General features: G+C 38.6%; 9 protein-coding genes and 1 long non-coding RNA gene across 21 annotated transcripts; 4 read left to right on the top strand and 6 right to left on the bottom strand.

Annotated features, from left to right (window-relative positions):
- Nucleotides 1-9,608: 9,608 nt before the first annotated feature.
- On the top strand, nucleotides 9,609-45,505 carry TMEM181 (transmembrane protein 181). 2 transcript variants are annotated; one of them, XM_087938882.1, is made up of 17 exons: nucleotides 9,609-9,842; nucleotides 16,838-16,941; nucleotides 22,809-22,864; nucleotides 26,485-26,575; nucleotides 28,866-28,996; nucleotides 29,296-29,412; nucleotides 31,503-31,583; nucleotides 31,817-31,916; nucleotides 33,577-33,707; nucleotides 35,259-35,350; nucleotides 35,645-35,702; nucleotides 37,885-37,987; nucleotides 38,088-38,139; nucleotides 39,622-39,704; nucleotides 40,187-40,276; nucleotides 40,855-40,921; nucleotides 41,802-45,505. In XM_087938882.1, the coding sequence occupies exons 1-17, from the start codon at nucleotides 9,712-9,714 to the stop codon at nucleotides 41,878-41,880; spliced, it is 1,566 nt and encodes a 521-aa protein (XP_087795008.1). In that variant the 5' UTR covers nucleotides 9,609-9,711; the 3' UTR covers nucleotides 41,881-45,505. The 2 variants fall into 2 exon arrangements, with proteins under 2 accessions (XP_087795008.1, XP_026560847.1); XM_026705062.2 differs by lacking the exon at nucleotides 9,609-9,842 and adding an exon at nucleotides 14,823-14,987.
- Nucleotides 45,506-47,149: 1,644 nt separating this feature from the next.
- Nucleotides 47,150-53,814, bottom strand: DYNLT1 (dynein light chain Tctex-type 1). Of its 2 annotated transcripts, none has more exons than XM_087938900.1 (5): nucleotides 53,757-53,814; nucleotides 52,245-52,286; nucleotides 48,182-48,305; nucleotides 47,809-47,965; nucleotides 47,150-47,517 (listed from the first exon to the last, which is right to left on the bottom strand). In XM_087938900.1, the coding sequence occupies exons 1-4, from the start codon at nucleotides 53,781-53,783 to the stop codon at nucleotides 47,856-47,858; spliced, it is 303 nt and encodes a 100-aa protein (XP_087795026.1). In that variant the 5' UTR covers nucleotides 53,784-53,814; the 3' UTR covers nucleotides 47,150-47,517; nucleotides 47,809-47,855. The 2 variants fall into 2 exon arrangements, with proteins under 2 accessions (XP_087795026.1, XP_026560856.1); XM_026705071.2 differs by having other exon boundaries at nucleotides 47,888-47,965.
- Nucleotides 53,815-58,073: 4,259 nt separating this feature from the next.
- On the top strand, nucleotides 58,074-91,221 carry SYTL3 (synaptotagmin like 3). Of its 2 annotated transcripts, none has more exons than XM_026705063.2 (12): nucleotides 58,074-58,355; nucleotides 61,136-61,503; nucleotides 63,234-63,449; nucleotides 64,043-64,107; nucleotides 71,655-71,706; nucleotides 76,892-76,958; nucleotides 78,678-78,744; nucleotides 79,523-79,650; nucleotides 80,630-80,752; nucleotides 82,130-82,308; nucleotides 87,880-87,982; nucleotides 89,346-91,221. In XM_026705063.2, the coding sequence occupies exons 2-12, from the start codon at nucleotides 61,394-61,396 to the stop codon at nucleotides 89,523-89,525; spliced, it is 1,290 nt and encodes a 429-aa protein (XP_026560848.1). In that variant the 5' UTR covers nucleotides 58,074-58,355; nucleotides 61,136-61,393; the 3' UTR covers nucleotides 89,526-91,221. The 2 variants fall into 2 exon arrangements, with proteins under 2 accessions (XP_026560848.1, XP_026560849.1); XM_026705064.2 differs by having other exon boundaries at nucleotides 58,087-58,355; nucleotides 61,139-61,503; nucleotides 89,346-90,130.
- Nucleotides 91,222-98,101: 6,880 nt separating this feature from the next.
- Nucleotides 98,102-137,137, bottom strand: EZR (ezrin). 3 transcript variants are annotated; one of them, XM_026705073.2, is made up of 14 exons: nucleotides 136,635-137,137; nucleotides 135,064-135,160; nucleotides 122,374-122,457; nucleotides 117,613-117,708; nucleotides 114,145-114,419; nucleotides 113,151-113,234; nucleotides 112,528-112,674; nucleotides 108,627-108,723; nucleotides 105,422-105,585; nucleotides 104,889-105,019; nucleotides 103,210-103,370; nucleotides 102,140-102,232; nucleotides 98,827-99,078; nucleotides 98,102-98,381 (listed from the first exon to the last, which is right to left on the bottom strand). In XM_026705073.2, the coding sequence occupies exons 2-14, from the start codon at nucleotides 135,073-135,075 to the stop codon at nucleotides 98,217-98,219; spliced, it is 1,761 nt and encodes a 586-aa protein (XP_026560858.1). In that variant the 5' UTR covers nucleotides 135,076-135,160; nucleotides 136,635-137,137; the 3' UTR covers nucleotides 98,102-98,216. The 3 variants fall into 3 exon arrangements, with proteins under 3 accessions (XP_026560858.1, XP_087794990.1, XP_087794992.1); XM_087938864.1 differs by having other exon boundaries at nucleotides 135,925-136,637; XM_087938866.1 differs by having other exon boundaries at nucleotides 136,224-136,637.
- A 4,152-nt stretch (nucleotides 137,138-141,289) lies between these two features.
- On the top strand, nucleotides 141,290-429,962 carry LOC148127690 (uncharacterized). Its single transcript, XR_015744651.1, has 3 exons — nucleotides 141,290-141,396; nucleotides 147,798-148,462; nucleotides 429,929-429,962. It is a non-coding gene; the product is annotated as an uncharacterized LOC148127690 (long non-coding RNA).
- RSPH3 (radial spoke head 3) lies at nucleotides 173,412-187,024 on the bottom strand. The gene is made up of 8 exons (XM_026704992.1): nucleotides 186,900-187,024; nucleotides 184,250-184,334; nucleotides 182,736-182,883; nucleotides 181,139-181,284; nucleotides 179,265-179,468; nucleotides 177,533-177,695; nucleotides 174,942-175,028; nucleotides 173,412-173,575 (listed from the first exon to the last, which is right to left on the bottom strand). The coding sequence occupies exons 1-8, from the start codon at nucleotides 187,022-187,024 to the stop codon at nucleotides 173,412-173,414; spliced, it is 1,122 nt and encodes a 373-aa protein (XP_026560777.1).
- Nucleotides 191,306-203,200, bottom strand: TAGAP (T cell activation RhoGTPase activating protein). Its single transcript, XM_026705253.2, has 10 exons — nucleotides 202,941-203,200; nucleotides 202,257-202,341; nucleotides 202,097-202,150; nucleotides 200,966-201,032; nucleotides 199,289-199,458; nucleotides 198,220-198,381; nucleotides 197,817-197,926; nucleotides 196,082-196,277; nucleotides 194,104-194,209; nucleotides 191,306-193,442 (listed from the first exon to the last, which is right to left on the bottom strand). The coding sequence occupies exons 1-10, from the start codon at nucleotides 203,078-203,080 to the stop codon at nucleotides 192,205-192,207; spliced, it is 2,328 nt and encodes a 775-aa protein (XP_026561038.2). The 5' UTR covers nucleotides 203,081-203,200; the 3' UTR covers nucleotides 191,306-192,204.
- FNDC1 (fibronectin type III domain containing 1) lies at nucleotides 283,784-361,373 on the top strand. 5 transcript variants are annotated; one of them, XM_026705076.2, is made up of 20 exons: nucleotides 283,793-284,673; nucleotides 314,120-314,323; nucleotides 315,157-315,255; nucleotides 317,782-317,899; nucleotides 319,389-319,576; nucleotides 320,787-320,894; nucleotides 321,264-321,452; nucleotides 322,745-325,417; nucleotides 326,148-326,266; nucleotides 326,356-326,467; nucleotides 329,139-329,504; nucleotides 334,930-334,995; nucleotides 338,157-338,309; nucleotides 342,732-342,962; nucleotides 344,338-344,446; nucleotides 349,939-350,018; nucleotides 352,005-352,034; nucleotides 354,680-354,841; nucleotides 356,257-356,379; nucleotides 358,906-361,373. In XM_026705076.2, exons 1-20 carry the CDS (start codon nucleotides 284,586-284,588, stop codon nucleotides 359,019-359,021), a joined length of 5,334 nt encoding a protein of 1,777 aa, XP_026560861.2. In that variant the 5' UTR covers nucleotides 283,793-284,585; the 3' UTR covers nucleotides 359,022-361,373. The 5 variants fall into 5 exon arrangements, 4 of the variants coding, with proteins under 4 accessions (XP_026560861.2, XP_087794960.1, XP_087794958.1 ...); XM_087938834.1 differs by having other exon boundaries at nucleotides 283,794-284,673; nucleotides 314,125-314,323; nucleotides 322,754-325,417; XM_087938832.1 differs by having other exon boundaries at nucleotides 283,794-284,673; nucleotides 314,125-314,323.
- Nucleotides 429,963-501,983: 72,021 nt separating the features above from the next.
- SOD2 (superoxide dismutase 2) lies at nucleotides 501,984-512,859 on the bottom strand. Its single transcript, XM_026705077.2, has 5 exons — nucleotides 512,703-512,859; nucleotides 510,011-510,213; nucleotides 508,535-508,651; nucleotides 504,644-504,823; nucleotides 501,984-502,828 (listed from the first exon to the last, which is right to left on the bottom strand). Exons 1-5 carry the CDS (start codon nucleotides 512,735-512,737, stop codon nucleotides 502,683-502,685), a joined length of 681 nt encoding a protein of 226 aa, XP_026560862.1. The 5' UTR covers nucleotides 512,738-512,859; the 3' UTR covers nucleotides 501,984-502,682.
- A 6,057-nt stretch (nucleotides 512,860-518,916) lies between these two features.
- Nucleotides 518,917-537,829, bottom strand: WTAP (WT1 associated protein). Of its 3 annotated transcripts, XM_087938819.1 has the most exons (9): nucleotides 537,565-537,819; nucleotides 537,202-537,372; nucleotides 534,434-534,471; nucleotides 534,296-534,351; nucleotides 531,616-531,674; nucleotides 528,836-528,963; nucleotides 527,060-527,238; nucleotides 521,946-522,100; nucleotides 518,917-520,124 (listed from the first exon to the last, which is right to left on the bottom strand). In XM_087938819.1, the coding sequence occupies exons 3-9, from the start codon at nucleotides 534,461-534,463 to the stop codon at nucleotides 519,532-519,534; spliced, it is 1,200 nt and encodes a 399-aa protein (XP_087794945.1). In that variant the 5' UTR covers nucleotides 534,464-534,471; nucleotides 537,202-537,372; nucleotides 537,565-537,819; the 3' UTR covers nucleotides 518,917-519,531. The 3 variants fall into 3 exon arrangements, with proteins under 3 accessions (XP_087794945.1, XP_026560864.2, XP_026560863.1); XM_026705079.2 differs by lacking the exon at nucleotides 537,202-537,372 and having other exon boundaries at nucleotides 537,565-537,829; XM_026705078.2 differs by lacking the exon at nucleotides 537,565-537,819 and having other exon boundaries at nucleotides 537,202-537,388.
- Nucleotides 537,830-547,003: the final 9,174 nt, after the last annotated feature.

Genomic DNA, 547,003 nt, shown 5'->3' with positions numbered 1-547,003 from the left:
TTACTGAACACTGGATTCTCCCCCCACCCCCCAATTTGGGACGAGAATAAGTCAGACTTCAAAAACAATACAGAGGATAGACAGACTATAAGCCAGAAACCTGTGGTGTGTCCCAACACTATTGGAATCCAAATCTTATCAATCAGTAAGCAGGACTAACAGTTAAGAATGAAAGACATGGTCCAATAGGAGTTGGAAAGCGGCAGAATTCATCTCCTTGCTGTCCTGCTCCACTCTCATTTGGTGGATCCTTACTCAGTTCTAATTCCAGAGGAGAGATGAGTAACTTTTGATGACTAGAACAGATTAAAAATAAGCTAGAAAGAAGCTTTGACAGATCAGAGATGCAGTGACATTGAAAAAGATTCCCAGAGATTTTTGATCCACGTACATGTGATGCATTATGCCTCAAACAAGAGCTACGTACTGTTTTGTTTTAATTGTCCCAAGCAATCAGACTCATCTTCCTTGGCTGTTTGCACATTTTGGGAGTGCCACCCAAAAAATAAAAATGGATTTCTTTTGCTCAACCATCTCCCCTTAGCAAACTGCTGCAATTTTCCATCCTCCAATAGCATAAATTGCTTTTTTCCGAGATCTTTCCATGTCTAAATATTCTCAATCTGAGGCAGTGTCTCCCAACCTAAGCAATTTTATGATATGTGGAATTCAAGAACTCTCCAATAAACATGCTGGCTGGGGATTTCTGGGTATTGAAATTCACACACCTTAAAGTTGCCAAGGTAGGGAATTTTGCCCCTGAAGAAATTGCTGAGAAAAATTGAAGAACTGACATTTGCACTAAAGTTCATTATATTTATTGTGAAACTATTTTGAACATCCTCTTGTTTGGATTTGCTGGCAATAGCCATACCCCTTTAAGAAATCTTCAGCATTGCTGCATTTGGATATTGTCTGCAACACTCCTTGGTTTGAAGAAATGCCTAATGAACAAATATAATTACAGTATATTTGATTTACAGTGTGAAATTGAGGATTATGTTTAGGCCTATAAGAAACCTTTAATTGGAAATGATTATTTTTATTTATGTAAAACTTGCTAATGTATACATTGTTTTATATGCTGCTGCATTTCTGAAGGCTCTTGAGTATCTTGACTTGTGGGACTTGATATCATATACTTTTCATCATGGAAACATCTAGCTTCATACAAAATGCTACAAATACACTGCCAGGACCTTTCTCTGAGGGAGATGGATGGTTTAGAAATAGGATGGATGGATGGATGGATGGATGGATAGATAGATAGATAGATAGATAGATAGATAGATAGATAGATAGATAGATAGATAGATAGATAGATAGATACACAAAACCCAGAAACAAGAACTGGCATGTTCACAGTTTGTGTCAGCATTTGAGATTTTGAGTCATCATCATCATCATCATCATCATCAACATGTCCTGTGCAGAGCACATTGAGCAGTAAATGATCTCCAGCAATTCTGATCATTTGCAACATCTTTAGCTTCATCCCAAGAGACATTAATCTTAAGATCTTCCTTAAATGTTTGGTGCTAGGTTTTCCAAGGCTGGTTTTGTTTCCTCTAGGAGGTATCCAATGTGCAATTTTTGGATGCCAGTCTTTAAGCATGTCTAAGATACGACCAACAAATTGCATTTTGACATTCATTCACAGTACTTGATAGGTGTTCTAAATCTGATCTTTGATGCTACATAACTTAAAGTAGCCACTCCTTATGTCACACAGTAATTTTGAACTAGCATCACCCTTAGAGCTTGCAAAGAAAGACAAAATCTAGTTAGACTTACAGTGCTACTTGAAGTGATGGCATAGATAAATAAGACCATTAGGACTTAATGGTCCTAAAAAGGAAAGGGCTCACCAGACTACTTTGTTTTAACTATATAATGAGTTCTGAGCATGTTAACTATGATCCAATCTAATCTCTGGAAACCCCCAATAAAGAAAAGCAAAGGCGGGAATACTAAGTGTTGTTCTATCAGTTGATGTTTAAGAAAGAAAACAACTGCTAAGTAAATTATTAAACCAGCAGTGGTTTAATATTACATATAAATTAGCTGAAAGGGAATACATGTTTATATAAAGCACTCAGTTTTTTTATTGGACCTGATACAAGCCTAATTTCTTTCTTACTCTACCTACATTACCTAATAAAATTGCACCTAACATTACAATGAAATCTGTGATAATTTCCTCCACTTTATTTTGTCTGGTGCAGGGGTGTCAAACTCATGGCCTATGGGCCGGATGTGTCACGACGCCATCGTGAAAATGTGAATTTGACACCCCTGTTCTAGTGGATAAGGCACCAGATTAAAAATCAGGAGTTCTAGTCTTGTATTAGGCATGAAAGCCAGCTGGATGACTTTGGGCCAATCACTCTCAGCCCAACTCTCCTCACAGAGTTGTTATGGGGAAAACAGAAGGAGGAAGGCATATTAGATGTTTGCCATCTTGGGTTATTTATACAAATAATAAAGGTGGGGTTAAAAAGCTGAAAAAAAATCTTTTTTCATATATTTTATATAGTATTTATACATTTCCATGGAAATATAGAATGAGTTTTATCATAAACATTTTATTGGAAGAGAAGTCTTTGAAAATGTACAAAAATTAGAAGTATTTTGGTGAGATTGTTTTTGTTGTGTTTGTGAAACTGGAAAAACCAAATAACTTAAAAATGGAGCACTGGTAAGGAGATACTATGGTAAAGGAAATCCTTCAGCTTAACACTTTGGCTTCTTTGAGCAACTTTCGTAGTTCTATGCATCACTGGATTCAAGACTTTACTCAAAATCTAGTGATTTTGAGTCATTATATGTACAGTAATGAGTTGTGGTTGTATTACAATAGAACCTTCTCATCAGATTGACTAGCAAGCTGGCTCCGTGGTTATTTTGAATAAGGATGGATACACACATAAATGAAGTATGAAATATATAAATCCTGCCCCCTTCAGATAAAGTATTTGTAATATCCTGCACTGCCAAAATATACATTAAGACCTGTGTTGCTCTTGCTTGTTCCTTCTTTGATAATCAAGACCTGCATATACAAGGTATTCTTTGGAAGTTTGGGGGAAATGCCTTTAAACTTGATTGAATCATTCCAGCAGTGAGATAATTATTAAGCATGCAATTAGTGGTCACCTTTGCCAATTACCTAGGGAGATTTAGGTATGTAACATGCCTGCATGGTTGGCCATTGCTCATTTTCTCTATCAAGATTTTTTTCACTATGTAAATACAGACCTTTGTTGGCCAATAATTTTTTAATGGCATGGCAGGTAATCATAGACAAGTGAAGCAGCGGAGTATTTTATCTGTCCTGTTCACTGTGTTTGGTTGCGCACACACACACACAAAAACCACTCAGCTCTCATATGCATCTTTAAATGAAAGAAAAAAAAATAACATCAGAATCAGTTTTTGTATTAGGTGACTCCTATGACCGAAATGAATATGATAGACAAGAGAAATGGTTGTTACCTCTTCTGTTCCTTCCAGCTCTTTAGGAGCAATGTACTACTATAATTGTCTTTCCTGCTTGTAGCAAAACTTCTGCATAGCAGGCACTCAAACTAAGAAACAGCCAGTGATGGTTCAGCTGATGGTTCCTGCTTGTTATAGAACTAGTTAGAAATTCAACGGTATAACAAGATTTTTTTTCAAGTCAAATGTTTCAAAATACAATTGGAAAAAGTGAACCATTAAAACAGATAATTTTAATGATAGCTTTCCATGTTGCAGGTGTGGGCCTTTATTGCATACTATTTCCAAATAATACGGAAATATAGAGGGAATAGAATCTGATTCATGTCTAAATACAGGTACAGTTTGGGTTTTCTAAATGAATACATTATATGCAACCGATCCCTGACTGAAATATATTGGAGACTTGACAGGATCTTTAAATTATCCCCTCTCTCTACTTTGTGTCCACCCTCTCCCCAGATTTGTTCTTCCTCTCTTCTTTGTGGTGAAGAATTTTAAAAACTTGCTGTTCACTGTAGATACAACCTTTGTATTACAGAATTGCATGGGGGTATAGTTTGGTTGAGGCACTGTGGTCTTTATTGAAAAATACATTTGTTAATAAAAATGCAAATTTCGGGTACTTTAATTTTGATAAATGTTTTTGAATTTATCTGCTTTATTTCCTTTTATGTTGTTATTTGAGGACAGGGGTTTTGTGGGGGGTTTTTGGTTTGGTTTTGCTTCATCTTGGGGTTCAGTTTTCTCCATGTTTTTACAAAACTATGTGCTTACATGATGTAAGTTTCCTAGACATGCGTAACTTGCATGACACTCTCAGTTCTGCAGAGAAATTGATACATTTCTCTGATTGCTGCACCTCTGATATTTTTAAATGGCCCTTTGAAATAATTGGTTCATTTTTTGAAAACAATCTTCCATTCAGATCTGATTTTCATTGTAATTATGAACCGTGCCCTGATTTGCCTCTCCTGTTATGTGCTCTGTGTAATAGATTGTGGAGAAGGTACCTAGAAAGCATTGAGTGGTTTCCCTTCAATAATGTGATTTGTTCCAACTTTTGACTGTCTACATGATTGAGATTGGGTTGGTGGCCCTAATATCCTTGATGATTTGAAACTGTAAGAATTGTCCAGGTGTTGCTTATTAAATTTTTTGCAAGCTAGAGAATTTCTGACGTGGTTTTGCCTCTTATTGAGCAGCTTATCTTCATCTTTCAAAGCTTTAAGTTGGATTGAAAAGTTTGAATATTTACACTTGTTAGTTACTCGTAATGATTTAAATGAACTTCCTTGGCTCATTCTAACCTCCCCACTGGTCAGATATGATGACATTCTTGAAAAATTTCAACCTAGAAATTTTATAATGATAATTTGTCATAATCAAATTTTGGAAAAGAGCCAGTTTCCTTCTCCTAAGTCAATATTAGTTCTAGATTTCTTCTTTTAAAATCAGGTTTAATGTCAAGGAATTGAAACTTGACACTTACTCCTAAAAAACTTAACAGCAGGCTAAGTGAATCACCTTGCTATATGTTGCTATTGTGATATAAAAAGCCTTAACATAAATGCAAACTTTATTTGATTTTCTCACCAAAAATAAGACGTAGAAGATAATCCAATCCTGAATTAAATCTAAGAATATTGCAAAAACCCAAATAATAAATATGAAGGTGAAAGTGTTTGGGATGCAATTGGATGCAATTGGAGAAAGAGATTTCTTGTTTCCAAGTTTCAACGTATTCAAATAATATCAAAATTTCTTCAAAACATATCTACTTGTAATGGGCATTGTTCAAAAGAGGCAAACTTTTGTATAATTCAAGCATATCTAAGAATACTACAATTCCAAAGAACCTGGTAAATAATAATAAGCATTTTCTTTCAGGACTTGTCAGAAGTAAAAGTTCTAGAAACAATTCTAAGGAAAAAATAATTTTTGAAACAGATTTTCTTTCTAACTAAGTTTTCTTATAACTAAACTCCAACATTTCTATGCCAATGCAATCAAAGAAAGACTCTTGGCAGCTTGCATTGAAAAGATGGTAGTTAAGAACATCTAGGGCAAAAAAATAAAACTAAAGCAATAAAAAATAAATACTCTGCAATATTATAATAAAGGTAAAGTAGATACAGGTAGTCCTCAACTTATAACAATTCATTTAGTAACCGAAGTTACAAAAGCACTGAAAAAAGTGACTAATGACCATTTTCACACTTATGTCCATTGCAGCATGCCGATAGTCACGTGATTTACATTTGGATACTTGCAACTGATTCACTTTTATGACAGTTGCAGTGTCCTGGGGTTATGTGATCACCTTCTGCAACCTTTTGACAAGCAGAGTCAATGGGAGGAAACCCAGATTCACTTAACCATGTTACTAATTTAAGAACTTCAGTGATTCACTTCAAAATTTGGCAAGAAAAGTCGCAAAATGGGACAAAGCTCGCTTAACAAACTTCTCAGCAAATATACATTTTGGGCTCAATTGTGGTCATAAGTTGAGAACTTACTTGTAAAGTACAGGTGGCAACTTCGCCTTTAGTTAATGTATGATCAAAAGATTTCTAAAAGCAAGCTACAGTGCAAAATTTGATAGGAATAGAATAGAATAGAATAGAATAGAATAGAATAGAATAGAATAGAATAGAATAGAATAGAATAGAATAGAATAGTTTATTGGCCAGGTGTGATTGGACACACAAGGAATTTGTCTTGGTACAAATACTCTCAGTATACATAAAAGATACATTTGTCAAGAGTCGAGAATCATAAGGTACGACACTTAATGATAGTCATAGGGTACAATAAGCAATCCAATCATACTAGGAAACAGTCCATATAAATCATAAGGATACAAGTGACAAAGTTACAGTCCTACAGTCACAAGTGGGAGGGGATGGGTGATAAGGAGTGATGAGAAGATTAACAGTAATACGAGTGCAGACTTTGTAAATAGTTGGACAGTGTTGAGGGAATTATTTGTTTAGCAGAGTGATGGCTTTCGGGAAAAAACTGTTCTTATGTCTAGTTGTTCTGGTGTGCAGTGCTCTATAGCCAATACATATAACCAATGCAGTTAGGAACACATTTAATAAAAATGATTGGACGTTTTGCATTAGAAATTAGGGAGCCTGGTGATAAGCCTGAAAATCTGCTGCTATTTGTGCAGCATTCAGTGACCTTCAAACAAGTCAGCTGCACCTCTGTACATCACCAGATTCACAACAGAGGGATAAAATCAACCGTGTACAGGTAAGTCCTCGACTTAAACTAACCGTTCGTTTAGTGACCATTTGAAATTACAACAACACAGAAAAAAATGGTATGATCTTTCCCCCACACTTATGACTTGCAGCATCCCCATGGTCACATGATCATCATTTGGACACTTGGCAACTGGCCCTGGTTGCCCTTTTGCAACCTTCGAATAAGCAAAGTCAATAGGGAAACCAAATTCACTTATCAACCGTGTTACTGACTTCACAATTGCAATGACTCACTTAACAAATGTAACAAGAAAGGTCATAAAATGGGACAAAACACACTTAGCATCTGTCTTGCTTAGCAGTAGAAATGTTGGGTTCCCTGGCAGTTTTTAAGTCAAGGACTTCCTGTGATAAGGAAATGAAAGATGGAAAAGTGCAGTCCGTTCATGCATAAGACTGCAAGATGCAGATTGTGGAAGAAGCTGTGAATTACAGCTGTCAAAGATGTGGGTGAAATTCAGATCCATAAAAGATAGATGCGCCAGCAAGACCTGACCTGTAATGCATTAACACCCCCAAAATAAGATCCACATAGCACATTCAGTAAGCATGCAAAAGGAAATCAGGGAGTTATGGAAAAGATCCCACAAGATACAATTACAGAACATTCACTTCCCATGGCAAGCAAGAAATGGCAAGAAAAGATATTTTAAAATGTCAATGAATATGACCTCAAAATATGAGAACCAAAAATGATTTTAAGACAATAAATTATTTAAATGATAAATTAGAGGAAAATATATAGCCAAGGTAGTGATACTAAAGAATATAATCAGAAGTGATCTATTAAAAACAAATGTTAGCAGAGAATACTGAAAAACTATATTGGATCCCTTTACAAATGGGTTTCTAGAGCAACAGGACCATATTCAGGAACTCTTTCTAATAGACAGTAAAAGGATCAGCAGACAACTGGCCATTTGTCAAAATATGGCATTTATAGCTAAAACACCCTTCAAACGGCAGGGGAAGACGAGCTGAACTGCAAATAACTTCTTGTAAAATGCATATGTACTCTATGGTCTACAGATTGTAAAATATTAGTGTAAGGAATACAAGTGAATGTGAAAACAATTGAGCCATGACACTAATTCCTTATGCAATAAAAGTTTAGCTTAAGATCCTATAAAGAAGACTAGAGCCATAAAGCTATAGAGACATGTCATATGATCTGGAAGTCTTTTTTAAGCAAGAAAGTGGGGGAGACACATAAGATGAGCTATAAATATAATATAATATAATATAACATAAGATGAGCTATCAATCCTTAGTAAGACCACACCAAGAGTACTGCATCCAGTTTTGGTCACCACACTATAAAAAAGATGTTGAGGCTCTAAAAAAGTACAGAGAAGAGCAATCAGGATGATTAGGGGACTGGAGACTAAAACATATGAAGAACGGTTACAGAAACTGGGCTTGGCTAGTCTAGTGAAGAGAAGGACCAGTCTGATAGCAGTCTTCCAATATTTGAGAGGCTGCCACAGGGAGGAAGGGGTCAAGCTATCTTCTAAAGCTCCTATAGGCCAGACAAGGAATAATGGACAGAAGCTGAACAAGGAGAGATTTAACCTGGAAACAAGGAGAAACTTTCTGACAGTGAGAACAATCAACCAATGAAACAGCTTGCCCTGAGAAGTTGTGGGAACTTCATCACTTGAGACTTTCAAGAAGAGATTGGACTGCCAGTTGTCAGAAATGTAGGTCTCCTGCTTAGGTGGGGGGCTGGACTAGATAACCTACAAGGTCCCTTCCAACTCTGATTATCTGTATCTACCTAAAGTAGACAATGGAAAAACAAGATAATTTAAAGTGAAAGCAAACCAGTTCAGAAATCTTGCTAAGAAAATTGCAGAGATTTGTCCAGGCAGTTAACAGATTGACTTAAAAGTGCACCCACACACTACCTTGAAGCAATGATCAGCCAAAAAAGCATCTATATTTTGGATATAAGATATGAGAAGATCTTTTTTAAAAAAACCAACAACCAATCAATTATGTTTGGCAAGTTAAAGGAAATAGAAGGATGGAAGACAATGAGTAGGAGGTGGGTGATTACTAACAAGATTACCGCACTCCCCTCGGAAGGGTTATAAATTATTGTTGAAGACCGGAGGAGTGGGAGATTCTTAGCTCAGGTAATTACCAAGAGCCCAGTTTAAAGTTACATAGCTACCTGTCAATCCTAGTCAGCAACCGAGTTGCAGTCTTTTTCAGCTAAATTCTGGAAAACTGCAGGAAGGCACTAACCCAGGAACAGCACAAACTACACGTCTTTGGGTAAAGCAAACAAGGACCGAAGAACAAACACGAAAGCATCAGCAACCAAGTGAAAAGGCTGGGATGGGAGGTTAATTCTCGCGTGGCTGTGTTTCAAGGGATTTTTTTGGGGGGGGGGCAAACAAGGGCGTCCTCCCCTTGACTCTTAACGCCCAGGAAGGTCCGTTGCGCCCGCGTTGAGACAGGGTTTTTTTTTCGGCGCTATCCTTGGTGCTGATTTCCCTCCCCCACAATTCTGTCAAGTTTGGGGATCCTAAGGTTTTCAAGGCTTGAAAGAAAGAGCAAAAGATTCGCATCATTTTCTCGGTTCGGTTATCGCGGCCTTTGTCAGCCTGGTTTCCCCTCGTCTGCCTTTCAAAAGTCCCTCTTCCCCCCCAGTGCAGAGCGAGCGCCGGCTCTCCACGAAACTCCTTTCTGCGCCAGGGGCGGCGCTCTGCTCGGCAAGAAGGAGCGACCGAGGCAGAGAGAGAAGCACAGAGCGAGGCGGATTTCTTCCAGCGCTAGTTTCCCGGATCGTCTCTTGTGGCCTTCAATGGCCCTACCGGCAGCCCGGAGAGTTTTGGGGGGCACAGGAATAAGGGGGCTTCATGGCTGAGCGAAGGAAGGGACCGACGTCAAGAGGCTGGAAAAGGAGAGCTTTCTAATATCAGGGGGCGGAATGGAGGCCGATGACCCCGCTTTTGAAAACCCGCTCTGCGGCGAGCTCAAGCACATTTACCAAAGGATCAAAGAGACCTATAAGGAGATCAAAGAGGATCTCACCCCTTACAAGGATGATCGTTACTACAGGTAAGAGGAGAGGCCGAGGGAAGGGTCCTGGGCAAACTGCATCCCTGAATCATCCTGGAAGGGGCACCAGGTGAGTGGGCCACTCACTCCCCCCTGCATCCCACCCATCCCAACACATCTGGGGTGCACCAGTTTAGTAAAGGCCAGGCTGAGAGCAGGAGCTTTTTAATGTTCCCTAAGAGGATTGTGTGCATCAGTAGCTGGGCCTGTGGGAAAAGGCTCTTCCATTCAAGGTCCAGGGGGACTAACTAGCGTGACATCAGCGAGCTTCTCAAGCATCAATGGGTGATTTAGTCGAGATCATATGCTCAGGGAGCTTTTCTCATTCTGGGCAGTCTTCCCTCCTTGGTCAGGGTGGGGGGAGTGGGCGATGGTGCCTGCAACAGAGTCCTCGTGTCAATCTTAGAAAAGCCGCTTTGGCTTATAGTATCATGAAAACAATTCCTTTTCATTACAAAATGGCTGTCAGGAAAGAGCTCGGATTTCTGCCAGCTGAGTTCATCTATTTTCTTGGGAATGTGGTCTTCACTGAAGATTTAAAATATTCCCTAAAAAGAGAAGGCTTCCTTAGATTTCTTGGATCCTGATGGTGATTGAAAAATGTGTTCCTTATCTAAATATTTGGAGGATAACCCCAGATTAGAGTCCTGCCTGTGCTTGCTTATTCTGAAAGAATGTGTATTCTCGAAGCGGAGGTTTAACTTCCCAATAGGTGCATAGAAATTATATGACAGAAAATGATACAGGAAAACTAGAACTGCCTATGCCACCTTCCTACCATAAAGTGTATCCCAGTAAGCAGTGTATATGTAGTGTGTGTGTGTGTGTGTATATATATATATATATATATATATATATATATATATATATATATATATATATACACACACACACATATACACACACACACACACACACACACACACATACATACACAATCTTAGTTAAGAATGTATCTCTTTAAGAAGCCAGCCTTATGCAAAAGTTTCCAAGAGATAAAGTTCCACTTCCATTGGCCAAAATCTCTAATAACCAAATGCATTAACAATGATCTTGGTGGGAACTACAAATGAATCAACAGTTATTTTTATGCCTAATCATAAGATCTTAAAATAAAATTTAGCTTATGTTACCTTAAAATAAAATTGAAATTTACATTTATTTATAAATACCTTTATTTATATAGATTTAATGATGCCATGGATTAATTTCTTAGTCCTGATTTCTCCAATCAGTGAAACCCCGATCCTTGCTTTTCTAAAAAGGATCACACTATAATATTTTTAAGAAAGAATCCCCACCCCCCACCCCCACCCAATGCTCAGTCTTGAGAATGTTAATACAGTGAATGTCTGTATTGGCTGAGTATTAATGTTGGCCAAAGTATAGTAATGTTTTATAAGGATGTAGATGCACCCAAAGTACTTGGTTGCTTGTGATGCTTGAGATGAAAAAAGGAAATGGCACTTTAGCTTCCCCTCAACTAAGTATGCAACTCTATGCACTGCTGGCCACCTTGCCTTTTGGAAATAGAAGTCTGATAAGACATCTAGTCCCTAAAGAATCTATTTTCTTTCAGCTTATTCAAAATAAATTATTTTAGGCAGCTATTGCAGAGAGTAAGGATGATGACTGAGGGAAATATGCAAGAACCATGTCCTAGGCAAAAGAGTCTGAATCATATTTTACGACTTGAGAATATTCAGATGCAGTTCAAACTTCCTTTAGAGTTGATTTATATTACCATTAAATCACCAGGAGTTAAAACAGGGAAGGTTTTCACATACTAGACACATGGGACAAGTTTACAATTGCACTAAACCTTGGCTTAATTATGGTTTATTAAATAACTTCCATTGACATGTTTCACATACTGTGATAAACAAATAATAGTTTACAAAACCCAACAGGTAGTACATTCAACAGTCTAAACCATATCCATATAAACCAACAATGACAAGAGATTAAAATAGGACAGTCTATAGATCACAAAGAAATGAGATTTCACGGAGTACAAATTACAACAATTTTAATTTTATATGCCAGCAAAATAATGCTTAGAATTATCTAATACAGATTAGAGTCCTACACAGAGAGGGCAATGCCAGAGGTTCAAGCTAGTTTTTTGAAAACATCATGGAAACAGATATTATAGCTCATGCATGTTAGACAATATCAGATCCCACCTTCTCACACTCTGCCTCCACCCTTCCCATCTGTCCTTAGGTTTGATTTTAATTATTTATGTTTTGATTGTCCATGTATAGATATATTTTTTATGACTGTAAGCCATCAGAATTACCCTATTGTACGATGGGCAACCAATAAACTTTATAATAAAATAAAACAAATCAGGAAAGAAAGAATACCAAAAAGAAGCTAATGTTAAATGTTAAAAGTTAATGTTAAAGAGCCCCAGTGGCACAATGGTTAAAGTGCAGTACTGCAGGCAAATGCTGCCCACAGTCTGAAGTTTGATCCTGAGCAGGGCTCAAGGTCGACTCAGCCTTCCATCCTTCTGAGAGTAGTAAAATGAGGACCCAGATTGTTGGGGACAATATGCAAATAATTCTTACATGGTAAACCACCCAGAGTGCTGTAAAGCACTATCGACCAGTGTATAAGCCTAAACACTATTGGTATTGTATTAATGTTGGTTTTCTTGATTATAGAAAGGCCTTTGATTGTGTTGACCATATGAAGTTGTGGAAAGTCTTTAGGAAAATAAGAATCCCAAAATATTTAATTTCAAAATCTCAGACAGGACAGAAACCACACCATATAGAGAAAATGGTAATAGAGATGGGCTTCAGATGGCAAAAAGATTAAGTCAAGGATATATGCACCCCCTAATTTATTCAACATTATATGCTTAATAAAGGCATCAGGAAGGGCATTTGGCCAGAGAATGTTCAACTTCAGCTCCAGCCAGCCACTCTTACTCTACCCCAAATTAAGGGACTACTGGATTATAAAAAGAAAAAAAAATGGTTGAATAAATATTGAGGTCTACTTCTCTGGAGGTGGCTATAATGTTGGAAAGGTGGAAGGAAAGAGAAGAAGAGGACAATCAATGGCAAGGTGATGAATGCATGGTGGAAGATATGAAAAAAGGTTGTTTTAAGGAGTCGACAATGATTTAATGGCATATAATCAAAACTGGAAGAAGCACAGCTTTAAACTTAGAAGAGGAAACTTAAATAACAAGCACTATGGTGGTGATACTGCTTTGATAGTTGAAAAAAATGCAAATGAATATCTTGTGATAAAAATCAAGGTGCACAATTAAAAAACTGAATAAATTAAATAAGGTCAGGCTAATGATAAAAATTAAAAGAAACCAGCCCTAGAATTGACAGTGAAGATGCTGATTATGGTTCTTAATGTCTGATTTTTAGGATTAGTTATTAAGAGTTAAAGAACATGCAATCAGGAAATATGCTGCAGATTAGCACTTAGAATAGCCAAGAAGGCCTTGGAAAAGCTCTTCAGATGAGTGATCTTTATTGCAGTCACAGACTAATATAAAGAAACAAAAACAAAACAAACACAGAAGGAATCAAATACCTTAGAGACAACATCAGTGGGTGCTGGTATGTATCTATACCTACAAAGATCAGGAAGCCTGCAGGGAATTGTTTCCTCTGTGAAGCACAAATTGGGATTTGAAGAAGCCTCAATGCTTTGGAGCTCTGGTGTTAGAAGACTCAGAGAACACCACAAATAGTCAAGACAGCAGGCAAGAGGGTCCTAGGACAAATCAATTCAGAGAGGCACAAATGGCCATGCCCAGTTTATGGGGATTTCATGCAAAAGACTCAATTATTTTGACAAGTAGACTGTAATAATGAGCAAGATGGAAGGGGCAAAAATGGACGCCCTTCGCCCAAGTTGGATGCTCTCTGCAGCAATGGATGCGCCATGCAAACTGCTGAAGGATGAGTTGGGCACAGAGTGTCATGGACGAAGTTTATGTGGCTGTTAAGAGCCATCATCTTCTTAATAGCATATAATTAACGAAATTAGTCAATTATGTTTGAGCCCGGCAATAATGTGAAGAGAAGCAACCTAGAACTACAGAGAAATTTCCTGACATTGAAAACAATTAACCAGTGGAATGAATGGCTTGCCTCCAGAAGTTGTGAGTGCTTCATCACTGGAGATCTTTTAAGAAGTGACTGGACAACCATTTGTCCAGAATGGTGCTTGAGCAGATGGAGTTGGACTAGAACAGGGGTCAGCAACCTTAAACACTCAAAGAGCCACAAAGGTCCTAACCCGAAGCCCCCATTCAATTCTGGAGCTGACCAGACTCTATGGCGGTTGTCCCACCAGAGTGTCTCCTCCTAGTGTGGCGTCCTTTTTCCTCTACCTGTCCTAATCAAAAGCTTTATCAACCCTGGAACCGACCAGCAACAGAGAGCTGCAGCAGAGGGATGAAAGACACACAGGTTGCGGCCCCCCTGGACTAGAAGACCTCCAAGAGCCCTCCCAAGTTTCTTATGCTGTTGTTCCGGATTATTTGTTTTGGATTTAGTGCAAGGGTCTTCAAACTTGACAGCTGTAAGACTTGTGGACTTGAACTCCCAGAATTCCTGAGCTAACATGACTGGAGGAGGAATTCTGGGAGTTCAAGTCCACAAGTCTTACAGCTGTCAAGTTTGAAGACACACCCCACCCCCGACTTAGACTAATTTCCTTCAGAATAACTGAAGGAACATCAGCCGCTAGAATTTCGCACCAACTTGAGGGAGATTTTTTTTTTTTTTTAATGAAACAGGAGGAGCCTCGGAAACGAGGGTTCCTGAGCTTCTTTGGAAGTTCAGCCATTCTTTCCGCCCTCGTCCCTCCTCAGAGGTTTTCATATTGCCGGCTGGGGCAGCGATGGAAATCTTTCCTGGCAGCGCGAAGCTGCTCCCCTCTCCCTCCCTTCCAAAGAGCGGCTGGGCGGGGCTCTTCTCGCCCGGTTCCCTTCGCCGGGAGGCAGGGCTGGAGCGTCGGGTGACGCACGCGGAAATGGTATGAGCAGCTCTCGGGCGGTGCTGCCACCGGGGCAGGTGGCAAGTGGAGTGGCTCCTCAGCTGAAGCGAGATGCTGGCCAAGTGAAGGAGCCTTGGTGCTCATTTGCAGCCTCGACATGGAGCTGTGAGTTGGGGAGGGGCTGCGCTTGGGAAGGCAACTGGGGGCTTCCCCGGGAAGCGCCGAGGGTGTGTGTGTGGGAGGGTGTTTGTAGTCTACAACGCGGCACGGCTCTCCTTTACCAACTTTGATCCCAGCCTACTGTGCGTCATTCAAGGCCGGACTTTGCAAAATCTTTCCCAGCCTGAATGTGCTCCGGTTACGTTGCAGTTCCGTGGCCGGTTCCGAGGTTGAGGAAGAAAATTAGGCTCAGACCAAGGGTCGTTCAGGGCAGTTTGGTAGCTCCGGTCCATACTTTCCCTCCTGGTGATACTTGTCCAGATTGTTGGGCTCCCCTAATCGGTGCTGGAGCAGTGTTTCTCAACCTCAGCCACTTTAAGATGTGTTGGACTTCAACTCCCAGAATCCCTCATGCTTGTTTGGGGGAGTTCTGGGAGTTGAAGTTCACTTACCTTAAAGCAGCTGAGGTTGGGGGAAAAAAAACAAACTTATCTATATGGCAGGGGTTTCCAACCTTGACCACTTTAAGCCTGGTGGACAGAAAGCTGGCTCAGGAATTCTGGGAGTTGAAGTCCACCAAGCTTAAAGTGGTCAAGGTTGGAGACCCCTGATATATAGTATGCCTTTGGAGAGCACCAGGATGAAAAAAAGTTGATTTAGCCCAAGAGTCTTCAAACTTGACAAGTTTAAGACTTGTGGACCAACTCCCAGAATTCCTGAGCTAACATGACTGGAGGAGGAATTCTGGGAGTTGAAGTTCACAAGTCTTAAAGATGTCAAGTTTGAAGACCCCTGATTTACCTGATGGAAAGCAGGCTTGTTTCCGACTTCCATATAGCATTTGAACTGGGCCATAACTTAATCCGCCACTGATAAGGCAGAACTTAAATAAGATAATCGGAAAGCAATAGCTTGTCTTATGCAAAACTGTCCCGTAATTTGTTAGTTTATAATTGGGATAAGAACTGCCAAGTCAAGAGAGATAATTTTCCTGGGAGTTATGAGGTGTGTTAACTTTAATTTTAGAAACAAGGCCCCAGGAAAGATATCTTCAGCTCTATTGCTGACATAGGAGGAAGGGACTTAATCTGTGAGCAGCTGTGTTTATTGTGGATGCTTTTAAAAAGTGTTTGTGGATTGAGACATACTGAATGTTGATTCCCCTGCTTTTTTGTATTGTATTGTATTGTATTTGTATATGGTATGAAACATTGTTACTTCTTGGTCCTAAAGCCATGTTAATGCTGGGGATAGGCAAGGTTAGATGTAAATGTGTTCTAAATGTTGGCTACATTACATTATCATGCAAGAACTAGCCATTATAATGAAGGCCAAGTCTTTTGTGCCTTTTCCTGTGGCATCTGAAGGCATAATAGATCTAGAAACATTCAACATTTCTTCTAAATTTCTCCTCATGTAAACAAACACCAGCACTTTATGAAGGAAATACAGAAATAGAAGTGTGTTTCTACAGTTTTGTGTTTCTTTCCAATTCCTTCAAGAACACCTGGGTATCATTTTCTGATTATGCACAGAGAAAACAAAAAGGTCACAAATTGGATCAAATGTAGCACTTGCCATCAAAACATAACCTTTTCTGTAAATTGGGAATAAAGTGTGCCTGCATTTCCGAAGGTTGACTTATACATTTGATAAGAATATGCTACTGTTTAATAAAAACCCTTCCAAAGTGATTTCCAAAAAACCCTTCAAAAACATGAATTAATGGCCACATACATTAGATGGAAATTCTGTTTTTTTTGGAATTGGTTGTCTGGAAGAAAAAAGCACCTCTACTTCCGATAACATAAAGTTGCTGTTTACCTGTAACTTAATTTTTCTCTCCTTGTTTGCAGACTGGCTCCAATGCGATTGTATACTCTGTCCAAGCGCCATTTTGTTTTGGTCTTTGTAGTATTCTTCATTTGTTTTGGCTTGACTGTCTTAATAGGCATTGCAGGTAAGATTTCTACCTTTTCTTCCAATTTTTTAAAACTTGCGTCTTATTCTGTTCCTTGGCTGCATTTGTCATTATGTTACTATAACAGTGAAACCTCTGAAGATATTCCTTGTTTGTATTCCTGATACAAAAAGGAGAAATGAATTTGAGGCATTACAGATCGTCCTTGACTTATGACCAACATTTCCATTGGCTAAGCAAGACCCCTGTGAAGTGAGTTTTTCCCCATATTACAACTTTTCTTGCCACAGATGTTAAGTGAATCACAGCAGTTGTTAGGTTAGTGACATGGTTGTTAAGTGAATCTGGCTTTCCCATTAACTTTGCTTGACAAAGGGTCACAAAAGAGATTGCATGACCCCGGAACACTGTAACCATCATACATATGAGGCAATTGTCAAGCAGCCAAATTCTGATCATGTGACCATGGGGATGCTACAATGGTCGTAAGTGAAAAACAGTCATAAGTCACTTTTTTCAGTGCCGTTGTAACATTGTACTGGTTGCTAAATGAATGGTTGTAAGTCAAGAATTACCTGTACTGAAAGATACCAATTGTGATGACCTGGGAAGCAGCACACACATAACAAATTCCCAAATGTAAATACATTTCCTTTAATGCACCCAGCTTGGTCCCACTGTTCAATTGTTCACAGTTGGAGATTAAACTCTTTCCAAAATAGTCTCTAAAAGAAAGAATTATAGTCCAAACTCAAAAAACAGATAACAGAAATAAAAAAAAAAAACGCACTGAAGGAATTTTCACAACAGACCAGGATAATTAATTAGAAACTTCAAGAAGATAACAAGGCACAGTCCATTGGAAGCATATAACCACAATTGAGACTAGAGTTTCTGTTGTTAAGCAAGGCAGTTGTTAAGCGAGTTGCACTTGAATGTACAATCTATTCGGCACAGTTAATTGAATCATTGCAGTTATTAAGCAACTCCAGTTCCCCCCACTGGCTTTGCTTTCAGAAGACAGCTTCAGAGGGCCTCGCATAGCATGACCCTAGAGCAGGGATCCCCAAACTTGGCAACGTTAAGACTTGTGAACTTCAACTCCCAGAATTCTCTAGCCACGTTGGAGAATTCTGAGAGTTGAATTGAATTGAATTGAATTCTTTATTGTCATTGTACGTATATACACAGTATACATACAACAAAATTCACATAACACCCAGAGACCAGACTCAACATGCACACACACATGACAATCCCCAAACACCTCCCCACCTACCAAAATTCCCCGCCTCCTAAAAACACACAAGCATCCACACAACAGACCAAGTAATACTGTCCAACAGCTCACTGATGGTGGTCCTTAAGTTAATTGTTAAATGCAATTATAGCTCTGGGATAAAAACTATTCAGAAAATGTGTGGTCTGGGTTTTAATTGTTCTGTATCTTCTGCCAGAAGGCAACAGTTTATAAAGATTGTAAGCAGGATGGGAAGAGTCTCTGAGAATGTTGTGCAACTTCCTTAAACAGTGAGATGCAAAGATGTCATCCAGCGCTAGTAGCTGGAGCCCAATGATATTCTGGGCAGTTTTAATGATTCTCTGTAGAGTTTTTTTTGTCCACTACAGAGCTGCTCCCATATCATACAAGAATGCCATATGTCAGACACTCTCAATGGTGCTGCGGTAGTAGGATAGAAGTAAATACTGAGATAGATTTATCTTCCTGAGCATTCTCAGGAATTACTGCCTCGTCTGTGCCTTCTTTACAAGCATGTTAGCATTTATAGTCCATGAGAGGTCCTCCATGATATAAGTGCCCAGAAATTTAAAACTACCAACCCTCTCCACCTCCTCACCATTTATGTACAATGGTAAATGTACATCTCTCTTCCTCCTGAAGTCAACTATAAGTTCTTTAGTTTTTTGAAGTCCACAAGTCCAAAAGTTGCCAAGTTTGGGGACCCCTGCCCTAGAGGCTGCAACAGTTGTAAATACATGCTAGTCGCCAAGTGCCCGATTTGGATCACGTGACCTGAGGATACCGCAACTGTTGTAAGAATGAGGACTGGTCACAAGTCACTTTTTTCAGTGTGTCCTAACTTTAAACGATCACTAAATGAATGATTGTATGGGATGCAATTTCACAATGGGGGAGCACATTTGAGGGTCACGGGTGACTTTTTTGTTTCTTGAAGATCGCCAATTATCACTACTCTTAAAACATTAGTGTCATGCCTCTGTTGGAGACTGACTCCAAGGGAGAGGAGGAACAGCCAATGGGGAGTGGAAGTGTGGCTCCGGAGGCTGGGGAAGGGCAGAGGCTGCCTGGGCAATCAGAGGAAGACCCAGGCCCATCCCTCTTCATCTGAGGGCACGCAGGGAGGAGGGAACAACATGGCTTACAGGAGAGGAAGCGGCCATGATCCCCCTCATTGGCTGAAGCTGGGGGGAATAGTATATAGGAGAGGCATTTAAAACACAGAGTTGCTAGAAGCAAAGCATGTTTTATTTCTGGCAGAGGTTTATCTTGGTTGGTGTTCTTCCAACAGACTGTGCCTTGTTATCTTCTTGAAGTTTGTAATTAATTATCCTGGTCTGTTGTGAGAATTCCTTCAGTGTGGTTTGTTTTGGGTTTTTTTATTTCTTCATTATCTGTTTTTTTGAGTTTGGACTGTAATTCTTTCTTTTGGAGACTATATTTGAAACTGTTTAATTTCCAACTGCGAACAATTGAACAGTGAGGCCAAGTTGGAGGCATTAAAGGAAATGTATTTATGTTTGGGAATTTGTTATGTGTGTGCTGCTTCCCAGGTCACCACAGCAGTTCACTTGCTGACCATGGCTAAAAAAAGTTGTAAAATGGGGCAGGGCTCCCTTAATAACTGCTTTGCTTAATAATGGAAATTCTGCTCCCAATTCTGGTCGTATATTGAGGACTACCTGTTAAGTGATTTGTGATATTTAATGAGAAAAAGGTGCCTGAATAAAATGCAAGTAGAGGTAGTCCTCAACTTACAACCATTCATTTAGTGATCGTTCAAAGTTACAACAGCACTGAAAAATGTGACTTATGACCGTTTTTCACACTTATGACCTTTGCAGCATCTCATTGATCATATAATCAAAATTCAGAGGCCTGGCAACTGGTGCATATTTATGAACGTTGATGTGCCCCACGGTCACATGATCCCCTTTTACGACCTTCTGACAAGCCAGAAGTCAGTGGGGAAGCCAGATTCACTTAACAACCAGGTTCCTAGCTTAGCAACTGTGGTGATTAACAACTGTGGCAAGAAAGGTTGTAAAATGGGTGAAAGCTCAATGCCTATAGAGATTCTCAGTCATCCGGGTCAAGGTTGCCCCAAAGGTACTTTTTTTTCAAAAGGCAACTGGACTTTCTGGTTTTTCTTTGAAGACAGCAGCTCTAAAGAATCTTCTTGTGATGACCAGGGGTGTGACACAAAAATAACCAAGTCACAAAAATAGAAGAAAGTCCCTTTAATGCCTCCAACTTGGCCCCAGTGTCCAATTATCCTCTGCTAGATATCAAACTCTTAAAGAAAATGCAGTCTGCACCCAAAGTAAAGTTAATTCAAAATAAAAAACCGAACACACCACACTGAAGGAATTACTACAGCAGGCAAGGATGATTAATTGCAGACTTCTACCAGAAAATGCAGCAACCACAGTTGAGAAGAAGCCAAAACACCGATAATCTCTGACAAGAATGCATGCTTTGCTTCCAGCAACTTTGCCATGCGCAGTTCGTCCTTTTAAACAGTCCTCCAAGCTGCAGCCCATGAAGGGGATCAGGGCCTTTTCCTCCCCCATAGACCACCCATTCACGTTTCTCTCTTATCTGCTCCTCCTTGCGTGCCCTAGGATGAAGAGAGGATGGGCCTGTGTCTTCCTCTGAATGCCCATACGGCCTGTGCCCTTCCCCAGCATCTTCCACAACCACTGGAGCCACACTCCCACACACTCCCACTCCCTGTCAGCTGTTCCATCTCTCCCTCAGAGTCAGTCTCCAACAGGGGCATGACACTTCTTGGATGAGAAACGAAACATTTTCAAAGAAAAATCAGAAAGTCCAGTTCCCTCTTGAAAAAAAAAAAGGACCTTTGGGCTAAAGCTCCCTTAACAAATGTCTTGCTTAAATTAAATTAAATTAAATGAATTAAAAAGGTGATTCTGCAGGGTGACAAGGGGTAATAAGAATATTTCTGCAATTAAAAATATTTAGAAAATAGGGTAATATAGATACTGATAACTTTTATTAAAAATTAAGGGGGGGAAATATGCTGCGGAATCCAAATGAAAAGAATGTAACTTCTTAAAAATAATGGGTTATTGGGAATCAAGATGAGGGAATAAAGGTATATTTTAATCATTGAGGTGTCACACTCAGAGCAGTAAAAAGAAGGAAACCTATATTTGTTTTCTTTCTTTAGTGTTAAAATTTGTATTAATCTAGAATTTATAAAAAGAATGTGTAATGGAAAGGGAATATGACAGACTAAAGAACCAACTAAATTAATAAGTTAATATAGACTATTAAAAGCAAGGAGAGACATTGGTAACCTTTATTATTATTATTATTATTAGGCAAACACATATCTTTATTTTTAAAATAAATATTAAAGGATTATATTTGAAATAATTGAAATGAAACAAAAAGATGTTTTGATTGAGATTAATGAAAGAGGCTAGAATTAATGTGTTTGTTTCTCTTCTTACTGAACATTTGGAATGGAAAAGGTAATAGTAGAATTAAATATGCATATATGAATGTATAATTGCTGTCATATTTGTATGTAAAATTGATGACCCGGAAATATGTTGTCCACTAAAAAGAGATTTTTGTTTTTAATGTGAAAAACTGAATAAAATTTGTTAAAAAACAACAACCCCAAATGTCTCGCTTAACAGAACTTTTGGGCTCAATTGTGGTCATAGGTCGAGGATTACCTGTATTTAAATATAGGCTGCTCACACCCGATTTCTAAATACACGTAGAGCATGCAGGGTTTATCTGCAGTTTGCTGACGAAACCCCTTCAGTACAGTTGACCTCCAGGGCTGCATATGTGATATTTGGTGTCATGTTGGAAGGGTGAACCTGACCTTTGTCATTCTGGGGAAGTAGGTGCTGATGCATATTCTTTCCTCTTACACAATTAGCCAGGGCAGAAGGATTCGCTGGCTTGAGCCTAAGTGACTGATACATACTGTTTGCTGTTAAAGGGTAGTGCAAAATTCTCTTTTTTGGTGAGGCTGGCAGGTTTTTCAGGAACTAGAAAAATTTTCTTGCTTTCTTGGGAAGTAGATCCAATTGTCCTGCAATTTAACACAATATACTCCATTGTCTTATCTGAATGATGTGTTTGCCCTAAAAGCCCTAATTTTTTTTAAAAAAAGTTTTACAGCAGGGGAGTCAAACTCAAGGCCTTCAGGCCAGGTGTGTCCCATGGGATACTTAGATCTGGCCCTTGGGGCCACCCTGGAAACCGGCGAAGAACTGGCCTGTAGTGCCTCTGCCAGTGAAAACGGAGATCAGGAGGGCTGTGTGCGGTCCTCCAAGCTCTGTTTTTGCTGGCAGAAGGTTGCAGGAGGCCGTCGCAGATGAAAATGGAGCTCGGGAGCCCATTTTTTCTGGCAAAGTGCTTAGGCCACTATAGGAGCCCCCGACACGATGTTGAGCTGGCCACACCCACCCTGGCCATGCTCCCCCCAGCCCGCCCAAGGTCAAACACAACCCTGATGCAGCCCTCAGTGAAATTGAGTTTGACACCCCTGTTTTACAACATTTCTCAATGTCAATCAGCTTTAAGAGGTATGGAGTTCAACTTCCAGAGTTCCACAGCCATTCATCGGTTACGTTCTGTGCCTTTATGTCTCATTCAGGTCCCAGAGTCATTGAATGCATATCAGAAATACCGCCGATAAACAATGGTTCAAAGGTAAGCCTTGTTGTCCTTGGTTTTGGATTTGATGTATTTTGACTTTATAGGCAATTTTTTTTTTGAAAAAAAATTTTTTTTTTGAAACAAATTTTATTAATTTTAAAGACAAACAAACATCATTAAACATTAAAAACATAAAACCTCTTTCCATTGTAAATCTTTACAAGGCAGGTAAAACATTATTTTATATCGCATAATTCTAATTTACCCCATTTCCATATAAACACATTTTTTTTTGAAAATTTTATTTGGGTTTTCACAAAGACAAAATACAAATAAAACATCTTTTTTGAAAATAGCATGGTCCCAGGTTATCACTTCTTCATATAGACACAAAACTCAATTTCATGCTCATTTTTATATTCTATTCCATATCTTATTACCATTTTATATTTTCTACATAGTTTTTCCCCTCTTCTAATTTTCTCAACTTTGTTTTGATTATCTCAACTCAAATCATTATATTTATACTTTTGTCTGTCCTGTTACAATTTTACATTATCTTTTCTTATTAAACAATTTTTTCCCTGTAGTTACCAATTAGAGTATGACACCTTTATATCCTTTAATTTTATCCATTCAAGCTCTTATTTAAGCTTCAATGTATAGCTTTAAGATTATAGCATTCAATATAATACATAACTTCCAATCAAATTCTGCTTGGTACATTCTTAAAATAGACACTATATTCTTAAAAAGAAAAAATTATATATATATATATATATGTAAATAAAACACATTCCATCCCAATTCAATTCTATCATTAGTATGCATTAAAATCTTAACATCTTTAACATTTCTTTTCAATTGAATATCATACTTCCTTGGGAACACTTATAACTTTCCATAGTTAATTCTTCCCCCCGCCATATTTCTTACTTATATTTTTATAAATCATTACTAATAATTAAAAATGTTCCCTTTTAATTCTCTCAATAATTTTAATTCATTTATTTATTAACAAACATCCCACTGCATTACAATAAATATTTTATCCATCATCATATTTTCTAAAGTTATTTCTATTTGTAATATAACAAAGCTATCTTATGTACCTTTGCAGAATCCCTTTTACAATTAAATTTTCACCCATTATCTCTAAACAAACTTATGGTTACAATCCTTATATCTTTTCCTGTTTCTCCATTTCTTGTTTCTGTCTTTTACAACTTCTTTTCCTTGCCTTCTTCCCCCTCTTCTTCTCCCTCCCTTTTTACCCCCTCGTCTCTCTACTTCTAACTCTCTCATCTGTAATCCCCTCTTCTGTTGCTTTCTAATATTATACTTATCTTTCAAATTGTTCTTTTGGGGTTGTTTTTTTCTAATCTTAAACCTTTCACTCTCTTTCCCCCTTTTCTTCCCCCCACTTAAAATTATTTGATCATTAAAGATGGCTTCTTCTTTGTCCCAATCTTCTTGTTCTGCAAGCGTTTCTTGTTGCTTCTCATAATTCCAGATCTCCATTTCTAAGAATTGAAACACAAAGCCAAAAGAACTTCTCCCTTCTTATGCGTCTTCTTTCCATTTTTTAAGTTCCGTTTTCAGTTCTTCTAAGAGTGATACCATTTTAAAAACTTTTAAACAGCCACCAGCTAATTTTAGTCATCTAGATGCAAACACCAAAAATCACCAAGTAACCCAAATAATCCAAGGCTGTTTCTACTTGCTCCTTTTTTCCACTTTCTCTTCCTGGGGTTCTATTATTTTGTTACCAAGTTTCCATTAAAATGTATCTTTGAGGAATCTTGCTAAAATTTCACTGTAAGTTCCTTTTAATTACAGTTCCATTCCTTAATTCCAGGCAGGCTCCTCCATTTTTCCAGATCCTGCCCTTCTATTCTTTTTTTTTCTCCTTTCCAGCTTTTAAAAACTTTTAAATGTCCAGAAATCTTTATTTATCCCTTTGACTTTTATTTTCAGCTTAGATGCCTATTAATGTCAAAGTGGTTTTTTTTTTTTTTTCAGTTTCTTGCTTAAGTCTCTTAGCTGTCAGTATAAGGAAGGGAAGTAAAAAAACCTAATCCTTTCCCTTCTCTCTCTCCTTCGCAGCTTCAAAATCTTCTTTGGGAACAATGTTGTTAAGTTTAAATTCCAGGGTACCTTATTTGTTGCTTTTGCTGTTTGACCTGGTCAACCAAAACTTTCTCTTCTTATCTTCCTCCTGCACATTCTTTTCCGGTCGAGTTCTTCTTTGTGGTGGCCATTTCTGACCACCACTACAACCGCCTTCAGGAAAGGGAGTAATGGCCAGCTGGGGAGGAGGGATGCGGCTCTCCTCAACCCTGCAGGCAGTCTCCCCCCTCTTCACCACCTCTACGGGATGGCTTAGCCCCAAAACCAGCTGGCTCAGGGTGCTCCAGTGGCGAGCACGGATCGAAGCCTCGCGGAGACGAGGTTTCGGTCTGTCACCAAAGAAGCTCAAACCGGAAGTCCACTTTATAGGCAACTTTTAACCGGTATACAAATAACATTAGATAAAAAGCTATCCAACAACTTCTTACATTCGGAATAATATTAACCATGGCATTGGGCTTATCTTGAGACTATGGCTTGCACAACTGTTCGGTAGCAAAGGTCAAGTCTCTTCCTACTGCACCCAGGTTGTGACTCAAGGTAACACCAGTTACCTTGTTCTGTTTGCTTCCATACCAAATACAGATTGCCCTCCACTTACAACCATTCATTTAGTGAACACTCAAACTTACAACAGCATTGAAAAAAGTGACAACCATTCCTTGAGCTTACGATGAGCACAGCATCCTGATGATCATGTGATCAAAATTCAGTTGATTGGCAACTGGCCAATATTTATGACAGTTGTAGTGTTCCAGGGTCATGAGATTGCTATCGGAGACCTTCCCAGCTGGCTTCTGACAAGCAAAGTCAATGAGGGAAGCGGATTCACTTAATGACTGCATGGCTCACTCAACTGCAATGATTCACTTAACAACCATGGCAAAAAAGGTTGTAAAATTAGGGGTGACTCAACTGCCTTGCTTAGCAGTGGAAATTCTGGTCTCATAGTCGTAAGTCAAGGACTACCTGTAAACCATGAACCCCTTTGTCTTCATGAAATGCAGATTTTTAAGATTTCTTAGGGACCAGAATATGTTTTATGACTAAGGACAAAACAATGAAACTCTTAGCACTCCTGTGATAAGCACTGAGGGGTTTCCGGGTTGAAAGGATTAGCTGGTGACATCATTGCCTGGGGAAAATCCAGTAGGGGGTTCCTTTCATGTCTCTGGCAGGAGCTGGAGCGAAGGATGGGAACTCAACCCTGCCCCACAGCACTATTTGGATCTTGAACCCAGGATTGCTAATCTCCAACCCAACGTCCTAACCTCCAACTCAGCTGTGCTCCATGAATCACAAGAATGACATATTTTCCTTTAACGAATTACATTTGGATAATGCTTTTAATTGCTGGAGGTGCATTTTTAATCCATGCCCCTGTATTTCTGAAAACATTTTCACAAACATGGATCAGGTAACATTTGTACTATTAACACTTAATAGATACTGCTAAAAAAGTGGACTAGCTTATGCTTCCACTAGAATGATTTTTAGTGAGAAGATTTAACACGATTGCACCTTTGTTTTCCATTTTGTTGTAGACAAAGTCGTTTCCTCTGAGTTCACCACCAGTATCTACTTATAATCAGCAACTATGGCTTACCTGCACGGTGCACTTGGAGCAACCTTCTGGTAAGGATATTTTTTAGTTTAGTTGTAGATTGCTGTTCTGCTGTATTATTTTAATTGCATGTATACCTGCTAATGTTATATAGCACTGGTGTCCAACCTTTTGGCTTGCCGGGGCTGCATTGAATGAAGAGGAATTGTCTTGGGCCACACATAAAATATATATAATACAGTTGATATACATAAATCACATAATTTAAAAGTTTATGATTTTGTAAGGCTACATTACTCGCCCTCCAGGGCTGCATGTTGCCCATGAGCCGCAGATTGCACATGCCTGATGTACAGTGTTTGGGTCCCATTTTGGTTTAGCATGAAAAAAACAGACTCATATCTGATAAGCTGGTTTTGTATCACAGTGTTTTAGGTGGTTGATAACTCTGTCTCTCCCTCTTTACATATCAAGAAGCCAATAGAAATGGGGAGTTAGTAAGCAAGGAGTGGATTGCAACATATTACCCGCTACTAATGTCAAGATATAACTAGGCAATTTATGTACCAAGACTTATTGTAGCTGGGGAATATATGTCGGAAAAATCTTGTTCCTGAAATCAGGTTGCCAGGAGGAGATGGATTACATTGTTTCTGTAGTTTGGGTTAACTAGGAAAATACATTTTTCCATGGAGGAAAATTCTCCTGAAGACAGACCATATTGCAAAATGTTGTTTCCTTTAACTATATCGGTTGCATATAACTACCAGCATTTGCTGTGTGTACCATGTACCTGCTAGAGTGCATGTCATTATATATTTTTAGTTGTTAAGTTTATATACCTGCCCATCTCACAAAGATGATTGAGGACAGCATACAATCAAACAACCTTAAAAAAAAATCTAAAATAATAAATTCTCAAGTCATTGTATACTTTTAAAAAGGATAGCATGAAGGCAAATAAATGAATAATAGTAGTTACCTGAAGATTAACTTAGTGTTAAGCAGCTGATATATTAAACAGAAGTAAAGAAAACTGGGTATGTTGCTAAAGGAAGATATTTGTTCTTAGACTGACTCATGGAAAGAAGCAACATTTAAACATATTTTCAAACCCCCTCTATACAAAAAGATTGGGAGAATAGGTGTATAGATTACAAAAGGAGTAATATCCTCAGGAGATGAAAAGATGAAAAGATACTGATATATTGTGGCCTTGTCACCATAAGTTCTTTTCTCATGCATCACTTTTGTTTTGCCACAACAGATTAGGTTTCTAATCTGCTTTAGCTAGTAAGATTTTTTTTAAAAAAAATAAGCAAGGTAAATTTCCCCAGATAACCAGTTATGTGACACATTTCACACATGTAAGACAAATTTGCAGATGCATGAAATGTACAAGAGCCAGTAATAAAAGAGCTAGAATTCATGAGCACTTTTGTTGGTCCAAAATATGTGAACAAGCTGAATCTTGACTCCAGAAATATCACGCAAATATCAGCCTAACTCAGCCATTTGCTGGTTGAATATTACAAGTGTCATCCAACATGTCTGGAGGATATCTATTTGAAGAAAGCTATCATAACTTATAGAAGAGGATTGGTAATCGCCTAAAAAAGCGCCAATTTGGAAGCCTATTTCAAAATGAACAAGTTTCAATAATCTCTTGCTGACTTGACTGATTCTGTACTTGATATTTCTTGGTGTATTTCCATCTTTCCTGATTTAGTTTTTCCCCCTATGTTACACTATTCCTCTTATAGGAGGGGAACACAATCTGAATCCCTGGTGACAGGTGGCTTCAAAACCCTAGGACAGGGATCCCCAATCCCCAATCTGTGGACCGGCACTGGTCTGTAGCATACCAGAAACTGCTCCACACAAACAAGCAAAGCTCCATCTGCAGGATGCAGGCAGAACATGAAACCGTGACCCCCCTGGTCCACGGAAAAATCTTTCTTCATGGAATTGGTCTCTGGTGACCCAAAAGATTGGGGGCCGCTGTCCTAGAGGTTGTTAATAAATTGAATCTTTTAATGTAGATGGGAGAAAGTAAGCAGTCTTATTACCTATATTTGATTAAAACAAAACAAAAAAAATAGTTTTTGTCATGGCCTCTCCTAGGTTCTTTTAGAGCACGGGTTTCAAATTTACAGCGTCATTTTACCGTCATGTGATGTTTCGCAATGTTTTCCCCATTCACAGAACTGGGGTGGGCGTGGCCTGCATGTGGTGCATGCGGCCCGCGGGCCACCTGTTTGACACCCCTGTTTTAAAGCATCTCCCCATGCAACGGAACTGGGGGGGCAATCCATGGTTCAAAATAAGGTTCAATCACAAGTATTTGATTTAATGTTTCAGATATCAAATTGGATAGTTTGAAAATTAGCTTTATTATGTCAGTTACAATACGTGGAGTACTAAAGAATGCAAGTGTACGGAATTATAACAGAGAAACTCACAACCGAACAAGGGTATTCAACTGTGCTAAGGTAAGCTCACTAACATTTCTTTTTTTTTCTTCTTAAAAATGCTAAAAAGGTAGATATGAAATCCTATACTTCAACAGGAATAGTGATGGCAATATGTTTGCTAGAAATTCTAAAAAAATATTTTTAGTAAAGAAAGACAATACTATTTTATACAGATTAGTTCTTTGTCAGTAACATTTTTTTTAAAAAAAGAGGCTGTACCTAAACAGTATGTGTTTTAAAACTATTCACACATTCCCAAATCAAAATGAACTTAAGGTTATTATTAATCTAACCAATTTTCATGTCCCAATTTACAGGATTGTGATGAAATTATTGTGGTTCATCTTGGCTATTTGAATTTCACTCGTTACAATATCGTTGTTACCTTTGACAAGTTTCCTGAGATCTACCACTTGAAGAGTTATAACTTCACAGTAAGTATAAATACTGTATATATATGGATCTTTGGTTGTTCGGGTTTTCTCCCGTGTAAGATTCGAAGTATCTAGGCAACGTTTCGATGAAGTCTCATTCATCATCTTCAGGCTTCTGTCTCCGGCTCTGTGCTTCTCAGAGTGAATCTTACGCGGGAGAAAACCCGAACAACCAAAGATCCACATACAAATACCCGCGAGAACCTCAGAAAACTGTATATATATATATATATGTGTGTGTGTGTGTGTGTATATATATGTATATATGTATGTATGGTTGTATATATATTTGTGTGTGTGTGTGTGTGTGTGTGTGTGTATATGGTATAAATAAGTATAAATAGTAAAAGTAATTAGAAAATATAGGTTCAGCTTTATGTGGAAATCTTTTCGTGTTGATTTTCAACAGAAAACCCTGAAGCAGTTCACAGTAATTATAAAATCTTTCTGAATAAACTAGTAAGCAGAGAATTGCAAATATCTATTTGACCTTATTTTTAAGGCATGGAAGAAATCCCCTTTTTAAAACACTGAATAGAAGTAAATGACATACTAAACATGATTACAATTGACTTGATTCTGAATCTGACATGACTTATAGACATATGACTTGATATAAAAAAGACAAATTGTAAAGTGCTGGTCTGAAAAAAAGTCTTGTCCTAAGTGTAATTACTAAAAAGTAAATTGGAGATGCTATTGAAGAGCAAGGGGAGTAGAGTTGCCGACTGCAAGGAGGGATTGAGAAAATTATTTCCTCATCCTTTTCTCTTCTGGAATATGATAAATTCTGTTTCTTGCAATAAAATAAATAATTAAAACACCTTGAGCAGTAAAGAGAATTGGATAATTAGACAGATCAGGCTTTTCTAAATACTGATGTATTTGCCTGGCAATAAATGGACTCCAAAGAAGCAGGAAACAGATCACAGAAAGGAAAGAAGTCCAATGGTAGTACCTGGACAGGTGGGGGGAAATCTTTTTATTTTCCCCAGGCACACTTCAGAATTTGGCAGAAATGGGGAAAGAGCCTCTAAGAATCTAGTTCCTGTTGGAGCAATAGCAATAGCATTCAATATTATTATATATATTCATGTTTTAATTTTGTGAAATGTATTTCTGAAGCTGAGTTTGAAATAGGATTAGAAGAATTAATAAATGGTGGTGAGTTCCCAAATGTTGATGGACTTCAAATTTTGGCTATTGTTCAGAAGCAAGCAATTAATTTGCCAGGGATTTGTAATCCACTGTATCTAAAGAACGGTAGACAAGTGAAGGGAAATTGATCCTGTCCACCTGATTCAGATGTCCTCCAAATAATGTTTACATTGTAATGTGTGGATTGACATCTTCTGTCTATGTGAAGAAAGCTCCACTTTATTGGTTCAGTCTAGTAGATTATCTCTGACTGAAGGGAGAATTAACCAACAATATTATGGCCTTTCTAGAGAAGCATTTTTAATGATGGCTCAGAAATGTGCCTGAGATCTAGAAGCCCAACTGGATCAGTCTGCCCTACCCAAGAACATTTTTCTGAGCTGTCAGGCTTGTTTTTCAGTTCAGTAAGACAACTACACCATGTAACTGTGCCTAAATTCCAGAGAGCACTAACTGTAGCATGCTTTCAAGTACTCCTTATGGTACTTCTTGAGATACAAATTCCACATGAGCTCGGTGGAGAGGGGCACGATTCTGGGAGTTGAAACCCACAAGTCTTAGAGTTGTCAAGTTTGGAGAACCATGTACTTTTTTGTACTTTTTATAAGGATGCAAGAACTTGTTTTTATCACTTCCCAGTTAATAAAATAACCAGGCAACTCCAATTTATTCTGTGCACAGCTGGTACCAGACCAGAGTCCTATTTCTATGAATGTGGCCAAACATTGTTATTAGATATATACTTTGCTCACATCAATAAACTATTCACAATCTACTACTAATTGTTGTATTTTGATCAATAACCATAATAAACATACACATCTATGTGCATTTGAAGGTCCGTCAGTAGGAAAACAATATTGAATATGAAAGTATCATTGATGTTTATTCACAAAACTTTTGGTTAACAACCTGACATCTTTTATTTTCAGTGGAAAATGTATAACCCAGCCTTCTCCCAAGTGGAAATCTGGTTCCGATTTGTCTTTGTGGTTTTTACTTTCATAGTCACAGTAAGTATCAGCTTTCTGTTTAGTTTTAATAATACATTTTGGTATGTTTGCCTGTTTAAGACAAATCAGTGTCTGTTTAGTTACACCTGCTGTTGGTTTAATTCGTCTCAACATATTTTTACATCATGGTGACCAAAACTGGATGCAGTATTCCAAGTTTGGAAGCTTTCATGTTTCTACCGCTTCTCTTATGCTGAACAGATACCATATAATTGTTCTTCCTTTCTTTGCAGTGTCTCTTTGCTCACTCCCTGCGCAAGTTCTCCATGCGAGATTGGGGGATAGAGCAGAAGTGGATGTCAATCCTCCTCCCCCTGCTATTACTTTATAATGGTATTTATTTAAATTATATCCTGATATGATGGGATTTGGGGGTTATCCTACTTTCACATGTGAGAGATTAATGAAAATTAAAATTCCAACTAAAATCACTAGGAAAAATTAGGCTTGGCAGATCAGCATAATCTGATGGCATTTTCAGATTTGATAAAAAAAACATTTTGTTTGGTTGTTCCCATTATTTAATACCAAAATCATTAAGAGTGTTTGAAGTAGCTGAAAAGCTTTAATATGTGGAATTAAGTTAACCTCTGCTATCACTCAGTAGAAAAAAAAACTCATTAGTGAAATAGGCCAGCAGTTTATTCTAATTAAAAAGAAATGTTGAAAGATGGAAGGCTTGGCAAAACCTATTTCTTCTAAAATATAATGTTCAGAGAGCCTGTGCTCAAGATGGCTACCCACATCTCTGAACTGCTTTCCTATGATAGTTTTGAAAATGTTTTGAAAATATGGCTTCTTAGAAAAAGAATTGTGGAAAATGGGCTCATCAGAGTTGTAGTTGTCATCATTGTGGCTGTTTTGTTATTTTTCATTTTCAGTATGGTACACTGCAGTGTTTTTCTGCAAATGAGCAGAAGTAACAAGTAATATACCAATTTGAATGGAGATTGAAGTCTTGCTTAAGAAGGAGTTCTAGAATTCAAGGGAGCCATTGGGAAGTTTCCAGTCCTTCTATACTCACAAGCATGGTCTCTGGTGCATGGGTATTTCTGAAAAAGGAACCAATAGCAATGGTGCATCAGGCAATATCCTGACACATAACTGTGGAAATAGAGATGACAATCTAACTACCTTCCATTCCTTTGTTAGTTTTTTATTTGTATCTGTGCCTATGAGTCAGTGTTGACTCCTGGTGACTGTGTGGACCAGGCCCTGAAGTTTTCTTGGCAAGGTTTTTTGAAAATGGTTTGACATTGCCTCCTTTCTAGGCCTGAGAGAAAGTTACTGGCCCAAGGTCACTCAGCTGGCTTTGTACCTAAGGCAGGGCTAGAACTCACATACTACCGATTTCTAGACTGATGTATCAACCTGTCTTAACCACTACATAAAATTGCTCCTCCTTGAAAGACTTTTCCATTATTTCTTTCCCTGCTTGGTGCAATTAGTGTGACTTGCAAGGGTTTTCTTTATGTATATGTGTGTGGGGGGGTGGGGGATGGGGTTGGTTCAGTTGTTACGCAGTACCTTTGTCCAGTTTTTGAAAATTCCTGCTCAACTCCAATTCCTGGCCATTTTCACTTGAATTCTGCCGTAATAAGCTGGGATGGGAAAAAAAGTCAATTTCTATACAAATCCAGCCCAAAGTTTAGCAAATGTTTTCTCAGTAAATTGCCTCTTAGAATACAAGTTTTATATCTGTAATAAAGTATGTTAGAAATACCATATGGAAAACACCTGGCACATGTTTCATATTGTTTTTTTTAAACTATTGTGATTGCATAGGGTTCAGATGTGTTGATCTATACTTTCCAGCATACCTGAATTATATGGCGTATTACCTGAATAGCCAATATATCGATATGGGCTAGGCTAGCTTGAGTTTATGTAACTTAACAACATCTTGGTCTTGGTGCTGTAGAAAAGACAGACTATTCTTATGGTTGGTAGCGGTGATGTCTTCTGACTATCCCCCTCTCCCATTCTGTTACAGACCCATTTTTCCCCCTCTCATTCCTAATCAACAGCTGGTTTCCTGGAATGCTAGATGACCTTTTTCAGTCGTTGTTCTTGTGTGCATTGCTGCTGTTCTGGCTTTGTGTCTACCATGGGATCAGAGTACAGGTGAGGACTGACTTTGGACTGTAAGTAAAGTTCTAGACACTGCATTTCAAAGTGATGCAGCGTCTAGAGAAATGAAAGTAATTGGAGCTTTTTACAATTAATACAGTAACGAAGGATGGGATTAGGGAGGTGGAATGGATAAAGTGTATAGGATAGTTCTTCTTCCTGTAAAATGGTGGGAAACCCAGGAAAGAGATAAAGGAATTATTGAATTACATGGCATAAAATTGAGCAATAAAATTTGCTGCTCTAGATTGTAGTAATAAGCAATCAACTTGGTTGCCTTTAAAAGGGGATTGTACATATTCTTGAACAACATAAAAGAAGAGTGCTAGAAAAGTTTAATCTAGCACAGTTGTTATGATAGGAGTAAAATAATATTTCAGTGTGGTTTATGCTCTGTGATAATGCCTGTTTTGTTAAATACTTAGTATGATTTTTATCTAAAAACTCTACAAAGTAACTAGGCTTAAAGATGTTGGTCTAGAAATATCTACTGAGCTTCATGGCTGAACAAGGGTCCTCCTAATCCCAAATTCCAGCCAGTCATTAAATCTTTTCAGTGAAACTTGCTTGCTTCACTTAGCAACATGTGGTACTTAACAGGTGTTGAATGCTGGTATTTTGCCAATGGAATGAACATTATTGCTGAACAGAATTCTATCCTTAACTCCAGTGTATTGCCTCTGGAGTACTGGGGCAGCCTTCAGAATAAGTGTAATGAACAATTATGGGACAGGAAATGGGAGAAGAAGAGGAGGAAGATAAAAGCTTCTTTTGTTCAAAAGGAAATCCGCTTACATAATTTTGGATTTAGCTCTATGTAGCCAGTAGCCCAAAGAATTTCCATTATTCATAGGGTAATAAATAATATGACTTGAAAAGGGCTTGAAAACCTTAGCTGAGTAAATCTGTTGTTTTGGTTCTGCCCTTCTGGTCAAGTTAATTACACAGTTGTTTATTTGGTGGCTCCTTCTTCAGAACTCACACTAAAAACAGCGTGTCATAAATGATAACATTTTGATTGAACAAAGTTTCTATAAGACTATGAAGTGCCGTAGCCAAGGGGCCGACTTGTTACACTGATCATCACTTTGGAGGTTCTTTTGAAGGAAATAACATGTTTTACAATCCTGAATTAAAACAAACACATTAAAACAACAGAAACAACAGTTCATCGCTTTACTTCCCTCCAAAAAGTATGCAACAAACCGTTCACCGAATTTATCTCCTCTACAAAGGAACATCTGCAACCATAAGTGAGATCTGCCAGATTTTGCAAACATTGGCAGTTGTGTTTCTGCAAAGAAACTGACACAGATTTGACAGCTCTTTCTTAAAAAGTAATTAAACTTCAGTCTGACGTCTTCTCTATTAATAAAGAAAAAATATTTGGGAGATATATATTCTTCTTGCATTTAACATCAAAATAGAAACAAAAGGATTCTTGCTCTATTTTAATTAAAAAATATTCTTACAGAGTTGTAACTGATTTTTGTAATGCAAATCCAATATGGTTGTCACCTTTTCTTTCCTTTTTCCATTTTTTAGGGAGAAAGAAAATGCATGACCTTTTATTTTCCAAAATTCCTTATTGTTGGTCTCCTGTGGTTGGCTTCTGTTACACTAGGCATATGGCAGACGTAAGTAATTTACTTCTTTTTGTTTGTTAAACACTAATTATCTTTTTCCTAATTCAAAACAATTTACAAAATTCAGAATAGAAACAGTAATAATATTAGAATGGATACTAATATATTAATAAAATGAAAAAAGGGGCTAAAATTTTAATTTTAAAAAGGCCAGAAAGAGATCTTAGAAAATATTTTAAACGTTCTGGAAAAATGAAAAACCAACTATATCAAGTTCAATCCTTACCTAGATTGTTACAGATAAATGTTTAGATTCATGATCATAGCATGCTTTTTTTTTTTTAGGGTCAATGAACTACATGATCCAACATACCAATATGAGATTGACACAAATAATTTTCAGGTATGTTAGGATAAAGCAGTTTTGGATTTGCATAGGAAATGATGAATGAACTCAGGTTTTGAAAATAGACCTGTTTTTAACCTATTTAACTGTGTAAAAAATTTGCTTAATCCACATCTAAAATTATTTGTATATATTAGGGAAAATTGTACCATAGCTTAAACTCTGTTTTCAAAACTACGACTGCAAAAAAGATTGAAAAAAAATTGGTTTACTTCTCTGGGAGTGCAATTTACTTTGAAGATAGCAAAATTGAGCCATGTCAGCATTACGTTTATTTCTATCCTAAATTTAAGATTTATTCTTAAGATTTTTCCTTTTTATTTATCCCGGTAAATTTCTGATATTTCTAATATATCTTTTGCTTTTCTCTTCTCTTTTTCTCTTTATTTACTGCCAGTTAGCATATATATATATTCTGAGGTTTTTGTGGGTATTTGTATGTGGATCTTTGGTTATTCGGGTTTTTTCCCACGTAAAATTGGAAGTATCTAGGCGACGTTTTGATGAAGTCTCATTCATCATCTTCAGGCTTGTGTCTTCGGCTTTGTGCTTCTCAGAGTATAGAATCCACTATAGAAAAAGCTGGAACACACTTCCTCACTAGTCTAACACATAAAAGCCACAGGTTATAGCATCAACTTCAATGGCACCAAAACCCTAGCCACTATAGAAAACCCTACCTACAGAATTATCAGAGAAGCCATAGAGATTGAAAAAAGACCTGAAAGCATGAATAGAAGAGATGACTTCACCAGACTGTCAATTATCTGCAAGCCTGCACTCTCAAACAAAAAAATCTCCACACCACAAGCCAAGCAAACCCCTGGGCACAAACAGACTCTCCCTGATACCTCCAGCTCAAACACACCCCAACCAGGCACCCAGATGAAACCTAGCTTCCTCATAAATGATAGCCCCCCCTTAACTCAGAGCCAAGCCACACGAAAAGCCTCCAATACAGGAAACACAATGTTGCCAGCCAATCAAGACAAAAAAAGCTACAAAACAGACAGAAGATATTAGAAACACCAATCAAGCAGAACACAGCAAACTCCAAGACCAATAAACACAGACCAAGACTCCCAACCAATCAGGATGAAGAAAAAACCATTCTGGCACAGCAGCAGGCTAGCACTAAATTTAAAACAGAAACGGCTGTAAAAGTCTGCCTCACAGATGAACACAATACAGAAGCCTGATGATGGCAGATGAGATTCTGCCGAAACGTTGCTACAACTTTAAAAGCACAACTATAATGATGTGGGAAAATACCTGAACAAAGCTGAATACCATACATATAGATACCCGCGAAAACTTAAGAAATATATATATATATATGTATGTAACACCCATGAAAAGAAGTTCTGCTATCTATGAATTTTTAGGAATTGTGCACATACTCCAGAGAACTGCTAAATTTTATTTAAAAAATGCTATTTTTTACTTCTTTTCTCCATTTTGAGGTTTTTCCCATATCAAAGCCAACATACAGTGCTTCCCATCCAAAGATCCTAATTTTATAGCTTCCTAATAGATTGGACTACCATTTCCCATAACTGCTAGCTGACAGGGCCTTGGTATTGGGTTTAAATAAAACAATATTACATTCTCTTCTTCTAAGACTCCGTTCTAAGATTCTGTCATCACCTGCTCAAACCCCTTTACCCTCCTTACCATCAACTAACCTCTATTGACCTCACCCCATTCCTAAGAGGTCTGCAAGGGGCATGCATAAGCGCACCATCGTGCCTACCATCCCTGTCCCCTATTGTCCCCAATTATTAGTTCCTATTTCTTGTATTTAAACTTATGTTTATTCTTGTTTCTGTTGTATTGTAAGCTTTTGACAAATAAAATAAATAAAATAAAAATAAATAAGACTGTTGGACCAGCTTGTAAAGATGATGGTCTCTGTGTACAATTTGGAGGTTCTCAACGTAATGTCATTCCCAATAACTGAAAATAAAATGTAAAATGGTCAAGACTTCACTGAAGTCCTTGGGGTGGGATTATTGTAAACTTTGGTGATTACCTGAACTTTCAATCAAGTAAAACTAAGGATAGTGTTCAATGCCTGATACAATTGTCAACTCCTGGCATAATGCACAGATGTGGGAGAAAGAAAGTGTAGTGCTATCAAAATAATATTCAAATGTTTTTAATTGTGTTTTTGTAACAGGGGATGAAAATCTTCTTCCTTGTGGTGGCAACAGTATATATTTTGTACCTTTTATTTCTAATAATCCGGGCGTGCTCAGAGCTTCGGAATATGCCCTACGTTGGTAAGCTCTGTTCTTCACCTGTGATTTCTGATGATGTGTTGTTCTTCTGGAAAGATACTTGTGTTATTTTTCAACTGACTCTTTCCTATTCTTTTCTCAGATCTCAGGTTGAAATTCTTGACTGCGCTGACGTTGGTAGTTCTTATCATTAGGTGAGATATTCACTTGAGGATATTATTCAATTGTATCTAAAAGTGTGCAAAATGCTCCTTTTGGGGGATGGACCATATTTGAAACACAAATTACTTCCTGTTTTGGAAGATATATGTCTGTAAAATAACCCAACCCTTCCTTACCCCTCCCTCCTCCTGCTCTGGAATGGCTGGGTCAACTCAGTCTGGAAGAAAAACACAATTTCTGACATCACCAGACTAATACTTTTTGCAGGTTCCTAATATTCTGTGTGAAATATGAAATATGTGCAAGGTATTAAATGCAGTGGATCATTGGATCAACCTCCCTTGGAAGCAGATACAGTGGTACCTTGGTATTCAACTGCTTTGAAACTTGCTGAATTTGGTACTCAATCATTTTGAAGCAAACATTTTGTCCTAGTATTTATTATTTGCTTGGTACTCAACACAGAACCTATCGGCTACCTCATGACTCACTACATTATTCCTTATGGAAAAAAAATGGTACTCATCGTGTTGCCTGGAATCAATTAACAATGAGTACCAAAGTACTATTGTACCAGATAGTGCACTTTGGTAATATTTTAAAATTAAAACAAAAATTGAAAATCTACCCATAGAGGAAAATGTAATAAAGAAAATATTAGAATGTGCTGAAATTGAAAATTAAGGATAAGGGACAGAATACTTTTTAATTTGGGAATTATTTTATCAGTGGCTAGAAAATAGAAGCAGAAGTGAGAAACTTAGAATGGAGAGGGATATGTAATCAAAGATGAAATAAATGTGTAACTGAATAATGAAATATTGAATAATTAGGATAAGTAAACATGATTAATAGAATTAGAGGATAATGTTTATAAATGTGATGTTCATATGTTTATAATGTTTGATATTATTAACCAATTTTGGATAAAGCTGAATAGAGTGATAATTAAATAATGGGAAATGTTTAATAAGTGAAGATCATGGTGAATAGATTTTGAGAATAATAGTTATAGCTATTGTATTGTATAATGTACTACTTGTATTTAAAAGAGATTGTACCCAAACAGTACACTGCCATTGTAGATGTGGAAATTTTATATATAACAAAGAAAATTGCATAATAAAAAGTTATAATTAAAAAAAAGAACGGAATTAAAACAATCTCTCTAGACATTCTTGCTGTGTAAATTTTACACCACTGCAGTCAACCATTAATATTTTAGGGAGTGTTTTGTAAGAAATCCTACAAGATTAAACACAACTTTTTTCATCTCCATAGTTCCCCTGAAGTATGTGTATGTCTTATATAACTTATTCCTACTTTATTTGGGCAGTTGTATTAATCTTGGAGACCTATGTTTATAATTGGCCCATTTGCAGCTTTCTGTGATTTACTTGGGAAATAGTTTCCTAATGTTAATTTCAAATACTGATTTTTATTTAATTGCTCTTGGAATTAAAAAAGGATTTTAAAATGTAGAATGAACTTTGATTTCTTTTCCTTTCTTGCAGCATCGCTATATTTTATTTGCGTTTTGGAGCACAGGTTCTTCAGGACAATTTTGTGGCTGAGCTTTCAACCAATTATCATAATTATATCCTTTCACTGTGACATCCTGCTCAAAGTTTCAATCAAATGGTAGGGCAATCATAATTGAAAAGACTAATATACGAATAAATAAGATAGGCTTTATATAGCCCATTATGTAGACTCTCAACAGTGACAAAACCCTGTCATTACTCCGAAGCCTACAGTTATATTCTCAGTTTCCATTTATGTATCCCAAAGATGCTGTTCAAAAGGCAACTGGACTCTCTTGGTTTTCTTTTTTCCTTGAATACATTTCACTTCTGATCCAAGAAGTTTCTTCAGTTCTGGCTGAATGGTGGGGAATGGTTTCATTATCAGATTATCAGTCAACCATGACCTGGATGACTAATAATCTCCATAGTCATTCCATGTATATTACTGTTAGGAATAAAAAGTAGAGCTCATTCAGCTTTTTGAATGGTTCTTTAGATCTTGATTACATGTTGAATTGTTTTTATATATAATGATATCCTTGACAGTTATCACCTGCAGAATTCTTATCCTTCTATGGATTATTAAATTTCTACCTATACACATTAGCCTTTGTGTATTCACCGTCAAAAAATGCCCTATACGGTAAGTTAATTTATGTTGTTTCTTTTGGCAAAATTCTGTTTTACTTTTGTTTGAAGTAGTTTGACTGATCTATGGATAAGCTATGAAGTTTAGTACCAAATGGTGCACTGCATAGTAAAATATTATTATTTGTGGGCATTCAGATGTTATATCATTTTTTTTATTATTATAATGTCCAGAACTAAATGTGTTAGGTAATCTGAGCTTGGCATAGTTTCCAGGCATTTTGAGATGGAGAATGTGAGGGGAAAATGAGCCTTTAAAATGTTCCATCATTCTTGTGTAACAGAGCAAAATCTGAAACTACCCCTAAAATCTCAGTCCCAACCACATATGTAATGTGACTCTCCCCTTTCTACCACAATCAACAAAGGTGCCCTTGACAACTAATGATTGTCCGGTTCTGATCTATAACAATAAATAAACACTGAAGCAAAGAGAGGAGGGTTTAATATTCATTAAAGTGGCACCAAAGAATGACAAGGAAGAAGATACCTGAATTAAAAGACTTTTAATATAACTGATCTTTGGGGAAGAGGGATGCGTTTATGGACTATATTCTTCAAAACATTTTTCAGAATCTCAGCTGAAAGACAACCCTGCCTTTTCCATGTTGAATGATTCAGATGACGATGTTATCTATGGGTAAGTAAGACTTGCAATAATGTCACCAATCCCACTTTGTTTCTGTAGTGTTCTATAAAGCGTATTTTCATTTTTTTTTGCCAGGCCTCTCCATTTCCTACATTAAAAAAAAAACTTGTCCCATAAGTTGTTTTTGTAATAAAAACAAATGATAAGAAAAGTTCTTCTGGAATTAATATGCAGCAAAAATAATCATTAAGGCATAAATTGTGAAACTGCTATTATGTGTTTGCACCCCCAGAAAGACTAACACTTTTATAAAAAGATGGCAAATCTAAGAGGTCCATCAAGCAGTTACTAAGTCAAGTTGAATTATTAGAAAGATCTGTTTAAGAAAGAATAGTAATTTTCGTGTTTAGATCTGTATATGTAGCTTGCAGATATTGTAAAATAAAAAATACTGTACATAGTCTGTTAGATTGGCTTGACAGAAAGTTATTAATATTTCCCAAAGTGTAGACCTTTGGAAATGTTATGACTGATCCTAGTCAGTCTTTTCCCAATCTTCACCTTAATTCAGCTGTTTGAATTGTGTGGGGCTCATTTTTTTTTTTAGGATTTGTATTACTCCCCTTGGATCTGTTTTTGATGAATTTTGACTGCTGAAAATTTTGAAGTAAACGTTGCTTTAAACAAACACAATTAAAATTGAATTAAACTGATTATACCCTGCTTCTAATAGTCAAATTGAAAAGCAACAAAAAGGGGGTTTCCAAACAGGCTAAAAGAAAATAAAGGAATATAGTTTGCATACTTACCTGGAAAGACCTCAGATTGAAAATAATAGAGCCAGTAAATTCCAGAGTTTAAATTGTATGGAATTGTAATATTTTTTTGTTGCTTATGTGTAAAGTATCATTTCTTAAATATGTTTGGACAGGAGTGACTATGAAGAAATGCCACTTCAGAACGGTCAGGCTATCAGAGCCAAATTCAAAGAGGAATCGGACAGTGATTAAATTTTCACAGGAGCAGCCAAGAATATGGAACAAGAGTAATGTTATCTTTCCTATAGTCAAGTGAACCATGCTTTTGGTGGAAGTATGTCCTTTATTCCAGTCATTTTCTGTTTACAAAACTAAAATGGATGGGAGTGAGAAATGAATGTTTAGTACCATTTAAAGAAACTTGTGGTTTACCCACCCCGTCTCGTAAAACTCAGTTGCAACAAGATGCCTCCACACAGAATGCTGTGGAATCAGATTATTAAAATCAATAAGTTTTGGGGCACTTAGCTTATTATGGATTAATAACTGAATAGTGGATTTCCTAATTACTTCATTACTAATATAAGAGAATATTTGCAGCTCAGGGTTGAACTGTGGAATCTCTGGTGCTCTCTGAGCTTGGTGGTTTCCTTGCAAACATTTCATTATCCAATTAGATAACATGTTCAGTGCTAAAAGGGAGTGGGATTTGTTCTGTTTATTTACGGTGGCTTTCCCTGTCAGTGTTGGTGGGAGTGTTGTTTTCTTCTTGATTGTTCCTTGATTAGGCTGTGGTTTACTGTTTTGATTACTATGCTTCATTACTATTTATGACTGCGCTTCATTACTATTTAAATGGCAGTAATACTCTGCATTTTTTAAATGCCAAAGTAATTTATCTTGACTTTATTATATATTGTAGCATCAAGACAATGCACTATCTCTCAACATCTCTAGATTCCAAAGTTAGGTGGAAATTGGGCTGGTCTTCTTGGCTCTCAAGAATATTACCACAGGCATGCAGTAATGAACTCCCAATAATTCAGTACATAACTGGTGTCTTGAATTCATAAAACTGAAACTTCTTCCTGTTGTTTTCTTTTGTGGACAATTGATTTCCACAACAGCTCATTCGTTCTGAGATACCAGTGTAGTTGTGTTGGACAGGAATGATTTGAAAACCGATTTATCTTAAAATAATGCTAACATTTAAATGCATGGCAATTTTGAATTAAAAACAAAGCCTTCTGCCGATGCTAGTTTTTTTTTTAAGGGAACATGTACTTCAATCACATACTGTTTCTTCAGGAAAATGTTCTGAATATTTTAATAAATTAAATATTAATTACTGTAGTTTAGAAACACACAATAAATGTTAAGTATGATGGCTACTGAAATTAGCACTTATTTTATAACCTGGCAGGATCCAAATGGTGATTGATTCATTTTTATTGGATGAACCCTTTATTGGCAGAGTTAGGTAGAACTTTCAGATTTCCACAGCATTATTCAGATAACAAAACTCTGGAAGAATTATATGAGTAAAATATGGTCATGTGACATTCTCTTAGAATGGTCTTTGCTTCATGGCTGCTTTATGTGGAATTAATTGTTCTTGTTCCTATTGTATATATAGAATAGGAATGAAGAGCTCTGCAGCAAATAGCAAGTGTCTGGGTACCTTGATATGATTTCTTGATTTTAATTGCAGCTATCTTGAATGGTATTTCTCAGACTTTAAAAAAAAATCTTATCTTCAAACATAAATAAAATAATCTCTTCTACAACTTTTATCCTTTCTAGAAAAATAAACTACTGCACTTCAATGTGTTAACCTGAATGAGGATACCAGTTAACAGTGCACTAGAGTAAAAAGAATAAAAGTAAAAAGAGTAAAAATACCGTTTACTCTTAAATCTAGATGGATTCTGTGAATTGATTTCATTGGATTGACATTATGGATCTCTATTTTCTGTGCTTTCATAGTACATCTTTCTCCTTCTCAATCACTCCAGTAACTTTCTTAAAGTCATGAAGCTCTTATAACCTGTGAAATAAAGCTGAAATGATACATAAGAATTAAAGCCCTGTTAAAATTACAGATATAATTAAATGCATTCCCAGTGTTCACTTTTGAGCTTAATAGTAATTTCTTGCTTTAGGTCTTGTTCTAAATTTAAGCTTCAGGAGCAGCCTGATTATTTAATTCCAAGGCCTCAATTAGAAAGCACTTCCCTTTGCGCAGAAGAGAATTAGTATTCTCCATCACATGCATTTCCGATGCTTCAATGCATGCAAGAAATTTTAGTAAAGAGATGCTTAGTAGGCATGCAGGGACTGGATCCCAGACATACCCAAATTTTTAATAAAAACTGAAATAATCCAAAGCTATTAACATAACAATAAACTCATTTTTGTAAGTTACTCAAACATAAGATACCTAAAAAAAGATGGAAGTGAGGGTTGCAGGTCAAATATTCCACATGTATGTGATCAGCTCAGTTCTATAATGTGTATTACTGTATATCACGTCTTTGCTATATGTGAAAGGTCTAGTTTTTCTTTGTTAATATTTTAAGTGTGACAAGCTTATAGTGTATAACATGATAAGACTGAATACCTTCCTCTAATTTTTTGTATTGCTGACTCATGAAGGTTTTTTAAAGTATATATTGTTCTATGTTATTTCAAGTTGCTTTTTTACGGTTTGCATTCAATTTGTGCAAAAGGATAAAAGAAAAATCTGTGGGTTTGCCTAATCTCTCTGAACACGTTTGAAGTTGTTGACAGGGAAAACTAGACTCTTCCAGCGATGTCTTGCTGACAAATGGCTTGAGATTCAACACTGAAGTGTCCAACTTTTATTTAATATGGTTCACAAATTATTTATCCTGAATTCACTTGTTTCTGTGGAATTGTGTATTCAATGCCCCTAAAGTTCATTTGACCTTGGGAATTTCAGGTGGCTTTGGTTTTTGACCTGGTAATGTTAGCTGTAAGCTGAATATCATTGAATTTGCCTGCACCAGTTCAGCCAACTGAAAATGTCTAGCAAACATGCTACTTCCTAAACCTATTGATCCTTTTTCCTATTTCAAAATGTTTGTCTGACCTTTTGATATTTTTAGCATAAAACTAGAATTTATCCTGGATTTATTACTTTAAAGAGGCATTATCAACAAGAAAATCAAGCACTTTCTTAAATCTGTCCCACTCAAAAAATGAGAGATTAGAATTGTGTTACAGGTAGTTTTTGACTTAATACCATTCATTTAATGACTATGGGAAAGTACGATGGCATTACAAAGTTATGACTGGTCCTTGCACTTGCAACTGTTGCAGCGGTCACAATTTGCAATCTTCCTAGCCAGTTTGCAACAAGCAAAGCCAATGGAGAAAGCTAGATTCACTTAACAATTGCAGGGTTCACTTAACACCTAGTGATTCCCTTAATGATTGCAGCAAAAACAATGGTGGAAAAAATGGGCACAACTCACTTAATGACCACCTCTTTAGTGATAGAATGTCTGATTCTAATTGGGGTCATAAGTCAAGGACTACCTGTACACCATTTATTTTATATAATTTTGTAAATTGCAAACTTAAGAGTTAAGTTTTCTGATGAATTTGCCTGGATTAGTTTCTTTAAATATTTTGCATTGGATGAATTAGGCATTTCTTCCCCTTTCCTTTTGTTCATATCTTTAAAAAGAGGCAAGACCAATGGTGACTACTTTTGCAAGGAACAAGTGTATTATTGCCTATTTTATATGTAATGTGATATTTTTCAGTTTTGGAAAACTCAGAAGGAAACTTCCAAATACATACAAAATGACATCTAACTGGGAAAAATCCAATAAAGATGAGTGCTGCTGGTCTTTTTGTATCTTGCTCCTTATTGGAAACTGAGACTATTTTTAGACACATTATTAATCACATAACACTTTTGCATTACAGTATACAATGTTGTAATGAGACAGGATCCATTTCATACTTTTCGTTAAGGGAATACTGAGAGAGAACTTTTTTAGTTAAGATTCACTTGGATACTAATATATTCTTCCAGTATGAAACTAGGGAGCTATTAGTAAATTTAAATACTATTAAATAATATTCTCATAGTTCTCATGTTCTTTGGTGTGAGGAGTAGGGTGGTTCTCATTATAAAATGGCTGATCAGTATTATGGCTATATGAGACTATCCCTTAATGTACTCAATTTTTACGTGGCCTCCAGTATTTCTGATGTTAGCAGTAGGAATTTTACCCCCCCGCCTCCCCCAAGCCTGAATATTTTGTTTTAAAATTTCCTCTGACAATACCATGTTTCCTTTAGTGAGAGCTATTCTTTTATTAAATCAATGATTGGACAGAATAACCTTATTAAACCAGGAAAGCAGCAGATTGTGTAATACAAGGAGACAATGTCATATTACATTGTCACAAAGCCAATCAGGTTTAGATTTTGTTAGTGAGGTTAACCGAGAAAACAGGTTTTCATAAAGATATTTGAAAAGGATCAATTGAGGCTTTTTCAGTATCACCAAGAGCAACATAATAGTTACCATTAAGCGTAACATGCCTGGGAATGGGAAACGTTAGGTGGTGTGTTGAAAAAAAATCAATTCTTTTAATTGTGATTTTTATTCCGGTTTTCTGCATGTTTATTCAGAAGTACATGCTATTAAGCTTTAGGTTCACATTTGATACAAAACTTGAGGAAAAAAATACCCAAGATTGTGCAACCATTGCACATTAGCTCTACAGTTCTTTTGTTGTGCTTGTTGTCTTATGTTCCACTTGTGCCAATATAAATATATGGAAAAATCCTTTCAGCACTATTCAAGATTTCAATATTTTTAAACAGCTGTGTAACGAAGCAAATGTAGAAAATTTTATATCAGAATGTGGCTAGTGCTTTTTCAAAATAGCTATGTTAATGAGTGCATTTGTATATTTGATTTTGTTTGAAGAAGGGATATGCATGGTTTATTGTAATGTGTAATCTCCAGGCTTCAGGAAATCTGCTGTTTGTAATTATGGTGAGGTTTGGAATATGAAACAGAATTTCCCCACAGCAAATACTAGAAATAGTGCAAAATAAAAATCATGAAATTCAATTTATTCATAATAAAATTTTATACTGAACTTCTGTTATTAATGTCAATTAGTCTTTCTTTGATTTTACCCATGCTTTACAGGAGAATGCCAGAATACCCAGAAAACTAATGAAATTAAGGAATAATGATACTCTTTCAGAACTTCAGCATGTTAAATACTGAGCGGGTAAAAATTAGGGCAAAGAGACCTTTAAATCAAACTCGGTTCCTGATGATCACATGAACATACTGGTAGCATTATTATTTTTTAAAAAAAAGATGGAACTTCCATTGAGGATCTCAAATACTAACCTGGCCTCAATCTGCTTACTTCCCAAACCAGCAAAGATCAGCCACTGTTGCAATCATGACATTATTCTCATTTCTAAATTTTTTAAGTTTTAGGAATGAACATACACATAGTCAGAGCTTCAATAATTTAATAAACAAACAAATATAGAGTGAAAATCAGTCTTACCCACACAGGTGGAGTAAAGCTATAGAAGTGCAGCAAGTTTCAGGCTTTAGCACCTTGAGAAAACGTCCTTAAAGTGTTAAGACAAGAGTTTGAAAGTGAACAAGGGATCATGCTTATTTAACAGTACTGAAATTTCTCTTCTGTTTTTCCTCAGAAAGAATGGGTAACTCTTAGTTATTCACCGAATTCAGAGTTTTAGTGGACTTAAAGCAATAACAAGATTTGAAGAATTTCAAGGCAAATTATATTGCAAGTCCAAAGGCACTGACAATACAGTACATAGTCTTGTTCTCCCATCTTACAGTGCAGGCTCCTACAAAAAACAAACAAACAAAAACAGCAACCAGTTATTCACATAAACACAAGATATCGATTAGTGCATCCATATTGTAATCCAGATATTTAAGTCTATGGCAAAGCTCTTCATAAGCTTGAGTAGTACTTATAGACAAAGTCTACTGTTATTTAAACTGTTTGGAAGCACACCCATTTAGTTTCCTGTACTGCCTATTTTGAACAGTAAGAGAGAGTTAAGTCATTGCAGTCATGATCAGGTGAATGCACTGGAATCCAAAGTTTGTAAATGCAATACAAATTATTTTACCCAAAAGAAAGAGATTCCAGAATTATACAAATTTTCTGTAAAAAAGTTCAGCAACACCAGTTTTGAAAGAATTTTATACCATCAGCGGCATTGTCCCAGAAGCAAGAGTTTGCAGTGTGAAGTCCGGCACCATTTTTTTGCATAATCACACAGGTCACTAGAAATTATAAAGACAAAATATTATTAGAAAAAAAGCATTTGTCCATGTAACACAATTATATCTGATTTTGCAAAGGATATAGAGTACGAGGTATGACCACAAATGTTCAGACTAATTACTATCAGAATCTCCCTGTCCTTAAATTTCAGGCTTTAATTTTACTTGAAAGCATTTCTGAAAAGTACACAATACTATAAGATTGCATTAACTTACCAACATATTTGAATGGTTTCCCCAGCTTTGTCAAGTGACTTAAAATCTGCTCCACAACAGTTGTAGTCCATTGGTTTACTTTGCTATGCAGATATGCATTGCCACCTATTGTTCCTTCTATGGCCTACAGGTAAAAAACAAGATTAAATGTAGATTACTAAATTTCCATAGTTCTATTAAATTCACACAACAGCCTCAGAAATTAGAATTGGCATGCAAACATTTTCTTCCCATTAATTTTTGACAAAAAGTTATGTGTACAACCTTGAATTTTTACCCTCCATATCCATGGCACTGGGGGTGGGGAAAAACCCATAGACTGCTATCTTAGCAGTACTGCTATTAAAACTTCAAGAACAAAGAAGGTAATTGTAATGTAATTAAAAGAAGCAGACAAAAATAGTGGATTAACTGGATTCATATAATCATTACATAGCCATCGTGCTTATTTGGGCATAACTATACAAAACCAAGGTAGTGGCTCTTGTTTTTAAAAGCTGACCTGAGAGGGGAAACTCACCTCTCAATTGTTCCCTCAGAATTTGGTCCCCAGAATTCCCTGGGATTCAGTTGTTCTTTGCCTGCTATTTGGAGGGACAAGTCAAACAAACTTTCTTTTAACCCTTCCATTGATTGAAACTCCTGATGTTGAATTTCCCCACATTCACTAAACCAGTTACAAGCATTGCTCCTACCTATGTCACTTGCTAACTGTAAAAAGAGCATTGGTTCATTTGAGTGCATTTATCAAATATGGCTAAACGTTACACAGATACAGATAATCAGAGTTGGAAGGGACCTTGTAGGTCATCTAGTCCAACCTACTGCCCAAGCGGGAGACCCTACACCATTTCTGACAAATGGCAGTCCAATCTCTTCTTGAAAATCTCAACTGATGGTGTTCCCACAACTTCCGAAGGCAAACTGTTCCATTGGTTGATTGTTCTCACTGTCAGAAAGTTTCTCCTTATTTCCAGGTTAAATCTCTCCTTCTTCAGTTTCTATCCATTATTCCTTGTCTGGCCTAATGGTGCTTTGGGAAATAGCTTGACCCCCTTCTATCTGTGGCAGCCCCTCAAATACTGGAAGACCATATCATGTCTCCCCTGGTCCTTCTTTTTACTAGACTAGCCAAGCCCAGTTCCTGCAACCGTTCATTCTATGTTGTAGCCCCCAGTCTCCTAACCATCCTGGTGGCTCTTCTCTGTACTTTTTCTAGAGCCTCAACATCTTTTTTATAATGTGGTGACCAAAACTGGATGCAGTACTCTAGGTGTGGTCTTACTAAGGCTTTATATACAATACAGCCCATTTTGTCAGAAAATACACATGCAACTATGCAAGCAAGGAATCCTCATTTTGAAACGATCTTGCAACTCAACAAACTGATGCTTATATCCCATCAATTAGGAAGTTTATGCAAGAGAGTTTTAGTAAGCAATGAGTTATATCCCATTCCACCACCTGGCATTGCCTCCCTTAAACTGGCTTCCACTAATAACAATTCCACTTGTCTAGTTATTACAGTGCCTATATGGCATAGGGCCTAATTATTTGAGTGATTGCACTGTCTCCCAAATATTTGCCTGGTCAATTTGAACAAAGCCATCTATAAGGACCCTGGATACCTGCCCTGCCTATAGCAGTGCCTGCCCCCTGTAATGAGATTCTCTCAAGATCCCGATGGCCTCCAATCTGTTGTTGAACAGGGACAGGCCTTCCTTCCAATCGGTCATTCTTGCCATCGCTTTCATTTTAACTAGCTTTATGGTAATTTCTTTGTTTTGCAGCCAATAAGATTCTTAGCAGTGGAAGAGGAAAAACAGCATAACTTACTGCATCAGCCTAAATGGGATTATTCTTATTCTCTTTGAATGAAACTAAACCTTTCTATTCTAGTCTTAATGCAGACCAGCCACAATTAATCCTCTCTTAAAATAAAATGGGTCTTATCAGGGCATGCTTACATTGAGATTATGTCTATATATTTAGCGTGTAGAGTCTTCCACAGACATTCACTGCATATTATCAAGCCTTAGTTATTAGGGGTATTTTCCCCCTAAAGGATTTTTAAAATTAACAAACTATTACTAAGGAACATTTACATTTGATAAGCCTTGGAATTCACAGAAAGGAGTTTGTCTCGGAGATTATTTTTATAGATTTAGTAAATTATTAACTATAATTAACTATAGTTAACTATAACTTCATTTTAAAAAGGTTGTCTTGTGCTTTCTGTGTTGTAATGCTTAGCATACCAGAGCATGTTTTAAGCTTCCTCTGAATTGTTAGGGCAGTTGCTATAACAAAGGATTAGCAAATAAGACACTGGTACCTTGACAACTATTAACCAGACTGTAATCTGCACTAAAATAATGAATTACAGATTCCTTATTAACAAAAGCTTTGAAGCAGATAATGGTTCCATTGCAATGGCATAAACTGGAAGGTAATATTTACATCCCATCAATAAGGATTTAGACTAAACTGTCCAAAAGGCTAAGGATTTTATTACAAAATATTGAACTGAAAAAAGACCTAATGGATATGGAGGAAAAGGGTGTACATGGACAACAGTAGAAGAGACTGAAGACAGCTGTGGAATTAAGAGTTTTATCTAAGGAGTTTGTCAAACTTTTTGCCTAAGTATGGATTACAATTTATGACATGGAATCAAAGCTCTGCAAACAAGAAAAAGATTTGTCATTATCTGAGAGATCTGAATCATGATGTCTCATTCAGGAGACACACATGAAAAAAAAAATTCTATACTTACAAGTTGCTAACAATTTGTTGCTGAAGTTGGGATTTAATGGGGCAAGATAGTCTATTCTGCTTGAGTGAGCCACAAGCATGGAAATCAGTTTAGTCCCACCGCTATTTATCTAGATTTAATAGGTTGCAAATTAAGTTAGAGGCCAGCTCTAATTACATAAGAAAAGTCCTGAGCTGTATATGCTTAACCATTTCAAGCCAATAGTAGTATTTTTATGAATGCAATTCTCTTAGGACATCAAAAGATATAAATTGGCTGGGATTCAGAAACACCCATGCATGTGTCCATGAAGTTATTTTTTTGTGTTAACCAGCATTGATGCAAACATCAAAAACAAGTAAGAAAAGCTGGTGTTCAGAAATGGAACATATCTCTGAAGTTCAGAGTTACCCTTTTCCACTTATTCTGGGCTACTGCTGTTCGGCCCTCTTCTCCAAAGAAAGGAGAAGGAAATAGGAGAGCTTTAAAGTTCACCTCACATGTCATCAGAAGGAATACTCAAAGGATTTCCAGAGTTTCTATCTCATTGTATGCAGCTCCTTTTAAACCCTGAAAACCCACTCCTGAAGATAAAGGTATTTTGTAAAAGGGGAGCTTGATGCAATTAAAACAGCAGTCCATCTCCATTTGCACAAATATTTTCCACATACACTAAATATTGTTATGAAAGCAGCTTACTTATTTTGGTTTAGCTCTTAATGTTTTTATTTAGGAATTCTACGGCATTACTTGAAAGTGGCTTCATAGTTAGGACTACTATGGAGCTAAGCTACAGATTTCTTTGAAATGTCTCAAATGAAATAGCAAAAATTGTACTGAAATTTATGGGATTCTATAGAATATGGCAAAATATAAGCTGGACTTTGCTACCATTAGATGGATTCAGAGCTGGCTGAACAACTGTATTCACTGATGTTTCTTCTAAAGGAGGTTGTCTGTGACTAGTGGAGGTGGGTTCCTCCAGGCTGATATAATTCCTGCTTTAAAAGCAATGGAAACCGTAATCAGGGTCTGTCCAATTCCAAGTTGTGTTGAATTTCAGCCCTACCCAGAGTAAGATGACCTGGCAATAACAACCCATATCCTGATTATGATTTGGCTAGAATGCTGCAATATGCTGACCAGCCTTTAAAGATTATCTGGAAGTTGCAGCTTCTTCAAAATCTATGAGCTAAACTCCCAGTAAAGCAAACCCACTATTTTTGTCATGTTTACTAAGAAATACTCCTATGATTATGCAAGATTTTACTCCCATTAATAAGATCATATTAATGTATAAGGACTTACCTCTTTTATAATGTTGCTTACTTCATCCACAACAAATGCAGTCTTTTTTTTATAAAAAAAGCAGAAATATTTAAATTACATTATGCAAAACTGAAAATAGTGTCACTGCAATAAATTCAATTGACATAACATCATAGATCTGACCACTTACAGCTTATTTTGGCTTAACAGGCTGTATCACTTTCCTAGCCTCTCACAAAAGAGCAAGATGCTCCATGTTTCCTTAAGCATATAAATGACAGATACTGCAATATAATAGCCTACAGGACAACGGTCCTCCAAAGGACCCAGTTCTTCCCTTAGATTGTTGAGCTAGGATGAGGATTGAGTTGAGAGGATGTTTGATCTGCCATGGAGGTGGGTGGGAAAATACTCTTGTTTTTAGTCATATTTTTATGGATTGTTCTGTGCTGCCTAGGCTCATTTTATGAGATAGGCGGCCATATAAGTCCTGAAAATAATTAAAAAAACAAATAATGCATAATAAATAATAAGTGCAGGCATTATTCACAGGAAAAGGGCACTTTTCTCATCCAGGTAATAATCATTTTCTGCGGACACCATGGCTGCAACCCAATGGGTTTCCAGCATGCCCAACAGAGATATGGCCTAAGTCATTGTTCGGGTATTTTCCCACATCATTATAGTTGTGCTTTTAAAGTTGTAGCAATGTTTGACAGAATCTCATCTGCCATCATCATTTAGACTAGCCCCAAATTTAAAACTGAAACAACTGTAAAAGTCTGACTCACAGACGAACACAATACAGAAGCCCGATGATGGCAGATGAGATTCTGCCGGAACGTTGCTACAACTTTAAAAGCACTATAATGATGTGGGAAAATACCGGAACAAAGCTGAATACCATACATGTAAGTACCTGCAAAAACTTAAAACACACACACACACACATATATGTTTTCTTAATATATGTATATATATTATATATATGTATATATATTATATATATATATATATGTATGTATGTATGTATGTATGTATGTATGTATGTACACACACAGAGAGATGTAATCTCATTCTATATCTCTCATTATAAACTATCCTAAAAATAAATGTATGTCTGTCTATCTAAAAATTAAAAAAAAATCTGCACGGCTACCACCAAATTAGAGCGCTGCTTTTGGCTCACGCTACAGCAGAATAACGCTACAGTTGGAAGGGACCCTGAAGGTCTTCAAGTCCAACCCCTTGCTTAGGCAGGAAACCCTATACACCATTTCAATACATCTAACCCCATCGCCCCCGCGCTAATCCGGGAAAGAGCAGCGCGGCCATGGAAAGCCGCTGGGGCGCGAATGAACGACATTCTCCGCCGCCTTTTGGAAGGCGAGAAAAGCCCGGTAGTGGGTGCGTGGGGAAGAGGAGCAACAATGGGGAAGGGGCGTGTCTCGACCGGAGAGGCTACCCGGAACCTCTCTTTCTCCAAAGGTCCGTTCCAGCCAGGTCTGCCAAAGAAGCTACGGCGGTCCTTTCGCTCCGGAGTCGTGTTACCTCTTCGGCAGACTGGAGCTCATCCATTGTCCTCCTGACTCAGCTCGGCTCCAACCCCGCGCGTTCGTTGCCGCTACGCAACAAGCTCCCTCCTCTTGGTCCTTCTGCGGTTGCGCACTGCGGACAACGCGTTCAGCCAATCACCCGACGCGGAGAGGCATGCCCGTCGAGGGGGGGCGGGGCGGGGGAGTGTTGTTGGACTACGCCGCTTGCCGCTCGCGGGGCTTTCAACCGCTTCCCCTTTCTGATTGTGACATGTCCTGTCACGTGGGCCGTTGCGGGCTTTGTTCGCCATCTTCCTTAGTTGCTCTTCAGTCCTCGCGTTTCCAAGCTGGGAGGGAGTTGGGAGCGCAGCAGTCTTTTTTTTTTTTCAAACTTGCCATCTTAAAAGATGGGCGGGTTTCAACTCTTTGGGAGCTGAAATCCACCCGACTTCAATTTGACAAGTTTGGAAAACACCCATGTGCCCACAATCGCGAGAAAAGGGGCGAAGCAAATCCAACGCAATCGTGGACAAAAAGAGTGACCGGGTTTAAGAGACGTGGAGCATAATTTTCACTACTGCATTTTTATTTATTTTTTATTTATTTATTTGTCAAGCAAGTATTAGATGGTTATGAATACATGAAATGGATATGAATAAAAAAGAAACAATAGGACAGTAGGCACGTTGGTGCACTTATGCACGCATTTGGGCGCACTCCTTATGACTTATTACACTTACGACTACAGGATTGTAACTTTGTTACTTGTATCCTTATGATTATTTTATTGACTGTTTATTAGTATAATTTGATTTGATCGCTTATTATGTTTCCTAATATGATTCGATTGTTTATTTGTACCCTTTACTATTAAGTGTTATACCTCTGATTCTTGACAAATGTATTTTTTTTCTTCATTTTTTATGTACACTGAGAGCATATGCACCAAAACAAACTCCTTGTTTGTCACACTTGGCCAATAAAGAATTCTATTCTATTCTTTTAAGGCTAATGCTCACAGCAGATGGCAGCATCTGCTGTCTGAAATGATCTTGAGAAAGGTAAATAGAAACAGACCAGGTTGGTACTTAAGTGAAAAATAACCAACAGAAGATCCCAGGGCTGTGGAAGAGAGGAGGAGGTAAAGTCTCTCTCATGTGCATACACGTCTAGGCATACACATCTATGTCAAAGTCCATATTTTGGACAGATAGGATCACTGATTTGAAAGGGGTTAAAGAGGTCCATTATCTCAAAACTGAGGGGAAGGGATATGACATCTATCTCCAATCTACAACACAGTCCTTTCAGCAGTTCCAAGAAGGCTCCACACCAATTTGCATCACTCAGGTGACCCTGATGACACAGATAAACCTCTAAGTGACCTTAACAACCTGCTTAAAAGAATGCAAATGTCCAGCTGTCTTCAAGGAGTATAAATTTCCCTCCATCCAATCAGAGCTGAAGAAGCTGCTTGGATGAGAAGCAAAAGGTCTACAAAGAAAAAAACAAAACAAAACCAGAAAATCCAGTTGCCTCTTGAAAAAAGCACCTTTGGGACAACCATGACCTGGGTGACTGAGAATCTCCATAGACATCTAGGAAGAAAGCAAGAAAATAATACTGTATGCTTCTGTCAACATGGTCACTAGGAGTTGATTTTAGGTCAAGAATATTTTATATTAATTTTTAGATGATGTCCAAATAGGAAGTTGCCATGTATTGGGTATCCGTAATAATACTGTTCCTTTAGTGATGTCAAAAACAATCAGTGCCATTTACGGAATTATCTGTATAGCTGCTTGAAAGTTGTATCTTTTCCAGATCTAGCCAGTTATGCCAGCTTTGTGCCCGCCAGCTATATATTGACTTATAACTCCCATAGTCAATGATAATGAGGTGTATTGTTACAGATGTTAAAAACATTGTAGTCCACAACTCAGAAGGGCAAGATTGATGTAGTTGCCAAAGCATCAGGCTAGAAATTGGAAGACCATGAGTTCTAGTAAGACCTTTGGCATGAAGCGATTGGGTGACCTTGACCAGTCACTCTCTTTCAGCCCTAAGGAGGACACAAGGGCAAGCCACTTCTTGACAAGAAAACTTTAGGGACTTGTCCAGGTAGTTGTCAGGAGTCAACAATGACTCACAGGCGTGTGCGCACACGCACACACACACACACACAAACTGGAACACTAGGTTGGGAAGACGTGCTGTACTAAGGAGAAATTTCCTGAAAGAATAATTGATCAGTGGAATGACTTGCCTTCAGAAGTTGGTGCTCCATCACTGGAGGTTTCTAAGGAGAGATTAGACAATAACTTAATCTGAAAGACATAGGGTCTCCTACTTGAGTCAGAAGTTGGACAAGAAGACTTCCAAGGTCCTTTTCAAATCTGTTATTCTGTTCTGTACTTTTAGTTTTGTGATTGTTGAATTTAATGTAGTTTTTAGAAGAAGAAGCAGATTAGGCGCTCCCCCCCTCTTCATTCCTGCCATCTTTTCTTACCAGTTTGCTTACTATTTAGAGGCACTCATGGTTGATGTTCTTTGCTCCTTGCTCCATTTCTACACAGCTTTGTATCTGCCACTTAAGGTTGTAAATTACTCAGAGCTCAGTAGACTGAAGAGCACAACAGACCTTAAAAAGTCCCTACTGTGAAGGTGATTTATTTGCTAGAAGTATCAAGACCATTAAACAGGTTAAACTGTGCCCTCAGTTGATCAAGTAACAGAGGCAAAGGTTTTTAAAAACAATTCTTTCAGCAACATTAAGGCAGAGCAGTGAAATGTCAGGGCTCAGCTGAAGGAAGGCAAACAGACAGACCAAAATAAATCTTAAAGAAAAGACAAGCTCAGAAAGAGGAGTCAGCAACAGAACTGAACATTGTGTGTGTGTGTTACATGTGTGAAGGGTTTTCCTCAGCCTGACAAAATCTCTGAGCAGTGCTAAACGAGGGAGGAGGATAAAAGAGTCTTGCTGAGAACTGAAAATCAAATTGAGAGAAAAGCAACCGGTACATATATATAGATGAGAGGTTAAGGAAACTGAGGATTGGACAATAGTTCCCCCAATTAATCCATAACAAGAGTCTTCACAATGGTAATACCTATTCTGACCAAGGCTTCCTGAGAAACCAACAAAAAATCCCAAACCCTTTTATAGTTCAACAGCTGTGAATTATTGTTATGCACAGCCTGTAATGAGTCTCAACCAGTTATAAATAGTCCCATGGAAGTCTGCCAAGGTCCTTTGAAAGAAGTCTGATAAGAATGTACCTTTTTCTTTCTTGAAGTGCTGCCAATGACTAAAGTACCAATTAGTCTTTCCAAACCAAATGGAGCACAAATTCACCACAGAGCTTTCAGGTTCCAAATGGACCAGAGCAAACAATGTTGCTTCCTGCAAAGGTTCCTGTCCCTTTGCACTTCCTTTATATCTTATGGGAGAGGCAATCATCTCCAAGCCTTACTCCTGAGTCACCCCTTTTGTCGTGACTTCTAGCAGCTCTGCGCACACACGCACTGGGAACAGGCTCCCCTTGTTTCTCTGCCTCTCTGCTGTCATATTCTGGAGGCTCCGGGGTCAGCACATAACTCCCAGATGGCCCTGGCCCCATCGGACATAGGCCCTTAATCCAAGTCCTCCCCAGACTCCTGGACTGGCCCATGTTCTTCCCCACTGTCCGATTCTGTTGCCGTCTTCACAGGCTGCACAACAATACCTGCAAAGGCTGGAAATACAGGAAGTGATGAAACAGGCCCGTTTTTGGCCTCCAAAGGCTGCAGAGGCTTCCTTGAGCCCCCCCTGGGGGGGGGGCAAAAACAGCCTCAAATGGGCCGAAAATCAGGTGGGAGGTGTGCGTATGCACAGTGCAGGTAACGGGGGGTTGTATGTGAATGTGCAGGGGGTGCACATTGCATTGTGGATGCTGACACACAGATGCTTTCGGTACATTACAACAAAAAGATTCACCATCACTGATCTAGAGACTCCAGCTAAGATGCTGCTCGTTCTTGATGAGTGATGATATTTTTTTTGGCCCTATGACAAAGATAAGATCCTTCTGTCCATTAAAAGTATGCTAACATGCACATTCACAGTAAAATAAAGCAATTTCATCTCCACATTAATAATACTGCAATATTGCCTAATTGCCTAAATTGTCAGCCATCTCCCCAATCATTTCTTGCAAATGGCATATTGACTATAATTCTATGTTTCTTATTCTGAAGCTTTTGCGGAAACTGAGGTTTGCAGTATTGCACACATCTAATATTAGAGAGGAAGGAGGAGGAAACGCTTTCAGTATCACATTTAACTGCTATTACTCTTCCTGTTCAATGACTTAGACATTTCAGATCCATTTTAATGAGAACAGCTGTTTTTTTTTCCCTCAGAGTGAATGGCCTCTTTCAAAACCTGTTGAGCCTCTGTTGGAGAGCAAATTGTGTTACTAATGGTGATTTCCAGTGCAGATGGCTGAACAACAATCAGGTAAAGCACACAGAGAAAACTCCATGTTAATTCTGGTTCAGCAAGACGGAATCATATGAGAAGATAGTAACAAGCTCTTATTCAATAAAGTAAACCAGAAAGGTTTAGAAGGAACAGGTAAGTCCCTATTTATTTATGGGAAAAAGTAGTTTCATGGCATTTTTGTCTGATTTTTATTTTCTGAGAGTAAGGGTTTTTGTTTGTTTGTTTGTTTAGTGCTTTCGTGTCAGTGTTGGCTCCTGGTGACTGCCTGCAATTTTCTTGGCAATCTTTTTCAGAAGTGGTTTGCTCTTCCCTTTTTCCTAGGGCTGAGTGAAACTACATAGAACAATAGGGCTGGAAGACCAAGCAGGAGACCTTATACGATTCTGGACAAGTGACTGATCTGAAGTCACCCAGTTGGATCTGGGGGTAAAGGCAGACGAGAACTCACAGTCTCGTGGTTGTTAGCCTGGTGCTACAACCTGGTGTTGTTAACCACCGTGCCACCAATCTCAGGTCTAATGATTTAACATTCAAAACCTAACATAAATATTGTTAATAATATTAGGAGAGCTATTAATAAATTCAGAAGGAAAAATACCCTGAAAAGAAATATACTTTTTGTTCACCATTACATTATTCTCATGTTTTCTTTTTAAATTTAGAGTGATGGAACAATGCATTTACTATATATTGAGATCAAGTCTTTGGAAATTGCAGTTCATCTAAGGAACTGTTAAGTTATGGTATGGCATTGGATACTTAGATATGAATCAGGAAGTCTTCAGCTCATCAGGGCATCTCTGATGGAAGCCATAGCTCTCAACCTTAGATTCCTATGCAGAAGATGGGGATAATGCAGGCCATTTTCTTGCCAAGACCAGGGGCCACATAACAATACAAGTTGAGCCTGTAGGGTAGAAGTCTAGAGTTCTCGAAGCCTACTTTCCCAAAATCTAAGTGGGTTTTCATCTCCTGATCAGGCCTCCTCCTTTGGGCTAGCAGCTTGGCAGTGCTACCCACCATCATCTATTTTTTAGGAAGCACTCAGTGAAAGAGAAAGTAGAAGTAAAAGCTGAAGCCAAATATGCTAGTTCAAGCATCTCCAAACCTGGCCACATTAAGCCTCATGGACTTCAACTCCCAGAATTCCTCAGCCAAACTGAGTTCTGTCACCAAAGAAAAGCTGAGGTGTCTGACTCTTTCTGTATGTGACACAGAATTAGTTTCCTCTGTGTTTCATCAGTGCAGGTATGACTGGCAGCCTATAGTATTATGATTGTGTAGCAAGCAAGTACATTCACATTAGGACCCAGGTAAAGATGCTGGAGGATCTGTTTAAAGGATGGGAGAGCTGGTAATAAAGTAGGTGAGGTCAGCACAAAAATGAAATCTGATTTGATTTAATTTCAGTTTCAGTTTAGTTAAGATAATGTGACAAAATATGATTACCGGCCATGTATTTAATAAGAGACTTGGCTAAGCTCATTGGCAAAACAAGCAAAAATAAACAACAAAAGGGATTTTAGAGATTTGGTCAGCTTCTTGCCATTCCTGAACAAAAGCTACAGGTAGTATAAGAGCTGACAATTATCCAATAACTGAATCATGTTCTGCCAATAGAATATAAACTTGAACAAGTTCTGCCTTTTTATATGCACAAGAATAAGAAATGTGTTAATATTTAGAGAGATATGTGTACATACTTGATTTGGCAAAAAAAGTATGTGTGGGGGGAGGAAACCATTTCCACTACTAACGAGAATGTGCTTGATTTTCTATAATAAAATTATAGAATGTACTTGGATATTCAGATAAAATGTTTGTAAGTGAAAAGTTGAGTTCCTGACTTCCAAAGAGAGAGATTCATAATATGAAATTATGTATGATTGCACAACTTTTGTTCTTTCCTCATTTCCTCTTCACGGTACACTTAACTTTCTAACATCAATCATGCCTTAATTCTGAATAATCTCATTCATGCCAATGCGGTTATTCTACAGTAAATGGTTTGTAATTCCAGTCCCGCTTCAGTCCCTGAAGATTCAGAGGCAGGCCCTTCTGTCATTGTTAACAATGAGATTATGCACCTGATTATGTCTGATGGTGTGAATGCTAAGATATCTGCTTAAATTTGATAACGATATTATTGATAGGAAATAATTTAGAACAGCTTTTCATGCATAAAGAGGTACCAATTTGGCTTCTTTAGGCAGTGAAGTTATAAAGCTGCCTTTTCATAACAAGTAGCATGATGATACAGCTAACTTCTTCATTTGATCTGAAGTACATTGTGCATTTTGCATAAAGAGAGATAGTACCCAACTGGCATATTCTTATGCCTCTTGGAAAACATCATTGCTTGGAGGTACATTTCTCATATTTGCAGAACTGCGGATAAATGGTGATTTTTCAGACCGTTCTCTCTCTTTTGATCTCTGTTATTATTTCTTTCTTCGAGTCACATCATTGAAATTCCCCCTCGTTTTTGCTTGACGATGATGGTTGTGGTTTTCCTATTTATTGTACATCAATTCATGAGTCAACATGCATCAGTGCAATGAGTGCACATTGCTGGAAATAACAAATTTGTATGAGAGGGTGTGGTCAGTCAGAATTGCATTGTTTTATGCAAAGTCATTTTATGTGCCTCGAGGGACATTGGCAAAGCATAATTCTTATTCTCTCTCTTTCTTATTGTAATTGGATATTAAATACTTTTGGAAAGCTACGTATAACAAATTGCACAAAGGTATATAAGCAGAGTGAAACTGAGCAATGATTTCATGCCACATGTATGGACCAACGAAGTTATAATCAAAAGAATCAGGAGACATTTAACAAAAATATTCCCATATCAATTTTCTACCAGAATTACTAATTTATTTCTTTTATCCATTTAATATTACTTCCAGTAGATTGAGAACTTGAAGTTCATTTTTTCATGGGAGGAAGCAGACAACTGTTAATAAGAAGAGTAGATGCATTAAAGAGATTATGAGTTTATGAATACAAAGGCTTGTCTGAAATATACACCTATATTTTTACCATTTTTAAAAAGAACAATGTGCTGCAAATGCTTCACTAATGAATGAAGGATGTAAGTCTTTATAAAACTCTTTTGCCTGCTGGATGACACTGGATTCTCTGTCTTATGGACATCAGAAGAGAAGATGTCCGAAGAATTTAATCTGAACTTACTTAAGGAACTGGAGCAAGAAATTGTCCTAAATGTCCTTTGCCGTGATGAGATGTTGAGAAAACTGGAGGAACAAAGAGTAAGGTATGTGTGTTCTTATTTGGGAATGCAGGCCGCTGTTGTTTTCTGAGCTGTGTAAGCTAATCTACTATTCAAAATATAAAACACAATATCTTTTGAGGACCAAACAAAATTGCATGCAAAAATGTACACGTTTACTGTCCAAGCCTTTGAGTTATCCTGAATGCTTCTGTGGTACGATAGCACAAAAACACCGTCTAGTGTTGAAATTTTAAATGACATCATTTGTAGGAAGAAACCTAAGTGGTTTCATGGATTAATTTAATGAACATGGTGATTTGCATAACAACTGCTACCAAAAAATTTGTAAAAACAGGTCAGTCAAGTGCCTAACCTATTTTATATCTGTCATAACTTATGATCATCATTGGCATGCTCCATTACTATCCTGCAGATTGTAATACCACTTGTTTCCAACTCTAATATTTCAATTACTGTAATGAAAATGCTAGTTGATGACTTAATAAATTCTAAGTAACTCAGATAAAACCATCAGAGTAAAACTGCTTTCTGTTTTATCAATTTCCTCCTCTCTAACGTTAGAAGCAGTTGATCTGTCAATCTCCAAATAACTGGTTCTTTTTCTTCCCTTTTTGTGTGGACTGTAAGGATTTACAGGCTCTGCAGCAGTTTGAAGTGGGGCAGAATCATGTTGCAAAAATGGGAGGGGTAGTCAGGGCCAAGTTTAGAAGGAGGATTTAGTAGTTTTAATGGGTGATATTGTTAGGTAGCATCATTGATGCAACTTATGTGAATTTGAGCAAACGTTGTGGAAGACAGAAAACCTAGGATGCTACGCAGTGGCGGGATTCAATTTTTTGTTACTACTGGTTCTGTGGGCGTGGCTTGGGGTATGTGGCAGGGGAAGAATACTGTAAAATCTCCAATCAGAAGTAGTATTTGCCAGTTCTCCGAACTACTCAAAATTTCCACTACCGGTTCTCCAGAACTGGTCAAAATCTGCTGAATACCAACTCTGGTGCTAAGGTCTTGAAGAGTTGGACATGACTTAGCAACAACAACAAATAGAGGTCTTGAGTATTTTGAGGAGTTAGATGCTCTAGAATTTTGTTCTTCAAACTCCCCTCTTTAAATTGGCCAGACTGTAGAGCGGGTCTCCAAATTTGGCCCTAACCATTCTGGGAGGTTTAAGGTTCTACATAGGAAATGGAGTCGAGTTGTACTTTCTGAGATCCTTTGGAACCCAAATCTCTGGATCCCTTCCCCTATCCACTTTATTTAGGGATGTAAGAAAGGTTGTAATACAGGATAGAATTTTGCAATAGCCCATATGTGAAAGCCATGGAAAAATATATAAATAATGTAGGAACAGGGTCAGATTGCCAGATTACTAGTAATCATGCAGCTCAAGATTCTATTTTTCATGAGTATCTTTAGGTTGAAACCCTTTCTGGTTCTTTTTGGTGTCCTGAGCACATATGAACCAAATTAAAATACACCCAACTCCTCAGAATCATCCAAAAATGCTTGGAATTAGGATGCTATCATCTTCTAGGAAAACTTTGTTCGAGAATGGGCCATTAAATATGGCGTAATTTCCCAGGCTATTTGACATTTTACATTTGAGGTTTAGTAGAAGGATTCCTTTCCATGGAACTCAAGAATATCACAATTCACAGCTAAAGCTTAAGAATATTTAGAATTTGTAGTGCTGCTACATGTCCCACCTGGCAAATGTGTGAATATTCTTATTTCTTTCTGGCCAATTACAGAAAACTGAAAATCCAACTGCAGCAACTTTGGCATAAAGGAACAAAAAGTTCCAACTATGGCTCTCAGAAACGGTCATGTGCCCGTTGTCAGAAGTCGTTTGGAATCCTGATTGATAGAGGAGCAGTGTGCAAAGGATGCAGCCATCATATATGCTCTCAATGTCGCATTACTGTAAATGCCTTTCTGTGGAAATGCACTGTCTGCTATGCTTCTGAGTAAGAACCTATCTTGTTTTAACAGTTGAATTCCTGTTACTATCTTTAGTAGCTTTCTGATATGAAAACACATCAAACTAAGTATTGGTAGTCCTTGACTTACGCCAGTTTGTTTAGTGACCATTCGAAGTTACAATGGCACTGAAAAAAGTGACATTATGACCATTTTTCATACTTAGGACCATTGCAGCATCTCCGTGGTCACATGATTTACATTTGGATGCTTGACAACTGACTCACATTTATGATGGTTGTAGTGTCCCAGGGTTATGTGATCCCATTTTTCGACCTTCTGACAAGCAAAGTCAACGGGGAAATCAGATTCCCTTAACAACCATGTTATTAATTTAAGAACTGCAGTGATTCACTTAACAGATGTGGCAAGAAAATTTGTAAAATGAGGCAAAACTCACTTAACAAATTTCTCACTTAGCAACATAAATTTTGGGCTCAGTTGTGGTCATAAGTTGCGTGCCACCTGTATATATTTGATAATAAAAAATTAAAAAATAACCAGTCCCTTTATTGTTCCAATAGTCATTGAAAAAGGCATATATAAAATTTAAATAAGCACTTATATTGTTTTTTTGCAGGGCTATTAAAGTGAAGACAGGTGAATGGTTCTTTGAGGAGCGAGCAAAGAAATTCCCCACTGAAGGTACCAAATAAAAACAGAAGCATTAAGTCATATGCAAGATAAATTGATAACTTTGATAAGTTTCTCCTTTTAATTCATGTTTTATCTTAGTCTCAAGAATGCAAATCTATAAGAGTTGATATTTCAAAATGCAATTTTATTGATAGTAGTGTTCTATAATAGTAGTAATTGTATTGAATTACTTAAATTCACCCTCCCCTAGCTATAAACATATGCGTTTGTCATAGATAATAACACCAAATTGCTTAGGTAAGTTCATTTTTTTTGTGCTGAATTAAATGATTTTAATACAACTACAGTTAGGCAAATCTATTTATGTTTTGGTTGTCCTCCTTTGCATTTATGGGTGTCCATGAATACCATCACTATTATTTCCAGCAAATTTCTGCATATAGATAGAAATATTAGGACTAAAATAACAACACGGTATTATGACAGATTTGGGGAAATCATTGGGAGGTTGGAGTTCATTTTTATAAGATCAGTAAGCAGCTTGTTAGAGAGAGCTTTGGATATAAGAGGGAAAATGACTTGAGTAAGGTAGGAATGATATTCATGACTTATTTTTAAACGAGAAGCTATTATTCAGTAAGAGGAGTATTAGAATGAACTCAAAAGAAACATTTAATAAAAATCAAAACCATTCCTTATGGAAATATGGAAGTATTCCCTGTTTTTGTAACAGAGAAGCAACAGAAGTAGAAGTAGAAGTAAACTGAAGAAAGCCAGCATGGTCTACTGGTGAAGGTGCTGTCACTGGATCGGGGAGACCCAGAATAGATTCCTATTCACCCACAGATCTCTTGGCCAGTTACCCTCTTGCAGGCAAATCTAGCCCATGAATTGCTGCTGTGAGGTTAGAATATGTGCCATCTGTACCTCTCAGAAAAATGGTGTGGCAGAAACAATGCAAATATGCTAAAATGAAGGAACTTGTTTATTTGTTGCTGTATTATACCAGGAGGTCAATTTCCCATTGACTTTCTGTAGTAGTAGAAGAAGTGTTCTTCCAAGGAAGTAATGATTGCCTCCCAGTAGCCACACGGCCTCCTTCGTAGAAAGTATATTCTTGTAGAATTATTCCCACACTCTTTCATCTAGTGCAAGACATTTTGCTGAGAGATTTCCTTATCAGGGTGGATCTTTCTCTAGTGGCAAATTCTACCCTGGGCATTAGGGCAAGTCTTTTCCAAGGCGCAAAACAACAGTGATAATCTCACGGGATCCAATCAACAGGACGAGAGGTTTAGTCTTCCAAGCTTTCGGACATTTGTGCTGGAGTCCATCCTCAGGGAATTTCCCTCTCTCCAGAATGTGCGCTTTGGGCTATTATACGCATAGTATTTAAGTTGTAATTAATAGCCAGCCATCAACACTAATTAGGGACTGGAGGGATTTGAACTCTCAGCATGTTAAAAAAAAAAAAGACCCCGTGGTATGAAGGTTCTATTTTTCTATCCATGAACCAACAAGGTTATCATTACAAATGAAAGCAAATATAACCTATTCCAGGATAATGTTGCAAGATCCAATCTGGGTTTAGTCTTCTGAGAACTTTTTTCTTCCAGATTATGTGCTTTGAATATGTGCTTTGTGCAGTTGTGTGTAGCTTTTTGGTGGTTGATTAGGGCTGGCTATTAAGTCGTAATTAACTTGCAACATTATCCTGGGACACGTACATTTGCTTTCATTTGTAATGATAACCTTGTTGGTTCATGAATAGAAAAATAGAATCTTCATACCATGGGATCTTTTTTTTTTTTAACATGCTGAGAGTTCAAATCTCTCCAGTGCCTAAATAGTCAGATGCAAGAAATCAGGAACCAAAATAGAGTTCAAAATTACTACAAGTTTATTTTATGCTACTTATACACAAGAATCTAATCTACCAATGGTTAAGGAAAATTGATGCCAGGTAAGAGTTAATTAACTTCAAGGAGGGGGGCGCTGGACTTAGATCTCTTATGGAGGCATAGAGACTCCAAACTGATGATGCGTTTGACCCTGACCTCAGGTTCAGCCTAGTCATCTACAGTAATATTACAATGAATTGATTTTTTTTAAATTTAGCACACCACATAACTTTACTTTCTGCCTTTCCTCTGTATTGTTTTTTAATTTTTCCCTTTGTCAGACTAGATGCTTATGTGCTTTGTCCATGATAGGAGATAGATGTGGGATATACATCCTTTGTGTTTTCAGAAGTGGGAACATGACTTTAAACAGCAGACTTTACTGTATGACTCAAATTGCTGTTTTATTCTACACTTTTAAATGTTTTTACTTTTGTCTTGCAAAGTGTTGTGGAGAACATGAAGGCTTGCACAATATTTGTGCCTGTGTGGTTGGCCCATGTTCTGCTTAAATATGGATGTGGGTTTCTTTTCCTCATGGGCCATCATACACCTTCCTTTTTTAAAATAAAAAACTATTGTGACAATTTTCTTAAGTGGAAATTTCTATACACACTCTTGCCAAAGCAGCCTATACCAAGTGTCAGTACTTAGTTGGCTTTCTAATCTTTTCCCCATCTACCTGATTAATTCCCAAGCATTTCTCTTGCAAAAACACTGGAAGATAGAGGCCATATTGAGTTTTGTTCTAGTTGCAAAAAAGTGGAATTTATTCAAAGGAACTGTTGCTGTTGAGACCCAGAAGGCGATGGAGGGTTGTTGCATATGTTTTTAGTGTATGTTTTTTTAAAATGATAGAAAAGGGAAGAAAGGGAATGCTATTTAAATGTAAAATGGGGCAAGAAAAAGGGGGAAACATAATTAAAAATAATAATAATAATAGAAAATAATCTATAAGTGAATTTTAATTACATTTCAAATGCATGTGTTAAACAGTGTTTATAGAAACAACACACACACACACACACACACACACACACACACACATATATATATAAAGTCTAAATCTAGGTATATAATTAAAGTAAAAAAAAAATTTGGTAATCAAGAACAATGATTTGTTCTTTGATAAGAACAAAGATGTTGACTTTAATAACTGTCTAAATATATAAGGTGACATATAATTCAACATTTTCCTGGAAAAAATATTGGACTTCTAGCAGTTTTCAGTGCAAATTATTGATGATTGAATTTACGAATGAGGTGTTATTTTATGAATTCAAACAGTGCCCTCTTTTGGCACTTTATCATAATGCCAAAGAAATTATTCAGTTTTAAATGCAATTTAATGTAATATAATCATTATTACAGTAAAATTTAGGAAATAACATGTTAAATTACTAAGAGTTCATACTAATCCAGTTCCAAAATGCAGTGTAATATTAACCTGTCCTGTTAGGGAAAAGACTTCCCTTAGCATAGAACTATAATATCTACAGTATCTATAATATAATAATATCTATAATATTTATCTAATACAATATCTATAGATGCTATCTATCTAAAGTATCTATAATATCTATCTATGAAATACAAGCAACCAAAGAAATAACTCTTTCTTTCTGTGATCATTTATTTGCATCTTTACAATCCAGATGTAGCAATGTCATATTAGCAGAATGGACAAAGAAGTTTATTCCTCACATTTGTGCTTTCAAAATCTGCTTCACAGGTATGGGGATGTCCTGCAGTAAATTGGGATGGAAACACAATGGGGTGTGATGGAAAGGAAAGGAAAATTCGGTTATAAATGTTGGATTCTACTCATCTAGTCTTGGATATCACCCAGAATTAGAATTCAAATAAACTCAAATAATCTTGTAGATACAATGTTTTCACAAATTGATTTCTCAGTCTTGGAAAAATGAAGAAAAATGAATGAGAAATAATATATCTTGATTAAAAAAAATCAAAATTTTGGAACAACAATTAGAAACTGAAGAAATGTAAAAGATGGTCCAGAAATAACCTACTACCCTTGATTGTGCTTATGCCCCATTGAAACCAGCTGACTTCAATATGAGTGGCTGAAGGTGTATAAAGAAATAAACCTTCTTATAACTCTCTTGAAGCTATAATAATTTTACAGACTAGTAAATATTAGCTATAATAGGAATAATTATTAACTGTTAATTTCCCTTGGGTTCAGTTTGCAGTATTTATTACTATACAAGGCCAATAAACTTCTGATATACTTTCACAGTGTTAACAATAAGGAACTGCAGATAATAGGATAATAGATCAGTTCCATGTTATCATGGAAAACGAATCACCTACACTTTCATTTACTGCTTAATAATAAATTAATTTTAAAACAAGTACAAATGCATTTTTGTCTATTATAATGCTTTTATGGCATTAGTAGGGTATTTTTCACATAGTGCAAAAACATTATTTGAAAAACAAGTTACTTATCTGACAGGCATAAATAAATAAGTAAAAACATCTTTTTATTTTTTTATATAACAAGAATGTATTGACTTTATAGCTTTAAAAGGAAGAGTTTTTCCAGCATCATCAGCTACAAAGTATTTAATCAGATTGTAAATTTAACTGAATATGTTGTCATAATATTGAAAATAAAATTCTTACGTTTTTCGCTTTCCCTTTTAATAATACTCTGTTTGATGAGCTGAGAAAATTAACTTGCAATGGGTATTTCTGGGAAAACAAACAAGGAAGATAGTTAACGATATTTTATCCTATGCCAACATGATTTTTTACATGCTACTATTATTCTATTCATTTTCTTTCTCCTTTATACCCATGTATAATAACATTCACTTTGTGACTAATCAAAAGAGTTCTATAATCCAATTTTGCAGTTGATTTGTATAGTTTCATATTAGGTAAAAAGGAAAAAAGGAAATACATGTAAAACCATCTTTTTAGAAGAGACTTCTAGGCTGCATTTCAACTGACAAATGCAACATGACTAACCATGGCAGGGGGTTGTGCGTGCATTGCATTATGGGTGCAGGCAGGCACGCACATGCGTGCGCGTGCACACACTTACTGCACATGACGTAGAAAAGGTTAGCCATCACTGCTTTTAAGTATTCATGGCCCAGTCAGAAACATTCCAAAATCCAAAATCAAATGATTGAAAATGGCCTATCACTCTTTGCTATTCCCCAAACTTCTCATGAGAACCTCTTGACTTCCAAAACCCAAAATGAAATTACAAAATTATTTTATGAATGCCAAACTATTGCTTCCTTAAATCCATTATTGACTATTGCAAATTTTCAAATAATTGGTTATCTGGCATTTAATCTAACATCTTCATAAGTTGGCAATTTTCTCTATCACAGCTGGAACCTCTTCTTAATTTAATAAACTATATAAATAAATAGTATAAATAAAATACTCCTTATTGCTTCTTAAGTACAGTAACTCATCAGAGCTTGATGATAATGATAATGATAGGAGAGTAGATTTGCATATAATGATGAAAAGATACTTCACAATGTTTTATCACAGTGTTTATAGCTTAAACGTTTTATCAGATTTCCAAATTCAGATGAACAGAAGTCTAGAGCATAATATCAAGGGTGGGATTCAAATTTTCTAACAACTAGTTCGGTGGGTATGGCTAGATGGGTGTGGTGTGGCTAGGTGGGAATGACTGTATGACTGAGCTTTTTTTTGCAGCCACCCCCTGTTTTTTGGGCCTTCTGGACCTCAGGGAAGCCTCCTGGGGGGGGTGTTTTTCGCTCCCAAGGCTTCCCTGGGGCCGAGGAAGGAAAAAAACTGAGCATAGGGGCGGGGGGGTACACAACACCTCCCTGCATTCCATTTTGGGGCCTTCTGGGACTCAGGGGAGCCTCCTGGGTGTGTTTTTGCTGTGCCCCCCCCTACATTTTTTGCCTTTCTGGGCCTCAGGGAAGCCTCCTGGGGAAAACAGTAAGTAAGCAAGGGGAATCCTGGCATAGCTGATCATAAGAACAGCTGATTGTTGGGAGAGAAAAAAGGAGAAATACTTTAAGGAGTGACTGGGTGGAGAAGAACACAGTCAGCAATGTCGGGCATGTGCGCAATGTTGCGTATGCGCGATAAGGACTGATTGGGCAGGCAGGGAAGGGGCAGGCAGAGAGGGGCGGGGCCAGCCAGGGGCACAATTTGCTGGTTCTCCAAACTGCACAGAATCATAACAACTGGTTCTATAGATCTGGTCCGAACTGGTAGAATCCTACCCCTGCACAATATGCTGGCCACCTCAATACTTGAAGAAAAGCTCTATAATGTTTACTTATAAACATGACAGTATTAAATGACACTAGAGTAGCTTTAAAGGAACTGGAAAGGATTGTAAAATATTTGGACTGAACAATTGAATTACAGAGACTGTGGACTAAACCAGCAACATTTTTCCTCATAATTATTGGAACATTAGGAACTACAACAATGCAGTTGTAAAAGCAGCTGACAAAGTTGAACTTATTTGATCTCATTTACAAAAAAAAACAAGAACCACACACATATATTACGGTGATATTTGGACAATTCTTTGGCTTTGGGATAAAGCTTGAATTGACCCTAAATTATCAGGACAATGTATTTCAGAAGAGAAATCATCATCAACACCACCATCCTTTATTTGCAATCTGGCTTGGTTAACAGTTTAAGTAGTTTTAAAAAACTCCTGCATTTAGCCTTTGAAATGTTAATTCTACTTCCTTTCACAAAAATCTTTTCCTCAACTTTGTAGGTGTGTCAGTAGGATTGTTTCACTATCTGAAGCTAAGACTCTGAATTTGAGGGCTGTTTAGTTTGTGAAGTAAATTTGAAGAATCAATTTCTGTTGATTTAACTCCTGATCAAACTGATTAAAGCTTGCTGTTCTTTTCCTTCAGTAACTATTCTTCTTAGGAACACCAAAACTTGAGTTTTTCTCCCTTCATTCCTAGCTGTGGTATTACAGGTTAGGTTGATTTATATAGAAGCTCTCTCTGTATAGATCAATGAATCTGGAGTAACAGAGCTACTGTCAGAAGACTTCTAAAATAGCGCACACACACTTCCCTGTTTTATTGGCACACACCATATGAAAGATCAAGTGATTAGCCAGTGTGAGAAAACTATTTTTATTGTCCGCTTAGTTGATTATGCCAAAGAATTATTTTCTATATTGTTAATGATTTACCTGATACAGAATTATTTTCTTTGTGGACAGATATAAGAACACATTCCAAATGTAATTGTTAACAATCAATGCTTTTATTGCTGCACACAATTCATTATTTGCAACATGTGATGGATTGAATCACATTGTGTTTTAGTTGATTGCCTATCTTTAGTTTTATAATCAGTAAGATTTTTCTAGGACTATTTGTACTGTAAAGTTGTACAACATTTAAATGGTGTTACATACAAAAGTTGCTTCTTTTCATTTTGTGGTCTTGCCTTATTGGTGTTTACTTCTTTTTCATTTTTATTTTGCTGTAGTTGAGATCTCCACAGTCCATTATAATATGGGGCTTGAACAAAAACAGGAACCACAAATTTTTATATTGGCAATGTCAAGTAGTAAAAATGGTTGATAAAATGGCTACATCTGATTAAAAAAAGAATTGGCATACGAGTACAAGTTGGTTGCTATCAGTGACCTTGGGTTCTTTTTTTTCTTGATAGGTAGATATGAAACTGCTGGTGAGAAACTCTTGAAGTCTTATCAGAAATTAAGGTAAGGACAAGAACGTTGACGTGTCCTACAGACGTTTGATGCAGCACTATGTGCGTATTATCCTGTGCAAGAAGCCTGTTGAAGCTTTTACTGGTAGGGAGTGTGGCTTGAGTATGCATTTCGTTGCCAGGGACTCTTTTTAGATACAGAACTTGTGCAACTTCAGGCATAGCAGCATATATATATATATATATATATATATATATATATATATATATATATATATATATATATATGTGTGTGTGTGTGTGTGTGTGTGTGTGTGTGTGTGTGTGTGTGTGTGTGTTATTCAGCTTTGTTCGGGTATTTTCCCACGTCATTGTAGTTGTGCTTTTAAAGTTGTAACAACGTTTTGGCAGAATCTCATCTGCCATCAGATTCTGCCGAAACATTGCTACAACTTTAAAAGCACAACTACAATGACATGGGAAAATACCCGAACAAAGCTGAATACCATACATGTAAGTACCTCGAAAACTTAAGAATATATATATATATATATATATATATATATATATATTCACTATGAAAGGATTTTTCAAAATGACCATCAGATCATTAGTATTTCTTAATACAGTAATTAACATGCTCTGATGCCAGGGACTTTTACTCCCTCTCCTGAAAACAACTCTCTTCCAACTGCCAATTGCCTCACATCCTGTTACCTCACATTCCATTAGCTTAGTAGCTCCACAGTCATTTGTGGCACTCAGGTGACCTGGGGACACAGACAAACCTCCATGTTGCCTCAGCGACTCTCTAAAAGGATGCAAACTACACTTCCAAACAGGAAGCTTCTTTGGCATCAAAGGTTGTAGTATTTTATTACCCACCATCCAGCTAGAGCTGAAGAAGCTCCTTGGATGAGAAGTAAAACATCTTCAGTGAAAAACCAGAAAGTTCAGTTGCCTCCTGAAAAAAAAAAAGACCTTTGGGACAAAAGTTGGAGGATTGTATTTTAAAACACTTTTGCTTATAGATTATATAGAAGAATAAGTACCCGCCTAGATGAACACAAAAATGCAGTAAAAAAGCTGGAACACACTTCCTTACTAGTCCAACACATGAAAGCAACAGGTCATAGCATCGACTTCAATGGCACCAAAACCCTAGCCACTATAGAAAACCCTACCTACAGAATTATCAGAGAAGCCATAGAGATTGAAAAAAGACCTGAAAGCATGAATAGAAGAGATGACTCCACCAGACTGTCAGTTATCTGGAAGCCTGCACTCTCAAAAAAAAATAAAAAAAATCTCCACACCACAAGCCAGGCAAACCCCTGGGCACAAACAGACTCCCCCTGATACCTCCAGCTCAAACACACCCCAACCAGGCACCCAGATGAAACCTAGTTCCTCATAAATGATAGCCGTCCCTTAACTCAGAGCCAAGCTGCACTAAAAGCCTCCAATACAGGAAACACAATGTTGCCAGCCAATCAAGACAAAGCTACAAAACAGACAGAAGATATTAGAAACACCAATCAAGCAGAACACAGCAATCTCCAAGACCAATAAACACAGACCAAGACTCCCAACCAATCAGGATGACGAAAAAATCATTCTGGCACAGCATAGGCTAGCACCAAATTTAAAACAGAAATGGCTGTGAAAGTCTGACTCAGAGATGAACCCAATACACAAGCCTGATGATGGCAGATAAGATTCTGCTGAAACGTTGCTACAACTTTAAAAGCACAACTATAATGATGTGAGAAAATACCCACACAAAGCTGAATACCATACATACATATATACATATATACATGTGTGTGTGTGTGTGTGTGTGTGTGTGTATGTATATGTATGATGGGTAGATGGAAAGGAATGGAAAGGAGGAAGGAAAGGAAAGGAGGAAGGGAAGGGAAAAGAGGAAAGAAGGAAAGGAGAAGAAGGGAAAGGGGGACGGGAGGAAAGGAAAGGAGAAAAGAAGGAAAGGAAAGGAGGAAGGGAAGGAAAAAGAAGGAAAGGAAAGGAGGAAAAGAAAGGAGGAAGGGAAGGGAAAGAAGCAAAAGAAAGGAGGAGAAAGGAGGAAAGGAAGAAAAGTCTGGGCTCCTGCATAACCCAATCACATAGTTTTGTCACAAAACATGGGTATCCAGCTAGTTCAGATATATAAGACGATTCTTGGAATTTCTATGTCCAACTTTAGAAAGGCTTAAAATATAAGACATTTTTAGCAAAGTGATTCATGAAATCTCCACATCCAAATATTTACCTGGGGAAATTGTTTCAGTTTTCCTTCTGTTACCTTTCATGCCATCAAAAACACTGCTTTTTATCTCAGCGTTGTAGTCTAGCCAAGTACCTCAGTGTGGCTCTGTAATGATGGCTTTTTCTATAGCCACAACTCCAAGAACATTGGAGGCAGGGGAGGAGTAAAGGACATCTCTTTAACATTGTGGCCCTTGACCCTGATACTGTTCTTGCAAAGTTGGTAAAAGGGATTAAGTTGTAAAGTTTTGTTTCACTTCCATTGAAAAAGTTAAAGGTTAAAAAGATTAAAGCTTAACAATAAATACCAAGGCTAACAGGAATGCGACTGACAGATCACAAATAGCATTACATTTTGAATGTTGAAGGGAAATTGGGGAGTTGACTTTCAGCAAATTATTCAAAAATATTTAGTTTCAATTCTGATACCCTTTCCTACTGTTATTTAAGAATCATTTTAATATGAATTGAAATGCAAATGTTACAATTTAAATGTAACATCTTATTTTACACACATAAAACAAGCACGTTTTAAACGAGATTTCTGTGGCATTTCATATACTTGTCCTAAATGTTTCAATCACAGACCTGATCTAAGTGACAAATGTCCTAATTCCACGTCCCAAAGGTGCTTTTTCAAGGGGCTCTGAGTTGAAGAAGCTTCATGAATGAAAAATGAAACGTCTTCAAAGAAAACCCAGAAAGCCCAGTTGCCTCTTGAAAAAGCACCTTTGGTACAACCATGACCTGAATGAGTGAGAATTTCCATAAACATCCCAATTCTTACGATTTATATGGACTGTTTCCTAGTATGATTTGATTGCTTATTGTACCCTATGACTATTAAGTGTTGTACCTTATGATTCTTGACTCTTGACAAATGTATCTTTTATGTATACAGAGAGCATCTGCACCAAGACAAATTCCTTGTGTGTCCAATCACAATTGGCCAATAAAAGAATTCTATTCTATTCTATTCTTTCACAGATATGATCTAAGTGACAAAAAAAAACACACAGAATCTTTAAATATTCTTTGTAGGCTCCATATATTATTTATGATGAGTCTAGGTTTACCTAGGGCAAACCTAGATTCATGGTAAATAATATATGTAGCTTACAAAGAATTTTAAGCATTTCTGATGGGTCTTACCTCTGAATGATCAAGCTATGTTGTACTCATATTCACATTATGTGTAGGTAACATGTTTAGGCCAGAAGCAGGTGGATCTATGGTCAAAATGAGTGAGAAGCAGTAGTAACTTTCAGGCAGCAGAAGGAAGACATTGGAAGCTGGGGAATATATTTTTCTTACCATTTGGACATCTTATTAGACACTTGAATGAATGGTTTACATTCAGTGGCAAATGTGAGAGTAAAATTAACAAAGTCTAATAGGTTAGAGGTGCCCTCAGATGTTACTAACATGTTATGTCCACAAGGAAGTGTTATGACTGCTATTCTTCATGTTGACTTTAAGAGGATAAAGTTTGGGGAAACTTCAGCATTATTGAAAAAATGATAATATTAGTTTCAAACGGGTGGGATTCTACAGGTTTGCAACTATTCGCTAGAACTGGTTGTTAACATTCTAAGTAGTTCAGAGAACTGGTTATCAGAAGAAATTACTGGCCTAATCCTGTAAAGAAGGCAGGAAGTAAACATTCTGGTGTTGCTTACAGAAATTGCTTCTCCGTTAAGCCTTATTACATTCTTGGCAGGAGTAGACTTCCTGTCTCAGGAACTTCTCTGGAGGTTTTTTCCCCTCCTTTACTGGTACTTGGCTTGTGTGGAGTGACAAGCTCCACACAGTTACAATGGCACTGAAAAAAGTGACTTATGACCATTTTTCATTGTTGCAGCATCCCCACAGTCATGAGAGGCCAGGCAAGGAGATGCGTGCCTCGATGTGAGTGATATTGAGCTGGCCACGCCCACCAACTAAGCCACGCCCACAGAACTGGTTGTTAAAAAACTTGAATCCCACCTCTGGTATTCAAACCATCATGATAATAGCTTCCTTTGCTAATGCCATTGGGGAAGCTGTGAGAAGAAATGTTTATCCAGTCATGAGTAGATAAACAATAGGACTAATGGATCGATAAACCTATTCCAAACTAAGGTTCCATGTTCCTATAAATCTTAGGTCAATCTTAGCTTTCTCATATCAAGAAGTAATTCTTGTTCTTTGAACTAGGAAGTTACTGTAGGCTGAGATTTATCTCCTACGTTTTACCTTTATTTCATTTTCTTAGTTCTTCGATCCTTTGCAGTCCTTTAAGTTTCAGGTGGAAATTTTAATGTATTTAATAGCTTGGTACTTGGTTTCTAAAGTTGGTTGTTAATATTAATAATATAAAATGCCAAACATGCACAATGAAGAGAAAGCAGTGTATTTTGTATAGGTAGTCCACAATTTGTAACCCCAATGGAGTCTCAAATTTCCATTATTAAGCAAGACAGCAGTTAAGTGAATTTTATCCCAATTTATAAGCTTTCTTGCCACAATTGTTAAGTGAATCACTGCAGTTGCTAATGTTAGTAACACAGTTGTTAGGTGAATCTGGCTTCCCCATTAGTTTTGTCAGAAGGTCGTAAAAGGGAATCAGATGACTGAGGAACATTGCAACTATCATAAATATGAACCAATTGCCAAGTGATCCTGTGACCATGGGGATGCTGTAATGGTTGTAAGTGTGGAAACTGATCACAAGTCACTTTTTTTAACATCATAACTTTCACTAAATGGACTGTTGTAAGTTGAGGACTTGCTGTATTGTATTTTATGTGAGTAAATTTTTATTATTATTGTTTATTCTAAATATTGGATGCAATATCAGTGTACGCTAGAAATTCCTGACTTCTAAAATTGGGGATAAATAATGAAATGTAAAAGAGACAATTCTGGAATTGTAGCAGATATATTTGCCAATTGCTTTTTTTATGCTCTTTTCCCCTTAAAACTCTTAGCAAAGTATCGGTGATTCCTCCAACTCCTCCACCTTTTGCTGAATTGACCAATAGAACGAGTATATTGGTAATGTATCACTCTGCATTTCTGTTTGACCAATCACCTACTTACTCATAAAGCTTTCAGCTAACATTGATTTTATGCTTAATGTGTTTTCTTTAATCGTACCGTTTTTTTGTCTGATAGTTTCCAGAAACTGATCTCTATGCATGTTTAATTTTTTTTTTAGCCTAAAGTGGTAGGCATAGCTATTAATTTATATAATCATCCATGTATTAACTATTAAGTATGAAATAGGGAAGAGACTAGATTTAAAGAACAAAAACAGATAGGAGTACTCTCTCTCTTTCTGCTGATCATTTTTCTGCCAAGCATCTTCCAATGTTAATCATGATCAGCCAAAGGAAGTGAATGTATCTGAGAAGGAGGCTGCAGTAGCAGATAGAAGTCCACTATTACTTGGGATACACCTGAAATGCTTCAACCGAGACTACACTGGATACAACTGTATTTTCTGTAACTATTTTTTTGTCCACTAGTGCGTTCCTAGTCGGTGTTCGGCTCACCCTTCATTTCATTTCAGTACTGTAGACATTTGTTTACTCTTCTTGTCTGGAACAATAACCATGCTATAGTCATTTTCTGTAGCAATTTCTTCCTTAATTTGGAAAGGAATTAATTTTGGTTGCCTTTTGTTTAGTCTGAACTTCTTCTGCCACACTCTGAGATATTACAATATAGTCTTTCCTATTGCAAAATAGAAGTATTCATAGTTTATTCATCTGTCTCATCTTTATGATAAATTTAATTTAATTAAATGAAATTATTTGATCTGCATTACTTCTCTTCAGTTTCCCAAGATTAGTTAACAGTACATACTCTGCAGCCAGTTTGTTTGTTTTTTTCTGAATATAAGGCAGGGAGCAATATTTGAAATTCCCATGAGCTAACCCTGAGTCATGCCACTTATCGTGATTGATTACTTGTTATTTGTTGTAATTGGGGAGCTTTGATTCCCATTTTAAGCCTTGCATGCCAAATAAAAATGAATGCCTCATTTTGGGTAAATATTTCATTTGAGTTAAAATGGATTTACATTTTTTAATGACGAGAATAGTGATTAATTATTTAAGTAAAGTAAGAATGTGAAGTAAAGAAAACCAGAAAGCTGATTCTATCATAGTGAGAGAATTTACTGTATTGGAACTCTTAGATTGAATCATATTTCCTGTTTAAATATTTTCAAAAATGAAATATAAAATAATTATAATAATCATTTCCCATATCTGAGTTGCAATAATTCAGGTGGTTATTAGATGGCAGCAAAGTGACAAAATGTAGTGGTTATTTGTTTTTTTGCAACCCAGACTGGAATGTTGGTTGATTTATAAAATTACTATGGTAAACACCGTAATCTTTTAAATACCAAAGGACTGGACAGTATTTGATTTTTGGCATGAAAGCTGGCTGGGTGATTTTGGGCCAGTTGCTGTCTCTCAAACCAACCCACCTTATAGGGTTATTGTGTGAAAACTAGGAGGAGGAAGGAGTATTAGGTAAATTTGCCACCTTGAGTTGGCCAAAATATTTAAAAGGTGGGATAAAAACGTAACAGTAAAATGCAAGCACGGGTCATCTCCTAAATGCTTGGACACAAAAATTATAGTTCTATTTGCAAGTTTGCAACTGCGCATCCTTGACAGTTTCAAAGAGATTATATAATCCGGGAAACCTTGAGAAGATAGCTCCATTCTATTTATGTCTTTTTGTCTCTTTGTCTTTCAGGAACTTAATCCAGGTTTCCACAAGTCTATGGAAAACCTTTTTCTGTCTCTTACTACACATATCAAAAGTAAGGGTCTTTACTATTCTGAAATAAGATGTTGTATTAAAAGGATAGGCGTAGTCATCTGGTAGCTAGAAGAATAGTACTGTATTTTACTATATATCTTTTGGATTTGGGGGAGTTAAAGAAAGAGATTCCCAACCAGTATCAAGGGTGCAGCTGACTGAATCTTAGAATCTGGACTGGAACTGCAAGTTTTGTAGTTTACAAGGAACTGTAGCTTTCCTGCCTTTCATTCCCCAATGTCATTTCTCAAGAAAATAAGAACTTCTCATCTGACAATTCCCTTCTAGGCAGAATCTAAGGTGTCCATGACACTGGATTAAAGTGTTTCATTATTCATTAACAACGTGTATTAATAAATTCTAGTGAACTGAGTGAGATTCCATGAGAGACTTTTCCATGGATAAAAAAAAAAGTTTGTTCAAATATATCAATTTTTCAGGTGATGAGAGCTTTGTCTCTTGATCCAAGATGACTGATCCAGGTCACCCAGCTAACTTTGTGGCTAAGGGGGGAGTAGACTTCCCAGTTTCCAACTTCTACTCTGATACCTTAACCGCTACACCAAACTGGCTCTCTAATCTGAGCTACAGTAATATATAATTGATATATTTTAATAGGGCTGTTTTAGTTTCATAAAATCCAAACAAGAATATTATACTTCAAATGGTGCCAGGTCAGCCTTGCAAGTATTATAACAATTTAAATTTTAGACTATGAACTATGAACTATGAACATGCTGAATTGACTTTTTTAATTCTCTGACTTTTACCCCCACTAGAAATCTCAAAGTCACAGAATGATGTGGACAATGAGAAATACCTTCTCACAGCAAATTATGGGCCAGACAAGGATCCAGTGAAGGATAGGAGAAGCCTATCTGATACTGCTATTGATATGTCAACTAGGGTACAGTACTGTTGAACTATATTAACTATGCAATATATTAATGGAATGTTGGGTATTCTGTACTTGAATCATGATCAGATTTGATGAGAACACACACAAGATGTTGAGACTCTAGAAAGAGTTTAGAGAAGAGCAACCAAGATTATTAGGAGACTGGAGACTAAAGCATACAATGAATGGTTGCAGGAACTGTACATGGCTAGTCTAGTGAAGAGAAAGACCAGGGGAGACATGATAGCAGTGTTCCAATATTTGAGGGGCTGCCACAGAGAGGAGGGGATCAAGCTGTTTTCCAAAGCACCTGAAGGCCAGACAAGGAATAATGGATGGAAACTGAACAAGGAGAGATTCAACCTGGAAATAAGGAGAAATTTTCTGACAGAGCAATCAACCCATGGAACAGAAGTTGCCTCCGGAAGTAGTGGGAGTTTCAACATTGGAAGCTTGCAAGAAGAGACTGGACTGCCATCTGTCAGAAACGGTGTAGGGTCTCCTGCTTGGGCAGGGGGTTGGACTAGATGACCTACAAGGTCCTTTCCAACTCTAATTATCTGTTAAAAGTTCTATGAACTGAATAAACTATGCAAAGTATGGTGGTTTACAGTATACAATAACTGTAATCCCATTAGTGTATACTAGGGAAATCATCGTTTATTTATTCTCCTCCCCAATTACAGGTGGGAAGGGGAAACATTCACATGGAGCTTCCAGATCTACAGTGTCTCCATTAACCTCAGACTGTCTATGGATTCACTTGCAATCCATTGACAAGTAGGGCAGTGAATGGAAGTAGCTGGCCTTCTTTTTAAACTGTTCATTTTGCTGTGCTTTGTTTAATTAGCAACGGGCTTACGTTATTTAATCATTCAAATTTAATCACTGACTGCATCATTCAGCATTTCAGAAGCCCCTTGGGTTGATTTTATAAAGACAAGTAGCATTTATATATTATTGCCCTTTCTTTCTTTTTTAAACAAAGAAATCTTCATGTACCAATGGAGAACAAGATGACAGTAGAATTGCTTGCATAAAAGCATCAAGTGACAAAGTCATATCCTCCATAGTTACAAATGATGCCTTAATCTGTGCAGATAAAAAATGTGTAAGTAGTGATCCTGTTTGTCCTTTTTCTATTACTGTGCTCGGAAAACGTATAGATTTTTAATGCTTGACAGTTTATTAACTATCTTCGCAAAGAAATACCATATAAGTTTGAAAAATATATACAACTTCAGAAACCGTCTGTTTCAGAGACAGAAATAATGATGTAAAATATTTGTTTACCTCTTTACAACAGGCCTTTTTTAAAATTTTGGATGGTAGAGCAGAGAACCACTTCAAATTAGTTGTGTGGGAAATCTTATTTTCTTTGGATATTAAGCTTTATTACTGTTCTGATTTGGATTGGACAAGTAATAAATGACAGTTAAAAGATGCAAAATTTTCTCTTTCAACCCTGGTGTCAGGCCCAAGCCCAGAGATGAGACAGTGAGATCCAACCGAATCAATGCTTTATTTACTTACCCATAATTGACAGAATCTTGCCAAATGAAAACTCTGTCTTTCTGACCTATTAGATACAGTATATCTTGAACAATTTTAGGGTGAAATTACCCCTAATCTATTCAACCCTCCATTTTGGGACTGCATAGTCTCTTAATCTGGGCCTCTTTTTGGGAAATCTCTATGTTGCTAAAAGCCTCCCCCACTGCTCTTGCAGGTATGCACTCCATCACAACTTGGTTACTTTAAGATGGGTGGTTTTCAACCCCCAGCATTCCCAGCCATCATAAGATGTATGAACATTAATTCTCAGAATTCACCAGCATATCGACATCCACATATCTTGAAGTTGCCAAGATTGTTCTAATCCTTCATGCCACCTAGTCCAGCGGCCTGCAACCTTAAACACTCAAAGAGCCAATGGGACCCATTTCCTACAGAAAACACTGGGAGCCATAAAACCTGGGTGGGCTCAACATCACTCCCACCCAGTCACATGACCTTCCCTCCCCACCATGCCTATCCAGGTTTTGTGACTACCGCTGTTTTCTGTGGGAAATGGGCCTCTCCCTCCCTCCCTCCCTGTCATTTCTGTTTTTTATGTTTTACCTTCTCAGGCCAGGTGGGTAGTGACTGGGAGGTGAGGGCGAGGGGCAGGCCCAGCCAGTGGTAGGATTGCCACAGCAGAGGGCCCCAAGAGGGGGGCCCCACGGGTTGCTGACACCCAATCTAGTCAGTCTAGATCAGGGGTGTCAAACTCGCAGCCCATGGCCCAGATGCATCATGTCCTGACCTCACCCCTGCCCGGTTTAGCAAATGGGGAAAAAGTCCCGATATGTCATGTGACGCTACCGTGATGACACGAGTTTGACGCCCCTGGTCTAGATTTTAGGATCCTAAATTGAACCTAGAAAGCAAACAGATTATTATGTAGTTGAGAAGCTTTTGTATTGACTTAATTCACTGTCTTTTACAGGATAGTTTATACAGCATTAGCAGTGTTTGCAGTGGGGCTGTTGACTTTGCAAAAGCTGATGTATGTGGTGAAATAGAATTTGCCATTAGATATAATTTCAAATTTGGCATTTTGGAAGTATGCATCAGCGCCTGCAAGAATTTGGCCTATGGAAAGGAAGAAAAAAAGAAATGCAATCCGTAAGTTTCTTTTGATTTACTTTTTTTAAAAAAATCTAAGATGTATTTTAATTATAGAATGATATTATTTGTTTTCTTTCTTTCTTTTTTTAATTTTTATTGGTTTTTAAGACGAACATAGACAAACAAAACATAAAAACATCAAGCCATCCTCCATATATATACATACAGTGTGCCGGTTGGTTTACAAATTGTTTTGTGCCTCCACTTCGCAGTCCTCAATTACAATTACATTGTATATATTCTCATATTTTCAATCAAGTATTAAATACATTAATATCATTATTAATCAATCATTTGACTATACTTTTATTCATTCATGTTTTACGAAATAATCATATTTTACTTAATTTGTTTTATGACAATTCCTATTATCATCTCAAATCTATCCTACAACCATTTTGTAGATATAATAAGAAATACATCTTTAGAATAAGAAATATATCTTTATATATTTATTATTTTCTAAGAATCTACATATTTCATTACCATGTTTTATTGTTTAACCATTGATAGAATAGATCCCAAATTTTATAAAATTGTTTATCATCTTGTTCTCTGATTTCAAATGTCAATATAGTCATTTCAGCACATTCCAATATTTTCTTAATGATTTCCTCCTGTGATGGTATTTTCTCATTTTTCCAGTTTTTAGCAAATACAATCCTAGCTGCTGTTAATACATTTACAATCAGGTATTTCAATTCTTTACTATATATTTCAGGTAAAATTCCCAATAAAAATATCTCTGGTTTCAAATCTATATGCTTTTTTGTCATTTTTTCCAACCATGTGTGGATTTTAGTCCAATATTTTTTAGCATCCGCACAAGTCCACCACATATGGTAATATGAGCCAGGTGTCTGATGACATTTCCAACATTTTTCAGATTTGTTCTTGAACATTCTTGCTATTCTTGTCGGGGAAAATGCCACCTGTAAAACATCTTATACAAATTTTCTTTATATGCTATTGACATTGTCATTTTATAATTTTGAGACCACAATTTTTGCCATTTCTCTAGATCAATCCCATATCCAAAATTCTTCCCCCAAGCAATCATTGTTTCTTTAACTTGTTCTTCTTCTAGTTTAATTTCTAATAAATATCCATACAATTTTTTAATCACCTTTTCATCAGTACCAGTCAAATTCTTATCTAAATGAGTCAGTTTATCATAGGAACCTTCTGTTTTAGAGTCTTTCTCATACCTTGAGTGTATTTGCGCATATGAAAACCAATTCATCTTTATACCTTGTTTCTCTAATTTTTGTATAGATTTAAGTTCACCCTTTTCATTCAAAATTTCACCATATCTAACTGTTTGTTCCTTTTTATATATTATAGGATAAGAAAATGCTTCAGGAGTCGATAGCCAGACTGGAATTTTCAAATAACATTGTCTTTTAGTCTTCTCCCAGTTTAACCACAGAGACTCCCGTATATAATGTCTTCTAAAATACCCCTGTGTTTTTAGTTCCTTTATACCATAGAAAAGCATGCCACCCCAACAACAGATCATGTCCTTCTAATATCAACAATCTAGTGTTTCTTAGTGTTATCCATTCCTTAACCCACATCAAATTTGTAGCTTGGTAATACAATTCCCAGTTAGGCAAACCAAATCCTCCTCTTATTCTGGCATCTTGCAAAAGTTTTAACTTTATTCTTGCTTTTTAACCTTGCCATATATATTTCAACACAATTTTATTTAGATCTTCAAAGTAATCTTTTCCAAGCCTAATTGGAATTGTTTGAAACAAATATAAAATTCTGGGCAATATTTTCATCTTGATTGTTGATATTTTCTCTATTAATGACAGTTATAAATTTTCCCATTTCGCCAAATCTAGCGCTATCTGATGCTTAAGTTTGATATAATTATTCTCTTTTAGTGTACTGTATCTTGCTGTCAAACGTATCCCCAAGTACTTGATCTTATTCGTGACCTGAATTTTCAGTAGGTCTGTCAGTTCTTCCTTTTGTCTGTAAAATGATATTATTTGTGAAGATGCATCCCCAAGGAGGAGAGAGGGGAAGCATGTGAAGAAATATGTATATCATGTTGCAAACGTTATCTCTTATGAACTTTTATGCGATGCCACAACGGTCATTTCATTATTTTACTATCATCGCCATTAGGAATGAACATTGACACATACATCTCTGGATACATGGGTGGTATAGCATTTTTCAATTTAAAAAACAAAATCATTAATAAGATTAATAATAGGCTTCCTTTAATTTCTTCCACTTGGCTTTTATTCTCTTCTAAATCAAATTTTTAAACTAATATAGGACTTGGGATTCTTGTTAAAAGCATTTCCAGACTCTCTGATCTGCAGATAGCAGAGGTGATGATTTTTCGCAGAACAACAAACCCCATTCTTTTTTCCCCTCTTTGCCCTGAGTCTTTCCAGAAGACCAGCTGACCCACACCTAGAAATACTCCACGTCTCTCTGTACTGAAGACCTGTCACTCAGCCAACCAACTGGAAAAGTGGCTAATGCCTTTTTTCCAAGCATCAACCACACTCCTCCAAGCTGGCCTTGCCACACTTTTAGGAGTGTGATGATTTTGAATGGGTATGACACACACACACCCCAGGAAAATCTCTCCCATTAAATTGCTCTGTGATAAAGCTTTAAGGACTGGACTACTCAGGGCAATTATTGCTAAGTCAAATGAAAGCTTGGTTTAATTCTAGGAATAATACCAGTTATGTTGGCAAATATTTCTGCAAACTCAAGGATAGCTGAAATATACTTTAACATGACCATGAACATGTCTATAAGGAAGCAGATGTAGGAGATGACCAGGCTGAGCCTGTGATGACCCAGGATGGGATACAAAACAAACACAGTCACAGAAAATAGGTGAAGCCCCTTTTATTCCTTCACTTTGCTTCCAAACTCCAAATATTCTTGACGGAGGCAAAAAAACTCCCACACAAACAGTTCCAAGAAGAAGGGAAAAAGCAACCCAAACCAGGCAAGATAGGGTCTGGAAGATGTCCACAGATCACACACACTGGGAAGGATGCCAAACTCAGAGAGGAACCATAAACTAGAGATATTTCCACATTTTGTTTCCAGCGTTTGCCTGTATGCAGGTCCGTACTCTTATTCAGTTGTCACAGCTGCAGCCCATGAAGAGGATCAAGGCCCTCTCCTCCCAAGTAGACCACATCTCTCCCTTATTCTCTCCTCCCTGCGTGCCCTACGATGGATAGGAGATGGGCCTGGGTCCTCCTCTGACTGCTCAGTTGGCCTCTGCCCTTCCCCCGGAGGTTGTGGTTCCCTCCGGAGCCACCACTTCCACTCCCTGTCAGCTCTTCCTCCTCTCCCTCAGAGTCTTTCTCCACCAGGGGCATAACAGAGCCTGAGGGAGGAGTCAAATGCATCCTAAGTCACGAATTCCTGCATACCTGCAAAATTTCTAAGTTCAGCCCAACTTGAAGGCCTCTGTTATCTCCCAGGTATTTCCCTTAACTCTTATTTGGCCAAATTCTTGTAGAGAATAATCTTTCTATTCATTTTAACTGCTTGAATCTCCTAATAATCTAAGCACTTGGTAGCAGCATTAGTGATGTTGAAAAAAAATGGCTAAATGTGTCACTTTTTTGATGCTCTTTGCAACTGATAGATGCTTTGTTTTCATTGCTTTAGAAAGAACACACTGACAAGCTTGTTTCCCTCCCACCTTTGTTTTACCATTGAGTAGGCTAATTCTCCACCATGGTTCCGTATTTTCAGCCCATGAATTGTGAGCTTTAGCAAATGTGAGTGTTGCGTAAGATCAGAGGGCCAATTTATCATTCACAGGGGTGAGTCAGGAGTCATAAAGGCACTCACAGCAGCAAGAGCCAGATTGGAGTAGTGGTTAAACCATAAAGCTAGAAACCAGGACACCATTACCATGACCACAGACTTGCCTTTAGGCACAAAGCCAGTTGGGTGACTTTGGGCCAATCAATCTCTCTCAGCCAGGAAGCAGGCAAAGGCAAACTGCTGAAATTTTGCCAAGAAAATTGCCGGGACTTGCCCAGGCAGTCACCAAAGTTATCAACACTATTTGGAAGCAGATATACACAGACTTAGTAGCAAAGGTATAATAAAATATAACATACTACATATATATTTAAAAGAGATATATAGGTCCCCATATTATAAATCACAACTCTGGGCAGCTCACAAAATACTAAAACATTACAAGAAACCAACCAACCACAATACAAATTCCTGGCATTTCCAGGGCACCACTTTTTCACCCTTAGCATTCTGCCTTGCTGGCCTCCAATCTCATTTCTCCACAATGTTTGCAGGAAGACCCAGTTCTTCAAGGCCTTCCAAGAAGGCTAAAAGAATGGAGGCCTGCCAGATTTCTGGGGAATGAATGTTCCACAGGCCAGAGGCAACTATGGAGAAAGTGTGCTTCCTGCGTCAAATGTTGCTAGATGACAGTATTATGGGAAGGAGCCTGAACGCATCCAGACTATCACATCATATAAAACCTAGCTACAAGTTCAAACCCAGATAGCTCTAGGGCGGTTTCGTGATGTCTCAACTTTCTTTGTGCTGTCTAAACCCTAAAGATAACAATGGTATCTGTTTTCTTGATTTAATACTCCTCAAATTCATGATGTAATTACTAAATTTGTTTCTCAGAATTAATGGATTGATTAGATTGAATAACTGCAGATGCTAGACTGACTGATCAATTATGAGTCATCAGGACTAAATTAAAACAGAATTTAAAAGTGAATAAGAAACAGCCTTGTTACAAAATAAAAGGAAGGAAAAAGAAAAAGAAAAGAAACAAAAAGCAAATGCTTCTTACAACACAAAATAAAATTAGAAAGCAGGAGCCAAATACATGGACATAAGAATCACTGTATTTTTCCTATCTGAATCCCAAGGCCTACATATGTATAACACTGATTTCATACATATGCTTATCTCATTAATTCCGCTCACCCAAATTTTGACTCAGAGTTGAGTTGACTTTCATTGTAATGATGTTTTAATAAAAACTGTACCAAGATTAGCCTTCCAATTTGTTTTCATTGTTGAACTTTATTCACTCTTAAAAATGGATATAATAACAAAAACTCCATTACAGTGATCAACGTATACTAGACATTACTTGGCAATTTCAGTTCACCGGTATACTGAATTAAATGTATTCATGTATTCATTTAAGAAAAAGGATCTCATATGACATAAAAACTTGAATTCTAAAATATCAAAGTGTGTATGTGTAAATATGTATGGGGATGGGTTGGATAATAACATGTTCTTAAAATATACCCAATATAGTAGTGGTTGGGGCTTGAGCTATTCTTTTTAAAAACTTGACCAACATCCATACTTTACAAAGCAGCCTATGAAATCCTTCCTTACACTTTAAGTACAAAAAAATCTGCACTGAATTTATGAAACAAAGAGAGAAACTTCATGCAATTGATGGTCAGAGGCATTAATTAACCACCCTCTCTTTATTTATACCTTTATTTCCTTCCTCACTTCTTTTCACAAGTGTTAATTGTTGTCTTTATCTTTGACTGAAAGATACGTCAAGACTAACTTGCTGCCTGATAAATCTCCTCAGAATAAACGGAAGACTTCTGTCAAAAAGAACACACTGAATCCAACGTTCCAAGAAATATTAAAGGTATTCTAAACAATTCTTGGTCATACTGTGAAGAGTCAAGGAAGAGCACAACATACAGTCATAGTTCTTCATATGAGTTTATAAAAACAGATCCAATCAAAATTAAAGGGATAATTCAAAACAGTTATAAAAATTACTGTGTAGATTAAAAAATAGATATTGTATTAGGATTATTAGATCTGCAGTGAAATCCTAACAAATGATAAGAGTAAAGGGAAATTTCTGTGTTCCCATCTAGAGAAGTGCTTGGATTTTTGCAGCCTATGTATGCTTTTTGAGAGATCTAGGATTGTCTAGGATTTTCACAGCATTTCACATAATATGATGGTAGTTGATGTCCAAAGATTAGTACTCTGAATGCGAAGAGTGGAAATAATTGTCACCAATGTGCCGATCTTGCTAATTTTTGTGACTTGATAGTAGAGAAAACTGCTTGGTCTGGAAAAATTCTTAAGGAATACACATCTAAGCATATACACCAATGGCCCATTACTTAGGAACATAACGTTGCATTTCATAGGATTTCTGAATATAGGCTTGCAAGAATCTTGGATATTGATTCTTAAATTACAGATGGGAATTTACCCTTTTTAGGGAGAAAGTTTTGTTGGTTTAAAAGATGCTACCCTGCTTTCTTTATACGCACTGAGTAACACTTGTAGGAAAGATTTTACTGAATCACACTTACAAATAAAAATGCCTAAGCATTTTGGAGCTGAAGAAGAAATCTTGTGACACTCCAGTGTCTACACCAGGACTGTCATTCCTGGCCCGTAGACCAAATGCATCATATGCTGCCACGCCCCCGCCCAGTTTAGCGAAGGGAAAAAAAGTCCCAATACATCACATGATGCTGCCATGATGACATGAATATGACACCCCTGATCTACACTATCTAAAAGAGAAGCTGGTTTACTAAATGATGTCATATACAACATTTGGAATGGTTTCGGAATTATTTTACAATTTGAGTAAATAGTTGCTCTTCTCTTATTGATGTGTAATTTATCAAACTGTATAATTTAAACTACCTGAATCTAACATAGATTGAAAAGTGGATCCAATTGCAGACAAGGAAAGCCGCCATGAGGTTCGATAGAAAGCATTACATTTCTGGATCAACTTTGATTGGGATTGGGCAGCCTCAGTCTTCAAGAAAGAAGGATATTAGATGTAACTTGGTTGAGGGTTAAAGGATTATTAGACCACCTCCCAATCAATTGTGACATAACATCCTTAACCCTAGTTTAGATAGCGGTCATTTATTGCAGGAGTCTGTGAAAATACTATATAATGACACTGCACCTCTATACATTGTATTTGTTAATCTCATACCAATCAGTAACACCATTTATCTTTATAGTACAATATTGAATATTCCCAACTGCAAACCCGACAGCTTCAGATATCCGTCTGGCATGCTGGAATTTTCAGACATCCTGTATTCCTCGGAGAAGTTGTGATAGACTTTGAATGCTGGGATTTTGAAAACTACTCTACTCAGTCATTCAACTGGTATCAATTGAAAGCCAAAGTGATATGACTGAATTTGGTTTATTTATGTTTACTGTATTTGTACATGTTTCTTGTTTCTTTTAACATTTTAAGAATAAATGTGCCATAAGCAGTTCATTTCCCCCCCCAATAAAGTAGGTGTTAAGTGTTTTAATTACTGGAATCATCCCTTCCCTGTGCCAGCTAGGTAAAATTGCTGAGCTTGACTCCTGGCAATTTCATAAAAACATCGAAGTAGATTATGTTTGCCAACAGTATAAATGTGCCTTGTGGTAACCTTCCAGTATTTTTTTTTTTTTTGACTTCTTGATCTAGCATCTGACCATGGAATTTTCTGGCTCTTCTACAATGTCCAATCCAAAGCATTAACCAAGTTTATTCCTGCTATTTTTTTTAAAAAAAGATTTACCTAGGTCAGCAGATTCCTGTTATTCCCCTTGGCATTCGGGTCAGATAGTTAGGTGAGCACGGTTGATGATAGGTCTTTATGTTTTGGAGTTGTCATTTTAACCAGAATATCATGGCTTATATTTTATTGTTGTGTTTTAATACTTTGTATGCTGACCAGAGTCATTATTGTGAAATGTGTGGCATTATAAACTATTTAAATAAATAACTCTTCCATTTATTATATGTAATGAAGAAAAACCAGAAGTTTTCAGTGCATTCTGCTTCACCATTCTTTAAATGTTTAATCGAAGTTCCCTTTCATATACCTTTGAACCCACTGGTTTCTGTTCTGCCCCTGGAGCAAAGAAAAAAAAAAGTCCTATCATATATGCAGTAGTATTTTAAATATTTGTAGACGGCCATTGCATCTGCTTTAAAATCTGGTCCGAATACATTCAAGGTATGATGATAGCCATCAGCTTCCTTTAGAGAACATAATTAAAAACTAGTCCAGAGTTTAATGGAATCCTCATATAGAACAGACCTGTGTTCCTGAGGGCATAACGTTGGAGGATAAACAATTGGAGGTAACTACGACTTCCACTCAATACTTCTGGATTTCTATTTTGAAAATATCTTATCTAAAAAAGAAAGGATCTAATGAAATATAATCATCAGCATTTGAATGGATGTAGTAAATTTCTGGCCTTAAATTTGATTCAAGAAGTTAGTACTTTTTTTTTTTCTTAGAGAAGATCATTATTCTAGCTAGACCACACCTCTTAGTATAGTGGGATATCAGATCACCCACTATGCCAGTGAATATCCGATGTTCAAATGGGTAGTGGAATAATATCAATGATCTCAGTGAATTTTCATGTAGTACTTTTAGTTTCTACATCTTGGTCTGTTAAGAATTACAACCCAGACTGACTGACAATAGAAGTCACAAACTGAGAATTAAGCATGAAAACGAGTCAAATAACAATGGTGGTAGATGGAGAAAGCTGCATTTCTTGATTGCATGGAAAAAGCACAACATAATTATTTTGATATCAGTAGCAAGATATTCCTCAAGCCAGTTTCATTCTCAAAATATAACAAATGAAGATTTCTAACTTCTGTATGAAAGTGAAACCACTTGTCTAATTTTGTATATAGATAAATAAAAGATGGTGCTGGCTCCTGTATTATTATTTTGTGTGTTTACTAGAAGTAAGCTTATATGTATGTCAGCCAATTATATGAATGGCTCATCAGAAGGGGCTGATGGCATTTATTATTATTTATTTTTACAATTTTACATCTCATTAAAAGCAAAACTCTCAACTGCACTTCTTGAATATTATTCTCTTGCCATCTACCTCACCTCTAAAAATCTACAAACCATGTGATTTAAAAAGAGTGAAGAATTACTAACATCACCTTTCCTGTGTAACAGTTTTGAGCATAAAAAAATGTATAAAACACAATATATACTAATTTTGCTACTTGTCTTTTAGCCCATTTATGCTATGCCCCCAAAACTTACATGGAAGATTTCAGGTGGTGACTAAGCTTTCACACCGGAAACATGCTCATTGTTCCTTGTTTCTGAGGTTAAGCGTTCATACAAAAGAATGGCTCCAATAGAAGAGAATATATGTCGCTCAGGATTGAACTGTGAAGTTCTTTGTGTTCACTGAGTTTGGTTGTTTGCTTGCAGATGTTTCATTACCATTCTAAGTAACATCATCAGTGCTAGGGAGCGTGGATAATGAAATGTCTGCAACAGTGGTGGGATTCAAATTTTTTTACTACTGGTTCTGTGGGCCTGGCTTGGTAGGCGTGGCAGGGGAAGAATGCTGTAAAATCTCAAGTCAGAGGTGGTATTTGTCAATTCTCCAAACTGCTCAAAATTTCCGCTACCGTTTCTCCAAACTGGTCAGAACCTGCTGAATACCACCTCTGGTCTGCAATCAAACAACCGGATTCAGGGAGCACCAAAAAGTCCAAAGGGAAGGACTGTCTAACAATTGAATGCTGTTCCAACATTCCCTGCACATAAGAAACAGGAAAGTTATAATGAAGGATTCTAGCTAAGCTTTCCCAATGATACATTTGTTGTCCATGTATTACAGGGATGTCAAACTTGTGGCCCAGGGGCTGGATACATCACACACTGGCCACCCCACCCCCAGCAAAGGGGAAAAAAGTTGCAATAGGTCATGTGATGACATGACATTGTAAGTTTGACACCCTGAAGTATTACATTAAGAACAAGACCCACACATACACACATTCAGTGATGTAAGCTTCCATCTTCAATCTGAAATGGTATAGTCTAGATACAGTCATCCCACAATGTTTCAAAGAATTAGACATGCCTGTAACGGTGCTATTAGGTAATATAATCCTTTAATAGAATGATTTCTTCAGTGGGAACTTTTCAACTGACACATCTATCACAGGTATGAAGAATAAATATTTCTTTCTCATGCTTCATTCTGTTTTATTACTGCCTTTTCCATTTTGATTTTTTATTAGAACTTTTTCTATTTTTTTTAAATCAGAAAAGATAACCAACCATAATGCACATACATACTCATATTTTAAACTTACAACCTTTGAAACCCATCCATGTCAATTACTTATCTACTTGTTGCATGCTGGATTCCTTTATTGCTCTCTATTCTGGATTTCCTTGTAATAGCCTTCTCTTTAATAAACAACCCAAAGACCAAAGTAGGTAGATATAAGACTAACAAGGGTAAATGGAATAATTTTCAGCTTGATTTGTATCCTGTTAGTCTCTTTCTGTGGCAATCAATTCTTTCCCTACTGCCAAATGACCCATATACAGTTAAAAGCCAACCCAATACATAAGGTTGTACAGTGGAACCAAATACCGTAATTACTCCAATTCCAGTTCAACTGTAAAATAGTTGTGTATGTTTTATTTGATGTTAAACAAAGAGGAAATAATGAATAATGCATCTAAGAATGAAAACTGGGATAAAAGTGAGTGGCTCAAGAACTGGTCAGTATTTTTCCTTTCCTTCTTTTTTTGGTTTCCAATCAATTGTGTCAGTATTGAATTCTCATAAACTCTGAAACCTGTGTGTGATTTTAATATTTTTCTCAAAAGTTCTATCCAGTTGTGTGGGGATCACTCCATTCCAATCTCCCACCAAACACCAATTTCCTAAGTGAATGTTGATTCACCAGATGGAATTGTCTTATTCTGCCACATAGCAAAATCTCTTTTTAGTGATAAATTCCATATGAAAATCTTTTAATAACTCAAGGCAAATCGCTTCAAGGAGATACTGTATTAATGGAAAGCATGGCTATACAAAAAGTATTTTATCAATATTATTCCAACTTGTTTAAGGGGGCGCACATAAGCGTACCAGTGTGCCTGCCACCCCCGTCCTACTGTTCCCATTTATTCATCCTCATTTATTATGTATATACTTATGTTTATATGTTATGTTCATACTTATATTTGTTTTCTCATATATGTTTGACAAACTAAACTAACTAAATAAATAAAAATGGGGCAAAAAAAGTGACATATTTCTAGAGAAAATAGATGAGTATCTAAAAAAACAAAATTTACCAAGGGTTACAGAGGAACAGAAGCAGATAATGGACCTATAAAAATAGAGGAAGTTTCTGAAACTATAAAAAAAGTTTAAACCAGGCAAAGTGCCTGGGCCAGATGAGTTGTCGGGTTCTTATTATACATGTTTTGAAGATGAATGTTTACAATCTTTACAAAACAAATTAACTCTTACAGGGAGGAAAGATGTCAGAGAGATGGAAAGAGGCCAATATAACACTAAGAACAAGATCTGACTTTAATAACAACCTATAGACCAATATCATTATTAAATAATTGGGTAAATAGGTAAGATCAACTTATACTTCATAGAAAACACAAAAAATGTTAATGGGGATTTAACAAAGCCTTGTGAGATACAAAAAGAAATAAGACAGGGCTGCCTACTATTTCCTCTCTTGTTTGATTTGTGAAATACTGACTAGAAATAATAAGACAAGAGTATTGTGGAAGTAAAGATAAAAAAAAGAAAAATATAAGTTAATGCCTTTTTGCAGATGACTTTGTTGGTTTTGGAAGTTCTTTTATTTTTATTTTTTTGTCAAGGGGACTAAAATAAAACCAAGTGAAGAACTAATAATAGGCTGATAGAATTTATTGTTTTGAATATTGTAAGACTGGATTTGAAGCAGAATTGTGTACAAATGATGCAAATGTAAATTGCTAAAATGTATAAAGGTTCATTGAAATTTGTAACAGAAAAACAAGTAAAAGTGGGCTAAAACTTTGGCTATAATATGTATATGGAACAATGGGAAAATATATCCTTGAAAGAATTGAAATTTACATTGTTAAAAGAGAATGTTTATAAAATATTATATGCTGGTGTGTGTCACCAAAAAAATTGTCTAGATTAGAATGTATCAAGGCACTTCAAATACATGTTGGAAATGTATCAAGGCACTTCAAATACATGAGGGACATGTCTTAATGTTTTGCAGACATGTAAAAAAGCTAGAAAATTTTGAATTCAAATACATATACTGTTTCAAAGGATTTTAAAAATTATTAAATATCAAAGTATATTTTCTGGTCAGAGAAAAGACAATGTTTCTTACTGATTTACTGACCCCTTTATGGACTTTCTGCATAAAAGAGAAAAATGATTTTTGATTTATGGTTTTATAATTATACAGGATTGATTGTAGAAAGAAAAGTCATTTGTAACCTAAGAGTAAAAGGTAAATTTATAATTGTATTTATAACTTGCTGTAAAGACCAGAATCCACTTCTATTTTTTCCTTTATTGCACTTCTTAGCTTTCTTTCCGATTCCTTTTATTAGTTTTATTAGTTCCTTTTTAAAACTTTAAATACAATTATGTAAAAATGAACTTTGAAACTTTTATTAAACTTCTATTGGCCCTAACAAAGATATGTTCTGTATTGATTTTTATGTTTTTCTCATGGCCAACATGACCACCGCTGTTTTATGGGAAAGTTATATACTATATTGTTTATAAAAATGCAGCTCAGGAGGAATTATTGAACAACATATTCACTCAACGACAGTTGTTTGTCTATCCCTTGCACTCTCCATATGCCTATATTCTTTACATAGAAAAGCAGCATTCTTCAGTCTTTTTATGAAGTGCTAAGATTATTTAGACAAGTATTACATATATGCTAATTTCAGGATAAGAAAAAAGAAAGGGAAAATTTACTAATACCAAACATACCCAGGGTATCCTACAGTACTGCATGAAGATCTTTTACAAGAAGTATTACATATTTTAAACACTACTGTCTGCAGAAATATCTGGGAATCTGTAGCCATCTGTCATTTTTTTTTTTACTAAGAACATCTTTTGCAACTATGTTGATGCAAAATCTATATTTCCCAATGTCATCTGGGAAATGAAGATGTTTAGTAAGGATGCTAGTTTTTTGGGATGCTACTTTCCCATTTAAATTACAATTAACATTTTAATAAATGGAATGAGTTAATAATATGGGTAATTTGGCAATTACAAAATACCATGTTGGGTTGTACACATCTTCATGAACTCAAGATCCTGATAAAGCAGGAGTGCAGAATGCTGCACTGGTTTTTGAATAAATGTGAATGCAGCTGTCCTGGTGAACAAATGCTCAAAAAGGGTAAGGGAATACCTCCTCCTCTTCTCATTATCAAGTAATTATTCCTGGTATTCACAAGGCTACAGACAATGCAAACTTACCAAGAACTGAAGTGAAACAGAGGCATAAATTTACAGGGCACAAATCACATTAAGTTCAACAGGAGAATCTAAACAATAGTTAAAAAGACATGCTTTACTCGTAAGATATAATTATGGCCTGTTATACGTTTAGCTCAGCCTCAGTCTAATGATTTCCAAACCCAGGCTAGCCTAAAGTTAAACCATCACTACTGTGTTTCTCATGTAATAAGGCCGGGTGTTTTTTTTTTTTTGAGCCCTGAAAAAATGGCTAGGCTGTCTTTTCAGGGGTGACTTAATTCCCCGCACTTGCATCTTTGGGTGGGCGGGCGGCAACGGCTTGGATGTTGACCTCGCCAATGGTGGGGCACTTTGTATCGGGGTCAACGCAGGCAGCACCATATCCAGGTGTGCAACAAAAGTACTTCCTAATGGCAAGCCCCCCCATCATTCCCACCATTTTGCATGTTTTAATATAGGCCTTAATTTGGGGGGAGGGGCTTAATTTCATTTCATGCCTATAACACATGCTGGGACTTCCTATTGGGGGAGGCCATATTGTTGGAGAAACAGGGTAGACTTTCAAGACAATAACATGGAATGCAGAAGCCACCAGTTCTTTCATTCCATTTTGATTTTTTTTGTCACCCACAAATAGGGGCATCTTTCCTGGGAAACAAACAATAAGCCTTTCAGACTTCTGGGTGTGGTGGCTGTGATCAGGCTATTGCAGACTTTGTTCTTTGCAGAAAAGAGGAAAGCAATTTTTTTAAAAAAAACCCACCCTTCCTCGGACGTGCTGGCTATCTTACCTTGACAATAGAGGGGTAATGGCAGCTGCCATTCCTATTGTTTACATCAGTTCTGTTCAGTAATCAGCTGGTTCAGTTGCTAGAGTCAGCTAGACTATGATTAAGGCTAAACATGGGTCACACTATTTAGAAACTTTAGCGCTGGTTAAAGCTCATAGTTATTAACTTAATTTCTACCTGGCATCTGGTTTTGCTGTTCTGTGTTACTAATTTACATATTGAACTTAATTAAAAGTTTATCTTCAGTGTCATAATTTCTTCCATAATTATTTTACTTTGTTTTATTATTAATATGCCGTCGCTTGAACAAATGGGTTGCTTCATAGTTTTTCAGAAACAAGAAATGGAGAAATTTAAGAGAAAAAAATGTTGCCTTGCAGATTTTTATTTATGGGTCAAGTGCATTCAACAAATCATCCCACCACATTATATCAGGATTCCAGAGGTATAAACTTCAAAATACAAAGCAGCATAGGAAATTGTATGTAAAGTAGGATTAGCCACATACTGTACTCTTGACAATGGGGGTTTCCAAAGCCAAAAATGGGATTGGCGGGGGGGGGGGAGGCTGGGAAGTGATGGTGGTCAAATAGGGGATAACAAGGGGATACCGAGGCAAATCCATAGCAATTCTCTTCAACAGAGACATTTTAAAACGCTGATAAAAGCCCCTTCATGGCTGGAGTCTGAAACGGTACCATTTTTTTTAAAATTAGAAAATTTGCTAGAAAAAAATAGGAATAGCGAAATTATTTGTATTGAATAACAGGCATGCTTTACAATTTTCTTTCAAGTAAAAAAAAAAATCATCTTTACAAATGTTTTCTAGATTGTGCCTCACCCAAGAGATTAGATTTTGCCCCCCCCCAAATATCATTCGTTTAACAAGAAATAACAAAATATACAAAGCAAAAATACCCTTTTCAAACTAGAATTATATGCTACTTATATCTTTAACTCGTGTGTGTGTGTGTGTGTGTATGTGTGTATATATGTATGTATGTATGGTATTCAGTTGTGCTTTTAAAGTTGTAGCAACGTTTCGGCAGAATCTCATCTGCCATCATCAGGCTTCTGTATTGTGTTTGTCTGTATATATATATATATATATATAATATAAATATGATACTACAGCTGACTGGTTAAGCTGCAGTTCAACACTTGTATAATATTGAACACCGACAATTTCCCTCTATCTGTAATATAAGAGAGGCATCCAAGAGTGCCTATCATGCATTCCCTCTGAGAGATCACAGGGAGCCTCTCCAATTCAAGATGAAAGGATTTTTTTAGAGTCCTTTTTGTGACATTTTTACAGCAATAACAAGAGGAAGTGAGATGGAGGAATGACTTGCGACTTAAGAACATCACAATATTCAAATACAATGGGTGTTTAAGAACAAGAAACATGGCACATCTTCCCACACTCCAAACAAATCTGGATATACTTGTAGTAGTAAAAAGCCCTCTATTAAAGCTGAAAAAAATATTTTAACATGTAGAAAAAAAGTGACTCTGAGACACCCTTTGACATTAGTACTTTGACACAATATTAGTAAGATTTTTACTACATCTCTGTGACTGTTCTCCTTAGTATACTTAAATCCTGGTGGCTGTTTTTATTAAATTCAGCAGACATCTGACAGTGTGGGAGTTTATTTCTTTATTTACTAGTATGACTTTGCAAGTGACCTTTCATGAAGAAACGTCAACATTCAAAATCTGCATTTCCCAGAGTCTTCATTGAAAGTACATTTACATAGCTTCAAATTCATCAATTCTCTGCTTGGTGTTCCCTTGTCGTATCTGTCTCAGTGTCTTGTACTTGTCTCGGCCTTGTCGCATGTTCTCTGTGTGGATGAGGTCGTTCTGAGTCTTCATGTCTTCATCTCTGGCCTGAGCTAGTTCATCAGTCAGCGTCTACAATATTTAAACACAGTATTACACCCTTGCACAAAGAATAAATTTGTGAAACTGACATTATGAGGAAAACAAAAAACTAACATGGAAATTCTGCAAATGCTATCTGAGGGTGAGTTTTGTACATATCGTTCTATGGTCATAAGCATAGTCATGTCTAAGAGCCTATAATGGTTAGCATTAGAAGAAGATGCAAGATCTGGATCATTTAAATTTGCCAAGTCATTGCTACCTTCCACTATAAGATACATGGTAGCAAAGATTTTTAGATTATATCCTACATTATTATCTTCTTTCTCCATAAAATATGATAGCTTTCTTAAGACTTTGAAAAAAAGATACATTTCAATTACCATCTTTCTCCCTTCTTGAGAAAATTATAAAATGGTACTTAGAATGATAATAAATGTTTTATATTGTTAACAGATTATGTGGTAAATCCTACCTTCAGCTGTCTTTGGACACGCTCATTCTTTTCGGCTTCAGTAATTCGCTTTTCTTCATTACGATCGTTCAGTATGCCTTCACTCGAGAATTCTGCACTGTAGCCAGAGGACTCAGTTCCTTCATCTTGAAGATTATCATGGACATGATAGTTCACTGGTTCATATACAGGTGGAGGCGGAGGAGGTGGAGCAGTCATTACCAGGTGTAATTCTTCTTTTGTTTTCACCAGATCATCTTGGGCTTCTTTAGCCTAGAAAAGGGAAACCAAGAATATGTTTCCAGTGGTAATGTTATTTAGAAAATAGATGAGATCTGATGACATTTGTGTGTTCCCGAAATAATCTTAAAATATACAGATTTATGATAATTCAATCAATGAATAACTAAATTTTCAACCATGCTTCCATTCACTTTTCCCAATGACTATGTTCCTGACTCTCTTTCTGGCTCAGATGCACTTTTCTATCCATTCATATCGACAAATGGGATTTGTGCTCCCCTAAATTATGTTACATGGCTCAATTGTATAGCCAGCTGACCAGCTGTTTGATGAGAAGCTGTTCCCGAAGCTTCGACATATTTAACTATGGAATCTCTATCTCAAAATAGAGTAAATTACTTCCATAAAACTGAATGTTTTAAAAGGCAATAGTCAAACCTGTGAGGAATAAAGCTATCAAGTGTTACTAATCCAGTCACAATGGCTATGCAATACTTATACTACTAGACGCAATATGCTTTTGAATATATTATTTGGAAAACACAAGTTGGTATAGTTATATGTTGTAATGCATTACTTGCAAGAAGAATATTAGTGGAACAAAAGAACCATCTCTGCATGAATGGCTCTCTATCACTGACGTGACCTGCAAGTTATCAATAAAGCTTAGCTGTGTACTAAATTTGTCTTTCTTATTATTTATGTCTGTTATGTAAACATAATATAGACTTAGAAATCAACTGAAAAGCTTTGAGTGTGGTGCAGGTGTAATCAACAGCCTCTAGGTTTAGGTTTTGTTGCAATTTTGGAGAAGATGGAAACGTAGGGTTGAACTTTATTGTGGCAAGTGGGGCTAATAAAAATAATAAGAAATTACAAGCAGTCTTGTTTCAGCTTGTTGATGGGGAGGAGACAACAGACATATTTAATATATTCTAATTTGAAGAGAAGTTTAATAAACAGAAGTTGCAGGTGTTGAGAAATCTGAAACTTGCTATGTATTAAGCAAGGACATTACATAAGGTAGGAACGCATTTTTTTACAATAAAACAGAGAGGCCTATGTAGCATAATTAAATCTTTTAATGCAGTCTTGATTGGGACAGTTACGTGATTATATGGAATAAGACATGAAAGAGTAAGAGTCAGATTGTTTAGGGACAGATGATTTAGCACTGGAACATGCTGTTGATGTTTGTAGAGCTGAGGAGCAGGCTGTAACTCACTTAAAAGACCTTGGGCATACTGATAAGGAACTGGTTATTTTGAGAAGTAATGAGAAAGCCTTAAACCTCAGTCATCAGTTGTAATGCCAAAGACCAAAGATTGGAAGCACCCATGTCTGAGATACAGAGTTTTCTCAAAGGTGCATGGGCAATGGTTGGAAAAGAATGCAGACAATGTGGGTGGCTGAATCTTTTATAAAAAGTGAAGGACTAAGAACAAAAAAAGGTAAAACTAAAACATTATGTACTGTATATCATATGAGGAAGAACCTTCTTCAGAACTTTGTAATGGACTGATTAAAATGGAAGGTTTAGAAGTTGAATGCACTGTTTGTTTAGTTACTAATGTTGTAAAACTGTACTGTTTAAAATTCATAAGTACTAGGTTTATAGCCTGTATAAAATTGTTCAGAATTAGAAGCAGTAACTGGTTTAAATCTTGTGTTAATTTGAACTGAGGTAAAGTACTTAGGACACTGCTAACCTCTAATTACAAGAAACCTGTCAAAAACAAAGATTGAAGCCGTTGTTAAAACATCAAGAAGAAAATTAATGAACAGCATTTTTCCAATATGGCCAATTTTTCCCCCCAGGAATGACTATTGGGACAATTCCATTAAGGCAATTGTTGTTATAGGAAATGGGATTTCGGTGGATATTAGTACAAGAAGCAGTTAATAAGTGTTAATTGCTTTCTTTTATGGAGAAGAAGTTTCAGTACAGCCTGATCACAAACTTTTCAAAGCTATTTTAAGCAAACAATTATACAGAGTGCGTCAATGATGGTTACTAATGTTGCAAAATTATCAATTGCAATTCCATTTGTAATGAACCTGGAAAGGAAATAATAATTTTTGAGATATTGTCTAGACATTTTTGTTTTAACTTAACAGTGATAAATTTGTTTTGAATTTTACTGATGTTGCTGCAGATAGAATGAGGTCTTATTATTATCTATCTGAGAAAAAAAACAATTTAAATGTTACATTAAGGTAAAGGTAACGGTTCCCCTCACACGTTTGTGTTAATTGTTTCCGGCTCTAGGGGGTGGTGCTCATCTCCGTTACAAAGCCGAAGAGCCAGTGCTGGTCATGTGGCCGGCATGACTAAACACTGAAGGTGCACGGAACACTGTTACCTTCCCACCAAAGCAGTCCCTACTTTTCTACTTGCATTATTACATACTTTTGAGCTGCTAGGTGGCAGAAGCTGGGACAAGTAAGAGGAGCTCACTCCATTATGCGGTGCTAGGGATTCGAACCACTGAACTGCTGACCTTTCTGATCAACAAGCTCAGAGTCAATCAAAACCTGACAACTGCTTATGAAAATTTTGCCAATTTTCATGGCCAAAATAGTTACATATTTGAATTTCAGAAAAACAGATTATCTTGCAATGATAGAATGGAATTCAGACAATTTGCAAAATATTGGGTTTTTATGTATACTACTACTTCCATTCCGTTATGCCCTATCAAAAAGAATGATAGAAGGATCATGCAGCTTGCAAAGGGAATGTTAGAAAAGTCAAAGCAGGTTTTGAATTTTATTTGGATCTTTCTTATAATAGAAATACTCCTAGTTTGAATAAAAAATACTTGTTTTTTCTTAAATAGCAGGCCAGTGCTATAACACTCAATTCACACACTCTTTATGAGCTTTCTGGAAGCATCCTGTTGGTCGTTGTGGAAAGCAAATATGAATTGTCAGTTCTGATGCAGTGTGGCTCATCTTATATTCTTTATAGGACAATAGACTGTATGATATACAGTATATTTCCAATGAATCATATTGTAATCAAGATCCAAGGAAGACCTAAAGTTGCTAAAACCCTAAAGGTAAAGCAGCGTGGAACACATTAGCTTACCCTGTGCTGCCATTCTTCAACCTCAGACTCTTTACGCTTCCTTGCCTCTTCCAGAAGAGCAATTCTGGCTGTGTATTCTGCAAGTTCTGTAGCCTTTTTTGAGAGGGGAAAAAAGAAATTACATGAAATAGAAGTACTATGGATCAGTAAGAGAACTGCTCCCTATTCCTAGAGCCTCCGATTTTGGATGGGGTCGGACATTCAGAGTCTGTTCTTGGGTCAGAAAATGACATAGGAGCAGCTACAAAAAAGTAAAATATAGGTGGGCAAACTTTAGTTATGCTAAGGATAGATAACTATCATCCAACTTTATTAAGTTGGCCTTAAGAGAACTTTCACAAATTTTATTAAATATCGCCTGAAGAAAATTTGCTAGTGCCAACTATAAGAAACCCATTAGTCTATTCCTGCAGTATCAACAATAGCTACTTTATTTCTGGCTGCAAGTTAGAACATTAAAAGACAATTTCTTTCTATAAGGAATCTTTGACCCCTGCAATTCATTTCTAGCTCAAATGCAGCTCAACCACTTTCTCTATAGCAGCACCAGATTGTAGAAATCCCTGTTCTGTAAAAACAGGTGTGTCCTTAAATTTTATTTTTGTCATTGATTCAGGAAAAACTTGGCTTGTGTGGTCCATTTTCTGTACTGTATCCATTTTAGCAATAGCAAATCACCTAAGACTTATATAAACAGCTTCATAGTGCTTTCCAGCCCTCAGCAGTTTATAGAGTCAGCATATTGCCCTCAACAATTTTGGCTCTTCATTTTACCCACCTCAGAAGGATGGAAGGCTGAGTCAACCTTGACCTGGTGGGATCTGAACTGCCAAATTGCAGGCAGCCAACAGTCAGCAGAAGTAGCCTGCAGTACTGCACTCTGACCACATGTTTTAAAATTACTTTGAAAACACACCGTAGGTTGCCGTGAAGGCTTTGAGAACCAAAGGCAAGATTTAAAAAGCTATATAACCACTGATGATGCTTGAGGAGAGGAGCTTAGCCCAACTATTTTGCTAAGATTCATATCAATTTTTCAAGTTTCCTTCTGGAATGCCTCCGATCCATACCAGCTGCTCCTGACTCTTCATCTGGTCAACAGCCTGCTTTTCCAGTTCTTCCTTAGCTTGCAGAGCCATCAAACGCTCGTTCTCCAGACGCTCTGCTTCCTCCTGGGCTCTGGTTCTTTCCTCCTCCAGCTGCCTGGCTTTTTCGATCTGGTCTGAGAGCTCTGGGGGGATAAGGGCGGGGGGGGAACAGTCACATATATTTTAAATGCTGATCTTTTTTTAAAAAAAAAAACCCCACTCTTTGGAAATTGCACCAGTCTGGCTTCTTGTGGGAGAAGGTAGTACAGGTAGTCCTTGATTTACAACAGTTTGCTTAATGACTGAAGTTACAACAGCACTGAAAAAAGACTTATGACCAATTTTTACACTTATGACCATCGCAGCAGATTGATATTCGGATGCTTGACAACTGACTCACATTTATAACCGCTGCGGTGTTATGGGGCCATGTGATCAGCTTTTGCAACCTTCTGACAAGCAAAGTCAATGGAGAAACCAGATTCACTTAACGACCGTGTTACTAATTTAACAACTGTAGTTATTCAGTGAACAAGTGTGGCAGGAAAAGTTGTAAAATGGGGCAAAACTCATGCATCAACTTTTATTTCTTAGTGACATGAATTTTGGGATCAATTGTGGTTGTAAGTCAAGGATTACCTGTAGTATTTGCAGAGATTTAGAGAAGTTCCTTTCACCATATCATTTTATGGCTAAGTATGACATGCAACTGAGACTTCTGACTTCCATACATTTATGCTTTTGGAATGCTGGTGCTTGTTTATGTGCAAGATACTCTTTGAAGTTAAATAGTTACAGCTTTAGTCACCAGAGATGACAGCACTGGCGGACTTGCAGGAAGTCCTCAGGCTGTTGACTGAGGTGGAAGACTGGAAAACATCTTAGAAGGAATGTCTACTCTCAATTATTCAGGTCATGGTTGTCCTAAAGGTGTTTTTTTTTCATGAACTGAAAAAGCTTCTTCGAGAGAAGCAAAACATTTTCAAAGAAAAAAATCCTAGATTCTAGCACGCAGAAAGTCCAGTTGGTTTTGGAAAAAAGCACCTTTTGGACACCTTAGAAGCAAGCAGAGGAAAATCACCTTTGCTTTGTGGCCAAGAAACCAACAAGGATGTGTCCATGTTGTGAGCAAGTTATAGATTAAAGGCAGATGTCATCCATTTGGGTTTTATAATCATATGTGATTATTTCTATCTATATCTATTAGACCAACTCTGTCCAAATCACGTACCTGCTAAGATAATCAGTGATGATTACTTCTGGTTTCGTTGCACTTGACACTACACAAACATTACTTCAATGGTTAATTTTTTGGTCAACCAAACTATTAACGTAGGAGGCTGATACTTTGGAACTATGCAGCAGCGCTACCTAACATCAGAGCCTGATGGTAACAGCACACCATGATTCCATGTTATTGCAGGCTCCTCCTGCTCACAGCTCTCTTTGACGGAGTCTTTCTCAGAAAAAAGTTCTGGAAGCTCATTAGGGTGAGATTCTTCTCCTCCCAGAAGGACATTTCTATTAATTAGGAAACTCAATCCATGGTACACCATGACATTTTACATCACTATTACTCATTAAAGACACTGCTTATTGGATCAGAAGTGGGGAACATAGAAAGATGGAAGTGGGTTTCGGCAACAAAATGCAAGTAGTACCTCTTTCTGCTCTCTGTGTCTTGACTTCATACTCCTGCAGCCTCATCATCAGCTCTTCTTTCTCTTTCATCATCTGCTCTTTTTCCTTCTCAATTGTCTCTCTTTTCTTCTTCTCATTTTCCAACATCTCTCTTCAGATATAAAATTAAATTAGTTCTAACACTGGAGCAGACTAGGAAACATTTTACCACACTTTTTATTTTTTTCATAATAACCAGGACAAAACAATGTGCAAGTATCTGAACATTTGTTTAAACCAAGAGTAGTACTTATTATGGAATGATTGCATTTCTAGTCACTCATGATTGGTGGCCTAAACTTTTCTATTAAGGAATCATGAAGGACGTAAAGAGGATCTAAAGATCTTAAGCAAGTCAACCCCTTACCAATCTATACTCACTCTAGGTTAATTTCTGGTATCCCTATAATTGCCATGTAGGCTACAGTATGGTAAGGCTATCAACATATCTACTGCAGAATGATCACACTTAACGTAGGAGGCCATGTTGTAGTTCCTATACTCCTGCACACACCTTTCTAGCTCTTTCTGGTGCTTCTCTTCACGGGCCTGGGCTTTCATTTGCTGGACTTCAATGGTATCAGGTTTCCTACGGCGCATATACAGCTCATGATTTCCCATGCACAGCTGCAGGATTCTCTTGTTGATTCTTAGGCGAGGAGCATAAAATATAAAGTCCTGGCAAGAAGAGATGAAAAGGTTAAAAAGATACACATGCACACCCAGACTTGCAGTGCCCTACTTTATAGTTTTTGTGTTAAACCTTTCACTTGCTCCTTAGTTCTTTGTAATGGAAAAACCAAGTAGTAACAGATTAACCTGCTTAATCATATAGGGATTAGATCTTCTCCCGTGACTGGCCTATGATTGCTAATTTCAGCACTAAAAATACATTAATAATTTCTGAGTATGACCAATTTAATAACTGCTATAACAATACTTCTCTAAAAGCCTCTTCTATGACAAATAACAGGTAATCAGAGTTGGAAGGGACCTTATAGTTCATCTAGTCCAACCCGCCGCCGAAGCGGGAGACCCTACACCATTTCTGACAAATGGCAGTCCAATCTCTTCTTGAAGGTCTCAAGTGATGGCGCTCCCACAACTTCCGAGGGCAAGCTGTTCCATTGGTTGATTGTTCTGTCAGAAAGTTTCTCCTTATTTCCAGATTAAATCTCTCCTTGTTCAGCTTCCATCCATTATTCCTTGTCTGGCCTACAAGCGCTTTAGAAAATAGCTTGACCCCTTCCTCCCTGTGGCAGCCACTCAAATATTGGAAGACCGTATCATGTTTACCCGGTCCTTCTCTTTACTAGACTAGCCAAGCCCAGTTCCTGCAACCGTTCATTGTATGTTTTAGCCTCCAGTCTCCTAATCATCCTGGTTGCTCTTCTCTGTATTTTCTAGAACCTCAACATCTTTTTTATAATGTGGTGACCAAAACTGGATGCAGTACTCTAGGTATGGTCTTACTAAGGCTTTATAGAGTGGTATTAGTATTTCCCTTGTTCTTGACTGTATCCCTGTTAATACAATTTAGGATTGCATTAGCTTTTTTGGCTGCTGCTGCACACTGCTGGCTCATATTTAGCTGGTTGTCCACTAAGACTCCAAGATCCCTCTCACAGTTACTGCTATTGAGACTGGTTTCACCCAGTCTATATGTGTACTTTTGGTTTTTCTTGCCTAAGTGTAGGACTTTACTTTTCTCTATATTGAATTTCATTTTATTAGATATGGCCCAGTGTTCTAGTCTGTCAAGATCCATCTGAATCTTGAGCCTATTTTCTTGGGTCTTAGCTATTCCTGCCAGCTTAGTATCATTTGCAAATTTGGTAAGTTCCCCTTCTATTCCCTCATCTAAGTCGTTAATGAAGATATTGAAGAGTACTGGGCCTAAGACGGAACCTTGTGGCACCCACTGCTTGCTTCCCTCCATGTAGACTGAGATCCATTAAGGACTACTCATTGAGTATGGTATGTCAGCCAGTTGTGAGTCCATCTAGTGGTGATGCTATCTATTCCATTTTTTTCTAGCTTACTAAGAAGTAGGTTGTGGTCTTCTTTGTCAAATGCCTTGCTGAAATCTTATGTCCACAGTATTTTGTTGGTCTACTAATTTAGTCACTGTGTTGAAGAATGAAATAAGATTGGTTTGGCATGATCTGTTCTTAACAAACCCATGCTAACTGCTAGTTATTATTTTACTTGTCTCTAGATGTTGGCAGGTCTGTTTTTTTTTAATTATCTTTTCTTCTGAGGCATTGATGTTAGGCTGATTGGTCTATAGTTTCCTGGGTCTTTTCCCCCCCCTTTTTTGAAGATGAGAACCACATCAGCTCTTTTCCAGTCCTCTGGTAGTTCCCTGGTACACCAGGATTTTTGAAACATATGGTGCAGTGGTTCTGAGATGACCTCTGCCAGCTCCTTTAAAACTCTGGGATGTAATCCATCAGGCCCTGGTGATTTGTGTTCATCAAGATCAGACATGTGTTCTCTTACTATTTTTTTTGCTTATTTCAACTTTTATTTCTGATCTGTCTTTTACAGTTATGTTTTTGGTGGGTTGAGCTAGTTTCTTTTTGCATGAAGACCGATGCAAAGAATGAGTTAAGCAGTTCTGCTTTCTCTCTGTTGCCTGTTACTTCCTAGCCATCTTCTCTCTTTAGTGGACCAACTGTTTCCTTGATTTTTTCCTTGTTATTTATATGTTGGAAGAAACTTTTTTTTATTATCTTTGACTTTTGTTGCAAGTCTGTTCGTTCTGAGCTTTTGCTTTCCTGACTTCATCTTTGCAGATTCTGGCTATCTGCTGATATTCTGCCTTAGTTGTATGTCCTTCTTTCCATTTTTTGTACTTGTTCTTGATATTCATTGTGCTTTGTGCATGGGTTAGTAACAGTATGGAAATCATCCAAATTCAAAATTTCTGTCCCTAAGTTCTTAATAGCCAAGTATAAGAGCAAGTACATTTGCAGGATGGAACAAAGACAGAAAGAAAATTATGAAATAGTGAAAAGAGAAAATGAGGCTAACATTAAGAAAAAGAACACAATAAAAGTTACTCAGGGTTATCCAGTGAATATTTGGAATACAAAATTTCAATATGGTTAATGGCTACATGACTGAATTTTCTCTTTACATGAAAAGAATAATTTCAAGTATTCAAATATTTAAAAGAGGAAGTTGTTCTGAAACTGAAGCAGTTTCTGCTAAGACCTATTTATATTATAAAAGAAAGCAAAACAAAAACATATTTTTCAATATGCCAACTTCTTAAAAAAGATTTATAGAAAGATTATTTCAAAATTTATCTGGAAAATTAAAATTCTACAATGCAATGATAGAAGATGTTACTGAATAAGGAAATATTCCTATTTTTTTTACAAGTTATCCTTTTAAGACTCCAATTTTACTCAAGAGAAGAGAAAGAGAGTGATGTCTATAACATTAATATTCAATAAATACAATAAAGTGATTCAACAAACATTCTAACATATTGATGTGGACGTGATGAAGAGAAGGGAGCATTCCTCATTATGTTGATGCAATTTTAACCATTAACCATATTTATTTTATAGAAACCAGTTTCCTATATAATTCAACTACTGAATGGGCATGCAATTTCATTCTAAGATTTATGTAAATTAACAGGTGGGGCCTTAAATAACCACTATTGTCTTTCATCAGGAGCAACTCTAATAATCAGTTATACTCACTGGTGATTTCTTGTCAATTGGTTTTATAACAAACTTCTTATCGTTGAAAGAAATATTTCTGATTTCACTCCAGGGGAAGCCAATTTTAGGGGTTAACCTGGAAACAACAAAGCAGATACAGATAAGGAAACAATCTACAATTCAAACCAAGAAATCTGGCTTAATCTAATTTACAACCACAACTACTGGAATTTTGGTCACTAAGCAAATCACCAAGTGATGGGACTTAATTTTATAATATTTTACTATGATTGTTAAGCAAATCACATAGTCATTAAGTGAATCATGCAGTTATTAAAGAAACCTGGTTTCTCCAATTGACTTCGTTTGTCAGAAGCAAAGTTTGAAATTGTGATCATGTGACCCCAAGACACTGAATCATGGTAAATGCAAGCTGGTTGCCAAGTGCTTGAATTGCAACCATGTGGCTGTGGGAGTTTTTGTAACGGTAATCAATTTGAGGATGGGTATATCACATTTTCCAAGGCCATTGTAACTTCCAACTGTCATTTAACAAATGGACATAAGTCAAGGATTACCTGTACTGTGAGCTGAAGCTACCCCCCTATTTCATGAGGCCTCTATAGCAGAGCTGGGAGTAAAATAGATCTGGTTCTAGCTTTTGCAATAAGTTGAACAGTTGGCATCTAACAAAAGTTATTTCAACCTTCACAAACATCAGAACATAGCTTTTACGGGAAGGATACCAAGCCAAAAAAAAAAGACAGATTACTGGGTTTAATGTGGTCAAAAAGACATCATGACAATACTAGTTTCACAAAATGCCATTTTGTACCTGACTTAGTTAGTGTATATGCTAATAAATAGCATTTTTGAGTAGAGAAGCTACATGACTGCCCATCCCTTTCTCTTTAGCATCAAATTGCAGGGATTGAGAAAAATATTATTTCAAAGTATCTCTCTTTCTCCTCTCTCTCTCTTTGTACCATTATAGTTCTAATTCCTCTATTCCTATTTACATCACAGTTTTAAAGTGGAACACTGCCATCTCACAGAGACAAAATAAAAGTTTCATCCATTTAAATCTCCTTTACAACATGTAGGTAAATTTTATTTGGTAGAGATCCATGTTATAGTTAGAGCAGGGCTCACGTAAGAATTTAAAATCTGAGCAAAGATAATCCTCCTCATACAAAGAAACACACAAGTATATAACTCAAACAGAATATTATAACTGGAGGGTTAGGAATGATAGTCACCTAACAGTTGGGTTGGCAATATATAAACCAGGATAGTTATTTAATACTGTTGTATCTTTAAGAGAATGCTGTAATTGTGATTGGCTGAGGTTTCTCCAACGGCCATAAGATGGAGCCAGAAACCTGGTTTGTTCTCTTCTTGCATTTCCCTATTGCCTTTTGCCTGATCGTCGTTCTGCTGGAATTGCTGTGAGTCTTGCAAACTGTTAGCAAATTCCGTTTACTGAATTTTGTTTATGATATTGGACTTCGTTTTTGGATTATCCCTAGACTGATTGCATTGAATACTACCTGTTTTAACTGTGTATGATTTGGACTGTTTGTTGGACTTTGTTTACCTGTTTAATGGAAGTAAAACCTACATTTTACTATTCAGTGTATCTGTATGCTGGTAGTGTGTTATTCAACACCACTCTCACTACGTTTCCCTGAGTGTACTCATTCTCCTAACGGGTAATACCTCAACATGGAGCATTGTGTCTTAATGCTTCTCAACTAATACAGGCTACTGTTTTAAAGATACTGATGCAGTAATTAAGTGCTGGAATCCAAAGGTAGTTTTCATAATGAAGAATAGAAGTGCTGTTATTTATATGCTAAACTCAGTGTTAGCCATAGGTGTGCCTTACCATATTCCATCCCCCAGCAATTTCTATGCATTCAAGTATGTATTTAAAAAAATAAGGAGGATGTAACAAGTTAACTTCCATATCATGGAGATTCTATTACGAATCATTAGATGTGCAATGCTTAATTTTCTGTGCACATCCCCCCTCCCCAGATTTTTCTTTAGAAGCAAATGTTTCCTCTTGCAGGCTTTATATAGCTTGTAAAACCAGTTTGAATGACTGTGGCTACACAAAGAGACCTGTCATTCAAGAATTTAGAAGTAGTTTCACTCATGCAATCCTTAAGAGTGACACTCCTTATTTTCTAGATGTGATAAGGTTGCTAGGAAAAAAACCCTTTCTTCAGTGATCTTGGTATAATTTTGATTAAAAACGTCAAGAAAGACTTAGCATGTAGCCTTTTTTCAATGTTTGCAGACAATTTCTCCTGTTTGAATGTTTACATGGCTTAAAATGTGCCTTGGAAACAAAGACAAGTTACTATTTATAAATAATCTACTATGCTTCAAAAGTAAGCTCAAGTTAATTTTGCACATCCTTGTTGTATTGAACAAGTATTACGTGAAAAGGAACCATTCCTTTTTACATTCAATTGTTATATTTCAATTTCTTCTCTCTCATTTCTAGATCATCACTATGCTGCTTCTTCAAATCTCTTCCTTAATAAAGAACCCTAGAGCTACTGACTTAAAATAACGAAAATTGTCAATCGTGTATTCCAAGAATTTAACTTAAGTTTACCTGAGCAATTTCCAGATAAAAGCCAACCTGTTGGCTAAGAATCATTTCACACTAATGGCTCCTAGCAAGGAATAAGTGATTATAAAAAGCTCTCAACTGAGCATAATGGAAGTTCTCCATTGGGGAGAAAGCTGAGGGAGAATCCTGGATGATTAAGCAAGGCTCCCTACATGGTAGTGATACTGTCAATATATTCTGCTCAGACTTGGTTACTTTAATGAACCACAGCTCTCGAAACAGAGATTCCCTTCGCCTTAACTAAAGATGACAGGGATTGAATCTGAGGCTTTCCACAGGCAAAATGTGCACTCCTCTTTCCTAATTGTGTAATACATACACATACAATACAGAACAGGCTATTAAGACTATAACATACGTATCTGGTTGATACTTTGTAATCTTCAATCTGATGACACAACACATCATAGGGCAACAATTTTGAATCAACATATCTCAAATCGGCTAATTTACAGAATACATCCAAAAACTGGGACCCATGACACCCAAGGAATTAAAATTTGGCAGAGTTGTGGCCGAATTCAGCAGCATGCCTTTTGACTACACTTCCCAGAAACCTTTAAGTTATTTGGCATAAGGAAAAATGGGAGGACTTTATCTTCACTCCCCCATCTCCCTTTGACCCCCTGTTTCCAATTGGTTGAGAATAAGGACTGACAGATTGCTTTGGAACTGAGGCTGAAATCTGAAAACTCTTCAACAGTGGTGGCCGGTAAGGGAGGAATGAGTGACTCAGAAGTTCTATTGGTCAGCTGAGGTGGTGGAGGAAATAGTTTCACTACAGCTCTTCTGAAATTCATGAGGGAAACTTATCACCACAAGCTTATATTATATATGGAAAGCAAAATGTGCCAATGGGTCATGGATTGTCTACATTATCCTTTGGTTCATAACTCAACCCTAGATACTGCAGATGGTTGGTGTCCAAAACTTGACAACTGAAAATGGACTTGGCTTCTGATTTTTTTTCTAGAATTATCATTAAAGTATGATACATAATAATAATAATAAGCCATGCAATGATTATTCCATTTAGCCCCCTGTCTCTCCTTCTGAAACCACATGCCTGTATATGAATTTAAGGAGAAAACAGTGCAGTTAAGAGATAAAACAAGGCAGGTGACATTGAAGTCATATGCACCCCAGGCACAATATTATTTAGCATATATTCTGAAAGGCAAGGTGCCCTTAGCAGATATGATTGCTATAAAGGTACACATCATGGATGAGATAATTCTTTGGCACAAGAGCAGCTCTTTAGTCTTACAAAGGATTACAAATATCTCCACTTACTTGTCCTCCTTTTCATAAATGTTGAGCCCAAGTGCATCTACTCCCAACCAAAGGTCTGTTCCTTTCTTATTTTTTATTTCAAAATAGTTGATTCCATACATTTCGAGATCCTGAGCGATCTTCAAATATTCCAGCATGGCATTTTCTCTAGTTAATACAAAATGGGAAATGTTAAGACTTGTTGTAAAGACTAATGCAGAGCTTTGAGATGTGGGAAAATAAAATACTCAGACTACTAGATATAACAGAAAAGATCTAAAAGAACTATCTCACTTCCCTATAGAATATCAGCACTTTACTAACCCTTTCCTCCATTTATCAATTTTTATGTTTTTCCCCCATTGTGTGTTCAATATTATTTCACTAACTCTACTCAATCATCTTGGCTTTGCCTACACAGTATATACATGCTGGATATATTTATTCATATCAATAGTAATTTAATATAATGAGTGCAGAACAAAATGTACTTCAAAGAAAGTGTTGCTTTAAAAATCTTCTTCTCTAGCACTTAGATTTCATATAAGGTGTGGATTGGAATACGAGTATTAAACACTGGACACTTTGAAAATAATTAAGATAAATTTTTAAAAGTCAATAAAAAATTCAATGAAATAACTCACTTAAGCATTCCACCATGTTCAGCATGCCATACTTGAATTCTTTCTTCCCATTGTTCTCTAGATAGCTTATGTTGATCCATTACTCTAAAAATATAAAGATATATCTTGAAATTTAAAGTCCAACTTGTCTTATTTACAAAAATGTCATGTGCTAGCAAAGTCGGATATATGGAAAAGATGGCACAAAACATTTAAAGTTAAAAAAAGTCACTTTTCTGAGATTTTTTTAAAAAAAGATGAACCTTGATCAAGTTCCAACACTAGTCTTTTAATGATTAAACTCCAGCTTTACCACAACGTTATTCTTTAAGGATGTGCAAATGTCTGCAAAGGTCCCTGGCCCATTCATTTTGTAGTCAAGAGTTCCATGGACACAAACTGATGTCTTAAAGCAGTGTTAAGTAGCAGCAATTTATTAGTTTGTTAACTGAAAACGGAAGTGAATTGAGAAATAATAGACCTATTCAACTGACACTCTGTCGATAATATTTCCCCATTTATTTGTTCCAACTTTCATTAGGTTTAGATCACATTTTACTTCAGGACCTCAAAGTGGTACACATAATTCCTTTAACTTTCCCTATAACAACCATCCTTTGAAGTAGTTTGGGAAGAGAGATAGCGATTGATTCAAAACCTCACTACCATTTTTAGTTGCTAACTATTATGTGTAGTACTAGAACCCCATAAGCAATGAGCATCCCTAATATTCTAAAACATTTTTTAAAATCTTAAATTGTGCTAAGTCTCATGAAAATTACAACATACTATAGTTCTTTTCTATTACTGGTATTTTAGCTTTATCAACGTTTTTGAAAAACAAATCTCAGCCTTTTATTTTATTGTGTCGCTCTCTTCTTCATACATTGGCTATCAACTGTAAGGGTTGCAAAATCTGTTCTAGTGTCTTTTACATATCCCACATTCTCATCTGGAAGTTCGTTCAATAGAATTGGGGAGAGCTGGGCCTCAGGGTTTCAACAGAAGTGCTTACCGCTGGGGGACCAGGCGTTCAGAACTGAGATATCCAGCCTTGTGCAGGTCTTTATTATAATCTCCAAATTTGGATTGCACAGCATAAGATCCAAGAAGGACAGCAGTTTCAGGTGGGCAATAGATCTCGTCACTAAGAATTCCTTCTTTCACTTGCAAGAAGAACAGTTTCTGCGTGATATCCTGGATCAACTCTACAGAAACATCCTCAGGAAAAAATTTGGCCCGAAATTTGAATTGGAGAGGGTTCTCTTTCCTGATTTCTTGAGCAGACACCTAAATAGAGATAAATCAAGAGGAGCAACAATAAGTATCGGTAAATTATGAAATACTAACTTGTTGAACACAAAGATATTTATTTATTCAATTTTGGTGCTGCCCAACTCCAATCAATAATAACATTTTATTATCAAGTTATTACATATTTTGAACTTGTCTGATTTTCTCCAGCTCCAAAGAATCAACTTATTTTAAATCTGTAAAAACAACAGCCACTACTTAAGTATAAAAAGCTATTCTGCCCCCAAAATACCAGTGTTAAAACAACAATTTCAATTGCTTTTCTGTTTCCCATGACTTGATCAATAATGTTGCTCAGTAACTATTAGGAAGGTCATGAGGGATCCTTGGTGCTCTCTGAACTCGGTTGTTTTCTTGAAGACTTCATTATCAAAACCAGGTAACATCATCAGTGCTCCTGATGATGTTACCTAGTTTGGGTAATGAAACATCTGCAGGGGAACAACCATGCACAGAGAGCACCAAGAACCCCTCACTTCAACCCTGAGTTACAAATATTCTTTATTGGTAATAGGGGCCATATTATAACATGGCTACATGCATGCGTGGGGGGAAGGGTTGTTTGAGCAAGGAAATCTCTACATTTCTGGGTTGTTTTTTTCCTATAGCTCAGCAAACATCAGGATTTAATAAGTGTAGAAACAGGAACAACAATCTTTCAGGATGTTTGCACTATCAGGAGATGTTTAACTTTCAGTGAGCATGAACATACATTCTCTCTCTCTCTTTCTCTCTCTTACACAAAAAAACTTTTTGCACTAAAGAAAAGGGAATCACTTTAGTACTTAACAGAAGTAAAATGACTTTTTGAAAAACCAAAAATGCTGCTGTTCATATATTTGGCTTTGGGGTAAGGAAAGCTGAAGACATTTCCTAATGTTTGTTCACTCCATGTGTCAACCAGAGCATGCTTGTTCTTTGTTTATTTGCTTAACAAGGACCCATTGGGGAAAAGTTATCCATCATTATAACACATCCGGATTACAATATGAAAAATAAAATGGTGTTAACTATTTTAAACATTATTTCTACTATTTAAACATTATTATTTAAACATTATTTAGATTATGAGTTCTTGGCTGCTGCAACTACTTACTTTATCTTGGTATCACAACATAACCCAAGTTTACAGATTTATATAGTCCCTTTAAAAATTTTTTTGTGTGCATCAGCATTCCTACTATGCACAAAAAAAATGTGTTAAGCATATAGGATTAGCCATTTTAAACGGCATCTACTAAATTAACACTGATAATTGACACAGTTGTTTCAATCGTCAGTTCAATTGAATTGCCTGCAAAAGCTATATAGTTTTATAAAATTAAGGGGAGGGAGACGGAAACTTCTACTTTGCATGAACTGAGCACAAACTGGAAATACTTGTGAAAGACTAATATAAACTTTGTATATATTTTTTCAATACCATCATACTGTTTTAATCTCCTATCATCGGGCAGGAGATTTAGTAGCATAGCCAGCCGTACCAACAGGCTGAAGAACAATTTCTACCTGTGGGCTGTCAGATTTCTGAATGGAAAATAACTTCATATCAATATAGTATTATGGACTTGCGGAGATGGCACGTTATGCAACAAGGTCACATAATATTATGAGATTGGGACTGGGTTAGGGACTTCTGTCCTCACTGTGGGTTGTGTTGGGGAGGTGATGCACAAAGGGAGCCTCAGCCAATCTCATTGTACAAATGTTGCACTCTGACAATAAAGGTAATAATAATTAATCTATTAAGTAGTGTGGGACCAGATTATATTTTCACCTTTTTTCCTAACAGATATTAATACTGTTTATACCTCCTATGAATGATTACAAATAGGTCAGTGGAAAAATAATTTTCTGAGAGAATTCTTTAAATCAGTGTGGATTATGTCTTATATTACCCATGTCTTGACTAGTCTCCACACTGTATCTATAAGAACAGACCACTCTGGGCAGATTGACTTGTCTTGAAAAGTATTTAGAAAATTATGTACCAAGAGTCCGAGCTAACTGAAATAAATACAATGTCCATATTATGAGAAGATTAAAGGAATTTTGAGACTAAACTGTGTTCAGATTCTCAGTATGCATGCATATACAGTGAGTGTACACTCAGTTGGCCAACGCACTGGTCCCCACCAGACAGCCAACAATCTTTATTTATACAATTAAAAAAATGAAATGGCTATACAAGAGGGTATCAAAAACCTGACAGTTACAACACCAAATGTTAGTTGTACTCAAAATCTCCTTTAGATGGTTCTGCTGTGCCTGTTAAGAATACTTCAAGGCATAAATAGCTTCTTGCCCTACAGTCTATTGCAGACTACTATTGTCCTAGCACACTGAATTAACTATGTACCTCTTTCTGTACCTCTTTCTAAATTATAAGGGCACGTACCCTTATTCAAATGAGATGCATAGCTGTGATTAGCTCTTCTTATCAATAACCAAGGCTAAACTTCTCAACAAATTGCTTTAATTTAGCAGCACTGGATCTTAAAGAAAGTGGCTAAGAGTAAGGGAATTGACAAATATCCCTTTCTTGTTGGTTTTTGCTGGTCATTATTTCAACAATATTTCAGAGCCGAGGTGGTAGAGTGGTTAAAATGCAATATTGCAGGATAATTCTGCTGACTGCCAGCAGTTTGATTCTGACCGGCTCAAGGCTGACTCAGCCCTCCATCCTTCCGAGTCAGTAAAACGAGGACCCATATTGTTGGGGGCAATATGTTGACTCTGTAAACTGCTTAGAGAGGGCTGTAAAGCACTATGAAGAGGTATGTAAGTATAAGTGCTACTGCTAGCTACTTTAGGGGGAAAAAATCCTCGAAGAAAGTGGGTGAGTGATAACCATTACCAGAATCCTGCTTAACTGGACTTTTTGTCCAGTTAAGCAGGATTTCACTGTCATTATCATCTACCTGCTTGCTTGTATATAAATAAATTGTAATTTTTGCACTGCTTTTGCTTTGCTTTGCAGGATTATTTTAAAGATTTAAACGCAAATAAAACAGTAATAGAGAACAATGATGACAGCAAATAATAGATATGTTATTTTTCACTGAGATGACTGTGATTTGATTTAAAGATTTAGATAGAACTGATTATAATTAAATAGTGCAAACCTATGTTTGGACCTTTAACAATCAAAAATAGCTTATTTCATTACCTTTTTCTCAAGCTTCAGCCAGGTTGGGAAACCTTTATTATCCATATATTGAAGACCAAAGTACCATACTTCGCGCAAACCTATAGTCTTCACCACCTAAAAGGAATTAGGAAAGGTTGAAGCAGTGGATTTAAAGCTGTAACACTTCCTAAGACAATTCATACAGGTAATTTTAAACCATTGAAGTTTTGCCATGTCAAGCAAATGACAAAAATATTGCATTCACACTTAATTTTCTAAACTCAGCTGACAAAAAAAGAGAACTGGTTTCAAAGACCGAAGAAAAGACATACTATTCATGCTGATAGATTAAAGTATAAAACAATTATTTAGAATTCTATTTGAAATGTTAAAGTAACTAAAATGTAATTTCTGCTTGAATGAAATAAGATCATTTCTAATAGTATTGTTATATTATTTATAATAGTAACCCCATTAGGCTCAGAGTCTTGCCCAAGGAAAATTCAGTTTGAATCCATACTATATTTTTGAATAATGAAAACACCTTAATAAAATATGACAATATTGTTTGAATACGGCATCTTTCATAAATCAATGAAGACTAATGCACCATAATTAAATATGCATGGTGGAAGATTATTTTTGATGTCAAAGTTATATTTCTATATTATGGTTGCCTCCATTTTGTAGCTATTTGTTATTTTCTATATAAACAATGCCCTTTTCCTGGACTTGAATCTAGCAACATAGGTTCAGGAAAATATATGTTTGAATTAAGGAAGCATTAAGGGAGCAGCAATGGAGGGCAACCATATGTTGCTGCCCATTCATCACCTCTTAAAACTCAAAACATTTATTTTCCTGACCCCGTGCAGCTGTGTGGCCTAAAAATATACATCTTCTGATGTTCCATAGTTTCAAATTTTTGGAGGAATTAACTGGGGCTCCTGATCAACAACCTAATTCTAGAAAACTGGAGGAACTTGGTGAAATTGCTATTAACTATTTATAAGGGTAGTCCTTGACTTACAACCATTCACAGTTACAATGGCACTAAAAAAAAGTGTCTTATGGCCGGCCTTTTCAACAGTAGGAAAATGCAGTTCTGTAAGTGGAGAATTTGTGATTGGGTATATGTGGGTGACACTGTCTGCTCCCATCTTCCAGAAATGGTGTTCACCCATACTGTTAATAAACCTGGCAAGCAATAGGGGCCAGCCCCTGCAAAAAGATGAAAAACACAGAGCTCTCAACCAGAGTGCCTTAGTGTGGCTCATAAACATGATTCAGAGAAACGGGAAGAAGAGTAGAGCAGCTACAAGCCAGAGGAATGCCGTTTTCCTGTAAGCAGCCAAAATAGAAAGGAGATTTTTGTGCAACAGAAGAATGATTCACATTTGTAGAATCTGAAGAACAATGATAGTAGGGATATAAGCAAGAGAGATTTTGTATACTGATATGGAAGCCTTCAGGGGATCTTCCTACCTTGAGAAATCAATGGCTAAAGCAGAAAATTAGGTTCAAAATAATGCATTTTTTAAAAAAAAATTAATTACATTTTTATGCGGTCTCTCTTACTGTTGAATTTTTTACTTTAGCATTATCAATTTATTTTTGTATCAAGTGAATATTTAATTGCATCGACAATGTTCCAATTGCTTACAGTTCATGACAATTGCTTTTGGCTTAATTATTTTTTCTGATCTGTTCACCAATTTGAACAAATTGTAGATAGCTTGACTAACTTGCCTCCAGCCAAACAATAATCTAGTAGCTGTAGTTTCCCTCTGGTACTGTATTTAATTTAAGATAAAGTCTCTTCCAACTTCTAATTAGCAATAATCATCATAAAACAACTATGCAACCATGAGGTCAATTGTCAACTCATAAAACATTCCTATGCCTGTTTTAGTAGTTGCCAAAAAAAGGGGGGGGGAGGAGGAAGGAGCAGTTAAAAGCAAAAGTACATTCCAAATCTTATCTTTAAAAGATCGTAACTAAAATACCAGAGTTTTTGCCCATGAATATATTTAATTGGAGAACTGAATGATGACACCCAGCCTGTGAACGTGTTCAATTGGAGAATCTGATTTATGAGACACTTGGTGGAGGGGGAAAACAGGGTCAGAGGTGACTGTACATTAGGTATGCCAGAGTTGGCTTCATACAGGGTAGTACCAGTATGTCACCTCTAATGAATCCTTTGAAGTTTTTTGAAGGTTGGCCCGAGAATCATGATTTAATTAGAGTAATTGCTGGAATCCTGACATCTATATGATAACACGATGAAGTGCATCATTTGGTTTCATTTCAGGTAGGAAACAGAAATTGATATAAGGAAGGTAAAAATGAAAAAAAAAGTTATTGGGCATAAGCTTGAATTCCAAAATAAAGATTGTAAAAATTAAAAAAAAGAAAAAAAATGTTGGGAACTGCTTCCTTCAAGGCACATTTCAGGGACAGCTATGCTGATATGTATGATTTTCTGATTGTTATTTACTTGGGCTGGAAAATAAATGCACCAGAAAACATTGAGAAAAAGTAGGTAGCTCAGTATAATAAAAATAATAATTAAATACCCCCACAAATCCTGCTGAATTTCAAATAGGGGAAGTAAGGCAAGTTTTATAGTTATTAAATTAGCAAGGAAAACCTGTTGTAAAAGAATCTGTAGCAGGTGTTATTCAGGAAAATCAGGAAAAAAGCAAAAAAAAGTCATGCCTGCAATATGTGTGTGTGTGTGTGTGTACACACACACACACCCCTTCATTCTTAAGTTTTCACGGGTATTTATATATATGGTATTCAGCTTTGTTCGGGTATTTTCCCACGTCATTATAGTTGTGCTGTTAAAGTTGTAGCAACGTTTCGGCAGAATCTCATCTGCCATTATCAGGCTTCTGTCAAAACGTTGCTACAACTTTAAAAGCACAACTATAATGACGTAAGAAAATACCCGAACAAAGCTGAATACCATACATGTAAGTACCCACGAAAACTTTATATATATAAAACTAATTTAACTTTGCCAATATTTGTGGCTGTACACATGTGTACATGAAAGTATATACAGTATATATATCCAGAAAGGCAAGTAATTGGCCAAATTGGCTTTTCTGAAACCAAAAAGTGGGAGGGCACAGCAGCAGAATTGTCCAATCAGAACATGATAGTAGTCTAGACTGAACATCTTGCAAATTGCTGTTAAAGAATCTTAGTCTGGGAAGGATTTTCTGAATCCATTTCAGAGCCAAGCTGCCATGAATACAAAAACAGGGCAGATTAAGGAGGTAGTGTGGATATACTCTATGATAACTAAAAACAAGATGTATCAATGTGCAGAGTTGCCAATTATATCAGAAATAAAAAACAGGACAGAAGAACTATGTAACTTTTCAATCTTTTTATTCACAAATTGAATGTAGTCCACAGGATTCATATCCACCTTTATTCTCTAGCAAAGCACTTCTCAAGATATTTGTATGAAATTATCAATTTAACAGAACTATCCTGATATGCGTTTCCAGCTCAACTCTAGTATGCCTGCTTGACTGTCTACTTTATATGTTGTTTAGCTATCTAGAAACATGTCCTATAAGCTCCTTTTTAAACAAGCTTGTAAAGTTACTTGTCTACTCCTTTCTCTTTATCATTCTGGAACATTTCAGATTGCACCCACTGGAACTGATTTTATTTCCTAGCATCTAATAAAATAAACATATATTGCTCCTGTTATAAAAGAAGAATTATGTGACAGAGACTAATAATCAAGTATTTAATGTCATTGTTATGTCATTCTAATTGGAACCCCAAGCAAATGCATTAGGATTTCTTTCTCAGAATTTTAATTCAGTATTTTCACTTAGTAAACATCCAATAAACATGCCATTCTACCCCAATGGTGTAAAAGGAAAAGCTAATAGATTATTTTAAATCAAGATAATATAGACAACAAAGTGGACTGCATATGGTTCCTAACTCCTTCTATTTCAGTCAAAAATATCAATAGATAATGAATAAAAGAAAAATTAACAACACAACTTGAGGTTTGGAAAAATCACAGGAAAATATACAGCTAAGGTAAAGATACTTATGAAGGAGAGATGAAAAAGAAGCAAAAAAAAATCCATGGTACTTTTTTAAAAAAATAAAACAACATTTTGCTTAAGCTCCTATGAAGAATAATGAAGTTTTATGTGGAATAAACAGACAAGTTTCCAAAAAGGCAGATGGATACATGATAGGATAGCTAATGTAAGATAAGTAATAAGTACAAATGATATTAAGAGGTTTAAATTTGTTCTGTTCAGTACAAGGCCTTTGATTTGTAGATGGTGACAGTACATTAGTAATATTCAAGCTAATGATGTGTCATAACTTATCTGTGTTATGTGTTCTGAGCAACCTTTACAATGAGTAAGAAATTGCTACAAGAAATGAATCTGGGAAAATGAAATGCCTCAGAATAGGAAGGGGAATAAGACACGGATGCATATTGTCTTTTTATCTATAAGAAATATATTACAGGACACAGCAGAACTTTTGTTAGCTGATATCGTAGTAATCTCATTATGAAAATACAACAATGAAAAGTCAAAAAACTACTTTAATGTTAAATAGAATGTCAAGGGAAATGTCAACTACCACATTTATTGAACCTATATCTGTTAACAACATAGGAGGTAGTTTGGTTTTCTTTGTATTCATGATTTCAAGGTTTTCTGTTTGGTCAGAAATCAAATTCTCACCTGCAATTTCTTTCTTTAAAAAAAAATTTTTTTTATGCATGCTTACACTAACCTGGTCAAACAGCTGCTTCCCTGTAGTGTTAGGCTGGATAGCAAACTCCAGTTCTGCATCCATTGTGATAACTCGAACATTGACCTAGAAGAAAAAATTAAAACAATGCATAAGGAAATAAATAGTCCCAATAATTTCCCAGTTTATAGATAGTTACAGGAAAGTATGTTAATTTGAAAATCTGATACATAAAGTTTGTTTCATGTTGTCATTTATCTCTAGTACATGACTCTGGCTAAAATCAATGCATTAGCAAAATATTAAAACTGATCATTCTAGGTTCAAAATCTATGTCTGACTTCTTTTTTGAATGTTGAATACTATTTAATACTGAATACCACATATGGTAAGACAACTAGTCCAAACATTGAAAGACTGATGCCAGGTTTCTTACCTATTCGGAAGCCAAAAGTAACTTAACTTATGCAATCAAGGAAGAATGTTTGCCATGAAGACAATTAACAATACCATTCTGCAAAACAAATGACTGGCAATTTGTAGTGGTCATTTCTTGTTCTATTATTAGTTATCAGTATTGTTAGCGGTTTATAACAAAGCACATTAAATTCCATGGATTCCACTGCATGTTAAGATTAACCTATTAGTTTACATTTTTCAATGTTTCTTTCAAACATTACCAACCATATCGTTTAGGTACTTAAATGTACTTAGGTACTTAAATGTATGGTTCTAGTAAAAGATTAATAGATTTATATCGGGACAACCACATCTTTATCTTTTGATCTGATATATGGATAATGTAAAGATATTATTGGGCACATCCATTTTTTTCCTATTCTCAATGAAAAACATATTTTAAAATGATTCATTCAATCTTCTTTAATTTCAGAAGATTGAGGTCTGCTCTTCTATAAACTCAAACATGCTAGGGTGTGCATAATTAATATATGAGTGGTCTTCTCAAATGCCCCACAATACTATTGGACTTTAACTCCCCGTTGGCTGGATGATTAATGCTCACCACCACAACTTAAGGGCATTAGGTTGATGAAGACTGTATTAAAGGTCACAGAAAGAATATTTGCATGGCTACCAACATGGTAGAGAAAACAGCAATTAGTGCTTTTGGCAGTGTAAAATTAATTTGTACTTATCAATGAAATACTTTTACACTTGTACAGAGTTCCACAACTTTTCTGGCTTTGAGGAGGGGGGGGGAGGGAGGGAGAAGGGATAGTTCCACGCAATTGGCTGGCAAGTGTGGGCACAGCTCCATTTGATTGTGGCAAAGGGGGATGTGCATTCGCTTGCCCACCATTTCTAAAGCCTGGATGCAGTCGATCCTGGCTCAGAGGTTGGAGACCGCTGCACTAGTACACAGAACGAGTATGAGAATACTGTACACGGGCCTTGATTTATGACCTTATTGATGCTGGATTTTGGCTGTACGTTGCTGTAGTCATAAGTTTAGTGACCGGACTCAATTTTACAATTGTTTTTGCAATGTCTGTTAAGCAAGCCACCAGATTGTTAAGTGAACCACATGGTCATAAGTCTGAATTCAGCTTACTAATGGAAAATGGCAAAAAACATTCCAAAATATGATCACATGATCATGGGACATTGCAACCAGTCATAAATGGGAGCTGGTTGCTAAACATCTGAAATGAGATCATGTGACTGCTGGGGTGGTACGGCAGTCATAACTTCAAGAACTGATTGTTAACTTTTTTCAAATCCATTGTAACTTTTAACATTTGTTAAGTGACTGGTAAATCATAGACTACCTGTAATATTTTATTATTATTGCCTTCTTCCTGGATGCTCTATATGCAACTCATAGATCCATGTATGCACGCAGCTATTAACAAAAACCTGGGAGGCACAAAATAATACCTTCCAGTTCTGATTACCTGGAAGCTGATCGAAGTCAGATAAAAATCGGGGAAAGCAAGTATTATTATATAAATGTAAATTCATATTCATATAATGAATATTATCTAATACTGGATATGAAAATTGGATGACCACTTGTAGGGGCATTGAAGTAGACTAGAAAACTCAAACTGTTTATTCTGTTCTGAAAATTCATGCATGTTATGGTCATTAACACAAAACAGCTTCTTTCTTTCATTAACTTCTATTAATAACACAAACTAAGTAACTGCTCCATTGGTAATCCACTATTTCTGCCATATGCTTTTTTCTTTGCTGAAATTATTTTCTTGAAAAAGAAACAAAATATTTGCCACTTAAAACACAAAAGAATTTCATTTTCTTTTCTATGCTTTTTGCTTTATTTCTTTTTCCCTATTCTTTTTCACGATTCAAAATTTTTATTGTTTTTATTCTATTGAAAACTTATTTAATAAGGATTATACAAGAAAAAGAAAATAAACTATTTGCCATTCGAAACACAAAAGATTAAGAAATCAAAAATTTTAGTACTAGCTCTATGCAAAGCAGAAAACAGAAGGCCATTTCCAATGGCCACTTCTAAGTTATTATGCAATGCTCAGTCTAGCCTATAGTTGGCTAATTATTCCCTCCTGGGTCTATACAACCCTATCAATGTTGGGGGAATAAGCCAAGTAGCTTAGAAGCTGTTACCTACAAAAATATTTTCTGCTATATGCAACTAAAAAGAATTACTTCCCACTCCTGTATTTATAACACATATCCACTTCTGTTAGATTAAACATTACACAATTTTAGAGCTCTAGTAGTTGCACACAAGACTTTCAGGGATTGCACAGGATTCTGGGGTAACAGATTGTTCTCTACTATAAAATCTTACTACAGATAATAATGGCTGTAAAGCCATTTCATCTCAACAGTGCTTTAAATTCCAAGAATATGAAAAACTGTAGAAAACAGGTCATCTGAACATTGGAGTTAAGTAGCCACAGACACATTCTGTGCAAAGTTTATACTTGACAAGAATGTTCTCTTTATTTTCACTGAGAATTCTACCTTTATATATTTTATGCACCATTACTGAACTTCTTGTGATTTACTCACAATCTCATGGTTTTATATGTTTAATCATATTAAGTAATACAATATTTTAAAAGGAATTATAAAAAAATAACTTTGCTGCTTGAGTGTATTTTAATAATCTAAACCTTTTAGCTACAGAAATATTACTTGTTTGCAGTGTTCCGTGGTCAGCAGAAAACAAGTGATATGAGTGTAAAATCACAAACTACAGTTTGAACTTTGATCTTTATCGCTTAAAAACCCTGATGTTATTTAGCCCTGGGCAACCAAAGTTGTTTAAACCTTTTATAATTCTTATACATTGTAACTTAAACTATCATAACTAAAATCTAGAAAAGAAAATGCTACATACTGTCTAGTTTCAAGGTTATTTTAATCTTTTGAAAAAGCAAACAGCCTGAAATGTTAGCACAATAAACAAAAACAAAAAACTGTTAACCATAAGAATCGGATCAAAATATCTGTAGGTTGTGGAAGATTGGCTTAAAGATCTATTTAAAATATTACATAATAATGTCCATAATGCAATTAAAAATGCATTTTTATTTCTTTATCTTTAAATTTCCTTTTGGGTTTGCATGCATAAGAAGAGGCTCGCTTTTTTCTAAAAGCTGCTATAAGCTTTCTACTTCTTCTAAGCAATTGAAGCAATATGCTTTAATTCATTCCTGTGTTTATTATTCTACTTATATTAGGTGGCAGCTATAGCATTTGTGCCATTTTGAAAAGGATAGGACAGAGGAGTTCTTAAGAGTCTCCCACTTTTTTAAATTGTTGACATTTGCACTATTTTAGATAATGAGCTACATCCAACATCATCTCCTTATGCAAGAATAATTTTTCTTCATTAGTTAATCCTCTAATTCTTTGGGGCAAAGTTTGGGTGTATGCTGTACAGTTTTGGAAAGAGGATTAGTCTATTTTGGTGGGCCTTGGTTCACAAAGTAGGGCTAAACTTGGGTGAAACAGGTTGCAGAACTCACCACAGAATATAAGCAATTAAAGCAATCAAGGCTGAATTATGTTGCATATATTTATGCTCATTGGGTTATCATTGTCCAATTAGGGTGACAGATGATTCATGTTTCTATGTTGCAGAAACTGAAAAGGACAAAGAGAAAAGTAGCAGTTGTACCAACTGTCTTTCCCAAGCAGATTGCTTTGTTTTAACAGCTGTATGCAAATTGGCACTTAAGATTTTTTTAAATGATGACAGAACTATTAGGGCTGAGTAACTGTTTTATACCAAGTTCCAAAAGTTTATATATGTGTCTTTGCAAGAAGAAAGGTGAGCAATCTCTGTATCTATTAAATACTGGAAATAGACCAAAGAAGTTCATATTTTGGGGTGACACTTAAAGAAAAACAACAAACTGTCTTTTTATGAGTACTCTTGTTCCCAGGAACATAATCTGTGTTATTATACAAGTTAAAGATCATGTTTAAAATATCACATTTTATCCCAAAGGTCACCCTCCCTTCTCTGATCTGAATTCACAGAATAGAACCTTCTTCGTGAAATCAGCAAAAAGGTCACAGTGAAGTCAAGTTTACTTGTGAACTGACATTCTGCTAATAGTATTAATTAATCTTGACATATTGCACTAAACAAGCCATAGCAATTTGGTTTACACACGTACATATTGTGTATGTGTGTATACACACAGTGACACAATATGTATATATGTGTGTACATTTACACACACACACACACACACACACACACACAAAGTGGTATACAATTCACAATATCCACATGCTAAATCCAAAGTAAACCAACTGATTTATTAGCCCAGCAAGAAGTCTAAATACAGGTAAAAGATTAAATAAGGACCAAAAAAGGTAACTACAACAAGAAAGATGAAGACTTGGAGGGACAGGGTTGTATGTTGAGAAAACAGAGTTCAAGAATAGTAATGAAAATTTTATTTTAAATCAGGTTTACTAGAAATGGAATATTTGAGACAATAATGTAGCATCGTTTTCGAATACTATTTACATGTTCCAGAACACCTATATTTCTTTTTGGTACCACAATCAACTGTTCAGTTTTTCCCAAGCTTTCCACTGGGTATATTCTCCTAAGATTTTGCTAATGCTCTGACATAACCTAAAATATAAAATGTAATGGAAAACAAATAATGATATAAAGATGGTAACATCAAGTTATGCCTACCAGCCCAATAACCAGTCCAAATAACTATTGAAGTGTTTCTTTAGAAGGTGATTAGAATTATATTCACCCGCACGAACTTCAATTGTGAGAAATTTCCTCTCCCCCTCTCTTTCTTTCCAGCTTAGTCAGGTGATTTGTTTCTACCTATCCCAACAATGCAATTTTAATATTCAGGGGAAGGTATATCAGGATAGGTTTGAGGCTGATGTTATAATTTATGGGCAAGAAAAATAATGTTTTAAGAAATATGTTGATATTTTTAAATACGTCTCATTCACAGTATCATTCAAGAACCAATTAGTAATGCGTCAAATGCTAGAGGGCCTGATCCAGAAAGAAATCTGCATTTTGCTACTGGTATGAGAATTTTTTTAAAATTGACCTTAATATAATGTTAATTTAAACTGGAATTAATTACATTACCATTCAATCTAATGAAATAATTGTTACTATTCATAATTCTATAAAGTTTTATATTTTCTGTAGTTTAGCCTTTAGCTCTTAGATTTGCTGAATTAATATCATTATAAGTTAAATTGGCCAGCTTCTGTTGCAACAGAATTGATTAATAAGCTTTCCTATCCCATTCCAACTTGCTGTTTATTTCAAAGCAATAGTAACTTACATGCACATAAAAAGATACACATGGCTAATCTATAACAAAGTAATCACTCTCCCTCATGTCCAAAAACAAAGCAAGAGAAAAAAATGCCTTTTCTACATTCTTAGGGGAAAAAAATTATCCCTTTTCCTGTTTCTCTTTTATCTGCAATTCAATTATCACCCAACATCTAAGGATATAAACAGGATTGAATACAAGTTACAATTCCATGGAAATGTAGAAAATACTTGTATTAGTTTGAATATCATTATTTTGTTTCTCAACTCAAAAGCTCGGCTTTCATGTTCTTTAAGTAAAGCTGCTTTCTCTTACGTGATTCCTGATATCAATTGAAACTCAAAAATTTTAAGTAGCTGTGTATAGACAAATGGTCTGTGAAGCGTAAGAGTCCTTGCTATATCCTCAACTAGCAAAATAATTTCCGCAAAACAAGAGATCACACACATTTCCTAATTTGCATAATTCATAAAGAATGCAAATTCGATGTTACAGAAGCTTGGTGGAAACTTCAGTCATTCCCCTTCTCTGTATTATATTCTACTTCTAGAAGTAAGACAAGATAATAAAAGAATAGCTTGCAATTCTTGAAAAAAAAAATAGGAAACCATGGTCTGCATTTCGCTACTGGTATGAGAATTTTAGGTTTCATTTTTTTTGTCACCGATTACTTACTTTTAAATCTGGCTTTTTTCTAGCTTTATGCATTAGAATAGGCTTAAGACCAAATTTAAAACAATTCAATAAGTATTGAATATATTCAATCATTAAGGACTAGCACAAGGATGCATTAAGAATCTTACCCTTCAGCCTATGGTTTGATATAGCTACATAATAGTATCGTAGGATGGCTTAAAGAGCATTTCGGGGGTGAGGGGAGAAGCTCAAGAAATCAACGTTTATTTTGCAGCCTGCTGCCATATGTAAGTCACTCTACAACTTACAAAAATAGATCAATGGGGTATGTAGGTGTCTGTTTCAGACACCTTGCTATGTTGATCTAGGATACACATATTCTTCAGGGCAATCTAAAAGAACTGTAAGGTGCTAATGGTCAGGTCCACGTGCAATAGCAGGTCTAATCCTAGGTCACTTAGCTAAGTACTAGATAGGAACCACAGAACTGAAGGAAACAGATAAATGATCCCCATCTTTTCTCCACTGAAACTAGTAGGTGACTAATATGTTTAAAACAGGGTAATCCCCTATGATGGTTCTTTTCCTTTTCTAATTAACCTGTCAAAGAACTGCCTAATTACTAGTTAGGTAGAAAGCTGAGCCTGGACAGCATGAAGTATTCAGCCATGCTTACAAATCTTAGTACTAGCCTCACATTCATCATAATATAAAAATCAGTGCCTCTTGTCTCCTTTTACAATACATTTCAGAACACGTCAGCATTCTGGCTTCCTAGCATTAATTAGCAGCAGAATGGAGGGGAAGACTAGGAAAAAACTTTTTCTAAATGTCAGGTGATAAATCTAACTCGGGCACGGTTAAGAACATACTGTAAGCAGCTTTTGTTGATTAGATGAAGGAACTTTTCCTCAGCCCACAGAACATTCTTGTGTAACTTAGACATAAAGTCCAGGAGGTCACATTGAAACAGAACCCTATCACAGAGCCTGATTAGCAAATTCACTGTATTGCTTTATGCTGCTTGATTGAGAAGTGTAGAAAGCCTTTTGATTGTAGAGGGGGGCAGTTTCTTTTTATCAGCGCAGACCATTCAGCATCAAGAGGTGAAGGAGCAGTGGAAATATATGATGGTGGCAGAAAACCGCAAGAGCATATTTAAAGATATAGCAACTGAACTTGAGAAAGTACTAATAAAGATACTGAATTCAACATTAACTTGAATTGTGGCTATAAAAGAAATCAAAATAAATCACTCCAAGTTCATATCTACTTACTATACTTAAATATTAAGAAAAACACACCAATTATAAACTTTCCTATAAATTTATTGGAGGGCCATGGGTGTTCACCTAACCTACACATAAGAAAACAAAAACTGCACTCTGGATCAGAGCAAAGATTTATCTAATCCAGTAACTTATTTCTCACAATGACCAGCTGAAGATTTATAAAGAATATGTTCATAGAGAAAGTTAACTATAGTATGTATTGTCTTAAGTACTTCTGTTTCTCAATCATTCAGCCTTATGAAAAACCTTAAGTAGATTCCACATCTAGTATTTTGAGAAAAGAAACCTCTCTAACCGCTTTATCTACATGAATAATTTCAAAGAGCTTTTCTTATGACCCTTATCACTCCCCACACCAGATAAAATCCACATGTATTAAAATTTTCCCATTGTGAAGAATATATGTAGCTCAGTATTGAGTTCTTGGTATTCTCAAGTTAGTTTCTCTTCCTGAAGAATTTCATTCCTAGGCTAGGTGATATCAACATTATGAGTTCCAATTTTACCTGGAGAGGATTTACTTCAATTGCTTCATACATTTGATTTTTCTTTGTAACTTTTATCCAGATGCACAATACTCAAAGGTTTAACAATAAGAACTCTATATAATATTCCTAATCATTGCAGCAAGTAGACTGCAGCATTACAGAACTGGCAGTGTTAGTTTTGATTTCAATAGTAATGATGTTAAGTATATCTAATGTCAGAACTTGGGAATGTTGGTTGGCTTCCTATGTTGTGTGGTCTTTTAAAACCATGGTTTCCTCAGTATCACACAACTTTCTAACCTCTAATCCATAATTTCTAAACTAGAATTGCAGAAAAGATCCCTTTGCTAACTGATTACCTTGTCTAATATGGAAATAAAGATACTTAGAAAATTGTTTAAGAAATAAAGTATATTAAATACTTTAGACTTGGGAATAAAATTAGAATTTGAAGAAAATTAATAAATACAAAATTTAAAAAAGGAAGGAAAGATAAATGGAACCCCCAGGCCTTCTAAAAAATAAAATACAAAAAAAATCTGAGTACCTTAACATTGTCACTCAAAGTTAAGGTGCTAACTTGCTAATTATCTATCAAAAAACTTCTATGGGTAGAAACACAAAAAGCAGCAGTTGTGAAACCATATTTATCTTCCTTTTTCTAAAGTCATAGTTTTAATTATTACAGTCTCCATGGGCCCATCTTACTGAACCTGTCAGCATACAAAAAATCTTATAAGAGGTATGTTATGAACACACAAAACCATTATATCTTCACCTTATTAAATGATTATTTTATCTTTGGATCAAAGCTGTATCTTTGCATCCATTTAATGCCTGCAATTTTTTTTAAAAAAGTAGAAATTGCAGTAGCAAAATGCTCCTGAACATCAGACTCTTTTAGCTCAATTTTTCCAGTCTTCCAAAGTTTTGGAGTGGGCCTGATTTTTTTTAACATTACCAAGTCTATTTAGTATGCTGTATTAGAGGCCTGCACATACTATGGCCTTCCTAGCAGCCTTCTGTAGCTTGCTGTTGTTTTTTAAAAGTCCCTGCCACTAAAAATTGCTGCCTGAAGAATCTGCTAGCATCTCTGCCCCAAAAGACAAGCTGCTGACACCTGCAATGCTTCAGACTTCATTGACTGAGCCAGCTCCATTGCTACCCAATGAACGGCTGATCAATGCACCAGGTGTTCCTTTGTGGCCCATGATTATTTAAGGAATCAGCCAGGTCCTTTCTCCTCCATGAATTGTGCTGCCCTTTTTGTTTGCTAATACAAATATAGCTAATAGATTTTCAGAATTACATAAGTAGTGTGCTTGTCAGAAGTAAACATTTCACGGTGATTCTTAAAAAGCAACTAATATTCAGGAAAAAACTTTGTAACATTGGAACTCTAGTTCTCTTATGGTCTAATATTTTTTTTCTTTTTAAAATTTCCATGACATTTAATGTGGCCATAGAAAACTGAAGCCTAGGAAGAAGAGAGCATTATGTACATTTGTCACAGAGAGTAAAGGTTATAATAATCCCAGGATAGGATAATGAGAACTGCAGTACAATATCCCAGCATCTCTCTAAGCCAGCTGATTAGAATAACAGTAACTATGATCTCCTGGCTCTCAGGCCCTGACCCTGTCATTGCAAAAAATGAGTAAGCATTCTGTGGAAAGTTAATAGAACTTTCCGGCAATCCAATGCACAGCAAGATATTGTGTTTGCGTAATAACAGCTCCTTTAGCCTTAAGCACACAGACAAATACTGCAGTATCTTCTTGGAAGAAACCTACTTTTGTGAAGCTAATGAACCCTGCCATCCTTCTGAATTCCAAGTTCATTATTAAACAGCTTTTTAGATACCGATTTTGCTAGAGAAGCACATTCTTGGCTTCCATGTGACTTGTGGAAAAGTAATTCAGAACAGCAGCCATTCAGTGTAAATGCACAGTCCAAGGTCATATGGGGGAAACTACAGCAACCACTCCTGTTAATCTGCATGCATATAAAAAAGTTTACAACTTGAACTACAGGATGACAAATGTGAAGAACCTGCCCTCCAGAGTTTTTTTTTACAGGTTGTCCTTGACTTGCGACCATTTGAAATTACGCAGGATCTAACTTGGGGCTACTTATGACCTGGATTTAAAGGTGAATGGCCATCTCCCCAGTAGTACTTTTGAGTCTTGGCATCACAGTCACATTTATGGTCATTTGCAGCGCCCTGCAGTCACATGGTCACATTTTACAATTGTTTCTCTGAAAATCAGCATTTCCTTTTTTGTTTTTTTGAAAACTATGTCCATAGCAAAGCATTTAACTACTGTGGCATTCACTTAATGACCAGAGTAGCCACTTTACAATTGCTGTATTAATGTAATGGCCATTATAAAAAGGTCATAAAATTGGGTTGGTCATGTGACCAACTCATTTTAAGACTCATGATTTATGACTGTGATGAGCAGGCTCCATTATAGTCATAAATTGAGGACTACTTGTAGTAGGACTGTTCAAAACATTCTATTCTGGAGATCAAACTTCTGCAGAATTTACAGAATGTTCCATACTTATTCTGGACTATGACAATCCAGCCATTCCTGGGTTAGCCTGGCAACCTTCTGGAAGTTAATCTTTCAGGGCAAGAAATGGCTTATAGTGTACTAGACACGGAACAGACTATTTTACTACTTTCTGGTTTTTGACCATAAAAGCAGTGGATACAATTTTCAAATGAAAAAAAAATCACAGCTGTTAATTGCTGTAAGTTTTCTGACTAAGCTAAAATTCTAAATGCAGTTATTCAGCAAATCCTATTAAATGAGATGATTTCTAAAATAATAATCAAATGACATTTCATGCAATAAGAGGTGTTCCAGTACATATTACTGGGCTGAAAAGAAACATTTGACCAGTTGAAGCCTTCATAAGGGTATGCTGAATTATTTAATATCATCTAGGGAGCTCAACATAAGTCTTTAATTTTGAGGAAAAAGTGGGATTCCCCCACCAACACTCCCCATTGCTCAAATAAACAGAGAAAAACATGGTCAAAGGAACATAGGCTCTTCTTTCCTGTCAGTCAATAAAGAACAATAGCTAATGCCACTGATACTTAGGAAGAAGCATGCCAGATACAATTAGTGTAAATCAGTGCAACGGGTGCTGGAGAGAGAAAGCAAGGTCCAGATTTTTTAGTGGAATCCATTCTTGCATTATCAATATCTGTACTATCTTACAGGTCCAAAGAATAAACAATATAACATTATCAACCACATCAAAGATAAAGGAAAAAGCATTCTTTGAATGAAGAATCACAGAAGGAACTGATAAAACACATGAAACATCTTACTGAATTTCTCAATTTGTTATCTGAAAACAGTGGATTTCCTTCACATCAACTTTTTTTCTTAAAAGGATCCAACTTTAATTTTCTTAAGAAATTTACATTCATATAACAAATTAAAGGAATACAATCTACCTGCAAGACTTGAGCATGCATAAAAGCTATGCAGAATTCAGGATAATTATATGGTATGGTGTCCTTATTTATCTTTACATTTCAACAGACAACAGGAAGCCAATGTAAGTCTAGGACAACAATATACTTTATTATAGTTGCAACAAGCAGTTCATACATGGACAACCATAGGTGGGAATATTCATGTTCTAATAAACTAAAAAAAAAAGCACATCTGCCAAGTAAGAGCATGAAGAAAATTGACCGGAGAAATAAGGAACATATTCTTCAAGTGTAGTCTGCAAAATGGTGCTAACAGTGACACTCAAGGAATTGGAAGTTGAGGGGAAAGATCAATAAGAAAGCTGAAAATGTACCACTCCCTTTTACTGTATCAAAGCACTGCAGCCAGCCTGTGTAGGAACTGCTAGTTATTGTCAAAAATCCTTAAGAATCCAAAACTGTACCTTTTACCTCCATGTCACTTGTCAAAGCCTCAATCAGTTCTTTCCACATTAGTAACAACACAAGAGAAATTTAATCTCATACTATTAGCTACTATATTAGTGGTTCATTTTATTTTGGACCATCAAAATCTAGCTAGACAAAATACAAGCACAAAGTGTGTCAGATTTATATAAAATGTGTTTGTGTTTGTATAGTTTAATCTATTTTGTCTCATATCTATAATATGCTATGCAAATCTTTCTCTCTCCCCCTAGATTTCTTGCCAGGAAAAAAAAATGTAGCTGTTTTCTTTGATGACAATTTTATACCTGTCAATTCAGGGTTGTTTTATAACATTAAGGAGGTTTACTCCAATTAAAATGGAATAGATTCCAAATCAGAAGACAACCCCCCCCAATTAATAGTATAATTTCATTAAGTTTTAATCAAAGACTATACATTTCTTTGCATTTTTAGACTCAAAAGGCCCCTAAAGAACATCTTACATGCAAGTGCCAATTTATTAATGATAACTTCCACAACTCATACTAAAGGAAACTTTAATGAAACATTAAACATCATAAAACAAAGTAAAGCTCTTTGTTTCTACTCACCGGCTTCGGCATTTTTGGTTCCTGAGGTTTTCCTGTTGATCCAAGGCCAAATATTCATACAGCAGCTGATGGGTATCCTCTTTGCTTTCCAGGAGATCTGGTAGAATGGGTTACAAAGGAGGACCAACTCAGACACATGATAGAGTTAAGGAGCTTTAGGCAGGTTAAGTAAGCAAAAATGATTCACTCATGACCAATAATTACTTAGTAACACCACCACTTTACAAAGAAACAGAACCAGCAGCCTCACCCAGTAGGGAAGAGAAAAAAAAAAGAGTCCAATTGTAAGTAGAGAAGGTCATTTTGCCAGCCACACCCATAAGAGCAGCTATAATTTCAAGATTCTCGAGAAAGAGAGAGAGAGAGAGAGAGAGAGACTGACTCTCAGGGGCGGTATCTAAAGCCAGTATCCGAGCAACAAGAGAATCAACGAAACCCCTCGGAAGGAAAACTTGTGCTAAGCCTCTCGGGCCACCAGTTGATAGCTCGTATTTCTCAAAGTCGGCTCCCTTTAGAAGACAATGGCTGCAATCTGATTAGGACCATTCCTCAATAAGCAAGCTGCAGACGTCCATTCTACATAGGACTAGAACACACGGAGGGGTCGGATCTTAACTGGGTGGCGGGGAGAGATCGGTAATTGTTCTCTGGTGCCCTTCAAGACTACAAGGAAGGAGACCTTTTCTGATCAATTAAAATGTAGGTCCGATGTACCCCGCAGTATTTTTCAGCGACTCAATGTTTGGGGAGAGGGGAGAGAAGAGAGAGCCCCTTTCGTTCAACAACACCACCACCCCGCCCCCCGCAGAAAACAAATGGCCTCCTTTTGTACTGGTAGCGCCAGCTTTACTTTCACCGTACAGGGAAGTTCAGAAGTTCTATTTGTTCGCACTCTGGCCGGTGAAAAGGGGAGATCAATCAAATCAAACCAGCAGGCTCAGTTCTTCCGTTTCAGTAGCCAGATGAAAGGCTCGCCTAATTCACGTAGGCGCGCTTCTGAAAAGCGGACCCGAAGAGCAGCGCGACGCCACCCAAGCCTAGGCGATGTGTGTGTGTGTAGGGGGGGTGTCTTCCTAAATCAAGAGGGGCTTTTCGCGCGAGGACAAAAAAACAAACAAAAACAAACCGCCGCGGGAAATCCAGATTCCAGGAAGAGGCACCTTTTCGCCCGCTTCCTGGGGTAGAAGTTTCCTTGAACTCCCGTGGGACGCGGAGGGAGGGAGGGTGAGATCTTCTCCCTTCCGCAAACCTTCGGGAAGCCAAGCGCGAAGTTTGTCCCAAAGGAGACTGAGGGAGAAAAGAAAAAAAAAGAAGGCGCAAATCCCACCCCGAAAAAAAGTCCAAATTCTCTGTGTGAGAGAAGCACAGCGTGGGAATCCCCCGCCACGGCACCTGTGGGCAAAACCTTGTCCGTCCCCAGCACCACCACCAGCACCCGCGGCGCTTTTTCCTCCTTTCCCGTCTCGGAGGCGAGAGCTTCCCGAAACTGTTTCGGATCCTTCGGCCCCCCGTTTTCCTTTCCCGCCAACGCAAGGCAACCTGCGGAGAGAAGGTTCGCTCGGCGGCCTTACCTCGTAGGCGCGTCCTCTCTCCTCAAGCGGGTGGAGCGGCTTTTGCTGCGGCGCGGTTGCTCCAGCGGCTTTGGCTCTTTCCCTGGGCGTGCCTTTCCCGGACCCACCCCGGCTGGCCGCGTCAATATGGCTGACGGCGTCGAGAGGGCGAGCGCGCTTTGGTCGCTCGCTTCGCTGCCCGTAGCCCCTCAAAGCCTAACGTGTTGGTGATACACCCAGCCGGCAACGTGGGAAGGCTTGCAGCGACCTCCCAGATGGTTGTCGACCAGAGGGAAGGAGAATGGGAGGACAGAGATTTAACACGCCCGCAGCAGCGGGTGTCTTAAGCCTGGCCGAGTCCTGTGATTTGCAAAGCGCCGGGACAATTATTTTCAGAGTCTTGTTAAGGAAAGAAAAAGAAAAAAAAAAGGGCCTCCGTTTGGCCCCTTTCGCCGTCCGCCCTCCTGCACAATCGCCGGGCGCTTCTGTTCCGACGCCGCCTGAAAAGTTACTTCGCTGCTTGTACCTGAAGGTGCAGCAGCGATGGTGAAGTTGTGGAACGGTTCTTGGGGAAACCCAGTGTTGGATTAAGGCTCACTGGTGCCCTAAGCACTGACAAATCTTGGTGCCCCCTCCCTCCTTTACACATACTGTACTAACGAAGCCATATTCTCAACCTTGTGGTGTCCCCTTTGGGGCTGTTGCCCCTAAGCACGTGCTTAGTTTGCTTAATGGTTAATACACCACTGTGGAAACCAGGGCACAACGCAGCTTGAAGTAATAATAGTCTTGGGTACTTGGGTAGAAACTTAAAACCTCCGGACTTCCAACTAAACCTAAACCATGTTTTTCCAACCTTGGTCACTTTCGGACTTGTGGATTTCAACTTCCAGAATTCCCCAGCCAGCATTTCTGGGAGTTGAAGTCCACAAGTCTTAAAAGTAGCCAAGGTTGGACACCCCTGACTCAAACCATTATTATCACTGCCACCCGGGTGAGGGTGTCCATGTTAGTCCATTGACCCTCTCCATTGAGGAAAGAATTTAATGAAACAAGACCAAACAAGTGTAGGCTATAGAAGTCTCCAAACTTCCTGAAGCAGAAAAAGGATCACCTGAGAAAAAGCAGGTGGCAGTTAAAAAAGGAAGCCCAAGCCACAACCACAGGGAAGCAAAAGATGGAAGAAAAAGTAGCATTTCTCTTTCTTCTTAGGCCTTATGAATGTGAAAATATGCCTCCTACATAATGATTTTGGTTTGGTTTGAAAAATACACATGATTTTACAAAAACAGCAATAATGTGCTACAAAGCACTAGGCAATATTTTAAAACATTGAGAAAATGGTTATCACGTGACTTTCATAAATTACCAATTTCCAGATCAGTAACGTAGCCATGGGCATTTGCACAGCATCACAATATACAATATAATAATATACGCAGACAGCAGTTGATTAAAATAAGTTCCTGATAGTATTGAACCCTATCTAGGATTCATTGAAGATATTCATATTACTTGGACTCGTGGATCAAGATAAAGTCTTGACCTGAGTTCTTTGATGGTCACATCCAATTTGTGTGTTTGTGTGTTTGTGTGTTTGTGTGTTTCTTTCTTTCTTTCTTTCTTTCTTTCTTTCTTTCTTTCTTTCTTTCTTTCAACACTATGAAAGTAATTTGCTGGTACCTTTATTCCCCAACTAATTATGGCTGTAAGATTTCTTCCTGGTCTAGAAATATTCACCATGTCTGGTGTTGCTTAGCTTTTTAACATCAGCAGTTTAATCTTGCTAATGCTGTCAGCTATGGCAAAGCTCACTCAGGCTCTATTCATCCCAAGATAGTTGTATTCCATGGTTCTATTTCTAACCAAAACAGTAACTGAATACAATAGCTAAAACTTTAATGTTTGGGACATTGTAGCTTCTGCACTCTGGGTGAAATCAGAAAGGAGAGCCAGGGGGTTTACCAGAATTTTGGAAGAACCTTTTAAAAGCAGGTGCTACCTTATATTGGTGTGTTGATATGGACATCTTATTTATTTTTGACATGTAAATAATTAGTGGAGAAGAAACAATGACAGAATAAGCAACCCATGGCCTAACATAATGTTACTGATCTTCTGAAAATGCTTTACTACTTGTGCTAGTTGGATACTTTGACATAGGTTATTCATTAATATAATGTCTCTTTTTCTTTGCTTTATCTAGTGTCCTAGCAGAAAAATGGGTGGCTCATAGAAGAAATGGACAAATAATTGAAACGTTCTTTGATCATACATACATACATACATTCATACATACATGTATATCTCCCCCAATTGTTGTTTTGCTACAATTTACAGGTTTATAATTCCAGCTCTAACTTAAAGCATCTTATGTTATAGGCTACACAGATGTCTACATATATCATAGTTGAGCTGCATATATTTATATTGCAGGACAGAAGTAGACAACTCATTAGACAACTCATGAGTACATTGTTACATCGGTGTCTTCACCAAATGGCTCTCATGGGCATGGTTATACATTCAGACAATGGTTGTGATATGCCAATCATGAAATACCCATTTTATGCAAAATGCTGTAGTCCTCCTCTATGTTTTCTAATGTTATAGAATATTTACTACTGCCTCATTTCGCCTTTTTATTTGGGGACTGGGCAGGCATGTGTTCATCCTGGTAAACAAAGCACTGAGCTTCAATGACTCACCATTTTTATTTTAAAATGCTTGTATGGTGGGCCAGATACAATCAGTGCTAAATGCTTGGGCCTTATCGAATAGCAAGCTGACTTCTCATTTAATTATTTTAAAAATAACTATTATTAGGTAAGTAATTATTAGGCAAATAATTATTATTAGGTAAGGAGAAGATTTATTAACCCACTCGAGACATGTTGACTGTCCCTATAGCTCATGCTTTTGTAGCTTTTAATTGTATCCATGGTCTCAGGCTGTAAGAAAGGATATTTTGAGGACAGGGCATAAGATACAGTACATGGAAGAAGCCAAAGAGTGTTGAAAAATTTGGAAAAACAAATGGTAAGTCCTCTTTCTGTCATGGCAAAAAGAAATCCTGAAAACAGCAGATGGAGGAGAGATTAGATTTAAGGGATCAGAGAGAGAGAGAGACTGGGGCTGTTACCCCCCTCCCATATGGTTTTTTTATATTGGTTGTTAAGAAAACAGTTTTGTACGACAACATACAGATGCTAAAAATAATTACAAATCAAATTTTCTCTCCTTATTTGGGGATGGAATTCTGGCATACAAAGAGCTTGGCTTTATAGTGCTTTTAATGTGAGCTTGTACAATTTGCATTGACCTAGGCCAGTGTATTTCAACCTTGACAATTTTAAGATGAGTGGACTTCAGATACCACAATTCCCCAGCCAACCGGGAGTGGGATTCAAATTTTTTAACAACCGGTTCTGTGGGCATGGCTTAGTTGGTGGGTGTGGCTTGGTGGCCATGTGACTGGATGAACGTGGCTTGGTGGTCATGTTATTGGCTGGGCGTGGCCAACTCAATATCATCGAGGCATGCCTCTCCTCTCCTGGCCTCTCATGACTGTGGGGATGCTGTAACAGTCATAAGTGTGAAAAATAGTCGTAAGTCTCTTTTTTCAGTGCCATTGTAACTTTGAATGGTCGCTCCACACAAGCAAAGTACCAACAAAGGAAGGGAAAAAAATCCCAGAGAAGTTCCAGAGACAGGAAGTCTAGTCCTGCCAAGAATAAGGGTTAACTGAGGGGCAGTTTCTATAAGCAACACCAGAATGTTTCCTTCCTGCCTTCCTTACACGATTAGGCCAGTAATTTCTTCTAACAACCGGTTCTCCAAACTGCTTAGAATGTTAACAACCAGTTCTAATGAACAGGTGCGAACTGGTAGAATCCCACCCCTGCAGCCAACAATATGGAAGTTGTAAAGATTGAGAAACCTTAATCTAGGCATTATGAGAATTCTTCGGCCTATCCAATCATGAATACAGTTTCATGTACTAGTGTCTTTGGTGTATGCTAGGGATATCAAACTCACATTATTGTGGTTGCATCAAGTGATGTATCGGGACTTTTTTCCCTTTCGCTATACTGGGCACGGCCAGCACGTGACACATCTGGCCCATGAGCCGAGAGTTTGACAGCTCTGATGTATACGTTACTAAAGATTAGTGTTTACATCCATGAACCTTTTTTTTAGCATTTCACATATGAAGAAATCTAGGATTAGTTATACTGGGAAGTGAACAAGATACACAGATAATAACTTCATAATGATTTAACCATGTTTTTCCATATATAGACATATGTAAGATGAAGTTTCCTGAGGCGGGGGCGGAAACCCCTTTCAGCTTCCACGTTCCAGTTCATTGATAGTTGGCTGAAAGGGGCAGGGAAACCTTTGTTTCATAAACGGAATGAGAGGAAGTGCAATTCAGAATCGGCTTGTAATGTTTAATTAGAACTAGAGATTAAAAGAAGATGGAATGCCTAGATTTTCTGATAATCCATGTCCAAGTAGCTATAAGTATTTATAGTATTTAGCTACAAGTATTTCCATGAATCAATATTTATGGTTCAGGGATAATACATGACTCATGTAAATCTAATAATATTTATTATGGCATAAGGTTTCATAGATTCTTCTTCAGCAGGGACTAGCCTGGTGAATCTACTTTATTATTTTTTTTGGATAGAACTCTGATATTCGGCGAATGTACCCGATCTATTTCATTGTGCAAAGTGACAAAGAATGGTGGAAGGCTCTTTATAGTTTTACTGCTGTAAGTACTCTACATTAGTAGAAAGTATGGTCCATTATGAAGGAGGTTATCACTCATTATATTGATAATGATGCTACTCAGCTGCTCCCTGTATGGATGCCATCATTTTGATTGTGATATTGTGTTCTGGAAGAGGGCCAGGATTGTGACTAAGTCCACCCTGTTGAGTTTGTGAACATTGCAAGCCCACATTAATAACTGGAATATGGAGACAGCAGAATAGAAAAATCACAAAATATAAAGACCTGCAAATAGAAGTAGAACAGCTGTGGCAAAAAAGGTAAATATAGTACAAATAATAATAGGCCACTTGGATCCAATCCCTTGAGCACCACTGGCATTGACAAAAATCACAATTGGTCAATTGCAAAAGGCAGCTGTATACTTGGAACACCTTACACCCTGTGATGATACCTTTAACACCATCAGACAACATCTGCCTATCCCGAATTCATGGGAAAGATTTGATAGATGGATAAAAATGCCAAATCCAGTCTAAACCATAAACTATGTGACTAACCATAACAATAATCCCAGGTCCTGGAGAAAGACTTCATAGAGGGACAAAAATGGCAAATCCAATCTGGATGACTGTGAGCCCAACCATAATAATTTAAGCTTTCTATACCACATGACTCTCAATGACTCAGGGAGGCTATTTTATATACATAGCTCATATTTCCATGATCAGTTTCAAATCCAAACTTATCAGATCTTTTGCATTATTAATTTCCTCCAAATATTTTTAGCTACTTAATTTATAAACTTCTTTTAGTTGCTTAATTTATAAAATTCTTTAGATTCCCATTGGGAATCACAAATTGCTGCTGATATATTATAAATTACTTAAAGATCTGTACTGGATCCTTATCTATCTTCTGTCCACTTTGCCCATTCCTGCCCACAAAAGCACAATCCAATCATTTCCAAGCAGCCACAAAACTCCTGTTACTTGCCTTGCTAGACATTCACTCTAGTGTTCCTTTCATTGTACATTCCACGCCTTTCAACTTTTTTACACAAGGTTTCCAGTGCCCCATGAAACCTTTAATACTCATTCTTCCATGCATAGCGCTTTGGCAGGCATAGTAACTCCATTGTGCTGGTGTTATTACCGAATAATGAATGAATATGTCAAGCCACAAGATGCTTAAAATTAAATTTGCTCAATTCAGTTTTAACCCTCATAACTGAAAGTTTAAGCTCAAACTGAGGTTGCTTTCAAATAAGTGGCTCTTGATGTTACCAATAGAAAGTCAGTGTGCAGGATACTGGAGTAAGAAAAATGCAGAAAAGAGTAATGTAAGTACGTGGGAGATTACAAACTTAATGGGTCACAATTAAGTAGTAATTGACCCACTTTTGAGTCAGCAAAACACCACTGGAATGAACTTTTCTGTCCCTCTTGCCAATGCCTACTCCTCCGTTATTTCACTTTTTCCGAGCCAGTGTCAAATGCACTGTCCTGATTTACGAATATTCCTTGATTTATGAACACAATTCAGCTCAAAATTTCTGTTGCTAAGCAAGACAGTTAAGTGAGTTTTGCCCCATTTTATGACTTTGCCAAGCATTTGAATTTTGAGCATGTGACCATGGGGATGCTGCAATTGTTGTAAGTGTGTAACTTCAAATAGTCACTAAGCGAGTAGTTGTAACTAGAGGACTACCTGTACTGCATGCAGATCACAATAAGGAAAGCAACTGCTTGGTTTTTCCAGCTTTCCTGCAATCTACCTTCAGATATGTGGGAAAAAATAGTTGATAATCCCCAAAATGGATAACTGTAGGACTTCTGTCATTTCTAAGTTTCATCCTATCTGGCCTCCTCCTATTCTGTTATTACCTGAATTAAAGTGCTTTACTTTTTTTTTTAACAAGTGGAGTCATGAAGGCATATAGGGCGCAAGAATCACTTACGTTTTCTCTCCTATTGTTTTTCCTTATAGCAACAAGTGTCACATTGCATTCTAGATTCCTCTATGAGCTGTGCAAAAATCAATGAAAGAAATACATTCTCTCATCATGCCACAGTTTTGCTCTTTATGTCTTACAGTAAATTGATAAGCTCCATAAAGTGAAACATACAGTACAACCAGCATAGTGATGCTGGACAGTTCTGATAGGTTCCCTGCACAATGTGTTGTCTTTCAGGTGATTACAGCAGAATGCAGCAGGTGAGATGACCAGGGAACAGAGAGGCAGGGTAGGTTGCGTACATCAGGCTTAGATGGCCAATAAGTGCTGACCTTCTAACTTAGTTTTGATATAGACTACAGCCATGATGGTGAACCTATGGCACGTGTGCAGGAAGTGGCATGCAGAGCCATTTCTGCCGGCACATGAGAGGTCGCCCGGAAGAGCCCCACTGCGCATGCGTGCGTGCCCCCTGTCAGCCAGCTGATTGTCAGGTATCTGCCATGCTTGTGTGGAAGAAGACGTGCATGTGGGAGACGTGTGCACATGCGCAGGGGGTGGGGCGCATGTGTGGGGGTCACGCATGCATGTGCAGAGGTGCGTGTGTGGGTGGTCACTTGCGCATGCTCAGAGGCAGCGGTGTGTGCGTAGGGGGTCGCCCATGCACGTGCAGGGGGCGGGGCGGGTTGCGCGCACATTGCATCATGGGTGCAGGCATGTGACGTGGAAATGGTTAGTCATCACTGGATTAGAGTGTGGTAATGCATGACAGACTTTGCACAAGTTATGGCTGCCATTAGAAACCACTAGCTTATTGGGGTAGGACACTTTAGCACTGGGATGGCTTTGGGTAGCTTAAAACTCTCTCACTCATGTTGGAGGTGGAATGAGGTGAAATCCAACTCATGGAGACATGGCAGAAAAAACATTCAGCACGTATTTCTACTTTGGTTAGGTGCAAATGGAGAAAAATTTAAAGTAGACAAGATCTTTGGTAAAATTCTGTAATTGAGGCTAGGACATGACATAATAATAGCTTTATCTGGAAGGACCCTTGGACCCTGTGGCCCTTGAAATGCATTTTTCAAAGTGTATAATATCTATATAAAGCTTATTAGGCTACTCTTAGGCCAACCTACCTCACCAGGTTGATAGTTGTGGGGAAAAATAGGAAGTGCTATGCACACTGTTTTAGCTTCTGTACAAAAGGTAGGGTATAAATAGAAAAATAAACACATTAAAAAATGACTGTATTTCCTTGTCCAAGCACAATCCTTTAAGCAAATTTCAAAATGTAATGTTACAAGAACCTTGAAATTTCAGTAATTGTTTTTTCATGCAAGATTTAAAAAAATTACAGTGAAATCTTGATTTGCCATATCTCAGTATAATGGTCTTCAAATGCCATGGACCATTTTTTTTGGCATTTATGTCATTTATGTTTGACATCACTATGCAAATTATTAAAAGGGTGAACCATGATCTTTGATTGAATGAATTATCAGGAATAATGATAATCCCTCTTCACAGCTAAGCCATTAAATCAACATTTCACTTGTGTACCTTCATTGTATACTGAAAATCTAATTATTATTATGTTTAGGTATGTCTGATTTCGTGTAACAGCCACATTCAGAGTAGCTTGATGGTAGCTCTTGATACAAGCAGAAGAGAAAACACTGATACATAATTTGCCTATTCCAAATTCCATTTCCTGTATGACATCTCAGACATTTCCTTTCAATTTCAGATTTGACTAGGATGCTGAACACCCTGCAGTGCTGCATCCTTGGGAGCAGAAAGTAACATTTATAAAGAAAACCCATACATAGTTTCAAGGTTTTGTTCAGAGGTGGATCCCAAGTTGTATAAGACTCATACAGTCTAAACATGAGAATGTAAGATTTCAAGATAACATCTGAATAAAAATCATGAACATAGAAAGCTGCCTGAGTCATAGCATTGCTCCATCATCTGCACTGCATGTGCTAATCACAGTTCAAGGGCTTTTCATCAGGATATCCAATCAGTAGATTTCTATTTGAGTAGATCCTGTTTTGTATTGAACCTGGGCAACTACAGTTTTGTTTGGCGTAAACAAGACATGTGCAATCTTATTAAACAATGCACAATCTTCTTTGGAAAATGATTCACTGAATTTTGTTCCAAAAAAACTAGACCAAACTGAAACCCACTGGTAGAGAAGAAAATCCATTCATCTAAAACTTCATATTTGTCAACTAACAAGATATTTTTACCGGTAGTAAGTACAGCTTGAATTTCCAATTAAGAATTTTTTTCTACAATCATCCACCCTGATTGGCATATTGTCTCTTTCACATTGTCTTTCAGTTGTCACTGGGTTATGAAGGATTTTTAAAAAGTTGCTTCTTCTATTTTCCTCTTTGTACAACAAAATGCCCAAGGACCAAAAAAGGCTCTTGTTTAGTAGAATTTGGACTTTTTTCTTTGAAAGACATTCTGTCAGGAAATTTCTCCTTAGTACTAGGTTGTTTCTCTCCTTGATTAACTTCCATTAATTGATTTGGAAAATAGGTTGACTCCACCTCTTCTTTGTGGAAGTCTCTTAGATATTGGAACACTGCTATCATGTCACTTCCAATCCTTTTCATTAAACTAGAATGTTTCATTAAACATTCTTCGTATGTTTTAGTCTCCAGGCTCCTAATCATGTTTGATTAATCTTCTCTGCATTTTTTCTAGTCTCAGCACCTTGTTTATTTTGTGGCAACCAAAACTGAATGCAATATTCCAAGTCTTACCAAGGCATTATAAAATAGTACTAACCCTTTATGTGATCTTGATTTTATCCTGTTAATGCAAACTGTGTTGGCTTTTTTGGTTGCTGCAAACACTGTTGGCTCATATTTAAGTGAGTGTCCACTAACTACTATTGAGCCAAGCATCACCTATTCTATACCTGTACATTTGGTTTTTCTTGCTTAAATGTAGAACCTTGCTTTTCTTACCATTAAATTTCATTTTGTTAGATAAGTCCCAGTGTTCAAGTCTGTCGAGATCCATCTGGATCTTGAACCTCTCTTCTGGAATGTTGGCTATTCCTGTCAGCTTGATTTCGGTCAGCCAGTTATGAATCCATCTGGTGGTGATGCTATCTAATCTACATTCTTCTACCTTATCAAACAGGAGGTGGTGATCTACTTTATCAAATGCCTTACTGAAGTCCAAGTAACTGTTTTTTTTTGAAGATGGAAACCACATTAGCCCTTTTCCAGTCATCTGCTAGATTCCTGGTGCTCCAGCATCTTTCAAAGACATGGTTCTGTGGCTCTCTCTATCTCCTTACCCACCCACATCTGCACCCCCCCACACACACATTTATGTGGAGGGAGATATGTTTAAAGAAATATGCCATCACCTTTGCCATTATGGAGAAAATAGCTCTAAGCCTGGACAGCATGATGCAGTAGCTGAGATGTGAGTAGCAGAACATCTTGACAGCTGTAAAGGATGCATCTGAATATTGGTCATAGATAACTATGAACACTATGTGATTTTAAAGACTATAGGTGAAAGCAAAGAAGAAAAATACTATTGCACACGGGAATGATAGTATCATTGGCTTCCTTGGTATGTGCTATAATTACTAACACATTAGCAATGAAAAATCGGAGCATGTGTAAAAGAATATGTTTGTCACTCAGTCCATTTAATGGCCTTTTTATTGTGAATACTTCCCATTTTATGATTTTTTTTAGAACAGTGTTTAGATTTTTATATCTTTATTTTTTTCAATCTATGAGTCAATTCTTTTAACTTTTGATATATGTTTTAAGCATTTGCCTCATTAATTTGTAGCTGGGATATAAATTCCTTCAATTTGGTTTAGATAAAGTTGTATTTTCACAGTTCAGGTAGCAGAAAGCATGCATTTAACCAAATGACATGAAATATTGCAATGGTGAGCTGAGGGCTAAGTAGTTTGGGCAGAGAGAGTCCCAGTCTCTGTTTCTGTCTTTGCTGGCTAGAGATACTTGGATCCTAATGGATTAATTTTTCAAAGCAGTGTTTGGGCCAGTGATACTATATATTCCCTAATTTGGTTTGTATTTGCACTTAAGTACAGTATTATTGAAGAGAAAATGGTGCCAAAGATAACTTGGAGCAATTCATAGTTCAGTGTGGTGAAGAAATATTGTCTACTTATAATTGTAGGTTTGAATAAGAAAGAGCTCTTGAAAATGCACCCTTATTCGCAAATAATTTTTCCTTTCCTCCCTCTCTTCTTCCAGAGACTCCACATGTGGATTCTATTTTGCCACTGTAGGAATTCAGAAACCCATTCTGAGCTCTGTGAGTGTGGGTATGTATGTGTGAGACTCAAGATAGCAAGAAGGTGATGTTTGTGTCCATGCATATATGTGAGTAAATATCCACATTATGAATGTCAAACTGGAACGTTATTTGCTTCTTTCATCACCATCCTAACATTTTTCTTGCAGGTGCAGGGGCTGCTTTTCAGATCAATAAGCACCATCTAGCATGTCCAAATGCAACATCCTGATCCAACTGGACATTTTCACATTCACACTTATTGTATCTTGCCATCTTTGTTTCGGCCTTCCACGTGTGCACTTGCCATCTGTATTAAAGTAGAAGGCGATGGGATGCTGCTTTGTAGAACATGGCAGTAACATTATATTTCTCCTTCATTTTCTCTGATGTCCATTTTCTTCTGAACTATGTCATTGCTGACAAGGTCAGGAAGAGAAATGCCTAATGACCAATGAAGCATGTGCATCTCCATGGCTTGTAAAATGCGCTCAACGTATCTGGTGACTTTATTTGCTTCTGTAATTTGCTAAAAGAAATTGTATATATTGTTAGAATAATAGCCGAAATCATTATTGCACTTCATCATTTCATCCATAGAGACTTTATCTCTAGCTGGGAAGCAAAGATAGAAGTACCTCCCAAGGTCACGTGAAATAAGCCTTAACATTTATGGCATATAATTTCCATCAAATCTTAGAATTAATTGTAATGTGATTTGTGTAATAGGCAAAGACTGACAAATTATTTTAGCCTATTGTTGAAATTAATAAGATTAAGTGTAATTCAATCCTAGATTAATTAATCTAGTTGTTACAGCCTCAACCCCTCACAGGTGCCTACCATCCCTTTCTTACTGTGCCCATTTATCTGTATTTACTCCCTTTGTTCTTGTTTATGTTCATAGTTGTTATCTTGTACTTGTTTGACAAACAAACAAACAAACAAATAAATAAATAAATTTAGATTTTGAGAACGCCATTCTTGGCTTGAAAGGCCAATTTGGTCATCAAGTAGGAAAAATCTGTAAAACTCTTTTCAGAAAAAGCAGAAGGGAAGATTTCAACTGAACTGCATTTGACTGAGCACATAATCTAACACATGTGTGTCAAACATCATGTTGCCGTTACATGATGTTTTGGGGTGATCATGGCCTGTGTGTCTGGCCCCATGGGCCTCCAGTTTGACACCCCTGGTTTAGCACCTTGCATCCAGATACATATTGCTCCTTGTACTTAATATTGGAATATATCCTGCAGGTGTGTAAACATGGTGTGATGTTTGGGTAAACCAGTATTTTCCTACAGCCTTTTCAATCAATGTCATGCAGTGTTAGCACTAGAATTTACATATGTTCTCTGTGGGGAAAGATGCTTGTTTATTTATATTTAGAACATCTACAATTTATTAAGTCTTGTACAATGATAACATCACTATCCCATCTTGTCAGCCTGAGACCAGTCTAAATAACTTCATAAGCAAGATGACATGGGCTAGGAAGACACATTCTTGAGTAACATGGCACAGGCTATTACAGCAGGGAGCTATTACTGCTCCCTATAGAAGCCTATTTTTTAAAAAAGTTGGAGTTTAGTGGGGAAGTTCTCTTGGGATATTTAACTATGAACAGTGGCACTGAGAACTAAAGTTTCTGAGCACAAAGGTTGGTGATTACCTTGAAAACCATAAATGGCCTTGGTCCAAAGTGCTTAAGCCAGAATAGGGAACTGTATATGATTTGAGGGCTGGATTCTGTCCTTCATTTCCTCTATCAGACTGGATAGTCAGGGGCTTGGAATTTAGGAAGAGGAAGTCCAACCCCCGACACTTGCATTTTTCTTGTTGAAGGCAGAAGTAAATGACAGTTCCCTGCCTTCCCCTGCATGAAGGGAAGGAACCTTACTCATAACCAGACTGTTGCCCTCAAGCTGGAGCAAAGTTGGCTTTTTTCTTTTCTGAATGGGGCAGCCATGCTTTGGGTGAAAGAGCTATGGTTCCTTTCATTCTCCTGGGATACCTGCACCTTCTGCTCTCAGTGGTCTTCTGCTGTACCGTATCTTCTGCTGATGGTGTAGCACAGCTGAGAGAAATGTTCTTCCGTTTGGAGCATAACTTCTTGCAATCTCAACTTCTCCTTTTGTTTGTTTGTTTGTTTATTAAATTTATATATCACTCATCTCATTATCCAGAACAGCTCTTAGAGAATATATCATGTCCCAAAGACTGAGTTATACTTGTAGATATATCTTATGGGTTTGAGGAATAGATTTGGCTAGGTAGATCAGCGAGCCAGATGAGTCTCCAGACTAAATGTTCTCCACATGTAACTTAAGGAAACACCACAAGTATCAGCTAATTACTTCCTAGTAGAGATGTATATCCAAAATGTAGTAAAGGCATGAATGAGATTACAAGATTTAGTGGGCATGTTGACACGGTAGACTCCTTTGATCCAAGAAATTGACCATTTACTTGTTAGTTTCTATCATTGCTCAACTGTTTGAGGTAGATTTTGTCTTCAGGCAGATGGTGATTTTTACAGTGGCACCATGTAATTTTATTTGCTAATTCTGTTTTGAGTTTTGAATTGTTTCTTTGGATTTTTGTAAACTGCTCCAAACTGCGTAAACATTTTAGAATGATTGGATATAAGTATTTTGAATAATCAAGAAATGTATTAATGTTCATTAATGAATTCAAGATAGGCATGCTAAATTTTATTATTCATGCTTAATATGCAAGGGACATGCAATATTGATGATTTGAACTCATATCTCTCCACAGCCACAGACTTTATTGGATAATCTTTGGACATTTGCCATTCCCACGAGCTACTATGGAAATCATATGAGAAACAAATTACATGCTTTGCTTTGAATTTATTGGAAGAAAAGGGGATTCCTTTATATGAAACATATAAATATTATATTGCAGGCAAACAGCAAATGCTTGATGTCTAAGTAAAACTGGAGGTTTATTTTCAATTAGTTAATTATACAAAGGCAGAGGAGTTCCCTTGTGACATAATTATTATTTTTGTAAACCTAAAGCCCTTTGGGGAGAGGAGGTGTTATTTATATGTTTATAAAATAGGTAGCAATTTTGGATGGCTAACCCTTCCAACTTGATTGAATATTTAAGCAGAAGTAACACTAATCAGATGCCTAAATTCTTATGCAAATCAATGGGAAAAAGGTGACAATGACATAGGTATTCCTCAGTGTTTTAAAAGATTTATCTACTGCATATTAGGATGACTGCCCAGTTTATCTTAATACTGGAAACATTTATTATTTTTTATTCATTCATTCATTCATTTTCTATGCTGTCCATCTTACTGCTACTGCAATTCTGTCTTGCTAGAAATGGAGGAAAGATTATGGAAAGTAGCATTATGAATTTCAGTATTAGAAAATGCTTGCATTTTATTGAAATGGCAAAGACAAACCTGTATGTAAAAAAAAAGAGAAGTTTCCCAACCTTTGGAATTCCGTATGTATTGGACTTCAACATACCACAAGTAATGCTCCCACCACTGTTGCAAAATTCCAGGTAAAGAATAGGATTTTCAGTGTCATTTTGTTGCCATCTAGGCTTTGTCTGAATTTTTTACAACTCAGACCCTGTAATTTTATCCTGTGGGTGTAGGTACTTCGAAGATTACAAAGAATGGCTCTTAGAAATATAGATTTTATATGTGTGTGTGTGTGTGTGTGTATGTGTGTGTATGTATGTGTATGTATATGTATATGTATATGTATATTTATTTATTTATTTCACGGGTACTTACATGTATGGTATTCGGCTTTGTTCGGGTATTTTCCCACGTCATTATAGTTGTGCTTTTAAAGTTGTAGCAACGTTTCGGCAGAATCTCATCTGCCATCATCAGGCTTCTGTATTGTGTTCGTCTGTGAGTCAGATTTTTACAGTTGTTTCAGTTTTAAATTTGGGGCTAGCCTACCATTCTGGCACAGCAGTAGGCTAGCCCCAAATTTAAAACTGAAACAACTGTAAAAGTACAATACAGAAGCCTGATGATGGCAGATGAAATTCTGCCGAAACGTTGCTACAACTTTAAAAGCACAACTATAATGACGTGGAAAATACCGGAACAAAGCTGAATACCATACATGTAAGTACCCGCGAAAACTTAAGAAAACATACAGGGGTGGGTGGGTTTTTAGTTAGAATTTCCAGTAGAGCACTCATTAGATATATTCCTCAAGCATCGTTTAGAATATGGTGGTGTAGTAGTGATGTATAGCCTCCTTATTGTAACATTCTTCTGGAATGCATTGCTAATTTTTAAAAAATACTATATCATAAAAGGACAAATGTAATCAGTTTCTTCTGTTCAATGAGGTGATATTTATTTTTACCTGCTACCAGAAGCTTATCCAAACCAGGGTAGTATAATGGCTAGTATGCTAAACAGGATCCCCATAGTTAACATTACTTTCAACCAACGGAAACCATTGCCAGTTATTATTTTTCAGATCAGCCCACTTGAAAAGGAACTTATGAGGAAGGCATATTGTATACACCTCCATGACTTCCTGAATGAAAACTGGGATATAAATTGAATAAAAAAATAAAAAAATCAAGAAGCATGGCCAAATCAACATTTTTTTTTCATTTTAGATTCTTTATAATGAATCACGGTTAGAGGTAATATGGGAAAAACAAAAGGGCAGGAAAAGGTTATTAGTATCTCTTGTACCAAAATCATAATTCCTACCTGACCACAAAAGATTGCAACTGCAGGGAGGGGTTAGCAGGACACAAGAATCACTTCTATAAAGACCCATAAAGATCTGCTATAGGTTGGAGCCAGGCCATACCTGCAATCTCATTTAAATCTCACTACTTACTTTCCGTACTGATGATGACTTAGTTATTTTTCTGATTTATAGCAGTCTTGAAGAGATGTTTCTCTTGAAGCAGTGTTCTAATATCTAAGGAGCTGCCACAAAGAAGAGAGGGTCAACCCATTCTCCAAAGCACCTGAAGGTGGAATAAGAAGCAATGGATGGAAACTAATCAAGAAGAGAATCAACCAAGGACTAAAGAGAAATTTCCTGACAGTTAGAACAATTAATCAGTGGAATGACTTGCCTCCAGAAGTTGAGGATGCTCCAACATGGAAGGTTTTTAAGAAGGACAGCCATTTGTCAGAAATGGTATAAGTTTTCCTTCTTGAGCAGGGCCTCCAAGGTCTCTTCCGACTGTTATTCTATTATTTTGACAGCCAGATAATTTCCGATTTAGAATAATCAAAGCTTGCTGGAAGTGACAAGTATGGATATAGAGATTAATTTGGATTGAAAAAGAGCTATATACAGTGGGAAAACCTGTAAGTTGCATAAATGAGGACACTATCAACAATATCCCATTTGCTTTCATATCTATGGGAAGTGTAATTATTTGCTCAGACACACAAACTTTTTAAAATATTGTGAAAGACCATTACGAAGCTCAGGAAAAAGGGGTTTCAAACAAAATAAGCTCCTAATGTTTTCTATATCTGTCTGCCTGTGTTTGTTTGTCTCTGCTAACCATTTTACATTGAAACTTAGCATTTACCTCTTCCCATTATGCAAGCAAACTGCAAACTTCCTGAGTCCAGATTTAAGAGTCAATGCATTCTACAAGTATGAGCAATTAGAGAAATATTTCACCTCATTTTAAAAATACAGAGAGTGCTTTGTACTGAGTAATTGCTTTGGAGAAGAACTGAATTAAGTTATGCAATTAAAAGCACTGTAACAATGCTTAAACAAAATCTTAGGTCAAATCTTGAATTCTTAGGTGGGTCAAACATACTGTTATTCACACAGTAGGTATTCTTGCATGAGTTGGTTAGATCACATGGTAAATGCACATGCTATGCTTAAGCCTCCACACAATTTGTTCTACAATTCATGAAATTGAGAAGAGAATTGAATTAGAAGTAGAGTAACATAACTTCATATTTGTGCAGAAATAATTTTTGGTGACAAGCACAAGAGTGTAATAATAAGCTGACAGAAGCTGTCTTTAAATAGTCTAGGTACATCAGGCCAGCTTCGGTCAAGACTCCAAAATTTATCTAAAATATGAAATTATTTCAAAGATGACTTTCAAAAAAGCTATTTGGAAATAGCCATTTCTAACAAGAGTGGGCAAGGATTTATTTATGTGTGAGTTGGGCAGCTATGTACATTTGTTAAATAAATAGATTAAAAATGTCCCTCCCTCCTATGCATACAAAGAATTTGGCAGATCTGCAGGTAATATTTCTAATGAAATAATTAAATGGCATAGAAGTGAACTAAAAAGGTATAGGGAATATGATTTTTTAAATTTATTTTATTTTACTTATTTTGATTTGTCAATCGCTTACAAGATAATAGGTATAAGTATGAATACATGAAATGGGTACATATAAGAAAAATAAAAGAAACAATAGGACAGGGATGGTAGGCACGTTGATGCGCTTATGCATACCCCCTACAGACCTCTTAGGAAAGGGGTGAGGTCAATAGTAGACAGTCTAAGGTTAAAGTTTTTGGGCTTTGGGGAAGAAACCACAGAGTCAGGTAGAGTATTCCAGACATTGACCACTCTGTTGCTGAAGTCGTATTTCCTGCAGTCAAGTTTGGTACGGTTAACCTTGAGTTTGTATGTATTGTGTGCTCTTGTGTTGTTATGGTTGAAACTGAAGTATTCATTGACAGGTAGGACATTGCAATGTATGATTTTATATACTATACTTAGATCGGACCGAAGGTGGTGTAGTTCTAGATTTTCTAGGTCTAGAATTTCAAGTCTGGTGGCATAAGGTATTCTGCAATGAGTAGAGGAGTGGAGAACTCTTCTTGTGAAATATTTCTGGACTTTCTCAACTGTGCTAATATCAGATACGTAATGTAAGTTCCAGACTGATGAGCTATATTCGAGTATTGGTCTAGCAAATGTTTTGTATGCTCTAGTTAGCACTGTCATATGTGCCTGACTTTTTTTAAAGCTGCCTCCCACTCAGGTTGCCATTAGATCTTTGTATCATAGAAAATAATACTTAGATATATATGATGTATTGCATCTGTGTGAGCTCCATATTGGCTTTTCATTATGAGTTTACTACCCTTTGATCACAGAATACTAAAGGAGAAGCAGGAATCCAAAAACACACCTACTTTAAAGACACCCTATTTGTTGTGCAATACCATATGCTTGCTAAATTTAGGCCTGGTGCAAGCAAGGGCAGTGTTAGTGAAACACTGACTTTCAGTGTACACTTTTGGCATACTCCTCTCTGAAACTGGTCCAGTTTCTTTAAAGCTCTTAGGAGCAGCTTTCTCAATTTGATGTCTTCCATACCACTCCCATCACTTTATCTCAAGGATAGGGAACTTGGGATAAAATTCCCAGCTCTTGTATTAGAACTCCCATAAACTTAATTGTCACGGCAAATGGCATTGGTGCATGGGAGTTACACTTAAAAAAAAAAAAAGTTGGAGGAAACTGAATATCCATTCCTTTACTAGTGAACATTGTCTATGTTGCACATGGAAGGAAATAGTGTACATATGGTGATTATTGATACAAGAAGCCTGTCATGAGATATCAACAGGATATATCCCAACCATCATAAAGTTTTGAGAAAAAGTTAAGAAGGAAAATTTAATAGTTCACCCTTAATCTTGGTCCACGTGGCACTTCCATTCTAAAGCATTTTCAAGTAGGACCTAGGGTGGTCTGAGAAGCTTGTGAATAGGTGTTTTCTCCATGGGAAGGAAGTCCTAGCCTTTTCTCCTAGTTCCTGAGCTTCCCTGCCTGTGTTCCAGTCTAAATAAACAGGGATGAAAAGGACCATCTCTTTCAATCAGACACACATATGTTCCAGTACACAAAATGCTGTGTGGGGAAGTTCAGGTTAATTATTTCTGCTTCAGTGGTGAGAGACTGGCAATCCTGCATTGTTTTCAAAATGCTTTGGAGAGATTCAGAAGTGGAAGCCCTAATGCTGTGTAAATGCCTTCAAATGCCTTCAAAGAAGAACCAAGTTTGAGATCAGAGATACAGTACACAAGAAAAGAATGAATCTGCCATTCTCCTAGATACTGATTGCAACTTTGTGATTACTTTTAACTTCTAAAATCTCCAGCCATATCTCCACCAATAGGCATGAAACATAAAGAATACAACCTCCTCTATTTTATTGCTTTATTATATAATATTCATTTTTAAAGTTTTGTTGAAATTTCCAAGTACCTAACTTCAATAGTTCTCCTATACTTCCTTAAAGAATTTCAGCCTTCTCGAATTTCATCAGGTTGCTTCCTCGCACCCCCTGCCCCTTAGCCCCAGTGTTGGACTGGCTCCTGACTATCATAATCCCAGAAAAAAATATAGATTTCTGTTGGATTTCTGTTGCTTTTAGCAAACTCATGTATTCCTCCCCTCCCATGTCATATTGCCTTCTATGCAGAGATTAAGCCACAAAATATTTTTCTGGTTGAAGAAAAAGACTACTGTATCTTCTGAATTTCTGCATAACAGCTTGCTTTTGAGACAAAAAGCTAACTGCATAAGAACCAGCTCAAATATTATGAAGTTCAATATTTAGCTATTTGAATTGGCTCCTACAAAATCGGCACAGCCAGACTTCAACATACTGTACTGTCTCCCTTAAAGAATTCAGGAAGCAGATATGTTGCAGAACTCCTTCCTTATCTAGACAACCTCTGGGACTTTGGGAGTCGAATTTCAGAAGCAAATGAAGCATTATGGAGTCTCAGTGAACTTTGTGGGAGGGAGATTAGAGGAAAAGGTAAAGAGAAGGCGCTCTCTCTCTCTCTCTCTCACCTGGCAACACAGAGCACTGAGGTCATCGAAAATGGATGGTTTATTCAGTCTCTCCTTATGACACACCTAACCTGAGGAACATCACTGTGAAAGAATTAGCTATGATTCATGAGCAGAACAGTAAACAAAAAGTGTTTATTAGCAACTCTTGTCAAAACATTCTGCTAAACCGCATTCTGACAGCAATTTCCTTTTTGTGTCTCAATTTCTTTTTATATTCGAACACATTTTAACTCTGTGTTAAAATGTTAATTTTATTCTTAAGGTTAAATGCATGATACATTGAATTGCAATTAGGCTGCTTTAAGAACTATGCCATATCTGTGGATCTAGAGAATCAATCCTTTCTGAACGATTTGCATATAGTCCACAGAACTATTGATTTGGCTGCAAAAATGTAGACCACCAGATGATAACAAACTTTAGAGGTTGTTGATTTGTTTTAGTTGCTATCTAGTAGTTGCCTAAATTTTTGCAGCCCCTAATAAGTCAAGGAAGTATATTATTAGGTAAATAGTCACCTTATTTGAATACATTTTTCTTTCCTTCCTTCCTTCCTTCCTTCCTTCCTTCCTTCCTTCCTTCCTTCCTTCCTTCCTTTCCTTCGCCCCTCCTTCGCCCCTCCTTCCTGCTTTCTCAGATGTGAGACCAAAATTGTTTCTCAAATAATAGTTCACTTTAAGAATGGATTGCTGAACAAGAGTGGCCTGGTTTATACAGCACACTACGTCAAATCAGGCAAAGCCACCTTGTCCTATCCTGAAAACAATTTAGTTGTTTGTTTAGCTGCAAAAATCCAGATGACCACTGGATGACAGGCAAGAGAAACAAAGTAGATGCTGTTACGGTATTAGATGGAGAACTGGCTGATCAATTGTACACAGTGAATTTTATTCAATGAATGGATGAATTTAATCAATGGCTTTGTAAACAGCTGGAAAGAAATGCAAAGCCTGTATTATTTGACACTTTTATGCATGACTTTGTTGATTGGGGCAAGTGTTCAATTATTAGATTTGCAGGTACACTTTTATACACTTATTAGATCTCCAGCCGACATAGTAAACAAAAAATAGCAAACAATTTAGAGAACATGTATCAAAATTTAGGTGCATGTTGACAAGCTAGAACATGAATTTCTGAATTTCCCACGAATTTCAACAGTGGTTAAGTGTAAAGTTCTATATTGGGTGAGAAAAATAAAGGTATTAATATAGGATAGAAGTGGGGATAAGGAAACCATATTGAGCAGCACTGCAGGCAAAAAAGACTGGAGTGTTTTTATGGCTCTTATCCCACACATGAGCCTATGGTGTGACATGACCGTAATGAAGCAACTGCAATCCTAGGCTGCACCAACCAAAGTCATAATCTGAGGATGAAGAGAAGTTATTGTTCTTCTCTAGTCTGCATTGGTCAGACTACAGTACTGTGTTCAAACTCCTGGGAAAATGTTGACAATTTTTTTGAAGCGGATTGACAAATTAAAGCACATTCATACAAAAGTAACCAAGATGACAAGGGTCTTGTCTTCTGAAGAAAAGTTGAATAGTTGATTATATTTAATTGGGGCGGGGGAAGACAGCTAGAAGGTATGATAACTGCTTTCATGAATCCAAAGGGATTTCAAGTATAGTAAATGCTGAATCAGAATTATTCAGAGTTGTTCCAGAAAGTGAGTATAAATTACAAGGAAGTACATTTTAGTTGGATATGGGGAAACATTTCTTAAAAGTCCAGTTTAATAATGGAATAGACTGCCTTGGAAAGTGGTTTTCTGGATGTGTTTAAGCAGATGCTGGATGACCATTTGTTGGGCATTCTGCAAAAATGGCTTTCTGCACAAGGTATGGGAAATAAGATTCAGAAAATAATGTATTATTTTCTATACTGTACTGGATCTGATGGAAAATGAAAACAAGCATTGCAGAACTGACAGCTTATCCATAGCTATAATTACTACCGTAGTACTGTCGCCACAGTACAAACAACATACTTTTTCTTTGGAAAATAAGTGGATGAAATATCCATATCATTTCATTTTTGAGATCTTCTGTGTCATCAAACCCCAACGATTAACTTAATTAATTAACTCACTTTAGTTAACCCTTAATTAACTCTAGCGAAGAGGAGGTTGAACTAGAGAAAAATTAGGAGAAAGACTGGTTCTGTCACAGCAAATATGAGGTAATGTGATTGTACTGAAATGGAGACCTTTATATTAGAGGGAAGAAAAAAATAAAACACTTGTATAACTTCTCTGTTCAAGAAATTCAAATTAAATTTCCAGAACAGATCTAAGGCCTTCATGACTCAAAAACCAACCAATGGTTGGAACTTCAATAATGGTTATTCAATCATGACCTTTTTCTCGTAGTGAGAAGGACAATCACTTTCCAAGCTACCCCATTTGACTATACTTGCATCTATTTGCGTCATCACGGCGGTATAACGTGACTTACTGCGACTCCCCACCTTTGCTAAACCAGGAGTGGGTGTGGCCAGCACACGACACATCCAGTCTGCAGGCTGTGAATTTGACAGTCCTGGATTATATGATTTGTTTTAAGAAAAAAAGATGTTTGATCTTTGCTGCCAATGCAGCTATTATGGCATATAAGAAATTACCACAAGAAACTATTTTTAAATCACAGTGTCTTGGGGATTAATCTTGAATATATCTTTAAACACACATTTTTATTTGAAATTCTATTCAGAATTGAAAACTCCTTGATACATTGAAAACTCCCTGATTTAAAAAAAAATGTGGTTGGCTTTATTATTATGATGCTTATTGTATTAAGAATTTGGCATCTTGCAGGAAACACGTTATTCCAATTTTGTTCATTTCTACAACAATTGCCCAACTACAAACTTGTTTCAGTCTTCACCACGAAAGTAACTCCTACTCGAAACAGTGACACTACTTGTTGCATCACCGTTGCACAACACCTGCAATGCTGGCTTCACATCCCTTTTTGGGAAGCCTTGGTGAGGTTTGTCAAGTTCTGATCTGTAGAATCCCGATTCACCTCAAATTTGAAAACTTACAAGCATCTGCTTGCTTTTTCCTCCCAGGAACTTCTGGGCAAGTTCTTATCTCACCTACATCCACTCTTGCATTTGATAAACCCTAATTTGCATGACTGAAGGAGAGAATTTAATCCAAGGAGATAGGGTGGCACCAAATTGGATCATCACCTCCCCTTTCCCCCTCCCTCCCCTTCCTAACCAACTTGCCAGAGGAAAAAAGTGAATGCCTGCAGTGATATTTGTACATTTTCACTTGGCCTCGGAAAGCTATGGCCTTTGGAGATATCAGAATCCCTGAGAAAAAGAACCAGGAACGTTTATTTTAGGACAGCAGATCCTCTTGGTTCCGTGGATTACTTTGAAGCCTGAATACCGAACAACGGCTTCCCACACACACTTTTCCCCCCAGGGTTGCCCGATCAATAACTTCATTTAAAGCACCGAAAAGATAAAATCGACCAAAGCGTGGGAATTTTCGTGATTAAAAACAACAACAAACAAATAAAAAACTCCGACTCAAAATATATTTCAGAACAGGAAAGCCGAGGCGGGGGTGGGGATGGGGGCGGTGGGTCAGTTTGGATTTCCTCTAGAAATCCGCCACCAACTTTTTCGGAGACCTCGACGACGGAACTCTTAAACCACCTGTCCTTTGTCCACGTTGTCATAGGCGGCGATGGCGCCGCTTGCCGCAAAGAAGAAAAAAAAAAGGCAAGCCTTTTTGCCTTTTAATCTGACACGAGGCCAGATTAAGTATCTGTACATAAAAGAATCGCAGGCGGAAACTTCCGCCTCTGTAAACTGATCGCCTCTCCGTCTAGTTTCGTTCTCTAGGGGCGGGGGAGAGCCGGGGGGTGGGGGGGAACTTTGCCCTGACCGCGACTATGATTGTCATAAAGATCGGCAACCAATGAACGGGACAGGTTAAAATAGAGCCTTATAAATAGCTGAGCTGGCCGGGCGATGAAGGCGAATAGGGGACGCGGTGTAAAATGAACCGAGTTACTTATCACACAGGTCGTGCGGATAACTTCACTGGGGCCCTTGATCCGGAACGCCGCCCCGAACGCGTTCAGTTATAAAAACGAAGTATCTAGATTAGGGGGTCTCCAAACTTGGCAACTTTAAGACAGGCTGGAGAATTCTGGGAGTTGAAGTCCACAAGTCTTAAAGTTGCCAAGTGTGGAGACCTCTGGTCTAGATACAAGTTTGCTTTTAACTCTTGTCCTCCGTTATTATGATCACTTTACCGTAGGCAGGTTTCCTGTGGATAAGGACGCCTTTAATAAAGGTGGTTGGTCAATAACGAGTTTCAACTAGTTCCTTTTCCTCCAGCCCAGTTGTGACAGGATTTTATTTAGTGGCCTTGGTTTAAATATTGGGAATGTTCTCAAATGAAGCATTTTTTTCCTGATTGGCATCCATTATGTTTCCTAGCTTTGGTATGTAGGCTGACTTTTTCTTCATCAAACTTCTGCTTGCATTCTCAATTAAGTAGGCAGTTTAATGGAAACATTTCATGCCGTGAGGGTGGGGAGTGATTTCCCCTTTGCTGTCTTTTTAGAGCTCTTGATAATTTTACAACTTAAAAACAGGAAAATCACAATCAAACCATAATTGAAAAAAAAGGACCGTTTTCCTGAACACATTGAAATAAAAGGGGTTTTCTAAAATCACAAATTGCAGGAATAAGTTGATCTGAAGTTGAAGTACTGATCTGTCTTTGAAAAGATTTTTTTTAATGGTAACAAGTATTATGGAATTGCCATCTGTAGCAATTTGTGGTGTTTCTTGTGTGTTTATATTTTATTGGTCAATGTAAGAAACATGTAAAACTGCCAAACTCATTTCAATGGCTGGGCTAACAAGACAGTATATAGTCTTGTGTTAGCCCAATTAGTATGATTTGTCATATGGTTGAATTTATGCATCCTACTAAGTTATATTGTGGCTTAGGAAGCATGAACTAAGATTATGCCAAACCTGACCTGCAATTTTTTTTGCTGCCATATCTACAAATTCTAGAGTAAACTCGGACATTATGCCTTGTATGTGATGCTTTCTGGCTTAACATTATTGTCTGGGTTAATAATCACAAACCATTATTTATGAAGCACATTGGCTAGGTTAAAATGTGACGCTAAGGAACATGCTCTTATTAAGTCCGATATAGGAATCAGGTCACTGTGTTAATGGTAATGAGATGCATAATTCTATTTTCTGCTCACTGAAGATTTCAATCATCAACAAAGACAAAATGATGACTAACAGATATAGTTTAAAAAAAACATCCTTGAGAGTGATGGTATAAACATGTTTTAAAAGTAGAATAAGTAACTGTCAAGATACAGGTTTTAATAACGTTTGCCTAATACCATTTGTAAAGTGCTAGCTGTGAATTTGGATCATTTTGTCAAGTAACTTTTAAAAGTAAAAGGTTCATGATATTCCTGGATTGAATTCAATACAAATGTGTTAATCATACTTTGCTGAACAAACCATAACTGGCTAAGATGCAAAACATGGTTTACTAATCACAATGGTTTGATTCACTAAACAAGAATAAATCACATTATTTTGAATCAGGATAATAATGTAGAATCGGTTTCTTCAAAAACCGAACAGTAGTTTTTAAAGAATTTTTGGAATATTACAGAAAAAAATATCTTTTAACTCTTTCCACTGAACTATTAGCCTTAAATGGAAATATACTCTGGATAGTTTACTAATCTAGTTGTGTGAAAGCAGATATTACCTGGCTTATATGAAGTATAATTTTCAGAAGGATTTTTATTATTATTTATTTATCTATCCTCTGTGTAAAGTAGGCACAATTCTTGATGGCATGTTAGATACCAGGCATAGTTAAGTGAATCTTGGAGAAAAAAAAGTTACCAGTAAATTCATGCCAACAGTACACTGTACTATACATTTCTGCCTGAAGTATGGTAATATTAGGATAAGTCCAAATCATGAGTTAATGTAGATCACTGACAGTAAGATAATTGCAACCATTCATTAGGTTTCTTCTGCACAAATAAAATTTTATGTTGTATTAACTTTTTACACTCAAAAGAAATAATGCACATTTTGAAAGACATTTTTACTTGTATACAAACTGAAATAACATGCTTCCGTTAATAAATTGACAAAAGCACTGTAAAGTAATGTAAGTTCAGTTTTAAAATCAATGGTCTTTAAAACTGTTCTATTAGAATTAAGTTGATTTAAGGTAAAACAATCATGAAAAAAAATCTACTTTACCTACAGCATGGACTTAACTAGCTATTCTTAAAGTTTGGTTGTCCCATAATATAAACTTTTACTGGTGATCCATTATTGTCCTGTGTATTTTGCAGCATTTCGTGCAACTCTTGTAACCAATTCTCCACTAAACAAGGATCCCCATATAGTTCTGCCAAAATTTCAGTGGGGTCAAATATTTTAGTTACTTTCAAGGTGAATTGAAAAAGGAACTGAATTCTGATGTTTCCTATTTCAGCTAAAAGGCCAACAGTGGGCCTAGAAGTGTGGAAATGTGAATTCAATTGTAAGTGGTGAAACCAGAATTTCAAAAGTTGTTTTAAGAGTGTAGATTCATGTAATACAATATGAAGAAATAAAAAAAAGGAGAATCTTGCAAAATTACTCGGTTTTCAGTTTTAGATGGCCCAATAGTGAGTTTGTTTAACTGAAATTAGCACTAGTTCAGTGATAGCAGGTATCGGCTGAATTAGAATTTTCCTTAATTGCAACTATATGGGAAAGTCTGTATAAGAGGAAACATTTTAGATGTCATTTGGAGCCGAAAAATTCTCTATAGATTGCAATACCAGTGCAAAAGATGATTAAGATTAAGTTACAACAAAAATGTAATTTTGAAATTTTGTTGCAGTGATGGAGCATATAAAATTAAGATACGTTCTGCTCTTATTCTTTTCGAAATCAGTGGATTGGTAATACAGGTGTTCCTGAGACATAATTACATATGGACTGAAAAGCAAATACTTTCCCTTAATGTTGTTCTGGTTAGCATTATAAAAATTCATTTTACATAAATGAATGAGTGTCTCTCCCGTCGTGTTTTGGGTTAGAGACAAATACATATCTCTTCCTTTGTTCTCATAGGGCAACAATATTTGAACCAAGATACTAAAAAGGCCTAATTACAGAATGTGTCCAAAATCCAGGACCCATGGTTCCCAATGGAATAAAACTTGGGATGGTTGTGACTGCTTCAGTGCTGGCAGCTGCTGCACTGCTACTTCAGTCATGTGATCTTCATTCCATGACACTTTCCCAGCCAGTCTTGCAATCCATTACCTTATGCCCCATGAGCAGCAGCCATTGCTGGAAAAGGAAGGGAAGGGAATTGGAAAGGCAGGCAGACTTTCTAATGCTCCCTGCCAGATTTCCACAAGGAAACTCAATGGGGAAACCAGCGGGAAGTCAGAAGTCACTCCTACTCCCACTGCTTTTCTTCCTACCCTTGATCATTCCATTTCTCTATTTGAGGAAATCTCTCTGAAATGTTGACCCAACTGGTTGTCTAGTTATTTATATAGTGTGTGCAAATCTTCGAAAGAGCACTTAGCTTCACTCAAGTTTGGATCAGTGTTTCGTCAAAGTAAGGCAATGCCCTGTTTATCTTCATAGAACACTGCTTTGTTCAGTGGCTGTGATTTGAGAAGAACATCATCAGTATCACCTCAGCTCTTCCTAGAGATGAACCAATGCAGCACACTTGAGACCGAGCCATAAAGCAATCTTCATACTTCTTACATTTTATATGGCAGACATCTATTCTTGGCCTTCTAGTTGGTTGGAACTTGGAAGGATTGTATGTATCATTATGATGGAGTTATTTTTTGGTAAAGATTAGTGACATAATTTGAGAAGATCCAAAATTCAGGCATTTGGTCAAACATAACGATGTAGGGAGATGGCCTGGAGAGCAAACGGAGGTTATCCTTCAAATAATTATAAAATTCTTTGCAGATCAATAACTTGAGTCAGACAGCCACAAAGATAAATTTGTCCTATGCAACTGCCACTTGTTCTGATGCGTATAAATAAATAATTCTATTACCTCTATTATATAAGTTATATTTTCACAAGGATACACTGTTCTCATGGCATTAGAAACACACCCTTTGTATGCAGCATTTTTTCCTTTCTTGAAATGTTTGTTCTGCTTGGAAGATTAATGTGATTTTTCAGTGTTCAGGTGATCCACCCAGAGGTTAACCCTTTACTGTGTCCCCTAGAAGATGGAAAGCAAATTAAGAAAAGCACCTATAAACATTATTGACGCCTGTTCCTTTTTTTTAATTTGGCAATTTGAATACGGGCAAAGAAAAACTTGGATCAAAATACTGTAATGACATTGGAGGAATTCACTCCCAGCAGAAACAAAGCAGCCAAAAAATAAATAACTAAAACCATACTGTCTCTTCATGGTGTCCCCTTGATAATTCTCTCTCTTTGCATGCACAAAGACTTATTTTATATTGGGCTTCTGTTAGCAACACCACATTCAGTGTGAATGAACTATTAATACTACTCTAAAACTATTCAAATGCAGTACAGGCAGTCCTTGACTTACAACAGTTCATTTCGTTCAAAGTTACAACGGCACTGAGAAAAGTGACTTATGACCATTTTGCTTGCTTACAACTGCTGCAGTATCCCAATGGTCACGTGATCAAAATTCAGCGACTTGGCAACTGGCTCATATTTATGACATCATAACTTCATAGCATCCTGGGATCATGATCCCCTTTTGCGACCATCTGACAAGCAAAGTCAATGGGTAAGCCAGATTCACTTAACAGCTACTAACTTAATGTTACTAACTTAATGACTCCAGTGCAGTGGTGGGATCCAAATTTTTTTACTACTGGTTCTGTGGGCGGGGCTTGGTGGGCATTGTGTGGCTTGGTGGGCGTGGCTTGGTGAGCGTGGCAGGGGAAGGATACTGCAAAATCTCCATTCCCACCTCACTCCAGGGGAAGGTTACTGCAAAATCCCATTCCCTCCCCACCCCACTAATCTGCTTTCCAGCTCCGTTCTCCTGTGCAGGGCAACAAAAGAGGAAGGCAGAGAATAGATGGGGTGGGGCCAGTCAGAGGTGGTATTTGCCGGTTCTCCAAATTACTCAAAATTTCTGATACCGGTTCTCCAGAATTGGTCAGAACCTGCTGAATGCTACCTTTGCTCCAATGTTTCACTTAACAGCTATGGCAAGAAAGGTTGTAAAATGAGGCAGAACATAAACAAATCTCACTTAATCATAACATAAATAAATCTCACTTAACAACAGAAATTTTGGGCACAATTGTGGTTGTAAGTCAAGGATTCCCTTTATTCCCTTTTTAAAATATTGGATGTTCACTAGCCAGCGGATGATAAAACATGCACCATTTGAAACCCGATTGAGAGCCTGTCATGAGAATTTTTATCATTAAATGAAGTTTACATCATACAACCGTCATATCATATTTGTTTTTACTGAAGTAATCTGAAAAGTACAGATATGGTTACAAACTTAATAAGATTTGTAAATATAGAAGCAGCAGAAATGTTCTAGTATCAAAAACATGACCTTGTGGGAATAAGAGTGGAATATACTTTTAAAAACTGGTCAAACAGCCATTTTTGCTTTTGTTTTTTTTTCATGGTCTTGACTTTATATCAAAAAGATAAGCCAATGGGCATTTCCTGATGTCAAAAAGGAGCTATGGATACTGATGACATGCACCTCTTCTTGGTGTTCCATGTGTGGCAAATGAAATACTGTATACTATTATGTAATTGAACTCAGTGTATTGCTAGTTGCAAGGAATTTCATTTGTCCTGAAACTGTTTCATCAAATGTTTCTTTTAATCAGTTTCATTCTAGTTGGTGCCAAACAGAGTTAATTTTTTTAGTCTTAGTGTTTTCAGCATGCCTGTATGCTTTAACTCCCATGTTTACAAAGGATTTATTCCTATTTACCATTTTTGTTACAACTGTCACACAATTGGACAAGTGATCTTGAAATGCTAACAGGAAGTCAGCAGAATAATCTCTCTAAATCTTGTTTTTTCTTTCTAATTGACATTTTGAAAAATGAAACAGCAAACACAGAACCATTGTTGTACTTTCTATAAATATGGCTGTGCATATAGTCCACAACTGAATAGAAAATAATAGAAAAATAGTGATGTGAAAATAGTTTATTCTACAATAGATGCATTTGTCATAGTATAGCTACAAGCATGTTATAGATGGCTATAAGTCCATTAGATACGAAAATAGCAATTTTCAGGGTAACATTTAAATGCAATTTAATTTCATTACAGAATAAAAGCTATATAATCAAGTAAATATTTTTTCCAGTGTATTTGTTATAAAATGTTAATCTCTTCCCTTAAAAATGGCTTAAACAAAATAAATTAGTATATAATTATTAAAATCAGTAACGGATAAAAATAGCATACTGTAATGAAAGACTAGTATAGACCTGGTGGAAAACATGAGACTTAGCCAATTAAGCTAATTTAGATCATTTTGATTTTAATGAGTATAATTTAATATGGCTAAACCCAAATTTCCTCGCTATATTGGAAAATGCATTTTTACAGGAATAGTATACTGTATTCCTATATGTCTCTCTCAATTACAGAAGATTATTATAAAGTCAAAATAATAACTATAATGGCTATAGTTTAAAACAAAATAGCCAGTTCGAAAACACTTGAAAAATAGCATTCAATATAATGCTTGCCGAAATAACAGCTTTCTTCACAAGTATTCAGTAGATTCTCCCAAATGATCATATAATCCATATAACCATCATTGACGATATAATCAAATGATCATGTAAAATCTTCTTAGATTCTGTGGAGACATAAAACAAACAAAAAACGATTTAACATTAGGCATTATCTATTTCATCTAAGAACCTTAAAAAAAAAAAGCAAATTATACTACCGGCATTTGGGTTACTTACAATGCAAAGAAGGCTTCTGTGGTTTTAATCACTATTTAAGAAGTTCATAATTTAGTTGTTTCTAAAATCTGAGTTTATATAGTTGGATAAGAACAAATTATTAATACAAAATGACACTAGAACACTTAATTAATAGTGCTCAATGTGTATCACAATCCAGCCAAAAATTGGCAAGATTTTGAAGTGTCGCTGAGCTCTGTGAGAAAAAGTTAATCAAGTGCTAATTTCTCCATTGAAAGTTGTCTTACCCATTTCTTAACTTTGGCCCGATAGTCCTCATAGTGTATATTACATTGTTTTAATATTTATTGAGTAAACATACCAAGCTATTTTATTAAACAGAGACAGGATTATTATAGCTTTTGACCATCAAGTAGATTGATAGCTAACAATTCAAAATGAAGGTTTATGCTTTATTAAAGTGACTGATAAAGATGATTAGATGGACTACTAATAACAGAAACATTTTTGGGATTGGAAATACAAACAAGCCTGTAATATCTTATCTGGCAAATGGACACGCATATAAATTAGCTTTAAAAAACACATACATAAATAGCAATATTGCAGTCTGCTGGATTTTCTGCCCAGAGTTCAGACTGTTTCATTCAGTGGCTTCCATGCATTGTTTATAATTTTCTGTCCATTAGCCTACTCAATCACTGCTGAGCTGTTTACTTTTCTTCCTCTTAAATGTTTCTTTTAATACTCCTGCAAGGGCTGAATGAATTTTTTCCCTTGCTGTTCTCTAACTTGGATGGGTGGTTCTGATTTGACTATACAAACTAGTTTGTTCTCAGCCTTCATCCTAAAGTAGAGGAAAAAGGTTCCCATTTAGACAAGAAGGGTGGGCCCGCAGAGTCAGCAAAAGCAAAAATTTGAAGGCTGAAATGGAAAGAATGTGGGGAGGTTCTGGCTATATTTAGTTGCAAGAGGCTGGTGATATCCAACTTTCTAGTAGAGAAGAAGCTGTAAAAGATACTTTTCAGGATTTCAGAGGCAGGAAAAACTGTTTGCTTCCAATATACTCATCCTACATATTTGTAAATATAGCAAATATTACAAATCTTTCTGAGTAAAAACCCAACTGGCTGAATTCCTACATCTTGTTAGACAGTGGTTTGTTTAAATATGGCTTGTATATAGTATGCTAGTCTAATACTAGTGGTGTAGCAGAAATCTCCACCTGGAAATCCAATGTACACAGAAAACTTTCAGGTAGGATACATATGACAAATAGGTATAATAATTAATCTTTTTAATAATTCACTTTCAGACTTTGGTTTGTAACATGAACTTCATTAACAGTTAACAAATTGCTCAGAGAGTAGCCTCAGTTGGCATATGAGATTGAACAAGGTGGGACTGTTCATAAGTAGTTAACAATTAAACTAATATCCTGCAGTGGAATGCAGCCATGTTCTTTCAAGTAGCTATGTTCTTCTTGAAGTGCTGTCCTGCTAACAGGAATATTCTCAAAGCCAGAGCAGCGGCCTCCAAACTTTTGGGCACCAGGGACTGGTCCTATGGAGAGAGGTTTTTCCACGGACTAGAGGGGGTGTAGTTTCGCATGCTGCCTGCATCCTGCAGATGGGGCTTTGCTTGTTTGCACAGCCTGGTTTCTGGCATGCTGCGGCCTGGCGCCAATCCATGGACCAGGGGTTTGTGACCCCTGAAGATAAGGCAAGTTGCACCAACTAGTTAGTACAATTAGGCTAGAGTGCTTCGTGAAAACTCCTAACTGGCACAAATTAAGGCTCCTTAGATGGTTAGGCATAGCTCTAACATCTCTAGCATGCATATATTTAAGGATCAGAGGCAGATGTAGGGTGTTTTCCACATTGCAACTCTGCTTTGTGGTCTGTGAACCTCTGGGGAGGCTGTGATGTCATCACAGGGAGTCCACAAAAGCTTGAAGAAATGTTATGACTGAAATCTTGAGTTAAGTCTTGGTGGCCATGGTTTGTGGCCACAAAAGGTATCTAAAGGGGTCCGTGGTGAAGAAAACGTTAAAAACCACTATCCTAATGTATCATGCACATATGACAGAGTGTGCATAGCTAGATTAATACACACTATACCCGTGCCTTGATTTGTTTTAATCATAGTTCATTGACCACGCCACAAAGGATGTCTTTTACATTAAACTGTGGTTTTCTTAACTACAGTTTATTGAACAAATGCAACTGGCTGGGTTCTCATTTTGCAATCCATTGTATAAAAGCATGATGACTGGCTTCACATATTAATGAAATATGTGACTCCAGTCTATGCATGAATGAGTTAGGGCTAGTGGTTCAGGTTCAGATTTTTGTAGCCCAGCATGGAAGAAATGTGAATTTTGTAGGTGAATGAGAAAAAAAAAAATGTCTTGATATGATTTAGAGATGGATTACTGGCTAATTACTGCCTCATCTGCCAATCTTCTATCTGGGAAAGTGTGGCTTAATGTACCTTAAGCAAGAATTTTGCCAAGGAAACTGGGGGGAGGGGAAAGGAAGTCTGATTTGACTTCTTCTGGAAAGATTCATGCATTATATAGACTTCTTTAATACCTCATGGATAATTTAACCATGGGTAAGCTTCATTGTTCCATCACATTCAGTACTATCTGTATTCACTGTTAGGAGCACTCTAGGTCACGGGTGTCAAACTGGAGGTCAGTGGGCTGGATATGTCACGTGCAGCCTACCACAGCTCTGTGAAGGGAAAAAAGTCACAAAATGTGATGGCAACATCACGTGATGACATGAGTTTGTCACCCGTGCTTTAGGTGTTTAGGTAAATTTACTGGCAGGATGACCTTCCTGTTACCAATGCGGGGTTTTTTCAGCAGATATAGCCTCAGTGTGCCCAGAGGAAGAAATACCTGCCTCTACCTAGGATTGAACTCACAGCCTCCTGATTGTGACGCGAGAGCTCCATCTCCAGGCCACAGCACCATCTTTCATGAATGTTGCCCATTAATTTTCAGCTACTCCCATCAATGAAAACATAAGATTTTTGGGAGGAATGCAATCAGATTGGTTTTAATTCTGAAGGAAACATACACTGCTCAAAATATATTTCAGATAATGATATCAAATGACCAGTCCTAAAAGATCTTGAGGCTATATCTCAGGGATCTTCAAACTTGGCAAATTTAAGACTTGTAGACTTCAACTCCCAGAATTCCTGAGCTAACATCACAGGAGGAGGAATTCTGGGAGTTGAAGTCCACAAGTCTTAAAGCTGTCAAGCTTGAAGACCCCTACTATATATATTCCCATAAATTCATGGGACTTCTTTGAGTCTTCTTGGTATAGTTTGCTTCCAATAATTTTACTGACATCTAGTGGTAACACTTGCAGAAACTCTAAGAAATTATTAATATAAAATTAGACTTTCATTTAAGGCAAGTCATGGTTAAAAATGAATAAAATGAAAAAACAAGCTTTGCTGGCTGGAGGATTCTGGGAGTTGAAGTCCACAAGTCTAAAAGTTGCCAAGTTTGGGGACCCCTGGGCTATACAGACTTCTGCTTGAGCAGGAGTTGTTGGATTTCACCAGAAGACTTCCAAGGTTCTATCCGGTTCTATTCTGATTGATTGAGTGAGTGAGTGAGTGAAAAAAAATCCCACAAGAATTCTTAAATCTTTGCTGCCATCTGAAGATCATCTGGATTTTTACACTTCAGATCTGGCTGTCCTAATTTATAAATTCTTCAGTTCCATCTTCTAGCAATAAAAAAAGTTCGCTCTCCATATGAAAAAGCATTTGTAAAAATGGCATCCAGCTGTTAATAAGGACCATGTAAACAATGTGAAGTTCCCCCAGCCCAATTCATTGGCAGCACAAAACTCTTTCTGTTCTGTCTCCAGTGCATTATTTTAATTGTATTACAGGTAGTCCTCAATTTACGACCACAGTTGAGCTCCACATTTTTGTTGTTAAGCAAGGTAATGGTTAAGTGAATTTTGCTCCATTTTACAACCTTTCTTGACCCAGTTGTTAAGTGATCACTGCAGTTGTTAATTTAGTAACAGTGGAGTGAATCTGGCTTCCCTGATGATTGCTTGTCAGAAGGTTGCAACAGGTGAACGCGTGACCCCAGGACACTGCAACCATCATAAATATGAACCAGTTGTCATACATCTGAATCACATGGTCATGGGGATGCTGCAACAGTCATAAGTGAGAAAAACAGTCATAAAACATGCCATTGTCACTTCAAATGATCCCTAAATGAAACTGTTGTAAGTTGAGGAGTAACTGTGCTTTGCCTGAAATGGATGGCTTTTCACTTCAAAGTAATATCTCTGTATTGATTGACCGGTTTCCATAGAGAGGGCCCAATTGATTTCCAGAGAGCATGAATATTCCTTTATTGCCTCCCTGACTATGATCAAGCATATAATTTACAATATAGGCAGAAAAAATAAATCAAGAATTCATACAAGAGTAGATCCAATGTCTTGTTTTGCTTAGAGCAGGGGTGTCAAACTCACAGCCCCTGGGCCAGATGCATCCAACGCTGGCCACACTGACCTCTGTTTTAGCAAAGGGGGGAAAAGTCGCGATACGTCACGTGACAATGTGATGCCACAAGTTTGACACCCCTAGCTTAGAGCATAGCTGGCTGGGGGATTCTGGGAATGAAGTCTACCTGTTGTAAAGTTGCCAAAGTTGGGAAAAACTGATTTGGAGAATTGTAGGTGTATCTCTATTCTGTTTTTATTCTCTTTTTAACTGCTTAACATATGAGATGGGGAGGCCACGCAAAACAAATAAACTTATTAACTAGAATATCCATATAATCTTTCAGCTTGTCTTATTTTGCTAAAGCTGGAAGGTGATACTTTTGTTTGAACACACTTCATTTTTCACATTTCTGTATGGCTTATCTTCCTCAAAGAGTAAGGCATTAGTTAGGGTGTCAGTTAGGTAAAGCAGGAATTATAGTGCTATGTTTTACCAAATAGACAACATGGTCTCTATCATTTCTTGGTAACAGGAATAGAATAGCTAATCTAACAACACCCATCCACAGTGGGCTAATTTGCAGATAGGGCAGCCTTTTCATATAATATAGTAAAGTGGCTACTTCAATGGTTTTTTTAATAGAGATAGCAGAGGTGGTATTCAGCAGGTTCTGACCAGTTCTGGAGAACCAGTAGCAGAAATTTTGAGTAGTTCAGAGAACCAGCAAATACCATCTCTGACTGGCTCCGCCCCCATCTATTCTCTGCCTCCTGAGTTCCAGCTGATCGGCTGGGACTCCTTTTGTTGCCCTGCATAGGAGAATGGAGCTGGAAAGCAGATTAGTGGGATGGGGTGGGAATGGAGATTTTACAGTATCCTTCCCCTGCCACGCCCACCAAGCTACACCATACCCACCAAGCCACACCATGCCCACCAAGCCATGCCCACAGAACTGATAGTAAACATTTTTGAATTCCACCACTGAGATGTAGGAACTGTTTGAATGATGCAGCCCTTCTTGGTGGAAGGGTAAGTATTGCTTTTGGCTAGCCAGCAGTGCGCCAAAGGAATTCATTGACCTCAATCAGACTTGGATGGTGACAGAGAGCACTGAAAGAACCTGATGCTCTTTTACCCCTTGATCATGTACAAAGATATGGGAATAATAAGAAATAATAGAGCTTCAAGTGAGCTGGTCAGGACTACAGTGTAAATTTCCAACCTTGGCTACTTTAAGACTTGTGGCCTTCATCTCCTAGAATTTCCCATTCCTCATCATGGCAGACTGAGAAATTCTGGAAGCTGAAGTCCACAAAGTAGCCAAGGTTGGTCTAAATTGTGAAATTTTCACTAGGATGATGGCCAAGAAGTATAACTCCTTGGTAGGACTATTCCCCCCCGCCCCAAATACCTGAATCTTTGTTCAGGAAGATGTAGACATCCTCTTTATTGTCTCATCGAAGGTTTTCTGAAATCAGAGGGCTTTTTAAACCCAGCAGCATTCCTGGAAAACTTATCTGATGCCTGGATGTTAGGTATTTGATACAAGGGAGACCTTTGATTTTCCTCGTAGTTGTCCAATCTCTTTTTGATGACCTCATTAATTAAGCCTGCAAAAGTAATTACCTTAAGTTAACATTTTACCTGGGTAATCTCTTAACTCATAAAAATAGTTTTGAAATTGTATTTTGTTTCATCAACATAGACTCAGGATACACATCATTAAGGAAGGCAATAGAACTGAATAAAAAAAAAAGACAAGGACATAATTTGAATGCAACAAGGACAGCAGGTTAATGCCGAAATGTATAATAGATAAATGTATATCTACAAAGAAGTAGATAGATGGAAACTAAAGTTGCTGCTGTTGCATCTTTGGGTTCTTTTGTGTTTTCTGAGCAGCTTTACAATAAAGATGTGTAGAATATCAGGCAAGGAACTCCTTGGAGTTTCACATCACCATTTTCAATCTAGAGGTAATATAACATAAGCAGGCAAGAAACCAAAAACTTTACCCCAAACATGCCAACCTCTTGGTCTTTAGATCTTTACAGCCAGTTGCACTATGACATGGTTGTGTGCTACTGCAAGATTACTAAAAATTCACAAGTAAACTCTCTTCTATTTCAGATGGAAGATTATTAAGCGGTATGCCACAGATTAAATGTAGAAAAAGAGAGAGAGAGAGAGAGAGAGAGAAGAGAGGGAGAGGGAGGGGGGGGAGGAGAGAGGGAGGGAGAGGAAAGAGAGAGAGGAGAGAGAGAGAGAGGAGAGAGGGAGGGAGGAGAGAGAGAGGAGAGAGAGGAGAGAGAGAGAGGAAGGGAGAGGAGAGAGGAGAGAGAGAGGAGAGAGAGAGGAAGGGAGGGAGAGGGAGAGAAAGAAAGGAGAGAGAGAGAGGGAGAGAGAATATGCCCCAAATGAAAACTACAAAAATTAAACCATGCAGTTTTTTCCAAATGAAATGCAGTTTTGTCCAACTCAAGGCAGTTACTATGGAGACCGTATGTGTTTTTAATACTTTCCCTTTTCTGTCTTATTAAATGCATGACAAAAATATTGGATGGGTTTGTGGAAGCTACGACCAAGGCTCTTGGTGGTCCACACAATTGTACACTCCTGCATTAAAGCTATCGTTGAGCTCTGGCCGTTATAACTAGTGTCCTTTCCTCTGATTTTTGAATGATTCAGATATTCAAAATGTTAATTGCTTGGGCACCAGAGGCGGTATTCAGCAGGTTTTGACCAGTTCTAGAGAACCGGTAGGGAAATTTTGAATAATTCAGAGAACTGGCAAATATCACCTCTGACTGGGAGATTTCACAGTATCCTTACCCTGCCACACCCACCAAGCCATGCCTACAGAACCGATAGTACAAAAATTTTGAATCCCACCACTGTTGCGCATCATATTGATTTGGCTATTCTCTGAGCAGCAGGAGAGAATCCTGGGTAGCCAGAGCATTTTGGCATACTTACAATCTGTCATTATTCTTCCTAGAAGCTTCTTCTGCAGTCGAAGTTCTACATGGCCCATCACAAATGGAAGGAATCCTTTCTCAATATCTATGCAAAGCACCAAAGTAAAACAAGCATTATACAGTACTGTGATTCTTAAATAGGTAGAAAACTCCCATGTCCATTAAAGTACAATGGCTGATTCTTTAGAAATTGTAATAAATAAGACGATTACTTATCAGGTTGGCATTTTTTGTACATTATTGAGATAATTTTATGTGTGAAGCAAAGTGAGAAAAAAATGAAACAGCATGATTCTAGATGTACGTACTTAGTGATATATTCATTCTGTTCCATTAACTTTCTTCCCAAATATGTAAGAACTTTTCTCAGGTTAGCTACCTATGCTGTACTATTTCTTTATTTCCTTTTGCATTTTATATATGTACTATCTTTTTTTTTTATAATTAGAAGAATTTAATGTTTTAAGTAACTTTTAATCTATTCAGAGAATTGACTACTAGTGGATTAAAAGTTTAATAGAACGGCTACTTACTACATAATATTTTAAAAATAGGTACAAGAATCACTGTGTGTTTTTGTATTTATCAGCATTATCCTTTATTCAGAAAAATATTTCTAACTGTAAAATACTAAGGATTCTTACTCTGAAAAAAAGTGTTAAGCTTGAAAATAGTACTAATTCACAATATCGAGGAGGAGGACATGGTTTTTTGAAGTATGCCCTGTGGAACTCAAGAGTATTCTGTATGGAACTAACATGGGATTCTGTATGGAACTCTTGACAGAATCCCACAAGAAACTAATGGTAATGGACATAGATTTTTCTATTACTAGAACTTTGACTCTCAATCAGGGGTTTCATTGTATTATTACTATTATTGTTTTTGTTGTTGTTGTTGTTGTTATTCATTAAACATGAAACTCAGTCAATTGAACATTTAAAAATTATCACAAATATCATTGACTGGTGCTGATGGTTGATACAGGTTGCTGCCAGCATCCTAGATATCAACCAAGTATCTTCTTAAAATGTACTACTACTGCTACTACTTGCACAGCCAGATGTTAAGATTGGGTTTGGCATTTTTGTCTACTATCGAGTCCTTTCCAAGGACCTGGGACAGGCAAATCTGGATGTTTGATGGTGTTACAGATATTGTCCCAGGATGGAAGCTGTTCCAAGTAAAGCTACCTTCTGCAATTGACTGGCAAATTTGTCAATGCTAATAATGTTCAAGTGGTGCTCCAGTTATTTTGGGACTGAACCCAAGGCTCCTTTTACTATTGGTGCTACCCTTGCTTGCTTTTGCCATAGTTGTATCATCATCATCATCATCATCAGGTATCATGGCCAGGAAACATTAAAACCCTTGCTTTTATAGGATAATCCAGTACTCTAGCTGGGTCCTGGTCCCACCTGCTTGGCCTAGGATATTTTCTATCTCATAATAGTTTGTGATTCCTCTCTGAATGTTCTGGGAAACCAATAGCTTTTTGTTAGTTTGTTTTTTCCTTTCCTTTTCCTTTTCCTTTTCCTTTTCCTTTTCCTTTTCCTTTTCCTTTCCTTTCCTTCCCTTTTTTAGTATGCAAAAGCAACAATAGGCAACAATACAGTGGAGACTTTAGGATTAATTATTAAATTTAAGACAGAAACCTTTAGCATATAATAAATGTTTATTGATACCACACTCATCTTTAAATCCAAGTAACCTTATGCTTATCAACTTGAATGTTTCAGAAATTGCAGTTAATATTGATGCAAATATTTTCATTTCTAATGGTTTAATTGCCTTTAAAATAATACTACCCCTTTAGTCAACATTGTGTAAATATCACTGTTGATTGATTATGTGCCATCAAGTTGTTTGTGATCCTAAGGACCACATAGATAGATTTCCTCCATTGCAATCTATCCCTAGCTAAATACCACTGTCCACAATAACAATAAAAAGAAAGGTTTGGGATCAAGCAACATGTACTTTTCCCCATCTGAATTTGCTCGCTGCTTAAAAATAAATGACTAAGGCTCATAGTATTGTACAGATTATCCTTCTCTAGATATTAGGCAAGATGATTAATGGAGCTTAAAGCTCCTTTCAGCTTTGGCTGCTGCTGTTTTTACTGTAGTCTAAGTATCAGCTTAAGACACTTCTACTTTCTCAATAGAGCTTAACCATCAAAGTTCTTGCATAATTATATTACTTGCCAGTTTAAGCTACTCATTTAATTCTTACTGTAGGGGGTTTTCTTTTAATCTGATGTTATATAGACTTTATCACGGTTGATTTTTTTTTAAAAAAACCTGCACAAGATATTAAAAAGCAGTCATACCTGAACTTATCAAGCAAACACCACATGCAATTTTGTTAGTCACCTTGAGAATTTTTAAAAAATGTAAAATAAGTAAAAAAAAAATACTTATCAAGCAAAACAGGAACAAGAGAAATATTGTCCTAGCTAAGCCTTTTAAAATATTCTACACATTTGGGCTTGGCACATTTTGGGGGCCAAGAGTTATCACATAGGATGATTTAAGAGATTATAGATATGGATTTTAAACATTTATTTCCAGTATGAATGACACTTACCACTTTGTATTTCATCATAGAAAAATCCTTTATTTCGAAGGCTAATAAAAACTGAAGGAATCAGATCTGCCAGATATCGGATAGAAAATGCGTGGGCTGCCACTTTCTCAGCCACCACTTTTGCCTTTGTTTGTATTTCATACTGCATTGCCATGCGACGTTCCTTTAAATAATCATCAATTTTTCTATATGACTTTTAGTACATAATATATAAAACATGTAGATTTTCCCATTTCCCCTTATCTATAAGTATTATAGATACTTATATCAATTCATTGATTCCAGAAAAAAATAATAATAATTACCTTTGATCATTGCATTTTGATTGTCTTGTTAACGTTTGTATGGATCCAATTGCAAGTAATTTCTCAGACTGCTTTCACAAGTTAAGAAGGGCAAAGGTCTAACAAATATATAGCTGGGTTACCTGTCCCAAGGAACCTGCCTATTTTCTCAGGAGCTACAGGACCAAACTCCTTCCAGGTAACCAAGCAAAATTGTACTCCTGTCACCTGGACTCAATCTGTCTAATTGGAATTAAATTCCAAGTGAATATCAGCAACATTGTTTGCTAGGTAATTGGCCTATTTTAAGAATATGCTGTATGGATAAAGCCATAAAAATCTATTTTTAACCCTGAAGGCAGGACAAGAAGCAATGGATGGAAATTAATCAAGGAGAGAACTAAATAAGAAATAAAGAGAAATTTCTTGGCAGTTGGAACAATTAATCAGTGGAATGACTTGCCTTCAGAAGCTGTGGGTGCTCCAATACTGGAAGTTTTTAAGAAGAGACTGGACAGCCACCTCTTGTCTGAAATGGTCTAGGGCAGTGATGGTGAACCTTTTGTTGTGGTGTGCCAAAAGTGTGTGTGCCGGCACCCACAATGCAATGCGTCCCACCCTGCACATGCGCACGCAACACCCCCGCCCAGCCCTCTTACCTGCACTGCAAATGTGTGCACCTCCCAGCTGATTTCCGGGCCATTTGAGGCTGTTTTTGCCCTCCTGGAGGTTTGAGGGAAGCCTCTGCAGCCTTGGGAAGCCAAAAAATGGGCCTTCTGGAAATACCGGAAGTGACAATTTTCAGCCTCTGGAGGGCCTCTGGAGCCCGGGGAAGGCTGTTTTCGCCCTTGAGAGCCTCACTTCCAGTATTTCCGAAAGGCCTGTTTTTTGGCCTCCTGAGGCTGCAGAGACTTCCCTCGAGCCTCCGGGAGGGCAAAAACAGCCTCAAATAGGCCAAAAATCAGCTGGGAGGCACGTGCATGCGCAGTGCAGATAAGTTTGGCTGGGGCTCATGTGCCCACACAAATGGCCCTGCGTGCCACCTGTGGCACCCATGCCATAGGTTCGCCATCACGGGTCTAGGGTTTGGTGCCTGAGCAGGGGATTGGACTAGGAGACAAGGTCTCTCCAACTCTGTTACTCTGTTACGTGCCGTGTCCTTCATATTTGTGTTTAACAGTATCAGTTTGTATTACTTGACTTGCTATAAAAGAAGCTGTCCTTTTGAGATCATATCTAATTTAAATTATTTGTAACTTCAAAACTTGACTGATTTGAAACTAAGTACATAAGAATCGCTAACTTTTAGAGTGGGATGAAAACATTTTGATGCACAAGGCAAAGGACAAGGTGGTACCCAACCTAAATTCCTTGCTTAAAAATTGCTAGAGCAAAATACATGAGCATCAAACTAAACCACTAAGAAATGGTTTCCACAACAATTCTACCTTCTCCTCTTTGTGTCGCCGCTCATTTTCTTCGAGGCGTTGCACTTCAGCCAACTCTGCATTGTGCAATTCCAGATAGGCATATTGGTGTGCCCAAAGATTTCTAAGATCCTCTTCTTCCATGACTTCAAGCAAAGCTTGTTCCAAGGTTTTCCCTACCAACACCTCAAGCATTGGTTTAACTTCAATGTCAAAGTCAAAGAGCTGAGGGTTTAAAAAAAAAGAGCCAAATGAATGCTGTGCAATATCATTCCTATCATGACAAGAAACAAGAAAATATATTCTTCTGGTCAGGTCATAGACAAGCCTTTCATTGGTTAAAAGGAGACAATCATTCTTATAAAGAAGAATATTTGTAATTCAGGGTTGAAATGAAGGGTCCTTAGTCCTCGGTGAGCTTGATTGTTTCCTTGCAGATGTTTCATTATCTAATCTAGGTAACGTCATCAGTGCACCAAGTTCAGAAAGCATCAAAGACCTCCTCACAATCATTCTTACCAAGCTTACAGAATTGTTGAAAGGCTAGCTGGGCAATGGAAATCAGAGAAAGGCAATTAATTTGGTCTGTTCTTAAGGATCGCACTGGGATTCTCAAATGAAATCTATCAAGGTTATGAAAATTGAGCAGGTGAAAGGCGGATATGCCTTATCATGGGCCACTTTTTCCATTCACGAAGAGCATTAGGGTCAATAGGAGACATGGAAAAGGTAGAAATTGCTGTGATTGCTCAAGGGTCATTTTCCTTGAAAAGAAAGACCGGTGAAAAACACCTCCTTTCTCATTGCAGTGGCAGCAAATCTCTGGTAAGCCCAATTCTGTTTCCAGCCTCTTTGTTAGATGTTGTCTATTTCTTCATCCAGCTTCAATTGGCCTAGGATAAAAGGAGGAAACTTGTATCCTTCCAGATGTTCTGAGCTACAATTCTCCACTTCCCAAATTAGTGGTCGTGCTAATAGTAGAAATTTGAATCACCTCGACAAATGTAAATACATCCCTGCAGGTCCAGAGGCAAACAACTTTGACATGGATGGATGTCCTATGAGAAATACTTTCCTTTCGCTTGAATTCTGCCATAGCCCAGAGATCACGCCCTGCAGAAGATGTTTTATTATCATTCCTCACTCAGGAATTGCAGACTGGATAATACACCATTGTTATTTGTCTCTATTTCCCCTTTTAAACATTATTGTTGTCTTTGGGCAATCAATTCTAGCAAAGAGTGTGGGCACAATTAGGGCAGCTCCTTCAGTCCTTGTATCTGAGCATTCTCAGATGCTTTATATATGCTGAGAATGTAAACACAGTAAATGTTGTTAGGGAACAGGTGCAACAGTGATTTTTCTGGAGCATCTGCTAGATGCCTGGAGGTCATATGGTGCCACATGCTTCATTATCTAATCTTCTGCTTCATTTCCTTGCTTTACTGAATGATTGCTAGGGCCTTAGAGACAGGTCTTTATGGGCACATCATTGTCCCTCTCAAATTAGCTGATTCCCATTTTCTTGCAATCACCCCAGTTGAAAAAAAAAATCGAACTGGGGTTCAGAATATCTGATGTGGTGTTTCACAGTTCTCATATAGTATTGAATTTTAGGATGCCTGAAAGAACAGACTATTACAAAATGTTTTAACTTCTAAATCAGGGCTGTTAAACTCGTGGCCCGCAGGCCGGATGTTTCATGTGCTGGCCACGCCCAGGCCCGGTTTAGCAAATGGGAAAAAAAGTCACGATACATTTGATGATACCATGATGACCTGAGTTTGACACCCTTGTTCTAAAGCTTCTAAAATTAGGAATTTTTAAAGATGTGTTTGGTAAAAAAAACATTACCTGTTGAATTATCTAGAATAGTACTGAAATATTATTGGTACCTCTCCTTCTTCAATTTGTGTTGCTACATCAACTCCAGTCTTTTGTGGGATGAACACCGGGCTGGGTAGCCTTTTTATAAAAGCATCTGTTTGACACTCCATGTCAACTTCAATAATCCGATCTAAAATCTCTTCCAGGTACAATTCTGAAAAAATAAAACTCATGGTAGTCTGTCTTGAAAGATTTCATGTTCCTAGGTTCTATCTGTGGTTCCTAGAATAGCCACTGAAAAAATATAGACTTCTTTTTTATTTTACTTTATGCAGGTGTAGTTGTGTATTGCATTAAAAAAACACAAAATGATGGCTTTGATCATTCAGTCATGGTCACTATCTAGATATTTTTTTAAATTCCTCTTTCTTGTGAATATCCATCTTTTGCACATCCTTCTTGCCCAGAATATATGACAATATATGTACAGTATTGGCAGTACTGTTGACTGAAGTAATTTGTTGCTCTAAGGTGATTTGTTGTTCATTAAAAAACAAGTACTGAAACTATTAGCATGATTGTTAATATTGAAAAAAAAACAAGAACAAATAACACTGTATAGTGGATGTATCCTATAGTGCAGGGGTCTCCAACCTTTTGGACCTCAGGGACCACCAACCTCATTATTTTAAATCCCACGGACCAGAGAACCTGGGAAACCCCCCCAAAAAAAGTTTGCAGGAAAATTCCCCACCCTGTTTTCTCACTGATTGATCTTTTTTTATTTGGGTTCGCAGGATACTGTTTCCAGCTCCGTTCTCAGGGGGAGAGAGAGACAGACTTTTGGCTTCATGCAAGGAAAGCAGCAGAAGTAGCAGAAGTCTTTATTTCTCTCCCCCAAACTCCACCAGAAATGAGTCTTTGTGAGACTTGTCGCACCAGCGCAACCACTTGGAGAAGGATGCCTTGCAAGGTCCCAAAGACTCATTTCTGGTAGAGTTTTGGGGAGAGAAAGAAAGACTTTTGCTCTTTCCTTGTGTGCGACCAGAAGCAGAAGAAGAAAGAAGCAGAAGAAGCAACCTGGTGACCAGGCAAGTTCCCCCTTCCGCCCTTTCCCTCCTTCCTCACTACCTTGTGTTGTTTGCAATGCAAGGGACGCAAGCCTTGTGTTCCCGCAGGCCACGTGGGAGGCGCAGCCTTGTGTTCCTGCGCAGCCGGGATTAATTGCTTTGGGGGTGACATTTCTCTGTGGACCACCAGAATTTTCTCACGGACCAGCAGTGGTCCCCGGCCCATTGGTTGGTGACCACTGCTATAGTGAATATGTTTAGGATGTCATCTTGAAAATGATACGCAGTATGTTCAGTGCGGAGAATGTTAATAGGAAAGACAAAACCTTTAATTCAGATGGGCCTTGGAAGATGTTAGAATGGGATGTGTAATAGCATATACAGTACCCTAGCAACATGCTCTTTTGATAATGCCATGTGAAAAAATCATGAAAGTATAAAATGTAAGAAAAATCAAGAAAGTTGAAAAGAAAAAGGAAAATTCCTCCATGATCCACTGCCCATCATTTGGGTGGATATTTCTGCCTCACAGATTATCCTTCGTCTCAGGTCTAGAAGTCATTTGATAATTGGTTGATGCTGTCTGATGCTTTACCTGTCTGCACATCACTGCGATCTCCAACATCCTTCATTTCTGGTGCATGGACCTCATCCTCTTTCTTTTCTTGCTTCCGTTCAAGCATTTTCTTGTGAGCTTCATGTTGCTTCTTGATTTTAACAGGTTCAGGTTCAAGTTCTGGACTCTGGGAAGGAAGGAAGAAGAATTCTCTGCTATTTTACATGGTGTTCTTTCTTAATGTCTTATGTATAGCTGGGTTTTCATTCAAGAGATTGTGGGGGCATATACCGTGCTCCCATCTCCTATCTTCCCCCATAGCAACAACCCTCAGAAGTAGATTGGGTTGAGTGAGAGAGTGTCAAAGTCTCTTATGGTTGAGAGTAGACCTGAACCTTGATCTCCTTGCTCCTAATCCAGCTACATCACATTGAATCTCATTTGGAGAAAATGATTATTGTGTTGTGTTGCGTTGCGTTGTGATGCGTTGCATTACATTATGTTACGTTACGTTACATTATATATTATATTATATTTTTTTCCACAGACTTAAAATACAGTCCCCTTATAGTCCCCAAGAAACTCTTCAAACTGCTGGTAGTATCATTTTATTGTTTCCTTTTTACTCTCTTTGGTTGTTGTTATCTCCCTTTTTTGTGTATGAAAGCAACAGAAAAGCAGTTTACACAAATGTTATCCGATGCTGATAACATTTTTTCCAATTTTTCTCATAGGAGCTCAGGCAAGTCAGCTGATGACATATTTTGCAATACAAATGTCCTAACTGTAATACCCCATTGCATAAACTTTCCATTAGCTATCCAATTTTGATTTCTTTTCTAAAATGTGTGCCTAAAGTCATGAACATGGTAATCATATGATCATGAAGGCTATTTCCCGTGGTGTGCCTTTATAGATTATTTATGAAGATATTGAAGAGTACTGGGCCTAAAACTGAACCTTAGGTACCCCAGTACTTTCTGCCCTCCATTTGACGATGAGGTTCCATTGAGGACTGCACATTGAATGTGGTTGGTCAGCCAGTTACAAATCCATTTGGTGGTGATGCTGTGTATTCCATATTTTTCTAGCTTACCAAGAAGTAGGCTGTGATCTATTTTGTCAAATGTCTTACTGAAATCTAAGTATAGTATGTTCATGGCATTTTTGCTGAGCTACTAATTTAGTCATTTTGTCCAAGAAAGAAATAAGATTTGTTTGGCATGATCTATTTTTGAAGAACCCATGTTGGCAACTGGTTATAATTTTATTTGTTTCTAGGTGTGTAATAAAGATGGATATTTATTTGTTTCTATATAATTTGATATTATTATAATGATTATATTTATTTGTTTCTAAGTATCTAAGAAAATTGGATATTTGAAGATGATAGCATTTCTTCAGTGATAAATCTATGCAAGAACATTACTCAATGAGAAGCACATGCGAATTAGGTACCACTACACCCCCATAAATAAGCTTATTTCACCAATAACACTTGCACATTTCCATAATTAAAAGAGATAAAAATATTTATAAGAAAAGGAACCTACCCAGGATAACAACTGCATAGCATATGTGTTTCCTCGAACCACTCTACGATCATACATGAGGTTCCCATAGTTAATTGGCCCTTCTCTGTAATTCATAAAATTAAGAAAGGAATATATCAATGTCTCCAAAATACTGTCAATAAGGGATTTATGAAAGAGCCACAAAAATATAGAATTTTGATTCCATAAATTTTATCAGGCTGTGTGATAGAGCTAAATGCTCTTATGAAATGGGAGGCATTTAAAAATGTAGAACGTAGAAGGGCTTTGTATCCATTCAATTTTAGATTGCCTACTTTGACTGTATCTCTTCCTGATCTCAGATGGCAGCTTTCTCTACATCTGGTTACTAGTACCTGATATTTTCAGAAAAAAACAGATGGAACAGTGATTTTGTGAAGCAGCTGCTCTAAACCAAGCTTTGGTATCTCTCAATGGAAATGAAGTGGACCTTGTGTTTTAGTGATGGTGGTGCTTCACTTGGTATTTTGCTTCCAAATAAAAAGATTATATTGGCACAACTCAATAGAATTATTAAACTGAGTAACTTTGCAACCTTGGGGCAGTGATGTTTATGACTGTGGAGGTAAAACCACAAATTTGTCTTGCTAGTAGCAGAAAAGGCAGAGAAACATTTCCTTTCAAGGAAGGCACTCACCTGTAATGCGCCATTAGGAGGCATTTGTTAAATGTAACATGAATAATATCTAGGTCAATAGAGCCCATTCTCCTTTCTTCAATTTGCAACCCACTGCCCCAAATGGTAGTTCCTCCCCCCTCAATAACTGAAAGATGTAAAGAAAATTATCCAGTATATAGTGCTGCTGTTATCTGGAATAAACATTTCAATGAAAGGACAGAATTTTGATAGTTTTATATACAGCCAAGAGCATGTTTAACAGGATAGATTTAATGCTCATGTGAATGCAGGGTTAGAGTTTGAAAACTCTAATAGGCAAGGCAGGGGGGAAAAAGAAGAAAAAGAATATACACTGCTCAAAAAAATAAAGGGAACACAAAAATAAGACATCCTAGTTCTGAATTAATGAAATATTATTACAAAATATTATTAAATACTTTGTTCATTACAAAGCTGAATGTGCTGACAACAAAATCACACAAAAATTATCAATGGAAATCCTATGGAGGTCTGGATTTGGAGTTACACTCAAAATTAAAGTGGAAAAAAACACAACAGGCTGATCCAAATTTGATGTAATGTTTTTAAAACAAGTCAAAATGAGGCTCAGTAGTGTGTGTGGCCTCCACGTGTCTGCATGACCTCTCTACAATGCCTGGGCATGCTCCTGATGAGGTGGTGGATGGTCTCCTGAGGGATCTCCTCCCACACCTGGACTAAAGCATCCCCCAAGTCCTGGACAGTCTGTGGTGCAATGTGGTGTTGGTGGATGGAGCGAGACATGATGTCCCAGATCTGCTCAATTGGATTCAGGTCTGGGGAATGGGCAGGCCAGTCCATAGCATCAATGCCTTCATCTTGCAGGAACTACTGATACACTCCAGCCACATGAGGTCTAGCATTGTCGTGCATTAGGAGGAACCCAGGGCCAACCGCACCTGCATATGGTCTCACAAGGGGTCTGAGGATCTCCTCTCGGTACCTAATGGCAATCAGGCTACCTCTGGCGAGCACCTGGAGGGCTGTACAGCCCCCTAAAGAAATGCCACCCCAAACCATTACTGACCCACTGCCAAACCAGTCATGCTGGAGGATGTTGCAGGCAGCAGAACGTTCTCCACGGCATCTCCAGATCCTGTCACATCTGTCACATGTGCTCAGTGTGGACCTGCTTTCATCTGTGAAGAGCATAGGGCGCCAGTGGCGAATTTGCCAATCTTTATGTTCTCTGGCAAATGCCAAATGTCCTGGACGGTGTTGGGCTGTAAGCACAACCCCCACCTGTGGACGTCGGGCCCTCATACCACCCTCATGGAGTTTGTTTCTGACTGTTTGAGCAGCCACATGCACATTTGTGGCCCGCTGGAGGTCATTTTGCAGGGCTCTGGCAGTGCTCCTCCTGTCCCTCCTTGCACAAAGGTGGTCCTGATGCTGAGTTGTTGCCCTCCTACGGCCTCCTCCACGCCTCCTGATGTACTGGCCTGTCTTCTGGTAGCACCCCCATGCTCTGGACACTACGCTGACAGACACAGCAAACCTTCTTGCCACAGCTCGCATTGATGTGCCATCCTGGATGAGCTGCACTACCTGAGCCACTTGTGTGGGTTGTAGACTCCGTCTCATGCTATCACTAGAGTGACAGCACCTCTAGCATTCAAAAGTGACCAAACCATCAGCCAGAAAGCATAGGAACTGAGAAGTAGTCTGTGGTCACCACCTGCAGAACCACTCCTTTATTGGGGATGTCTTGCTAACTGCCCATGCTTTCCATCTGTTGTCTATTCCATTTGCACAACAGCATGTGAAATTGATTGTCAATCAGTGTTGCTACCTAAGTGAACAGTTTGATTTCACAGAAGTGTGATTGACTTGGAGTTACATTGTGTTATTTAAATGTTCCCTTTATTTTTTTTGAGTAGTTTAGTAATGAAGGCTTGATCAGGCTCAGTAAGATTCATAATGGGGTTAGATGTTGAGTCCAAGACTATATAGTTAAGTGTTATTACTCACTGCACATTGTTCACATAGTGTTCTTGATACCGCTTTCTGTTGGGTACCACTCGGGGATGGCTTCTGTAAGTGTAGGTTTCTGTAGATGCTCTTGCATCCTCCTGGTTGAGAACCACTGAGGTCATGCTGGGTCTAAGCTACCATAGGTTCCAAGAGAGATTACAAAGACTAAGTGGCATTGTGGAACAATCCACCCTGCCTACTATTGTTATGCAATGAGGAATTCCATCCCTAACAACAGTTGTTAAGGTAAACTGATCCCAGATCAGGAAGTAAGGGTGGTTCATTGGAATTATTTGAATGTTCCCAATATATATGTTTTCCTGAATAAAAGGAGCCAGAAGATATTCCATTCCAAAAGGATTTCACTAGACTTAGCCAGGTTGCGGTGCTTGTGGAATTCACATCATGTCTTGTGTAGCACCAAGGAATTATGACTTGCATCTAAACTAAGCTTCCAGGAATAGAAAATCATCTTTCATTCAGGGATAGCAGAGAAATGGGCAATGACTGCATCCTGATAACGGAAGGGGAGCCAACTGCGAAAGTTTCCAAACTTGGTAGAATTTTTCCTAGGTAGGAGGACAATCTCAGATAAAATTCCCAGCACCTCATAAGCTGATTTGGCTGTTGTAGCAATAGTATGATTCTTGTCCTTTCCACCTTCCTTTTATCTTTCAAAACCTTCAGATATTCTACTTAGATTTCTGATTTCTTTTAATCATAAAGGGCCGGAATGTTTCATAAGACACTCATTTTAAAGATCTGCTGCTTCTAATCTTTTTATTTACTATTTTCAAATGCTGTTTTTAATGAGCAAGCCTGCTTTGATGCTCTTACCAATTACGCAGAAGGGACAGGAAAAAATGAGATTATGCTACTGGTTGCATATAGATGATACACGACAGAAATACCACATCTTTTTTATGGTTACTTATGAGAATCTAACCACAAGATGTCACTTTTATCCTTCTTGCCGTAGTCATGTGCCTTGAACTACTTGCTTCAGATTGCAAGATAAGGAGAAGCAAACCACAGGGCGGATATTAAAGTTGCAAAACAGAAGCAGAAAAGTAAGGATTGAATGATTAACAAGAAAATCAGATTAATATGCAAAGCTTATCAATGATAAACATGGAATGAAAGCTCCCATTTTAAGTGGGAGGAAAAGTTTCAGTGATGTTATTTTTATTAAGATAGCATTTCTTTTAAATTAGATATAGGGAATCTTCCAGCCAAAATGGAAACAGCCCTTTGGAAAGCACAAGTGAGAGTAGAAGAGTTTGAACTATAATGATAGAAATGGAGAGTAAAGAGGAGAAACATCCCTTTGTAATTAATCGGTTCAATTCCTTGGGGGGGCAGGGGGAAAGGGACCAGAAAGATTCAGCAGCTAAAACAGGCAATGAAATAAAAGAAGGATGAGTTGGAGAAGAAGACCTTTGCAAGTAAATCATTCAAATCTACTGGTCAGGAAAAAAAATGGTGATGAGGGAGAAGAAGTAGAAATAGAGGAGATGGGGTTTAAGGATTATGGGGGAAAAAAAGAGAAGACAGGGTTAGAAGAAAGGGGAAGAAACAGAAGGAGTGGGAGAAAGGAAAAGTGATATCCTTATTCATCTTTGGCAACAGTCTTGGTCACCAATGCTGTGCTGTCTCTTGACAATAGATCCCTCAAAGCATTCAACCCTCAACCACAAGAGTGATAACAATATTTACCACAGCCTGTATCCAGTTTCTCTTGTTTTGTGCCTGCAAAAGCATCCTAGAATGGGTAGGGCTTCAAATTTCTATTTGTATTTTTGATGGGTGGCGGGTGGGAGTGGGAGTAATAGGGCAAAAGAGGGAGAAATTTAAGGCAATTTCAAAATCTTTTTCAGCTCTCACTTCTCTAAAATGGGGTGCCACCCCTGCGTATATTTGATCATATGATACAACAGTATGGTGGATTTCTCAGTCCATCGAAATGTGTGTTCTTGCACAAAAGGTGCTGCTGCATCTTGAAGACTTCAGACAGGAATTTCTGCCATCCATGTCTTCAGCAATACAGCCTGCTACCGGGACACTGAAGGCTAAGAAATAGTGCTGGGCTTAGGTGGCTATGAATTCATCATGTTGATCTGAACTGTATTTCTGGACTGTACGGTTCTAGCTGGGTGTATTACATATGTGGACTTTTATAATCAGTTTGGACAGCTTTTCTCCAAAGTTGGAAGGGACCTTAGTGGTCCCCTAGTCCAATCCCCTGCTCGAGCAGGAGAGGCTATTCAGGGGTGGGATTCAAATTTTTAACAACATATTGTTGTAGAGGACAACTTTAATGTATTCACAGAAACAAAAAAAAACCCACCAGAATTGATTGTACCCAACCTGATAGGAATTGTGAGTCATATCATTGAACTTTAACTGTTTGCCTTAAGTCTCAGAAAAACATGGGGAAAGTCTCGAGATCTGTGAATAGATGGAAGCACTGAGTCATTTTTCTAGAATATAATGGTTGTCATACAGTCACAACAAAACAGGCAAAGAAAATATCTGCTGAGGAACCTAGAAACTTGCACCAAAAATGGGGATAGAAATGGCCTGGTAAATAGAAACTGTCATGTTCTTTGACACTTTAGGGACTTAGATGAAAAACATCTAGATTTTAATCTTAGTAAGATTAAGAACGCAAGTTCCAATTGAGAGATAAATGCTGACTGTGAATTTGGAAAAAACCCACCAGCAATAGAAAACAATCTGTCTTTGATGTTTTAGTTTCCATGTTAATGATTTCCTTTGTACGGAACATAAACAGATGTGATTTCCAATACCAATACCAATTCTTCTACACATTTTTAAATGAAGTACTCATCCCCAAATAACCTATTCTCAGATTTGACTAGTTCAGCATTCTGTTCAAATTCAACCTCTTAGTAGTCCAGCCAGATTCCATGGATGCAAATCCTAGGGGCCAATGCCTCTCATCAGTTTGGGGCCAATTACACCTTATCGACTTACTCAGCCTGATGTCTTCAAAAGAACTCCAATAAAGTTCATACATATAGCTGATCTTTGGAGAGATATGTTTACTGGAGAACCATTCACTTTTGTTTAATCACCAAGGATGATTGAACAGAAAGTGCCTTGTGAGTTTTCCACAACTGGCCCTGTGGAAATGTTGATACTGGGAATGTGGGGAGATGTGCAAGAGTTTTATGCAAGCTGTATCTGGGCTTGCCCATTGGCTCATATCGTTCAACTGAAAAGAGGAAGACCAAGAAGAAGAATATGTCTTGCTCCTTTTGAAAATATTCACTTTTGTATTCTTAAGCATCTATGTAAAATGATCTGATGGTCACAGGGTCTGTGATCAAGCAATCACCCCAGCTAAAATCCTCATGGTTCATCATAAGCAGGACTGGAGTTGCTTGCTGGGGCAGGGAGATGGAACAGAATCCATAGCATTAGTGTCTGGGCTAAATAATTTATATCGCTGTTTCAGTGGTGGGTCAGTGATATTCAGGAGAAACCCTAGCTGTGATCTCTGGCTGGGCTCGCCCACCCATCCTTGTCCTATGCTTTCTCTAAACAACTAACTTTTCCCCTGCCCAGGCTGCCCAGGTGAGTTCTGCGCCATTCCTGCTGTACTCATCAGAGCTACCTGAGTTGATTAGCTGCCTGTTTGAAGCTGCATTTCAGCCGCAAACAAAGGGATGTGAACCCCTTGTCAATGAAAGTGCAGCCCACCTGTGGGCTGTTTGTGGGACAGATCAGGAAAGTAAGGATCTTAGGAGGTTGCAGACCCATTACCATCACCCAACCTTCAGGCAGGTCCTTGATAGGCCCTGTTTTGTTCCTAATATTTCTGCCATTATTGGGTAAAACCTAGCCTCTGGCAACGTGCAAGTTGATGTTCTGTTAGATACCTTTGAGGTGGAACAGGTCTTTATCTGGCTCGTCATTCGCTACTCTGGCAAGTATAGAATTGTTTTCTAGGAGTCAATGCAGACATTGTTGGGAAAAGACCAAATTTAGATTTTTTAAAATAACCACATTGCTGGAAATATACGGAGGGATGTTAGATCACAGGGATATCTCAGTTTATCTCTGTTTTGCTTTACAGAGACACATCCCTGAATACCCAGGCTGGCCATGTACCAGTGTGGTTCTGAGTGAAACTTTAAGAGACCGTTTTAAAGAAGCTACCTGACTATTCTTGGGATATTGGCCTTAGCCTTCTTTGATACACTTTGAGTTAATATTAAGAGTGTCAATGGCTGGAATCACATAGCATACTAAGCATTTATTTTAATCACTTTTTCTTGAATAAGCCACAGTGCTGGATTTGGCTATTCTACTAAACCATAATCCCTGGTTAATGGTTGGGTTCACACACTCCATCTAAGTCAGACAAATAAACCACATTATGGCATTATGCAATGAGTAATTTTTATAGTTGTTTGATGAATCATAATAAACATATGTTATGTTCAGCTCCTGGAATTATGGGGAAATGTCAACCTATACAATGTTGATCTGCATGGATATTCTGTCAGGTCTCTTTAATTTTGCATTTTTTCCCCAGATGAGTTACAATAGCATCTTTCTGAAGTCCCAGACTACACAGCTGAGATTTGCCATTTCAACACATCCAAAGCGCATGAAGTTGGGGAAGACTAAAATAATTTCAAAAAGCTTTTTTATACATTCAGACTATTTCTCTTTTGTTCACTCTGGTCCGAGTGAACAAAACAGAACAAAACAGAAACTCTCGCTGTTTCTACTGCAAGAACCATTTCATAACACTGAGGTTTAGTTCAGTTGGAAATCCTTTCCAAATAGGAAGTGGTGGTGGAAGAAACTATCACTTGAGAAATGCAAAACTAGACAAAGCAGCAGAGCCAAGTCTGTTGCAAAGCACACTTTTGCTCAGTCATATGATAGAGATTGGCTCAAGATCTCTACAGCATTTCCCCTTATCTTCTGCTTCTCTGTTTCTGTTTATATTGGATCCCTGTCTAGACTACTTTCAGAAAAAGGAGAAGCCATTAATGCAGGGGTTTACTATAAGAATAAAGCTACTTGATCTATTCTATGGGTTTGTACTTTTAACATTCATGGGAATAGCCAAACCCAGATTAGGACATAATTATTTTGTACAAAATGGGCCGAAGAGCAAAACACATTACACTGGATACTAGACACAATACAATTTTATGGAAAATTGGATTTATATCTGCTTAGGCAATAATGTTTGGCAAAAGTCTTGTTTCCATGCCTGGCATAAAATGTATACATTTGTACTGAAATGAGACAATTAAGTTTAAACATAGGATTCTTTTGCATGTTGTAAGTGCTCAAAAGTTATCTGATTGTTCTGTAGCGTCACATATTCTTGCTTATTCTTTTGATATGACCCAGACATGGTCCTGAGACGGTACACTTGAGGGGTCAAAGGCAAATTTACCCGTGAATGAATTCCAATAACAAAATCCACAACTGGTGTTTTGTCCTGGGTGTCGTTCATCAAAGAGAATCTGTCATTTGCTTTGTTTGTGATCTCTTTCTTGAGCCTCAGACATTGAGATGCAGAATCCTGAGGAACCTTGGTGGGCCTCAGAGGATGAGCTCTCAAATTGTTGTGTGATGGAAATCTAACAGCAGAAAAGTGTTTGGTTGCCTCTTCGTAGGAAGGAGGCCTTCTAGGTTTATTTTGATCTAAAAATTGAAACACTTCAACTGCTGACATAAAACGGGGTCTTAGTGGAAAGCCTGAAGGTTCTGGACTGGGAACAGCCTCATGAGCTGCTTGAATGATTTGACAGGAAAGTGGTCTTTCTTTTCTGGAACCCTTTTTGAAACTGCCTTTTTGACTGTCCGTTTTGGCCAGCATCTTCTTGCGAGTTGCCACAGAAAATGACATGGAGTGCTTCTTGAGCTCTGAGACAGCTCTGTCCCTTCCATTTGAAATTTTGGCAGAGAAGGACTGTGGCCGCGTCAAGACATTGTTCTTGAAAATGGCAGGTGACGAGAGTGGTGAACTAGTGAATACAGAAGAATCCGAGATAGAGGAAGCACTGTCTAGTGAACTGGAAGAAGATGTGCTGAGTAAGGAATCACTTGATAATTCTGCAGGGAGGTTGGCTTTGATTCTGAGATCTGATGGCTTTTTGTTCCTGTAGTGACAGGAAGGATGGGATTCTTCAACTGTCTGCATTCTCATTCTCAGCTCTCTATCCTTCAGTCCCAATTCCTTCTGCAGAATAAAATTCTCCTCACTTTTGGAAAGTTTTGGAAGTTTCACACAGCCTTTCTGGCAATTCTTGGAAGACTGCAAGTCTGGTTCTGAGGACCTCCTCTCAAGTTTCTTCATCATTTTAAAATGAGCCAGGGAGAAGGCAGAAGGGATCTGGGTTCGTGGCTGTTTGGGGTACAATTCTGTACTGCTTGGTCTGCTAGTGTGGGATAAGCCACTGGGCTGAAGGTCACTGAGACTGCATTCCCCTTCAAGGTCTGTGCTGTCATAAGCAGAATCATGATGCTGTTTTGGTGATGATGTTTCTGGCGGAAAGAAAGGAAATGTTGAGACTAATGTTGGACAGAACCAGCCTTAGAAATATGTCAGTCTGCACTAAATGCTATAAAGTATGTGTACATCACGAGCAACTGAGGAATAAATGCTTCCTACCCAACATAGTGAAAAGGATTTAAAAAAAAATATTTTAAGGGTACAAAATATAGGGAAAAGATCAAGTTCCATAAAAATAATAAAGCTAAACTGAACAGTCCATAAAAATGATAAAAAAGAAAAACAAAACAAAAAGAGGAACAAGAAAATTGAACCATGTTTATATTAAACTTCAATAGTCACTGGTTTACCAAAAATAACTTAAAATGCTATATTATAATTCGATATCCACAAATTGGATCCAGTCTCTCTGATAAATCTCCCCAAAACTTTACATATATTATTTATATTTCTCTTCCCTGGTTTGAAAGGAACCTCAATGATAGGTGACTCTCTTATGAAACTCTAAGATACACTGTGGTTAACATTTAGAAATGGTTTACTGTTGTTACTGGTTGGTTGCCACTTCCTTAACAACCAGAATCAAACATGGTTAAACAGCACTTTCAATGAAATCTAAGCACATTGAGAGAAAAATGATTGGCCAGACTCTATCTTAAATATACACTTGAAAGATATACAAAATCAGGGTACCTGTCATATCCAGGGAATTATCGGTATTCCTAGACAACAGTGAGTAGATTTCTTCTCCAAATATATCCGAACAATTATTAATGAGGAATTCCACCAGTGCCTTCACCTATGCAAGCCAAACAAAGAATGTAAATTAGAAATTAAGTTGGAGTCATTTCAACATTATTAGTGGAATCTATATGTTAAGAATATTTTGATAGGAAATCCACATGTAAATTCCAGCCTTGAAGACTACTAGGAGAAAAACAACATATAGAATTCTTGTCTTTTAAATCCTGCCTTGTTTTCCAGTAAGAATAAAACACTTCTGAGATAACTCCCACTGCCATTGTTTGTTTGTTTATGTGGGCCTGTTAACCTCTTCATTTGAACCTATGGAAGCTTATCTTCCATGGGAATAACTTTTGCAATTGTGTTGTTGTGGCTTTAGCTGGTTGCATAATTCCCAATGCTTATGCCCTGATGCTAGAACTAGCTTCTTCCACAGAACCACAATTGAAAGACTCCTAATGATCGCATGTTTTAAAAACCAACCCAAAAGCTGTACTTTCCAGTCAAGAGGATCTGATGTCTGCAATCAAAATGTTGAGGAGTTTCTTAACCAGCTATTGAAGATAATTATAAATAGCTTATGAGCTCTTGGTTCAGAACTTTTGCTTTGAGTTTTGGAGAGTTATATTTCCTTGACAGCGATGTATGTTTGGGGTAAGGCAGCAAACTTGAAGCCAACCGTGGATGTGACCTGGACCATCCTCCTTTTCCCCATAAGATTGTTTACTTTCTCTTCCTCTCCTCCAGTCTTATCCAACATAAGGTTGTATGAAGATCTTGAACACACTTTGACTCTATAGAGATACCCAATTCCATTTGTTGGAGTGATTGCCTTTAAGGTGCTACCTTTGACCCAGAGAAAGCAGTCTCTAAGTGACTTCTGCCTTATGCAAATGAAGATGCAGGAAGTTGAAGGCTAGCAAAGCATCAATTCGAAGAAATACCTTGCTCTGCTTTGCTACCTTGCAATGGGACACAGCTACTTAATACCACATCAGAGAGGATAGGGACAGTAGGCACACTGGTGCGCTTATGCACTCCCCCTTACAGACCTGTTTTTTGAGGTTCTCGCGGGTATTTGTATGTGGATCTTTTGTTCGGTACTCTTCCCATTTATTCGTAATAATTATATATATATGTGTGTGTGTGTTGTGTGTGTGTGTGTAATATTATATTAATTATTTATTAGTCTCATTCATCATCTTCAGGCTTCTGTCTTCGGCTCTTGCTTCTCAGAGTGATTGAGAAGCTCTGAGAAGCAAGAGCCAAAGACAGAAGCCTGAAGATGATGAATGAGACTTCATCGAAACGCTGCTTAGGATATATTAATCTTACGCGGAGAAAAAAATAAATATAAGATCCACATATATATATATATATATATATATATATATATATATATATATATATATATATATATATATATATATATATATATATATATATATATATATATATATATAATATATATATATATATATATGCACATTTATACTTATATATTTATATGTTATGTTCATACTTATACTTATTTTCTCATACATGCTTGACAAACTAAATTAAATAATAAATAAATAAATAATTCTAGTGTGTAGGAGCTGAATTAACTAGGATGTTGCAATGTGGCCTACAGCACTGGTACCTAATCTTGCCAACTTTAGGATATATGCACCCCAACTCCCAAAATTCTGCCTGGGAAATTCTGGGAATTGAAGTCCACATGTCTTAAAGTTGCCAAGACTGGGAATTTCTGGTCTAAAGGATAGGGCCACTATTTCAAATGTGAAACTATTTCACTGTGAGTCAGGTAAATACCAAAGGGATTCATTGCCAAGCATGTTGTACTGACTGGCTTCCTTGTGGCTAGAGAAAAAACAATCAAAGATAAAAGACAAATGTAGAACAGATGGAAAGAAAACCAAGGTACCTTATCAGCCAGTTCTTTCTGGATTTCAAGTGGCAGGCTTTTGTCCCAATTTGGACTCAACATGGTTGGTCCAAAACAGATAGCGAGGTTGCTGGAATCCATTTTGTTGACTTTGGAGTTTTTGCTGATGTGTTGAAGAAGAGAAAGCACGCGTTTGAGCAAATGAAGATTCGGCTGTGGCAATTTGCTTGCAACCCTGCAAAAATGAACATAAGAAAAAAAAAAGGTCACCCTTAGATTGCAGCTTTTGATTTTTTTTTAAATATGAGCAACACTTCCTCTAAAATGTGGAAGTATTGATTTAAAGTGGTTACCCAAAATTCCCATTCAAAAGTCCCAGTCAGTGAATTCATTGTGAGTTTCTCTGTGTGGGAGATGGGCAGTTACAAAATGGTAGCTAACTAGCTAGATAGCTTGATAGCTAGCTTGATCGATCGATTGATGGAGGGATGGATGGATGATGGATGATGGATGGACTGAATAAATGCCTGGGTAGACACCAAGCAGAAATTTTCTCTTGGAAAATTATGGGGTGAAATGCTCCTAAATTTATAATTAAACATGTATGAGATATGTATAATATGCACATGTGGGTTTTTTTCATTATGTGGTATTTTGATTAATTCCTTATACTTCAGCTGAAGATATTACAAGTATTCCTTGTTTAGCGACACAATTTGGGTCTGACAGTTTGGTTGTTAAAGCAAAGCAGTTGCAAAGTAAAAGCACAACTCTGCTTATGTTCTTACTTTAATTTTCTTTTGCTGGGAAAGACGTAAATGTGAGGACTGACCGTTAAGTTACATCTTCATCACCAGCATAGCCAGAGTTAAGCACATTTTATTCCTTGCATTGTATTCTGGCATAGTTTCAAATTTGAAATGAATTGATGGCATTGTGTTGTAATGAAGTCAGTCAGATTTGATTATGGGATAATTAATATTACTGCTTTCCCCCACTCATGTTCTCGCAGCCTTTTGAAATGGAAGGAAGGGGGAAAAATGGCATTTATTGCAAAAGCCATTTAGTTTTTACTTTCCCCATTGCTAGTGTTTGCAGTGAGGATTTATTCCTCCTCCCCATTATTAATAGTTCCCCAGCTTTCAATAAAGATGAATAAGAAATGTGGAAAATAAAAAATATGGAAACCCACACATCTAGTCACAAGAAAGCATCTGAAACTGGAACAAAACACAAACCTAACCACATTTTTTGGGGGAAGAAATTCTATTGAATTGAATGAGAATGACAAGGAGTAAAAATTGCATGGAATCCTTGGGTAGCCAGGCTTACTTGACAGCAATTAGTTCCCACTGAAAATTAGTGTTATTTTAAGCAGGCACAGAGTTTCACTTCAATATAACCTTTTATTTTTGTCTCATTTCACAATAGATAGGAGATGTAGTAAAACTTTAACCTGAAGTCTATAGTCTTAGATAACATTTTCTCTGGCATCAATCAAATTTTCCAGATAAAACTTTTACCTAGCTTTGCTTCATTGATGAGATTTTAGGGAGGAGGACAGAATGAGGAAAGGAACTGGTTATGTCATTTCCCATTCATAATTCTCTTCCATAGTTTTTTGTTGCATGAGTGGGATTAAAAAGGGAATCATGTAACGCTTTAAGAGCCATCTGTCTGGAAACATCCTGGTAAGGATTTCAGAATCTGTGTCTATTTGCATTGCTTACTACAGAAAAACAAAAAAACACCCTTGGAAGAGAGGTCCACTTACTCTTTCATGGCTTCAGTTTTCTCTTGATGATTTATTTTTTCTAATGCTGTCATCCACTCATCATAAAGTTCAGTCAGCAACAATTTGTGGGGAATACTTCGGAGGAAATCCTGCAAGAAACAAACTTCAGTTAGGGTATGGTAGGCAACTGACAGCCAACATACATCTTGGAACACTTTCAATTTGGTTCATACTACAGTTTCCTGGGGCTGTGTATCCCAAAGTCAAAGACAGATCATAAAAAACCCAGCTGTCTCCTACCATTTTCCATCAGGAGGCTAACTACCTAAGATGCAGCAAGAGCGGAATTTATTTCCTAACTGCACTGGTTTTAGGAATATCTCTTCCTAACACTTGAGAAACTGGGATCTACAATAAGAAACCAAAATTAATAGAGGTATACCTTAAAAACCACAGCTAGCAGATAAACAGACTTTTTTCCTAAGGCAACGTTGTCTCCAGCATTTAATTCCTCTCTCAGCTCCTTGCGTGCCTTCTCATTGGCAGCTTTTCGAAATATCCCTTCAGAAAATGGTCCTTTCTGGAACAGTATTGTAAGGATACCCTATAACGTGAACAGGAATAAAAAGAATATCACATGTATTAAGATCCAGACAGGGAACTGAACACCACCATTCTCCTATGCTCACTATTTTAGTAGCGTGTATTTGGCAGGACAACATTCATATACATTATGATACTGACTTCCCGGGTTGGGTTACATGCAACTATTCTCTATTCTTCCTCCATTATTTTTTTTTCTCCTCATATTATTTTCCCTAGCCTTTCGTCTCTTTCCTTTTCAGCTAACCCAGACTTAAGTAGAAATTCCTTTCTCCCTGAAGAAGGCAGGATTCTTGACACAATATTATAAAACTTCAATAATATACCGTACAACTCATGATTCTGTTTCGCCTTAGAGAAAAGTTTACCTGGCATAGATTTGAATTATTTTAAAGAACGTGTAATCGTAATTCAACGTCTTCTATATAGGACTAGCAGGAAGAAGAAAATCCTCATATTGCTTAGGTTAGGGCAGGGGTGTCAAACTTAATTTCATTGAGGGCTGTATCAGGACTATGTTTGACCTTAGGTGGCCGGGGTGGGCATAGCCAGGGTGGGTATGGCCAGATTGACATCACTCGTGTCAGGGGCACCTGTGGCCTGAGCGCTCTACCAGTAAAAACAGAGCCCCCGAGCTCTGTTTTTGCTGTCAGAGGGCTGCAGGAGGCCATCACAGCCAAAAATGGAACTTGTGAGGACTGTCTTCCTGAGTTCCGTTTTTGCTGGTGGAGGCACTGCAGGCCAGATCTTCTAGGGCAGCCCCATTTGGGCCAGATCTAAGCACCCCGTGGCCAGATCTAGCCCACAGGCCTTGAGTTAGACACCCCTGGGTTAGGGATTATATTATACAGCCAAAGCACAAAGCACAATTCATACATGAGGAATACATTACCCTACTGCTTATTTACCTGTATAGATTTGGGCAGCGTATCTTCAGCACCATAAACAAGAGACAGAGGAAGACCAAACAAAGGTGATTTCAACACAGATTCTATATGTCCCCGACTTTCTGATTCATGGGTAGATCGTCTGAACGTAAATGGCAAAGATATCACATTCTTTCTTTTCCTGTGACGATCTGTTGAACAACAAAAGAATAGGAATAATGTGCAACAAATAAGTGACATTAGCACTAGATGCATGAATATAGGATTATAGAATTATATGAATCAGCTGTTGGCAACAAAATGATTTTCAGATGTTTTAAACCACAGGTGTCAAACTCCCTGCATCACATTGCCATCACATGATGTTTTGCGACATTTCCTCCCTTCACATAGCTGGGGTGGACGTAGCCTGCACATGATGCATCCAGCCCACAGGCTGCCAGTTTGACACCCCTGCTTTAGACTATAGCTCCTACTCTGATCAATTGCCACTCTGGCTAGGCATGGATTGGGGATATTGAGCTTTGTAGTCTATTGCAGATTGGGGAAAGTTACTATAGTTGTACAGGTAGTCTTCAACGTATCACCAAAATTGAACTGAAAATTTCTGTGGCTAAGTGAAACATTTGTTAATTGAGTTTTGTCCCATTTTATGATCTTTCTTGTCACATTTGGCAAGTAAATCCCTGTAGTTATTCACATTCTTTTTAAGGGAATCTGACTTCCCCATTAACTTTGCTTGTCAGAAGTTTACAAAAGGTGATCACATGACCTTGAGACACTGCAACTGTCATACATATGAGTCAGTTGCTAAGCATTTCAATTTAATCACCTGACAATGGGATGGTGCAATGGTTGTAAGTATGAAAAATGATCTTAAGGCACTTTTTTCAGTGCTGTTGTAATTTTGAATGACCACTAAGTGAGCTGTTGTAAGTCAAGGATTACCTGTACTCCTTATCAGCATCCAGCAATGCAAGAAGGAACAATGAGATCGATTGAATTTAAATAAATGCAGTTTGCAAAACTTTAGTAGTAGCAAAAGGGCCAGCCCAGTTGTTCTTGGTGTCAGAGGTGAAAATTGGTTTCTTGTCGAAAGTGATTGAGAACATTCAACGTAGTAAACATATCACATTTGAACAGATCACAAACCTAACTTAATTAAAATGGCACTTAACTCTGTTCTACTATCAGGCCAGCTATAAACTCTCTACTTCCACCGTTGTTCTTGCTGGAATCATGCAGTCCGTATCACTTGCATATTAAAATTTTATGCACAATTCCCTTCCTAAGGAAATCAGTCTCTATTTCAACCATCACTGGTAGCAATTAAATATGTAGTTAGCCTGCCATCCTATGGTTTGTTTTAGAACAGCCGACTGGTCGACCATATAGTTTACAGCTGTAGACCTTTTATATTGTCACCAGGGGGCAGTTTAGAGTTATAATTTATGATTTAAACCTGAGAACCCACCAGCCTATGGTTACTACATAAAAATGTGGCCATTCTCAGTGTCAGAAAAGAGTGGGCAATTATCCATTTCCTAGACCAAAAGAGAGCTTGAGTTTCATTCTGTCACTTCCTGAACCTTTCAAAAGGGCAGAATAAATGCCCTTCACTTGTAGAGAACAAAGTTCAAGGTACATTGGGCTTAGAAGAATTCCACCGTTCATGTTTAAGAAAGGTTGCACACATACCAATCAGCTGACATGGCTCATCTTCATTATCACATGTCATGGAGAGGTGACGTTTTTTCAGATCCTCCTAAAATTTAACAAGTCAGTAAAAATGATTAGTTCATCATGATCATAGAGTCAAATAAAGCTGTAATGCATCACGTCGCTCAGTTCCTCAAAACAAAGAGACAAAACCCACACTCTCTTGTTTCAGGAAAGGATGCATTCAATTGCAACATTGAATTGCATTCAGCAAAAAGTATGAAAACTGTTCACGGCTGTCCCCTTTGGTTAAAGGAATCTTTAGTGAGCTCTGCAAATAACATAGATCCAAAACACGATCACAAGCAAAACACGGTTGGTTTCACACCATTGGCCATGGTTACTATTGACATCAGTAGGTCTTTTATTATTTGGGACTAACTAAACTTCTATTGATATCAATGAATTCCTTCTAAGTTTGAGTGAATAATGAAGGCCTGCAGGGAAAGGTGAAGAAAATTAAACAGATATACAGTTCAGACAGGAACTAACGTGTGATAGAGAGGATTGCAGTCAGGAATTTCCCAGGGCAAATGTGAGCTGTTTTATGTGAACTGGTCTTTGGATGTCAGCCATACATCCAAGTAAGGCTATAAAGGGATTGCCAACTGCACTGGAAACAGGCTCACTGAAATTAATAGGTTTTTGGAAGTAACAGGTGTTTAGCATTTGGACATTATAATCCAGGACTCTGTCATGAGCACAAATCTCGTCTCTTTGGCTTGAACTGTAGCAGGGAGTGTAACTCACTCATTCACATCTAAACAGATTTCCTAAAATTGCTAATGAGCATGGATGGCAGTTCAGGAGTTTTCATTTCATTCAGCTTGATTTGAATTCAGTAACTACTGTATAAAGGTACAAGCAAAGGATCCAAGTGTACTATGATAAAATATTGACTAGAAATACAGTGCTATTAAAAATAACTCCCCTCCTCAAGCTAAAGCTTAGCAGGATTAACTGACCATGGCTTTACAAAAGCGTAGGATGTGTTGAACAATTCTGAGTTTACTCAGAAGTAAGTCTTATGGAGTCCCATAAGAAGTAAAGTACACTTACAATCACAAACACTAATACATAGAAACAGCAAAGGGCTTTATGTGTATTTACCTCTGACGAGTGTGCAGTTAAAGCCTCCATCTCTTTTGAACTTAAACTTTTGGGCTGTAAAATAAAACAAAGGAAAAATATAATCAGAAACCATCTAGTTTCAGCAGCACTAATTTGCAACACTTCTAGAGAGAAGAATATGAAGAGAAAAGGCACTCACTGCATTGCAACTGCTTAGCACCTTCATCAGTAACCAAACTGTTACAGCTTTAATGAACTTGCTTGCCTGGATTTCTCTTGTTTGCCTATTTCAGAAGACAAAAATGATATTAGAAATCTCTGCTAAAGCACACAACTGTACTTTTTTTCCATTGCAAAATTAAATTCGATACAGACAAAGCAATTTAAGGCAGAAGTGCGGCCTAAGTAATTCATTTTTTTCTATTCATTGTTTCTGATTTCTGAAGGAAAAAAGAAAAACACACGTCCAAAACAAGCTTGACTACTCTATAGACAACATATCCACTCTCTGGAGAAAAAAAAAAAAATAACTTGCTGAAATAAATCCGAATGAACAAGTCCTACAGATAGCCCTTCACAGGACAGTGTTACAGCAGCTGTGAAAACCACTTGTTAATCACATGATAAGTCAAACAAACATTCTACAGTTTGAATCAGCAAGGGAAGACATGAATAATTCACTAAAAAAAACCCAAGTCATACAGTATATGTTAGGAATTTATCAGCCGGTCAAGCCTTGTCCCGGAGTTCATTATGAACAAGCATTTTGTCAGCAGTACAATGGAGCTAAGCTGGCAAGAGGGTTGGGGCTGAAGGCGATCTTCTTTCTGATTCAAAGCCCCAAAGTAGAAATCAAATCCATATGCTTCTCTTACAAACTTACCAGGAAAGGGTCTCTGGCTGAGTTTTTTTCACCTTACACGAACTGCAGAGGAGGAAAGCAACATAACTGCTTGGCTGTAACTGTTGTAACTCACGGGAGAACGCTGAGGATTCAACCACTCCGCTCCACATGTGCTGCATTCGGAATTGACTGCTGGTGGTTGTAGTTGAGGAGGCAGGTGGAAAGCCACAACGTCAGAACAACAGGAAAAAGCATCACAGTCAGAGGGCAGAGCTAAGCGAAGCATTCACTGGAAGATGCTTGCTAGCTCATGGGTTTCCTCTTCCTTTTAGGGCAGCTGAAGCAACTGTTGTAAGAGAAAAAATTTTCCCACTTCTTACAAAAAAAAAAAAAAAAAAGTCCAGCGTGGCCACTGACAGAAACGTGATGGAACAAATGAGGTGTGTCGCAGGCTGAAGTTCCAAATTACAAGGAGAATCGGGTGGGATGTGTGAAAAACTCTAGTGCTGTTAAGTTTAAGAGGGCCTACACAATTGTAAAGGGCAACTAACACGTCCAGACAGAAAATTCTTATCAGAAGAGAATATCTTTTATGTACAATTTGCCTGAAGATATCAAATCTAACCACATGTAAACCTCAGTGGCTTTAAAAGTACAAGTTTAAATCCTCAACTAATCTTTTGAAAAGTACCCATCTTGTGCACGGAGAGGTGTCAAACAAATACATCACATTCCTTTTCTCAAATTTTATTTTATCATTTTATTGTTTTGATTATTTTTTCACTTTGGGGGATGGCATTGAAAGAAAATAGTGGTATCGTATAATGATCAGATTCTTTGTTACGTTTACTCCAGTATGTACAGTATATGTCTAAAGATTGATGCTTCCCCTCACTCCCTCTCTCTCTCTTTCTCCCTTTCCCTTTCTCCCTGGGTGTGTGTGTGTGTGTGTGTGTGTGTGTGTGTGTAGGTGTATGTATGTGAGTGCATGTATGTGAAAAAAATAGGAGCAATTTTTACATACTGTAGGTGATTTTCCAGAATGGTCCTTTGTCCTCAGAAGATTTGTGCATCACAGACTTGAATATTCTGAGCTATGCATCCTTAAAGTAAACATTAAAAAAATCCCCAAGTGTCCCACATGTAGATCTACTCTCCAACTATGCAAAGCGACCAGTTCACTGTTTTAAAAAGAAATGACAGATTAGGAAATGACCCCTCTTTCAAGTCCCATAAAGTGTAACAGAAACCCACCAAACTAGCGGAGCAGCTGGTGGGAGGCAGACGATACCAAGGGAATGAGCGGTAGGCGGAAAATAAAAATGGAAAGAAACAATGGGCTTGCGGCAGCTGCTGGAGGTGGGTATGCATTTTGTAAAGACACGGGAGTTGCTAAGCTGATTTTGCATCTCATAGTGACAGATGGCTCACACAGAGAGGCTTGGAGCCTTCCTTCAGCTGCTCAGAGTTTGGGATTCTCTCTGTTTGAAGACCAAGAGAACTTCAGAAGCCAGTGTGTATATGTGTGTGTGTGTGTGTGTGTGTGTGTGTGTGTAGGCTTGGCATGTTCTTCGTAAACTAGGCAATCTCTGATTCCAGAGATTTGGGGAAATGAGATGATTTGAAGAAAAAGGACATGATAATCAAGCAGCCTCTTGGTGTGTCCCCAGTTTCTATAATTAAGAAAGGGGGTTTTCTTTCTTTTTCAGGCTAATATATTTGCACAAGTGGGATGTAGCTTGGATAAATGTTCACTGAGAAAACTCCCTGATTTTTTTTATTGCCAAATTCATTAGATACTTTGACTCCTGAAATGGGAACCTCTTGGCGTTTGTTCAGAGATGCCACTACCTGCTTTAAAAAAAAAAAAATTATTAGTTTTTAAAAACAAACATAAACAAACAAAACATAAAAACATCAAACTATCTTCCATATGCGTACATACAGTGTGCCAGTTGGTTTACAGATTGTTTTGTGCTTCCATTTCGTAGTCTTCAATTACAATTACATTGCATATAATCTCATATTTTCAATCAAAAATTTAGTACCTTGGTATCATTATTAATCAATCATTTGACTATACTTTAATTCATTCATGTTTTACAGGATAATCATAATTTACTTAGTTTATTTTATAACAGTTCATATTATCACCCCAAATCTATCCTAAAATCATTTTGTAGCTATAATAAGAAAGAAGTGCATCTTTATATATTTATTATTTTCTAAAAGTCTACATATTTCATTACTGTATTTTATTATCTAACCATTGATAGAAAAGATCCCAAATTTTATAAAATTGTTTATCTTCTTGTGATGGTATTTTCTCATTTTTCCAGTTTTTAGCAAATACAATCCTAGCCACTGTCAACACGTTTACAATCAGATATTTCAAGTCTTTACTATATATTTCAGGTAAAATTCCCAATAAAAATATCTCTGGTTTCAAATCTATATATTTTTTTGTCATTTTTTCCAACCACATGTGGATTTTAGTCCAGTATTTTTTAGCATCCGCACAAGTCCACCACATATGGTAATATGAGCCAGGTGTCTGATGACATTTCCATTTCAGATTTATTCTTGAGCATTCTTGCTATTCTTGTCGGGGGAAAATGCCACCTGTAAAACATCTTATACAAATTTTCTTTATATGCTGTTGACATTGTCATTTTATAATTTTGAGACCACAATTTTTGCCATTTCTCTAAATCAATCCCATATCCAAAATTCTTCCCCCAAGCAATCATAGTTTTTTTAAGTTGTTCCTCTTCTAATTTAATTTCTAATAAATATCCATACAGTTTTTTAATCACCTTTTCATCAGTACCTGTCAAAATCTTATCTAAATCAGTCAATTTATCATAGAAACCTTCCATTTTAGAATCTTTATCATACCTTGAATGTATTTGCGCATATGAAAACCAATTTATCTTTATACCTTGTTCCTCTAGTTTTTGTATAGATTTGAGTTCCCCCTTTTCATTCAATATTTCACCCTATCTAACTGTTTGTTCCTTTTTGTATATTATAGGATAAGAAAATGCTTCAATAGTCGATAACCAGACTGGAATTTTCAAATAACATTGTCTTTTAATCTTCTCCCACTTTAACCACAGAGACTCCCGTATGTAATGTCTTCTAAAATACCCCTGTGTTTTAGTTCCTTTGTACCATAAAAAAGCATGCCACCCCAACAACAGATCATGTCCTTCTAATCTCAACAATCTAGTAGTGTTATCCATTCCTTAACCCACATCAGATTTGTAGCTTCATAGTACAACTCCCAATTAGGCAAACTAAATCCTCCTCTAATTCTAGCATCCTGCAAAAGTTTTAACTTTATTCTCGCTTTCTTACCTTGCCATATATATTTCAACACAATTTTATTTAGATCTTCAAAGTAATCTTTTCCAAGCCTAATTGGAATTGTTTGAAACAAATATAAAATTCTGGGTAATATATTCATCTTGATTGTTGAAATTCTCCCTATTAGTGATAGTTGTAAATTTTCCCATTTCGCCAGATCTAGTGCTATCTGCTGTTTAAGTTTGATATAATTATTCTCTTTTAATGTACTACATCTTGCTGTCAAATATGTCCCCAAGTACTTGATCTTATTCGTGACCTGAATTTTCAATAGGTCTGCCAGTTCTTCCTTTTCTCTTAATAGCATATTCTTTGTCAAGATCTTTGTCTTATCTTTATTTATTTTCAAACCAGCCACCTTTCCATATGTCTCTATCTTTTCTATCAATTTTGATGCTGTTTCTAAAGGGTCTTCTAAGATAAAAACCAAATCATCTGCAAATGCTTGCAGCTTAAATTCTTCCTTTTTGATTTTCATTCCTTTTATATTCTTTTCATCTCTAATATTTCTGTTTAGCACTTCCAAAGTTAACACAAACAACAAAGGTGGGCACCCTTGTCTTGTTAGTGGGCATCCTTGTTTTGTTCCTTTTCTTATATCAATAGAATCTGTCAGTTCTCCCTCTATCATTACCTTTGCCGTTTGCTTATAGTATATAGCTTCTATTGCTTGAATAAATTTTCTAGCAAAACCCATCTGTTCCAACAGTAATAACATGAATTTCCAATTCACATTATCAAATGCCTTCTGTGCATCTAGAAATATCAGAACCATTTGTTTTTCAGGATGTGCCTCCTAGTACTCCAAGGTGTCCAAGATTACTCTCATATTGTCTTTAATTTGTCTCTTTGGCAGAAATCCATTTTGATCAGGATGGATAAAATTATTTAAATATTTCTAAGTCTTTCTGCCAATATTGAAGCAAAAATTTTATAATCTGCATTTAGTAGAGAAATGGGTCTATAGTTCTTAATTTGTAATGGGTCTGCCTCCTCTTTTGGAATAAGTGTAATATAGGAGTCTCAGTTCTTTCTTTTTCAGCTTTGTCTGGTCACAGGGAAATATTTTCAAGCCTCTAGTTGGCAGTGTTACAAAGTTTATTTGCTCTCCCCCTTTTCTGAGCAAGATATAATAAGAATTAATAAAAAAAAAGAAAAAGATATTTTTTTAAAAAAGAAATAACTAAAGGGAGCCCCTAGCCTAAAATATTACAAAATCAAAAAGGAGAAAAAAAATTAGATGTAAATGAAAAAACCAGTCCAGTTTCAAAATACAAGATCGTGTATAGAAAATCCAGCAATAAGAAAAAAAAAACATTACTTTGACATTCCTGTTTAAAATCGCCGCTTAATCACTTCTGACAAAACTTTTACAGATTCTTTCTTTTCCTTAGGGTGTCCTTTCAGATCTTAGAATAAAAAAAAAGTTCTCACCAAACCGGCACACTCTCTCTTTCTGTTCTCTTCCATTTCGGAGCTGTCCCAACTTCAGCAGCTTTAATGGCTGCCTCTTTGCCGCTGGCAAGAAGAGCTTCTCCTGGATCTACCAGGGACTTTGCAGTATCCCTGGGATCGACAGGATGCGCTTTTCACTTTCACCATCTCTTCAGGACGGTTTAGATCCAATAGGACCATCCAGGAGCAAAGATATCGGCAGTGATCTCAGATCTCCAAGATCGCATGCCGTATCATCGCGACGCCAGCTCCGCCCTCCGTCTATCTGCTTTTTTTTTTTTTATAATCCAGTACAAACTAGCATATTGTCCAGTTATTTCTTGATAGTTCAAGGATTAATCATGCCTGACCCTGTTTAGTGTCTGAGCCTGGCTTCTAAGATTAGTCAGATACTATGTAAAATATTGCAAATAAATCTTTAATCTCACCTTTTGTGAGTCTTGCCCCCACTCCGAACCTGCATATCTGAAATGTGCAGCCAGAAATGTGTGATGACCCAGGGTGGGATACAAAATAAACACAGTCACAAAAAACAGGTGAAACCTCTTTTATTCCTTCACTTTGCTTCCAAATATACTTGAGTGGAGACAAAAAACTCCCATACAAGCAGTTACAAGAAGGAGGAAATGCCGTTTAAATTATAAAGAGTAAAAAAACAACACAAACCAGGTAAGATAAGGGCTGGAGGACATCCACAGATAACAGAACACACACTGGGAAGGACACCAAACTCAGAGAGGAACCATAAACTAGAAGTACAGTATTTCCATGCTTTGTTTCCAGCACTCACCAGTACACATGTCCGTGCTCTTATCCAGTTGTCACAGCTGCAGCCCATGAAGAGGACCAAGGCCCTCTCCTCTCGAGTAGACCATGTCTATCCCTGCATGCCCTAGGATGGAGAGGGGATGGGCCTGGGTCCTCCTCTGACTGCCCTTCCCTAGCCTCCTCCACAACCTCTGGGGCCACACTTCCATTCCCTGTTGGCTGTTCATCCTCTCTCTCTGGGTCAGTCTCTACCTGACAAAGAGGCATGACAAAATGCATCAGTGGAACACCCCTTGAATCATAGCTGTAATTTATTTCTAATGTTTCTAAATTAGGCCTTTGTCACAGCAAACCCAAATTTGTATTCAAAGAAATAAATCATAAAATAAAGAGTTTATATTGGGCGAGGTTCATGAGGCTATACAGCAGACCCTCACTTTCTAATAACTTGGCACACAGGTCCTTGTACTCAAAGAAAACCTATGCATGTAGTGAGACATGGGTTTAGAGTTATTCCACACAGGATGAGATTTCAATTGGCCTATGACTGCTAGTCTTGCTCCCTTACCTGAAGCATAACTCTTATGTTACTCTATCATAGCCTTTCCCATATATAATCGAATAGTCTCCTATATTCCAATAATCCAATGGTCTCCCCAACCAGCATATCTGATATCCAACTCTTCACATCACCTTGTTGACTATCTATGGAGATTCTCAGTCATCCTGGTCATGGTTGTCCCAAAGGTGCTTTTTTAAAAGGCAGCTGGCCTTTGTTTATCCTTGAAAACATTTAGCTTCTCACCCAAGAAGCCTTCTGCAGTTCTGATTGAAGAAACTGAAGAAGCTTCTTGGATGAGAAGTGAAACATCTTCAAGGAAAAACAAAGTCTAGCTGCTCTTTGGAAAAGCACCTTTGGGATCACCTGGTTAACTTTTGTCCCAGAGGAAAAAAAAATGTTGCAGAATGTTTTTCAGAGAAGCTGATTAACTAATAAGGTCAATCAGCCTGGCTTCCCAAGAAAGATGGAAGGAAGTCCCTTAAGATAATGAATGCATGTAAGGCCAGAGCTAGTTTCAGATGAGGATAAAGCTTTATGAATTTAAGTCATGAGGGTGATTTTTTTGCAGCTATTTCAGCAACATTGAAAAAGTTTAAAAAAAGTTTCTAATGAGAAATGCATGAGACTTTGTGGCCTGCACAGCATTTTCAATTGTTATATTCCAAACTGAAATGCAAGAAACGCTTAGTCAATCTTAAGGATAATTAAAACCTACCAAAATTTATTGTGCTACGGAGAAAAGAAGGCAAGGACAGCTCAAAGGATCTTGGAAATCAAAAGCTGCAGACGCAAACTGCATAGGTTTTTTTTTTCCTCATTCTTCCTCAAGAAGATCTTTTTTTTTTTGTTCTGCTATGAAACTATGAGAGGGAAAATCCCAAGCATCACAAATGTGTGTCTGCAATAGAATTTTAATCAACTGTTGTCCGTTGCAGATGGGAGTTGCCTGTGAGCAAATGGGGAACAATCTGTGTTTGGTGCAGTGTCATGCTAATGAGAAAACGGTAAAGGTTTGCAACGGTTTTAGGGACAAAAGAATGTTACTCAGCGTTTTAAAGCGGAGTGCATAATGGAGGGAAATAAGGGGAGTCCAGGACTGGGCCTCTGGATGTTCATATATAGAATGGATTCCAGCTTTGTCAGAGTTGGCACATTCATCTTCTCCCGGGAAACCAAGGAAACATTGGATAAATAGGAAAGGTGCTGTGTAACGCAGGGACAACAAGCTTTTCTTCTCTTTTGTTTTTGTTTTAAAATATTTTGCTTTGCTTATTAGCCTTGCCAGTAATCTTCAAAAAAACACCCTCCCACATAGTGTTTTTGAGATTCAAGAAATGGCTCTCAAAGAGGAATTAAGGTCCATCATGTAGCTTGATCAGTTTGTTATTTTCGGTTGCACAGTTTGGAATGAAGGACGTGTGCCAGGGTTATCCGTAGACATTTTGCAAGGGAGAGGAATGCACCCATTCCATAAAAACAATCAAATGCCAACCCTTACACATAGGAAAGCCTGAAGTTCTGGAGTCAGCTAGCCACTGATAATGAGTAAGCCTCCTCTCAACCAATGCTGGCAGGGAATAACAGTGCTGGCAGCAAGTGACCAAGGAGTTGTATTGCGGCCTCATGATTGGAAGCATCCAGAAGCACTCTTTGAAAAGCCAAGTTTCACCCTTAGATATGAACGAATGTTGTTTTATTGCTGGAGTAATGTACGGATAGTCCTCGACTTACGATCACAATTGAGCCCAAAATCTATGTTGCTAAGCCAGACATTTGTTAAGTGACCACATGACCTTGGGGCATGGCCACTGTCATAAATGTGAACCAGTTACCAAGCACCTGACTTTTGATCATGTGACTGTGGGGATGCTACAACAGCCATAAGGGGGGAAATGATCAAAAATCATTTTTTTTTCAGCGCTGTTATAACTTTGAATGGTCACTAAATGAGTGGCTGTATGTTGAGGACTATGTTCATTGATTGCTGTTTTTAATTTTGGAAAGCCTTTTGGGTTTGTCTGGAATAGGCGGCCTACAAATACAGCAAATGAATAGTTTTAGGTATGCATAATTATTTTTTGCCTCTACATAACAACATCACTCATTAACATGTCTCTTAGCACCACCAAAGCTGGCATAGAGTGAGCAAAATGTCACCACTCCCCTGGTCCCCTGGGAACACAAGGAATATAAACATAAGTAATATGGTGCTTTTTATAAAGAGCCATAGAAATAGTCCTCGACTTACGACCACAATTGAGCCCAAAATCTATGTTGCTAAGCCAGACATTTGTTAAGTGACCACATGACCTTGGGGCATGGCCACTGCAGGAGGCTGATCCTGAGAGATCAGATTGATCCCCAGTGAGAATGTTCTCTTGTGCAAATTCTTGGAGATAAAGAGAAAATAATAAAAAGAACTAGAAAGTACAGTCACCACATACTAATCGTTGTCAGAAGCTGTGATAACCCTATAATTCGTTCAGTGGTGATGAACTAGCAACATATCGCAGACAGAATCCATCTGACTTTTGATTGCTTTTCTAGTTTAAATGGACCTTTTGTGCAGCACAAAGTTTGGACTCTTTTAAAACAGGGCTAAATCTGTGTTTAAAAAGTTGACCTCATGTTCCTTCAAATAAATCTAAACCCATGCCTGTGAGAAGATTATAAGCTCTAGAGTCTAGACACTGCTGGTGAGGGATAATGTAGGCAAATGCCTTGCAGAAGTCAGATGTGTGATCCAATCCAAAGTGGCAACAGAAGGAAATTTATGAGGAAAAATGGTGTGCCCTCAACAACTTAAGTGTCCTGTAAAACCCCTGACTATAAAATCTCAGTGCAACTTGCCAGATTGTATCCACAGCAAAATTATGCTGAGAGAAGAGGAAAACAGAACTTGAAAACTGGAACAGTTAACATGACATGATAGCAGTGTTCCAATATTTGAAGGGCTGCCCCAAAGAAGAGGTGGTCAACTTATTTTCCAAAGCACCTTAAGGCGGGACAAGAAGAAATGGATGGAAACTGATCAAGGAGAGAATCAACCTAGAAATAAGGAGAAATTTCCTGTCAGAAAACAGAAAAATTGTTAGAACAATTAATCAGTGGAAACAGCTTGCCTTCAGAAGTTGTGCGTGTTCCATCACTGGAGATTTTAAAGAACAGATTGGACAGCCACTTGTCTGAAAGAATATAGGGCTTCCTTGAGCAGGGGTTTGGACCTGAAGACCTCAAAGGTTGCTTCCAACTCTTGTCATTCTGTTAAAAGTCTCTGTAAAATATTGATTTTAAACTGCTTCAAAGACAGAATGGGGAAAGACAAAGACAACACAGCCATAGCAAGACATTGCGCAGATGTTATCAGACCAGCATGATTTTGCTTCTATGGATGTGCCAAACCCTGCTGCACTATTTATAAAACCAGCCACACATGGATTGCAAGCAAGTCATAAACTGTTTTATTTTGTTCTGTTTGTTGGATTCTGGTTGGTGACTGTGATAAGGATACGTATAGGTGTAGTTAGATATAGGACATGGCAGAAAAAAAGTGAGTATCTTTGAATAGTCATTAAGCACAACAGAAGAGCTCTTTCTTCCTGAAAACCCTCCAAAGCAGCGTCTGAGAGACCTTGTGAGGCAAGAGTTCCCCTAAGAGTTCATAAGTCAGGCCCATGACAAGCTGTCCTGAGCCACAGAATTTCAAAGAAAGGATCTATTTTAGTATTGACTCTGATCATTTCCAATCATAAATAAGTTGACTCAGATTTCCAAAGTAAATGATGTGTGAAATCACACCGGCGGGGAGTTTAATGTGGAGTGGTAAAACAACAACAACAACAAACTCTTGCGTGGAAGTGTTCTCTATGAATCTGGCTGAAGTAATTGCATTTTGTGTGCGTCCAAGTGCTTGAGGCTGTTGAAAGAAGAAAATTAAAAAGGAGAAAATAAATCTATTAACTCACTGTCAAAGGGTCCATCAAAGTATGAATTTCAGAATGAAGAGCTGGGAAGTCAAACTGTTCCAAATCCTCCTGGGAAGAGAAGGGATCTGAACCTGAAATCAGTGATTTTTTTTTATAAAAAAACCCACCTATTTCCAGTGTGCCTATATGGTGCTGATGGAGGTGTGGGACTTTGAAAATGGACACAATTAGTTTTTAAAATTTCTCTGTGTATTTCTAAATGTTCAGACACTTAATGGACTTGCAGAGCAAACATACAGTCAGCAGCTGAGACTCGAAGCAGCAGAGCCATTAAGAAGGACAATCAAGCAACCTTTTGAAGTCTTTCTACTTCTCTCTCCCCTACTCCAAGTACCTACAAGTAGGTATTTGTGCCTTTGTGTGCCTTGTGTCCATACTTCAAACAGATGCAATTCATTGTGTGTGCCCCTTGGGCGACGACTGTTTGAAAAGATATTGCTGTGGCATTGCCTTCTATAGAGAAGGAGCTGCACTGATAATCCTATTTTGTAGCCCAAAAGACTTCTTAGAGTTTCCATCAGGGTTGCAGGTAGGGCACATCACCTGACCTGTTCTTACTGTATATTTCTTTTCTCCCAGCATTCTGTGAGTTTGAATGCACCTTTCTCCTTTAAAGCCACCCCCCCCAATTATTTTATTTCCTCTCCCCCACTTTGGAGAAAAAGTCCCAAATCCCCCCAAAACACAAAACAAACTGATCACATTTGTAGAAGTGATCAGAATGCAACAGTTTGGCAGCTGTCTGCTAAACATTTTCCAGAAAGAATGAACTTTTGTATAGTGTACATGATATTCTATAAATCTGATTATCATAGATTTAGTTATTCTTCTTACAATCTTTCTTTTCCAAGACCTCACTTGCACAAGTGCTACAAAGGCTGCCAAGTTTCTAGTCACAGCTATGACTTGCGGAAGCTGGATGAAATCCTCTTTTTGTTTCTTTTTTTGTTGTTAATTGTTTCAGGTTTTCTTTTCTTCCCCTGTATTCTAAATTTTGCATTTATATTTTATTGAAGTTTTTGCATCTGAAATTGTGTATATGTCATTTGAAATTGTGTAGCTGGGTCATTGCAGTAGCGCAATTGAATCCATTTATTTATTTCGCACCTTTATTATTTTTTACAGATAACTCAAGGCAGCGAACATCTTCCTGCTCTTATCTTCTTCAAACCCTGTGAGGTGGATTGGGCTGAGAGAGAGTGACTGCCCCAAAGTCCCCCAGTTGGCTTTCATGGCTAAGGTGGGACTTGAACTCACGATCTCATGTTTCTAGCCTAGTGCCTTAACCACTAGACCAAACTGGCTCTCTTTATGTGTCATTGATGAACCTACAAGAGACAGGGCTTTAATCAAGCTATCCTGATTCTTTTGAGCCTTCTTTGTTTCTAAGCCCTTCCAAAGGAATTTCTGGCCTCATTCTGTCCTGCACAGATGCTTTCCTTCAGTTGTGTGGTGAGACTCCCTGCATCTGTTCCTCAGTCTGCCTGTCACTTGTCAATGCCCATTTCATGCTGGGATGCCTGCCACAAATGGTTGGACTGTTGGCAGTGTTGGTGGTGATGAGGGTTGTTTTGTTCCATCGAATCAATAGTGAAAGTGAGACCGTTTGTCTGGTTGGTTCTTTCTTTTATCAGGGGGAATATGAAAATAATTTTGTCCTGTTTCTGCTTCTATCCCAGGTAACAGGGAAAACAGCTAAACTTGATTTGCCTTTTGAAAAACCAAACCAAACCAGGTGGAAAAGTGAAGTGCTGCTTTTTCTTTTTTTATCAGAAGTGAATTTTCTGAACCACCCATCTCTCTCAGCGAGGGACTCTGGAAAGTTCACAATGAAATATCAGAATATAAAAGAAGCATATAAAAAATAAAATGTTAGAATTAAAATTTCAAAATTAAATGTTTTTAGAGGGAAGCAATAATTAATAATTATTAAGCTTTGTTAAAACTCAGTTGAAAAGTTGGAAGGAGTGATCTCATTCTGACATTTATCTAAATTCTCCCCTTCTAGCTCAAGAGAGAGGAAGAACAATAAAAATGTCATTCTCCTTCTCTCCCCACCCTTCCAAAAACATAAGCTTTTAGAGTGGAAAGCCAGCAGTGGAATCAAGGGCAGAAGAGGCAAAACACCAAGGCTGAACATCCCTGTGACCAGAATGGAGGAAAAGATTGAAATTTGGAAAGGGACTTCTTCAGTTGGCTTCATTTCTACCCAGACTCCCGTGAGCTTAAGCATGCTTAGCTCAATATTAGGTTGCACAATTTGTTAGAAACACATTTCCCTTGGCATACTGGATGGCCTACTGGATATCTATACACATTCGGCTTGAGAAAATATGGGACAAAATGTTCTGAAGTATGAAGAGCTCAGCATTTAGTTAAATTATGCAGACAAATAAAAACATTTTTAAGAAAAATGATCTCTATGTGCTGCATTGCAACTGTTAGCCACTGGTACTGTTCTTTTATTGCTTTTTAATGAACTCTCATTTTTAAAAATAAAACGTCTTTGTTGTAGTCTGTACAAGATTATTTGGGTTCTTCATACCACATAGACTTTGTGACAAGCAGAGAAGCCCAACTTGGGGTCCAGGACATAGTCCACAAAGATGTAGTAGCAAAGATAGTTCAAATGCCCTGGACCCATTTTGGATGCCCACAAAATAAAATGCACCCATTTATCTTGATTTTTTTTGACTTCTCCTTCTGTTTTGAAATGCCATATTGTCTGCCCTCATTAAATTTTTTGTTATTTTTATTTTATTTCAATTACATATATAAGACCCAACTGTATAATGATTCTGGATGGCATATGGTATCAACAGTTCTAAATAAAAACTAAAATGTCTGGAACAGAGATGGAGAACGATGGCTCTTTTATGACTTGTGGACTTCAGGTCCCAGAATTCCTGAGCCAGTTGGCTCAAGAATTTTGGGAGTTGAAATCCACAAGTCATAAAAGGGCCGTCATTCCTCAACCCTAGTCTAGAAGAACAACAACTTTTAAAAAGTAGTCAAATGCACAGGATTGTCATCTCTTCTAGCCCAAAGCCTGGAAAAAGATCCAAAAAGATTCAGAACTCTTTTAAACCCAATCAGAATAAGTGATTTTGATTCCAGTTAACAAGAACTATTATGACAGAAAAGGCCTGCTTCCTAAGTCCCAAGCAATGCAGCTAATAGATGGATTTGGAGCGTGCCATCTGTGCCAGATTATACAGAATGGGCAGAATCCATGGCAGACAGTCCTTTAATTTACGAGGCCCTCTGCCGTGAAAAGCTTTATCAGTGATTACTAGCACATTAAATTGCACCTAACAGCCTACTGATAACCAGGCAACTCACGCAACAAAGGTAATGAGGAGGCCTGCCCATAATTGCCTGTGTCAACTGCCATTTTCCAATGTTTTCAAGGACAGCTCCACGCAGAAGGTAGAAATGTTTTCATAATTCCTGAGATTGATAAAACATAGTCCATATTGTCACTGAAGCACTATATCACCTTACAGAAAATGGTATAAAATTTTCTGTATAAGAGCTGTGATGGTGCAGTGGTTAGAATAAGTATTGCAGGTTAACTCTGCTCACTGCTAGGAGTTTGATTACTTTGATCTTGATTGGCTCAAGGTTGACTCAGCCTTCCATCCTTCTGAGGTCGGTAAAATGAGGACCCAGATTATTGGGGGCAATATACTGACTCTGTAAACCACTTAGAGAGGGCTGAAAAGCCCTGTGAACCAGTATATAAGTCTAAGTTCTATTGCTATTGCTATAAAAGGATTGCCAAGTGAACAATATAGTTCAGCTACAGACACAGAACTATTGAGTTGCAAATGACTTTTGATATTCTGCTGTCCAGACTTACTGTGTTGCAATGTAGTCAGTGCTGTTCACACTCTTGCAGATGTCCTAGACTTGTTTCAAGATTTTAAGGAATTTTATTGTTCTTTCCATTTTATGTCTATGCTCTCTTCCCTGTGTCATGGCTTCCTGCATTTTCTGCTCTTTTATGATTCCAGCTGCTCAATTTGGCATAATAAAGATCTTCAAGAATTGCAAAGGACTAGAAAAGTGCTGAACTGGACTGTTTGCTAAATCCAGGGATCCAAATTAATGTCTTTCTAGCCTTGGCTTGAAGACCTTCAGTGAAGGGAAGTCCATCATTTTTCTATTTAACTGGTTCCACTGGAGTAGTAAACACCCACATCTCGAGATAAATAAAGCTATAAACCACAAATGAAATACAGAAATAAAGAGATCTTTAGTTTGGTGATTAAAACCAATCAAGCAAATTTTATAATTTAGTGTTGGGATGTCATTGTGAGGGAATATGTCCCCTTAGAAGGCCTGCAAGTGCTTCAAGCATTCTGGATGCTCTGACATCAAAACATTCCTTCAGTAAGTTGCAGAACCTCTTCTGAAAAGGTTTGGAAGGGGCAACAGAGCAACAGTAGAAAACACCACATCATTTAAGTTACGGATATATGTGTTCTAACAGGATTATGTATGCACATGGGTTTATGCATTCTGCAGGGACAAAGGCACCGCTTACACTAAGTGTACTTCAGAATACTTTTTTGCTCATATGAACTAGACTGAGTCTGTGTAATCACAGCAAAAAGATTGGCGTGTTAAAAATTCCAAACATCTTCTCCTTTTAAAGAACCATCTTGGCTTTCCCTTTCTTCATTTATCATATGAATAAATTAAATTGAGACAATTTTCTCCGAGAACAATGATAGCATATTCCCTTATAAACAAAACCTTATTTGGTATCTGGTTGAAACTTTCCATAATGAAGATCTTTTCCTTCAGACCTTTCCAAAATATTTAGGAAATCCATACATAAGAGAAGGCATCACTCAGGAGGCAGCTAAAGTTCAGCTTCAGTTTATAGCTCCCAATCTGCATGGTTTAGCAATTGCAAAGTATCATGGTTTACAAGTTACTCTAGCTCAGCTGCAACTTTGTTATATACTGAACAATTAATACTGGAAAGAAGAGCCATACTAGTTCAGGCTAATTTATTCCAGCACTCTTTTTATTCAGTGGTCAAGCAGTTGCCTTTAAGAAGTCCATTAGCAATACCTGAGTGCAGTAATATTTTACAGCGTTCTTTGGCAATGCACATTGGATACCTTTGACTCAGGATATAGCATGTAATCTTTCTCCTCCTACATGAAATAGTGCAATGCCATTGTGGTGTAATGGTTAAGATATTGAACTAGGACTTGGGAGGTCCAGGTTCAAGACCACCTAAAGCCATGAAAACTCACTGGTGACTTTGGACGGTAATGAGGTTGCTCATTGTTGCTGAGTGTAAAAATACTAAAGAAGAACCCTGAAGTCCCATTCTTCCATATCCTTAATTGTTTCAAAAGATGAAGCATAGAATGGAAGTGTTGGAAGGCATATTGAAGATCATCTAATCCAACCATCTATCTTGTGCAAGAATACATGTCAGCCTCAAGATCTCTTCGGGTACCCCAACTATTATCCTTTATTTCTCCCTTAGTATCTCTACTACTAGGCTTACTTCTTTCGGCTGTCATTAGCAACGGGGGAGGGGTAATTGTGGGGGAAGAGAGCTGGAGGTGTTTTGCATTCTTTTACTGTGGGCAGAAGAAGGGGGGATTGCTTCTTTCCAATTTTCCATTTCTTTCCTAGCCTCTATCCTTTTGCGCAGCTGCGAGGTCTTATCAAAATATGTCAAGGTCAACGGACAGAGGCCTCATCACTACCTGAAGATGCTCACATGATCATATTCGGAACTTTTAATTGGCAGAGACTTCTGGACTTTGGGGGTGGGAACAATTCCATTTCTTTGTATGTGTGATCTGCGCGCCAAATTCTCACTTTCGAATTCCATTTGTAGCTTCCTTTTCATCTTCCAGTAAAAGAAGAACTTTGCTCTGAACCATGGAGTCTGAGTATTTCTTTCTTGGATTTTGAAAGGAGCACATACCGACATTATTCGAAAGTCCCCATCAGCCCACCCGGAGAAAACACCAATTTTTCTTCCGAGGGGTTTTCACATCATGTCATCTCCAGCCAGCGAGGAGGATGAGCAGGGAGCTGTGGGGGGCAGCAAATGCTGTTACCAGAGATGCCAGCCACCGATTTGTTAGCTGACCTTACACTGGAAGAAACTCCAACCGAGATGCCCAGATGGTCGTTAGGAGTTGGATGGAAAAATCGGAAGACCCCCCTCCTGGAATCACTGTAAGTCGAAGAGGTGCGAGGAACGGCTGTGGCAGGGGAGGAGATGGAATGCAGGCTGGATCAAGCCGGGAAAAGCTTTAAGGATGCTTCTGAGAAACCCGGCAGGGCTCCAACATATGAGGGGAAGAGAGAGCGAGTTCAGCCTGGGGAAGTCGGGCTGCCACCACCCCCTGGCCCATCCCACGCCGGCGCAACCACCAGCTCCCGTCTGGGGAGCCCCAGCAGCGAGGGTAATGCCTAGAAGACGCCACCTGCCCTCCTTAGATGTGAAGTTTGGAGGAAATCCCAAGGACTTGGGGTTTTTCCTGGTGCAGGTTGGAAGCTATATGGCAGAATATGAAAGGGAGTTCACCTCTGAAGCAGCCAAAATAAGATGTGTTACCAGAACCCTGGAGGGGATGGCAGCTGACTGGGTGGTGGCTCTGTATAATGATAACTCCCCCAACTGCGAAGCCTTGATGTTTTTATGACTGCCTTGAGGAGGAGGTTTGAAGACCCTCTGGCAGAGAGAAGGGCCCGGATCAGGATGAAAACCATAACTCAAGGGGAAGATCAGTTGCTGACTACACCCAAGAGTTCAGACAGCTGGCATATCGCATTCGAGGCTGGTCCCAGGAAGCTCTAATAGAAGCCTACAAAGATGGCCTAAATGAAGAGGTATACCACATGTGCATCTCCAGAAGGGATCCCCATGACTTGCAGTTGTGGTACCTGTTAGCGGAAGAGGTGGAAATAGATCTAGCCCGAAGTAGACGCAGAGGAGGCTCCGCATGGAGCACCATGCTCCCTCCTCGGCTCCGAGAGATCCCTAAGCCCCGGAAGGAGGGGTGATGACAAGGGCCAAATCCACTGCCTGTTTCCGTTGTGGGAAGGAAGGCCACCGGTGCGGATTGTCGAGTCAAACCAGATCCAAAAAAGGACGGGGCCCTGGAAGGAAGGCCGAATCCTCCCCAACCAGGCCTCGCGAAACCGGGCTAACAATAGGGGAGGTTGTAGAAGTCACTCCCCAGCGGAAAAAGAGCTGGGACCCCGACTCCTCCCGGCGAGAGTGAGACCGACTCGGAAGATGACGTCTCGGTAAGTCCTAACCGGGGCCCCCTTACCATTCCAATTAAATTAAGGGTGCCCACCTCGGGTACTGAGGGGAAATGCTGGCCTTATTGGACTCGGGTGCACGAGGTGCCTAATTAGCATGAAAGTAGTTAAAGGCATGGGCATTGGACTGAGAAATTTGAAAACGCCCATATCCTTTTACCAATTAGATGGGTCTGAAGCGGGGGTTGCCCTGCACGGTTTATAACGGAGCCCTTAGAGATGACCATGGGAACCCACAGCGAGACCTTGTGCTTTATTGTGGCTCCCGGGATGGAACACTCCCTAATCTTGGGATTGCCCTGGCTTCGGAAATGGAATCCCCAAGTAAACTGGAGAAAGGGGTGGATACGGATTCGTACTGACCAACCTCCAGGAAGGGAGGAGCAAACCCCCTTAAACTGGGGGAGAATCCCATCCCAAGCCCCAAACCCCTGCTGAGACAGCTTCCACAGGGGCGACGCATAGAAGGGAGGAGAAAATCCCGAAAGAGTACTGGGACCTAAGAGAAGTTTTTAGCGAAGAGGCCTCCGATGAGCTCCCTCCCCATCGGTCAACCGATTGCAGCATTGAATTTCTACCGGGGGTGACACTACCGAAACCAAAGATGTATTCGATGACCCCAAAGGAGTTAGAGGAATTGAGATCGTTTATCGACAAGAATTTGAAACGAGGGTTCATCCAACCTGCCAGACCTCGAGTGGCGGCCCCTGTGATGTTCCGCGAGAAGAAAGATGGCTCCAAGCGCTTGGTGGTGGACTACCGAAATTTGAACGCGGTATCCGTGGAAAATGTGTACCCCCTCCCTCTAATGAAGGACATGTTGGCTCACCTGGCCAAGGGGAAGATCTTCACGAAACTGGACTTGAGGGAGGCCTATTACGAATCCGAATTAAAGAGGGAGGCGAGTGGAAAACTGCATTCAATTGCCCAATAGGTTGCTTCCAATTCAATGTTCTCCCGTTTGGCCTACAGGGGCACCAGCTGTCTTCATGCAATTGATCAACCAAGTGCTCCACGAACATTTATACAAGGGGTTTTGGTCTACCTTGACGATATCCTTATCTACTCGGAGACCAGGGACCAACATGTGAAACTGGTACGGTCCGTGCTGCACAAATTCGCGCTGCCAAATTGTACGCCAAATTGTCCAAATGTGAGTTCCATCAAGAAAAGATTGACTACCTGGGATATCGTATCTCACCCGAGGGTCTTGAGATGGACCCGGAGAAGGTACGAGCCGTATTGGAGTGGGCCCCACCAAGAACCCGAAAACAACTTCAAAGTTTCCTTGGATTTGCTAACTTTTACCGGCAATTCATCCCATGTTTTGCTAAAATAGCCATGCCTATCACCAACCTCCTAAAAACAAAGGAGAAGCGAAGCCTAGCCAGCCGTTGAATTGGTCTATGGAGTGCCAAGCCGCTTTTGAGAAGCTAAAGCGACTATTTGCTGCCGAGCCAGTGCTAAAGCATCCGGACATGGATGTCCCCTTCGTGATCAAGCTGATGCAAGTGATGTAGCGGTAGGAGCGGTCTTACTTCAATTAAGCGAGAAGGGGACACTACAACCGTGTGCCTACACATCCCGTAAATTAACTGACACTGAACGTAGATGGGCTGTCTGGGAAAAGAAGCTTTTGCAGTCTGCTGGGCTCTAATGACCTGGAGGCATTTTCTGGAAGGCGCGAGGCACCCATTTGAGGTTTGGACTGATCATAAAAACCTGGAGGCCTTAAAAGCGCCTCGGAAACTATCTCTAAGCAAGTTAGGTGGGCCCAGTACTTCAAACGATTCAATTTCTTTCTGAAGTACATCCCAGGAGGAAAGAATTTTATGGCGGATGCTTTATCTAGGATGCCACAATACAACAGTGTTCGAAAAGAAGTGATAAGTCCGATTGTGCCCACCACACAGCTGGCAGCACCAGTGGTCACCAGGGCGCAAAAGAAGAAACAAGAGGCAGATCTGTCCAATGATTTGATCGAACAATTTAAAGAAGCTTTGAAAACAGATGAATGGTTCCAGGCAAATGCAAATAACTGCACTGTTAGAGATGGGTTAGCCTGGATGGGAGCGAAGCTGTATGTACCTAAGACACTGAGGAGCCAAGTATTACAACAAACTCATGATTCCAAGGCAGCGGGTCACTTTGGTTTCGTGAAGACCTTACACCTGGTGAAACGGCAGTTCTGGTGGCCCTCTTTGAAAAAGACATTGAAACTTATGTAGCAAGCTGCCCAGTTTGCGCCTCAGCTAAGAGACCTCCCGGTAAGCCGCCAGGTCTGTTGCAGAATGTGGCCAGGCCAACTGCCCCTTGGAAGAAATCTCTATGGACTTTATAGTAGATTTACCTGAGAGTGCTGGGCACACGGTGATCTGGGTGGTGACCGACTTGTTTTCCAAACAGGCACACTTCATACCTTGCACCAAGATTCCTCGGCGAAGTCGTTAGCCAAACTGTTCATTATACACGTCTACAGACTGCATGGTGTTCCTGAGCGTATAATATCAGATCGAGGAGTTCAATTTACCTCGAACTTCTGGAGGGAATTTTTGAAGTTGATAGGCTCCACCCAAGGGTTAAGCTCCGCCCACCACCCCCAAACTAATGGGGCCTGCGAGAGGACTAACGGGTGCTAGAGCAATATCTCCGATGTTACATAAATTATCAGCAAGACAACTGGGTGGACCTGCTACCTTTTGCGAAGTAGCGTATAACAACTCCGTTCACAGCAGCACTGGTTTTACCCGTTCAAAGTGGCCACGGGACAAGATTTTGTACCCATACCTGAACTTCCTCCGAGAAACCCAATATCCAGTCATTGGATGACTGGATATCTCAACTACAACTCAATTGGCCAGTCGCTACGCAAAGCTCTGGACGAAGCGCATCAATCCCATAAGAAGTTTGCAGACAAGAAAAGAGCCCCACAACAGTCGTATCAAGTAGGCGACAAAGTATTCCTCTCAACCAAGTATCTGCAAACCACTCAGAGATCAAAGAAGTTAGGCCCTAAGTATGTGGGGCCTTTCCCTATTGAGCGAATTGTGAATCCCGTGACAGTACAATTGGCGCTACCAAAGACTCTTCGTCGCATTCATCCTGTTTTCCATGTCAGCCTGCTAAAACCCGAACACACCTGTACATTGAGACCGACCCAGACTGATCCCCCGTCCCATTGTTGATTGAGGGTGAACAACATTTTGAAGTTAAAGAGATTTTAGACTCTCGAAAAAGGAGGGTCGCCTACAATATCTTGTAGCCTGGAAACATTTCCCCCTCTCATGCTGAGTGGGTGAGCGAAAAAAGACGTTAGGGCTCCTGACCTGCTAAAGAAATTTTATACAAAGTATCCTGATAAACCATAAGAATGTATGCAATGCTTAACATATCTTTTATTCTCTCTTACAGGGACTAATGTCCTTTTTCTAGGGGGTCCGAATGTCAGCCTCAAGATCTCTTCGGGTACCCCAACTATATTATCCTTTATTTCTCCCTTAGTATCTCTACTACTAGGCTTACTTCTTTCGGCTGTCATTAGCAGGGGGGGAGGGGTAATTGTGGGGGAAGAGAGCTGGAGGTGTTTTGCATTCTTTTACTGTGGGCAGAAGAAGGGGGGATTGCTTCTTTCCAATTTTCCATTTCTTTCCTAGCCTCTATCCTTTTGCGCAGCTGCGAGGTCTTATCAAAATATGTCAAGGTCAGCGGACAGAGGCCTCATCACTACCTGAAGATGCTCACATGATCATATTCGGAACTTTTAATTGGCAGAGACTTCTGGACTTTGGGGGTGGGAACAATTCCATTTCTTTGTATGTGTGATCTGCGCGCCAAATTCTCACTTTCGAATTCCATTTGTAGCTTCCTTTTCATCTTCCAGTAAAGAAGAACTTTGCTCTGAACCATGGAGTCTGAGTATTTCTTTCTTGGATTTTGAAAGGAGCACATACCGACAATACACTGTTATAGCATACCTGACAGAGGAACATTCACCCTCCTTTAAATATTTTAGCAAAGGAGAATTAATCTTCTGAGTCACTGTTCCACTGTGAACAAGAAAGTGAGAAGTTCAGGATAACTCCTTGAATTTAACCTTCTTCTTCCAAAAGTGTTTCATCTGCTAGAAGGATACTGGTCCATGAAGTACAGGGCAGGCATCAAAGCTCACCACCTTGTTTGGAGTGAGCATCTTGCTGGAGCCCTCTGGGCTTCCAGTGTAATATACAGTTGAGGCTGGCCAGCAGAATGTGCACCTGACATTGCCTTCTGCTTGACACTAGTGAGAAGACACTGAAGGAAATGTTCATCCAGGTTGGTAATGTATACGTCATTACTCATTGTTGGTTGCTTGGGGAGGCCCTCTACATCACAGAAAGAGCTTGTGCCTAGATCGGCAATGCCAATGTTCAGAGAGCATCGAAACCATCAAGGAGAGATCCAACCTAGAACTAAGGAGAAATTTCCTGACAGAACAATTAACAATTAATTGGGTAATTAATTGCCTTTAGAGGCTGTGGGTGGCCCAACACTTTAAAGAAGAGATTGGACAACCAATCTATACCATTTTGTCTGAAATGGTATAGGATCCCCTGCTTGAACAGGTGGTTGGATTAGAAGACTTCCAAGTGTTATTCTGTTATTCTTATTTATCTCACTGTTGAAGTGACTCTGGAAAGCTATTGAGGCTGGGCACACCAGCATTCATCTGGGAAAAGCCAAGTTGCAGCAAGCTTCAAGCTTGCAAGAAGACAAGGCCTGGACAGATGCACCCCAAGTAGAAGAGGCAGAGAGTTCCCAGTCTGGCCCAGAAGGTCTGGCCTTCTTCTGTCAAACTGATTTTTGTGGCTTTTCCTTTCATCCACCCTTTGTAATAAACAGTCTGGTGGCTCCATCTTTGGGAGGGCCTGTTTTCTTCCCTGCTTCTTATTTTGACAATAGTTGGGTCTGTTATCATCCTGATTCTCTCTGATTGAATGGGAACAAACTCTCTTAATGATCCTGTTTGGGAAAGAAAAAAAAAAGCCAGGGAATCCATCAAGTATCATCCTAAAACTGTCCTGTATGAAGTCTGTAAGGATAACCCCATTTGCTGGCTGGGTTGATGAGACACAGTGAAGTTTGGCATTGGATCTGTTTAGAATAAATTATAACCTCTGAAGAGAAGATTCCGAATATGTCTACACAATGATAGTTTGACTGTTGGTTTTATATAAACAGATGGATGACTGAACGTAGAACAGGGCCACATTTTTAAGTGGCAAGGCTCTGCCAAAAAGCAAAATGAAAGGAGGAGGAGGAGGATGAAGAGGGAAAAGGAGAGGGAAAGGGAAAAGAGAAGGGAATAGATTGTGATGTTGAAAAAAATGGGTCTGCTGAACAAGCTGCCAAAATTCTGACATGCTACATGAATCAGACTGATTCAGTACTTAGCAGTTCTATATGAGGGAGGTCCTGTTCCAGAGGTGGTATTCAGCAGGTTCTGACCAGTTCTGGAGAACCGGTACCAGAAATTTTGAGGGGTTCGGAAAACCGGTAGTAACCTTCCCACAGGAGTGGGGTGGGAGTAGAGATTTTTCCTCTGCCATGCCTACCAAGCCACGCCCACCAAGCCACACCCACAGAACTGGTAGTAAACATTTTTGAATCCCACCACTATCCTGTTCCATCAAAGATGTTTACTGTGAGCTAACAAAATGTTGCAGTCTCTGTTGTGATATCAGGAGAAGGAACTTCTTGATATGACTGAAATTAAAGCAAGGGAACTACTTCATTTTCTAAATGTCCTTATCTTAATTTATCTTAATTACATTAAGGAAGGTGTTGTGCTCTGTAGATAAGGCCAGGCTTCTATTAAATATTAAGGAAAAACGTCATGAGGAAATTCCATCCATGAGGCCATTCCATAAAGAGGAATTATGTCAGTTCCTAAAGGACAAGCCTGTCATTAAGGAATTTACTGAGAGAGTTTTTTCTTTGAGGAATTTGGAAACCGTTCTCTATGTGTGAGTAAGAGTGCTGGGTTCTCCTACACTTGCCACTTATTTCTCAAAAAACAGGCTGAAAAATAATTGGAATGAAAAGCTACAGAGGTTTATTCCAGGGAATTGAAGACAAATGTTAATGCAACTCACCCAATTATCACTTTTATACTAAAATCTAACTTCCCTCATCTGATTTTATGAATGAATGCTTTATTGGCCAAGTGTGACACAAGGAATTTGTCTATGGTGCATATGCTCTCAGTGTACATAAAAAGAAAAGATACATTTGTTATGAATTATAAGGTACAACGCTTAATATAGTCATAGGGTACAAATAAGCAATCAAATCATGCTAGGAAACAGTCAATATAAATCACGATACAAGCAACCAAGTTACATTCATACAGTCACAAGTGGGAGGGGATGAGTGATAGAAACAATGAGTTTTATAAATTACAGCGGATAGATTTTTTTTAATGCTTTAACTGCTATCTAAATTTCACTGCTCTCTATTCTCTAAAATAGAGTATATATATTTTAATTGACAGAATCTGGTAATGGAACTACCCTTCTGGAAATAAATGTGCCTAACTTTTCTTTCACTGAAACAAAGCAACACTTAGGGGAAGGTATTATGACACAATGTCAACTGCTTTTCTAATAAAGAGGAAGAGTAAATACCCTGCATACCTCTGTTGCAGTGACTCAGATAAGTGTTACACAAGTAATGGAATATAAGAGCAATTGGATGTTTTGCAAACTATTGGGTGTGAGGGTTTTCTTCCCCAACATTGTGATTCTTAGGAATTATTACAACCGGCATTTTGAGTTGTGAGACCATGTCAAAGCTTTTTAGTTAGGAATCTTATCCTACCTTAACTGAGACGAGAACTCAGTATTAAGCAAAGTTATATGAATATTCCATTGAAGCCAGATTTAAGCAGTTGCTTGTTTTAACTAGCTTTTGTTTAATAAGCCGTGATGGGATTAAGCCATGGTTTCAAAACTTAAATTGTTGGTTGGCATATTACATAAACCTAAACCCAACAGATCACATTATGGCTTATTCCGATAACCTAGTCAATATTGTCATGGAGTGTACATAGTAATTGGACCTCTAGTTTGCATTTTGTCATGATAAACTCACTCTTAGTCGGTACTAGAGATAAACTTTTCCTAATTCAACCTTGGCTTTACATTCCACAGAACAGTGGAATTCCATCAAATATTATGGGCTAGACTTCAGCGAGCAAATTGTTTACGTGCTAAAAGAAGCTCTTTTAAGCATTGTGCACATGTACCACTTTCCTTTTTTCTTTCTGCATGGGTTGAAAAGAACTCAGTCACATAACTGTAACTCTTCTCCTGAATTAGGACTTGTGAAGTAATCTGCATCAAAGATCATGATTCGTAATAGATTCTGGTCGGTTGCCAAAGATTGATTACAGGCACGGGCAATCAAACTGAAGTTGTAAGGTTAGTTAGGCAGAATTCGTTATAACCCCTCCCAGCTTGTAGATTCAAGAAAAACAGAACCGAAAGCAATAAGAGAAGGAAGAAAGGAGGAAGGGAGATGAGTCCAAGGCTCAGAGAACTTTTCTACATGCTTTTTAATCTAATGCTTTATATTCCACAAATATGTATACTGAGGCTTGAGATGAAAGATTTTTTATAAAATCACACTTGTCAGCAATCAGATGCAGTTTCACACCAACCTTTAAATATTGTATTAAGTTATTATTTTCCCCCTTTCCCCTAAGTGGATCTCTCTAAATTTGCCTAAAATATTTTTAAAAGAAACTCTCTGATTATTTAGAGATGCGTATGAACTCTTCCAGGTTGACAAATTTCACACTTCATTATCCTGGTTCTTCTAGTTTAGGTGTCGGCAACCCAGAGTTCCAGAGCTGCATGCAGCTGTTTGACCCCTATCCTGTGGCTCCCTGCTGACCTGGTCCCATGACCTGCTCTCTCCCCTTAGATACTGGCCCAACCCAGCTGGGGCCGACGCCAACTTCGCTAACCTGGGATCCAGGAGGAGGGTACGATGGAAAGGGGGACAGGCCAGCAGCTGAGAAGCGAGCATGAGCCGCAGTGGTGACTTTCCCAAAGATGACCCTCCTCTTCTTGGCTGGCTGTTGCAAGGCCAGGAAGGCATGCATGAGTGGAGATACCCTCCTCAAGCAAGTGGCTGGGCTTGACCAAAGTGCAGCCTGATCCCCAAGTTGGGCGTGCAAGGTTCGGTGGGGCCAGCCTCCTCAGAGTAAAAAAGCTCAGTGCAGTGAAAAAAGGGGGCTGGCCCCACCGAACCTTGCACGCCCACCCTGGGGATCAGGCTTGCAGAGAGCCGAAGTGCCCTCGCCAAAGATGCTCACCCACCAGATGGTCAACCCGCCTGCTCTACATGCATTTGCTGCGCTTTGGCTGAGTGCATGCAGGGGAAAGGGTATCCTTACTTGTGCACATGTGTGCATACGAGAGAGAGAGGAGAGAGAAAAAAGGGGAGAAAAAGAGAGAAAGAGAGAGAAAGGGGAGAGAGGGAGGGAGAGGAACAGGGAGAGAGAAATTTGAGAGAGCTGAAGGGAGAAAATGAGAGAGAGGGAAAAGAGAAGGAAACAAATGAGAGAGAGAAAGGGGAGAGAAAGAAAGAAAAGAAAGAAAAAGAGAGAGAGAGAGAAATAGAAATGAGAGGGAGGGAGAGGGGGAGGGGGAGAAAGAGAGAGAGAGAGACCCAGAAAACATTGGCAGCCACAAAACATGGGAAGACATGGCTGGGGTGTGTGTGTGTGTGTGTGTGTGTCATGTGACTGGGTGGAAGTGATGTTGAGTTGGCTATGCCCACCCAGGTTTTGTGGCTTCTGGTGTTTTCTTTTCTGTGGGAAATGGGTCCAAATGGCTCTTTGAGTAAAGGTTGCAGACACCTGTTTTAGGTGTATATATTAAATTAGGCTTATTCTTAATGGATGGATAAAGTAGTGTAGTGTAAGTGAATATGTGTGAGGAGAATTACCTTGGACTGCTATCTCAAAGTTTTTTTCCTGATATACTTTTGAGATGCTTTGGTAACTAGAAGTCTCCAATATTTGTCTTGGAATATGAGACACTTGAGACATTCAGTTTTCTGAATGACAGGTGGAGTACAAATCTATCAAATATATAAATAAATACAGAATATGTATCCGTTCTTCCTCAAAATTGCAAGGATGCAGAATCTGATCCAGCTTTTGTTATCTAAAATAGTTTTTTTTTCTTTTAACAACCCTGTAATTTCTTGCATCAGGGTGGAGTCAGGGCAACTAAATGGGGCTGAGCATTTATTGGTTGGACGCCCTTCCTGGCTCCTACATGGAGCCCACAGCAAAGATATTTTGTCTCTGTGCCCAGAGAGAGAAATATCTGCCGCTTCCTAGGATCGAACTCATAAGTCTCCTGATTATAAGGTGAGAGTTCCACCTCTAGGCCACCATGCCATTCTTGTTATTTAAAATAGTTAAGGGATGATGTATCTATAGCAGTTCTCTTCTCCAGGGCCTAGAAGTTGTAGAGGAAAAAAGAAGCACACTCTGTTCTGAAAACAGATTGTTCTTTATGAAAACATCTCCAGCAGTCACTGATTTTTGTTGAGGACATAGTAAGGCCTCAGTTTGCTTCTTAGAGTCTTCTCACAGAGCTGACTGTATTGCAATGCAATATGTATTAATATTATTTTTAAAATGTAATTCCTGGTCATCTTAGAAGTTCCAGATTAGGTAGGCTATTTTTGTTAAAGGCTGTCATTTTATACATTGCAATGACAAATATATTTCTGATGGTGATGTAATACACATAAGAAAAATAAAAGAAACAATAGGACAGGGACGGTAGGCACGTTGGTGCGCTTATGCACGCCCCCTCTTAGGAAAGGGGTGAGGTCAATAGTAGACAGTCTAAGGTTAAAGTTTTTGGGGTTTGGGGAAGAAACCACAGAGTCAGGTAGAGCAGGGGTCCCCAACCACCAGGCCACAGACCGGTACTGGTCCGTGGAACATTTCCTACCAGGCAGGATTGTGGCTCTCCGACGCTGAAGCACGAACCAAAGCCATGCATGATCGCGGTCAGCGGTCTGTCTTTGGGGAAGCTCAAAACAGGAAGCAGCCTGTATTTTATTTTCTGATTTTTTTTGCCAATATGTAAGACAAAGCATCTATTTGTTGAGATTTGAAGTTGCCATTTGTTTGACCATTCTGATACATAGTCGAGGTCTTTTTGAAGGGTAGCAGTATTGTCTGTGATGTTGAATAGCTTTACATCGTCAGCGAATAGAACGCAGTTGCTCTTAATATGATCACAGAGGTCATTTTTGTAGAGTATGAAGAGAATTAGTCCTAGAACACTGCCTTGGGGGACACCACTGTTGACAGATGCAGAATTTAATAGGACACTCCCAATTTTAACCATTTGTTGTCTGTTTGACAGGAATGCTTCTATCCAGTTATGCAGGTGTCCAGAGATACCATAAGATTTTAGTTTTAGGAGTAGTTTGTCGTGTACCACTGAATCAAAGGCTTTATAGAAGTCTATGTAGATTGCGTCTATTGCTTTGCCCTGATCGAGTTGTGTAGTCCATATGTTTTTGCAGTGTAAGAGTTGCAGATTACAGGATAGTTTTTTTTTTAAACCAAATTGTTTATTAGAGAGTAGGTTGTTTGTCTCTAAGTGGAGGATAATGGATTGGTTGATAATTGATTCCATGACTTTACAGGTGACGCAGCATAAAGAGATTGGCCTGTAATTTTCAATTAGGCTGGGGTCTCCCTTTTTGAAGTTGGGGATGACTGTGGCTTGTGACCATAGTTTTGGCAAGGAGCTGGTCCTGAGATTTTTCAAAGATTATGCTAAGAGGTTCTGCTATGGCAGGGGATAGCTTTTTAAAGAAGCAGGCACATATTCTGTCCAGTCCAATAGATAGAGATGGTTTTAGATTGCGTAGTGCTTTTTCAACATTGTCTACTGTAAAATTGATATGTATTAGATCATTGTAGTTGTCTGTGGTTCCACTTGGAAATACTGGGCATGATCCATTGGTGTTTACAAATACTGAGCCAAAGAATGTGTTAAAGAGGTTGGCTTTAATTGTGTCATTGTTGCAGTCTTTACCATTAGATCGTTTCAGGGGTGAGATGGACCTTGAGTCTTTTAGTTTGTTGTTTACAAAATTGTAGAAAGGGCGGGTGGAATTTGTGCGAGGAAGGTTTTCCTCTTGTTTAATGTGATAATTGGTACATTCAGTCTTTATCTGATGGAATAAATTTTTGTATCGGCTTTTGAAGTTGGCAAGGTGACCAGATTTGTTTTTCTGCCAAAGTGATCTCTTTTTGGATTGAAGCTTCCTTATTGTTATGGGTAATCTGTTTTTTTCTGCTTTTTGGTGTTGTTATTGGTACAAATAGTTTGATGACTCTTTTGACTTCAAGTAAAAATATGTTGTAATGATCTTCAACAGTATTGTATCCAGTGAATAGAAATTGCCAATCAAGGGATAAGAGATCGTTGTCTATAAGATCATAGTTGCCTTTTTTGAAGTTATAATTGGGGATCACATCATTGTGTTGATTTTTGTGTGAACGTATGTTGAGACAAAAGTCAATCATGCTGTGGTCATTGTTGGAAAAGGGTTCTTTACTTTGTATTATGTAAATTGAATTCAAACTATTGCAGAAGATGAGATCGAGGCAGTTGTTAAGTCTAGTATTGTTGGTTATTAGTTGTTCCAGTCTCAGGTTTGTTACAGCATTGTAGAAGGTTGCATGTATGGGTTCAGTTTTACATTAATTTAGGGTCCAGTTAATGTGAGGTCGATTGAAGTCACCAAGAAAGATAAAAGTGTGTGGGAAGGATGTTGCCCATGTTAGCTTGTTTACATGTTCGATGTCATAATCAAGGGCTCTGTTACATAATAAGAATCAAAATGTGATATTTAAGGACAGTTCACAGACGATGGTCTCTGGAAGAGCAAGCTCTTGGGTAACTTGGATGTTTTTTAGGTGTAAGGACATTTTATAGAAGATAGCAGCACCACCTCCTCTACGGATTTCATGATCTGATCGGTAAACATGATAGTCTCTTACTGTGGTAATGGAGTCAGGGAGAGATGCATTGGGCCATGTTTCACAGACAAATATGATGTCAAATTTAGTCCTATTTAGTAAGAGGAGAAATTCAGGTATTTTATTCACAAGACTTCTTGCGTTGAGTAGCTTGCATTTAAGGGCAGTTGTAGTTGGAATTGAGTAGTTAGGGCATGCATACCTAGTTTTGAGTGATGGTGGGTTGGATGAGGTAGGATTGGATGTGGAGTTGTGGATTGTGTGACTTACTTTTGATAGAATCAACGTGGTAGTCAATATAGAGATCCTTCTCTCCGTTGTCTAGATGTCTTTTGAGTTCCTTGCGGAGTTCACTGGAGTGGATTCTTTGGAGTATGGATAAGTCTGGTCTTGAGCAAAGTTTTTTGTGATTGGGATTGGTTTTTGCAATGGCATTTATTGTATGAATGAATATGCGTTTGCTGGACTCATTTTTGCAAACAACTCTACAAAATTTTGGGGCCACCGAGCCATCATTGTATTTGACTCAGGGCCATCTCTGGTTACTTCAACAGTATCTTCAGGAGAGATGTTTGTTGTATTTGAGTATGATATTATGAACTTTGGTGATGTCATCTGATTCGTTGGTGTCTTCAAGACCAAATAAGATGGCATTTGGACATTTCTGATCACGTTCAATGGTGTCTCTGATGAGTAAGGAGATATCATTTGTGGAATTATTTGATGGGATAGTAATTATTTGTGATTGTAGTTTGGTGGTTATTTTTGGTTGTAGTTGTGATTGTAGTTGAGATAGTAGTTGTGGTAGTGGTTGTTGGGTTGGGATTTGATTTTGAGCTGATAGGTGGTCGCTTATCAGTGCTGTATTTTTCTTTTCAAGAGAAATTAGGCTTTCTTATATAATTGTTTCAAAATGTGTTGCTAAGCATTTTTCTATTGAGTGCATGAGTGATTCTATGCTATCAACTCTGTCAGGCAGGGTACTTGGTTTGTTTAGCTTAGGAAAACATGATGGACATAGACAAGGGAAAGTATCTGATGCTTTTAGGAGATCAGCTAGGTCTTTGTTTAAGTTTAAGCAGGCAAGGTGGGCTTGATTGTCACATAGGTAGCATTTGATGTTATTTTAGCTTTCATTGATGGTTTTAAGACATCTGAAGCATGTACAGGAGTCTGGGAGGTCATTGGTAGAGATTTTTTTTTGTTTGGTAGTGGAGGATTTGGAGTTTCTGGAGTTTCTGGCTGGCATGGTCAACAACAATAGTACACTAAACAATTACAATATCTAATTAATGTGATAGGTAGACAGTTACTTAATGAATGTTGGTAATTAATAAATGTTAATTGATAAGTTAGAGAACAAATTAAAAGTAAGGTTATGTATTACTAAAAATCAATCAACTTATTACTAAGAATCAATCAATAGACTGGATAATCAATGATACAGTATTAAATCTCTATCAGTTCAATGAATCAGTAAATTAGTGGTCATTTAACAATTATACTATTATATGATAAATCATCTATAAATATTTGGTCTTGAGGTACTGGAATAGTGGAGGTAGTATAGTATTGGAAGTTTGTGGGGTAAAGTTCCTTTGTTTTTCCTTAAAGCCACATTTTTTGGTTTTTGTTTTGTTTTGTTTTTGTTTTAAAGAGGAAGCATTGCTGTTTGATAGATTTGAATGGAGAAGATTTGAATGAGCTCACCAATCATCTATTTTGGAGTTTGGAAAGGATGAGATTTGGGTGGGGTTTAGGTGGAGGTTGTCCAATCAGCTAAGTGGGAATTTAAATTCAGGCTGACTAATCAGCTGGGTTTTTTAAATGGAGCTGGGTGATTTACATGGAGACAATCAATTCTCTGTGAGTCTCCTTTGTTCTCCCCAATTGGTGGCCGTTTAGAGTTATTTTTGGTGATTTGATTTAAATGGAGACTGTAGACATCATTCCAGTTCCTCCATCATTGGAATTCACAATCAATCTCAGTTTCAAAAAGCAATTTTTCCTGAATAAAAACCTTCTTCACACCTCTTCTTCTCATCTAGTCCCCCCCGCTTTTTTCTTCTTTAATCACTCTTTTCTCAAGCTCCATTTAATTTCCAAAGTTAGAAGGTAAAAACATAAATTAAGCCGCTGCCACTTAATCTTCACACTCACCCCTTCCGTTATGGAGTCTTCGCTTTTTAAGTTGTTTCTGCCTCGGGTCCACAGTAAATCTTCGAGCCATTTACCCGCTCCTTCCTCCCACTGAAAAATACACTGCCAGTCTATAAGGAGCTGGGGGAGAGACTCACCCGCAGTTGGGTAGCTACTAAGGTTGCAGTTGGCAGTTGCCGCAAACCCACAGCTCGTTCGTTCCCCGTGTCGACCTCCCTCTCTCGAAACCAGGCAGATTCTTTAGACCAGGTAGCTTCTTTTCACTAGGCAGCTGAAAGGGAAGAAAAGATTGGACAGCCATTTGTCCAGAATGTGATACGGCCTTCTGCCTTGAGCAAGCGGTTGACCTCTGAGGTCCCTTCCAGCCCTATGGTTGTTCTATGTTTGATGTAAACTGACTTGCTCCCTCTTCCCCTCGCTCCCTCTTTCCTACAGGACCTTTGAAATGGCAGACCCCCCCAAATAGAGATGGTTGGTTTCAGGTTGGGTTCACGTGCTGTGCAGTCTTAGGCTTCCAGAGTTGTAAACTTGGGCTTCACAGCTATTTGCGTGAATATTTGAATAGAATTATTTTGTGATGACCCGTAGTCTCTCAAAATAACCCAAAACCCAAAACATACATTAAAGTCTGGTAAAGCCTTCAACTTAAACTTCACTGTTTTATTAGGCACAGTTTAAAGTCACAAAAGTAAATAATGAGGCAAACAGAAAACCAAAACAAACTGCATTGATGAGAGTTCCGAAGCAAGCCAAGATAACTAATCATAAACTCCAGGAAAATAACCTAGAAAAGTCCATGGGAAGAACGCCAGCACAGATAAACCTCTTTCAAGGTGAACACTAAATTGACTCCTGTAAATTCTAACTGCGCAGTTGCAAACTTATATACATAGCTCCCACCTACAAGTCACAAGGAGGATCATGGTAATCTCCTCTTGAGTAGACCCCACTTTTCCCTTATCCTCTCCTCCCTGAGTGACCTAGGATGGATAGGGGATGGGCTTGGATCCTCCTCTGACTGCTCAGCCGGCCTCTGACCTTCCCCAGCCTTCTCCACCTCTGGAGCCACTGTTCCTCCTCTTCCTCAGAGTCAGTCTCCACCAGGGGCATGACATCTTTATTGGCCAAGCGTGACTGGACACACAACAAATTTGTCTTGGTGCATGTGCTCTCAGTCTACATTGTTCTGACCTTGTTTGTTCCAAGGAAACAAACACGAAACAGAGGTAACAGCAAAACCTTTTAATGATTCTTTACAAATTCCGTTCCTTCCCAGTTAAAAGGCTGTTTCAAACTAATTGCCTCTGATAAGAACGAGCCTTACCAAGGTTGTGCAAGGCTGCCAAGAACCCAAGTTAAAGTTGCCAAGCAATATTTGAAACACTAAGAGTCTCCAAACACCAACAAAGATATTCCGAATGTCCACCAAACTTGAGTGCAAAAACTTCTTTGCTTCCTGCAAAGAACTCCGATTTCTCAGCTGACTTTTATCTCTTAAGGGAGGGGCCATTACCTTGCAGCTTTACTCCCAAGTCACCCGTTCTGCTGCAGCTGCTCTTTCCTTCGAGCAGCCCTGTGCGCACTGGGCACAGACTCCTTGGGGAGCTCTTCATCACTGCTTCCAGGCTCCACAATCTCTAAAGGCAGCATACCACTCCCTGATGGTCCTGGCCCCATCCCTGCATCACATACAGAGCCCTCATCTGAGTCCTCACTCTCCAAGTCCTCAGCTGTCCACACTTGCTGCCGGTGAACCACAACATACATAAAAGAAAAGATGCATTCATCAAGAGTCAAGAATCATAAGATACAACACTTAATAATAGTCATAGAGTACAATAAGCAATCAAATCATAGTAGGAAACAGTCAATAGGATACAAGCAACAAGGTTACAGTTATACAGTCATAAGTGGAGGAGATGGGTGAAAGAAAGGATGGGAGGATTAATAGTAATAGTAATAGTGCAGACTTTGTAAATAGTTGGACAGTGTTGAGGGAATTATTTGTTTAGCAGAGTGATGGAGTTTGGGAAAAAACTGTTCTTGTGTCCAGTTGTTCTGGTGTGCAGTACTCTATAGCGTCATTCTGAGGGTAGGAGTTGAAACAGTTTATATCTGGGATGTGAGGGGTCTGTAAATCATTTCATAGCCCTCTTTTTGACTTGTGCCATATATAGGTCCTTGATGGAAGGCAGGTTGGTAGTAATTGTGGGGTTTTTTTTGCTGGTATTTTGCTTCTTTTTTTAATGAAGATTGGACCAAGAAAAGGCAACAGGTTCAGGCCTCACAGTTTGTTCTATAGCTGATTGTAGATTTGAAATTTTCAGTTCTGTTCAACATTTTAGATCTGCCTTTTCCAATTCGTGTAACTCCCAACGAATATGGATCAAATGTTGGCCATACTGGATGGGAATCAGGATTTGTAGTTCAGCTCATCTGTGGAAAACCTGGATGGAGAATGCTGTTCTAAAGAATCAGTAGAACAGTTTGCCTTCAGAAATTGTGGGTGCTTCATCACTGGAGGTTTTTAAGAAGAGACTTGTCTGAAATGGTATAGGGTCTCCTGCTTGATCAAGGGAGTGGACTAGAAGACCTTCAAGATCCCTTCTAGCTTGATTCTGATTCTAATTCTAATCATTGTGGCTACAATCCTGGGGGAAATTCTTCCTGACATTAAGAGACTTCTGTCAGAGCATGATTTAGGATTAAGTTGTATAACATGACCTACTGTTATGATTTTATGCCATATCTGTTGAGTTCTATTCTTCAGTTTTCCCCAGTTTGTTACAAATCTCCATTCCAAATTTCAGAGATCTACTAAGGAGGGCGAATTCTTATCAAGGCCAAGCAACAGAAATTTACTTGCTAGAAATACAACTCAGTTGTGCAAAGCAGCGTCATAAGCTAATAGGTTCAAATGATTGCTCTGGAGAAGTCACATTTTGGCTTAATTTTAGTGGTTTCTTGTGAAACTCAGTGTGTTTCTAAAGGCATATAACTGTTTCTTGTCTTCCACGAGCTGTTCCTCTTTTGTTATCCACAATGAATAGAACCTTTCCAAAACAATGCATTCTGTAAATAGAGTATATCCTGAATTAGGAATATATTTCAGAGGGCTACATTCTGTATTGGCCTTTGAGGGTGCAGAAGTTGCGGTACAATAAATATGCATATCCAGGAAAAGCAGTGAGCCGGACAGATTTATTTTTTTAAAAAACCATAAATTTGATTGGATGAACATGTACATGGAATTAACAATATGTTATATAAATACAGTTAATATAATTGCCAGTGGCAGTAATTGTCTGACTACACCTACCAGATGCTCTCAAAATTTCAAGTATTCGTTTGCCCATCCCATCCTTCAGATGTTGATTAAGTCCAAATACATTTGGAGGACATCACACTTGGTATTCAATTTATCCACATTCTTTCTTCCTCTAGCACCATCACTCCTTTTTTAATGCTGTTTCTATTGTAAAACATTTTTAGGATGGTGACTTCGGGCCAGTCACTCTCTCTCAGCCTAACCTACCTCACAGGATTGTTGTTGTTGTGGGGAAAATAGAAGGACGATCTGTTGAATATGTTTGCCACCTTGAGTTATTTATAAATGATAATAAAGGAATAATAAGTAATAAAGGGGTATAAATAAATTAATTCTTTGTAATAAGAAGCAATACAGAAACCCCTGTATCAAAATGAATAATAAACCATAGAGGACTAACTATGGTACCCTGTTCATTTATTTGTCTTATTGGGTTAAATTGTTTTGGTACTGTATAAGAGTCTTACCCTTCTTTTTTTTTTAATAAGCAACATTCATTGAAATGATCCGAGACTGGAAGGTTTATCATCCAGAAGATGGTTGTGTGAAACTTGAAAGTTCTCTTTTTTTGTGAAAGCAAAACTCCCAGGGGAACTTCCCATTTCTGGCCATTTTAGACACATCACAAACCTTTCTTGACGGTTTGGTTTTTTTTAAGTTTCATTTTTTTTTTAAAAAAAAAAAAAGCTAAATAACAAGTAAAATAATGTGGCAATACAAGTCTAGAGTGTAACTGAATTTAATGTAATTTATTTCTGAGAAAACAGGAACTTCATCATTGGCCTTTGTTTTCTGTAAAGCCTTTTCCTTCGACCCATCTGGTAGACCAATCGATTTCCTGTGTAATAATCAATATGTATCACAGAGCTATTGCAATTATTCCAGGCAAATTAGTTTCTGGAACAAAATGGGAGAAATGATAGATTCAGGAGAGAATTCTGAATATCTCCAAGAGAGATTCTGGAGCCTTTGATGCATGTCTTAGTTTTGTTGTCCTTATATTTTATATTATATTTTATATTATTATAGATAGCCCTCAATTTACAACCATCCAGTTAGTGACTGTTCGAAGTTACAAGGCATTCAAAAAAGTGACTTATGAGCATTTATCACACTTACAACAATTGCAGCTTCCTCATGGATATGTGATCAAAATGTGGATGCTTGGCAACTGACTCATGTTTACGATGGTTGCAGTGTCCCTGGGACATGCGATCCCCTTTTGTGAGCTTCTGACAAGCGAAGTCAATGGGGAGGCCAGATTCACTTCACAACTGCAGTGATTCACTTAACAGTTAACAGATAACAGATAATCAGAGTTGGAAGGGACCTTGTAGGTCATCTAGTCCAACCCCCAGCTTCGAAGGGCAAGCTGTTCCATTGGTTGATTGTTCTCACGGTCAGAAAGTTTCTCCTTATTTCCAGGTTAAGTCTCTCCTTGTTCAGTTTCCATCCATTATTCCTTGTCTGGCCTACAGGTGCTTTAGAAAATAGCTTGACCCCTTCCTCCCTGTGGCAGCCCCTCAAATATTGGAAGCCTGCTATCATGTCTCCCCTGGTCCTTCTCTTCACTAGACTAGCCAAGCCCAGTTCCTGTAACCGTTCTTCATAAGTTTTAGTCTCCAGTCCCTTAATCATCCTGGTTGCTCTTTGTATTTTTTCTAGAGTCTCAACATCTTTTTTATAATGTGGTGACCAAAACTGAATGCAGTACTCTAGGTGTGGTCTTACTAAGGCTTTATAGAGTGGTATTAGTACCTCACTTGATCTCAGTTGAATCCCTCTGTTAATGCAATTTTGGATTGCATTAGCTTTTTTGGCTGCTGCTGCACACTGCTGGCTCATATTTTGCTGGTTGTCCACTAAGACTCCATGATCCCTCTCACAGTTACTGCTATTGAGCCTGGTTTCACCCAGTCTATATGTGTACTTTTGGTTTTGGTACAGTTGTAGCAAGGACAGTCGTAAAACAGAGCAAAACTTACTTAGCAAATTCTTGCTTAGCAATGGAAATTTTGGGCTCAATTGTGGTCACAAGTCGAGGACAACGTGTATTGATATCATTTTGCTGACTTCTGAAGAGTAAACATTAACTGTCTTAATCTTGGAATGAGGAGATTCAGGTGACATTAAACATCTATGAAAAATGTGGTACTAGATGTAATTAGAGTTACTTTGTTAAATTATATTATGGAATGTTCTGTGTGTCTTTGCTACTATTTTATTCGGCCTCTCTGTTTTGTATGTTTAGGGTCCACAGGGTTCATTTCATATTGTCCTTTTATTATTAAATCTTACTCTACATCATGGGTGTCAAACTCACGTCATCACAGCAGCATCATGTGACATATCAGAACTTTTTCCCCATTTGCTAAATCAGGCATGGCCAGTGCGTGACGCATCCAGCTCACGGGCCAGGAGTTTGACAGCCCTGCTCTACATAATAAATATATAATTATCTACATGAGGGGTCTCCAAACTTGGTAACTTTAAGACTTGTGGACCTGAACTCCCAGAATTCTTCAGCCAGCATGGAATTCTGGAAATTGAAGTCTAGAAGTTTTCAAGTTGCCAAGTTCAGAGACCCCTGATCTACATAATAAATATTTGCATAAAATTATTGTACCATGTTCTGAAATCCATAGGTCACATTCCAATGGAACAGAGGTGTCAAACTCAATTTCATTGAAGGCTACATCGCCGTTGTATTTGACCTCAGGGGGCTGGGGTGGGTGTGGCTAGGGTTGGCATGACCAGCTCGACATCACTCATGTTGGGGTCGCCTCTGGAGGCCCAAGTGGTCTGTCAGTGAAAATGGGTTCCCAAGCTCCATTTTTGGCTGTGATGGCCTCCTGCAACCTGCTGCTAGCAAAAAGGGAGCTCGGGAAGGGTGCACACAGCCCTCTTGAGCCCCATTTTCGCTCGCAGAAGCACTGCGGGCTGGTCCTTCACTATGTCCAGGGCGGCCCCACAGGCCACCCTAAGCACCCCTTGGGCCGGTCCCTGGCCCCTGGGTCTTGAGTTTGACATCCCTGCAATAGAAAATGTTGCTTGTCATGCATTCCAGCCACTCAGTAGCTAGAACAAGCTAAAAGCTATAGAGAGAAATTTTCTCTGTAAAGTGTAGTGGTGGAAGCAACCAGACAAACTTCTGGGAAGTTGCCACAGTAGGGATTGTGGAGAAAGGAAGTAAGGACCTCTGTTGGAGGGAATAGATATACCAGCCCGCCACATCCCTGTGGATGCATGTGCAGTCATTTACATACACTCCTTTTGCAAAAATATTTTAAATCAAAAACAATAGTAGTTATAATACCCTTTATAGTTTCTGATGAAAATGATTTTGCAAAGTTTGGGATGTACCTACCCACTTTCCCCCTTCTAAAATCTAGGCAAGGACATGTTTATTAAGCTGAAGGGGAAAAAAAATCCTCTGTCTTCCACTTCTGCAACATTATTTAAATGTCTGCTTGTTTTGATCTGAATGGGGACAAAGGCAGCTAATGTTAAACACATCGACTTTGCAGTTGCCTCAGCCAGGTCTTTCCCCCTTGCTGAACTATCTGTTTAGCAAAAAAAAAAAAAGAAGCAACGCTGGTATGAAATGTGCCGGCCACATTGCCTAAGACTATGCTGCTTATATTGTGTTTGTTCTGAATGACTGTCATATACTGCTCCCCTGATAATGTGCAGCCTTTGATAGGCAAGGAGACTGGTTGGTTTCACCAGCCTTCTGGACATTTCCACTCAGAATATCATTAGCTGTTGGGGAAAACATGCCAATCACAGAATAGAGGCTGGAATGGGACAGAACTAACAGCAGTGCCCTGATGTCCTTCCTGTATCTTTTCTCATATATCTTGTTCTTTCTTTAACTTTCACTGAAGTTCTATCTGGGAAGCAATGCCCTGGATGGGAGGAAATTCCTTTCATTCCACTATTACTCTATTTCACTGTTATGCTCAACTGATAAGGGCTATGGAATCAAAGCACTTACAGCATTGCCAGCTGATCTATCTGGGCCAATTGACCAATTCTGGTAGACAACCATTTAAACTTACCAGACATCAGTTATTTTTGCCATTGGAAGGAGAATGTAAAATGATGGCTTCCATGTGTCCTACTGTGCTATATAGATAGATATGCACTTGTCTCAGGGGATTGTTTGCATGAAAGTAGAGTGCAATTGCCAGAATAATGTGAAAAGGGCCCTTTAATCAAATGAATGAATGAATGATCAGATTCATATGCAAATCTGAATGGTTATCAGCAGACCATTACTGCATCCAGCTCTTTAGAAGACAACAGCAGAATGCCAATATATGAGGTAAACAGGAAGGGGAGGGGAATGTTTGCCTCTGCCCCAAACAACCAATAAACACTTCTCTGATCCCATTTGCTAGAGATCACCTGACTTCACCTCCAAAATAATAGGTAGGAAAGGATCTTACACCTCTGTTAGATGCTGTTAGCTGAAAAAGGAAATTCCCTATCTGTGTAGTTATAGACAATTTGAGCCTGTCTGCCTAATGCAATTGGGGTGAGGTAAGGGTGACTGTTGTAACACAGCAGAAAAATGACATTTCACAGTATATCACAAGACTATTTACTGAAGTTCATTTAAAGAATCTCAAGCGGGAGAAGGAAATAGAATGGTATATTTATGGGCAATGTACAGTAGAGTGGCATACTTCGTTGAGAAAATGCAGTTATGTGTCTTTCCATCAGTAGGAAAAGATGTGAGAAAGAATCAGACCTCCTTAATGCGAGCATGCATTTTCCTAGGATGCTCAGCTGCAGTGTGTACCCACACTTGATGTGAGGGACCTTCCTATCTTTGGATCTAAAGCACAGCACATCCTTTTTAATCAAAAATGGTAGCTATTAAGCCTGATGTCAACCAAATCATGATATTAAATTAAATATTATTTTAATTCATGGAAGATGAGGCTCTCCATCAGTGATGGTATTCTACCGGTTCAGCTTGGTTCTGCTGAGCCAGTAGCGGTGATGAGCAGCGGAGACCAAACCGGTTACACCAAGACAAATTCCTTGTGTGTCCAATCACACTTGGCCAATAAAGAATTCTATTCTATTCTATTCTATTCTATTCTATTCTATTCTATTCTATTCTATTCTATTCTATTCTATTCTATTCTATTCTGTGTTGGGCCCAGCTGCCTGCCTGGGCTTCCATACTAACCTTTATGTCCTGCTTTTGAAGCACAGCTGCTTTGCATGGCCCAGAAATTGCCACGCGGCAGCTGCTGAAGCGACAGGGAGAGTTGCAGGATTGCAGGAGGTGAGTCAAAACGCCTCAAAGTGTATGTCTGGCACATGCACACGCGCACAAAGTGTGCCCACCAAGCCACACCCACCGGACCAGTGGTAACAATTTTTGAAACGCACCACTGCTCTCCCTGTGTTTAATTACAAATCCCATCATGATCCCATAGAAGAGTGGCTGAGAGTTCTGGGAATTATACTTTAGTACATCTGAAGAGCTTCAACCTGCTAGAGACTCTGCTAATTTACCAACATTTACAAGCCACATATAATCCTGTTTTTAGTATCTACCATACTATTCCAGTAAAATTAGTAGTAGTGATGAAAAACAAGTCTTGCAAATATTAAAATAAAGACTGATATAACAGCAGTTAAATCCGCTTTCCAAAGTGTGTTAAAAGTCATACAATACAGCTTTTTCTGGTAAGTAATCAGTAGAATCCTGCACTATTTTACTAGAAGCATGTAGGAGGAACAGTAAAGGTTAAAACTGTAGTAGTGGGCTTGTTGCCCAGAAGAGAATCGAGTGATACCTGCTTGTGCAGCTTATATGTGGGAGAAAGTATGAAAAAAAAACAACCCTCTTGCAACAAGGCTGGAAATTTGGGGGAGTTTTATTTTGCTTATTATAAAGGGCAAACAATAAAGAAAAAATAATAATTCCACTCCCTCTTTATATTCCCAGAATGATATAATCTATGGTTGGGGATTAATGGCAGAACCAGAGAGGATACAGAAAACCTTTAGTTCCACAGAGAGGAGTAGTTTTTTAAATTTATTTGTTTATTTGATTTGTCAATTGCTTACAAGATAATAGGTGTAAGAATGAACATGAGTGTGAACACAGGAGACAAATGGAGACAATAGGACAGGGATGGCAGGCATGATTATACACTTATGCATGAGAAATCAGTAGTATATGCATATCCCTTTAGAACGGCAGCATGGGCAGATATGAGGTGGTTAACATTTTCAGCAGAGAGAGACCAGTTAAGAATTCAGCTGAGCCTAGGATTGGATAGGAAAGAGTGCTTTGGATGAGAAAACACGGAAAATTGGATGCAGGAGCCATACTGGTAAGTGGTCAATCACTGCTCAATCTGAATGGGGGCTGTGTCTTACGTAACTTACACAGAGCATCAGGTAGCTGGATCCAGAGATACTTAAATTGAAGAAGCCTGCAATGGGAGGCTGTGTGTGTGTGTGTCAGAATTTGCAGATGGAAACTTTTCAAAGAGAGATCCAACCTAGAACTAAGGAGAAATTTCCTGACAGTGAAAACAATTCACTTTCTTGCCTTCAGTTGTGAGTGCTCCAACATTGGAGGTTTTAAAGATGAGATTGGATAGCCATTTGTCCGGAATGGTATAAAGTTTCCTGTTTGAGCAGAGGTTGGACTAGAAGACCTCCAAGGTCTTTTCCAACTCTGTATTCTGTAACAGTACTCATTGTTGAATTACAGTAGACGAAGTAGTTTTGGACATGGACTATCCAACTTCCCAAGTGATAGTTAGGGGACATAGGGGACTGAGCAGGGGTCTAGAGCAGGGGTCTTCAAACTTGACCGCTTTAAGGCTTGTGGACTTCAACTCCCAGAATTCCTCCTCCACTCATGTTAGCTCAGGAATTCTGGGAGTTGAAGTCCACAAGTCTTAAAGCTGTCAAGTTTGAAGACCCTTGATCTAGAGTGAGCAGAGAGGCAGGCATGTTCCTGCCCTAATTGAGACTCATTCTATGGGCTGCATAAAATTCCTTATCATCTTTTGTAGCCCTCATAGCCATCTAAATATATAGGAACATGTAATGGATATAGCCGTATTTCTCAAATTATCCAGAAGCTTCCTCTACTGTAACATGTAACACACACAGGGATCAGAATAAATCTTTGTAGAAAAAGCCATCACATGGAAACCCCCTTTAAGTCATCAGTGAAGCAGTTAATTTTTTCAAAAACAAATTGATGGGTTTCAATAGCCTCTTTTTTTTCCAGTATGAGAAGAAATGAGTGCTGAGCTGAAATTACTTTTTAAAAAGAACATTTTTTTAAGCAACCGTACACTCTTCCTTGTACTCTGTGATATCATCATGTAGCCACAGTTAGATTGGCTAATCATGATTCTAATTGTGTCCAATTATTATATAATTATCTGAGGTTCCTAAAGACAACGCAGCAAAGGGAGAAATGGCACTAAGACAGATACACATTTAGAGAAACAATTGTTCTGCATTGAGTTGAACAGATTTCTTCCTAATTTCCAGTTGGCCTGAAGATTTATGGCAGTTGAAATCAATTATATCTAGAGTGATAGAGCTAGATCAGGGGTCCCCAAACTTGGCAACTTTAAAAGTCCACAAGTCTTAAAGTTGCCAAGTTTGGAGGCTTTTGAGCTAAATAAATAAAGGAGTAATAGAGGAAAAACTGAATATTCACACATATTAAGGCTTACTTGGAATTCTTTTCCCAGGAAGCATTTGTCCCCAAATCAAACCTTCAGAATGTGAAATTTTAGTAACAATAAAGTTTCACAGCATTGTTTCCTGGAAGAGTGAACAAAAACATCTATACATGATTCATTTATTATGTTCTATATAAAGCAGTAGCAAGTTTTATTTTCACTTTGCTTTTTTTTAAAAAAAAAAAACAATCTCAGAGGAATAGTTTTGCCACAGTTGATTAACTGCAGGAGTTCCCCAGTTTATAACTAGGAAGCTTATATAGAACTTTTTTGGTATATCTATGATGAAATGCTCAAGACAATGGTCGGTTTCAGCATATATTTTGGACAATGCAAGTTTATTATTTTTAGCTCTAGCTGAATAATAATAACATAAAAATATATATTTAAAATATTTATTTTTTCTCTCTATAATTCATGTTGGCAATATTTAACTAAGAGTTCTGATTTAAGATTAAAATTTTATTTTTATTAAATTAATTATTATTGCTAAATAAATTGATTTTTAAAAATCAACCAGCACCTGATCTTCACAATTTTTTAAGTGACCAGCTGTATGTATGTATGTATGTATGTATGTGTGTGTGTGTGTGTGTGTATGTATGTATGTATGTATGTATATATGGTATTCAGCTTTGTTTGGGTATTTTCCCATGTCATTATAGTTGTGCTTTTAAAGTTGTAGTGACGTTTCGGCAGAACCTCATCTGCCACGATCAGGCTTCTGTATTGTGTTAGTCAGCGAGTCAGGCTTTCACAGCCATTTCTGTTTTAAATTTGGTGCTAGCCTTGTGCTTTGTTAGAATGGTTTTTTCTTCATCCTGATTGGTTGGGAGTCTTGGTCTGTGTTTATTGGTCTTGGAGTTTGAATGTGTTCTGCTTGATTGGTGTTTCTAATATCTTCTGTCTGTTTTGTAGCATTTTTTTGTCTTGATTGGCTGGCAACATTGTGTTTCGTGTATTGGGGTTTTTAGCGTGGCTTGGCTTTGGGTGAATGGCCAGTTATCATTTGTTAGGAAGCTAGGTTTCATCTGGGTGCCTGGTTGGGGTATGTTTGAGCTGGAGGTATAAGGGGGGGTCAATTTGTGCCTAGGTGCTTGGCTTGTGTGGATATTTTTTTGTTTGTGAATGCAGGCTTCCAGATAATTGACAGTCTGATGGGGTCATCTCTTCTATTCATGCTATCAGGTCTTTTTTCAATCTCTATGGCTTCTCTGATAATTCTGTAGCTGGGGTTTTCTATAGTGGCTAGGGTTTTGGTGCCATTGAAGTCGATGCTATGACCTGTGGCTTTTATGTGTCGGACTAGTGAGGAAGTGTATTCCAGCTTTTTACTGCATTTTTGTGTTCATCCAGGTGGGTACTTATTCTATTGGTCTGTCCGATGTATGTGACAGGGCATGATGTGCAGGGGACTTCAGAAATGCCTTGGTTTTCCAGGTCAATTTTATCTTTGGGTATTTTTCTGTCTGTTTTGAAGGCAGTCTTGATGTGATGCCTGTGTAGTATCTTACTGATTTTGTCTGTGGTACCTCTTATGCTCCATAGATCTCTATTATGTCTCAATGTGTTTTTGTGGATCAGGCCTGTGATTTTGCTTTTGTGGAAGCCGTTGGATGTCAGTACTTTAGTTCGGGTGCATAGTTCAGTCTTTATGTGTGTCTTGTCTGCCAGGTGTTTGGTTCTGGCAATTAGTGTTTTGGCCACAGAGTTTATCTGTGTTGGGTGGTGGTGGGATTGGGCATTGAAGTAGCGGTTGGTGTGTGTTTACTTCTGGTATATAGTGTGTCCTAGTATGCCATCTGTTTTATTGTAGATTAGTACATCTAGGAATGGTAGTTGTTTGTTTCCATTTCCATGGTGAATTTGATTTTGGGGTGTGTGCTGTTTAGGTGTGTTAGGAAATCGTTTAGGTTTTCTTTTCCATGGGGCCAAATAACAAATGTGTCATCGATGTATCTTAACCATAGTTTGGGTCTGTGGGTGGCATTTGCCAGGGCCCTGGATTCAAATTCTTCCATGAACAGGTTTGCAATAACGGGTGACAGTGGTGATCCCATGGGAGCTCCTTCAATTTGTTTGTATCTTTGTCCTTTGCATAGGAAATATGTGTTGGTTAAGCAGTGTTCTGATAGTTCCATGAGGTGTTTGGGTGGTTGGTACTTTTTTTTGATGATTTCTAGGGTTTCTTTTATCGGGACTTCAGTGAATAGTGAAACCACGTCGAAACTTACAAGCAGATTTTTTTGTTCCACATGTAGATCTTTGATCATTTCTAAGAGGTGGTATGAGTTTTGTACATGTGAAGCTGCTGCTTCAGCATGGCGCTTTGTTAGTTATTTGGCTAGGTTTTGTAGTGGTACTCCTCTGGAACTGACTATGGGTCTCAGAGATATGCCTTCTTTGTGTATTTCTGGGAGGCCGTATAGTTTGGGGCATCTGGAAGGTTTTTCTCTTGGGATAATTGTTGGATCTCTTTGCTCATGTTGCTGGTTATGATTTTCTTCTTGGTTATTTTTTCCACATATGTGGTTGGGTCCATGTTTATGGGTTTGTATGTGGAGTCTTGGAGTAAGTCTGTCAGTTTTGTGTATGTGTATGTGTGTACATACACCCAATTTGATTTTTGCAAAGCATGACATTCATACAGTGCAATAAATACTTACAAACTTATTTATTAACCAAATTGATATGCCGCTCATCTCACTCTGCAACGTGACTTTTTTTTAATTAGAATCATATAGCAACATAATATGATGCTCATTTGGGGGTTCAACATGTATGCAGATTTTTTCCATAAACTTGCCAATTTGAGAGAAAACATTATAAACAATAAGCCAATTATCTAAGATCAGCATGAATTTTGTTTCAACTACAATTGAAAACACTCACAGATTGTAGATATTTTATGGAAGCCTCAAAAATAAATTTTAGTATCACCAGAATGCTCTCATGTTACAAATAAAATGTGCTACATTTTATTTATGATATAATTGTTGCCACAGTGGACTGAATCAAAAGGAAGGTAGTCAGGCCTTAATTGTTGAAGCCAACACAAGAGCATCACAACTAACTTTTGAGTCACCAAATATTTTGTGTCACCATGATATTAGGGATATGGTCTAGTTTCTAACCATTGGATCCAACCCAATAGTACTAAAATAACTACAAGTGATAAGAAAAACACAACTCTATGAATAACAAATCACAACCAGTTCAAGACCTTAGCTTCCTTTGAACATACACTTGAGAGGAAATGGTGGGATGGGGGCCCTCTGAATCAGTACTAGCTTGGGAAAAAGTACAGAAAATTCCCTGTTTTGTCCCATAATAGCTTTTCATTCTATCAATATGCAAATTTCAAAATAAGATTTCAATTACTTAATAATCAAGAATGACCTACAGTACACATCCTTCCTACCAGTATTTCCAAAATACCTGAAATTACATGATTGAAAAAATACCCATTTCAACATTTATGTGTGTTGGACATCTGAAAATGGTTCTTCTAGATCTTCTTCAGATGTATTTAAATCATGACTCTAATTAAAAGGGGGTGGAGTGCTACCATATTTGAATTTATGATGTGGGTTTCTTTGAATACTATCATCTTTGGAAAGATAGCATGAAGTACTTGAATTTGTCAAAGATAAGGACAGTACAAAATTTCTTGCTTGTGCGCTAATGAAATTACATTTCATTTACATAAACCAGGCACAAAATTTAAATCCATATTTCATAAGGGGCTGTTTTTCATATGAATATGAAAACTAGCACCTTTGGGAAAAGAAACAAAATAGATATAGGATATATACAGTGGTGGGTTTCCAAAATTTTTGCTACTGGTTTGGAGAGCTCGCTTCGCTGAATACCACTTCTGGACATATATTTACAGTCATATCTGTATCAATAAATTGAAACCATGTTTTATTACAGTCATCTGTAGCTGGTCTACTCTATCAGTTCTGCAAACCATTGAGTAATTGGAGCCATGGGTTTATCTTTCTACTGCTAAACAGAAAGGAGTTTTTTTTGGCCATAAGTCTATTTTCTTTGTTCAGATGTCAACTCCCTTGTAAGAGAGATAAATTTCAAAGGATATATTAAATCGTTTCTAAATTTTCATCAATCATGTTTTGCACAAAAGGACCTTGTTTTTACAGGAACTGGGTTATACAAGTTGTCTCTGGACAATAAAATAGTAATGTTAATCCATTCATGTCCAACCCAGTCAGCCTGGGAGGTAACTGCCTGTTCCAAAAAAGTCAAGGGAAACACTATAATTACAATGGGTGATGTAGTAAATTGAAATTTATATTTAAAAAAATAGGGCTATGTGCAAACAGTTTCTCAAAATTATGCATTCTCTGGAAATAAAGAAATGGGAGCAGGGGAGGAAGGAAAAAGACTTGGATGTGGGAAAGACAGTTCTCATAATGTCTTTTTTTCTTCTTCTTTCTTCTTCTATTACTTGTTAAATGTATTTGCTGCCTGTCTCGCAATGGGGCTACTGTCCTTTTCTTTTAGTTCACATGAATGTCTAAAACGATTGTCTACATAGAAACCCTTTGGTAGACAAAGCTGAAGGGTACAGTTACTCACATTATCTTGTTAAGTAGTCAAAGGTTTTTGTTTTTTTTTAAAAAAAACCACCCACCCAACCAGTGTAATAATGAATAGAACAGCAGACTAAACCCAACTGTAACAGAAATTTGCTCCTTCAAATTCCTATACAGATGTAGTCCTTGACCTATGATCACAATGGAGGCCAACATTTCTGTTGCTAAGCAGACGTTTGTGAAGTGAATTTTGCCCTTTTACAACCTTTCTTACCACAGCTGTTAAGTGAATCACTGCAGTTATTAAATTAGCAAACTGGCCATTAAGTGAACTTGGCTCTCCCATTGACTTTGCATGTCAGAAGGTTACAAAAAGTCCATCCATCTGCTTTCTATAGTCATCCAGCTCAGTAAATCAAACAACTCTGATATATATATTTCTTTATATCAGTCATATATATCAGCGGTCATCCACATCTTCAAAAAGGGAGACCCCAGCCTAGTTGAAAATTACAGACCAATCTCCTTATGCTGCATCACCTGTAAAGTCATGGAATCAATCATTAACCAATCCATTATCCTCCACTTAGAGACAAACAACCTACTCTCCAATAAACAATTTGGTTTCAGAAAAAAACTATCCTGTAATCTGCAACTCTTACACTGCAAAAAACATATGGACTACACAACTCGATCAGGGCAAAACAATAGATGCAATCTACATAGAGCCTTTGATTCAGTGGTACACGACAAACTACTCCTAAAACTAAAATCTTATGGTATCTCTGGACAACTGCATAACTGGATAGACGCATTCCTGTCAAACAGAAAACAAAATGGTCAAAATTGGGAGTGTCCTATCAAATTCTGTACCTGTCAATAGTGGTGTCCCCCAAGGCAGTGTTCTAGGACCAACTCTCTTCATACTCTACATAAATGACCTCTGTGATCACTTTAAGAGGAACTGCATTCTCTTCGCAGATTATGTAAAGCTATTCAACACCACAGACAATACTGCTACCCTTCAAAAAGACCTCGACTATGTATCAGAATGGTCAAACAAATGGCAACTTAAAATCTCAACAAATAAATGCTCTGTCTTACATATTGGCAAAAAAAATCAGAAAATAAAATACAAGCTGAATAGTCAAGACCTTGTTGATGATCCAAGCTCTGTAAAGGACCTTGGAATACTCATCTCTAATGATCTAAGTGCTAGAGCATACTGTAACTACATAGCCAAGAAGGCATTAAGAGTTGTTAACCTAATCTTACATAGCTTTTTCTTTGGTAATATTATACTACTAACTAGAGCATACAAAACATTTGCTAGACCAATACTCGAATACAGCTCATCAGTCTGGAACCCACATTACGTATCTGATATTAACACAGTTGAGAAAGTCTAAACATTAGAAGCAAGAAAGAGAGACAGAGAGAGAGAAAGAGAAAGAGAGAGAGAGAGACTAAACAAGGCTAGATGCTAGTGCCAATAAGAGTTAAAAATACACATATGTTGGGGGTTGTTGTTTTTTTTTTTGAAGGAATTAAGACAGAGAGAAGATGAGAGAGAGAGAATGAGCAAGCAAATGAGTATAGGGAGTAATATTGAGTCATTACTATCACAATACTTAACAGGTCCTGTCATTGCTATGTACTTGGGGCTGAGCCAAAACCAAATTCACCTACACTTTCCAGTTTCAAGTTTAGCATAGGCAGACTTTTTCATTGCATTATTAATTGTTAATACTGAAGAACTTACAAAAAGTACCAAGTTTTGGTACTGTGTATACCATGAGATTTTTAAACTCCTCAGTTGGATGATGACTTTCCTAGAACCCGCTTCAACCATATAACACCCACACCAACTAAACACATTCAGCCCACAATTGTCAGAAGACCATATCTAACAGATAACAGATAATCAGAGTTGGAAGGGACCTTGTAGGTCATCTAGTCCAACTCCCTGCCCAAGCGGGAGACCCTACACCATTTCTGACAAATGGCAGTCCAATCTCTTCTTGAAAGTCTCAACTGATGGCGCTCCCACAACTTCCGAAGGCAAACTGTTCCATTGGTTGATTGTTCTCACTGTCAGAAAGTTTCTCCTTATTTCCAGGTTAAATCTCTCCTTGTTCAGTTTCCACCCATTATTCCTTGTCTGGCCTACAAGTGCTTTAGAAAATAGCTTGACTCCTTCCTCTCTGTGGCAGCCCCTCAAATATTGGAAGACCGCTATCATGTCTTCCCTGGTGCTTCTCTTCACTAGACTAGCCAGCCCAGTTCCTGCAACCGTTCATTGTATGTTTTAGCCTCCAGTCCCCTAATCATCCTGGTTGCTCTTCTCTGTACTTTTAACTCCACAAACAGAAATAAAATTTTTATTTAACTTCTTCTGTCACCTCTATCTCCGTATTAGATCTTTCGGACAATTTTCCCAGTTAAAAAATGCGCTATGAAATTATAAGGATCAGATCCGAGGGAAAAACACTGCCCTTTCATGTACCATTTTCTTTGTTCTATAGAGGTAGATAATTGTAATGTACATGTTTTTGCAACCACAGGCTACTTTTTGAAAATAAATGAATGTTTACAAAGTATACAAACACTGAATAATTTTAAGACAAATATTCAGTGTTGGTAATTTTGCATTTGATATTTCTCCTTCTATTTTTTGACTGCAGGGCACTTGAAATGGACCCTATGTCCAAACTGCATTTGGCAACTATAATCATTTTTTTTCCAAAACAATTTCAAAAGTTTCCATCTTCAAATTTTAAAAAAACATGAAGAGTCTGTTTGAAGAATCTGTTGTCTGGATTGATGATGTCATGGCAAATAAGCAGGGGTTGACTTCAAAAATATCAGTAACCAGTTCTCTGCCTGGTTGCTGGGTGGGCGTGGCCATCATGGGTGTGGCCTAGTTGGCCTCCTGCATCAAGGCAGGGGGGCATTTTCACCCTGCCCGAGTGTCTGGAGGGTTTTCTTGAGCCTTTGGGAGGGCGAAAATGGCTCCCCAGGCTCTGGAGGCCCTCCGGAGGCCGGGAACAGGCTTATTTCTGGCCTTCCAGAACTTCTGGGAGGCCCATTTTTCACCTTCCCTGAACCTCCACGCAGACCCTGTACCTACCTGGCATCCAAAACGGGCTGTGTGGGGGACTCCTGGGAGAGACAGGGTGGGTCGGTGGGGCCAGCCAGGGGTGGGATTTGTGGGTTTGCCAAACTGCACAGAATCTTAGCTAGAGGATCTCCCAAACCAGTGCAAACCCGCAGCAGCCCACCCCTGCAAATACGTTTGGAGGAATGGTTGCAATTTAATGAATATCTAATCTATCAGAATACTATATTTGCTGCTCAAATTCAGTGAGAAATCCCATAGATTGCTTATTTCTGCATCACAGTTGCCTAAACGCGCCTGATAAATGTCATGCATCTCACAACTCTCCTTGTAGAATTAAAAAGAAACTTAAAATATTTAAACCAGTGTTGCTACTGTGGAAAGGGAACTTCATGAGGACAGTGGTGAAACCCAAGCAGGAAAAATGCGAGGGGAACATCAGGCTAGCCATAAAAGCAAACTTGCATAGGAAAAGAGATTTGATAAAAGGTATTGAAAGAAGCCCCCTAGACAAAAGCCAAGTAATTAAAGCTAGGGAAACAAGAAAAATAAATCCCTTACAAACAAAAGGCCATGCCAAATCAGCAAAACAAATAGACAAAAGACCCATAGCAGACAGGAGATTGCCACTAAACAAATATAAGAAATGAAACTAATAATCCAATCAAACCACCCCGCAGAGTTTACCCCCTGACGGAAATGAAGACAACCCCCCCTGACAGGATTTAAGCACTCACACACAAAAGGAGAAAAGGTATAAAAATCAGGAGTTTATTACACAAAGCTGGCTAGCCCAAGGAACGCAGACTTCTTGCTATCTCTTGCCTTCCTGAAAATTAAAGGAACCTGCCTTCCAAGTAGCTGCCTGTCTGTGTCCTTACTCTGGAGCACTCCCAGCAGGAAAAAAAGAACCCTTGGAAGAAAGGCATTTTCAAGCCTTTCAACAATTGGCGACCATGAAGGTTTTCCAGCCAACCCTGCCACCGGACCGGGCCCGCAGATCCAAACCCAGCCGGCATGGACTTTCTTTGTCCAGGGAAAACATCCACGGACCCAGCCCGGAAGGCATAAGGGTAGTAAAGGGAGTCCTTGAGCTTTTTCTGCTCAACAGCTACTTGAAAGCAGGTGAGTACCACTTCAAATTTATAATCTTACTAGGGAGGAGTGGAAGCGTGAGTGTACCAGGTGTGTGAGTGTGGGTTTTCTCTGCTGAAACAGTGGGACCTCACCTCCTCTGTGATTGCCAGCCGCACCCCAGCCAGCTGCTAGCTCCAACAAGCCGTGACCGGCTGGATTTGGGAACGCAAGGGTAATCACAGAGTGTGAGTCCTTCTGAAGGGCGTAAGAAAAACCGAGTGGGCTGAGAAAGGAACTGTTGTTGGGAAATAAATAGAAAGCAGAATAAATAGTCCCAGTGCATCCCCATAAGTAAAGCCCTGTGCATTTAGAAGGGGCCCGTGCCGCTGCTGGCAAACAAAATTGGAAATAGTTTGCCTTACAAAGCAGAGCAGGTCCTTCCAGATCCCCACCTTTAAGGGAGATCTGAAAACTGACGGCGGAGTGTAGGAAGGGGCCCGTACCGTGCTGCTAGGGGCAGACGGTCCTCAAGATCCCGTTTTTAGGGGGTCTTAAAACTGACTGGCGGAGTTTCCCTACGAGAAAGGGGCCCGTACTCCGTGTGTAGGGAAACCGGAGTCCTTTCCAGACCTTTTTGTCTGAAAACTGACGGCAGGAGCCCGGCTAAACCAAAGTAATCCCCACATCAGGTAGGGAATATGGGAAGTTGTAGCTCGAGGGCAATGGAAGAGACCCCTTGGATAAATTACTTGAATAGAAAGGAAGTGAAAGAATTTGTAAAAAGTGGGCTAGCAAAAAGTGGGCTTTATTGCGAGATGACATGGGTAGACAAATTTGGCCTGATAGTGGTACTTTAGATTATAAAACCCTGAAAGCACTTAGAACATGCATTACGCCCAGCCAAATACCCTATTGGTACTGCTGGGCTGAAATTGTTAGGACCAAAGACCTGACTGAGAAAAATAAAAAAAGAAAGAAAGAAGAGCCTGAAACCCATTTCAGGGAAGGGAATACTGAGGCACAGATTATGGCTCCCCTTTAAGCAAGCCAGTGTCAGGCAGAAATAGGGGACAACTAGAATATGTTTTTACCCACACTCCCTTCTCTGCCTCTGACCTAGTCATCTGGAAAAAGGATACCCCAGCTTTCAGGGCTGATCCTCAAACAGTTATTAAAACCCTGAAATCTATCATAGACAGCTATAATCCATCCTGGGGTGACATGACTCAGCTGTTACAAGTCTTTCTAATGAAAGACGAACTATTAAAACTGTTTGGAAAAAAAAAACAGACCAAATAGCCAAACCACCAACTATCCCTGGTCAGGCAGCCCCAGCCCACATCGCAGGGCCAATACATCGCCCTGACTGGGATTATAATGATACCAATCAATGGGACAAATACACTAGAGCAAAAGATAACTTACTAGAAGCTCTAGAGGAAATAAGAAAAAACTTTTAAACTAGTCTGAATTTCAAAAAAACAACACAAAAGGAAAAGGAAAACCCTGATGCCTTTTGGGTCCACTTGTCAGAAGCAGCTACTGCATATGCCCACCTAGACCTTAGCTGCCTGAAGGACCAAAGGATTTTAGCTTCAGCCTTCGTGGATCAGTCCACCTTAGATATTAAAGAACATTTCCACCGCTTCATCTCTAACTGGCCAACCTTAGACATAGCAGAGTTGCGCAGGATTGCTAACTTTGTCTATGATCAAAGAGACAAATTGAAAGAGGAAGAGAAAGATAGAAAGAGATGAATAGAAAGACAGGAAGACTTTAAAATGTTTGCTGAAATGAAACATGATGCCAGACAAATGCCAGGTAAAACCCCCTATAATTCAAAGAAATGCTAGCATTGCGATAAAGCAGGATGGTCGCAAGGCAAATGTCAGCATTGTTATAGGTGCAGACAGGAAGGTCATTTCAGCAAGCAATGTAGGCAACACCCCCCCCCCTGCAACCAGTATCACCCACCACCTAGAAACATGAGGCCACGCAATAATCCAATCCATTACACTGAGCAACAAAGTTTCAGTCACCAGGCACCACCCAGTGCTCCCTTTCCTCCAAAAAATAATAACAATAGACATCAATGGGAGCAAAAGGAGAGAACAAGATTTACCCCCTTCTTGACTAGAGCATGATAATGAAAGCACTGAATTCATGGCTACCTTCAATGGACTAGCTATCCCTTTAAAAAAAAATGGCCCAGAAGGGGAACCCATTGTTACTATCCTTATAGGAGGAAAGAAATACAATTGCTTAGTTGATACCGGAGCCACCTCTTCATTAATTACTGAACCACCATATAAAGCTTCAGTGGCTGAAGGGGCTCAGGATAACATAATGGGAGTGGGGGGGGAAAATAATCCCTGTAGAATTTACTCACAATGTACCAGTAGAACTAGGACCTTTCACAGTAGACCATGCATTTACTATTTGCCCCCAGTCCCCACTGTCTCTACTAGAAAGGGATCTCCTGTGTAAAATGGGAGTTACCATAACATGTGGAAAACAGGGGCTGCAATTGGAAATCCCAGGAAAAGGCACACACAAGACAATCATGCCGATAACCAGCAACACAGGACTCCATGAAGATTTAAAAAGCCTGCCACCCTCCTTATGAGGCTGGGATGCATCAGAAGTGGGGCTACTTAAAGGAGCCATGGAGAGAGCAAACAAAGAGGTGAAGACCCTACTGGGCAAACTCTGTCAGGAGACACACCTCTCCTGGCCACAAGTGCTCCCAATTGCCCTCTTTTATTTCAGAACCAGACCAAGACAAGATATAGGTATTTCCCCCCCCTTTGAGATCCTTTTTGGTCACCCCCTTTGAGATCCTTTTTGGTCACCCCCTTTGAGATCCTTTTTGCTCACCCCCCCATACTCTACTAGGATCCTCATTCTCAGCCTAGATCCTCATTCCCTTTGCTTAGATAGGGAGGATAGGGTTCTCTCTTCTTATCTTACAGCCCTGCAAAAGAGACTACAGACCCTCTGGACCCAGAGTGCACTGACACAGACCTTACCCCTGGAAGAAGCCCTGCATCCATATGAGCCAGGAGATTGGGTGTGGATCAAGTTCTTCACCAGAACCTCCCCTCTACAACCCAGGTGAAAAGGACCCTACCAAGTTTTACTGACTACACACACCACCATAAAGGTTTGCAGAATGAGACTTTTGGCTACATTGGACACATGCAAAGCCAGCAGTCATAGACCATAGCCAAACCCCACCACAATCAATCCCACCCATCAAACTCAAGAAAGATCGGGACACAGATCAATGGACGCTTGCAGCATTCTTCAACACTGTTGAACCACACCACTGTGAGGAACCAAGTGCAAAGGTTGCATTACACAAAACTGGACTCTCAGATTCTGAGTTATAAACTATTTTTTTAATTTTTGTCTCACCTTCTCCATTTTTTCCTTTTTTAAACCTTTTTCATCGTGTTTTTTTTTTAACAAAAAGGACTTTACTCATAATTTTTGATACTTGACCTTTTACATTTTTATATTGCTATTAAAAAAAAAAAGAGGAGGGGGAGGAAGGGAAGAAAAGAAATCTAGCAATGGGGAACATGAAATGCAATGTATTCTATGTATTATTATCTGTAATAATTGTAACATTTGTAACACAAGAAACTGCACTCCTGGAACCAAAGCTTATCCCAGAGAAAGGAAAACATATGGGAATGTTTAGCAAGAGAACTTTTGCTTAGCAGGAGGAAATCATAATGTCACTGGGTGCAGCACACCTAGGGTCACAGAATGCACCAGTCTTAGCAACACAAAACTAAAATGCAACTATACAGAGACCATATCATTTTCATAGAGTTACCTGAAGCTCCCACCAGGATGGTTTTTCCCTTGTGGCTTAAAAGCCTACTCATACCTTCCTGCAAATGCCACAAATGGCCCCTGCACCTTGGGAAGGTTAACCATGCTTATGCCATCCTTACAGAGACGACACAGGAGAGCCTTCCAAACCCTAGACTCAGACTGTGATTCCAAAGTCTCCCTTCCCACAAAAAACAGAATACATCTCATTGGCAATATCCTTGGTAGGGGTACCTGGATTGGCAGTGTGAAATTCTAAAAATTTGAATAGACTAGCATGTACCCTGGCAAAAAGCTTGAATTTGACCTCCCATGCCCTGGATGCCCTTAACAGAGAACTGAGGGAGGTCAGAGAAGCCACCTTGGAGAATTGGGCAGCAATAGGCTTCCTTCTCTTGAAGCATAACTATGGCTGCGAAAAATTCCAAGGGATGTGTTTCCTCAATCTGGACGAAACCTCAGAACTCGTAGGGAGGGACATCCACCACCTGAAAGAGCTATCTCAGAATATTGGTCAGGAGCAATCATTCCTGGACTTTTCATGGCTCTTCTCATGGATGCCAGATTTCCATTGGCTAAAAAAAAAAAAAATCCTTATAACAACCACAGTCACTATTTGTGTCTTTGGAGCCCTCGTGTGTTGCCCCTGTCGATGCATACCACCCTGCCTTAGCTGCCTAAAGGCTTGTATCCCCTCTCAGAGGAGAAAATTAAAGGGGGAGACAGGCAGCTATGATAATGATCCAGATTGATCACAAATAACAAGTATACCCAGACATTCAATCAGAGACCACCTTAAAAAAAAAAAAATGAAGGATTGTGGAAAGGGAACTTCATGAAGACAGTGGTGAAACCCAAGCAGGAAAAATGCGAGGGGAACATCAGGCTAGCCATAAAAGCAAACTTGCATAGGAAAAGAGATTTGATAAAAGGTATTGAAAGAAGCCCCCTAGACAAAAGCCAAGTAATTAAAGCTAGGGAAACAAGAAAAATAAATCCCTTACAAACAAAAGGCCATGCCAAATCAGCAAAACAAATAGACAAAAGACCCATAGCAGACAGGAGATTGCCACTAAACAAATATAAGAAATGAAACTAATAATCCAATCAAACCACCCCGCAGAGTTTACCCCCTGACGGAAATGAAGACAACCCCCCCTGACAGGATTTAAGCACTCACACACAAAAGGAGAAAAGGTATAAAAATCAGGAGTTTATTACACAAAGCTGGCTAGCCCCAGGAACGCAGACTTCTTGCTATCTCTTGCCTTCCTGAAAATTAAAGGAACCTGCCTTCCAAGTAGCTGCCTGTCTGTGTCCTTACTCTGGAGCACTCCCAGCAGGAAAAAAAGAACCCTTGGAAGAAAGGCATTTTCAAGCCTTTCAACACTACATTGCAGCATTTTCCTCATCCTGTCATGCCACTCAAGGAGAATGCTAGTGAATGGATAAATCACTGTCAAACCTCATTACTTCCTTGAAAGAATAGGCAAAGTGAATGAATATTTTTTCCTTGCTCATATTGCTGCCTCTCTGCTTAAAAGGGAGAGGCCAATTTGACATAGTGATTAAAGGCACTAGAAATTGTGCTAATAATGGGGAGAGTTTGAAGCTACATTGTTTTCCTTTCCTTTTTACAAAGCCTTAGCAAAACCCTGCACTAAGATTAGTAGTTAGAGGTTTCAATCAAAATTTCTTATTCACCGCTTCAAGCTCTTAAACAGTTCTTATTTAAAGATACCCAACTATATAGCCTTACAAACTCTAGTGAAGCTTCAGAAGTAGGATTCATCCTAGTTGGCAAATTGCTGCTCTATTTTGGACACATTTGAAAGGTCTCTTAATTAAGTCAATCCAGAAGATAACTTTTCCTTGGTTGTTATAACTCTTCACAGAGTCATTTGTTAAGTTTAACATATGTAACTAAGATTTGCCTTCTCAAAACCTTGCAAAGGAGTTAATAGAAACTGGATTAAAAATTATTTAATACAGTCTGGAAAGCCAGCTTGGTATACAGTTGTAGTTAAGGCACGAAGCTAGAAAACAAGAGACAGTGAGATCCATCTAGTCCCATTTTAGGCATAAAGCTAGCTGGGTGACCTTGGGCCAGTCATTCTCTCTCAGCTCTAGAAAGGAAGCAATGGCAAGTGACTTTCAACATTTTACCCCAAAAACCCTGAAGGGAATTGCCAGGAATCAACATTGACTCAAAGGAGATAAGAGACAGAGATAGATAGGGAATGGAGGGGGAGGCAGAGGCAGAGGCAGGGACAGACAGACAGAGATTTGAAGAAACAGATGAACAAGAAGGAGGAGGAGGAGTGGGTGGTAGTCCAGATGGTTGACAGAAGCTAGCAGAAGTTTCCTGATGTAAGGAACTCAGCCTAAGACTGTTTGGAAACAGAACTAATTTAATCTATGTTGTTGCCCTGAAACCATAAAATAGAACAGAGTGTAGCTTAAAAATGTGTGCGTGTGTGTGTGTGTGTGTGTGTGTGTGTATAAAAAGAGATAATGTGCAGGCTTGAACCCTGAGCTGACCAATCGGTTTCACAAATGAAGCTTAAACTAACAAGCAAAGAGTTAAATTCATTCCATGTAACACATCCTTTGTCACAGCAGATGCATACAGGACAAACAGTTTATTCATTTGTCCAGGCACTGAAAGACCATGTCCTGTCCAGTGAACCTCATCTGTCTATTTCCACAAGGTATCAATCTTCTTTAATTACCCTTGCTTTGATGCTCATGAAAAAGAGCTTTGAAGAAAAGTGTTGATTTCTAGCCAATATGAGTCCTTCTAATTTACTTATTTTGCCAGTTCCAGGCCTCTGTGAATAGCAGAGAAAAGGGGGAAGAAAATGAAGAGTCAGGGGAGACTGATTCAATTTATATTCAAAGTGAGAACAGAGCAGCAGACATTGTTCTGTGGCTTACAATTCAATATTGTGAAATATTGATGTTTTCCACCCCGTTACCCACCCACCCCGCCCCCTAGGGTAGCATATCATCCAGACTGAGATTCTTCCAGCAACACAACATTCTAATGCCAATGTCAGAGTGCCAAAATCTGTCCATCCCTGGGAGAGTTACTGGATGCACAAACTACTTGACTGTATTGTCCTACCAAATATCCAATGTTCTTCTTAAGTTCCTTCCTGGAGAAGGCAGGATGACTTTGCACAGCTCCTAGTCGGAACGTTTAATTCTCTTTCCCCCATATTCTTTTCACCTGTTCATCCTTGCCGCTCTATCTTTAGGTTGCAAGCAAATCTTACCTGAGTTTACTTGTTCCTCAACTCTTGTGATCTCAGCATCGGTGTCCTCCAGCTTCCCACTTGGAGGCAAGGGTGATGTAAATTGCTATATTGCTGAAGGATATGCTCATGTGCTAGTCCATCTGGTTCATCACAGGAAAGTGTTGCCAAGGCTGACTCTGTCTTCTGCAACTCATAGACATACTTTTATCCCGATCAGGCAGAAGATTTTGCTATCTGTTGCTTTGAAGTTGCTGTGAGACCATCAGCACTCTTCCCCAGATCAGTAGCATGAATAGAGAAAAACTGTGGATGAGATTGTTGGTTTTCTTAAATTTTCCTTTTAGTTTTTAGAAAGGCGAATCTAGATTTGCCTTACATACATGTATCTATTGCAAAAAAAATGAATGACAGGTGGCCACGCCCATGTTAGGTTTCAGCTTCACCTACTTTTCACAAAAAGACTTACCAATGCAAGATAATTTATCAGAGACATTACATGTCTTTCAGTATGTTTAAATCAATTGGAATAAATATCGGTATCTTGGATTATTACCTGTCTCTATCCACTGATGCAGAACAGAAGAATAGATTATTCCACTGATTTTGTACTATTGTACTGAATGGACTCTTTGTGATGATATGATCACTGAAGCCTCACCACTTCAGATTAGGTATAGTATGAGTGAACTGAGTAAGGAGTACCATTTACTAGTCCATGGCAAGGGTGGAATTCAATAGACAAGCTAATTGACTCCCCCTTCTTTTTCCAGACAAAGCCATTTTCTAGTAAAAAGTCTATTCTAACCTTATTACAGTATAATCTGAAATCTGGAATCTCACTTTTCATTCCGCATCAACTCATATTACTTCAGCATTTTCCTACTGTCCGAAATTACGTTTATCGCTTTATAACAACAGAAGATAAAGGCTATAAACACAGATACAAATATAGATGAAGAACCTGCCGATTGAGAGCAGGGAGTAGTTGCCAGGAGAGATGAGGAGATGTTTGCAGGTAAAAATAGCTTATTTAGTCATTTAGCTTAGCTGACATAAGTTGATCCTGCTGATCACATCTCTGTATTGAAGGATCTCAGGATGCAAAGCATTCTGCAATCTCTTTGGATTAGATTGAATTAGTTGGACTAAGTGACAAAAGATTATAGGATTTAGGTAATTGTGCTCGCTTGGTTACAACCATTACTTGATATGTGAGAATTATAGGATAGATTAAGGAGTTTGAGTGACATGTAGACTAAAAGGTAACTGGGACAAAACAATGAAGTATTTTTTTAGTACTGATATAAAAACCAGTCTGCCACTGTCTTCTCCCAGGATATTTTATAATAATGCCATCTAACCTACAGCCCTGGGACCCTTTGCAAATCTTCACCCAAGTATTGTACAATCTAAGCTTGATAACAACTAGACTGATTAGATGACTGAAGCTTCTGCCACGCAAAAATCTAATTGGAGAGCATGATTGGTGACTCTTGGCTATGGACATGTTTTGTGGATGATACACCCAGAGGGGTGGGGGTGGGGATAAGCAGGATCAAGGGTGACAGTGAATTATATATGTCAGAGTTGGCTACTCCCAGGCTAATGCTGGCATGTTAACTTCTAATAAATCCTTTCAAGTTTTGGGAGTGTTGCTCTAGGCTCATGATTTAATTGGAGTAACTGCCGGAATCCCGACACTTGACTTTGCTTAGTTTCCGAATGCAGACAAAGTGAGGCTTGTACTTGCATCTGCTGTGGCAGAACAGAAGCAGTTCATCTGTTGGTTACTGAGTCAATGGCTCAGGAGAAGATATCAAAATCAACCACAACAAAAACTTGCATGTTGCTGAAATTAATTCATCTCTTCCTGTCAATGAAAGGGATACACTTTTATAATGAACATCAAAAGATTTCTCCTTCTTAATTCTATTGAATCAAAGTGCCTATGGAATGAAAAAGAGGAAGAGATTCATATTGCCTCAACAATGTCTTAGTGATGCTAAAACCTGCTTTAGCCATTAGAAGGGAGGTATGTAGTTTCCACTTTAGGGAAGATTACAATGGATGAAACAGAGATCATCTCTCTGCCTTGTATTATTAAGGGAAACTAGGGAACATGATCAACTGCCATGAGGTGGCCATTTTTTGCCCATGGGGGAAAAAAGTTATAAAATAACATTGTGTCTTGCCAGCAAAACAATCTGCTCTTCTCCAGAAGTGAATAGATATTCCTAGTTTTGGTTCTCCTTTCCCAATCCTATCAATAAAACTCAAAGCTGCACATTTCAAGATTGTATGATTTTACCCTCCGCCCTCCATGTTGTCCTGAATGTCTCTGAGGCTACATATGAAAAAAAAAAAATCATACTTTAAACATAGAAATAGAGGGTTGAATTTGTTACTTCTTTGGATATTCGATGGATAAATATATCCTGTTTGCAACTGAAACAACAGAATCTCAGCAGATTCTCCAAAATGGAAAAAAGGGGGCTTAATTATCTTTGAGCATGTATTTTTGGCATAAAGATGTGATCGTCTTGTTTACAATAAATAACTAATACACAATCTATTTTTTTGTAGTCATTCAAAAATCATGGATGTTAAGTCTGGGCAGTGGGTCCCAAGGAGAGACGAGACTCGTGGTAGTGAACAAACAGCTCTTTATTAGCAATCAGATACTGAGACAAAAACCCCAGCCGAGGCTGCTCTTTTTATAGAGCTGGCCCTGGCTAGGCAGCCAATGACAGGTTTTTGAGCTTGCCGCGCTTGGTATTAGCCAATCGCGGCAAGCTCTAGATGAGCCAATCAGAGAGTACCATATCTTCCAATCAGGGCCAGGCTTTACCAGACCAATAGGAACGCAGGCTTTCAAGCCTGCTAGTATGGAACAGTGGTAGCAAAACAACTCCACTCCAAGTTCTCTGGAATGGATCATGCAACTAGATTATTATGGGTTGTGGGAGGAGAACCGCACATTCCTACTTCAAAGACAGAATTGAAATTCTTGAGTGGCCCCACAAAATGAAAGTGTCTCACAGAACTGTGCTTCACTTTTATTTTCCTTCTATATCCACACTATGTGTCAATACATATGAAAAAGTGATAGAAAAGGTAGACGTGGATGAGTCTCCTCAGGCTATCCAGGGTCACACCAACCTGATTGGGCCGCTTTTTTTTTTTAAGACTCCAGATCCCAAACTTTGAATGAAAGTACAAGTCAGATGTTCCACCTCTGGAAGTGTTATTCCTCATTACACATACTCTTTGCTTGATTCCTCACTGCTCAGACTTTCCACTTTGGTTCACTATTTGATGAAATTTGCTCCTCGTTTTTTTATATATACATTTTGTGGTCAGTTATTGTAATGTTTTCCTCTTATTGGTATTTCCTTTTGTTATCTGATCCTTTTTTTTTTCTTTGAGGAATGTTTTCACTAAAAAAAATGTACTTTTCAGCCCTCTGGCGGGACTTGGGATAGCACAATATAAATCTGTCACTGCAGGTGGTGGATATGCAGCACTATTAAGGAAAGGAAATTTTTTAAAAATAGCTTAAATTGCCATTTGGGGGAGGAACAGATTAGTGTAGGAGTGGAGAAGATAAACTTTCCCTCCACAAAGTAAATAGTAAAACAATTATATTCTATTTGTTCTTTCTCTGCATCTGTATATTGTCTCCTGACTATCTATTTTAAACACGTTCATATTTCTTATCTCTCTTCGTGAAATCTTAACTCATTATAATCTCCTTCATTTGTAAGAGATCTACTTTCGTCCCTTCTCTCATTTTCATGTTTTCGTTTTTCTCTGTGATCTTTCAAGAACTTGAAGACACTGTGAACTATGTCCTTCAACACATTCTGTTTCTTCCTGTCAACTTCTTGTGGTTTCAAATCTTCTTCTATTGATTGCTTTTGTAAAGTTATGGTACAATTTCCATATCACAACTATAGTTCTCCAATATTTTGTGGTCATAGCTGCTGAAACTCAAACATCTGAAGAGGAAGATAGTTGGTTTTAAAAGGCTGCATGTTTTGTGTGGGATATTTCACACACACACACACACACGCACACAAACACATACACACAAAGAGAGGGGGGCAGGGAGGGGGAGAGAGAATTATAATCAAATTTACTTGAAAAGTTCTTTTTATTTCTGCTTGGAACTCAATCAGGAAAGTGCAATTTAGTTTTCTAATCACTGTATCTCCATATTTCTGGCTTTTCACGCTGGCTTCATAACCAGAATAAGTGCTTAAGTCATTACAGTTTGGCCTCAAGGCCATTGGAATGCGTGTTCTGTATACAGGATTTATACATATATTTTATAATATACCATATATATAAATTATATGATATACTTATACAGTATCTAGTATAAAAATGAAACCATTCACTGAGCTATGAAGAATCAACAGTATTACTCCATGTAAATGTTTAATAGCCTTATATTTTACCTGGATGTAGCAATAGATGGGTTTAGGATGAAGACTGGATTAAAATCAAATAAAGCAAAGTGATATAGGTCACTAAAAAGCTTGACTTAAGAACTGATAGTCAACCATTCTGGAAGAAGTAACATTAGTGTGCTGCCCTGAAAAATCAGATTTGTAATTGGGGAATATGTCCTTGATCAGATGCTATAGCTGAATTTTTAGGTAGCATTGGCAAGAAGAGCTAGTTTGACAGTATATTTAATTTATAGACAATGAAATAGTATTGCAAAATTTGACAAAAGTTGTCCATGTGCTCATTTTATTGATGCCACAATGTTTTGTATGTTGGGTCGCTTCTCAATATTATTTGGAGTCTTTGGTTAATGCAAATAGGGCAGCTGGCCAGACCAGACCAGAGAAAATACTACTGAAAGCTTTGTTTTTGTTGTTTTCCAGACAAAATGGAAAATGTCTGCCTTTAAACTTTAAAATTATTAGGATCTGACTAGCTAAAGGATTGTCTTATTCAGTACAAAACATTGGTATTTTAAGGTCTACAGGAAATAATGTTTGGAGAATGCCCGCACTACAGATCAGGTCTATGGGGAAAGACTTTCTCTTGAATCAAACATAAGTGGGGGACACATCCAGGGGTGGGATTCAATTTTTTTAACAACCAATTCTGTGGGCGTGGCTTAGTTGGTGGATGTGGCTTGGTGGTCATGTGACTGGGTGGACGTGGCTTGGTGGTCATGTTATGGGCTGGGTGTGGCCAACTCAATATCACTCACATCGAGGCACGCATCTCCTCGCCTGGCCTCTCATGACTGTGAGGATGCTGCAACAGTCGTAAGTGTGAAAAATGGTCATAAGTCACTTTTTTCAGTGCCATTGTAACTTTGAATGGTCACTCCACACAAGCAAAGTACCAGCAAAGAAGGGGGAAAAACTCCAGAGACGTTCCAGAGACAGGAAGTCTAGTCCTGCCAAGAATGTAATAAGGGTTAATGGAGAGGCAGTTTCTGTAAGCAAAACCAGAATGTTTCCTTCCTGCCTTCCTTACAGGATTAGGCCAGTAATTTCTTCTAACAACTGGTTCTCCGAACTGCTTAGAAAGTTAACAACCGATTCTACCAAATAGGTGCGAACCTGTAGAATCCCACCCCTGGACACATCCTTTCACTGGAAGTGCATTTGTTCACCTTTGTGATAGCTCAACTGCAACATGTGTGATTGGGAACACCAGGTTTCTGTTTTTTATTTTTTATTGTTATTATTCCATAATAGACCTAGACAAGTCCCTGAAATTTTCTTCGCAAATTTTTTCCCCAGAAGTGCTTTGCCTCCTTCCTAGGGATGAAAGAAAGCGAACTTCTGCCAAAGTGGGACAAGAATTCATGGTCTCCCATTTTCTAGCCTGATGACTTTAACTGCTTCACTAAAATGCCTCTCATAGTGATTCCATTAGCTATGGAATCAAGATAGCCCTTGATAGTCTTTAATATTGCTTCTTATGGATAATGATGTGGTTGTTCCACCAGCTCTTGGCTGGACATTCTGATATCCTCAAATTTATTTTTAAAATAAGCTATCCAAACCTTAGGTGAAACCTGTGTTTGCCTTGTATTACTACTTTGATTTCTCTTTGGCCTTGGGAAACTAGTTCTCAGAATTTTATATCATTATTTTGTACACACAACAGTCTTAATTCTTCCCAGTAGGTGTAATCTTGTTTGCCCCTCTTTAACAGTGTGTGATATTTCTGGCATTTATCCCTCACCGCCTCAACCCTGTCAAATGATTTATCCCTCTTAATTTGTCTAACTATTGTAGCCAGTTCCTTTCTTTCATGTCTATATTTGTGATTGAAGCACAAAATTCTGGTTCCAGTAATTTTCACATGCCATGGTTTACATACTAGGAGTTTGAGATTGCCAACCACTTCCTTACACATGGTATGTGCATTTTCTGGATTTTGAATAAGCGTAGCCCTCCATTGTGGCCCTGTTGGACTGCCTAATGTTGATCTAACAACTTTGGCCAAAGGGGCTCTCCAGTGATTTGTGATTTTTTTAATAATGCCTTTTATATGGCTCATTTATGCTACATTATTTCCACATATCCACATTAAGTACAAGCCAAGTGTTAAGTAATCACTCTCTGGACTCCTATAATATTAAAACACTGTACTAATGGGATCAATGAGGGTGATATGAATCAACAACAGGTTTCCCCCTTTATGGCTGACTGATGTATAAGAACTCCTAGATTGATTTCACTGTGATCCATGTAAATCAGATCTAAGCATTTTATAGTCCCTGGGCCACATCTAGGTCTTTGGCTGTCCCTGTCCTGCCTGTATGAGATCAATTGGAAATTAGATACCAAATGTATTCTTACCAGTAGTAGCTAATCAAAACCATATAATTTACTGCTTTTTATAAAGTGATAAAATTCATATTGAGCAGAATTAAGTTCAGCCAAGATGTGGTATTCAGCAGGTTCTGACCAGTTCTGGAGAACTGGTAGCAGAAATTTTAAGTAGTTCAGAGAACCAGTAGCAGAAATTTTGAGTAGTTCAGAATAACACTTCTGACTGGCCGCACCCCAGCTATTCTCTGCCTCCCAAGTTCAGCTGATTGGCTGGGTCTTCTTTGGTTGGCCTGCACAGGGGAACAGAGCTGGAAAGCAGGTTGGTGGGATGGGGAGGGAATGGGGATTTTGCAGTAATCTTCCTCCAGGAGTGGGGTAGGAATGGAGATTTTACAGTATTCTTCCCCCGCCACGCCCACCAAACCATGCCCACCAAGTCAACCACACGCACAGAACCAGGAGTAAAAATTTTGAATCCCACCACTGGTTCAGGCTATTGGTTCAGCCCTCACAACAACAGTTCCAGTTTCTCATGTGGTCTCTTTGGAAAATTAATTGCTCACTTCTGATGTAAACTGATTTGTAATTTATACATTAATTTGGGTAGGTCTAGTCCACGCTTATTCTGGGTCTTATCATGAGGTACATGTCTAAGAGGGCAGATGGATCCCAATTCAAAAAAGTATTTATGCTTTAAATTCAATATTTCAAAATCTGGCCCAATTCTAGCATTAAATTCCCCACAAATAAATTATATTTATTGTTTGATGTAACATATTAACTAAAATATTGCCCCAGGTTACCCCAGTTTACCTATTATCTAGGACAGGGGCAGGGGTGGGATTCAATTTTTTTAACAACCAGTTCTGTGGGCATGGCTTAGTTGGTGGGCATGGCTTGGTGGTAATGTGACTGGCTGTGTGTGGCCAACTCAACATCACTCACTTCGAGACAAGCATCTCCTTGTCTGGCCTCTCATGACTATGGGGATGCTGCAATAGTCATAAGTGTGAAAAATGGCCATAAGTCACTTTTTTCAGTACCATTGTAACCTTGAATGGTCACTCCACACAAGCAAAGTACCAGCAAAGGAAGTTCCTGAGACAGGAAGTCTAGTCCTGCCAAGAATGTAATAAGGGTTAATAGAGAGGCAGTTTCTGTAAGCAACACCAGAATGTTTCCTTCCTGCCTTCCTTAAAGGATTAGGCCAGTAATTTCTTCTAACAACTGGTTCTCCGAACTGCTTAGAATGTTAACAACCGCTTCTAGCGAATAGGTGAGAATTGGTAGAATCCCATCCCTGGACAGGGGTCTCCAACCTTGGCAACTTTACGACTTGTGGACTTCAACTCAAAGAATTCCTCAGCCAGCACTGGCTGAGGAATCCTGGGAGTTGAAATCCACAAATCGTAAAGTTGCCAAGGTTGGAGATCCCTGGTCTAAGAGGCACATAAATGTTTACACAGATTAAGATTCTCTGTTTAGATTTCAGCCTCAGTATTTAAATTCCATCAATATAATTTCCCAGATTAATCACTTCTATTCTCACATCAAGATGTACTTTGATTAGGCAGTACATTCTATAATTATATTATAAAAATACTCACCCAAGCAAGATGTCAGGAAATAAAAATAACTAAGTGAAGATGCTTGGAACTGGGTTTCATAATTCAGTTTTGGGCATGCTTTTCATAATCTTTTCATCCAGAATCTTACTTATGTGACATAGCAGGTGGTACCATCTATGTAACTAACTTCGTCTGATCTTTAAAAAGCTAGAGTGTTAACACTGAGTGGGAGACCACCAGAATAACTCCCCCAAACTGTACACTACAATAATAAAAAAAAACATAGAAGAAAGCAGGAAAACAATATGAAGACTTCACTCTGAATTTGACTCAAGAAGTACATTCCTCTTTTAATTTTATAATTAGATTAGATAGAGGGGGGGAACTACCCCTGCTTTAGTTAGAGACTCAAAAGCATTTACTTTCTTATTACTTTATAATCCCTTTCTTCTAGAAATGTCAGAGCCATTTATCTACTGAGGCTATTACTGTGGCCAAGAGCTGCAGGAATGCTGGAACATTTATAACATAAACATGCAAGTCCTGAACTATTACATCAACTTATAAATCTAAAGGTTTTGCTTTAATAAACGGTATGAATGATAGATATGTCATATACTTTTATAGTAAGATATCTGCATAAGCAATAGCGTTTTCAGACAGCCATATTAAACCCTAGGCTCATGGAATTATTCTTTAAGTGATCAGTGTTGGACAGCAGGATCTGTACAGGATCTTGTAGAGTAAGTAATAACTTTCTCTATGAGACAGAAACAAACCATTTATTTCTATCCAGACAGGCACAATTCCTTTCATGTATTTATTTGGTTTAAAAGCTTATGTGGAAAGAAGTGAGCAAGCAAGCAAGCAAGCTAGCCAGCCTTGGCATTTCTTTCCCAAAGCTATGTCTAAGATGTGCAGACTCAAAATGCACCAATTATTACAGTTGTAGTATTTTATCTTAATACTCTGTGAGGTAGAACTTCTCCGGAACCAGCAAGGGGCTGATAACACAAGGAACCCACAATAATACTGACTCCTTGCAACATGTTTGCAGGATGTTATGTGTATATCTTTTGGTCTATGGAATTTATAAGAAAACATGTGTGCCATGTCATTTTAATTATCAGAAACAAGGAAAGAAAAAATAGGTCACCGTTGCTTACACCCACAGTCAAATGCCAATTCAAAGCAAACAGAATTTATTTTGCTTCCTGAAGAGAGACAGAATCTTTGCACGTGTTAATTTTGGTGCATGATAGCCCCTTGAGAAGTCTGATTTCCCACCTATAATAAATCACAACCATTTGCTTTGATGCAAATGGAAACTTAATAGAATTAATCTAGGCATCACTGACTTCTATAGCCTTCCTTCCTTCCTTCCTGAGGTTCTTGGGGAGATAAAGAGAATCTGGGAGTTCAGGTGTGTAGATTCCCCAGTAGTCCCGGCAGGAAAGCCTTGCGCAGAAGACAATCAAATGCTGGAAACAAGGTCAATGATAACTTATCTTATAACTTATCTAAAGTCAGTGGCCTGGTTGGTTAATTTTACTTAACACTTGTATCTCCGTACATCTCTGTTTGGCTTACAACCAATTTGGAGTTTGTCCAATTCAGAAGGACAATATGACATCTCATTTCATACTTCAGATCTATTTTTGTTTTCATTTTTTATTCTAATCATGATTGTTTTGTTTCAGTGAAGAAATATTTGTATAATATGATTAAAATTATTGACATGTTATTATTTTAGAAGCTTAAAATATTGAAAATAAAAAGAGAGAAGTGTAATTCCCTTCGGTGCTAATTGCCTTTAGGGTTTTAGTGTTACACACATACAATTATATAGCCCATCTCCCCAAAACAGATAGCTGATTTAAGCCCCAAACAGGTGTTGGATATCTTACTAGCTTCCAAGAGTCAAGGTTTTAGCAAACCCCCTGAGGAAAGGAAAGCTGTGTGATGGCACAGAGTATAACCTTGCAGAGTAGAAAGAGAGAAAATCCATTAATGTAATATTGCCATCAATTGGACTCACTCATTTTTCCTGTCCCCTCACTGTAGCTGCTACAGAGTGGGCCCTTTTCTTCTTAACACATGGACTGGGAAATTAGAGAGTGGTCAGAAAAGCATCAGATAAGGGTTTTTGAAAAATATAGTTTTCTTTAAAAAGCAATTAAAATAATTATACATTTTTTATTTTTGGTGTATCATTATTATTGAAGCCATCCAGGTGTCTTGGCTGCACTTGGATGATTTCATATGAATTAATGTTTTCCCTTTTGCTTCTTTCTATGCATTCCAGAACATCCAAGCTGAGAGCTAGTAGTTGATCATGGCCGAGCTGAATTACAATGATCAATTTCATCACACACAAATTTTAATCATTTTATAATAGTTGGCATATTTGAAACTCTAAGAGCATATTATGGGCTTACTTAGAAAATGGCTATTCTGGTGGGCAAAGCAAGTCACAAAACACCTATTTACTAGAAGACAAAGTATAGGTGCTGCTACCATCTTTCCTTCCAAGTTAACCTTGGTTTCTTTAACTTGTTCCTGTCATTGTTGTGGAAGCTTTCCAGCACAGCCCTAAGCTGCCCCATATCATTTGTATTTATTGTCAGTTCTCCTGGGTGTTGATAGCCTCCAAAAGTTTCCACTTGGTTTATCTCAAAAAGCTAAGATAGGTCCAAACTGGTTAATATTTGGATGGAAGACCATCAGGAAACACTTGAGGTTAGAGTGAGAACTTGGAAACATTCTAGATGAAGGCAGTGGCAAAAACACTCACATATTGTTGTCATAAAACCTACAGGACCATGTCCAAAAAGTCACACGGAGCTGAGCTCATCTTGGAGGAGACTTTACTACAACTATTCGAGGCTGGAACATTGCTTTGCAACATGCCAACTTTCCAATTTTTTAATTAAAAGAAGGCTTCAAGATTTCGTGGCTGTTTCAATATTTTGAGAAGGGATGCTTTGCCAGCCTCCTCTGGATTCTTTGCATAACCTTAACAAGCATAGTTATCCAGTTAAAGCAAAGCCCATGGAAAATGAGAAATTTCCTGATTGACAATACTTAAGCAATCAATCTACTTCCTTTTGCCAATTCCACAGTGCTTCTCCTTTTATTTTTGCAATTTCCCTTTCTCACCTTATCGTGGATGATTGATGGATACATTTATTTGGAATATTTTCTTTATACAGCAAGAAGAGTCATTCATTTCAATAGTTTATAGTATAAGCTGTCAAACTTAACTAAGACACATAAAGCCTATGCTAAACATCATTTGAGCCTCTCATTGTTCCCTTTCTATCTGCTGATTCAGCTCCAGAACTGAAACTTGGCTGTTAGGTTTTCTCCTCAATGTAACAGCATCAGCCAATAAAAAAAAAAAAGATGGAATTTTTCCTGAACAGTTCTATGACTTGAACTAATCCAAGCTGTTCATCATAGATACTTGACTAGTTCAGGAACTGTATATCAGTTCAAGGGTTTAACAGGAATGAAAACAACATTAAAACTTACTGACCCTTCAATTTGGATCAGGCAATCCAAATAAATTAAAGATATTGCCAATTGCATGATGCAAGTCAAAAACAAAGGGAAAGTTTGGTTTGAATTCATCGAAGTCGTAAGCAATGCCAGAAAATGAAATCTGCACTGCAAGATAGGCTCTAGCTCAGTGCTTTGAACTTTCCGTTTGGTTGCACAGTTTGAAGGTTGCAGAATGTTGGGATTTCATTTTCACAGTCTCTATGTACGCTTATCCTCTTCTCCATTTAGCCATAAGTCATTACTATTGGCAATTGGATGTTGCTATATTCTCATAAAAGAGCGAAAATATGTTTCCCTGTAGTTGTTTTTTAATGTGTTTTTTAAAATGTACTGCTGTACACAAAGCTTTCAATCTACTAGATAGATATTCAATTTAAAGTTAAAGGAATAGTTACTTCTTTGTCAGGATGAGGTTATGATAACAAAGAGGCTTATTCAGACTGATCATTTTGTATCTTCTATTAGGGAAAAGAGTCCAATGCCGGAAAAGACAGAATGAGGGAGAGGACAAGGCGAACCAGCAGCAAGGTGGATGGACTTGGTTACAATGGCAATGGGGGCACCATTAGAAGTAGGACCCAACTGGAGACAGTTTGTCATGGAGAAAAATCTATCTGTATGGTTACTAAGAGTAGACTCTGAGCTGAAGGCATATCACCCTCATCACTGATGATTAAAGTTGTCTATATTCTATAAACTGCTGAGACTTGACTTGGATTGAAGCAGAGGTGGGCTGCTGGGGGTTCGCAGGGGTTCGGGAGAACCTCTAGCTAAGATTCTGTGAAGTTCAGACAACCCCCAAATCTCACTACTGGCTGACCCTGCTCACCCTGCCCCTCCCCTCCCAAGAGTCCCCAGGTGGCCCATTTTGGATGCACACAAAGCTGAGCGCACATAGAGGCTTGGGAAGGGTGAAAAATGGGCCTCCCGGAAGTTCAGGAAGGCCAGAAACAGGCCTTTTTCCAGCTTCCAGTGAGCCTCCGGAGCCCAGGGGAAGCTTTTTTCGACCTCCCAGAGGCTTGAAGAAAGCCTCCGGAGCCCAGGGAGGACAAAACATGCCCCCCATGGTACAGGAGGCCAACTAGGTCACACCCACCATGGCCACGCCCACCCAGCAACTGGGCAGAGAATCCTTTGCTAAAAAAATTTAAGCCCTCCCCTGGATTGAAGCATGATATAAATACGGTCATTCAGTCAATCAATTAACCACTCAGTTAAACAAAGCTGCCACAGGAGAGCCTAAATGTCCGGATCAGGATCTTGTCCTGTTCTGGTCCAAAGTGAATGCTTGGATGAAGGTTGTCGGTGTCCAGATAGAGTAATAGTGAGGGCAACCCTCCTTGAAATTTGCTTGCCGCCTTCCAGAGGTCACCACAATTCAAGAACTTGCCTTAATTACCTGGCCACAGTCTGTCCCTCTGTTTTCGTTATTGAAAATCCTGAATGTAATGTAAATTTTGTAATGGAATCACAAAAGCAATATACAAGCAAGCAAAATAAAGGTTGAAATGTTGCTAAATATGTGCACTATGATAATAATAAAGAAGTTAAATAGTCCTATCTCTTTTTTATTGGTAGTGGATTATTTTTGGATAAATGTTTTATTGCTGGCTTGTATTTCTGTGCAATAAGAGTTCTGGACTTATCTTGCTGCTCATTTTTTTTTGCAGCAATCAGCAGGAATTCTTGTCAGATTTCAGGAAACCCTTAAGATAGATTGGTTTTTCTTTCTTTTAATCAGTGTCATGCCAAACGTTATGCCCAAAAATGAGAATGAATAAATTATGTTTTAACTTATTTGGCTTCAGATGTACTTTATCCTAACTGATATAATTTCAGTTGAGTTATTTATTATATTTGTATACTGTTACAAACAGAACTGACTTCTAGTTATTTTAACTGTATACCCATCAACCTTGTATCTATTTGAAGAAACATTTTGTGATATTTCAGGGACCAAAAACTATTTCCCCAAATCTTTATGGTTCAACAGTGAAAACGATTAATTTCCTCAAATCTTTATGGTCTGACAGTGAGAACAATTAACAATTAAAGAACAGCTTGTCTTCAGAAGTTGCAAGTGCTTCATCACTGGAGATTTTTAAGAAGAGAGTGGACAGCCACTTGTCAAAAATAGTATAGATCTCCTGCTTGAGTAGGAGGCTAGACTAGAAGACCTCCAAGGTCCCTTCCAACTCTATTCTGATTGATTAATTGATAAAAGGCATCCATGTCTTTTTTAGGCCAGTGTCAGCATTGTTCCTCTTTCTGTACTTTGTCATTCATTGCCCTATTAATTTGTGTGGGTTGGAGTGTCCCCTAGTGACAAAGATATAAGATTGTTCTTTCTTTCTTTTAGAACTAAATACATTCAAACTCATCTCTGAGTATAGGTTGGAAAGGCAGTGAATAGGAACTTTGGAACAGAAAAAAATGAAAAATATTGGGAAGATCTCATAGGGCACTAAGTACAAATCTTTAATATCTAGTCTAGATCTCTTGAGGTGTGTGCTGATATTGGCCAATTCTTATTTCTTTCCAGATGAAACAGGCGAGTTTTCAGAGTTGTTTCCTGAATATCCTCATAGGCTGGATAACAGTTGTTACATTAAGTGTGAATTCTATGAAGATGTTCCTTCATTAATTAATTCATTCGAGTTGATGCTGCCCGACTTCAAATGATTCTGGGAAGCTCACAAGACAATACAAAAATACATAGTGAATAACAACAAAACCGTTTCTAGCTTCACGATTGTCAGTTTTATCTATGGAGATTCTCAGTCATTCAGGTCATGGTTGTCCCAAAGGTGCTTTTTTCAAGAGGCAACTGGGCTTTCTGGTTTTTCTTTGAAGACGTTTCGCTTCTCATCCAAGAAGCTTCTTCAGCTCAGACTGGATGGCTCTGACATTCCATTCCATCAGGGGTGGGATATGACAGGGTTAATTACCAGTTTGGGATTTACAAGTTTCCCTGCCCGCTGTGAGCCACGCGCCTGTTAATCATCACTGTTAATCGTCATTAGCACTCTGCGTGCACAGAAGCAGCCTTTGAAACAGCCCTCTTTTCTTGTTTTTTTAACTGTAGCTGTGCCTTGTTTGGCAGCTGAAGTTGAAAAATCAGGAAATAAAGATCAGGTAAGAGCCTGGGTAGGCGGGTGGGCAAAAACATCAGCAGACATAGAACTGGTTCTATGTCTGCTGCTCTTCAGAGCTACCGGTTGTACAGAGGTGGACAGAACCGGTAGAAACCCACCCCTGCACTCCATCCAGTCAGAGCTGAAGAAGCTACTTGGATGAGAAGCAAAATGTCTTCAAAGAAAAACCAGAAAGTCCAGTTGCCTCTTGAAAAAGCGCTTTTGGATATTGTCAGTTTTCTTGTTGATAGCTTCTGCACCACAAATCATTTCTGAATGGGGACTGACTGGTCATAGAGTTGTCATGGCCCTATTGCTTATCTGAACACAGCCTTATCCTGAGTATGGCCATCTATCTTCCTCTTAGGAATGTAAACTTTGCAGGAGAAGATTCAAGAATGAGCCCTAGATAAGTCAGTCACTTCTGGCTATGGAATTCTGGGAGTTGAAGTCCATACATCTTTAAAGTTGCCAAGTTTAAGAAGCATTGATCTACAGCAGAATCAATAAATCTAGACATATTTATATATCAGCTCCGTGATTAAAGCTGTATTTTTTTTTCCTGGTGTCTCTTTGTTACAGACTTTTTCTGTTCATTTCTCATTTTTGGAGGTTGATGGAAACAGCACGGTGTTTTGATGATGATCTTAGCTGATCTCAAACTCTTATTTCTTGCTTTGCTGGCATCAGCTTTTCAACCTCCATTTAAGTATTACAATGAGTTTTATATGGGCTGCTCATCAATCAGTTCCAAACTTGAAATTTTACATCTCTTTCTCCTGCCTAATCATCCTAGCAAATGGAGAGCTGGTCACTTCTCTGTAAAAGAAATGGTTAACATCAGGACATTGTTAGTGTTCTATCCCCAGCTTTCTGATCCTGCTAGTTCCAGCTCTCACATCTGTCCATCATTATATTATTTGTTCAGGGAAGATTATAAGTGTTATGATTAATGCTAAGAATGGGATAGGCATTCATGTTGTTAATATTTTCATAGGAATTGGCTGAATTTGGGAGCTGGAATGCAATTTTCCTTTGTTTTCCACTTTTCTCTGATTCTGGCATATTAAAAAGTGCAGGAAAAAGGGAGATTACAAAATACTAAAGAAAGCAGGGAACAGAAAAGACACAAATCACCACATAATTAAAATGCATATAATTTTTTTAATAAATTTTCATAAACTAACCACAAACTATTTTTTAAAAACTACAGAAATAGAACTTGAGCTGAAATTTACATAGATGGGGAAGAAGTGATGGAAATGAATCAGATTTGTTTACTTATTAAATAAATGAAACAGATTTATCTATTCAGAGCATGTGCACACCAACCGTATTATATCAATGGCACATGAACCCGTATTCTGTGTGTTTCATCTGTTCTTCTTTTCCTGTCTGTAGCATCTGCCAAACATTTCCATAGGTAATTATGTATATGTTCTTTCTATTTTTCTCATCAATCTTATTGCAAGGTTCACTAATCTCCTTTTATTGTCTGCCAACATTGTTAAAGAGTGAAACATGGATTTATGTGCTATGTGAAAACAATCTGAAAAAAATCGAGTATTTTTTAATTTGTATCATAGTGGTAGATTTAATAGTAGTAGACTTCTTGTTAATGCTGAGGCATTGGCAAAAGATTATTCCTGATTATTCTCTAATGCAGTGGGGTCAAACTTGTGGTATCACATGAAGTATCGCAACTTTTCCCCCTTTGCTAAATCGGGAGTGGGTGTGGCTAGGCCGCGAGTTTGACACCCCTGCTCTAATGGATATAATCCCTTGGTCAGTTCCATCAAGAGTAGTTTAGCATGCATGCAAACCATTTATCAATTTGCTTTGTGGACATCAATAGGATTGTATGAGCTACAAGACATTTAGTTATTCTGAACGTTAAGGCTGGGCATTGTAACTTGCTAGGGGTTGTGTGTATTGTTCTTTTGATAGATTTCTTTTAAAAAGTCTGCCAATCATTTTTTTTTAATCTGCTATCTCAGTAGGTAAGAATGTTTTGAAAGACCTTTTGTGGCACTCCTAGTTATTTTTTTAAATGGCAATTTGTTGAGGAACCACTCTTTTGGCACAGAAGTGCAGAATTGCACATAGTTGTTTTCCACAGAACTTTCAGGAAACAACTGGGTTTTTTTTTTATCATTCACACAGAAATGTAATTTATGGGAGACTTGGCATCAAACAGCATTGTGTTGCTGTTTCTTGTGTTTGGTTGGCAATTACTGCAAATATGAACCATGCCTTTGGCCTCTTGATGTTCCAAGAATATTCTGTGGTGGAATTCATATAATACCAGACAAACCACTACTTTCCAATGCTGGATTATTTCAACTGTTTTGTCAATATATTGAACTACTGTCACTATATACTTGCAATTCTCCCTGAGTCCCATCTGAACAGATTCTACAGTAGTTCAATACAAAAGCACCTACATACATTACGAGGAAAAAATCCCATTTCAGTCTTTGACATGATCTCCAGGTACAAAAGAGGTTATGTCCACCTATTCATTTTCCAACAGACCCAGGAATGATATCATTGAATCCTTACGTTGCCTTTCTGTTTTTTTAAACTTCTAGTTTAACTGTGGCACAGAGAAATCTCTGTGAAAATAATTCTGCAATCATAAAATAGGAGCTTGGGGCCACTGATTCCCTATTGGTTGGACTTCGTTAGGCACAAAGAATCAGGGTCTTAAGTTGCAGCATAGAAGAATTATTCAAGCCTGTACACAAGAGTCTGTCAACAGACGGTTAGCACTACATTGATGCTAGATAAGAGTCAATGAAATTCATTGTTGGTGGATTTTGATCTCTTGTGCCAATACAAGAGCTCTAAACTGATGACATGTTTAACTCAGCTACCCAACTTTGCCTCTTTTCTCCTACAGAATTTTACCTTTGTCCAACCTCCTTCACTACCCTTCCGCCTACCAGAAAGCTTCTCCAAGCATTGAGCTATGGTCCATTATGGACACTTAGCTAAGCTTAGGATTCTCTGTCCAGTCAACCTGTCCGTACTTTGACCAGATGCAAGGCAATTTGATCAAGAGTAGGTGGTGATGCAGAACAAAATATTTTACAAGAAACAGTGTCTGCATGATTAGATACGAAGAGAGGAAAAAAAAACAGTAGGCAAAGACAGATCCTTCTTGGGACCATGGCCAGAATAACATCCAGAAGGAAGCAGATGTGATGCAAAGATCAGTGCATCAGCCAAGTGTTACTGCCTAAGACCATACTTGAATTTCTGTTGGGAAAAAAAAGTGGAACATTTTCACAAACTCTAAAAAGGTTATGTGAGCAGCCATGTTAGCAGATCTGTGACACTGTACTACTTATATTGTAAAGATAAGTATAGTCATGTACAGAATCAATAAAGAGAGAGCTAGTGGAGCCAAAAAATATAGTGCCAAAATGAGAATCCTTCTTGGAGGTGATACCAGTTTTAGGTGAAACATTTAAATTATGCATATGCTTTGATGCTGTAACCTCTAGCACCCCGCCCCACTCTTTTGGCAAAAGTTAATGTAACTGAACAAAACAGATTACACATAGCCATGGATACAAGTTTGGGCTTATTGAAACATCGCAACCCATTTAATTTACTGTTTCCATTCTGTGAGGAATTCCATTTTTCATTTTCCTTTCCCACTCAAATGTTCTCTGAAGGTGCAAAGCTTGTAGAGATGAGCGGATATAAAGGAATCCTACAGCTCTTTTGTTTTCCACTGCCACATTCTGCCATTTGTTCCCTCAATACATTTCCAATTTCCTTTGAGAAATATCATGGAAAAATCTTTCTTGTATTTTCCTCTCTGCTCTGTCCAGCTCTTGCGGGGACAGCAGCACAGGAGGCTGACTGGGATGGAGAGAAAAATATTGCGGCTCATCAGCCTGCAAAACTCAAGAAGCAGCTCTTCTGTTGACCTCGCCTACAATTTGGTTTTAGGGTTGCAAGAATACCACATGCCTTAAGCAGAAGGTCACAGGAATTTGGTTTCCCATAGTTAATTCTTAGGACTGTAATAATGAAGTTTTGCTTCCCAGAAAAAAGACAGATTCCATAAACCTACCCAATCAAAAAATAAAGCATGCGTTCCTCCTTCTCCTCCTCTTCCTCCATTGTGATGAAGGAAGCCACAGAGTCACTTGAAAGTGAGATGGGCAGCATATAAATGTAATAAATAAAGATAGAAGAAAGGAAAGAAATTTCAAAACCCAAAAGCCTTACTGCAAACCCCTGAGTGGTTTCTATTTCTTCTGGCCAGGAAACGGAGTTGGGTCGGAAGAACTGTTTTATTTTTTAAAACCAACTTTGGCTTGTCACTCCTTTTAAAATTTTATTTCTCATTGACTCCCAAAGAGTTTAGCGACGGAGCAGGAGCAAATGAACAGTTGGTACAACTTCTTTCTGTGGCGGAGGAGCCTTGCTGGAGCAGCTCTTTCTCCCCCAACCAAATCTTGCAGGACTCTGCAGTCACCTGCCACACAGCCCAGATAAACAGAATAACAGAGTTGGAAGGTACCTTGGAGGTCTTCTAGTCCAGGGATCCCCAACCCCCAGGCTGTGGCCTACTACTGGGCCATGGTCCTATTCAGAAATGGGCCGCGTGAATGGCTGGCCAGCTTTACTAGTACCTTCTGCCTAGGTCTGAGACAGGGTCACTATGTGATGACCCAGGGTGGGATACAAAACAGTCACAGAAAACAGGCGAAGCCCCTTTTATTCCTTCACTTTGCTTCCAAGCTCCGAATATTCTTGACGGAAGCCAAAAAACTCCCACACAAACAGTTACAAGAAGAAGGGAAACCAGGCAAGATAGCGGCTGGAGGACGTCCACAGATCACACACACTGGGAAGGATGCCAAACTCAGAGAGGAACCATAAACTAGAGATATTTCCATGCTTTGTTTCCAGTGTTTCTGTATGCATGTCTGCCCTCTTATTCAGTTGTCACAGCTGCAGCCCATGAAGAGGATCAAGGCCCTCTCCTCCTGAGTAGACCACATCTCTCCCTTATCCTCTCCTCCCTGCGTGCCCTAGGATGGATAGGGGATGGGCCTGGGTCCTCTTCTGACTGCTCAGCCAGCCTCTGCCCTTCCCCAGCCTCCTCCACAACCTCCGGAGCCACACTTCCACTCCCTGTCGGCTGTTCCTCCTCTCCCTCAGAGTCAGTCTCCACCAGGAGCATGACACACTGACTCAAGATCATGCAGACAGCTCTGTAGCTAAGGCAAGACTGGAACTCAGTCTCCTGACTTCTAATGGAGCGCCTTAACTAGTGGACCGAACCAACTTTTATAGGTAGCAGTAAGAGATGCCAACCTGGAATTATTTGAATGCTTCCATAGCTCCCGATATGCTAATCCTTGAATCTAGTAGTTACTCTAGCTGTGATTTGGCAACATGTTTTATTACAAGGGAACTCCAAACTACTTCCCAGGTTTTGCCCTTCCTACACTTAAATCCCTTTCATAAGTTCAAGGCCACTCTAAGATTTTTGTAGACCACTGAGAAAAATAACAAGATGAAGCCAACATAATCTACACAAACCATAATGACGCCAAGCTGATGACATTTGCACAGTGATGTCTTCACATGAATGTGGCCCTTACATACTTTCATCCTGAGGTCTGGCACAAATACAAAAGTTGTGGTGTTTGCACCATGCTATTCTGACATTCTTCCCTTGCTTCCTTGGCCTGCCACTCATTCAATGGATGATGGCATTTCCTAATTCTTTGTACAGAGACAAAGGAGTCAGGAGGTCAACTTTTTCATCAATACTGACAATAGAAAAGTGTCCAGTGCTCCATTATGGGCCAGCAAGATAGCCTTGAGGAGTGTTTTTCAAACTTGGCCACTTTAAGATGTATGGACTTCAACCCCTGGAATACCTTGTTATGATCTGGGGAATTCTGGGAATTGAAGTGCACACATCTTAAAGTGGCCAAATTGAAAAACACTGGGTTAGAGGGTGAAAGCTAAGCTGTCTTGCCAATGGCCTCTTTGCTCTTCCAAATATCTTGAAGGCATCATTGTAATGTCCTTTATGTCAATGTAAGGAGGCAATTTCCTCAGTTATGGCATGACACTGGAAAAAATTCCTCTCATCCATAGGTCTGTCCATCAATAGGCATATATATTTCCTGCTATGTAAGTGATACTTGAGGACTACCATTACAATTTTTACCCTTCTTACAAGGAAATGATTTTAGCGTGAATGAATAGTTGGTTTTACTCTCAGTGTGCCAGACATAACCCTTCTGACAAGACATTGTTCTGCTGCCTAGCAGAGAAAAACATGAAGGGAAGAGTGAGGGAATAAGCTTTGTAGTCTTCAAATTCCCAATGTTTAGCTTAAAGGGTACTTTTACCATATCAAGCCTTAAAACTGCATGTAAAGTCCACGAATGAAGACATTGCATTGATTAATAATTAACCTGGCTCAGATGCATACACTCCCTGGTGTTCTAAAAGAAACGTATGAAGGAGGAGGAGGAGGGTGGGTTTTTGAATATATCAACATCAAGGCTAGGAATATTGATCTGCACCATAATTTTCCTTCAATTGCATCCACCATAATGTTGTCCAGACACTTCATAAGCATTTGTATCTTATTGTTCTTATACAAGATAGATGAGATGAAATTGATAGAAAGTGCATGGATAAATAAAAGCCTTAAAACCTGTTTTCAGGGGGGAAAAACTGAAAGGAAAAATAAACTATAAGACTTGGAAACCACTTGAATCTGTGAACCTCTGAGGGAGTATGCTGAAAACAATAAGGGGAAGATTACAGTATTTGGTCTTTTTAAAGCAGCAGAGAAGTTGAGGCATTCATTCACCCTTAATAATTCCCAACCCTTCGGCCAATTCAATTCTGGTTACAGCCCTTTTTATAGTGTGCCATCAACATTAGCTAGCAGTGGTCATCCAGATTTTGGGATCTCAAAAGAAAAGTCTGGTTAAAGTTGATGTGGACCCTGAGCTAATCAAAAATTGTATATCTCTGGTTTGGCAGTATGTTTAACTATATTATGTAGGCAAAATCTAGCCTTCTATAGCCCTTCTTAAAAAACAAAATTGAACCTGGAAACTTTTAATTCACTATCACCTAAAGGGTGATAGTAAAAATTACTATACCCCTACATATTTGAATTTGTTAAACAACCAAAATCACAGGGGTACAGGACCTTAAGAAGAAATCAAAACAAGTCAACCACCATGATTAAAACAAGCCAGAACTTAGTTTGGTCTAGAAATTTAGCAGGTTCTTCTTGTCTTACATAGGACTTTGCGAAGTTGTTGTATGGATAAAAATTTGGGCCTCTATGTTGTCCTTTAAAAGGGGAGCAAATAAAAATGCAATGCAATGAATTCCGGAACAGCAAAAGGGGAACATAGCCCTTTGGGGTCCCTTGGGGTACTTTGTCTTTCACATTTTAAAAAACTTTGCCTTCTGTCCTCTTACTTTCCACGCCCGCACTCTCAATTAGCACGGCAAGCCAGTCTCCTCCAGCTAGCCAGAGGCCTTGCTTCGGCCGGGCTCCGTCTCTGCTTGATTTTTGGTGATGGGAGGTTCGCAAAAGGGAATCCCAGGGGATCACCCCATAGCTCGATCTCCGGGCGAGCCGTCCCCCCAACGGAGCCCGTCGGCTCCGAGCGACCGGAGGGGGTCTTTGTTTCCCTTAAGCTTGAACTTCGAATCCCGGAGGTTGCAATGGCGCCACCGGCCAGCAGGAGGAGACAGGAGGCCGGCGAGGCAGCCCCGCGGAGAGAAGCGGGGACAGCGCGGTGAAGAGAAGGGGCGAGCAAAGACGGCAACGGAGGCGAGGCTGATCTCTGCTAGCGGGCACCAGAGAGGGGAAGCGCCGGAGGAAGAGCGCGGTCTCTGCACCGGCCCGTCGCCGTCAGCTCTCAGCCACCTTCCCTTTAGGCAGCTCTCGAGGCGCCCCCTTGGCACCTTGCGCCCACCGGCTCCATGGCTGCTTCGGCTTCGCGGACCTTCTTGCTCACCGCCGGGACGCTTCTGGTGCTCCTCGTTGCCTTGCTCCACTCTGCCTCCCCAGGTACAGTCCCCGGTTCGTTCTCCCGACGGCGTGCCCGCGGGCGCCCTTATGGAGAGGGAGGGAACGTGGGAGCCCCCTGGGATAGTTTGCAGAAGGGGTTGGGACGCCTCTCTCTCTCTCTCACACACACACACACACACCCTCTCATCACCCTCTCTCTCCTGTTAAATTCCCCAGCATGGCAACCCAGGAGGTGTGGGACTACAGTTCCAATGCTCCCCAGTTGGCTATGTTGGCCAAGGAGGACGGGAGTTTTAACTCTGGGTATCTGGAGGGCCGGCGCTCCAGAAAGTCGCAACGCCAGCCCCTTCCAGCCGTAGGAATACCTTGCGTGAGAAATGTCGCACTTTCCCAATTCTTATCGCTTCTCTTGCCACGAATAGCTCTTATCTCCACCTGTTTTGTGTGGGGGTGTCTGTCAGCCAATTGGGCTTCCTGGGGTGGAATTTCTGCTAGCCTGGACCTTTTTTCTTTTTTCTTTTGCATCACATAGAATGAACATGCAAAAGTGATTGGCCAACATTGTCTTCTGTTTTCTTTTAAAAGAGGATTGATAAGACTGCGGCTGTCCACAAAAGTTTTTTTCTTAAGAAAACCTCCTAGGAATGCAATGGAGCAAAAGTTTATTTGTGTACATGGTATCACAGCTTAACACACACACACACACACACACACACACTTTTGCAAAGCTCAGCTCTCCACCTTCTGTTTTGGTTATGCAGTCCCACAGAGATGCAAAACCTGAAGCGGTTGTTCCTAAGTGTAAAACAAACACAAACACACAAACTCTTCCAAGGAACTCAGGGGAGCTTCTGAGCTGTTTACAAAATGCAAAGGTTGCAATTCAGGGATAGCATTCCTCACCGGAATGCTGCAGGGTAGATTTGCAGTAACTATGCATAGGCTAACTCCAGAAGAGAAATGGTTAGTGATCAGAAACAAGATTTGGAGGGGAAAAAATAATAATGAAACAATGAGGAATGATTGGGAGAGATCTTGCCACGCATGCTGTTGGAGAGGATTTCCAGGGTCTGGATTGTTTTCCCCTGCTCAGAACATTCCCCACGTCCTTTATTTTTTTAAAAAAAATAAAATAAAATTACGTATCATTGGTATATGTCATTGGAAAAAATTGTCTGGAATCTGTAAAGATGCTTCAAAGCTGTATTGGAAGTGTAAACCAGCAAGAAAGATCTTTTATCATGTTTGGTGGATGTGCAAAAGAGTTAGAAAGTTTTGGATTCCATTACAGGCATTCATTCAGAAGATTTTAAAGATGGATATGCAACTGAAACTAGAGGCTTTTCTTTGGGGATTGATTGATAAACCAGTTGGGAAAAAGTCCTGGAACTTCGTTTTTATATATGACTGCCACAACAAGACCATTATAAGCACAAAGGAGATAGGATTTAATACTACCCACAATGGAGGAATGGATGATTAAGATGATGGGACTTGCTGAGATGGCCAGATTGACAAATCTGATCAGAGAAAAGACATTATCTAAGTTTAATGTTGACTGGAAACTGCTACAGATTTTGCGTGAAACAGGAAAAAAAAATGAAATTGTGACATGGTCTTACTGACTAGAAAAAAATAGATTGTAGAAAAAGTGTAAGTCATGTTGAAAAGAAAATCAAAAGCCTATTTTTCCTTCCTTCCTTCCTTCCTTCCTTCCTTCCTTCCTTCCTTCCTTCCTTCCTTCCTTCCTTCCTTCCTTCCTGTCTTTTTCTTTCTTTTCTTCTCTTTTTTCTCTATTCTAAATATTAGCTCTTGCTTGTTTTTGTTTTTTAAAATAAAGCTTTATGTATAAGAAAAGAATGTTCCCCACCTCCCACTCTTTTTTTTCCTTTTTTTTTTGGTCCTTTTGATCTGTGTAAAAAAAAAAAACCCCATGTACTTTTCTCTTGCAGGGAGGGCAAAAATGGTAAGAAGCTGTATATGCCCATACAAGTTGAGGTGGGAGTAAAATACAGGAATTCCTAGTGCATATTTGCCCACAGGGCCAGTTCCTTGCCACGATTAGATGATAGGATTGTTAAGGTAGGGGCTAAATCCTAAGCAAGACAGAGTGCTTTGGAAGCAAATCCCTTTAGAAGGAAGCAAGGAAACATCAGCTTGAGAAAATACAGTAAGTTCATGATGTCAGGTTGGAAAGTTGAAACAAAAACAAATGCGCCTTTTACTGAGAGGTTTCTCCTCTCCCAGGTTTTGAATATCAGCAATTTCATGGTGGTTTTAAAAAATGCACTGTGAAGTGTCTTTCATCAGGCATAAATAAATTGTGTCAATACAACGGTGGTTGTTTCCAGCAAGATGCCTTTGATCATAAAGGTAGGTGTGGCAATGCCTGAAGAGTTCCCACTGCATTTTCCCTAGCTCTTCTGTTTCTTTTGGAAAAAAACATTGCAGGACAGTGGCTTCAGGGAGTGGCTGCTTGGAACATAATATGGAATATTATGGAATGTCCTGTCCAGAGACTCTACAGTTAAAAGCACCTGCAACTCACCCAGAAGCCATTTATTGGTTCTCCGAGCATATTTCTTCACATTATTCTTCAATCTGTATACAGTATATTTGTCCAAAGTCTCGTGCTGAACCTCAGCTTTGTTCTGTTAACTCAGTTGCAACAATTGGAGGTACGGATCAAAGAATAATCTGGCCAAAACCAATTGGATGAGCAGGGAAAATTTTTCTTTTTTTTTTTGGATAAAATAATTGCTGGCTCTGGTTCTGTTCAGTTCCAAGTCAGTTCCAAATGAACTTGTTATAGGTAATCCTCAACTTGCAACCGCTTGCTTAGCAACTATTTGAAGTTACAACCCACCTAAAAGAGATTTACGATTTGGATCCGAAGTTCCAAAGGACGCCCGTCCCCCACAATCACATGACTGCACTTCGGACTCTCGGCAACATGGCTACATTTATGGCTGCGTGTTGCACCCTGTCGTAATGTGACCAAGTTTTATAACACAACAGCATTAACACAAAACTGGCAGTTGTTTCTGGTTTTTGGCAAAAACTCTGCCCATTGTGATCCATTGGTTTGCTTAACACCTGCCCCCCAAAATGTAAAATTGTAACCACCCCATTTTTTCTACTGTTACAATTTGCAATGGTAATGGGCGGGCTCTATTACAGTCATAATTCAAAGGGTACAGGTAGTCCTCAACGTACGACGTATGTTGTATGTTGATCAGTGAAAAAGTTGTTAAAGTGAATTTGTCCCTTTTTATGACTTTTCTTGCCACATTGGTTAAGTGAATCACTGCCATCATTAAATTAGTAGCATGGTTGTTAAGTGAATCTGGCTTCCCCATTGACTTGGCTTGTGACGAGGTAGAAAAATGGCTCCTGAACACCGCAAGTGTCATAAATAGGACGCTTCAGTTGCCAAGCATCCAAATGTAAATCAGCTGGCTGTTGGGTTGCTTTAATGGTCATAAGTGTGGAAAAACGGTCCTGAGTCACTATTTTCAGTGTCCTTGTAACTTTGAACGGTCACTAGGTAAACTGTTGTAAGTCAAGGAATACCTGTACCGGGAATGTACATGCTTCGAAAGAATTCTAGAATTTCAGAAATCTGGAATTTAGTTAAAGGACATCCGCATGAATGATCATTTCTTACGTTTACTGCTACATTCTTCACCTGAGCAGCTTATCTTGGCCTCACCTTTCCTCACCAGCTGCCTTCCAGAGTTGCAGTTCTTAATCTCATACTTAGGATGATGTTTAGCCACGCTAAGAATAGAGTAGAGTAGAGTAGAGTAGAGTAGAGTAGAATAGAATAGAATAGAATAGAATTCTTTATTGGCCAAGTGTGATTGGACACACAAGGAATTTGTCTTGATGCATATGCTCTCAGTGTACATAAAAGAAAAGATACATTCGTCAAGATTCAAGACTCATAAGGTACAAAGATAGTCATAGGGTACAATCAACAATCAAATCATACTAGGAAACATAAATTGAAAGGATACAAGCGACAAAGTTATAGTCATACAGTCACAAGAGGGAGGGGTTGGGTGATAAGGAGTGATGAGAAGATTAATAGTAATAGAAGCGCAGACTTTGTAATAGTTGGACAGTGTTGAGGGAATTATTTGTTTAGCAGAGTGATGACATTTGAGAAAAACCTGTTCTTGTGTCCAGTTGTTCTGGTGTGCAGTGCTCTATCGTGTCGTTTTGAGGAAGGGAGGGAGTTGAAACAGTTTATGTCCAGGATGTGAGGGGTCTGTAAATATTTTCACAGCCCTCTTTTTGACTCGTGCATTATACAGGTCCTCGGTTGAAGGCAGATTGATAGTAATTGTTTTTTCTGCAGTCCTAATTACCCTCTGAAGTCTGTGTTTGTCCTGTTGGGTTGCAGAACCGAACCAGACAGTTATACAGGTGCAGATGATAGACTCAATAATTCCTCTGTAGAACTAACCGGGAATGATGAGATAATAGTCCAGCACATCTGTAGGGCCAGTCTACAGTCAGCAGGATAACAGCACAATCTTATACAATTAGTTTTCGACTTGCAACAGTTCATTTGGTGACCATTTGAAGTTCCAACAGCACTGTAAAAGTGACTTGTGACTGGTTTTTTTCAACACTTTTAATCATTCCTATGGTCACGTGGTCAAAAATTCAGATGTTTGTCCACTGGTTCGTACTTAGGACGATCGCAGTGCCCTGGGGGACACGTGATCAGCTTTCGCAGCCTCCCAACCAGCAAAGTTGATGGGGCCTCCGGATTCACTTAATGACCGTGTTACTACCTCAACCAATGCAATGATTCGCTTAACAACGGTGGCAAGAAAAGTCGTCAAATGAGGCAAAATCCACTTAACCAATGTTTCACTCAGCAACATCAATGTTGGGCTCAGTTGCGGTTATAACCTGAGGACTACCCTTACACGTCCACTCAGAATTAAACTCTGTTAAGGCAAACCCATACAGTCCCATTGCCTACTGGCTGTTCCCAAGGGACTATGCCCACATCCCACCAGGGGAGGGATTCAACCAGTGTTACTACCAGTACCAACTATGTTTTGCTGCATGCACGCATAAAAAGCCATCAGCAGTGCCGCCCGGACAGCTGAAAAGCGTTGTGCGCGGGTGCGCAGTGTTTTAAAATCCTCTTCTTTCCTTCTTTTTCAACTGCAGCTGTGCTGTGCAAAGCAACTGAGGTTGAAAAAGCAGGAAATAAAGGACAGCTAAGAGCCCAGGCAGGCGCGTGGGCCAAATAGCAGCAAACACAGTATCTACTGTTCTTCTATAGAAGTGGGCAGAACTGGTAGCATCCCACCCCTGCATCCCACCCTCTCTGTCTCATCGTTCAGCTACAAATGAGATGGTCCAAGCACAGCTTTAGATGCTCCACTCCAGAAGTAACTCCCCCCCCCTTCTCCCACCTCCAGATGTTGCACATAGCCGACCAAGGGCACGCTGATATGCCTGGGCCCTGGGAGAGGTCCAGTTGTGTAGTAACCATTAAGATTAAGCATGTGCTTAGGGCACCACTACAAAGTTAAGAATATGGCTTTGTGTGTACAGTATGTACAAAGGAGGGAGGGCACCAAGATTTGTCAGTGCTTAGGGCGCCAGAGAGCCTTAATCCGCCACTGGAGAGGTGACAAAAAATGTGCTCTTTGCTGTGCTGTGTGTCAGTAAATTTGCGGCTTCAGTTGGTTCTGCCAGTTTCCTGTGGAGCTGCACCCTTTCATCTGATTCTTGACTGGTCTTATAGATGGGCTGGATTATTATCTCATCGTTCCCAGCTAGCATGGCTAAGTATCATTCCCAATATACATCTCTGGAAGGCAGCTGGTGAGGAAAGCTGCAGTAGACCAGCATTTCTCAACCTCAGCACCTTTTAAGATGGTGAGGAAAGTTGCAAGCGACAGGTGTGGATTTCAGCTCCCCAAATTCCCCAGGCAGTGGGGGAATCCTGAGAGTTAAAGTCAGGGGTCTTCAAACTTGACAGCTTGAAGACTTGTGGACTTCAACTCCCAGAATTCCTCCTCCAGTCATGTTAGCTCAGGAATTCTGGGAGTTGAAGTCCACAAGTCTTTAACTTGCCAAGTTTGAAGACCCTTGCCATAGATCTTAAAGTTACCTAGGTTGACCCAAGGTGCTTTTTCACAGGAGGCAACTGGACTGCCTTGTTTTTTTCTTTTGAAGACATTTCACTTCTCATCTGAAAAGCTTCTTCAGCTCTGACAGGAGAGTGGGGAATAGAAAGATTTATATTCCTTGCAGACCGGCTGGTAATCTGAACACCCCTTGAATGGTGTGGGAGTAGGAATGGATTTCCAGAGAAGAAAAATTACAGACTAGAGGAACCAGGAGCATTACCTAGGTGATCCTGAGAACGCAGATAAACCTGCAAGTGCTTCAAGAACTCATTAAAAGGACGCAGATGACCAGCTGTCTGCAAGGAATATAAATCCTTCCATTCCTGTCAGAGCTGAAGAAGCTTCTTGGATAAGAAGCAAAATGTCTTCAAAGGAGAAAACAAGAAAGTGCAGTTGCCTCCTAAAAAAGCACCTTTGGATCAGGGGTCCCCAAACTTGGCAACTTTAAGACTTGTGGACTTCAACTCCCAGCTATGCTGGCTGAGGAATTCTGGGATCTGAAGTCCACAAGTCTTAAAGTTGCCAAGTTTGGGGACCTCTGACCGGGATGATTGAGAATCTCTACAGACTTTTACCTTGGTTGAGAAACAAATCCCTCATTGAATACCGGTATCTGTCCTTGATTTGTTTGAAGAAAATGTTAATGATTAAAATACAGGTAATCCTTGACTTATGACTGGTTGATTAGAGACTGTTCAAAATAACGACAGACACCCCCCCCCCCAGGTATTTATAAGCCCAGATTCAAAGTTCTGATGGCCTCCTTGCCAGCTGCATGACCTCATTTTATGGGCTTGGCAACTGGCCAGCATGTATGGCCACTGATGGCATCCTGCGATCATGTGACCATGATTTACGATGTATTTGCCAAAAACCAGTGTTTACAATGGGCTAACTTAACAACCGCTGCAAAAAGGTCACAAAATTGGGCTTGTCACAAAATTAGTGATGGCCATAATTTATGACCATAGTTGCAGTCTCAATTGTGTTGTAATTCGAGAACTACCTGTAGTTTTGAGAATTAAATTAAATCCTTGGCCACTTTTTCTTTTAAAAAATGTTTATTTTCTTTCTTTCCGAAAAATGTGAAAGTTTTGCCAACTGTCGTAATGAAACATTCCTTTAATGAATAATTGCCCTATTAAAATTTATGAATGAAATAATTTTCAGGAAAAAAAAATACTTTATTTTTGGATGGTGCAGGCCACAGCAAAAGGCTCCAAATGCTGACGTGCATTGACATGTGAGGGAAAAGTAAATTTTCTAATAACATTCTTTCCATAGCAGTTTCCATAACTATTGCAATTATTATTATTATCATTGCAATTACTGTTTCTAAAAAAAGGAAAAATAAAACATCTTGATTATTGGAATGTCCTTTTATTTGATTGCCTATCCATGTGGCAGCCCCAATACAGTGTTTCTCAAACGCAGGCCACTAAGAGGCGTGGACTTTATGCTTGGCTGGGAAATTTGATGAGTTGAAAAATCTACTCATCTTAAATGTTTATGGAGATTCTCAGTCATCCAGGTCATGGCTGTCCCAAAAGTGCTTTTTTTTAAGAGGCAACTGGACTCTCTGGTTTTTCTTTGAAGACCTTTCGCTTTTCATCTAAGAAGCTTTTTCCAGCTCAGAGCTCAGAACTGATGAAGCTTTTTGGATGAGAAGTGAAACTTCTTCAAAGAAAAACCAGAAGGTGTAGTTGCCTCTTGAAAAAAGCACTTTCGGGATACTCATCTTAAAGTCGCTAAGCGTGGAAAAAAACTGCCCTGGCCTATCTTGTTTGATCGTGGAAAGCTAAGGAGGATCAGGAAATCCAAGGACTGTAAACCATACTGAGGAAATCTGGGAAAAGCAACCTAAAATAAGATTTTGACTCTGAATCATGTCTACCCTGTTAGAGGCGCAATTCCAGTGGCACAGACTGTTCAGCACTTCATGACCTAGTGACCACAAGGGAGCAGTAGGGGATAGGTAGAGAGTTATGGATTTGCTCTGTCTCCTCTGTGTTTCACTCTGCTTGTTTTAAGAGATGGCTAATCTCAGAAAAAGAGGAAGAAAGGAGAAGAAGCTCCTGCAAGAGAGTGACTTTGATATTGACTCCTGGCAACTGGCTGGACTAGTACTTGCAATTTTCTTGGCAAGATTGCTCTTGCATCCTTTCTAAGGCTGAGAAGAGAGTGACTAACCCCAGGTCATCAGCTGGTTTCATGCTTAAATTGGGACTAGAACTCACAGTCTCCTGGTTTCTAGCCTGGTGTCTTAACAGCTGCTTAACTTAGCTTTCCAGACAATATTACATAATTACATAATATTTCATCTTTGTGCTCTTTGCAAAACTTTAAGAAGGCAGATTCTATCAAAACCCTATGAAAAATTATACAGTAAAGATCAGAAGAGGTCATCTTCTAGATTGACTTAATTCAGGGACCTTCCGAATCCGTCCCAAATGGAGCAGCATTTCTGCCAACCAGCATGGATCCTACTTCTGAAGTTTCACTTGAATTTGGAAGGATGTATTGTTGGGCAATCTTTGAATAAGAACCATTCAAGAGCTTGAAGTAGGGAACGAGAGAAAAGATTTTTGGTTGAAATATTTAATTACTAGTCTTAGTAAATGGCTTTACTAAGGGTTTATGAAAAGGAAAGGAAAACAACAGTAGCTTTGGATAGGTCTGCTAGACAATGTTGTTACTGAAGCCAAGAGCAGAATATTGAAAGGGTCTTAAAGTTACATTGGATTCTTATTATGGAAAATGGAAATTTTCTGCTTCTGCTACTATTTACTTCATTTCTATACTCCATTCATGTTCTATATTGCAATTTCCATGACTTTGGAGTTTATTGACTATAAAATAGAGCGAAACAAAGAATCCTTTAACTGGCTTTAGATTCATATTTTTCCAGCTTTAAATATTGTTCCAAAATTGCAGTGCTTCTTGTCTATTAATGTACACCATTTTTTATTTTCATGCTTTAAAAAAAAGATAGGAGAGAAAGAAGTAATGCCACTGTCCTTTGTCCAACCACATCATGATTTTTTCATGAGCTGTACAGCATGTAAAAGCTTTGGCATTGAAGCTGGCACATGGAGAACCTATTTGAAATTTGGAAAGAATTTAGTTTTTTAAAAAATAGATAAATATTTTCAAAATTTGTTTTGATGGGGACTTAAAATCCTAACCTACATATTTGTTTCAAACTTATAACTTTGCTGATGGCAGTGAACTTTAAACTGATCCCAGATTAGGTGGTGGCATAAAGCCAGCCTAATCAACAAGCTAAGCAGAATCAGACCAGGATAATACTTGGATGGAAGACCATGAGGAAATATTAGGAGTATAAGTTTGATTGAGGCAATGATATAAAGTCAAGCATGACTCACAGGGAGGGTAACTTGGAAGGTGATGGGCTCTCCTTCACTGAACATAATTAATGTAGGGGGGATGGTTTCTACTGAGCAGGAAAATCTCCATGAGATTAAACTAGAAAATTGAATTAGAACATCTCTTACATTGTACAATTCTATGATTCTGTCTTTAACAATGGGTAACCTGAGCCATCAGTCTCACTAAGGCCACTGGCTCCCCAGAGTTTTCACTTCACAAATGACCAGGCTCAAATTATCCATGTTGGCCACATTATGTGAAGGCTAGCTGTCTGGTGAAGGTTCAATTTTTTGTAAAATATGGAAGGAGAGAGAAGAGGATGTCCAGCCACAAGGAGGATAGACTCAGTGACAGTGATGATGAATGCTTTGTTGAAGACTTGGAAGACCAGGTTACGGAAAGATTCTCAGGAAGAAAATTTATCCATGTGGTTGTGAGGAGTTGAAAACGATGGCACATAATCAATCAATCAAAATCACAGTATATTTATTTCTCTTCTCCTTCAAAAAAAACACAGTCTTTCTTTCTTGTTATGAAAAACTGCGGAATATAACTTTTAAGTTCAGTGCACAATATCTGTCATTTTCTTAAAACGTTTTATCTAAGAAATGAATTTTTGTCTTGAAAAGTTACAACACAAAATATTAGTTAGCTTTCGAAGACATCAAAGAAGTCTTGCTTTGGGAAAAACAGTTTTCATCAGTCTAACTTTTATAAATAAATAAATACTTAAATATAAATAAATACATGCAGTATTAATATTGATGCATTGTGGAAATAACTTCAAGTTTTTTATTTTTAAAACTAAAACTTGGCTTTAAGGAAACAACCTTCAAAATTACATCTATAAAACTGAAGATTTTGTGGCTTCTGTAAATGTAACAAAAAGTAACAAAATGCACCTCAACTTACATTTTACAAAGATAAAAATGTTTTGATGTTTTATAGTTTGGACTTTGGCAAAGGAGAATGTTTCCTAATCCCTAGAAAAGTCGTGTCTGCTGATTTATTGGTTGTATTTACTATTAAAAACACAATTAAGAAGGATCTTCATCAAGTGCATGTTAAAGCTTGAGTATGTGGTCCTTGACGTTTTTTCAGATTTCTGAGAGAATGTTGGCAAGAACCAGTGGAAAATTCAACTTGCACAGGAGAAATGGAGTGGAAAACCTTTCTATAAACATATGAATCTTTCTTAGGTGGGCAAAAAAATACCTTCCTGCAACACAAAGTGGAAGAATATTTTGTAGTCAGGTCTTATCATCATAACCCAGCATAGTCATGGGGCCTCTGTAAAATCTGCAATGGAACATCCTTGATGGATAAAATGCTGTGGTGTTAGTTTGCCCTTGTTTTGAGTTCTGAAGTTAGACTTTTGTTCATTAATTGTTTTGGGTAAAGTCTTAGGGAACAATGTTAATTTTCTCCTGAAAGGATTTGAAGGAGAACATCTTAAAATTCATTTTGCTTGACACACTGGAACTTAACACACAATATTATGCCTCTTCTTTCCCCCCACAACAGCAACCCTGTGTGGTGAGTTGTACTAACTAGACAACTTGTGGATATATATCCTTCATTCAGAATGAAAAGCTACCAGACAGAAATGTAGACATTCTGTTTTTGCTAGCTGAATAAAATGATGCATTCTTTGATCATCATTATTTCATTGTATCCAGCTTTTTTCCTCTTTTTCCCTATTTCACTGAAAAATGAAAAATAAATCTAAGTTCATTTTTTAGTAGTTCATCTTACAGTGGTGATCCCATTCCAAAATGTGGCAGGGAATGAGTCATAATAGAATGGAATGGAATGGAATGGAATAGAATAGAATACTTTATTGGCCAAGTGTGATTGGTGTGATTGGACACACAAGGAATTTGTCTTGGTGCAAATACTCTCAGTATACATAAATGAAAAGATACACTTGTCAAGAGTCAAGAATCATAAGGTACGACACTTAATGATAGTCATAGGGTACAATAAGCAATCAAATCATACTAGGAAACAGTCAATATAATATAGGTTTGGGTGGGGAGGATTAGAGTGAAGCTCAGGTCTAAAAAAACCAAGTGTTAATAATGGGTCCTTCCAGATTCAGGGATTTTTCTGTCTTTACTTCTGAATGGGGTCGCACTTCTCCAAATAACACTAGAATGCCATATGGGGGTCTTCCAGAACTCTTTGCTCCTTCTAAAAGAGCAAATGACGGTTGTATTCAGAAAGGTCTTCCCACAGATGCATCATATGCATCAAATGTGCCCATTCCTGGATGGAAAAGTTTTGGTTAGTTCACATGTGGACTATTGCAATGAATTCTGTGTGGGGTTACCTTTGAAGTCCATTTGGAAGATGATCTCGAATGCAGAAGTGCATACAATTATGGGCATGCTATGGCTTCAAGAATTGCACTGGTTACCAGTTGGTTTTTGACTAGTTTCACACTTCTGGTTATTACTGTCAGAGCCCTACAAATAATAGTTATTTGAGAATCTCCTGGTGATTGTTCCGTCAGACACATTTGGTATACTCTGAGTCTCATCCACTAAACAATGCCATGAGATGAGATTTAGGATGCATACATTCTCTGTCATGGCCCCCTGTAACAGAATCTTATTAGGGTTTCCAATGACCCCAATCTTGTTCGTCTTTGAAAAAGCCTCACTGAGTTTACTGTTTCCCGTGGATGTGGGTTAGGATGGGATGTAAACTAATTTTGTGAGAATTTTTATGACTGCTTCTTTGGAATGACCATTTTAAATGCCTGTGACACCTGGAATCATTGAGAGGTTGGATGGCTTTAGAAATATGTCTTTCTTTCTTTCTTTCTTTCTTTCTTTCTTTCTTTCTTTCTTTCTTTCTTTCTCTCTCTCTCTCTCTCTCTCTCTCTCTCCCTCTCCCTCTCCCTCTCCCTCCCCCTCCCTCCCTCTCTCCCTTCTTTCACTCATTCACTCACTCACCCACAGTGAGATTATCTGGGGATGCAGAATCAGCATATATAGTATTCACTCTTGGCAGCGGTCAGTGTCTATTTACCAGCTTAGACAAAACTTGATACAGAGAAGCAAGCTTTCTGTCCAAAATACAGGTGCCAAATAAATTGATGGATTATAGAATGTACAAAAAGAATTTCAAGACATGCTGAACTTGACTTACTAAGGAGAAGTTTTATCTGGTTTCAGATATGTTGGACATCTGGAATGTTTCATCTACTGTTAGTATTATATCACAAATAAATGCTGTAAGATTCTGGAGTCAATAAAAAGTTATGATCCAGAAGGAGTTATCAGCACTTGAAAGATATGACAACCAGTTGGATGTATTGATTAAAGCACCAGACTAGAAATCAAAGGCCTTGAGTTCTAGTCCCACCTTAGATACTAAGTTACTCTCACTCAGTTCTAGGAAGATGATGTGGGCGAATCACTTCTGAAATATCACCTAAAAAATCTTGGAAGCTTAGCTAGGCAATTGCCAGAACTGAAGACTGACTTGAAGACGGAAAAAAGATAGATAGCAGAAATTAATTAATTCATGGACTAAAAGATCTATTATACCAAACAAAATATTTTTCTATCAGCTTTGGGTTTAGTAACTAGTAACAGGGAAGAAAATAATTTCACCATTTTTAATCTAATTTGAATTACTGTGACAAATGGAATATAGTTATTCTTTGAATCAGAAACTGATCCAAATATGTATAGCTTTCCTTACTGTTTTGGAGTTGACAACTGGCTCAGAAATACCATGCAAAACCATGTATATTAAGAAACATTGAATGTAAAATAATACAGAATAAATGTTGCCAACAAAACGTGTGAAATTTTGAGCTGTTTAAAATTGCAGACAGGGGTGGAAATGGAATGTCACTGATTTATGAGTGAATTCATACTTGATTGACATGAGTTAGTGGTTACCTACTAAGAAGGTCATAGACCCTGTCACTTCCATTATTACTATGGTTGATCACACAATCAGCAAGACATTTAGACTGCGTTTGACATTTATTAAGTCCTTCTCAAGGATCTGGGATAGGCAGATGTTGCCTAATAATATTAAATGTGTGGGAAGAAATATCCACCTGGTTCAGTTCCAAGCTGGGAGAAAGACCCTGGAAACATGGAGGCTGATTGGAAAGATGGTTTATTGATGAAGCAGAACCACATGGGTTTGTGGTTCTGGGTAGCTGACAAAATGGAGTTGAGAGTGGTGTGTGTGTGTTATACCTTCTTTGAGCTTTGCACTTGAACTTCCTGTTCCTGTGCAAGAACATGTATTCTATTGGCTGTTGCCAGACTGCTATGGGGTCATGAAGAGGTTATGTAGGGATTATAGCTGGCTCTATAGGCAAAAGAGGAAATGCAAATCCTAGGTGCTTGTCTGAATTAAGTTTGGTTAATGTTTGGACTGCTCTAAGATGATGCAATGAAGGGGCTTGTGTTCTGAAAGGGTGTTGGGCAATTCCTATTATGGCCTAATAGCTTTCATCCTATTTTGGATCTTGAGTGAGGGCTAATCCTACCATTCTACCTTTGTTCAGACTTTGCTGCAGGGAGTATCAAAATATCTGTCTTGAATGGATTACCAAATCTGCATTTCTAAAAGCTGCCTCCTCAGTATCTGCTGGAGGCTATTTAGAAAGATTGTGTCTGTTTCCTGCCTCTAAAAAAACATGTTTTTCCATTTGTCATTTAGGGAAATACAATATTCAGCCTTTTTAAAATATTCCTCAAAATATTTCATTCTTCTAGGAATGACTTTCTACAAATGTATTGTTTCAGGTTGTAAGCTCTTTCAAGTAAAGCTGCCTGTTGTAATTGATTGATGGTAGTTTTGTCAGTGCTTATGGTATTCAAGTGGTGCTCCAGGAGTTTTGGAATTGCATTCAGTTGCATCCAAGGTGCCGGCTACTATTAGTACTAGCTTTGCTTATTTTGCCACTAACAGATAACAGATAATCAGAGTTGGAAGGGATCTTATAGGTCATCTAGTCCAACCCTCCCGCCCAAACAGGAGACCCTATATTGTCATTCTATTTCTACTTGCAGTTGTTTATACCTTATGATTTTTTTCTAGTTCTTTCTCTTCTCTTCAGCTGTTTTCAGGTATTGAAATGTCTACTCACCAGACTTTTTTTTTGGTCTTTCTTATCAGTGGTGGGATTCAATTTTTTTTTTACTACTAGTTCTGTGGGCATGGCTAAGTGGGCGTGGCAGGGGAAGGATACTGTAAAATCTCCAGTCAGAGGTGGTATTTGCCGGTTTTCCGATCTACTCAAAATTTCCGCTACCAGTTCTCCAGAACTGGTCAGAACCTGCTGAATGCCATCTCTGTTTCTTATCAACAACCATTAAGTGTGGGGTGTTGTGTAACAGATGCTTGTCTGTTTGAAGTCTAAAGTCCCAAAGCATTTAGCTTCTTCATTTACTTCGTCTATTTTCTGGTCCCCCAGTTGTTGTTTGCAGGCAAATGGTATTTCTTGCACATATTCCAGTGCATCATTGTTGTCACTTTGTCATGCTGTTGTTTGTAGTCAATTTCTGTGATCTTCTTGCAGCAGCTAATTACTGTAGATTCCTTCACTGTTAATATTTTCAGCTTCTTTGTAGAGGCAACGTTTGCTATGTTCTCAATTCTGGCTTTCTATGCATTTATTCTTAAGACTTGTGCAGCCATAATTAGCCCCTCTGTCTCTTTCTTCAGCTATCCTGCTCTTAGCTATTGCCAGATCTTGTTATTGGCTTTGCCTGCTACTTTTTATACATGTAACTGGCTTGGCAATACTTTGTTTTGCCATATCTTTTCTATTCATCATTTGGTCTTTCTTATAGACCAGCTTGGTTTCTTTGGTATTCAATAAACCTTCATTTTCAGAATCATCTTCATGCCTTAAGCCACAAGAGAGCAAAACAAAATGTAGACCTGCGGTGAAACGTGGGAAGATCAGAAAGGCAGAGGTGGGATTCTACCTGGTCGGACTGGTTCTATAGAACCAGTTGTTACGATTCTGCATAGTTTGGACCATTGGTCACCAACTAGTGGGCCAGGAACCACTGGTGGTCCATGAGAAAATTTTTGTGGTCCGCAGAGAAATGTCACCCCCAAAGCATCCCCCTAAGCAATTAATCCAGGCTGCACAGAAACACAAGGCCTACATGGCCTGTGGAAACGCAAGGCTTGCATCACTTGCATTACAAACAACATGAGGTAGGGGGGGAGGGCAGAGGGGGGAGTTTGCCCCACACACCTGGCCTGGCCACAGGGCTGTTTTTTCCACTTCTTTCTTTTGCTTTTGCTTTTGGCTGCATGCAAGGAAAGCAGCAAAGTCTTTCTTTCTCTTCCCCAAACTCCACCAGAAATGAGTCTTTGGGACCCTGCAAGGCATCCTGCTCCAAGAGGCTGCGCCGGTGCAACAAGTCTCACAAAGACTCATTTCTGGCAGAGTTGTGGGGGTAGAGAAAGAAAGACTTCTGCTGCTTCTGCTGCTTTCCTTGCATGAAGCCAAAAGTCTCTCTCTCTCTCTCTCTCTCCCTGGAGCTGGAGATAGTATCTTGCGATCCCAAATAAAGAATGATTGATTGGTAGGAAAATGGGATGGGAAATTTTCCTGCAGACTTTTTTTGGGATTTTCCAAGGGTCTTTGCTGCTTTCTGCAGAGACCCTGGAAAAACATCAGCAAGCCACTGTTAGTCAAAATTCATATTAGTGGTCCGCGGGATTTAAAATGAGTTTGGTGGTTGAGGTCCAAAAGGTTGGCAACCCCTGGTTTGTACAACCAGTAAATCACGCTACTGGCTAGCCCCTCCCCTTCCTGCCCACTCGCTCCTTACCTGGCATGCATGCCATCAACTTGCCTGCGTTGTGTCTTTGCCTAATTTTTGGTAAGTTGTTATTTTTCTTCCCCCCTGACCATCAGCTGTTCTGACTATTAGCTGTGCCGGGAGATTTAGATTAGCTAGAAAGCAGGAAATTGTTGGATTTCTTGCTTTCTAGCTAATCTAAAAGTAGAGTGAACCTTCCTTAGGACTGAAGCTTCTATTTTTCAGTGCAGACTTAGGTAGCAGATTGCAGAAAGACAGATCTCTGAGTGAATCTGAGATTCTGTGAGCAATTCAATCTGCCTGCCTGCTTTGCCTGATTTTGAGTAAAAGTTGGTCATTTTTTATAAAAAAATTCAATATTTACATAAATATTTACAATATTTACATACAAGCCATGCCCATCCAGTCACATGACCACCAAACCACACCCACAAATTAGGCCATGCCCACAGAACCAATTGTTAAGAAATTTGAATCCCACCCCTGCCGAAAGGACATAGAGTGGTCCTTCACTGCTACACCTAATTGGCTCTCTGTATCTCTATGCAAATTCATCTTTTCCTTATATAGCCCTCAATGCTAGAACTCTGAGATACATATAAGAATTGCCTCTGAGCTTGAAACACACCCAGGAGGAGAAGATACCATTCTATAAAGAAGGTCCACAAGCCTAGGAGAGCGTGTTTCTTCTGGCTGTGAGGCTAAAATCATAAAAAGATCTCACTCTCAGGGAATGTCTGACAATATATATTTCTTTGTATGTGTTGTGGTTTGCCAGCAGCAGGTGCAGATGGGTGAGGCCTCGGACAGCGAGGACTCAGATGAGGGGACTGCGTGTGATGAAGGGATGGGGTAGGACCATCAGGGAGGGGAATGGTGCCTTTGGAGATTGTGGAGGCTGGTAGCAGTGATGAAGAGGTCCCCGAGGAGCCTGTGCCCAGTGTGCGTGCACACAGGGCTGCTCGAAGGAAAAAGCAGCTGCAGCAGCATGGGCGACTCAGGAGTAAGGCTGCAAGGTAATGGCCCCTCCCCTAAGAGATAAAAGCCAACTGAGAAACTGGAGTTCTTTGCAGGAAGCAAAAAAGTTTTTGTACTCAAGCCTTGTGGATGTTCAGAGTATCTTGGTTGGTGTTTGGAGACTCTTTGTGTTGGAAATATTTCTTAGTAACTTTATCTAGTATTCTTGGCAGCTTTGCACAACCTTGGCAAGGCTTGTTCTTATCAGAAACAATTAGTTTGAAACAGCCTTTTAGCCATGAAGGAACGGAATTCATAAAGAATTGTTAAAAGGTTTTGCTGTTACCTCTGTTTCATGTTTGTTTCCTTGGAACAAGGTTTGGGTCAGAACAGTATGATATGTCATTGGTGATTTGAAGTAAGAGTTATGTGAATGGTGATGTTGGACTTCTAGTAGCTGTCTTGAGTTGTTCTCCACATGTGTGATATCTTTATGAAGGTTTTCATAAATGACATGCCCCCGCCCCGAGCATTTGGTTTTAGCTACAAGTTTCCAAAATGAAAGTTTCCAAGATTCTTCAATGGGAGACATGAGAGCTATAAACCTGTGCTTTTTTATTTTACAAGCTTAGCCTTCTTCTTAAAACAGATTATCTCATCTATTTTGCTGGAATTATTTTGCCTGTTCCACTGTATTTAGTATTCACTGTATTTAAGCAGTTGCATCAGAGGTGGTATTCAGCAGGTTCTGACCAGTTCTGGAGAACCGGCAGCAGATATTTTGAGTAGTTCGGAAAACCGGCAAATATCACCTCTGATTGTCCCTGCCCCCATCTATTCTCTGCCTCCTGAGTCCCAGCTGATCGGCTGGGTCTTCTTTTGTTGCCCTGCACAAAAGAACAGAGCTAGGAAGGAGGTTAGTGGGATGGGGTGGGAATAGAGATTTTACAGTATCCTTCCCCTGCCATGCCCACCAAGTCACGCCCACAGAACTAGAAGTAAAAATTTTTGAATCCAACCACTGAGTTGCATTAATACTGTAAGATATTCTGCGTTGTTTCTGATCTTTCTATCTTTCAGTGCAGGTCTTCATTCTGTTCTGTTTACTTGTCCCATCAAATATTTCTACTTTTGAAAATGTGATCATCTCTGTGAGTCAACAACTACTGGGAGGTGGTTAGGTTGGCTTTCTAATTTGTTAGCTCTACAGATTTTCTGAGTTCTGGGTGATCTGAGAATCCATTGGATGAAATCCTTGAGCTGGAAGACCTTTGAATATAATGACTAAATAGCTGTGGTATGGCTATTGAGTGATTTAAGAAAGAAGGTATAATTGCTCTTTTCAAAAAAACAAACCTTTGGGAGAAACAGATGTACAAGTGTGGTTTATAAATAAAAGCTGGAATAAATCCCTTTTCTCTATAAAATAAGAAATGTTTTGACCCAGAATACCCTCAATATATTAACAGTTTATACAATCACCCTTCAATTACTGTGGCAATGTAAACTGTATCTGCTTTAGGCATGTACTGTATCTGCACTATAGTGGATGGATAGTGCTAGAGATCTATAATGTGAATAGCCTTGGGTTTCTAAGTAATCCAATCTGCTAAATGACCTTAAGTTAGTCTGAGTTGATCCATTTCTTCTGTCCCAAGATTCTTCTCCTATTGGCGCATGTTTACTTAAAGGTACATGCCACTGCATATGATAGGGTTTGTGCTACGTAAAAATTCATAGCATTTCAGTTCTAAGGCATTCTCTTTTCTTCTCTTTCAACCTATCCTTTTATTAATATTGTGGTGATTTACTCTGAGGCCAGTACAGGACAAAGGAAACATTGAATGTTGAGTAAAGAAATTCAGGTTCAAATCCCTGTTCAGTCATGAAGGCAAGAACATGACCTAGCCCAATTCATTTTATAGTTATATAGACCTCCAAACCTTGGTGCATGACAAGAACTTTGCAAGTTTTCTTTGCTCTTATTTTTGTATTTAATTACATAGTATAATATATAATTTTATATAATATAGTGAATTGATAATGTAATGAAATTCAGTGTGCTGGCTGAAGAAATGGTACACTGCCTCTATTGCCAGGTTTAACATTTTTCTTTTCTTTTTTAAAAATAAATTTTATTAATTTTCTATTCATTACATTTCTTAGTGCTTAATAAAAATCATGTTGTATGGGTATTCTGTTTGCTTAACAATACATCTTTACATTCTTAAGCTCTACCCTGTTTTTCCAACCACTGATAAAATAGATTCCATGTTTGACAGTATTCTGTGTCTTCTTTCTGTTTAATTTTCAATGTCAGTCTATCAATTTCTCACAGTATAATATCTTCTTAATTATCTCTTCATCTCTTCATTTTCCCAATATTGCGTGAAACTAATCCTAGCTGCTGTTAAGACTTGTAATATTGAATACATACTTTTCTTATCAAGTTTTTTCTGATATCATACCTAGTAAAAACAGATCAGGTTTAAAATCTATGTGTTTCCCTATCATCTTTTCTAGCCACCTGCGTATCTGTGCCCATTTTTTCTCTTTTTGCTTTAACATAAGTCTGGGTTTAACATTTTCCAAAGGTCTTTTTGGACATTCATACTCAGTTCCTGCTTTCATATTCCCCTCTTGTAGTCTAAAGCAGCTTGGTTTAGCGTTAAATTCTCAAAGATTTGTTTGTGGGTTAATTTTACTGTAAAAACTGATTTTTGTAGGCCACTGGGGTTGATATCTGCATTACAGAATGACATTCGTGTTCCATCTCTGCAGCAATAATGAAGCTTATTCCTCAGAAGTAGTTTCTGGACAAACAAGGTAGAAGCTATAGAGGTTTGATAGTTCCATAAACACAGAGATAATACAACCATTACCCACCTGAACTTTCAAAAGAGAAGAATCCTAATGGTGCAGTTTATGGAAACTGGCAAGTGGTTCAGAACCCAATCAGAGGTGGTATTCAGCAAGTTCTGACCAGTTTTGAGTAGTCCAGAGAACCAGCAATTACCACCTCTGGCTAGCCCTGGCCCTATCTATTCTCTGCCTCACGAGTCCCAGCTGATCGGCTGGGTCTTCTTTTGTTGCCCTGCACAGGAGAATGGAGCTGGAAAGCAGGTTAGTGGGGTGGGAAGGGAAGGGAGATTTTTACAGTATCCTTCCCCTGCCATGCCACAAGCCACGCTCACAGAACCAGTAGTAAAAAATTTGAATCCCACCACTGGACCCAATGATATTTCATATTCACAGTATAAAGGCAAATCGCTCTATTTTACTCCTAATGTAATATGCTCTGTGTGAAGCCGTCCTTGAATTCTGAACCTTCAACTGAGGCAAAATAGCAGCAGTGCAGGCAGTTATGTATGCCCCTCAAATGGCACATGTTATACTACTGAGTGGTGGTTGCTTCTGGTTCCAATTTAGGGTGTTGTTTTTGACCTTTAAAACTTTACATGGATTGGAGCCATTGTATTTGAAAGACTATCTCTCCCGGTCACATCTATTCATCCCATCAGGTCAGGTAGGAGGGTCATGAAACATATCCTGTCTGCAAAGAAATTCCATCTTACTCAGGAGCTGAGCCTTTTCTGCTTTGCCACCTGCTCTTTGGAACACTATTCTCCTTCTCCCGAGGTGACATTAGCCCTGATCCTATTCACCTTCCAGAAAATTCTTAAAATTTCATTTTTGCAGAAGACCTGGAAATCCCTTGCCTAACCTATGGTCACAAACCATGGTCATCCCCATCTTCAAAAAGGGAGACCCCAGCCTAGTTGAAAATTACAGACCAATCTCCTTATGCTGCGTCACCTGTAAAGTCATGGAATCAATTATTAACCAATCCATTATCCTCCACTTAGAGACAAACAACCTACTCTCCAATAAACAATTTGGTTTCAGAAAAAAACTATCCTGTAATCTGCAACTCTTACACTGCAAAAACATATGGACTACACAACTCGATCAGGGCAAAACAATAGACGCAATCTACATAGAGCCTTTGATTCAGTGGTACACAACAAACTACTATTAAAACTAAAATTTTATGGTATCTCTGGACAACTGCATAACTGGATAGAAGCATTCCTGTCAAACAGACAACAAATGGTCAAAATTGGGAGTGTCCTATCAAATTCTGTACCTGTCAACAGTGGTGTCCCCCAAGGCAGTGTTCTAGGACCAACTCTCTTCATACTCTACATAAATGACCTCTGTGATCATATCAAGAGTAACTGCATTCTCTTCGCTTATGATGTAAAGCTGTTCAATACCACAGACAATACTGCTACCCTTCAAAAAGATCTTGACTATGTATCAGAATGGTCAAACAAATGGCAACTTCAAATCTCAACAAATAAATGCTCTGTCTTACATATTGGCAAAAGAAATATCAGAAAATAAAATACAAGCTGAATAGTCAAGACCTTGTTGATGATCCAAGCTCTGTAAAGGACCTTGGAATACTCATCTCTAATGATCTAAGTGCTAGAGCCCACTGTAACTACATAGACAAAAAGGTATTAAGAGTTGTTAACCTAATCCTACATAGCTTTTTCTCTGGTAATATTATACTACTAACTAGAGCATACAAAACATTTGCTAGACCAATACTCGAATACAGCTCATCAGTCTGGAACCCACATTACGTATCTGATATTAACACAGTTGAGAAAGTCCAGAAATATTTCACAAGAAGAGTTCTCCACTCCTGTACTCATTGTAGAATACCTTATGCCACCAGACTTGAAATTCTAGACCTAGAAAACCTTGAATTACGCTGTCTTCGGTCTGATCTAAGTATGGTATATAAAATCATACATTGCAATGACTTACCTGTCACTGAATACTTCAGCTTCAACCATAACAACACAAGAGCACATAATAGATACAAACTCAAGGTTAACCGCAGCAAACTTGATTGCAGGAAATAGGACTTCAGCAACAGAGTGGTCAGTGTCTGGAATACTCTACCTGACTCTGTAGTTTTTTCCCCCAAACCCCAAAAACTTTAACCTTAGACTGTCTATTGACCTCACCCCTTTCCTAAGAGGTCTGTAGGGGGCATGCATAAGCGCACTAACGTGCCTACCATCCCTGTCCTATTGTTTCTTTTATTTTTCTTATATGTACCCATTTCATGTATTCATAAATATGTATATACTTATACCTATTATCTTGTAAGCGATTGACAAATCAACATAAATAAATAAATAAATAAATAAAAATAGGGAGCCTACAATTTAGCTGTATTATGAGTCTTTCAAACACCCATCCCCATGATCTTACTTATATTTAATTGTTTTTAGTGGTTATTTAAGATGTGCTTTCATTATTTTGTTTTATACATGTCTCCCAGAATCACATACATGACATAGACAGCTATATAAATTTGATAAATAAACAAATCTGTATCCTCTATACTCTGATCAATTGGCAACCCCCCCCCCCATATGTAAAAAATCCCTATCATACTGGCATTGAATAGTACCCCAATTCTACTTAAGAGAGAGGCAACACCTCTCTCATTTTGCACAATACAGTGCAAAACAGGTGACATTCTATCCTTAACTTCTCTCTATTGAGACAGTTGTTTTATTAATGATAGGGTGTCTTTGTATTATATGAGGAGATAGATGCCATCTGTACATGTCTAGAGCTTATCCTTAGTAAGAATGGATAGTTCCATTCATGTTGGTTTCCCTAATTTTTTAACTTACTGACTTCCAGGCTAGTTTGCAAATTTGGCAGAAAAAGCTTGCATCAATATTCATATCGATACTCTGATGTACCTATCAATTCTATGGAAATTCACATTTTTGTCTATGCTTGTTCTAATGTGGGTCGTTTGTTAACCAGTTTTTCTACTTTTCTATTTTCCAATTTTTGGAGTTTGAAGATACAGGAAAGAAAGAGTGTTGGCATTTTTGAAATTTGGTATTGAAGAAGACTCCTGAGAGTACCAGGGATAGCCAAGAAAAACAAACAAATGGATCATTGAAAAAGTCAACTCAGACTTTGCACTCAAGGCATAAATATCTAGGATGAAGTTTTCCTACTTTGAACACATTATGCCTCGTTCTCTTCAGAAGTCTGTAATGCTGGAAAAGGTGAAAGAGAAGAAGATGGACTTGGCTACAGTGGTGATGGCTGTACCATTGGAAGACCTAAAAGACCTAGTTAGGGATATATTGCCATGAAGAAAACCTGTGTTGCTAAGAATCAACACCAAGTTATTGGCAGAGCACTGTGTTTTCTTGTATACTTTCCCTGAATGCATGTTTTAAATTTTCAAATATTTTGGAAAGCAGCTTGATCCATGGTTCATTAGGGTGGGTAGGAATGCCATGTCTTAGATACCAGATTGGCAAGCAAATGCAGTGGGCAGCAAATCTACATGGAGGAATACATATTAAGACCTGCCATAAGTATGTTTCATTTTGCTTTCCCTTTTTTTAAAAGCCTCCAAAGAGAACTAGGATAGAGAAGCAAATCCTTGTTTATTATAGTCACATTTGTTTTAAATGGAATGTTTTCCATATGGCTTTTTGGCTGCTTTAGTGTTTTTCATGCCCTCTGTCCCACGAAGAACCTTTATACTAGTTCCAGTTGGAAAAGGGTGTCTATAACTGGTGCAGAGGAACCTGATTGATTTCAGACTTCCTTCCTGCCAAACCAGACCAGCAGAAGTTCAATTAAATTATGTGGCTGGTAGCAATGTATTCAGTCTTTGTCAAGGATCAGCAATAAGTCTCATTTATTACAAAGTGAAAACCAGCAGGATATGAAAGCGCCAAGACCATAGAACCTTCAGATATGGCTATTTAATACCATAATGAAAGGTTGACCTAATAGAGTTGCCAGCAAAATTACTCTTTAAGAGGATTCACAGCTACTGCTATATCCAGGTGAGATGTGTATTACGAGCTATAGCATCTTTAAATTCAGTTTCACTGGCAGATGAGCTGGTTTATTACAACATCTCTGTGGGTTTTTGGAGGAGTATCAAATGGACTGATATTTTAACAGTCTGCCTGTGGAGCTCTAGTTTTGTCAAACTATGCATCAGATAAAAATCTTACTGACATTTTTTTCTTGTGCGCAGAAAAGTCAGTAATCACTTTTATGACTGATCTGTTTGCCAGCTACACGAAACGGTGGTTAATCCACTTGCCAGGAATTTTAAAAAGTTTAAGCTGCTTAATATATGCACTAATGGTTAGCTGGATCCACGTGAGTTGTGCCCCCATGGGAGTTTCAGAATATTTGCTGATGTGCTAAGGAGAGAGGGAACATACACATTCTTTTAGGCTTAAGGAGCATTTAGTTTTTTGCTATATTTTCCAGGAAAAATAGAGCTTTTCTACCTGGAGCATTTATACCAATCTAGTATGACCTCTCTGCTGTTCTCTCCCATGGTGTTCTCCTTGGCAACTGAGTTCAGTCCCACCACCCCTGGCTTTGTTCCACGTACACAACATATGGACTGCAGTTTCATCAAAGGAATCCTTTAAGTAGTGGCCCACCCAACCTTCTGGGTCAGCAGTGGGATCCTACCTGTTCCACGACCGGCTCGGTGATCATGTGCACGCACACCTAATATGCACGCACCTAACGTGCAGCTTTCCACACACCAGCTGAGGCCTGTAGCACCAATCAGCTGAGAGGAAAAGCACAGGGGTAGGTGGGAGGGCCAATCCTGCGCTTTTCTTTCTCCTCTCAGCTGATCATCGGGGGCTTTTTCTTTTTTTTTTACTGTTGGTTTGGCTAAAATGGTAGCAATTTTTGCTACTGATTCAGGTGAACTGGGCCAAACTGGTAGCATACCATCACTGTTTTCAGCACCAGGGACTGGTTCTGTGCAGAGAGGTTTTTCCATGGACTGCAGAGGGCGTGGTTTTGTGTGTTGCCTGCATCCCGTGGACGGTTCTTTGCTTATTTGCGTGGCCCAGTTTCTGGCATGCCACAGCTCAGTGCTGGTCCACGGACCTGGGGTTCGGGACCCTTTGCTTTAGTGATTTGGTTCTCCAGATCCTGTGCAAACGGTTTAAGGCAGGGCTGTCAAATACTCAGCCTGTGAGCCAGATGCGTCATGTGCCGGCCACGCCCACACCCGATTTAGCAAAGGGGGGGAAAGCCCCAATATGTCACGTGACATTGCTGTAATGATGTGAATTTGACATCCCTGGTTGAAGGGATCGGGACAACCTGCACAATCCCACTCCTCCTTTTGCACACGGCTTAATAACAGAGGGGAATAAACATCATACTGAATATCTTAATAATTGCTTCATGCTGTCCAGAGGCTCAGGTGTGACAGTAGGGATTTAAAGTTGGCTTGATGGATTCTGATTAAAGGCAACTCCCTGATTATTGTAAATGAAGGTAAAGCAGGGAAACTATGTAAAGCGTGAGCATTTTGGGTGGGAGAAGGAAGAATCTGAGTAGCAGAAGACAAGCAAGATCTTGTATTGATGCCTAATTGGACAAATATGCTGAAGGAAGTGGACGCAGGGCATAGGTTCTTGCTGGCTGGGGAATCCTGGGAGTTGAAGTCCACATGTCTTAAAGTTGCCATGGTTGGGGAACCCTCTTCTAAAGGAAAAGTAGCTTTATTGACTCTGGGACCTTTTAGGGAAAATGCAAAGATGCCATTGCAATGCATGTGACTGCTTTCCCATACCGCACACTGCAGGACAGACCAATGGCGTAATGATGATCCAAGCGTCCTTGTACCATTTTGATTTTCCTAGGGGCACTCTATAATTGGCATTGTGTAGTTGTGGATTGTTATAGAAAAATAAGAATAGTTTCTCCTGTGTAGCTTACCAAAGAGAACTTCAAAGGATAATTGCCATGTATCTTTTTATATAGATACGTGGTCCTTCTTTGGCCTTATTTAATGACCAACAGTTTCTGAGACATTGGATCCGCTTGATGACAGCTTGAGACCAATCCTATGTCAGATGATTGCATTCACTTCTCACGAGTCATGAAATTCACTTTCACTCAGTATTCTTGTCTTATTATGGATCCATTGAACTGTTCAGTACACCTAAAGAGCACATTTCTTTATGTGGGGAATTCAGTGGCTTGTTCATTAAATTGGAGTGTAGATTGCTAGCCTTGGTAAGTGCTACTCATTTTATCCAATCCTATTGTGTGTGTGTGTGTGTGTGTGGCTTTATGGTGGAATTGGATAAACTGGTATTTCTTCTAAATCAAGGGTGAGCAACTATGGCCCCTTTATGACCTGTGAACTCCAACTCCCAGAATTCCTGAGCTAGCCTGGTTGGTTCGGGAATTCTGGGTGTTGAAGTCCACAGGTCATAGAGGGGCCATTGTTGCCCATCCTATTTTACATAAATGTGTGCACTTTTGTTTGTTTTTACCTGAATTTAAGTCACCCACCTTCAATGTTTGTGATTGTCTATAAATAGCTTTTAGTTGAATAACCTTTTCAGTTTAAAACAATATGTTTGTGCTCTTTTTTTCTGGCTATACTACATATGAGTTGCATTTTCCTACCCCTTAACTTCCCATAACTGGTTTCCACATCTGCATGATTGAGCCCTTTCAACTTTGCTCCACTACTGCAATATCTTAATGACTTGGATCTTGAATTTATTATATTGCCTCTTATTTCATCTCCATTGTGTGTGCTAGTGTTTGTGCCTCTCTACTTGTGGTTAGAAGATTACATGTCAAATCTTCTCATTAACAACCTGGACTGGTGATTTTTTTTTTCTTCAACTCATGTGGTTTATTTCTGTAGCTCAGCCAATTTAAATGCATGCCGTGAATCTAGATTGCTCTTTGTTTGGCCTTTTTTCATTGTGGTTTTTCATCATCTGTACAATATTTCAACTAACACTTTTATTATGGGAAGTAATGGTATGTGAATATATGCTTGGCAAATACTGAAAATGCAGCTAATGTATCTTGGGAGCTGTTGTAGATTACACACTCACCATATAACCTGTGTATACTTAGTTTGCTTTTATTTACATTATATAATGTTCCTCAATGAACACGAAGGCGTTTTGTTGGTGTTTAAGCATATCAGCTCACTCTTATGTACTTTTGTAGCCTATCGGAAATTTTTAGGTTGTGCCAAAAACATATGGGTGCATCCGGATACCATCAATTCTATCTGAGCATGCATGCTTATTTTATAGAATAAGCATGTTGGAATGTCCCACATCAACCTTCATTTATACATATAAAATAACAATTTATTCTTCTTGGAGGGAAAATTACTCCTTTTCTACTGTTAATTCTTTGATATCTAAGAAGTCTTTAATTTCCTATTGTTCTGAAAACCCTGATTTTGCGCCAGCTGATTTTTATCATCTTAGCAGACCTTTAGCTTGGCTTATTTCCACCAGTTTCTTTTCAATGATTCGGTCATTTGGAAGTAACTACTATTCTAGGCTTATTCTAGTGTTTTTTTTTCTATTTAAGATAGCCAAATGTAACTGGACAGCTACAAAATAAAGCCTCCTGTCATATGACAAATTAAAGGCCAATTCATACTGTATTTTTAAGAACTCCCTTGAACTGATCTTATCTTCTAGGCAAGAAGGGGCATGTTCATATAGTTTTCTTGGTGCAGTACAAAAGTGGTTTGCCATTGTCTTGCTCAGTGATCTCTATTCCAGTTGTCCTCAACAAATCCAATATTGACTCACAACTTTCTAATTTAGTTTACATCTTGGGTTTTCATAATGTTATATGGTGGCGCAGTGATTAGAATGCAATGCTGCAGGCTACTTCTGCTGACTGCCAGCAGCCAAAAGTTTGGCACTTCGATTCTCACCAGCTCAAGCTTGACTCATGCCTGGTTTTAAAGAATGCAGTTCTCGGGGAAAATAAGGTTCTGTAAATATTTTATTTGCTCCCAAACACCATGATTTAGCCAATTTCTGCCATGGAGTGGCAGCCTGTTAATTTGTTAATGCCATATCTTGTATTCCTTGGGTGAGCAGTTGCTTAGTTTGGTTATTTCCTAGGGAGGTTAAGAATGGTGCAGAAAACTCATATAATGCTCACTCCTGCTACACAGCCTGTTGCTTGGAGAAGGGAAATTATCTGTGAAAATTAAAGGGGTCAGTCCAGCTGAAAAAAACACCTGGATTTGCAACCAGGAGTTTATCCCTAACTTCCAAGGTCTTACCTGGATTTTGGACATTCTCTCTCAACTTTTAATTGGATATTTGAAGTTCCATTTGGTGTAGTGAGAACTCAAAAAATGTGTTTGTGTTGCTTCCAGCACATTTTTTTGCACAAATTCTTACTTCTGAGCTGTAGTGGATTTGGCTTCAGAGCAGTGGTGGGATTCAAAATTTTTTACTACCGTTTCTGTGGTCGTGGCTTGGTGGTTGTGGCATGACTTAGTGGGCGTGGCAGGGAAAGGATATTGTAAAATCTCCATTCCCATCCCACTCCAGGAGAAGGATACTACAAAATCTCCATTCCCACCCCACCCCACCCCACTAACCTGCTTTCCAGCTCGGTTCTCCTGTGCAGGCAACAAAAGAAGTCCCAGCTGATTGGGAGGCAAAGAACAGATGGGGCCGGGGCCAGAGGTGGTATTCCGAACTACTCAAAATTTCTGCTACCGGTTCTCCAGCACTGGTCAGAACTTGCTGAATACCACCTCTGCTTCAGAGTTTGCTGCAATGGAGATTTCTACAGCTTCATCTGTGTAACAAAAAATGTTTAATAGCATTTGATGATCTTAGGACTAACGCTACTACATGATGTGCATGTAGTATTTAAAAGCAGCAACCTGTTCTATTTGTATCCTTCTGCTTTCCAGAGCAAGTTTGGTTTGGTGAGCTATTTGGAAATTAGATAGATAGATAGATAGATAGATAGATAGATAGATAGATAGATAGATAGATAGATAGATAAGAGATAGAGAGAGAATAAATAGATAAATAGATAACAGATAGGTAGATGGATGGATGGATGGATAGATAGATAGATAGATTCCTCTATTTTAATTCAAGTTCCCCATGTGAGCAGTTCCTTTTTCAACAAATGAATACTACAATTTTGAAAAGTTGGCTCTTCAGTGGACACAGAAAGAATGCATCAGAGTAACTGTTTACTTGCGTGTTTGTGTGTTTTTTACATTTTTTTAAGAAAAGAAAGTGCCAAACAGACCTTTGAGAACACGCTTCCGTTCATCATCTGGCAGGTCGTTCCTTCAGCGGAGACCATCCCATTCAGCAAACGCAAGCCCGCGGAGATATCCAGGTTATCTTCATGGATATGGGGAGAGCAACAGAAAAATGAGTTTTAAGTTTCTGCCAAAAGAAGAAAGAGCCCATTATGCTAAAAAAATAGGTCTGTGTCTATGCGAAAGTTTTTGACCATCTGCTTATTGTTCTCACTGTTATGTTGTTTTATTTGTTATGAAAAATCCTTTGATCTCTTGTCCTTGGTAATGCGTTTTGTTATTTCATTCACCAGAACAAATGATTACATCTACTAACAAATGATAACCATTTGTTACCAATCATAAAATTGATTCTAGTAGTGCTAAACTGCAAAGAATGAAGTTCTTCCATGGCCAACAAGAAATAAAATAACAATTGCTTGTTATAAAAAAAGAGGAAAATTGACAGGGCACTCAGAAAGGAAGGCACATACACTGCTAGTAAAAGACTTGATTAAAATTGCAGTGACTTCAGAGAAGAAGTATTTTTGCGGTGTTACAACTAAATGGAACATTTGTAATCCAGGTTTATTTCACTTTTAACTTACATCCATCAGAAATAAATGCTGGCACATATTGTTAGCTATTTATTAAATCGATTAATTAGTTGTGGGGGAGTGCAAATGGCATTCATATCACAAGAATTTAAATCAATGAAGCTTCAGGTTGAGGCTTTTTTTAAAAAAAAGAGTTTTATCTGGAGCTTCACTTCAGAATGCTTCCCCTAAAAATGGTATATGGGGATTTGACATTGTTTTACTTTTGCTGGGGAGACCCATAGCCACAAGAGCTGACAACATTGGTACTAGTATTTGCCCTGATTATAATTTTTGTCAAGGGCACTCAGGTAGAATTCTTTGAAACAGAGGCTTCCATCCTGAATGGGCCAAGCACTGTTGACATTTAATCTTTCCAGTAATAAATATATTAAAATCGTGTATGTGTTTCTTGTTGTGTGCAGCATCTGAATCAGTATATCTGGTATCACCGCATTCAAGGAACTTCCCAGGGCGTACTCAACCGGTGCATCGGGTTGTATTAACTAAGAGGAAAGTCCCTGGTAAGTTTGGAAATCGGTCTGCAAACTGGCAAGTCATATTATTGCATAATGCCTTTTTTTTTTTTTTGCTAGAAAGTGAAACTCAGGTTAACACAAGAGAAGACATTCTACTGCTCTCTTTTAGACCGCAAATCCCTCAGCTCTTAGCATCAGGATATACTGATCCTGATGATGGATGAGGATGATGGGAATTGAAGTCAAAGAAGGGAGCACCAGGCTGCCTATCGTCTATTTAGGAACTCCAGAGACGCACTGTAGAGATGTGCTTTATTCTACAAATAGGGTTTTTTAAAAAAAATCTTAAATTGTCTTGAAATTGTTCTGAAGACATATTGGTTGTTTGTTATGTTCACTGGAAAATATGAGAGTTGCAATTTAACACATCTGGTATGTAATTTTGGGGAAAAGGCTCCAGATAAATGCTAAGTATCTCATTTTTTTTTCTAGTTTGTATCTGGGTGGAACCAAATATTGTGCATTGCAGGCTTGGAAATGGTCAAAAGCGCTGTAATAAAAAATAAATTATTGCATACTGCATTGTTTTCTCTGAAGATACTGCTTCAAAATATTTACAGTGAATCCTACAGCTGATAATGATAATTATTCACTTACTAATGTGGGGCTAGAGTTGACATTTTTTCATAGGGATTTAGATGCGACACATTCTTGAACCACTCTTGTTTTAATCGATATCACACTGTCTTTTATGCATGTATTCAGATATTTATAGGCCAGTTATAGCAACTCAAAACTAGAACAAGTCATTATGTAGTACTAAGGAATATCTTTTCACCATCTCTCACAATACCACTGAAATCAGACTTTCGTTGAGGCTTGAAATAAAGCTTAGATGAAGTCTAAGAAGTATGACCACTTTCCATATTGATGACCTTGAGATACATTGGAATAATGACACCCAAGAAATTCTCTTTGTTGCATACTCAGTTCATCTGGCAAGCGTCAATTAGGACAGCTGCTATACAGTAGTTGGAAGTGGTGGATACTACAGGCAAAGGATAGCTCTGTTCACTTTGAATGAAAAAAAATCTTTTGTCTGCAGAAATTTTGTAACTTGTTTAAGCTTTCAATGTCTCTTATAAACTGTCTTGACAGTTAATCCAAGTACTGTTTTGTTGTACCGTGTTTCTCCAACAATACGGCCTCCGCCAATAGGAAGGCCCAGCATGATTTCTAGGCATGAGGTGAAATTAAGCCCCACCCCCAAAATTTAGGCCTGTTTAATCCATGTGTTTCCCTGCCATTTCTCACATTGTTCGTTAGAACTACATGAGGTGAAGAGAAATGGGGGGGAAGAGTGGGGGTGGGTGGGGAGAAAACTTGCCTTTAGTAGTGCCCTGCAGGTAGCCTAGGCTAGAATACCCCGATCTACTGATAGAACATCAGCCGATAGAAGCTCCCCGAAGGCAGAGTGTCCAACTGCTTTGGGGAGAGGCATGGCTGCCCGTGTCCCCTTGCCATTAGGCAGTGTCTTTTGGGCGATGGAAGCTCCCCAAGGACAGTCACCAGCCACTTCGATCAGCTGATGGAAGCGGCCTCGGAGTGAGCGCACACGCACACTCCCCTCTCTGTGAGGTTGATCGAAGTGGCTGGTGACTGCCCTTGGGGAGTTTCCATTGCCTGAAAGACACTGCCTAATGGTGAGGGGACACGGGCAGCCACACCTTGCCCTGAAGCGGCTGGGGACTCTGCCTTCAAAGGAGCTTTCATCGGCTGATAGAAGCGGCCTCATGGTGAGGGGAGTGTGCGTGTGCGCTTGCCCCAAGGCCACTTCTACTGGCCGATTGAAGTGGCTGGTGACTGCTCTTAGGGAGCTTCCATCACCTGAAAGATACTGCCTAATGGCGAGGGGACATGGGCAGCCATGCCTCGCCCCGAAGCAGCTGGGGACTCTGCCTTCGGGGAGCTTTCGTCGGCCGATAGAAATGGCCGATAGAAATGGCCGATAGAAATGGCCTAGAAATGGAGAGGTACGTGTGTATGGGCCTCTCTAGGTGGGGGAGGAAATTAAGTCACCCCCGAAAAGATGGCCTAGCCATTTTTTCGGGGCTCAAAAAAAAAATAAGGCTTAGCCTTATTTTGTGAGAAACACGGTATTGACTATTTGTTTTTACGATATTTGCTTTTATCTCATATTGTTACATGGTAAATCATATGGAGGCTTTTGTAGAATACTTGGCTGAATAAACAAATGGATATGTAAATAAATAAACGTTTTTCTTAGAATCAGTCAAGTACTGCCACAGTAATTTTTTGCTGGTTTTAGAAAAATGGAGTGGAATTTGATATTTTTATATTTTTTGAAAGTTAAGGAGGAGGAGAAAAGCCAATTCAAACTCTATTTCTTTCACATGTTGGCTTCTTTGCCAATAATCAGATTGCTGACTCTTTGTCTAGAGGAATTTGGAAATAATCCCTATCCCAGCGATTATGTAAGCTTCTCCCTTCTTAAAATCAACTTTCATATTCATGTCACAAACGCCCATAAATCCCATTGTCTCATTTCAGAGGAAGATGAACTGGAAGAAACGAAAGACATTGCTGTTCGAGTCATGTCCTCTCACTCAGTACTGGTTACATGGACAGATCCCTTCAGTGAAAAGCAGAAAAGACCCATGTCCTCTAGGTCAGTGATGGCTAGCCTTTTTGGCATCGAGTGCCCAAAGCGCACAGGCGTGCATCCCCAAAATTCAATACACGTGCGTCTCCCACAGATGTGCCCCACCCCCTGCGCATGTGCACACATCTCCCATGCATGTATCCTGCCCCCACGTGGGCCCTGCACATACGTGGCAAAGACCTGAAGATAAGCTGGCCAGTGGGAGGCATGCACACACATGCGCAGTGGAACTGAGCTGGGCAATGGCTCGCATGCCCACAGAGAGGGCTCTGCGTGCCGCCTCTGGCATACATTCCATAGGTTTGGCTATCACGACTTTCAGTACTAAGCATTATCTGGGCTCTTTACATAGGCTTGCCATAGGTATGCCAATTCTAGATTGTTGCTTGCAGCCTTGGGAATCTAGCATAGCTGGGCAATACTTTAAGAAAAAACAAATCTGACTGATTTGTTGCCCTTTAACCACAGAGCCAATACTACTTTACAGTCCTAATGTCACGTCCAATATACCTACAGTAATTGGGTGTCTAAACTCCATTGTTAAGTTTTTGGCAGTTGTTTCAAACTGAAAATATTTCTTTCCTGCAAAGATTCTTGTGAAACATTCTTTTACAGGATTAGTTGAGTTGAAAGGGGTAGACTTGCAAGAATTTCAGCAAGTCAACAGTATCTAATTTGAAATCATTAGATAGATAGATAGATAGATAGATAGATAGATAGATAGATAGATAGATAGATAGATGATAGATAGAAAGAAAGAAAGAAAGAAAGAAAGAAAGAAAGAAAGAAAGAAAGAAAGAAAGAAAGAAAGAGAGAGAGAGAGAAAGAAAGAAAGAAAGAAAGAAAGAATACTTTATTGGCCAAGTGTGATTGGACACACAAGGAATTTGTCTTGGTGTAAATACTCTCAGTATATATAAAAGAAAAGATACATTTGTCAAGAGTTGAGAATCATAAGGTATGACACTTAATGATAGTCATAGGATACAATAAGTAATCAAATCATACTAAGAAACAGTCAATATAAATTGTAAGGGTACAAGTGACAACGTTACAGTCATACAGTCACAAGTGAGAGAGGCTAGGTGATAAGGAGTGATGACAAGATTAACAGTGCAGAATACATTACATACCAGTATATTAAGTTGCAGTCATGTAGACTCTCTTAGTTTCTCTAACTACTTACTATGAACCAGGGAAAAACAGGGTTTTTTTTCTCTCCAATGGAAAAATCTGCAGCTGACTTTTTACAAAGCAAACACTCTTGTTGGAGGGCTGTAATGTGAGGTTCAACATGTATTAAACTGAGATTATTCTTCTGCAGTCACATCCTGAATATTCTGACCAAGAGTTGCTATCTCCGAAGAATTTGTTAAGTTCTTCAGAGGTTGGGTGCACTGTGTATATAAAGTTGTGATATTTGAACCCTTGCTATTGTTGCTTTACTTTTAATGATTCTGGCTAATCCTGCATTTTTCTGCCTCATTATTTCTAGGCAATACACAGTCCGTTACAGAGAGAAAGGGGAATCGGCAAGGTGGGATTACAAACAAGCATCTATCAAGCGGGTCTTGGTAGATAAACTAAATCCAGACACTATGTATGAATTTGCAGTTAAAATCTCACAAGGAGAAAGGGAGGGCAAGTGGAGTGTTTCAGTTTACCAGAGGACCCCAGAAACTGGTATGTATGAAGTATTAATCAAAATGGTGCCTGTAAATCTTTTCTGGAATTGTTAAGGTTCCAGTCCGCCCCACCCCCAAAAAACAAATGAAATCATTATGTTAAGGTAGTTGTCTTAGCAGCAATATGAACATGATTTACCATTACCTCTCCCAGGATGGGTTTCTACTTTCTCGGTCTGACATATAAACTCAGCCTCTGCACAGTTGCTGTTTTGAGAGGTGCTACCTAGTTGGGCAAAGCAGGCATACTGCTTTAACATGATGTCAGCTTGCTTTTAATTGTCTTTTTAACCAATAGAGCTGCTCCAGTAATTTCTCAATAAAAGTAGCTCTCTCGGGCCTTTCATTGGCTATCCGTCTACCCTATCCACAAAGAGGTACTATACTGACATGCATGGGTGGCTTCAGAACTCGGAATTATCTATACTAGACAGTAAAAGTGTAGCATGGAAAACAAGCAGTGAAATAAATGGGAGTCCACCATCTATATTGATTCTTTCAGAGTCTCCAGCATTTTGTAAACGATGGGCATGTTTGGAAATTGAAGGACATTCTTGTAAAATAACTGCCAGAAGGATGCTTGCTGTTCCACTGAATACCTGCTACCTGTTTATAATTGTCACAGAGCTTCATTTGATCAGAATACTGTTTGCCACCCATCAGCCTTAGTCCATCAGAATGTCTCCTAGTCTTTAGCTAGTGTCCTATTCCTGGCACAAGGGCACATTTCCAAATAGAAACAGTAGGTTGCAGCCACCCATCACTTTTGTTTTCTAAGAAAAGTTGTATGCTCTCTTCAGAGTCCAGAGGCATTACTGGAAATAAAAAAATTCTAGAAGCAAATATTTAGGGATGAAGCATCCCTGTGTCACATGAAGAAAGATGTGAGACAGCGAGCCTATTGGGCACTAAAGGAATGGTTTATTTATGAGTCTTTCTCTTTCTTTCTTTCTTTCTTTCTTTCTTTCTTTCTTTCTTTCTTTCTTTCTTTCTTTCTTTCTTTCTTTCTTTCTTTCTTTCTTTCTTTCTTTCTTTTTTTTCTTCCTTTTTCTTGCTTCCTGGCCTCCTTTCTCTCTCTTTTTTTCATGCTCTCTCCCCCCTCCCTTCCCCTTCTCCTCCCCTTCCCTTCCCCCTCCCTCCCCGTCCCTTTCCCCCCACCCCTTTCCTTCTCCTCCTTCTCCTTCCAATGTCTGCTGTTTATTTTGCAGCTCCTGCTAGTGCCCCAGAAAACCTCAATGTGTGGTCAATTAAAGGCAAAACTCCTACTGTTGTGGCTACCTGGGATGCCCTTGCAGAAAGTGAAGGAAAAGTCAAAGGTAAATGGGGGAAACAAATCAGAATAAATTATGTATAAATTTTATTGAGCAAAAAAAAAAAAGATTGCAAAAGCAGAAAATCTAATACATGCTTAATACACACACACACACACACACAATGTTCATCTTATACTAATATATTCATACTAAAATGAACAGATTCACTTGCCCAGGGCATTAGAATTGACCAGCACTGCTACTTATATATAACACTGTATCTTTTATACCCCAGCTTTTGACTTGACGTGCATTGCCAGTGTATTAATTTTAGTAATGCACGTTCTAATTCATCCTACCCATACAGTCTGTCCGCTGGAAACAGGATTGTTTTCAGTTTCCTCCTTCCAACCGTCTGCCAAATTGTTTCAGAATACATTCTCTCATACGCCCCGGCACTCAGACCTTTCGGCGCAAAGTCCATTTCCTACCCGGGAGACACCACATCTGCTTCAGTGGAGGGTCTGCAGCCTGGAGAGCGCTATATTTTCAAAATTCGTGCTGCAAACAGGAGAGGCCAAGGCCCTCAGTCGAAAGCCTTCAGTGTCGCCTTGCCAGCAAGTAAGTACAGGGTCTCCATTGTTCACACCCTTTTTGTTTCCTTTTTAAATTGCTCGCATCTCGATAATTTTGGAACAATCCCTGCTCCTTTCCAGATGATTGAATAGTTGGAGGAGTAGGCTTAGGAAATCTTTTAAGGCAGATAAGGCTCTTAAATCTCTGCATCTCTGCATCTCCCACTAATTTCAGACCCCTTTGCTGGTCCTTGGAGGTTTTTAAAAGGGAGACAGGTAAATGAGATGATTAAAAAGAGAAAGATTGAACGCAGTGAAGTGGACTTTGGCTATATAATCATAGGGGTGCTGCTAATATTTAAGAGCTGATTGCTGGCTGCCGCAACCGTGCTGCACCATAGAACATCTGACTGATGTATTAGGCATTGAGGCCCATCTCTGCTGCCAACTGGCTCAAAATTGTTGTTGTTTTTTAATTAACAAAATTACCCTGCATACCCTGCCTAACGGCTTGCTCACTACTGGCTTCAACTGTGCCCCTTTTTGCCAGCAGATAATCTCTAAAGAAATGTTGTGTTTGCCAGAGCAAAAGTTTCTCATGTTCAGGCTCATGCAGCCCTTAATTGGATGGATCCTAAAACATATCCTTTTTAGGCATAAAGTTCTGCAGAGATTTTCAGTTAGATTCCAGAGCCTAGATGGTGGCAGAGGTTGGTTATTCCATTGGCTAATCCAGAGGCTATATGTCTACCATTTCCATCTTGCACTGGGTAATTAAAATATAGCAAGATTGTGACAATCACAATGTTCAGAAACAAATTTCTATCATCAAAATATTTTTCTTTATTTCTTGATTCCAATGTTTGACTATATTCTCTAAATTAATATCTCAGTGTTATACTTAAAACTGAATGATATTTTACTTTGACAGCGATCATGTTGTATGGCATTTAACATCAGATATAATTTCTGAAAGCACAGCTGATGGCATTTTGTTTGGCCCAATACTGAGTAACTGACATTTTTTCCTCCCTTATTCTTTTCAAGAGTAAAACAAGCAATAAAGTCTAGAAGTTTTAAAAATGAATGTGTTACGCTAAACTTTCATGTTCAGAAAACAGATTTTAAAATATTTAATTAATATTCATATCAGCTTTTAATCCCCATCAGTAAACAATTCTGAATTAATATACTACCATAATTATAATTTTAAAAACTACTTTGGTATAATTACAATATGTTTTGTTTAGTAAATCTTTCTCTTTTTTCCTTTTTCTCTCTTTTCTAATTAATTATTTTTTATTTTTATGTTCACTTCTCTCTTGTCTCTTTGTTTAGCTATTACAGACAAACTGAAGACAAACCAACAAACAAATATTGAAGAAGATTTGGAACCTAAAATGCCTGAGAAAATTATGCCTTCTTCCCCTTTTCTAACTTCTTCTGCCTTGTCTCAAAATGCTTCACCATCCTCTTCTTCTAAGCATGTTTCTAGTCACCCAGTTGCTTTTCCTGAAGAGATAGATTCAAAAATTCCAGTTTCTGATCCCAAGAATAAAGTCTTAGGCAGTTCAAAGAAAGAAGCAGAGCTGAAAATGGCTTCTCATTCTACAAAGGACATGGTTGATTCTGTCAAGGTGACATCAACAATGCAACCCAAAGTTCAGAATGTTAAAGGGAGCGCTAAATCCCATTCCATCATTAAACCTGCACATAGTTTCACATCCTCAGATAAAGCACCTCTCAGGACACGCACATTAGTAAGGGTAGGGCAAACAAATACTGATAAGCCTAGATCATTACCATCTTCTCCCCTTCCCAAACATACAGAGGATGAAACAAAGAATCTAGGACAGGACAGACCTAATCTTTCTCCTGTCCTTAAGGCTACTTTAGATAATTTGCCTGTAGATAATGAAAATAACAACCAACTAGATAATCTGGAGGATAAGCCCACAACGTTTCCTAGAACTCCAAAAGAGAGTCATTCAATTGTACTTTCAAAAAAGCAACTGTCTGCATCTCGGAAGACAACTCATAATAGACCCACCAAATTGCGTGTTCCTTCTATATCAATTAAATCTTCTTCACCAACTGCAGCTGCAAAGTCTGAAAATCATTCACATCACTTCTCTTATAAACTAGTTACACCTGATACCAGTGATAGTCCTGATAGTGATAAGAGCAGAGGAACAGAAAAAAGAGAGCAGAAATTAAATTCCAGGGTGTCTTCTCCTCAGGGAGGTTCATCTCCATCTGTGCAAACAAAGCCTCTCACATATTCTAATCACCATGCATTGAGAGATCCAAAAATATCTACCTCTGCTGTTTCTGCTGCTGCTACCCATACTTTACCTCATGCACATGTTTTATCTTCTGATAAACATAAGTCCAAGGGAAGAGATAATTCTGATGATAGTGAAAATGAAAATAGTGAAAGAGAAAGCGATGAAGAAGACAAACAAGGCTCATCATATTCTAGACCAAATTTTAGGCCCTCTTCAGGCCTGGCTACGTCAGAACGCTTTGATTTATTAAAATACAGATCTGTTATTACTTCTAACAGATTTGCAAATAGAGCCACCAATAATCATGATGCAAGAATGCAAGCACCCAAAGATCCTTCTGCTACACAGTCTTCCAAAGTTCATCCTCAATTTAGTTCTCGTTTAGCTTCTGGCAGTACTAGTGTTAGATCTAATTTCAATATCAATAAAAAACAGGGAAGTAAAAATGAAAATCCTCTACCATCCACTCCTCTCCATAGTTACTCACCACCATTTTCTAAGCAGTCTTCTTCAGTAGATGATTTCAAAAGGAGATCTGTGGCTGAAACTAAGAGTCACCACAGAATTATGCCTACTACTAACAAACCTAATCCTGTAAACACCCAAGAAAATAACCATAATAAAGAAAAAGAAACCACAGATACAGATTCCTCAAGAATATCTCCAGAAAAATCATCTCTTCCACATTCTCCCACTTCCTGGTCTCAACTTGATGATCTTAAGATCAAGACTACAACTCCTAGGACAAAACAAATACTATCTTTGCCAAAGAAAGCAAAAACTGCTTTATCTCGTAAAATGGCAGAATCCATTCGTTCCTCAAAAACATTAACTGATTGGGCACAAGTCCGAACCTCCGTAAACTCAAGAAGTGATCTGATCTCGCTTTCAAGGAATGACAAAGAACTTACTGATAATGACAGTTCCGAAGACAAGGAAACAAATGTTAAAGAGGAACAAAGGGGATCTCCTTTAACACCTACCAAAGAAGTTCCCATATCTAGAAGAATATCTACATCTTTGTCTCAGGGAAGAAGCCGTTCTCTTTCAAAACATTTTAATTCTCGGCTTGATAGAACTGGTGAAAGATCTTCAACTCCATTGTTACCAGAAAAACAAGCTGGGTCAAGGGTTATAACTTCGACTGAAGTTACCTCTGATACACATAAATTGCCTTCATCTTCCCAAAGATTTAAATATGTACAGCCAATATCTACCTCTTCCAAAGACACAATCAGAGATTATCAATACAATAGAGAAACTTCTTTGAAACAAACTCGCCTTTCAGAGCCCCATTTTCCATCCGAGTCTAGAATTTCAAGTAGGATAGCATCCCACATAAACAAAAAGCATGGACTTTTCCAACCAACCCCTACAAAGGTTGAACTACCTCCAAAATTGCCCTCCTCAAAAATACATCAGTCAGTTTCAAATAATGATGATGATTATGAAGACTATGACCAATCAGAAGTAGAGAAAGATCCTATTTTGTCTTCATCAGCCAAGACTTCACAAATTTCTAACAAACTGAAATCCTTGCCTAAATTAAACTTGACTTTGCCACGCATCTCTGCATCTGTGTCTTCTCATAGTCGCCTGACTTCTAGTGTTTCTCCAACACATTCCTCAACTTCTCCCTCAGTGCCTCCTGTTCAACGAATACAGAACTCAAGGTTATTAAATCCTTTTCAACGACATCAATTTCGATTTCCTCATAGACAAGGTGAGGTAAAATAACTTTCTATTTAAATTGAAAGAGAAAAGTTTTATGTTTGGGCTGTAAAAATCTCATTAGAGGAAACTGGTTTGTTTTGGAGCCATTCTCTTAGTTTTGTGCATTAAGACTTGTAGTCTCTTTGAACTTTTGCATAATTGTGTCCAAAGATATCATTGAACTGGTCTTTCAGTGAAATTATTTTTTCATCATCTCCCACTAAGAAAGCCATATTTTTGTCTAGTAATAATCATATTATGTAATAATCATATTAATCACAATCATAATAATCATATTATTAGTCTTGATTCCTGGTAGCTGGGTATTCATGTTTTTTAGATGTTTCATATAGTGCCTTTCCTATCCTTTAATTAAAGAAACATATTTATTAGATAGCACATACATTTTATGTACTTAGTATATAATTGTAAAGCACAAAATCATGAAAAAAATTAATATGTGATAAGCCTGTTTTGTATACAAAGGTAATGTGTAAACACACTAAAATAGTAGTGGCCATATGTGACATAGAAACACATTTTGTACAAATATGTTTATTAACCTAATATGATTAGATAATCTAGTTTAAGCCATATATGTATGCCTGAAAGACACATTTATCCATACCTATTTACAAAGTGTGTTTTGTCATGTTGAAAAGATTTGAATGTAATGATGTGAATTGTAATTTTCTACCCAAATGTTTGATTGCTATGTGTTTTCGCCATGTATGTTTCAGGTAACGGTGTGAGACCCAATCTGACGACAAAAATCGATCCAAATAATAAAACAGTTCTAAATAATAATGGAAAACGAAATGGACAAAAAATAATAAGTGGTCCACAAGGAGTAAAGTGGGTAGGGAGATCTTATTTTAAAATAACTGAAAGATTTAATTTTATGTCCCTTTGAATTGGAGGACATTTCAATCAACATACTGCTTTTAGATTGTAGATCTTGACCGAGGGCTGGTGCTGAATGCCGAAGGGAGATATCTCCAAGACTCCCAAGGAAAACCTCTCAGAGTAAAATTAGGCGGAGATGGCCGCACTATTGTTGGTATGTTGTATTCTGATGTTCTACGGTATGGTTAAGACTTGTTTTGTTCAATAAGCTTCCCAAAGAATTCTACATTGTGATAAATCCTGAAAGTAAATAAATCATTGATTTACTTACTTGATTTATATACCTGCACACCTCATTTTTATGTGACTCTAAGCAGTTGTTTACAATAAAACATCTGCAAATGTGAAATAGAGGGAGTCCTCAACTTACAACAGTTCACATAGTGACTATTAAAAGTTATGACGGCACTGAAAAAATTGACTTGCAACTGTTTTTCACATGACTGTTGGAGCATCCCTACAGTCATGTGATCAAAATTCAGATGCTTGGCAACTGACTCGTATTTATGATGGTTGCAGTGTCCTGGGGTCATGTGATTGATTACCTTTTGCAACCTTCCAACAAGCAAAGTCAATGGGGAAGCCAAATTCACTTAACAACCATGTTACTAACTTAACAACTGCAGTGTTTCATTTAACAACTGAGGCAAGAAAAGTTGCAAAATGGGGCAAAATTCACTTTAACTATCTCACTTAGCAACAGGAATTTTGGGCTCAGTGGCGGTCGCAAGTCGAGGATTACCTATAATAAAAATAAAAACACATAGCAACTGGGCATGAACTACTTCATCATTCATACCACCAGGTGATGGACTGTAACTCATGCCCAGGGATCCTGGCTCACGCATAAAACCAGGTTTTCACAGCCTTTAGATAAGGTGGAGCCAATCTAAACTCAGAGGCAATGGAGACCACAGCAGAAAAGGCTCTCCTTCTGGGCCCTGCCAACTGTCACTCTCTAGCTCAGGGGTGTCAATTCAAAGGCCGGGAGCCAGATCTGGCCTGCAGGGTGTTTAGATCTAGCCCGTAGGGCTGCCCTGGAAACAGTGAAAGACCAGCCCGCGGTTCCTCTGCCAGCAACAATGGAGCTTGAGAGGGCCTTCCCGAGCTCCGTTTTTGCTGGCAGAGGGTTGCAGGAGGCTGTTGCTCGGGAGCTCGGGAGCCCATTTTCACTGGCAGAGTGCTCAGGCCACCACAGGTACCTCTGATAGGAGTGACATCAAGTTGGCCACACCCACCCTGACCCCTGACTCCCCAAGGTCAAACAAAACCCTGATGCAGCCCTCAGTGAAATGGAGTTTGACACCAATGCTCTAGCTGATGGTACTTGGAGCCCTTCCTACCAGATTGTATAAGAAAGGTCATGGAGTGAGATAGCCCTGTAAATAACCTGGTCCTAAGTTGTAAAGAGCTTTACTGGTGACAACCAGTGATTTGAATTGTACCTGGAAGCATACTGGAAGCCAATGCAGCTCTTAGAACTAGATTATTAGATTATTCCCATTATTCAGAAAACATACCTAGGATCAGGCAAAGCAATCTGATCATATGAGCCTTTTTTTTTTTTAACCTCTCAATAAAACTCATCTGTCAAGCAAAATGTACATCAGGAAACCATCAGAAGATTTTAAAATGTGCTTCTCCATTTACTGCTCTTTGAATGTCAGTCCATAGTTTGCTGAAATGGAGCGTCTCTACCTTCTGCCTCCCAAAATAAATGATTTGGGTGAAATGTGTCACTGTCTTGAAGTAGCGTTCCTTGTTAAGTGTACCACTGGCCTTTTTGTAGTTGGTGACACGGCTTGGTCTTTTGACAACAGCTGCTGTATTTAATTGAGCAACAGTGGTAGCCTCAACAGTCTGCTGTTTCTCACAAAATTAAATAAGATTGAGAGGACTGGTAATGGCTGCTGTGTGTCTTATGAAAGGCGTTTTGATCTAAATCAGTGGTAGTCAACCTGGTCCCTACCTCCCACTATTGGGCATTTCAGCTTTCATGGTGGGCGGTAGAGATTTTGCCCCCTACTTTATAAATCACCATTACTGTGGAACTGGTGGGCGGTTAGAGAAAATTTTACTACTAACAGAGATACAAAAGTGGGCGGTAGGTATAAAAAGGTTGACTACCCCTGATCTAAATGAATAATTGTCTTTTTATTAAAAGGTTTGTGCACCATATCGAAAAGAATAATTGAAGCAAAAGAGTCAGTATTCTCTTGGGTTTCCTGGAAGAAGTCAGTCTGTTGGGGGGGCGGGTGTGTGTGTGCTGAGGATCTAAAGATTTTGTATACAGGCAATCCTCAACTGGCAATGTTTTGTTTATTGACCATTCAAAGTTACAATGGCACTGAAAAATGTGACTTATGACTATTTTTCACAGTTCTGACCTTTGCAATCAAAATTCAGATGCTTGGCAACTGATTCATATTTATGACCATTGCTGTGTCCCAAGGTCATGTGATCCCCTTTTGTGACTGACTGACAAGCAAATCAATGGGGAAGCTAGATTCACTTAACAACCGGGTTACTAACATATCAACTGCAACGATTCCCTTAAAAACTATGGCAAGAAAGGTCATACAATAGGGCAAAACTCATTTAACAAATGTCTCACTTAACAACAGAAATTTTGTGCTCAGTTATGGTCATAAGTCAAGGACTACCTGTAGTATGTTTTACAGAATGGAACTACAGCCCTGAGAATTATTATTTAAATATTCAATAGTTCCTGCATCTTAAATTGCATATGCCCAGTTTTCTAGACCAATTCCTACTGTCATAAGGCAGTGATTGAAGTACAATTCCCTCTTCTTGTCTTCTGATAGATTCTAAAGGTGCTCCAGTAGTAAGTCCAGATGGCTTACCTTTGTTTGGACATGGAAGATTTAGCAAACCTGTAGCAAATGCACAGGATAAGCCAATAATAAGTCTTGGAGGTAAGCCTTTGATAGGCCTTGAAATGGTTAAAAAAACCACCACTCCTTATACCACAACAACTACAACAACTCCTGAACCTACAACGACTCCCGAACCTACAACTATGATGACTACAACTACTCCTGAACCTACAACCACTGAGCCACCAACAGAGAAACCACCACCCACCTGTCCTCCAGGCACCCACACAGAGAATGATGAACAGGGGAATCTTGTATTAGACTCGGATGGTCTGCCTGAATGCTATTCTGAAGGTACCCTCTCTTATGTTGGCTAAACATCAACAATATCTTTGAGTATATCTTCTACAGCAAAAGTTGTGACATGGGGGAAAGGCGTTCGTTTTCCAGCAAGGCTTTACAGCTGCTGGGCTAACAAAGCAGGTAAGATTCAAGCTATCAAAAGTTGTGGAAGAAGAAATTATTCCCCGTTCTCTTACATCTATTGCAATGACAAATTGTTGAGCTGTTTAAACTAGCAAAAAAAAAAAAAAAGGAAATAAGCACAATATTTTTTTTAAAGCATGCCTTAGGTTAGATACAGACAATTATGCAGATAGAGAGCTTTTAAGCAAAAGTTAAACTCCAGGAGAAAGACATTAACTATACAAAACAGTTACAAAAGTATAGAAAACAGTTAATTTTCAAGATGGGCTCCCGTTCTGTGATAAGTTTGTATCTCATCAGCACTGAGGGTTATGTGCACGTTGCATGTAATAATCTCTCCCAAGCCTGACTGCTCTTCTGTAAATAGAATTAGTGTCTTAGCTCTCATATACATTGATCATACAGAAGTCATTTACAACTCTTCTGTCGGTCCCTGTAATGTATAGTATCACTTCCCATACTGACATGGCATTGGTATAATCGACCATCAAGGGTAAATTCTATAATGTGTATTCTTAATTAAATGTTAAGGAAAATGCTTCAGATTTTAGAAGAAGGGAAAGATTTTCCTCATCATTTTCAGAAACGGAGAAGATTTTTTTTTTCCTCTTCAGTTTTGAATGTCCACTCAGTTTGCTTTTTATCCAGAAACCGAATGACTCCCTGCAAGCTCCTTTTTGGGTGGTTTCATTGCTCCTGAAGGAGCAAGACAGCAATCTGTTGGTTCTGGGCATGCAGTTCCTGATGGAGCAGCCAGTGAAACCCAGGACAGACTTTGCCCAGCTTCAGCTACTTTGCCAATTGAAAACATTCATCTCATGTTTTTTTTTTAGATTTATATCCACCATCATTGTTTTTATAAATAACCGAAGGTAGCAAACATACCCAATACTCTTTCCTCCTCTTATTTTCCTCTGTTGGGTGGCTTAGGTTGAGAGAGAGTCATTGCCCCAAAGTCATGCAACTGGCTTTCATGCGTTCAGTGTGTTAGTTATGATGTATAAAGCTCTTATGCCTGGATCCTTATGACCTCGGGATCATCCTCTCCAAGTAGACACTGTCCAAACTGTGTGTATGTAAGCAAAGAAGCTGTGTTGAATATGTCTACCCTCATCCTACAGGCTCTTCTCTTGCCTTATGGGCAGTTTATATTCTGGGCCCAGGATAGTTCCCTTTCTGTTGATTTCTGAGAAGGAGGAATGGGATGTAGAACACAAAGTATAGGGCCAGCTGCATTTATTTATGGGTGGTTTAATGTGTTGGTTTTACTGAATGTGTTAAGATTTGTTATGTAAAATGTCCAGAATCTTTCATTTGAGTGGCATATACTGTTAAGTGTTGGGGAAAAAAACTGATAAATAAGTAAATGTTATAAGTAAATAAATGTAACATCATGAAATGGTTACTTACATTTAGCAGGATGATAAACTATTTCCAGACCTCACCTACAAAAATTGCCTCTAAGTGTGGGATCTGGAATCCTTTTAAAGGCAACACAGAAGAAACTAGAGTCAAAGGACTAAGCAATTGGCCATGATTTTGAAGGATAAAGCAAAATTGCAAAGTGAAAGCAAGAGATGGCCCAAGTGTTCTTATCTCCAAAATGGTATTAGGTAAGTCAGTTATATTTACATGTTTTTTTTTACTTTTTCTGAATGGCATTACTTATTGGTTTTTAGTACTACTGACCAAACCCTGTGGAGTTAGTTGAAATTTTTAACAACCTACCCAATATGATCTATGACAAGGTTTATTAGAAACTGGAGATTAGCAACAACTGCCATGGACTTTGCTGTTTATAGAAACTGCCCCTCTGTGTTGCATTGCAAATTGTTTTGAAAGTTGCCTTCCAATTCTACATGCAGTCCACAAAACACTATTTAAGTTATGAGTATGTAATTTAGCTCTGCTAAGATATGCAACAGGAACAAAAAATGACCATTATTAAAATGGCATTAATGGCAGTAATGATCATAGGAAGAAAGTGCTAATTCAGCTTTCCTAATGTAATTCCTTCAAAATGTGCTGGCCTACAAATTCTATAATTTTGCACAAATGTGGCCATAGATCAACACATCTAGGAAGAACCAATTTGGTGGTAGCTTTTCTAAAGCTAATTGGATGTGTAAGAGAAAAGTATGAACTGGTTACTTACATTTAGTAAAAGTAAAAGGAAAAAACAAAAAGCAGTGAGCCACAAATCATTCTTTAGCTCTTAGAAATCATCATCCTTCAAAATGGAGAACCCAAACCCATGTATCTGTTTTTTTTTAAATAATAAATGCCATTTTCTGAAAAGTTATATGCTTGCTCTTATGAAAAGGCATTGGCAGAGATTTCCAGTGTTCATGACAGAGAATAGATCTTTTTAAGCCATGGGCATCATGATGTTATGACAATAATTCAAAGTTATTTTTTTAGAAATGTATGCTTATAAAGAACCTACAGATTTCATTCTCTCATGATACCTTGAACTTATGTATGAATATCTGTCTGTCATGAATGAAAGCAAATATACATGTCCCAGGATAATGTTGTAGGACCCAATCTGGATCAGTCATCTCTGGTCCAGGTGAATAACCCAGATTGGATCCTGAAATATCTGTTTGTCTTTCTACCTATCTGCCATAAGCATTGTGTTGTTGATCTAGAGCATATTTTATGAGATGTTACAGTAGCTAAAATAGAACAGAGAACACGGTGGGTGGAGGGGAATGCTGACATGGGCACGATATGTATGCTACAATTCATCTAACTGCCATCAGTTGTCCTGACAGAAGTCTATTGTGGCAACTTTTATATGATTATGTCATAATGTGCATGTCAGCTTAAGTTGCCAGTGACCTAAGAAGAGTCTACTATGATTGTCTTGAATTCTTAGGAGAAAAGTGGAATAGATATGTCAACAATAGCAGTACAGTAATAATAAGGAATAGCGCACAAATAAAAACTAATCTCAACATTGATATTGGAACTGATAAAGTCAATGTAGTGCACTTGAATTACATTTCATGACTCATAGGTTAAAACTTCTAGGATTGGGCAGTACATACGTATTCTAAATTAAAAAAAAGAATAAGAAAAAGAGTTGGTTTGTAGATGTAAATGTAGAGAGAATAAGTGAGAACACAGATGTCGGTGGAATTCTCTCTGTAATAGAAATTATTTGTGTATCTATGCAGAGATGTTTGTTTTGGTGATGCATATGCAGAGATCTACCTAAATCATATTTTGAAATGCAATCTCTCTATCTTTCATCTTTCCAGCTACCACTTCTCCAACGGGGCCTTCATGTTAGTCTTTACACAATGTCCTTCATGGTTGAAAGCTGTTCAAGAACCAGTCTGGAATATACAAAACCTGACTGTTCAAAAGACCAGGATTTGAAGAATTTGGGGTTTGCCAGCTATTCAGATGGACATGCCGACAGGCCAGATATTGAGTGAACTATTTTTGCTACTTACTACTGAGCACCTGAGGTATCCCTGGGCAGCTCTCATTGAATGTGATGAGCATCTTCTGAATGCCAGCTAGTTGGCAGAAGCAGTGGCCAATGTGTTGCAAGAATATTATTCATCCTTGTGAGATGCTAGAAGACAGATAACAGCTTTACCACAGTCCCACCAAATTTAATCAATATCTTCCAGGGGCCCTTCCAGAAAGTTCTCTTCAGATGGAAAAATGCAGTGGCATTTTGGGTCAAATATTGTTATTTCTCAGGAATCCAATCAATTGACAGCTACCAAATGGACTCAGGAAAATGTGGTGTGACAAGAATGCTGCTGTGGGTTTTATTTAAATCCTTTGGTCCAATTTTCTCCTTGGGGTTTTATAAAAATGAATTTAGCAGAGACGGTTATGTTTCACAGACAAGGAATATTTGGGAAGCCCCAGTGATGCAGCAGTGAAATCCCAGACGGTTCAACATCTTAAAAGAACTATAGACAACATTAAATCTACTTTTATCATGCTATCATGTTACTGGAAAATCATGTTATTGGAAAATAGAGGCCAGTAAACACGAACAGTAATGAGGGTATTAAGGAACCAGTAGTTTCTATGCCACATCCTTTAAAAAAAAAAAAAAGTTTAGTTAAGCAAGCATTCTCTTGGACCAGCTGTACTCAGAATTCACGAGATGGTGAACAACCCTTTAGTTGCCTTTTATGATTAGATGATCCTTTTTGAACCTTTATACATGTTGAGTTCAGTCTACAAAGAGATCTGAAAAGAATGATGAAGTGGGTAATATAAGCCAAAGAAGAATTATTGGCAACTCAGCTCTAGAAGAATAAATGGTCCATTTTGTTTTGCCCCTTCCAGGATTTGCTTTGGCATGGCTCCTAAAATGGTATTTTTCTTCTGCAGTCTGAAAGTGACCCGAGATGAAGAGCTTGGGCTTAGAAATGAGGCCATTGTTCAGGCTGTGTTGCAGCTGGTGTTGAATAATCGAAGTGGAGTAGTTTGGATATAGCAGCTTCCACATTGTAATATCTTCCAGAGATGTTGGACAACATTGCCCATCATCCTTTGCCAGTATGCTCATTGGTCTCAGCCAACACATTGGAGAATATCAAACTGAAGAAGACTGCCTTAACAATGATTCTGATTCATGTGAATTTTTTTCTAGCAGTAGTCTGTTGTTTGGATGGCAATGAGTATGTTATATAGAGCTTTAAAAGTGTAATATAGTAGTAACTCCAGAAAAGATATGATATATGTTTTATAGGTCTGTATTTGCCACCTTTTGTCTCATTGTGTTGCTTACCAATCAATATCTATAGTTTATTGTTTTGAAATAGATTGCCGATAAATGGGTTTAACTGTGCAAAAAAGATTCTAAACTTTCTTTCTGTTGACTTATTGGGAGAATGCATAAAAGGGTTGTTCAGGCAAGAGATGGGGGTGCTTCTTAACAATCAATAATTAATCATGGAACATCTTTCCATCCCTCTATTTATTAATTTCCTATAAGTGAGTAGCTAATGCTGATTCCTATGGGAAAACAGATATGTTGCAGTGAGGGCAAAATTCAACAAAATGTAAACAAACTATGTCTTCCCCATCCAAGTTTTTACTACCATATTGGCAGTTAGTTAAGTGGAAGGTGATATTTTGACAAAAATGATCTTCACGGATTCCACCTTGTTCTTTATCCTTCCAAAGCAGTTCAGCATAGAGATCAATTAGTTGTTTTTACAGTAGAAGTCATTGGCTTTAGATAGGGATAATCAATAGCCATTGAATGAAAGGGAATCTGTTTCACTGTTTGAATGTGTTCTTTTTTCCATAGATGTATTCTCAGGGTTTGATGCAGATATAAGGGGAACTACAGAATCGTATGTGGTTTATGATGAAGGTACTGATTACTTCGAAAATCCTCTTCCAAAATGAGTTTTACCTTTCTTGTTTGCTTCTAAAAATGCAATTCCAGAAAGATATAATGAGTTTCTAAGAACTTGCTGGTACCCTAGACCAAACTCCAATCTAAATAGGTCTAAGCAGGAAAACTGAATTCCAAATTCTGATTTTAGGCCAAACAAAAATTAGTAGGTCTGCAGGCAGCATGACTTTCTCCATAAACATAAACTTGACAGACAGATTTGTGTGTTTAAACAAAGTTTTAAATGACACTCGTTCCAACCACATAGAAGCAGATTTTAATAGCTGTGTGTGTGTGTGTGTGTGTGTGTTACTGATTGAAGGTTAGCTCATTGTTTTCTTATACCTAATTTTTATTCATGCTCATTTTTTAATATGAAGCTTGGATAATGCCATTAACTTAATGGAGAAAATAAGTAAACAAAAATGACAGACCAAAAGGAGTTTCTTAATCTTAGCTTAAATGGACTTTTTGTCACTAAAATTTGGCATGGAGCCTTTTTTTTTTTTTTACAAAACAGAAAGCAAAACAGGTAAAAATAATCAAGAGCAAATATCTCAGTGATCTGTTTTGCTCATTGAGTTAATAATATTGATCATATTTTGTGTCTTGCTCTTCCAGAGGTTGTGCCCTCTGAAAAAAATATCACAATTCTGCTTTCCTTTACCAGTGGCTATCAGATTGGCCAAGGACACTTTTTGTTATGTTTTTTTTATTCCTTGCTCCATTCCAGCGAGAAATTTAAAGCTCTCTAAGTAAACATTCCAAGCAGGAGATGAAAACTGTCTTATATGAGTAAATTGCCCATTAAACAGATCACTGTAAATTAAGCAACAGCAGGACACCCAGAAGGATTCTCAGCTAATCCCACACAGTCATTGTGCAATGCCAAGAACTCCATCCAACCTGCAGGCACACGAAGCTAGAACTGTCCTTCTGGGACGGTTTTTGTTGTGAACGCATGTGAGATGAGAATTCATGGCGCAAATCCATCTCCATATCTCATGGGGTCTTTGGTCAATTATACTTGATGGGTTCCCCTATGTAATTGCAAACTTCTAGTTAAATTATTAACTATCTGTCCATTTGTAATAATATTTAATGGAGGTCTGGACATGCACAGTATACTTTGGACATGGGTGAGATTCTACTGGTTCAGCCTGGTTTGACTGAACTGGTAGCTCCGAAGAGTATGGAATATGGCCTTGGCTCCATACTGACCTTTATTTCCTGCTTTTGATGCTCAGCTACATCGCGCAGCACAGTGAACTACTGCGTGTCAGCTGTTGAAGAGACAGGGAGAGTGCAGGAGAAGGTCAGTAGGAAAGCCTCTGTGTACGCACACACAAAGCACACCCACCAAGCCACGCCCACCAAACCGGTGGTAAACCAATTTGAATCCCACCACTGACTTTGGACTTCATTGTCATAATTTATATACCACTTTCCAGCTCAAAGGAGTTTACAATGAAATGATTAAAATGCAATAATATAAACATGTTTAAAAGTACTATAAAAACAGCATATTTATTTAAAACATGGTAGGAAAATAAAGCAAACCTTTTGTGCAACATTCATCCAAGAAGATTTGGGTGAAGAAGGAGTTTTCATCTACAATGTGTATAGTAGGTTCCTAATACTTTCAAGGGCAAAGCATTTTGCCTCTAGAAGTGGTGGGTGCCCCATCACTGGAAAATTTAAAGAAGAGATTGGTACAGGGCCTCCTAAATGGACTAGAGACCTCCAATGTATCTTCCAACTCTGTTATTCTATATTTGTATGTTAACTTAGAGAAGTAAACCTAAGATGCAAGAGAAGTTATCTGACCATATTAGTGATTATCTGGGACTCTTAACAGTGAACATACTTTATTAGGAAAGGCCTGTATGTGCTGGTAACACCATCTTAGTTGTATCAGTTCTATTGCTATATAAGGCCAGAGCCCAATATAATTAGCAAGATAACACTTCATATGTATTGTGTGTCTCTTGTAGCTTTTATAACCAGACTCATCTCTTTCTAATTACTGTTTACCAAGATAAATGACCTTGTTGGTCATAGCATTTATCTGTATGTTGGCCTTGGGTCTTTGCCAGTCACTAATCAACATTCCTTTTTTCACTTCAACTATGCTGAAACATGGCGATTTCTTCAACAAAGCATCTGGTGAACTTCTTGGCTAAGCAAGAAATTTTTTCCAGTGCTGCACTGTAAATTTTAAAAGAATGTCCATTTATTACAAAACCTTATGCAACCCCACAGTTAAAAAAGATCAGTAACAATTGGAACAAATTTAAAATAGGACTACCAGGATGGTAAGAGTTCCAGAGAGTTCTGGGATCCAATCACTATGAAAAAAATAATAATTGAAGGATCCTGGCACATTGAGGCTACAGAAAAGATGATGAAGGGGAAATATGATAGCGGAAAAGCAAGTAGATTGTTTTGTTACCCTGGAGGGCAGAATTGGAACCAGTGAGTCAAAAAGAAAAAAAAAAGGTTCAGTGGGGGCTTCCTGACAGAATAAGTTGACAGTGGAACAGACCGCACAAAAAGGCTTCTGCAATAGAAGTATGGACCAAAAATCATGAATTCTCCTTTACTAAAGGTCCTCAAATAGAGCGTCAACTCTGAAGCGAACCTGGCTGAAGTCATCTTGTGCTGCCCCACAGTTGCCACAAAGCCTGAGAAAGAAGTGGGGGAATGTAGATAACCCAGCTTGCAGTCAAAATAAAAAGATTTCCTGTGGGAACCAAGGTCATCATAACAGGTGGCTGGTGAAGGAAGAGAGGAGCCTGCCAGCTGTATTCATTGGACAATGTGACTGATGACACGGGGGGGGGGGAGTTTCATTCTTTTAATCAGATGAAAACTTTCAGAGTTTTCACCAGCTGTGCTGATATGATTATCCAGTAAACATGTTCTTAGAGGAATTTACCCCCCCTCAGAGTTTTGATTTCAATGGGTGCATCATTCGGAACATTGACATAGAGGCTGAATGGTCAGATATGTTGTGTAGGCTTCTGCAATAGAAGTATGGACCAAAAAACTTTTCTGCTTCTTCAGTGGCCTATGACCAAGCTTGGGCACTCTTTTAAACAAATGCATCACATTTTCTTTCTTTCTGTTTTGTCTAGATTATGAATTTTTTGAAACTACTTTGCCGCCATCCACCACCACTACTATTACCACCACAGAAGCATTGCCTGAAAACAACTTTCCAGAGTTTAGTGTGACGGGCACAGATCCTTTATTAGAGTATGATTCTGCTGGAAAGAAACGATTTACTGGTAAGTTTGTAACTTCGGTTAAAAAACAAAGATTACCAATCCTCTGATACGGGCTTCTGAAGCTAAATATTTGACAGTCAGTCTTGTCAGCAAGATTATTGCTGTTACTGGCAGACACGTCCTGTGCACATTAGCTGGGAACCATTTCTTTTTGAAATAATAATAAGAATCATAGTCAAATAGAGGAAATAAAACCATTGATAAAGGTTATAAATTCATATTTTAAACATCTTTCAGAAGGACTGGCATAGTGTATCTGTGAGCATTAGAACTTTTGCTGAACCCTCCTCCCTATAGAAATTGCCCCTCCCTGCACATAAGATAAGATAAAACTTTAAAATTCTGAATTCTTACAAAATTGGAAAATCTTGTGAGATTTTTATAATTTTGTACAAGGATTACAAAATCTAAGGTCTTGTGCTAGAATGCTGATTTTACAAGCCTGCCAAAATCTCGTGAGATTTTTCTGGTTTTCTGCACTTTCTTTTGAAATGTGCATGTTCTTGCATGAGAGGACATGAAAAGCTCTTGCAGTCTTCTCCCATATAAGTTTTGAAGTGGAAAAGGCCTATCAAAGGTTGTTGGCTTTTAATCAGCTCTGTCCCTTTTCACATACATTTTCCCCTAAACCAATTCAAACATTGTTGCCTTTTGTTGTAATGGAATTATTCTGTTCTTCATCCTGACCTTGATGAGATAGTGCTCCCAATTCTGACACTCTTTGGAAGAACTTGAAGGAGAAAAATCAAGTCATTATTTGTTCCTTCTAAGAATAAAGCATATTCTGTGGTAAATGTTAAAAGGTATTTTCTTCCTGAATTGGCAAAGAGGAGGATATTTTTCTCAAAATCTGTACCGTATTCATCAACCTCTTGAAAATGTAGAAATTATACAGTAACTGCAGTGTCTTGTTCCAATGTAGAAGTTGGCCTATATGGGAAGAAATGTATGAATAATATTTTCAGTCCAGTAAACGTCTTTCACCTGGCAATTCATTTCCCTTCTTTTGATGAAGATTCAGCTTCATACAGACTTGTAATTTTAACATTGTGTATTATGTTGCTGCTCCACAGTCTTAAATCTAAATCTAAAACTGTAAAGTTTCTTTGGGTTTTTTTTCTTTTTCATGGATGCAAACCTTTGTGCAAAACAAAGAGAGATTGGAAGGACATACCCATAGTTATTAAGTGATAGACATCATGTTTTGCTCTTCGGTGTAATTGCAAGCCTTAGATAGATAGATAGATAGATAGATAGATAGATAGATAGATAGATAGATAGATAGATAGATAGATAGACAGACAGACAGACAGATAGATAGATAGAATTCTTCATTGGCCAAGTGTGATTGGACACACAAGGAATTTGTCTTGGTGCAAATACTCTTCAGTATTTGATTTTCTGTTTTATGCTGTAGTGCATAATTGTTTTTTTAAAGTTCTTTATAATGCATTAAATGGCACACCCCTTGAATGTCTAACTTACATCTATGAACAAAACAAATCTAAACTTGTACTTTAAAAAAAATAGTAGAAAAAATGCTGTACTTCTGGATTAAGAACTGCATCATGTGAAAAGGAAGAGTGGAATTGTATCCAAAGTTTATTATTATATCAGAAGGTGATCTTTTGATGTTCAATGCCAAGTAGGGAGATTTCTCTCAAAGCAAATGTTCTCTTCACAACAATATTTTTTAAAGGTTTACAACAGGAGAGGAGATAATTGAATTCTCTCTCTCTCTCTCTCTCTCTCTCTCTCTCTCTCTCTCTCTCTCTCTCTCTCACACACACACACACAAGGAGAGATAGAGATGATAGGATTATTTTCATTTTTAAAATCTGATCTACAGTATATAACAAGATATGAAACTGCATGTAAAGTTTGTCCCCGAGAAAGCTGCTTTTTAAAAGAAAAAAAAAGCCTTTCTAAATATTATTTTTAGGTGGTGAATTTGAATCAGTTTTTTCCTTTGAAAAAACTACTTTTTGCTTTGGTTTCAATCAACCCTTTGACAAGTATATCTATTAGGCTGTCAAGAAGTCCTCCTTTACTCTCACCAACAGAGATTAGGTCATTTGGGAACAAAAAGCAATCCCGGTGCTTAAAAATAAATGCACTTTTGGAAGTAACAAAATCTAATAAGATTAACTGACATTTTTGTTACAAACATTTTGTTGGCATCCATGGAGAGAAAAGGACAAATTATTGTTCTAACAAGAACTGTAAACTGTAACAGAATAAATATTTCCACTAACTAATGCAAAGAGATTTTTCAACATCAAGCTGAGATTTGAGATAATATGTGTGCCCATTAATTTACAAGATCTGTTTGCATGAACCTTTCTTATTGGTATAAAATACAAAAGTGTTAAAGTGAGCTGAAATAGCAGTGTTCTTCATTGCTAATTGCATAAAACTTTGAAGATGAACTTTGTGTCTCAGGAGAAGACCAAAATGGCATTCTTGCCTACTTGCTAAGTGCTGCTATTTATAGATCTTCAGTATTTCTATAGGTTGCTGCTTAAAGCAGTTTGCAAGGTATGGTTAAAAAGCCAAGTTAAGATGGCAGCCATGAAAGTACAATTGAAGCTTCGCGTGTTTCCTATGTGTGATGCAGCCAATCAGGGACCATTTAATAATTTCACATCTCAGTTGTAGAGAGAAAAAGTAACCATAAAGTTGGTTTAGGTCCATAATGTACTTTCTCTGCAGTATTATGAGCATTATGATTAACCCTTATGTACTCAGATTCTAAGCACATACTTGAAAATATACTGACCTCTAGTTGAGACTCTCATAAATCATAACTCTTGTGCCATCCATTCTCTTGGCTTTTAACTACTTTAATAGAGGGTTCCTTTGAGATGCAGTTATATGTATAGAGGGAGAAGAGAAGTGGTCAAAAAAAGCACACAGCCCGGGGGGAGCTTGTGCTAATTGTACAGATATCTTATGTCATTTTCCCTAGCTTCGCCTGTTGCTTCCTGTCTTAGAAAGCTTATGGTCCACTTACAAGCGTGGTCAGGCACAGCTAGCTGAATCAGTTTAGCTAGAAGAATATCTGCAATGATGGTATTGATGGTATTGACTTTTGCATCAGTCCTTGGAGATTCAAGATGTTGTAGGATGTAGTGCAGAGCCATATTAACAGCATCATCTGCCAATGGTTTTCAGGTGGGCCAGCACTAACCTTTCTAAGGTTTTCATAACAATGGACGTCTGAGCAACTGGCCTGTAAACATTCAGCTCCTTGATGGAGGGTTTTTTCGGCACTGGGATGGATGAGCATTTGAAACAAGAAAGGACATAACACATCTCTAGTGATTTATTAAAGATGTGGGTGAAGATGAGGGCCAGTTGGTCAGCACAAGCAAAAGGAATTACCTTGTCTGGGCCTGATATTTTTTTCATGCTTTTTTCTGTGAAGTAGACCTTGTATATCATTTTCTGTGATCACCAGAGGAAGGAGACTTGAATAACAACCAAATCCTAAATCTTTAAGAGGCAGAATTGTGTTGTCAGGCATGTGCAAACAGCAGCCTTACTGCTATTTAAAACAAATGTTACCAATAAGACCCTACTTATTTCCTAAACTTCCTTTTACTAAGAGTCATATAGCTGCTGAAAGAGTTGACATTTAATACCACCAATTGTTTACATTTTATACTGAGGTTATTCAAAAAGAAGATAAAGCTCAATTTATGTGGGAACATTAAACAGAAACCTAATTGGTATACAAATTGTATATGCTGATGCTTTTAAAAAATGGTATATATATTATATGTTCTGATGCTTTTTTTAAAAAAAAATCCAACTTTGTAGTTGCTTGCAACTTTGTCAGAGACTTTGTCAGAGCTTTGTAAATCCCTTTATTTGCTATACAAGGTTTTAATAGGTGTGAGGGTCCTTGGTGCTCTCTGAGCTTGGTCCTTGCAGACATTTCATTATTCAAACTAGATAACATCATCAGATAAATTAACAGGTAATTTATTCTTAATTTGTAGTTTTAAAAACAAACACACACAATATTCCTATAATATAATATAATTACATTATATATGTAACATGTTTCAAGGGCTCATTTTTCTAAACTTACAGAAACTTGCCTGCTCCATTCATGGCTACAAATATGTGCAGTGGCTAAGCCCTTTTTTGTGCATCTTTTAAATAAATCCCCTTAGATTTTTGTGTCCTTCTTTGGCAGACTTAAAATAAGTCTTCTCTTCCATTTGCAAAGTTAGCAAATGATAGGAAAATAGATAATTCTTTAGTTCAATAACTGTGTTTGGTATATTTTAACCAATTTGCACTTTCAATTAGTCTTGGAAACTTGTCTGAATGTCAAATCAAGTTTTCCTTTTACTAATCCATCATCACCTCCACCTTTGAGAATGAATGGTCTTTTCTTGTGATTTCTTCCAGCTCCTTATGTGACTTATCTAAACAAAGATCCAGCAGCTCCATGTTCTTTGACAGAGGCACTAGATCACTTCCAAGTAGAAAGCCTTGAGGATCTTGTTCCCAAGAACTTAAAGAATCCAGGGATGCAACCTCAGGAAACTCCTCACAACATCACCATAATAGCTGTGGAAGGCTGCCATTCTTTTGTGATTGTTGACTGGGCTGCACCTACCCATGGAGATCTGGTCACAGGTACATATATGCTTACTGCAATGGTCAGACTGGTCATTGAACAGAACAAGGTGGCTGAATTGAACAGAACATAAACATTTTTTCATTTCTTGCCTGTATTTTATTTTGTGATAAATCCCCCGATGCCTTTCATTCAACCGTATTCTAGATTTCTTTCCAATAAGAAATAATTTTTAGCCTAAACTACAGAGCTATCTCTTTTTAAGTTGACCAAATAAATAAATAAAAATGTCTTGACGTGCTATTGAAAAATCATAAAGTGAGGATCAGTCTCTCTACTTTATATTTTGTGAGAGGCTTTACTGATTGATCTATAAATTGAGAGGCTTTTTCAAAATCAGGGTGCCCCCAAGAAAAGTCCCTGACTCTTATAGATGTATATCAGATTTCAACATCTGATAGTACTTGGAGAAGTGCCTCATTTGAGGATACATAGCACTCTTCTATATGTTGCTTTTATAAATACTGCTAATTTATTTCCTGGATTCAGGACCAAAATGTGTAGTTTTACTTGATGGGAAAGTCTAAAAGCTGCTAAAGAGGTAGGGAATTACAAAGTTGAAGGATTCAATATCCTTAGAAGCCTAAGGTCACTTATCTATGTCTATTACTTTCTTCCTTCACTAATTCAAATTTATTTCTTTGTGCCATCAAGTCATCTTGACTGCTAGTAACTGGTGGCACAGTGGTTAGAATGGAGCACTGCAGGCTAGCTCATTGCTCACTCTAGGAGTTCAATTCTGAGTGACTCAAGGTTGTCTCAGCCTTCCATCCTTCCCAGGTCGGTCAAATGAGGACACAGATTGCTGGAAGCAATATGCTGACTCTGTAAACCGCTTAGAGAGGACTGTAAAGCACTGTGAAGCGGTATATAAGTCTAAGTGCTATTGCTATTGCCTGGACTAGTCCCTGTGTTTTCTTGGCAAGACCTTTGGAAGTGGTTTGCTATGGCCTTCTTCTGGGGCTGAGAGAGAATGACATTAGGAATGTCGACATTGGGATTTTTCAAAGCTTTCTAGGGGCCATATGATCTTGGGAAAATGTCTGGTTGCTTTAATGAATCATAGAGCAGTGCTACATGTGCAACCCTGCACATTTTGAAGCATTTTTTTCTGGTAGAATCCAAAGTGTTCCACAACTTTTTTGGACATGGGAAGTACTCTTCCTAGCCAGATAGCTAATGCATACTTGCATAATGTTAAAAGAGCCCTACTCCCCACCTAGCTATGCTGCCATCTCTTTTTGGCAGAAATGGGAATTCCCTCCAGCTTTGAACATAGTAACAAAATAATTTTGCCACATGGTACTGTGTGATGTATTAGGCTGCTGAAGTTCCCTAGGGTCTAAAACATCCATGACACCTATCTCTTGGCAGGTTATTTAGTTTACAGTGCATCCTATGAAGATGTCATCAGGAACAAATGGTCAACCAAGACTGCAGCAAACACTAATTTGCCCATTGAAAACTTGAAGCCAAACACAAGGTATTGTTCCAAAAGATATGTTTTAACAAGCCTGATTTGGAGGGGTGGGGAGGGAAATGGATATAGAAACATTGATATTTACAGTTGAAAGACATTTTGGAAATCATCCTATCTAACACACACACACACACACACACACACACACCAAATCCATCCTGCAGTAGATTCATGGCTTAAATATTTGAAGTCAAGGACAGAGTAGATTTTCAAATATCCCATAACTCTTATGAATCCAGCTCAGCCACCAGGTCTATCTTGGATTTGCACCAAATCTTTTCTTTGCCACTGAGCCTCCTTCACAAGTTATCAAAGTTGCAGGCACGTGTGGCAGGATATGTGAGAGAGGAGGAAAAACAAGGCATTATTAACCTGAATTTCATGAACTGAAAAAATATGTTGTGTTTGTTTTGTATTCCTCCTAACTAATTTACCCAGGTGGATAGGAACAGCCATGTCCAGAATCTTTGATGAGCACAAATATTTAGGCGGACTCAAAAACTCCAGCATAGAAAGTTAACTTAAACTTGATTTTTGCCTCCTTTTCAGATGTACGGTTTAATAGGGTAGCAATTTCTCTTTTCATCTGCTGTGTTTCCTATTTGACCTGTATTTTATTTGTGTCAGAATTCCAAGTAATACATTCATAGCAAACATAACTCCAAGGCAGGTAGATTCCTCAAAGAATAGTTTTATTTGGATATATCATATTGGCACAGGCTGGTGAAAACCGACTGTGAATGTTCCTGTGGTTTTCACCTAATTAAAAGTAAAAGTTTTCTCCCTTCCCAAACAATCAGTCACATGGTCCAATCAAGTGTCATCCATTGCCTGGTAACTTCACTCCTCCTCTCGCCAACTACCTGTGGTCCTTGGTTCCCAGGAGAAAGTATTTTGTTTTGGCTATAAACCCCAGCTATCTTTATTCCCCCCTCCCTATCCCCCAGCTCTAGTATGGCAACACTGAAGCCTCAAAATGACCTTGGTCAAGTCAGTTTCAGGGTTGACAACATGGACTCAGTTATTCTGATAAGTTTGCAGTTTGCTTCCTCTTTCCTTTGGCCTTATCCTATTGTGGGGAAACAAATAGAGGCATATGACAACAATGGCATCACAAAAAATATGTCATTTATGTATTTGTATCAAGGACTATGATGTCATAATGTAAGTGATATCATTTTGTACATTGTCATCTTGATATCATTGTGGCTTGTTATGAACACCACTGATGTGACTTCCTTCCCACTAAAGCTCCAGCGCTATCAGTCAATATTCTCCACTTGGAGCGTTTCATTGGAGACCAAAGACGCTGTTCAAAAGACACCTGGAAGGAAAGTCCAGTTGCCTTTTGAAAACCACATTTGGGACAACCATGACTGGAATGATTGAGAATCTCCATAGACCTTCATTGGAGCATTTTGTGCAGTGGTGCGATTTAACCAATGTAACAACCGATTCAGTGATTGCACATTTCATGCGCACACGTGTGCTTCACACATGTGCACACCATTTTAAAAAGCCCATTTTCAGCTATAATACTTAACTTCTACTGTAGACTTGGTGAGTAAAACAGCTGAGGCACGGCAAAACCGCTCAGCCACGCAAATCAGCTGTGCTCCAAAACAAGGAAATAAAGCACAGGAAAGAGCAGGGGCAGGTGGGCGGGGCCAAATGATCACCGGAACTACCAGTTCTCCCAAACCAGTCCAAACCAGTAGAATCCTACTCCTGATATTGTAGCTGTTAGGCATTTTCCCTCTGCTCCTTGTTGACCACAATCATTTTTGCACCCACAGTGTTGAGAACAAGACTCAACATCTGAGTCTAACAATACCCAATTATGAGGGAACATTGTAGGCAAAGATGTTTCAGAATCTGAGGAACAATCAGGAATCACCACAACAACAAATCAGAAGAATGTAGCAGTGACACTAGCATATGAGGAACTCATTAATAATAATAAAGGAGATTATTTGTAGCTCAGGGTTGAAATGAGGGGCCCTTGGTGCTCTCTAAGCTTGGTTCAACCAATAACTTATTTGTACTCAAGTCCTTTTGCTCAGTTGCTTCTATTTGCTAACCAAGAAGCTCCCACTCTAGATTGTATAATAGGGGAACAGAATTTCAGGATAGGGTTGAAGCCTTTGCCTTTTCTTTGACAGCTAAGTATCATCTACACCACCAGTGCTGTGTTTCTCCCAGAACTCCCAGGCAAAAATAGCTCCTTATCTTCCAACTTTAAAATTGCCCCTCAACCACTGTAAAATTTCTGCAATTTAGCAACCTGAACTGGGAGATTAAGCTAGCTTCAATCCATGTGTTCATGATTATACAGAGATTGTGAGGAAACTCTGATTCACAGAAACTGAGCTGCCTGAAGTGCGTTCCTCAGGCTTTGTTGTGGTTCCTGCTTGAAGGATCTTATGTCTACTTATTCAGTTGAGCTTTAGGCTGTTGCTTGGCAAAAGACCTGGCTAAGGTATTTTATTCTGTATAGTTGTTCATTTAGTATACATTTTAATATAGTCTGAAGTAGGTTAAAATATACAAATAACTGACACACCATTGTTGTAATGTAATACATGAGTTAAGATTTTATTCTTCTTTTATTAGGTCTTGTCTATTACTGTCCTCTGTACCTTCTAAGCTTTGTAGCTGTTTGATATCTGCCTTCTAAGACCTCAGATCTTGCCTACTTAAAATTCACACTTAGCAAAATGTAAAAAATAATCTGTAGACACTAAGGTAGAAGCATAAACATCCTCGAGTTGAGCTCAATTCCTGATTACTCTTTCCCGTCGATGTTCGTGGCACTGTTACAGAAATAATTTGCTGTGTTTTTTTCAACTTTCCAGTCTAGTCAGAAGCTCTGGAATTCCCAGGCGTTCCTCCATCCAATTTCTAATCAGGTTCAATCCTGTTTAGCAGAGGATCAGCCAAGGTTGGCTAAAGCATTTGGAACTCAGAATTATGATGGATTGTGATTAAAGAGATTGCTAAATCTCGAGCTATGTTGCAAATTGCTTAATCTATCAAGTTTAAAATACTTTGCCATAGTGTTTATACTGTATTTATTTCTCTGAAAGGAAGAGTATGGTTTATTTTTAATATAATTTACTTTTAAAATGGATAGGACTGTCTCGGCTATCCAGAGCATCTATAAAAAATTATTATTTTAAAAAGTTGCTCTTCTTAAAGAAAATCAGTTGCTTTCTTGTGAATAGGTGCCCCAATTTGCAATTTTGCAATAGAAACTGAATGCTGCTTTATTTATTCAGATTTTGGGTAAAACTCAACTTTAAATATTCCTTAGAGTTTTTTTATTCTGTTATGATTTTTTCTTTTTTGTAAACAGACCATATGATACATTTTAAATAATTAAGTTAGAACTGTAGATAATATATTTTAACATTTTCATCAGTTAAAATTAAGGAATTTGTTTTTGCTTTCCATTCCATCATAATGGATCTCTGGAGATACAAAATCACTATTACTGAATTTCAGAAGTAATGGTCAAGTCCAAAAGCAAATAGGAATTATAATACTGTGTGCAATTCAATTAATTACATGATTTATTTTCTAATGTTGTGGCAGATTTTTTTAAAACTACTGAACGTAATTTTTGTCCAAAAATGAATCATTGATTATGTCAGCTCTTTTTCAATATGAAGTTTTTTTTATTTCTCTTCAGCCCAACTTCTAGTCTGAAGTCATAGGACCTGGCACTGTAATCATATCAGATTTGTCTGTACAACATTTAATTAGAAAGCGAAGAGGATATTGCCAATGGTATTCATTCAAATTTGGATGGCATTTTCTCTGTCAAAGATTGTTATTTAAAAAGATCAGCTGGGAAATTTTGGCAATCTTTCTCCAAAATTTCTATATCGATGAGGCTACTTACTAGAGAAATGAAACTCCTGTAAACCAAAGATCAAGCTTAAAAAACCCCAACAATACCACATTTGTTCTTCTATTAAAATGTCCTTATATTGCAGTATGGTTTTTGTGTATGTACCTTCAAGTCAGTGTTGACTCCTAGTGACCACCTGAACTAGTTCCTGCAAGGTGTGGTTTTTTTAAAAAGTTTTTCAGAAGTAGTTTGCCGTTGCCATCTTCCAGGAGCTGAAAAAGAGTGACTGGCCCAAACTGGCTTTGTATCTAAGGCAGGACTAGAACTCAAAGTTTATCTTTAATAGTTTATCTTTTCTTTCAATATGAGAATTTTCTGCCTTTTCAATTCTGTGGTTCTGAGAATTTTGAAAGGACACCTACCTTTTATTTGGATATTTGAAAATATGGCAAGTGTCAGTGTCAATATATAATTCATTCTTCAAGGGATGTACTTCTCTTTCTTCCAAACAATCTGAAGTGGCTGGACATAAACACATGTGCAGGAGCAGTTGTAACAGCTTTCAAAGTATGGAGAAGAGGCAAATATTTTAATTATTGCAAAATTGGGGCTTCATTTATGCTCTTGCACTTAATGAAAAGCAACTTTTTAAAAAGCTTTGGTTTCCAAATTCTGGCATAATAACTTCTTCTGCAGTTTTTTGATATTATGTCAAGTGCTGAATATTTATCAAGATAATATATTTTCCTACAGTTAATCACAAGTTTCATTGCATGTCTTGCCATGAAATCAATATCCTTGGGAAATAAGATTTTTAATAACATATTGATTTTGGTTTTTTTCTTCAGAAATTGATTGTTTACATTCATATTTTAAGCTTCTTTGCTAATTTTCCCTGTGTCCATTGATCCTGAACGAATGGCTAAATGGATAGATGGATGAATACTTTTAGAATTTCATTCACATAAAGTTATCTTGGCTGTATGTGCTCTGGTTTGCTAACAGTGCATGTAGAATCACTGAGGGCTCAGTTTAAACCAGACATGAGACAGTTTATCTTTCCAGCTCCGGAATTGCTATTAAAATAAAGCCTGCAATTGAAGCCACTCAAATTGACAAGGTAGCTTTTATGTACATTACCAGGGTTGTGCAGAAGGCTATTTTTATTCACCAGATTTTTCTTTTGCCCCCAACTCTTTGGGGAGATATTGATAGATCTCCTTCCAAGGAAAGTATGGGCTAATTCATGGATGTGCCCATGCCACAGAATTTAATATGGCTGTTTAACATTTGATGGCTTCCATCTGTCTTCATCAACCAATTTTACAGAAAGTAAACATAGTGCTTGAAATAATGCTGGATATTTAAACACTTCACCTATTGTGTTTCACCACTGTTGGGCTCTTTGCTCAATTATCAACTTCTGTTGGTTCTTACATAGTTTCATGACTAAATAAAATATTTTTGATGAAGCTATCATTAGAGGTGCCTCAAAAAACAAATTGTATTTAATAGCTTTTGTGGAACTTTTCAGGATTCCTTCTAAAAAAGCCTGTTTGGAATTTGTCTAATTTTATTACCACAAGCTGTTATTATTCTGCCATTTTAATAGATGCTGTTTTTCCCTCTTTCCTTGATTTAGGTATTATTTTAAGGTCCAAGCAACGAATCCCTATGGTTATGGCCCTATAAGTTCATCCATCACCTATGTCACTGAATCTGGTATGGTGATTTAATATAGTATTAAAATACAAAACATTTTAAACTGCAAATTATAGCACTATCAACAAGAATCCAGTGTGTGTTTAGATTTCAGAATAAAAACAACAAATGACAACAGGAGTGATCAGGGAACTACCCAGTAAAAGGAGGAGGGGGTGGAGGATCTGTTGGAATGTTAGGAAATAAAGACAGCTTTGCCCAACCTGAGCTTTCTTTAGATATGTGGATTTATTTCCGAGCTTCTCTAGACAGGATGTTTGTTGTTGAGAATTCTGGGATTTGAAATTGCACAATTGGATGGTAATTGTTAAGTTCAATTGTTAAGAATTGAACTTAACAAAAACAAAATGATGAAGTGCTGATCGTCTCTAGCCAAAGGAGTGAATTTGTGCTTCAGCTGTTGCTCTTTCGATGCAGAAAGCCATCATCCATGTTTTCTAACAGCTTCTCAGGTTGCTCGATGTGGATTAAGTCTTTCGTTTTTCTATCCTGATAATAAAGAAAAGGAATGGCAGATCAGTTCTGTTTTCTTTTCAGGAAAACGACATGACTGTTTCCATTAGATCATCAGGGGTCAAACTCAGCACAAGAAAGGTTTACCTTTACCTTTACCCCGATAATGGGGAAAAAAAGTTAAATTAATAAATGAAGAGAGAAAATTCAATTTCTGTTCCTTGCTTGGCAAGACACGTAATGGTGGTTTTTTTTTTCCCCTTTAATCCTGAGCAGCTGAGTAATTGGAAGCAATTGTGTCTGTCAAAAAGTTTCCGAAACAGATTTTTCTTTTAGATTTTTCCCCTTCTCAGCTGAAGCTTGTTTTCATTTCATAAAGCTGATTCTGTTCTTTGAAATTAAAAGCTTTTAAATAATTTTAAAATATGTCCAGCTATAGACATATTTTTCCACGCTATTTTTACTTGGAAGGTTGATCGTAGGTAGATCAGTTGGCACAAAGTAACAACCAAACACAATGAGGTTGACACTTTAAACTAACTCTGGATAACTGCAAAGTTATTTTTCCCCCACCCTTAAGATTATTGAGTTCCTGACTTGGAATTCATGCACATAACATAACCATATTTCAATAAATCTGTCTCCAAATCAACTCAACAGTTCTTATGGATTTAGAAGAGGAATTTTTGAATGCGTAGGATGTAAAAATAATGTCCAATTGAGTACCGTCACATGGATTTCTGATAAAATCAATTGAAGCCTTAATTAGTTAGCAGCTATATCTGCAAGGGAAACAACATGTCTGCTTGGCAAAAAGATCAATTACATCATTTTATAGCAAGTCCTGCCCATTTTGGACATGCACAATAATATCATGAAAAGGGAGACATTTTGTAACATGGAGTGGTTATCTTATTTCTCTAATCATCATGAAAGTGCCAGGAGCCTGCAGATACCTAATCAGTTGATTAGACTGATTAAAAGAATTTTTAAAAATAGACTTCTACACTTACTAAAGAATCATTCCACTAAACTAGTTTTAAATGTACATTAAGATATAATTTTAATACTAGCTCCTTAAAAAAAAAGTCTAGGTCAAGCCCTAGTATAATATAGAGACTTTAAAAGGAAAAGAAAAGGAAGGAGGAGTCAGAGGAAATGAATATCCTAAAATATATGGAGAAATTACAAAGGGGCAGCAGTGCTTCAGGTCTTCTTCATCAGAGATGTTAAGAGGAGTGGAGGCATAAAATAATTTATCCTTGAAGTCCAAACTACCCTCCAGTGTAGGAAGGCAATAAAAACATTACTGTTTTGTCAAGCTTTTGAAGTACGTCACACTGTTTTTAATTACACTTCTTGCTTTAATTGATTTCTATATGATACTGTATGTGAGCCATTCAGAGTTTATGAAGCAGGACATAAATTATACAAATCAACAAGAAGATTCAGAAATTGCTTGTCTTATTTTGGCTGTGGCTGCTGATTTTTTAGAGTAAACCATTAAAACATTTCCTTGTTATTTTCTTACAGATAACCCTCTTCTTATTGTAAGACCACCAGGTAAGTTTCAGTTTTGCTTTCTGGTGCTTTGTGGTTTTCTCCTGAGAGTGACATAGATTAAAGCTGTGATTTAGTATCTAGGATGGAGTGGAGGGGCAGGAAAGAAAGAAGGAAATAATCATTAGAAAGCAGAATTTGGAAGAGTATCCTCCTCTTAAAAGCCTCTACAGCATCAACACAGAACTCGGTTCAGTCTGTGAGCTACATTTGCCCTTGAAAAAGTGTTACTTGGAGTTGAGGCAGGTGTTAAGTCAGCTTCTTCACAACTCTTTAACCATTGCATAAATAAACTACAGTTATTTCTTTTATCTTCTGTGTCTCATGATGTTGCCTTTGTCTCATCCAGCTCCAATATCTGAGGGAGCCTATTCCAAAATAATATTTTCTCTTTTCTCCCAATATATCTTTGGCTGTCAGCCTGATCTGGCATGCTTCATTGATGTATGACATTCAGGAATTAAGATTTGTTTAGGTCCTATTGACCACTTAGGCTTTTGAGAATCATAACCCCTGCCCTCTGGTTTTATACGGTAATGGAAAGTTGGAATAATCTTGAGGAACCAGTGGAAAAGCCACAATTAAGGCAATGTTTAGATAAAAGAAAATTGAGTCCAGAGCAGAAATATAATTTGAATAAGCATCTCAGACATGTTCTTCCCTAGTTCTTATAAAGATAGAGGGGAAACACATTCAGAGTTGCAAGATTCTGTTACCGTAACCATATAATAAAATATTACCATTCATAACCCTTGCATCTTAGTCTAGTCTACCTTAAAAGGGAGTAGTGGATAGTACTCTTGCCATCTGCAAGAGACTTATACTTTGTTTAATCCAGTTTATTATAATTAAATTACAGTAATTAAAATGTAAGTACTGTCAGTATAATTGCTCTCTGTGTAATTAGTCATTTTGCTTTCTGTGATATTAAAAGTTCCAATATGACATCAAAATTTGAAGGAGAGGCTACACTCCAAAGAAACTCCAAAGAGTTTATTAGCTCTTGGAGTAGAAGAAGAACAGAATTCTATATCTGTTTGTCAAGTTAGTAAACAATATTTCAGGCTAGTGTCTTTTGTGTGTTTGCTATAGTTCTAGAAGTAATTTAGATTAGATTATTGCAGTGCATCTTTCCTTATACAATTCAAGACAATGCCAGCTTAGATTAGCCACTTGACATTTAATACATTTTTAGCACAGTGTTATTGTACAATGGATTAAAATTATGTTTTGGAATCGTAATTTGTTCCTGGGTTTTCATGTTTAATATTTAAAATGCAGAAAGTGCCAAATGAGTCTTGCAAGTTGCTTTTGAGTGCATAACAGAAACCATCTGGTTGGCTTCACAACAGCAACTGTAGTGGTATATGGTCGATTTCACTGGCACCTCTTCATGGGAAACCACGCTGCTGATGAACAGTGCAAGAATGTGGAGTGTTGTGATCCAGATTCATTGTATAGGTCTCCTTCTTCTTTCTTTTTTATCCTACTCCTCCTTTTTCCAATAACATTGTGGCTGAAATGCTAGGTAAAGTGAGAAGTTTGATGTAGAAATTTCAGTCACAGCTCAATGGGCTTATCTTTGCATGTTATTCCTCATTTGATGGATATTTATAGGATTATGCCTTTTTTCAAATTGAAAAGAACCTATTAAAGAAAAGACCAAATAGTGCTGGGCCCCTCCTTTTAAAAAAAAAATTATGGTCCTCATGCCATGGGACAACTGACACCAGTGTAAGAGATTGGAGAATATAAGGAAAGCTCATATTTTAGAAGCGAAGGTCATTGTAAACAAGAAGGTGCTTTTATGTGCTATTATATCATCTGCTAGGGAGCCAGCTAAATCAGACCCTAAACTGGAAGTATTTTGTGCAAATTAACCTAATGGTTTCCTGAATTGTTGCAGGCAGTGGTCTCTCCCATACATATAGACTAGCCTGATTTTTAAGTCTGAGAAGGCAGTTCTTCAGTGTTTTCTTTTATACTTCAAAACTAATTATTAAAAAAAAAAGGAGTGTCCATTACTGCTTAAGTTTACATGTCAGAGCACGCAAGTTGTAAAATAAGGACAGTTGATTTCAAAAAGAAAGGTAGATAATTCCTATAATCTTCAGGAGCATATTGTACGGTACCAGATTTTGTTGTGAATGTTGAATATATACTGAAGTGTTTTCTGATTCGTGGTGCTCAGACTGTGGTTTGCTATGTAACCATTCAGACTTTGAATGAAGGCAAATATACGTGTCCCAGGATAGTGTTGCTGGCTCCAATCTGAGTTGGTCACCAGGATTTGAAGTTTAGCCTTCTGAGTTTTTGGACTCGTGATGGAGCCTATTCTTAGGGAACTTCTCTCTAGTAGAATGAGTTATTCAGATTTATTATTAGCATTAGTACTTATTCAGACTTTTTCCAGACATTTTGCAGTGGTGTGGAGAGAACATAATGAAGGAAACAAAAGGCTTCCTCAGCATTTAGTAATCTTCCACTTATAACACTATGCTTGCATGATCACTTCCAAATTGAAGTAAATCTGTTTTAGTAAATCGTGTACTGGTCTGGTCAAGTAGTAGCGTTTAGTAAGTTATTGTTAAGTTACTGTTGTTTAATATTATTACATTTGGTAGTTGAGCCTTTAACCTGTTTTGTAGGTGGTGAACCCATCTGGATCCCATTCAATTTTAAATATGATCCCACATACTCAGAATGCAGCGGGAAGCAATACGTGAAACGGACGTGGTACAGGAAATTTGTAGGTGTTGTTCTTTGTAATTCATTGAGATACAAGATTTACCTCAGTGATGATCTAAGAGGTATGTATTTGGGTCATCTGGCAGCGCTCAAGTGAGTTACAGTAAAGTTTCAAAAATAAATGTGATTAACTTGTATGATTAAAATGCATCTGAGCTATGAGCTGGCACACAGTAAATGACATCATCTCCCCCCCCCCCCCAATTTTCCCCTTTTAATTTTATCCAAGTTATAAATTGAAAACACTTTGGATTGTCTCCGAGTCTGTTTTAATAATTTGGGGTAATTCTATTATTTGAATTCTCTATCCACTTTCAAGTGAGTGAGATGGAGCAGGAAGAAAAAAAAAAGACAATGTTTTGCAGTGGAGTACCTTCCTAGCTTGAGCAAGGGATGCCTACACATTTTCCTCTTTTGTGTTAAAATTGTGGTTTGGGTCCCCCTTCAAAGAGTAACAAGCCTGTGTCTTAGTAGGCTACTCTGTCATTCCATAATGCTTTGCTTTGAACAGTGCTATGCCCTAGGTAGGATCATGCAAGACAATGGATTTACATTTTGCTGCATAATACAAAATATCAGTTCAGTCTCAATCATTTCAGTTAAATTCACTGCAGTTGTGGAAATTTGGAGATTTCACATTTCCTCACATCTGTAAAAATCAGAGAGATACTACTTCATTTTCAGCAAGTGAATAAAGAGATGCTGTAATATTTTAACTCGGATCTAAATGGAACCAATCTCACCTTTAAAAAAAGAAACATATCAGAACCAGACCAAGAAGCAATAGTTATGTTTTAATTTTTAAATCATTATAGAAAATATTTTAAATGGGTTATTTTTAGGGGGAAATGCTTAAAATAGTATGCATGTAACCTAGAAGTGATTTTTTTTTAAAAAGTACAGTCAAAATGTGTACACCACTAGGGTTTACACATGGGAAAAAACACAATCTGGGAATAAACTCATTTATTCATCTCAAATTGTAATTTTCAGACTTGGTTCAGTTCAGTGAGGGAGAGAAAAATATTTCTCCATGCATTCATATATGGCTATTTGTACCATCTTCTTCTGTTTTATGTGGAATACAAATTCTGCTACCTCATTTCAGTGCAAGTTCTTCATTATATACATATTAATTGTTCCTAACTCATTGGAGAAAGGTAACCACAATACAAAAAGACTGCTGCCAGCCCAATGGCAAATGTGCCACTTGAAGGCAAGAGAACTTTAACTGCGATTCTTAGCCAAATATTTTTGATCGAATGCAAGAATGTTGGCAAGGACCACTGGCAAACTTTCATAATGGGTCAGTGGATTATTTCATTACAATGCTTCTATTGTTGCAGAAATTCATGAATGTAATAAATAAGTTTACTACCAAGGAAGGGGCAGAAGATTCTTCTCCCTGGGTTTATACTAGTCTTGGCTGCAGCAAACTCATTCTAAGTGCTTTTCACCCTCCTCGCTTTTTTTCCAGATACATTTTACAGCATTGGGGATAGTTGGGGAAGAGGTGAAGATCACTGTCAGTTTGTAGATTCACACCTGGATGGACGGACAGGACCACAGTCTTATGTGAATGCTCTGCCTCCTATTCAAGGTAAAAAAATAAGTGCAAAATTAATTTGATGGGGCCCTGGAGATTTACATTCTATACAACAGTGGTGGGATTCAAAAATTTTTACTGCCGGTTCTGTGGGTGTGCTTCGTAAGCATGGCTTGATGGGCATGGCAGGGGAGGATACTGTAAAATCTCCATTCCCTCCCCACTCCTGGGGGAAGGTTACTGCAAAATCCCCATTCCTCCCCACCCCACTAACCTGATATCCAGCTCTGTTCTCCTGTGCAGGGCAACAAAAGAAGACCCAGCCAATCAGCTGGGACTCGGGAGGCAGAGAATAGATGGGGGCAGGGCCAGTCAGAGGTGGTATTTGCCGGTTCTCTGAACTACTCTACCAGTTCTCCAGAACTGATCAGAACTTGCTGAATGCCATCTCTGCCATACAGGTTGTAAAGGCAGCTTATGCCGAGTTCTTCAAAAACTTTGATTTTGTAATACTAAACTTGGAGTGGTTTTTCTCCGGTGTGACTGGTCTATCAGGACAACTGGTCTACCCAATCATGGGACAGAGCAAATGGCAAGAGCCATTCCTACTTTAATAGAAAAGACATGAAAGCGTTATTGGCATTAATGGTACATCAGAACAGGACACAGTTGTCTCTGCCTATTAATTTGGAACGAGTCCCACTAACATGTGAAATGGCAAGCTGTGTTATTATGTGACACATAATGTTTCTGTCTGTTCAAATTGGCATACATTACTGTGGGTTGTTCTAATTCTCACAATAACCCAGACAGTGCCTTGACGATCCAAACTCTGTCAAGGATCTTGGAGTACTCATCTCTAATGACCTAAATGCTAGAGCCCACTGTAACTACATAGCCAAAAAGACATTAAGAGTTGTTAACCTCATCCTACGTAGCTTTTTCTCTGGTAATATCACGCTAATAACTAGAGCATACAAAACATTTGCTAGACCAATACTCGAATACAGCTCATCAGTCTGGAACTCACATTACGTATCTGATATTAGCACAGTTGAGAAAGTCCAGAAATATTTCACAAGAAGAGTTCTCCACTCCTCTACTCGTTGTAGAATACCTTATGCCACCAGACTTGAAATTCTAGACCTAGAAAACCTTGAATTACGCTGTCTTCGGTCTGATCTAAGTATGGTATATAAAATCATACATCGCAATGACTTATCTGTCAATGAATACTTCAGCTTCAACTAACAACACAAGAGCACACAATAGATACAACCTCAAGGTTAATCGCACCAAATTTGACTGCAGGAAATACGACTTCAGCAACAGAGTGGTCAATGTCTGGAATACTCTACCTGACTCTGTGATTTCTTTCCCAAACCCCAAAAACTTTAACCTTAGACTGTCTATTGACCTCACCCCTTTCCTAAGAGGTCTGTAGGGGGTGTGCATAAGCGCACCAACGTGCCTATCATCCCTGTCCTATTGTTTCTTTTATTTTCTTTTATTTTTCTTATATGTATCCATGTATTCATAAACTATGTTTTTACTAATACCTATTATCTTGTAAGCAATTGACAAAAATAAATAAATAAACAAATAAATAAAATAAATATAGCTACTCAATGCACTCAAGCAGTTTTGAGAATAAAAATGTAGTTATGCAACGTATTTCTTTGGCCCTAATCTTGTGAGACGCAAGCAACCAGAGCTACAAGTGAAGGGTGTATGTTGGCTACTTTATTCTATTTTACTTATAATTTAAGAATCTGCTCAGTTTGCCTTATTTTGGGAACAGATAAGGTGCCATGGAACTTAGGAGAAGTTAGTCTTAGAACTTTTGTGGATGTGCAATGACTTAAGCCTAATTCCCTGCTTGATCCCTCTCTTCATCTGGCTGGTAGTTTTCCAACAGGTCTACAATTATAGAAGGAGATCTGTGTGTCAGATTGATAAGGTATAAATATAAAGATCTATCTGGCTTCAACAGCTTTCTTTCAGATTTGAGATATAAGGCCACTTCTTGCAATAGCCAAGAAAGGAAGCTCAAACAAAGGAACAATGAGTGAAAGAACTTCTACAAGTCAGAAAGAAATTAGACTGGCCCCACACCAATTCCATTTGTTTCAGAAAGGGACCTTCAGTCAACAGCAAAACTGAACATCTGTAATGTAGAAAGAGAAGTAACCAAAGACCAGGTGAAGCACAGGATTATTGTTGACGGATATCATGCAGCAAAAAAGAGGAAGAAGAAGAGCTGGTGGAAAAATTACAGGCCAAGAAATTGTAATTCCCTTCTATTTCAAACCTGCATATAGCAGAGTAGAAAGAAGTGTATTTAACCTGTTTCTACAATAGGATAAATTACATGCCATAAGGAATAACACAAGGAGACAATTGGGTATTTTTGAAGAAAGCTCAGTTAGCAAGGTGTATGTCACTTCTTTTCCTCTGTGTTCATTTTCTTTATTAAATTAATTATTGAACTAAAATTAAAGGTATTAAGTAAAATTAAAAAACTGATTACATCCCTCTGCTACTATTAAGATACTAACTTCAATATTTTGGTTTCTTCAGGTTATTATCGCCAGTATCGACAAGAACCTGTATCATTTGGACGCATTGGATATATGACACCCTATTACTATGTGGGCTGGTATGAGTGTGGTGTAACAATTCCAGGGAAGTGGTAGCTGTTCTGCGATCCTCTGGAGCTCTTCATCACAACTTTTGAACAACTACCATTGAAGGACTTGGAGCAACTGCATCTGGAAATGAAAGAAAACAAACATCCCTCACAGAAGAAACATGAGAAGAAGCTCACTGGAACTCAATGATGCCCTTATCCTAAATCAATGGTGCTGCTTGGTTATTCTGCTTCAGGACATACAGGTGAAACTCAAAAAATTAGAATATCATGCAAAAGTTCATTGATTTCAGTAATGCAACTTAAAGGTGAAACTAATATATGAGATAGACTCATTACATGCAAAGCAAGATAGTTCAAGCCGTGATTTGTCATAATTGTGATGATTATGGCTTACAGCTCATGAAAACCCCAAATCCACAATCTCAGAAAATTAGAATATTACATGCAATCAATAAAACAAGGATTGTACATAGAACAGTATAGGACCTTTGAAAAGTATAAGCATGCATGTGTACTCAGTACTTGATTTTGGCCCCTTTTGCAGCAATTACTGCCTCAGTGCGGCGTGGCATGAAAGCTATCAGCCTGTGGCACTGCTGAGGAGTTATGGAACACCAGGATGCTTCAAGAGCGGCCTTCCGCTCTTCTGCATTGTTCAGTCTCATGTCTCTCATCTTTCTCTTGGCAATGCCCTGTAGATTCTCTATGGGGTTCAGGTCAGATGAGTTTGCTGGCCAATCAAGCACAATAATCCCACGGTCATTGAACCAGGTTTTGGTGCTTTTGGCAGTGTGGGCAGGTGCCAAGTCCTGCTGGAAAATGAAGTCAGCATCCCCATAAATCTCGTCTGTGGAAGGAAGCATGAAGTGCTCCAAAATCTCCTGGTAGACGGCTGCGTTGACCCTGGACTTAATGAAGCACAGTGGACCAACACCAGAAGATGACATGGCTCCCCAAATCAACACAGATTGTGGAAACTTCACACTGGACTTCAAGCATCTTGCAGCCTCTCCATTCTTCCTCCAGACTCTGGGTCCTTGGTTTCCAAATGAGATGCAAAAGTTGCTCTCATCGGAAAAAAGGACTTTGGACCACTGAGTAACAGACCAGTTCTATTTTTCTTTAAACCAGGTAAGATGCTTCTGACGTTGTTTTTTGTTCAGGAGCAGCTTGACAAGAGGAATACAACATGTCCAGGATCCGTCTATGTGTGGTGGCTCTTGATGCACTGACTCCAGCCTCAGTCCACTCCTTGTGAAAGTCCCCAACACTTTTGAATGGCCTTTTCCTGTCAATCCTCTCCAGGCTGCAGTCATCCCTGCTGCTTGTGCACCTTTTTCTTCCACACTTTTCCCTTCCACATAACTTTCTATTAATGTGTTTTGATACAGCACTTTGGGAACATCCAACTTCTTTTGCAATTACCCTTTGAGGCTTTCCCTCCTTATGGAGGGTGTCAGTGATGGTTTTCTGCACAACTCTCAGGTCAGCAGTCTTTCCCATGATTGTGATTCCTACTGAACCATACTGAGAGACCATTCAAAGGCTCAGGAACCCTTTGCAGTTATTATGGCTTAATTAGCTGATTAGAGTGGGACACTTTGAGCCTAGAATATTGAACCTTTTCACAATATTCTAATTTTCTGAGATTGTAGATTTGGGGTTTTCATGAGCTGTAAGCCATAATCATCTCAATTATGACACATCACAGCTTGAACTATCTTGCTTTTCATGTAATGAGTCTATCTCATATATTAGGTTCACCTTTTAAGTTGCATTACTGAAATAAATGAACTTTTGCACGATATTCTAATTTTTCGAGTTTCACCTGTATATGAGATGAATTTGGGTTGTCCTGCCTTTTTCTCCTTGGTTCTAATAGGCCTGGAAATGTAACTGAAATGAGCAGTTATCTATGCTCAGTGAAGCCTAATATATTTGATTAACCACACAGAAAAAAATGGAATTGTGATATATCTTGAAAGAAGATGACTTAAGCACGCTGTGCTTGCATTATGGAATGGTAACCACTTTCCACTGCTATTAATAGAATTCTTTGTTGTTATCCACTTTGGGTTGTGAGCTTCAGAATGTTGGCTTACAGCTGCACTGTGTTACAAAACACCCCTGAAAACCAAATGGAAGGGTTGCTCACAGCTTCTTCTAGGGGTTTGCACATGGCTGAACAAAATATAACAGGTCACTCTGTAAATTCAGCTAGCACAATCAACAACCAGTACAGTCTGGTTGCAGAAATATTTTTTAAAACTGAGATTTTGTAAAGAAAAGAATTTAGATAAATATGTTTATGGGTTAATGTTTATGTAAAAGGTGCTATTCATAACAAGTCTTCTGAAAATATTCTGTGAAAAATATACTATGCACAATACATTAATTGCATATGACTCAGGCTTTTATTCTTGTGGATGACATTGAACTCTAATGAAATAGAAAATGTAGAAAAAGAAAAGAGAAAATGGAAAATGGAAAATTTCAGCAGAGAAGTCTGCGCATGGCACATTTCAGCAACAGTGGATAATTTGGTCCATATTCTAATGTAGTTGAGATTCTAACCTCAATACAAATTTAAGCAAGTGTACATTAAAAGAACTTCAGATGCTCTTCTGAAGTCTAAATCACAAACTTGTTTACGTGGAAGAGAAAAAGCATTCGATTACAGTGAAACCGAAGCTGCTTTATCTGCCATATTATGTACAAGGCTACACAAAATTGTAATGTCAGAAGAGTTAAAAATTAATTCTACCTCTTTCTTCCCTTGTCCACATAGCCTCAGTTATACCCTCCCTCCCATGGTGGTTATTTTTAAAATACATTTTAAATGCAATATAACATAAAATATCATAACTAGTACACCCTGTCCCCTAGCTGCACAATATGTGCCTAAATTTGAAAATTTAGATAGCTCGAACATCAAAACCATCAGTTACTGAAATCTTTTTTAGACTTTTTCAAACACATGTTTATTTAGCCTAGAAACCAAACTCTGAGAATGAATTCCATGAACCTGGTGGGTTTGAGGCTTATTTTTCACAAAGAACAGTATCACATTAACTTTTGAAGAGATGAAAGTTTCAAAACAGTTCATAATATCACTTGAAGATCACAACCTTCAAAAGAAGGACAAAAATGCAAGAGCTCCAAACATAGCTTGAGTCACTCAGATTTTGAGTATCTCATTTTTTTTTCAGAAGCAAAGCCCTTCACCAACAATATTATTACACAAACCTGGGCATTATATCTGGCCTTTTGGCTGTCCCTGTCCGGCTTGTGGCATCAGCTGGACATTGGCGGGTTTGAGTGTGTGTCTCGGCAGGGGTTACAAAGTGACATTGTCATGAGGTGGGGTATCTGTAGCCCTCCACAATAGTCTCAGCTGCTCATGCGTCCTCTTAGGAAAATGAATTGCCCACTTCTGATTTAACATATAGCCAGATATTATGCAGGACTTATTTTTACATTTTAATTTATGTTGTTAACATCCTAATCCCATCGATATGGCAATACGTTACTTGTTTTTTAAGAAGAGATCTTTGAGATACTTTGAGATACATGTGCAGTTCTCCAGTGCACATGTGGAACCAAGCTGTCACATCCTTCCTGTATAACCAAATTGTTTAAAGAAATGATGTAGCCTCTGCTCAGATGAACCATGTGTACGCACAGAATTCTCATATGTGTTTAAAAAGTACAGGATGTAGATACGGCTGTATGGATACTAAATTAGTACTTTTTGCTTTCCAATTTGCTGGGAAGCTTTTTTAGTAGACTGATGATACCTTGCATATTTAGACAGAGACCCTCCAATCTAGCTGGATGAAAGTGTCTTGCTTCCCTGTACTTCCTCTCCATTTAATATGGAAAATCTAAATGAAAGTATAATTTTCTTGCATTGCACAATTGCAGCAGTGTTGCATTGCAGCAGTGTTGCATTGCACAATTGCAGACCTTCAACATGCCAAAATTACAGTAATGAGGACAGACTTTACACCTCTGTAGCATTGGCTGGGTACATGATGTTACAAGTAATCAATAGGAAATGGTTAAAGTGGGTGTACCTTTTTGTACTGAATAATACTTTCTGATACCATTTTATTGGGTACTGTCTCTTCATTAAAGTCCAAACATTTTGGGAAGTAAAACAACTGAAAAAAAAATCATGAAGAACACTGTTGATATTAAGCCAAACTTGCAGGTTCTCCCAGCAATAAACAATAAAAAAAATTGGAAGCAGCCACAGAGCCGGATATAAATAACCAATTTCCAAAGTGTGACAAAGTTTGTGTTTTCCAGGCTTCCATGTCTATGAGCTCCATTTGATATTGCCAATGGAGAAATATGACTACTGTATGAAAACACTGGAAGGCATCGTTGTTTATCATTATTTTTGGTTTATGTCCATACTTTACACATTGGATTTTACTTTCCACTTATCTTCATTAAAACCAGAATTACATATTCTAGTGTTGTTTCCTGAACCAATGCAGTTTTTTTCTAGAAAAAGATAGTTGAGGATTTGTAAATGGCACCAATATGCAACACTCTGATAAAGCAACTCCAGCCTTACAGAGCCTTGACATCACTGATAAGGCCTTATTACTGACCTGTAGGATTAACCCTAACGTAGCTCTCTGGGACATTGTGCATATGTAATAGCAGACAAACTCCAAAAAAGAATGCACTGATACGTGTTTGCGGTACTCCTTGATGTGATTGCCAGGTATATGTTTTCATGGGTGGTCCTGAGCAAAGCAATGAAGAGCACATAATATCTTGAATCAGAGGTGGTATTCAGCAGGTTCTGACCAGTTCTGGAGAACCAGTAGCGGAAATTTTGAGTAGTTCGAAGAACCAACAAATACCATCTGTGACAGGAGATTTTACAGTCTCCTTCTCCTGCCATGCCCACCAAGCCACGCCCACAGAACCTGTAGTAAAAAATTTTTAAATCCCACCACTATCTTGAATGATGCCATGGTGACTTGTAGCTGGAGCCTTTGTAAAAGATTTCCTACGGTAGTAAAATGCCTCCTTCAAAGCAGACTTTATTTACCATCTGTATAAACCTGGAATTCTCTTTTTGGAACATAAATGGTGCATAACAAGTCACTACTGTAATCCAAAAGTTCATGAACTGTCCCAAACAGGAACATCTGAGCTTTTTCTTGAAAATTACTAGAAAGTTTAAGTCATGGGGGAACTGGGGAATTCTGGGAGTTGAAGTCCATATATCTTCAAGTTGCCAAGTTTCAAAAGCACTGGTTTATGTCCTCCAGCATGTGAACCACTCATAGTTAAGTGCTTTCTGGCAGCCTCCATTGGAGAACTATAATTGTAAAACATCCATGAGTTGCTAAGAACCTACAATCTTCCCAAATAATCAACCAAGTTGGCTATACTTCCAAGAGAGACTGGCTCAAGGGATCCCTGATGTTTAAGAAACCGGCAAGCACTTTCCATTCAATAATGCTTTCCCAACATAGATGGAATCTGATTCTCTGCATCTGCTGCTTTTGGAGTGTGGAGCAAAACGAAAGAGTAGCAATCCTGGGTGAAAGTACAGTGATAGTAACCACTATGTAAATTAATAAGCAGCACCAATATAGGAGATCCTCCTCTGTCACAACTGGTTGTTATTTCTTCCACCTTTTCTAGCAGCATCCTGAAAGGGGGGAAAAAACTTGCTGGAATATTCATCATTTTTCTAGCCAAGCTGTTTCCTGCTACCTTCCTGTATTTTATGCTGTGGATTTCAATGCATTCAATATATGAAGACAGCAGGCCATTTATCTCAACTACAAAACATCCCAGTGCACTCTGTAATGAAATGACTAGTACAAAAATTCCATTTCCTTTTGCTTTGACAGTAGTCTTTCTGGAAGATATTACCACAATTTATATATTACTAATGGAAATAGGAATTTATCTTGAGTTCAACTATCATTCTGATTGTTTTCAGGCCTCTTTGCAACCATACTCAGCAATATTTCTCACTTTCCCTCTCATCACATCTGTCTAAAGAGGCCATATGAAGCCTGCCATTTAAGCTGATCTCTCTATTTTCATAGATAAGAGATCTTTTGGAAGCAAACTCTACAAGCTACCATTTTCCTTAGCTTTTCTGAAGTGTCAGTATTGTGTCCCTAAGCTCTAAAATGAAATAACTTGAAAATATTTGGCCTTACAGTAATCTATACATCTGATATTATGAAGGATGAATGCTCTCAGTTTGAGAGAATTGAGAACTTCTAGTTGGAGATGCAGTCAATTAGTTGGGTGGGATGACTAGCCACCCAGAATCACCTTGTAGGGGAGATGAGCAGCATGGAAATTTCATAAATAAATAAATTCTGATATTCCCCAGTGCCATTGCTGCTGAATTGATGTAGAAATGCTGCTTCAGAAGTAGCAATTTCTGGCTTCCGGTTTGAGCTTCTTCAGCGACAGACCGAAACCTCGTCTCTGCAAGGCTTTGATCCGTGCTCGCCGCTGGAGCGCCCTGAGCTGGCTGGCTTTGGGGCTAAGCCACCCCATAGAGGTGGTGAAGAGGGGGGAGACTGCCTGCAGGGTTGAGGAGAGCCGCATCTCTCCTCCCCAGCTGCCCATTACTCCCTTTCCCGAAGGCGGTTGCAGCGGTGGTCAGAAATGGCCACCACAAAGAAGAACTCGACTGGAAAAGAATGTGCAGGTGGAAGATAAGAGGAGAAAGTTTTGGTTGACCGGGTCAAACAGCAAAAGCAACAAATAAGGTACCCTGGAATTGAAACTATTAAAAAACAATAACATTGTTTCCTAAGAAGATTTTTAAGCTGCGAAGGAGAGAGAAAAGGGAAAAGATTTGGCTTTTTTTCTTTTTTTCCTATACTGACAGCTAAGAGACTTAAGTAAGATATTGTGACATCCATAGGCATTTAATGCTGAAAATAAAAAGTCAAAGGGATAATAAAGATTTCTGGATAATTAAAAGCTTTTGAAAACAGGAAAGGAAAGAGGAAGAATAAAAGGGCAGGATCTGGAAGGGAGGAGACTGCCTGGAATTAAAAAAGAACTTATAGCAAAATCTCAACAAGACTTCCAAAAGATACATTCTAACTGAAATATTGCAACAAAAACCCCAGGAAGAAAAAGTCGAAAAAGAAATAAGAAGATATAACTCGGGACTATTTGGATTACTTGATGATTTCTGGGTTTTTGGTTATTGTTTTGAATGACTAAAATCAATCGGGTGGTTGTTTAAAAGTGTTTAAAATGGCTCCACTTTTAGAAGAACTGAAAATGGAACTTAAAAAGTACAAAGAAGATGCACAAGAAGGGAGAGGCTCTTTTGGCTTTGTATTTCAGTTTTTAGAAATAGAGATTTGGAATTGGTACGTAAGATAGTATGGTTATATTAGAAACAGAAATAATTTTAGAAAATATGAAACAATGTATGATTAAAATGTCTGATAAAATAGCTACCTTAATTCAGTGGAATGCTTATCAATAAATAAATGTAATAAAAGGTATATTTAATGATTTATAAAACATATGTGAAGAGAAATAAGGGAAAAATTAATTATGGAGATTATATGTGTTTTTAAGGAAGTATGATATTTAATTGAAAAGAAGTGTTAAAGATGTTAAGATTTTAATGATTATTAATGATAGAACTGAACTGGAACAGAATGAGGGTTTATCATTACATATATTTACAATCTTTTTTTGTAAGAATATAGTATTATAAGAATGTACCAAGCAGAATTCGATTGGAAGTTATGTATTATGTATTATATTGAAGGTCATAACCTGAAGGTATATGTTGAACTTTAAACAAGAGTTGAATGGATGTAATTAAAAGATATAAGGGTGTCATACTCCAATTAGTAACTACAGGAAAAAACTTGTTTAATGAGAAAAGATAATATGAAATTGAAACAGAACAGACAAAAGTATAAGTATAATGATTTGAACTGAGATGAGATAATCAAATTAAAATTGAGAAAATCAAAAGAGGGGAAAAACTATATAGAAAATGTAAAATAGTATAAGATATGGAATAGAATACAAAAAGGAGCATGAAATTGAGTTTTGTGTCTGTATAAAGAAGTTCAACCCGGGACTATGCTATTTTCAAAAAAGATGTTTTACTTGTATTTTGTATGTGTGAAAACCCAAATAAAACTTTATTAAAAAAAAAAAAAGAAGTAGCCGTTTCTGCTCTTGTTGGAGAATATTCTTGGTTTGACACACTTCTGAGATCACATTAGAGGAGGGGTGTCCAACAGTGGTGGGTTTCAAATTTTTTAACTACCAGCTCTGTGGGTGTGTCTTGGTGGGCGTGGCAGGGGAAGGATACTGTAAAATCTCCAGAGTGATATTTGCCAGTTCTCTGAACTACTCAAAATTTCCGCTACCTGTTCTCCAGAACTGGTCAGAACCTGCTGAATACCACCTCTGGTGTCCAATCTTGACAACTTTAAGACCTGGGGACTTCAATTCCCCAGCCAACCATGGGAATTCTGGGAGTTGAAATTGACATGTCTTAAAGTTGTCAAGGTTGGACACCCCTGCATTAGAGCAGCATTCTGGCCTCACTAAAGGAACACAGCAGTGGTGGGATTCAATTTTTTTTTACTACCAGTTCTATGGATTTGGCTTGGTGGGTGTGGTGTGGCTTGGTAGATATAGCAGGGGAAGGATATTGTAAAATCTCCATTCCCTCCCCATCCCACTAACCTGCTTTCTAGCTCCATTCTCCTGTGCAGGGCAACAAAAGAAGATCCAGCTGATCAACTGGGATTCAGGAGGCAGTGAATAGATGGGGGCGGGGCCAGTCAGAGGTGGTATTTGCTGGTTCTCCGAACTACTCAAAATTTCCGCTACCAGTTTTCCAGAACTGGTCAGAACCTGCTGAATACCACCTCTGGAACACAGGTATGGAACTGCTAGCCCAGTGTGACAGCATGAGAAACCAGAAGGCATCAGAAATTTGCCATCTGAGAATACAGGTACACATAGAGTTACCAGATTTCTGATCGGGCAGAACAGGACATCAGCAATTGGAAATTTTTATTTATATTCACAGGAGAGGAAGGAATTACTGGTGAGTAGGCAGGCACAAAATGGAGAATACATCTTGAGAGGAATGTGCAAAAGCCAGTTAGAAGGCAAAAGCCTTCACCACCTAACAGGTTAAATTTCAGGCAACAACACAAGCCAGCAGTAGGTCACTAAGCAACTAATTAAGGTCACAGAACAAAGTGTGTTAACTTGTGGTTAGCACTTATTATGGAAGTGCTACACCTCAGAGAAAAGCAGCTCAGGAAGAGATAAGCTTATTAAATACTCAAAAAAATTAGACAAGATTTTCTTTTAAGGCCATGCTTATCAGAGAACACAAAGACATGGCCTTCTTTTGCCAGATGTTTGATAACCCTGGATGCACATGAACATATACTACTTTGTTTTAAAAACAAAGCCTGAAGAGATGTATGCTTACTTCTGGACCCTGAGTAAGATTAAGTAGTCAGAAATGGTCTAGCAACTGATGGGCAGGTTTTGCTCTGTACTTAGCAAGTGTAGAAAGTTGGCTCAAACAGTAAGCATTGAGTTTCTCCACAAGCTCTATTCACATAAAAATGTGTGTGTGTAAAGTCCAGTTTTCCAAGCAAATCTGAAAATAGTCAAAACAATTCAGAATAACTCCAGGTGCATTTTAATTTTGATTCAGCAGAGCTAGAAGATGGAAAGAGTTAGTCATCTGGAACAGTTTATAGTTCAGAAATATATTCAGGTGTACGTGATCAAACTCATAAGGATGTGTAACCTTCAATATTCAAATCTATCTCCTCAGCTTGAGCAACGTTTTGCAGACTTGCTTCTTATTGCATTTAATTATGACTATCTGCTTTATGTTGACTTCTTGTTGTTTGCTCCGGTCTTTGATTATTGCTTGCCTTGGATTATACACAGGAAAAATAATATTTTGCTTCTATGTACCAATTGAAAATGTTGCCTTCTGGAGTTGATTGAAGCCATATTGAAATTGTTTGAGTTTTGCTGACCCAAGTTATAGGTCCATTAAAACTAATCCTCATCCCTCATAAATACATTCTACTCGCTTACATGGTAGCATCAAAAAACTTTCCATTATGGGTCTTCTCAAATCTTTGGTGGATCTTGAGCTTATACGTTTCACTCAAAATTTTCAAAATATGTTTGCATTTTAAGCAGGGCAATAAAGTATAAAACAATCACATTCTTCACTTTTTGGACACATTTTATGAGAACTATGGGAAAAGTCATCTAAAGCCTAGTTAAAATCTTACAGAATGGCCGATTAAAAACAACAACAACATTGAAATGTGGAAAAATATTTTACAATCTCTACAAAATGATAGAGTGCAACAAGTCTGTTCATCTTCTAGCTGGCTTGTCCTTATTCTAAGCATTGGCAATATGGTTTTAAAATTATAAATGCTTTAATTTATTCTGAATTGACACCAACAATCTGTTCTTGATTATGTTTATGCTCATATTAGCTGTGCAGTTTAGTAGTCTTTTTCTTGCTTTTCCATCTCTTTTACTTTGGGTTTTTATACCTTCATTGAATGTTACCTTAAACCAATAAGTTATTCAGCTGGCAAAAAAATTGGCAAAAAGTTTTTGACAGTTGTTATATATCAGCTGTTCTTTCAGCTTTACAATGCTCTAATATGTAATTTGAGATTGCAGGCAACTGAAGGAATATTTTCAAAATATATATTCTTCCTGTGTCCAAGAAACTTTGCAAACTGGATATTCTACTTTTTTATTGGAATGTTTACTATAATTCACTTGGAGGTCTATTCTTATTAGCTGCAAAACCAGGAATGTTTATCATTTGAACATGATGTCCATGCTAACCTAGTACTTCTATATGTGACCAAATTAGAGCATACTTAGAGTAGAGGAGGGAAAAAAACTAGAATTTCTAATACTCAATGTAATAATTAAATTAAGAAATATAGTAGGACTATCACATGAGTGGGGCTGGGAGGTGGGATTGCTTGGGACTATTTTAATTTTCGCAGAATGCAATGCCTCCAGCCTAGTAGAATGAAAATGTTAGCACCAATAATTGCAGGCATTTAGGTCAGATAGTCTTGTCAATGCTACCACTAAGCCATCAGCTACAGTCTGTGGTAACCACAGGAGATATATATCTCCAGCTAATGAACCAAAACAAACCACTGTAACAGTGGAAAAAAGACAAACAAGAAATGGCAGTTAAACCCAGGAAAACACAACTTGTCTAATAGAACTTTCAGCCACTTCCAAGTGACTCTGAAAGAGCCAAACTCCACTTGGAACCTGAAGGTATATTGTTTATGGCAAGTTGGGCTTCCTTTGGCAAGAGATTGTAGTAGCTGGTAGAGCCAAAAAGGCCCAACTGATAGTAAACTAAGGAGAAAGACCCAGCTAGAACACACAAGTTCTTCAAATATGTAGTTCCAAGTCATTCAGAATTTTGAATTAAGCCTACAAACAACTAACACAGTTCAAATAGCATATATCAAGAATCCATTCACAACCAGCAATTTGGCAGCAATATCTTTACCAGTTAAATTTCCTGGAAATTATTTACATTTAGCCTTTACATTTAGAACATGTTAGGTTATATATTAACATCACGTAGAACATATAACCTCTCTGTTCACGTACAGATTTTGCCTTTTCATCATCATCTTGCTTAGCTATACTTTGAATTACATTTAAAACATTGTTTTTAATATATCTGTCTTCTCATTTTTATTGCATTCTTAATCACTGGCTTGGATGGAAAGACAGAATATACGTTCACAGACATTTTACAGAAACATGCTTTTAATAATCTATGTGTCTGAAGAATAATGTCAACTGCAAGAAACAACTGAGAAGCTTTGAACAGTGGGAAAATGAAGACATTGCATTTAGTAGAAACAGCTGAAGATGGGGCTTTCCACTGTGTAAGCATATTCATTATTCAAGGGAAGGTCACCTGGGTTTCTATAATCATGTGAGTTTCACTATCCAACTCCCTTTCTTTCTTTCTGTGGGCACATTCGACTAGATGGTCATTTGAAAGTTTACATCTACTTGCTTGAGGGAAACCCTTTTTTACCATCCTAACTGGTGCCCAGTTTAAACTCTACTGTGTCTGTGATACTACCTGTTGTCTGTAAATCCAAAAGTTATTTGATCCATTCTGTTGTAGTTGAGCAATGAGAGGCTAGACCAGGGCATGGATGCAACAAGACTTTATTGAAACAATAAAGGACTGAACGTGCTAGCCCTGCCTGGAGCAGGCTCACAGCGATCAGCGGCTGGCCGGACCCTGCAGCTGGCTTTTATAGCCGGCCATCGAGGGAGGCCAGCCAATGAGGGGCAGCAACGCCCCGCAGCATGAACGCACCTGGGTGGGGACTTTGGCAAGTTCCAGGGACATAACACCCTTCCCCCAGATGCGAACACGCATAGTCATTTAAATAAGCGGGCGGTCTGTGCTGGCGCCGAGCGTCGTAACTCCAGTGAGTTACCAAGTGTCTCAGAGTTCAAGGAACCCGGTGGGGTTGGTGATGGGGTGCAGCCTCGCTCTGAGGTTTGCACAGGTACCGTGTAGTGCTTCTGGTCGGTGATGTCGTGGCCCTGTCTGCTGGTTCAGGTGGCGGACCCATCGGGCAGTCCCGGCTCACTGCCTGCTCCCTTGGTCCGGTGGTGGTGGCGAAGAGATTCTGGCATGGTCTTCGATGAGAGTTTGGTGTGGCACCTGGGGTCGACCTGAGCCCACGATCCGGCACTGGCGAAGGTACCCTGTCGCTTCCTTAGCTGGTCCAGGTGTCTTCTCCAGATGCGGCCGTCTTCCAGTTGGACTCGGTACGACCTGGGACCGGTGATGGCTACTATCACTCCTGAATCCACAGTGGGTCTCCGGCATAGTTCCTTGCGAAGACATGTTCCTGCAAGACAAAATCTCTGACCCCGTCATTGAAGCGAGAGGGGTGTCAGGGCAACAGTGAGGGTGGAGCCTATCCAACACAGTTCTTAGGCGTCACCCATCAGAAGTTCAGCAGGGGATTTGTTGGTGACCATGCAAGGGGTTGAGTGTTGGCTTAGCAAGAAGCGGGAGAGTCTGTGATGCCAATCTTCTTTGCTGAATCTGGCTAACGCTTCTTTTGTGGATCTAACGGCTCTCTCCACCAGTCCGTTGCTGGCAGGATGGAAGGGGGCCATGAAGATGTGTCGGATGCCAAGATTTGTGGCAAAACGGCTAAATTCTGTTGAGGCAAACTGGGGGCCATTATCCGAAACTATGGTATCTGGTAGCCCGTGTAGTTACGAATAGGCGGGTCAGAGCCTTGGTAACTGCTTTGCGTGGTGGTCGTGGATAGTTGGGCCACATCGATCCATTTAGAGTATGAATCTACGACCACCAAGAAGGTTTTGCCATGTATTGGACCCGCTAAGTCAATGTGTAGCCTTGACCAAGGCGCGTTGGCGCTCTCCCACTTTGTGGGGTGGTGACTGGAGGATGGTCTGGATTCCTGACAGGGTTGGCATGAGCTTACCCACTTGACGATGTCGTCGTCCAAGCCAGGCCACCAGACGTAGCTCCGAGCCAACGCTTCATCCGGACGATGCCCGGGTGGCCCTCGTGTAGTGCCTCTAAGACTGGTGTGCGAAGCGAGGCCGGAATGACAACCCGGGTGCCCCACAACAGGCAGCCCTGTATGCTTAGACAGTTCCTGTTGACGGGTCTTAAAAGGTGTGAATTGGCTGCGAGGTTAGAGCCCGCCACCCCCTCCTCACCCAGTCCAGTACCTGGGCGATGGTTTTGTCCGCCTTGGATTTGGTGGCGATGTCGAGGCGGTGACAGGAAGGTCGAGCTCGGTGACATCGAAGATGGCATGGACCGGGGCCGGGTCTTCAGCTGGAGCTGGCAGGGGGCAGCGGCTGAGGGCGTCTGCGTGGCTTAATGTTTTTCCTGGGCGGTGGATGAGCTTGTACGAATAAGCCGCCAGGAACAAGGTCCACCTCGTCATTCTGGGAGACAACACTTGGGGAGTCTGCTTGTCTCCAGAAAGAAGACCCAGGAGAGGCTTGTGGTCCGTGATTAGCTCGAAGTTGTGGCCAAACAGGAATTCATGAAATTTCTTAATCATGCCACTGCGGCTAAAGCCTCCTTGTCGATTTGACTATAGTTACGCTCTGTTGCTGAGAGCATTCTGGAAAAGAAAGCGATTGGTGCCTCGGAGCCGTTGGGTAGTCTATGGCTTAATACGGCGCCAATCCCAAAAGGGGATGCATCCGCGGCTAGTACCAATGGAAGATGTGGGTCAAATTGAATAAGGACCGCGTCTGATGTGAGCAGTGATTTGACTGCATGAAAAGCGGTGTCTTCCTTGTGTCCCCAGTGCCAAGGTGATTTTTTATCTAAGAGCCTGTGTAAAGGCTCTGCTACTGATGCTTTGTGAGGTAGAAATGATGCATAAAAGTTCAATAATCCCAAAAAGGCTTGTAGCTCGGCTTTAGTGGTTGGCGGGTGCCTCATGAATTTCCTTGACCTTGGATTCTAGGGGGTGAATGCCTGAGGCATCAATTCTATAGCCCAGAAAGTCCACCTGTCTAGTGGCAATGGCACATTTCTCCCTTTTTAATTTGAGGCCATGCTGTCTGAACCTGTCTAACACTGCTCTGACTCTCTGGAAGAGTTGGGGCCTGTCCCTGGCCGAGACCAATATGTCGTCAAGTAGGGCACTACGCCAGGAGGCCCTGTAGTATACGCTCCATGAGGGATTGGAAGATGCCCGGGCAACACTTACGCCAAACTGGAGACGCTTGCACCGGAAGGCACCCTGTGGGTCACAATGGTCTGCAGTTCGGCTGTTTGGTTGTCAACAGAGAACTGTTGATACGCTTGTGACATGTCCAATTTGGCAAAAATGTTGCCAGGCTCAAAGGTATGCAATAAATGTTGAATGACCGGGACTGGGTACGCGCTAACTTGTAGAAAGCGGTTAATTGTTGTTTTGTAATCTGAACAAATTCTCAGGCTGCCATCCTTTTTAAGGGTGTGACAATTGGCGCCTCCCATTTGGCGAAGTCTGTCGGCTCAATGACCCTTGCTTTAATAATTTATCGAGCTCTGCGTCCAGTTTAGGCCGAATGGCGAATGGGACTCTCACGCGGTTTCAGCCAGACTGGAACCGCTTGGGGGTCAACTGCAAATGAGATGGGGGTACCATTATAACACCCTAACTCATCGCTGAATACGTCTGAGTAGTCAGTGAATAAGGAGTCAGTGTCAGAAGCTGAGACAGCATGGACTCCTGTTAACCCTAGGCCGAGGTAGGGGAACCAATCAAGCCCCAGAAGACTAGGGAGGTTGCCGTTAACTACCAGTAGAGGCAGGTGGCCTTTGAAAGCTTTAAAATTAACAAGGAACTTGCCTTTGCCGAGTACTGGAATGTCCTTTCCTGATAATCCTCAAGGTGATCTGGCACTTCTGGAGCTGGTTTCTGGATAGTCTGGGCTGGATTTTCTTGAGGGTGCTCCAAGAGATGATTGAGAGCGCTGACCCGTGTCAACCTCCATACAACAAGGTTTACCTTCTAATAAAATGGAGAGTGTTATTTTACTAATAGAGTGACAGGTGTGGTTAGCATGGTAGCAAGTGTGACAATTTAGTACTTGCCTTTGGGGCCCAGAATGGGAAAAGGAAGGAACCTTTTGTGCTGAGTTGTGCGCGGCCTGGCAGACTCTGGCAATGTGGCCTTTTTTGTGGCAATTGTTACAGATGGCACCCTTGAATTTTCACGAAGCTCTCGAGTGAGGTCCGCCACAGGATAGGCACAGGATGATGTGTTTGGGTGCGCTGTTGGTTTCTTGCCTGGCTCCTGCCTGTGGTTGTTTGGCATGGGTGAGGCGGTGGATGTCCGTTTGATCGTTGGGATCATCTTCGTTGACTACTTCTTCTGAATGAACGGTGGCGCAGCTTTGTTTGGGAACGGGACCTTGAATTTCGGTGGCTGACTGGGTTGCCAGTTCTGCTGCCAAGGCTTCCTCGATGGCCTGGGAGAGGTTGAGGTCCTTCCTGGCGAGTAGTCGCCTTTGGAGGTGAAGGTCTTTGACCCCGCAGACGAGCTGGTCGAGGAGCATGTCATCTAGATAGTTCCCGAACCCGCAGTGGAGGGCTGCAGTCCTCAAGGCGGCCATATATTGGTTGACGGTTTCCTTTTCCGCTTGCTTCCTCATCCGGAAGGTGAAATGCCTCGCGATCTGTGATGGTCTGGGGGAGTAATGATTGGTGAGAATCTCTAGCAATTCTGCCCAGGGGTCATTCTTTAACTCACGTGGAGCAACGAGTGCTGTGGCGGTATCAAAAACGACGGCCCGCAATAACTGAGGAAGAATGACTTTTTCTGTGCTCCCCAGCATCAGCCAGACCAATAGCATCGATGTAGTGGTTAAAACGATTCTTGTATGACTCCCACTTTTCTTCATCCGGCTTGAACGGTGGGAAGGCTGGATTGGAGTTCATGATGAGGACTTCTGCAAGTTATGCTGTTGTGAAATCTCTCTGGGACAACAAAATGGCACTTTGTGCTCTTGTCAGGCTAGTGACTACAGCTCTGGAGAGGCTCCACAGAACCTCTCTGCTCTCTCTCTGGGCTAGCAATTGTGGCTAAGCTGCAACGGCTGTTGGCGGCGTTTTGAATTTCGCGCTCCTGGAGAGCGTAGGCGGTGATGGCTAGCCGCCTCTGATAGCGCTTCAAATTTCGCACCTGCGTAAGCGTCAGTGACTCGGAATAATAGCACAGCTGTATTCCGGCAAGAAATCCAAACGACAGCCGTTTGAATTTCGCGCTCTTTTGTGTTGAGCGGCTGCGGCTCGCAGCGCTTCACTTTCCCCTGTAGCTTGCTAACCAAGCGGCTACAGATGCTTATTACTTTCGCTCTTGCTGACCGAGCTCTCCGGCGGCGCGGCTGCGGCTCAGCGGTTTTAGTGATTTCAGCTGTTGCGGATTGCCTCTGGTAGCCATCCCATCCTCGTCGCCAGTGTTGTAGTTGAGCAATGAGAGGCTAGACCAGGGCATGGATGCAACAAGACTTTATTGAAACAATAAAGGACTGAACGTGCTAGCCCTGCCTGGAGCAGGCTCACAGCGATCAGCGGCTGGCCGGACCCTGCAGCTGGCTTTTATAGCCGGCCGTCGAGGGAGGCCAGCCAATGAGGGGCAGCAAACACCCCCGCAGCATGAACGGACCTGGGTGGGGACTTTGGCAAGTTCCAGGGACATAACACATTCCAACTCAGCTTTTTTTCTTAAAAGTTTTGTAATAGAGTACAATGTGTCTTTACAGCCTTATTTAAGTGTTACCTAATAACATGAAGGAAATGAATGCAAGGGACCACAAATGTAGCAGTCCGCTCTTCAGAAATAATATGGACATTTTTTATTTTTGGTGTGTGCAAAATTTCACATGAAACATCCACTGGGAAAAACATTTTCTAAACAGAATTTGTGAACAATATCTGCTATTTCCATACTGACCTCTGGCAAACTTTTTCAACTTTTGAGTCATGAGGTGCCTGTCCTTGGACAATGGTGTGTTTCCTTGGGAGTGAAAGCATTCCATATCCTCCAACAGCATATGAAGTTCCAAAGGTTTACTTAAACAACTTACTCCCCTATGATCCCATCCAAAGTACCTTGGAGTAACATAGCACTGGATACACTCCTATAAGATACACCTAGAGAAACAAGCAGCAAAAAATCAATATTAGCAACAACATATTCTAGAAAGTATGTGGAACTAAATGCAGAGCTTCAGCTGCCACCCTCAAGTCATTAGCACTTGGGTAGGTCTTCTCTGCAGTTGTGCCCTTGTAGGTACCCCTACTGTGCCCCTGTATGGCTTAACAACTGCTATACTAGTAAGTTAGATGCCAGATTCAACATGAAGATTACATATAAGTGGATGAATTAAAACCACTCCAACCTTTTGGCTTCTAGTTCTGAGCACCACAAACTTTATGAAGGCAAGATGCATTAGTGAGAATACAGAAAAGCCATATGCTAAACAAATAAATCCTCCAACTAAAGCATGCAGCTTTATACCAAATAAATGTATTAGGACCTAACTTTGTAAAATTAATTTGGCACCAATTTGGGCTTTTATGGAATAAAATGTGGGCCCTACCTTGGCAGCATATCAACAGTTCTGATAATGTCTCTAAATGAACAACACATGTTAAAATGAATAACTTCCCTGATAAGCTCACAATTTTTGGATATTCTTTTCATTCTTTGTAACCTGATGGCAAAACATAGAAGCCGTGTGATAAACATATGTTATCTCAATACAGGAACTGCTGATGCTTACAGTTTGTCACAATTTGATATCCTGGTGCAGTGTGCTAGTTTTGTAGCAGTAGATATCTTCTGGTTTATCTGCAAGTTTTACAGTTATATCTAACTGAACAGAAGAAGCTGCAGTCATAAGGACTTCATTCTTGCAAATTTGTTCAGTTGCTTACATGTTCCGATGGGTGTTATTTTGCCAGGAATGTTTGTCAGTCACTGCTTCCGAGTTCTTGAAAGCTCATGTTACAGAACATCTGGTGATTCTCTGAAGTGAAGTGACCCATTCCAGTCCATTTCAGTTCACTGATTCCCAGAATGTCAATATTCAGTCTTGAAATTTCTGCTTTGCCAATATTAAATTTGCCTTGATTTATTGTTCTGACATTCCACATACCAGTGTGGGTATCTGTATATTTATAATACCAGATGTTCTTTTTGCCTTTGGCAACATCAACAGTTGGGTGTCCTCTCTGCCATATTACAAGCACCAGTGCTATTTGCACATATCCTCTGTTCTTTCCTAATAGTTCATTAGAAACTTTCTGATCTATGGGATCAATTTTCTGCATCAGTTTGACTTTGTCCTGACTTATGGTAATGGATTGCCATCTTTTCCTCCAGCAGATAGAACTTACAGTAGACTGACTACTTATTTAAGATCAGCCCCTCTACAATAACTCTTCTGCTCTTTCTGCGGAAGCCCTTTCAACACTACAAGGTAACTAACACTCCATCAAGAGGATCATAAGAATTAGATACATTTAAGTAACTATGATACTAAGGGAAGTTTGGGGTTTATTAGGAAATGCCGACTTAAGGGATCTCTGTGCTTGCTTGTTTTCTTGCAGATGTTTCATTACCCAAACTAGAAAACATCATCAGTGCACTATAGGAAGAGAAGTCGGTCCATTTTTACTTCTCTTTTGTTGCTGAATTGCTGAAAACATCTCTATACTCATCTCTAATGACCTAAGTGCTAGAGCCCACTGTAACTACATAGCCAAAAAGGCATTAAGAGTTGTTAACCTAATCCTACGTAGCTTTTTCTCTGGTAATATCACACTAATAACTAGAGCATACAAAACATTTGCTAGACCAATACTCGAATACAGCTCATCTGTCTGGAACTCACATTACGTATCTGATATTAGCACAGCTGAGAAAGTCCAGAAATATTTCACAAGAAGAGTTCTCCACTCATCTACTCGTTGTAGAATACCTTATGCCACCAGACTTTAAATTCTAGACCTAGAAAACCTTGAATTACGCCGTCTTCGGTCTGATCTAAATATGGTATATAAAATCATACATTGCAATGTCCTACCTGTCAATGAATACTTCAGCTTCAACCATAACAGCACAAGAGCACACAATAGATTCAAACTCAAGGTTAACTACACCAAACTTGATTGCAGGAAATACAACTTCAGCAACAGAGTGGTCAATGTCTGGAATACTCTACCTGACTCTGCGGTTTCTTCCTCAAACCCCAGAAACTTTAACCTTAGACTGTCTACTATTGACCTCACCCCTTTCCTAAGAGGTCTGTAGGGGGCATGCATAAGCGCACCAACATGCCTACCGTCCCTGTCCTATTGTTTCTTTTATTTTTCTTATATGTACCCATTTCATGTATTCATAACTATGTATATACTTATACCTATTATCTTGCAAGCGATTGACAAATCAAAATAAATTAAAAAAATAAAAAATAAATTATTGTAACCTAGGAAGTAAGCATTAATAAAGGAGTATATTTGTACCTCAGTGCACCGATGATCTTACCTAGTTTGGAGTAATGAAACACCTGAAAGAAAACAAGCTCTGAGAGCACCGAGGACCCTTTCATTTCAACCCTGAGCTTCAAATATTCTCCTTTATTAATGCCTACTTACTAGGTTAGAGTAATTTAGAAATGTTTTCATCATTTCAGCAACAAAAAAGTAAAAATGGACCAGCTTTTCTTCCTATAGTAAACAGTAAAGAGTCTATTCCCATTAAGTAAAATTATGGTTATCAAGGTAAGTAGACTTATTTTTCATCTTTCCCCGTGGGAGTTGGAAGAATAACAGTATGATTAGGAGGTTTTTTTTAAAAAGCAAAAACTTCCTATTGAACCTATGGGATTACGGTTGCCCTTGCACGTGACATATTATGATATTCAAATCAGTGCTTGAAGAAAAAGATGAGTATAAGGGGAAAATAGAGATGAGTCTCCTTGTTCAAGTCTAATTCGTTTGTTGGATGAAACAGTTGCTTTTGATTTCCTTTACCGTGTGTGGTTAAGACAGAGGAAAATCAGACACTTTTACATCTACAGTGTTATGCCTTTTGTAAGACATTTGTTGTTGTTTTTAGCATTTTTTAAAGTTTTTCTCTTAGATTCTCTCCACTAGCATTAGAAAGTGTTTGGTTTCACTTCATTTGGTATTTGGACTCTTTTGGGGCCCATCTATACACACTGCTCAAAAAAATAAAGGGAACACTTAAACAACACTTCTGTGAAATCAAACTGTCCACTTAGGTAGCAACACTGATTGACAATCAATTTCACATGCTGTTGTGCAAATGGAATAGACAGCAGGTGGAAAGCATGGGCAGTTAGCAAGACATCCCCAATAAAGGAGTGGTCCTGCAGGTGGTGACCACAGACCACTTCTCAGTTCCTATGCTTTCTGGCTGATGGTTTGGTCACTTTTGAATGCTGGCGGTGCTTTCACTCTAGTGGTAGCATGAGACGGAGTCTACAACCCACACAAGTGGCTCAGGTAGTGCAGCTCATCCAGGATGGCACATCAATGCAAGCTGTGGCAAGAAGGTTTGCTGTGTCTGTCAGCGTAGTGTCCAGTGCATTGAGGTGCTACCAGGAGACAGGCCAGTACATCAGGAGATGTGGAGGAGGCCATAGGAGGGCAACAACCCAGCATCAGGACCGCTACCTCTGCCTTTGTGCAGGGAGGGACAGGAGGAGTACTTCCAGAGCCCTGCAAAATGACCTCCAGCAGGCCACAAATGTGCATGTGGCTGCTCAAACAGAAACAGAAACAGACTCCATGAGGGTGGTATGAGGGCCCGACGTCCACAGGTGGGGATTGTGCTTACAGCCCAACACCGTGCAGGACGTTTGGCATTTGCCAGAAAACACCAAGATTGGCAAATTCACTACTGGCACCCTGTGCTCTTCACAGATGAAAGCAGGTTCACACTGAGCACATGTGACAGACATGACAGGATCTGGAGACACCGTGGAGAATGTTCTGCTGCAACAGAATGTGCAACATCCTCCAGCATGACCAGTTTGGCAGTGGGTCAGTAATGGTGTGGGGTGGCATTTCTTTAGGGGGCTGCACAGCCCTCCATGTGCTCACCAGAGGTAGCCTGACTGCCATTAGGTAATAAGATGAGATCCTCAGACCCCTTGTGAGACCATATGCTGGTGTGCTTGGCCCTGGGTTCCTCCTAATACAAGACCTCATGTGGCTGGAGTGTGTCAGCAGTTCCTGCAAGATGAAGGCATTGATGCTATGGACTGGCCCGTCCGTTCCCCAGACCTGAATCCAATTGAGCACATCTGGAACATCATGTCTCACTTCATCCACCAATGCCACGTTGCACCACAGACTGTCCAGGAGTTGGGGGATGCTTTAGTCCAGGTGTGGGAGGCGATCCCTCAGGAGACCATCCGCCACCTCATCAGGAGCATGCCCAGGCATTGTAGGGAGGTCATACAGGCACATGGAGGCCACACATACTACTGAGCCTCATTTTGACTTGTTTTAAGGACATTACATCAAAGTTGGATCAGCCTGTGGTGTTTTTTTCCACTTTAATTTTGAGTGTAACTACAAATCCAGAACTCCATGGGTTGCTAAATTTGATTTCCATGATAATTTTTGTGTGATTTTGTTGTCAGCACATTCAACTATGTAATGAACAAAATATTTAATAAGAATATTTCATTCATTCAGATCTAGGATGTCTTATTTTTTGTGGTCCCTTTATTTTTTTGAGCAGTGTATTTGGTAAGATATTGTCTTTTTTTTAAAAAAAACTATTTTACTTCTAAGCTTATTTGGATAACTGTATTAATAGCCTTTTACCTACCTCCTACTTACCTACCTACTCTACTGTACAATAAATTATAACCATAAAATTAGAGAGTCGGTTTGGTGTAGTGGTTAAGGCATCAGGCTAGAATCCAGGAGGTGATGAGTTCTACTTCCACTTTAGACCCAAAGCCAGCTGAGGGACCGTGGACCAGTCACTTTTTCCAAGCCCTACGAAGACAGAAATGGAAAGGGTGGGGAGAGGAAGAGAGAGAGAACATTTATATATTGATGCTCAAGAAAAGACTAGAAATAATATTATTCTGATTTGATTCTGTAAATAATTCATGTAGTTAAAGAGACTATCTGATATCAATTAGGCTACAAGGGTTAAGAAATTTAGCTAACTGAAATATTAAGGGTTAAGGGATTTAGTTTATTGAAGTATTAAGAAGTAAGGGGTTTAGTTTATTGAAATATTAATCACAGTTCTCTCTTCCAGGTTCTGTCCTGTATACAGTAAAAACATACTGATTCATTTGATTGCTAACGCTATAGATTAAGCTTGTTCATACTTTGAAAATGATTTAAAAGAAATGCTGAATGGAATTGATGCAATTGTCCTTTTATTATTTATTTATATTCCTTTAATGTGCCATTTGTTTCATTTTTTTCCAGGCTTACACTTTCAAAAAAAGGCTGTGATGCTTGAATGATTAGCAATGACTTGTATACATGTACATGTGAGGTCTAAAACACTTCATCTGAATCATTTTTGAAGTCTGTATTGCTCTGCTACAAATATGCAAACATTCCTAAGTAAAGTTGGGACTGTTATTGCTGGCATACTCTTTTGTTCTCATACTAGGGATCAGTTTGTGTTTCAGTCTCTGTCTTCGAAGAAACTTCATCAGAATCCACGGTTTATTGCTCCTTCCTAAATAACTACCCTCCCAATAATCAAAATAAATTATTTCAATTAACTCTAGCAGAAGTCCCCAAAGAACAATATTGAATAGAACTAACTGAGTAGTTAACCCATTCTTGGCCTGGTTCCCCTTATAGCAGCAAGCATAAAAAGGTTTTCATATTCAGGGGAACAATATATATATTTTAGTGAAGTAACTATAAACATCTAGTGCAGCAGCTGTCAGCACATTTGTGATAGATCATTCTGGCCATTCAATGTCCAATGATGGGCACCCTGAGAGGATTTGTCTCCCAGGATGGGAGAATGTTTTGTTAGTAATTCCAACTGTGATCTAAATATTTTTGGTTGAACAATTTACAGCACCATTCCCTCCATACTAGGAACTGTCTGCTCTGAATATTGCAAAGCCGATTTATATAACAAGCCACAGCTGTTACTAAATCATCATTACTACAGTATTCAAAGCAATCTTCTCCAATTCAGGTAGACAATCAAAATCTTCTTAAATTTAATTCATAGACTGGTGGGTTTAAAAAGTTAAAACAGTCTGTTTTCTTTCTTTTAAAAAAAAACCAACTCAACAGACTTACAGGGAGATGTCAACATGCAGCAATTAATTTTGACTCAAAGCAGTTGCCTACATTCATTAAAAAGAACCATTTGAGATGTAAACAGATCTATTTATTGTCTTTATGTCTATGAAGGCCAATCTTTCTTCAGGAGAGATTCATCTGTGAAAGCTGAGATGGGATCAGATAACCTAAATCTCAATACCTATTAAGTCTTGTGTGTATATGTATTCATATCATCTGTCATTCTTTTTCAATTGATTGAGGTGTTCAGTGCCTTATTTTATTATGTCATCACTTTTTAATTCCTGCTTATTTATATTCACATTATTTATAAAACTGGAAATGACTCAGGTCTCTCTGGATCATTGAATAAGCCTGTTTGCTTATCATCTAGCAAGTATATAAAATACACATCTGTTTGCTTTGGTCTTTTTATATCATAGAACAAAGAGAACTGCTTTTTCTCTTCCTCTTCTGAACTGTTTTAATAAAACTACCAGGAATTTAAATTTATAAAACAGGTCACAATCACGTTGCAGTTCTCCACTTATGTCCTATAGTTATTCACTAAAGTGTTTCTGAAAGTTCTAGAGATGTTCTGGTTCAGCTCTTGGGTAACGTACCTGGATAAGAAGACTTTGGGCAAATCTTTTGGAGAAGCCAGAAGTAAACACCGTCTGCAATGGTAAAATCCTTAAATCCTTGAGCTTATTTTAAAAAATAAATAAATAAGGCACCTATAAACTACAGGTAGACCTCTCCTAATATCTGCCTTTTGACAACTGAAATAACACTGTGATTGGTCTTTGCATTTACAAACTGTGCAGCATCCTTGGAGTCATGTGATCTAGATTCACGCAGTTTGCAATTGGTGGGTGTTTACGACTGTCAGAGAAACCCATGGTCACATGACCACCACTTACAGGCTTCAAGGTGGGATTCCGACAAGCAGAGTCAATGGAAAAGCTGGAGGTAGAATTGCAAGTCATTTCATATGATTCTTGCTTAATGAAAATCTTGCTTAGCAACGGAGTTGCTAGTCTGAGTTGTGACTGTTAAGCAAGGACTACCCGAGAAGCCCAGTTTTTCAAAATCTTGTCAGTTTGATTACAATAGTTTTAAATCAAACGAAAGAGAGGACAATAATAAATTATAGCAGTGCAAAAGAATGAATGAAACTTGATAAGCCAGTTCCCTGTTATAGTTGCTGTTTTTAGCACTATTAAGGTTTATAAACAAGCACCAAGCACTGCCTATTTCACTTTACATTTTCATCCAGAAATGTAGGCATATTCATTAGCAATTGTTACTGAGAGATTTTATGAATGTATTGAAATATACACCATAATGATTAAAAATATAAAAATTATATTTGTTCAGTCAGCAAAATATGCATTGTTTCAGTACCCAATTGTGTTTGTCATTGCTTCTTATTTTCATTCTTAAAAACATACCAAAACTTCCAGCAAATGCATCAGTTGATTTTCCCATTTCTGTTTGATCTTGGTCACATACCGTTGTCTCTAGGATTTTTCTTAAATCTAGTTCAGTATAAGCAGCAATCAAAATATTTGAAGTTAATGACTAAGAATATTTCATTCTTAAGATTCAAATCTTGAGGATGTCCATCCGATGAAACCTTCTCAAGAAGGAGCAGGCAATTATGACTTCCTTATGACCTGTGAATTTCAGCTCCCGGAATTCCTGGGAGTTCATGTCAGCAGATCATAAGGGAGACATAATTGCCCACCCCTATTCTGAAGGAAAGGAAAATTCTTCCCTTCCCAAAAAACAGACACTATTCGGTTCCCCATTATTGTTGCTGTTTATTATTCACAAGAGACTTAAGCATTTTTACATGCATTTGTGTGAAATACGTATTTTGTCAACATCTGCCTCAAACTCCAAGGACACAGAGATGTTTAATTGGTTATTGTCCTGCAATTATGGCTTTGTTTGCAGTTTAATTCTTTAATTAAAGCCACTGTCTTTTCGGTGTTAACGAAGCCCATCTAAATATGCATTCAATTAAGACCATTTAGAGAAGACATACTTTCAAAATGCTTAAACAATTAAAAATCTACATAAATAACTACTGAAACAATGTTTTTAATATTTTGCTAGGTCAGGAGACAGACACCACAAAGACTGATGGGCTTCTATTGTTTATGGGGTAAATTACCAGACAGGTAGAGTTGGACCCCCTAATACCACAACAAGTCTCAAGACAGAGTCATCTTGAGTTTCTTTCTCACCCTCTCTTCTGACCCAGGTTGATCTTTACTTAATGGTTCTTGTTTCCTTTCTTCAAAGTTATACTCCTCTACAGAGAGAATATGACTGACCGAAAGTCACAGAGTCAGCTTCCATGTCAAGGAGCGACTAGTACCTGGTTTTTCCTGCTTCTAGTCAAATACTATAACCACCATTCATACATTAATATTATCTACTCTGATTTTGTAGTCTATCTCCAGCAGAGAGCTTCTATTAATCAGGATACTTCTTCCAGTTCAAGCCAATGCATGTTGTCTTCTGCCAGCACAATAGATACAACTGAGGAATGAATACCTCTTTCTTTCCTATCCCCTTATACTCTCCTTCTTGTAAAGGCAATTTTGGAATGTCCTGGAAAGAGCAAGAAGGAAATAAAATCCTATTGTTTCTGAGGGCAATATTGCATAATCACCTATTTTCTTCCTTGACCCTAGGTCACAAAATCTAATCAAGTTGATTCATCCCATGTTCATTATTTGTTTTGTGATTGACATATTTGATATACAAAACTCAGTGTTATGAGTATATTAAAAGCAAAGAAGATATTTATAGTTTTCAAAGCGAATTTCTTTATATTACAACCCAGATGTCAGTGAGTTTTCTTTCCAACTTGGGAATATGATTTCTTAACAGTGAAAGGAGGAAAAAGAAGAAATGTACATAATTTGTATCATCTGCTTGGAATAAGTACAATGTTTTTGGTTACCAGTTTTATTTTTATAGTTCATTATAAAGTTAGGATGAAGTTCATTATGAAAGGTCCCTTGAATATACTGAAGAATTTAAATTGGCATTTTAACTTCTAATTTAATTTTTAGGAATTAGAATATAGAGTACAAAGTAAAATACCTTGAACTATGTCTGGATTTTACCTTTCTTATTTGGCTTGATACAGTTTATTTTATGAATGCACATTCAAATGATTGGCACTAATGAAAGGGCAAAATGTAAGGAAAAGAATCTGAGGAAAGAGAATTAATACTGTTAAAAAGAATGGCAATCCCTTCTTTAAGTCATTCTTGTAATCAACAATCTCTTCCTACAGTGCTCTATTTTGGTAGATCATTCCTTGAGGCTTATTTTTTTTTCCCAAAGGGTTTTTTATTTATATTTTTTACACATCTCTTCATATGAGCAATGTGGTTCTAGATTACAACATTTATACATAGTCATACTTACATTTCCATCTATCTTTTATAATATCACCTCATGTCATTATCCATTCCACGTATCTTTAAATAAATTTCCATTTCATATTTCAATTCATTAATTCAATATCAATATCATTCCATCCACACACATATTTTCAATTCTTTATCTCCTATTATTTCCATTTTCAGCTTACCACCTATTTTATTTTACATTATACATCGTTATCATCCTTAATTTTCTCTAGGCTATATATATAATAAACAATCTAAAAAGAGTAAAAATAAAATAAAACTAATATATTTAGGATTCACATGGTATATCCCCTCAATCTATATAATTTTATAATTTTCCATTCCCCTACTTTAATCATAATGAAGAACTCTTATTATACATTTCTGTTATCCACTAAATAATCAACTGTATATTTTAGAATGTATATATGTACCAAAAAAAATTCACAATAGTAACTTCTTAATATCTCTCACTTTATCTTTGTTTATTTTATATATAATTATATAATCATTTTCTTTCTTTCTTTCCATTTAGCCAAAGTTTATCTATATATTTTAATAAATTTTCATTCCCCTGTTTTTAATCATCAAAAATACTCTCATTATAAATACTTTATATTCCCATATGATCCCTTCTAGTTTATCATGTTTTCTATTTTCTCATAGCCTTTATATAATCAATTACATTTTCTATTTCATATGTCCCAAGAGAAAAACAAAAGAAAACAGAAAGTTAAATATCCCTTTTGGTTTCCAGAGCCTATAATTCACATTTTTACTTTCCCCAAATTTATCATATTCTCTCTTTTTCTAATATCATTTAGACAGTCAATTACATATTTTAGGATATGTATATATAAAAAGGATTCAAAACTGTTCTGTACAGACATTTGCATACTCGAAATCCGGCAGCCCGGATTGGCTAAAGCGCACGGCCACCGGATTGGCTGAGTGCGCGGCACTGATTGGTCACGTTAAGAGGTCACTTCCAGCGATTGGCTGAGCCCGATCGCGGGCGATTCAAATGACCCGATTGGTCGCAGCACTCGCATGGCGGAAAATGCTTTTTTAAGCCGCGCTTCTTCCCCACTCACCCCACTGTGTTTTTACCCCCGAATAAAGAAGCTGGAACCAAGTCACTGCCTCGCGTCTTTTGTTCGTGATGAGAGATAACGACACTGGCGCACGAGGGTGGGATTTTAAAACAAGTCCCACACTGCACGTGGCTCACGGAACCGTGATCGGCAACATGGCCAGCGGCAACGTGCCACCCGCTCCCTTCAACCAAGCTACGGAGGACTGGGAATCATACATAGACAGATTCCTCATGTTCTTGGAAGTAACAACCTCAAGGACGCGAACGGGCAGAGAAAATGAGGCCGTCTTCCTCACGCACTGCGGGCCCGCGCAGTGTTTAAAATGGCAAAAGCTCCTCGCCAAACCTCTCGACGTGAAAGCCATGGACTGGGCCGATCTCGAACCGCTGCTGAGAAGCCGCACTACGTGCCCGCCGTGCCCACCCTTATCCGCGGCACGGTTCTACCGCCGTGACCAGAAGCAAGGCGAGAGTGTCAGCAACTTTGTGGCTGACCTCAGGGACCTCGGGGCCTGTGCGGGTTCACCGATCTCGATGAAGCCTTGCAAGGACGCGTCGTCCTCAGCCTCAGGGACCCGTCCTACAGAGTCGGATCATGGCAGCAGGCGACATCTCCCTCGCCCGGCCGCTTGCCACCCAGCCACCGCAGCAGAGGCGGCACTCCGAAATCAGCGGCCCAATTGCGGCAAGCCAGCACCGTGGAGGCGGCCCGCCATGGCCGAGGCGACTGCGACGAGAATCGGGTCCAAAATCAACCACCGAGTGGCGCATCCACGCACCACGGCGACCTCGAATCCCCTCCGACTCAGAAGACGCGAGAGAAGACATCCACCGGCTGCAGACGGGCGCGACCGGCGCGAACCACGGAACCCCGAAAATCAAAGTTCCAGTGCGCTGGCTGCGGCGGCGAGCACCAGCGATCGGAATGCCGGTTCTTCGGATGCGATATGCCGGCATTGCAACAAGCGGGCCACATCGCCACAATGTCTGCCGTTTCAGACTTAAACCACAGCCCCGACACCGAGGCGGGCAGCCCAAGGAGATGCGACAACGCCAGGCGCGACAACACCCCCGAGGAACCGTGACCGAGATCTCGAGAGCAGGGTGGAGCAAGGAAGCAAGGAGCCGCGTTTCAGCGAAAACCGCCAGCGAGGAAACGCACAGGCGATCATCGTCGCCATTCCTCCAACTGGGATGGCCGGAAGGTCCACGTGGAGGTCGCCATCGAAGACCGCCCATGCAAGATGGAAGTGGACTCCGGGTCCTACCTATCCATGGTCGCGTGGCGGGAGATCAAGCGGCTGGTACCCTCCATGAAACGGCGCGAGCTGGAGAGCCAGAAGCTCATCCTCAAGGACTACCAAGGGAACCGCATCCCCGTGGTAGGAACCGGGCATTTCAAGGTCGCATTTAAGGGATGCACCGAAATACTCCCCTGACCATCGTTGAACGAGACTGCCCCAGCCTCCTGGGACTCCAATGGTTCGCGCCGCTGGGAATAGAAGTGACCGGCACCAACCACGTCGCCGAGGCAGACTGGGAGGAGCAGCTCGTGCGCGAATTCCAAGAGGTCTTCGACGGAAACCTAGGCAAGTACCGAGGGCCCCCAATAACCTTCAGCCTTGACCCCACCATTGCTCCCATCCGCCTCAAACCCCGGCGAGTGCCTTTTGCCCTCTGTCCCAAAATCGATGAGCAATTAAATAAGCTCATCGAGCAGGAGTCCTCGAGCCAATGGACCATGCCCGGTGGAGACCCTATAGTCACCCGATAAAACCAGATGGGTCGGGTGAGAATCTGTGGGGACTATAAGGCCACCCTGAACTGCACGCTCCAACAAAGCGCTACCCGTCCCAGTAGTGCAGCACCTCCTACACTCACTGGGGGGCAGGGTTTTCGCCAAACTCGACCTGGCCCAAGCCTACCAGCAACTGCCGGTCGACGAGGAAACCACGGAAGCACAGACCATAGTCACACACCGAGGGGCATTCCGTTGCAAGAGACTCCAGTTCGGAGTCAGCATAGCCCCGGGGGTGTTTCAAAGCCTAATGGAGAGGCTACTCCGGGGCATAAGGGGAGTAGTACCCTATTTTGATGACGTGCTGGTAGCCGCGACCGACCAGAAACAATTGGAAGGCCGCCTAAGGGTGGTACTGCAAAGATTCCAAAGTGCAGGGTTAAAAGTTAAGAGGGAGAAATGCCAACTGCACACGGCAAGAGTTGAATTCCTAGGATACCTCCTAGACCAGCACGGAATCCACCCACCGAGAGCAAAATCAAAGCCGTCAAGGAAGCCCCGAGACCCAGAAACAAAACTGAGTTACAAGCGTTCCTGGGGTTGATTAATTTCTATAATGTTTTCCTGCCCCAAAAGGCAACCGTGGCGGAAACGTTGCATAGGCTGCTCGACAAGGCAGCCACCTGGACGTGGGGAAGATGAGAAGAGGATGCGTTCAACAAAACCAAGGACCTTCTTACATCAGACGCTGTCCTCATCCAGTACAGCGAGACACTCCCCATCGCGGTAACTTGCGACGCATCACCTTTCGGCGTAGGAGCCATCCTCAGCCACACCCTCGCCGACGGAAAAGAAGCCCCCATCGCCTTTTTCTCAAGGACTCTCTCAAAACCGAAAGAAACTACAGCCAATTGGACAAAGAGGCTCTAGCAATTGTCGCGGCCGTAAAGAAATTCCACGAATACCTTTATGGCAGGGTCTTCCCCATAATCACGGATCACAAACCGTTGCTGGGAATACTGGCAGGGGACCGGCCACCCCAATCATCCTCTCCCCAAGGATGACAAGGTGGTCCGAATTCCTCGCCGCCTACAATTACCGGCTAATCCACCGACCGTAAGTCAATTCCCACACGCGGACGCCCTCAGCCGCACGCCATTACCGACCCTGGACGCTGACCCAGCACCCACCACATCCACCCTTAGCATCGAGACCTTACCCAACCTACCCTAACCGCGTCAGACATTGCCCTAGCAACCAATAAAGACAGCGTCTGGCGCAGGTTCTAAGGTGGGGTGGGAAAAGGTGGCGAGAAAGGGCGTGGAGGACAATTCCAGAGCCTTCCGGGCAAACAAACAGAACTATCCACACAAAAAGGCTGTTTACTGTGGGGGACAGAGTCATAATCCCAGAGAGACTGCAGAAAAAAGTCCTGAGCATGCTGCACGAAGGGCACCCTGGCATCGTTAGGACAAAAGCCCTGGCCAGAAGTCACGCCTGGTGGCCAGGGATGGACAAAGAGATCGAAGCCTGGGTGGCCTCCTGCAGGCAGTGCCAAGAATCAAGACCAAACCCCCCCGCCGCCCTGGTCCTAGAATGGGAAACCCCCAGGGGACCATGGTCCCGGATCCACATAGATTTCGCGGGACCAACCAGAGGACACACTTTCCTGGTAACCGTAGACGCTTACTCCAACTGGCTGGAGGTAAGCAACATGAAGACAACCACCACAGATGCCGTCATCAGAGAACTCAGCAAGCTCTTCGCAACCCACGGCCTTCCCGATGTCATCGTCTCAGACAACGGGCCCCAGTTCACCGCGCTGCCATTCGAAAAATTCTTGGCGAAAGAGGGATCCGGCACGCGTTAACGGCGCCAGCGCACCCGGCGGCGAACGGAAGGGAGGAGAAAATGGTCCAATTCACGAAGAAGACCATTCAAAAGATCGAAGCCGAGGACATACAAGACAAGATAAACCGGATGCTACTGATCCAGCACATAACCCCGAACACGACAACAAACAGGAGCCCAGTGGAGCTACTGATGGGGAGGAAACTGCGATCACCGCTCGACCGCCTGCACCCCACATACAACCCAGAGAAGCCCCTGACTCCACCAGCAAACGCAGAACATTCGCACCAGGAGACAGGGTCTCACGCAAAAACCTTACCGGGACCCCTCTGGGTGCCGGCAACAATAACCCAAACAACGGGCCCACACTGCAAGCTACCGCCTTCAAACAACCGACGGACGAGCGTGGAAACGTCACATCGACCAACTGAGATCAAGAACCACGTGGGAAATACAAGCGACACGCAAAACAGCAGACACAGAGGAGAACCGGCAAGACACCAACCAAGAGGGAGGGAAGGCCCCAAAGAACAAGAAGGACAAACTCACCCAAAAAGAAACCAGCAGTACTCACCACCTGAAGAACCGGAGAGCGATCCACTCGAAGCCTCACCTGGAAGGAGCAGCCAAGCCAGCTCAACCGGACCGGGAAGCCCGAGCAGGAGCAGCCTAGACAGCTCAACCAGCCCGGGAAGTCCGAGCGGGAGCAGCAAAGCCAGCGGCTCGACCAACCCGGGAAACCAGGAGGGAGCCGCGGCGAGAGGCCTGACTCACCCTTCCAGGCGGTTCCATCAACGAGGCGGAGAGCGACAGGAGTCCCACCGAACCGGCCGGCAGCCAGGAAACAACTGACCAGCGCAAGTCCAGTCGGAAAATACGGAGCCCCCGCTTACTACGGGACTACGTCACGTAGGACCAAACCAAGAGGGGAGGGTGTTCTGTACAGACATTTGCATACTCAAAATCCGCAGCCCGGATTGGCTAAAGCGCACGGCCACCGGATTGGCTGAGTGCGCGGCACTGATTGGTCATTCGGAGTCGACTGCGATTGGCTGAGCCGATCACGGGCGATTGAAACGACCCGATTGGCCGCAGCACTCAGCGGAAAATGCTTTTAAGCCGCGCTTCTTCCCCACTCACCCCACTTGTGTTTTACCCCGAATAAAGAGCTGAACCAAGTCACTGCCTCACGTCTTTTGTTCGTATGAGAGATACGACAAAAACAATAAAATTAATATACATTTAGATAGATAGATAGATAGATAGATAGATAGATAGATAGATAGATAGATAGATAGATATAGATATAGTTATAGTTATATATATAGTTATATATAGTTATATATATATATATATAGTTATATATTCTTAAAATATTTCCCAGCAAGTTTTGAACTTCAAGTTCCCCAATCTATATTTCTAGTAAAAAGAAAAGAAAAATACAAATATACATTCCCATGTGGTATCCCCCTTATACTATCCCTAACCCTGATCTCTAAATCTCTCGGCCTTATCCTTTCTTTTAATTTTAGCCAGCTTTCCTTTTCTAGGTTTCCCTAGCCTTTCTTCTTTTTTGCTTCTAATGTTATTTTTATTTCCCTCTGCCCATCAGTCATGTTTTCCCCCACCCTTCTCTGTTCTCCTTTTTGGGGTTTCTTCTTATAGAATTCCTTCTTCTTCTGCTTAGCCTTGGGAGCATTTTCTCTTTTATTTGTTGCCTCTATCATCAATATCTCTCTTTAAAGTTCTTTTATGTCTTTTGGCAATGGCCCTTGTTCTCCATATTCCTCTGGGCTACTTTCCTTCTCCTTTAACTCCTCCTCTCTGAGCTTTCTTTGTTCTTCTATGGACTGCAACACCATTACTTTGCCAACAAATATATCCAGTAGTCTCATTCTTTCTTTTAACTTTTATCTCACAGTTTGCAGTTCTGACTTAAATTCTTTGCTTATTTCTTCCATTTCTTTAATCTGTTGAGTTATTCTTTATTTTATTAAAAATCAAGTTTTTCTGTTATGGTCCTTGCCAAAAGTCTCTGTTTATCTCAATTTCTCTTTCTTCTGTTTTCTTTTCACAGTCAATACCAAACAGTCCCAAAATATTACATTCATTTATACTTTGCTTCAATCTCCATTTTTTGTGAGACTTCCAGGGTTCTTGTTAGCTAGTAATCTTTTATTTCATTTCTTTTCTCTTTCACATATTTATACAACCAGTAATTTTCCATAAAAACATAAGAGAGGAAAAATCTTTAACCATTAGGTGGCATTCTATATTAATTCCACTTTTCAAAGTTCTTTTTTTAAATTCTCTTTTCCATTGTTTTAACATTAAATTTTATCCATTCCAGGTAAATCCAGCATTTTACCCAATGCCTAATTAGTGCCCAATTCTGTAGATTATTCCAGATTTAATCTCTCATTTCATACAGTTCTTTTATTTCTGGGTTTTTATTTACCTTACATTTTCCTCTTATTTCCCATTCGCCACTACCACTCTTCCAAATGAGGACTCTTTCTCTCTGCTTTTCAGGGTTGTCAAAAATGTTCAAAGTCTTTTATCCAGTTACACACCACTCACCACTTCACTGCTCCAGCACACACTTAAGTCTTCAGGGCAGCCATTAAACTGCCACTTCTCCCGACAAGGGAGTATACCAAGCCAGAGAGGGGAGATGCGGCTCCCCTTGACCCAGCTAACAGTCTCCCCCTCTTCCATACCCCTACAAGGTGGGTCAGATGAATCCGGTCCCTTAAGGACCCATCCAACAGGGCAAGCATAGAACAAAGTTGCACATAATCGCAGTCTCTGGTCCGTTGTCAACAGAAGCACCTCTGGAAGTCCCATTCCTTGAGGCATATTTACAGCCATTTTCACTAGCTGCTTTCCAACATTTTTAGAATATTTTAAAAATGATTTTCCTTTAAGTGCAGAGGATCAATGGCAGGATTCCCCTTTCCCTTAAAGTCAGAAAATTGCAGAGGGTACCAAAATGTATTTCTCAGTGAACTTTTGAAACAAAGAGTAAGAATGTTAATTTCCAACTTAGATTCATAAATGACATAAGATGTAGTCCAGGAGAGCAATGGAATGCTTACAATTAAAAATCAAAGAGAAGATACGTTTTATAATTCTGGTGGAAATGGAAAAAAATCTTCTGGAAATGGATTTGGAGGTTAAATAAAGAGTCCTAGGCAATGAAATTAAACAAAAAAAAAAATCCCATTACCGCAGAAGTTTAACTTTGGCACACCTACCCACCTATAAAGCCCAAGAAAGGACAATGAAATTGAGTAAGTAAAATTTGTTCTCCTTCTATTAGCCAGGACTTGGGACCACATAACGTGCTGTGTGATCTATTGCATGAAAGGGATTATGCCTCAGCAAGACAAAGCAAATGAGCATTTGTCTATTTTCAGAAGATAGAGTAGACTTAATGCATTGACAATAATCCTGCAAAGAAGTGAGTTTTTCTCCAGCATGACTTCCATGGAGTTTGGGGAAATGGCATGCTGACCTGCTCCATGGGAGCTGGCAGAGATTAAGAGGAAGAAAGGAAGGAAAACAAGTTAAGAACAGCAGGAATGGTGAATTTCAACAACGATGTGAAAATCTTTTAGAACTACTGCACCAAAGATCTTCTGTTTTTAGAAAAAGATTTTACTGTTTTATTGGTTTGTTTTAAATTCAACCAAAAATACCCACAGGAAGTGGGTTAGGGTCAATGTGAAGGGAAGAGCTGCACTGTCCTCATGCTGTCTCTGGCCTTTTCATATATGAGATTTTGAGATTGTGTGCATGGATGAAATAGGTGAAGCTTGCAGCATGACAGCAGAACACTGCCTTGAACAGGAGTCTTCAAACTTGACAGCTTTAAGACTTCAAATCCCAGAATTACTCCTCCAATCATGTTACTCAGGAATTCTGGGAGTTGAAGTCCACAAGTCTTAAACTTGCAAGGTTTGAAGACCCTTGGCCTAGAACTTTGAATACAGGTAGTTCTTGACTTATAACCAGTCACTCAGCAGCCAACTGAAATTACAACAGAGCCCCAGTGGTGTGTTACAAGTGGTTTAACAATCAGCTGAGCCAGAAAGATGGCAATATAGGACAGGATAGGGTGGGGGCAGGTGGGTGGGGCCAGCTGATGGTCAGAACTACCAGTTCACCAGAACCGGTCCGAACCAACAGCACTGCAGAGCCCCCCAAATGCTACTTACAACCTGGTTTCTTCTTAATTTTTTATTACTTTATAGTATAAAATACACAAATATAAAAACAAATAGTAAGAAAAATAGAGGAAGGGAAAAGTGCAGAAAAGGAGGGAAAAGGAAAGAAAAGGCATTGACTTCCAACTCCCTTTAGTGCAGTAAAATAAGATAGTAACATAAAATCTCAACTTTTTACTTTGACATAGTACAGTGGTGGCTAACCTTTTGGGGCTCCTGTGCCAAAAATTGCGCGCATACTTGTGTGCTCACACATGCGTGCTAGCACCCAGAAGGCAATGTGTGCAGGGGGCTCCCCATGCCCCCTGCACAGATGTGCATGACCCCCCCACGAGCCCCGCATGTCTCTGCATGTGACTTGCATGTGTGCAAGTCTCCCAAACCCCCACACTCCACGCCCGTGTGCCAGATACCCAACGTTCAGCTGTTGGGTGGACGGAGCCCATGGATGCACAGTGGGGCTCTTCCAGGTGACCTCTTGCGTGCCAGCAGAAGTGGTTTTGCATGCCACTTCCAGCATAGATTCACCATCATGGACATAGTAGTATAAACTAGCCATTTCTATACCAACAAAGCTATCTAATTGGTAAACCCCAAAATCAAAGTTTCATTTTCTCCCACCTCAAGCACAAGAGGTGGAAACAAAAGTACTTATATTTTTTTCTTTTATCAAAACAGCCAGTTTAGCCATCTCTGCTAACTCCATCAACTTTTGCAGCCATTCGTCCATTGTGGGAATCAAAATGGCTTTCCATTTTGTGCATAAAGCAATCTTGCTGCCTTACAACCTGGTTTCAAGGTTCTATCAGGCTCGCTCCAGGGTTGTGTGATCGCATTTTGAGCAGTCGGTCATCGGCATGCATTTACGGCCATTTGCAGTACCCTGCAGTGACATGACCATGGTTTTCAACACTTTGGCCTGAAACTGGTGTTTACTTCTGGTTTCCAGCAAAGATCACCCCATAACAAACAATGAGTTCATGCTGTTCTTAACAATCTCTGCATAAAAACTGGGTCTGGTCAAATGGTGGGCTACTTTAGGATCATTGTGCCTTATAATTGTAATTGTCAGGTTTAATTATGGTCATAACTCAAGGATTACCTATAATCAGTTTTATGCATGGGATATTAGGACCTGATTCAGGTCTCATTATAAGCAACTAAAGTTGTGTAATCTTTGCATTTCTTGTTCTTGCAGGACATTCTGCAAGAGGCTGCAGGAGCATGGGCTGTGCTTTTGAATGGTTTTTGGGAGTTGCGGAGGGTTTGGAAGAACATTCTCTGATGCCACTTCAAGAACAAAGGCTTTGTGAGATGGACCTGTCCCAATTTGTCTGTAACTTATAAAAAAAAAGAATATGTAAAGAATTGTTTCTCTTTTGTTTGATGGGGATGACCCATCAGCTGAGCCATGTTAGACATTTTCCAAATTTTTGACATACCAATCCCAAAAGGTTTGCCATCTTTGTTCTATCGTCCCTATAGATGAAAATACTTAGGAATGATAAAAACGAGATACTTTTTCCTTTAAACATGGAAGAGTGACAGTACTTTTGGTCTTTGTCCCAGTCCATGCTTTCCTTGGTTAAAGCAATTGTTTTTATTCCTGGAAAGTGCTTGGAATACGTCTGATCATCCATCAACTGCTTTGCTTGCAACTATCACTCAGTAGGATGAGGTCACGTCTTTTCAACCAAGACAAAGAAAACATGTAAAAGCTAATTGATTTCATTGTCCAAATCCTAACCTACATTGTTGTGACATTTTTCTTTGTGCCACTAAATCAAAAGTACATGTGACATTTTTTTTCCCAAAGGCTTTATTCATCATAACGACATTTCCACAACTGACAAATCAAATGTTTCAAATTACAACTTTGAGTCATAACTCTTATCCAACTCCACCAATTTCAGTAGGGAGTTGAGCATGTAGTTAAGCTTTTCCTGCTGGAATCAACAAGACCTAAAAATGACTAATGATGATGGCTGGTGGGCTATGGGAGTAATCATCAAAGTCAGTCTGAATGATGGCTAGCATTATTTGTTTTATTGGGTTTATACCCCATCTTTATTTCAAGAACTCAAGACACTACATGGAGTAATTCCTCATAATAACTCAATGAAATTGGTTGACAGGACAGAAAATTCCTGGTTTGGATTGTTTCTCTGACAAAGGAAGACTTGACCCTGGGTCATTTGAATTTTATTCCTGTATACAAAGCACTACACAGTACAAATAACATATTGAAAATGTAACCCTAGATACAGCAAGAGCTTTTCTAGACAGCCAAGTTAAAATGTTATCTAACAATCCAAGAGCTGACAAAAAAAATGTCCTGGTTTAAGTATGCTGCATCCATTGCCTATCCTACAATAGAAACTTTATTGGCATGTCTGTGATCTACTCTGCATTCTCCCACACGATTTATTTTCACTGAACCAGTTCTCTATTGACCACTGACTGCCAAATTGAAGGAGATGGACACTATGTCAAGCCCAGAGGTGATATTCAGCAGGTTCTGACCAGTTCTAGAGAATTGGTAGCAGAAATTTTGAGTAGTTCGGAGAACTGGCAAATACCACCTCTGACTGGAGATTTTACAGTACCCTTCCCCTGCTACATCCACTGAACCGGTAGTAAAAAAAACTGAATCCCACCACTGGCCAAGCCTCATACAAGCATCTGGACTACAGAGAACTTTGCATCAGAAGTAAAACTACATCCCCAACCAGGTGTAGAACATATTCAAAAACCTCAAAACAGATTTTTTTCCTCAGTTTCTAAAGGGCAAAAACAGGCCATTTTTTTTTACCACCCTCATTCCTTGAAACTATGCAATGCATTTTTATGGATTGTCTGGCAACCTCCAGATAAAGCCATTTCTTTGGATCTTCTTCACCAACTGATTTCCACAGAGAGATAGCCTCTTGACCACTGAGACAATCTATTGAAATCAAATGTCAGCCATGGTTAGTGATAGAATATGAAAGGAGAATGTTGCTTTCTTGACAATGTTTGTCCAGCTCTGTGAAGGCCTACTTAGAAATCAAGAACTGTGTGGTTTTCTGAAAAGTTCTTTACTGCTTGCAGGGTAAACTGCAAAAGCTTGAGCTTGCTAAAGCAATTTTCCAGATCAACTTATACCTGACATAATTAAGGCCGAGTTACTGGTTCTCTTTCTCATGTTCCATTCTCCTGAGGACTGAGATATCTTTTGCATAGTCTGGTTTCCTCCCCTGTGTTCTTAGAAACTGCTAGACATCCCATCACAGTGCCGTTAGTTAGAAAGCTGCAGGAGGAGCTGTTCTAGGCCTATCTATTCAGCCAATGGGGACTGATATTTCCAGCATATGCTACTATCTAACATCCTTGAGTATCAATCCAATTTCAAGTACACAGAAATTAAATTGGCTATATTATTGTCAAAAGCTGGTGGAAGAGCTCATTTATAATGGCAAAGATGTGACCACGGCTGACTGTAAGACAAATGACAAATTGCTCACATGAAAGATACAAGTCAACCACTTTCTATCACAAACGTTTGAGCATGTATCTACCATTTTCAAGGAGAACGTGAGGAATCACTTGGAAGTCCTAAACCTCAATGATAGGGAACCAGGGAAAATATGGAATAAAATCAAATACATTGTTAAGGACAAATGTTAAGGAAAGTCCAAGAAAAAGAAGAAAGCAACCTGGCTGTCAGAACAAACCACAGAAATTCCAAGAAATCAAAGCCAGGAAAGCAAAGATTTCCAGAAGGAATTTAACAAAGAATTTCAGAGAGCTGTTACTAGGGACAAGAAGCAGGAATACAGTGACATATGTAAAAACATCCACCATGGAAACAAAACCAGAAAAATCAGGAAAGTTTTCCAAAAGATTTCTAACTCACAAGATGATTCCAACCTTAAATTAGTATGTGAAGCAATGCTAATGGATAGAGAGTAAATGATTTTCTGAAAAAAATCAAAGATGGAAAGAGTACAGGTAGTCCTCAACTCACAACCACAATTGAGTCCAACATTTCTGTTGCTAAGTGACACAGTTGTTAGGTGAACTTTGCCTCATTTTACAAGCTTTCTTGCCACAGTTGTTAATCACTGCAGTTATTAAATTAGTAACACAGTTAAGTGAATGTTGACTTCCCCATTGACTTTGCTTGTCAGAAGGTTGCAAAGGAATCACATAACCCCAGGACACTGCAACTGTCATAAATATGAGTCAGTTGCCAGACATCTGAAATTAGATCATGTGACCATGGGGATGCTGCAATGGTTGTAAGTGTGAAAAACTGTTATATGTAACTTTTTCAGTGCTGTTGTAACTTTGAGCAGTGATTAAATGAACTGTTGTAAATTGAGGACTACATAAACTGAAATTTCATACAGTAGAGCAGGGGTTGAGCAGGTGAAACCAGGCTCAATAGCAGTAACTGTGAGAGGAATCTTGGAGTCTTAGTGGACAACCAGCTAAATATGAGCCAGCAGTGTGCAGCAGCAGCCAAAAAAGCTAATGCAACCCTAAGTTGCATTAACAGAGGGATACAATCGAGATCAAGTGAGGTACTAATGCCACTCTATGAAGCCTTAGTAAGACCACATCTACAGTACTGCATCCAGTTTTGTTCACCACATTATAAAAAAGATGTTGAGATTTTAGAAAAAGTACAGAGAGGAGCAACTAGGATGATTAGGGGACTGGAGACTAAGGCATATGAAGAATGTTTACAGGAACTGGGCATGGCTAGTCTAGTGAAGAGAAGGACCAGGGGAGACATAATAACAGTTTTCCAATATTTGAGGGGCTGCCACAGAGAGGAAGGATTCAAGCTATTTTCTAAAGTGCCTGTAGGCCAGACAAGGAATAATGGGTGGAAAGTGAACAAGGAGAGATTTAACCTGGAAATAAGGAGAAACCTTCTGACAGTGAGAATAATAAATCAATGGAAGAGCTTGCCCTCGGAAGTTGTGGGAGCGCCATCACTTGAGACCTTCAAGAAGAGATTGGATTGCCATTTGCCATTTGTCAGAAATGGTGTAGGGTCTCCCGCTTGGGTGGGGGGTGGACTAGATGACCTATAAGGTCCCTTCCAACTCTGATTATCTGTTATCTGTTATCTGTCTTCAAACTTGACAGCTTTAAGACTTGTGGACTTCAACTCCCAGAATTCCTTCTCCAGTCAGCTCAGGAATTCTGGGAGTTAAAGTCCACAAGACTTAAACTTGCCAAGTTTCAAGACTCTTGCAGTAGAGATATAAATATCTGTTAGGAATTGATAGTCACCTAACAGTTGGGTTGGAAATATATAAACCAAGATAGACATTTAATACTGTCTCTTTAAGGGAATGCTAAAATTGTAATTGGGTGTGGTTTCTCAAACAGCCATAAGATGGACCCAAAACCTGGTTTCCTGTTGGTTGCTAGTTGTTCTAATGTTCGATGTTCTTGGTTCCTGCATTTTTCCCTATTGACTGTTGCTGATCGTCGTTCTTCTTGGATTGACGTAAGTCTGTTACTGAACTGTTTATGATGCTGGACTTTGTTATTTGGATTATCCCTGGACTGAATACTGACTACTTTAACCCTGTATGACTTGGGCTGTTTGTTGGACTTTGCTTAACCCTCTACTGGAAGTAAAACCTACATTTTACTATTCAGTGTATCTGTGTGCTGGTCGGGTGTTATTCAACATCACTCTCACTATGTTTCCCTGTGTGCACTCATTCTTCTAATGGGGAATTACCTTAACAATATCCAAAATACTTTAGAAGATATTCCCTATATATATATTAGAATGCAAGGAATAAGCAACGTCCTTTCTGAAGTAAGCTTAATACTTGAGAAAGTCAAAGAATACCAAAAAGAAGTTAATGTGGGCTTCATTAATTATAGAACAATTGATTGTGCTGACCATATCAGGCTGTGGAATGTGCTCAGAAAAAATGGAATTCTGAAACATTGTCCTTGGGAGAAATCTATACACAGGACAGGAAGCCAACTTTAGGTGGAAGAAGGTACAACAGATTAGCTCTGGGTCATCAAAGGAGTGAGACAGCCCATATGCAGAATATATATTGAGGGAAACTGGATTGGAAGATGAGTGTGGTTTGAAAATTGGAGGAAGGAAAACCAATAATCTTTGGACTATGATGATGATACTACTCTGATCATTGAAAATGAAAATGACAAATCAATCCCGAGTTCAAATTTTAAAAAAACAAGCTCAAGTTATCATATTTTGAGCACAATATACAAAGGCCCAGCTCCTTTAATAAGTCCATCATGCTGAGAAAGATAGAAGTGAAGAGAAGAGAACAATTAGCAGAAAAGTGCATCTTTGAACTATAGCAAGGTACAACAATCTGAAAGGCCACACTTCCTATCTTTGAGATGATCTATCCATAGAGTCACTATTGCAGACTTTATGGCACATAATCAATCAATCAATCAATGAGTTTGTCCATCTTAAATATGCTATAGGGTAACAACAGATTACTTGTTTCACTCATGTAAAGACAGAACAAATGAAAAAGCATAAACATTATACTAACGAAACTACTTCATTCATTTTGCATCCTCCTCCAAATAAAACATTTATATTTACTCTGTTCTGATCCTTCTCTTCCAAACATTTTTATAGTTCTCCACAATGTATCATCTCAAGAAATGGTTCATTTTTGTAGAATTAAATGCTCTATTTCACATTGTTCAGCATAAATGCACACTGAATTCAGTTTACACTGAATTTTTCAGAACATCTTTCATTTGCAAGTGCTTTTTAGCATATGTAGGGATCTACGGAGACTCTTTTGGAAGAGTTCATGATGCATGGATATTTAAATAGATACTCCCTAGATAATATGAATTTTCCAGATATTTTACAATACATGCCAAGTACATACTATTTGATGGAGTTTCCTGGCAACATCTCAAACACTAGTCCAGTTCAAATCCATGTCCATATTTATCTTCACACTGCCATTCCTCACTTCATTAAAGTGGAAAATAAAAAGAGACAATATGTTTGTAGAGAATTTAATAAATAGAATGTGCCCAATCTAATGGATACACCATGGTGCCAATGTAATTTATTTGTTTTTTTCCTTTGGAAGTTAATTCAGCTCATCCGCACTGGAATCTGATGAGCTAGTGTTAAGAAATCAATAGCAAAATTCTATGTAAAGTTTACCCAAATAGAATCAGCATGCTGGCTAGGGAATTCTGGGAGTTGAAGTTCACACATCTTCAAACTGCCCAGGATGAGAAGCATTGGCTTGGGTCAATGAATGAAAGTATATCAGGACGGCAGTATACATACATTAAGGCACCATTTAGTGCAGGGGTATCAAATTCATGGGCCATGGGCTGTATGCCTCACGTGCTGGCCATGCCCACCCCTGCTTTAGCAAAGAGGAGGAAGTCACAGTACTTCATGTGATAACAATGTGACGCCATGAGTTTGACACTCCTGAGTTAATGTAATAAGCAATCCAATGGTAGCAAAATTTTGCTTTCGTTTTAAGTTAAGTGCTACAATAGCAGAAAGAAGAAACTGACTACCTGTATATACAGTTGGAGTTAGTATGGCATATATTTAACCGCAAGTTCATTCAATCGGATTTCCTTGGCTTTCTGCTATTTTTTTTTTTATTTGCAAGAAATGGCCTTTTATTTTCATTAGCAGTTTTTCTAGTTTTATATATTAATGATTGGATGATCCACCTGGTTTCTTCCCAATATTTTTTAATATGATTCAAAGAATTCTGATTCATGCTGACTGGACAACTTATACAACTTATAAGTGTAGCCTAACATCTCTAGAAGGCATCTGCTTCCACTGGCTTAATATACACATCTCTGCAATATACACATCTCTGCATGTGCATTTTTCCAAATATACATATTTTAATGTATACACAACTTGTCCTGATAAAACTGCATTTTTGCAGTCTTAGTTAAGAACTGGCCTACAAAAATTTAGAGATGGGCTCAGTCTGAAGGATTGAGGTATTAATATATAGTTTTTGTTTATGTATATTGTGTTGTAAATTTGATTTTGTTATTTGTTCAGTACTATGAGTTGCTTCAGATAGTGACTAAGTTTTAAACTGTGAAACAAAGAAAGAGATTAACAATTCAGTTACTGAGAACTGACTCTTCAAAATATAAATGAAATCAGTTCTCCGGAGTTATCTGTAATAGTAGGTCTGTTCTAGATAGGGGAAACATGCATTAAGATAATTAAGTCCCAAAATTGAATAAGGGACTTAATTATCTGAATAAGGATATCTTAATTAACTGAATAAGGGCTCATTCTCACATTCTCACATTGGCATGAACATGTCCTGTTGATGTTACCTTATTCTCACTCCTAATACAAAACTGAAGCAGCTAAAAGTTATTTGTTGTTCTACTAGTTTAACAGTAATAATCTCTCTTTTTTCTTCCTTTCCTTTCCTTTCCTTTCCTTTCCTTTCCTTTCCTTTCCTTTCCTTTCCTTTCCTTTCCTTTCCTTTCCTTTCCTTTCCTTTCCTTCTTTTGTAGAGATAATCCAGAACATCTCATAGTGTAATGTCCAGCTCTTATTGGTTTCTGCAAACAATGTGCCATTTGTAGTCCCTGGATCCAGTTTTCCAGGGCCATTCAGTCTTGGGTGAGTCTGGGTTTTTTTTTTCCAGATGAGGCATTCCTCCTGTACCTCTGAGCTCACCCCTACTTGGGATGAGCCAAGATCACTTCAAACAGCAACAAGGTAGTAAAAAAAATCTCTCTTCTACTTCAACTTCTGCTTCAACACACAACTACCAGACAAATATTACACGTGTCTAAGGATAGATTAAAAATAGCTGACAGATTTAACAATTGTGAGATTAAATGGAAGGAATCCTCCCCTACACTAGGAAGACCGTCCAACCATAATGGAACATCTTTCCCCTTTAGGTGAAGCTAGCCCCACTCCTCTGGCCTTCCCAAAGAGTGTTAAAACTTGGCTTTAACAACTGGCATGGGGATCCTACAGTGGCATGCAACTATTGGTATTAGTGGCTTGAGAACTCTCTTTGTGTCTTTTTAACTTTGTCTGTTTCTGTAGGATTTTACTCATAAACTGCTGGAGAAGAGCCACAGCTGATGAACCAATCCCTTTCGGCCACTTAACTACATTTTCCTCTCTCCCCCTTTTTCCATTTTATGGAGCAATGGAAACAATATAGTTGAGTTTTGAGTCATGGTTTTGCCTTTTTCACCGGCTATGAAACACTAACTGGTCTGCTAAGCTTTCTGGTTCTGTTGTTTTATGGGAAATGCTTTTCTTCAAAAACAGTCATTTCAGTCTAAATGAGTCCATCTCGTTTCATATTTCAGCATCTGTCTTACGGTTGCTTTTAACAGCTACCAAAATCCTGATCAGTTTATTTAGGAAGACATCTCAAATGTGAAAAAAGCAATATGGTTTTTAGTAGTGAAACAACTGATTTGGGGGTAAAGAATAATTGTTTTCTTTATATAGTATTCTTATCAAGTTGTCAGAATAATTCAGATTCTGATAAGCAGATAATTTCATAGAAGTAAAAAAAAACCCAAAAGAGACTTATCTCAATTTATTGATAAGCATCTGATGGTTTTTCATGCAATTTCTGGCCTGAAGCAGAAACACTTCAGAGGTCCAATTATAATTCCTATTTTTAATAAAGACATTACCATTGCTCTCTCATAGCAACAAAGCTACAATTCGTACAAATTCCTGGCCCATAACAACACTGTATTTCTTGTGATCCCATTTGTTTTGGTTGGAGTCAAGAGCTACTAAGTAAATCCACAGCAAGCATTCAGGGAATTTTGACAAAAACAGAAATTATACCATTGTCATGCCTCTTGCAACTTATTTCTCCATTAACAGAAAAGTAATACTGTACATTTCATTTCACGCAAATGATCTGTCTAGAGCAGATTGTTAACAAGTTTCAGATGCTCACTGATAATGATACTTCCTATTTACTTTATCTACAGGGATATTACTTTCATTAGTTCCTGATTTTTTAGATAAGGACACCTGCAGACTTTCACTAAACTTTTATTAAGTTTAGAAAGCAAAGGGCTTCATAGAATAAACTAAGGATAGGATCGGATAGGATAGGATAGGATAAACTATTATACTTTATCCATTGTCTACCTGTATATCTTGTATCTTTTCAACTACACTATAGTGCAATCTTTTGGCATAATAAACTTTAAGGGTGGAAAATTTTAAGCAAAGGAATTCCCACCCAGTTCATATGATTCCAAAACCACAGATGCATATAAGAAGAAAAGAAATAGATTTTATTGTACATAGGGAGACTTGGTTATCTGCCTATAGGAGCTGGGTGGGCATAGCACTCAATTCTGGGGGCCATGGATGAGTCTCAACACTTGGTTAGCCTTTTATTCTAAGATTATATGACCCAACACCCCACTTCTTTCTTATACTCACTGTTTACAAGACCTGCCTTATACCATGTAGAATTTTTGACAGTCATTCATTGTTTCTAGCAGATATATTTGAATAACCCACCTCCAATCAGATAGCTTTCAATTTTCCCTTCCAGTGACAGGGATTAGTTGGACTGCAAGATGAACATTTAATCCTAAACAATGGAATCGAGATCACTAGCTGATTTTGATTTAGCAATGTCTTCAAGCAATGTCACATTCATTTTCATGTATGGGCTACTTACCACCAATGAGAAATGTTGCACTGAAAAAAACATTCAAAAATATCTAAGCCCACTAATAAAAATACATCTTGATGAATTCAATAAATCTTACTTCCAAGGAAAGTCATTTTACCAATAAAGAGGAATATTTGAGGGTTGAAATGACCTTGATATATTCTGGGCTTGGTGGTTTTCTTGCAGACATTTCATTACCCAAACTGGGTTATACCATAACTGTTAGTGATGACTCAAGGACATTTTAGCTCAGGCTGTTAAATTGAACTCCAGGTTCAGATCACTTATCTTGCACTGCCTTAAACTTACCTTACCTTAAATTCCAAGGCCATCTGATTACTTTGTAGATGTGGTTATTTGTCTTGAACTCTTGCCTTCTCTGAAGTGAATGAGCAGACTTAGAGGATGGTAGTAAGGCAATTTATTATCATGAATATGGTGAATACTTCTCAAATGCACCAAATGTCACCACCTACCTGCAGATGATTTGCCTGAACAAATATCATGAACTAAGAAATGTTAGTAGGGTAAGCATTCTAGATATTGTAATCTAAACATGGATGAGATTAGGAATAATTTAAAATGAAGACATGATAGATAGGTAAGGCCAATGAATGATTCCCCTGGATAGCTCTCCTCATTGCCAAATATTCTTATTTAGTTAAAACCACAAATGAAATAAGCAAGGCTACCTTATTACCTATGAACAAAAGATATTTCTGGCCATACTGATAAAGTTCTTCAATGAACTTTTTTATATTATTTCTGAAATGCTTATTTTTGGAAATTGCCTCGAGCACAATTATGGAGCAGTTTAGATTTAAATCAAATAAATAAATAAAAACCAGTTCTTATGTTGAAAATATGTTTTAGGTAACTCGCAGCTGTTTATTTATTTGATTTAAATCCAAACTCCTCCAGAATCATGTCTAGGTCTGTTTACAAAAATAAGAACTGCAGACATCAGAGATGGGTAACATATAACAGACTTAAACTGGATTAAGATATGGTCCTTTGAAGAGTAAGAAGGTTGAGTGAAAGCTAGGGATATATCAACATGTCCTACTGTGATGACCCAGGGTGGGATACAAAACAAACACAGTCACAGAAAACAGGTGAAGCCCCTTTTATTCCTTCAGTTTGCTTCCAAGCTCCAAATATCTTTGATGGAAGACAAAAATACTCCCACACAGTTACATGAAGAAGGAAAAAAGCAACACAAACCAGGCAAGATTAGGGCTGGAGGATGTCCACAAATAACACACACTGGGAAGGATGCCAAACTCAGAGAGGAACTATAAACTAGAGATATTTACACAATTTGTTTCTAGCATTTGCCAGTACGCAGGTCCAAACACTTATTCAGTTGTCACAGCTGCAGCCCATGAAGAGGATCAAGGCCCCCTCCTCCTGAGGAGACCACATCTCTCCCTTATCCTCTCCTCCCTGCGTGCCCTAGGATGGATAGGGGATGGGCCTGGGTCCTCCTCTGACTGCTCAGCCAGCCTCTGCCCTTCCCCAGCCTCCTCCACAACCTCCAGAGCCACACTTCCACTCCCTGTTGGACGTTTCTCCTCTCCCTCAGAGTCAGTCTCAACCAGGGGCATGACACCTACACCAGCAATAGGATCTGGACCATTTCAGACTAAAGGTTTAAAGATACTCTTTTAACTGGTTAACTAATATAGGATTTATGTTCCACTTGTCTAATAGCTATACTGTATATTATTCAAAACATTTATTTTATATTATTGTTTCTTTAAACTAGCACATCAAGTTTACTACATCAAATATTAAGCATGTGCTAATTCTTGCCTGACTAGTTCCCTACCTATAGAATATATTCTCTATCTCTTTCATATACACACACATATATGTGCACATGTATACCTATACATACATACCTATACATACATACAAACATAGTCTAATCTCCCATCTGGAAACTCGACCATGTCATTTCATTGGATACAGCCAGGATCTTTGTCTCGTGTCTCATGTCTTCTATTTCATAGAAAGCGAACAGAAATACATTCACATCCAAATTCTACAAAATATAATCACAGTAGTTCATATATCAGATAAGCCCTACTTCATTTGTTTATTATTCAGTATCTTATTTTAAAGCATTTTTGCATTACTTTTATACCTAATACTGTGCTTCCCTCCTCTATAAAGGGCACTTTCTTATAATTCTACCATATTTTTACCGCAATTGTCTTTTTAACTATTAATGTGCATAAGTACACCAATTTGCCTACCGTCCCTGTCCTATTGTTTCTTTCTCTTTTTTTCTTATATGTATCATTTCATGTATTCATAACTATGTTTATACTTATATCTGTTATCTTATAATTGCTTGACAAAATAAATAAATAAAATAAAAACCTGAGCTCTTGGCATTATTTGGTATTATAAGAACGTTTCTTATATTTGTGACATTAAAATGTCTTTAAAGCACAGTATTTCTCCGAAGTGAAAGAGCAATATTTTCTGACCAAAGAGGCAGCTATAGCCCTTTTCATCATCAATGACAGGTAGGGTGAGATGGGTCTCTTCTATTGCTCATATTTCCAGATGCTGGAGCTGAGAATGGTTAAAATATTAGCAGAATCTTTTTTCAATCTACTGCTGTTCTCATTGAATGAAGATAGCTGGGTTGCTCCTGGATTTAAAGCCCAGATGGCCATGAAGCACTTGCCAATTATATATTGCCTTTGTGACATTGTTTAGGTCTAAGGATTAATGAGACTTGGGAGTTGCTTATTTGTCCTCTTACCACAAAGGCTGATTGAAAATAAGCAAGATTATCGTAAAGATGCTAAGAGTCTCCTTCCAAGTCTGGATTTTTGTCTGCAATGCCATGAAATGGAGCACCAATGATTTGGATGTGGATGTGGAGATAATATGATTTGGAAGGAGTTTTGAAACTAACAGCACATTCACATGAAAATAAGTCCTGCTAATGGGATATATTCTCAGAAATAAGAGTTTGAAAGTCAGAAGTACCATTTTGGCAAAATAGCATTATTGGATTAAGTTATGGAAAGTGGGGTCCTCCAGAAATTATTGAACTACAATTGTCGGCATTCCTTATTATTTCTTCTTCCCCAAACAGAGAAGCATCACCATTTATTTAAAAACAAAACAGGAAAATTACAATTAAAACATATAAACATATATAAAGCACAATGCTAAATTCTTAAGAGTTTTCCCCTGTTCCATAAGTTGTTTTCTAATTATAGTAGAAACGAGTTATTAAAATAACTAGCATATGATTTAGACGTGATTTAGATAAGAACGTTCATTAGAAACTGCTGCTGAGCAAACATAAACTTTGTGGCTTGGTTCAATTAGGATTCTTTTTTAAAGAAACTGTTTTCATTCTTGAAGTCATAGGGAATACATGCTGAGTTGCCAATATCCAGAACAAGTTACTTGCTGACATCAGTAAGTTGTTAGCTTCCCCAGTATAGTAACACAAGAAAGAAAAAATGGTTAGGTATTCCATTTGTATGTATTCAGAGTGTCAAAGCAGAATAAGGTGTCAGATTAAACACACAAACAATTCCTTTTTGACTCTTTGGCAATATGCCTTCAAACAGCATGAAGATGGAAACTGGATCCATCTTTTCAAAAGTTGTGCACATTCACTGTGCTGATAAACACAGTGCTGATATTAAATTCAGTCCTTATATCATAGCCTGTTACATGATGCCATCCTGCTGTTGTCATTTTGTTGAAAGTAGCAGGACTCTTGCAGATGCCCAAGACTACATGATATAGCAAATTGACTTCTTGCAAGGCAAAAGCCTATTTTAAAAACATTTTAGTATGCTTGGAGATAAAATTAGCTAAGTAGGCTAGCATGCTCCTCACGATTGGCTTGTTTTCCATGTCCATCAATGCCATTGATCCAAAATCTAATATACCTTAATGAAATAATATCTAATGAGAAGCACAACTATTAAGCTTGCTATGGGTTCTTTAATAATAAAGACATTACTTTATCGTATTGTGATTCACCCAGGGACAGTCTGGAGTCAAGTGGCACTGAAACTGATCGAAAAAGTGAATTAATAAATACATTAAAGCTTGATGAAATTGGAACTAACCACACAATCATGTAACATTATAAAAATCAACTCACAAAAAGCAAAGGAAAGGTTTTATTTTTGTTGCCAGCCTCTAAATGCAAAAATAGGCTGATGGGGAGGGGGGCGGTACCAAGTACCAGATAGGTTAAACTATAGGAAACTTGGAAAGCCAAACTTGCTTTGATGGAGCCCAAATACTTTCTGTGTGTTCCTCTAGTCCAGTGCAAAGCCTCCCAGCATGGTCATTATGAGCTCATGTTTCCAGCTGTTTTTGTAACTCTGCCATTTACATTAAACTTTATAGGGTATTAAAAGGGGGCTAGCAAGTTATCAGCTGAGATACAGCTTTAGGAAATAGTTACAAAACTAAGACCTCAAATAAAAATAAATAATACGAAATGCTCTGTGGTAAAACAGAAGGCATTTAAAAATTAATATCATGGGACAAATAATGACATATAATTAATGTTCAGGTTTACCGTTAATCATGCTCTGTACTCAGAGATGCAATGGTGTATCTTTATGATCTCCAGTCAACCTTTGCCTGCTGCCTTACATAAATATTGAATTTCATCTGTCCAGAATTAAGAGATGATGGAAACCATCCACACAGATAAATAAAAACATGTCCAGATTTCCAAGCCACATCATGCCTTTTTCTCAGAAGTTTGATTTGTGCAGGCTAATGTCTTTGCCATGTTGAAACACTTCAGATTAGAAATAAAACTGAGTTGATTCTGTCCAAACTAGGGAAATAGACTGCTGGTGATAGATCAGATTTAATGTAAAGGCATTTTAATGAAATAATGATCTTTTAATTTGTGTGGACCTAGCACTGATTTAGTCAATGGATGCAGTACTAATAGAGGAACAAGTAGAACATAAAACACAGAATCATAGGTTTTGAAGAGATCTTAGAGTCTTTTAGTCCAACCTTCTGTTCAAGGAGACCCTATACCATTCCAGACAACGGGCTGTCCAGTGTCTTCTTGAAACCTCCAGTGATGGAGTAACTTCTGAAGACAAGCCCTTCCACTGATTAATTGTTCTCATTCTCATGAAGTTTCTCCTTAGTTCTAAGTTGGATCTCTCTTTAATAATCTTCCATAAGTTAGTTCTTATCCTGCCCCCAGATAATTTAGGGTGACACTGTTTAAAATAATAACTTAGCCCAGGGATCCTGCAATGAAAATCCACATAGGCCCAATTTTTGGATTTAGAGGTGTTATTGTTTTACTTTTGTGGAACCATGGAGCTGGAAATGGCTACTTAGGTTATCAGTGGCCATTTCTGTTCAGTTGCAAAAATTCAGAATAATTCCTGTGTATCTTCTGCTTGTACACCCAGTGAAGGGAAGTCTCTAGAAAAGTGTTTCTCAACTTCAGCAACTTTAAGTTGTGTGGACTTCAACTAACAGAATGCTGCCAAACTCTTTGCTGTGAAATTCTGGGAGTTGAAGTCCATACATTTTATAGTCATGGATTACTGAGGCCATTAGGACATTACATCAAATTTTCCTCATGCAATTAAAGAACATTATTCCATGTCCTAAACTGTGTTGGATATAGTGCTTGAAAAGTATTCATTCCTAATATAAGTAAAGTTAGCCCCAAATGATGAAACTGGGAGTGCAGGGTGCTGCTATATTTCAGTGATATTATTTTAGGATATATAATAATAGGAAAAATGAAGTACTGTAGTTCAGCAAGCAATAGGCTAGTCAGTACATAATATGATTAAAAATGCAGTTGGTGTCAAAAGTGGAAATAAATTCATTGCCAGAGAAATCCATCAGCTTTCTGCTCTCCTCAGAGGTTTTCCTTAAAAAATAAGGTACAAAGGGGGCAGAAAAACTTGGCAATGAACCATCAGTTAAGGTTGGTTCATAACTGAAAAGGCCTAGAATCTTATATATGTCTCCCAGCCCTCAGATGTTGGGGAATCAAGAAGAAGACCTTAAATAACGATTCAAAAGTCTGTCTCTGTATATCTGTCTCTGTCTGCCTGATATGCATGCGGATCAAGGGGAGAAAGCATATGGAGAGATAGTGTGCATTGCACTTATTTGTATATTTCCACCACTTTATATACTGCTTCTTAGATTAACTTCAGCAAAAAGCCACATGTCTATCCTGATGAAAGTTTAATGGGACTGTGAAATCTGCCACCCTCCAGATGTTGCTGATAGTTGCTATCATGCGGGCTGGATTGCTGGAAACTGTGGTTCACTAACAGCTGGAGGGCCATTTATGGTTCATGGTTCCCTATGTAGGGTTAACAGCATAAATGTCAATAGAAAGGAAAGAGCAGGAAATAGAGGAGGAAAGGAAGATGACTAACAAAACAACTAATGAGAAGGCCTCCTGATTGATCAGAATAGGACTGTATGCCTTTTATTCTTAAGCACAAAGTTCAAAGTATAAGAGCAAAAAAGGGCAAAGTGTTTGAGATTGATCAGAGGGGCTAGACATACATAGTTTTTCTAGAAGAAGGCCAGACCTAGATTTGATCATAATAAAAACTAAATTTGTTTTCATTTCCTTTATTTTCTTTCCAGAGAGATAAACTGATTAGGAAAGTTAAATAACTGACAATGCTTTCTCAGTGGGCATATCTTTTGTCACTACCTCCTTCTGTCACATATAAACATTACAATTTGGTGACTTTTGGAGAGGCTCTGGTCAATGAGGATACACAGAGAGAGGTTACCATAAAGAGAAAAATCTTCCAAGGAGAATCACCATCACCACTATAATTTTCATTACATTGATTCCTCTGTCAACCATGGCTGTCAAATATCAAAAATATCTGCCAACTGTCTCATCTTTTTTACGTGGACAATCTGAAGCTGTATGGAAAAACACCATCTGAAATTGCATCACTGATCAACGCTGTTTGTACATACAATCAAGATATTGCAATACAATGGAGTTTGGATGGGATAAATGTGCCATGCTCACCATTAAATGAGGGAAAATAGCGAAAACTGAAGGAATGTAAGTGTCCTATGCAAATAACATCAAGAGTCTGGATGGAGATGATCACTAAAAGTAGCTGGGCATCCTTCAGGTTGGCAACATCAAGCGCACTGAAGTTTTGAAAAAGGTTAGAAATGAATTCATTGCAAGAGTGAAGAAGTTCAAACTCAATGAAAGAAATATCAACAAGACAATTAACACCCAGGAAATCCCAGTCATTTGATATACAGCTGGAATACTCAACTGGACGCAAGCAGAACTAAAAGTCCTGGATAGGAAAGCCAGAAAAATAATGACAGTGAATCATGCACTACATCAATGTAGCAATGTTGACCAATTCTATCTACCAAGGAAAATAGATGGGCTTGGGATGTTGCGAGTACACCAGACACTTGAAGAAGAAAAGAAAGTTGGAGGAATATCTGAAGGACAGTGAAGAAGATGCAATACACTGGAGCTAATATGCCATGAAGGCTTTTGTATCACAAAGAGCCATGGTAGTGCAGTGTTTAGAATGCAGTATTGTAGATTAATTCAGCTAACTGCCAGGAGCTCAATCCTCATCAGCTCAGATTAACTCAGCCTTCCAACCTTCTGAGGTCAGTAAAATGAAGACCCAGAGAGTGCCGAAAAGCAATATGGGGTGGGTATATAAGGATAAGTGCTATTGGAACCAGAGAAACCAAACTCATCTACAAATAAAGAATAAAAAAGAGATATGGCAAGGCAAAATATTACATGGCCAATACAATTTTTTAAAAAATCAGGCACAGCAGATAACAATAAGACCTGGCAATGGCTAAAAGCAGGAAAGTTGAAGAAAGAGACAGAGAGGCTAATTCAGTCTGTATAAAATCAAACCTTAAGATCAAATACATAGGAAAACAGAACTGATAGACAGTAAATGCAACAGGTGGTAAATGCTGCCTCTGCAAAGAAGCTGAAGAAACACTGGACCACCCAGTTAACTGCTGCAAGAAGGTATTACAAACAATGGCATTACAAAGTAGCACAGTGATGCATTGGAAGATCTGAAGTATCATTTGCCTGCAAGCAAGAATGGGTGGGAAAATAGACAAAAGTCATAAAAAATGAAGAAGCTAAAGTGCTCTGGGACTTTGGAATTCAAACAGACAAGCCCCTGCCAAATAACACCCCAGACTTAACAATTGTCAGGGGGAGAGGGGAGACCAAAACAGTCTGGATAGTGAACAACTGTTGTACCTGGAGACAGCAAAGAATAGAATAGATTAGAATTCTTTATTGGCCGAGCGTGATTGGACACACAAGGAAATTGTCTCGGTGCAAATGCTCTGAGTGTACATAAAAGAAAAGATGCATTCAACAAGAGTCAAGAATCATAAGGTACAACATTTAATAATAGTCATAGGGTACAATAATATAAGTGAAAGTATCAGTGAAAGAACTAGAGAACACCACAAACCATTAAGATTTGTAAACAGAAGTACATCATCAACTGGGCAAAAGAAAGCAAAGATAGTACCAATAATGATAGATATCATAGCCACATCCCCAACCAACTGGCGGATCACTTGAACATCAGCAGCCTTGATAAAATCCCCTTCAGTCAACTGCAAAACACTTTACTTGGAAGAGCCTCTATTCTGCATTTACAATTAACACCAGCAAACAATAACATCTGTCCATTCCAGGATCTTAGTCAATAGGTGGATAAAAATGCCAGATCTAGTATAAACATCAGGCTGACTGTACAACCAACCATAATAAGAAAGTTTACAAAATCTTACAAATTTTGAGGATTTGTTGAAATTTTTAATTTTCAGGATTATTTTATATTGGGGGATTTTTTTTTAGAGGCATTATATTGGGTTATGATGGGTACATTCATGACTGCAGGTGTTATATTGCTCATCTGCTCTAAAATATAGCCTAAAGAGGACAACAATTAGAGATGTGTTACTTATTTATGAGGGAAAGTGCTGAGAAACGATGAAATAGGGTAAATTGAATTCCAGATAAGATTATCTCAACCAATTATCTTTCCTGGCCACATTGTTACAAAATCTTTTTTATTACAGATCTTTCATAGAAAATAAACAAAATGTCTGAACAGTCTCATTGTCAATCTGCAATAATTTTTGCTAGTAATGGAGGAACTAAGAAAAATGAATTATAGCATTCATTCAGAATATTACCACTTCTCACCTACTTACATCTTATAAATAAGTATTGTTGTGGAGTGAAGGAAGTCCTCAACTCTCAACAGTTCATTTAGTGGCCGTTCAAAGTTACAACATCACTGAAAAAATGACAAGACCATTTTTCACACGACCATTGCAGCATTGGTCACGTGATTTATGTTTGGTTGCCTAATAACTGACTCACATTTATGACAGTTGCAGTGTGCTGGGGTCATGTGATCACCTTTGGCGACCTTCTGACAAGCAAAATCAATGAGGAAACCAGATTCATTTAACAGCCATGTTATTAATTTAATAGCTGCAGTGATTCACTTAACAAATGTGGCAAGAAAAGTCATAAAATGGATCAAAAGTCACTTAACAAATTTCTCACTTAACGACATAAATTTTGGCCTCAGTTGTGGTTGTAAGTTGAGGACTACCTGTACAGAACAAATCAATAGAGTAAATCTTCTTTATTCTGTATACCCAATGAACTTACAGTGTTTATTGAGCATATTGAATGAGACAATCATGTGCATAATTTTCAGACATGCTTTTAAAACTTAATCTAAACTTTTTGACAGTAGTGATCAACAAACGCGCTTGAATAGTTATTTACATAGGGGTACATAATCATGGGTAGAATTCACATTAATCCAGGCACTGAATGCTACAAGATGTTCCTTTGAACGAAGAATTTTTTGAGACAAGTATGCATAAAAAATGAATAGTTCTCACATAAATGAGGTCTCTGACGTATGATTTTGTTGACATACCTAAGAATTGCACAGGTCTGACATATTTTTCAGTGCCTAAAAGGCATCAATCCAGCCACTTTGTTTTGAAAGGGTTACTTTTTTCAAAGTAGATCTAGGAACAGCCACTTTAAACCATCCTGTCTTTGAGTGTCCTTGGACAAATATGAAAAATGGGGAGAAATCTGAAGATTAGTGCTGTGCAGCTGGATAATTAACTAGATCAATAAGATATATGCTACATAAAAGAATTAATGTACATGCTCTTACAAAGCAAACCTCTATTCAATGGATGTGTGTCAATTCTAAAACGTGCCAAAAAGGGTATTAATTAACTCATGGAACTATGTAAAAGGATGGTAGGAAATTGATATGGACAATCCAGTCTATCACTGAAGCCCAAGAAACAATTATTAAAACCTAATCATGTTCCTTATCTTCTAGATCAAGAATACAAGGTTACATTCTCAGGAGTTCAAGTTTCAAACTTAATGTTATCACTACTAGCACAAGCTTTCTATGTGATTAGGAAATAAACATCTGGCAACCTGCAGCTAGGCAGAAATAACACAAAGTCTTTGGAATAATGGGACGCTGCCAATGTGAACAAAGGAATGTATTAAATTATAAAAGTCCATTGTTTTGAAGCTATTTCATACCAGTGGCCAAGGCTCACTCTTTATGAAACTAGCAATTATTGGCAAGAAATGCATTCTTCCTTACAGTAGGGACAAGCCAACCATTTATAAAAATGGATGAGTGTCCAGTTGTAAATATTTGTATCCACAAAGATAGAATAATGACCGTAAAACAAAAATGAATGGGGTGGTAAGCCAAGACTGTACAAGGCAGATCCCAGATTCTTGTCACGTGATGAAGATGAGGAGGCAGCCCAGATCCCAGCAGCTGTGGCTCTTTGCTGACCTCCATTTTCATGGGTCAGTAAGAGATACCTTTCAGAGTGCTTTTGCTCAGCCAATGCATGGACCTAAATATTAACAAGATCCCAACATAAATTCACAAGTAGGAGCATCTGCAGGGTAAGAAGGTGTCAAAGAAATCAAGATGGTGCCTGCAACCGTATGAACAAAGCCCTGCAGCTTTTGTACATGTTTTGCCTACATACTGGTAATCCTCAAATTATGTTCACAATTGATCCCAAAGTATCCATTGCTAAGCAAAACAGTTGTTAAGTGAGTTTTGCCCCAGTTTACCACCTTTCTTGCTGCAGTTGTTAAGTGAATCACTACAGTTGTTAAGTTAGTAACACAGTGGTTAAATGAATCTGGCTTCCCTGTTGACTTTGACAAGTTATCCTTCAGATGCTAAGTTGGGATGTTGGATAAATCCAGTATAAATATGTTTGTGTTGTGTTGTGAGCCTGTTGTGTGGTGCCTCAGTTATTGTATTATTATTTTACTTCTGTTTCCTGCTCAGTTTGTAGAGGTTTTATTATATTGTTTCATGTGGATTGTTGTTAGTTAGAGTTCTTATGTAAGATGAGTGGCCGTATAAAATTTCTATGCGAATAAACAAAATAAATAATCACATGCTAGAAAATAGAAACTTCCCTTGCATAATAGCAATAGCACTTAGGCTTATATACCACTTCACAGTGCTTTTTACAGCCCTCTCTAAGCACTTTGCAGAGTCAGCATATTGCCCCCAACAATCTGGGTCCTCATTTTACCCATCTCGAAAGGATAGAAGGCTGAGTCAATCTTGAGCCTGGTGAGATTTGAACTGCCAAATTGCAGACAGCCAGCAGTCAGCAGAAGTAGCCTGCAGTACTGCACTCTAACCACTGCACCTCCATGGCTTTTAAGATAATATACTACCCATCCACTAAACTCCAACTGGGTAATAAGAATTACTATTGTTCTGGATCACATTGCTCCCACTCTTATCTTTTTCTAAAAGGTATTAAACAATTTTAAATATGCAATTGAGAAGATGATTTATGTTATATTTCTGTTCACTGCCTGGAGTTGTTCTGTTAGATAAATATATACATTTGCTTAATAAAGAAACCAACGGACACAAAATAGAAATTGGAACATCAGAATCACTCCATAGTGTTAGAATAGTGCAAAGAAAGAGAGGATGAAAGCTTATTTAGTACAACAAAATACTGTCAAATACTGAGAACTACCAGGTGGCTGAATCCAATTACTGCAAATGACATGAAAACAAATTTCTTAGCATCTATATAATTCAAGCAAGACAAAATCATATCTTTTTATGGAGAAAAGTGGCTACAGGCAAGACTTCATCTTGTCAGATTTAGATTCCAGAAATGCATAGCATAACACGCTCAGCACTCATACAACTTCTGGATGATTGATGATGATGTCTCTGATCCAATGATACTGACATGGCATGAATCCAGTCCTTCATTCCTGTCACACCCAAAGCATTCAGTATAACAGTAAGGGCAACAAGGGTCATAGCAGTTCTTGGCTGGAAAGAGATTTTAATCCCTACTGAATGCCATTTTCTCTTATCCGCTGAACTGAATTCTTTGGGCAGACTGAGTTGCTGTATTATTTCAGTGCCTTTTAGAAACAGGCCAAAAGACCAACTTTTTCTCACTGTGAAGCAACTCCTTCTTTCCATAGGCTCATAGATTTGGGTCAGGGGCATTTGGGCCACTGAGTCGAAGTCCCTGCACCATGTACAAATCCAATTTGAAGAATCCTGGTCCAATGTTCTCTGTTTGAGCACATCTAAGAAAAGAGGAATAACTGAATAACATAGTTATCCTAAGTTGCATTAACAGAGGGATACAATCAAGATCAAGGGAAGTACTAATACCACTCTATAAAACCTTAGTAAGACCACACCTAGAGTACAGCATTCAGTTTTGGTCACCACCTTATAAAAAGATGTTGAGACTCTAGAAAAAGTACAGAGAAGAGCAACCAGGATGATTAGGGACTGGAGACTAAACATACGAAGAACAGATACAGGAACTGGGCTTGGCTAGTCTAGAGAAGAGGAGGGGAGACCAGGGGAGACATGATAGCGGTCTTCCAATATTTGAGGGGCTGTCCCAGAGAGGAAGGGGGTCAAGCTATTTTCTAAAGCTCCTGTAGGCCAGACAAGGAAAAATGGATGGAAATTGAACAAGGAGAGATTTAACCTGGAAATAAGGAGAAACTTTCTGACAGTGAGAACAATCAGTCAATGGAACAGCTTGCCCTCGGAAGTTGTGGGAGCGCCATCACTTGAGACCTTTAAGAAGAGATTGGACTGCCATTTGTCAGAAATGGTGTAGGGTCTCCCGCTTGGGGGGGGGGGGTGTTGGACTAGATGACCTACAAAGTCCCTTCCAACTCTGATTATCTGTTATCTGTTCGAATCCGAAGAGTCCTTGGAGGATTTCTCATCCATCCCTCTGCTTAAGCAGGAGACATATCAGACAAATGGTTATCCAATCTTTTCTTAAAAACCTCCAATATTGGAGCATCCACAACTTCTGCAATCAAGTCGTTCCACTGATTAATTGTTCTGTCAGGAAATTTCTCCTTAGTTCTAGGGATCCTATCCCCTCTGTTGACTATTGTTATTACTACTATTGTCATCCTATTATTGTTAGAGCACTTTTTTCTAACACTCCACTGCCATTTTCTTTCCTGTAAGTTAGATCTATTATTTCCTATGTTGAGGAATTAAAGTGAGCATGACACTAGCTTCTTTATATAGTATGAAATAATTCAGACTCTTGAAGAACACTATTATAACCCACTTGACTCTTCTAAAGGCCAAACTCTCCCAGTTCCTTGGCTTTCTCTTCATAAATCATAATTTTTAATTCCCATGTCATCCTTGATGATCATCTGTAAAATGATCTGTACCAGTGTTTTCCAAATTGGATATAATATTTGTTATGTCCCTGAAACTCTAAGGAGTTCCCACTCAGGTCCGTTCGCGGCGGCGGCTGCCCTCGCTCATTGGTTGGTTCTCCCCAGCAGCCGGCTATAAAAGCAGGCTGCGGGTCCAACCAGTCGCTGATCGCTGCGAGCCTGTTCCAGGCTTGGCTATAACGTTCAGTCCTTTATTATCACAATAAAGTATTTGTTGCACCCATGCCCTGGTTCAGCCTCTCATTACCCAAACTTAACACTGGCGACGAGGATGGGATGGCTACCAGAGGCACAATGCAACGCTGAATCACTAGCCGCCGATCCGTAGCCAGAGAGAACGATCGCAGGCGATAAAACAAACACTGATCCGCAGCCAGAGAGAGCGGTCAGCAAGCACCGAGAGCGTAACGCTGATCCGCAGCCAGAGAAAGCGGTCAGCAAGCAGCGCAGAGTAAGAAGCGTCTGTAGCCGCTTGTTAGCCAAGCTACAGGGAAAGTGAAGCGCTGCGAGCGCGCAGCCGCTGCTTTCTTTAGCAGCGAAATTCAAACGGCTGTCATTTGAATTTCTGCCCTAAAAGTACAGCGCGGTGCTGTAATTCAAAGTCACTGATGCCCACGCAGGCGCGATTTCAAACGCTGCCAACAGCCGGCAGCCTAACCTCGTGTTTAGCCCAGAGAGAGAGAGAGGGTTGTGAAAAGCCTCTCCAGAGCTGAAATCACTTGCCTGCCACAGGCACAAGAAACCTTCCTGCTGCTGCCCCAGAGAGATTTTTTTCCAACAGATTATACAACCAGATTTCCTCACTATGAATTCCAATCCAGTCTTCCCAGCGTTCAAGCCGGATGAGGAGAAGTGGAGTCACAAGAACCGCTTTAACCATTACATCGACGAATTGGGCTGGCTGATGCAGGGGAGCACCGGAAAAAATCATATTTCCTGATCTACTGTGGAGCCATCGCTTTTTGACACTGCCACAGCACTCGTGGCTCCACGTGCAGTTAAAAACGTTCCATGGTCAGAACTGTTAGAAATTTTACTAACCACTATTCTCCCAGACCTCACAGATTGCCAGGTGATTCACCTTCCGTATGGAGGAAGCAATCAGACAAAGAGACCATCAACCAGTACATGGCCGCCTCAGGACTGCAGCACTCCATTGTGGGTTTGGAACCCACCTGAGGACATGCTCTCGATCAGCTAGTCTGCGGAGTCAAGGATCTCCACCTCCAAAGGCGCCTACTGCTAAGAAGGACCTCAACCTCGCACAAGCGTCGAGGAGGCCCTGGCAGCAGAGCTGGCAGCACACTCAGCCACCGAAATCCATGGTTCTACTTCCAAGCTAACGACAGTTCCAGTCCACTCCGAGGAGGTGGTCATAGAGGAAGGCCCCAGTGATGAAACCGACATCCAGCGCCACCAACGCCAGGCAACCGCAGGTAGGAGCCAAGCAAGAAAGCATCAGTCCACCCAAGCACATCACCCTGTGCCTATCCTGTGGTGGATCTCACCCGAGGGCCACCTGCAAATTCAAAGGAGCCACCTGCAACATCTGCCACAGAAAGGGGCACATCGCGAGAGTCTGTCAAGCCTCTCACAACTCGGCACAAAGGCACCCTTCCTTCTCACATTCTGGACCTCAGAGGCAAGTATTGAACTGTCACACTTCACTCACCACGCCAAGCACACTTGCCATACCATTAGTAAAATCTCTCTCCGTTTTGTTAGAAGGTAAACCTTTGTCATGGAGGTTGACACAGGGTCAGCGCTCTCAATTATCTCGTGGAGCACCCTCAAGAGGCTACAACCCAGTCTATCAAGAAGCCGGCCCAGAAATGCCAGTTTAGCCTGAAGGACTACCAGGGAAGGACATTCCTGTAATCGGCAGAGGCAAGTTCCTTGTCAATTTTAGAACTTTCAAAGGTCACCTACCTCTAGTGGTAGTTAACGGCAACCTCCCACACTCTTGGGGCTTGATTGGTTTCCCCATCTCGGCCTAGGGCTAACAGGAGTCCATGCTGTCTCAACCTCTGACACTGACTCCTTATTCGCTGATTACTCAGATGTATTCAGCGATGAGCTGGGGTGTTATAACGGTACCCCTATCTCATTCTCAGTCGACCCCCAAGCAGTCCCAATCAGGCTAAAACCGCGAAGAGTCCCATTCGCTATTCGGCCTAAATTAGATGCGGAATTGGATAAATTATTAAAACAAGGGGTCATTGAGCCAACAGATTTCGCCAAATGGGAGACGCCCATTGTCACACCCTCAAAAAGACGGTAGCCTGAGAATTTGCTCGGACTACAAAACCACAATTAATAAGTTTTTACAAGTTAGCGCTTACCCAGTGCCCGCCATTCAGCATTTATTACACACTTTTGAACCTGGCAGCATTTTTGCCAAATTGACATGTCTCAGCGTATCAACAGTTCCCTGTTGACAATCAAACAGCGGAACTCCAGACCATTGTCACCCACAGGGTGCTTTCCGATTAAGCGCCTCCAATTTGGCGAAGTGTTCCCAGCATTTTTCAATCCTCATGGAGCGGATTTTGCAGGGCCTCCCTGGTGTAGTACCCTACTTCGACGACATCTTAGTCTCGGCCAGGGACAGACCCCAACTCTTCCAGAGAGTTCGAGCAGTGTTAGAGAGGTTCAGACAGCATGGCCTCAAATTAAAAAGAAAAAATGTGCCATTGCCACTAGACAGGTGGACTTTCTGGGTTATAAAATTGATGCCTCAGGCATTCACCCCTGGAGTCCAAGGTTAAGGCATTCATTTAGGCACCCACTCCAACCTCCAAAGCAGAACTGCAGGCCTTCTTGGGGCTATTGAATTTTTACGCATCCTTCCTGCCCCATAAAGCATCAGTGGCAGAACCCCTGCACAGACTGTTGGATAAAAATCGCCTTGGCACTGGGGTCACAAAGAAGACTCCGCTTTCGCGCCGTCAAATCACTACTCACGCCAGAGGCGGTCCTTATTCAGTTCGACCTCAACCTTCCATTAGTGCTAGCAGCAGACGCATCCCCTTTTGGAATTGGAGCAGTGTTAAGCCACAGACTCCCCAATGGCTCCGAGGCTCCCATCGCTTTTTTTTCCAGGACGCCTCTGCACAGAGCGCAATTATAGCCAAATCGATAAGGAAGCTCTAGCAGCTGTCGCAGCAGTGAAGAAATTTCACCAATTTCTCTTTGGCCACTTTTTCGAGCTGGTCACGGATCATAAGCCTCTCCTGGGTCTACTAGCTGGGGACAAACAGACCCCTCAAGTCCTGTCTCCTAGAATGACGAGATGGACCCTTTTCCTAGCGGCATACTCTGTAGACTCATACACCATCCAGGTAAAACATTGTCCCATGCAGACGCCCCTCAGCCGCTGCCCCCTGCCGGCTCCAGCTGAAGACCCTGCACCGGTCCATGCTATCTTTGAGGTCACCCAATTGGACCTCCCCATCACTGCCCTTGACATTGCGGCCAAATCCAAGACTGACACAACGATCGCCCAGGTACTGGACTGGGTGAGGAGGGGTGGCCGGGCGGTGATGTTGAAAACAAATTTACACCTTTCAAGACCCGCCTACAGGAATTATCCAGTTTGCAGGGTTGTTTGCTGTGGGGCACTCGAGTGGTCATCCCGACCTCACTACGTACCCGAGTTCTGGAGGCGCGTGCACCGAGGGGCACCCTGGCATCGCCAGAATGAAGGCATTAGCACGCAGCTACGATGGTGGCCGGGCCTCGACGAAGACATCATCAGATGGGTAAGCTCCTGCCACCCCTGCCAGGAATCCCGCCCAGCCCCTCCATTGCCACCCCACTAAGTGGGAAGGCGCCAGCTCCGTGGTCCAGAATTCACATCGACCTAGCCGGCCCGTTGCATGGAAAAATGTTCCTGGTGGTCGTGGACTCCTACTTAAGTGGATTGACGTGGCACAGCTGTCCACAACCACCACACTAGCGATTACCAAGGTATTAACTCGCCTGTTTGTAACACACGGGCTTCCAGACTCTATTGTTTCCGACAATGGCCCCCAGTTCGCATCAGCCGAGTTCAGCCGTTTCGCTGCCAACCTGGGCATCCGCCACATCTTCACGGCCCCATTTCATCCTGCCAGTAACGGATTGGCTGAAAGAGCCGTTAGGACCACTAAAGAAGCTCTAGCTAGGTTCAGCAAGGAAGACTGGCACCACAAACTCTCCCATTTCCTGATAAGTCAGCACTCAACCCCGCACAGTCACGAACAAGTCCCCAGCTGAGCTCCTGATGGGCAGACGCCTGCGGATTGTATTGGACAGGCTTCACCCACATTACTGTCTTGACTCTCCCCTCGCTTCCACATCGGGGTTAGGCATTTTGTCTTACAGGAACTGTATTCGCGAGGAACTTCGCTGGAGACCCTCTGTGGATCCCGGCGAGATCGTGGCCATCACCGGACCCAGGTCATATCGGGTCAGACTGGAGGACGGCCGAGTCTGGAGAAGGCACCTGGACCAGCTGCGGAGGCACCACAGCACTCTCGTCAGCAGTGACTCAGAATTACAGACCGGGCGAGGCCACAGCATCAACCCCACATCAGCACCAATTCCGTGACCAGCTTACACCAGCAGCCGATCTAGGAATCCGAACACGGACAGCGACGCCCAGATGGCTGACCAGTTCGAACCAGTCAACGGGAGCACGCTCCAGTGACCAGCCCTACGAGTCCCGAGCCAACCCGAACCGAGGGACGCGCTCGTGACTCCCTACCGATCCTGCCTTCCCTACAGACTCTGAACTGACAGACAACCCACCAGAGTTGCGCTGCTCTGGGCGCCAGCATAAACCTCCTGCCTACCTCAAAGACTATGCATGGTTCGCATCTGGGGAAAGGGGTGTTAGTGTCCCTGGAACTCTAAGGAGTTCCCACTCAGGTCCGTTTCGCGCTGCGGGGCGGCTGCCCCCTCGCTCATTGGTTGGTTCTCCCCAGCAGCCGGCTATAAAAGCAGGCTGCGGGTCCAACCAGTCGCTGATCGCTGCGAGCCAGTTCCAGGCTTGGCTAGCACGCTCAGTCCTTTTATTATCACAATAAAGTATTTGTTGCACTCATGCTCTGGTTCAGCCTCTCATTACCCAAACTTAACAATATTTCTGATGGGATCTGACCAACAAAGCAAGATTATTACTTCCCATGATTTTATAACTGTTACTCCAGACAAATATTCTGTTTGCCTTGTTTTGCTGTTGCTGAATCATTCAGTTTTCAAAAACAAACAAACAAACAAACAACAGCTTGGTGTGCTGTACATTGGAGGCCAATCAAATAATAGAGAATAGAATGACTTATGTTTGAAGTCAGCAGGCAGAAGATTGGGTTGTACAACTCAGCATGACGATTAGATGCCAGCAAAGAGAGTATATGTACATTAATAACAATCTGGTTTTGTTTTGTTTTTTCTCAACCTATATCTGGTAGCCAGATCTTCAATATAATCAGCACATACTAATTTTCCCCTTAGGAATTCATTGCAATCCACTGTTGGGATGGAAAGGAGCTCATATTCACCTTTATCTCATATGGTTCTTTCAACAATCAGATGTCTCTGTAAATATCAAACAAAACACAGGTTTTTATTGAGTAATTCTGAATTATACACATTCAGCAACAGCAGCTGCTACAACTGCTTAGGGGTTGGTTTCCAGTCATAACAGGTTTGGTGGTGTCATCTTCAGTCATCCATCAATCTTTCTATCAAGCTGTTTGTTTTAATAGCCTGAGGGTATAAGGAGGCCTCATTTCACCTGAATTAGCTAAGTTTCAAAACATCAATTATATATTTTGACTTTCTTTTGGAGAAGTGAGCCAAATTTATTATGAATATAATGGCATGAAATGTAGCAAAATTGTTTCAATGATTTATTTGGCCAAGGATGTAGAATTTAATCAAAAGAACAATCAAAGAGAAAATTTAAAATGAACTTAACCTTTCATAATCCTTTTTAAAAAAATATTTATTCTCAAATTTTTGTTTACTAGTTCTAGGAGTTGAATCTATTTAATAATTGATATTATTAAAAATTCTGGGGTAATTAGAGATTATTTCCAGCTGCTTCTCTTTGTGTTACCGACTCAGATTGACACATTTCCTAGCTTTTGAGGATATTTAAATTGCTAATTTTTTCTTATATGTTAATTTTTCAAAGCATAAAAGGAATGAAAATTAAAAAGGAGGAATTTAAATTGCAAGCCTTTGCGGATAACTTAGCCTTTATTTTGGAAGACCCTTTAGAAACAGCTCCAAAGCTCTCTTATATGTTAATTTTTCATTATTACACTTAGATTAATTTTATCTACAAAACAAAACACGTAACAATTTAAATGTAATATTTACCACTTGAATTGTGAAATTTTAAAGAGAATCTCATAAAACATCCAGAAAAAATAACTCATAGTGACTAAATATTTGAACTTGTACCCATTTTCTGGATTTTAATAGCAACTTTAATTTCTTTCTTGTCCAAAATGATCTAATGAGAGCCAAGATTTATTATAACTATATCATCCATTCATTTATTCATGCTCATTTGCCTCAAATGTTGCATAGTAAAAGAAAAAAAAGAAACAACCCTAAATGTAGGTGGATTGGCTGAGAAGGAGAAGAGAGGAGATGGATGGAACCATGGAATGCTGTCATGCTGCTCTCCTCTGGTGAGAAGTAAAGCCAAGAGGAAAGGAAATCTAATTGTGGTGGAAGGCCAAAGCTTGCTTTGCAAGGAGGATTAAGGAAAAGAAGAGAATGTGGAAAAGAAGGAAAGGAAAATCCCAAAGATTCTCTTTCAAGAGGCAGCCAGACTTCCTTGTTTCTCTTTGAAGACATTTTGCTTCTCATCCAAGAAACTTCTTCAGCTCATCCAGTCAGAGCTGAAGAACCTTCTTGGATGAGAATCAAAACGTCTTCAAAGAAAAACCAGATGACCAAGAATCAAAGGACAAAAGCAAAATCATATAGGATAAGGAAAAAAAGGACCACAAGGAAAGCTGAGTGCCAAAGAATTGATGCTGGAGAAGATTCTTGAGTGCTGGAGAAGATGCTTGAGAGTCCCCTGGATTGCAAGGAGATCAAACCAGTCAATCATAAAGGAAATCAACCCCGTCTGTCCTTTGGAAGGATCAGCTACTGAAGCTGAAGCTCAAATACTTTGGCCACCTAATGGGAAGAGAGGAATCATTGGAAAAGGCCCTGATGTTGCAAAAGACTGAAGGCAAAAGGAGAAATGGATGGCAGAGGAAGAGATGGTTAAATAGGGTCATCAACGCAGTGAGCATGAGTTTGGGCAGAATCAGAGAGATGGGGGGACAGAGGGGCTTGGCGTGCCATCACCCATGGGATCGCAAAGGGTTGGACCTGATTTAGTGACTGAACAACAAAGAAGGGGAAAAAGGCACAGCACGAAATAAATTATCACAGCACTTGACATTAATTATCATGTTTCTTCAGATGTTACACCTCTGCCCCTTCCTCCCTAGGAAATTGAATAAACACACAGAGATGCAAATGTAGCTCTTGTTATCAAATAGGTTACTTAGCAACCATTCAAAGTTGGGACCGGTCTGAAAAAGAGAAGTTTTAACCTGGATTTGAAGTTTCAATAATCAAGCCTCCTCTGCAGTCATAAGACTGGACTTTGGGAGCTTGGTTACACACAGCCACTTGCGGTGTCCTGCTGTCAGATGTTTTATGATGGTTTTGTTGAAAGCCCAGTACTTACTGCCAGTTTTTGATAAAACTACACCCATAGTGAACCACGGGTTTGCTTAATGACTGCACCTTTTGCTTAAGGACTGCGGATTTCCTTCATAACCATCGCAAAATTGGGTCAATCGTGGGACCATGGGACATGGCAAATTGCCATAAATATGGCTGTGGAGCCCAGTATTTGACATTCAATCATGTGACTGGAGAAGGGGCAGTTGTCATTTTAAAACTTATGCTTCCAACAGTGGCAGTAATAGTTTTTTTTTTCTTTCTCATATGGATGTGTCCCATTCTGTTCTGATCACCAGGCATTATGGAAAAGTAAAATGTATACAATCTTCTTCTTTTCCATAAGTTTATTCATTCTCCTCCCCACCTCACCCCATTCTCTCTTTCTCCTTCCTTTTCCCAATTTTCTCCTCTTTCTCCTGCTTTCATTATTTTCTTGAAAAAATGTCCATTTACAGTGGCTTGGTTTACTTTTTGTGAAAAATATAATACAGCAACACAGCAACTAAATGCAGAAAATATTTGTGTCACACCTAGTAAGTTGTTTCTCATAAACAGTTTTTAGGACATTTCAACCCATTCCATACATTATTCCAAATGACTGTAAAATGTTCCTTCAATCCAGACCATTTTTTTTTTCTGGATCAAGTTGAGAGAAATGAGAATATCAACCTTAAAAAAATATGTGCCTGCGGTTTTCTAAACAGAATTGCCAGACTATTGATGCTACAGATATTATTCTAAATATCTGTAGATGTGAACATGTCTGCCAACTATCCTGGATTTTATTGGTATGAACAGTAAAACTGAGGTCTTTCAAGTAACCTATTTCAGAGGAAGAAAACTTAAGAGCTCTCTGAATCTTTCCTGTATCCTTTTTATAAAAAGAATGACTGGATTCGATTATGGGCTTAAGTTTGCTTATAATTGGTCTCATGGGATACATTCTTCAATCCCAGAGAATTGTTAAAAGTCAAAATAAGTATATTTAAGCCTACCAGATGTTCAATATGCCTCTTTCAGCCTCTTTTTTTAAGAGAGAAAAATCACACAGCTGAAATGAATTCATTTGAACCAAATCTCCAAATTGGGTAGGTATAGTACTTGAGACATCAAAAGCTGTGCTGGGAGCCACATTGAAAGCACCTAGCTGATGAGCTCTATCTTGATCCCTGGGCACTTTATTTATTCATTAACATGTTTCCTTTACTTTGTGTAACTCGAGGTACTACATACAATGCTCCTATTTTCCACACAACAATCACTCTGTGAGGTGGGCTGGGCTGAGAGAGAGTCTGTGATCCAAAATCACCAATATTCAAGAATCGGCAAATAACATATCTTAGAGTCGATGCCTGGTCTGCTTGATGTTTTATGCATCAGGCCTACTATGGCCTGCCACAGGTCCACCCGCCTCCACTTATCTCAGGTGCTTGTCCTGATCCTTCTTAGGCGGCCACTATTGTTGAAATTTGTGTCACAACCAGGGGTGGGCTGCTGGGGGTTCGCAGGGGTTTGGATGAACTCCTAGCTAAGATTCTGTGCAGTTTAGAGAACCCACAACACCCACCCTGCTCTGCCCCTCCCAGGAGCCCCCATGCAGCCCATTTTGGATGCAGGTAAGTGCAGGGCATGCACAGAGGCTTGAGAGGGCAAAAAAACAGGCCTAGGGAAAGTTCAGGAAGGCCAGAAATAGGCCCAGGGGGCCTCCAGAGCCTGGGGAGGCCATTTTTGACCTCCTGGAGGCTTGAAGAAAGACTCCAGAGCCTGGGGAGGGCAAAAACACTCCCCCCCACAGCCGTGGTACAGGAAGCCGATTAAGCCACACCCACCATGGCCACGCCCACCCAGCAACCGGGCAGAGAACCCCCTTGCTAAAAATTTTGAAGCCCACCCCTGGTCACAACCTAGCACTTCCATTAGTCTCTGGATTCACCTTCCTAATATATTGTCATATCAGCCTTAAACTACAGGAAAAGAAAAACAACACCAGATAAAAAGCATCATCTCTGATACCACAGCAACTTCCCAGATCTACAGGTAGTCCTTGAATTACAACCATAATTGAACCCCAAATTTATGTAGCTAAGTGAGATAGTTAACTGACTTTTACCCCCATCTTATGCCCTTTCTTGCCACATTTATTAAGCAAATCACTGCAGTTATTAAGTGAATCTGGCTTTCTCATTGATTTTGCTTGTCAGAAGGTCTCAAAAGATGGTCACATAACCTCCAGGACCCTGAAACCATCAGAAATATGAGTAAATTGCCTCAGCTTTGAACACGTGATCATGGAGGAGATGCTGCAACAGTCGTAAGTAGAAAAAATGGTCATGAGTCATTTTTTTCAGTGATGTAACTTCAAACAGTCACTAAATGAAATGTTGTAAGTTGAGTACTATCTGTAGTGTCTCATGCCCATGAACTTCTGGAAGTTTACTAGCTTTGTCTTTTTTCTTTGCCTTTTTTCCATTGTAAAAAAAACTCTGGTTTTAAACCAGGGTTCTGATGATCAAAACAATTTCTTGCACTACTGATGTGGAAGAAAGCATAATTTTCAGAACAGCATTCTTTGTTGAAATTATTGGTTCTGATGAAGATTAAGCATTTGCTTTTGAGAAATCTGTTCTGTTTGGATGCCATGGGATGAGCAACCAAGATAAGTGCCAAAGCTCAAGTGTGGGATCCTAATTCTTGAAGCAGAACAGCTGTTTTGGGGAAAGATATAATTGATAGAAGCGTAAGCTGATATAATGCACTTTTCATGAGTACATGCAACTTGCATTGCATATACAATCCTTAATGTGAATCAGTTGTCAGGAAACATATCCTTTTCCTATAGCCTATTGTGTTCCAACTGCTCACTGCATTCGGGTGAGAATGAAATATTTAATTCAAGCCTGTAAAATTTTCCTCTAAAACAATCACCATCAAGGGCTTTGATTGTGCTCGATGTCAAAAACACAAACCATGGGGAACAAAGCTTAAAGCCTGTAAGGCATGTAGACTAAACTCATTTTTTTTTTAAAAAAAGAAAATCAAGTGGTTGATTATAATACTTGAAGCAACTGAATCATATTTAGACTAGACTCATTGAAAACAAATTAGACACAAATTGAGTCAGGTCTATGATTTCAGTGAATTGACTGTAGACTACAGGCAAAAATCCCTATAGATAGAAATCAACCATGAATCTCTTTTTTGTTGCTTTTTTTTTGTACTTGACTATGGTCTCAGGAAGAAACAAATGTTCAATCTGATATGAGGTTTAGAAGTTATTTTATTCAAATTGTTTTTTGCAATCCAAAAAATCTGCAAGTTGCACCACATTCTTTCCAGTCAGATGCCCTCTAATAGTTTGGGATTACAATTCCCAGAATTATCAGCAATCATAGCCCAATGGGATACTGAGACCTCTCAGCTTCTTGTCTGCAGCATAGCGGTGGGTCTGTACGGGATATGATTACATCCACCATCTTGAACTGATTCCTCCCACTCCCCATGGAGCAGATCCATGAGGGGAGAGCCACGGGGACAGGAGTAATCAATTCAAGATAGTGGATATGAGCATATGATCATAAATGCTCTTTTTACATGTCATCCATAAGCACATGCAAAAGGGGGCTGGGACTTGTGTCATCATGGTGGACATCCGGACATTTTTTTTAACAAAAATCTCCTTGTCAAAACAAAACAAGCAATCAAAGTTTGATTGTTGAACCATTGAACAGAGGCACTAGTTCAAGGTTTCAGGCTAACATGACTGCAAGGTTTTTTTTAAAATGAGGCAAATAAGATGTTATGGCCCAAACTTCCACTTTTACTAGGTAATATGGCCCGAAACTGACCTTGGGGTATGGGAAAGAGAGGATGCAAAATGTTTTCTCCATGCCTAGGGGATCTCACCTGTTTCTGTAAGACAGATCACAGAATCTCAAGTGGAAAACTGCTATCCATCATCCCTTGAGCATTAACTTGTGAAAAGTAAATTGGATGAAACAAATCAGGGAGCTCCCAAATTAGAATATTTGTATCATTCTGGGAAGTAAGGTCAAAATTGCACATACTTCAAAGCGGTATGATTTCTCCTATGTTCTTTTGCCTTTGTGGATTTGTATGTGGCAAATGCTAACCACTAACTTGAAATGCTATCAAAGGAGCTGATTGGAGTGCAGAATGAAGTGATACTTAGGGAAGGACCACACAGGGTCAGAGGCAAAAAACAACAACAACCATAAACCACCTTCTCTTCATAATCAGACACCATCCTTTTGCTCAAGTGGAATAATGTGATCTCATTGTCTAATGTGGGACAGATCCCTGGCAGTCTAGGGCCACACACTTTCAAACTTGCTTACACAATCTAACCCAAGCAAGCAATAAGCAATGCCATATTTGAAGGCTTAGCAGGAGAAAAGCTTCTAAAAGCTCTGATTGACCTCATCAGATAATTGGTAAACAAAAATGAGCATATCCTGGCTGGCTTTCTAAAACCATCTCTAAAAATGGTTGGATTAACTATTGCAAGCAGCACAGCTGAGAAAGAGGAGAAATATAGATGATTATGAAGAATTTAAGAATAGAAAACAAACTGAATCGATTTAGGCAAGGTTTATTTTGATCCTTGGACAATGAAGCAAATGGGTGTGGAGAGAATATTTATTTCAAGAAAGTCAAACTACAGTATTTTTAACCTGACCTACAAAAGGCTAAAGAACTTTGGACCTGATAAATACTTGGATGGGATACCTTACTATAGGACTTTAGGTTAGGCTGGGAAATTGGAGGGAAGGAAAACACTGCAGAAAAAGGTAGTGGCGTTTCCATGCTGTTAATCAAAATCACAGCATGCCCCGGATTAGGATCATGTAACCTTCAAGAGTCTCCTTAAAGGTAGCTTTATTTTTCAGGCCACATATTAAGCATACTAGCACTATGTCAGCCAGATTCTAAGCAGGGTTATAGGAATATATAACTGGTGGCGCAGTGGTTAGAGTGCTGTACTGCTATTGGCTGCCTGCAATTCGGCAGCTCAAATCCCACCAGGCTTAAAGTTGACTCAGCCTTCCATCCTTTCGAGGTGGGTAAAATGAGGACCCAGATTGTTGGGGGCAATATGCTGACTCTGTGAAAGTGCTTAGAGAGAGGGCTGTAAAGTACTATAAACCTAAGTCTAAGTGCTATAAGTCCTTGTGTTGCCTAATTCTCTATTGGGCTGAGAAATTCTTCTTCCAGTGGTGATGGTGGAAGGACTTTTTATGCATGCAAAACATGCATAACTGGAGTATTGATCCAAAGATCAGGTATCTCTCTGAAGTCACAAATCACACTGTTATATAAGAAGGAAGCTCTCTTTTTTTTCTCACTACATTCAATGTATTAGCAATAGTAATAGCACTTATATACTGCTTTACAGTGCTTTACAGCCCTCTCTAAGCGGTTTTACAGTCAGTGTATTGCCCCCAACAATCTGGGTCCTACCGACCTCGGAAGGATGGAAGGCTGAGTCAACCTTGAGCCTGGTGAGATTTGAACCACCAAACTGCAGGCAGGCAGCAGGCAGCAGAAGTAGCCTGCAACACTGCACTCTAATTAGAGATGGTATTCGGCAAGTTCTGACCAATTCTGGAGAACCGGTAGTGGAAATTTTGAATAGTTCAGAGAACCAGCAAATACCACCTCTGACTGGCCCTGCCCCCATCCATTCTCTGCCTCCCGAGTCCCAGCTGATCGGCTGGGTCTTCTTTTGTTGCCCTGCACAGGAGAATGGAGCTGGAAAGCAGGTTAGTGGGGTGGGGAGGGAATGGGATTTAGCAGTAAGCTTACCCCAGGAGTGGGAAGGGAATGGAGATTTTGCAGTATCCTTCCCTGCCATGCCCACCAAGCCACACCCACAGAACCAGTATAAAAAAAATTCACCCCACCACTGACTCTAACCACTGTGCCACCACAGCTCAGTATATATTAGGTAGGTTTGCCTATGATGGTCTCTCACTCATAGGCACTCATCTTCTCGACTCTTCATATCACATGATATATATATATATTTGTCTACTGAAGCACTCTTCTTACTTGTATTATATCACTATATGTCAGATGGGATGTCTCCTTATAAAATCTAGTTAATGCATGTTGTTGTCTTCTTGTGCAAATGTTTGGCTAAATCTGTCCACTTGCCTTCTAAATGATGTAGTTCCTCCACTGCCATAGTTGCTCTTTATTGGGTTTCCCCAACCTGGGGTCTGTCCAATGTGACTACTGAAAATGACAGAAGTTTTAGGTGAACTCATATTAGAAGGGTTGTGGTAAAGGCTGAAGAAGGATCTTTTTCTGAATATGACATAGCAATACAGTAGGCTATATCATGTGCTCTTTTGCTAGTAAGACCCCAAACCACCCACCATTAATTTTTCTCCCCTATTTTAGGTTACAGTGTATACTGCTCACACCTAGATGTGATTGTGTTTGTGTGCCTATGTGACTTTGAACCAGACATTCTCAGCTCCAGACTGGGGAATAGAAAAAACAATTGTCTACCAGCCTACCCTAGATCAGCAAGGAGGTTTATAGCTCATAATCTTTAAAGCAGAGATCTATCTCCAACCTGCAGTGGATTGATTTGTGCTGATAATAATAGTAAAAATAATTGTAAAACTTGGCAAATAATTTTATCACCGTGCTATCTGATTTAATTAACATAGAAGCAACAACTCTAACCTGACAACTCATCCTTCTGCAAAAAAAAAAACAACAACCTGGCTATCAACATGAGGTTCTTCAGCTGACAATCCATAGAACGCACACACACGCACACACACATACACACACAGACAACTTGTGTTCATTGCTCAGGTGTTTTGTATTGAGTCTTACTGCCCTCTTCTGGGCACAACCCAAAATGCCTATGAATGTTGGGGCTTTTTTTAAACTGAATCGTAATATATTTGGCATTTGTTGTATCCTTGTATCCTGACCCAGCTTTGGAGAAAGAATGTGTAAAGATGGGCACACCGAGAAGGAGAAGCTGCATCGTGGTTATGGAAAGAATGTGCGGGTGGGAAGAATAAATAGCTTCTGTTTCAGAGGGGAAATTATTGCTTTTTTATGTAACTCTCATAAACATTTTGTTTCCCAAACAGACAGCTTATTGGAATTTTGAGCAGAAGAAGGTGGACTGGAGAAGGTTTTGTTCAATTCCATATCCCAGCTAAAGAACCTTCATCAATCTTGCCAACTTGCTCCTCTGACTTCTACACAATTCACTTTTTGATCTCTGCTCTTCCATCACCTGTAGGAAAAACAAGTGCTTCGCTGCATTTTCATGTAGGTTTTGCTTTAAGACATCTATTACCTTCTTGCTCAGGAATGCGGTTTTATTTTAAAAAGTGGTTATTTATTATCCAGCTGCACAATTTTGTAGATGTGGAAGAGGAAAATGTTTTTTCTCCCTGTGTGCACCATGAATTTCTTGACAGAATAAAATAACTATTTTTATTGGGCAAATCTTTGGTTCCTGGGTCCACGGTATCTGTTTTTTCTACAGTTTTTTTTAGTATTTTAATTATGTTTGAATTCATATGTTTTTTACACCCTAAGCATAATTGTTGATGGAATGCCGGGGTTCCTAATGTATCATTTCCTGTGGTAGCTTATATTTCTGGGTATGGAGTTACTGCAGAAGAATGGAACAATGGATTCACACAGTCAAATGTGCCCTAATTGTCATGTTCAATCCGTTGCATTGTACACTAGGGGAAACTTCGGCCACTCTGCCAGCTCCAATAAAAATCCACTTTATGACTGTTCAGCAATGAAACTCACTGCCACATATATCAATTACAGGTTGTTTTTCTTAATCAGCCCATTTTGTAACATTAGAAATGTTCTTGGCAACCAGGCCATTGGTGTTGGAGGTTGAAGGGTGTAACTGTGGAAGTAATGCTTCCAATCCTTGGAAGCATTACTTCAAATGTAACTGATGTGACTGCATGTCTTTACCTCAAGCTAAATATAATACACATGGGCCATGTAACTTTTTGTTCTCACAAAAATTCAAATATATGAAATAATCCCAGCCGTGTACCTTGTTTGAACTTTGTGGCCAAAGCACTTTAACAAAACACTGCCGTTTTCTGGAAAATTCTCCTCAGGCCATAAAACAAAGCAAACTCTATTGTCTTCTCCATGGATTTGGTTTTTCTAGCACTGCTATAAAAAGTCCTTGAAAAGGAACTGAACTTGGCAGAGATTTCTTCAATTAAGTTGCAGGACAAGCCAGTGTTTATTACCCACTCTCATATTCTTGTTCCAAAAGAGAGCTGCCTGGAAACTCAACTGATTGAAGAGGACTACAAAGCTTCCTCCCAGGCAGCATGGTCAGCAAATCATCATCATCATAGAAATTATTATATATCCACAAAGCCCCTTTCTAAGTGAATGAGTATCAACCAGTTAGGATAAACTGCCACATTGTAGTAAGTTGTCCATTGTCTTCAAACAATAGCTGTATGGTCATCTGTTAGAGATGCAGAGGTCCTCCAAAAGGTTCACACAGCTGCTCCCAAGCTGTCCCTTGCTGTTTGCACATATGTGCATGTGGGGGTGAGGTGTACCAAGCCACTCCTCTCTGCTGATGATCCCAGCAGGAACTTAGTATGTGTATGAAAAATGCCTATCCCAGCTACTGGGTACAGCTTTCAAAGCAGGCACAAAGAGCCTTATGAAGAAATCAGATGGTTCTCCTCACTTGGTGGAGAGGTGACGAACATGTTTTTCAATGCTCCTCTGCCTAGCTGCCCTAATGTGTACAGATTATTAGAGACGACTGAATGATTCTGATACAAAAAGCTGCTAACAGTGGGGGACAGCACACTGCATTGATCGAAAGAAAAGGTGTCAAAAGGCATGAATGCCTGTGATTAGGACCTCTCAGCCAAGACATGGGAACAATTTGTGCACAAGATGGGAGTTACTCAGAAGCCCTCCAAAGCCCAAATGGCACCTGCTCTTCAAGGAAGAGCTGTGAGTCCAGGAGGACCCTTAGACTGTACAAACTTTTATTTGCAGAATACCACAGCGCTTAGCCATCATTTATTTTTCCAGACAATCACTTTCCCTGGACAGAGTCCTTCTGGAGGTCTCGTCATATGGACTTCTAAAATTTGCACAGATGTTAATAATGTAAAACTGATCAGCCCATAAATCTCCCCTTCTGCCCTGAAGGTTTTCAAAATAGCAACTGGGCTGTAACTAATGACATACTCTGTCTGAAAAGCTAAGGGAGAAACCATCTCTTTTCTCCTTTTGTTTTTTGTTTTTTGCAAGTCTCCAGAAATAGCAGATGAGTTCAAAATCCTTTTGAAAAGCTCAGTGCCATCAATAAATTATTCTTAAATGTTTTCTGCATATATTTTTTTTCATTTGTGGCAATTTACCAACCTTCAAATAAGACTCTTGGGACAATGCAGAGTTCTAACCAGGAATGGCTGACTTAGTCTCTACCAAGAGTCTCTATTTCTATTTCCCATGAATTCAATCATCATTCAACCGCATCCACTTTACCCATCTGTAGTATTCTTTAAAAGAAAGACTTTAGTGTATTTGTTCTGTATATGCACCTTTCTTTTAAGCGGGAAGAACATTTGGAGGTACAATGGTTCTGAGCCAAGACCGGTGTTTCTGTATAAGTACAGAAAACTGTGCAGTCTGTGGATTTGGAAAAGTATGTCATTTCTATGTCTGCCTGAGAAATTTCAAGCAATATCATCACTTGAGAAGGGGTTCTTTAGAAGAGGAAATAGCAATAGCAACAGCATGTAAGCCTATAAACCACCCAATTAGAGATTACCAGCACTCTTGGAGCAGTTTACTTGCATATTACGCCCAACAGTCTGGGTCCTTATTTTACTGACCTCAGAAGAATGGAAGGCTGAGTCAACCTTGAGCCAGTCAGGTTCAAACTCCAGGCTGTGGGTTGAGTTTGCCTTCAATGCTGCACTTTACCTACTGTGCCACTGTATATTAAGGGCCCCTGTTCCTCATCTTGCTTCTAATTCTTTTGCACTGGAACATGGTTTGAAACTAAAAACTAAAAAGAAAAACCCTACGCATCCCATTAGGTCTGGCAGAAACAGCATACTACAAGCCTGTCTGCTACAGACCTACACTTGGTGGGCCCAGAAAGCAAGGCCTTCTATGCTGTAGTGCCCACGTTGTAGAACAGAGGTCACCAAACTTGGCAACTTTAAGACTTGTGGACTTCAACTCCCAGAATTCTCCAGCCAGCTATGCTGGCTGGAGAATTGTGGGAGTTAAAATCCACAAGTCTTAAAGTTGCCAGGTTTGGGGACCCCTGTTATAGAACATTCTCTACCCACCCAACCCGCAACTGAGGTTAGTCTCATCTTTACTTGTTCTCTGGAAATCCCTCAGAACCCAGCTAGGACATCGTATCTGAAGTTCCCAGGTGATTGGTGACTTTCTAAGATGGCTCCATTGCAGTTAATATTCACTCTCCGCTGTGCCTTTTTTATCTTTAATAATGATCGTTTTATGTTTTTAATGCTTTTTTTACATAGTTGCATAGTTTTACTTAATTGTTGTACATTGCTCGCAGAGTCAGAGATGGGCAGTCGTATCAATTTGTGAAACAAATAGAATTAAAATTTTCTAGTACATATAAAAAAGGAGAGTTGTGGCAGGAAAAAAACATATCTGTTGGAATACCCAATTGTTCCATCACTCCTATTTTCTAATATTCTAAAAAGCACGGATACTTTAGAGAAATGGTTCCCAAAACTTTTGGCGCTGTGGAACATAGCAGTAACAGCAGAGGGAAAAGGATGTTTTTGCGTGAACAATCTAGCTCCCGCGCATGTGCAAAACAAGCTTTGTGCACTCACCCGTCACTTGCGCGGTCCGGTTCCCAACAAGCCAGGGGAGTTGGTGACACCTATTTTAGAGAACTTTCAAATTTCCAGTAATAATCCTTTTTTGTAAGGGGTGAGCTTCAAAAGTTTTAGCAAAAGGGTTCTTTGCCCAGTTTCTGGGTGGGCATGGCCATGGTAGGCACGGCCTAGTCAGCCTCCTGCACCACGGTGGGGGCGGGGAGCATTTTTTCCAAAGGCTTTCCTCCAGCCTCCAGGAGGGCGAAAACATCCCCTGGACTCAAGACTCTCTGGAAGCTGGAAACGGGCCCATTTCCTGCCATCCTGAACTTCCAGGAGGCCCATTTTTTGCCCCCCCCCCCAAGACTCCACACACACCCTTCACTTACCTGCATCCAAAACAGGCTGCGTGGAGACTCTTGGGAGGAGGGGAGGGGTGGGATTTGGGGATTCTCTAAACTGCACAGAATCTCCAGAACCCCTGCAAACCACCAGCAGCCCAGCCCTGTAATGTATGTGTGTGTGTGTATGTTATGTCTCACCTATATCCACAGGTGAGCATACAAAGTTCCAGAGTTCAAAATATTCAAACAAGAACAAAACCAGACTTTAAAGAGTTAACAGTACCGTTTTCAGTCCTTGGCAGTCTTCCCGGAATCTGTCTGGCAACTCAGAATTGCTCATAAATCACAACAGCGGCTTCAAACATATCCTTTCGAATCCACAAAGCACTACTCACATTTCACTTTGCTCCAAGCAAAGATTGAGAGTCAGCACGCCTCCTTAAATCCCCGGTATGGGTGTGTCAGTCTCTCTAATCAATGTCTGGCTTGACGCCTCCCTTCAGATTGTGATTGACGTTTCAATCTTCTTTTAGTTCTAGCGTCAAGCCAACATCTGTCAGTTTCCTCCTCGCTAGAAACCTCTGGCTCATTTTATGGATCAGCTGCTGTCATGTACGAAGTTGAAGGTTCTGGAGTGGATTGTCTCTCCGACAATCTCTCATCCTCCTGGCTCACATCTGTGTCCTCTGATAATTCAGACTCCACATTCACAGCAGGCTCAAACCTTCTATCTTCAGAGGCATCAGAGTCAAAACTCCCAGCAGGGTCAATCCTTCCATGTGTTCGTCGACGAACACAATACAGAAGCCTGATGATGGAAGATGAGATTCTGCCGAAATGTTGCTGCAACTTTAAAAGCACAACTACAATGACATGGGAAAATACCGAACAAAGCTGAATACCATATATATATATATATATATATATTTGTTTTCTTAAGTTTTCGCAGGTACTTACATATATGGCATTCAGCTTTGTATATATATATATGTATATGTATATGTATACCTATACCTATATCTATATGCATGCATACATACATGCATACATACACACACACACACATATATATCCCATCCCATCTTTGTATTATACTAAATCCAGAAGGCCTGTGATTTCCATAATTTGCTCTCCAAAATAAACTCCTTTTGTTCACATATTCAATGCATGTCTTATTTTCCTCAGATAAATAATGCTCAAGGGGACCAATGATAATAGCATTAAAATAAAACACAGCGCTATCCTTAAAGAATCGAAGCAGGCCCTGTTTTAAAGAGGAGACAAAATGCCTCAAGAAAAAAGGGAAACAAAAGAGCCCCCACCCCCAGTTGCAATGGATTTGAGCAGACAAGTCAGTTTAAAAGCCCAGCTAATGAGAAATGTCTTTATCTGTTGGCAGCTGGGTTAGTGGAGTCTGGCCTATTTATTTGTTTATTTATAAAGAGTTGCCGAATGAGACAGTAGGCTCTCCTGAGACTCCTGCCATCCTGGCAGGCTCAAGGATGAATGAGTCTAAAGCTATGGGACTTGTTGCTTTCAGTTAGAGATTTGTTCTTCCGCCTGTCACAAAAAGCTAAGCTGACATTTCTGTTCACATCACAAGCACCGTACAATAGTTGACATACTCTCTGGCTTGCTGAAGGGACATTATTTGAGTGATCCTTGCAGGCATTTTCTTGGGATAAAATAAACATTCCCTTAGCAAGAAAACTAACAAGGCCTGGTGGCTGTGAAATTAACCCATGCATGCCCATATATGCATACAAAGTCTCCATAGTCTTTAATATACTGAGCATATTGTTCCAGATTCTTGAGATAGCATGTAAAGAAGCTGATTAGCAAGGTAGTTTAAGTGCAAGGGTGAAACTTGGAGGGGTTTTTTTTAGGGTTGGGATTCTAAGGTTTGCACCTATTCTCTAGAACCGGTTGTTAGAAGAAACTACTGGCCTAATCCTGTAAGGAAGGTAGGAAGGAAACATTCTCATGTTGCTTACAGAAACTGCCTCTCCATTAACCCTTATTACATTCTTGGCAGGACTAGACTTCCTGTCTCAGAAACTTCTCTGGAGTTATTTTTCCCTCCTTTGCTGGTACTTTGCTTGTGTGAAGTGACAATTCAAAGTTACAATGGCACTGAAAAAAGTGACTTATGAACGTTTTTCACACTTACGACTGTTGCAGCATCCCCACAGTCATGAGAGGCCAGGCGAGGAGATGCATGCCTCGATGTGAGTGATGTTGAGTTGGCCACACCCATCCAGTCACATGACCACCAAGCCATGCCCACCAACTAAGCCATGTCCACAGAACCAGTTGTTAAAAAAAAATGAATCCCACCCCTGTTTTTTTTTTTTTCTATTCTACAAACACTTGTTAAAAAGCTTAAATTAAAGGCTGTTTCAACTTTAGGCACCAAAACACGGATGGAGGATGCTCTGATTAATCATGTACTTCCTGAAAGCACTACTTCGGCAATATTAATATGCAACACACACACACATATCCCAAAGTGGCTTTTGCTCCAAACGAGGATATGCTGTAGATAGATTGTTACTATCTTCTCTGCAAGCAGGAATTGATGAAACAGACTATTTCTAAACTAATACTGTACTTTTACATATGTTTCTCATAAATGAAGTCTCCACATGAAAATTAATATGCTTCCTTTCTTTCTGCAAATCTGCAAGAAAGGCACATGAAAGTTAACACTTGGGTCCAGGTTTATATAAAACCTATTTCCTGTAGAACTTATTCCCCATCTACAACCTGCATTTTTGCTTTCAACTGCAGCAGGTGGCAGTCCGTGGCCAGGTTACCTGGCTTGGAAGCTAAGCAGATTTTGGCTAGATATGGCAGTACTTCTGTAAGAAACATCCAGGTAATTCCAGGGAAAAGAAGGATGCTGGCAAACCATTACTTCTACATACATAGCAGTGGTGATATTCAGGTTTTTTTTAACTAACAGTTCTGTGGGCATGATGTTGGTGGGCATGGTGTGGCTTGGTGAGTGTGGCATGGCTTGGTGGGCATGGCAGGGGAAGGATACTGCAAAATCCCCATTCCCTCTCCACCCCATTAACCTACTTTCCAGCTCCATTCTCCTGTGCAGGGCAGCAAGAGAAGACTCAGGAGGCAGAGAATAGATGGGGGCGGGGCCAGTCAGAGGTGGGATTTGCCGGTTTTCCAAACTACTCAAAATTTCTGCTACTGGTTCTCCAGAATCTGTCAGAACTGGCTGAATAACACTTCTGATACATGGCATTTTAAAAGGAGCTAAAATTGTGCTAAGGCAGAATGGGAAATTGCATCCAGCTTCTATTAATATATATTATTTCTAAAGATGTATAACCTCCTTCTGACAAGATAACGGTTATTGCCAAATAAATATATGTAGTATCAGGGCAGCAGGAGAAATAAAATTTCATTTATTTCCATGGAAACATTCTGGGGACTTAAAACTGATATCCAAAGTTGTTCTTCCATCCAATTTATAGCATTTTGGTTTCCATAAAATAGAGATGTTGGCAGTGGCCTGCTAAAGTTTTAGTTTTGGTTTGTCTTCCTTTGCTAGAGAGAGCAAAATGCTCCATTTCTAGAACACAGAAGAGTTTAAGAAGATATAACTGCATATAAAATGACTGAATATAGAAAGAACAAAAGAAAATTCTCAGAGATTCAAATGAAAAACAAATACCTGCGTTCCTATTAAAATTTCCAGAGTAGATTAAACAGAACTCTGGAGCTGAATTGTCTGCTTAACAAAATATCTGAGAAAATAATTGCTTTGAATCATTTCTTCACACTGTATCACTAGGAAGATACACACAGTTGTGATATTACTAAAATTCTATCTTGCCCCTTTTAACAGATGAAAGAAATTTCCCAAAATATAACACTTTTTGTGATGGAGATCTGTTTCTAGAACTAACAATTACACTTCCAAATGATAAATGTCCCAGATTGACCTTTCAGAATAAACATCAGATCAACCATGTGCTTCACACAACGTTTCCAATTATTAATGTAAGTCCCTGTTGCCTCATCGCGCAGCCAAAAAGAGCAAGGAGTTAAAAAACAAGAGAGGGCCTGTCTTTGTTTCAGAAGCCAGGAATTACTTCACCTTCTTGGGAGAAACTCATAACCAGATGCACAGAAGAGTAGATCCATGTGTAAAAACAAGCGTGTGTACACACACATCCACATTCCAAATGAAGGGATGTACATCCAGATAGAATACCCAGTCAATCCAAGGGTTCCAGAAGGGCCTCGGCAGCCAAACAAGCTACCCTACCTCTCTAATAAAAACTCTGCATGGATAAAATTCTAGTCAAAGAAATGCATTCATGGATTTCCTTTAAAAAAAGATACATCCGGGGTGGGATTCTACCAGTTCATACCTATTCGCTAGAACCGGTTGTTAACATTCTAAGCAGTTTGGAGAACCGGTTGTTAGAAGAAATTACTGGCCTAAACCTGTAAGGAAGGCAGGAAGGAAACATTCTGGTGTTGCTTACAGAAACTGCCTCTCCATTAACCCTTATTACATTCTTGGCAGGAATAGACTTCCTGTCTCTGGAATGTCTCTGGAGTTTTTTCCCCTCCTTTGCTTGTACTTTGCTTGTGTGGAGTGACCATTCAAAGTTACAATGGCACTGAAAAAAGTGACTTATGATCATTTTTCACACTTATGACTGTTGCAGCAATCCCCACAGTCATGAGAGGCCAGGCGAGGAGATGCATGCCTCGATGTGAGTGATATTGAGTTGGCCACGCCCAGCCAGTCACATGACCATCAAGCCACGTCCACCCAGTCACATGACCACCAAGCCACACCCACCAACTAAGCCACACCCATAGAACCGGTTGTTAGAAATTAGAATCCCACCCCTGGTTGCATCCTAAGAAAAACATTATCACCATTGAACTAAATGTGACAATTTCAGTAACCTTTTCCATTACCATCTTGGCTCAGGATTGTGGGAGCCAGAAGTCCAACCCAGATGGTGAGAACTTGATAGGGAATGTTTGAAATGCAGATAACAGATAATCAGAGTTGGAAGGGACCTTGTAGATCATCTAGTCCAACCCCCTGCCTAAGCGGGAGACCCTACACCATTTCTGACAAATGGCAGTCCAATCTCTTCTTGAAAGTCTCAAGGGAATTCACTGCATGGAAATTCACTGGAGAAAGCAATTATGTTTGGAAGAAAAGGAAAGACCCACCAAAAAAGTGTTGGCTGGACATCATCAAAACTGTCACGAGGGGTGGGATTCAAAAATCCCAACAACCAGTTCGCTGCCCAGTTGCTGGGTAAGTGTGGCCATGGTGGGCGTGGTCTACTGGAACTTCCTATTTCTGGCATCCGGTGGTCCTCCAGAGCCCAGAGGAGGCTGTTTTCACCCTCCCAAGGGTTTGTAGGAGTCCCCCAGGCCTCTGGGAGAACAAAAATAGCTTCCCCCGGGCTTTAGAGGCCCAACGGAAGCCAGAAACAGGCCCATTTCCAAACTTCCGGTACTTCTGGGAGAGCCGTTTTTCACCTCCCAAGGGTCCGGAGGCCTCCCCCAGGCCTTTGAGAGGGCAAAAACAGCCTCCCCCCGGCTCTGGAGGCCCACCAGAAGCTGGAAACAGGCCTATTTCGTGACTTCTGGTTTTTCCAGGATGGCTGTTTTTCACCTTCCCAAAGGTCTGGAGCCCTCCCCCAGGCCTCTGGGAGGATGAAAACAGCCTCCTCTGGGCTCTGGAGACCCTCTGGAAGCCAGAAACAGGCCCATTTCTGGACTTCCGGAAGGGCGGATTTTCCCCCTCCCAGAGCGTCCACATGAACCCTGCACTTCAATGGACCACCATTGAAAATGGGCCATGTGGGGGCTCCTGGGAGGGGCAGGGCAGGGTGGGCATGGCCAGTCGGTCAGTTGAAATACGGGTTTGGTGAACCAGATGTAACTTTAACATTCAGTTCACCCAAACCAGTCTGAACTGGTAGAATACCACCCCTGGCTGTCAGCAGCCCTAGCATAAAACAACTCAAAGAAGAGGTCCAAGATTGGAAGAGTCAGATATGAATGGATAGCATCATCCTCATCATCCTCATCCTCAGACTGGTGGTTTAGTTTTCTTTTGCTCTAATATGAATGCCTTGAGGTACTTCCATTCATTCCATTGGGATTTACTTCCTTTAGGGACAGCAACAGCAGGCTCTGGCTATTCCCATTTGATTTTCCCAGGGAGCCTCTGACATTGTGTCTATTGCTGAGATGGAACTTTGAAGTGCTAATAGTTGTGTCAACCAGCATAAGTAGTGTAGCATACATATCCCTACATTTCGGGATACCGACAAAAGGGAATGACCACTATTAATATGTAGAAGTGGGAGAGAGGGAAGGCGAGATAAACAAAGTGAGATAAGAGATTCTAAAATCAAAATATTTTAATAAAAACTGTTTTGGACAAAGCTTCTGCTGCAGCATTCCTAGGAAAACTCAATTGTGCTCAACCCAATTGGTTACTAGGATCTTCCCTGAGAAGCATATTGTTCCAAAATTAATGTGCAATGTATTTTCTAATGTTCTTCTCTTCAGCTTCCTACAAGACTTGTTCCTGGCCCTCAGCATAATGAAACTGTAGTTGAACCAAGCACGTATTTGTGTGAGGGAGATGAGTCCCATAATACATATCCTTCATAGGTCAGATGACACATTGGTTTATACAGCAGAGGAAACTGACAAAAAAAAAAAAAACCCTGTACACATTGTTCATCTCTGAGGGCCAGGTTACATTTCACATTAATTATATCACCCCATTTTAAGTAAGAAACTTATTTCCTCTCTCACTTTTCTCTCAGTTGATGGTACCTATATGTACTATAAGAAAGAGAGATTTCTACTGATAGGTTCATATAATAAATATTCTTGATAAGTGGAAAGAGCTTCATGCTAGATAGGCATGTACACACACGTGTGCAAATATGTAAGGCATTAACAAGCATACACAATGTAACAAAATGAACTTTACCGCTGTCTTTGAAAACAGTGCAAATCACCTTTCTTTTGGAACTGCTGAATGCCATGTGGTTTATATTAAATCCATTCTCAGTCCCGGAAAAAATCTGCATGAGCAGTTGTGTAGAAATAAATAAGTAATCGGTTCTGCAAGATAATTGTTTCACTGTAATTGCTGCATGGACTATCTTTTTGAAGAAATGATAATAGGAACTATGCCTTTTGCTTGTTTGTTTGTGTCTTCTAGTTCAGTGCCCTCCCCCAACCTTTTGGGACCCAGGGACTGGTTCCATGGAGAGAGGTTTTTCCATGGACCGGAGGGGGCTGCCTGCATCCCACAGATGGGGATGCAGCTTGTTTGTTTGGCTCAGTTTCTGGCATGCCACAGCCTGGTGCGGTCCATGGACTGGGTTTGGGGAACCCTGTTCTAGTCAGTGTTGCCTCCTGGTGACACATCCCACATTTTATTTTGGCAAGTTTTCAGAAGTAGTTTGTCCTTGCTTCCTGAGAGAGGGTGACTAGCCCAAGATCACCTAATTGGCTTTGTACCTATGGCAGGACTCGAACTCCCAGTCTCCTGGTTTCTTGCCAGAAACCTCAACCACTACATCAGACTGGCTTCCTTATCAAGTTGATAGGCATATGAAGCACTCATTTTCATCTAACTGCTATCACACATTGTGCTTCACACAAGTTAATCGGGACCAACAACTGTACAATGCTTGTTGAAATTATGGATAGATCAACTACCAGCAAATCCAATATGTTCTTGCAATTGAATTTATAATTTTAGCCTGAAAATTCATGCCAAGCAATGGTCTAATTTTCTTCCATGACTTCTCCAAGGCATTTCCATGAAAGCAATTACAGTGAAAGACGCTTTTTGCAGAAAACTACCTGAAGTAGGATAACTAAACTGTGGTATATGCTGCACATAAGAGCAAATACCGTATGTGATAACACTAGCCAATTTCACAATCAACCCTTTCCCAGTCAAATCAGATTCTTAGAATAATCGAATTTCATTCATCAAACAAAAATCATGCAGAATGTTTATTTTGGACTGAAGACAACAGTATGCATTAGAAAAGCCCACTTTTAAAAATGCAACAGAAGGCAAAGCAAAACAGGTGGAGGTATGACACATTATAAAATATAATAAATTAAAAAATAGAGCTGTGCACAGTTGAAAAATACTATTTGGACCTTGGATGAGCTTTGATTTCTCTACCTTGCAGCTCCTTTAAAAGTTGCTTTAATTTTAATAAGTAGCTTCCTTACAGAAATTGCATCCTTCTTCAGTTTTTTTTCAGAACTCTGAGAAAGGTTTAACAAGCAGCAGAATTCCACTGAAATCAGGTCCAAAGTGGCTGTATCAGACCTTTTAAAGGAGGGTTTTAATCAATTTAGGGCACAGACAGACCATTAAAGTGAAATTCACCAGTTCTTGAGCCGGCAGGGAAATATGCCAGCATAAAATCTGCTGCCCTGATGTCCAGGCCCTATTCTGCCACAGTTGCTTTCCTTATAGGTTTGGAACAGGTGGATTTCCCTGGCTTCATATTCGCTTCCACTGAACAACTCTTCATAATGACAAAGACAACTATTAGATGTTTTCCTCAATGAGTGGTAAGAGAGCAGTGGTGAAATGCTACCAGTAGCAAAAATTGCTATCGGTTCTGCCAAACCAGTAGTTTAAAAAAAAAGTTCCAATGATCAGCTGAGAGGAAAAAGAAAAGTGCAGGATCGGCCTTCCCGTCCACCCCTGCAGTTTTCTGTTCTTTATCCTCTCAGCTGATTGGCATGGCAGAGTTTCAGCTGGTGTTTGGACAGCTGCGCAGATGCATGTGTTAGGTGTGCGTGCACGGGTGAAGTGCGCAATCACTAAACCGGTAGGGAAACTGGTAGAATCCCACCACTGTGGGAGAGAAGGTAGGACAAGTGTAGAAATGGTTTTGAATGGCAGGTTTTAGTCACTAATGAACTGGCTTGACTAACACTTTACAAACATGAAGGTTTTCTGCACCTGTAATCTGTCAGTCAGGCTCTTTCCACCAGTCTTTTTAAAGAGTGCTAAAATTACCTGGCTAACAGGTTGCAGTTGTAGAAGAAGGGTTTGAGATGAAGCAGGAAGGATGGTAATCTGTTTCATGAGAAGGATGACAAAAATCTTATTTAATGATCACCATGAAGGGATTTGCTTTCAAAAGCCTTGGCACAAGTCCACTCCAACAGCCCATCTCCAGATGTGAAAAAAAAAACATGATTGAAATGAAGAGGAAGGAAAACCACTAAAATGTGTGAGGAGGAGAGAACCTCATTGAAAGGGCCATCATAACATTCAGGAAAAAAATATCACCCACAGATGAGTTCAAGTCTGATTCAAAAGCAATGTGTTGATTTCCTTACTTGGTAGATCATAAGCTTCCTTATCTAAGGCATTATCTAAGGCAGAGGTTCCCAACCTGGGGTGCTCACACCCCCTGGGGGTGCGAGACGATATTCCAGGGGTTGCGAGAAAAGTCCAGGTAAATAATAGGATATTGGCTATATGTTGGCATTTTTATTTATTATGCAATGGATTAACTTTGTTTTCATTTTAGAGTTAAGTATCGTTATTTAGTGGCTGTTACATACATAGCTGAAAAGATTCAATCCTACCATATATTTAACGCGTTCAGTAGTTCCTAAAGTCTAAATTTCAAGGGGTGCGAGGTTCGAGTGAAATTTCTTTAGGGGTGTGGGGCGAAAAAAAGGTTGAGAATCACTGATCGAAGGCATCCTGGTTTTCTATTCTTTTAGTCCATGTTTAATAAACATTGCTTACTGATAATTAATATTTTGTTAAATACCATTTTTGTAGACGATATGTTTTGAAGAAGACTCACTGAGATTTATTCCCCAATGAGCATGCACCCTTGCACATTGATTTCCTACAGGTGGTCCTCGCCTTATGGCCATAATTGATGCCAAAATTTCTGTTGATAAATGAGACATTTGTTAAGGGAATTTTGCCCCATTTTATGACCTTTCTTGCCACAGTTGTTAAGTGAAACACTTAAGTTAGTGGCATGGTTGTTAAGTCAATCTGGCTTCCCCATTGACTTTGCTTGTCAGAAGGTTGCAAAAGATGATCACGTCAGTGGTGGTATTCTACCAGTTCGGCCCGGTTCTGGCGTACTAGTAGGGCTGAAGGTCAGTCCGAGACTCTCTGGCGCTCTGCAATTGGAACTACCCGCCCCTGCTCTTGGGCCCTTTTTAACCTCTCAGCTGTTTGGCGCAGCAGAGCGGATTGCTGTGCTAAACAACTGAGAGGCGCAGTAGCTTAGTTTTTACTGTTTTAACACATGCGCAAAGCAGATGTTTGGCATGCGTGTGTGCGCATGAGTCGTGCGACCCCTCTGAAGCCACGCCCACCAAGCCACACCCACAGAACCGGTGGTGGGAACTTTTGGAAGCCACCACTGGATCACGTGACCCCAGCACAGAGCAGCCCTCATAAACACATGCCCATTGCCAAGGGTCTAAATTTTGATCATGTGACCATGGGGATGCTTAAGTATGAAAAATGATCATAAGTCACTTTTTTCAGAACTGTTGCAATTTAAAATGGTCACTAAACTAATGATTGTAAGTCGAGGACTACCTGTACTCAAAAACATGCCTTATTAATTTCTGGGATTCTGCCTCCAAGCAAATTTGTCACTGGTTTGGGTCTACAAACCAAATATCTGTTTCCTGAGTCATATCATTAGGTGAGGATTATGTCTCGATCCAGTGCATATAACTGGAAGCAGAAGTGATTTCTTCTCCCTTCTGGTCATTATCAAGGTTAGTTTTCTATATCTGGAAGAGCACTGTTTACATTAGAAAATAAAGTAGGCTTTTGGTTTGGAGGGGTTAAAGGTACGTAAATCAGGGGTGGGATTCTACCAGTTCATACCTATTCACTAGAACCGGTTGTTAACATTTCAAGCAGTTTGGAGAACCAGTTGTTAGAAGAAATTACTGGCCTAATCCTGTAAGGAAGGCAGGAAGGAAACATTCTGGTGTTGCTTAAAGAAACTGCCTCTCCATTAACCCTTATTACATTCTTGGCAGGACTAGACTTCCTGTCTCAGAAACTTCTCTGAAGATTTTTTTTCCTCTCCTTTGCTGGTACTTTGCTTGTGTGGAGTGACCATTCAAAGTTCCAATGGCACTGAAAAAAGTGACTTATGACCATTTTTTACACTTACGACTGTTGCAGCTTCTCCATGTTCATGAGAGGCCAGGCAAGGAGATGTGTGCCTTGATGTGAGTGATATTGAGTTGGCCACACCCAGCCAATAACATGACCACCAAGCCATATCCACCCAGTCACATGACCACCAAGCCACACCCACCACCTAAGCCACACCCACAGAACTGGTTGTTAAAAATTTTGAATCCCACCCCTGACGTAAATTATCAAGAATGTGATGCTAAAATATAAATTTCTCACACTGAGCCCTTCCATTGACCTGAGACTGTAATTCTCAACATTCCTAGACAATCCCAACACATCTAGAGGACACCAGTTTGAGGAACTCTGCTTCAACAGGACATTACCTTTAGAAGAAAATCCTTACATGTAAACATTCAAGAAGCAGAATTTCATCTGAAAACATATTATCTTTGTGATTAATACAAATATGGATTTGAATAGAGATTATGTCTGGAACAAAGTTGTCCTTCAAGATACAGGATTAAAGAGCTAAGATTAGCAAGAAGCGTGTCTCTCTCTCTCTCTCTCTCTCTCTCTCTCTCTCTCTCTATATATATATATATATATAGCTTCAGAAATCTCTACATTTATACAGATGTTTGAGGCAGATGTTTAGATTTGAATCCTCCCCACAAAATGGCCTTCAACAAGGATTTGGAGAGATTTGTGCAGGATAAAGTTATTAATGGCTCCTTGTCAGGGTAACGGCATGCCATTTCCTAGCATAGAGGCAGTTACTGGGAAACCCTAACCAAAAGTTTATGGTTCTCATCACTAGCTGTATACTACCCAGGACTCAGAAATCCCTTTAATCTGATCCAGAAAACCCAAATAATAAACAGGAACAATAAACAATTTTTAAAAATAACAATAACTTAGCATTCTTCTTGGGGCCTTGTTTTCTTTAAATTTCTTTTCTCTTGTACATGCAGATTGTTTCGTTTAATAAGTGCAATATGGCTTCATGTTTCTTCTGTGTAAGTCTAAACTCCTTTTAATATTACATTTTGAGAAAGGGAATATGAACAAGCGTTTATATGCTAAGGTATTTAATATATGACAGCATTGTTTGTTGGCACATAATAGTTTATCATAATAATTGTGTTCAGGGTTTTTTGCTCTGTTGTGTTTTATTTTCAGATGTTACTTCGTACAAGAACTCGCTTGCCAATATTTACTGTGCAATCCCTCTGCAGAGCAGTGATGGCCATTTTTCAGAGAAAATACTTGGCTGATCTGATTGATACATGCAGTTCTCAACTTACAACCATTTGTTTAGTGATTGTTTGAAGTTACAAGGGCATTGGAAAAAAATTCATAACCTTTTTTCACACTTATAATCATTGCAGCATCCCTTTGGTCATGTGATCAAATTTCGGATGCTTGGCAACTAATTCATGTTATGTGATCACCTTTTGCAACCTGCCAAAGTAAATGGGAAAGCCAGATTCAGTTTAAAACTGTGTAACTAATGTAACAACAGCAGTGATTTCCTTAACAACTGTGGCAAGAAAGGTTATAAAGTAAAGCTTAACTCACTTAACTGTCTCGCTTAACTGAGTTGTAAATTGAGGATTGTCTGTACAGCAAAAGCCTTTCGCAGGTGTCCTTTCCTTCATTGTATGAAGAAGAGTTGAATGAAGTGATTAAGGAGACCAAAATGGTTGCCTTCTGACAGCCCTGTGCTTATCATATGATGCAACAGGAAAACAGCCCCCCTGGCTATCAAGGAGTTGTCTCAGAAGCCTCAAAGAAAATCCAATGGGAAACAGAAGTGAAATCTTCCAGAAGAGCCTTTGGACAGGAAAAGAGAAATGGGGGAAAGATGTGTTAGATTGCCATCTATCACCACTTCCCATATATATGTAAATGAATCATAAATGGTCTGTACGCTGGCAGTGCCTGCTTGTGCTGTGATCTGCATCTCTATAAACAATGAGCTGAGGTAGAAATTTATTTGAACCACGCTCAATATAATTATCCCGTAGATCAGGGGAGTGTAACCTTGCTATTGAGAGTTTTGCAGTGATAATTCAAGCGCCAGAAAAATAAACACAAATGGCTGATGCTTCATTTAACATCTTTATAAACATAAGTAGATTTGACAAACCAGTTGTAGATTTCTCCAACATGGAGCAAACTCAAACAGAAACATGTTGCAAGTTCAGAGCAGAGCTCCAGTCTTCAGCAAGCAAGTTAGTTTCATCTTTAATAGGCCGATTCAGAGTTTGACATAGAGGCAGAGTTGCAGAGTTTAACATAGCTGCCGCTAGGCTACTTTTAGTTTCAGTTTCCAGCCTAGGCTACTTCTAGTTTCAGTTTCCAAACTATCCCCATTGACTGATTTAGTTGCTATGCCTATTCATTGGATGACCTTATTATCAAGCTCTATTCCAGTTCATGAATATACTGACACTTTAAGACTTGTGGACTTCGACTCCCAGAATTCCCCAGTCAATTGGGAAATTGATTCTCTGGTGAAGGGTCGGCACACTGAGGGACAGCATGTTTCCAAAATGAAATGGAAATTTCCTATGTACCAGGGTCTCAATCCAGTTTGGGCTGAAGTGTATTTTATGACATTTAGCATTTCAAATTAAACCTTAATATGCTTCTAATATAACAAAAAAAAAAAAAATCCAGCTGACATTTCTCAGCTGTTGTAAATTTCAACCTCTTTTCCTTCCCAAAAGCTAAACTTTGCAAACTCCTTTTTGCTTTAAGACGTAAGCACTGAAGGCGCCAAACTATGGCACAAATGTCAGTGCTTGTCTGAGGCTCCCTGGGCATGCAGAAAAGTTCAGCAAAAAAAAAAAAAATCTTATCCAGCATCAAAGCTGAGAGCTTTTAGCTATTCCTCTGTTCCAAAAAGCTCTTGATAGATCTGCTCCTTTAAATTCCTCGCTGTCCAACTTTTTTTTTTTTCTTCTAAAAGGCCAGCCCTTTCCCTCATTGGGACAGTTGGCAAAGCTTTTCTTCTGACACAATCCACATATGAGAAAAACGTGAGGTTTCTGTTCTTTGCGGTAACTGTGTAAATATCCACAACTGCAAATTCAAAATCAACAAATGGAATGTGGAAAGTAGATTTGGCCCTTAAGGAGATGCACCTTATTACTTGTGGATTTGGGGAAAAGAGATGGGACCCCTTCTAGACAAGCGATGACCTAATCTGAAATACAGCAGCTGCTCTCCCTTCAATTTATCAGCTATGATAAAATTGTTTCTGTCTGCACCCTAGCAAAAACAGCTCATATATAGGCAGGAATCAGGAGTGGTGTATTAACCATTAAGCAAACTAAGCATGGGCTTAGGGTACCAGGCCCAAAGGAGGCGCCACAAAAAACTTTATGTAGCCTAAGCTTGGCTTCATTTGTACAAAGGTGTGGGGGGGCACCAAGATTTGTCAGTGCTTAGAGTACCAGCAAACCTTAATCTGCCACTGAATCAAGAGTAATATAGTGTATTCGAGAATGTCTCCAATATGAGGCTTCAAAATTCCCACCTTATTTTTCATACGTTACTCAATACTTTTGCAGTTTTTAGATTGCATTTTATTTATTCAGACTTTCAGCAGCACACAATATGCTTGGCAACCTTGAGATTTATTCTAGCCTTTTAAAAATATATATAAATGCGTTTTAAAAGACCTTACATAAGAGAAGTTTTACAGTCTGCTAGCCTCTCCTTATTATAGCCACAAAAATTTTGATAACCATTAGATGGCAGCCAAGAAATAAAACAAAATTCATTGTTTGCTGCCATCTAATGTTCTGCTACTCATATTGTTCTGCATCAGTGTTCTGCTACTCATATTGGATAGCTTATGCCATAACCCCCAAATTTACAGTTTTAAATACATGTTTTCAAAAAAATGGTCATAGCTATACCAATATTCATCGCGCTATAATTATGGGCTTATCTATAGTTTTAAGTCTAGCACTTGCAAACAATATTTGCCAATAATTGAGCTCATTCACAATGCACTGGAACTGTGAATAAAATCCTTTCATTCCACTGACACAAAATAATTCATGATTTATTTATCTGCATGGATGTGTCTGGATTGTTGTCTGATTGTTGTCTGACTCTGCACCTGCTCCAGTGGTGGGATTCAAATTTTTTTACTACCAGTTCTGTGGGTGTGGCTTGGTGGGCATAGCTTGGTGGGCATGGCAGGGAAATGATACTGCAAAATCCCCATTCCTTCCCCACCCCACTAGGCTGCTTTCCAATTCTGTTCTCCTGTGCAGGGCAACCAAAGGAGACCCAGCCAATCAGCTGGGACTCAATGGGAGGCAGAGAAGACATGGGGGCGAGGCCAGTCAGAGGCAGCATTGGCCGGTTCTCCAAACTACTCAAAATATCCACTACCGGTTCTCCAGAACCGGTCTGAACCTGCTGAATACCACCTCTGACCTGCACCACAACACACTGCACTACAAACCAGTCAGCCGCATTTTACCTTAGTATGCTATGCCATTTTGGCTGATGTGATTATTTTATAGTTCAGCGTCAGAGGTGGTATTCAGCAGGTTCTGACCAGTTCTGGAGAATCAGTACTGGAAATTTTGAGTAGTTCGGACAACCGGCAAATACCACCTCTGACTGGTGATTTTACAGTATCCTTCCCCTGCCACACCCACCAAGCCACGCCCACAGAACCGGTAGTAAAAAATATTTGAATCCCACCACTGTTCAGCATGCTATGAAAATACAGCAAATTAAGTTAAGTAATCCATGGTTAAGTTGATCATTGATGAGCAAATCATATTAACAGAGCCAAAATATATGGGTGTACTTAAAAGAAGAGAAAAAAGAATGAATGAATACAAGAATACTCCTGCAGAATATTATTGATAATATTACCCTGAAAAAGGAGTAACTTTTTATACTCAAATGGCTAACAAATCCAGCAAAATCATAACAAGTATTTTATTTAGAAGATTAATTACAGGTAGTCCTCAACTTACAATACTTCATTTAGTGACTGTTCGAAGTTATAGCAGCACTGAAAAATGTGACTTATGGCTGTTTTTCACAGTTACCACCTTTGCAGAATCCCCATCATCATGTGATCGAAATTCAGTTGTTTGTCGACTAAGCTATGTCCCAAGATCATGAGATCACCTTTTGTGACCTTCTGACAGGCAAAGTCAATGGGGAAGCCAGATTCACTTAACAACTGGGCTACTAACTTATCAACTGCAATGTTTCACTTAACAACTGGAGCAAGAAAGGTCATAAAATGGCACCTCTCGGCAATAGCAATTTGGGGCACAATTGTGGTCATAAGTCAAGGACTACTTGTATATGTACTTGCATACAAATATAAAACTTGCATCTTTAAACAAGAAAATGGGCTCAGCTCCTCAAGGTATTCCTCCCCCCTTCAATCTTTTAACCACACCTGTGAATTTCTTTTAGCACTGGGTTTAATTTAAACCACTGTTTTGGAAAACACCACTAAGATCCATCTGCCAACAAGTATAATATTGGAAGGAGAAAGGAATTGAAGGACTCCGCTATAATCCATTTCTAACATATTCAACTATTTTGCAGGGGAGGGGGTTAATTATTTGTACTCTTTGGCACTTTGATATGCAAATGTCATGCTACGTATAGTTAAGAGAATATACCAGCAATATTATGTTAGAAAATGTACATAAACTAATACAGTCATGCAATAAAGACAATGCATCTTTTTATTTTATTTATTTATTTTTATTTGTCAATTGCTTACAAGATAATAGGTATAAGTAAAAACATAGTTATGAATACATGGATACGTATATGAAAAATAAAAAAATAAAAGAAACAATAGGACAGGGACGGTAGGCACATTGGTGCGCTTATGCACACCCCCGACAGACCACTTAGGAAAGGGGTGAGGTCAATAGTAGACAGTCTAAGGTTAAAGTTTTTGGGGTTTGGGGAAAAAAACCACAGTGTCAGGTAGAGTATTCCAGACATTGACTACTCTGTTGCTGAAGTCGTGTTTCTTGCAATCAAGTTTGATGAGATTAACCTTGAGTTTGTAATACCGTAAGATGTTAGTTTTAGGAGTCTGATCTTGGAGTTGAGCCTTCTTGTGTTCCATTAAGCTTAGACCTTGCAAGTATGGATAGATTTGGAATATTTGAAAGTATCTTTGACATAAATAGTTGTGCCTTTTTCTATAAATGTAGCTTCTCAAATCACTGTGGAAAAGATGAGAGCAGCATAACCAGTAAGAACTCTCAATTTCTATTCTAGCATTTTCCTGCTGCTGCTTTCAGAGTGACCTGCCCATGTAGAAGACTTTAGAAAACAATACTTTTTTATTTATTTTCTAATTTCACCTGTATGTCAACTTTTTTAAAAAAAATGAGGCAAGAGAAATAACTTGAATGCAACAGGAGGTCTAAGACTTTTTTTCCCCCTAAGAAAGTAGAGGTGAAGTGTGAAGGCTTCAAAAGAAAATGTTAAATGTTAATTTTTAGCATTTCTCTCCTGGTGACTCATATTTGAAAGGAGAAATCTAACAAACTGATTAAATAGAATGATTCTGTTTCGTTTTTCTCCAGTGAATGACTGGAATTTAATATTTCTCATCATTGAGTGCTCCTCTGGTTTTTATTTAAATAACAGATTGCTGAGAAGTATTATAAGTCTTATAAAGAGCCCTGGTGGCACAGTGGTTAAAGTGGAGTACTGCAGGCAAACTCTGCCTACAGCTTGGAGTTCGAACTTGACAGGGCTCAAGGTTGACTCAGACTTCCCTCCTTCTCTAAGGTCATTAGGGGCAATATGCAAATAATGCTCCTACATTGTAAACCACCCAGAAAGTGTTGTAAAGCACTATGAGATGGTACATAAGTCTAAGTGCTATTGCTATTGCTATTTTGAAATAGAAATATTTCATACTGGCCAATTTCTGCAAATTCATCAATTATTTTTCTTAATGAACCTAATTTAAGTAAAAGAAAGGAATGAGAGGTAAAGCTTGAATAATCTAACTTTAGGAGGAATGTCTTTCAGTGCAGGTGCGTTTTTCTATTCCATTTAAACTGGCCAAAAATCTTGTTCAGTGTGTTGGATACATACTGGAGTCCATACATTTAAAATGATATTTCATTTTAATTTGATTAATATATATGAGTTTAGTATATTAGTAAGTGTAAGAGTTAAGTATAAGAGTTAGTATAAGATTAGTATAAGTGTGCTGTCCAGCCAGTGCATGGGAATTGGATAGTTAATTAGCAATTGTGAGCTGTCCCCTTAAGGGAATGCATCATGGTAAATGTAGTTAAGGTATCCTGGGAAATGTAGTCCATGTCATGTGACCACATATGTAATCTTGATTGGTTACTAAATTGACCCTCGATGGGTTGGAGGAGGTTTCCTCTCTCTTGGCTGAACTCATGGACTGTGGTAACTGTTCTACTTCTATTGCTACAAGATGGGAGATAACCATCTTTTTACCTACAAGACAGATAGGCAAAGGATTGGTCATTAAAGAAGAATTTCATCACAAATGTGAGTTATGACGATAGCTGATGAACCAATAATAAAAACTTTGTATGGATGTTTTGTTGAGTTTATCTATCTGCATCTGTACAGAAGACAAGATCTACCACTATACAGAATACAGAACAATAAGAGTTTCTGATGCTATTGAATTAGAAAATACCTGCTTATGTGGTGTTGGTTCTCTAAACACAGGCAGAGGCTTAAAATAATCAAGAAACAAACTCGTATCTCAAAATTATTTCCCAAACTATCAGGAAATAAAAAGAAGTTGTAGCCCCTGCCATTTGCTTAGTGAATTCAAGGTTGGGAGCCACTCAGGGCTGGGAACTATGGGACAGTGCATTTCTTTCAATGTGCCTTCTCCATTGTGTGCCTGCTTGCTCTCTTGGAGTCCCTTCCTCTCCAATGAATGCAAATGCAAACATGAATTCCCTTCTTGTTAATTATTCTGGCTCTGGGGTGAGCTTTCCAAAGAGTAGGGATTGGAGGAAGGGGAAGCAGAGTTGCAGTTGTGCAATTTTCCACTTAGTGACTTTGCTTAGTAACAAAGTTGTCAATCCAAATTTGGTCACTGAACAAGGACTAATTGTACTCTTAATTTTATTTTCAATCCATTTTCTCCCCACATGAAATCCGTGTTTTCCACAAGTGCCAATCATGGTCAGCATTGCTACTGAATCATGGCCTAAGATTCCTTTCCTAGGCAATCAATATCAGTTCTATATATCTATATCTATATATCTATGAATAGAATAGAATAGAATAGAATAGAATAGAATAGAATAGAATAGAATAGAATAGAATAGAACAGAATATTTTATTGGCCAAGTGTAATTGAACACATAAGGAATTTGTCTTGGTGTAAATACCCTCAGTATACATAAAAGAAAAGATACATTCATCAAGAATCATAACGTACAACTCTTAACGATAGTCATAGGGTACAATAAGCAATCAAATCATACTAGGAAACAGTCCATATAAATCGTAAGGATACAAGCGACAAAGTTACAGTCATACAAGTGGGAAGGATGGGTGATAAGGAGTGATTAGAAGATTAACAGTAATAGAACTGCAGATTTTGTAATAGTTGAACAGTGTTGAGGGAATTACTTGTTTAGCAGAGTGATGGCTTTTGGGAAAAAACTGTCCTTGTATCTAGTTGTTCTGGTGTGCAGTGCTCTATAGTGTCATTTTGAGGGAAGGAGTTGAATCAGTTTGTGTCTGGGATGTGAGGGATCTGTAAATATTTTCACAGCCCTCTTTTTGATTCATGCAGTATACAGGTCCTCGATTGAAAGCAAGTGGGTAGTAATTGTTTTTTCTGCAATCCTAATTACCCTCTGAAGTCTGTGTCTGTCCTGTTGGGTTGCAGAACCAAACCAGACATTGATAGAGGTGCAGATGATAGACTCAATAATTCCTCTGTAACTGTATCAGCAGCTCCTTGGGCAGTTTGGCGCAGAAAGAACATTTTTGTTGTGCTTTTTTGATGACGTTTTTGATGTTAGGTGTCCATTTTAGGTCATGTGATATAGTAGAACCTAGAAATTTGTGTTGTTTAGTATTGTAAGAGGTGGTAGTATAGGAGGGTTTCTTCTAAAGTCTACCACCATTTCTATGGTTTTGAATGCGTTCAGTTCCAGATTGTTCCAGTTACACCATGAGGAAAGTTGTATAACCTCCTGTCTGTATATCTATATCTATCTATGTATCTATCTATACACACACACACAAACACACACACTGATGTGTATCTTATTATATTTCCATTGGTTCTTAAACCAAAACTGATCAACACAACTCTTCTACACTGAGCACGAAAATAACAATCATGCAGAGTTTAGGTAAGGCCAGCAAAGATGTTTCTATTCCCCTCCCCCTGTAGTGTCTGTTTATTTATATCCCTGACTGTGGGAAGAAATGATAGGAGATAATGTGTACTAGGCACTGAAGTACAAATGCTATCTTTTGGCAGCAAGACATTTTCTCCAGGCAGTATGTGATATTTTCCCATCTCCAAAATGCATAGTTTGCTTGAGATTATTGTTCTGCATTTTAATTGGGACGATAGAAAGTACAGTGACAACTTCAGTGCAACTTCCAGCTGGTAATGGGACTGGTGGATTCGTGAACTTTTGGCTTCATGTGGCCTACAGCTGCCTTTGAACAAAATGACCTCATGCATTCAGTTGAGAAAGGACTGTACACCATCTGCAAGCCAGGGGGATTGACTTTTGCTGGGGGATGGAGAAAAGTCTTTGAAGCCCGGCTTCTAAAGTTTTTGACAAATTCATGTTGTGGTTCCAAATGCTATCTGCAAGTATAATAAACTTACAAAGGGATATTTTTCAAGCCATAGCACATAGTTGCCAAGTTATAGGCTTAGGAAAAGGTCACATGTGTTTCATCGTGAGTTGTCTTTTACTTTGTGACAAATTCTATCTAAAAATTAAATTATTCTACTTATTATCCACCAAAGTTTCAGTACACTGAAATATAATAATAAAAAGGGTATCTAGAACAGAAGGTATCCAAGACAACTCTTCCAGTATGGCAGTTCATTCAATCAATCACTTCCAAATAATCTTTTTAAACTTTGACATGATTCCTTTTACATAGTGGGAAACAAATGTTAAAACGCTAACATTTGACTAGCAATGCTTGAAGACCAAGCAAACTCTGGCATTAATTGAGCAGCTGCAATTAATAAATGATCTTGCTTTTCAAATGTAAATAGCAGTTGTGGGAGTCTTGACTGAGAGAAAGCCAGCAAAGTGGGATTGATTTTTTCCGTTATCCTGGGAAAAATCACACACACTAAAGTCTGCTGGTTGTTCAAGGAGAAAAACATTTATTGGCACAACTACAAATTGTCCTTTAAGGGAGAAGACGAGGGAACAGGGGAAGAGCTGGAAAGAGAAGTGTAAGGCTAGGTTAACTCCATCTAGAGGTAAGAATTGGGGAAAATTAATAAGTTGATGCAATGGGGATCATCTGCTTGTCTCCCTTTACATCTGCTGCGTGAGCACCTGATAAAACACTGGTTGCCCAATAGCATTTTTGAATGGTGAGGAAGAAATAATAGAGGTTTAAAAGATCTAGCTCAGAGGTATTAAACTTGATTTCATTGAGGACCACATTGGGGTTGTGGTTGACCTTGGTGATATGGCTGGGGTGGGCATGGCCAGTGGTCACAGCCAACTGGCCAGGTGTGGCTGGAGTAGGCACACCAGCTTGACCTCACTCACTTTGGGTGCACCTGTGGTGGCTTGGGTGGGTGGGGGGATCCATTGTCCTCGCTTGCTTCAGAGCAGCCCTGTGGATCTAAGGCTGACTGTGTTCCAGCCCAGATGGCTGTCACCAAGTTTTAGATCAGTGCTTGGCCAGCCAGGGCCAAGGCACTGGAGGCTGGTCCTTCACTGTTTCCAGGGCAGCCCCACAGGCCAGATCTAACCATGTTATGTGCTGGATTTGGCCCATGGGCCTTGAGTTTGACACCCCTGATCTAGCTCATCCCCACAACTGAACTTTCTTGATTTTTTTCTGAAGATGTTTTATTTCTCATCCAAGAAGCTTCTTGGATCTAACTAACTGCTGGGAACTGAAGGATTTTACACAGTCAGCAGTCAACCAGTTGTTAATGTTCTGTGAGTTGTTGTATCACCTCTGGTTGGATTCATGCAGTGGTAAATGCATCCTTCAACAGAGAGAGTTTCTATCTGCCTTTAAGGAGGGGGTAGTCCACACTCTCCTAGAGACATCAATGATGAAAATGTCTATACGATACAACAGGGCCTCACTATACCCAGTCCATGGACTGGCACTGGTCCATAGCTTTCCAAAAACCAGGCCACACAAACAAGTGAAGCTCTATCTGCAGAATGCAGGCAGCACACAAAACCACGCCCCTTTCTATCTGCAGAAAAACCTCTCTCTATGTAACCAGTCCCTGGTGCCAAAAAGTTGGGGACAGCTGCCATACAAGGCATATTCAAAAAGAGCATCTAATATCAATGGGTGAGGTTACCAGAAGTGCAAGAACTGGAACTTTGTATCTCCCTCGACACTCAAAGTGGTAAAAGGGGAAGCAAAGAAGAAGAAGATGATGAACGTAACACCATTGGACAATTTTCATTAGGCTTTTTGTGAAAAGTTGTGAAGATCAGTTTGCAGTTCCAAAGAGCCCTGGAAGAAATAGATCATCTGGATACCTTTCAATCTGAATTCCAGCCAGAAAACACTTGTTGATCTAATGCAGGCTTGGAATGAGGCTGGTGCATTTGTCCTGGTTCTCCCCGTGCCTTTCAATTTTATCTAGCATGGTATATTTTGGGACAGAAACAAATACAATAGATAAAACAAAATTATTTTTTTCCCTTTTCTCACTTTACTTCTCATGAGGGTGACATTGACATAAAATGAAAGTATTTGGGGAAAATGTTTCTTCTAAGGTAAATGATATATTTGGTATTTTTCCTCTTGCGTCTTTGTATTAGAAGTACTTGTGTTCATTAACAATCTAATCTTACACGCTTTACACACAAAAAAGAATCCAGCAGAACTGATGGAATGTTTGTGTGTGTTGCAGCCTGCAACTAATCAATGTTGTTATTATTATTTGGAGTGAATAGAAATTCAGAATTTTGCATCTGCCACAGCTTAGTATGTTTTTGATCAAATCATTTGCTTTTACTCCCTCCATTCTGTCTCTTTGGAGATAAAGCACTTTTATAAAGCTATATCATGCCAAATACATTGTGTTCTGTTTTAAACAATTATTCTGCTAAGTTGCTGCCATTTCACTTCACAAGGAAAAGTACAGCCAAGTTGCTTAATTAGCAGAGATGTTTGCATATGTCTCTATAAATTTTGTAAATCCCTACGCAAGAAACGGCTTATTGAATAAACTAAGTGACGCTGAAGATTTACCCTGGAAAAAAATCCCCTTATTGTGTTCGATAAAAATGTCCCTTTCTTACAGTTGCTCTTAAAGATCTGTTTGCAACTTTGGCCCCTAAACCCTTAACATATTTTTCTCCATCCCACTATTAGCTCATTATTATACTTTCCAGGAGCTTGAGAACTTTTTTTGAGTTAGAATGTTGAATTTCCTAAAGGAAATCTTCTCAGTTTTAGTTGCAGCTTTTTGGCCACTAGAAACAGATCTCAGGATCTCAAAACCAGGCTCTGGCATTAATGTATGTGTTTTTTTACTGAGAGCAAGTAAGATGTTCTGCTTTCAAAGATATTCCTTGAGCAAGCCAATTGTCATTTAATTAATCAACAACATCAGAATGTTCAAGAGAAAAATGTCAGAGTAAGTATTTTTCCCCCTGGATTTCTACAATGCTTGGGTGAAACATGTCAGTGATAGGTAGACCTCTTGATCTCTGAAAATAGTTTAAAAATAAATAAAAAAACCCACTATTTTTCTCTTTCTCTTTAGAAGGACTTTTGTTTTCCTCTTTTTCTCAGGGTGTGTGGGAATTTCTTTCAAACACAGTAAGGAGTGTGGTTTTTTTTTAAGTTTTAGATTGCTCTACTAAGTTCAGATATTTCTTCTGATGTTATAGTTTTCTGTTTTGAAAGTTCTCTAGCTGCCCAATCTTATTTTATTATTTGTTGTTTTCATTTTGAGACCACCCAAATCCATAATGACTCTGGGAGGTTTACAGATAAACATTATACATAAACAAAATAAAATGCACCAATTTTCTAGTCTTCAAAAGCCCATCTGGTCTCATGAATTCCTCTCTTGGTATTTCATGGAAGTTCAGAAAGCCAAGGAGATCAGAGACTGATGGAGAAAGAAAGATGTGACATTCTCACATACTGTTTGGCTGCTTTGTAACTAAACAGATTCAAGAACAATATACTATATTTATGGTAATTTCTCTCAGTCATTAAATGGAGCAGTCGCTAAGTGAAAAGGCAACTGTGCTTATAATCTTGCTTTGGTTTTCCTTTACTTTACAGACCTGAGAGTGCTTCAGATGTGAGGATTGCTCATAAAGTTACTTTTTTTAATAATTGGAAATGGCTGCTAAACAAGGCAGTTGCTAAATGAGGACTATATCTGTACCTCATTTTATATTATCTTCAGGACTCACTCCCACTGGTTTTGGCAACCTGCTATATAATCAAGACTTGGGAATAAAAATGAAATGGTATTTTGGTTCTTCTTGACCTCTCGGCAGTTTCCAGGATCATTGACTATGATATTATTCTGCATTATCTGAAAGATTTGAGAATAAGAGGCATTGTTTTGCAGTGGTTTTTTTCTTAATTTTCAGGTACATTCACAGAGTGTCACAAAACAGCTGTTTCTCTTTGAATGTTCACATGGAATCATGGAGCTCATCAGAAAATTTGGACCTCGATGTCATCAATAAGTCGATGACAGTCTAATTTATTTCTCTGTAACATTTCCAAATAATGATGCAACTTTCTTTCATGTTTGCTCATAGTCAGAAATAGGCTGGATTAGAATAATAAAGCTTAACAGGGTCTAGAAAGATGGGGGATGCTCTTTATGAAAGATCATATTTCAAGGAACGTAAAGGGGATATTTTGGGATCTGTATCTCTCCCTGGATTCCTAAAATAAGGTAACAGCCATGATTGCTTTTTATCAATTTCAGACGATAAGACAACTGAGTCCTTTCTGGAGGGTGGTAACCTTAGAAATCCAATACATGTGCTGGGAAGATCCAAGCTTGATTTACATATTGTAATCAGTAAGGGACTGCCTTGTCCAAAAACTTTAGTTAGCCAGCCAGATTGTTCTTGGGAAGATAAGCCCTTTTTCACCTAACTTTTTTTAAAAAATGCCCTTGCTGCTAGTTTGTTTCTAAGCAAAATATAAATAATAGATTGTTATCTTGAAGTCTAGGTTTTTTGATGGAATGTCTCTTTTATACACTGTGAAAGGAAGCCAGGATTATAATAAGCAAAATTCAGAAAGAGTTTGGTAGCATTTTTTTAATACAAACAAATTATAAGGCATAAGCTTCCATGAAAAGGAGGTAGCAGTGGACACAAGGGTCAGGGAAGGAGAGATTGCTTATAGAAATTGCTTGGGGGGGTTTTCTCCCCCCCCCTGTAGAGTAGAGAGATTGAAAAGGAAGGGATTACAAGAGAGTATGCAGGAAGACAATGGAGAATCCCCCAAGCTGTTTGTGTAGGGCAATATCAGTACATTGCTTTTGATGTGCATTCCCTACTGTTTGCCTGCTTACTCTCTTGTAATCCCCAATGAGCATAAATACAAACATTAATTCCCTTCATGTTAATTATCCCAATAGCTGCCCAAACATTCCAAGGGGCGGGATTTTTTTCTTCACCAAAGGGTGAAGTTTTCACTTTCGCTAAAAACTGAAAGTGTGAAACTGTAATGGTGTCAGTTTTGAGCTGGCTATCCAAGAGCCACAGTAGTGAGCATTCAAAAGAGCAAGGAAATGGGGAAAAGGAAAGCAAAGTCACGTGCATATGATTTCCTACACTCTGACACTTCTATTAGTGATAGAATTTCTGATCCCCATTGAACCAGTAACTAAACAAGGACTAGCTGTAATACAATTTGTAAGTTTCAAAAAAGTATAATCATCACTTTCTGTATAAATTTCCACATTTATTGGGATCATCTAAAGAGGTTTGCTGTGAATTTGTCTGAAGATGACTCAGAATGTTTGCACATGTGCCTTCTAGTCAGTCAGTGAGGGCCTGAACTAGTCACCGCAATTTTCTTGACAAGGGTTTTCAGAAGTGGTTGCCGTTGCCTCCTTCCTAGGGCTGAGAGAGAGTAACTGGCTGATGGTCACCAAGATGACTGTATATCTAAGCTAGGACTAGAACTCACAGTCCGCTGATTTCTAGCCCGATACCTTAACCACTTTGCCAAAATAGCTCTCTACAACATCTTGAAACACGTTATTTTTTAAAAGACTTGTAATTATTATCATCTTAATCAATTCTATCATTTTAATGATAGTGATAGGTATAGAGATGATAGGTGGATGGATGGATGGATGGATGGATGGATGGATGGATAGATAGATATGGTAGATACAGTAGATAGATAGATAGATAGATAGATAGATAGATAGATAGATAGATAGATAGACAGACAGATAGGGTAGATAGATACGATAGATAGATAGATAGATAGATAGATAGATAGATAGATAGATAGATAGACAGATAGGGTAGATAGATAGATAGATAGATAGATAGATAGATAGATAGATAGATAGATAGATAGATGATAGATAGATAGATAGATAGATAGATAGATAGATAGACAAACAGACAGATATAGACAAATGATAGACCTATTTATCCCTCTCTCCGTCTGCCATCTTTTTTCCTATACAGTATCTCTCTCTTCCCCCAATATAAGGACAGCTTGCTCTTACCTGAAAACAGGAATATCTGCCAAGGACTTCTGAAAGCCAAGGCAAGGCCATGAATAGTTAAACCAAGAGCTGTATAAAACCCTTCAACCACAGATTGCCCATTTCTCACTTAGGGTAATAAAATGAAAAGTCAGGTCCTCAGCTTTCTCACATAGTTTGTTACTTCTTGGAAAGCTATATAAAAAAAAACAGTCACAACAAGCATTCAGAGTTATAAGAAGTTCTGATTAGATTTCTCTTTGGAAAGAAAAGCTAATAAAGCCATTATCAAAAAAATAATAATAATCCAGTGACTGTTATATCTCAAATTTAAATTGTGCATCTTTCTCCCATCTACATAGTAAAATTAGCTTCAAGCAATTTTTTTGGTGGGGGAAAAGGACAGCTTTCACCCATCTCTTGTTTTGGTAATGAAAAGCCTGGTTGCAGGCTGTTTTTCCCAACTTTCTGAAAACTACTACTTTAATTACATAATTTAACCTTGGATACCCTACTATGTTTTCATCATTTCCATCAATAACAGCAACAATACTGTATCTTCCAATAGTATTGAATCTGTGCACTAAAATCAGTACTGAAGAAAAGACCCCTACAGCTCTAAAACTCTTTCCTGAATAAGTTGCTTTTCTCCACCCCCTCCCAAAATATACATTATTTTACCTTGGCATATTTCTAATTGTTTTGTGATTTTGCTTTATATCGAGTTCTCTGACTCTTTGCTTATTGGATCTTTTTTTCTTTTTCTTTTACTATATCTGAGCTCTTTGGGAAACCTGGCCACAGATTAAATAAATAAATACGATGGGACCGATTGTGCACAAGATTTTATGGGAGAGCTTTCTAAGCTCCTCGTGTTACACAGGCATTTTAAAAGACTGCATGTCCTACCTCTAAAAAGAAGCAATAGCAATAATAATTCCCTTTTCCATTGCCCTCTGCTATGGCTATCTGAGCATAGAGCATCTTTGACCAAAATAGGTCACTGGACAACTTCTAACTCTGTTCTTCCATGGCATTGAAACTACAAAGTAAGTTTCCTTGCATGAAGAGACTTAATGTCATCAATCTTTGGCAGGTATAGTGTGACCCTCCAAAAGATGGTGAGCTACAGGATTCATCATCATCATGGACTTCTATGGGACTCATCATTAGCCAATTTTCCTGGATCTAATTTAATTTAAATTTAGTTGTTAATTTAGTAACTTTGGAAGAGCAACAGGTTGCCCATCCACACATATTGTCTAGTGACTACAGTAGTCTCCAACCTTGGCAACTTTAAGACTTGTAGACTTCAACTCCCAGAGTTCCTCAGCTAGCTTAACTGGCTGGAGAATTCTGTGAGTTGAGGTCCACAAGTCTTAAAGTTGCCAAGGTTGGAGAGCCCTGGTCTAGTGCACATTGCAGAAGGCAACAGGAGACAAATGCAGCTACTATCCTTAAATCCTCCTTGTGTTCTCCATAGCTGGAGTATTCATCTCTCTAAAAAATTTAAAGATGGTAATGGTATTTTGAATAAGGCTATTCTTTTCTGTGGGAATATTATATCTCATTACTTTGAAGTATCACTAATAAATGTTTTGAATGAATTTCTCTCAAACTTTCCAAAAGATATATTTACAGATCTGTTAGGATTTATTAACTGTTATTGCAATAAATTACAAAGAGATTCTACTTGAAGAACATATATTAATTGAATTGATTTCATTTGGATGTGTGTGTTGAGCTAATCTCATATTAAATCTATTTGTTTTGTTTTCAATAATATTTTGTGTTCATGTTTAAACAGTTTAAACAAACTTAATACATTGATTTCAATCTGTTTATTTCAAGATAAGTTTACTCAAGGTTATAGCTGAAGTCATTTATACAGCAATGTTTGTACATTTATACAGCAATTCTTTTCACAAACAGAACATTGTACTTGGAAGTTACTTTGTGATTTTTAAGGAAACATCAGTGAAAAATAGATTTAATGAATGCATTATTTGTGTCTTAGATTGAAGGAACTGAAGCTTACTGCATCAGAAACAAGAAAAGACTTTTCTCATGCTCTGTGGCTTTCTTTTAATTAAACATTTCATTTGAGGTAATTTCTTACAGAGAAAACATTTAGTTGAAGTGCCTCAAATTAAATGGGGATAAATTAAATTAAAAGGAAGTATTTTATTTCATTGCATTACTCTGATTGCTAAGGAAGGGCGAAAAGCGAAAAAGACAAGAGGAATGAGAGAAAAACATTGAGGCAAGATGTTTAGGAAAATAAAAAATCAAGAAGTAAATCAAAACTGACAAAAACACTTTATAGTCATAACATTTCAAAAATCTGCAACTATGTCCTCCAACAGAATCACCACCATTTTAAAAGGATTTTTTTTTAATTTTAGTCATTCAGTCTTTAGAGGTATGTCAGAATATATGCACAAGCCTAAATACAAATATACTGAAATGCTTAACTGCTGGAATATGCAGCAGTTGGATGATCAAATTTTAGATGTTTTGAAGTGCGGTACAGTGCAGATGTTTATTCAGAAATCAGAGTTATTTCATTCAGTTGGGCTTCAAAAGTATGTTTAGGTGTGAAAAGATTTAAAGTTTACTGTAGTAAGTAAATATACTATTCCTTACTGTACTAAGGAAATTACGGTTATGTATACAAATAAAGACACCATTTAAAAATTCTGGTAGGGATGAATTTTCTTTTTTCAAATGGGCAAGATAGGATGAATTGATTCCAAGCAAACTGGCCCTTTTCTGATTTCTGCCATTTTTGCCATTCATCGGTTAACTTCTCAAAAATGAGTTATTTAGGATTACAGGCATACTTCATAGTTTGTATCTGAGCCAAAGAACCAACATGGGTACAGAACTGGTTGGGACCCATTAGGACATTTCATTGGCTTTGCTTACCACAAAACAAAACATGTGTTCATTTTGTCCCAAAAGTGCTTTTTCTTTTTCCAAAGAGGCAACTAAACTTTCTTTTTTTTCTTCGAAGACATTTCACTTCTCATCCAAGAAGCTTCTTCAGCTTCAGGGACAGCTTCTTCAGCTTTGGGACAACCATGACCTGGATGACTGAAAATCTCCATAGACACGTTGTTCATGTTGTTTTGTACACTGAAATCCATAAAAACTACTGTCCAGAAACCCAATTCCTTTTTTCCTAGGATTGTTTTCTCACAACCGGTTACTGCCAAAAAAACCACTTCATGAACTATGATATTTTTCTCTTCCTGTCTTTACAGACTCAGCAACAACTGTAATGAAACTGAACTGCTTTTATAGGACAGTCCATCTATTGCCAAGACATATTCTCATTTTCACTGCATTGCAAAAGAGCTTCATTTTCAACTTCACCCAAGCCAACTGCAGTTCAGTTTTTCAAACAGTGTTCCAGATTCATGAGCTGGCTTAAGTAGGAAAAGGCAGTAATTGATAGGAGCCACAATAATGTTGACACTAGCATTCTGCTGCCAGCTGAGCAATGGAAATGCAGTTTAGTATAATACCTATTTTAGTATAATACCTATCCCAGTAGCAAAATCAATTTGAAATCTTTCAAGACCATCTACCCACCTCATTTATGGTGAACAAAACACTGTAAATGCTCTGTCGTAGTGACATAAGCATCCATCTTCTTCAGCAGCGGCCAGTCGGATGGCCTGAAAGCAATAGGTTCTTACAGGCTTTGACCTAGTTAATATAACCAGTTGTCATTGTTCTTTTATTTATGCATCAAATACATCTTTAGGAAGCACTTGCCAGTGGTCACCCCTGCATTTTTCATAATAAACTCCATTCATTTTCATTAAATGAAAGGAGTAATTTGTATTGCATGGATTTATTGCCAGTCATCTTTGTTGGATGTTTCCAAGCTTCAGTATAAGGGAGGGGGAGATATTTCCTGTCTTCTTTCACATATTTATGGCTGTCTCTTAAGCAATCTTTGACATCACATGGTTATAATAGCATCCATATTATACTAACTATAGAAAAGTTTTATTTAAAAGTTTTATTTAAAAAAAACATGTTCTTTTAGCCGTTCATTTTAGTAGCTATTCAACTTTATGATCTTGGACACTGAACTTTGCAAAAAGTAAAAACAACAAATTGTCTGTTTAATACACAGACAAACCACTTCTGAAAAATCTTGATAAGAAACTGCAGGGTTTTATCCAGACTGTCTCTGAGAATCAAACCTGATTAAACAGAAGACGGGGGGAGAAGTGTCATTTAATTTGGGCTCAATTCACAGTGGGATAATGCCTTTGGAGATTCTAAGTCATCCAGGTCACGATTGTCCCAAAAGTGCTTTTCAAAAGGCAATTGGACTTTTGAAAAGCACCTTTGGGATTTCCAGTGGCTTCATGAATAGAATAGAATAGAATAGAATAGAATAGAATAGAATAGAATAGAATAGAATAGAATAGAATTCTTTATTGGCCAAGTGTGGTTGGACAAACAAGGAATTTGTCTTGGTGCAAATGCTCTCAGTATATATAAAAGAAAAGATACATTCATCAAGAGTCAAGAATCATCAGGTACAACATTTAATGATAGTCATAGGGTATGACATGGCTTTATAATTTTCTTACTAGTTTGGAAGTGTGGCACATCTTACTTTCCAGGATTTTAGTTCCATGATAAGGTTCCAATTGTTTGGGGCTTTGTCCACCTTTTTATACTACAGGAGTGAATGTACCTTAAATGACAACACCTGGAGATATCTCTGTAGCACATCTTATCAGTTACTTTGTTGTAACATGAAATAGCTGACCCACTGCCAGGTATATATTTAGGTAAGGTGATGTCCTTAAGTAGAGAACACCTGGGGAGGAACTTGTCACTAATTTAGAAACTCAGGCAGTTGACTCTTTGCTAAGAATATTTTTTTTAAGTATTTTTGATATGTAGCTACTGTTTCCCCTTCTTTCACCAGGTATCGGATTAGGGAATCCTTGCTGTCTTCTTTCTCTTGTTACCTGTAAAAATGCAGATAAAAGGCTCAATGATTTATAATGAATGATGCAATCCACAAAACTTACTATACCAAAGAAATCTACATTTTGCTAAAAATTACAAATTGCTTTAACTGGCTAACTAATTCTTGCTGTATGGAGAAAAGAGTATACGCTACTATCTCCTGCCATGACACTATTTCCAGCTACCTGTGATAGGCATTCTGATATTAGTCATATTACCATGTACAGTATATTCATCATCATTAGTAGATGCAGATAGCCTTAATATCTATTTATTTATTTGATTACTCTGTTCAAAGCCATCCAAGTCAGCGGTATCATAACTTCTGATATCATGTGGTAATATGTTCCAGCTTCTTATTTTTTTATGCATAATTTTCTTATGCATTCTTTTTATGTGTTTTTATAGATTTTTGTTATTCTGTTAATTCACACTCTATTTCTCTTATCTGCAACAGCATATCTAAAATTGTTTCTATTAATATGTGTTTCTTCATATTTTTGTATATATTCAGAGTGCATAATTATCCACTTTTACATTAAGGATTATTGCTGGGGACTACCAGTGCTAGAGAAGTACAGTGCTTCTCATCTTATAAACTAAATACCTGTTAGCTTTTTGAAATCGTCCAAACAAGAAGCATTGTCAGGAATATCAGCACTATCTTTATTTTAAGGTTACATTAACAAAACCTTACAAAACTGAAAGCATTTTTCCTCTCCTCTCCTTTTTCTGTCTAGAAAACTAGGGAGGGTTCTTTCTAAAATGCATCCCATACCACCTCTCCTTCTGTTAACTGAACTACCTCCTGCATGCTGCTAGCCCAGTCTATTGCTCTTTCCTCCCATCTCCCAACATAGCTACATACCATTAATACCCTTTCCGTCTTATTATTACAAATAATCAGAAATAAAATAACTAGCCATTTTTATAACTATATCAACAGGTAGCCTATAGGACAGGTATGATTGTCAGTGTTGCAGGAAGACCTACCTGTTTTCCCATCCAGCCCCAATAACAAGCTGACTAACAAGGCTAACCTGTTGGAGACTAACAAGGAATTGGATCTGCAAATTCTTTTCAAACATACTTTCTAGTGGACGCTTCCCACCGGAATTCAAAAAAGCCAAAGTAATATTGCTTCTGAAAACTGGCAAATCACAAGACAGACTAGAAAGCTACTGCCCCATTGCCCTTCTGAGTTCTTGTTACAAATTTCTGGAGAGACTTGAAACAATTCTCTAACAGAATTGGTCCCACAATAGGTACATTTCTGCCCGTGGAACAAGCCGTCTTTCGTCATAATCACAATTGTGTTGATCAGGTGCTGAGCCTAACAGGATATATCAAAGCTGTTTTCCAGCAAGGCTTAAAAATCACAGTTGTGTTCATTGACCTTACTGCAGCATATGGTACCATGTAGATGAAGGGTCTGCTTTACAAGCTGAGTCGCATCATCCCCCGTAAAATCCTATCACCTAATAAACAACATGCTCAGTGATAGATCCTTTCAGATCATTATGTGGGACCATTTTAGCAAGTTAAGAAGACTAAATAATAGCCTTCCACAAGGTTCTGTACTGGCACCCACACTGTTCAATATTTATATCTCAGATATGCCAGCTGCAAGGGGACATAAATTTGGATATGCAGATGACCTGGCCCTAGCAGCACAAGATAAAAACTTGGAAGTATTGGACTGCCTCCTCTCTGAGGACCTGAAGTCCCTGGGAAAATTCTTTGCTTACTCATACCCAATGTCAGCAGAACAGAGACTACCTATTTCCATCTCAATAACAAACTCCACAATTTCATCCCAAAGGCCTACCTGAATAACAACCTTCTCCCTTATGATCCTCACCCCATTTACCTCAGAGTAATTTTGGATTGGACTCTCTCCTATAAGAAATACTGTCAGCCTTCAAGATATCTTCTACATCTTTTCTATGGCTGTGCATCTTTCTCACTGCTCTCCATCTTTCGGCTGTCATTAGTAACGGGGGGGAGGGGGGATTGAGGGAAAGAAAGCTGGAGGTATTACATTCCTGTGCTGTAAAGGAGAAGGAGGAGGGGGAGTATAAATTCCTGTTCTTAAGTTTCTATTTCCTCGCCTAGCTTTTTCTTTCCTTTGCGCAGCTGCGAAGTTTTATCAAAATATGTCAAGGTCAACGGACAGAGGCCTCATCACCACCTGAAGATGCCCACATGATCATATTCAGAACTTTTAATTGGAAGAGTTTTTTGGACTTTGGAGGGTAGGAACAATTCCATCCCTTTGTATATGTGAGCTGCGCGCCAAATTCTTTAGATTCAGAATTCTACCTGTTGCTTCCATTTTGAATTTCAGTAAAAGGAAAAACTTTGTTCTAATCATTGGAGTCTGAGCATTTCTTTCTTGGATTTTGAATGGAGCACAGACTGACATTATTCTGAATCTAAAGAATGGATTTTGAATGGAGCACAGACTGACAAATACCTAGAGAGCATGTCCGCTTAAATCAATACCTGGAACAACTTATTCCAGAAACTAAGAGGATCTAGATGGGGAGCCTCAGCCTCTACTCTCAGAATATCAACATGAGGATTGGTCTACTCCACAGCTGAATCCTGCACCCCCGTTTAGCTTAATAGCTGCCACACTAGCAAAATCAATGCTAGACTAAATGATACAATGAGGATCATAAGCGGTTGCATAAAATCTTGCTGGTTCCCCATCTTGAGCCACATAGCACCACCAGCCCTATGAAGGCAGGAAGCCTTAGTGAAGGAGTACAACAAAATTATGAGAAACCCACTTCTTCCTGTGCATGCTGATCTTCCTCATCTATCAATTGGCAGGCTTAAATCTAGGAAGCCCTCTCTGGCACTTGTTCAACAGCTGTCAAACAACTTTGACATCAACTCACAGTGGAAAGCCCAATGGGCTGCTGAATGCCCAGATACAGACAGTTACGTAGATAATCCTACATAAAAGGAACCAGGTTTTGACTTTCCTTGCCAGCATTGGTCAACTCTGAACAGGATCCATACCCAACATGGTGTCTGCCAGGACTCATTGTTTAAGTGGGGTCTTGTCTCTATCCCTAGGTGTGACTGTGGTGTTCCTCAACAAAATATCCATCACTTTGTGTCTGAATGTCCATCAAGAGCTTACATGGGCCCAATGTCTGGTTTTTTTCAACATAGACAACCCTATCCTTGAATGGGTGTGTGGAGGGGACATTAACATTTGAACTACTGTATGTCCATGTATTTGTCATAGGCTAAATAAATAAAATAAATAAATAGGCTGGCTAGTAAATCCCAAATTACTCACTATTGATGGCAGAGGGAAATTAGAAGGATCTGAGCATGCAAACTGATTAAAAATTCCTGGGAGGGAAAAGGAAATTGCATTGGTCCATATTTCTCTCTTCCAGGCAATCACTAGAAAGATAAAACAGGTTATATAGATAACACACTGGGTGTTATCTGTAATGATTTATTCTTCCTATAGTTCAGGTTCACAGAAGCTATTGGCTACCTGCTGACAGACAAAAATCCATCATGTAATGAATACATAGAATAATATGGTGGGTTGTAGTTCATGACAGAAATCTTTGGTTCCTTGTCCATTTTTTAAAAAATAACACACATGTCCAGTTAAAGGATGATATATATTTTCTTAGCAATTACAGATGTTTAAAATTCCTCAGGCTTAATAAGAGATAATAATCTTTCCTGAGTCCTAATGTCTCTTTCCCAGCATTGTATGAGTTTCCAAAAAGAAATGATATTATTGAAAAATGAGAGCATATTTATAGCTTTCCTAAAACATTGCTTTTCAGTCCCCTAATGAACTGTCCCCTAAACTTGGCCCACAAACTTAATTTCTAAAAATATTGTCATTTTGGTATTATTAACTCTCTTATAAATTTGCGGGGTATCATTCCATTTTCTTAAAAGGTATCTAATCTCCACATTTAAAAGAATATAAGAAATGTTTCTTGTTAATTAATCTTGGATTATCTTAATCTACATTTTATGCTTTTCAGTTAATAATCTCTAAATCTAAACATTGTTTCCTACCCCCAAACAATACAATGATTTTGGAAACTGGTATGAAAGTTGGACAGACATAAATAAAGAAATAATGGAGATTTGTTCACGTGTGTTCCCCAAATTCTAGATCTTAATACCTTGGCTACATATCTTTAATGTCTTCAGTAAATATGTACCCTTACTGCAGTTAAATAAACACATCTGAATGAGGCAATTCCTCTCAAATATTCTGAACAGTCACCAATAATAAAAAAAACATGGCTAGAGAAGGAGAACAATCCTTCTCAATCCCCCTGTGTGATGATTTAGGCACTTATTGGAACATTTCCAGTGAACATACATGGCTGACTGAAGAGAATTTCCCATTCCATCTTCCTAGAACTGCTGCCAAAGAGAGGATCATGAAATGTGACATGTAAAGAAAATCTAAATTACTTTACTAGCATATCATAGAACAAAATTAGCAAAAGAGGTCTCTTTGGAAGAATCTGTGCTTCGTTTGACACTGGGAGTATATGTTACAAATAGGCCCTGTCTGCATTAGATCCCATTTTTATTGGAGATATTCATCTCCTCTATATACATCTCTATACAATATTTATTTCCCAGCATGTTGGGATTTTATGTTTATGTTTTCTTGTGGTATTTTACTGTGGAGCACTGGGTTGTACATTTCTGACTGAGAACAAACTCTGGCATCTTTCTTCAGAAGAAATTATCTCTCAATTCAATGGGATTTAACCTCCTGGAAGCATGTTTATCACAACTGTAATATGAGTTAGCATTGCAGTCTGCTATTGTTCCTCATCTTTCTACTCAAGAAACCTTTTTGTTTGTTTTTATTCTTTTGTCCTTTTCAAATATTTTGGTGTTTTGTATTTTAACCTTCTTTGAATAAACTAAAATTTTTACATGCACACAAAAAGAAACATTTATTTCACCTATTTTGTGTCATCAAGCACACATTAATGGGATAAGAATATCACACAAACAGACTGTACAATAAAGTTTGGAAGTCCTCATAAGAAATGGAAACCCTAATCTCTCAAGTTGTAGTCACACTGGTTCTTATGAATATAGCTGTTGCATAAGTAAAGGCATTATAAATGTTCATGTTGATAGCATTCTAAAGTGTCAGATGACTGAATAAAAGCACAATATGTTTCTAATATATGATTCATATTGTAATGTTCCAAAGTGGTGACATCAGAGACAAACTGTTCCTTTATTGGCTGGTTATCAAGTTTTCAAAATCATATAACATAAAATGAAACCAAGCTTCATATTGGATGGAGCAGTTTAGCCACATCTGTTGCATGTTGATTTTTTTTTAAAGTTGCTAAAAATGTATTGCATTTTCTTTCTTTTTGATGCTTATGAAACAGATGCTATATTAAGATTTTGCTTGGGGCACAACACCTAAGGTATTGTGTTACTTGAAAAACTATGGGAATATTATGGACATTTCAGCCTCTTCAAAAAAGATTTCAGTGAGATTGTCATCAGTTAAATGTAAACAATCAAGAAACATTCTTCTGGATATTTGCCTGCAAGAAAGAGTTGTATACTAACTGTAGTAACTCTAGAAAATCTGATGTTAATTATAACAAAGGCTCCAATCTAGTCAGAAAATTACCTGGAGTGATCTTTCTGGATTAAGAAGGAAAAGAAAAAGAACAAATGAATATTGATTTTGGTTCTGATGGCTGCCTACTGGTGGAGAACCAGAGTCCCAAAACCTTGTAGGGTCTTACTAGTCAGTAATACAAACATATCAATATATTTATGTCTTTAAAAAAAAGCTTAAAAGTTTGGGCACACTATGGAGAAAATAACTACAGCTCTTCTCAACATCTTAAATTTCCCAAGAAGTTCTTCTCTAGGAATCGCATTTTGCCAAGGGACTTTCAACCCTGGCAGAAATATTGAGATTGGGCTATAATGATTGGCCTTTATGTCTTTTTCTCTAAGACCAAACACATCCACCTATAACCTGCACATGTGCAGATGAAGCTTCACCCACTTGTGCAACTCAGTTCCTAACTGGCCATGGATCAGTACCGGTCCACGGACCAAGGATTAGGTACCCCTGTTTTACAATTCTAATGTTTTCTTCCTAAAATATACAGTATATATATATACAGTATATAAGGTAGATTTTGTGTATACAGAAATTAGGTCTGCAGAAGTGTAATATTTAAATGCATTATTTCTCCCTTCTACTATAGTTATTACAGGTACTGGTACCACTAATAACATAGAGTTCTATATTCCCAGAATTCACTCAAGATCCTACAGAGAAGGATTTGGAGTATATAACCCTCTAAATATTCTGTCTACTCAAGGCAGACATAATTATAGACTATGACCAAGGATTGCTCAATACTTTTTGTCATCTGAGGCAAAAGTTAAGATAAGATGGTAACAGGACATCCTTCTCTGCTGACCTAAGAATACCAGTTTAGGATTGGGGTGAAAGGCAGAAGCCATCGTGGCCAGTTCTGTTCACTCTGCCTCACAATAAGTTTGCTTCTGCAAAATGTGTTGTATATAGACATTTGCATACTCGTAATACTACATTCTGATTGGCCAATCACTACCGCCTAGCAATTGGTGGTTAGCAACGAAATATGATTGGCCACCTAAACGGCAGGAGGTTTAAAATGATGGCATTGGTTGCGAGTCGCGAGCAGCCGCTATAAAAGAGGCTGCCATGGCTCGAGTTTAGCTGAAGTTACTGACAGTTAAATAAAGAGTTGAACTCAATTCCAGTCTCAAGTCTACTTTGTTCTGGCGATAGAACAAAATGCACCTAAGCTTTTATGCTTGAAATATTAAGATGTAGAATTCATGTTCTGACCAAGACTTCCTAGACCGTAACTAAGTACACACTTATTTTAAAAACAAGACTTATTTTATTGCAATGCTGGGAATTGTTTTCATTCCCAACCAGAATTAATCTCAAACAGTCCCTTGAGATAAGCACCCACCTTTCTTTTCTGTGAAGTGCTGCCAACAGTAGAAATATTAAATGAACTAGAAAAAAAACCAACCGAAGTACAAAGAGCTTCAAGAATGAATCTGAACCAAACGAACTACTTTGTTTCCTGCAAAAGTTTCATCATTTTTGCCTGTCCTTTATACCTGATGGGAGAGGCGATCATCTCCCAGCCTTACTCCGAGTGACCCCTTTTGTTTCAGCTGCTCTTGCCTTCTAGCAGCTCTGCGCACACGCGCACTAGGAACAGGCTCCCCTGGTCCCTCTGCCTCGCTGCTGCCAGATTCCGGAGGCTCTGGAGGCAGCACCCCATTCCTAGATGTCCTGGCCCCATCTCTGCATCAGATGCAGGACCCTCGTCCAAGTCCTCTCCAGACTCCCTGATGGTCCCCATTCTTCCCCCTGTCTAATTCCACTGCCATCTGCACCAGCTGCTGGCGCACCACAACAATTCACTGGGAGTATGAAGAATATTGGTCCTTCTTCCAGATTCAGATGTAGTCATCTTCATGAATGTTTCGGCAATCCTTCAATAGTTAATCCATAGGAATGTTAGGACCCAGCTTGAATGATTTCAATTTTCCCTGTTTGAATATAATTGCCTGAATTTTGCATTGCAGTGAAAATTTAAGCAATAGAATTATCCTTGCTTTGGGTGACTAATAAAAGATCCATGGTTCTTTAGAAGGATAATGTTTAAAATGCCTCAGTTATACTACAGTACAAAACACTCTTCCCTAAAACAGCTGGATTAATGGTCCACAAATTTTTTTGTGTGACCTTGAGTCAAATGTTTGACTCCTGGCAACTGTCTGGACAAGTTCCTGCAGTTTTCTTGGCAACATTTTACAGAAATAGCTTGCCATTGCCTGAGCTTGAGCTGATAGAGAGTGACTGGCCCAAGGTCACACAGCCAGCTTTGTAAATGAGGCTTGCCAGGAAGTCATTGTCTCCCAGTTTCTAGTCAGAAGCCTTTTCCATTACACTACACTGGCTCCTTAAGCTTTCTTGGGTACTGTACGTGAAAATCAAACTCTAGATGGAGTGGATGCAAATGGCCTAGAACAGGGCTGTCAAACTCAAGGCCGTGAGCCTGATGCGACCCATAGGGTGCTTAGATCTGGCTTGTGGGCCCACCCTGGCAACAGCGAAGGACCAGCCCTCAGTACCTCTGGCAGTGAAAATGAAGCCTGGGCAGGCCTCACGCTGCCTCCCTGAGCTCTGTTTTCACTGGCAAAGGGCTTCAGGAGGCTGTCCAGGCTGAAAATGGAGCCTCGATAAGTGACATCAAGCTGGCTATGCCCCCCCAGCCCCCGAGGTCAAACACAATCTTGATGTGGCCCTCAATGTGATCGAGTTTGGCACTCATGGCCTAGAATGAATGACATTGCAAATCTGTCTCTCCTCATGTACTGAGTCATCCTATTTGTCCATTGGTGCTGTAAACCCATCTTCCTTGCTTTGCATTTGGACATTCTAGAATCAGTTATATTCCTATTCATAGTGAGTCTCTCTAAAATAAGAAGCACTTTAAACTAGACTTTCTTCACGCTAGTAATACTATTCCTAAATTTGCAGATGATAAAACAGTGGTGGGACTTATCTCCGGGGGGATAAGTCTGTCAGAAAACAACAACTGAATAAGAAATTACAGGTGACCTTCTACCATTGCACCATAAAGAGCATTTTAACATACTGCACCTCTGTATGGTTTGCCAATTGCACAGTGGCAGATAGGAAAGCACTCCAGAGGGTTAATGTCATTGCCCAGAAGATCATTGGTTGCCCTCTCCCCTCTTTGGAAGAGCTTTATAGCTCCTGCTCCTTAAGAAAGTTCAAAACATTCTCAAAGATCCATCTCATCCTGGGAACCCTTTTGTTGAACTATTACCATCTGGCAGACGGTACAGAATAATAAAAACAAGGACAAATAGGCTGAAAAACAGCTTCCCAGGGCAGTAGCTCTTTTGAATTCTGCTGTATAGTGCAGTGTTGGTGTGGTGTCGGGGGTTTCTGGTTCAATGTTTGAAGGGTGAAGGATGTGTGCTTGTGTTTATTTTCATGGTCATGGTCATGATGTGCAGTGAAGATGGTATTTGATTTCGTTGTACGAGGTGCAATGACAATAAAGTAAACTAAATTAGAGTGTTACATTTGTTCTTACATTCATTAAATCCAGTTCTGAGCATAGAGCAGGGGTGTCAAACTGAGGGCCTGTGGGCCAGATGCATCACAGCAGGCCATGTCCTCCCCAACTCCACGAAGGGAAAAAATGTTGCGATACGTCATGTGATGGCAACGTGACGCTGCGAATTTGACACCCGTGGCATAGAGGGATTAAGAAAATCAGTTTTGCACAGAGAAACAAAAATGATGAAGAAGTAGCCTAGCCTCTTGACATTGTCATCACGCATCGTTTCTGGAAAGCTCTTCCAGTATGTGTAAAGTTATGCACCTTAATAGGAAAAGTAACACACAAACACAGAGAGTTTCTGAATGCACGAAGGTAGCATATGTTGGCCTTTAGATATGGCAAAAACAAAAAAAGTAGCTGAAAAGAAACGTAAGAGCTCTCTTTCAGAGTCCCAATCAGATATTCAGAAGAAAATGAACAAAAGGCAGATTTATTTTTGGCAGTGGAAAAGAAGTCATTTCATTGGTGAACAATTCAGAAAAACAGAGTTTTGGCACGATATGAATGTGCCTGGCTTATGTTAAAGCTCTTAGGCAAATATATGGCCATGACAATGATAAGAAATAAAAATGACATATTCCAACCAATGAGCCAGTTTCTCCATATTTGTGTACAAATAGGTACACTAAAAGTTTTTGTGCAGTATTTTGCTTTATTCTAAAGTTTTAGATATTCATTTAGAACAACATTAAAGCTAAGGGAAAAGGAACTAATGACGGAGAGACTTAATCAAATGTCAAAGTTGCTAATCCAGAATTGTAAAATAACTAAAATTAATCATACCCTTCCTATTTTTCTGTGTCTCTTATAGAGTAGTTGGGATTATTTTTATCTGACGGTGAAGGTTCATTTTCCAAGCTTGTGGGTTGGTTTCAGAACATTTCATTACCAAGCTAGGTAACATGTTCAGCAGAATTCAGGGAAATAAATGTATAAATATTTTTTATTTGTTATACTATATCTTTTGAAACTTATTCAATATACACATGTATCCTCCATGCCTTGCAACTATATCAATTTACCAAGGCTGGGCACCTTCCAAAAATGATTTGAACAACTGGATCAGACCCTGTGCAAGAACAACACCTCTCAGTTATTCATTAAACTAAACAGCTTTTTATCTAAGCTTCTGCAAGAGTTTAAAAGTGGTGCTTTAAGGGCTTGACTCATTAAAGTGAATGCTTCCTGAGTCCCCACTAAGCCAATTCTGCCTGCTTTATTTGAAAAACACCAATAAGGATTTCATTACAATTCTATCCCTTAATAGCTTTTGGTTTTACCCAGTGATGATATTCAAATTTTTTTACTACCAGTTCTGTGGGCATGTCTTGGTGGGCATGATGTGGATTGGTGGCAGGGGAAGGATACTGTAAGATCCCCATTCCCTCCCCACCCCACTAACCTGCTTTCCAGCTCCGTTCTCCTGTGCAGGGCAACAAAAGAAGACCCAGCCAAATCAGCTGGGACTCAGGAGGCAGAGAATAGATGGGGGCAGGGCCAACCAGAGGTGGTATTTGCCAGTTCTCCGAACTACTCAAAATTTCCGCTACTAGTTCTCCAGAACCTGCCAGAACTGGCTGAATACCACCTCTGGTTTTACCCTTTTATAATTACATAGAGGATAGATAAATAAATAGATAGATGATAGGTAGGCATGAGAAGGAAAGGCTTAGATACTGGTATGTTGGTCTCAGAGTTTTTATGCTGACCTAAAGTTTGCAAACTAGACTGCTTTGCTCTGTATTGTTATTCATTAATAATGACATTTGAGATTGGATTAGAAATTGAGTCCTATTTTCTAAAGTGTGTACATCACAGAGAACATGTTCACTTTTTGACTGCCCAGCCATTAAACTAAATATTACAGTAAATCCATTGTTGGCAAACCTTTTAAAATTGTGGTTAATTTGAAATTGCAGCCAAGAGCCAAGAATTTGTTAAGAATTTTATTTTTATTAATGCTTTATCTCCACACCCTGTCTCAACAAAATTCATACATACACAACTTGGAGTGAATCATGACAGAAGAGTAAACAGTTTGAAATCTTTTCATCCTCACCATAGTCTCCTTCCAGATTTTGCCTTCACCTTGTTGCTATGTTCTTATTTATTTATTTACAACTCCTTCTACCCTGCTTCATTCATGCCAAATTTAAGCAGCTTGCAAAAGAATCCAAATAAATAACTGTGCTATATATAAATAAAAACATTTCATAAAAAACAATAGTAATAACAATCATGAATCATCAGCAATGCCCACACACACGTCCTAGATACATACTGCACATCGTCAATTCTTCCGTTAGAAATGCCTTCCTAAACCACCAGATTTTCATGAAATTTCTGAATATTAATAATGAGGATAATAGGCTTTTTTGTAGGGGTAGTGATAGGAAAGGAGCATCAGCAGAGGATTCAAAAATGGGTTAATCCAAATTCTGCTCTGGGGCTGGACAGCAAGATAATAGAGAATTGGCCTGCCCCGAGAGGTCATGGATCCAAAGTTGACTCCATTTTTTCATACTGCAGCATGAACGAAAGCCCTGGGGAAGCAGTTTTCATTACCATATTGCACTCATCAGCCCAAGCATGCTGAAAACCCATTTTGCAACTGCTTTTTTTAAAGTTATCCAGTTCAAGACTTTTTGGAACAAGACGTGAGATTCTTGTTGGCCAAGTCTAGTTGCTTTTTCAGTTAGCTATAGCTGAGATCATGTCTCAGTTATAGCTTACAGGCAGGGTGGGGAGGAAAAAGAGACAAGAGAAAGAGTGAATCTATTTTGTTCTGAATTCTATCATTTCCTTTTCAAGTATTGTATTGTTAACTGTACAAATCCAGATCTTGCAAGCTGCTCTCAGGATGATTTGATGGATATCCCCAAATTCTAATCCTTTGTACTTGTCTTTTGAATAGCCTATTAATCTGATGCGATGCTTTAAGTTGATTACTACGATCTCTATACTTTTCATATTTTGACATCTGTTTCTTTTACTACTTAGCAAGATTAGATAAATATAAACATAGATCAGAAGATAAATTGCTAATTGGTTTAATCGTACCTTACATATAAATAATGCATCTTTAAAACTGAGGGTCTACCTAGAAAAGACATTGCATGATCTTCTTATCACAAAGTCAGGAGAAAATAAAAGTCATCTTCCCCGCTAATCATTTAGTCTTTTAACTCTGTTAAATATGGAGACAACTGAGATAGATAAATTCTAGAGATCTATATAACCTTTGAGACAAATCTGTGAGATTAGCTCTACTGAACTAGGATTCTGTTCACAGCCAAACTGGTATTTGGGACCAGGGGAGACATGATAGAGGTCTTCCAATATTTGAGGGGCTGCCACAGAGAGGAGTTGGTCAAGCTATTTTCCAAAGCACCTGAAGGCCACATAAGGAATAATGGATGGAAACTGAACAAGGAGATTCAACCTGGAAATAAGGAAAAAAATTCTGACAGTGCGAGCAATCAACCAATGGAACAGCTTACCTTGAGAAGTTGTGGAAACTTCATCACTTGAAGCTTTCAAGAAGAGACTGTACTGCCATCTGTCAGAAATGGTGTAGGGTCTGCTTGGGTGGAGGGTTGGACTAGATGACCTACAAGATCCCTTCCTACTCTGTAAATCTGATCAGATGTCTCTGAAAAACTCACCAGTAGGGCACTGTTTATCCTAACATCCAGTGTACTGAAGTGCATAATAAGCTGGTACCCTCCCGTTATTTCAAAGCTACAATTGGCAAAATTACTCTGCTCCTATGGTAATAGTTATCCTGGGTTTGGGATTTAGTGGCATAATCATAGGACAGCTAGAAGGTACCATGATGGGAAACGTTTTTTTAAAAGTGCCATCTGGGTTCCATCAACACACTGTCTCATATTGACAGAGAAAATTGAATTTTATTAAACCACACGAAATTAAAACATGATTGGCTAGTTTGTGGTTCAAAAGGTTGTGTAAATCTAGCCATGTCTCCAGAGCCCCCTTAGGGAGAAGACATCCCTTGCCCTTTTTGTGAAGAAGTTTATAAAAATAAAAACAAAGCAATCAGGTTGTCCTTAATCTGGGTTTCTATATTACACTAAGCCATAGGTTTTGTTTGTTTTTGGCTTAGTGTGATACACAAACTCACTTACTTTGACTTAGCATAAAGTGTCTCCTGGTACTTTAAGGGTAATCATAGGAAGGAAGGATAGATTTATTCTCCAAAGCAGGGGTCGCCAACCTTTGGGACCTCAGGGACCACCAAACTCATAATTTTAAATCCCGCGGACCAAAGACCCTGGGAAAATCCCCCAAAAAAGTCTGCAGGAAAATTCTGCACCCTGTTTTCCTACTGATCAATTATTCTTTATTTGGGATTGCAGAATACCATCTCCAGCTCTATTCTCAAGGGGGAGAGAGAGAGAGAGACTTTTGGCTTCATGCAAGGAAAGCAGCAGAAGCCGCAGAAGTCTTTCTTTCTCTCCCCCAAACTCTGCCAGACATGAGTCTTTGTGAGACTTGTCACGCTGGTGCAGCCTCTGGCAGAGTTTGGGGGAGAGAAAGAAAGACTTTTGCTGCTTTCCTTGTGTGCAGCCAAAAGCAGAAGAAGAAAGAAGCAGAAAGAAGCAGCCCGGTGGCCAGGCCAGGCACATGGGGCAAGTTCCCCCCCTCCGCCCTTTCCCCCCTCTCCTCACTACCTCATGTTGTTCGCAATGCAAGCAACTCAAGCCTTGTGTTCCCGTGGGCCATGTGGGCAGTGCAGCCTTGTGTTCCTCTGCAGCCTAGATTAACTGCTTTAGAGGGTCCTTTGGTGGTGACATTTCATTGTGGACTACCAAAATTTTCTTGAGGACTATCAGTGGTTCCTGGCCCACTGGTTGGCGACCACTGCTCCAAAGCATCTGACAAGAAGCAATGGGACCATGTCAGCTCTTTCCCAATTCTCTGGCTGCTCTCCCATGCTCCAAGAGCTCAGAAAGATTTTGTTTAATGGTCTGAGATCATATTTTCCTGCTCCTTCAGTACCCCCGAATATAATCCTTGTAGTCTTGGTGATTTGAACTCACCTAGAGTGGAGAGGTGTTTTTTAACCAATTTTTATTCTATTTTGATCTGCTTGAAAGGAAGGTGGGTAGGCCTCCATATGGCCAGATATTTGCCCAAGGAAAGTCGCAACCCAGGTGAACATGAACACGTTCAACTGTATCTTTTTCTCTCTCTCTTTATCATGGATATCATCATTTCTTAATTTGTTAACCATCATTGTTTTGTCCATTTTTGTCTTTTAAGTCTACCTAGCTAATGAGACAAGGAAGAGTTGCCCACATTTAGAGATCCTAGTATGCCACTGCATCAGTTCACATGTATGGATTGCCTCCTACATATACTTAATGACTGACTTCAGCGATTACATACAGGGCAATTCCAGTATATATCATTTTATTGGAGTAATTTCCCAAATCCATATATACTGTATTTCAGGGGTCACATTACAATTAGCTTTTTTATTTTATTTGAAAAACCAAATTGTCTTCTGCATGGTTCATGGAATCTCTCATCCTTCCCTTAAAAATAATATTAATAAACTATCCTCTTCCCCTAAAGAAATACTCCATTGTTTGTGCCTCTTTTGAAATTATATGCATATATCTTAAAGGCTGGTTGCAAGATAATAGATCTAAATATAGCAGTCTCCCACTATGACCCATGAAACTTCAGCAAGTCCCTCCCTCTTCCAGTAGAAGAAGATTGTGTGGGATTTGTCTAGGAAAAATAAATTGAACTAAGAAAAACAAATCTGGTCTTTTAAATCATCTGCAAAGGTCCTAGATCATTTTGCTGTCATCATCTTTTCAGAACTACATATTGTCAGGATGTTTGTTTACCATTCATAGATGTTTTCCCAAAACCCTTAAAGAAAACATCTGTCCAGAAAATTGTCCTGTACATATGCACTGAATCTACTTATCTGCCTAAGAAGTCTCCGGCTAAGAAATCTATTATGTTCTATCTTTCTGCATTCCTCTCAGAGGTTTGGCTCCTTTGTGTTGCCTCATTTTTCTTTTCTGAGCGGTCAATGTCCTGGACCCCATGGTAACTTTCTTATTCCTGAGTGCTCCTAATCTTATCTGGTTATTTCTTGAAGCAATGAGTTACAAAAAAGCTAACGTTTAATGTTTGAACAACAGTTTACTGCAGAAACTAAATAATTCTCATTATCAGATGAAATACTGGACTTGCTTGAACAACATCAGAATCAATATATGAAGAATGCACATAAACTGAGCTTAATTTCATACCTCTGCTATTTGCATCATAAAGCAACAAATACATCCAAGCATTTTGTTCTTTTGTTGTACATTATTTTGTAACCACATTCCCTGCATGTGACAGTGCACATTCTTGCTTTTATTTCATTTTCTGTGTTGCATTCTCCACATATATCATATATGTATGTATATCATATGTGGTTATTAAGGAATGTATGTTAAGTTCCATAATGTGTTCCTAACATAGTTTTACATCATCAGGCAGGTGCAACCAAAACCAAAACTCATATCTGAGGATGCATACCTTCCCCACCCCACCCTAGTCATTATTTTTTGTGGTTTTTATTTGCCATCTCAATTTTTTTAAAAAATCTTCTGTCTTTTAAGATGATCAATGACTGTTTTAGCTAAGATAATGCAACTATTATTACCAGTGGCTCTTTGGAGAGAGGATTATTTTCTGTCTATCCACCCTCCCTCTTAGACTGATCTATTAAAGCCACAAGAAAATTAGAACAGATTTTGGGAGAGGGTTATAAATTAGACCAGACCCTTAAAACAGTGGTGGGATTCAAAAAATTTTTACTATTGGTTCTGTGGGCATGGCTTGGTGGGCGTGGCAGGGGAAGGATACTGTAAAATCTCCAGTCAGAGGTGATATTTGCCGGTTCTCCGAACTACTCAAACTTTCCACTACTGGTTCTCCAGAACTGGTCAGAACCTGCTGGATACCACCTCTGCCTTAAAAATAAGTTGCTTCAAGAATCTTTTTATAAGTTTTTTTTTTTACCCAAAACAGTCAACATGCCTTCAAGAGATGTCAGAAGTACAATAACTACACTTCAAGTTAGATATCAAATTTGGGGACTCCTCAGTTCCCTTTCATCCATACCCTTGCATAGGGGTGGGATTCTACTGGTTCGGACCGGTTTGAGTGAACCAGTAGTTCCTGTGATCATTTGGCCCCACCCACCCACCGCTGTTCTTTCCTGTGCTTTATTTCCTTGTTTTGGAGCACAGCTGATTCACAAGGCAAAGCAGTTTTGCCACACCTCAGCTGTTTTACTCACTGGGGCTACAGTAGAAGGTAAGTATTATAGCTAAAAATGGGCTTTTAAAAATGGTGTGCATGCGCGTGCAGATGCAAACCACACGATCACCAAAACGGTTGTTACACTAGTTGAATCACATCACTGCCCTTGCATCATTCTAGCTTACTAATCTGTTGCATATTTCAATTTTTTGATCTACATTTTGTAACGTCCCAGTTTTTAAATATATACACAGCAGATATCTAGATTCAGAAATTGTTAAGTGGGAGATACTGGATTCTGGAAACACCACAAATACCTCCAGAACCATGTCTTGTGGGGGAGGTTTGGCATGGTCTAGAATGGAAACCAAATGTAATGAAGTTCCATTCCAAAACCAGTGAACACTGCATGACCCTGTTGGGTAATTTCTTTAGTAAATTGTGAGAAAGCTGTACATTATTATTTCTTGGTGTCAGCAAAACGTTTAACAAAATGCATCATGACAATCTGATTAGTAAGCTAATTAAGTATAGCCTGAGAGCAGTACAATTAACAGGTTTGAACTTTCTTTGGGTCATCAAACATATAACAGCATCCAGAAAGAAAGTTAAGACCTGTTGTCCATCCTTCCAGAGGGAAAGATATGGAATAATAAATGTACAAAAATGCAGACTCTGGTTAAATGTTCAAAATAATAAGAAACAGTAATTTCTCACTCACCCAGAAAGTGTCAGAAAGTACAAAGCCATGGAAAGACAACAAAAAGAGGAATGGAAAGAAAAAGACAAGAAGTGCTAAATCAAACACTTAACCAGAATAGCTCACAAAGGGGACCTCTTTTGATAGTACTCTTGCCTCTTGTCACATCGCCTCTGACTTTTGGAAAAATCTCCTCAATTAGTGTAGTTGGACTTGGAATACTCAGTACATATCAACTCCCCATTGCTTGTATTAGTTTAAAAATAACTGAAACAACAGGCCTAAAGGACAATTAGAATTCAACTGGGTTCAAGACAGTTTGGCTACTGCCAAATAAGTATTATATATACCCTAAAGGCTTGTTTGTGGTGAGCGGAGCTAAAGCCACTCACATTCAACCAAAAATGCTGGATTAGGAGAGGGAAATTATCTATGTGCTGTTTCTGCATGTTAGCTTGGCTTGACTCATGGCCTTTTCATTAAGCAAGCATGTTTTGTTTTGTTTTGTTTTGTTTTTAAAGAAGTTGAAATGAAAGTTCAAATAAATAAACAAAAATCCCTAGTATGGCTCTCAATCTGTTTCAGATCTCCAGAAGAAAAAAAAAACTAGGAAAAAATGCAAAGATATATAAGGGAGTGGAGAGAGAGAGAGAGAGAAAGAGGGCATGAGTTGCAAAGTGCCTTATTCGTATTTATCCTCAGATGGCCTTGGGCTAACTGTGACTCTCTAAATATCTACCTACAAATAATCCTTGACTTACGACCACAGTCTGGATGAGAATTTCCATAACTAAGCAAGGCGGCTGTTCGTGAGTGGTGTCCAGTTTTATTATCCTTTTTGCCACAGCTAAACAAATCACTGCAGTTGTTAAGTGAATCCCACAGTGATTAAGGGAAGCTGGCTTCCTCCATTGACTTGGCTTCTCCAAAGTTGGCTGAGAAGGTTGCAAATGGTGATCACATGACCCTAGGACAGTGGTGGCTAACCTTTTTGGGCTCCTGTGCCAAAAATTGCGCACACGCCAGCATGCACGCACTCACGTGCCAGCACCCAGAATGCAATGCGCATGCCACTCCCCAAGCTCCTGTGCCTGTGCGTGCAATTCCCCCCTGCCACCCCCTTACCTGCACTGCACTGTACAGCTGATTTTTCTGCTGGTTTGAGGCCATTTTCGGCCTCCTAGAGGCTTTTCAGATCGAATTATAGGCCCGTTTCATCATTTCCGGTATTACAGGAAGTGAGAAATGGGCCTATAATTTGTCCTGAAAAGCCTTGCAAAGGTTTTTTCCAAGCCTCTGGAAGGCCGAAAAAGGCTTCAAACCAACTGGGGGAAAAAAAAAAAACAGCTGTGAGGCACATGCATGTGCAGTGAGGTTTGCCTGTGGCTCGCGTGCCAGCACAAATAGATCTGCGTGCCACTTGTGGCATGAGTGCCATAGGTTCTCCATCATGGCCCTAGGATGTTGCTATCATTGTAAATGTATGCAAGCTATACGGCAGCCATATTTTGTTTGTGTGACTGGAAGGATGTTCTGATAGTCATAAGCGCAAGGATTGATCATTAATCACTTTGTAACTTTGAAAGACCATTAAATAAATGGTTATAAGTCAAGGACTATCTGTATACCATTTCCAATGAATGATTAAGAAGATTAACCAATCAGAGGTGGCATTTAGCAGGTTCTGACCAGTTCTGGAGAACCGGTAGCAGAAATTTTGAGTAGTTCAGAGAACCAGCCAATACCACCTCTGACTGGCCCTGCCCCCATCGATTCTCTGCCTCCTGAGTCCCAGCTGATCAGCTGGGTCTTCTTTGGTTGCCCTGCACAAAAGAACGGAGCTGGAAAGCAGGTTAGTGGGGTGGGAAGGGAATGGGGATTTTACTGTATCCTTCCCCTGCTATGCCCACCAAGCCACACCCACAAAACCAGTAGTAAAAAAAAAATTGAATACCGCCACTGGGTCCAATGATCCATGTTAGGGCTATCATGTTTAGGCTGGGGGACAACTGAAGAGAGGATTGTTTTTATACTAGGCACTGTGCAGTTTTTATTCAAGCAGGTAGACATGCAGGGATGCAACTCCCCAACGTGCATTCTGTCTCTCAGGACCTAAAGAGACAAGCCCAACAGAATAAGAACATTAGTGACTGGAGTTGAAAGAGTGTTTGAATCTACTATTTTATTAGTATAAACTTGCTCCAAGTCCAGCTGGGCAGGGAAAAATATTTGGGGGCGAAATATGGGTTGGAAATGGGATTGGTCAGTTCATTGTTTGTGATATTTTTAAAACATTTGGAAAATTGCAAAAGAAACTTAACTGACCAAAAACAACCGAATGTCAGTAGATGCATTAAAGACTACATGCCTGGTGTTGCCTGGATGCTTTAGCAACCTCTGGAACTCTGGTAGACTTTCATACCTGAGACAAAACTAAAACTCACACTCTCCTGGTTACTAGCCTGATGCCTTTGCCACTAAACCAAACTGGCATTTCTATAAAGTTCTGATAATCCTTACTGGACTTTTTGCTGAGAGCAGGACTGCAAAGTTGATGATTCATGGGTTTGCATATAGATCCTGGCTGGGATATGGGAAGAACAGAGCTTTGTTAACTGGGGTAAAGAGTTACTAAGTTTGTTTACATTTACTCAGAAGTTACTTCTTTATATATTTCTTTTTCTTCTTTTCTTTTCTTTTTGTTGCATTTTTATACTTACTAAAAATAATACTCTTAAGATCTTTCAATCACTCACCTATGGTATTTGTTCTACAGCATAGAACACCTGTTTTTATATATATGCATCAATGTACAGCATGTATGGACAATATCTAAAACACCGCAGAGATATCCACTTCTTGTCATACCCCTGGTGGAGACTGACTCTGAGGGAGAGGAGGAACAGCTGACAGGGAGTGGAAGTGTGGCTCCAGAGGTTGTGGAGGAGGCTGGGGAAGGGCAGAGGCCAGCTGAGTAGTCAGAGGAGGACCCAGACCCATCCCCTATCCATCCTAGGGCATGCAGGGAGGAGATGATAAGGGAGAGACGTGGTCCACTCGGGAGGAGAGGGCCTTGATCCTCTTCATGGGCTGCAACTGTGACAACTGAATAAGAATACGTACCTGCGTATGGGCGAATGCTAGAAACAAAGCATGGAAATATCTCTAGTTGATGGTTCCTCTTGAGTTTGGCATCCTTCCCAGTGTGTGTTATCTGTGGATGTCCTCCAGCCCTTATCTTGCCTGGTTTGTGTTGCTTTTTTCCTTCTTCTTGTAACTGTTTATGTGGCGTTTTTTTGTCTTCCATCAAGAACATTTGGAGCTTGGAAGCAAAGTGAAGGAATAAAAGGGGCTTCACCTGTTTTCTGTGACTGTGTTTGTTTTGTATCCCACCCTGGGTCATCACACTTCTCTTCCCTCTAAATCACAGGTGTCAGACTCACCACATCATGTGCCATTGTGACGTTTCACAATGTTTTTCCCATTTGGGAACTGGGGTGGGCGTGGCCTGCATGTGACACATCTGGCCCGCGAGCCTCCAATTTGACACCCCTGCTCTAAATGGATTAATAAAATATCATGACCAGGAATAGTTTAGTTGCAATCACTGATATTTAATTAAAGAGTAGAGAGAGGTAAATAAGATACATATTGCTTCTTGTCCTAGTGGGGAAGTTTCCTCTAGCCCGGTAACTTGCACACTTGGAGAAAATTGCTATCTATCTAAATTTTAATGGATAAACGTTTAAGGTCCTATTCTCCCTCCTTATGGTTCTTATCTATAGAGCTGATTGAACTGATAAGCCTTTGAAACAGAAGATTCTTATGAATCAGGCAGTTATCCAACCTAATTAAAACTGCTTTTGATGGAGTAGGTAATATTATGTGCCATTGACTAACTACATACTTTAGCATTTCTTTATAACCTTAGAATGTTGAGGCATGTCTTAAAAACTGAAGCATATTTTCAAAGCACATCTGTACACACCTAGTGCAGCGTGATAAAATGTGTTTTAAACTGTTTCCATTTGTCCTGTTTTCCAAAATTATAATTCAACCTCTCACATAATTCAAGGGATTCCACAATGTCTTGTTGTTTGACCTTGCATGATAGGTTTTAAATATATATATAAACACACACGTGAGAAAGTCTTTTGGCTGCAAAACTATCATTTTTTGTATTTAAATCAAAATCATATGGAAAGTGTATTTATTACAAAAGGACTGTTCAGCACCTCTCAAAGAAAAAGAAATGCTTTAGCAGATGTTTCCTCTCAGAAGAAAATGTATTAGAAAGCCAGGAAGAACTCATCTTGGCTCCAATTAATCTCTGAGTGGAGAAACTCTCTGATATTCAGAAAACACAGACACCCCATACAGTATGCAATAACATTCACCAAGAAGCATTATGTATCATTATTTAGGCTAATGCTGCTAAGCTCCCCTCAGTTAACATAAAGATTTCAACAGATCTAATTCAATAAAAATCTCTCGGGGTATTACAGAATCCATTAGGATATACTCTTGAGCCATTTGTCCTGTTCCATTATGGGAATCCATTATGGGAATTTTATCAAAGGCAGTCGAGCTCTTTGTGTTGAACATGACACTTGTTCTGGAATCTTCTTTCCGCCACTTCTAGATTTTCTCATTGGTAAGGTGTATGTTACTTAATTCCTACCATCATTTCTTAAGATCTTTGTCTCCGATGTCTACCATCATCACTGCTAGCACTGATGTTTAATATTTCCAAGGCCAGAATATCTTGGTCAGTTGTCTAGAAACAGAGTTTTGCCTTGGATCTATAAAAAATGATTTTTTTTAATTCCTGTTGAGATACTTCTTTTTCTTGCTTCTATATTTTGGGTTTATCTTTTCATTTTGTAAAAAAATAAACTATCTATCTATCTATCTATCTATCTATCTATCTATCTATCTATCTATCTATCTATCTATCTATCTATGTTTCCAAATTTAAAAGATAAACACAAAAATATAGAAGCAAGCAAGAAAAAGAAAAAAAAGTGTCAAAAATAGTAGAAAGCAAAGATAAATAAAACAAAAAAATTAAGAAAGCATCTTCCGATATTCTTTACAACAGTAATAGACATTCTTGAAACCATTTTGTCCCTTCTAAATTATGTTTCCCTTCTCCATTTGTTCAACCCTTATTACACAGTAAATACAGAAATCATCAGTTCATTTTTTATCCAGTTACACCAAAAATTCTATAAAGGGTTTCCAGTCTTTCATAAAAGTAGTTGTTCCTTCCCCAATCAGAAGCCAAATAAACCATTTCTGCAAGTTCTACCATCTTCATAATCCATTTTTATTGTAGATATTTCTATATTCTTTTATCTTTATGCATATAACAATTTGGCTGCGATTACCGTGTTTCTCACAAAATAAGGCTGGGCCTTATTTTTTTTTGACCCCTGAAAAAATGTGTAGGCTGTCTTTTTGGGGGTGGCTTAATTTCCTCCCCCACCTAGAGTGGCCCATACGCACGTACCTCTCCACAAGGCCGTTTCTATTGGCTGATGAAATCTCCCCGAAGGCAGAGTCCCCAGCCGCTTCGGGGTGAGTCATGGCTGCCCATGTCCCCTTGCCATTAGGCAGTATCTTTCAGGTGATGGAAGCTCCCCAAGGGCAGTCAACAGCCACTTCGATCGGCTGGTAGAAGCGGCCTCGGGGCGAGCGCACACACACATTCCCCTCACTGCGAGGCCACTTCTACCAGCCGATCGAAGTGGCTGGTGACTGCCCTTGGGAGCTTCCATCGCCTGAAAGACACTGCCTAATGGCAAGGGGACATGGGCAGCCACGCCTCGTCCCAAAGCGGCTGGGGACTCTGCCATCAGGGAGCTTCTATCGGCTGATGTTCTATAGGTAGATCCAGGTATTCTAGTCTAGGCTACCAGCAGGGCACCCCAAAGGCAAATTTTCTTCCCACCCACCCCTGCCCTTCCCCCCCATTTCTCTTCACCTCGTGTAGTTCTAACGAACGATGTGAGAAATGGTGGGGAAATGCATGGATTAAATAGGCCTACATTTTGGGGGTGGGGCTTAATTTCACTTCATGCCTAGAAATCATGCTGGGCCTTCCTATTGGTGGAGGCTGTATTGTTGGAGAAACACGGTACCATATACAAAAACAAATAATCAATGAATCTTTTCTAATTGACTATTCATTAGCCCTGGTTTTATTTAAATGTTAATTTTCAAAACTGTCTTCTAGGCATCACACAACCTGGAGCTGCCTCAGGTAGGCATTTTGAAAAATATTCTCAATTATGTAAGTATTCAATAATTTAAATAATTTAATTTATTACTCTTCTTAACTATGAATTGCTTCTCTTTTGTCCAGGGTATGGGTGCACATGACACACTAGCAGAAGTCAACGTAGGGTTTTCTGAATTTTTGATTCACAGAGCTCAAAAGCTTCACCATCACTACTATAAGCCAAGTAATGGCGTCTATAAGGTGCATTTCTTTAAGATATTCATTGTACCCTTAAATTGGTTTGTTCCTTTTTTTTCAGGGAAAAAAAACCTAGCTATAATTCCTCGATTCTTTGGGAGAAACCAAATGTAAATATATAGCACCGCAATGTGAAAGAGGTCAGAATAGCAAGCAAGCCAAGTGATACCAAATATAATCTTAATGTTCTCCTTTTTCCCTAGGAAAATTATACAAAAGTTGAAAAATGTTCATGTTTTTCACCAAATGAAAACTCCTTCTGCAGTTTCTGTAAAAGGCTGCCTGCTAGGCCATTGTGTAGAGCACGGGTGTCAAACTTTCCACGTCACATTGCCATCACATGATGTTTCATGACATTTTCCCCATTCATGGAGCTGGGTTGGGCATGGCCTGTGCATGATACATCTGGCACATGGGCCGCCAGTTTGACACCCTTGGGTAAAGTAAAAAGCTGTCACACAATTTTCACTTCTTAGCTCACACTGTATCATACTCCTTTACTTCCTATTCAGTCCAGATTTCTCTCTCCCCCTATCTCTGTCTCTCTCTCTCCCTCCCTTCAAGTCAATGTTGACTCCTGACAAGTATCTGAACAAGTCCTTGCAGTTTTCTTGGAAATATTTTCATAAGTGGTTTGCCATTGTCTTCTTCCTAGAGCCAAGAGAGAATGGCTGGTCCAAGCTACCCAGCTAGCTTTATGCCTTAAAGTGAGACTAGAACTCATGGTCTGCCAATTCCCAGACTGATGCCTTGAACAATAACATCAAATTGACCTCATTGCCTACATTCATTTTAGCAGAAAGGCATTTAAAAAGAGATGGAGCAGGAAAATGTTGTGGTTAACCTATGATTAATTACAAACCCATTCCTTGCTCTGAATAATGTTAAATTAGAGAAATCAGTGAAATACTTCATTCTTTTACATAACCCAAGCCTGTCAGGAGTTAACATGCCAAACACTTGCAGTTATTCCATTGCTTTGTTCATTCACGATGTGGTGAGTTACTGGAACTGAACCAAAATGACACACACCTTCGGCCCTTTCAGGAATTTCAACAAGCTTGGAGTGTACTGCATATGTAGGTTGCAGCTTGTAACAATGGTGTACGTTGATGTCTGGCACTAATTGCTGAATTTCCAGGCTACCATTAGTGTGTGTTTCATTCCAAATTGGCTCGTGGAAGCTACTGATATATTTTCAGACTGTTACTATGGCTTACTTTACAAAAGGCAGAGTAAGTTATTTTCCAAGGCGAAGGGGAAAAAGAAATTTGGATGCTAAACAACTGTTTCTCCCATAAAGATTGCAGTATTTTTGGGAGGTGTATATGTAAGCATATTTAGGAAAAAATTTGTACTCAGTGTCCCAAATTCCTAAGCACTGAACTGTTTGAGCTGAATTAGGCTAGAAATGGCACTCACATGTATGGAAACTTCCATATATGTCCCTCACATTTACACTAAGATTCCAAGACAGTGGGTAAATTTTGCTTTGCATAAATATTTCAAGTACTCTGTGATATTGATGTTGGCAACCACTCCTATCTATAAATGGCCCTTGTTAGTAAGATGGATTTCACATTTGGGTTCTACAAGCCATATTTTTGGTGGAAAGGATACCTCCTGTCTTTTGGACTAGGCTCCTATCAAACCAACAGGGCCAAAGAAAGATAAATAACATAATAAACACAAATATATATTTATCTTGTTCTTTGGTTCTGAGATGGAGACTGCTAAGAAAGTAGAAAGTATTTTCACCAGAAAGACTTTTAGCCTAAGATCTCATGATACAATAAAATTACAATAGTTCACAGGAATTGATTAGTTTAGGAGACGATGATAGCCTGGGGGGAAAATTTTCATTATGGGATAGACTTGGATAAATGGCAGAAACTATGGGATAGAAACTGTAAATTACAACAATGTCAACAGCTTATAAAGAAAATTTGTATAAGATGTTTTATAGATGGCATTTTGCCCCACTAAGATTGGCAAAGATGTTTAAAGACAAATCCGCAAAATGTTGGAAATGTCATCAGATACCTGGATCACATTACCACATGTGGTGGACATGCACAGAAGCTAAAAGATATTGGACAAAAATACATACATAGTTGAAAAAGATCATAAAACAACATATAGATTTAAAGCCTGAGATATTCCTATTGGGGATTTTACCTGAGAACTATAGTAAAGAAAAAACACACACACACACATATACAGCAGCTAGAATTGCATTTGCTCGAAATTGGAAAAGCGAAAAGGTTCCAACGGAAGGAAGAGGTGATTAAGAAAATATTGGAATGTGCAGAAATGAGAAGGTTAACACTGGCAATTAGAGAACAAGAAGAAATTGAGTATTATATGATTTGGGATTTATTTTATAAATGGTTGGGAAATAAAGTAAGAAATTAAACAATATTGTCATAATGATATATAATGATGAATAGGTTGTGATATGAATAGAATAGGATAGGATAGAATAGAATAGAATAGAATAGAATAGAATAGAATACTTTATTGGCCAAGTGTGATTGGACACCCAAGGAATTTCTCTTGGTGCAAATGCTCTCAGTATACATAAAAGAAAAGATACATTCGTCAAAAGACAAAAATCATAAGGTACAACACTTAATGATAGTCATGGGATACAAAAAGCAATCAAATCATACTAGGAAACAGTCAAAATAAATCATAAGGATACAAGTGACAAAGTTACAGTCATACAGTCATAAGTGGGAGGAGATGGGTGATAGGAGTGATGAGAAGATTAACAGTAATAGTAGTGCAGACTTTGCAGTAGTTGGACAGTGTTGAGGGAATTATTTGTTTAGCAGAGTGATGGCTTTCGGGAAAAAACTATTCTTGTGTCTAGTTTTTCTGGTGTCAGTGCTCTATATTGTCGTTTTGAGGGAAGGAGTTGAAACAGTTTATGTCCGAGATGTGAGGGGTCTGTAAATATTTTCACAGCCCTCTTTTTGACTCGTGCAGTATACAGGTCCTCGATTGAAGGCAGGTGGTAGTAGTTGTTTTTTCTGCAGTCCTAAATATCCTCTGAATGTAAACTTAGTAAGAAATGTATACAAATATTAATATGTGCACAAGATATATGTACCCAGTCAACACACTGTATAACTGAAAGATGGATTTGTTTTTATAAAAAATAAAAATAAAACTTTTTTTTTTAAAAAAAAAAGCATGATCCATGATCAGGGAGTACAAGAGATTATTGCAACAGGATTCTTCCTAAATGAAAAAGACCTCTGCCTAGAAAAGCAGTTCATCTTGACATGACCTATTATCGGGGTGGGCTTCAAAATTTTTAGCAACGGGTTCTCTGCCCGGTTGCTGGGGACCCGTGGCCATGGTGGGTGTGGCCTAGTTAGCCTAGTTAGCCTCCGGCGTTTTTGCCCTCCCTGGGCTCTGAAGGCTTTCCTCGAGTCTCCGGTGGAAAGAGGCCCGTTTCTGGCCTTCCCGAACTTCTGGGAGGCCTGTTTTTCACCCTCCCCGAGCCTCCCTGCGCACCCTGCATCCAGAACGTTCCCCATGGGGACTTGCAGGAGGGACAGGGATGAGTGGGCAGGGCCAGCCAGGAGTGGGATTTGGGGGTTCTCCAAACTGTGCAGAATCTTAGCTAGAGGATCTCCCGAACCCCTGTGAACCTCCAGCAGCCCACTCTTGCCTACTATGATCCTCAAGCAGCATCAGAGGCCCTTACTTCACTCTTCATCTAAAAGAGGGTGAGGCAGAATATACCCAAAGCCAACTCATACCTGCTAATAGTCTTGTAAAAGCATAAACAGGACTAGAACAGCAAGATATTGATAAAAGATATTGCATAGGGAAAGAAACCTTGTGTTAAGTCTCACAAGTTGGACTGGTCAAGCATGGAGGCCAATAAATTCCCCATCCCTAATTTAGATCTTCAGATAAAACTGATTCGGTTTAAGACAGCATGTCAACCCTGCTTTTTAAATATAATATTTGCATGTATACCAATTCTGCACATGCATATTTTTAAAGGATCTAGGATTTTTGGTGCCTTTTCAATTACCTGTCTCCTGTTTTAAAGCTTCTGAACTCTGGCAATTGTTAGTTATGTTTAAAGATATATGCTAGACTGTGTGGAAATTTCAGATTTTAAAAATAGTTATAAACATAGAAAGAAATGTGTGATGACAGCACGAAGAAGCTTGTGCGCACCCCCAAACAGAAAATTATCCGGAGAAATATGAGCTATTTATACAAGCTGCTATAATATCCAGGCCAGATTACTTTAATCAGCTGAAGAACTCCATCTACTGATGGCAGTTCATCCATTTGACTACGCAGATTCTGCATACATTTTTTTGCTTGTGAAGCTTCCAAATAACAGAATGTGCGTTTTCTTAGGTGGTAAAGTATTACACAACTGTTGATTTAATCTTCTGGGCAAAAGAATCCCATGAGTGAAAGAACTGATCAAAGATGAATCAACTACTTTTCTGAATTGCAGCATCATTTGCCTTTCTCAGTAATGATTGTTTTAAAGATTGTCTATCAAATTACATACGAATTCTCCAGAGCTGCCATGTTGTTGTTGTTTTTTAAATTCTGGGGATCTCTCTAGGGCAGGGGTGCAGCCTGCGGAGTGCTTAGACCGGGCCTGCAGGGTCACTCTGGAAATAGCAAAGGACCGGTCCGCAGTGCTTTTGCCAGCAAAAACGGAGCCCCATCTTTGCTAGCAGAGCGCTCGGGACACCACAGACATCACCAACACGAGTGATGTTGAACTGGCCATGCCCACCCTGGCCATGCCGCCGCCAACCCACCCAAGTTCAAACACAACCCCGATGCAGCCCTCAATGAATTCGAGTTTGACACCCCTGCTCTAGGGAATCTGTCACCATACATTCATGAAATATATTCCGCTTGTTTCCAATTCTGTCAAATCTTTGACAGCAGTTTCAGTGACCCTAAAAGGGAATGTGCCCTATTAGCATGTTCTAAGTTGAATCTCTACCCTCTGAAAGAAAATTCTGAAATATTTTAAGTCTCTGAGCTTACTTCCAAGGATCAGAAGATTGTTGCCTTAAGTCAATTTATTTGCCATTTCATTCAATTTAAAGATAGGTAAGAATTTATGTGTAGTATTTTGTAAATTATTCTGCATTAAAAATCCAATGGAATGTTAGTATTTCAGTTGGTTGAAACTTATGAGATCATACGTTTCTGTTCACCAGACTTGTTTTCAGAACATCAGCTGAAAGAATACACTTTAAATAAACACAATCCTATTGTGTTTGTAGTGGATGAAACTCACTTTATGCATGAATGGACAAAGCAATACCATTTAAAAATATTTTTAAAATATGATCAATATTCTGGGTAAAATATTGAAAAGAGCCTCGGTGGCGCAGTGGTTAGAGTGCAGTACTGCAAGCTACTTCTGCTGCAGCCAGCTGCCTGCAATTTGGCAGATCGAATCTCACCAGGCTCAAGGTTGACTCAGCCTTCCATTCTTCCGATCAGTGGGTAAAATGAGGACACAAATCATTGGGGGCAATAGGCCGATTCTGTAAAACTGCTTAGAGACGCTGGCTCTAAAGCAATATAAAGCGGCATAGAAGTCTTATTGCTATTGCTTAAATATTAGAAAAATCAGAAATTTCAATTTCAGTGATATTATGGCTGAAGCCACACCTGATACACACTTCAGACCCTCAATTCCAAGAGGATTTCAGACAGGAGACATATTCCCAATTTGCTGCCATATTTATGCTGTTAACACTAAAAGAGAACTTTCATTGCAGCCATTTACTGAAAACTTCATTTGTTGTTGTTTTTTTTTTTAAAAGGAGATATTGAAAACAATCTCTCCCCCATTTGAAAAAAAAACAAAAGCTACTGCTTGGATGCAAGTTACACATTTTTTTCCGTAATCATTATTTCAAAAAAATATTCTATTCTATTATTTTAGCTGCTAGATCAAATGGAATGGGGACTGTAATGAGAAATCTCTGGGGATGGAACCAACTGTTGGCAGTAATTTAGGCAAAATCTTTTGGATATTCTGGATCCAAAGCTCCTCCATTCCCTAATAAGTTCTTTACTAGGTTGCTGTACACCAGCCTCAATTCTGGAATAGATATTTCTTCTTATCTATATCAATTAGTGACAATGGGGAGAGTGGATAGAAAGCCATTAAAAGAAAAAATTATAAAGCCTGTTTCCTATAGTTTATTTAGTCTTTAATGAATCCTACCATAATTCCCATAGTGTATCTTTCCATTTGCTGAGTTGGATAATTAATATTCACTCTTCTTCCAGCTTATGCAAACATTTTCTACATTTGTTGAAATATTTTCTAGCCTATAGAAGCTTATGTCATAACAAATTAGTTAGTATTTAAAGATACCAATAATTTATTGCATTAGCCAAACAGAATTTCTAAGTATGGTACAGCACTGCCATCTAGTGGCAATGTTAAAGACTTCCTGCTACCTTTACATAATAGAAAATTAACTATTTGTAAATTTGTAAATACACTGATTTGTAAATTCTCTAGGGGATGGAAGCCTACTATACTCAATCCAAGAACAACAGATGTAGCCATGGCGCCCCTATTTGATGATCAGATTGCATGAACACTTGAGTTAACATTTCATACTCATTCACCCTCATGGTTTTACAAAAATGACTTAAGGGACACTTACAAAACACACAAAATCTATCTTGTACTTCCTAGACAACTGAATCCCCTCCCTGCTGTTAATACATTAAATGATATGTATGAAATATTTTTAAGATCCTTATAAGGTGCACAGAATCATTTCCATGCTCTAATTTTTGATTGTTTATTTATTTTTATCCATATTCAATGCATTATCTACCCTAACATCTACTGCAAGTTTAGGTTCTCAGTCAACAACACAGCATAATCTGCATACAAAAATACACACGTATTCATGTCCCCAAACACATCTCTGATATCAAAATATTCCTTACACAAACAAATCTTTGGTTTGTTCCCTGCTCAGAGCTGAACCATTTGTCAAACATTCTATTTATTCTATTGTAATCTGCAACCAACTTTCAATATCTTATTTATATGCAATGTTTTATAATTTAAGCCTATTCAATTTACCTTGTGTCTAAATAAATCTATTTTTCTCATTTTCACCTTTTCCATATTTTGCTCTTTAAAAGTATGAGATTCTGAATTTTTAACAACCATTTCTCCAGGCATACTCAATACACCAATCCCCTTAATTTTCACATTTAAACCTAAAATTCTTTCATTTAAAATGGTCCATTAGCATAATACATATTTAATGACTTAAGAGTCATTCTGCACTTTTATTTTTGGAGCGTCATATACAATAGTGAGATATATAGTAGACATAGCAATAGATGGATATATTTCACTCAAAGGCACAAAGTGCAAATTACATCTTTAATCCAACCAATTTATCTTATATACTTGGTACACTATATTGTATCACTGATTTTTCCCACTTTCAGAAACACAAATTTCACGAACTGAACTTCTATATTTATCAACTGACACAGATTTTGAATCTTTATAATGAACATGCCGAATTTCAATCATTAACGTGAGTATAACAGTATAACTTAAGTACATGAAACTCTTGATATATAACTTTTCAAGACATCTAATTTATTAAATGTTCTCTAAATTTTATTTCCTGGACTCTTCTTAAATTTGCAAGAAATTATTCAAAAGCATTCAAATTCACATATTACTAAAAGGAATTTATAATCCATTTTTAAGTTTTAGAAATTTACATTCTTTCAGAAAATTAGATAACCCGTTTTTTAAAAGAGACAATTAGCACTTTCAGAACTTACAATTTTACCGCAATTAGGTACAAATTAGCTTGATAGAGAGGACTTTCTGGTCATGTGGTATTTTTCAGTAATGGAACAATTAACAATTGAACTGCTACATATTATGAAAATAATCTGAGGAACACTTAGGTCTTGTTTCTATAAGATTTTCTGTTCTATGATTTGCAAGCTGCATATCTTGAAGAAACGTTTTCCCAGTTGATCACATTCCAGATAGCTTTGAGATAGTCGGGTCTAACATTTTTATATTGAAGATAATATGCATGTTCCCATACATCAATTCCCAATAGAGGAATCAGTCCTAAAAAAGAGGAAAAATATTGCTAAAATTCTACAAACTTTAACAAGTTATTGCCACAAACATACCCACCACCCAAATTTAAATAAAGCCTATAGGGTTATTACCAAAATAAATACTGACCAGCCAGTTAGTATTAATTTCTTTCAAGGGAATATAAAACATACTTTTCAAAATAAACTGATTTCCACACAGGTTTAATTACTCTCATTACACACCCATCATGTCTCTTAGACATACAGGTAGTTCTCGACTTATAACAGTTCATTTAGTGACTGTTCAAAGTTACAATGGCACTGACTTGTTACTGTTTTTCACACAACCATTGCAGCATCCCCATGGTCACATGATCAAAATTTAGACACTTGGCAACTGACTGATGTTTATGACAGTTGCCATGTCCCGAGGTCATGTGATCCCCTTTTGCAACCTTCTGACAAGCCAATCAAAGTGAGACTTTCAAGAAGAGATTGGATTGCCATTTGTCAGAAATGGTATAGTGTCTCCTGCTTGGGCAAGGGGTTGGACTAGATGACCTACAAGGTCCCTTCCAACTGATTATCTGTTATCTGTCAATGGGGAAGCCAGATTCATTTAACAACTGTGCTATTAACTTAGCAACCGCAGTGATTCACTTAACAACTGTGGCAAGAAAGGTCTTAAAATGGGGCAAAATTCACTTAACAAATGTTTCATTTAGCAACAGAAATTTTGAGCCCAATTGTGACCGTAAATTGAAGAGTATCTATGCCTTCTTCCTCTAAGAAACAGAGTTCCTCTAAATACAGCTACTGTAAATTATAAAGGTGTAGAAAGAAGAGTTTTTATTTTGTTAATCCTAGAAAGTTGTAAAAAGGGCATTTTGGTCTTAAGATAGAAAGAGAAAGCAAATGCTTTTCTCATATACACAGAAAATACCTCCCAACATATTCTTATTCAAAGCAAAACTCAGTTCAAGGACAGCTGTCCTTGCCAAAAACTATGTGATGATCACAAGACTGAAATGAGAAGCTGGAAAGAGAGACTGAGCTATTTCTTAGCTGCAGGGGAGATGAGGAAGGGCAGGAGCACTTTGGAAGTTTTTCCACCAACACGTATTATTTTATATCAATGTCTGAACACCCAATTGCTGAAACTTTCAGGGTGGCTAAGAGTATGCTTTGGGGAATCTAGCCTTTAGCCTACAAATGTTGCTCATATCTGGTTTACTCTATTGTTTTCTTATCCAAACTGCTATGGAAGTGAGATTGTCAGAAACACATCAGGAGTAAAACAAAAGCATTCACTAGTGAAGCACAGAGCAGAATCATCAATGCTCATATTGGAGCCAGACTGTTGGGAACAATATGCTGACTTTATAAACCCGTAATAGTGAACCTGTGGCACACATGCCGGAAGTGGCACGCAAGAGGTTGCCCAGAAGAGTCTCACTGCGCATGCGCGCATGCCCCCCACCAGCCGTCGGGCATCCGCCGCGGATGCACAGTGGCATGTGGGGGAGACATGCGCATGGAAGACGCATGCACAGAGGCATGCAGGGGGTTGTGTGCACACGCGTGGAGGTGTGCGATGCGGGGGTCATGCGCGCATTGCATCATGGGTGCAGGCACGTGAGAAGGCGTGTACGCGCATGCACGCACACACTTTTGGCACACAATGTGGAAAAGGTTAGCCATCACCGTTACAAACCATTCAGAGAGTGCTGTAAAACACTACAGAGGAGTATATAAGACTAAGTGCTTATAGATACTACTTTATTCCTTCTGCAGCTAAAAATGATCTTTGATAGATGTAGTCAACTTCCATCTAGAGTTTTACCTGTGGTTCCCTGTAGAGGATCCTGATTGGAACAGGCAGCAATTTGGAGTCTATTAGATTCTTTATTAAAACCGAGCCATCCCCAACCTGAGCCTTGGACACCAACTGAAACAGCGGTGAGTTTCTCCTTAAAACTTGCAAAAGAGCCAAAATCACGTTTAATGGCTTCCAAGAGCTCTCCTTAAAACGAGAAATATATAAACAGTTTGCATTTACATAGCACATCATAGTTTGTTTTTCATCAGGTAGCCCAAAGAACTATTTCAGATTAATTCTGAAGACAGTTGGTGTAAATAAGAAATCAACATAATTTTAACCAATGTGAAGAAAATAGAAGCAGCCTAAAAATTACATATTTTATTATGTTCCTCCCATCAATTCAATGCAATATTAATTACAGCAAGGCATTCATTATCATCAGGATTATAATTGTAACTTATCAGGCTGTCTCTTAATCAAGATTTGAGAAAGATATGCTAGTTAATGGTAATTGTTTAGCAATGCTGCTACTGCAGTGCTGAGCCACCAGAACTGTAAGCAGCAAAAGTCAGAGCTATTTCACACTTGTGAAAGAAGGATATGTAGATATATGTAGATATGTAGGCTCTGTGTGACTCTGCAACCTGCTGATCTTGTATTTATGCTGTTGTCTCAAAAGGCAGATGACAAATAAAATAAAGTTTAAGACAAAATTAAAATACATTTGTAAAACAATCCAACTGATATCTATAGATGAGTTCTAGAATACAGCCCATATTAAATTATAATGTAAACACTAAAATTATATTAAATTTACAACAAAGTAATATTATCTAAAACCATTAGTATCAACAAATACTAAAATTTAAATGAATTAGTTACAAAGAATGCATTATGGGAAATTGGTCCATATCAAGCTTGAACAGAATTTCCACAATGCTGCACAAGACAGTTACAGTTACCTGTACTGTAACAAGGCGCACATATCTATGAGCAGCATCTGGGCAAAAGCCAAATTTGGGGAAATCTGGATATCTACTAATCAGAGGCAATATAAATCTAGTGTGGATATCTCCATAAAAGGAGCAATGAAGAAGAACATGTTTCGTAGTTTCCACTTCTCTGGAATCACTGGCCTTGGTATTTTTTGATCTTTACCATCCAATACTGCAGAGGGGAGAGCATGACACTGGGCAAGAAAGTTTTCTGATGGTTGGGTGTTTCTAGCCATGTACGGTTGGTGGCAGAAGCGACAATATATCTGTTGCATACTGATGATAGGAAGCCTGGGACCTTCTCTAGGTCTGCTTGCCTCTCTGTATCCTTTATCCCTTGCTTCAGGGTTTGTTTCGCCTGATCATATTCCATCTTAAGCACTGAGGACGGAGACTAGCCTGGATTTAAAATATTAGATTCAACAGCCTTGAACCCTGCAGATTGAAAACATGGTGCAGCCCTTCTGGCATACATATATAAATGTTACTTCACCATTTACAATCTTCTTGTTTGATACATTGCTTACTAATTATTCTAATCATCATAGCTACTTATGTTCTGACCGTGCCTTCTTCTACACAACCACTGATAGAATTTATTCCACGTTTCATAGTACTCAAGATTCTCCCTTTTTGTTTTTTAATTCTAGGGTTAACTGTCCAATTCTGCACAAGCCAATGATGCTAATTCTTGAAGACGTAAGTTGAGTTTTAACAAAAGGTTTATAGAAATTGGACACTCTTGACTCAACTTTTATCATACCTGTCTTCAGTTGTAGATGTGTGTTTGAGACACAGCATGGTATCTGGAGAGCTGCTCTGATAAATTTGGATTGTATCCTCTCCAGAGAGGTGAAATGTGAAGTTGGAGGAGCCAACCAGAGTCCCATAAAAGAGTTAGGCTAGCGACTTAGCCTGAAAAAGCTTAAGTGTGGCTGGAGCATAATAGCCTCCTTTGGATCATAAAAACTTAGGGATGGGATTGGCAAATCTTTGTCCAGTAGCAGCAGCATATTCACATGGGTGTTCCTTAAACCAGTGGCATGCATGACTACTCCTAAATACTTAATGCTAGCCACTTGTTTTATTATATGGCCATTAACATTCCATAAACAGCTTTGGTTTATTTCCTGATTATCAACTGCAGTATTGGGCCAAAGTTAAAATAATGTAAATGTTATTTTAATACCAATATTTTAGTTTGCTTTCATACATTCTTTTCCGATTTCTTGTTTTTATTTTTTGATCTGTGTTATTTTTGAAAGCCATATAGAAATATTTTACTTTCTGATAAACCTGTCTCAGCATGGCATCTGAAAAGATGCCCCAACTATCATGGCCCTGTCAGAGTCTGAATCAGTGGGGGAAGATGAGATGGAACAAGAACTGACAGAGAGCGAGAGGCAGCTCCATTGGCCTTGGAAGCAACTGGGGAATGGCAGTCAGTCCAGGCAAGGCCTTTCGGAATTAGTTAGGCCTGCAGGCAGACAGGAACAGAGCTCAGACAAGGGGCAAGAACCACCCCTTACTGATGCAAGGGCTCAGAGAATGCAGAGAAGGCAGGATCAACTCAGACGGAGCAGGCCACTCACAAGGAGAGTGTCCTGTCCAGCTTCACCAGGCACACCTGGGGAAGGTGATTTAAGGAGACACTGTGGGGAGGGGCATTTGTTGGGAACAAACGCTGAGTTCCAGAAGTGTTGTATGCTATTTGAATGTGCCAAGAATCTTTGCATTCCTGTGTGGCATTCTGGACCAATTATCTGGATATTTTGCTCCCTGAGTTCCTTGCTTTGCTCGTTTTACCAAATACATTTGGGATTTATTGCCGTGCAGCTTTGGTGAATACAGTGCTGGGTTGGACTAATTGCAACCAGAGGCTGCTTGAGGTTTGTGTGGGGTTTTATTATCACCCTGCTCAGGGACTTGTCAGCAACGTGGAAGCTTTGGGGGGAAATTTGGAGCATAAAAGGGCCAGTTTGAACTGCCAGCTGTTTGTGTTATCTCTGTGTCACACCCTTCGTCATCACACCAACTCTAGGCCTATGAATCTGCAGACACTGTAAAACTAGCTCTAATATTAGTAACATGAAAGGCTCCCTTTGTCAATACCATCAAGGTGGAAGACATAACTTTTGTATCTATATAATTATTATTTCTCATACCAGACATTATCATTCTGTCAAGCTAATACTGAAGCCTGCTGTGTTGGTAGGGGTTCAACACTCTCAAAATGGCAGAACGGACTGAGCAAAGTCCCACTTTTTTAACAGGTATTGTACACACTATAAAGGTAAAGGTTTCTCCTTTCCAGTCATATCCGACTCTAGGGGGCAGTGCTTATCTCAGTTTCTTAGCCGAGGAAGCCAGTGTTGTCTGAAGAGGCTTCCCTAGTCATGTGGCCAGTATAAATATATATCAGGGTGCATGGAACGCTGTTACCTTCCCACCAATGTGGTACCTATTTATCTATTTGCATTTGCATGCTTTCAAACTGCTGGGTTGGCAGGAGCTGGGGCAGGAATGAGATCTCACCCTATCCCACAGCACTCTGGCCCCAAACTCAGGCTGTCAGCTTTCCAGCTGACATACTCATGTCTTTAACCACTGAGCCACTGTGCCCCCTTTTTACACATTATATGCATGTAAAAACATTTATATGCATGCATTTAATTACCTGGCCTGTTTACCATTTTGCTACTGTTGATCCTCCCTGTGGACACCCTCATTGCAAACATTAATAAGCATTTTTGAGTGATGCAGATCAACTATTCAGCTCTGATTTTTATTTGCCACTGATATGGAAACCAATTTATTTTATTTAAAACTTAAGCAAAATTTCTAAAATAAACCCAAAGTTTACCTAAGCCTGTATCAGTATTACTAAAAACTACTATAAACCAGTTCAAATACAAACCTTTTGGTTCTCCTCCACCTTTAGGAGACAGATTTGTCCAAAAGATGCTATGATTAATATGACCTCCCCCATTGAACTTCACAGCTGGCTGAAGAGACACCTGGGCCGTTACATCCCCTGAAGATGGAAAGTACAGAGAAAAAGCAGAACTATTAAGCCCTAACTCAAAACATCTTATGCAAGTGCCTTCCATTTAAGAATTAGAACAGGTATTCAAGTACTGTCATGCACATCCTAGTTAAAACATGTGATGACATTCTTCAGTTCAGCAAAATTTCTAAAATGTTAGGAACTTAACCTGGCTTCCTTTAGGTTTGGGTTCCAATACACCAAATCCATGCTTCCTCATACCAGTTTCAAGGAATTGTAATTGCTACTTCCTGACCCACATCTGAATTAGGAGAAAGGCAAAACAAAAGTTGATTTCCCAGACTTTCTTTTCTTGAATGTATCATTAATCAGAAATGGAAATGGAAATAACACCAAGAAGGGAAAAGTCTTATGCTGAAAGCTTCTTTTGATTAAAAAAATTATCATCAGACTAATCAAATTTTCTTCTGATGACACAAAAAATGCAACATGAAACAATGGATGCAAATATAAACTAGCTTTATGCAAATTGATTTTTATTTTCTGTTTCATGCAGTTTAAATAAGATTCTTTTGATTTATCTCTAGACCACACACCAAGAACATTGCTTGGCTACATACTATGAATAAAGATTCTTGGAACCATCAACAAAAAGCATTCCTGTCCCAGTTTAATTATTAAACTCTTATGGACAACATCTCTTCTCCTTATTCTATCTCTAAAGCTTCTATGAGCAATTGTTGAGAAGCATCAAAGTCCTCAATAACTAGTATGCTGGTAACATAGAAATAAACTTATATTCCGGCTAGGATTAAGAGTTATATTCAATAACTTACATAAACCATTCATAACTAATACTTTTGAACATGTAATAAACCAAGTAGGGACGGAAGGCACAAATGACAAATGGCCTCCTCTGCTTACTTGTGTTAGTCAGCCAGGGGGACAACAAATTTCAACTGTGATTTCCTCATAATCCAAACATATTAAGGCTACTATCAATGGCTAGTTGATGATACAATGCCTTCTCTTTAACATATTCATTTTGCATAAAAGTCCTCAAATTGGTTTCATTATCATTTATGTTAAGTCTTTTAAACTAACATTTGACATGTGGATCCTGGACTCTACAATGCCCCTATTGCACTCCAATTGGGTAAGAGAAGATAAGAACAAAATTGCTGCATTTATATCCCATTTTTTCCTCTGAAAATTCAAAAGAGTTTATGTGTGAGTCTGACTCACTGACAGTCCAAAGATGGCTTTCATCTTGAATAATTATTACTCTTAGCATAGGGGAAACAAATGTACATAGAACAGTCATAAAGTGACAGTTTTAAAGGAATAAAATCAGAAAGATGTACAGTGATATATTATTCCCAGTACCTTTTGCCAAAGCCTCGTTGTATTTTTCTTCAGCAATATTCAGATTATTTACATATGCTGCATGATGTTTGCTGTGGTGAAGCTGCATAATTTCTGCACTAATATGTGGTTGCAAAGCACCATAATCATAGGGCAAGTCAGGGAGAGTGTGCTTTTTTCTGGAGGCCACCCAACCAAGAGATGTAATCAGCACAGTGTTATTTCTGAAAGACAAAAAAATAATTATATAATAAAAATGCAGTGATTTTCACTTTGTAGGATTTTTTTTTGCTATCACCCGATACCTTTAGCTGTTAAAATTTTCCTAATCATTATCATTATTGCCACAATTACTCATATCATTATTTCTTCCATTTAACCTGTGAATTGAAGATAAATAAAACATAGCCCAGGACAATGACAGGGATACAGGGATCAGCCTAGATATGATTTATGTTAATATCACACAATTAATTTGTTTGATCGTTTTACACTCTGACCTGAGATAGAGATGAGGTATGGGAAAGAGATTACTGTTCTCTGAAAGTGCAACATAAGCGTTAACTTCAACAAGCAATAACTGATGTCCAAGATAGCCTCCAACAGCTCCCACCCTACTGCAACAATATCAGTAGCCATCTATAGATAGCAACAACAATAGCACATACTTATATATCACTTTACAGTGCTTTACAGCACTCTATAAGCAGTTTACAGTCAGCATATCTCCCCCAACAATCTGGGCCCTCCTTACCGACCTCGGAAGGATAGAAGGCTGAGTCAACCTTGCACCGGTCTGATTGAACTCCTGACAATGAGCAGTGAGTTAGACCTGTAGTATTGCATTCTAACCACTGTGCCATCACGGTTCTCTATATTATCTCCAGCAGTCTACAATTACAACTACAATTGAGCACAAAAATTGCTAAGCAACAGAGTTGTGAATTTTGTTCCTTGTTGCTACCTTTCTTTGCCACAGTTGTTAAGAAAATAATTGTGGTGGTTAAGTTAGTAACATGGCTGTTAAGTGAATCTGGCTTTCCAATTGACTTTGTCAAGGTTGCAAAACCCTGGGACATTGCAACTGTTATAAATACATGCCAGCTGCCACATAACACAAGAATGGTGCAATGGTTCTAAGTGTAAAAAACAGTTATAAGTCATTATTTTCAGTGCCACTGTAATATTGAATGGTCACTAAACAAATGTTTTTTAAGTCAATGACTACCTGTATTCATTTGCTTGCAACAGCTTCTTCTAATTTTACCAAGAGTGTAAGACATGCCCTCCTCTCCATGGGAGATTCTTTCATATCTTCTGCACTGTGATACACATTTCTTTCAAACTGAACTACATTGAATATTTTATTCTTTAAATGTATTTTGAAAATATGGACTGTATTGTGTATATGGATTGGAAACACTAAGCACTAACTATCACTTATGACTTTTATTTTTCATTAAAGTTGATATTAGATTTCTTTCAGGCTTCTAGTCAAAACTACGTTTTTAATCAGTAAATAAAGTTGTTGCCATCCCATACGCAGATTCATTTATTCATTCTTTTTCTTTCTTTCAACATTTATATAGGTGCCTATCTTATATAAAACTCTCAGTAGTCCCAGCCAAAACAACATCAATAATAAAACAACATAATATATACATATATCCACAAACATTAAAAAGTGGCATCAAAGTTTAGCTATAAAATGCAAGTATTGTTTTTGTTTCTCTTTTGTGGAAGAATATATGTAACATTCACAAAGGGAAAAGTGCTAGAAAAACTTTGTCAACATAGGATTACTATACTTGGCCTCTAAATCCAGATTATTACAAGATGACAGCACATGCAGAAAACTCTTTTTACTAGGGGGCGTGGGCATTTGCAAAAAAACAAGCATTAAAGAAGAGCATGTTCATAGAAATCTATGTCCAATGGCACATAATCGAAGGGCACTAACCTACTCTTTGCCAGTTGGCTGGGGCTTTCTTGGCTGGAGGTGAGCTAGAGAGAAAATCCCCACCTTCGGGTGCTTGTCCTCTTAGTTTTTAGTTTATTTAATCTTCCTACTTTTAAGTGTTTTGTGCTATGTTTTTTACATTTTAATTACTCTGTAAGAATCGCGGTAACAGTGAGATGGGTGGCATACAAATTCGATGAATAAATAAACTCCCCTTTATAGAGGGAGGAACCAATGACTGGCCAATGACAATAATTTACTTAACAAGGTTGATATGCAACAGCCAAAGCCAGTTCCAAAATTATTGTAAAGCACTTCATTATCGGGCTGACAGTGCCAGGGGCAAATAATAAATTTAAGCTGCGCAGTTCCTTTGGACACAGAATAAAAGCTACATGCAAAAGCTTTAACGGGGTAGCTTCAACGCTTTGACCCTTCCAGCTATACTGGCCTTCAATGGGACGATAAACCCGTAATTCAAATGAAGGACGACCCGGGTAGTTGGGGGCAATAGGCTGACTCTGTAAACCGCTTAGAGAAGGCTGCAAAGCACTGTGAAGTCTAAGCGCTATTGCTATTCGCCTGCGGCAGCCGCCTTCGACCGAATCCCAGCGCTCTCCTCCTCCTCCTCCTCCTGCTCCCCAAGCAGTCCGCCCTTTCGTGCCCTCGCGTCCTGGCCATTCCTAATCTCCCGCCTCTCGTCGCGTCCTTGGCCGGGAATTCAAGGGCTTCCCGACCCCGCCAGGTTCTCACCTGCGGCCGGCCGCGACAGCCAAGCGGCAGAGCATGGCGGCCTCGGCGTTCGCCAGACAGCAAGAACGGAGCACCAAAAAAAAAAAAGCTCCGCTCGGGTACGAGGTCGCGCGCGCTTCTCTCGCCGTGCCGCGAGCCTTGCGCCCCTTTCTTCACTACGGCGCCTGCGCAGCTCCTCCTCCCTCCTCTTGGCGTTCGGCGGAGGGCATCTTCTTGTCTTACTGGGCCTGTAACGGGAGGTGCCGGATTCAGAGACGGAAGCGGTAGCCTGGAAGGAATTAGGGGGTGGGGGTGGCTGACTTCTTACTTTGCTTCTCTACCGAGTTGGAGTTCCTTTTTCAAGTATTTTTATTTATTTATTTTATATTATTTTTATTTTTTTCTACAAGCAATGGCCCGTTTGAATACCTTCTCGTCCCACGTGCATTGGCTGAATTCAGACAGTGCACTGAAGTAAAGGCATACAGTAGTCCTGGGCGGCAGACTTGGACGATCGTGACGCGAAGTGTTGCCTGTCTCATTGCTGCCGTTCGCTATTTGCAGCCGGCATTTTGCTGTCCGTCGCCAAGGCTAGAGGAGGTTTCTCTGCTTGCGGCGGAGCACGCTGTGAACGCAGTTTACTAGGCCAGCGTTTCTCAACCTTAGAAACTTGGGCTCCCAGAATTCCGCAGCCACCAAGTTAGCTGGGGAATTCTGGGAGTTGAAGTTGACTTGTCTTAAAAGTTATTAAAATTGAGAAATACTGTACTAGGCCTTTTCAGTTAACAGAATAACAGAATTAGAAAGGACCTTGGAAGTCTTCTAGTCCAGCCCCCTGTACAAGCAGGAGCTCCTATAGTACCATTTCAGACAATTAGGTGTCCAATCTCTTCTTGAAAGCCTCCAGTAATGGAGCATTCACAACTTCTGGAGGCAAGTTGTTCCACTGATCAATTGTTCTCACTTGTCAGGAAATGTCTCCTTAGTTCTAGGTTGGTTCTCTCCTTGATAAGTTTCCATCCATTGCTTCTTGTCCTGCCTTCAGGTGCTTTGGAAAATAGCTTGATTCCCTCTTCTTCTTTGTGGCAGCCCCAGAGATGTTGGAACACTGCTATCATCACCCCTAGTCCTTCTTTTCATTAAACTAGACATACCCAATTCCAGCAGCCTTTCTCTTTATATGTTTTAGCCTCCAGCCGCCTAATCATTTTTGTTGCTCTTTGCACTCTCTAACCAGGTGTATGTGGCAACACAACTTGTGTGGGAGAAAGTAAAACTTTTCACTCTTGTCTGTACCCTGCCTGCTATAACTGAATGGTTTGTGATTAGACTAGAGCAGGGCTGTCCAAACTTGGCAACTATAAGCTGGCTGGAGAATTTTGAGAGTTGGAGACCTACAGCTACCTGACCAGTGGAATAACTTCCATCCTGACACCTAAATAATGAGAATGTAGCAAAACTGTTGAGTTTCTAGCGTAACTATTTCATAATACATTAGAAGCTTTTTCATGTTACACAGATGTTACTGAAATGCAGCTCACTCCTATCCCACAGCAGAAATTAATAGCAGAAATTAATTCATGTTTCTACAATAATAGAAATTAATGGCTGTAATTTCTAAACGTTATTGCAGCACTGATTCATTTAGCAAATAAAAAATTTCATAGTTCTCCAAAGACTCCCAAATCAGGCAATATTTTTTTATTCTCTCACAATCCAAGCAGATGGGCAGAGATCCATGAGCAATTTTTTTTTTCTAAAAGCTTTGATAAGTGTGACTATATATAGTGGCTATGAGTCAAAAAAAGATTTACACATAATTTAGTCAGTCTATCAAGTCCTGTGAGATTACTTGATGTAAAAAGTTAGAGAAGACACAACTCCTTTTTTTTTCTCAATCTCTGGCTCATTGAATTATGGTTACTGAATTAACTTGGCTATCTGGATTTCCAGAGCATATTGAATCATAAATTTCACTCCAAACTAGTTGATTTTAGCATACCATAATGCATTGAGAATCTCAGCAAGTATTGTTAATTCATGGTTTCCAATATAATGTAAAATTGGGTTGAGTAAACTATGGTTATGTTACCTCTCAGAACATGTACTGTGTTCAGCTACTGTCCTATATCTTTTTTTGATTTTACTTCCTTGGATTCTGTTAGAAGTGCTGTTTCCTAAATCAGCAGGATAGCTAAATAACAAATAATGAAGACCTTGGTCTTATTTAAAATAGGCAACAACCTGAAGTTAAAAGTCAAGCTGACTTGACAGGAAGCAAGAGACCCTTCAGAGTCTCACCATTTCTGGAGGTAGCTTTTTGGAGTCCAGAATGACTTTTAGGGGAGCCTAGGCCAGTAAGATAATTTTTCCTACCAGTATAATTGCTTCTTCTATGCCGGAAATCCCGGTGTATAGGACTGAGCATCAGGCTCAAACCTCCATTTGATCCACTATAGAGGGTATGGCAAATTTTCCACAAATGCATCAGGGACTGCTAGAGATTATATGGAAACTTCCCCAGCACAGGACAGTTATGCCCAGGCACCAGTTATTTCTGAATCTAGATCAGGGGTGTCCAAAACTCATGGCATCACGGTGTCACGTGACATATCAGGATTTTTTTCCCCCCCTTCATTAAACCAAGCGTGGCCAACATGTGACACATCCAGCCCGTGGGATGGGAGTTTGACAGTCCTGATCTAGATCCTTCCAGCTGGTCCAGCTCTGCTCAGATCTGTCAAACATGGCAAAAATAGAGATTGGCTCAAATTCTACAGCTTGGCCGCTCCCATTTTTTAGGATTGTAATGGGTAGAAAATTATTAGTGTAAGGTAAAAACAGGGACTATCTCCTTTGGGGTGTACAAGATGGTAATTTAACACCCGGAATAGGGCCATTGCTTTTCGAGGGTTGACAGCCAAGTGCAGTATGAATCAAATGAATGAGCTTGGAGGAAATATATAGAAATGGTTATAAAAAAGGAAGTGTACTTTAAGTATAGGAAATAGAAGAAGTGTGATAAAGCAGCTCAGTTTGGCTCCACCATAATTTGCTGGAGAATAAGAGACAGAGAAAAGGAAACACAATCAGGCTTTCAAATTTGATGGCAGGACTCTAAGATAGATCAGGTCAAGAAACAGACTCCATGAGTTTAAGTGAAATAATATTGATATAGTGCCTAGTAGCAGAATTTTGAAAATTCTGCTAATCCCTGTCTTTCTACAGGTTCATGAGAGACAGATAAGGATGATCTCTTATGGGAGAGTTCTGTGGACAATACAGATTTGCTACAGTACTGTGGTTAACATGGTAGAATGCAACTGGCAGAGGCCAACCAAGGAGTTCAGCCTTACTTCTGCTTCCTGGGTTCCTTAAGGGTTATCATTCCATTTTCTTTCTCATTAGAAACAGTCTTGTCTCCACCTTAACTTAAGATGATGAAAACAAAAGAAGATCTTGCAAACTGTTAAAATAAGAATACTTTTAATCCTGTAACCTCTTTCTTTCTTTCTTTTCTTAAAATTCTTTCCCTCTCTTCCTCTTCTCTCTTCTTTCTTTTCTTTCTTTCTTTCTTTTGCTTATTTGTGTATGTATTGTGACTGGTTTTAATTGTAAAAATTAATAAACTATATTTAAAAAAAAAAAAGAAACAGTCTTGTCTCCTAGCCAAATTGCTAGAATTTGCTGAGATGCTGATGCTGCTTCTCAGCTCTGCACTCCATCACTGAAGCAGCCATTCTGTGGTAGCAGCCTTGGAACACAAGGTCCTAAGCAGTGACGATCTCACTCCGTCCACCTGCTGCCTCCCTATCTTTGCCTGTGATGTGCAGAGGAACACCACTGGGTTAAAGACAACAGGCTTCAAGGAGAGCAGAAAGTCCAAATAAGATGTATGAGGGCACTAGTGTGGCTTGGTGGGCAGGCAAATGACTTATACATGAAGGCATATCCAAAGCAAGAGAGCAGGGACACTGTAAATGATGAAGTTGCCCTTGGCAGCACATTCTTGACAGCGATTTGAGTTGGGTGCACAAGTCTGGTTTGCAATGCACAACAGAATTGTTGTCAGACTCTGTTCTTGTTCTGCCTGGACAAGACAAAAGGTGGCTGTCTAGACAGAGAATGTGTGATGGCTCTCAAATTTGCTTGTGACTTCAGTTGAAAAAACTCTGTCTTTAGACCAACCAATTAAATGAACTTCTAAGAAATTCAATAGCAAAACAATATTTTATATAAGTTACAATTACTTGGAATTTGCTGCTGCAGTTTAGTAGCAACCATAAGCCTAACAGGCTTTTAAAAATGAATACATTAATAAATATAGGCAATTTTTGGCTGCATGCTGTTTTCAAATCACAAACCTCTCCCTTAAAGTTTTCCTGCTTTTTGTCTTTCTGGTGGCTTTCTCTAAGCTAGCTATCCCTACTGGTGGAAAAAAAATACAATTTTTGAAAGCATGACATACCCTATCATGGTGGGTGTGGTTACATGGATTTCCCAGAAAACAAAACGGCGAGGTTCCTTTCCACCATTCCCTTTAGCTTATGATGCGATTGCTTAGCTATTTTTCCCCTTCAAACCATGCAACCATCCTCCACACCAGCTGCTTGGTTATTATACCTCCCCCACTTAATTTTCTCAGATGTTCCCATCTTCAGACTAGTGTTTTGCAACTTGTTTTCTATATACATTTTTAATGGGAAGGAGCTTTTGGAAAAGATAGGTCAGGAAGTCTTGTCAGCATCTTAAGTTGCTGATGAATCTACAGGAATGCAGAGTGCCATACTGGGAGTTGAGATTACAGATATTTACATGAACATTAAAAGAAAATAACTTGTCAGACTTACCCAGATTTTTCAGGATGTTAAGAAACAGAATGCAAGATCAGCTAGACCAGGGGTTTTCAAACTTTTTTAGAACAGCCCATTAAAATAATTTACTGGAAGCCCTGTTACCTGTCTCAATACATACAATACTATGTCACCATAAGCACGATTGCTCTCTAGGGGAGTGTTTCTGAATATTCCTAATATGGCCTCATCTTCCCACAGAATCTTAGAAAAATTCTTATGGATTCCTTTTTGTTCAAGTGAACTTTTTTGCCCTTTGTTTCTCACAGAATCCCATCATGTTCCCCTGGAAACTTAGGGTTCTCTTGAACATTCAGAAAAACCCTGGTCTGGATAACATTGTGCAAGTACCATTAAGATTAAAAGCGAATGTATTTATATCGACAAGACCCCCAAAATACTAATTATTGATGTTTTTAAAGTACGATTTTGCATTAGAATGATGCAAGTTTATATTAAACATCAAAATTGTAATTTCTCTTTCTAACTTACCGATTGTTATGGGTTTTCTTTTGTATGTGTGCCTTCAAATCAGTGTTGACGCATGACAACTGCCTGGATAATTCCCTCCAAGATTGGTAAGATTTCAGAAGTGACTTCCCATTTCCCTGGGTTGCATGAGGGATTGGCCCAAGGTCACCCAAATGGTTTTGTGCCTAACGCAGTATTACAGCCCAGTCTAGATTCTGGCCTGGTGCCTTAAGCACTACTGTATATCGACATGGCTCTCTGTAATGGCTTTTAAGGATCCATAATGTTTTCATACTACAATATTTATATTTATACTGTAATGGTTATAATTTACCATTCATGGCAAGGCTATAATAGGCTACATTTATAAACTATAGAGTACACAAATTTCAAGATGTGTATAAATCTGTACATAAGACAACATTGTAATTGCAGTATATAGACAACTTGACTACTGTCACATTGAGGCATAAGTCAGTTTGACAGGTACATGCAAGCTATCTTGAAATAATCTCTTTCCTACAAATTTTCATTAAATTGAACAGAAAATTTACTGTGATAGAAGTTATACTAAATAACTAATCCAAATACTGTAGAACATAGGCTTAAAATTGAACCTCAGGGTTTAGAAATTCAGTTTTTTAATAGAAGAGGAATTTACCAAATGTACAAAAGAAGAGAGAAGTGCAACTAAGGATTTCAGATATGGACTATTTTCAGTACTTATATTTGTTATTCAGTTTTTACGGTATCACTTTCATCATGTAATAACATCAATGCAAGATCTATCATTTGTCCCAATATATTCAGTATATTAAAGAAATATTTTTTTAAAAGATTTTATAAAGATTTCTGCATAAAATGAAGAAAAATCCAATGCTGAATAAATAAATGCAGCAGCATCAAATAAATTACATTATTAAAAATTTTATTTGGGTTTGGTCAGTACAGGTAAGATAATATTGGAGTCACAGAGCAATATGCATTAACAGGATACAACAGTTCTTAAAACTGAGTAACTATGCACACAAAATTCTTAAACATTGTCATCTAAAGAGAACACACAGATGCATAGTGGCAAAAGTGGAACACAAACTACTATAGGACTCCCTCACCAAGTTTATTTTAGTTAGAAAACTACTGTACTGGGCAAACTTGGCAGTCATCAACCCACAACTATTCTGACAAAGTTTTGAGTGTTATAAACAGTATGAGTAAAGAATGCCCTTACACAGCACAAGTTCTAGATATACACAGATTTGTACATACATCATTGTGTTATACCTGGAAATAAAATTCCATTTTCAACTTCACATTAACTCAAAATATACCTTGAGCTTACACAAACATCCTTTTAGCAACATTCAACGTAATCAATTGTTAAAATTTCAGAAGTGGCAGAGGTATTGAAGCAGAAAACCCACAAAGGCAGAATTGTGACATATATGCACTAATTTGAACAGTTCTGGACAGTTTCTTCTCCCAATTAAGTGACACTATAAAAAAAATTTTTTTGCAGAAAAAGGTTACAAAACCGAACCCTGCACATTTACATTAGAGTCCAAACCATTCTGAACATGACGAGACCCCGAAGTTCTGTTACCTTTCACACTGACTGTTTTTTCCTCTTGTGGATCATGATTAGAGTCTGTATCATTTGAATGGTGAGTAAGAGAATTTTCACTACCAGTGGGAGAGTCTACACTTTCGTACCCAGTACTGAGTTGATTTATATAACTACCAGATCCTCTGCCAGTTCTATCTTCAGAGTGGTTGGAAAGCTTATTACCATTGCTTGGTGAGGGTGGAAAATCATCCTCTGTTCCACTACCTTCTCGATAAAAACCAGGCCCCGCTGTCCTCTGATGTGAAGAGCTGCCATTACTTGGTCCATTGGCCAGGCGACTGCAATCTTTGCTCATGGTTTCTCCTTGATCTGTAATTTCACAAGATGGAGTCCGGCTGGTACCTGGAATTGAAGCTTGTAACTGCTGCTGCTGCTGCTGCTGATACTGAACCAATTGTTGGCGAGTCTCTTTCAGCTGTTGTTGTAGAACTAGAATGGTACTCTGCATACCTTCTACTTCCTCATCAAGCTGGATGATGAAATCATTCAGTTCTATATGAAGAAAAACAATTGAGAGCATATACTTAATAAGTAGTATCTGTCTCTTCAAACTGGGCACAACTAAATAATATGCTCGGTTTCATATATTAATACCTTACTTGATCTTAAACATATTCCATCATAGCTCTTAAAAATAATTTAATGTAAATTAAATTATTAATAATCTATTTTCTCTGCATGCACATGTGAGCAACACAAGTCCAACAGAACAACTTTAAAATGTAAATTTTAAGGCCTATTTTAATTTCCATGATAATTGTTTGTTTAAAGCTTTGGTAAAGCTCAAAAAAAGATATTTTAATCTGTTTAATTGATGCCTAAATTCAGCATAAAGGAAATAAATGAAAAAATACATTTGTAAAAAGGTCAACAGATGTGCAAAAGTCCCAGTGGTGGATCTGTTTATCTAAATGGCTATATATACCTTGCTGCTTCTAATTACTTTTGAGCTAAGCAATATTTTCTGTCCAAAACTGATCTACAAATCCTAACATAAAAACTAATAATATATGCACTGATAATGTTCATAAATAAGGTTTGCTTATTGTACACAGATAAAAGTATTTGATATTAGCAGCAAAATATTTTCTACCTTTCTGCAAGAAATATTCCACATATTTTCCCTTTTATAAATTCTAGGGTTCCCCTTTATAAATAGTAATTTTTTTTATTTCCCAGGATTCCTAGCTAACACAATCTAATTGATCTGAATAGAATCACATTGCACTTGCTCTTTACTGTAATAACATACCGTACATTTAATTTAAATGTTAATTAAATGATGTATAAGTTCTCTGTGGCATTTAACAAACTAATATTAGACCCGTCATAATTAATAGCATAGAAATCTTTGAGCACATTGTAACATAGAGACAGCAAAAGTAGATTTTTAAAAAGATTTTTAAAATGTGTAGTCTATTACAATTTAATAACTACCCAAATTTAACTATGTTGAGCTATGGCTTCTGAAAATCCCAAAAGATAAAACAGCAATGTGGAGACTGGCATTAGACTTAAAATCTATGACCTGCATCTGATAATTATATTTTGAAATTATTCTCATAGAAACAGCACTGATTATCTTCCTTTTGTATTTCATATAGAAAAACTAATCATTTCTAGTGCAATTTCATTTGTTTACTTGTATCTTAGATATAACATTTATATAACTAAACGTCAAAAATGCATTCAAAATAATTTTATTGAGAATTAAATCAAAGTTTGCTAGCCAGAATAGCCTATTAGTGAAGATTTAAAAGAAAGTTTCCAATGACTATGAAACAAAATTTAACGAAGATACTAATACACAAAACAGTTTTCAATTCAACTAAGTATTTACATGGGAGCAACATTAAAGAAGTGCCAAATTCATTGAAATTAAGTGCTAACTTTCTGTAACTGTTTTCTGAGGCACTGAAATATAGTAAGAAACTAGAAAAGGATACCTTAAAGACTAAGAATTTATGTACTATCACTAGCACTTCTGCCTTTCAAAAAATAATAATCAAAACACTATAGAATAAACACAACAAGCTTAGTTTATGTTGATTTTGTTCAGTGGAAAAGAAAGCTTTTGCAGAGGACAGAATCATCCAAGTTAAAATTAAGCCTATTGTAGTTAACCATGTGAAAAATTCATGCTTAATTCTCACCATTACCATTTAGTTGCGCTGGTAACTATAAGTTTTATGAGCTTGAAATCCCTTCCAGAACATTTTAAATGTGTAGACATGTATAATACCCACATTTGACTTTTGAAGCTTACACAAACACAGTACAATTCTCTATTTTCTTTTTTTAAAAATCCCTTACCATCCTGACTGCTTTTAAGCTCCTCACTATATTTCTTCTGTAAAGCCAACTCTGCCTCAAGTTGTGCAATACGTCCTTGGGACAGTTGCCTTCCAAGCTCTTGATTCTCCTGGATAAGCATTCGACACTTCGCCATTAACTTTTTGCCTGTTTGGCTGTAAAGGAAAGAGTCATCTATCATAAAATGAAAACAATTTTCTTTCATCTCCCTTGATAAAGGCTGCCACTGGGAGCACTACTTCTGTAACACATCTTTCTAAAGTATCTTGCTGCCAGTTGACATTGAACATTGTTTATTGGTCTTCTGGCCCCATGTGGTTAGCTGAAAGGCAAGTTTCTACAGTTTAATTATCAAATTATAATCGAATTGTATCTATTGCTTTTATCTTTTGACTGGGCAATTTCGATAGAAATTGGACTCAATAAAAAAAGCAATGGGCAGAAATGTTGAAAACAGTAACAATTTTTGGTTTCTGGGAACAAAAAAACTAAATAGACTTATGTAATGAAAACCTTAGTCATGTCTTTAAGCTTAATTCCATATCTTTGAAATTATAAAGATTTGGAATCCCCAAAAAGAAAGTTTGAAGATTTCATGTCTCTCCTATTGGGCTCATGCCAGTATTTTGTTCCAGTGTCAAGCCATTACAAGCAGTGTTTCTGGCAAAGTAAAGTTCTTCTGCACCTTTTTATATACTCACTACTTTGAGTAAGCAGCTTATGCTAGCAGAAGCACCACCCACCTATATATGTCTGTCTGCTATCTAAGAATAGAGCCACACTGCAGTAAACTAGTATAAGACGAATATTAAAGTTGCAATAAACTTTCAAAATGCAGAAGTAATTCTGTCAATAGTATACAAGTTAACTTCTTATAAATCCCCAGCTTCTGCCCTAAAACATCCAAAAGTAATGTAACTTTCAGAGCTTAACATTTTATATAATCAGAAAGTTACTTTCAGTGTTTGAAATCTTTGATTTTTTGAACAGGTCGGTTCAAGCCTAAACCTCTAGTGCAAGGGTGTCAAACTTGCGGCGTCTTGTTTTCATCACATGACATACTGCAACTTTTTCTTTTCCTCCTTCGTTAAACCAGAGGTGGGCATGGCCAGCAAGTGACCTGTGGGCCGTGAGTTTGACCCCTGCTCTAGAGTAACTGAAAATGTGACCTATATAAAAGCCCTTCAAACATGAGGAAATGACATGTTTTAAATTGCCTTTTTAGGCTAAAAGCTTTGTCCTCGTAGAACTTTGGTATCACTTATCCACTTTATTGTTTTTTGTATATACCTGTCAACATCCTTCTTGAAGTGTGGTATTGGATCTTAGAACTATTTCTATTTGACAAAACTATTTTAGTTTATTACATACATTTTAAAAAACTATATGAAGCAACGACAGCTTAGTAGTAAAGCAGCAAACATTGGAAAAACTATTTTAGATTTAAACTAATTTTAAAAACTGAGCTGTGTAAACCAATGGTATGATTCAATATAAATAAAAATTATTAAGTTATGATCTGGCCAAAAGCAAAAAATAGAAGGCAAAATGCCTATCTTAAAAGGCCTAATAATGCAAGAAAGCACCTTTTCAACATAATAGCACATTAAACTATTGGAAGATAACTTACACATATCATTTTGAAAGAGAAACATGGCTTAACGGACTGCCAGAACTAAAATCCCAAAAGAAAACACAAAAAACTGGGTACATGTATCCAAGGTTTTTTCCTACGTTAGAAAGTTATACTTTGCAATATCATGCTTATTTTCTGAGCTTAGCAAATATATTTGAAGTTTTGATCACATAATCTAAGAAAGTTAATTTCAGTGTTCTTCCATTGGATTTTTTTAAACAAATCTAGTACCTGTTTCAAAATTGTAAGTCAATGCAGAATTATTAAATTATCCCACTTTTTTTCTGATTGGAAAAAAATGGCACCTTCAACAATATTTTCTAGTAGACTGACACAAAGATATCATACAAGTAGTTTCCTACATAAGTTATTTTTCTACAGGAAAACTATAAATGTAGCATAATGCCCAACAGTGCATATTTTGTACGTGCGTGGAACCCATTGTGAATCCTGGCCTCCAAAAATATGTATATTACATATTACAGCATATCTAGCTTTTTTTTGTTTCTGATACATAAACAACTTGAAGTGAACCCAAAATTTGGCTAGTTGCCACAAAGCTGTTTTAGATATGTCAAGATTTTGAATATGCCTTAGTTTTTTTAAAATAGCAACCTTCATTGATTATTAAACACTCTTTAAAAATCAGCATTGTATGAAGGTTAGACTTCCGTTCAAGGAAAAAAGACATATCTCAACCCTAAATTCCTGGAATTAAGTGGATGATTCTTTGGATCCTAATTCTTGCCTATAAAATTTAGCTACAATAGATTTACCACTAAACAAAATACATAAATGCTGAGTTTTTAGAATCTGAATAACATTTTAAATTTTTAACTTAGGGCAAAAATTGTAACTCTTGTAATTTTAACTACATTTAATGTATATTTACTTAAATTAATTTATAAATGACTGATAAGCAAAAACAAACATATTAATTAATGGAGGATGGAGGATGCCAAGACTATCTTAAAGTTTCAAAAACGAAACAAATATAATTTCAAAACAAATATTGTTATCTAATGAAACACCAATATTGTATCTTATTCCTATTCATGTTCATACTGTGAATATTTTCTCTTGCTAAAGTTCTAAAGCCTGTAAACAAGGGCAATGCAATACAATTCTTAAAACACTGTTGAAAAAAGGTAAGATTTTGAGCACAAACTTGCAAAGACATAGGATCCACAAAATATTATACGCAGATACAAGAATACTCTTTCCTTAGTACTTCAGAATCACTTTCACAGTGTAGAAAAATACATTACCATTTTGAAGCATAAGATCAGAAATAAATTATGGCAGAACACAGAAGACAAACAACTTAAGGAAAATATTTTAAAAACAATAAATTAACATTCATCTCTTGAACCAAACACTTTCAATCTGGCAGCCTCTGAGTTTTTTGTTTCTAAAGTTTCAAAATAATTGTTTCTATCTCTCATATATGATAGCTAAGGGTATTGAGGATTGCAGTTCAGAACATCTGGAGGCCAACAGCTTAAGGAAAGCCGTCTTACAATTTCATAGACACAATAAAGGAAAGTATGACTACTTGAGTACTTAAAAGTACCAATTTCACACTTATCTTCTGATTAATCTATTAATCTGATTAAGTATGGACATATCAAAGATTGAATTAAGATTACAATTAGTCATTTTCTGAAACCATATTTAAATGGTAGGTGTCTATTTTAAGTGCAAACAAAATAAATGCACCCTAAAATAAACTGGATATATATAGAAGCTATCTTTCCTTCTAAATATTATCTGATCAAGTTGGGAATTCACAGGCAATTTTTATGACACAATTAAAACATACCTATGAAGAATTATTTTCTGATTATACATTCAACAAGTCTTACAAAGACAAATGTAACATTTTAGGATACTTTTTTTCTGCAGAAATCTTACCTCAGTTCTGTTGATAGACCTTTAAAAGATTTTCCAAACCATCCCACCAAGATGATCTTCAAAAGCCTGAATTAATGTGAATTTTTTTCCTTTTGATGAAATACCCATGGTTTGTATATTACCACATTTTTATGTTGAAATAATTTTATCACAGGTATATGCATTTCATAAAATGGTTGTTTTAGATTTACTGAACGTGGAATGCTGGTATTGTGTCCAGTTGAAATATTCTATGCAATAGTCCTCAATTTTTTCAATCAACTTACTATAGAAGACTATACAAGTATTAAGACAAAGCAAGTAATTTTAGAAGCTTTTCCCACTGTAATCTTGAGAATACTGAAATGTCCAATACAACTATTCCTAGAAATCACTTAGGACGTGACATGGTGCCAGGTAGTACCAATGATTTTGAGCTGTTGAAAACCCATGGGATGTATGCAATAAGCTTTGACATTATCTTTCTTTCAGAGAACAGGATAAAACATGGTAGCAGCCTGTTCTCCATTCTTTTTTGTTCATAATTCACTGGAACTTCGTACAGTGGTTCAGCCAACTGTGTCTCTCAATTACTTGACATTACCTATTTTAAAGCAAACTTAAAGAGTGCAGCTTTATATGAAACTAAATATACAAATGCATTATGCTATCTAGGCAACTGACTCTGATATGCCTTGTATAGTTTGCATATATTTTCTCAGGATGATACTATATATGGCAATTTTATACTGTCAAGGATAGGATAGGAATCACAACTAGTTTTTGTTTATATATTCTAGTTGAGATTCACATGTTTATACAACTGTTCAACAATATAAAAATTGGTAATTAAATTGCATCTATGTTTGTACAGCACTAGATTTAGGAATTTACATTTTACCAGCCATCCACAGAATAATTTGTTAATCCAAACCACAAGTTTCACTGAATTCCTATAAAGCCCAAATGCTAAGCAAACCAACACTTGAATGTGTGTGTGTTCTCACCACTGATTAGCAAAAAAAATGTGATTTAAACAAAATTCACCTCATTTGAGTTTTGACCCAGCAGTTCAGTGAACAAGGAGGAAGTCCACAGTCTTAATGGCAAAACTGACTTAATCAGTCTCTACATCACTAGGTTTGGGATTAAGAACGAAGCACATTCCATTTATATGTTTTACTGGAATTTGATATGATCAATTCATGATTTAAAATCTCTAGGTTCTCCTCCAATTTGTCTGTAGACATAGTGTGCCACAGACTTTAGACTTCTGCTTCTCCCTCATTTTCTTCAAACAGAACCACTTTGCAAGTGTCTACATGTTCTAGAAAGTACACATTTTCTGTGGTGGCCACTTCTTCAGAACAGTCCGACGCTGTCAGGCCTCTGAAGCAAAGGGGGGGAAAAGCTGAAACACAAGGTTCATCTGATAAGTTTTACATTAAGCAATACAAGCTGGACAGAATAAAATGTAGCTTTTGGCTCAAAACGTCTGAGTCTTGGTGTGGAAACGAGTACGTGGTTGTCCCACCAAAGCATTCTCTGTCAGGGAAGTCTTGACTGGGGAGTATGTTTTGTTTACCTATCAGGTGTAAATTTCCAGGCACTCAGTTCATTTTGGGCTTGTTCCAGTTTGTCTTTAGTCTGTTCCAGTTCACCTTTCATTTTTAGGAAAAACAAGTTGATGGCTGGGTCCACCATGGTTGATCTCAGTTGAGCAACACTTGGTTGCTGGACTTGCTTGAGGTACTGTATCTGATTCTGCATGAAGGAAAGAAATATTAAGTCAATATATACTATCACTGGTCCACACAATCTGAAAAATAATCCTTTCTTTTTTATTAAAATTAGTAGAAAATAAAATAAACTTTGAAATTATATGACAGAATTTATATAGGTGCTATAAACACCATAACAATTCATACAACCATGCATGTACTAATCACAAATTTAAGAAATGGCACTGCAATACTGCAAAACACACACATACACACACAATTTTATCTTATAAAATATTTTTATATATACTATTTGTAATTTTATAAAATAAATATTAACAATATTTAAACAATTTTTCAACTGACCAATTTATAGTCTTTTATGATGTTTAGTTTTTAGTGGTGGCAAAATCTCATAACCTGAAAAACCTAATTCTTACATATTGCAAGGAAATACATGTAAGCTTTGATTTTAGTAAGGCAGAATAAATATCATTGTAATAGTGAATTCCAATTACACTTATTCCAGTATACAATATTTATTATTTAGTAAACTATTATAGTGAAAATACAATGTTTAGAGAAACATACAAATACAATAAACTTTGTCCTCAAAAATCATAAATTCTCAACATTAGGGTTGCTGAGGATTAGAAATTCAAGAGAATTAAACATAATAATGACTGCAAAAAATACCAGAGGATTTAATAATCATTTATCCAGTTTTGGGACTATCCAAATAGGTTAGAGCGTTGCAAGTGGTATTACTAAAAAATTGGTGACATCAAAAAGGACCAGAGTAACTTTTCAAAGTAAATTCTTTTCAAATTATAACTTTTCAAAGTTATAGTACTAAAAATAAATAATGACCAACACCCACATTTATATGTTCCCAGTGCTCCTTAGTCAGACTATGGAAGAGTGGTTAGGACACAAACAAAGTGGAGGGTGTAAAAAGGATTAGTCTTGTCAGTTTTGAGCCCCCTATAGCATAGCTATTTGGGTGACTGTTTCAAAAGGCTATGGAGAAAAGGAAAGCATAGGTGCAGTCACATGATTTCCAGCTTAGTGACCACTTCACTTATTGACAGAATTGCATGTCCCAATTATGTTTGCTATAATGGGACTACCTGTAGCCTCTAAATGGACAGAGGAAACAGCCCAAAATTTGCCATCAAATTTTAGTAGTGTAGTTGTGGGTAATTTCAAGGACTTTGAAACAGAGATTCAGGGCTGCACACAATCACATTACCATCTCAAACAAAAAGGAAAAGCAAGCCTTAGTTTTAGATTTATGTGAACATTGCAACAGAATTTTATAATACAAATTAGTGGTATTTATACGTTTTCTAATGTTAGTGATCAATCTAGTGGAACTCTGTATTGAATATGTTTTGTAATCTTTGTGTCATCTACATTAAAGGTTGCTATTGAACTATGGTAGCTCACAACTCTTTGAAAAATCAGTAATATATCAACATATTTTATATCATTAGAACAGGTTTTGATAAAAATTTATAGTTCAAACCATGCTAAATAGTAGGAATTAGCACAACAAATGAATAGAATTATGCATTCAAAGCCAAATCGATAGCTTTTATCAACTGACAATCTCAAACGATTTGATTAATTTCACTTACAGTACACTCTTGCATTTCTTGTTCTTTAGTTGCTAGTCGCATCACCAAGATATTTTCCCTTCGAGCAGATTCTTGTTGTTGCTGCTTCAGTTTTTCTTCAGACTCTCTCAATCCAGTTACATCATTGGCTAGTGTAAAAGGGAAGAAATTACAAAGTTTATAATTGAAATCCTTCAAAATAGTAAGATAAAAAGATGAACAATAAGATAAAAATGATATCTAAAAACAAAGAAAAAATAATGTGAATCATAAATATTCCTTTTTGGAAGCAAATGTAAAAAAGGAAGATATATAACTTCTATGAGAACACAGGTAACACCACACATAGTTCGCTCTGATTATTTTCTACTGGCCTTTTAACAGTTCACAAAAGAACAGAAGATAATAGTAATGGCATGACACTGCATCATACAAACAAGCTGTCACAATCCTCCTCTTCAGTCCCAATGTCATAAAATCACCTGCAAATTTATGATGATATTTTTTTACAGCCATGGGAAAAAGCAGCTTCTTGTTTTAAAGGGAGCTACAAATAAAATATACAGGGTCCTTATTGACAGGGATACAACTGTAACAGGTTTCTGTAACTGAATTCAAATTGCACATTAACACATACAGGTCATTCTATGACCAGCCTATCAAATCATGGCCCTGGACAGCTAGTAATTGGCCCCACAAGACCACCAACATTAATATGTATGTTTATATACATTAACTATATATTTCATGTGGACCAGGACAATTCCTCTTCATTCAGTGCAGCCCAGGGCAAGCCAAGATGTTGGACATGCCTGTTGTATGAGAAAGGGAAGAGCTACGAACTATAATCTGCTCATTTGCACCTACTGGTATCAGTTTTACAAGCACAAAAAAGCATCAAAAAGAATAGTTTTCTTCTACTTGCATTTTACTTTGAATTTTGTCAACAGACTTATATTAAGGAAAAGAAAGCAACTTTGATATAGGAAATAGTGATCTGTCAAACCCCAGAGGCATTGCATGAACACAGCTATCTATCAGTCCCTAATTATTGCTTAGTATTAATCTCAGGGCACAGGTGAAGCCAATGTTTTCTCCCCAGATGCATAGTTCTGGGACAAGGATGAGTAACTTAAAATAACCTAAACTCAAATCCCAAAGATATATCAACAGCTTAACAAGCTCATTATTCTATGAAGGTTTCTTATTTAATGTTGTTAAATCAGAAGTAAACAAGCTTGACTATTCAAAGGAAGAAAACATAATCCTAAAGCCTGTTGATGCCCTACAGATTATTTAATAATTAGATTATCTTATTTATTCTTAACATACTAAATTTGTCTATACAAGAATAATATATCACTGCTCTCATCCAATAAAAAACATAGGAATATAAAATAGTAATATAAAAGTTGCCCCTATCAATTTCAGAATTCAAAAATGAAATATAAATCAGGTTTAATTGAAAATACATGTATTTCAACACATTTTAAAGGTACTATCAAGCAAGCAGTGCTTTCATGGATACATTAATAAGGAAATGACTATCCCCAAAAAGCTTTAACTAAAATAATTAAACGTAATTGTTGTGCTACTTGTAACACATGGTTTAACAATTACCACAAAACAGGTGGTAAAATCAGACCAGTTACGTGAACTACTGTTTACTCATCTATCATGTCAACTGGGAAAATATTTATGCCAATATCTGAAATTGACAAAGGCCTGCTTCAGTAAATGTATTCAGAGTAACACAGTTGGTGTTTTGCTTTTTATGTATACAGGTGAACTGAGCAATATTACAGAAAAAATCTAGCCTAATGAATATGCCCAAGGGAAAGCCTTCCATCATTTCATATCAGAAATTATTGATTCAGATATAGTGTATAAATTTTAATATATCATTAGAGATTGAGAACAGGTAGTCCTCAATTTATAACTATGATTGGAACCAAAAATCTTATAATAAAGCGGTGCAGTTGTTAACTTATGCATCACGTGTCCACACCTGTTTTTGCAACTTTTTGTCAGTCGTGAATGAATCACCTGTAATGGTTAAGTGAGACATCAAGTGACTACTACTCCAGTCCCACATTAACTATGCCTGTCAGAAGCTAGCTGGAAAGGTCACAAATGATCACATGACCAGAGGATGACATGATTTGTAAATGTGCAACAATTGCCAAGCATTGTAATCACAATAACAAGCACTGGAATCACAGTAACGAGGATGGTACAATGGCTATAAATACAAGGACCAATCGTAAGTCACCTGTTTTTAGCATTGTCGTAGCTTTGAACAGCCACTCACTAAACAAATGGTTGTTAAGCAAGGACTGCCTGTATCAGTTTTATGCTAGATATTAATCTCCTTTTCCCAATAAGTTTTTTTTTAAATTTGCAACAAAAGATAAGAAGATAGCTCTTGTAGTAACTTCTAATCATTAATCCTTTTAATTATGATTCTAGATTAGTTTTAGGGAAAATTATTAACCAATTACTTTGAATGCTAGAGATCAGATAAAAACAACTTATTGCGATTTACTTTGATAGGAAGACTAGCCTGATGGCATTAGTATATAACCTTCCTCAAGCAGGGGATAAATATTAAGTTACCAATTCGTGAATTAATAGGTTCAAACTTACTTTAAAATGTACATACTATAGGAATATATTTTAGTTGCTATGTCCATATGTTGTCCAATAATTCACTTCCAAAAAACTCAATTTTTTATTATTACTTCCACTTTTCAAAGAATATGGCAGGGTCTAATTATATATTCAGCTGATTTTCAACTTACAGTTTAGATCAGTGTATTTGCCCTCAAGAGCTTGCACGTATGCTTCATACTGCTTCCATCTAAACAAAGAAAAAAAACAATTTCTGAATTGTGTATATGGTTTAAATAAGTAGCAGTATACAATTAAACCCACCTTACAGCTTTCATTAAATAATTTAATTACTTATCATGATATGTAGTTTAATATCTAGAAACAAGTTTGGCAGCTACAGTGAACATACACCAAGTCCCTATTTCAAATTGTAGTCTGCTTTCAAAAATAATCCTTTCTTTTGGAGAATTTGACGAATTACCTAATCTTATGTGTGAGCCAAGGCAGAGGCAATATTGTTTGAACAGGTTTACAGTTAACTTTCTTTAATAATTTGTATCTTTTTCAGTTTTTTCATCTCTGGCTATTTTGATTAGTTTTTTAAAATACATACATACCTACCACACTATTCATTTTCAGAGGATAAGCAATATAATGTAAAATTTAGAAAAGGAGTTAAGAAAATAAATATAAAGACATAGCTGAAAATTAAAAGATAAATATAATGTACAACAAAATCATTTGCCTTATCTCCCCATACTTTTCTATCCTTGCAAACTATATTTAATAGATTTTAATAGCTCAGTGAAATTGTTAACTGCTTTTAATCTGAGGGCAGAAGATGGGGCAAAACTAATTCTATAACCAGGGGTCCCCAACCCCCGGACTGGTCCATGGCCTGTCAGGAACCGGGCCGCACAGCCGGAAGCATGTGGTGAGCAAGCAAAACAGAAACCACCACTACCGGAGACCATGGTAACATTGTCTTCCACAAAACTGGTCCCTAGTGCCAAAAAGGTTGGGGATGCTGCTATAAACAACTGGCTCAAGGTCACTAAATTGAAAATTGAATTGAGATCTTTCTCATGCTTGTTTAGCCCAACCCAAATATATATATTACATGCACATAATTGTACTTTTAAACTAATTTCAGATATGCAAAGAAAAAGATTCGTACACCTGCCATTGTGCTTTCCAAATTATCATGCATTTGATATATCATTATGTGTTATGTGAATCAGGATTAATAATAATAGCCTAGTGCAATATGTGGACCCTATATCCATTACATGGGTAAATATTTGAATAATGCTTCTGTCCTGATGACTTTATAGACACTTCCACATAGTGTTCTTTAGGAAGTGGCTTGTCACGGCCGTCTTCCAAGTTGTCTTTTTCAAAGTCTTCATCTAGCAATAACACTTAGCTATCCTGACAGTCCTCAATTCAAATATTAACCAGGAGAATTATGCAGCACTTCAGATTTGATTTAGAAGAGATGCTCCAAAATATGCTTGTTTTCAGGCCTGAACTTCAAGAGCAGCCCTGCAGCAATTGTACTAATTCATAAAACATAACTGCTTTAACAAATTGCAGAAAGATCCTAATTTGTGAAACCATATTTCAAAGGACCTCTTCCAATGAATTCTATGATTTTTTTTTTTTTTAAGAGATTAGCCAAAAATGGTTCGGGGCCAACTTATGATCAACAGAAATGTTTGGATCAAACTGCAGATAATTCTTGCTTAATGACTATCCGTTCAGCAATCATTCATAATTATGATAGTGCTGAGCAAAGGGATTTTATGAGCTGTACCTGATATTATGGTCATTATAGCATCCCTGTGGTCACATGATTGCAATCTGGGCTCTTCATAACCCGTTCATTTACAACTGGTTGCCAAGCACCTCACAACCATTTGATCACCACTTGCAAACTTCTGTGATAGCTTCCCCAGAAAGTCAACAGGGAAGTTGGCAGGGAAAGCCAGTACTGCCTGCTAAAAGAACTCCCTCTGGTTTCTTGGGGCAGGCTAAAAAAGGTCTATCCTGAGATCCAAACAGGGTCTCAGCACAGAGCATTTGTAGCATGGTACATTTGCAGCCAGACCCCAGAAATCAGAGGATGTTCTCATCTTTGGGAGTTGGCTGCAAACATCTTTCTCAACCAGTCTCTTTGAGAGTGAAAGGGCTACCCACCATACAAAATTCAGACCTATCTGGGGAAAATACCTCTGGCAGGCAGCTCTTTGAGAAAAAAAGGGGCTGTCAGCAGGAAAATTTTGACTCCGTCTGGCCAGAGTTCTTCCACCAGGCAGCTGTTTGACAGTGAAAGTGCTGCCCACTGGAAGATTTTGACCACATATGAGGTAATCTCCCTCCAGCAGGCAGCTCTCTCCACCCAGATCACTCAATGACAACGGGACTACTGTCACTGAGCAAAACAGCCACATGACATCTCGCTTAACAACCACTTCACTCTATTTATTTATTTTAGAAAATTTATGTTGCCGCCTACTCGCATATGGCGATTCAAGGCGGCTTACAGGAATCTTTGAACAAAGACCAAAGATTCTGGTTTCAGTTGTGACCATAAGTCAAGGACTGTCTATAAATAATGGGATACTTATCTTTTCATTTTTCTGAAATTCGTTTTGAATCTCAATAAATCATGAACTACAAAATTTGATATTTTAAGCATTTAATTCTCCCAAATGTCTGATTTAGCTTAATTAAACTTTTTAACATTTTCATATGCAAAAATAGTTCTTTATTAGTCCTTATTCAATAAAGTATTAAGATCCAAATTATTCTATGTAAGTTATGAGAAATGATTTTTTGTTATTATGAAATAGACCATTATTTTACCTTAAGATTAATTCTTCTCTAGGTAGAACCTTGAAGTCTGTTTCACTGAGACGGGCCTGCACAAAAATAATTTCATTGAATTATTTCATCTAGCATTGACAAAGAAAAGTAATAGTAGAATACATGTTTCCAGATTACCTTCTTTGGAAGTGGCTCTTCATTAGTCATGGTGAATTCTGTAGAAGAAATAACACTATTATTATTTCACCCTCTTACAAGTGTAAGTTCCAATCAGTTTGAGTATATGTAGTACATTTTTATAATAGCTTTGGAAAATAATAAAAACTTTAATTTCAACAATTTATGTATACACATAACTCTTGAGAAATGTATCAATTAAGCCCTATTGAACTCTATGTTACAAAAATATTTTCCTCATTGTGTGGATAATTAAGACATTTATTTTCAACAATAATGAACATTTAAATAATTTCTGAGAATGTCTGAATATATATGAAAGCTCACTACTGCTTATGTAATACAGATCCATCCTATTACAGATAACTTTGCCATATTAAATTTAGGGTTTTTGCCATTTCAGAATGTAATCAACCCAGGATCACATTTATTGACTTTCAAATATTATTTTTCTGCACTACATAGGTAATCCAAAACTAACATTTTCCATAACTAGTAGAAAGCTGACCCTATTGTTTATAAGATGGGCAAATATATGTTTTAAATAAATATATAGTAGAGAAAATGTTTCGCTTAAAGTTTTAGAACACTGATAGTTGTAATTATCAGCATCAGACTAGAACTCTAAAACTTTAGCTTTACCAAATGAGGCAGTCACTATTTTTCAGGCTGATCTATTTCACAGCACCAGTGCAGAATGGCAACAAGCATGCAGCAATTAACAATGCTGCTATTTTATATAATGCCATATAAATTCAATCCGAGGAGCCTATAAGGAATCCTTTACTTAAATTATCAGAAAATTTAATAATCTTTTTTTAATTATAAATTCCAAAATACAAAAACTAAGCACAATTTAAAACCCTACACAGATCAGTGTAGGGGTTTTTGGCAATACTACAGAACTGGCTTACTATCTCACAGGATGTTTTGACTTTACTCTCTTGTAGTTTTCCATACAATGACTGAGTTCTGATTATTTTAAGGGTTCCCCCCCATAAGGATCAACCACAGTTCTTTTTTTTTTTTTTCTCATACCATAAAATTTGATTAACCCAGACTTTCTATCATTGTTTCAACTAATTACAATAACAATAATCTGTTTATATTCAGTAGCTTTATTGAAATTTTATTTTTTCTACTGCAAATAAATATTATCCATTTTTATATTAGATGACTTCTAATTCTAAAATAATTACCTTTTGCATGCTAAGATTTATTTGGAACAGATTTAGGGACTTTAGAAATTGAGATATTGTTCTGAATACAGCCTTCATCTCTTATGTACAATCTTAAAATGTAAGAACATAATCTGACCCCAAAGTTGTATATATAACCCCAAAAATGTAAGAGTATGTAATGTTACAGTATGTATTGTTAGACATTACTATGCTATAGTAAACTTTGCCAAATAAATACTCAGTAGAACAAGCCAATTTCAACTTAAAATTATTTGTTTTTCTCAAGCTTATTAAATAAATTTCATTGACATTTTTATTCCAATGAAAAATATTTTTTCTCTGCTCATAATAATCACTGGACTGAAACAGATATAATAGCAACTATAGTTAAAACATTTAGTAATATAAATTGTTGTACAAATACCTCATCTCATATAAACCTGGCTATATAATTTTAACAAATGGAATTGTGTACATTGTGATTTATAGTAACTATACACTGAACTTAGTCAATATAATAACTGACTTTCTACATGTGACATATAACTAATTTTTACATGGCCAGTTTACTTCATAGCCAACTGGATCACCACTGCATGTAACATATTCATTGCAATCTAGTACATCAGTGGTGTGCTAGATTCTTTCTAAGCAACCTGTAGAATGAACAAAAATATTCTGTCTCTGATCTGCCTTGCCCCCCAACTTGGGTTTTCTGCAAGCGCATTAGGCTACAATTCTCATTTCTACCAATTATTGGATATGCTGAAACAGATGATTTATAATTTAACATAGGAGGACATCATTTTGAAGAGTCATTTGCTAGATGGAAAATAACCAGTAACATTTTAGATTTTATACAACTGTTGTCCACAAAGTGGCAAAACTACCAAGTAAAATATCAATAGTTCAGCAGAGTATGTAAATATAATGAAATCTAGGTCAGTTTATGGTTTTAAGGGTAAATCAAACTAAATTTTCCTCCAGAATCACTGTTAACTTCCTAATAAAATATAGCAACATAATCTATCCTATTTTTTATTGAAAAGAATTGCTAAGACATAAAATACTGACAAACTTAAAACCATTTTTGCAAGCTTAAAAACACAAGCATGTGATGCGCAGTCCAATTCAACCCATTTATTCTGAAGACTTAAGGCACTCCCGTGCATAAATTTCGAGACTTTGTAATTTTTAGACACGTGCCTTTATATCTATACTTCCAAGCTTCTCAGGCACGCTATAATAAAAATAGCGCACGTTTGGAACTGTTCTGCAAACGAACAATATAAGAAGAACCTCTTCAGATTCTCCTAAGCCTTAGGGCCATCTAGGTAAACAAATCAAGATCTTCTCGAAAATAAAGGTCGCCTGTCTAAAATGGGCCTTCAGGAAGATCGCGGCGGGCGGGGGAGGGCGAGCGACAAGCAAGAAGATGCTACAGGCGTGGCAACGTCGGGCCTCGCGAAGGGTTGCCCCGATCCCCACTGGACGGCCTTCGCAATCTCTTCTTCGTTCTTCCCGGTGGTCCCTCGTTAAGGCTGACGGCGGCGGCTCGCGCGGGAAAAGGAGTAGGCCACCACTCACCTCCCGCCGATGGCGGCGCCGCCAAGGCGTCGTGTCCAGACCGCTCCAGATACTTCCAAGGACGGTTTCTCCTGTCGCATCGATAAACTTAGAACCACCGCCCTGAAACGGTCACCACCGCCGCCGCCACATTCCGCTTCCCGCCCGCTCTTTATTCGCTGGTTCGCTGCGCTACAAAATGGCGCCCGAGAGGGAAATGAGAAAAGCCGCCTCGCCCCTTCCTTCACTCCCGCCTCGTCCCAGCCAGAAGGCAGCGCCGCCGCAGCGCGGAGCCAACCGCTGCCACTCAATTCCCCGGCCCCTCCCCCGCACGACTGCCACCACTCGCGCACCCCCTCGCTCCCTCCCTCCTTCTTCACTTACCGGCCCAGCCAGCCAGCAACTGACTCCGCGGCAGCCGCTGCGGCGCTCGCTTAGCGCCGGGACTATACTTTTCCGCCGCTTCTTTCGCCTCCCCCCACTCCCTCCGCCGCGCGCGGACGGTGTTTCTTTCTGTTGGTTTCTGTGGGAACAAAACAGCCGTTGCGCGGGAAAAGGGACAGAATAATATTTTCGAGGAGGGGGAGGGGTTAGGGTACGCGAAACGGTCAAGTCGGTCTACTCCGTCTGTCAGGATGCGCATTTGCAAAGCATGATGGGTAGGTGGTGTCAGCGGAAGGATTCGAAATCTTACTATATAACCACCTGCAAGAGTGAGGCTGTTTTGGCGGAAGGAGACTTGACACAATAAAAATAAAGAGCGTCGAATCTTCATTTGCGTTTTTCGAATTGCAGGTGGATTTTGCAAAATGATTCAAGGATTGTGGCTCGGCTCTCCTACGCCCAGTTCACTAGTGCGCAGAATGCAGAACTATCTAAAATAGTTATCTGAAATTGGCGTAAAGGTTGCTTTTCCTTGCGTAGGAGGGATCCTTTTTCCAAGGTTATCGATTTGTTATTGAGAGGGGGTCGTTCTGAAACAGCCGGAAAACTATTAATGAAATGTTTCGGGAATGACCAACTTGTTCGTAAGAATCATTACTAACAAAAATTTTCTACAGGATATGTTGGCCAGTACTGCCGAAGTAGTTTGAGTAACGTTAAAGAGCTGCGATTATAAAATATAATCTTTTAAAAGAAACATAAAAAACAGCGACAGCTAGATTCGCATAATGTGGTAAGCCAAGGGGTTTTGACAGGTGACATGTTTTGACAACTTGTAGAAAGGGTCGTAATTGTTTTTAAGCTGATGAAATTGTGTAAGCAAAGCAGCCGTTTTTCAAGTTTGTTTTTTTGGAGAAGCTTGCAGCACCGGTTGGGGGACAGCAAATGTGTTTGGTTTTTTTTATAATTCTACATGCAAGAAGCCCCTTGCAGTATACCATGTGATTCACATTATGACTTCTGACAGAAGAAAGTCCAAATAATTCCATTTTGTAAAATTAGGGGTTCCAGTATACTTAGGTCAATACAGAAATACCCCAAATCCTACTGATCTAAATTAAAGATCTTCTCAAATAAGATTATTGTCTAGATACAAAAATCTAGACAATCACTAATTAGCAGTGAAGATACTTTATTTCCTGTATTTTTTTCACTATCAACAAATGGTTGTCCAGATTTTTATTTTCTAGATGCAATAACTGGTTGCCACCTGAGAATAGTATATGACTGTAGCATTGCTTTCTACAAACCGGCAAGGATATTCCACTTTAAACATGCCAATCCATTTATTTTCCCCTATTTTTAAAAGCCCTTTTCTTGCAAATTCTGAATTCTACATTTCTAAAACCAGACATTTGTATATGTGTAGGCTATAAACAAACTTTGAAATTCAAGAACTGTTGTGTCTCCCTACCTAGTTAGTATAAATGTTATTATGTGACAGTAAATTAACTCATTTAATTGCTTAGTCAAAATCAATGTGCAAAAATAAAATTGGAAGCTTGTTCAATACATTACTTAAATTAGCTTTATTATTTCCAAGCAAGCAGTTAATAACTTATATCTACTGTAATAGCTAAACTACAATGAGCTTGGTGTAGTTTACAGCATGGTGTGTGAATTAACACAATGTAACTTGTAAACCATGATTTATGTCTTAGGTCTTTTCCAGCAGCCAGTGCCTCCCCTCCTCCAAATGTGCTCCACCTATCCTTGAAGGGACAGAAAACTACACTGGAATGTAATTGGCTGTGTCCATTTTTATTATGCTTTTTACCTTGAAAATATACACAATAAATAGAACGCAAGTACGAGTAAAATAAACATATAGTTCAATTCAAATTAAAAGCTCAGTCATATATTAAATGCCACTAAGATAACAAAAATGCTTAGGACGTACACACAAAGATCATAATGTCCTGCTGGGCAATGCAACCACAGTCAGAACCAGTGACGGAAAATTCCGAGATGTAAGGGGACCTAGAATCCACAGTTGCTCAGCTTACAAAGGTTGATGTGCTGTCCCAGCCAGTCTACGGGAGTTGGATAGTTACTAAGGAATTGTGAGCTGCAATTCATCATGGAATGAATCATGGTAAATGTAGTTAAAGGTATTCTGGGAAATGTAGTTCATGTCACATGGCCACATCTGTAATCCTGGTTGGGCACTAAATTGACCCTCGAAGGGTTGAGGGAGGTTTCCTCCATTCTTGCCTGCACTCATGGACTGATAACAGCTTTCTTTCTATCGCTACGTGATGGGTTAGGAAAATAACCATTTTTTACCTGCAATGCTGATATACAAAGGATTGGTCATTATAGAAGAGCTTCGTAACAAATGTGAGTTAAGAAGATACCTGATGTACCAATAATTGTACTTTGTTATGGATGTTTTGTGGAATTATCTATCTGCATATCTGCATAGCCACAAATCCACCTCTGTGCATGAGATAGGACAGAAAAGTTGAGTTTAAGCTAGATTCTCCTTACCCACATTCCCGTAGACTTAAAATAGTGAAAAGAACTTGGACAACAAGTTGGCCAGGTTTGCAGACATACCATTAGGTTTTATCAGCTTTACCTGAGTTCCACATAAGTGATGGGGCGTATTATGTCATGATATTACATCATAAAGTTCAGCAAATGGAGTTTGCTAACAGTTTGCAAGACTCACAGCAATCCAAGCAGAACCACAATCAGGCAAAAGGCAATAGGGAAATGCAAGAAGAGAGCAAACCAGGTTTCTGGCTCCATCTTATGGCCGTCGGAAGAACCTCAGCCAATCACAATTACAGCACTCTCTTAAAGATACAACAGTATTAAATAACTATCCTGGTTTATATATCGCCAACCCAACAGTTAGGTGACTTATCATTCCTAACAAGCCTGGACCAAGAAATACCTGAGGACAGATTTTTTTAAAAAATTTATGGACTGATGAGTGACTCTACAGACAAATTCTCACTTTTACTTTCTTCAATATTCAGGTTTGAGGTTTATTAACATTTTCAGTTGACCCAGAGCACTATAGTTGTTCAACAGTAATATGAATCCTCCAAAATACAGCTTGCCTAATAATTGTGCACACAGTGTAGTTGTATCAGCAACCTTCATCAATGTTACTAACCCTTAATTGGAAGATCTGTTGGCCAGTTCTACACAAGTGGTTTGAGTAATGTTGAAGAACTGTGATTAACTGGCCTATAAAGCTTGTTCAGTACATTACTTATGTACTTAAGTTGGAAGGCTTTTGTTTATTTAAGGCCTGTTTTGTCAGCAAAACAGAGGAGATATAATTTGAGCTACTATATAATAGGGTTCAACATGTTCACCTTATGGTAATCAGAATTAATTATAAATGCCCATGAGTAAGAACTTTCTTGTGAAATATACAAAACGGTTTGCCTGATAAGTGTTGGTATAGTTGGGCTTAGCTTGATATGGAGACAACCATATAATGTATTTTTATAGTTGTAGGTTTGTAATCATTTTATTAATGGCATTTCATACATCAGAACTAGGTAGAAAAAGTGATTTTCCTTTTTGCCTCCCTGATCCAACTATGGCAAGCAGAAGCAGTGAAAACGAGTCTGCTTCAGTTGCAGCATCTTTGTTGTTTCCATTTTTTGTCTGTGTGTTTTTGCAGTTTGCCTTTGAGGGTGAAACAGGAATGCTAGTACCAATAGAAGACAATATTTGCAGCTCAGGGTTAAATTGTGGATTCTTTCCTGCTCTTGGTTATTTTTTTGCAGATGTTTCTTTGGGTAATGAGAGCTCAGGGCACCAAATACCCCCCACAGGAATGCCAGTACAGTGCAGAAAGCTCAACCTTTCTCTGTCTTACACACAGTATCTGTCTCTCTGTCTTATACATAGTATTGACTCTGATTGGGCCACCTCATTTTTTTAAAATAATAAAATAAAAATGGAAAAAGTAACCGGAACATGTCAGTGTCAGGTGGCCAATGAACACAAAGATCTCTGTGATGCCAACCAACAATAAAAGTTGCTTTTTTGCTGGCCAAGTGTGGTCTGTTGTCTTGGTTAGTATAGGTTTGAAGTACTGTAATTATGATTAGTGCCCAAACATGGCTTAGTATGCTGTTATTTTAAAGCATTATCAATATTACTGATCACCTTGGACAAAAGTATTTCCTCCATGTAATCCTTAGTAAATCTGTCCTGCTAACCTAAAAAAAAAAACCTCAAGTTCATTATTACAAATTTGATGGGCCATTTAACTATCAAGTTCTATTTCCTGTTTGGTGCAGATCATATTAAAGCTTTATCCATGGTGGCTCTCCAGTCTTCATTTCAGCACATCCAGCAAATGTAGCTTCATTGCCGCTCTCTGTTATTTTATCATATATTAACTTAAATATTAATAGAATTAGGGGTCATGGGAATAGTTTGCTATAGCAAAATCTGCAAGATCTCTTCTAGTTATTCCAAATATATTAGCAGTTAATGCTGCTCAAGATGCTATCGATCCGTGATGGCGAACCTATGCCATGCGTGCTGGAAGTGGCCATTTCTGCCGGCACGCGAGCCGTTGTCCCAGATCAGATCCATTGTCCATGAGCATGCACATCCCGCCAGTCAGCTGATTGTCAGGTATCTGACAATCAGCTGGCTGGTGCATGTATGGGGGTGCATGTATGGGGGTGGGACACAAGGGGGAGACATGCATGCATGCACAGAGTATGGGGTGTGCACATGGGTCGCATGCACATGCGCAGGGGGAGCATGGGGGGGTCATGCATGCATTGCATTATGGGCACCCCCGCATGCACGCACTTTTGGCATGGGACAACAAAAAGACAACACAAAGGTTAGCCATCACTTCTATAGATCTTGTTGCATAGCTCAGAGCATTTCACAATGAAGCTCAAGTGAATCCAGATCACAAAAAAATGAAGTGGTAAGTATGCATAAAATTGATAGTAACATCGGTATATTGATTTCCTTTATGCATTTTTTGGGTCAAGTGTTTAATTTTATATTACATATATATATCAATGCATTAACTATTTGTATCATCCTTCATTGTTTCAGTGTTCAGTGTTTCAATCTACAATTCTAATACCAATCACGATATCATTTAAACATATAAGGTAGTGTTCTGACCAAGGCTTCCTGAGATAGTAACAATCAGATGCTGTTCCCTCAAACCTTTGTTTTTATTTCAACAGCTGTGAATTATATGCATTCATAGCCTGTAATGAGTCCCAAACAGTTTATGAATAGTCCAACAGAAGTCTGCCGCAATCTTTCGGGACAAGGCTGGTAAGCACCCACCTTTATGTCTCTTGAAGTGCTGCCAACAACTAAATTGCCAATTAGCTGTACAAGGCCAAACGGAACATAAAGTCAACATGGAGCTTCAAATTTTAAACCGACCAGAATGAACAAAGTTGCTTCCTGCAAAGACTCACGTCGCTTTGCTCCTTCTTTATGTCCTATGGGAGGGGTAAATCATCTCCAAGCCTTACTCCTGAGTCACTCCTTTTGTCTTAACTGTTCTTGCCTTCTGTCAGCTCTGCACACACGAGCACTGAGAACAGGCTCCCCCTGTTCCTCTGCGTCGCTGATGTCAGATTCTGGAGGCTCCGGGAGTCAGCACATAACTCTCAGATGCCCCTGGCCCTGTCTCTGTGTCCGATGCAGATCCCTCGTCAGAGCCCTCCCCAGACTCCAGGACTGGCCCATGTTCCTCCCCACTGTCTGACTCTGCTGCCAGGTCCGCAAGCCACTGGTGGACTACAACAGGTAGATTTATTCATATTCTTTCCATTTATCCAATCCATGTAATTCTATTGATACGCATGCTTATATTAAAATATCTAATTGCTCATTGTTGAATTTTATTATTTTGCTGCTAATCATTATATTATTTAAACATGTTTAATGATACTATCATTCAATCTCTAATTTTATTCATGATTCCTATATTTCACTCTTCATATCTACTGTAGTTGTATTAAAATATTATCCTAGTCTCTATCGCAATACATACAAAACTATATAATTCTGGTATTAATACACGTTTTTGTTAAAATATGTTATTGAAGGATCTTTTTTCTATCCATCTCTTTTCTTCATCAGTACTTTAAGTCTTATTCTTTTTTTGACTTCTACATCTGCATCCTGACTGTTCAATCTAACCTTTTCTCTTCTCCCTACCCTTTCCCACTGTCTAATGTTAACACTATGAGTTCTAACACCTATCCCCTTTTCCAAATATCTTCCTGTTTCTCCCATTCTCTTTTTAAATCTTTTAAAGTATTTTCCTCCTGTTTGAATTCCTTAGTCATTACTAATTTGATGATATCTCTTCCTTGTTGTCTTCTTTTCGCTGGTTTCTTGGTCCTGCTTTTCCATCAGTTCCTTCTGCTGGTTCCTTCCTTTCCTGAACATCCCAATCTTTGCTCATTGTCCCTTATATAACATTTTCCAGTTTTTGGTCTATGCCATCAAATAATTCCATAGTTGCCTTATGTTGTTTCTGTATAAAATCCTTAATGCTTTGAACATCAGCTCCATCTCATTTAAGATTCCACTCATTTCTGCCTTGTGTTGCATCTTATTTTGTTTTAGTAGATCCCACTTTTAGCCAATAGTCCAAGAACCATTTATTCAAAGCAGAGCTTACACAAATCACAATTCTTTATGTCCCATCGATAATCAGTCACATCCATTTAAATAGACCAGGGGTTATCCAAGCCTCCTCAAATTACTTGTAATTCTTCTAAATTTTAACTTTTTTTATATTTAACTTTTACTGTTTTGTAAGCCTCCCAGAGTTGTTTGATCAGTGAGATGGACAACATGTACATTTAAGCAACAAAAATAAAAATATGATAAAATGGGTGTTTGCAGAGAGAATTACTAGGTATTATTTGACTTAGGTTGCATTTGATGTTGGAAAATTTGAAGTTGATCTATTGTTTCAAGTTTGAGAATACCAAAGACACTAGAAATGTACATTCCTGTTTAAAACAGTATTTCCTTTTTTAAAGGACCGATCTTGATTTAATCAATAGGAAGTCATATGACAACAAACAAGCTGGTGTGTATGAGCCTACTGTAGTCAAAACAAAGAGTTTAACGTTTGCAACAGAAGGAGCCAGAGGTGGGATTCAGCCAGTTCAAACCAGTTCAGGTGAACCGGTGGTTAAATTTTTGCCTCGGGAAGGGAAAGGCAAAAAGGAAGAGCCGCGGCGGCGCTTTGCAATGGCAGCAGCGGCACCGGAGGCTCAGGCGCAGCGGCTTGGACAGCCGCAGAGGCGCGCAGAGCCCCAGCCGGACATCTGAGCAGAGCCCAGGTGGTGTGAGCGGAGGACACTGAGCAGCAGGAAAAGGGAGCTGGGCAGCCACAGACCAGCCACCTCTCCGTCTGACGGCCTCGGCCGAATCTCTGCCTCCCAGCATGCTTGGTCCTCCGCCCGCAGGCTTCCCCAGTCCCTTGCCAAGTGGGTTCTCCGCCCCAGCCCGGCAAGGCCCTCGCTGCCTTCCCCTTGCCTGGCTGGCCGGGCTCCTTGGGCAACCCGGCTGCCTTGTGCCGAGAAGCACGCTGCCAGGTGGGGGCCACGCGGCGCAGGGCAACACGCCACCACCCCGCCCTGGCGAGGGAAAGCAGCGGGCGTTCCCCGGGCGGCGGCCTCGGCCCCGCCACCAGGGAAGCGGCTGCCCAGCTCCGGAGCTGATCCACGCCTGACCGGCTGGAAAGGAAGGGTGTGTAGCGTTGGTGTTGTGTGTGCGATTTCTTGGTGCACGGCGCAGGGTCTCTTGGATGGCCCCGATTTTTTTTTCAGACGGGAATATCATGCCTGAATTTGTCTATTTAGAACAACATAAAGGAAGCAGAAAAAAAGGCAAAAGAATTCCTAAGGGAGCAAAATCCTTACAGCTATATAATGAATGGTCTCTAAAGTGATCTTATTACCACAGTAAAAAGCTAGTACAATGACACTACAACTATTATTGTTTCCAAAAGAAATACCAGTACTTGCTAAAATTTTAGAAGGTATCTATGTTAACAGATAGCTGCTTCCATTAGCAGAAGAACATCTTCCAATATAGGGGGAAATAATAACAAATCCAGCAAATTTTTATATTTGCTTGAGAGCATGGGTGGAATTAAAATGTTTTAACTACCAGTTCTGTGGGCATGGCTTGATGGGCATGGCTTGGTGGCCATGTGACTGGGTGGGCATGGCTAGGTAGTCATGTGACTGGGTGGGTCAAAAGAGAGAAACTCACTTTAACAATCCTCTTGGAGCAGGGGGTTGGACTAGATGACCTTTGAGGTCCCTTCCAGCCCTGGATTACTGTGCTGTTTCAAAGCATCTTCTGAAGCTACATCTAGTGCTAGGGTTTGCAGTCCTTCCTTCCTTTCCTTTTTCTCTCCCGCTATCCATCCATCCATATGATGTCATCTAGTGATGTCATCTAGTGGTATCAGGGGACAGCCCACGATGTTTTGTGCTGTGCTCACCACCCTCTGTAATGACTTTCTATCTGCGGCTGTCAAGCCAGCATACCACATGGTAATGTGTGAGGACGCTTTCTATTTTGGACCGATAAAAGGAGGTCATCGGTCGTGGTCCCACTTGATTCTTTCCCAAGACCCTAAGAAAATGGGAGTCTCTGTTGGGCCTTTCTGGCCACCTGGGTTGTGTTGATTTTCCAGGTAAGATCTTTACTGAGGTAGACTCCCAGGAATTTAAAGGAGGAAACTCTCTCCACACAGCCCCCCTCAATGTAAAGTGGGGCCGGTTCCTCTCTTTTCTTCTGGAAGTCTAATGCTTTCTTTTGCCACACACACACACACACACACACCCCTCGTTCCCTGTTTTGGGCCTAGGAAGCCTCTCTGCACTTATCTGAGAGCCAGAATCAGGCGTGTGGGAACTATTGGGAGGGGCAGGGTGGGGTGGGGCTAGCTGGTCTTCAGAGCTACCAGTTTGGCGAACTGGATGTAAAATTAACATCTGGTTCGCCTGAACTGGCACAAACCAGCTGAATCCCACCCCTGCTTGAGAGTCTGTAAGAAACTTTTTGCTAATGTTAGAATGAGACTTCACTGAACAACTAATGTAGTTTTGCCTTCTTGTGGTTCTTGAAATCCATGTCACAGAATTCAGTGTTTCAAAGGTATTCATATCATTTTAGCCATTTTTGACATAAGATTGCCAGATTTAAAAATTCTGAGTGTTTAAACATTTCATGGAAGTCTTTATAATGCCACTATCAAACATTGCACATTAGGCTTGTCAAATTTCTTGTTTCTTTTCAGATTGCATTTCACAATGTTTCAAGTATATAATGGCTTGTTTAGTTATGTTAACATAATAGATATCAGTAAAAATTATACCTT

Source organism: Pseudonaja textilis, chromosome 1 (assembly GCF_049901715.1).
Source record: "Pseudonaja textilis isolate UNSWEBS1 chromosome 1, rPseTex1.2, whole genome shotgun sequence".
Classification (NCBI taxonomy): domain Eukaryota; kingdom Metazoa; phylum Chordata; class Lepidosauria; order Squamata; family Elapidae; genus Pseudonaja; species Pseudonaja textilis.
Note: the sequence above shows the minus strand (reverse complement) of the source record. Positions and strands in the feature narration are given on the sequence as shown.

What these genes read in the sequence shown, in the direction of transcription:
- RSPH3 (XM_026704992.1), bottom strand. Translation starts at nt 187,024, where the DNA reads ATGACCTCAGTGGTTCTCAACCAGGAGGATGCAAGAGCATCTACAGAA. An exon ending in CACAAATTGAAGAAGGAGAG is followed by an intron (nt 179,469 to 181,138) that starts GTACCAATAATA and finishes TTAAACCCTCAG; the next exon opens with CTCTTTGACTTTGACATTGA. An exon ending in AGGAAGAATAATGACAGATT is followed by an intron (nt 173,576 to 174,941) that starts GTAAGTATGCCA and finishes TTACTTTTGCAG; the next exon opens with GCTTAATTAATGAGGTCATC.
- DYNLT1 (XM_026705071.2), bottom strand. Translation starts at nt 53,783, where the DNA reads ATGGATGAGCTCCAGTCTGCCGAAGAG. An exon ending in AGCTCCAGTCTGCCGAAGAG is followed by an intron (nt 52,287 to 53,756) that starts GTAACACGACTC and finishes TATAAAAAAAAG; the next exon opens with ACTGCATTTGTTGTGGATGA. An exon ending in CTGGGACAATGCCGCTGATG is followed by an intron (nt 47,518 to 47,887) that starts GTATAAAATTCT and finishes TGTTTTTTGTAG; the next exon opens with GAGCCTGCACTGTAAGATGG.
- SYTL3 (XM_026705063.2), top strand. Translation starts at nt 61,394, where the DNA reads ATGTCCGAAGAATTTAATCTGAACTTACTTAAGGAACTGGAGCAAGAA. An exon ending in AAAGAAATTCCCCACTGAAG is followed by an intron (nt 64,108 to 71,654) that starts GTACCAAATAAA and finishes TTTTCTTGATAG; the next exon opens with GTAGATATGAAACTGCTGGT. An exon ending in TCTGTGCAGATAAAAAATGT is followed by an intron (nt 80,753 to 82,129) that starts GTAAGTAGTGAT and finishes TGTCTTTTACAG; the next exon opens with GATAGTTTATACAGCATTAG.
- SOD2 (XM_026705077.2), bottom strand. Translation starts at nt 512,737, where the DNA reads ATGCTCTGCCGCTTGGCTGTCGCGGCCGGCCGCAG. An exon ending in GCTGTCGCGGCCGGCCGCAG is followed by an intron (nt 510,214 to 512,702) that starts GTGAGAACCTGG and finishes TTTGTCTTTCAG; the next exon opens with AAATAACACTGTGCTGATTA. An exon ending in CAACGAGGCTTTGGCAAAAG is followed by an intron (nt 508,652 to 510,010) that starts GTACTGGGAATA and finishes TTCCATCTTCAG; the next exon opens with GGGATGTAACGGCCCAGGTG.
- FNDC1 (XM_087938832.1), top strand. Translation starts at nt 284,176, where the DNA reads ATGGGAGGTTCGCAAAAGGGAATCCCAGGGGATCACCCCATAGCTCGA. An exon ending in AACTAAGAGGAAAGTCCCTG is followed by an intron (nt 315,256 to 317,781) that starts GTAAGTTTGGAA and finishes GTCTCATTTCAG; the next exon opens with AGGAAGATGAACTGGAAGAA. An exon ending in TCGATTTCCTCATAGACAAG is followed by an intron (nt 325,418 to 326,147) that starts GTGAGGTAAAAT and finishes TGTATGTTTCAG; the next exon opens with GTAACGGTGTGAGACCCAAT.
- TMEM181 (XM_087938882.1), top strand. Translation starts at nt 9,712, where the DNA reads ATGGAGGCCGATGACCCCGCTTTTGAAAACCCGCTCTGCGGCGAGCTC. An exon ending in TTTTTACTTTCATAGTCACA is followed by an intron (nt 31,584 to 31,816) that starts GTAAGTATCAGC and finishes CTTTCTTTGCAG; the next exon opens with TGTCTCTTTGCTCACTCCCT. An exon ending in TTGACACAAATAATTTTCAG is followed by an intron (nt 35,703 to 37,884) that starts GTATGTTAGGAT and finishes TTTTTGTAACAG; the next exon opens with GGGATGAAAATCTTCTTCCT.
- WTAP (XM_026705079.2), bottom strand. Translation starts at nt 537,823, where the DNA reads ATGCGCATCCTGACAGACGGAGTAGACCGACTTGACCGTTTCGCGTAC. An exon ending in GTTGCTGGCTGGCTGGGCCG is followed by an intron (nt 534,472 to 537,564) that starts GTAAGTGAAGAA and finishes TTTCTTCTACAG; the next exon opens with AATTCACCATGACTAATGAA. An exon ending in GCTTAAAAGCAGTCAGGATG is followed by an intron (nt 520,125 to 521,945) that starts GTAAGGGATTTT and finishes TTCTTCATATAG; the next exon opens with AACTGAATGATTTCATCATC.
- TAGAP (XM_026705253.2), bottom strand. Translation starts at nt 203,080, where the DNA reads ATGCAGCACATGTGGAGCGGAGTGGTTGAATCCTCAGCGTTCTCCCGT. An exon ending in TGCTAAGCAGTTGCAATGCA is followed by an intron (nt 202,151 to 202,256) that starts GTGAGTGCCTTT and finishes TTTATTTTACAG; the next exon opens with CCCAAAAGTTTAAGTTCAAA. An exon ending in CGCTGCCCAAATCTATACAG is followed by an intron (nt 198,382 to 199,288) that starts GTAAATAAGCAG and finishes TTCACGTTATAG; the next exon opens with GGTATCCTTACAATACTGTT.
- EZR (XM_026705073.2), bottom strand. An exon ending in CAATTGACAAGAAATCACCA is followed by an intron (nt 105,586 to 108,626) that starts GTGAGTATAACT and finishes TCTTCTTGCCAG; the next exon opens with GACTTTATATTTTATGCTCC. An exon ending in GTGTCCAAAGACAGCTGAAG is followed by an intron (nt 98,382 to 98,826) that starts GTAGGATTTACC and finishes TAAATATTGTAG; the next exon opens with ACGCTGACTGATGAACTAGC.